This window comes from Erinaceus europaeus, chromosome 8, assembly GCF_950295315.1.
Source record: "Erinaceus europaeus chromosome 8, mEriEur2.1, whole genome shotgun sequence".
NCBI lineage: Eukaryota > Metazoa > Chordata > Mammalia > Eulipotyphla > Erinaceidae > Erinaceus > Erinaceus europaeus.
In genome coordinates, this window is record NC_080169.1 from 73,722,453 (window position 1) to 74,299,168 (window position 576,716).

The 576,716-nt window shown below is 42.7% G+C and overlaps 4 protein-coding genes, 2 long non-coding RNA genes and 1 pseudogene across 12 annotated transcripts; 3 read left to right on the forward strand and 4 right to left on the reverse strand.

The window, feature by feature from the left end:
- Positions 1 to 6,120: 6,120 nt before the first annotated feature.
- ATXN7L1 (ataxin 7 like 1) lies at positions 6,121 to 356,256 on the reverse strand. 7 transcript variants are annotated; one of them, XM_007526971.3, is made up of 13 exons: positions 356,017 to 356,256; positions 355,373 to 355,441; positions 246,755 to 246,859; positions 75,707 to 75,929; positions 43,674 to 43,957; positions 40,436 to 40,518; positions 39,284 to 39,540; positions 27,568 to 27,760; positions 22,792 to 22,913; positions 21,012 to 21,317; positions 17,078 to 18,035; positions 13,306 to 13,380; positions 6,121 to 9,575 (listed from the first exon to the last, which is right to left on the reverse strand). In XM_007526971.3, exons 1-13 carry the CDS (start codon positions 356,195 to 356,197, stop codon positions 9,534 to 9,536), a joined length of 2,898 nt encoding a protein of 965 aa, XP_007527033.1. In that variant the 5' UTR covers positions 356,198 to 356,256; the 3' UTR covers positions 6,121 to 9,533. The 7 variants fall into 7 exon arrangements, with proteins under 7 accessions (XP_007527033.1, XP_060052364.1, XP_060052365.1 ...); XM_060196381.1 differs by lacking the exon at positions 355,373 to 355,441; XM_060196382.1 differs by lacking the exon at positions 21,012 to 21,317.
- On the forward strand, positions 188,476 to 188,596 carry LOC132540074 (small nucleolar RNA SNORA70; annotated as a pseudogene).
- LOC132539914 (uncharacterized) lies at positions 315,861 to 331,872 on the reverse strand. Its single transcript, XR_009551202.1, has 3 exons — positions 331,564 to 331,872; positions 316,391 to 316,441; positions 315,861 to 316,300 (listed from the first exon to the last, which is right to left on the reverse strand). It is a non-coding gene; the product is annotated as an uncharacterized LOC132539914 (long non-coding RNA).
- Positions 356,257 to 356,372: 116 nt separating the features above from the next.
- Positions 356,373 to 454,580, forward strand: LOC132539913 (uncharacterized). The gene is made up of 3 exons (XR_009551201.1): positions 356,373 to 356,869; positions 372,181 to 372,323; positions 454,202 to 454,580. It is a non-coding gene; the product is annotated as an uncharacterized LOC132539913 (long non-coding RNA).
- LOC132539783 (uncharacterized) lies at positions 398,187 to 399,430 on the reverse strand. Its single transcript, XM_060195711.1, has 3 exons — positions 399,323 to 399,430; positions 398,785 to 399,085; positions 398,187 to 398,551 (listed from the first exon to the last, which is right to left on the reverse strand). Exons 1-3 carry the CDS (start codon positions 399,392 to 399,394, stop codon positions 398,214 to 398,216), a joined length of 711 nt encoding a protein of 236 aa, XP_060051694.1. The 5' UTR covers positions 399,395 to 399,430; the 3' UTR covers positions 398,187 to 398,213.
- LOC132539827 (uncharacterized) lies at positions 411,808 to 421,809 on the reverse strand. The gene is made up of 3 exons (XM_060195753.1): positions 421,776 to 421,809; positions 412,406 to 412,693; positions 411,808 to 412,172 (listed from the first exon to the last, which is right to left on the reverse strand). Exons 1-3 carry the CDS (start codon positions 421,807 to 421,809, stop codon positions 411,835 to 411,837), a joined length of 660 nt encoding a protein of 219 aa, XP_060051736.1. The 3' UTR covers positions 411,808 to 411,834.
- Positions 454,581 to 488,019: 33,439 nt separating the features above from the next.
- CDHR3 (cadherin related family member 3) lies at positions 488,020 to 568,196 on the forward strand. The gene is made up of 19 exons (XM_007526979.2): positions 488,020 to 488,077; positions 498,165 to 498,367; positions 506,998 to 507,163; positions 510,194 to 510,291; positions 521,519 to 521,613; positions 522,494 to 522,598; positions 530,337 to 530,485; positions 533,776 to 533,965; positions 541,220 to 541,391; positions 544,827 to 544,929; positions 545,808 to 545,906; positions 547,521 to 547,747; positions 552,025 to 552,196; positions 554,290 to 554,540; positions 557,097 to 557,278; positions 559,857 to 559,870; positions 561,538 to 561,569; positions 564,706 to 564,754; positions 567,237 to 568,196. The coding sequence occupies exons 1-19, from the start codon at positions 488,032 to 488,034 to the stop codon at positions 567,539 to 567,541; spliced, it is 2,658 nt and encodes an 885-aa protein (XP_007527041.2). The 5' UTR covers positions 488,020 to 488,031; the 3' UTR covers positions 567,542 to 568,196.
- The last annotated feature ends 8,520 nt before the right edge of the window (positions 568,197 to 576,716 follow it).

The window sequence follows — 576,716 nt, forward strand, 5'->3', positions numbered from 1 at the left end:
CTGGCCTAAGGGGACATGGGGGGGGGGCTAGGGAGAGGATGTCAAGTACTCAGTACATGGTGGAGAAGGGACTTGAGTTGATGATGGGAGTTGTGTGCTGACACCTATCATGAGGAGATAAGAAATTGCACCTGCGTGTCAATAATTGTCCTGTCAACTATTATTTCCTAAAGAAAATGACTGGGGGGGTTATGATAAAAAGAGAGAAATTTTGTGCTTTACCACATCTGATATTCTTGGATTCTGCACCTTAGTAGCCCACTTATTTTTTCCAGAAAGATAACAATGACCCTTTGTCTCCTGCTGAGGGCAGGAGGGTAACCACTTGGCAGAGAGAACTGAAGAGGTCTAACAGTTCCTGTGAGATTGTCAATCCCTCACTTCTTATCCCCACTTCCTATTTTCAACCTACAGCACACCCTTCTCTGTAGTACCTGTGGTCTCTGGGGAATTTGTGGAGGAGCTAGACTTCCTTCTCATTTGTATTTTCAAACTTCTTTATAACGTTCTCCTTGTTGCTCAATTATAGCTTCCACTCTGCCATTTACCTGTTGTGTCTGTGTGTAAACATTTGCATTTAAAAGTGCACTGAGAAATGAACACATCTTTAGTACACAGCCTGATAAATATTTCACCAAGGATTAGACTCATTTAACAAGTTGCCACGTTAAAATGTGGCATCTTGCCAGCACCAGAAACCTCCCTCCTGCCACTTTCTCTTCATAGGTAATTGCTCTTCTATAAATACATCTGTAATCATGGCTTGACTTCACCAAGGTTACTCTGAATGCCAATTCAGTAATTAAAATGTTCGACAATGCTGGGCTCAGCGTGGACCTGGCCGGGAGTATCCTCCACATGCTTGAAGGTGAGTGTGTTGGTTTTGTCCTCCTGAGTGAAACTGCCCTCCACCCACCCACCCATCGTCTTACTGCAGCTAGTCCATTTCAGTTTGCTCAGGTTATGTGTTTGGATGGCACTCAAATGCAAACAAATGGCTGGTGAAATAGTTCAACTGGTAAAGCATCATCAGACCTTCATAATTCAAGCTTTGGAACCACATGTACCAGTGTGGCTTCTCTCTAGTTTCTCTCTGCCTCAGATGAAATTTTAATGTAATAGATTAAAACAAGCCAGTTGCAAACAAAACCACAAACGGGTGTCTAATTCTTTCTAAAAAGAAACCCCTGAATCAGGCTTTTCCTCTGTTCTCTTTGCTTCATACCACGTGGCATACATTGTGTTTTACCAACTGTACCACCATCTGACTGCCCCCCCCAAATGAGGTATTATTGTTATGCTCTCCCTGCCAGCACCCAACATTGTCTGAATTATTTGGGAACATGGGAGAGATCTGGAGGTGGTGTTGGGTCTCGAACCTAGAGCTTCACATTATGCAAGATCTGAACTCTACTAATTAGCCAGCATGTCCTCATCCCTGAAGGGAGCTATATTATGTGAGTGTGTGTGTATGCGTATCTATTTTTGGCACCTGAATTATCAGTGGTGCTTGGTGCCTGCACAACTCACCACTCCCAGTGGCCATTTTCTTTCTGTTTTTGACAGTAAGAGATAGAGACAGCAAGAGACAGAGAGGTGAGACACCTGCAACACTGTTCCTCTGCATGTGAAGCTTTCTCCACCCCTTGCAGGTGGGCACTGGGGGTTTGAACCCTGGTCCTTGTGCATTGTAACATGTGTGCTCTACCAGGTAAGCTACCACCTAGTCTTCATTGTTAATATCTTAATAGCAGCTTCCCAAATATTCGCTTAGGTGGCAGAGGCAGCAAACTTTTGTGGTTTGTTTTGATTGCAAATTTAATGAGATATTTGAAGGCAAAAGTAGATAGATACCCAGAAAAGCTCCAACATCTTTAAAATTAAGAGATGCATTCCAATGTTGATAACGTTAAATGAGATGTGTGTTTTGAGTTGTCACTGTAAATGCAACACCTCCAAGTCGTTGGCAAGCTTCCCATGGTGACTTTGCAATGACTCAGACACTTGTGTGGGACTAATTTGGATTTTGAGACATTCAGCTTTTTTTTTTTTTTTTTTTGCACCTACCTCATTTACTTCTCTAGATGAATGGTCTATGAAGATGTAATGAACAGAGAATAAATTTATTAAAATATGTGCTTGGGAACTTTGCTAAGCAACTTGACACATAAAACCCTGATGCTCTGGGATAGCCCCAGCCAAATCAGAAAGCAAGGCTGGGAGATAACTCAGCCAGTAGAGTACACTTTTTTAAAAAAAATTTATATTTATTTTCCCTTTTGTTGCCCTTGTTGTTTATTATTGTTGTAGTTATTATTGTTGTAACTGATGTCGTCATTGTTGGATAGGACAGAGAGAAATGGAGAGAGGAGGGGAAGACAAAGAGGGGGAGAGAAAGATAGACACCTGCAGACCTGCTTCACCGCCTGTGAAGCGACCCCCCGGCAGGTGGGGAGCTGGGGGGCTCGAACTGGCTTCTTTATGGCAGTCCTTGCGCTTTGTGCCACGTGTGCTTAACAGAACACACATTTTATCATGTGTGAGGAGCCTGGGTTTGAGCCCTGGCTGCCACTTGGGAGCACCATACAAAAGAGAAGTATCACAAGTGGTAGAGCAGTGCTGTTGTGTCTCCCATCTCTCTTGTCTCCTGTGCTTTCTCACTTTCTCTCCCTCTCTATCTCTCATCTATCTGGAAAAGAGAGGGTGAAAAAAAGTCCAACAGCCTAGAAGGTGGTACTATGGATAAAATGTTGAATTCTCAAGCATGAGGTCTGTGTTTGCTCGTCAGAATTGCATATGCTAGAATAGTGCTCCAGTTCTCTTTTCCTCAATCTCTTTTTATTAGTAAATAAAACAAATCTTAAAAAAAAAAAAGCCTATCAGGAGTGGTGGAGTCACAGACATGAAACTCTGCCCAACCCTCGGAAGTGAAGCCCTGGTAGCTAAAATGTAAGAAAGAACTTATTAGGCTTCAGGGAAAGAACTGAAAAGGAGAAACATTTAAGTGTGGTAGAATAAATTCCGTAGTTCGGTATATTGAACCAAAATAAAAAACTCTGGGGGTGGGGGGGAGGGAGGATATATTTTTAAATCTTTTTTAAAAATATTTTTTTATTTTCCCTTTTGTTGCCCTTGCTGTTTTTTATTGTTGTAGTAGTTATTATTGTTGTTGTTATTGATGCCGTCATTGTTAGGACAGAGAGAAATGGAGAGAGGAGGGGAAGACAGAGAGGGGGAGAGAAAGATAGACACCTGCAGACTTGCTTCATTGCCTGTGAAGTGACTTTCCTGCATGTGGGGAGTTGGGGGCTTGAACCAGTATCCTTACGCAGGTCCTTACGCTTTGCGCCACATGCACTTAATCCATTGTGCTACTGCCAACTCCCGAGGATTTTTTTTAGGTCCTGGTACAAGATGGTGGAGGAGGACCTAGGCTGTGGGTGAGAGTGTTTTGCAGAAAACTGAGAAAGTGTACACATGTACCAACAACTATATTTACTATAAACCACTGTCCCATAACAAATATACATATAAAAAAGAAAAAAAATGATAGCATATTTCTAGACATTTTGAAAGCAGAGTTAAAGGGGGCCAGGCGGTAGTGCATCTCATTAAGTGTACACATTACAGTGCACGAGGGCCCAGGTTCAAGCCTTCGTTCCCCACCTACAGCAGGGAAACTTCATGAGCAGTGAAATAGTACTGCAGGTATATCTTTATCTCTGTCTCCATCTTCATCTATCCTCCTTTCCCTCTCAACTTCTGTCTCTATCCAAAATAAATAAATTAAAAAAAGAAAGCAGAACAGCTGGTGGGAATGCAAACTGGTGCAGCCTCTTTGGGAGCCTATAGGGAGAGTCCTTAAACAAATAAATGGAACTACCCTATGGTCTAGCCATACCACTCTCAGGCACTTATTCAAAAGACACTGAAACACTAATTCGAAAGTACATATGCACCCCTATGTTCACAGTGCATTATTCATAATAGCCAGAGTGGAAGCAGCCTAAATTTCCATTGATTTATGACTGACTAAAGAAGTTACAGTATATATATTCCATAGGTTACTACTTTGCAATCAAAAATGATATTGTGTTCTTTGGGTAAAAGGGATGGAACTGGAGGTGACTATTCTTAGCGAAATAAGAGATGAAAGACAACTACCAGGTGGTTTCACTTATACATGGAATCTAGAAAACCAATACACATGAACTTGGGGAAAAAAAAAAACCGGAAGCATGAGAACTGTTTCTAAAACCTTTGAGAACTACGGTGGTTGTCTTTGGGAGGTGAGAGGGTGGGGAGACAGAACTTTGGTGGTGAGTGTGGTGTGGAACTATACCCTGTAATCTAACAATCTTGTAACCTACTATTAATCACAAATAAAAAAGTTTAAAGAAGTTATAGCCCACAAGCTAGACTAGAAAGGTTTATAAAAATGTACAGTCAAATGACTTGCTTATCTTCATTTAAAAGTAATCCCAGAAACCTGAATACCCCATAAAGAGATACAGAACTTTAAATCATCTTTGGAAATGGCTACAGTGATTTAGGAGGAAAATTCTACAAGACATTTAAGTGTTCTCTCCCTCTCTATCTCCCTTGCCCATCAATTTCTGTCTCTCTCCCACTCCACTGTCTCATGACATCATACCCTTGATTGTGACTCCAAATGACACCTGCAAACTAAAGCTCCCCATCTGATGCCTCCTTTGCCACATGTTATCTTTGCCATCTTGACACAGAAGCTTAGGACTTTGATGGTAAGTAGTGTGAGCCATCATACATGTGCCTAACAGAACTGTTTTTCACAAAGCCTCCTGTCTGTCCCCTAAAACACCTGTATTTCTACTGTCCTTTCACATCTGAAGAAACGGCCTCTCTGCCCATTACAATGGCTTTATCAGAAGCCTGGATGCTGTTCTTTCCTTTACACTCACATCCAACACCTAAGCAGCTCTCATACACCTTACGTGGGAAATATATCTTAAGGACCAGAAAGTGGCATAGTGAGTTGGTGCTGAACTTGGAACATGAGGGTTTGGAATTTGATCCCTGACATACTTGTGTCAGAGTAATACTCCGGTCCTTTCCTTCCCATTTTGTGTTAACATGTAAACAAAAGCTTGATGGGGATGGGCAGTGGCACACTGAGGTGTAAGCACATGTTATAGTGTGTAGTGATTTGGGTTCAAGTGCCCAGTCCCCACCTGCAGGGGGGAAGCTTCACAATTGGTGAAGCAGTGCTATAGGTGCCTCTTCCCCCCTCATAATTTGTTTCTACTCAATCAATAAAAATGTAAAAAAAGATTAATATATATCTTGAATTCATTTACTTCTCCATATACCTACGGTCATCAGCTAGAAATTGCCCTAACACTGTTTCAGTTGGTGTACTGCAATAACTTACTTCATAAGGCCTTGCCTTGCTTTCTGTCTATCTCTCTCTCCTGCTTTGTCCTTGATGGGTCCATATTTGGAAAAGAGAGATACTATAATGGTTATGCAAAAAGACTCTCATGTGTGAGACTCTGAAGTCTCAGGTTCAATCCTCCCACACCACCATTTACAGAGCTTAGTGAGCTCTGTAAATGAACTTTTTATTAATGAGAGAGGGGAGAGAAGAATAGAGTGAACTGGAACATCATTATGGTACATGAGATGCCAGGAAATAAACTCCAGACCTTATACTTGCACTATCTCCCAAGTTTTCCTTTTTCTAAACTTTTCCTACCTTGGACCTTTTGGATCTCAAATTCTCTCCCCCACATTCTCCCCGAACCATTTTACCTGGTATTATTTCCTGTTATTATTCTTTCATAGAACTCAGCTTTCTCCACCATAGCATTTGCCACAGTCCAATTATACATTTGATTGTGAGCTTAGTGACTATCTCCCACATTGGGTGGCTTCTAGAAGACTCAGGCAGCTGGGCCTGAGTCTTTCATCACTGAACATTGCGCCTAGCTCAGGGGCAGTCAGACAAGAGGGTCCCTGTAGATCACCCATTGAAATGAATTCATTCTCCCACAAATGTTCCAGAAGGCAGGCTCATCTGGGAAGAAAGCTTTCACTTAAAAGAAACACACCCACCTCTAAATTTGATGAAAACCCAAAGACTTTGTTATACAAACATATAAATTATTTTATTTACAAAGCCATGTTACAAAAAGAAAGAAAAGGAGAGAAAAGAAAGAAAAGAAAAATACAATCGCTCACTGGAGAATGTCTCCAGACCTGGTGCTGAACCATGGCAGTATCAATAGATACATGTTTGTTCTTTCCTTTTTTAAAACTGTAAGCCATAGAATTTACTATTTACACCTACTTTAGACTTTAATTTTGCTTACAATATCACAGGCATGGAATGAACTCTGTCTGATAGTACTAATACATAAAGGTGCTGGGACAAAGGAGGAAAATACTTAGTGTTACAAAATGTAGATTGTAGAAAAGAAACCCACTCCACAAATGTGGCCTTTGTTTAGAATGTCTGGACATGCTCTCTTCAAAACTTTTTTTTATGGAAAAGGTTCTAAAATTGGGATTAGGAAAGGACAAATGAGCAGGTGCAAATTCTTGTCTGTGCAACAATAGTCATTTAATAGACCCCATGACTGACCATCTACGTAAAACCCACAGTTTCGTTAAAGTGCCATGGGCTGACAGCATAACAAAATATAAGGTGTAAATAGAAAATTTCTGGTTTCTTTTTTCTTCAAAACATGAGTTCACTGAGAATCAGCAATAATAGAATATGCTGTATAAACTATTCTCTACAAAGATTGATCAGCGTTATTTACAATTGGTACATTGATACAAAAGAAGGCATACAAGTTATCCAAGTCGCTTTTTTTTCTTTCTTTTTTTTTTCTTTTTTTTTTTCTTTTTTATGGCTGACAGGTCTATGCATTGCATTATGCTTAACAACCAGAGCTTTCGAGCCTAGATGGCTGGCGACAGGTCATGAGATCTTCAGGCAAATGGGGGGTGTTTGCAGTCAAGGGGCCAGGGGGTGGGTGTGAGGGAACTGAGGGGGTTGTGCAGAGCAGCAGTACCCAAAAGTTGTCATCCTAATAATGATTTATAGGTTGGTCCAGTTGAACTTCATTAAAACAAACCCAAAAGAAAACCTTTTATTTGCATTCCACTTTTCAAGCTGTGAGTTTTTTAATATATGATTAGAAAGTAAACCTGTGGTGGACTGTGAAGAAAGGAACATTGTGGGTTTTCCCTTTTGCCCAGTTTTCCAGAAATGTCTTCACCTTGGCCAGAACTAGTCTTTCATGAAATAAGCAGCATTCAGTGGGGAGCCTCGTTATTCCAGCTTGCAATTCAAGATGTAGAAAGCGAAAACGGTTAAACCTATTGAATTGCTACTTTAGTCCCTGTCGAGACATTATTTCTCAGAAGCAGCCACTTAATCTCTCAACTTTTGTTTTCCCTCTTTGAGTTTAAGAGTTTATAAATCAGAGGGTTCGTTTGTTGCTGAGATTTTTTTGTTTTCACTCCTGCAAGTTTTAGAACTCAGAATAAATTATTTAAAAAAACCCAACAGACTTCTAAACCTAAACAAGACAAAAAACTGTGCAAAAATAACAAAGATATGTACATACTTTTCAGTCTGAAGAAATGTACAATAAAAACATAATTCAAAGGACATTTTAAAAATATAAACATTGCTTAAACTTTCCTAAGTTTCATTTACTTTCTGAAACTATTCTGGTCAGTTAGCTCTGTAATATAGTAAAACATAAATTATTACAAAATTAACACTATAAAAATTTACTTTAAGAATATTTTCTAAACTTTTTTTTCCAAAGGATCTAACCTTGTCTATAATTTCTTAAAACATTTATAAGTCTTAAAATCTGTCTTAACCTTTTCTTTTTACCAAAAGAAAAGTAACAATCTTCCCTTCAATTTGCAGTCTTTTTCCAAAGACGTAAATAAACCAGCAGATAAGTGCACTTTTAACACTGTAGAAATAAAAATGAAATCATCTGAACTAATGTCTTGGTATCTAATATCAACTCCTGATTCTTAAAAAAAAAGCTTCATTTTTATATTATATTATTATTATTTTTAGTAATCTTATAAGAAACACTGTCAGTGCAATTTCATTAATGCAAATCACTCCATTTGCCTCCATCTTTGCAAAATTCAGTCATGTGGTGAAACTTAACAGTAGTCTGATCTTTGGGTTGGGGGTAATGGGAAAGAAAAGGAAAGCTTGGGGTGTGTGTGTGGTGGTGGTAGAGTTTGAGCCCAGCTGAAAAACTCTGATTTAGGGCAAAAACTCTTAAGATTCTCTGCCATTATATCATGTGAAAAGTCGCATGACTAGTAGCCCAGAAATGCTGATTTTATATTGTGAATTTCTTTCCAGATTGTGATCCCCTGGAGTTTATGGCATTGTTGATTCTTTCAAATCTCCAGTGTGAACCTTTTTCTAGCTGCAGGATTCCAGCTTTACTTTTCTAGGTTCTCTGCTAAGTGGTGGCTGGTTCTGACTATGTCTTCCTGGGGCAGTTGTATCTGATGTGGAGTCTTCTTGAGAAGTTACAATCTCATCTACAGATGTGCTGGGCACAGAAGTACCTTGTGTGGAAGTTCCCCCCTGGAGATCTAACCTCCCCCTGCTTATTAACCAAGGGCAAGTGAGAACTAGTGAAACTTTGGATGCCATTCCCCTCCCTAGTTTCCATGGAACTCTTGGGGCTTTTGCCCCTGGGATTCCTCTCTCTCTGTGCCCAATTTTGGGCCCTAGCAGGGATTTTACAGTATGAATTCTTAAGAAACTCAGCTAACCAGTCATCTAGTTTCTATCATCTTTTGGGGGTTATTGTCTTTATCTCTCCTGCTGTTTACTGTTACTTCCTAGGCCCACAGCCACTGGACAGAAATATTGGGTAAACTGCATCATTAAATGCCACTGCTCTCAATTTGCCCATGCTGCCTGACTCTGGTCAAGGTGGTGGGTGTCTAGGACACAACCTGCCCTACAACTCTCTGTAGCTCCTCCTAAATAGGGTATCCAAATTCAGAGGTGGGGTTTGGGGAGCCAGCTCCCTCTGGTGGCCAGCGGGCAGCTGGTGAAGTGGCAGGTGGGAGGGAATGGAATGGACGGGTGAGAAGGGACAAGGTAAGGAGCACAGCAAGTGCTCTAGTTCAAGAGTTTCAGACGATGCCAGCCAGGAGCAGACACTGTCAAGCCTGCTCTCAAGGCTGGAGCACAACGATGGTGCGGTAGCAGCATCAGAAGCCAGAGGGACGACCCCACACTTGGAAGAATGGATACACATGGCAAGTGAAAGACAACACAAACTAAACACTGCTATTGTTTTCCATACGTCTCAAATTCACCTTCTTTTGTTTTTTTATCTAAAAACTAGAAATTGATCAATTAAAAAAAGAAGAAAGGCCAGAGCCACAGGCCGGGCACCGGAAACAGATACTCTCCCACTGCCCACTCCCATAACCCCTCTTCCCAGGGTGTGATCAGTTGGCTTGGAAGTGGTTTCATAGTCTTGCTATGGAAGAGTTCTTATCCTGCCCGTTCTGTTTGTTGTCTTCTAGGAAAGAAAAGAAAAAACCAATTTCAAAGTTGTACCTTTGAAATCATTCACAAGAATTCAATAATGTTGCCTTAGTGTTTTCATTTCTCCACCTGTGTTAGTGTGTATTGCTGTAGCAATGTTAATAAAAACCCCTCTATTTATTTATTTTATTATTTATTAATGAGAAGAAGAAAACCAGAGCATCACTGGCACATTTGATGCTAGCGATCAAACCTGGGGCCTTATGCTTAAGAGTCTAATGCTTTATCCATTATGCCACCTCATTTTAGCATTAAAAAAATTTTTTTATTATTAGAGAGATAGAAAGTGAAAGAGAAGGGAGGGAGGCAGGAGGGAGAGCAACCCAAATACTGCTCAGCTTCGGCATAAGGTGGTAATAGGGGTTGAATCTGGTGCCTCTGGGGGCCTCTTGTAAGCAAGTTGTGCTCTAATAGGCACTATAAAATTATCTTCCTCACCAGTGTTATAGCACTTAAAAAATATTGAGTGGCTAGGTGGTAGTGCACTTGGTTAAGTGAACACATTATAGTGCACAAGGACCCAGGTTCAAGCCCCTGGTCCCTACCTGCAGGGGAAAAGCTTCATGAGTAGTGAAGCAGGGCTGCAAGTGTCTATGTTTCTTTCTTTCTCAATCTTACCCTCCCCTCTCAATTTTTCTGTCTCTATCCAATAATAAATAAAGGTTAAAATTATTAAAAAATATTGAAGGGGGCTGGGTGGTGGTGTACTTGGTTGAGTGCACATGTTGCAATGAGCAAGGACTTGGGTTGGAGATATACCGGTTATATATAAAAAGATGAAAGAAGGGACCGAGTAGTACCTGGTTGAGTGCATATGTTGCAATGAGCAAGGACCCAGGTTCGAGCCCCCAGCCCCTACATGCAGGGGGAAACTTTGCAAGTGGTGAAGCAGTATTGCAGGTATCTGCTTCTCTACTTCTCTATCAACCCCTTCCCTCTCAATTTCTGTCTGTCTCTATCCAATAAATAAAAATTAACAAAAAAAATTGAAGGTTTGTGGCAATGCTGAATTGAATAGATCTCTTAGTACCATTTTCTCCTCAATCCAGCTGGTGGTTAACATTGTTGAAAGCAACAAAGTATTTAGAGAGAGAGAGAGAGAGAGAGATAGACTGATGAGCCCCAAAGTACCATTCCAGCACATTTGGTGCCAAGAATGAACATATCCAGCTCTTAAACTCTACCCACTGAATTACCACTCTGGTCACAGACCCTAGCTGTAGAGGAAAATGCATAGACAAATCCTATAGAAATTCATGGGGGGGGGGTGTCCTTCCAAAGAGATGATTGAAATAATTGACCATTTACTTTCCCTTTGTTCTCTCATTTTTAATTATTATCTTTATTTATTGTATAGAAACAGCCAGAAATCAAGAGGGTAGGGAGAAACAGAAAAGTCAAGAGACACCTGCAACACTGCCTCACCACTTGCAAAGCTTTCTCCCTGCAGGTAGGGGCCGGGGGCTCGAACCTGTGTCCTTGGGCATTGTAACACATGTGCTCAATCAGGTGCACCACCACCCAGTCTCTTCTTTCATCTTTTCATATCTAACTAGTAGATGGCCTGGTGAATTATGTAGGGAGGAAATAAGGTTTGAAATTAAGCATAGAGTCTTTGCAGATAGAGTTTTAGGTGCAAGTCACTTAACCTTATACCCTAGGCATCCTCATCTAGAAAAGAAGTATAATAATTTTGTCCCACAGGGCTTTGGAAAAGGTTTAAATGTATGTGAAGGCTTTAGTAAAATACATGAAGGGAGGAAGTGGGGGAGGAGGGAAGGAGAGGGGGGGGGGGGGAGAGAAGAGGCACCTGTAGCACTGTTCCACAGTTTATAAGCTTCTCCCTGATGTTGGGGACTGAGAACTTGAATGTGGATCCTCAGGGATGGTACGGTATCTGCTCTAGCACCATAGCAGTCAGTGTGAGTATCAGATTTGTTAAGGCTGGTATTAGTGTTCTGGAGCTAGTCATCAAGGAACACAGTGAAAGTGTTGTATACAGGTACATTCATCAACTTGTGTATGAGGCCTGCTTCAAACAGAGGCCAACCTTCTGATCACCTACATCCTCTCACCTCCTCTAGCACAAAAAACTGGTCACAGGTGCTCTGGCACCAGAAAAGCTATAGAGGGGCTGAGAAATAGCCCACCCAGTGGATCGAGAACTATGGTATTACTTTCTGTGCCTCTTCTCTCTACCTATTTGAAATAAACAGAATGAAACTGTTGACTAGGTAGTGATAGAATCTATACACATGACATGGGCCTTGCTTTCTTTTTCTGTGACACACACACACACACACACACACACACACACACACACACAGACACAATGATTCAAAATGGGACATTCTCCTAGATCTGGGGATAAAAAAACTGTTTCCCTATAGCATTCATTCAAACTCTTTCTCCCAGATTTGTGGGGAAAGCTGTAAGACCATAATGCATACAGATACTCTAATTTGGTATCTAAAATCTCTAGCATCAGGAAGTCAGGCTGTAGTGCAGTGGGTTAAGTGCAGGTGGCGCAAAGTGCAAGGATCAGTGTAAGGATCCCGGTTCGAGCCCTGGCTCCCCACCTGCAGGGGAGTCGCTTCACAGGCGGTGAAGCAGGTCTGCAGGTGTCTCTCTTTCTCTCCCCCTCTCTGTCTTCCTTTCTCCATTTCTCTCTGTCCTACCCAACAACGATGACAACAATAATAACTACAACAATAAAACAAAAAAAGGGAATAAATGTATTTTTTTCCCCAGTCATATACATCAGAACCCCATTTCAGTGAAGAAAATGATTTACTTAAACATTGACTACTCTCATACTTCAACGTTAAAAAAGATTCCTAAGTCTACCCTGAATAAGTCCACCATAAGACTGCATCCTGATGGTCTCTACAGCTCACCAGAGGCCTGTGAGAAAGCACTGAGTGGCCCAGAAGGTGGAGGAGCTGACTATTAGACTTACATGCATGAGGTTCTGATTTCATTCCCCAGCACTGGATATGCCAGAGTGAGGCTCTGATACTTTCTCTTTCATGTTAATAAAATAAGCAAACATCTTGAAAAAGAAGGAAAGAAAGAAATAAAAGTGAAAGCACCAACTGAGATCGACCACGGCAAGGTCCTTTAATCAACATTATTTCATTCAATTTTCACAATAATCTTGAGAGATAGGAGTTCAAAGTGAAAATGGCAATCTGCCTAATACTATTCAGCTGGCAACAACAGCAGCAATAATAATAATAATGGCTAGTACAGGTATGTTTGTCATGTGCCAATTATCAATATTTTCTCAAGGCTTTATGCAAATAAATTAACTTAATCCTCAAGAAAAAAAAAACCTCTGGGTTGGCAAAAAATTGTCCAGCCCCTACCACATTGAAGGAAGCTTTCATGCTGAGGTCTTCATTCCACTCTCTCTGCCTCTACTTTCTCTGTCTCTATCTGGAAAAAAAAAAGTGAGGTAGGGCTTATTGCAATCTGCACTGTGTAAGCAAGGGCACTGAGACACAGAGAAATTAAGTAACTTGCCCAGGGACACACAGCTAACTAATAGCTGGAAGGCCTAGTTTTGGAAGCCAGGTAACCATGCTCTTAAGTGGAGATGAGATTTGAACCAGGGTCTGGCCCCAATGCCACATTCCTCCTGCCCTGCTGATAAGCCTATATACCCCCCCCCCCCAATCAAAAACAAACAAACAAAACCTTACCGGTCGGCTGTGTCCTGGACTGGATATGCTTGAAGGACTGGATTGTGACAAAGCTAGGCTGCTATTTTTCCCAACCTGAAAGACACCAGGGAAACCCTTGTCAGATACACATACCAACTTGGGAAAGACCATGATATCACATAATACATGGGTGAAGGAGGGTGCAATAACATGCTTATTCTGCTCAAGCTGATAAGGCAACTGTGTTTCCATCTTGAATGGCAGAGAGACTGAGAGTATTTCAGAGGGTGCCTTGATGATGCTCCTCTCATACCCAAGAGAGTGTAGAACTTTTACCCCTGCTCTGATGCACATATTTGAGGGTGAGGATGAAGACATTCGACCAGAGGCTCAGGGAAACATCTAACTGGACAGAGATCCAATTTTTTTCTGCCTGTGACACAGAATTAGTTTCCTCCACCTCTGACTTCAATTCTAGACCCATCCAGTCCTCAAACCAGCCAGGGCTAAAATCTTGGGTCTTTTCTGGATCAATTTTCTTGTCCAGACAATACAGCAGTGTTGACTTGCTTCAGAAAAATAGCTGGGCTTCCTCTTCAAGTGGTAGCCTAAACTGGGTCCAGGGACTGCAGTGGTACTGGGAACTCTGTGGCTGTCTGAGCTTGACCAATGGTAGGCTGTGTCCTCCTGCCTTTAGCCTCTGAACCAGGGAGGTAGCAATGTAATTATGCAAGAGTTTTCATGTTTTAGCCTAAGAATGCCCAGGTTCAATCCCTGATATCACCATAAGCAGTGCTATGGGAGGGAGGGGGGAGGGAGAGAGAGAGAGAGAGAGAGAGAGAGAGAGAGAGAGAGAACACAAAAACTTGTCCTCTTCATGAACTTAACTTTGCATAGATATTTGCCTTATCCTCACTGTCTTGCTTTTGCTCAATTTAAAAATTTAATGCCCCATACATGTATCAGTCAGAATTAAACAAAATCCCAATTTGTCTCCAGAGCACATATTTACCTTGAATTTCCCAACCTCGGGTCATGCCTTTCCTCTTTTGGTCTCCTGACAGAAACAATAGAGATTCCAAAGGCCTTGCCCTCATACTTGGAAATCATGACCTTAGACAAGGCCTTTCCCTAATTGCTTGATGATAAGCAATCAACGACCTGCCCTAGAGAAACAATGCTGGCCTGAACCACAGCAGCCACTAAAAGCATTTGCTTTTTCATTTCCCTCTTGATGAGCCTTCACTGATGAAAGCTTGTCTGCCTATGTCACTGGTTTTGGCTAATTTAGAGTTCATTAAGCATTTTATATAGTTCTGCTAAACAAAACAACACACACACACACACACACTCTGTCTTTGCTCAACACAGAATTCCTCTGTTCAGGCAGATACAGAGGCAAAGAACATAAACACAAACTCTATAGAGTTGACTCACCTGGGCTGAAATCCTAGCCCTGTTAATGACTTGCTGTGCGTGGTTTTGGACATTGCATAACTTTTTTGTGCCTTGGGTCATACATCTATAAAATGGTTCTAATAGGGAGTCGGGTGGTAACACAGTGGGTTAAGTGCAGGTGGTGCAAAGCACAAGGACCAGCGGAAGGATCCCAGTTTGAGACCCTGGCTCCCTACCTGCAGGGGAGTCGCTTCACAAGTAGTGAAGCAGGTCTGCAGGTGTCTATCTTTCTCTCCCTCTCTCTGTCTTCCCCATCTCTCTCCATTTCTCTCTGTCCTAACAATGACGATAGCAGTAACAACAACAATAACTACAACAAGGGCAACAAAAGGGAATACATAAATAAAATATTTAAAAAAATAAAATGGTTTAAATAACAGGGAATGATTAGATGAGTTAATACATATGAAGTGCTTAGAACAAGGACCCAACCCATGGGGATAGCTGCTAAAACTTGATCTTAAGTGCCCAGTCCCCTGTGTGGTCTGTGGATAAGCCACAGGCCTGTCAGAGATGAGACTGTCAGACTCTGCCCTAGACTGCTGATGCAGAAGCGGCCTTTTAACAAGACCCCTAGGTGATCCAGGGGTATGTTCATACTCAAGGAAGCCTGAGTTGGTGCCCCATCCTGAGACCTGGGGGTGGGACTGCTGACTAGTTTAGTCTTAGGGTAGGTCCCTGTGTCAGCTGATCCCCTTTTCCACATCGCGGCACATCTGCAGATATGCAGGAGTGCCCATATCTATTTTTATTTAATTTTATTTTAAATTTTAACTTATTTTAAATTTATCTTACTTGATGGACAGAGTTAAATTGATAGTAGAGGGGGGAGATAGATAGACAACTACAGACCTGCTTTATTGCTCTTGAAGTGTCCCTTCTGCAGGTTGGGAGCAGAGGCTTGAACCTGGGTCCTTGTACATGGTAGTGTATATGCTTGACCAGGTGCATCACCACACAGCCCCATCCCCTTGTCTCTTGTGAGTGGACTCCTGTCTTCCCCTCTCTCACCTTGCCTCAGTTGGCAGCTTATCTGACCCCCATGAGATCCAAATTACTATTGCTCATGTGATGCCTTGTGATTTGTGAATCTCTGCCAGCCCATGTTCTCTTTGTGAGATTCTCACAAATCTTATGTAAAGATGATACAAAAACTTAAGCCATCTCATCTCTTCAAGTTCTCATCCCTAGACAGGACTATACTTGGGGTTAGGCTTATTTAATCCTGGGTTTGTACACTTGGGGCCATTGCTACCATCTGTGTAAGTTGCTCTGGTGGTTATGAGGCCATTTAGAGACTAGCCCTGTGGGCTTTCAGGCCTTTCCACTGGGCTGGGCTCAAGAACTACAGCTGCCTCTCCCCACCTCTGCTCTCTATTCCATTCCTAGGACACCTGAGTCAGGTGGGGTATAGGACTTTTCTAAGTAGCTTCCCAAGTCTGAGGAAAAAGGCCAGACTTGGTGGGAACAGAGCTCAAGGGAAAGAAACACTTATTCTTGAACCATGACACAATTCCCCAGCTCTCTCCACAACACACTATTCATATGATGGCAGCGGAGACCCCTGTATGGTTTTACTTCAGGAAGAAAAGAGTTATTATGCAGGAGGAGGCAGGGTTGAGGCAGCCTGGGGAAGTGAGAGTAGACATTCCAGAGCCAGGACTCACCAGCTAAGACCATCTCGCCCAAGGTGGGGCCACAGGTCATCTAACCTGCCTACGCTTCAGTCTCTTCCAAGGGGATTCCAACAGCTCACATAAAACACCTTCACCACATGACTAATAAAAATCTCCCTCAGAACCTCAGGATACAAAAATCTAAGTGGGGTTGTAAGGGGGAAAGCATAATTGATAATATGCATAATGGTTTATTTAGGCTCTCTTGCCTGAAGTTCTGAGGTCCCAGGTTCAATCCCCTGCAGCACCATAAACAAGAGCTGAGCAGTCCTCTGGTATAAAAACAAAACAAAAAACAAAAACAAAACCAAACAAACAAAAAACCCAAAATCAAAGTGGAGCAGGGAATCTCCAGGCTTTGCTTCAGTGTCCTCTCTGGGAAAGTGGTGATAAACAATTGTACCATAAATACTGCTTGTTGTGAAGGTTCAGTGAGCTAATACATGTGAGATGCTCAGTTAGCACAGTGCCTAGCCTCCTCAGGACAAGAGTTGTATAAAGTTATCTGTTAAAGGAGCTGCTCTCAGAACAGGAGTCAGCTGCCTATGGGGAAAATCCTAGAGGCAGTCATGTATTCATGACCCGTGTAAGTCACCTGGCTATACAGAGTGCTGCCCAGGCCTCTTCCCTCTGCCCACTAGAACCTGTGGAGGCCCCTGGAAAGATGAGTCCCTTACCTGCCGAGAGGAGGTGCTGTTAACGGGCTCGGGCACTGGTGCGAGAAGGCTGGGCGGGTTCTTTTTGTGAACGCTATTCATACCAGGCATTTTAGTGATTTTAGAGGCTTTGCTACTAGAACTTGAGTTCTTACGCTTTTTTCCTTCTGATTTGTCAAAAGAGAGGGGCAGAGCGGACACGGCATTGTTTGACGCCAGAGAGAGGTCCCCTGCAAGAGAGGGCACAGAGAGGGGACAGGAATCACTGCCGCCCACCGAGCCCACATGTCTCACTAAGTCCGCAGGGCCACCACCTGGCAGCAAGGTCCGTCCTGAGGGCTCCAGTTTGGCACTGAGAGGGTTCACCCCATTATTTGAGTTGTGCACAGACATACTGTTATAGGGAGGGGCCGCCTGATAGGAGTTCAAGGATGAACTGGCATTCAAAACGCAGTTCTTTTTGTGGGGCCCTGACAATGGAGACGAAAGGGATGTCGGCAAGGATAATGAGGAGGAAGAGGAGGAAGAGGAAGAGGAGGAGGAAGTCGAAGACTGCGGCTTCCTCTTTTTGTTACTTGGAGACTCGTCGCTACGGGTAGACAGGTCTTTGACTTTTGAGGATTTGCTGGTTTTGGTTTTGGATGGCTTGTGGGATGGGGAAGGGATGACAGCTGGTATCGGGGACACGGCTGATGGGGCCTTGAAGGTAGAATCCATGATGCTGAGGGTTGCAGTCACATGAGGGAAAGCTGTGGTGTGTGACATGAGGGCGCTCGGGTCCGGCGATGCCACAAAAGCTGCGTTTGAGAGCATGGCTGATGTCATTATGTAAGAAGAGGTAAGCCTTGAGCTGATGGGAGCTGAAGGAAGATACACAGCACTGGGGTTGCTGAAAGGCTGTAAAACGGATGCCGGAACGGGGGTGGTGATGTGGGCTGCTGGCGAGGGCATGGGGCTATCTGCCGCAGGTGGGATCTTCCTAAACATGAGAGAAGAGTGAGAGAAATTGTGAGAAACCAGGTCAGCACGACTCTGGAGACTTGATTAAGTGTGAGCATCGGGGGGCTACAGAGAAAACCCCCCAGGGTAGAACCAGACTATGGAAAATGAAGACTTGAAGAATGACAAAGTTGGAATCATGGCCCAGCCTTATGGTTCCCCCAACATTGCAACATTCAGCAAACTGTTTGTGATTACTTTCAGGTTTCCAGATCCTTTTCTCTATGTGTGGAATCTTGACTGCTTTGAGTTTGTAAATGAAAGGCAAAGGTCATTTAGGATATACATTGGCCCAACACTAATCCCTTCTTTTGTTTGCCTTACTGAAACGAGAAATAGGAGGACAGGAGGTAGCCTAGGAGGTGGCACAGTGGATAAAGCATTAGACTCTGAAGCATGAAGTCTAGAATTCAATCCCTGGCAGCACATGTATCAGAGTGATGTCTGGTTCTCTCTCTCCTCCTATCTTTCTCATTAAAAAATCAATAAAGTCTTAAAAAAAGAAAGAAAGAAAGAAGACAAGGACTTTGCTACTTGCACTCATGGGCCAGGGCACCTTCAGCCTCTGCTCAGGACCTTCTAGCCACTCCCACTTCCCTGGCCACTGACTGCTACAGGCTGTAAGTGTGTGGAAATACCTCTCACATCCCAGGCCAGGTTAGCTGCCTGCAGCCCAGGTGAATGTATGGCAGAAGTGGGTTGGGACTTAGGAAACAATGCAGGCATCAAGTTGCTCAGGACTCAGGACCAAGGTTCTTCCCTTCCTCCTATCTACCTTGCCCTACTTCAGCTGTCACTCAAAGGAACTATAACTGGGGTGTGGCTGCCTTTGCACAGGCCTATCTGTCCTTGTGTTAGCAAAGGGTGAGAGTGTTGGGACTCTCATTCAACCACAGAATGGGGATCAGGGATTTTTAGTTTACTTAGAAAGTAAAAACTGGATTTGATAAGAGCCAGGTGGTGGCACACCTGGTAAAGTGTACATGTTACAATGTTACAAGGATCCAGGCTCAGGGAGAAAGCTTCACAAATGCTGAAGCAGTGTTACAGGTGTCTCTCTCCTTCTTTAGCTTCCCCTTCATTTCTATTTCTCTGTCTCTATCCAGAGAGACAGAGAGAAAGAGAGAGAGAAATAGAGAGACAGAGACACACACACACACACAGAGAGAGAGAGAGAGAGAGAAAGAGAGAGAGAGAGAGGACATAAAACAAAACAGGATTTGGGTACAGAAGAACACAGGGATGAGGGAGTCCTTCCCAGAGGTTGGAAGAGGCCTAGGAATGAACTCCCTGCTTCCTGCTCTAAGGCATCCTCTGGGGCCTCCCTACAAGCTCTCTCTTCTTCAACTTATGCTGGAAACTATGTCCATTTCCAAACTGTGACCTGGATGATGTTTGTGCTACTTTGTTTTCTCAAGGGGGCAGGAGGTGGGGGTGGAGGTTTGAGGCCACCACATGTTCCTGATTTTTGTTTTAGCTAATAGTTCTGACCAGAGGAGCCAGGTGATTATTTTCATATTGACTCCTTCCTACTCCTAACACCAGTCCTTTCCCTGTTTCCTGTGGGAATTGTTTTCACTGTAGCTGAAGCTCCTTGTCTGTTAGGATCAAGCTCCCTTTGAATGCAGGCCTGGAACCTGTGCCCCAGAGGTTTGGAGCAAGTGTGAGATGGGGCCCTTCTCCCCTTTGAAGGCCACCCTCCATACCCATAAGCTGTGACATCTTAAGTACCAGAGAATTCAGGAGAGGGGACCTGGTAAGAAAGAAATGGCTATCATAGTGCTACTTTCTCTGAAAATTCTTTCTTTTCTTTCTTCCTTCCTTTCTTTCTTTCTTTCTTTCTTTCTTTCTTTCTTTCTTTCTTTCTTGTAGTTGGTGCAGCCTGTGACTTTCATCTTTAGGGTAGAATTCAGAGGATTCACTGACTATAGAAGCAGAGTTTCCTTGAAACTATCAGGCCAAGGAGGAGACCAACTATAAAATAAAAATACTTCCAGTTGTGTTCCTGCTGCTGTTTTGGCATAACCATGCATAGCGTTTGAAAATCCTACTTTCTCTCAATCCTGAAGAATGTAACTGATTTTTATAGGTACCAAGCATGTGCCTGGTTAGTACTTGTTGCAATGAATGAATGGATGAATGAATGGATGGATGGATGGGTGGGTCAGTGGGTAAGCACATGAAGTCTCAGCAGCGATATAACCATATTGTTGGGGATGACACGTGCTGGGCCTGGACTCCCATCTAATCAGAATGGGGAGGTCTAGACACATCCTTTGAACTGCCTGGCATTACTCAACCCTTTCCTGACAGCACTAGGGAACATCTCTGAGAACGTGGTACCAGCCTGATGTCTCTTCCACCTTGCTATGGTACTGCAGACAGCCCACTCAATCTTACCTAAAGCTTCTTACTGGCTAAAGTATGGACAGAAATACATGGGGCAGAGGCTTGGCAGTTACTTAAAATGATTTATAAATACCAGATTCCAGTCAGTTACCTTAACTGAGATCTACTTAGCACGTCCCAATGTGTATTTTTCTCATTAACTAGTGTAAATTCATGCTTTAACTCATGTTGACAAGTGGAGCTGGAAGCCTCAGTCATATCCTGGCTGGGGCAGGATTGGGACTGGTGCTGTTTCTCAGAAACCTTTCTCCACTTTCCCACTAAGTTCAGTGGCCAGCAAAGGCAGGAGGGGAGAGAAGGCTGAAAGACACAGGGCAAGGGGCGTGTGGTAGCTTAATGTCCCCAGGAGCCCCTTCCTCCCATGTGAATAGCTTGCGTCTTTCTCTGTGCCCACAGGCAGTGGATCCCAGCTTTGGGGGGGCTAGGCCCTGGTTGAAGCTTTGCACACTGACTGAGGGAAGTCCCGCACAACAGCCCATGAATACAAATGAATTACTGACAGTGCCCATACTCCCCTGCCAGCCGGCATGGAGATCCAGATGCTGACCTGGCTGAAAGAGAATACTGTGTTGGCGTCTCCTGATGCAGAGTTAAATGCTTGTTAAAGAAAAAAGAGTCTTGGCCGTTCCTTTTCTTCCTAATGTCTTCCATGCACCCATCGGCTGCCATCCCTCCAGGTTCGGGCCCGTCGGGGCCTGAGGTTTGGGCAGTGAGGCTGAGAGGGCAGCGGGGTGCTACGCTCTCCAGAGTTGACACCCAGGCAGCCCCAATGTTGCTCAGTGACAGCAGATTGGTTAGGCAAGTCCTGAAAAGGGGGGAGGGACCTGATGCCCTGTGACTCGGGTTTCTGTGCCTGAGGAGGAAAGGAATATGGAGCTTGAGCGGACAGGACACCAGGTAGCGAAATACAGATCAACACATTCCTTCCATGTGACTTGGCTCTCACACTCTCACAACACCGGAGCGTCAAGAGCTGTGGAGAATGCCAGGGCTGGCTGCCATCTTAGAGGGATAAAGGCAGAAGGATGGGTAACTGTACAGCTAAAAATACGGTCACCCCACCAGCACACAGCTCCAATTTGTTGTAGTTTACAAAGACTCAGGTGGCTATCAAGGGGGGATTTTTCACAAGTTGGACAGTCACTTAAATGAGAAGAAACAATAAGCTTCTCTTGCGTCTCTTTCTTCCATTAACAGTGTCCTAAGTCCGCTGTGAGAGCTCCCTGTCGTGGGGCTGACTTTCCCTACATGTGCGATCTGATCTGGAAGCTCTTTGTTGCATAATGATGAAATAGGGAGATGCCGTTGCTGCCTGGGAGTGAGGAGGACAATGGGGAGAAGGGCATGGCTTGAATTCTGTTTCTATATTCATCCTCAGTGCCTTCCTACTTCTCATAAATGCCTTTCCTGGGCTTCACTGGGCAAGATGAGTCTTTCAGTGTTGGCCTTCTGAAACCACCTGGCCCTATACTTTAGTGATCAGAATCAGGATCCCTTATAAATTCTCCATTGAAAGTGCGTATATGTGTGTGCGTGTATGTGTATGCCCAGTGGGTTGACCTTAAGTTAGCAAATGGTTTTAAGTAGGTCTGTGATTCCTGCACAAGAGTATTTTTCAGTAAGTCAGTTTTTTTCCTTTTTTTAAATTTCTTATTAAAATGTAAAAACACTGGAAGGCATTGTGTTGGAGAATAAAGGGACATCAGAGAAATGGAACATAGCTAGGGGTTAAGGGAGAAAGAAGTGTAAGTACAACTGAGGAGAGAGTTCAAAGGAGCAAGAATGGCCAAAGACAAGCTTAACTAATTCCACAACATTGCTCAGACTATGTCTTGTTGGTTGTTGATAGTACTTTTTTCCACAGGACATTAAACAGAATATAGTCCATAGCCATTGTTAAAGCCTTAGTATTAATACTATAGCATTGACATTACAAACAGAAGCATATACTTAACATCCTAGATATTCTTAGTTATAACAAAAAGGCCCTTTACCATTGTTAAAAAATAAGATTTTATCTCATACTCTTTCCATTTAATTTTAAAGATTAACAACACAAAAATGAACTCTAGAGAAGACAAGGCACACTTAACAATTCCTGTGTGTTTCTAAAGAACTGTAGGCAAGTTGCTAAGAAGGCTTCACATTTAAAAATTAATCAAAACCCTCATTTTGTTCTATGGAAGTAGACTACTGGCATTCATTTAGAAAGCTGGGGTTAAGATAGTTGTGGGCATCTCTGGGCTGATATTGCACACGTACACACACACACACACACACACACACACACACACACACACACACACACACACACTCGCTCCACTTACTTCCACATCTGTGAATTCAAGTGTTTTTCTACCATGGAGTTTAATGCGAATCGAAAACGATCCCATCTTCTATCAAACACATAGTACCCGCGTCCCATGAGGCGGCTTCCGAATGAGCAAAACTGTGAGGAAAAACACATTTTAATTTTGATTACAGGTTAATAAGCTAATGTAAACCATACAGAGAAAAATAACATTTGCATAAATACACACAGGGGTACAATCTGACTCAAAAATAAAGCAGCAAATAGCTCTGGAGCCAAAAATATTTCTGTAGTGCTTCAGTATGAACTCAGGCTTTTCTGCAGAACCTCACATGATGACTCAACAATAGTGCCATTCAAGTTTCAGTGGCACCAAAGGCTGCCTTCTCTCCACCTGGGTTTGAGCCAGCATTTGGGGTAAAAAAAGAAAACCAATGTTAACTGGCAGGTAGGGTGATGGCTCAGCCCTACCTGCTTCTCCTACCATCCAACTCCCCAAAGCAAACAGTGACTCCTTGCTTCTCATCACAGTGGTGCAAGTTGCCTTTTCACTTGTTCTGGGTTTTCTCTCCACTGGTCACACCTTTCCTTTCCCATCATCATTAGAGCCTCTTCAAGTCCATGTAGGTTAAACATTGATTTGCCTGCCCTGACCTCATCTCCATTCTTAATAGTATATGCATCCTTCCTGGGACACATTGCCATCTCTGTGCTTACACATACGCTGTTCTCTCTGCTCCCACCTCCTTTTTGTTCTCTGTCATTCTCAATCTACTCCTATTCTTAGTGGCCAAATCAAGACTCTCATTTTTCTTTTATTATTATTATTTAATGATCTTTACTTATTTGATAAACAACCAGAAATTGAGAGCTGGGGGAGATAGAGAGGGAAGGAGACAGAGACGTGTAGTGCTACTTCATCACTCCTGCAGCTTTCCCCTGTGCAGGTGGGGACTAGGGGCTTGAACCTGGGTTCTTGTGCACTGTAATATGTGCGCTTAACCAGATTCGCCACTGCCTGGCCCCATGACTCTCATTTTCAATTGGCCCTTCTCTGGCTAACCTTGAATACCCACAGCATATCTAATGTATACTTCAGTCCATTTCACCTTGGAATCGCTGCCTGGCTGCCACATGTCAAACAAAAGACCTCTGAGACTCACCCAATGCTCTCCTTTCTCAGCACAAGGACAGTAGGGGTTTGGGTGAAATAATTGGAAGGCCCACACAATGCTTAAAGCCAACCATCACATTTGAAGCACATTTGCTGGGATAAGGACAATGAGATGTCTGGTAAATATTGTTCAATTAGGATGTCAGGATAAACAGAAAGCCAGGAGACAAAACTACAAGAAGTGGTCCTGAAGAAGGTGACATGTGGTGAGTCTAGAGCGAGCTCAGACAAGTGTGCAAATAACTCTATAACTCACACACAGCCTTTCCCTCATTCTCCAGGCCTCCCAGCAGCTCCCTGGCCTCCATCCCAGACACAGCACTGGATTGGCACTCACTCTGTAGACCCTCCTGTCTTTGGAACTGTTCTCAGGAGGAAAGGCAAGACCTTCCCTTTGTTTTGTTTCTCTTGTATTCTTTGGGTTTTGCCTTAAAATCTTGCCACCCATCAAACCTAGTCATTCGGGTAAAAGAACTCTTTTCTGCACCTTCACATGCAGTGCTTATTGACCAAGCAAGTCAACAGACAAAGGGAATTCTGCAGCATAAAAGTTGCTCCCCAGCAGCACTGGGAGCTGTTCCAGGCTTGACATCCTTTCTTTCTCTGGCCCAGTTGCTCAACACACTTTGAACATTACAAAAAAAAAAAAAAAAAAAAGATTAATATATCAACCGACCATGAGAGAAAGGGCAGAGCAAAGAAACAAACTGGTGGCCATTCCATTTAAATCAGCAAAAATATGAAGGACACACGAATCTCCCATGTCCAGAGTTGAGTTAATCCACTGTAGCCTGGCAGCTTCTTATTTGGACAAATGCTTACATGTGTTTCAGAGTCTGGTCTTTGGTAGTATCTTGTCTCTCTTGCAGAAAACTAGAGGAAGCAGGAGGCACATTCATCTTTGTTACTCATGCCTCTAATTCAGTATAGACACACAGATAGACACCCCTACTCTTGATTGCATATCATGCCCTGAACAGAGCTGCAGATCCTCACTGAGTGAGCCACTCTGATAATTGCCAATCTCATTAACTATCACCCTATTCCCACTTCTTTTCTTTGCCAACAGAATCACACTGTTGTGATATGTGCCATAGAACCGTGAGCAGAGAAGGCAAGTCTCCCCAGAACCCTGGGAAGAATCATTGATAGTTCCCATTCCTCTTTTTCTGACACTTATTGGTCTAGGGGAGCATGCATAATCTTTTTCTGGTAGAGATAAAAGGATTTTCTTCTCTAAAAAATGACAATGAGGTTGTCTTAGAAGACAACCCCCATTTTGTTTGTCTCTTCCCCACCACCCACCCTGAACATGCAGAATGTAACTGAGTAAGAAAATGATACTACAGATGAACTGAGATCAGGCATAGAAGCTGAGAAGGGTTGCAATGGGTACTCTTTTTTTGAATTAAAAAAGTTTTTTTATTATCTTTATTTATTTATTGGATAGAGACAACCAGAAATCAAGAGGTAAGAGAGGAACAGAGAGGGTGAGAGACAGAGAGACACCTGCGGCACTGCTTTACCACTTGTGAAGCTTTCCCACTGCAAGTGGGGACCAGGGGCTCAAACCTGGGTCCTTGTGCAGTGCGCTCAACCAGGTGTGTCACTACTTGGCCCTTTGAAATTAATTTTTATTTTATTTTAAAAATGTTATTATTTTATTGCCATCAGGGTTATTGTTTGGGCTTGGTGCCAGCACTATGAATCCACCACTCCTAGTGGACAGTTTTTTCCTTTCCTTTCCTTTCCTTTCCTTTCCTTTCCTTTCCTTTCCTTTCCTTTCCTTTCCTTTCCTTTCCTTTCCTTTCCTTTCCTCTCCTCTCCTCTCCTCTCCTCTCCTCTCCTCTCCTCTCCTCTCCTCTCCTCTCCTCTCCTCTCCTCTCCTCTCCTCTCCCCTCCCCTCCCCTCCCCTCCCCTCCCCTCCTCTCCTCCTCTCCTTTTCTCTTCCTTCCTTCCTTTCTTTCTCTCTTTCTTTTTTTAGATAGGGTAGAGAAAAATTGAGAGAGGTTGGGAAGTTAGAAAGAGAGACCTGTTTCAACACTTGTGAAGCAGACTCCCTGCATGCAGGGAGCGGAGTTTCAAATCCAGGTCTCTGAGCTTGGTAATATGTGTGCTAAACTGGATATTCCACTGCCTGGCCCTCACTTGAAATTATTAATTTTGGTTTTATTGCCACTAGGGTTATTGCTGAGCTTGGTGCCTGCATGATGAATCCACTGCTTCTGGCTACCATTTTTTCTTTCTTTTCTTTTTTTTTTTCTTTTGATAGGACAGAAAGAAACTGAGAGGGGAGGGGAAATTCAGAAAGGGAGAGAGAGAGAGATACCCACAGCCCTGCTTCACTGCTTGTGAATCTTCTCTCCTACTGGTGGGGAGTGGAGGTTTGAACCTAGCCCTGGCACATAGTAACGTGTATGTTCAACTAGATGCACCACCACCCAACCCTCAGTATTCCTTTTGCTCTATGATGTCACAGAGATGTTAGATCAAGCTAGGAACCACCTACCTCTAGACTTCTTGTTATGAGAGGCAATGAAATGACCACAGTGCCTATTATGAGTTGAGTGTTTTATCGCTGGCAGTCAAAGCCATTCCGAATTATTCCTGACTATTTCTGTAGTAGAAAAGAGCCAGAGTCTCAGGCTGTTGGCAAGCTGCACATCAGCCTCATCCCCCCAAAACCTAGAGTGAATTTAGCCTTCATTCATCATACAGACAGCAGCTGAGGAGGGGCTCACTATGTCTTGATGAAGGATTGAGCTCATCTATACAGTCACAGCTAACCTTGCAAGGTTTAAGCTGGTGCCAGGGCAATGGGGTCATGGGGTACTGTGCTACAGGTCCCCTGAATTTGACTCTGTGACCGCAGGACTAGGCATTCCCCTCTCATATAAGCACATGGCAAACATAAATCTCTAGGTCACACCTTCTTACATTGCCCAGTGTGATTTCAAGGATCTTCTGAGCTGGTTAAGGGAACTCTTTTAAGGTATGAGAAGAAAGTGGTCTTCTTGGTAATAAGCAATCATGCTGGCATGAAACACTTCCTCTTTTCTTTAACACACACTATCTTAGTTCTGGTGCCATATGGTTACAATTACTAGTCACAATAAACCCACAACTAACAAGGGAGAAAACCCACTAGGGCTGGCACCTGGAATGCAGTGAAGACAGATGGTTTCCAAAGCAGGTAAGCTAGACTGACTCTTGGAATTGGAAGCTCTGACTCTTGGAATTGGAGGCATAGCCAGGAAGTCAGCTTCCCAGTGTATACATATCAGCATTAATGCTTCAAGGAGGCCCACAAATAATCAGGTTCTTAAAGGATTATAACCAAACTGGAACCCCATCTTGCCTTTATGTGACTTTATCAGGTATTTCTAAGACATTCAGTCTGTTGTAAGCCTTTTTGTAACACACTGTCCTGGTTGAGTGTTTTATCTCTGACAGCCAAAGCCATTTCTAATTATTCCTGACTATTCTGTGGTAGAAGAGGCAGAGTCTCAGGCTGTTGGCGAGCTTCTCCTTAGGCATGTACATTCTCTAATACTATCAGCTAAATCACCACAAAGCACAGGAGAGAAAAATGCACGGGAGGAAGCTGAGGTAGCCTACCGCAAGAGGTCTGGGGTGGTGGGTGGAGAACTGACAGTCTAACTTGTCTGCTTCATCAGCTCCGTCCATGTCTCCTTCATCACTCGACAGTCTGCTGGCGAGATCAGCTCCACTGGTGGGCACTGGGGGTTCTGGAGTGTAGCCGCTGTGATTTGAAGATGTGCTGCTGCTTATGCTATTGGCAGATGATGGTCTAAGGGCAAGAGAGAAGCAGAAGAATCAACTTTTCAGAGGTGACATGACCCGCCCAGTTTAATGAAGCTTGGCAGGAAGTCCAATTAGCCTTTCCATATGTCTAGTGGGCAAATCAAGGGCAAATCTGTATAAGGGGAAAATGAAGATGGAGAGGGTAAGCAGCAACCAACTCTTCAGTGATCTGGTGGAGCAGAGATCCAGCTCTTCTTAAATTCAGGCACCAGGCAGGCACCAAGGGTTCTGGGTTCATTGCCCTGCAATACCATAAAGCTAGAGCTAAGCAGTGCTCTGGTAAAAAAAAAAAAAAAAAAAACAACAACAAAACAACAACAACAAAAACATTAGGCACCAGGGGAGATGCCAAGCAGAATACAATAAAATACAGTAATACCACAGAGTTAATTTAACCTAAAATGAGTGTCTCAGGATTCAGTTAGAACTATTCACTCATTTACATGTAAGTAGTTAGCATTGCCATGAAGTTACTTTTCTTTGAAAGCAGAATTGGATAGGGACCTATTCAAACTAATCAATGAAATATCACCAATGAGAAAGATAGTGCACTGTATCTCTCTCTCCCTTTTTAAAAATTAATTTATTCCCTTTTTTGCCCTTGCTTTTTTATTGTTGCAGTTATTATTGTTGTCATTGTTGTTGGATGGGACAGAGAGAAATGGAGAGAGGAGGGGAAGACAGAGAAGGGGAGAGAAAGTTAGACACTTGCTTCACCGCCTGTGAAGTGACTCCCCTGTAGGATCCTGGTGGCTCCAACCGGGATCTTTATGCCAGTCCTTGCACTTTGCGTCACGTGCGCTCAACCCGCTGCACTACCGCCTGACTCCCAAGTGCATTATATCTTGTTTCTAAATTGTGCCATTATACAATTGTGTTCATACCCACTAGAAAACTATTTTGCCCCAGTGATGGGGTCAAAAGTTTCTTACGGGGGTTGGGTGGTATGGGTTAAGCGCACATGGCACAAAGCTCAAGGACTAGCATAAGGATCCCCACGTGCGGGGGGGGGGGGGGGTGGTGGTGAGGTGGGGAGGGGACTTCACAGGCGGTGAAGCAGGTCTGCAGGTGTCTATCTTTCTCTCCCCCCCTCTGTTTTCCCTTCCCCTCTCGATTTCTCTCTGTCCTATCCAACAATGATGACAGCAATAACAACAACAATAACCACAACAACGATAGAACAAGGGCAAAAAAAGGGAAAAATATAGACTCCAGGAACAGTGGACTTGCGGTGCAGGAAGCGAGCCCCAGCAATCACCCTGGAGGCAAAAAAAAAAGTTTCTTACACATAGTCAATGTCCATCTCTTTTTTTCAGATGGACATAGATAGATAGATAAGCAGAGACAGAGACCACAACACTAAAACTTCCTTCAATGTGGTGGGGTCCAGACTTAAATCTGGGTCACATACATGGAAAAGCAACACACTATCCAGGTGAGCTATTTCACAGGTCTGCTTTTATCCACTGTGCCTGGTGGCCATTTTCCCCCTTTTTCTTTGATACAGGGGAGAATAGGGAGAGGGACAGAGAGAGAAGAGATACCTGCAGCACTGCTCCACGTGTTTTGGGGACTAGGGGCTTTGAATCAGGGTCATCATGCATGGTTAACATGTGTGCCACTGCCTGGCCCCAGCAGCCCCACATTTTCAGAGAGACACACGGAGAGTAAGAAAGACACCAACTACCAAAGCTTCCTCCAATAGAGTGGGGGCTAGGCTGGAACCTGGGTTGCATGAGTGGTAAAGCAGGCAAACTATCTAGGTGAGTGATTTTGCCGGACTAATAGCTACATTTTCATTATGGACTGATAAAAAAAAGTCGTGGTGATGAGTTGGGTGACAGCTATACCACAATGTGAATGTGCTTGATGCACCATGCTTAGAAATGGTTAAAATAGTAAACTTTATGTGATGTATATTGTACCATAGTAAAACAAAACCCCACTTGAAACAAAAAAAGGAAGGCCACAGGTAGTTTTTTTTATTTTAATTTTTATTTATTTTCCTTTTTGTTGCCATTGTTGTTTTTTATTATTGTTGTAGATATTGTTGTTATTGATGTCATTGTTGTTAGATAGGAGAGAAATGGAGAAAGGAGGGGAAGACAGAGAGGGGGAGAGAAAGATAGACACCTGTAGACCTGCTTTACCAGGTGGGGAGCTGGGGGACTTGAACCGGGATCCTTACGATGGTCCTTACAACGGTCCTTGTGCTTTGTGCCATGTGTGCTTAACCAGCTGTGCTACCATCTGACTCCCATCACAGAGGTCATTAGGAGACCTCTGCAGGCCATCACCTTCTCTACTTATAAAAAACAAAAGATGCCGCCATTCATTCTGCATAATGAAGGTCATTAGTCCTGAGAACACCCCCTCACACACACACCCTTCAGTGCATTCCCAGGCACCTACTCTCCACCTGGGGAGGGGCAACAACACTCTCCTCAATAGTAACACAACTTAGAAGATGCTGCAACAGAGAGAAGACCTTGTCCTTAATCCTAGCCCTCAAGATCAAGTGCTATTAGCATTCTGATTTATAACCTTCTAGACTACTGTGCATAAACAGGCCCTGTGTCTTTATGTAAGAACTCAATCAAGCTGTATGATTTTCAGGCATGCTGTCAATAATCCCTAGCAATGCTTTAGAAATCTTTCTATGTATAGGACCACCCTCTGCTTTTATATTATTGCCTAGTAGACCATGAAAAAAAATCATAATTTATTTAATTAGTTTGTCAATGGGCATTTCAATTGCTTCTATACATTCAGATAGGTTCTTTTTGAAACATTTTTCACCAGGATATTCTGTCTTGCAGAAGCATAAAATGAGTGGTTTAATGTGTGATAACAGCACAATGGTTATGTAGAGAAATATCTTTGCTGTCATTTACTAAAAATTGATATCTGCAATTCACTTCAAAATGCATAATAAAAACATAGGTGTTCTTTCTTTCTTTATTATTGGAGAGAGACAGAGAAATTATGAGGGAAAGGGTAAATAAAGAGGGAGAGAGACAGAGAGACACCTACAGCCCTATTTCACTGCTTGTGAAGCTTTCCTCCTGCAGGGATGATTTTTCAGCTGAAAGAGATAGAGAAAGCCAGAGGAAGGGAGAGAGAGACACCACAGTATCAGAATTTCCTTTAGGACAGCAGCAGCTGGTCTTGAACCCAGGCTGGGCACATGGCATAGCAGGTGCATTATTCAGGTGAGCTATCTCATAGGCCCATGAAGAAAGGGTGTTTTTTGTTTGTTTTGTTTTGTTTCTTTGTTTGTTTGTTTTTCCTGCCTCCAGGGTTATTGCTAGGGCTTGGTGCCTGCACTCAAATCCACTTCTCCTGGAAGCCATTTCCCCCTTTTTTGTTACTCTTGTTGTCTATCATTGATTTTGTTATTATTATTGTTTTTGTTGTTCTTGTTGTTGGATAGGACAGAGAGAAATGGAGAGAGGACAGAAAGACAGAGAGAGGGAGAGAAAGATAGACACCTGCAGACCTGCTTCACTGCTTGTGAAGTGACCTTCCTGCAGGTGGGGAGGTGGGGGCTCCAACGGGGATCCTTGCTCCAGTCCTTACGCTTTGTGCCATGTGTGCTTAACCTGCTGTGCTACCATCCGACCACCTGAAGAAAAGTTTTTAACATATTTTCAGAAGACAGAAAAGAAGCACACAGCTAAGAAATACATAGAAAATGAAGATAATGAAGAGAAGAGGAAAAACTAAATAACCTAAGTTTCATGATGTTAGGAAAGTGTGACTTATGCAAAATGATCTCGTAGGATATTGTAAGAAGCAGTGAGACACAAAAAACTAGGCTTCTAAAATTTAGCAAGCATATCATAAAGTGATTATTTAATAAACATTTTGACGGTAAGGTAAAAGAAACTTTTCGAAGGTAATATAGAAGATTAAGAGAGTTGACAGGTGCAAAAAGGTAATAGCAAAAATAAAAGAAACATCCAACTAATAGGAGGGCAAGAAAGTGAGAGTAAAATCAACAGTGGGAAGAAAATGATCTAGGGGCTAGGTGTTGGCGCATCTGGTTAAGTGCACACATTAGGGTGCTAAGCCCCTGGTCCCCACCTGCAGGGGGAAAGCTTCATGAGTGGTAAAACAGGGCTGCAGGTGTCTCTCTGTCTCCTCTATATCCCTCTTCCTTTCTTTCAATCTTTCTTCAATTTCTCTCTATCTAATAATAAAAAATAAAACTTTAAAAAATTGGCACATTACACCAATGTAAAAGACTCTGGGGTGGGTGAGGGGGAGGGTTCAGGTCTTGGAACATGATGGCAAAGAACCTAGTAGGGGTTGTATTATTATATGGAAAACTGGAAAATGTTATCCATGTACAAACTATTGTATTTACTGTTGACTGTAAAACATTAATCCCTCAATAAAAAAATAAAAAAAAGATTCTGGGGCAGTGTTGGTGGGGAGGGTTTAGGTCCTGAAACGTGATGACAGGAGGACCTAGAGGAGGTTGAATTATTACGTGGAAAACTGAGAAATGTTACACATGTACAAGCTATTGTATTTACTGTCGACTGTAAACCATTAATCCCCCAATAAAGAAAAAAAAAACTTTAAAAAAGAACTATAAAATATCCCAGCAGGTGTTATTGCCAGGTTAAAAGCATTTACTAAGTGTCCAGTATAGTGAATGAAAAAAATATATCAAGGATGATCTCTGGGGTGCTGGGAAGTGGTGCATCTGGTTGAGCCAACATTAAAATGAGCAAGGCCGAGGCAGGGGTAGATAGCACAATGGTTATGCAAACAGACTCCCATACCTGAGGTTCCAAAGTCCCAGGTTCAATCCCCTGCACCACCATAAACCAGAGCTGAGCAATGCTCTGGTAAAAACAACAACAACAACAACAACAAAATCAAATAACAAAAAAAAAAAAAAAAAAAAAGAGCAAGGCCTTGGGTTCAAGCTCCCAGTCCTCACCTACAGGGATTGGTGGAGGGTAGGAGGTTCACAATTGGTGAAGCAGTGCTGCAGGTCTCTCTCCTCCTCCTCCTCCTCCTCTTCTTCTTCTTCTTCTTCTTCTCTCTCTCTCTCTCTCTCTCTCTTTAAAAAGCTTTCTCAGGGGTTGGGCGGTAGCGCAGCAGGTTAAGAGCACATGGCACAAAGCGCAAGGACCAGCGTAAGGATTCTGGTTTGAGCCCCTGGCTCCCCACCTGCAGGGGAGTCACTTCACAGGCAGTGAAGCAGGCCTGCAGGTATCTTTCTTTCTCTCCCCCTCTCTGTCTTCCCCTCCTCTCTCCATTTCTCTCTGTCCTAACCAACAACGAATGACATCAACAACAATGATAATAACCACAACAAGGCTACAGCAACAAAGGCAACAAAAGGGGGAAAAAAAAGGGCCTCCAGGAGCAGTGGATTCATGGTGTAGGCAACGAGCCCCAGGAATAACCCTAGAGGAAAAAACAAAAAAACTTTTTCACTCCACTTTATTTAAATTTTTAAAAATATCTTTATTTCTTTGATAGGGATAGCCAGAAATCAGGAGGGTAGGGGGGAGATAGAAAGGGAGAGAAACAGAGACACTTGGCAACACTGCTTCACTACTCACAAAGCTTTCCTCCTGTGGGGTGGTGGTGGTGGTGATTTAAACCCAGGTCCTTGTGCATTCTAACATGTGCACTCAGCCAGGTGCATCACCACCCAGCAACCCCCCCCCTTCACTATCTTCCCTTCCTCTCACAATTTCTCTCTGTCTCATCGAATGAAAAAAAAAAGTTCCCAGTGAAATTTCAGAATTCTGGTTTCAGAGACAAAAACTGGTCATGTGCAAAGATATTGGGAATTCAACCATAAAAAAAAAGTCAATGCTGGAAGTCAATCGGAAACCCTTTGTCTCCAAAATTATGTAAGTAAATGATTTTCAATCCAGTTACATACTCTGGTGAGATGGATAAAGCATTGGACTTTCAATCATGAGGTCTTGAGAAACAGAGCAAATATACCAGAGTGATATCTAATTCTCTGTCTCTTCTCCTATCTTTTCTTTTTTAAAATTTTTTAATATTATTTTTATTTTATTTACTGGATAGAGATAACCAGAAATTGAGAGGGAAGTGGGTAATAGAGGAGAGAGAGATACCTAGAACACTGCTTCATCTCTTGTAAAGCATTCACCCTGCAGGGGGCTCGAACCTGGGTCCTTGAGCACTGTAACATGTGCGCTCAACCAGTTGTGCCCCTACTCGGCCCCTCTCCTCCTATCTTTCTCATTAATAAATGAATGAAATATTTAAAAAAGAAAAAGAAAAAAGTCAAGCAATAAAAAAAAAAAAGCTTAAGCTGAGAAGATAGCATAATGGCTATGCCAAAAAAAAAAAAAAAAGGGTGGGGTAGATAGCATAATGGTTATGCAAACAGACATTCATGCTTGAGGCTCCAGAGTCCTAGGTTTAGTCCCTCATACCACCAAAAGCCAGAGCTGAGTAGTGCTCTGGTAAAAAAACTTCCATGCCTGAGGTACCAAAAATCTGGCTCAATTCCCACCACCAAATAAACCAGACCTGAACAGTGGTCTGTTAAAAAGAAAAAAAAGTCAGGCAATAAAAGGGAAAAGATGGAGAACCCCTGAAGCGCAAGCTGAGCCTTGAAACTGTGCCCTAGAGCAGAACTGGCTGAGAGCAGAGCCAGAACATGAATGCAACCATGCATATCACATGGGGGAAGAAGCTGTGTTTTTCCTTTTTTCGGCTGATGCCCTCATTTGGATGCACTTTCTGGTGATGATGGGTGCTTTCAAGACATTCCAGCTACAATTGCAAAATTCCCCGTGTAGACTTTGAAGAAAGAGAGTCCTCTGGGACAGTCTATATCAAAGAAGAAACAAGGCTGGGGGTAGAGGTAGGGGGAATGATGGAAAATGGTGCAACAAATCATGAGAATATTGAGACATTCAAGTCTATTAGGCTTACACTTACCCTTTTGACCCTCCACACTGTATACCCTTCCCTTCTCCACTTACCTACCAGGTCTAAGGATGGGATGATGAACCCTGCCCAGTTCCACTTTGGAAACTTAGAGATAGATCTCCATCCTGCCACTTGGAGGATGCACTAATATCAGTCTGCCTGAGTGCCTGGTGGGAAAGAGTTGAAGGGGTCTGACTTTAGCTGCATCCCTACTATGTGCTAGGCAAGTTTCCTTTTCTTTTTTTATGAGGCACAGGGGAATGTCTTTGCATATGAAACTTTCCTGGTCCATAGAAATGAGATTTGACTCCATCTATTTGAATTCAGAACTCCCCCATATTGAGAAAGAAGTGTAGGAAAGACATAAGGACAAACATAAGGAGAAGTGACTTGCAGTTTGGCAATAGTATCCTAATGATATTGAATGAACTGAAGGAAGTTGTTTTCACTCCTCTCTGCCCTTGTTCTAGTATCTGGGACTGCTTCTTCATTTCTTTGGGGGATATCATTAGTTTATTGTAAAAGAGAGGGGGGGCAGATAGTGGTGTACTCCGTTGAGCATGTATGTTACCATGTGCAAAGACCAGGTTCAAGTCCCTGGTCCCCATTCTTTTTATTTATTTATTTATTTATTTATTTATTCATTCCCTTTTGTTACCCTTGCCGTTTTATTGTTGTAGTTATTATTATTGTTGTCGTCGTTGTTGGATAGGACAGAGAGAAATGGAGAGAGGAGGGGAAGACAGAGAGGGGGAGAGAAAGATAGACACCTGCAGAACTGCTTCACCACCTGTGAAATGACTCCCCTGCAGGTGGGGAGCTGGGGGCTCGTACCGGGATCCTTACACCAGTCCTTGTGCTTTGCGCCACCTGCGCTTAACCCGCTGTGCTACTGCCCAACTCCCCCTGGTCCCCATTCTTATGGAGGGTAGAGGCTAAAGGTGGTAAGCTTCACAAGCAGTGAAGCTTCACAGAAGTTGTACATGTCTGTCTCTCTTTTTTTTTTTTAAGATTTTATTTAATTATTAATGAGAAAGATAGGACAAGAACCAGATATCACTCTATCAATTGAGACAGTCTAATTTTCCATTTGTTATTGAGTAGGAAGAGAAGGAAGTAGAGAGAGACAGAGAGAGGAGAGACACCACACCACCAAACTATCATTCATGGAGCTTCTCCTAGTGCCAGTCATACTGCTTGATTGAGTTGTAATGCCTGAAACCAGGGCCACAGGCACAATAAGGGACACACTGACTGGGTAAGACATTCTGGCCCAACATTTTGTACTTCAGATGAGCATCTATGAAACAGAAATAAATGTGCAAAGATACTGTCAGCATCTGATGCCATCACTACCTCCTAACAGTGCCCACTCTCCTCTGCTAGCTGACCATATATTATTTATTTTTTATTATCTTCATTTATTTATTGGATAGAGACAGTCAGAAATTGAGAGGAATGGGGGAGACAGAGAGGGAAAGAGACAGAGAGACACCTGCAGCACTGCTTCATCACTTGTAAAGTTTTCCCTGTGCAGGTAGGAACCAGGGGCTTGAACCCGGGTCCTTGTGTATCCTAACATGTATGCTTAACCAGGTGCACCACCACCACCTGGCCCTGCTGAACATGCATTAATAGAGTTATGGTCGTTTTATTAATATGTGAACATTTAATTGTCAATTATTGATAATTAGTGGCACTGAAATATCTCATACTACTCAAAAGTAAAGTAAATGTTGCTTTTAGGTTTCATATGAGCATACATTAATTATGATTATGATTTTTTAATCTGATTACATAGAGTCCCATGCTGATCTAAAACAAGTGAAGGAAGACCTTTTTCCCCACTCACTATGGAACAGAGTTCACTCCTGAGTTTCCTGGTACTTGCTTAAACCATCCCTGAAAAGCATCCTCAAGAATTATTGTTACTAGCATTTGTAAGATACTCCTTTGTCAAGCTCCTTAATTTCAGAGGTACCCTTCTTGGTGATAAACCCAAATTCTTCCTCTTTTTCTTGTTTCTCTAAGAGAGTAAAAACACTTGTCATTTCTCTATGGGAGAAATCCTCCTAAAAATTAAAGCAAGAAAGAAAAGAATGAAAGAAGAAACTCTGAAGACTACTGCCTAAAATTTTTTTTTTAAATATTTTATTTTATTTATTTATTCCCTTTTGTTGCCCTTGTTGTTTTATTGTTGTAGTTATTATTGTTGTTGTCGTCGTTGTTGGATAGGACAGAGAGAAATGGAGAGAGGAGGGGAAGACAGAGAGGAGGAGAGAAAGACAGACACCTGCAGACCTGCTTCACCGCCTGTGAAGCGACTCCCCTGCAGGTGGGGAGCCGGGGTTCGAACCGGGATCCTTATGCCGGTCCTTGTGCTTTGCGCCACCTGCGCTGAACCTGCTGCGCTACAGCCTGACTCCCCTACTGCCTAAAATTTTTAAATAGCTGGAGTTCCCTAGGTTTTCTGTTAAGTCAGTTTACTGTTTGGGTGAGAACTGCCTCCATCAGTCAAAATTGATGGATTATACTAGAATAAAAGAGAGCTTTAATTTTCATATTAATTATTATCATTTTATGAGGTGTTAGGAGATGAAGTGAAGGTCCCATGCATGTACAATATCACTGAGCAGCCTCCCTTATTGAATTTCTTTTACTTCATATACAGAGAGAAAGAAAGAGTGAAAAAGAGGGAGGGAGGGGGGGAGGGGGAGAGGAAGAGAGAGAACAGAAAAGAGGAAGAGGAAAGGGAAGGAGAGAAAGAGAGAGAAGAGAGGAGGGAAACTCCACTGCACTGCTCCAACACAGGGGCTCCTTTTGGTGCTGTCCATGGTGCTCCTATGTGGTGCTAGGTACTGAACCCAGGACCTCATGCATGCTGAGGTGTGCCCTTGATGCAATGAGCCATCTCCTGGTCCCTAAAAGAGACTGTATAAATTGATGTTCCTGTGATCCAAAGTACCTCTTCAGAGGACCTAGAGAACAAGGGAACAATGGGTATATGTGTCATGAGAATAGGGATGAGCAGGATTCAAGAGGAGGTAGGACTGCTGATGGGAAGAAAAATGGTCTACAGTCACAAATAAGTTTGAAGGTCATGGTATAGTTGATTGTTTAGCAGAGTGAGGGTAGGGGGCACTGATCTCACCCCACCTCCTGCACAGCTGAAAATCCCACATTATAACTGATTCTCTGTATATATGCACATTCTACCAACACAGAACTTATGATGCTCAACTGTTGATTACACAGGGAAACAAAGCTCTTCCTAGAACTTTGAAACAGACCTGCCTCCTCTACTCTAAATTGAGGGTAATACTCTTCCCCCAATATCTGGCATTACAATGAGAGGTAATTGCCGAATGATCTTGCAGAAATGAGGGATGGCACGGAAAGTTGCAAGCAAATGGATGACAAGACAGCTGGAGTAATGACGATGGAAATACATATGGGTGAAGAATTCCATCTGACTGTCCTCCTGAATGCCATTTGGATGCTGGCTGCCAGGTTTGTACTGAAGGGGCAAACCTAGTGAATCAGTAACAAGTATTGTTAAGTATTTGCTTTTTCCTTTAAAACTCAACTCTCTCCCCTCCTTTCAAAACTAACTTTCTCCCTCTCTGTTTCCAGAGCACTGCCAACTCTGACTTATGGTGGTGCTGGGGACTGAATCCTTATCCTCTACCTCCATAACTGTGTGCTCTTTTCAAATTTATTTTTAGTTTTCATTTTTACTAGTGTCTTAATATGATTTACAAAATTATAAGATAACAGGGGTATAATTCCACACCATTCCACCACCAGAATTCTATATTTCCATTTCCTCCACTGGAAGCTACGACAGTTCTCCCAAAGTTCATAACTGTGTGCTCTTAATGCCCACTTGCTGACTAGACCGCTATGGCCCATTGAGACTCACCATCTATGTGTCAAAAACTCACCAGATAATACCACTATCTACACTCCTCATATTGTATTATATGTTATTTTTATGTTGTTATTGATATTTGGAGCTTATCTTCTAAGCTCTAAATTCTAGAAAAGCAGAATTTGGTCTCACTCATTTTTATACTCCTGCCTGAAAGTACTTATCATAGCACCTTATTTATGGAACCAGTACTTGGTAGACATTTTTGAATGAAGAGTTAGTTGTCCTAGTCCCTGGAAAATGGCCTGCTGGTTAGAACTCAACATCCATTGAGACTGATAGGCATGACTATGAAATCCTTCCTTAATTTTCCTTATTCTCTGCTCCAAACAGTGTCCAACTCATCTGAAAACTCAGAAAGTTGCCTGATGGCTGATGTGTCAGCCCTCTAGGTATTTATTTCCAGCTTTCTATTGATCTGCAAAAGCCACAATGTCTGACAGAAGTCTGCTCTGAAGGATGATGGTGACAGTGACAGCAGTGAAACCTCTTACCCCCATTGTTCCATTTAAATAGCACACTGCAAGTCAGGACTATCACCAACTTCTACTTAACACGTGATCAAACCATGCATGGACCAGCAAGACTGAGTGAGTCACTTAAGCAAAAGGCTTCTCCCATCCCACTGAGACTTACCTAGGAAGCACAGAGTTTGGAGGCCTGGATTTTGCAGGGGAAGTGACTTTAAGTTCTGGCCCAGAGCTCCCTGAAGATCCTGGTAGAGAGTCCTGTACTGGTCCGGGTGGGTTTGGAAGCACTTCTCTTGTTAAAGTCAGAAGATGCTCTTTATCTTTAACTTCCTTTTCTCGGGACTTGGCTTTGTGTTCCGCCAGAAGGAGGTCAAATTGCTTTTTCCGGCCGGGGACTGCCCTTCGATGGCTTAGCGAGTGCGTCTAAGGAGAAGAGAGATGAAAAGCACAGCCTCTTTGATCAGCACATAAACCTGCTTCCCCAGGCCCTCCATTTCAGAAAACAGCAATTCAGGAGAATTGAGAGGTGCTGGAAAAGTCAACTTCCAGGCAACAGCTCCCGTTCTGTGGCTGGGAAGAGGCAGAGACCACACAAACGCAACCATGCCCTATACTTCTGATCAAAGCTTTCTCAAAAAAAAAAAAAAAAAAAAAAAAAAAGAAAAAAGAAAAAAGAAAAAAGAAAAAAAGGGGAAAAAGCCTAAGATGAGAAGCTTCAGTGCAGAACCCACAGAAAGCTCTCTGGGGCCCGGGTAACCGTGCGGGTGTGCTAGAGTTAATCCAGGTGCAGGTGGGAGGTTCCCACTGGGCTCAACACGGAGCCCCAGGCAGAGAGGTCATAGCCTCGTGGCCCCGGCAGCACTAGCAGTTCAGTAGGAAATAGAAGCTTGGGGCCATCCAAGGGTGCTGCCTTGGGTCAGCTGGGTCCGGGGCCACACCGGCATGGCCGGATGGGGTGTGCGGCAGATTGTCCTCCCTCCGGGGCTGCCTTTCAGGGCTCCGCCGCCGCCGCTGTTCCTGCATACATTAAAACGTAGCAGGGTTTAGAACCGCCTGTGAGTGCCTATAAATACAATTTACTGTCTGGCCTCACAAGTAACAGGGGAAGCCTTTTTTTTTTTTCCTCCTTCTTAAAAAGCCAGCCAGCTTGAGGCAGGCACTCTGCTACCATGGAAGAGAAGAAAGCATTTCCCTTACAAAGAACAGCTGGGGGTCATGTCGAGGTTCCACACCCTGCCGTGTGCAGAGCGTGGCATGCAAACATTTCGACAAAGGCCCCAGTGAGAGCAGGAAGTATTTTTTATGGAAAGAGAAATACCTTGCAGGTGAGGGATCTTGTGCAAGGTTTCTTTGTCTCGGGATCCAATACTCCACAGTGTTTATTTGGGTCAAATTCTCTCTCTGGTTTAAGAAACAAACAAAAAATATAAGAAAAAAGGAGACTAAATAGGATTTGGCATTAAGACTACATTAAAAAAATGCACATTTGCACCAACAAGTGAGACATTGTCAGGCAATCTTTTCTTTTTTTCTTTTCCTTTTCAACCAGCTGCTAAAATGCTTCTAGAACCCACTCCATGGAAAATGGCTCTCCCCTCTGAACCCAGAGTTCCTAGTTGCAGCTTCAGCTGGGGATGCAGAAGGCAGCATTGGGCAAAGGGAGTAGGATGGGCAGGCACCAGAGGGAAAGGAAAGGGGTTGTGCTCCTCTCATACTTGATTTCATTTGCTACCAGTCCCTGAGGATTTGACACTTGGGGCGCAGCTGACTGACTTGTAAAGCAGGGAGAGTCATCTAAGGCTAAGGGTTGCCTTTTGCTGGCTGGTTTCAAGAGTCTACCCCTAGCTTCCTCCTCACCCCCAATGCCCTGTCTTTCTGCTGGTTTGAGGTAGCACAACTCTCCTTGACATGTCAGTGTGACCTGCTTCTCACACTTTGCAAAGTTCTCAGCACAAAGCTTTCCACACACTCTCAATGAGCAGAAAAGTCGTTTATGTGATTCAGGAACATTGAGGTGGGGGTATGCCTGGGTGTGGGCACTTGAAAGTGCAGAGGAGGAAAGACTTGCTGGGCTCTCAGCTTGCTCTGCCCCTGGTGCAGGGTTTATTGCTCCAAGTGGCAATGACATAGGGTAGGGAAGCCATTTAGGATGAAAAATGGCTACAGAGAGGCCTGACTCTCCCAATTCCAAGTCTACTGAATGCAGTGTTGGTAGCTTCTAAGGAACCTGTTCTTTTCTCTTCTACCAGAGCTCTGATCAGCTCTGGTTTATGGTGGTATGTGGGATTGAACCTAGGATTCAGAGCCTCAGACATGAGAGTCTTTTGCATAACCATTATACTGTTTCCCCCACCAAGGACCTATTCTTTTTATGCCCCCTTTTGGCTCCTTTGCCATTTCTGGATTACAAAAATATCCATCTCTCTTGGGAAGTGAGAGAATGTGAGCCCTTCTCTGGAGGCTCCCCCTCTCAGGTAACCTATACATGTGCCTGTGGAAGGCACCTGTGTCCTACAGAACAGGAATGATACAACTCTTTTGGCCACACATAGTGACAGGCAGTGTGTGGGTGGGTAGTGTATACAGGTCTGCTGGCATGCCCTTAAAAGCCTTAAAAACAAACTCGAATAACATTACCTAGCTTGGAAATTGATGGATTTGATGAAGTAAACAAAGCATGATACATAAATGAGTTTTTTTTTTTTTTTTTTAAGGTTTTGGGGCTGTGACTGCAGTGATGGAAATAGTGATGCATGTAATACAACCATTCCTAGATCCAAGACAGAGACCCTGGTTGGGCATCAAAATGCTTCCCACTCCTTTTTTCCTCCCCTCTGCTTTTGTCTTCTTTTCAGCTTCACTTTTCATCCTAGGAAACTGCCAGGCCTGGTGATGCCAATTTTCTATGAGCCCTGTTTGCCCACCAAGGACTGCATGGGCACCAGGTTCCAAGCTGCCTGGCATGGAGCTCTTTCCCTTGGGTATGTTAGATTAGACCCATGCCCAGACCCATACTAGCTCATGCTGGCCTGGAACTGAGCAGGTTGTTTGGCTAGGGGGTAGGACTTGGTTGCCAAATGTGAAAGCAAGACAGAAAGAAGCAAAAGACCCAATGAGACAAAACAACTAACAAAATGTAAAAACAACAAACGGGGGGGGGGGGGAATCCCCAAACAACTTCAAACTGGGGTACAGGCTGGAAATGATGACCCTGCTTCTACTCTAACAAGAAAGCCACAAGTTCTGCACACCATGCAGAACAACTGGTTTTTCCAGGGACACTGCCACCCATCTCTGCAAGGTACAACTGAACTGTTCATTATTCAGTCAGGAGCTGGGGACTCCTGTTCATTCAGGGAGGGACCAAAACACTCCAAGAGGCTTTGCTTTCTTCATAGTATGAAAGTAGTATATATAGAGGGAGCGGTTTACTGAGGACAATGCCTGTATCATTTCAATACTTTGGGTCCAAGGTACTTTCAAGAAATAATTTCTTTAAAAGTTACAGGTAGTGGTCTAGGAGGTGGCACAGTGGATGAAGTACTGGACTCTCCAGCATGAGTTCCAGACTCAGTTCCTGGCATCACATTCTTTTTTCCTCTACCACTAACAAATAAATAGTTTTTTTTTTTAAGTTATAGATGCAAGGTTAAAACAACAACAACTACTACAGCTGAAAAACAAGTAAATATGACAGAAAAAATTACTCATGCTCCTTGGAGTACTTAAGAATTACCCTCACAATAAAGGATAGTTTTTCTCTCACTGGATGGTTTTCATTGCCTTTTCATCCTTCTGGTCAACCTAAGATAAATGTCCACCATGTGTGAAGAGAGTCTAATGTCTATCACTTTTCTTGGTTTTCTGGAGAAAGCAGAACTGCCATATTTAGTTTTATGACACACCTAGAAGTGAGCATCACCTGAAAGACTGGTCACATGCCAGGTGCCAGGGATGCCTGCCAAGATGACCCAGGAATAGCTTGAAGACACCCTCCCAAGTCCTCACTTGCTCTGGCCAGCTGTTGTTCCCTAAGGGGAATTCCAGCCTGATTGTGTGGGCAAGGCAAGGGCAGCCACAGAAATCAACCCAGAAGCCAACTAGCACAAGGGTCAGAGGCTATACAAACTTTCTGTGGGGGCATTCAGGACTGCCCTGAATGACCGATATGTCACTGTGTGTTGTCTGACTTCACAGCAGTGATGATTTTATAGAACTTGGGGTGGTTTACCTGCCAGTATGGTCACAAGACTCTCTAACACAGGGAGGAGCATGGTGGAAGCTCAGCAAGCCTGTCTCCTGGGATGTGAGGGTAACCTCCCAACACGTGCTCTAGCTGAGCCAGAAACCTCTTCTAGTTGAGGAGTAAAGAGAACCAATTCAACTTTGGATTTGCACATGGGGGTCCTGTTTGCAGGCAACCTTCTCCTCCCCATACCCCTCAATTTGAAATGAAACAGACCTGCCTAATGATAAGAATATAGAATTCCTTCCTTTGAGTTATAATTCAGTCACAGTCTACTTACGAGCAAGACTTGAAATATACAGACACATACCTGAAAGTCTCCTGTAAGGCTTGTTGTTGTTTTTGGTGCCATTTTGGTGTTTCTTGTCAATTGTGGCAGGTAAGATCCCTTTCCCATTTAAGATCTTCTCTGGGGAAGGTGGCACTGACTTGGGCATCAAGACTGGCTTAATTAAAGGTGGGGTGGAGACAGCAGAGGCCGAGGTGGAGGAGAAGGTGACTGAGGTCGTGGTGGTAGAGTTCATTTTGACATTGGCACCATCTGCCTTCACTAGGTTAGGGATTTTCTCTAAACTGACTACAGGAACTGGAACGCTGAAAAATAAATGAACAAACACACACAATTGCCTCCTTTGATATATTGGGTTGGTTGAGAAGCTAGCCACTTATCATTATCAGAACACATTCTTATCACTTATTTATACTTCTCCTAGCGGCAAGCAGCATGAAGCCAGTTTTGATGGAAAGGAGATTCATGCCTTGGAAAGACCAGGGATTCGAGGGGTGGGGTGGGTGGGGGGAAGCTATTGTCAGGCTTGGCATGGTTCCAGGAATGGCATCAGCACTGACTGATTATCTCCCATGCAAATTGTCCCCCTAGATCCTGCAGCTCCCCCTTCTTAGCCCCTCCACATCAGCAGTCTCCGGGAGGGCACCTTGGGCAGAACAAAGTGCCCGCTGTGCAGCTCTGAAGGAGATGCCATGTGTTCCCTGATGATGGTGTGCCTCTGTGCCACTTGCTGAATCACACCCCCTCCTCCTGCTGCTCTGCTGGCCCCCCACTCCAGCGATGGGGCCTGACATCTGCTTAGCTCAGGAGAGCTGACAGGCTCGCACCACATGGAGGCATGGCTGTGGGCCAGCATGCCATGCTCCACGTTGTCAGAGGACTTCTGGATCACTTGAGCATCCTGGGGATGGGCTCAGATGGAGTGAGCCACCATGGAACATGATCTAATATTCCATTTTTAAGCAGCTAGCTATGTAAATAGGTAATTCTCCTGGCTGACAGGTGAGAAGCTGAATTCTAAGAAGACAGAGTACAAAAGGTGGATGTGTACTCTTCAGAATTTGCTACCTTAGCCCCACTGCCCTGCTATTCCTCTTGTAAGGGATGTACATTCGATTGCTGTGCATTTACTGATGAAGGACTCTGGAGCAGGGCTTTAAAAGATGAGATGACATGATTAAGCTTTGCTCTCATTCCTGAACCAGATGCCCCTTTCATCCTTGCAGGAGGGCAGAACACTAACAGTCCAGCCCCCAATCATCTGTGAGCTAAAAAGTGGAGCTGAGTTAGCTATTTGATTGCCAGATAATCTAGAATATGGCTTAGACATGCCTGCAGACAATGCAGGGAAGGAGAGAGAGAGAGAGAGAGAAGAGAGAATGCAGCTAATTTGAGCATGGGAGGAGCCTTCTCTGTCCACATGACTGGCTGACTCTTCCTTCTCTAAGATTCATTCACAGATCATTTCTTGGATGCATTTGCTCATGGAATTATTTCAGCTACCCTTCAGCCCCAGACCTTTTTAAGCTGACTTTGAAACAGGATCACTGATGTTATTTATAGGTCTTTGTCAGTGAGAAGGGCACTCAGTGGTGGAGTATATTACCCCACCCGGATTCAGCCTAGTACCTGGGAAAGGGTGGTATGAGACATCAAGTCCCACACAAAGTGAAACTGGGACGTGGTTTTTAGCAATATGCCAACTCATTGACAATTCTGCCCTTGATCAGAGTGTTTCAATCACTGAAATAAAGCTAAATTGCTTCTATTTCCTATTTAATGACAAGTCTCAAAGCACTCACATACAGTTGTAGGCCAAGAAGCCCTTGAAAAGTCAGCACACAGAAAGGCTATACAGCTATTACCTGCTGAAATTAGGACCACATACCTGTTTTTTTTTCCACACAGTAAAATATGTAAAACTAAACCATGAGAATTCCTCTAGACATATTCATTCACTTAATTAAACACACACACACACACACACACACACACACACACACACTATGTAAAACAGGGATTCCAAGAGATACCCAAAGATCTACTTTTATAGCAATATCCTTCATAGGAGACAAAAGGTTAAAGAAGTTTGAGTATTCACTGATGTGTGATGGATAAACTGGTATATAGAGACAATGGAATATTATTCAGCTTTAAAGAGAAAGGGGATGTTTTCTTACTGCATTTCAGCCACCAAGTTACAGATGCTACTATGATTCTATCCTGACCTCTCTGGGCTGATAACCTTGACAACGCATCCTGGAACCTTGTCTCTCCAGAGCCCTACCCCACTAAGGAAAGATAGAAACAGGCTGAGGGTATGGATCAATATGCCAGTGATCATGTCCAGTGGAGAAGCCAGAACTCTCACCTTTTGTACCCCAAAAAGAATTTTGGTCCATGCTCCCAGAGAGGTAAGTGATAGTGGAAGTAAACCAGAGGGTACTATACCCCCATTCCACCAGGACCCGAAGCATTTGTCACCAGGAATCTTTTTTTTTTTTTTTTTTTTTTTACTACCACCAATGAAAAGGAAGAGAATCTGAAAAACACCAGAGGAAACCAGCACAGTTTCACTTATCTGAGAGAGAAGAGGAATAAAGGAGAGACATTTGGAAGTAGGAATAGGTGTGTGTGTGTGTGTGTGTGTGTGTGTGTGTATAGAGGGGGGAGAGTGAAGGCAGGACAGTTGAAAACAATAGAGGAAAAATACACACACACACACAGATAATTACAGAACCAGCCCATATTGGTGACTGTAGGAGAACTATTGCAATTTCCAGTGGAGGGGATGGGACACAGAACTCTGGTGGTGGGAACTGTATGGAATTATATACCTATTATCTTACAATTTTGTAAATCAATATTAAATCACTAATAAGATAAAATAAAAGGAAGGGAATTCTTACATAGGTGGATTTTAAGGGCAACATGCTAAGTGAAAAAAAAGTCAGTAAGAAAGAAGTAAGCTTTTATGGTTCTACCTAGAGTGATCAAATTTAGACATTAAATAGAATGGTGGTTGTCAAGGACTGGGGGCAGGGATAAAGGGGAATTGTCTAATGGGGATAAAGTTTCAGTTTTGTAAAATGAAGCAAATTCTTAAGATTGACTGCATTCTTAAGAGTGACTAGGGGGATAGTTAAGTTGGTTGAACATAGGACCTGCATGCCTAAGATTCTCAGATTGATCCCTGGTGGCACATGCATTAGAATGGTACTCCGGCACCTCTCTCTCTTTCTCATGTGAGCCCCTCTCTATATCTCATATGAAACAAAAGACATAAATCCTTATAATCAGATTGATTGATCAGATTGATGGAAATGTGAACAGTATGAGAATATGGGTTTGAGCCAGCATTACTCCCATTCAAATAGCGAATACTGAACACTATAGAAGTGTACATTAGAAACAATTAAGAAAGCAATCTTTGTTATGAGTATCTCACTACAACTAAAACTTTTTTTTGTAAATATATTTTTTTAATTGAGAGAGGCTAGAGCACCGCTCTATGGCTTTAAGGGGGTGCTGGGGATTGGACACGTAAGGCGTGCACTCTGTCACTGAGTCACATTTTAAGCCAAGGAGGCAGCTGAGATCCATCCTTGGTGTTGCTTAAAATAATAATACAAGTTGAAAAAAGAGGGGGTTTGGAAGGATGGACTGGTGGTAACCCACTGGATTAAGCACATATGGTGTGAAGTGCAAGGACTGGTGCAAGGAGCTCCTGGCTCCCTGTCTGCAGGGTGGTCACTTCACAAGCAATGAAGCAGGTCTATAGATGTCTAGCTTTCTCCCTCTCTGTCATCTCTATCAGGAACAACACAATAGACCCCTTTGTGGGACCTCATAGGACTTTGCCCTCAACATGGACCAACAACAGTAGGGAATGTTCCATCCTTTGAAGGGAGGCTAGACAACACTCTATCTTCCACCTGAGGAAGATGAGTCCTGAAATTGAGGGAGCTTGGAATGTTCCTACTCATGACCACAGAATGTGAGCTCAGATCTACAGGGATGCAGAGGCTATATAGGCTCCTAAGCTGAATATGGACCCCAGATCAAATCGATGGGGTTTATAGTCAACAATACTTATACACCTTTCCCATATTAGGATCTATTCTCTTCCCTGATCCAGTTTTCTGGTCCTTTTTCCAGCCATGACATCATCTCCCCAGACAATAACTTGGATCCACCTGCATATCAGATGTCAGTCTCAAAACAAACAAACAAACAAACAAACAAAAAAAACTAGTATAGCCATAGGCCCTTTGGAATATAACTAAAATAGGCCTACTAGCTATCTACAAAATAGAGACCCTGAAATCTTCATCTGCATTATTCCAGACTTTAGATTCATGATTAGGCAACAATTTGTTTGGCTTTATATGTTAACTCTTCTTTTAGCCACCAGGTTCCAGATGCTATCATGATGCCAACCAGACTTCCCTAGGCAGATGACTCCACCAATATCTCCTGGAGCCCCCCGATTTCCCAGAGCCCCGTCCCACTAGGGAAAGAGACAGGTTGGGAATATGGATCGACCTGTCAATACCTATATTCAGTGGGGAAGCAATTACAGAAGCCAGACCTACCACCTTCTGTACCCCATAATGACCCTGGGTCTATACTCCCAGAGGGTTAAAGAATAGAGAAGCTATCAAGGGAGGGGATGGGATACGGAGTTCTGGTGGTGGGAATTGTGTGGAGTTGTACCCCTTTTATCCTATGGCTTTTGTCAGTCTTTCCTTTTTATAAATAAAAATTAAAAAAATATATACTTTGAAAACATGATTTTAAAAATACCAAGGGCTGCACTTTTGCCCAGCTCTCCTCCCTTTTGCTCCCTCCAACTAGCTGCAGGGCTGATTCCTCTATCCTTCTACTCAGATCACAATCATTCATCAACTCCCTCCCTTTATCCACTCCCTGCAGTCTCCCCTATCCCTTCAAGTTGCTCTTCTGTTTTTTTCTTTTCTCTTTTTCACAGAGAGGGCTCTGTGCATGCACATTTTCACTGCTCCCAGGCACTTATCTCTGGTACCTTGGCATTCCCAACCATACTGCTTTTTAAAATGTAAAAAAACAAAACAAAACAAAAAAAAACAACAACCCCATCTCCCCAAGTTCCAAAGCCTTTCCAGTGCTCCTCTGCCTTTAGATGAGAACACAAATCTCCAGCTGGGGAAAGAAATCACATGCTAGGAGGGCCTTCTCTAAAATCTCTTATTGATTTAGCTCTCACCTTTGTTCTGATCTGCTGACTTCCCTTCCTTCCTTCCTTCCTCCCTCCCTTCTTTCTTTTGCCACTAGGGTTATTAGTGGGGCTTGGTGCATGCATGATAAATCTACTGTTCCTGGTGGCCATTTATTCCCTTCTCTTCTTTGGTAGGACAGATAGAAACTGTGTGTGTGTGTGTGTGTGTGTGTGTGTGATAGATATAGATATACAGAGAGATGCCTGCAGCACTACTTCACTGTTTGTGAAACTTCCCCCCTGCAGGTGACCTAAGACTTGAACCCAGATCCTTGAAGGTGATAGTGGGTGCACACAACCAGGTGCACCACTGCCTGGCCTCTCTTTCATTTCTTTACAAATAAACTCAGGCCTCTAGTGTTGAAGTAAGTGTGTGAACCCCTAGTCAGATGAGAAGGTTCTCTAAGGAACTGAGTGATCTTCTCTGATCAAGTTCTTTATGAAGCCGACTTCTTTCAGGAAAGCAGATTAGGCACTTCAAACTCCAGATCTACTTCATGTCACATAGCCTGGTGATAAGAGTCAAGGAAAGATCTCCAGAGTCAGGGGGCCAGACGGTAGCACAGTGGCTTAAGTGCATGTGGCACAAAGCGCAAGGACCGGCATAAGCATCCTGGTTTGAGCCCCGGCTCCCCACCTGCAGGGCGGGGTCTCTTCATAGGTGGTGAAGCAGGTCTGCAGGTGTCTATCTTTCTCTCCCCCTCTCTGTCTTCCTGTCCTCTCAACTTCTCACTGTCCTATCCAACAATGACAGCAACAACAACAATAAACAACAAGGGCAACAAAATGGGAAAATGGCCTCCAGGAGCAGTGGATTCGTAGTGCAGGCACCGAGCCCCAGCAATAACCCTGGAGGCAAAAAAAAAAAAACAGAAAAAAAAAAACCCCAAAAACTTCAGAGTCTGTGAAAAGGGTTGGGGCACATGCTGAGTACTCATGAGTTCAGAAGACAAAGTTACAATGGTGGTAGAGAATAATGTAGATGAATTGCACAGAGTGAAATAAAATAAACAACAACAACTGAATCAAGTGTGTGTTTCTCCCTTCACATCAGTGCCCAGCTCTTCTTATCTGCTCTAGTGATAGCCCAGGTGGATGAGATCTGGTCACTTACAACGCTGCCACTTAACGCATCTCTTTGGTGGTGCTTTTTCTCACTGGTGTGTCAGGTGAGCCAGGCCAGCTCATCTCTGTGACTGTGCTCTTAATTTGGAACATTCTCTATTACATGAAAAGTGTGGCTCACGCATACTCTGCACTGCCAGAGCTTGCAGACCTCCAGTTGGACTTCAATCCCAGTGCCCATAGACAAGCTGTGGAGTTGGAGTCCTTCAGAAAGCAGAAGGGAAGAAAGGTGAATGTGTAGTCCTCTACAACTCAGTTTTCTTGAGTGGGAATGGGAAATATTAGGGAGGAAAATCTGATCAAGAAGATTTTGGAGGATTCCAAAGACCAGGGAAGAAAAAAAAATAAGAAAAGAAGAGAAAAGAAAAGAAAAGAAAAGAAAGACAAGACAAAGAAAAGAAGCAGTCAGCAGTGGGAAGAGTCAAACATCCCCAGAGAGAGTGAGGGGAAAAAAAAAAAGAGGGCTCTGAAAGTCATTTTTGCTTGATGTTGCCAGATTCATATTCTTGAACAAATGTACAGATGTTAGTCATCCATTCATCCAAGCACTCAGACCTCCCCCTCCCACCCCCCTCACCACAGCACTGCTCAGCTCTTTTTATGGCAGTGCTGGGAATTGAACTTGGGATCTTTGGTGCCTCGGACATGAAAATCTTTTTGTGGGCTAGGTGGTGGTGCACCTGGTTAAGAGCTCATATTACAGTGCACAAGGATGAAGGTTTAAGGCCCTGGTCCCTGCCCGCAGGGGGAAATCTTCATGAGTGGTGAAGCAATGCTGCAGGCATCTTTCTGTTTCTCTCCCTCTCTATCTTCCCCCTCCCCTCTCAATTTCTCTGTCTCTAGCTAGTAAGTAAATATAAAAAGAAAATTTTTGGGAGTCGGGCTATAGCGCAGCGGGTTAAGCGCAGGTGGCGCAAAGCACAAGGACCGGCATAAGGATCCCGGTTCAAACCCCGGCTCCCCACCTGCAGGGGACTCACTTCACAGGCTGTGAAGCAGGTCTACAGGTGTCTGTCTTTCTCTCCTCCTCTCTGTCTTCCCCTCCTCTCTCCATTTCTCTCTGTCCTATCCAACAACGACAACAACAATAATAACTACAACAATAAAAAAAACAACAAGGGCAACAAAAGGGAATAAATAAATAAAATAAATATTTAAAAAAAAAGAAAAAAAAAGAAAAAGAAAATCTTTTTTGTATAACCATTATCTCCACAACCCTCCAATCTCTTTTCTTCACTGTTGGTGGCAAGAGCCCTTCAGTTCCCAAACTGATAAACAAAAGAGAAAATGATTGGCACACAATTTGGAAAACCAACCCCAGAGATAGGATCTGTTTTTCAGGATAGAGTGGTGGCTGACCTAAGATGCTGCCCAGAGCCCCCAACTTACACACAGCCCCCCAAGTGTGTCTACACTTCAGCAGGGGTGAGTGAGGGGAACAGTGATGTGCAGCTATTGGAGAAGCCTCTGGGGGCTTTCCTCTTTTCATTCCCCCCACAATTTTTTTTTTTTTTTTAAACAGAGGACTGCTCAGTTCTGGCTTATGGTGGTGCAGGGGATTGAACATGGGACTTTGGAGCCTCAGGCATGAGAGTCTATTTGCATAACCACTATGCTATCTACTCCTGACCCGCCCCCCATCTTCTATCATCTTTCCCTGGCTAGTGAAGTGTCTTAGTCCTGGACAGGTTAAGGTCCCTCCTAGATGGCAGTAGACCCTGTGTAAGAGGCTTAAGTCCCCCTGACCAGCCCCCTCCCCAACCTGCCCATTTGGAAAGAAATCAAGAGCCTGACTCCAGTTTTCTCAATGCTCTGTCTTCCTGTTGTCCCTCAGCTGCCTCCACGTGCAGTTTACAAGTTAGGCGGGCTGATTATTTGGCCACTCCCAGATGATTAAGCAAGCAATTTATTATTCTTTTCTTTTTGTGGGTGATAAACAGGCCTGACAGTTGGCCCTGAGGTTAACTAGATCCCTTCAAGTTCCTTCCCTTATAGTCTTGAGGGATTCACTTATACACTTCCTGAAAATTTCACAATTAGTTACATTTATCAACTCACAAATTGTCCTTTCTTGGAGGAGCAGCATTTGAGAAGGGAAGATGAATCTCCACTCTTCCCTGCTTGCTGCTTTCATAATGCCTGTTTTGTTGGCTGGGGATGAACTTGACAGGAAGTCCTGGGCTACAGCTAGTCACACCCTACACTCCCCCCCCACCCCACCCCCCCAGTATCTAATACACTGGGAGTAGTTATCTCCTTGTTATTTCTGTGCCTTGGTCTTGGGTCCTGGGAAGGGATTCTCCAGCCAAGCACAAGGCTGGACTGCCAATGAGAAGAATCCTCCCCTACCCTTCTTGCAACCTGGGGGAGACAGTTATCTCACTTATGTGCTGCCTGAGTTGTCCATGTCCCTTTTTTCTCTCCCTCCCTCCCTCCCCCTCCCTCTGTCCCACCCTTCTTTCCTTCCTAACTTCCTTCCTTCCTTCCTTATTTATTTATTTATTTATTTATTTATTTATTTATTTATTTATTTTGGATAGAAACTGAGAGGCAAGGGGGAGATAGAGAAGGTAAGAGAGAGAAACACCTGCAGAACAGCTTCACCACTCTAGAAGCTTCCCTTTGCAAGTGGGGACCAGGGATTGAACCTGGGTCTTCGCACACTGTAATATGTACATTCAACCAGGTGCATCACAGCCCAGGTCTTCTTTCTGTGTGCTTGGCCTGTCTAAATTGATCTTTCTGGGCCAAGGAGGATCCTCTGGCTTTCAGGAAACTGGTTTTCCTGGCACCAGGTCAATTCCACTCCCTGTCCAGTGATGTCTGCAAAAGAGCAAAGGTAGAGACTCTTATGGTGCCATTTCCAAGGCCACCAATGCATGGCAGGGCCAGCTGCTCTCCAGCCAGCTCTGTTCGCCAGCAGATTGTGATTTATTCTTTTCTCCTCAACAGATATGCCTTGAGAAAATGATTCAGATCCTCTCTACGCCTGCAGAAATCACTGCCAGCCCTGCTCCATTTACCAGCACGGGGTAGGGATGGACTTGACAGGCAGAAGCCTGGAGACATATGGTATTTGTGCTGCGGGTTATGTGTCTGGTGAGAGTCCTCAGCTGTCTGCTTCCTCCCCACCAATTCCTGTGACAAAGGCCCATGTGCCTGTGCTGCTGGCATGGTAAGAATCTGAAGATCTCTGTTTCATTGGCAGATCCTGGAAAGAGCCATTTCACCCAGCCTCTTCGTGCCTAGTAGGCACCAATAGCATTTAAATCTTAAAAAGCATAAAAGCATCCCAAGTAAAAAGTAATTGTACATGGGTCTCTTGGATGCACTGAGAGGCACTACTAGGATTTTATTAATTCATTTATTAATTCATTTGCCATCAGGGTTATCACTGGGGTTCCATGCCTGCATGGTGTTTTTGCTTCTAGCAGTCTTCTCTTTACTTTTAAGATAGAGGGTGAGAGACAAGGGAGGGAAAAAGAGAGATACAGAGAGGAGAAAAACCGTAGCAGAGCTCCTAAAACTTCTCCTCTACAGATGCTCCCCTATGTAGTGGCAGGGACCTTGGACCCAGGTCCTCAGGGTTAAGTGTGCTGGTCTCTAAATAACACACACACACACACACACACACACACACACACACACACACACACACATTTTTAAAATCTGGAAAACTATTAGGAAAACTTTCAGGAAGCCAGTTTATAAACATCTTAAGCAAACAGAAAACAGGGCAAAAGGGGTGAGGTGATGGCACACCAGTATGCGTCAGGACCCAGGTTCAAGCCTGCAACTTTGTGAGAACTATGTAGTTTCCAATGGAGGGAATGGTGACATAAAACTCTGGTGGTAGGAACAGTGTGGAATTATACCCCTGTTATCTTATAATTTTGTAAATCATTATTAAATCAGTAATAAAAAATCCTGATACTTATTTGATGTGATTAACTGAGGTAACACAACCCCACTCCCCATTGGCCCCGATGCTTCTGACTTAATGTCTGGAGAGTAAGTCACAGTCACCATCAAAAATGTTTGTTCTCTTTGGCCTGTGGGCCCTCAGGAGGGGGATAGATGAGTTGAGAGGAGGCAGGAGCTTCACATCTTCATATTAGTGTGTGCAGGTCCTCCTCCCCCCCCCCATACACATACTTAGTTACCCAGAGTGGGCAGACCAGTGAGGAGGGGAAAACAGAACTTTGGGCATCTTCCATCCTATTTTATAGTGTGACATACTTTTCAGCCCCTAGTCTTCTAGTCCTGTCCACACCTGGACCAGTGGTCAGAGCTACCATCCAGATGACACATTCTGGATGAAGACTGAGAAGGCACTCTAGCCCTCTTTCATACACATGTGCTATCTCCTGAAGCCCTAAATTACAGCAAGCAATGGGGCATCCTTGATGTCTCGGAGATGTCATCTGGAAACATAGCTATGGGCCCTTTTTAGGCTGTTCTGGAATTCCTAGAAACAGGAGGCTCCCACACCATCCTCTCTATCTCTCCAGCGTCTGTTAATTAGGGCTTCCCGAGGTATAGAACTCAGAAGGGGGTCTGCCACACCTGCTGAGAGAACAATGGGCAGCCAGTCATTTGTGGGGTGTCTTTACAGCCACGACTGTGTGAAAACTAGCAAGCCAGAGAATGGAGGTGGAAAGGATAAAGAAGGGAAATCAGAGCCCTAGCAGAGTAAGGTGAATGATGCTGAACAGGCTGTCTGTGTGTGTCCTCAGGACCAGCTCTGGTCAGAGAAATCCAGGAGGGATTGAAGACAGTTCTAGAGGGGTTTGGGAGTTGGCTCACTCGGTAGAGTATACACTTCACCATGCTTAAGGATCCCGGTTTTAGCTCCTGGTCACCACCATATGAGAGGACCTGTGCAAGGGAAGCTTCACAAGTGGTGGAGCAGTGCTGATATCTCTCCTCTGTCACTCCTTCTTGGTCTCGCTATCATTTATTTTAAGAAAAAAAAAAAGAGGGCTAGGGAGATAGCATAATGATTAGGCAAAAGACTTTCATAATTGAGGCTCCAAGGCCCTAGGTTCAATCCCCAGCAACATCATAAACCAGAGCTTAGCAGTGCTCTGGTCCTTTTGTCCCCTGCCCCCTCAGTAAAATAAAATAAAATAATTCTGCCAGGAATGGTGGAACTGTACAGGTACGAAGTCCAAGAAAACTCCAGGGTAGCATTAAAAAGAAGAAGAAGAAAAAAAAAAATTCTTGATCATGTCTTTCCTTTCATGTGTGAAAACTGAAAACCTCTCCAAATGAACGTTCACTGAGATTCATATCAGATCATAAATGGTGTTAGGGCCTTTCAAGGTAGGATTAGTCAGGTAGCAAGGGATATGGATTTTGAAGAGTGTGTGGGCCCTGAGCAGGACAGAGCTCCTAGCTCCCCAGCCCAGTGCTGGCTCTGTCAGGAGCAGAAAGCAGAGCACTCCCCTCTGCAGCCAGCAGAGGTCATTGGCTGCCAGCTTTCCTGTCTGCGGAACCCACATCACACCTCCCAGAACCACACATTTACCAGATCCCTCAAAAGCCCTTGCTCCACCACTGACCCAGTAGGAGAGACTCGCACAGAACATGCTTCCTCCTGCATACTGCGAGCAGAGACCTGTTCTCAATCTTTGCGGTCAGGAAGCTCATTCTGAGCATGCTGGTGCTGAGAAAAATGCATTGCACCCTGGCATTCTCTGGCCCCAGCTGCTGGCCTAGGAGCTCCAACAACCTGTGCTTCCCTGGGTTGCTTTCATAAAGGAAGAAGCCCAGGGGGGAATCTTCTCTCTCCAGTGGCTTTTCATTCTTTCTTTCCATTTATTATTAATATTTGACAGAGAAAGAGAGGCACAGAGAGTATGAAGGAGATCACAGGACCAACACTTCCTTCAGTGTGGTGGGGGCCAGGCTTGAATCTGGGTCACACACATGGAAAAGGAACACACCATCCAACAACCCATATTCCCTCTCAAAAAGCCAGGAAGGCCTGGGTACCGCTTTGTTTTCTCCTTTTCATCTCAGATTCTGGTACTGGGAAAGCAAACCTGTCCTTCTCCATTTTTGGTTAGAATGTTATACACAGGAAAGCAGGCGGTAGCGCAGCAGGTTAAGTGCATGTGGCACAAAGTGCAAGGACCAACCTAAGGACCTGGTTCGAGCCCCCGGCTCCCCACCTGCAGAGGAGTCGCTTCACAGGCGGTGAAGCAGGTCTGCAGGTGTCTATCTTTCTCTCCCCCTTTCTGTCTTCCCCTCCTTTCTCCGTTTCTCTCTGTCTCCTATCCAACAGCTACAACAACAATAAGAACTACACAATAAAACAACAAGGGCAACAAAAGGAATAAATAAATATTTTAAAAATTTAAAAAAAGAATGCTATACACTTTTTAAGTAATTAATTTTTATCAAGTCATTTTTTTGTTATTAATAGTGGTTTACAAGATTCTAAGATTGCAGAGTATAGTTCCAGATATGCACAGTTTTTAAACCCTCAAGAGTTTAGCCTTCAAATTTACCTATAGAAAATTCAGGAAATTCTAGGGGGCCAGGTGTTGGCGCACCTGGTTAAGTGCTCATGTTACAGTGTACAGGACCCCGGTTCAAGCCCCAGGTCCCCCCTACAGAAGGAAAGTTTCACGAGTGGTGAAGCACTGCTGCAGGTATCTCTCTGTCTCTCTATCTCGCTCTCTATCACCCCCTTCCCTCTCGATTTCTGGCTGTCTCTATCAATAAATAAAGATAATACAAAAAAACTAAAAAAGAAAACTCTAGTTTAAAAAAAGAAAATTCAGGGAATTCTTTATATTATTATTATTATCAATTATTATTATTTTTAAAAATATATTCTTGTATCTATTTATTTATTTTCCATTTTGTTGCCCTTGTTTTTTGTTGTTGTTATAGTTATTATTGTTGTTGTTATTGATGTTGTTGTTGTTGGATAGGACAGAGAGAAATGGAGAGAGGAGGGGAAGACAAAGAGGGGGAGAGAAAGATAGACACCTGCAGACCTGCTTCACTGCCTGTGAAGTGACTCCCCTGCAGATGGGGAGCTGGGGGCTCAAACCGGAATCCTTAGGCCTGTCCTTGCACTTCGTGCCACATGCACTTAACCCACTGTGCTACCACCCAACTCCCTAATTATTATTTCTTAACCAGAGCACTGCTCAGCTCTGGCTTATGATGGTGCCAGAGACTGAACCTGAGCTTCAGGTATGAAAGTCTACTGAGAGACTCTGCAGTGGCATACCTTGTAGAGGGCACATACTACTATGCACAAGGACCCAGGATCAAGATTCTCATCTTACCCTGTCCCTGCAGTGTAGAAGCTTCACCAGTGGTAAAGCAATGTTACAAGTGTCTCTCTTTCCTTCTCTATCTCCTCATTCCCTTCTCAATTTCCCTTTGTCCTAGAAAATAAAAAGAAAAAAGAAAATCGGCTGTACAATCACTGCACTATTCTTCTTGGTCTGTTCAGGAAATTCTTTGCTGAAAATTAACCACAATTTGAGTTAAAAAAGAAAAGAAAACATTATATCAACAGCATTGGCAACCAGTTAGAGACCTTACCTCTTCTCCAATATTCAGCTACTTAGGGCTCTATCTGCTAGAAGAGGCCCCTGTATACATGATCAAATCAGGCCTACCCTTTCTTGCCTTGGCTAACTAATTAACTAACTAATTAATTAATAAATGTTTATTTGATAGGACAGAGAGAAGTTGAGATATGTGAAGATTAGAGAGAGGGAGAGGGAGAGAGAGAAGACAGAGATACAATTGCAGCACTGCTTCACCTCTTGTGAAGCTTCCCCTCTATAGATGGGGACCAGGGGTTTGAACCCAGGTCCTTGCAAATGGTAATGTGTGCACTCAACCAGGTGCACCATCACTCACCACCCCCACCCCCACCCCCATTGACTGGGCTTTGATAGAATGTCCCATCATCTGCAAACCTGATTCTGTTCTCTCTCTGCTTAAAAGGCTCTGCTTGTCCACCCACCACCTGGGCTTACCCCAGCACCTTTTCCCATGCCTCGAAGAATCCTCCCAGCTGCCTAAACACTCAGTGAGTGAGCTTCCTGGCTCTAGGCCTGTTGTTAGCTTGGTGGTTCCTTCTGCTGCTGTGTCCTTCCCTTCTCTGGTAAATACTCTGCCATCTGCCCAGATCTTGATGAACTATTCTTTTCTCTCGTAGTATATTGGCTGTTAGTCTCTAGGTGTCTCTGCTTCACTTATCTCATCAAATGGCAAAGTTTTATTTCTAGGACTCTGTGGAAGGACCAGACACTGACAGGGATGTCCACCAATTGCACCTACATTGCTCTGGAGTTATTCCAGCAACATATAAAGCAGGTCCTCAAATAATGATATTTCATTCAGTGTTGCTTCGGTATATGGTGGACAAAGAAAAAAAATCCACCCAGCAATGAACAAAACAACATAACTCAGGGAGCTGCTTGGGTTTCATGTTGTTTCATTTAGAGAGGCAGTTTCCAAGAATCTATAGAGAACCCTAATGAGAATGTACTGTGCATTACTGGCCCTTGGGAAGGGCTCTCTAAAAATGTTTGATGAATGGACAAATGATCTCAGTGAAAGTTAAGTCTCATATTATAAAAGCCGAAGAGGCTCTCCATCAGATCAAATGCTCTTAGGTAAGGACCAGCATGGAGCTGCCTCTCTTCCTGATAGAGAAGTCAGAGTGATAAGGGTGAAAGTGGGGGCCTTGTGAAATACCCTCTACCCCCAATTCATTACTCCTCTCATATCGTTTGACATGTACATACATGTTCTGTGCGCTGGAAACATAGGCTATGCACAGACATAAACTGTAGTGTTTAATCCCCAGTTTCTAGATAGGGAGCCCTCATAAGGGCTTGGGAATATTGCCTCAGGTCATTCACTCAGCAATGAAGGGCAGAAATGGGCTTGACTGAACTCTAAGTGGATAGTGAGAAACCCAGGGATCCCAGTTCTGCCACTGTCTACCTTTGGGCAGAATCTTGGGCAAGCTATTTTTATCACTTTTATGTCTCTGGCTTTCTCATTCTCATCACTGAGGCTCAAAAGAGATTTGGGTGGCTAGGGAGTAGCCTGGGGGTAGAGTTTGGTAACTATAATGCATGGTCCAGAGTTTGATGCCCAATACTGCATATGCCAGAGTGATAGTCTAGTTCTTTTACATAAAATAAATGAATATATCTATTTTTAAGGTGGGGGGATTAGGCTGTGAATGCGTCCAAAAACTACGCAATGAACTATGCAAATATGAAGGACCACTAATCTTTGTGGCTCATATTCCTTCTCTGTGCCATGAAGGACCCCTCCACCCCCATTCCCTAGCTGTCCTATCCTCCATCCCCCAGCCCCCATACCTGAATATTCTGGCCTGTTTGTCTCCCATCCTGTCACCTGCTTGTCCTTTCATATCCCTCTGCACCTTGTCTCAGTAACCCCCATCTACTTCCTTTAATCTGCCCACCTTCTCCCCACATGCTCTGCCCCAAGCTTTCTGCCATGACACCTACACCTATACGCCCAGGGTTAGAAGCTGGCCTCTGTACTATGCAGCTATTAAGAACAATGAACCCATCTTCTCTGACCCATCTTGGATGGAGCTAGAAGGAATTATATTAAGTGAGCTAACACAATTAGTCAGAAAGATAAAGACGATTATAGGATGATCCCACTCATAAACAGAAGTTGAGAAAGAATAACAGAAAGGGAAACTAAAAGCAATTATTTGACTAAATTTGGAGTAGGGCACCAAAGTAAAAACCCTGGGTTGAGGGTGAGGGTGGATGTTCAGCGTGGGGGCGGGGGATGGGATGGGATGGACACAGTCTTTTGGAGGTGGGAATGGTGTTTATGTACACTCCTATTAATTTGTAGTCATATAAATCACTATTTAATTAATATGAGAGGGGAAAAATTGATTGTATATCTCAAACTTTTTAAAACAGACTGAGTTTTTTTTAATACATAGGCTGAGTCTTTGATATGATGATTCTCTCAAAAGCTTAGACCAGGGAGAACAGAAGCAACCAGTGACACAGCTATATACAAATAGTGTCAAAGGACATAAATTATGGTGATGTTGTGTATGACACAGCATATCCTAACAAAGGGATATTTCAAAGTTAACCCAATTGCCAAATAATGTGATTATAGCAATAACTATCTATTGTCTTCTTAAACCCCAAGACAGCAGGAACCTCCTGCTTCCTCTTTAGACCCTATATTTCCCCCAGTCCTGCAACCTCTAGGGTGGGGATCACTTTCCTGCATGCTTCTCTCAATTCATACCAAATGATACTGCATCTGCTGATCCCAATCTAATCAACGCAACTAGTACCACCTCAGCAAGCTTCACTTCAGACTGTGCCCAGAGATGTCAGGCATGGAATGTCAACTCTTCACTCTCATTATTCGGGTGAGACCTTTCCTTTCATTAGTATTCTCTAATTCCATTCCAGTACCACCTCAGCATGCTTCACTTCAGACTGTGTCCAGAGACTTCAGGTGTGGAATGTTAACCCTTCAGCCTCATTACTTGGGTGAAACCTTTCCTTTCATAGTAGTCTCTAATTCCATTGCAGGAGGTTCACTTCCTAACAAAGTCCCAAAACATAGATATAGACCAGGTCCCCTGAGATAGAGCATATGTTCACATGTATCCATAAATTAGGGCAAAATATATACCTGAAAGCAAAAATACACAATAGTCTACAGTGAGTCAGTATCAAGTTCATAATGAAATAGTGTCTACTTAGACTTAGACACACTCCTCCACTACTTCTTATTATACTTCCCTCACTCACTCTAAAGCTAACCTTATCAAAGGAAGGACTGAAAAAGCTGAATAAGGGCAAGAGACTGTCATACTTTAACGATGACTCTTCAGTCACTATCAGGCCACCCATCAGCTGGGGCCCTATTCAGGGAGTCCTGAGATTCCCTAACAGACATGATGGGACTCAACCTCAAATAAATTCCTCTCTCCACTGTTACCAGTCATCTCTATCAGGAACAACACAATAGACCCCTTTGTGGGCAACCATAAGATCTTGCCCTCAATTTGGATCAACAACGGTAGAGAATGTTCCATCCTCTAAAAGAAGGATGGACAACATACTCTATGCTACACCTGAGGCAGATGGGTCAATATTAGGGCAGCTTGTAATGTTCCTACTCATGACCACAGAATGTGAGGTCAGATCTATAGGGATGCAGAGGTCACCTAGGCTCTTAAGCTGAATATGGGCTCCAGATCACATCAAATCGATGGGATTTACAGTCAACAATATTTATACCCCTTTCCCATATTAGGGAGCTACTCTCTCCCCTGATCCAGCTTTCTGGTCCTTTTTCCAGCCATGACATCATCTCCCCAGATTATAACTTGGATCCACCTGCATATCAGATTTCAGGCTGAGGGAAAAAAAAAACCAAAAACTAGTATAGCCACAGGCCCTTTGGAATATAACTAAAATATGCCTACTAGCTATCTACAAAATGGAGGACTCCCCCAACTCTTCATCTGTACTATTCCAGCCTTTAGATTCATAATTGGTCAACAATTTGTTTGGCTTTGTATGTTAACTCTCTTTTCAACCACAGGTTCCAGATGTCAGCATGATGCCGACCAGACTTCCCTGGACAGACAACCCCACCATGTGTCCTGGAGCCCTGCTTCCCCAGAGCCCTGCCCCACTAGGGAAAGCGCGAGACAGGCTGGGAGTATGGATCGACCTGTCAATGGCCATGTTCAACGGGGAAGCAATTACAGAAGCCAGACCTTCCATCTTCTGCATTTTTACAATGACCTTGGGTTCGTACTCCTAGAGGGTTAAAGAATAGGAAAGCTATTAGGGGAGGGCATGGGATACAGAGTTCTGGGGATGGGAACTGTGTGGAGTTGTACGCCTCTTATCCTATGGTTTAGTCAATGTTTCCTTTTTATAAAAATATAAATAAAAAACAAATATAGTTACATGCTAAAAAAAAAAAAAAACCTGGCCTCTGAACACCCTTTCTCACCTCCTGTGTGAAAGGCTGGGTTTCTAAGTGAGGGCCCAGGGAAGGGCTTCTGTGGAAATTCAGATAGGAGATTCCTTATGTGGTCATGCATGTCTGGGACATGGGCACAGATAGCCCAGAGACTCAGATTGGGTACTCAATGCCTTCCCTTTAATCTTTTAAATTACTTTTAGAATGAGAGAGCCAGTGAAAGAGTTAGAGATGGAGATTCTTCCAGCATGGCAAGTAGACACTCTACCACCAAGCCAGTCCTCAAAAATACCGTTGGGGGGGGGGGGGCTGGGCTGGGCGGTAGCATAGCCCCTTAAGTGTACATGGTGCAAAGCACAATGACTGGCTTAAGGATCCCAGTTCAAGCCCCCAGCTCCTCACCTGTAGGGGGGATCGTTTCACAAGTGGTGAAGCAGGTCTGCAGGTGTCTATCTTTCTCTCCCCCTCTCTGTCTTCCCCTTCTCTCTCCATTTCTCTCTGTCCTATCCAACAATGACAACAACAATAATAATTACAACAATAAAACAACAAGGACAACAAAATGGGAAAAAAGGCCTTCAGGAGCAGTGGATTCACAGTGCTGGCACCGATAACTGTGGAGGCAAATATATATATTTCCTTTCTTACTAGAGTACAGAGGGTTTTTCCTTTCTCTTACCTAGGACTTTCACTCTCCTCACCAACCCTAATAATTGTAGTAGAGGGAAAATAATTCCATTATGGGAACTGGTACTCTAGTCTCACCTCAAACATTCACAATGTGCATATTTTTACCTGTTGTTTCCTTTAATTGAACAATCCCTGTGTGGAAGCTGAGAAATCTCTGCTTCATTTATACTGCATTCATTTATGAGACATTTAAAAATTATATTTATGGGAGTCGGGCTGTAGCACAGCGGGTTAAGCGCAGGTGGCGCAAAGCACAAGGACCGGCATAAGGATCCCGGTTCGAACCCCGGCTCCCAACCTGCGGGGGGTTGCTTCACAGGCGGTGAAGCAGGTCTGCAGGTGTCTATCTTTCTCTCCTCCTCTCTGTCTTCCCCTCCTCTCTCCATTTCTCTCTGTCCTATCCAACAACGACAACAACAATAATAACTACAACAATAAAACAAGGGCAACAAAAGGGAATAAATAAATAAAATAAATATAAAAAAATTAAAAAATAAATAAAAAAATAAAAATTATATTTATTTATTTTGGATAGGGACAGAGAGAAATTGAGAGGGGAGGGGGAAATAGTGAGAGACACCCGTAGTACAGCTTCACTGCTTGCTGTTTCCCAATACAGGTATGGATGGTGGCTTGAATTGGGGTCCTTGTACATTATAATATATGTGTTCTACCAGATGCATCACACTCATGCTCAACTACAGGGAGCACAAGAAGCCTACGGTCTAGTTATTTGGGGTGGGAAAGGACAAGGTGCAAATAGACATGACAGATAATGGTGGCTCTGAGAGTAGCATCTCCAGTGTAAACTGGATCCTAGAAGAAGGAGCACTTTAAAAAGTCCAGGAGGGCTTCATGGAGGAAGTAGTACTCAGGGAGAGACTTTAGGCAGAGAGGTTGCTCCTGATAAGGGAAGCAGCCTGTGCTAACACATGGAGGCATATATGAAGAGCAAGAAGCAAATAAGAGCATCTGAGGTATGAACTAAAGAGGGTTAAAACACAGGTGGTAGTATTTGAACAAGTGGGAAAGGTCAAATCACACACTCCACCTCCAAAAGGGTTAAACTACTCTTGGACAAATAAGCCTTGGAGACTTCTGAGCAAGACAAGAACATCAAGCACCCAGGCAGGGCACAGAGCACAGGTGGGAGGAGAGGCAGGGGGAGGGCATGGGAACCAGGTGGAGGCCTGCTGGGGAATCCAGGTGGCCAGAGGAATTGGGCCCCCTGAAGGGAGACAGCTTGAGCTTCAACATTGGCTTTGCTCAATAGTCCATGCCAACACTAGGTAAGAAGCTACAAGCCAGCCTCGTTCCTCCCAAGGAGCATTAAATGATCAGATCATGTCCCTCTCCATAAAGCATCCAGAGTGGCTTCCAGAGCACCCCTACCCCACTCCTGTAGGAACTACTATCTGCTTCTGGAGCGGAGCCCATACCCCCATCTGCACAATGCATGCATGGGAGGCCAGCAAGCTAGCTGACTTTTCTTGTGCTTGGGCTCATTTTCCTTCCGGAGCAGCAGGCTCATCTCTTGCATTTTTAATCGCCTGGCATACTTAGCATTCTGCACACACGTGTGGGCTGATGTGGCCCAGAGACAAGGCAACAAGCCATGCAGGGGGGGAAGCCTGCTCCCTGCCTCCCTGCTTTGTGCCCACACCAGCTGTGGGTGTGCTGGTTTGCCTCCAGCCCTGGCTTGCTATGGTCTAGGGTAGGAGTGAAAGTCAGACTGGCTGACTTGGTCCCTCCTCCAGTAAAGGCTGAAATGCTTACCTCAGCTAAAAAAAGCAAAAAAAAAAAAAAAAAAAAAAAAAAAAAAAAAAAAAGCTAACAGTCAGAATAATCCCCTCTTGACTTTATTTATTTATTTATTTTAATTGCACAATCAAATCCCTCTTGAATTTTTCCTTAAGAGAGAATCAGCCTTCCTGGCACCCCCTGCCTTTGCTGGCTCAATGGAAACCTCTATCAGTAGGATACTGGTTGGCACCTCCAAGGGAGGTCAACCTCCAGGTAGGACAGTGAACTAGTGCATTAGGCAGGCAGGGAGTACTACCATGCACATCTGCAGGGGACATATCTAGTAGCTCAGGATGCTCTCTTCGGGCATGAAGAGTTATTTTTTTAGCTTCCCAACCACAGATGGAAAACAAAACCAAACCAACCAACCACCATCACCACTACCACCAAAACCAAGCCCACAAGAAAAAGAAACTGTTACATGGTTGATGGGAATACAAACTGGTGCAGCTCCTTTGGAAAACAGTATGGAGAGTCTTCAACAAATAAACATGAAAATGCCTTATGATCCAGCAATACTATGCTTAGGCATTTACCCAAAGAACATGAAAACACCAACTTGAACATATGTACCTCTATATTCACTGCTAATCTATTCACAATAGTCCACATGTGGAAGTAGCCTAAATGCCTATTAGCGGAGGACTGGATAAAGAAGTTTTAGGATATATACTCCTGTGAAATAAAATACTACTGTGAAATTAAATAAAAGTATATAATATCATGTACCTCAGGACAAAAATGGATGGAGTTGGAGATGATTGTGCATAATGAAGTAAGAGGTGCAAAACAACTACTGGCTGGTTCCACTCATGTGCAATCTAGAGAACTGAAACACAGAAACTTAAAAAAACAAAGACACACACACACACCAACCAACAAAAAACAGAAGTAAACAAACTGTTAAGACTGTGGGAGAATTATAATGGTTATCACTGGGAGGGTGGGGACACAGAACTCTGGTGGAGGGTGTGGTACAGAACTATACCCATAATTTTAGAATCTTGTAAACCACTGCTAAATCACTAATTAAAAAAAAAAAATCCCCGAGGGACTGAGTGGTAGCACACCTGGTTGAGCACACATGTTACAGTGCTGAAGGACCTGGGTTCAAGCCCCCACTAATCACTTGCAGAGGGAAAGCTTTGCAAATGGTAAAGCTGTGCTGCAGGTGTCTCTCTGTCTCTCTCCCTCTCTGCCTCCCCTTCCCTCTTGATTTCTGGCTGTCTCTATCCAATAAAGATAATAAAAAAATTAAAAAAAAAATCCAAGCCTAGGTGGCTGACCTGAGCTCAAGAGTGGAGATCTGACTCATAGACATGAACTTTAACCATTTGGCAAAGGTACTCCCTAACCTGCTGCTAGCATGGTTTATGCTGCCTTGGCCTTAGAAGCCAATACAGAACTTCTTTGATACAAGAGACAGATGTCGGGAAGGACTTCTCTGATCCACAGGACTGGGCCCTGTAGGATAAGGTGAGAAGGAGCTTGAGAAAGAGGAAGCATTTCTTCCACTTGGGATATAGCAATTCTTGTCAGACAACATGCCATTAAAAAGATGAAGGAGCCCAGGAGTCAAAGGACCAGAGGACCCTACCTAGGGACACCTGGCCTAAGTGTCAGACCCATGTTCTCTAATAAGATCCACTAGCCACTGGTGGCTACAGAGCAACTAGAATGGCTGAGGATTTGGATTATGTTTAAAGGAATACCACTATGCTACGAACAAAGAGATCACACCACTTGGAACAAAATGGATAGAACTGAATTTTTAATTTTATTTTCATAGCAGATAAGGTGGATCCTTGGGGAGAGAGCTTGGCTGTCATGCAAAAGGCCTTGGGTTTGATTCTTGGCACTGCACATGCTGAGCTGTGTTCTGGTCTCATATCAGATACATTAAAATCTATTTTAAAAGATTTATTTACTAATTAGGGGTAGGGAAAGAACCAGGGTATAACTCTGGCACATGCAATGCCAGGGATCAAACTTGGGACCTCATGCTTAAGATATCCAGGAAACTGAATAAACACCCAAGTTCCTGAATTCAAAAAGGACTATACCACAATACATTATAGCACAATGATTCAAAAGCAAGGACAAGGAAAATTATTTCAAGCTGCTGAGAAAAGGAAGAACCTGGTATACAGAAGCAGAATTATCAGGCTTCCATCAGGTTTCTCATCACCAACCTTAGAGGCAAGAAGGAAATGGAATGACATATCCACAGAATTAAAAGATATAAATCACCAGCCACAAATACTCTATCCTGTCAAATTAGCCTCAAGTAAAAAGGATAAATTAAAATCTCCCCAAACTAAAGAAATTCATTACTTACAATCCTGCTGTGCAAGAATTACAGTAAGGAGCCCTACAGAAAAAAAAGCAAAAGAATCCCAACTCTAAATGAGGTAGGTGATCAATGGTGGGATAGAACACAAACAACAGAAAAAGGCAGCAAATACATAGGAAAAGAGAGGGCAAAATGACAGTGATACGACCAATGTTGGTGAACCAAGGTCAACTATCAAAGATCTAGGAATCACCAATGTTGGTGAACCAAAGTCAACTATCAAAGATCTAGGAATCAGACCAGACACTCCAAAACCCCAATCCCTGCCTCATCTTGAATGAAATTAGAATAAAAAGTGTTGGTCCCCAGATCACATCAAATCGATGGGATTTACAGTCAATGTTATTTATACACCTTTCCCATATTTGGGAGCTACTCTCTCCCCTGATCCAGCTCTCTGGTCCTTTTTCCAACCATGACATCATCTCCCCAGATTATAACTTGGATCCACCTGCATATCAGATTTCAGGCTCAGGGAAAAAAAACCAAAAACTAGTATAGCCACAGGCCCTTTGGAACTAAAATATGCCTACTAGCTATCTACAAAATGGAGGACTCCCCCAACTCTTCATCTGTACTATTCCAGCCTTTAGGTCCATGATTGGTCAACAATTTGTTTGGCTTTGTATGTTAACTCTCTTTTCAACCACAGGTTCCAGATGTTAGCATGATGCCAGCCAGACTTCCCTGGACAGACAACCCCACCAATATGTCCTGGAGCTCCAATTCCCCAGAGCCCTGCCTCACTAGGGAAAGCAAGAGACAGGCTGGGAGTATGGATTGACCTGTCAATGCCCATGTTCAGTGGGGAAGCAATTACAGAAGTCAGACCTTCAACCTTCTGCATCCCACAATGACCTTGGGTCCATGCTCCCAGATGGTTAAAGAATAGGAAAGCTATCAGGGGAGGGCATGGGATATGGAGTTCTGGGGATGGGAATTGTGTGGAGTTGTACCCCTCTTATCCTATGGTTTGGTCAATGTTTCCTTTTTATAAATAAAAATTTTAAAAAGAATACGTAAAATAAAAAGAAAGAAAAGAAAAAGTGTTGGTAGGAGTGGGGGATATAGCATAATGGTTATGCAAACAGACTCTCATGCCTGAGGCTCCAAAGTCCCAGGCTCAATCCCCTGCACCACTATAAGCCAGATCTGAGCAGGTGTTTCTCTCTGTCTCTCTCTGCTTCTCTCTCAAAAATAAAAAAGATAAAATATCAAAAAAAAGTGTTGAGTGGAATGAATCAGGAAGAGGAGGATGAAAACTGAATAGCCTCACATGAAGGAAGAGGATCAGAAAGAGAGAACATAGAGTGAATTCTGGACTGGAGGTGGTGTACTACACCCAAGCAAGGGACTCTGGGGAAGAATAAGAAGGAGGAGTCTTGGGGTCCTAGGTTGGAGGTGAGAGTATTTTTCAGGCACCCAACATATGGAGCTTGGAAATTGTGCTCATGTGTAGACTGTAAACCATTAACCCCACAATAATATGGGATGGTGATGGGGGGTGGGTGGGAAGAATCCAAAGCACTGGGGCTGGACTGTGGCACACCTGGTAATGAACACACGTTACAAAGCACAAAGACACAGGTTCAACCCCCTGGTCCCCATCTGTAGGGAGCAAACTTCATGAGTAGTGAAGCAGTGATGTGTCTTTCTATCTCTTTCTTCTTCTCTATCTCCCTTCCCTTTCAATTTCTAGCTGCTCTATCAAATAAAATAAAATGGAAAAAAAAAGAGTTTAAAGTATTATCTACTGTGCCATGATCTGGGACATGTTTTTTTTATTTTAATTCATTAAAATTTCCCTCCAGTTTCATTACTCTGCCACCAGGTTCAAGATGCTACCATGATCCCAGCCTGACTTCCCTGGGCAGATTACTCCATCGGTGTGTCCTGAAACCCCACCTCCCCAGAGCCTTGCCTCACTAGGGGAAGAGAGAGAGAGAGAAAGGGAGAGAGAGAGAGAAACAGAGAGACAGAGAGAGAGACAGAGAAAGACTGGGAGTATGGATAGATCTGCCAATGCCCATGTTCAGCAGGGAAGCAATTACAGAAGCCAGACCTTTCACCTTCTGCACCCCATAATGATCCTGGGCCCATAATCCCAGAAGGATAAAGAATATGAAAGCTTTCAAGGGAGAGGATGGGATATGAAGTCCTAGTGGTGGGAGGCTTGGGAGATAGCATAATATTGGATTGTGAGAAAAGTCATGACGCTAAGACTATAAGAAACCCCTTGCATTCTCTGACCCTCATTTCTGGCTACCTTTAGGATTATGTCCATACTTCTTGATATTCTTTCTGTATGATTCCTTACTGCCATACCACTTCTGTTGCCTTCAACCAATTTGCTATTGTTGCTGCCACTCACATTATGCTGCTACTGAAATCCTACAGTGGACTGTAATCCGAAGTACTGAGCCTGAAAAGTCAACCTCTTAACTCTTCAAATTTCGTGGAAACCTTTCCTAACACATGGGACTACCTACATCCACATTAGATGGCACACCATTTAACTAAGTAACAGATACCAGATTAGGCTAGGGTTTAGGGTACTGGATACAGGTGTACAGGTATCCATAAGCAAGGGGGCAATTATATAACTCAAAGTCAAAGTGCTCAATAATGGTTGAAGTGCCTAAAGAAAGCATCGTAAATTCTGTAATTGATTGGACTTAGACAAAATTAAGTGGGCAGCCTAGCAGAAAGGCCCAAAGAAAACAGATCCCCCAAACCTAACTCTGGCTGGGCTCAACAAATGATACAAAATGCCTAAACAACTGAGAGAAAATCCATGATCATCAGATAAAGAGATGACTACAAAAGTTGGATAAGGGCAAGAGACTGGTCCATTTAATAATGGCCCATTTGGTCAATATCACACCACCTGATCATCTGGGGCCCTAGTTAGGGAATCCTTGGATTCCTATACACATATGATGGGTCTAGACCTCTAAAGGGTCCCTCCGTCTCTCCACCATCACTGGTTGCATTCATAAGGAACAGCATCTTGTGGGCCCTCCCAGGATCTTGTCCTCACCACAAAGCAGTGACAGTAGGGATAGCCTCAGTCTCCAAAGGGAGACTCGAAAAAGACTGGTCCTGAAATGAGTGCAGCCTGCAATGTTCCCAGTTGTGACCATGAGCTATAAGCTCAGACTAATAAGGACTTAGAGGTTACAAAGGCTCTGGTGATAAATACAAACACAAATATAAATATATAGGCCCTGGAGCAGGTGGATGAAGGTAAATAGTTAATTTTAGCCACAGACTTTTTTTTCAAGAATGAGACCTATTCTCTGCCCTAATCCAACTTTCCAGCCCTTTTTCTCTACTCTGACACCATTCTTTCAGACAATATTCTTATCTAACCTCAGACAAGCTACCAAACTCAAGCAAAACTACAATAGTTGTGTGCCCCCAGGAACATGCCTAAAATCGATTTCCTAGCTTTCTTCTACCCTAAAATCCCTAATCTCACTTGCTCTAATCCTACTTTTTAATTCCTGTTCATTAACCATTTTGTCTCAACTTAGGTCATGTCACCTTCCAGACACCAAGTTACAGATGCTACGATGACTCCATCCCAACTTCTCTGGGCAGATAACCTCACCAATGTGTCCTAGACCCTCGCATCTCCAGAACTCTGGCCCACTAGGGAAAGAAAGAAACAGGCTGCAGGTATGGATTTGCCCATGCTCATTAGGGTTATCACTGGAGCTTGCATTATAAATCTAATGCTTCTGGTGGTCATTTTTTCCTTTTTTTTTTTTTTTTTAATTTAACTTGATAGGACAAAGAGAAATTGAGAGGGGAGGAGGAGACAGAGAGACAGACACATGCTGCACTGCTTTATCGTTCATGAAGTGGCCCCACTGCAGGTGAGAGCGGGGGCTTGAGCCAGGGTCCTTGTGCATGGTGATGTGCTTTACTGGATGCACCGCCTCCTGGCCCCTCATCCCAACTTCCTATTCAACTCAGGTGTACTTCTTTCTTTCTTTCTTTCTTTCTTTCTTTCTTTCTTTCTTTCTTTCTTCCTTTCATCTTATATCTTATTTATTTATTTTCCCTTTTGTTGCCCTTGTTGATTTTTTCTTGTTGTTGTAGTTATTATTATTGTTATTTTTTAAATTATCTTTATTGGATAAAGACAGCCAGAAATGGAGAGGGAAAGGGGAGGTAGGGAAGGGGAGAGAACCTGGGTCATACACATAGTAAAGCATAGGGGTAACTCTTGCTTCAGCAGGCAGTGAGCAACCTTTGAGACTTTTTGTGAATATTGTGGCCTTAGAATCTGTTGGGTAGTATGCCAGCTCCCCCTGGCTTCTGCTTAACCATATGCCTATATAGGGATTGATTTGTTCCCATTCAAAGCTTTGGTCTATTTACATAAATCACTTTTACATTTACATAAAGCACCACACTCCCTCCAGGGCATTGGTGGTTTAGTGGTAGAATTCTCACCTGCTCCACCCCCTCTCCTTGTCACACCCTGATCCTCTCCTTGTCACACCCTGATCTTCCACCAGTCACTTTTCGCTCCACCCTCTCTATGTCACATCCTGTTTCCACCCTACTTGGAGAGTATAAAAACAGCTGCTCTTCTGATTAAAGACACTTGGAAATTGCTTTCCGGCTCTGAGAGTTCCAGAGTGTATCTCCTGCGAAGTTAGTGCGCACGAGTTCCTGATCCCTCTCCCACGCAGCAGCCTAGATCAGCTCCAGTTGAGTTCTCTCCAACCCAGAGAGCACTCGCTCGGGAAGAAGCACCCTCAGGCTATCCCGGCAAGAATCTTCAAACACTCAGACTTGAGAAAGTCACACTCAGGAAATGCAAGTGACTTGTTCAAGGTCACACGGAAAGTGGGTAGTTGGACTGGGATTTGAACTGCTTCTTCTTGTCCCTAGCCCAGTCCTCATTCTTCTACCCTGCTCTAGGAGAATGAACCCTCAATGTTTCCACACCATATTTTCCCAGCCTCTCTGACATGTGTGCTTGGTAGTGGTGTTTTAGGAAGACTAATTGTTAGTAGCAAGACTAACAGAGACAGCAGTAGCAGTGAGCAGCAGTGAGGATGGGGCAGAGCAAGCTGTACTCAGCATTAACCTCATTCATGGTGCAGCCTTTGCTCTGTCTTCAGAATTCCTGCTCACATAAAGTTTGATGAGTCACCCATTAGCTTTCTGCTCTTTATACCAAATAAGTGTACTACATTTGAGGACTTAAAAATTTTTGCATGAGAGTTATTTTCCTTCTTGCAGTTCTTTTAGTTGCTTATATTTGGGATTCAGTCCTGCTTCTCAGTATTTTTTCTTTTTTAAAAATAATTTTATTTATTTATTTATTTATGAGAGATGCAGGGAGAGAAAGACACAGAGAGAAACACCAGAGCACTGCACAACTCTGGCTTATTGTGGTGCGGGGGCTTAAACCCGGGATTTTGAAGCCACAGGCATGGGAGTCTCTTTGCATAACATTATGTATCTACCCCTGCCCAATATTTTCCCCTTATTTAAAAAAATTTTTTTATCATCTTTATCTATTAATTATACAGAGAGAGCCAGAAATTGAGAGGGCAGGAGGTGATAGAGACACAGAGACACCTGCCGCCCTGCTTCATCACTCACAAAGCTTTCCCCCTGCAAGTGAAGACAGGGGGCTTGAACCTGGATCCTTGTGCATTGTAGTATGTGCACTCAATCAGGTGTGCCACCACCTGGCCCCTCAATATTTTTTCTATTTATTTTTGCCACCAGGGTTATCACTAGAGTGTGGTGCTTGCATGATTCCTCTGTGGCAGACTCTTTTTTGGTAGAGGGTGAGAGACAGAAAAGAAAAAGAAACCAAGAGAAGGAGAGGCACTGCAGCACTGGTCCTCCACTCGTGCTTTTCCCTACACAGGCAGTCCCATGTGGTGGCTGGGGACTCAATCCTAGGCCTGTGCATGTGGTAAAGGGTGAGGTCTACCAGGTGAACTATCTCCTGACACCCCCTTCCTCAGATTCTTTCAAAACCATCTTCTTCCTCTAGCTGAGGGTGTCCTTGTCTAGAGGAGGATTGAATACACGCACATAGAGTTATTCTGAATTGACTGTGGAGACTGTCCCAACCTCAGCATCTCTTCAAAGACATGTCTCCTGGGAGAATTCTTGATGCTGTCTCTCACTGTCCTGTGGCCACCTTGAATCTTGTGATAAATACATAAATACATATTTATGTTGTGTTTATTGTAGTCTTTCCCATAACCCCCTGGTCTCCTTATGGAAAATTCCTTATGAATGCCTTGCCTAACTCTTCTCTTTTCCCTTCTCTGTAGCTTATTGTTAGACTCTAAAAAAAACCAATTTTATTCACTGCCATTTTCAACCTGAACCTAAGCCTTAAGAACTGTTACTTTTTTTTTTTTTTGAGAGATCTGATTTTTCAACCTTTTGCCCAGTTTGTAGGCACTCTGTCCTTTGGCACACATAATAATGATGATCACAATAACATTGTCATTAAATATTTATCACGTGTACTCTGCTACAGACATCATGCTTGCTACTGTTACAAAAATGAGCTCGCTTGACCCTCAGGATAGTCCCATGGGGCACAGCTAATATCAGCCCTATTTAACATAGAGGAAAACTGAGGTGCACCAACATGAAGTCGCTTGCCTGAAGACACCCAGCTGAGATTTGTACCCAAGCAGAAATTCCCAAACTTTGCTTCCATCTGCTCATCGGGCACTGCCACTGGATGCAAACCACCTATAATGAAGCCACTTCCTGAGGTTCTAATAAGAAACTCTGAGGTTCCCAATTATCACTCTCAGACTGGGATTTTCCTATCCAGCTGTGTCCTCTTATGCGGTGGATCAGAGATCCTAACAATTGGCGGAGAACAAAGCTTGTCCACTAGGTCCACCTGTGTGACAGGTTAACGCCCCTCCTTGACAGCTTTGTCTGTGCCTTCCCACTCAGTCACAAGAGGTTCTTTAATTGATCTGGCATAATTAGCTCTTTACAAAGTTATCATCATTTTCAGTGTGCAGTGACAAACCCAGTGATGGATGATTTTCACCCCCAGTTTCACTAGTATGAACTTAAGTACAATTAAGTATCATTAATTAATAGGACACTCTTTCTCTTTAAATGTAGAAATTAGGAGTCCGACTTATCCCTTGCCTGCCTTCCAGAGGCCTGAAAGATAAAGCTAGAGACTCTGCTATAAGCTTTCCAAGCTGGGGCCAGCAGCATTTGAAGCTACCCATCTGCTTTCTGTCCTTGTTTTCATTTTGGTTCCATTCTATCTGCCCATTGCTTTTCAGCCTTTCAGGTAAAGATTAAAATTAGAAAAAAAAAATGAATTAAATGCCTCTGATTTTTTTTTTTTTTTCTTTACAGTCACCTGCAATCAGTCTTCTCCTACCCCATCAAAAAGGTGACATTCTTGTCTGTCAGCTTTCTCCCTTCCTCCTGTGGTCAGCTCCCAATTACCTGCTCTGTGGGCAGCTTTTCCACTGAGCAGTGGCCCAGCTGTTCACAACAGGAGGTCTGCCTCTGGGGACCACAGTCCTGCTCCCCCAAGGAGACTTTCTGCTTTTAACTATTTATATAGATGTTTCTCTTCATTGGGGCAGAAAACAGAGAGGGAATCATATAACAGGGAAATAGTACCTTTTACCCTTCTCTTTTCTTTTAATTAATCTTTACTTATTTATTGGATAGAGATAGTCAGAAATTGAGAGGAAGGTAGACATAGAGAGGGAGAGAGACAGAGAGATACCTGCAGCACTACTTCACAACTTGTGAAACTTTCTCCCTGCAATGCTGGTGGGGACTGGGGAATTGAGCCTGGGTTCTTGTGTACTGTAACATGTGCACTCACTAGGTGCACCACCCCCTAGCCCCTCCCTTTTCTTCCTTCCTCTCTTTCTTTCTTTCTTTCTTTCTTTCTTTCTTTCTTTCTTTCTTTCTTTCTTTCTTTCTTTCCTTTTTTCTTTTGCATCCAGGGTTATATCTGGGGCTTGGTGCCTGAACTATATGAATCCATTTCTCCTGCTGGTAATTTTATTTGACTGGACAGCGAAAAATTGAAAGGGAGAAGGGAAAATACAGAGGGGGAGAGAAAGAAAGACACTTGTAGATGTGCTTCACTGCTTGTGAAGCACCCCCCCCCCCCCCCGCCCGCAGGTGGACAGCCAGCTGGGGGCTTGAACTGGGATCCTTGTGCAGCTCCTTGAGCTTTGTACTATGTGCGCTTAACCTGGTGTGCCACCACCCAGCTCCTTCTCTTTTATTTTCTTTTAAAATATATTTTACTGGGGGGGGGGTAATAGTCTTTGACACATAGGCACAATGCCTCATCTCCCTATGATAGGTCTCTAGATGTCTGGTAATCACTTCTCCCCCAGCTTAGTGCTCTCTCCAACATCATATACCAGGACCCTGATGTCCCTTCATCCTGTTCATTTCCCTCCTTCTATTGAGTCCTTTGCTTTGGTGCAACATACCACACACAGTTCAAGTTTCACATTATGTTTTCCCTGGTTGCCCAATTTCCTTCCACCTATGAGTGAGATCATTTGGTATTAGTCCTTCTCTTTCTGGCTTATCTTCTTCAATCCTTTTACCCTTTACTTAGATACAACTTGACTCAGCTCTCCAGAGAAGATTGTTCTTTCCTGCTTATGTCCCCCATCTCCTCCTTTCATGTTTCTGTTGCTTCTCTCCTCACTCACCCAGAACCAAAGCCAGAGGATAAACACTGTTGTTATTCACAGTGACATGTAGTGAGGACAGACAGCGACTGGCTGCCCATACCCCACAACTCACCATGGTTTGTCCCTGGATCCTTTTGCAGGAAAGACTGTGTGCTGTTTGCTACTGGAGGTAAGTAGATTGTCTTTGGGCGTTTTGAATGGCTTTGAGGTGCTGCTGGCAGAATTATGGCCGCTGAGACAGGCTTTTGTCTTCACCTGTGCTAGGGATGTCCTGGAGTTGGAGGGTGGAGACGCTGGCGAGGGAGAAGGTCTGCACATTGAACCATGTCTTCTCTCTGTAGAGGAAAAAAGGAGAGAACTCAGCACATCACCTGTAGCAGGTGATTCTCTCACATGTGCATGCCTAGACCTCCACAAGACAGGTAGAGAAGAAAGTGCTGACCTTGTGGTATGGAAACTCCCGAAGAACTCAGATCTGACTACTATTTGTCTTAATACCTGCTCCTATTGCACCTGCTAGAGTGGTTCCTTTTTTGAATCTCTGGGTCAAATCATTTCAGCCCACACAAGGTTCTCATGAGAGGCATTTGTCAGGCTATCTTTCTGTAAAACCACTGCCAGGGCTAGCAAATGGGGCTCTAGGAGTTACCTAAACACAGTAGGATAATACAAAGCCCAAGTCATGCCCAGAGAGTTGCATAGAGGCCACAAGTTTCCTTCAGGGTAGTCAGGAGGACAAGAGTTTCAAGAGGATAAATGGGACATTCAGCAACCACACCCCCAGCAGGAGAACTAGCAGCAGCACCATCAGGGCTGAAGGGCAAGACCTTTAGGAAGTGTTGCAGCATCTGTCTATAGACTTACTGTGACCTCCCCAGGACAGGCTGAGGCCCAGGGCCACAGCTGCATACAGGACATACAGGAGAACATCACTATTTGTACCATAATCCAAAGATGGGCTGGTGTGGGGTTGGGAGGGAGCTTGAACTAATACTGGGAGGCACAGCTTTTCGAGGCTCCATGGAAAATTCCAGAGCTTTGGGTATCCATGCTTATTTATTTATTTTGGATAGCATCAGAGAGAAATTAAGAAAAGAGGGGGAGATAGAGAAGGAGAGAGACACCTGCAGCACAGCCCCACTGCTTGTGAAGCTTCCTTCATGTAGGTGAAGACAGGGGCTTGAACCTGGCCCTTGTGCATGGTAATGTGTGCACTCTACCATATATACCACTGCCCAGCAGACAAGCTTCCTCTATTCATTGTAACACCTGTTCCCCCTACTCCCATCAGGGTCTCAACTCAATGGGCAGGACAAAGACACTGGCCAGGACTGCAAGAGCATGGAGTAAAAGTTGTAGAGCATGCCCGCTATGATGGTTCCTTTCAACTGGAGAATAGCAGATTTGATGAAAGTTAGGGACCTCATTCTAAGATAAATGCACATTTACATAAGCCCATAGACTCTGTGCACATTTACCAGAAAGAATGCCATACTACCAAATGACAAAAGGCTCTGAAATACTTTCTGGACTTCTTACACCTGGTGGGGGGGAGGAGGCATACCATGTACAGTCTGCAATTAATGTGTGCTGAATTAACATGTGATTATAATGGATGCCTTGATGAGAAGAACTAGAGATCACAGATCTGGAATTGACTTGAACATAATAATGAACAAAGTTGTAGGTAAAGATGGTGGACCACAGACAGTGAGGCATTCCTGATGGGGAGAAGAAAGGCAAAATGACCTTGACTACTTGGGACAGGACTTTGGGGTTTCTCTGAGCTCCCTTGAACCAAACTGCTTCATAGACTGGCTCATCCTCAGACGAAGCTTGGATTGGTGTGTGTGTGTGTGTGTGTGTGTGTGTGTGTGTGTGTGTGTACCATCTGATTACTGGGTATTTTTTGCCTTGACCAATTTACATAGGTTGCCTACAGCTTTAATGGGTAATTATTTGTTATTGAATCAGAGTAGACTCTGTGTGCATTTTGCATCCTAGAGTCATTTCTTTCAAACTTTGAAACCCAAGAGTTAATTCTAAGAAATCCATTTTTCCCCCCTCCAGGGTTATCACTGGGGCTTGGTGTCTGCACTATAAATCCTCTGCTCCTGGAAGCCATTTTTCCCATTTCTGTTGTCCTTATTGCCCTTGTTGTTGTTGTTGGATAGGACAGAGGGAACTTGAGAGAGGAGGGGAAGATAGAGAAGGGGAGAGAAAGATAGACACCTGCAGACCTGCTTTACCGCTTGTGAAGTGACCCCCCCTGCAGGTGGGGAGCTGGGGGCTTGAACTGGGATCCTTATGCTGGTCCATGCACATCGTACCATGTGCACTTAACCCACTGCACTACCACCTGTCCCCAGGAATTCATTTTGATATACTTGGAGGAAGCCTGGGTGAGGAACACAGAGGTCTAGGCTCCAGTTCCAATCACATCATAGTACTAGGTTTATATGGCCTTGAGTTCTTCACTCAAACTTTTTCTGTCTCCATGTTTTTATCTGTACATGAAGGAGATCTCTCTATGGCTTCTGAGGCCTCTTTCTATTCTATTATCATAAATACAAGGATACACAAACCTGTGTCATCTCTTTGCATCCCTCATGATTGCTAAATATTATAGCAACAAGGACAGCTCAGTCAGGATCTTCCTTGGAGGAATTTATCTTTTGTAAAACTAGACTAGCCTTTATAACCCCTGTGAGAAAGGCAGGAAGCAACCACGCGTCTCCACCCTTTTCACGCCTGACTGGCCAAAGACCCAGAGAGGAGAGGTTACTTGTCAAGGTCAGGGCCAGTGGTTACTCAGGGAAAGGGGACATTTGTGCCCAATGCAAGGAGCTAGCCATTTCTCAGGAAAGCAGGAAATGGGGTGTACTGTGAGTGTGACTGGAAGGCAGGCAATCTGGAAATATAGAACTTAAAATCACTGAAGGTTAGAACTAGATATTAAAAGTCAATGTGCCCAGGTTCCTTTCTGATAGACAAGGTTATCAGTTAGAGAGGTTGTTGTTACCAGTCTGCAGGGCAGAGCTATAGAATTGTCTTTTTACTTCAAATTCATTATTCTGCCCTTCAGATATGTCTTGCTTAGCAATTTCTGTTTTGGCAGAGGATTCTTTTTTTTTTTTTTTTTTTGCCTCCAGGGTTATGGCTGGGGCTCAGTGCCTGCACCATGAATCCACTGCTCCTGGAGGCCATTTTTCCCTCCTTTTGTTGCCCTTGTTGTTGTAGCCTTGTTGTGGTTATTATTATTGTTGTTGATGTTATTCATTGTTGGATAGGACAGAGAGAAATGGAGAGAGGAGGGGAAGACAGAGGGGGAGAGAAAGATAGACACCTGCAGACTTGCTTTACCACCTGTGAAGCGACTCCCCTGCAGGTGGGGAGCTGGGGGCTCGAACCGGGATCCTTATGCTGGTCCTTGTGCTTTGTTCCACGTGCGCTTAACCTGCTGTGCTACCACCTGATTCCCCCTTTGGCAGAGGATTTTAAAGCTAAAATAAGACTCTACCACTACTGTCTTGGGTTTTTCTGCCATCTTCATTCACTCACTTGCTTAGACTGGTGAAGGGGATAGGAAATAGAACATGCAGAAATATTCATTGGTTCTGTGGGGAGGCTAAGGCTTGATTACAAAGGTACATTTTATTTTGATAAACTTAAGATTTAAAAAATAATTCAAGTAGGGAGTCGGGCGGTTGCACACTGGGTTAAGCACAGGTGGCCCAAAGTGCAAGGACTGGCATAAGGATCCCGCTTCAAGCCCCAGACTCCCCACCTGCAGGGGAGTCGCTTCACAGGCAGTGAAGCAGGTCTGCAGGTGTCTAACTTTCTCCCCTTCCCCGGTCTCTGTCTCCCCTCCCCCCATTTCTCTCTGTCCTATCCAACAATGACATCAATAACAACATCAATAATAACTACAACAATAAAAACAAGGGCAACAAAAGGGAATAAAAAAATTAAGTAAATAGTTTAGAACTCAGTCACAGGAAGGGTGCCATTCAGGACTGAAGGAATGGATTAGACAAGAGGTTCTAAAATCACCTTTCCAGGGTGGGAGAATAGCATCATAACGGTTATGCAAAGAGAATCTCAGGACTGGTTGAGTGCACATGTTACAGTGCACAAAGACCCAGGTTTGAGCTCTCAGGCCCCACCAGCCAGGGGTTAGATTCAAGCAGGGATGCAGGTGTCTCTCTGTCTCCCTCTCTATCTTCCCCTCCCTTCTCTATTTCTGACTGTCTCTATCCAATAATAAATAAAGATAATAAAAAAAATTAAAAAAACACAAAAACAAGAGACTCTCATGCCTAAGGCTCCAAAATCCCAGGTTCAATTCCCACCCCCCACTACCACCAGAAGTTGAGCAGTGCTCTGGTAAAAAAAAAAAAAAATATATATATATATATATATATATATAAAATAAAACCACCTTCGCAGAAAATCTTGGCTATAACATGTTCTGCTTCCAAAACTTCAAGAAAACATTAAATCAATGGATAATTACTTTTATGTCTGATCTGTAAAATTGTCAGAAATGACCAATTGAAAGAACATGTTATATAAGATACTAGTCATTAAAACTTCAACCATAATTTTTTATTGTGTGCTTTACATTGTTATAAAGATTATAATAGTATTTCCTACTTGTGAAACATTTTTTTAAATATATAATTCAGGTTGCATCTGCTATCAGAAGGCATCTCACAAAGAGATATATATTTCTTTTTTAAAAAATATTTATTTCCTTTTGTTGCCCTTGTTGTTTTATTGTTGTAGTTATTGATGTCGTTGTTGGATAGGACAGAGAGAAATGGAGAGAGGAGGGGAAGACAGAGAGGGAGAGAGAAAGGCACCTGCAGACCTGCTTCACCGCCTGAGAAGCGATGCCCCTGCAGGTGCGGAGCTGGGAGCTCGAACCGGGATCCTTGCGCCAGTCCTTGCGCTTTGTGCCGCCTGCACTTAACCCACTGTGCTACCACCGCCCGACTCCCAAAGAGATATATATTTATGTCCTGAGTTGTCAGGACAAGTCTTACCAGCTACTGGTATAGGTGATAAAGGCTGGGCAAGGGAGTCAGGCGGTAGCGCAGCAGGTTAAGCGCATGTGGCTCAAAGCTCAAGGACGGTCGTAAGGATCCCCGTTCCAGGGGAGTCACTTCATAAGCAGTGAAGCAGTTCTGACATTACTTGTGTAAAAAAAGATAAAGGGGGTCGGGCAGTAGCACAGTGGGTTAAGCACACATGGCGCAAGGTGCAAGGATCCCGGTTCAGGCCCGGCTCCCCACCTGCAGGGGGGCCACTTCACAAGCAGTGAAGCAGTTCTGCAGGTGTCTATCTTTCTCTTACCCTTTGTCTTCCCCTCCTTTCTCCATTTCTGTCTGTCCTATCCAGCAACAATGACATCAATAACAACAACAATAATAACCACAACAACGATAAAAACAAGGGTAACAAAAATGAAAATAAATAAAGAAAAAGTTAAAAAATATATTTTATTAGTGAATAAAAAATACAGTACTCTATAAGCTTCTTCTGAGTAGTAAAAATGGAATTAAATTAATTATATGGATCTCAGACAGTCCCTTGACCAAAACAGACAAAAAGGAATGCACTTAAAGTAGGTGAGAGCTTTTACCAAAATGATTATAATATAAATATGGAGTGCTTTACAAGGAGACATTCCACCAGCATAGCAACACGTTTTTATAAGAAACGAAGACCCTGTCTCTTCTTCTATCAGTAACCCTCTAATCTCTCCAGCAAAAGACAAAACTGTGTCAGTTATCTTTCTGTAGAGATAGGTCTTTATGTACTGGAAACACACAGGACTGGATCTTTCTGAAAAGTCTACTCCCATTTTCAAAATCTTAGCCAAGTGAAAATTAAAGCCTATGTTCCAAATGCTAAGTAAAGTTCTGGTCACTCTGGCTCTGGTCCCCTACCTCTAAATTTCCACTATTTACTTATTTATTTATTTATTTAGAAGCCAGAGCACTGCTCAATGCTGATTTATTGTAGTGCTAGGGATTGAACCCGGGACCTCAGAGCCTGAGGCATAAAAGACTTTACACAGCCATTATGCTGTCTCCCTGACCTCTCACTTAAATCTTGCTCAGCCTTTTAAAAAAATTTTATTTATTTATTTTTTAATATTGATTTATTCCATTGTGTTGCCCTTGTTTTTATTGTTGTAGTTATTATTGTTGTTGTTATTGATGTCATCGTTGTTGGATGAGAGATAAATGGAGAGAGGAGGGGAAGATAGAGAGGGGGAGAGAAAGACAGACACCTGAAGACCTGCTTCACTGCTTGTGAAGTGGCCCCCCTGCAGATGCGGAGCCGGGCCTGAACTGGGATACTTGCGCTTTGCGCCATGTGCCCACTGTGCTACTGCCCGACCCCCTAAAATCTTTTTTACACAAGTAATGTCAGGGAAAGAGAGCCTTTCCCTTCAAATGTTCTCACTTGTTGTTAATATGCACATGTGCATTAACAAAAATGCAATCAATTGTTATACTCTTTTTTCAACTAACAGTATCCTATTTATTTTTATTAATTTTTTATAGTATTCTATTTATGCATTTCTATTTTTCCATATACTGGTCATTTTAAATGACTAGGCAGTATTCAGTCTGGTAAAGATTATTATTTATTTTATTTTATTTTATTTTATTTTTACCAGAGCACTGCTCAGCTCTGGCTTATGGTGGTACAGGGGATTAAACTGGGGACTTTGGAGCCTTAGGCATGAGATACTCTTTGTATAATCATAATGCTGTCTCCCTCCCTCCTGGTTTATTTAGTTGTGCTCTTATTAGCAACTTATCATCTAGCTTGTCTTCTCTCTCTTTGTATCATTTTACAATTTACTTAAAAAGGGACTTAGAGTATCTTGAGGTACAGTCCTTAAAATGAAAGATACAATAGTATAAAGCCCTCACAACATATTTTTTCTTCCAGACTGTGACAGAAAAACCTAACAAATCCATTTGCTAATGCTGACTATAAGTGCTACTTATCCAATGAAGCAAAACCAGAAAAATTAGTCAAAACACCCATGTACAATTAAGTGACCAATACATCAATGACAACCTTTGTGATTAATCTTGGACTAGCAACCTCTTGGGTCATCCCTTCTGTCCTTTGGCCAGTAGCAATAACAATTTATTAAGATTTTCTCATGTTCTAGGCACTCTAATAAACACTTGATTTATCCTTGAGCATTAAATTCTTACAGTGCCCTAAAAGAGGTGTTAAAATTATCTCTGTGCTACAGCTAGAAAACTGAAGCTTTTCTTCGATAAGAATTGCTTACCAAAGGTAAGAGGTACGAGTTGCTAAAATTCACGGAGCTGAGAAGGGCTAGTTCTCTGACTGCCTTCAGAGCACATGGCCTTAACTTTGAACTTGATCTCCTCAAAATTTCAGTAGGTACTGCGGCAAATAGGGAGAGTCTGGAAGAGTCAGCTTGAGCCCCTACTCTCCCCAATGTATATGGGCATTTCAGGAGAAAAACTGACTTTCCTAAGGACAGGAAGAAAAATCCTTTTAGATATTTCAGCATCTTTTAGGCACCAGCCATAACCCCAGTTCTGCTGTCCAGAGCTAGGGACACGAAGTCCAATGAATAAAACAAAACAAAAACAAAAATAACGCAATCCTTTCTCCTTCTTCTTCTCCTCCTCCTTCTCTTTCTTCTCCATTTCCTTCTTCTTCTTTTTCTTCTTTTCTTTCTTCTTCTTCTCCTTCTTCTTCTTTTAGATAGAAACAGAGAGGCAGATAGACAGACAGACAGACAGGGGTAGGTGGTGGTGTACCTGGTTAAGCTCTCACATTACAGTGCACAAACACCTGGGTTCAAGGTGGTTCCCACTTGCAGGAGGAAAGCTTCATGCCTGGTTTACACCTGCATGGGGAAAGCTTCACAAGCAGTAAAGCAGGTTTGCAAGTGTTTCTTTCTCTTTCTCCCTTCCCTCTCCGTTTCTCTCTGTCTGATAAAAAATAAAAATAAAAAAAAATAAGTGGGGTGGTGGGGGAGACCACCTGTTCACTGTAACCATTCAGGTGTAACTCCAGGGTACAACTAGAAGAATAAATAAGCCTCAGTGGTTGGGTGGTGGTGGTGGGGGTGGGGAGACAGAACATGTTTGCTGAAATGGGTTTTCAGCATTCTAGAAAAAATATCTGTCAGCTCTGGTGTCTTCACAGTTCTCCCTGCTGCTCTCTGCGGGTAAAAATCTACCATGATCCAGGCAACTCCATTTCAGTATAGAATTCATCACTCTTCCCCCCATCACCTTCACCTTCCCTGTGCTTCTCTGAGATATTTTCATCCTTTTAGTGTTAATGTTCTGTATTCAAAATATTAACACAGATGCCCCATGAATGGCTGACCTGGCTGCCAACACCCAATGTAGCTGCTTGGACCACTTTTAGAAAGTTGGGGGGAGGGACTCAGGCGGTAGCACAGTGGGTTAAGTGCTCGTGGCACAAATCTCAAGGACTGGCATAAGGACCCCGGTTCGAGCCCCTTCTCCCTACCTGCAGGGGAGTCACTTCACAGACAGTGAAGCAAGTCTGCAGGTGTCTATCTTTCTCTTCCCCTCCTCTCTCCATTTCTCTCTGTCCTATCCAACAACGACAACACCAACAATAATAACCACAACAACAGTAAAAACAACAAGGGCAACAAAAAGGAAATAAATAAATAAATATTTAAAAAAAAGAAAGTTGGGGGGAGTCGGGTGGTAGCGCAGTGGGTTAAGCGCAGGCAGCGCAAAGCACAAGAACTGGCGGAAGGATCCCGGTTCGAGCCCCTGACTCCCCACCTGCTGGGGAGTCGCTTCACAGGCGGTGAAGCAGGTCTGCAGGTGTCTTTCTCTCTCCCTCTCTGTCTTCCCCTCCTCTCTCCATTTCTCTCTGTCCTATCCAACAACAACGACATTAATAACAACAATAACTACAACCATAAAACAAGGGAAACAAAAGAGAATAAATATTAAAAAAAAAAAAAGAAAGTTGGGCATTTTCCAGTATGATTTTTGAGGGACCAGTGTCCTCCCCCAGCAGACTTTGAGCACCATAAATCCTGTCTTCAGTCACAGACAGTTGTGTAAATGCACTTGGGCTACAGCTGGCCTCTGACTGCCTCATTTGCTGGTGCCAAGTTCTCCCTTTGCCCCACCTTTGAGGGCAGGTATTTGACAAATCATTAGCCAGGCTCTGCTTTATCAATGGGTTTTATCTGCCTTAGTAACTGTAGCCCAGGTATGTTCTACTAAGGGGAACCCTGAACTCCAAGGGACCATGCTCCAAAATAAATTGGAGTTGGAGGGTGAGGAGCACAATACATAGAGAGCCAGGGAGGACCCATCCTAACTGTATGCTTGTGCCCTCTTAGTTACGCAGGTAGTTCTGGATATGGAAATTCAGCAAGGATTCAAGAAACTAGCCTGGCAACTGGGGAAATAGCTCAACTGGTAGAGCAGCAGACTTGCATGCCTAAAGCTCCTGGTTCAGTCCCCAGCCCTGCATGTACCAGAGTGGTACTCTCATTTGGTTCTCTAGTTTTCTCTCTGTCTTGCATAAAATTCTTTTCTTCTTGCTCTCTTATAGGTAATAAGTAAAAAATATCTTTAAAAGACAAGGAAGGAGGAGGAGGAGGAAGGAAAATCCTGGAGTCACCAGCTACTAAGTGGCGGAGTTGGGGTGAGAATCTGGGTTTAGGTCACTTTTGGCACAAGCATAGTTTGACACTAAGTAAAGGGCTGAGGTGGTTTGAGGAGGGATATTGAATCAGCTTTCCTCAGGAGGGGAGAGAATAAAGGCAGAAGCAAGGAAAGTCAAGTGACTCAGGCCGAGCCAAGTAGTTCTTGTGCCAGGAGCACTGTCTAAGTGAGCTCACTTCCTCCTTAGGCTAGAGTGCCTCCTTTTTTTTTTTTCTTTTTTTTGCCTCCAGGCAGGGTGATTGTTGGGGCTCAGTGCCTACACTAAGAATTCACTGCTCCTCTGCTCCTGGAGGCCTTTTCCCTTTTGTTGCCCTTGTTATTTATCATTGTTGTTATTATTATTGTCATTGTTGTTGGATAAGACGGAGAGAAATCAAGAGAGAAGGGGAAGACAGAGAGGGGAAGAGAAAGATAGACACTTGCAGACCTGCTTCACTACTTGTGAAGCGACCCCCCTGCAGGTGGGGAGCCGGGGACTCAAACTGGAATCCTTATGTGGGTCCTTGCACTTTGTGCCACGTGTGCTTAACCCGCTGCGCTACCGCCTGGCCCATCCTCTTTCTAAAACACCAGGACCTGAGTAGCTGGGGAAGTTCCTAAAGGCATGAGCAGCCAACACCAACCAGCCTATACTAGGTCTTATTCCTTCTTCCTCACCTACTATTCACTGTTGGGCTGCAGATGCTGTTGGCATCACTCTGACAAAAGCCAGTGTGGTTGTGGGCCTCTGTTGCTCCTGCCAACTTGGCTCTTAGCACCAATAGACTCTGGGCTTGTTTCTGAACCACTTGCTCACTCTAGGCCCACTCTTGCTCACTCATTCAGGAAGGGAAGCAGTGTTTCTTGAGTGCCTACTATGTGCCAGGCACCTGGCAAGCCACTCACTCGCTAGCAATTTCATGTCACCTGCTCCACAACCTTCATGGAGTAGACACCCTGTTATCAGTGGGGGAGATTTAAGCTGAGTGAGATTGTAAAGCAAGGTCAGACACATCCCAGTGGGGAGGAGAATGCAGGTCTGCCTCGCCCAGAGCCAACACCTTTCCAACACAACACCCTAAGATAGGGGTGAGGGCTGTTCCTCTTCATTCCATGTTTTAGTCACAGGACTTCTCCAATGGTTCCTGACAAAGCATCTTCAACTTTCAGAGTGGGCTCAGGACACAGGACTCAAGCCAGATAACTGAGTTTTCTTTCCTTCCTCTTTTAGAAGCACACCTGCTCTCGTTCCTCCACTCCCACCCACCCCCCAGCCTCTTCCTTCCAGCTCTCCTATATACACGAAGGTGAAAATTTCTGGTATCTGCCACTGCCACTGCTGTGGATTTGGGTAGTCCCAGGGACTTTCCAGGGCCCTGATATATTTTCATCAGTGCCTCCAGGGGTGTCTTTACTAGATACCTCACTTTGTTATAAGAGAAAACTACAATGAATACAAACTTGAGGGGGTGGGGGCAGTACAAGTATATGTATACACTGCCAGGGGACTTTCAAAGGATGATGTTTTTCTGGATAGCAACCTTATAATAATAATAGGAACTAAAAAAAAAAATCCACAGCCTTTTGATCTGGTCATTTTAGTTTGAAAAACAGATCTCAAATTAATATTCCTCCACCTTCCCTCCCAAAAAGTTCAAAGATATTCTCAGCAATGCTGTTGATAATAGTAAAAATAATCACAAACAACCTGAATGATCTATAGTAAAATCACCACAGTTGGCGCATAGCAGGATGACCCTGGTCTAAGGAAATGTTTGTGACTGTATACCAGATCCACAGAGAAACGTGAAACATCACAGATACTATGTAAACATTATAAAAACACTGAATGCACATATTATAACTGGAAATATATACAAACACATGTATATGATAGATTATGGGAAAAAGGATATAGGGTGAATTGTTAAAACTTTTAAGTCCATAAAAAAAGAAAAAGATAAAAACATGTAATACCACCAACACATTCTTAAATGAAAAAGGCAAAGAACAAAAATAGATGAAGTATGAAAAAAAATAGATGAAGTATGGATTAAAATCAAATCTCATTCATTTATTTTAAAATAAGTATTTCCTTAGCTGGTACCAGGAAGGTGTTAAGCTCTGAGTTACAAAGCAGTGATAACACAGACTGTTGAGGCAGAGCTCCATCTGTCATCAGAGGATCCCTCAGGGTGGGGATCAGATCCCAGGTGGGCCAACAGCTCAGCTCCCTGAATGGAGAACAGGCTCCTTAGCAGGAGGTTAGCTGCTGCCTCTGGGGCTGGGGAGGAACAGCCATCCTCTTATTAGCGTTAGGTCTCTTATTGTGTCCTGAGTCACCTGAGTAGTGAGAAGATAGACAAGGAGTTCTACTATATAGTATTAACTTCTTAAATTAAGGTGACCTTCTACTACACCCACCTCCACACCCTTTGCAGAAGTTCCTGGACCTTAAAAACATAGGTGCTGGGAGTCAGGTGGTAGCACAGTGGGTTAAGCACACATGGTGCAAAGCACAAGGACCTACGTAAAGATCCCTGTTTGAGCCCCAGCTTCCCACCGGCAGGGGAGTCACTTCAGAGGTGGTGAAGCAGGTCTGCAGGTGTCTTTCTTTACCCCTCTCTGTCTTCCCCTCCTCTCTCCATTTTAATCTGTCCTATCCAACAATGATAACAATAATAACTACAACAATAAAACAAGGGCAACAAAAGGAATAAATAAATAAACATCTTTTAAAAAAATTTTAAAAAAACATAGGTGCTAGGAGATGGGCGGTAGCACAGCGGGTTAAGCACAGGTGGTGCAAAGTGCAAGGACTGGCCTAAGGATCCTGGTTTGAGGCCCCAGCTCCCCACCTGCAGGGGAGTCGCTTCACAGGCGGTAAAGCAGGTCTGCAGGTGTCTATCTTTGTCTCCCTCTCTCTCCATTTCTCTCTGTCCTATCCAACAATGATGACAATAGTAATAACTACAACAATAAAACAAGGCAACAAAAGGGAATAAATAAATATTTAAGAAAAAAAATGTGCTATCCCAGCTTACACGAAAAGCAGTGGGTGCCAGCTTTAGGATTCTACCTTAAGGTGGCACTGCTGACATCATCCTTGACCCACCGAAGGAACAGGCACAGACAGCAATAAAGTTGGCAAAGAGGGGGCATAGGTAGGAGTGGTGTCTTTGGGGAGAAGACAGGTGAGCCAGGACGCCCCATATATAAGCCCTATAAAACAGTACCATCTTTAAAAAAAAAAAACCAGTACCATCTTGAGACAACATCGGTGACACATACCCAAGTGCCTTGAACTTAGCACATAAAAAGAGAAAACCCAAAGCCTGTCCCCTTCACACCAATGCCTGGTCTATGCCTTGGGGAGAAAGAGAGGATCCTGATGTATGACACAGGGAAAGTGCCCAAGCCATGGAGCTGGGGAAATAGGGGAAATAACACAATAGTTCTGCAAAGGATGTTCATGCCTAAGGCTCTGAGGTCCAAGGTCTGTTCCCAGCACCACCATAAGCCAGAGCTGAGCAGTGCTCTGGTCTCTCTCCCTCCCTGCACTCCCCCCACCATGAATAAATAAATGAAATATTTAAGAAGGGAAAAAAAAAGGAAAGAAAGTGCCTAGGCCACATTTACACACCAGAAATCACCTTGTGCAGTAGAGGGCACCTCCTTCTCAGGACAGCAGGGCCAGAGCCCCTAAATCAGTATTTACACAGAAATTCCAAGGTGATTCTCATGCTTCCTGCTGGTGTTGGGAGGCCCTGGGGTTATAGGCCTATTGCTGCTGTTCTGGGGGATCAAAAGAGCTGGGTCCAAATCCCAGCTTGGGCATTCATTATTAGCTCTATGACTTGGGCAATGCATGTAACTCCCGAGTCTCAGTTTCCTCACCTATAAAATGGGAACAGTAAATCCACACAAAGAGGGTGACACTCAGGCAGGTGTCCCTCAAATATACTGAGGTCACCAGTCTTAATACACACCATAGGTTGTAACTGAAGACTTTACAGGTCTAGGTGTCCTGTGATTGGACTCACCTGAGAAGTAGGTATCTCATTGGTTGTTTCCTTCCCTGCACTTAGCTAAGGGTCTTGCCATGACAGGTGATCACTATTGCCATGGTTGAAGAGGAATTGAACTTTGTGAGGACTGAGAAAACACATGGAAGGTGGCTTGCAGTAGGCACCTTATAGAAACCCCCCAAAATCTTTTTTTCCCCAAGATCTTAAAAAGCAGCTTCTTAACATATACATGGTAACTTTCCCAAGTGGACAACTCTCTGTCTTCTCCCTGCCCTTGAGAGAGAAAATGATTTCCACTTACAAGAATCTATAGACGCACACACAGGCTAAGTTAGAAGAGGCCGTGGTTGCTTGGTTTCATCTGTCTCAACCTTCAGTTTTAAGAGTGTGGGACCACCGTCTCTTACAACAGAAGGTGCAAGGTCTCAATTCACAGCATCACTCAGAACCACTCACTCCACAGGCTGCCGTGGTCCTGCAGCAGCAGTCACTAATAACGGAACCATTTCTGTTCTCCTTGGAGTGGCAGTTGGCAGTGGCAAACAGGAAGTTGTCTTGAAGTAGGGTGTGGCGGTGCCCTGTCAATATACCCGTACAGAGACACACGTTTTTTCCCCTCCCGCTGGCCTTCTTCTGCCCCCTTCTTTAGGAGACTTGAATTGTTTCAGTGAAAACAAAACTCTTTACATGACTGAAGACCAGGCATCACCACCCGCCAAGCCAAAAGCTAGGGCAGAAACTACAGCAAGAGCATATTTTCCTCCCCTTGTCACGTACTTGTGGCACCAAGTTAGTAACTAACTGTGTGCCTGAGTATGTGTGAGCTCCCTCCTTTGCTTCACTGTGGGCATGCAGGAAACCAAAGCTCAGCTAGAAGCCAGTTCAGACACACTGCCAGTCATCCCAGTGAGTCACTCAGCCTGCCAGCAGGCCGGCCACCAACACTTACTTGGGGCCCACTATGTGCACTCATTGGCCAGAGGACCGTGGACAAACAGCAGAACAAACAAGATATGGGTTGCAAGCATCAACCAGCTTTTACAGTCAGAGAGAGCCGAAGCATTCCTTAACACAAACTACATATGGGGGGAAAATGACAAAAGGTAGACAACGGTTGGGTGGATAAAGGCATGAAGTGCAGTTGGAGCTGCACATGGATCTGAGAAGTAGGGGTGATGGGCGGGTCAGGTTCATTTCAGCTGACCTCCTGCTGCTGTGGGAGGTGCACCGAGAAATTTTCCACTTCACTCCTGCCCAGGGCCCGAGCGAGGCATGCGTCTCCATAAGGGCTGTCCAAAATAGACTGGTCCCCAACCCAGCCTCCTCCTACTCCTGACCTCTTTTGGAGGCAGCTACTCCTCCACTCCACGCATCAGCCCTGTCTCTGCTCTCTCCCACAGCCCAGAGAGTGCTGGCTCTGCTAAACCTGAACTTGCTGCACAGATAGTGGGCTGACAACATGCTCCGCCTGCCCGGAGCTTGCTCTCTGCTGTGACCTAGGCCCAGCCCCGCACCATCCTGTGTGGCTAATGTGCCCTGCACTCACACTTACACATCCTGGGGAGGCAGCCTGGCCGTATGGATAAGGAGGCTGAGCCAGTGACACGCTGGGCAAACACGACTCCTGGGAGACGTTTCCTGGCTGCTGGCTGCGGGCCCTGGCCAGTCAGAAAGCACCACTTCCCCTTTAAGAGAGCACGCCCAGATGCGATTAGGGAAAGGCAGAAAGAAAAGCCCGGAACCATCAGGGTTGTATTCAGAATTTGGCATAGGAACTTGGGCTTTTTCTGAACCGTGCACACAAGGTATCTTTAGAAGCTCGTCTGAGCAGTCACTGTGAGGTGTGGCTTAGGGACTGCAGCTTGGTTGATGGTGACCTGCCTCCAAGATTTAAGATCAACCATCACAGGACTGTTGCCAGTTCTGGTCAGTAGGAGCCTTGGGCCTCTCCCAAGCACCATCCCCTACTTCCCTCATCATCTTGATGGGCAGAACCTGGCAGAGCCCACCATGCGTTGGAAGAGTAGAAACACCTTTATAATAGTTGGAAGTGACTTTTGTGGGATGTCTTGACTAATAGTTCAAGCTGAGAGATTTGACTCATTCTGGATACTTAGAAAGTCTATCTTGACATTGATGGGACAGTTGATGGGAGCAAAGCCTGGTTTTAAAGCCACAATGCTTCACAAATAGACCATGTGTATGTGTGACAGTACAAAATACCTAGAACAGGTAGATCCATGGATATGGAAAGTAGATCAGTTACTGCTTAAAGATCATCTCTTGTGGCATGGGAGGTGGTTCAGTGGGTAGAGTAAGAGAGTTCTGAGTTCAATCCCAACCAAGCATTCCTTGTACCAGAGTAATGCTCTCTTTCATTAATAAATGGACAAATAAATTAAAAAAAAATTTTTTTTAAGAATACCTCTTTTGGGGTTGATGAAAAAAAAATTTTTTTTCTTAAACCAGAGCACTGCTCACTCTGGTTTATGGTGGTGCTGGGATTGAACCTGGAACCTCTGATGTCTTTATGCATGAAAATCAGCCAAGCTACAGTCTGGTGGTGCTATCTCCTTGGTCAGATGTACAATATTTTCTAAAAGAAAGTGATAAAATTTTGTTGCATAAATTTTACCACAATGAGAAAAAAAAAATCAACCCAGTGGTGGGCTGTGTTCTGGACATCTTTTTCTTCTACTAGGATATATAACCTGAAAAAGTCTTAAGTTAATCCTGGATAAGGAATATATATAACCTCTAAGATATATATAACCTCTAAGAGACAAAAACTATTCAAGACAGAAGTCTAACTCCATAATAGAGCATTTACAGATGGAGAGAGAGATGGTGCCATCTTAAAGGAGGCTGCACACCATAGGCCAAGCCTATCTGCCTTTGAAACACAGACTCAGGAGGGGTGCATTCCTACAACAGTGTGACAACCTAACACTAGATAATGAGAAGGAATCTCTGAAGGTGAGTTAACTTAGGGAGAAGATGACTTTGGGTATCTGGGTTCGTAACTTCCTGTTATCTTACAGCCTCTTCCCAGAATGGTGAATCAGTTTCTGAGTGGCAAAGCAAAACTAGCATCCACAATTTCTTTGAAATGGGGCCCACAGAGAGGGGGGAATGTGACCCAACCCCTGAACTCCCCTGCTGGAGGGAGCTGACTCTGTTCTCATTCAGTCACAACTCTGACCTAGGAGACTCTGCTCCCATCTCCCAAGACCAAAGATGTAAATTTTTTTTAAGTTTCGGAATATATTCATTCTTACATTTGTTTAGTATATATTTGTGGCTAACAAGTTGTTGTACTTAGATGAGCCATATATTTCAGGGAATCATGTGGCTCAATAACAAACAGTAGAACAAGATTCATATGTTTGTTCCTTTGGACTCAGCTCCTCCATATAAAACGAAATTAATATACATTCACACATTGCAAGAACAATGTATGAAACAGTTGTCAAGTCTTAAAATACTCAATTAAGGCTGTGAATTTTGTCCTCAGGGGCCTAGGTCAAGGGTTCAGAGGCACACTTCCCCCACTCGGGAGCCTGGTAAGAAGAGGCCTGCTGGATGTTGCAATACTTAGGAGAAACACAGATGAAAGGGCAGCAGGCCCGGTGGTGGCCCGGCAGAGATAAATGTAACCAGTTTTCCTAGTATCTGTTTTGCTGGGAGTTCCAGGATTACCTGGAGGATAGACATGTGAATAGTAGCCCCATGCTGGCTCTCCCAGAGCCCTCTGTCCCTTCTGGAACACCTCCTCTGCTTTCCTTCAACTATCTCTCTTCATTTAAGGTATCTGGGTAATAAGGAGGAGACCTAGGTCCTCAGCATGCGGTTGACTTAAGATAGTACGATGAAGTACTATGCTGCTTTGGCATTTGAGGAGCTTAGAACCTTGGGTCTAAAAACAATAGTAGCAGATCCAGCCACTATGGAAAATAATCTGGACATGTCTCAAAAAATGAAGAGTAGGAATCTGAGCTCAGATCTAGAGGGATGTAGAGGTCACACAGGCTCCTAAGCTAATTATGGGCCTCAGATCACATCAAATCTATGGGGTTTGCAGTAATATTTATACCCCTTTCCCATATTAGGGAGCTACTCTCTTCCCTGATCCAGCTTTCTGGTTCTTTTCCCAGCCATGACATCATCTCCCCTGACAATAATTAGGATTCACCTGCATATCAGATTTCAGGCTCAGGCAAAAAACAAAACAAAACAAAACAAAACAAAAAACACTAGTATAGCTACAGGCCCTTTGAAATATAACTAAAATATGCCTACTAGCTATCTACAAAATGGAGGAGCCCCCCCCCAACACTTCATCTGCACTATTCCAGCCTTTAGGAATATTATTATTTAGGAATAATAATTATTCCATAATTGTCCAACAGTTTGTTTGGCTATGTATATTAACTCTCTTTTCAGCCACCAGGTTCCAGATGCTAGCAGGATGCAACCAGACTTCCCAGGACAGACAACCCCACCAATGTGCCTTGGAGCTCCACTTCCCCAGAGCCCTTCCCCACTAGGGAAAGAGAGAGGCAGGATGGGAGTATGGATCAACCTGTCAATGCCCATGTTCAGCAGGGAAGCAATTACAGAAGCCAGACCTTCAGCCTTCTGCATCCCACAATGGTCTTGGGTCCATACTCCCAGAGGGTTAAAGAGTAGGAAAGCTATCAGGGGAGGGGTTGGTATACGGAGGTCTGGTGGTGGGAATTGTGTGTACCCCTCTTATCCTATGGTTTTGTCAATGTTTCCTTTTTATAAATAAAAAATTAAAAAAAATTAAGAGTAGGGACCAGGTGGTGCAGCTGGTAGATCATACACATGTTATAATGCTCAAGAACATGGGTTCAAGCGCCTGGTCTACATCTGCAAGGGGGAAGCTAAACAAACAGTGAAGGAGTGCTACATGCCTATCTCTCTCTCTGTCTTTCTCTTTTCCTTTGCTTTTTATTTCTCCCTGTCTCATATATTAAAGAAAAAAAAGTTAGGGGGCCTGGCAGTGGTTCACCTGGTTAAGTGCATATATTATCAATCTCAAGCACCAGGGTTCTAGCCTGTAGGGCAGATGCTTCATGAGTAGTAAAGCAGATCTGCAGGTATCTATCTTTCTCTCCCCTTTTTTTTATCTCCCCATCCTCTCTGTCATATCTAATAAAAACTAGAAAGAAAATATAAAAATTTATAAAAATTAAAAAGAAAAATTAAAAAAGTTAAGAGTAGAAATATCATATGACTTAGCTATATGGAAACATTCATTCTTCCTCACCTTCTCCACATGTTCTTGTTCTCTTCTTGTTCTACTCCCTTTCCTCCTCCTCCTCCTTCTCATTCTTATTCTTTGTATAATTTACCAGAGCACTGTTCAGCTCTGGCTTCTGCTGGTACTGGAGATTGAACCTGGCACTTCCCAGTCTCAGGCAGGAAGGTCTGTTGTGCAAACCACTGTGTTATCATTCCAGCTGGAAACATGAATTCTTAAGGATATATGCACTACAGTATCCACTGCAGTTTTATCCTCAATAGCCAAGATCTAGAACAAGTGCCCACCAATAGGTGAATGGGAAATGAAGATGTGGTATTGGTATATGTGCACAAGGAAATACTACTCAGTTATCAAAAAAAAAAATGAAATTCTGCCAATTATGACAACAGGGATGGACCTTGAGGGGATTATGCTTAGCAATAAATCAAACAGGGAAAGATCATGTCATATGACTTTTTTTTTTTTACTCATGTGGAATAGAAGAAAGCAAATGAACAAACTAATTTTTGGATTTTGAGGACAGAATAGTTCTAATTGGGGAGAAGAGAGCTGGGAAAAGAGAACACAAGGGTCTATTGTATGGTGGTAAATGGAAATTGGTGGTGGTCATAATTAAGTATATATGGATGCTGAAGGATAAATTTGTACACCTGAACACTAAACACTAAACTGTGTGCAGTGTTTAGTTAACCAAAGTTAACTTCATAACAAAACAACAAAATAAGCAGTATCAGTGCAATTAAAAAAAACAAAGAAGTAGAACAGACATCACTTCAAAGAAGATAGCCAACAATTACATAAAAAGATAAAAAAAAAATATATTGCTGGGGTTTCACCACTCCAGACTGAGTTTTTCAGATCAAGACAGAAACAGAGAGGAAAAGATATCACTGAAGCATCCTTCAATGCTGTGGGAGTTGGGTTTGAACCTCAAGATGCCAATAGCTTCTTGACTTTTATTTGTTCATTGAATGCATGCATGGCAGAGCAGGAGAACTATCAAGGTGAGCTATTTTGCCTACTCTCAGCATCTTTATTTAGTGGAAAAATGCAAGCCAAAATGAAAAATAACTTCACACCCACTAGGACAGCTATATACATTCACACACATTCATTAAATACATATGAAAAATGACCCAAAGAACTAAAAATTGAAAATAAATGTTGGCAAGAATATGGGGAAATTAGAACCCCTGTGCACTGCTGATAGGATTGTAAAATAGTGCTGCTACTATGGGAAATAGTATGGTGATTCTTTAAAATATTAAACATAGTCTTACTATATGATCCAGCTATTCTGCTCCTTGGTATATGTCCTAAAGGACTGAAAATGGGTACTCAAAGAAATTCTTGTACTGCAGTGCTCAAGACAGCACCATTTACAACAGCAAAAAGGTGGAAAACAACCCAAATGTCCACCAGTGTATGAATGAGTAAACAAAAATGTTGACATATGTATGCAGTGGAATATTATTCAGTCATGAAAATGACTCAAGCTACAACTGGATGAACCACAGAAAGATTATGTGACTTTAAAGCAAGCAGACACAAAAGGTCACATATTATATGGTTCTAGAATATATAATGTTCCAAATATGCAAATCCATAGTGATAGAAAGGAGACTGGTGGTTGCCAGGAAACTGGCAAAAGGAATGGGGTGGGGTAGGGGGATAACTGCTGCATAAGTCTGAGATTTTATTTTGGAGTAATAAAACACATGGAACTGGATAGAAGGGGTGATTGCATAACATTGTGACTATACTAAATGCCACTGAACTGTCTACTTTAAAATGATTTATTTTTTTATTATATGAATTTCACTTTCATAAAAAAGACCAACAAACTTCAGAACCCTGCAGAAAGTAGGGGTCACAACGTCCACAAACAGAACAATCAGTTTTAGGATATCTAAGAAGTATAAAATCCTTCTGGAAGCCATGTAGAGGAGGTGATTTTTAAGTTAAGATGATTGAGAGAGGGAACAGGAGACTACAGCAGTTCCCAGACATGCCAATCTAGTTTCATAAACAAGTACTTACTTGTCCTCAATGTTGAATTTGTTTTATTATCTGTTATTTATTTATTAGCTAGAGATACCCAGAAATTGAGAGGAAAAGGGGAGATAGGGAGAGAGAGAGACAGAGAGACACCTGAAGCTCTGCTTCACCTCTTGTGAAGCTTTCCCTGTGCATATGGAAACCAGGGACTTGAAGCTGGTTCCTTGTGTACTGTAACATGTCTGTTCAACTAGGTGCACCATCACCTGGCCCCTGTCCTCAATGTTAACACACACACACACACACACACACACACTGCACTACTTATGTGTAAATAGGAAAGTGAGCCATGACTTCTTTGTCAGCCTCAACACGACCATCTCTGCCACCAGAGGAGTTGCCATTATATTGATAAGATCGTCATTTCTCACCAGAGGATCTAGGTCATAGGCCAAGAAGCTGGGCAGAATAACAGGCCCCCAACAAACAAGAAACTCCATGGGTGAGCTCTGTTAACCCTTTCCAGGCAGCCACTGTTTCCCCCTTCTGACAAGGGGTTATTCAGTCTGAGATCTACAATGAAGACCCCAAAGTGGATGGTGCTATTCAGATACTGACCAGGCTAGATAGCACCAACTATTGGAAAGTTCTTCCTGACACCAAGTTACCTTGTGATGCCCACATGGCATCTCCATTATAGAGGTCAGCTTGAGCGAGTCTAATTCCCCTTTCACAAAACACCTTGTCAGATATTTGTTCTCTGGAATCTTTCTCTAAGCTAAACATCCTCAGAGGTCATTTTGAAAGATTTATTTACTTAATTATTATAAATATTTTATTTATTTTTGGATATAAACAAGAGAGAAGTTGAGAGGGAAGGGAAAGACAGAGGAGAGAGAGAGAAAGAGAGAGAGAGAGAGAGAGAGAGAGAGACTTGCAGTATTGCTTCACAACTTGGGAAGCTTTCCCCCTGCAGATGGGGACCAGGGGCTTGAACCCAAGCCCTTGCACACTGTTACGTGTTTGCTTAACCAGGTGTGTCATCATTAGCTCCCAAGAGATTTATTTATTTTAAAAAATACTTATTTATGAATGAGAGGGAAAATTAGAGCACCACTCTACTATATAAGGTACTAGGGGTGGAACCCAGGACATCATGTTTGAGGCATCATGTGCCACTCCCTGGGTTGCATAAAATTTATTTACTTATCAATGAGAGATAGATAGGATATCAGAATATCATTCTCACATAAGTGATGTCAAGAACTGAACTAAGGATCTCATGCTTCCCCCCCCCCCACTTAATTTCTTTCTTAAGGAATTAATGGTTTACAGTTGACAGAAAAACACAATAGTTTGTACATGCATAATATTTCCCAGTTTTCACATAACAATTTAACCCCCACTAGGTCCTCCTCTGCCATCATGTTCCAGGACCTCATACTTTAGTTCAATGTTTTAGCCTTTGTGCCACCTCCTAGGCTGCCCCCAGAAGTTATTTGGGAAAAAACTACTTACAAAACATTTGTACTCTTCTCTAAACCTCTGGGTCCAACTGTCCTTCAAAAACTATGAAACTCAAAAGAAAGAAGATGGGGCTGGGTGGTAGTGCAGCGGGTTAAGTGCACATGGCGCAAATGGGAAGGACCGGGCATAAGGATCCTGGTTCGAGCCCCCAGCTTCCCATCTGTGGGGGCGAGGGAGGGGGGCGCTTCACAAGTGGTGAAGCTGGTCTGCAGGTATCTATCTGTCTCTCCCCCCTCTGTCTTCCCCTCTTCTCTCTATTTCTCTCTGTCTTGTCCAACAACAACAACAGCTATAACAATAATAACAACCACAACAGGGTCAACAAAATGGGAAAAAATAGCCTCCAGTGTAGCAGTGGATTCATAGTGCTGGCACCAAGCCCAGGCAATAACCCTGGAGGCAAACAATTTGTTTGGCTTTATATGTTGACTCTTTTTTCAACCACCAGTTAAAAAAAGTTCCAGATGCTAAGATGATGCCAAAGGGACTTCCCTGGGCAGATGACCCCACCAATGTGTCCTGGAACCCTGCTTCCCCACAGCCCACTAGGGAAAGAGACAGGCTAGGAGTATGGATTGACCTGTCAATGCCTATATTCAGCGGGGAAGCAATTATAGAAGCCAAACCTACCACCTTCTGCATCCCATAATGACCCTGGTCCATACTCCCAGAGGGATAAAGAATAGGAAAGCTATCAGGGGAGGAAGTGGGATACGGAGATCTGGTGGTGGGAATTGTGTGGAGTTGTACCCCTCTTATGCTATGTTTTTTGTCAGTGTTTCCTTTTTATAAATAAAAATTGAAAAAAAAAGAGAGAAGATTACAGGTGGGATCTGGGTATCTCCTAGCTGCTTATTCTGGACCTTGTTCTTCTTTGAATGCAGCTAGATATCCAATATTCTATTTCTGGTAACTATGTCACCTTCTCTGTCTTCTTTCATACACTTTGTTGCTATGCCACTTATCCACAGGTACTCTTTTTTAAATTTATTTACTTATTGATTTTTTTTTCCTCCAGGATTATTGCTGGGGCTTGGTGCCTACACTATGAATCCCCTGCTACTGGAGGCCATATTTTTTCCATTTTCTTGCCCTTGTTATTGTTTTTGCTGTTATGGTTGCTATTGCTGTTGGATAGGACATACAGAAATTGAGAGAGGAGGGGAAAACAGAGGGGGAGAGAAAGGCACCTGCAGACCTGCTTTACCAATTGTGAAGCACCTGCCTCTTGGGCAGGGAGTCCAGGGCTGGGGGGCCGGCTTTGAACACTGTCTTTGAGCTTAACCCACTGTGCTACTGCCCAGCCTCCTACTGACTGATTTTTTTAACAGAGCACTGCTTAGCTCTAGCTTATGGTGAGAATGGGGGTTGGGGGGGGGGGCATTGAACCTGAGACTTTGGAGCCTCAGGCAGGACAGTTTCTTTGCAAAACCATTATGCTATCTACCCCTGCCTCCATAGGTATTCTTTAAAAATGCCAACTTGGAGGTGGTCTACTGCTCTAGGCTTTTGAGATTCTTCTCATTTAGTTTTCATTTTATTTATACCCACCAGGGCCTCATGCCTGTGCAATTGTAATGCTCCCAGCAGATTTTTTTTTTTTTTACCAGAGCACTGCTCAGCTCTGGCTTATGGTAGTGTGGGGGACTGAACCTGGGACTTGAGACCCTCAGGCATGAAAATCTCTTTGCATAACTATTATGCTATACCTCCACCTTGGACTTTTTTTTGGTTTTTGATAAGACTTTTTTAAATTAATTTTTTATTCCCTTTTGTTGCCCTTGTTTTATTGTTATAGTTATTGTTGTTATTGATGTCATTGTTGTTGGATAGGACAGAGAGAGATCGAGAGAGAAAGGGAAGACAGAGAGGGAGAGAGAAAGATAGACACCTACAGACCTGCTTCACTGTTTGTGAAGTGACTCCCCTGCAAGTGGGGATCCGGGGCTTGAACCGGGTTTCTTAACCCGGTCCTTGCGTTTTGCACCATGTGTGATTAACCCGCTACACTACCGCCCAACTCCCCCACAGCAGACTTTTTTTTTCAGAGGAGAGATACCACAATACTGCTCTAACATTTATGGAGTTCCCCTGATGCTGGACAACTAGATAAACTGTTGTTCAGGAGGTGGTGCAGTGAATAAACCATTAGACTATTAACCATAAGGTCCGGAGTTCAATCTCTGGCAGCACATGTATTGGAATGATGCCTGGTTCTTTCTCTCTCCTATCTTTCTCATTAATTAGTAAAATAACAAAAAAAAAAATCTTGATAATCTCGACACAAATACCATTCTTTTTTATAATCCTCATTCATTATGTGGAAGAGGACAGAGCCAGATAGCACCCTGTGGACAACACCCAAGATGTGGTTCCAGAGCCACCTGCCAGTGAGAGCAGATATGTCAGTTGGCCCATATTTTGTCATTGTCCCTCATAACAATCTCATGGATGACAAACTGAGGTTAATAATAATTCTCCTCTTACCATGTAAAACCCTTTGAATAACATGCAGCAAGTGAACAAATGTTCCCATTGAGGTTGGCAAGAAATGCAATGATAAACCAATCAGATTTTCCAATTCCCAAAGTACCCTCCTTATTGGCAACCAAATAGACATTAGGCAACTGAAATCAATAGAAAGAACATTGGCGTCCAAGAGCTAGAGTCCAAATCCTGGCTTACTTTCCAGAATTTCCATGCTGTGAGTGTAAGGAGAGTGGGGAGGAGTCATTGAGATTAAGTATGTATGTAAAGAGTTTAAAAGCTGATTCAGGCTATGCTAACAAAAATAAAGAGTATTACAATTATGTCTATCATGAATCTCTCAAAGATATCATTTCCAGTGACAGAAACCTGCCTGCCTGTTAAGCCAAGGAGGAAGTTAGAGATGCACTCTGGATGCAGTAGGCAGTTTGCTCAGCACAGGGCACTTAGGTTCTTGAATAGAACAGACTCAAACCCAAGCTACCTTATGAAAAGTAATGGTTACTCCCATTAGCTGGTGAGAATGCTTGTCTCTGTCTTTTTTTTTTTTTTTAGTTTTATCTAATAGTGAGAGAGAGAGAGAGGAAAGAGAGGAGAGAGAGAGAGAGAGAAGCAGAGCATCACTCTGGCATATGCAATGCCAGGGATCGAACTTGGGACCTCATACTTGGTAGTCCAAACTCTATTCACTGTGACATCTCCCAGGCTGCACACTGTGTCATCTTGTCAAAACCAGGATCTGAGTTACTTGCAGCAGGGATCTGACAGGTGATGAAGGACTAAGAGGTCTGCTTCTGGCTTATCAGTGACTGGACCTGAACTCATCCTTGTGTCCCAAATGGCAGAGTTCTTTGTGTTAGGACACTGTGCTATTGGCTCTGGTACTCTCAGACTGACTCCTAGAAACCCTATTCTTGTATTAGCTGAGGATTTTTGCCTCCTTAGGGGGAAAATAATCTTCACTGAGAAAAGATTTTAAGGGAAATGTTTATACAAAGAGCTGTGAGAGGCCAATTGCTGGTCCCCAGCATGTCAGAGTCAAAAGTATTCCATAGGAGGAAAGAGGGAGAGGGGGAACTTAGCAGGGCCTACCATATACTCTGGGAGAAAAAGCAGCATTAAAGTAGGAGGAAGAACTAGCTAAATTCTCCTTTCCTAGTCTATCTAGAGTTCACTTCCCAATGTCCAAGGGGAAGGAACATTACTGTATCTATATCTTTATCTATATCTGCATCTATATCTATTTATATTATTGTTGGCAAGACACTGAGAGGAAAATGACAATGGCACTGGTGGAGGAGGCCCAGAGGGAAGATAACAATTTCTACTGGATGATTACTGAAGCTCATGGTGCAAAATCTACCTTCACTTAACCTATCTTATTCAACCTCTCCCTCCAGACAAACAGGCTGCAGAAGTCACCTAGGACATCATCACAGGACAAATGAAAGTAAACTAGACATTCACTGCATTTCCTTTGACTATGCCCCCACACAGAGGGATGGTGACTGGTTCTACATTCATACATGTAGTCACAGATGAGTTTACACCATGAGATTTTTATATGGGTTGAATTCTGTCTTCAAATTCTTCTTTTCCTTTCCTTTCCTTCTTTCTCTTTTGATAGAAATAGGCGGGGAAGGGGAGGGTGGAGTGGGGGAAGGGAGAGAGAGAAGGGGCTATAGTAGGGAAACTTCCTTTAAAGCAATGGAGGCCAGGCTTGAACCTAAACCTGGGTCTCACACATGGCAAAACAACATGCTATTGAAGTGAGCTATTTCATCAGCCATATCCTCAAAATCTTAGGTGGAAGCTCCAGTCCCAGCATCTCTAGAAATAACTGGGTTCATAACAAGACTGTAGAAGAGGTGACTAAGTTAGATTGGGCCCTGACCCAATATGACTGATGTCCCCCCCAAAAGAGGAAAAGACAACGGGAATGTGTATGCAAAGGGAACTCTCACATAAAGGGGAAAACAATAAAACAGCCATCAACAAAAAGGAGAGAAGCTAAGCCTATAGGTACCTTGCTGTTTAACTTCCACCCTCCAGAACTATGAGAGAAGCCAGCCAGTCTGTGGTGGTCTGTCATGATCACTCTAGCAAATCAACCAAATGATTGGTTCACTTCTAAACCATTCTTATTCATCTGATCAGGAAGTAGTAAAGCATAGAAGGAAAGGGACAAGGGCCTCCTAATTGCTGACACAAATACAAATCAAGTGCACTTTTCTGATGGTCTGGTTTACCACTTGGATGGCAAACAGTAGTAGCAAAATGATGATGGGAACAGTCTCCTAACCCTTGATGACTGACAGACTGTATTGGGGGCTGAGATAGTCTACAGGTACGCAGCAGCTGCACTGAAGCATTGTGATTTTAAGCCACAAGCTGGGTGGAAACAACTCTTAATTTCTTTGATTGGTTTTTGCCTCTGGAGCTTCAGAACTGCTTGATTCTACCACTCCAGTATACTACTCTTCCCCCTTGCCCTTTTTAATGTGTGTGTGAGAGAGAAGCCATGTGGTAAAGGGGCTTGGACCCAAATCCTCCCGCATGGTGTGTAGTGTGCTGTGTACCATTCTCAGCCACCATTCTGCTGGCTGAGCTATCTACCAGCCTCTAGCCTACTTTCTTGTTTGGCATTATACTCTTGTTGGTGCTAATAAGTCTATATGTCATTGCTGCAGTTCAAGAAAAAAGAACCTGAGGGTGAGTGAGTGAATAGCAGAGTGAGGAAGACACCAATCTCAGACCATCTGATCCAGAGTTGCCTTAGGACAGGGATCATTCATTCTCTCAAGTGCTGGTGCTCACCCAGAATCCCCAAAACCAGCCAAATCCTAGGATTCCCACTGAATCTAGCCTTGGCAGGACCACTGCCCCAGAAGTAAGGAGAAGAAAGGGACCCATAATTGCTCGCTGTTGTTCAGGGGCACCAACCAGTGGGATCAATAATCAAGCTAACATCTGGTTGAGTCAAAGAAAACATGGAAGGTGTTTGAAAGATATTGGGCAGATCCGGAGGCTTGGGAAGATGACATTCTCTACGAGGCAGAACTGGGGATGGGCTGTGGCTCAGTGGCAGAGCACATGCCTCACATGTATCAGGCCCTGCATTTGACATTTGATCTTGAGTATCTTTTTTTTTTTTTTCCTCCAGGGTTATCACTGGGGCTCTGTGCCTGCACTACAAATTCATTGCTCCTGGAAGCCATTTTTTTTCCATTTTTGTTGACCTTGTTGTTTTTGCTGTTGTTGCTGTTGGATAGGACAGAGAGAAATTGAGAGAGGAGGGGAAGACAGAGAGGGGGACAGAAAGATCGACACCTGCAGAACTGCTTCACCCCTTGTGAAGTGACCCCCCTGCAGATGGGGAGCCAGGGGCTCTAACTGGGATCCTTAGGCCGGTCCTTGCACTTTGTGCCATGTGCACTTAACCCACTGCTCTACCACCCGGCCCCCTGATCTTGAGTACCTTTCTGACTACTGCCTTTCCGCTACCGCCATCCCAAATCTAGGGGAGAAAATAGACTGGCGGGCTAATGGCAGAATTTTTACTTTCCTAAGGCTTACAAGAAAGGTGGGCCTCACTAACTGAAATGCAAAGGTCCAAGAGTAACTGGGGACCTTTTCAGTATTCACGGCCACTGTTTTCCATTTCCAACATAAAGCTGTGTAAGTCCCCTTTATCTTCATTCACTAGGGAAAGAGAGTCTCTGGGCAGCCTCAGGTAGCTGAGACCTACACAAATGATCTCAAACCCTAGGTCTTCAGAAGGTAAGTCTCAAATCCTAACCTACCCAAACCAACCTCTGCCTAGAGGAAAGCGGAAATGCACTCCCTTGGAGGCCCAAGTGAATCAATGAGAACAATGAGCTTTTTAACATCTGCATCACAGCCCACTACCTCCTTTACAAAAGGGGCAACAAGGAGATTGTGATGGATAATGATTGTGCTTTAGGCTCTGTTCTGCAAGCCAAGGCCCATTTTGGTCTTTTTCTCCACCACCACCACCAACCACCACCCCCCCCCGCCTCTTTTATTTTTTCTTACAGTCTGAGACTTTGCACCATATGCAGTTCTACTCTCTTGGCTCTTTTTTCATCCTTTTAATTTCAGAGAGAGAGGGGGAAAGAGGAGAGACTCCGTGGTACTACTCCCAGAGGAACATTTATTCACTGGTGCCATCCATGGTGCTCCCACATGCTGCTGGGGTTTGAACCCAGCCATCATACCTGCTAAGCTATGCACTTTATTGGGTAAACTATATCCTGGACAAAAGCCTCCAGTCTTTTCCACTGGCACCAAGGCCTTGACTTGCTCTTCATCAGTTTGTGTGATATAGCACAGGGTGTATGTACTATCCACTGACAAAGACTGGAAGCAACACAACCTCATCATTATTCTTTGCAAGATTTTACAAACACAAAAATTCCACAAACTTTCATATAGATAGAAAACCATAGCTAAGAAAACTGCTCTAGGCAGTACTCAGCAGTTGCAATGACTATAACAATCTGCAGCAGTGTAATGGTCACATTTACTGCCTTGGAAATTTCCATTCTGAGTGTCCATTTCCATTTGTATGTGAGTGAGTCGGTGATGGTGGGGAGGAGGTGCACTAGACTTGTCTATATAGGAACCAGGCCATGGACCAGGATGAGTTCCCTACTTAGAAGATCTTTGACTTGGCCTAAACACTACTATTTCCTTCTTCCTGTGTGATTTGTTTGCCTTAAAATATTTAACCTGTGGTACAGTCAAGTGTCTCCTTTACCAATCTCCAGGACCATTAGACCAGGACTCTACACTCATTATGCAGATGAACCTGCTACTCCCCCATGCAAATTCCAGGAGCAGCAGATGCCTGAGATGGGAGGTGTTCAAGGTACACGATCAAGGGCTGATTTAATTATGCAGACAGTCAGTGGGCAAAGCAGAGCGATTTTAAGCCAACTGTTCTAGTAAATATTATGGGAAACCCTTCCATAGAGTGCTAATTCTGGCTTAGTGATTTCCAATGTGCCCAGCTTTATTTCTCATTCAAACACAAGCATGATACTACTGCCAGGTCAGAAAATCAAACAGATAATGCATTAGCTGGTGTGCTATTCTGCAGTTAATTATTACTGTTTTATGCTGTCAACACTCTAATATTCCACCGTTTCAGTGAAGACAGATTTAAAAACCCATCTTTCCTCTGCCCCAATCCCAGGCTCTCAGCCAGTCCTGCCTACCAGCTTCTGGGCAGCCTGCAGACTGCTAGCCAACACCACTCCTGTGGGTTGGACAAAACAAATCACTGCCAACCCATTTCGGACCTTCCAAACAATGCTCAATCACTGCCTCCACCCTCCCCAAGCGTCCCAGAGGAAATGGCATCACTACTTTCATTTTACTCTGTTTGTGATCGGTCAAAGGAAAACAACATGTCCTGAGACAATTAGCAGGGCATCTGATGTCTCTGCTGCTCCAGAATGTTATCAAATGACCTCGGCGAGAAATTAGTTTGCAAAAGCTAAAAATTACCTTCTGCTGCACATGCATTGCTGGTTGTTCTTTCTCTGCAGACACGGATTATGGATTCAGTTCCCTCAGAATGGAAAGCTCTCACGCATCCCCACTTCTTAAAATGTCTATAAATAAGCTAGGATCAGCAAAATTATGCAAAACATCCTGATTGGGGAAGCAATGTAAACTAAAACCACTTACAGAGAGATTCAGGCTGCCAACTTAATCTGATTCCACGAGGACCGTAAACATGTTGTACTCCTGGAACCTAAAGCGATCCGCGGTCGCACGGGATGTCACCGCAAAAAACAACAACAGAGACAACTCCACAAGAACAAACGTCCAACCTTGACATGAAACCACCTGATCCCAGTCTTCTGCCCTGTCCAGGGTCCGACGGCTGACCAGCTGCAATTACTACCCGAGATCCGAGCTTGCACTTGCCAACTGTTTTGACTCCGGGCACTTGTTAAACACAGAGTTTCAGGTCCTACCAGTTGGACACCAGAAGTTCACAGAACTGACCTTGTGCCAAGAACAACAAGCACGGAAAGCCAAAAAAAGTGACTGCCTCTTGTGAATGTTTTTGTTAACTATTTGTGCAAGTCTCCAAGCAATTGAGTAACAATCAAGCCTTTAAAAAAAAAAAAAAAAGGAGAAAGAAATAACTTAAATAACAAAAGCAAGATCACCATCTTGAAGGAAATGTAGATGTTGAGAGGACAGGTGTCAACCTACTTTCTTGGAAAAATGGGTGGGTGGGTTTTTTTGGCGAGATCGGGAGGGGGAGGGGCAGGTGTACATGACATGCTGTGGTTATTAGCAGAAGGAACTGGCTACTTCCTTGAAGCATCTTTGGCTTAGAGATTGACATGAGATTTTTCAAATGCCAGAGGACTTGGTACACATCTGGGTGTGATTGTAGAAGCCTCGGAATTTGGAAGTTGGTAAATCTCAAGGGAGAAAAGTGTGTGTATGTGTGTGTGTGTGTGTAAAATCATGCTAAATGGTATTTTTTGGACACAGAAATGGATTTCCCAAGTTTCCTGCTCTGTGCAGTGAGGGTACTTGACTAAGCAGGAAGCAAATGAAAGAGAACAGTGTCCCCCTCCTCTGTTTGGATTTAGGATTACTGGGGTCAAGCTTTCTCCCTCATCAGGGCTGGAGGTGGTGCTCGTTTGCAGGAGGTAGTGAACAAAGTCTATTTTTCCTTTTTTTTTTGTGGAGTCCAGATCTCATACATGTGCAATGTCAGTTCTCCAAATCCAAATTGCCCTCCCCCTTTTTTTTTTTAATTCCAACAGAGAGAAACTCTAGAGCACTTGGATTTCTTCATGGCAATGCACATGCCCTACCTGGTGTGCTTCCTCACTGACTGAAGTATTTTCATTCGGCACACAATAAAGTTAAAAGAAAGACTTGGGGGACAGGCAGTAGTGCAGTGGGTTAAGCGCACCTGGCATGAAATGCAAGCAAGGACCAGTATAAAGATCCCGGTTTGAGCCCCTGGCTCCCCACCTGCAGGAGGGTTGCTTCACAAGCAAGCAGGTCTGCAGGTGTCTTATCTTTCTGTCCCTCTTTGTCTTCCCCATCTCTCTCGATTTCTCTCTGTCCTATCCAGCAACAACAACAATAATAATAACAATGATAAACAAGGGTAACAAAAGGGGAAAAATAGCCTCCAGGAGCAGTGGATTTGTAGTGTAGGCACTGAGCCCCAGAAATAACCCTGGAGGCAAAAAAAAAAAAAAAAAAAAGAAAAGAAAAAAGAAAGAAAGAGAGAAAGAAAAGACTTAACTAGCTCATTGAACAAAGTTTTCCACTTTTTTTCTCAGCCATCATCAAGCACTGTGCCAGTTTAGGACCCAGACCTGACAAAATTTGATTTATCTGAGGATTTGGAAAAAAAAAAATCCAAGAGAACTGGAAAGTGGATGTTAAGAGTGAGAAATTTTATATTATTTACTATTTATTTATTTATTATCAGACTGCTGGTTAGCTTTGGCTTATGGTGCTGCTGGGGACTGAACTAGGACTCTCAGGCATGAAATCTTTTGCATTATATTATCTCCCTGACCTAAGAGTGAGAAATTTTAAAGTGCTGGGTGAATGTAAACGTACTCATCCTATCTATCTATCATCTATTGATCTCAGAACTAAAAAATAAAATGGAATCAAACATGTCTCCTCATGCATCAATCTATCTCTCAATTTACTTATCTACCTTGTAAGTGAGCTATCATCGATCTCAGGTTAAAAGAATACAATGTTATGCTTGCCCAACTCCAGAAGACTAGGAGAAAGTAAGCAGCAAGTAGAAAAAGGTCAGTTACCAAAGTCACTGTCAATATGACCAGGTTCAAGTTCATGGTGGAGATTATGTGCCTTTCCTCTAGTTGTAGGGGTCATTCCTACAATGGTGGCGGGTATGAACCACCTGGTGGCTGCTCTTCTCCTCCCAAAGAAACCACATTTATTATAAACTACACATAGAAGTGGTTTCATTGGGGTTTGAAATGGAGTCACTGTGGAGTAGAACACAGTAAGAGGTTCACTGGTATGTCACAAATAAAGGCAATTTAGAGTGTCTAGGTCAAAGGAAGGAACAGTTGCAGAAGAAGACGGAGTGGGGGAGAGAATAGGAAAGAGACTTCACTGGTGAGAAGGTTCAGGTCTGACTAAGTGGGTCTAAACCAGTTCTGGCCTTCTGAGGAATGTGTGTGTGTGTGTGTGTGTGTGTGTGTGTGTGTGTGTGTGGTGTTTATTTTATTTTATTTATTTTTATTATAATTTTTTATGGCAGTGCTGGAACATATGTGAGACAGTCTGGGCTGACTTTGTTGTCTTTAGATTAAAAGAGAGAGAGACCCGTATGGGAGCTTCCCCTAATGTCTTGGATCTCTTTAGTGGCGTCAGGGCTCAAATCTGGGTTGAACAGAGAACAAAGCATGTACCTACTAGGTGAGTTATTTTATGATCCAAGCTCTGATCTCAGAGCTAGCTGGTAACTGACTTCATAAATCTGCCCCCCCCCCCCCGGCATTTTGCTAGTCCCACCCCTCACTCAGAACTCCATGGTGTACATCCATACTGATGTTAATCACCCATTATCTTATTTGATCCTCAGAAGCGTCCTCTGAAATGGGAAGAACATATTATTATTCCCATTTCACAAAGGAAGAAAACAGAGGCTCAGAGATGCCTGCTCAATCTCAGCCTCAGGAATGATGACCTATGCTAATGGAGTACTTTCTTACTCAAAAAGTATTTTTTTAAAGTGTCAGGCTTAAAATTTGGAAACAATCCAAGTGTTCAACAACAGATGAGTGGTTAAGGATGGAATACTACTCAGATGTAAAAAATGATGACTTATTATTTTGCTACAACATGGGTGGAACTGGAGAGAACTACATTAAGCCAGAAGAAGAAGAATGAATACTAGATTATCTCACTCACTGGGGATCAAAGATGTAGAGAAGGAATAATACAGGGGGACAGCCTAATGGAAAGGAGGCTTGGGAGGCAGGAGGGAGAGTGTTAAGGGCGGCTAGGGATCCAGTGCTATCTGCTGGAGGAGAAGGATGATTTGGTGAAGGGGAGCTGCGTTAACACCAATTTCTCAGGAATATGGAACCACTGTCACAGAAAACCTGTAAAGTAGCATTTTCTCAATTAAGTTGTATAAAAATATGACAGGCTTTACTATTCTCATTTTCTTTATAAAATTACATTTTAAAAAATTTATTTACTTTCTTTTTTATCTTGATCAGACAGAGAGAAATTGAGAGGGAAGGGAAAGATAAGAGAAAAAGAGATACCTGCAGCGCTGCTTCACCACTCTTGAAGCTTCTCCTTTACAGGTGGGGGCTGGAAACTAGGTCCTTGTGCATGGTAATATATGCACTCAACCGAGTGTGCCAGCCCCCAGACCTGATAATATTCACATATTCACAGAAAAGTAAACTGAGGTTTTTTGTTTTCAACGGGTTGGTTTCACGGGCGGGTAACAGACGACCAGGGACTCATGGTTGAGCTGTAGGCAGTATCTCTTTATTCATGCAGGACGCAGCGCAATCTATACCAAGCTAAGCTAACTAAACTAAAAACTACAATCTTGTCCTTATAAATATACTAGCCCAGTAGGGTGGGAACAGGATGCGACGCAGAGAGGGTGGAGAGAAAAAGTGACTGGTGAAAATCAGGGTATGACAAGGAGAGGGGGCGGAGCAGGTGAGAATTCTACCACTAAACCACCAATGCCCTGGAGGGAAGGTGGTGCTTGTTAACAGAGGTTATGTAAATAGAATGAAGTGGTTATGTAAATAATAGTGTTAAGCAGGGGGGATTAAACTAATGAAACAGAAGGGATTTTTAGAAGCATACCAACAGAGGTTGTGGGAAGACAAGGAGTCATGTGCAAGGAAGGCCATATTGCAAACCATAAGTAACACCGCATTTCTCAATTCTGAACCCAGTCCTCCTTGTTCAGCCCTGCACACGATATGAGTCCCAAAAAGGCCAGGCACGGAAGGAAGGGTTTTTGCTAGAAAAGCACCCTGTTGCTCTGATTTTTCCAAAATTCCTCATCTTCATTAGCTTTTCTGGAGCAGTTTGCAGACTGTAGCCCCATAATACAGGAGGGTCCCACTCAGCACTGTGGGGCAAGTTTTAGAAGTGAGTGGTGCAGAGCTGCTATTTCAGTGGGAAGTAACCACCTCTGCCCAGTTTGCATTCTGTCCTTGGATTTCATTACTCACTTGCTAACCCTGGCTCCTCACCTCAACTAATTGTATTTGAAGTAGAAGCCAGAGGCAGGTGGTGGTACACACATTACAGTGAGGAAGGACCCAGGTTCAAGCCCTTCCCCTCCTCCCTCCTCACCTGCTGGTGGGAGCTTCAAGAGTGAAGAAGCAGGTATGCAGTTGTTTCTCTCTCTCCCTTTCTCTCTCCCCTTTCCCTTTCAATTTCCATCTGTCCAAAACAAAGTAGAAGAAAGAAGAGAAAAGAAAGAAGAAAGAGCAAAATGTCCCAGTAGGCCTGTCATGGTGTCCATTTTTGTAGTCTGTATCTCTATGGTGTGCTGGTTCGTAGGTAGGAGATACAACTTAACACACAACTATTTTCCAATGTATGTTTCAAAGTTATGCTTTTGCAACAGAGGTCATTGAAAAAATATTGGGACAAATGAAGGGTCCCACAATTATGTTCCTTGTCTGTGCACAGGATGGGGTCACATTCATAGCTTGACACAGAGTGACATTACTGTTTTGTGATACATGTGAGCAAGTTCATGGCAGATGTTACTGAAGATGACCACAAGGTCTGCAGGGATGAATATGGGCATTTTACAGGAAGCTAAGAGCTCAGGATCAAGACCAAGTTGCCAAATGTGGCAGATAGCTGATATAGGTGGCAGGGTGGGTCAGGACAGGGTCAGATAGAGGGATTAGAAAACTCTAGAGGATGCAGCTATTAAGAACAACGAACCCTGCTTTTCGGAGTCTCCAACCTGTCTTTGGAAGACGCCTCCACAGCCACCATTGATCGTGGCCTTCTCTCCTTGTCTTACTGTAACTAATAAAGGTCATTGCTACTTTTAAAAAAAAAAAGAACAATGAACCCACCTTCTCTGACCCATCTTGGTTGAGCTAGAAGGAATTATGCTAAGTGAGCTAAGTCAGAAAGATAAAGATGAGTATGGGATGATCCCACTCATTAACAGAAGTTGAAAAAGAAGAACAGAAAGGGAAACTAAACAGGATTTGACTATCTGAACAGGATTTGACTAAATCTAGAGTAGGGCACCAAAGTAAAAACTCTGGAGTGAGGGTGAGGGTGGACATTTGGCCTCCTGGGACAGTGGGGTTGGGGGTGGGTGGGTGGGAAGGGACACAGTCTTTTGGTGGTGGGAATGGTGTTTATGTACACTCCTATTAATCTAGTTATATAAATCACTATTTAATTAATATGAGAGGGGAAAAATTGATTGTCTAAATCTTTTTAAAGCACAGACTGAATCTTTTTAATACATAGGCTGAGTCTTTGATATGTTGACTCTCTCAAAGCCTAGACCAGGGAGAATAGAAGCAAACAGTGGCACAGCTATATACAAGATGTTGGGTATTATACAGCAAATCCTAACAAAGGGACTTTTCAAAGTTAGCCCAATTACCAAATAATGTGATGGTAACAATAACTATCTATTGTCTTCTTAAGCCCTAAGACAGCAGGACCCTCACATTTCCACTATAGAGCCTATATTTCCCCCAGTCTTGAAGCCTTAGGGTGGGGTGCACTTTCCTGCATGCTTCTCCCAATTCATACCAAATAAATTGCATCCGATGATCCCAACCTAATCAGCACAATGAGTGCCACCTCAGCATGCTTCACTTCAGACTGTGTCCAGAGACTTCAGGTGTGGAATGACAACCCTTCAATTTCATTACTTGGGTGAGACCTTTCCTTTCATAGTATTCTCTAATTCCATTCCAGGTGGTTCACTTCCTAGCAAAGTCCCAAAACCTAGATATAGACCAGGTCCCCTGAGATAGAGAATATGCTCACATGTATCCATAAACTAGGGCAAAATATATACCTGAAAGCAAAAGTGCACAATGGTCTGCAGTGACTACCCCCCAACACTTCATCTGCACTATTCCAGCCTTTAGGTCCATAATTGTTCAACAATTTGTTTGGCTTTGTATGTTAACTCTCTTTTCAGCCACCAGGTTCGAGATGCCAGCATGATGCCGACCAGACTTTCCTGGACAGATGACCCTATGAATGTGTCCTGGAGTTCCACTTGCAATGAGTCCTGGGAGTATGGATCAACCAGTCAACACCCATGTTCAGTGGGGAAACAATTACAGAAGCCAGACCTTTCACCTTCTGCATCCCAAAGTGACCCTGGGTCCATACTCTTAGAGGGATAAAGAATGGGAAAGCTATCAGGGGAGGGGATGGGATAGGGAGATCTGGTGGTGGGAATTGTGTGGAGTTGTACCCCTCCTATCCTATGGTTTTGTTAATGTCTCCTTTTTAAAATAAATAAATAAATAAATAAATAAATAAATAAATTTTAAAAAGAAGTTAAATGATCCAATAATAATAAAAAACCACTCTAGAGGGAGTAGGGCGATAGCACAGCGGGTTAAGTGCACGTGGCACAAAGCACAAGGACTGGCATAAGGACCCTGGTATGAGCCCCCCGCTCCCCACCTGCAGGGGAGTCGCTTCACAAGTGGTAAAGCAGGTCTGCAGGTGTTTATCTTTCTCTCCCCTCTCTGTCTTTCCCTCCTCTCTCAATTTCTCTCTGTCCTATCCAACAATGACGACATCAATAAGAACAACAATAATAACCACAACAATAAAAAAACAAGGGCAACAAAAAGGAATAAATAAATAAATAATAAAAAAGAAGAAAATTCTAGAATACTTTGCAAATGCCTCATTTATCTTCCTGTTTTCTTTTTTTTTCTCTCTGAAAACAGAGGACAATAAAACTCAAAGTAAAAGCTAGGGAACTTGGGTGTTCAGACAAGACTTTATATTGTCACAAAGTTGTCCGAGTGTCTGTAGTCTAGTGTACAGTATCATATTCACTTAACAAAATCATCTCGCCAAGAAGAGTAATCAAATCTATGTGTATTTTCATTGACTGGAGAAGCTCTCTGGTCAAGCTCATTCCAATCTTTACTCTTAACACTTCTGGGTTAGGACCTAGGTTCAGACTGACAATTCACTTTTGACCTCTCACTAGACTCACAAGAAGGAGGTGAGCCTGCCTAATCTTAAGTGGGGCTGGTTTTTGGCTTAAGTTTTCTGATGTGGACTCAACACCAAAATCATGAGGCCAGTCTTGCACATGGCATCCACATAACCCTAAATTCTTCAGAAGAAATGTCAACTCCAACCCACTTGAGCCAGTACAGTACTACAATTTCCAAAATGATTTGACAATGAAAGTCAGCAAGTATGGATTGGTTAGAATTCAGAACACTGGAGGGGAGTCACTTCACAAGTGGTAAAGCAGGTCTGAAAGAGTCTATCTTTCTCTTCCCCTCTCTGTCTTTCCCTCCTTTTTATTTCTTTCATCCTAGCCAACAACAACAGCAGCAACAACAACAATGGAAAAAAGATGGCAGCCAGGAGCAGTGGATTTGTAGTGGAGGTACTGAGCCCCAGTAATAATCCTGGAGACAAAAAAAAAAAAATCAGACCACTGGGTTGTCAGTTCCTTGAGGGCCAGTTTTGAGTATCACTTACCTTAATAGGCTTACCTAAAACATCAAGCCATGGCTGTGTATTTTATTTATTTTAGTATAGTACTACTTAGCTTTTTTTTCTCTTCATTTTTGCCTCCAGGGTTATTGCTGGGGCTCTGTGCCTACACTACAAATCCACTGCTCCTGGAGGCCATTTTCTTCATTTTGTTGCACTTGTTATTGTTGTTGTTACTGCTCAGCTTTTGACTTTTGGTGGTGCTGGGGATTCAGCTTGTGACCTTAAAACCTCAGAGCCTCAGGCATGAAATATTTGCATAGACACTATGCTATTTTCCTGGCTCTATTCTTGTACTCCTTCTCCCCATTCTTTTATTAGTGATTTGCTTTGCAAAATAGTAAATTTCAAGGGTGCAGTCTGGGAGTTGGTACAATGGATAAAGCATTAGGCTTTTAAAAGCATGAGGCTCTGAGTTTGATCCCTGACATCGTATATACTAGAGTGAAGTGATTTCTTTCTCTTTCTTCCTTTCTTTCTTTCTTTCTTTCTTTCTTTCTTTCTTTCTTTCTTTCTTTCTTTCTTTCTTTCTTTCTTTCTTTCTTTCTTTCTTTACCAGAACACTGTTCAGTTCTGGCTTATGGTGGTGTGGGGGATTGAACCTGGAATTTTGGAGCCTCAGGCATGAGAGTCTGTTTGCATAACCATTATGCTATCGACCCTCTGCCCTGAAGTGATTTGTTTCTCTCTCTCCTGCTCTGTTGTTGGGAATACAGTGACCATAAGCAAAAGGAATTATGGGCTATGTATGTAACCAGCATATGACTGACATCATGGCCTATAGCAAAAGACATAAACTCATAAGGGATTGTGGGTATGGGAGATTACTTCAACAAGCATCTGACAGAAGTTCAGTCCTTTTTGCTTCTTCTTCACTCCCTTTTGCTTGTTCTTTGCTTGGCCATTTCCATCTTCTCCTGGGACCCTCATGATGCTGTTTCTCCTGGGATCCACACGTGTTGTAGTAGAACACTGAGTTTAAGTACTCATACTCCCGGTTTTTATGTACCTAATAAACTTGTGGAGTTTTGATAAACTCCAAACAAAACCTATAGAAGTTTTTTTTTTAATTTTATTTATTTATTAGATATAGACAGAGAAATTGAGAAGGGAAAGGAAGATAGAGAGGGAAAGACAGACACCTGCAGCCCTACTTCACCACTTGTGAAGCTTTCCCTCTGCAGGTGGGGACCAGGGGCTTGAACCCATGTCCTTGTGCACTGTAATGTGTGCACTTAACCAGATGTGCCACTGCCTGGTCCCAAGAAGTTTTCATTTTTACTATACTCTCTCATAAACAAATGTTTTTTTTTCCTTAATCTTTAAAAAAGATGTCAGGGCACCAAAGTAAAAGACATGGGGTGGGGGCTGGGGTTACCAGGTTCTGGTGCATGATGGTGAGGACTCCTAAAGTAGGAGTGAGAGTGTTTTGCAGAAAATGGAGAAATTTTACACATGTATCAACAACTATATTTACTGCAAACCACTAATACCCCAGTAAAAAAAATAAAATTAAATATTTCAGGAGTATATTTTCAAATTCATTGGCTATACATTTAAAAAATATTATTTATTCCCTTTTTGTTGCCCTTGTTGTTTTATTGTTATAGTTGTTATTGATGTCATTGTTGTTGGATAGGACAGAGAGAAATGGAGAGAGGAAGGGAAGACAGGGGGAGAGAAAGACACTTGCAGACCTGCTTCACCGCCTGTGAAGCGACTCCCCTGCAGATGGGGAGCTAGGGGCTCGAACCGGGATCCTTCCACGTGGGTCCTTGCACTTTGCACCACGTGCACTTAACCCACTACGCTACCGCCTACTGTCTATGCATTTTTTTTTAATTGACACCAAGATTATTTCTGGGTATTGGTGATGAGATGAAGCTACCATTCCAGGTGGTCTTTCTTTCTTTTATTTTTTAATTTGACAGGATAGAGAGAAATTGAGAAGGAAGACAGGGAGAGAGAGAGAGAGAGAGAGAGAGATAGATAGATAGATAGATAAAGAGAGACCCCTGCAGTCCTGTTTCACTGCTTGTAAAATTTCCTCCTTGCAGGTGAAAGTAGGGGTTTGAACCCAGGTTCTTGTGCATGATAATATATGCATTTAACTGGATGTTCCACCACCCAGCATCTTACTTTTAAGACAGGTTTTAAATGAGTGAAGTACAGACATAGATTTATATACCTGGGAAGTGAATGTCTTTATGTTAAGTGTGTTATTTACATACTTACACTAATTATATATGAATTTATATCAAAGTGTTTATAATTTACTTGTTTTAATTGATCTAATAAAGTTCAATATATATTTTAAGTTTCATCTTTTTAGTCAAATTTGTATTATTGAAAGTTGTGCTAAGAGCCAGGCGGTGGCACATCTAGTTAAGCACACCCATCACAGTGCTCAAAGACCCCCAGTCCCCACTTGCAGGGGGAAAGCTTCATCAGTGGTGAAGCAGGGCTGCAGGTGTCTCTGTCTTTCTCCCTCTCTACCTCCCTGATCCCTCCTTTCAATTTCTCTCTGTCTCTATCCAATAATAAATAAGTAAATAAATAAATAAATAAATAAATGAAAGTTGTGTTCAAGTTAGGGAGAAAGTAAATAGGTTTTCATTTACATTTTAAAATATCATAGCTTCAAAAAAGTTGTAGGAAGAACTCTAGTAGGAATCGTCCCCAAAAGTTTTCATTCTGCTATATTCTGTTCTCTTCAGTGGTATATTTTGAATTATTTAATGACCCTAGGTCACCATCTTTCTATAATTTGCTGTCAAATGATGATTTCAGGGCCTACAACTATAACTTTCAAACTTTCTTTTTTCTTTTTTTTTACCAAAGCACTGCTCGGTCCTGGTTTATGGTGCCTTTGGCTTCAAACATCCTAAAGCAAGCAGAATTCATTGCCTCTGCATGAAAGGGATCTCAGTGCTCCCATTTTCTCACTTTAACTTTTATTGTCCTTGGTCCGGGAGGTGGCGCAGTGGATAAAGCAGTGGACTCTCAAGCATGAGGTCCTGAGTTCAATCCCCAGCAGCACATCTACCAGAGTGATGTCTGGCTCTTTCTCTCTCCTCCTATGTTTCTCACTAATAAATAAATAATATCTTAAAAAAAAAAACAAAACTTTTATTGTCCTGTCTGGGGTCACTTTTCTTGTTGGTATGCTTCTAATTCTGCTTCTAAAACCCCTTCTGTTTCATTGGTTTAATCCCCCCTGTTTAACACTGTATTCTATTTACATAACCACTGTTAACTAAGCACCGCCCTGCCTGCAGGGCATTGGTTTAATCCCCACTGGTTCATGATGTTTTTTTGCTCTGCCCCCTCTCCTAGTACACCCTGATTTCCACCAGTCTTTTTTCGCTCCACCCTCTCTATGTCACATCCTGTTTCCACCCTACTTGGCGAGTATATATAAGGACAGGATTGTGATTAGAGATAGCTAAGACTGAACTGTGTACCAGCCATGAGTCTCTGGTCGTCTCTCTCTCCCATCCGCGAAGCTAGCTCCGCACTTTCTTTTATTTATTTATTTTTTACAAAATAAAAATTTTTATTTATTGGATAGAGACAGTCAGAAATCAAGAGGGAAGGGGGTGATAGAGAGGAAGAGAGACAGAGACACCTGCAGCCCTGCTTCACCACTTGCAAAGCTTTCCCCCTACAGATGGGGACTGGGGGCTTAAACCCAGGTCCTTGCACTTTGTACTATGTGTGCTGAACCAAGTGCGGTACCTCCCGGCCCCCTTCCTTTTTTTTTTTTTTTTAAGATTTGTTTATTTGAGAGAGAGAGAGCAGTGATGTCAGGTACTGAACTTGGGACCTCATGCCTGAGTCCAGTGCTTTTTCTACTGAGTCACATCCTAAGCTGCCAGACTTCTTTTGATAGTTGTGGCCTACTTCCATAAATGTTGTCAAATTTATTAATAAAATCATTAAACCTATTAACATCATGTACATACCAAGTATAAAGTCTTTCTTCATGAATGTTCATAGTACCTCCTATCCAGCAGGTAGCACTCAGGGTTCACCAAGTCCTTGAGACATGAAAGTCTTTTTTTCACGGCCACTGTGCTGTCTCCTCAACTATATAAAGCATTACTTTTATAATAAGGAATAAAGCCATTTTCATTTTGAAGAAAAATCTACATTATTATGCAAAACAGTACTTCTATTTGGGGCACCACTGCTCTTGGTACCCTCCTTTATTCAGTGGCAGGGTTCAGGGTACTGAGGTGTTATTGAAAATGCCATGTGGAGGGTGGTCTGGGAGGTGTTGCAGTAGATAAAGCACTGGACTCTCAAGCAGGAGGTCTTGAGTTCTACCCCCGGCAGCACATATACCAGAGTGATGTTTGATTCTTTCTCTCTCTCCTCTATCATTCTCATTAATAAATAATAATAAAAAGTTATTTATAAAAAAAAAAAGAAAAAAGAAAATGCCATGTGGAAACAGATAGCATAATGATTATACAAAGAGACACTTATGCCTGAGGCTCTGAAGTTCTCGGTTCAATCCCCTGCACCACCATAAGTTAGAACTGAGCAATGCTTGGGTATAAAGAAAAGAAAATGCCATGTGGAAACACACACGAGTGCAAGAAAGCTTTTCCTTTCCTTTTTTCTTTTTTAAAATAACTCATTATTATTTGTTTATATATTTTTAATCTTCTTATTGTATTTATTATTGGATAGAGACAGAGAGAAGTTGAGAGTAGTGGGTGAGAATGAGGTGAGAGAATACAGAGACACACCTGCAGCCTGCTTCATCACTCCTAAAGCTTTCCCCCTGCAGGTGGGGACGAGGGGCTTGCACACTGTGATGTGTGTGCTTAACCAGGTGCGCCATAGCCTGGTCCCAAGCTTTTCCTTTTCTTTTATGCTGGGAAATTGTGCAGTCACATCTGCCATGTTGTCCCCTCGGGCTATTGCTAGTTCCCTCGAGAGTTGGGACATTCTCGGAGAGCCTGTTCCACCATGTTGTGCCCTCAGGGCATTGTCTATTTCCCCACCATAGTTGAAGTGCTTTGGTTACTCCTCCCCTTTCTCATTCTCAGGAGAGTTATTATCCTATCCTGGAGTGCTATGATTATTCCTCCCCCTTCCCATTCTTGTGAAAGCTACTCCTATAAAAGCCCTTCTTCTTCCGCACCTGGTTCTCTTGCCAGCGCTTCACTTTCGTGTTCAGATGCAGGAAAGGTTACTGCGTGAGGCGGCCATGTTCGCTACCTCCATGTGGCCCAACCTGCTTCTCTGAGGTGCCAGCGCAAATAAAGATTTGTGTTCCCTCTTCGCTCCGGACCTCCTCTCTCTCTTCTCCGTGGCCCGCACAACAACACTTTTAAAGGAGTATTCTTGATTGGGCCTCAGGCTGTCAGGGCTATTAAATAACAGAGGCCTCTGGTAGCAATACTGCTTTGCGGCCTGTACTGGGCTCCTCTGTCTGCGGAGATGATTCCTCTAGTAATGGGCTCTACTTCAGGCTGCTTACACCACAGCCTTAGTTTGGCTCTGCAGTCCCAGGTACCCTTTGTATAGCATTTCCACATCTACAGTGCAACGGCCTAGAGTCTTTCCACTTAAATGCAAAAAAGGCAAACTAACAGATGAACGTTCTCAGAGTTGACATTAGAAAAGCATGTGTGTTGGGGGTTGATATCATACACTGATTTAAAACAATTATGGCAAAAGGGGTAGATAGTGTGCTCTTAAACTTAGCCAAGTAAGAAGCAAACACAGGCTAAGTAATCTACTGGCACATCAAGAGAAAGCTGGGGAAGCTATAAAAATGATAATACTCACTTATAATTACTGATGTGTCTACAGTCATTTTAGATGTGTCTACAATCATTTTAGATAGAAAAAAAAATCAGATTTCAAAGCAGCATTTATCATAGTATTCCACTCACTTTTATTATTAAATATGTAAATATATGCATATAGATACATATGAGTAACACAAGGACAAACAGAAAAAAATTGGAAAGTTTTACACCAACACAGCTGCCTTTCTTATATTTTCTGAAATTCTGATAATTTTATAAACAACAACAAACAAAACAAAACTGTGACTCCTAAACAAATTTGGATTTATAGTCACTTTAAATATAATTCAAATGTCTTGTTCTATCATGTCTTTTAAATATGAAAGAAATACAACATGCTCACAATGCCAATAATTTACTTGTAAATACTTGAGTATATAGTAAATAAATGAAAAAGATAGGACTTGATTATAACTTATTTTTGTTTTTCCACCAGTATTACTGCTGGACCTCTATGCCTACACAATTCCACTGTGCCTGTTAAACTTTTTTTTCTTTTTGCTCCAGGGTTATTGCTGGCACTCAGTGCCTGCACTACGAATCCAGTGCTCCTGGAAGCTATCTTTTTCCCCTTTTGTTGCCCATCATTATTCTGGTAATTATTATTGTTGTTATTACTGTTGTTGTTGTTGGATAAGACAGAGAGAAATGGAGAGAGAGGGGGAGAGAAAGACACCTGCAGACCTGCTTTACCTCCTGTGAAGCGACTCTCCTGCAGGTGGGGAGCCGGGAGCTCGAACTGGGATCCTTAAGCAGGTCCTTGTGCTTTGTGCCATGTGCGCTTAACCCACTGTGCTACCACCTGGCCCCCAAACTTTTTTTTTAAATATTTATTTATTCCCTTTTGTTGCCCTTGTTGTTTTATTGTTGTAGTTATTATTGTTATTGTTATTGATGTCATTGTTGTTGGATAGGACAGCTAGAAATGGAGAGAGGAGGGGAAGACAGAGAGGGGGAAAGAAAGATAGACACCTGCAGTCCTGCTTCACCGCTTATGAAGTAACCCCCCTGCAGGTGGGGAGCCGGGGGCTTGAACCGGGATCCTTAAGCTGGTCCTTGTGCTTTGTGCCATGTGTGCTTAACCCGCTGTGCTACCGCCCAACTCCCCCCCTTTTTTTAAAAAATTCTAGATGGAAGATAAAAAACAGAGGGAGAGAGACAGAACTAGAGTAGCGACAACAGCATTGCTTCACTGCTTGCGGAACTTTTCTTTTGAGTGGTGCTCTCATGTGGTGGCCAGGGGCTTGAACTTAGGTCTTCTGGAATGGCAGAGAATGTGCTCTAGTGGGTAAGAAATCTCCTGGCTCCATAAATGATGCTTTATGGTGCATGAATCCTCATTTTCCAAAGACCTTCCCTCTCGGGGTGAACAACTTCATATGTTATCAAGAACACAGAGCTTGGGTTGGTAGCTAGCATTAACTCTATGTTGTTCTATTATCAGTATTTTGGTCAATATTATAAAATGGTGAAATTTGTGACTTAATATATTGAGTGCTAGAAATTTATTCTCTCTCTCTCTAAGATTTTATTTATTTATTCATGAGAAATATAGGTGAGAGAGAAAGAACCAGAAATCACTCTGGTACATGTGTTGCCAGGGATTGAACTCATGACTTCATGCTTGAGAGTCCAGTGCTTTATCTGCTGTGCCACATCCTGGACCACTAGAAATTTATTCTTTTTTTGAAAAATTTTTATTTATAAAAAGGAAACACTGGGGAGTCGGGCTGTAGCGCAGCAGGTTAAGCGCACGTGGCACAAAGCGCAAGGACCGGCATAAGGATCCTGGTTCTAGCGTCCGGCTCCCCACCTGCAGGGGAGTCGCTTCACAGGCGGTGAAGCAGGTCTGCAGGTGTCTATCTTTCTCTCCCCCTCTCTGTCTTCCCCTCCTCTCTTCATTTCTCTCTGTCCTGTTCAACAACAACGACATCAAGAACTACAACAATAAAACAACAAGGGCAACAAAAGGGAATAAATAAATAAAATAAATATTTTTTTATCTTTTTAAAAAATATTTATTTTATTTATTTATTCCCTTTTGTTGCCCTTGTTGTTTTATTGTTGTAGTTATTATTGTTGTTGTCGTTGTTGGATAGGACAGAGAGAAATGGAGAGAGGAGGGGAAGACAGAGAGGAGGAGAGAAAGACAGACACCTGCAGACCTGCTTCACCGCCTGTGAAGCGACTCCCCTGCAGGTGGGGAGCCGGGGTTCGAACCGGGATCCTTATGCCGATCCTTGTGCTTTGCGCCACCGGGCTGCGCTACAGCCCGACTCCCAAAATAAATATTTTTTTAAAAAAAGGAAACACTGGGGGGGCCGGGTGGTGGTGCACCTGGTTGAGCACACCTGTTATAGTGTGCAAGGACTCAGGTTCGAGCCCCTGGCCCCCCCACCTGCAAGGGGAAAGCTTCACAAATGGTGAAGCAGGGCTGCATGTGTCTCTCTGTCTCTCTTCCTCTCTATCACCACAGTCCCTCTCAATTTCTGGCTGTTTCTATCCAATAAATAAATAAAGATTAAAAAAAAAAAGGAAACACTGACAGAAAACACAGGGCAAGAGGGGTACAACTCCACACAATTCCCACCACCAGAACTCTGTATCCCATCCCTTCCCCTAATAGCTTTCCTATTCTTTATCCCTCTAGGAGTATGGACCCAGGGTCATTCATTATGGGGTGCAGAAGGTGGAAGGTCTGGCTTCTGTAATTGCTTCCTGAACATGGGTGTTGGTAGGTTGATCCATAGAAATTTATTCTTGGGAGTCGGGGGGTAGTGCAGCGGGTTAAGTGCAGGTGGTGCAAAGCTCAAGGATCCCAGTGTAAGGATCCCAGTTGGAGCTACCGGCTCCCCACCTGCAGGGGAGTCACTTTACAGGCGGTGAAGCAGGTCTGCAGGTGTCTGTTTTTCTCTCCCCCTCTCTGTTTTCCCTTCCTCTTTCCATTTCTCTCTGTCTTATCCAACAATAATGACATCAGTAACAACAATAATAACTACAACAATAAAACAACAAGGCCCACAAAAGGGAATAAATAAATAAATAAATATTTTTTAAAAAGAAATTTATTCTTAATGGAAAAATTAAAGGTATTCAAAATATGCTCCCTGATCAAGACCCTTAGAGACACTTCAAATTCTCATATCAATAGGGTATTGGGATCCAATGAGGCTTGCCCTTTCATAAGCCCTTAGCAATGACACTTAAGATGGTCTCTGTGTGTAACTGCTGAATTAGGAAGGCTAAAGCACCAAGATGCTGCCTGAGGAAGCAGTGTCCTGTCTCTGGAATGCTAATGCAGGCACCTGAGCAAACCTTTTGTACAAGGTATGGATGAAACATCTCAAAGGACATAGGACTAGGATGTTGTCAACTTTACCAGATAGGTAGGGAGAACTGTTTTCTTACTGACTGATAGACATTAGTTTAATAAGTGCCTGTATCTATGGTAAAATTCAACTAAGCATTTGGATTCATTATAAATGGCTAGGAACCTAACTTTCCACAACCTTTTGTAGTGACCATGGATTCCCCAACAAAAAGAACCTGAGTTTCCTATGACCAAACCACCTTATCTAGTTTATAATTTATAACGAATATGCTGCTAAGTGAATCTAAAATGGGTAGTTTTCAGGATGAGATGCTTAAAAAAAATTAATTTATCAAAGAGAAAGAGGTGAGGGAGAGGAAGAGAGAAAAGGGAGGGAAAGAAAGATAGATAGAATGAACCAGAATCACAGGCTCCTAAGCTAATTATGGGACCCAGATCACATCAAATCGATGGGGTTTACAGTCAACAATATTTATACCCCTTTCCCACATTGGGGAGCTATTCTCTTCCTTGATCCAGCTTTCTGGTCCCTTTCCCAGCCATGACATCATCTCCCCAGACAATAACTTGGATCCACCTGCATATCAGATTTCAGGCTCAGGCAAAAAACCCAACCAACCAATCTAACAAAAACAAAACAAAATAAAACAAACCACTAGTATAGCTACAGGCCCTTTAAAATATAACTAAAATATGCCTACTAGCTATCTACAAAATGGAGGACCCCCCAACTCTTCATTTGCACTATTCCAGCCTTTTTAGGTCCATGATTGTTCAACAATTTGTTTAGCTTTGTATGTTAACTCTATTTTCAGCCACCAGGTTCCAGATGCTAGCAGGATGCAACCAGACTTCCCTGGACAGACAACCCCACCAATGTGCCTTGGAGCTCCACTTCCCCAGAGTCCTTCCCCACTAGGGAAAGGACAGGAGGGAGTATGGATCGTCCTGTCAACGCCCATGTTCAGTGGGGAAGCAATTACAGAAGCCAGACCTTCAACCTTCTGCATCCCACAATGATCTTGGGTCCATACTCCTAGAGGGTTAAAGAGTAGGAAAGCTATCAGGGGAGGGGTTGGTATAAGGAGGTCTGGTGGTAGGAACTGTGTGAAGTTGTACCCCTCTTATCCTATGGTTTTGTCAATGTTTCCTTTTTATAAATAAAAAAAGAATGAACCAGAACATTAGTCTGGAACATGTGATACTAGGGGTTAAGCTTGTGATCTCATGCTTTAGAGTTGAATATTTTATCCAGTATGGCACCTCTTAGACTGCTAGGATGGGAATCCTTGATATAATCATCTCTTCACCAGATTACTAGCCACATGAAAACATACAGGGACTCTCTTATTTACTATTTTGGCCCCTAAACATCATGCCCACAGCAAGAATATGGCAGACATTTGTTGAGTAAATAAGTGGGCATCAATTCTGTTATTTCTAGAACCTATAACCTACAACCTGTGATTGTTCCTTATCCTACTAACAGGAACTGATCATATCATAATCTATTTCTTGCCTTCTATTAAGTCAGAATTTTTTTCTTTTTCTCTTTTTCTTCCCTCCCTTTCTTCCACCCTTCCTTCCTTCCTCCTTGTGAACTCTTTCTTCCTCTACCCCCATTTTTTTTTTTTTTCAGGTAGAAGGTAAGAAACAGAGGAGAAGCTGTGGTCCTGGAAGTGGTGTAGAGGATAAAGCACTGGACTCTCAAGCATGAGGTCTGAAGTTTAATCCCTGGCAGCAGGACATGTACCAGAGTGATGTCTGGTTCTTTCCTATCTTTCTCATTAATGAAATAAATAAAATCGAGAGAGAGAGAGAGAGAGAGAGAGCGCCCATCTCGTTATTCCACTGTTCATGAAGCCTCTCTTTTGCATGGTGCTCCCTTGTGGTGGATTGGGACACAAACCTGGGTCCAAGTGCAAGGCAAAGGTGAGCCACATTCTGCTCCCTAAGCTAGTGCTTTTAAAAGCAATACAGAACAGGTTGATAATAATAATAATAATACTGGGATTATATGGACTAATCCTCACAAGGATGTATTAAGTTTAGTGTTATCATTCCTGTGTTCAGATGAGAAAATCAAATCAGCAGAAGTTAAACCTTTAGTTAGTAAAGCCAAAACCTAAACTTAGATTTGCCTGGCCCTGAACTCAAACCTGCTTTGCTACCCAAAGATAGTGCTCAACTCTTCAGAGATTGAGAAAACACACACACACACACACACACACACACACACACACACACACACACACACACACACACACACCTTTTTAAATTAAAATGTTTATTTTATTTTATTTTTTATTTTACCAGAGGACTGCTTAGCTCTGGCTTCTGGTGGCATGGAGGATTGAATTTAGACTTTCAAAGCCTCAGGCATGAGAGTCTCTTTGCATAAGCATTATGCTATCTCCCCTGCTCTCAAACACATACACCTTTTTGGCCTTTTACCTCACTTTATCAAAACCTCCTTCTCCCCTTTTCTAATATTTTATCTATTTTAATGAGAGAACTATAGAAAGGAAGATACAGAGACTGAAACACTGCTCAGCTTGGCTATGGTAATTCTTCTTCTAGTGTTTGCCCTTCTTTCGTAGCCAGTCAACAGCGTCAGGTTGAGCCTGATGTAAAGTTTTGAGACCTCCTTTGAATCTGGAGAGGTGGCAGTCATTGACTATGTGGGTCTGTAGCCGCAGGGACAGTTCAGGTCGTCTCTGGCTCCCCAGCGATGGAACATAGCAGCGCACCGGCCATGGCCTGTTCGATAGCGATTGAGGAGGGCCCAGTCATAACGTGCTAGGTCAAAGCCGGGTTGGCGCTTGCAAGGGTCTGAGATGAGGTGTTTGTTCTTTACCTCAGCTGACTGCCAACTCTGTTTCCAAGAGTCTGGAACAGAGAAGTTCAGTGTAGGCGTAGGGGACCAGATTGGGTGACGAGACGTCAAGCGTTGGACAGGGTGGGCAAAGATATCCGCGTACATTGGCAGGTCCAGTCGAGCGTAGACGTGGGAAATGAACTTAGATGATGCAGCATCCCGACAAATATCTGGCGGGGCGATGTTGCTAAGAACTGGCAGCCATGGAACCGGGGTGGAACGGATGGTTCCAGAAATGATCCTCATGGAGGAATATAATTTGGAATCGACCAAGTGGACATGGGGGCTACGGAACCATACTGGGGCACAGTATTCTGCAGTGGAATAGCATAATGCCAGAGATGATGATCGTAGTGTGGAAGCGCTCGCGCCCCATGAGGAGCTGGCCAGTCTTGCAATGATGTTATTCCTCGCGCCCACCTTTGCTGCAGTTTTTATGAGATGTTCGTGAAATGACAGAGTGCGATCGAGAGTAACGCCAAGATAGACTGGCTGGGCTTCATGCCGGATTCTCGTATCACCAAGCTGCACATTAAGCTCACGCGAGGCCGAGGCATGGTGTAGATGGAAAACAGATGATACTGTTTTTGCAGTGCTAGGGATTAGTCGCCATTTTTTACAGTAATCAGATATCAGAGACATGTCTTTTGTGAGTGTTTCCTCGAGGATGTCGAACTTGGATGCCTGATTTGCACAGCAGATGTTATCGGCGTAGATGAACTTCCTTGAAGAAGTTTCTGGGAGGTCAGTGATGTAAATATTAAATAGCGTAGGAGCCAGAACAGAGCCCTGGGGGAGGCCACTTGAGACAAGTCTCCATCTGCTAGACTTGTCACCCAGCTGCACCCGGAATCTTCTGTTTTGGAGAAGAAATGATATAGTGTTGGCCACCCATGGAGGCAGGCATCTTGAGATCTTGACTAGGAGACCACGGTGCCAGACGGTGTCATAGGCTGCTGTGAGATCAACAAAGACAGCACCCGTCTTTAAATTCTTCTGGAATCCATTTTCAATGTATGTTGAGAGGGCCAGGGCTTGTTCGCAGGTAGATCTTCCTGGGCAGAAACCAGCTTGGGCGGGTGATAGGAATTTCTCTGTAAGAGGAGAAATACGTGACAGAAGCAGCCTCTCAGGGAGTTTGTAACACACAGAGAGGAGAGAAATTGGTCTATAGCTGGCGGCCAGTGTTGGGTCTTTCTTTGGTTTCAAAACTGCTATTATCTTTGCACGACGCCAAATTTTGGGCATAGATTCAGATTCCAAGATGTGGGACAGGAATGAAGTGAGCCACTTCTTTGCCGCGGGGCCCAAGTTAAGAATGAGTTCTGGGGTGATGTTATCATAGCCAGCCGCCGTTGCCGGTTTAACCCTCTTCAAAGCGTCTTCCAGTTCAGACAGTGTAAAGGGAGAGAGTTTTGGAGATGGACAAGATAAACGGAAGTGGGATGACCACTCATGGGAAATTTCTCTTTTCCAGACTGGGTCGATCTTAGCACGTCCAACTTGAGTTAGGTGACTGGCCACTGAGTTTGGAGATACGGGAGGATGGGAGATGGGAGGGGGTTGGCTACTGGCACCCAGACTATGAAGAAGCTTCCAGGCCTTCCTACTTGAGTGGGTGAAGTTCAGACTTTCCGTGAGTTGTTGCCAGCGGGCTTGGCGTGCTGCATCCAGGGAGGCAATGAGATGGTCAGCCACATCTGGGTTGCATTGGATCGACCTTCCCGTGGTGCATCCCGTGAGTACCCATTCATTGGGGAAACTGACGATCCTTCCTAGCCGACTGAATCCACATGGATCCCAGTCACTTTCAAAGCCAGCAACAAGCAGCTCCTGATAGCTTTCAAGCTGTTGGCCCTGCTCTTCGAGTCCTCCAACTTAATGTTGAGGGGCTGTCCTTTGCCAAATGCGCTCTTATTGGTCAATTGGCGATACAGCATCAGGCAGATGTTATCTGCCTACAAGAAAGACATATAGCAGTCGATGAAGCTGCTCGATTCACCATCAGTGGATTCGATTTAATATGCTATAATCTCCATCCTAAACACGGCCAAGCCATCTACGCCAAATCGTGTCTTGCGGACGTTTACCATACAGCCTCTTCGACCTTCTACGACTCCATTACTATTGGAACTATTCAGCTCGTCAACGTATATAAGCCTACCAGTGCCTCATGGGATAATGAGGTCCTGCCTAGCCCGAATCACCCAGCCATTTACGTTGGAGACTTTAATAGTCATCACCAAGACTGGGGATATTCCTCCACTCGTGCTGACGGCTCTATCTTAGCCGACTGGGCTTCAGCGAATGACCTCTCCCTATTATACGATCCCAAACAGCCAGGCTCTTTTCACAGTGCTAGATGGAATAAAGACTAGTCACCCGACCTGTGCTGGATTAGCACAGTCAACGGCCAAGCCTTTCCCGCTACGAGACACGTTCTCAAGATCTTCCTGCACAGTCATCACCGCCCAGCTATCATCCACATTGGTCTCCAGCTCCCACTGATTCTGTGCTCGGAGAAACTAAGATGGAACTTTCGAAAAGCAAACTGGCGTCTGTTCAGTGATCTTACCAACAAATCTATTCCCGCAATTCCAATTAACTCTATCCCCTCTGAAGATTCCTACAGGTGCTTCCGCCAAGCCATCTTCAAAGCAGCTTCCCAAGCCATTCCTCGTGGGAGACGTGCTAACTATATGCCTTGTCTTGATGCTGAATGCGAGCAACTACTAAAGCTATGGTAATGATGGAGATTGAATCTGGGACCTCAGGCCTCAGGCATGAAAGGCATTTTACACAACCATTATCTCCCTAGTTTTTTTTTTTTTTTTTTAACCAGAGCACTGCTCAGCTCTGGCTTATGGTAGTGTGGGGGACTGAACCTGGGACTTTGGAGCCTCAGGCATGAGAGTCTCTTTGCATAGCCATTATGCTATCTACCCTCATCTCCTTTATTTCTTTTTCTTTTTTTAAGGGAGAGGGGCTAGAATATATGAACCAGCCTTCTAGCCCTCTTGCTTTTAATTGTTCTGATTGGCATGTGCCACAGAGGGGTGTCTAATGGCTTGTGTGTTTTTGAGCTGCAGGGGAATCAGCCTTTAGGAATCTGTGGCCACTCTGCTGGTCCCTGGGCCCCAGGTTCCAGGGGCTCTCATTCCACACCCTCCTCCCAGGCAGCCTGTCCTTCTGCCTTTCTGGACTACTGACAGCCTTTTGTTTCATGCCTCTCTGACTTGGTGCACCATGTTCTCACGATAGAATGTTCATCTGCCCTTTTGTTCTTCACCTTGTTTCATGCTTTGTTTGCTGTCAAGACCCAGTTCAGAGACCCTTGCATCCGGCAGTGCTGCTAGTTCTCACCGGAAGCCCCTGCCTGGTGCTCCCAAGACATCCGCACACTGGCTCAGCACTTGTCACAAAGATCTGTGATGACAGAGGGACCATCTCTCCTCTCCTTTCTACCAAAAAGAGCCAAAGTCAGGGGCTCTGTTTTAGCACCAACACACATCAGTCACTCAACTTCCATTAGCTACTGAATGGACAGACCAGGCAACAATATACCAGTCCACAGGAAAGCCAGAGCAAATGCAAGAAGTAGAGGGCCAAGGACTTGCAGACCTAATTATTTGTTTTATCCAATGGGCTTAAAGATAATTTTTGAAAGTTGTTATTTTACAGTTTCTTTACTTTTATTTTACCAGAGCACTGCTTATCTCTGGTTTATGACAGTATGGGGACTTGAATCTGGGACTTTGGAGCTTCAGGCATGAAAGTATCTTTGCATAACCATTATGCTATCTACCCTCACCCTTAAAGATGATTATTTTATTTTTTATTATTGGATAGAGAAAGACAAATTGAGAGGGGAGGAGGTGGTAGAGAGGAAAAGAGAGATATCTGCAGCACTGCTTCACCCTTTGTTAAACTTCCCCTCTGAAGGTGGGAACCACTGTGATGTGTGCAATCAATCAGGTACGCCACTGCCTGCCCTCTAAAGATGATTCTTTAAAACCTAAGTGAACAACTGTAGATTTTTAAGAGAGGCAATAGATTTATTCTGAATGCTCTGGCCCTTTTTCCATTATGAAGAGAAAAATACCAACCAAAATTGGAGACAATTTTCCACTCTCTGGTGCTGTGCCAACCACTGGCATAGCCTCTTGGGGTAATCCATTGCAGCCAGTGACAGGTCCGGGTGCCCCTCTAAACTGAGAAGTTCCCAGGTCCTTGGCAGGCCAGCACAGGTCCTGGGCAAAGCCACAGCTTGATGAGGCCGTGGGACGATGGCCTAATGGCATAAACAATTCCCAGCATAGCCTGACCCTTGAGAATGTCACTCTGCCTAACCACACTGTGTAGCTAAAAAATAATTTGGCCATTTCCACCCACCAAACTCTGGGGCACACACCAGCAAACTTGCAGTGAGGTCATTCTGATGCTGCTGTACAACTGTAAATATTTAGGGATCTGTGAGCTCTTATCAGTGTTTACCAGCACCTAACATTTTGAACTGAGCTGTCCCTTGTACTGCTGAGTCTAATAAAACTGATCCAGTCAGTGTCAATTACGCCAACACCCTCAATGTGTTCATTTCTGAATATCTCTAGGAATGAGATCTGGCCTGCATACCAGAATTCCTAGTGTGGTTAAGTTTGATTTGTTTTGCAACAGGAGACTCTTGGAAGGTACCCAAGGGTGCACCTAAACCAGAGGTGAGTCCACAAAAGTCTCGGGATCAGACAGAATACAAGAAGGTATTTGCCCAAGGTTGTCTGTGGGAGAGAGTACAGATCTCTGTAGCAGGAAGGATGCCTGACTTCCTCAGATGGTAAAGTCAAGGCATCAAGTGAACTGGTTTAAGGGAACTGAGAGATTGAAGCCTGACAAGAGGTCAACGTGATGAGTAACAGAGTGTGGGGATGTGGTAGGGACCCAGACCAGCACTAACACTCCACCTCACAGCCTGCAGGGGTGGAACTAAGAGGCGAGATGGTCCCTGACTGTGAACCTCAAAGGTGTTTGAAGGTTCCACATGTGAACCAGTGTTCTTTCTTGCCTGATCTGATCAGAACAGCAACAACTGCTTCATTGCACAAATTTGACCTGACGTAAGGAATTTCTAAGTTCCCCAAAGTGTGCCTGGATCTCAAATGGCGAGAGGCTGTAAAACCAGCCAGGGAGAAGGGCTGGGGAGATAGCATATAGGTTATGTAAAAGGATTTCATGCCTGAGGCTCAGAGGTCCCAGGTTCAATCCCCGGCACCACCACAAGCCAGAGCTGAGCAGTGTTCTGGTGTGTGTGTATGTGTGTGTGTGTGTGTGTGCGCGCGCGCGTGTACTACTACTAAGACCAGTCAGGGGAAAAAATCAACACTCTGAAATGTAGAGTGGAGGGGCCATGGGTCTATCATCTGTCACTGACTGAATAGTTTGATGTTCAAAAGCCTTAGTAGGGTGACCATATTGCTGGGAAGCTACTCCTCTGTCTCATCATTCTTACTTATCTCCAGTTTATTTTATTTCACCCTATTGTTTGCATCTTTACAAAAAGCCTTAAATCCCTTTGCAACAAGGCTGAGTATAAATAAATACAGCACAGAGATAAAACACAGGCTGCATGGTCAGCATCACCAGCTTGGGTCTGGAGGGCTTTGGCTCTGTTGGAAGAGAAAGGAGATGCTGCAGTGGGAGAGCAGGTGATGGGAGGAGGATGGAGAAGGCTGGTCCTGGGTCCTGCCCTGTCTCTCTATCATAGAATCAAACAGTTTGCTGACATCCCTGGCCCTGGTGTCCTAGTCTTTAAAATGAGTGATCCAATTGCGTGATTTCAAAGGTCCCTTTATGTCCAGACACTGGAGTTCTAAGCAGCACCCACTTCTGGCTCTTGTTTTTCTTCCTCTCCCCTCCATGCTCCCTCGATACACAACCTCTTCTCCAAGTGGAGTGAGCCAGTCAGGCTCCTTGGTTTTGTGTGTGTGTGTGTGTGTGTGTGTGTGTGTGTGTGTGAGAGAGAGAGAGATGACAGATATAAGTTGTGTTGGTCACCCAGAGAGGCATTTTTACTCCATTAGAAGGAACTGAATGCAACTTACTTGGGAGTGCATGAAGGCAGGGTTTCACTGGATAGTTTAATTGAATAAATTTCCCATCTTAAAATGGGGTTAAAATATCGACTTTTATTTCCATTCTTTGATAAGGTGGTAAATTTCCTCTTATCATTTTTAAAAATTTTCATTATTTTCCCTTCATTTCTTTTCTTCCTTTTTCTCTTTCATTCACTTTAAAAAATTTTTATTTATTGATTTAATAATGATCAACAAGACCATAGGACAAGAGGGGTACAATTCCACACAATTCCCACCACCAGAGCTCTGTACCCCATTCCCTCCATTGGGAGCTTTCCTATTCTTTATTTTTCTGGGAGCATGAACCCAGGATCATTATGGGGTGCAGAAGGTGGAAGGTCTGGCTTCTGTAACATGTGCGCTTAACCAGGTGCTCCACCACCCAGCCCCAGGTCTGGCGTCTGTAATTGCTTCTCTGCTGAACATGAGTGTTGGCAGGTCGATTCATACTCTCAGCCTGGCTCTATCTTTTCCTTGGGGGCAGGGGTCTAGAGAGGTGGGGTTCCAGGGTACATTGGTGAGGTCATCTGTCCAGTGAAGTCAGGCTGGCGTCATGGAAGCATCTGCAAGTTGGTGGAACTCTGTGCCTCCTTTGTCCTTCTCAGCCTCCATTTGCCTGCCTAATGATGGGTTAAATGGCTCTGCTTTGGTTCCACCTTGACCTCTTCTGCATACTTCCTCCACCATTGGCTCATAAATACTGCCCTCACCTGAAATTCCCAGGTTTAAAGCAACCTCCTTGCAGTGCATATGCCAGGTGCTGTCTTCTTGGCTTTACCCTTCATTCAGACTTTTTTTTTTTTTTTTTTGATTTGTTAACATGATAGAGACAGATAGACTAGAGGAGAGAGGGAGAGACAGACAGACTGAGGGAGAGAAAGAGTGAGAGAGAGGGAGAACTGAAACATCACTCTGGCACATGTGATGCATAAGATTGAACTTGGGACTGTATGCTTCTAAGTTCAATGCCCTAGTCACTGGATTTCCCTTCTTTCAAGTAATTTTCTGTTATAGAAAGTAAGACTATGTCTGTTTGCATAGTATTATGACTAATGCACAATCATGATTAACGACAAATAATATTATGATTAGCATATGTGCAAGAAATGGAAGGCATTATTAATGATCTGGGGCTTTCTTTCTTGAGTTTTCCATCTAAGATTTCAGTTATATGACTGGTGAGAAAGCTCAACTAGTAGACTGTGGGACTTCATGCCTGAGATTTCCGGTTCAAATCCCTGCACTGTATGTACCAAAGTGCTTCTCTGACCTCTCTCTCCCTCTCATGTGAAATATTCTAATATGAAATTAAAAAAAAAATTCAGATGCCCTGGAGGTGGTGCAGTGGGTAAAGTTTTGGCCTCTCAAGCATGAGGGCCTGAGTTAGATCCCCAGTAATACCTATGCCAGAGTGCTTCTCTGGTGTTCCCTTTCCTTCCCTCACTCTGTCAGTCCCTCCCTCCCTCCTTTCCTCCCCCCCTCTTTTTTACTAGTAAATCTTAACAACAAGAAGATTTCAGTCATGTTTTGGTGTATGTACCAAGTCTTGGCAACACAGTTACTGCCTTTATTTGTACACAGTCTGACTTAAGACATTGCCTGCTTTTAGTAGATTTAATTTAGAATGTCCTGGGACAGTTTCTAAAACTTTATTTATTTATTTATTTATTTATTTATTTATTTTACTAGAGTACTGCTCAACTCTGGTTTGTGGTAGTGCTGGGGATTGCACCTGGGACCTTTGGTGCTTCAGGTATGAAAGTCTTTTTGTATAACTATTATGCTGTCTCCCTAGTCCAGTTTTTTTTTTTAAATATTTATTTTATTTATTTATTCCCTTTTGTTGCCCTTGTTGTTTTATTGTTGTAGTTATTATTGTTGTTGTCGTCATTGTTGGATAGGACAGAGAGAAACGGAGAGAGGAGGGGAAGACAGAGAGGGGGAGAGAAAGATAGACACCTGCAGACCTGCTTCACCGCCTGTGAAGCGACTCCCCTGCAGGTGGGGAGCCGGGGGTTCGAACCCGGATCCTTACGCCGGTCCTTGTGCTTTGCGCCATCTGCGCTTAACCTGCTGCGCTACAGCCCAACTCCCCCTAGTCCAGTTTTTTAAACTTTCAGAATCTTAAGATGAAGAGCCTGATTCTGTAGGTCAGTGTATTAATCACACCTTTTCATTTTGCTGCATTTCTGATGCTTTGACATTTTGCTGTTGCTTGCCCTTCCAGAACTAGCCAGTCCCTCCAGTTAACCAAGGACTCACCAGCTAGTGTATCTGCCTTGAGCAAGCCAGACAGTCTAAAGCCTATACCCTCAGCCACTTCCTTCACAAAGAGCTTTCACTCTGGGCCACAACTGCTCTGTCCCAGTCACCCAGGGCACCAGCCAACTGGAGACAGTCACTACACTCTAGAATCTGCTGACATTATTCCATCTGGTCAATCCTGAACCTTCCTACTCAGCCTTCCCTTGGAAGTCACACTAAGAACTCTTGCCCATTTGTCCCCTCTGGTCCAGTGCTTGCCAATGTGACCCTGTGTAACAGAGCATTCCTCTTCCTCTTGGGAACTCTGAGTAACAAACTATCTTTTTTTTTTTGGTAGACTTATGCATTGGTGACTTCACTGCTCTGGGCCACTATATATATATATATATATTATTATTATTATTATTTTCATGGTGAGAGACAGAGGGGAAGATACTATCAAAGCTTTCTCTGTTGCAATGGCACCCCCTATATGGTGCCAGGACTTCAATCTGGGTCATGCACATGGCAATGTGGACACCTTCCCCTGGTGAGCTCTCTCTCTCTCTCTCTCTCTCTCTCTCTCTACCAGAGCACTGACCAGCTCTGGCTTATGATGGCGTGGGGGACCGAACCTGAGACTTTGGAGCCTCAGGCATGAGAGTCTGTTTGCATAATCATTATGCTGTCTACCCCCTGTGAACTCTCCAGTCTAACAAACTGTCATTTCATTGGTATTCATCTGATAGGTCATTCTCACCATACCTGGAAAGTATTAAAACCTACCTTTGTAAATAGCCAGTGAGTGGCCCAGTGGTGCTGGTGCTGCCTAGCTGAGAACCCACTTTGTGTAAGAGTTTGCAGTCACTAAGCTCCTGCCCTGGAGTGGGGTATCGAGGTTGGGCTCTGATGGGGGTGGCTGGACTAGGGCCCCATGTGCTGCAGGAGTTAAATAGGTTTAGTGACTAAACATACCCTGGGCTTTAAAAACTTATTTTTTATTTTTATTGCCACTAGGGTTATTGCTGGGACTCTATGCCAGCATTACAAATCCACTGCTCCAGGTGGCCATTTCCCTCCCCCTTTCTATTTTATTATATAGGACAGAGAAAAATTGAGAGGGGTGGGGGTGATAGAGAGGAAGAGAGACAGAAACCTGCAGACCTGCTTTACTGCTTGTGAAGCGTCCTCCTGCAGATGGGGAAAGCAGGCTCAAACCTGGGTGCCTGTGCAAGGTAATGTGTGCACTCACCTGGGTGAGTCAGCCACCACTGGCCCCTGTATTTTAACAATTTACTAGTTCTGTAGCAGGTGCCTATCAGCCCTTCGGTACAGAGTTATCCAAGTGTTCTGTAGACCACTCCTCATCCAGGTGTTAGAGAAGTCAAGAGAAGTAGCTCAAACCTGATTCCAAAGCCAGAAAAGCTTCACAGTGAGCCACCATGGCTCCAACATATCACTAATAAAAGCAAATCCTGATTAAGAGCTATCAATTTTAAGTTCTTCATGTGGCTTAGCTCCTATAATCCGCATGGGCCTTAAGAAGTAGCTGCTAATATTTAAACCTTTCTTTTCAAGACAAAGTCAACAAGCTCACAGAGGTTAAGCAGCTTGCCCATGTCACCCACTAATTGGCGGGGGTCAGGATTTAAGCCTATATTCTGTGTTAACAGAGCCTCTGCTGTGGTTTGCAGCAACTGATGAGTGCAGCCTACAGATATAGAATGGTGATAGTGCAGGCGTAGGGCTGGACCCATAGCATCAGCACCACAGTAATCTGCCCTGTCCTCCCAGACCTGCTGGACTGGAATCTGCGCTCACCAGCTTGCTTTCCAGGCCAATCTGCTGTATGCTCAAGTCTTAATAGTGTGTGTCAGAAGCAGACCTGATGGAGACACATTTCCTGGACAAAACGCCTTTTTATTTTAAACTATTTATCTTTAAAAATATTTATTTTTATTTGATAAGACAGAGAAATTGTGAGAGGAAGGATGATAGAGAGACAGAGAGTGGTCTGGGAAGTGGCACAGTGGATCAAGCATTGGATTCTTAACCATGAGGTCCCAAGTTCAATCCCTGGCAGCACATGTGCTAGAGTGATGTCTGGTTCTTTCTCTCTCTTCTATCTTTCTCATGAATACATAAATAAATTCTTTAAAAAGAGAGAGACACAGAGACAAAGAGACATCTGCAGCACTGCTACACCACTTCTGAAGCTTCCCCCCCTGCAGGTGACAGGTGAGGGCTTAAACCTGAGTAATGTCCGTACTTAACTGAATTACCACCTCCTGCCCTGCCCCCCAAACTCCTACTAACAGTTAAGTGTCGCTCTATGTAGAGTTCTCACTGCTTAGTAGAATGTTCAAGGAGGAAGCTTAGTCTGTCAGGTAAGGGCTTAGAATGGATTTAAAACCCAGCTCTGGCGGCCACGAGATAACTCACTATGTAGATTATACTCTTTGCTTTGTTCGAGGCTCTGGATTCAAGCTCAGGTACCACATGGAGCCTCTTGCATGGCATGAGAGGAGCTCCATGAATGGTAGAGTGGTATTGTGGTATCTCCACTCTGTGTTTGTCTTTCCTTCCCTCCTTCTGACATATATATATGTACAATTAGGCCAGGAGGCCACTCAGCCATATTGCATGTGTCTGAGCTTCTGGTGAAGCATAATAGCAGCAACAAAACTAAACAAAACAATAAACCCAAAACTAAAACCAAACTAAGGGCTAGGCAGTGGTGCACCTGGTTGAGTGCATATGCTACCATGTGCAAGGACCAAATTCAAGCCCCGAGTCCCCATCTGCAGGGGGGAGGCTTCACGAGTAGTTAAGAAGCAGTGCTGCAGGTGTCTTTCTCTATTCCTCTTTATGTCCTTTCCATTCTCAATATCTTTCTGTCCTACCAAGTAAACAGATAAATAGCTAAAACTAAAAACAAACTAAAGCAAAAGAAAAGCTGAAAATCTAGCTCCATCGGTGGCCACCAGCTTGGGAATGTGGTATGAGGACCTCCCTGAACCTTTTTTTCTCATTTGGGGAATGTAACATGACCTCCTAGAATCCCTATGAGCATCCAGAGAGGTGACTTGCCAAGTGCCCTGCCCACATGGAGCATCAAATACGAAGAACTCTGAAAAGAGCCCAAGGTCCCCACGCTAGAGTAGAGGGAGGGTAATTCACTCATGAGTGGTGGAGATTCATTTGAGCAACAGCTTTGTTCCCTTCTGACAACATTTGGTGATGCTGTCATCAGTGGCAACTAAAAACACATCCAAGTTCCAGAGGTGAAGCAGGTGTAATGATGACTAACCAGCTCTCACACAAAATGAATTCTACAGCAATGCAGTAAGGATGCAGCAGCATGGACCCCAGCCCTTTCTGAGCCACATGGATACACCCATATCCAACCCTGCAAAAATGGGGGAGAAGCAGTATTCCAGGCCCTCTGTGGCGGAGGTATGCTGAGGAAACACTTCTTGAGTTAAGGCAAAGGCAAAGGCAAAGGCAAAGAAAATGCCCCTCCCAAAAATAAAGGGAGGGATGAGGGGAGGAAAAAAAAAAAGGATTCGGGAAAGAAAAACTGGAGCCTCAGGGACTATTTCAGCCATCCCAAAGCCATCAAATGTGCAGCTCAATCAGGAGACAGGCGCCCCAGCAGCTTTAATGGATTCTTTAAAGATAAAGGGAAAAAGGTAATAGCAGCTCCATTATATAAATTAAAATCCCACTGGGACATGTCAGTAGTTACTCTTCTGCAAGGAAACATTTCAATGCATTTCCTTGCATCTGCAAGGAAACATTTCAATGAACACGTGTAGGTGGCTAAATGAAAACCTGAGTAGACCTTCTCTCTCTCATTATTCCCTTCAGAATGTGGAGACCTTCACCACATTCAATTATTTTGTGTGTAGGCCTAGTTGTTTCCTAATACTTTGAGATTATGGCCCAGGGGAGTGGGGAATACCCTAAAAAAAAAACCCAAACCAAAATGTGCCCTCATGTACATTAACTCTGGCACTGTCAGCACGGTGTTTGTTCTTTAAAATTAACCATTAAGGTGGGGTAGGGTCAAGCTGTGGTGCACCTAGGTGAGCACACACATTACCATGTGCGTGGACCCAGGTTTAAAGCCCTGGTCTCCACCTGCCGGGGGGGGGGGGGGAGCTTCATGAGTGCTAGTGCAGAGCTGTAGGGGTCTCTCTCTCTCTTTCTCCCTCCCCATCTCCATCTCCCTCTCCCCTCTTGATTTCTCTCTGTCCTATTGAATGAGAGAGAGAGAGAGAGAGAGAGAGAGAGGACTTCACACATGGACAATTTCACTGGCCCAGCCTCTTTTTCCTGGGTGGTGGTGGGTGTTTGGGGAGGAACAAACAAAACTTGCTCCCTGTTTTTACACAATCATTTACTCCTCAGCTATAAAAGAGACAAGTACTGTCATTTGCAAGAACACGGGTGAACTTAGAGAGTATTATTATGCTGAATGAGACTAGTTAAAGACAAACACTGTCTGATTTTACTCATATTTGGTACATAGAGAAAACAAGCAAACAGGTGAACTAAACAAAGCAAAAGTATACTTCTAGTGCCTAAGAACAATTAATGGTGACCAGAAGGAAAGTGGGGAGAGGGTAGGTGAGAGGAAAGGGGAGAATGGAGGAATGTACTTGGACTTTTAGTGGGAAACTTAGTACAGTATTACAGTGGTTGATTTATAATGATGCACGCCTGTTGTAAGCATACTATAATGCAATGTTACTTCAAATTAAAAAATCAATAGGGGGGAGTTGGGCATTAGCGCAGTGGGTTAAGTGCAGGTGGTGCAAAGTACAAGGACTGCCATAGGATCCCGGTTCAAGCCCTGGCTCCCCACCTGCAGGGGGAGTCGCTTCACAGGTGGTGAAGTAGGTCTGCAGGTGTCTATCTTTTTCTCCCCCTCTCTGTCTTCCTCTCCTCTCTCCATTTCTCTCTGTCCTATCCAACAATGATGACAACAATAATAACTACAACAATAAAACAAGGGCAACAAATGGGAATAAATAAATATTTTTAAAAAATCAATAGGGTGGTCTGGGAGATGGCACACTAGATAAAGCACTGGACTCTCAAGCATGAGGTCCTGAGTTCAATCCCCGGCAGCACATGTACCAGAGTGATGTCTGGTTCTTTGTCTCCCTTCACCTATCTTCTTCATGAATAAATAAAGTATTAAAGAAAACAATAGGGTCCAACAGGTAACTTGCCTGGTAGAGCGTGTACTTTAGCATGAGCTAGTCTCTGGTTCTGAGCCTTATGGTGCCACGTGGATGCACCATGAATTGTACCAAAGAGACACTTCAAGGATGGTGGAATAGTAAACAGCATGGTGAGTCTCCCTCTTCAGATGAAAAATTGGTATCAGCCACATATTGCATAATTGAAGCCCTAGGTTCATTCTTCAGAGCCGAAATGAAATAATAATGAGCCCCCCCCCCCCAAATAACATCAATAATGAAGAAAGACCAGACATTAAAAAGAACCATAGGGCTGAGGCCTATAGTTCTGGCAGGTTGCCCCCCCCCCCCCTTCATGGTTAATCTGCTTCAAGAAGCTAGAGGGAAGAACATTCACATGGCACATACCCACAAGTGCCCAGCCTGAGCAGCCACAGGAATGAGAGTACATTTTTCAGAGGTTCTAGTTTGAATTACAGCCAACAAGTCAGTGGTTTAAATTCTGAGTTTGTCTTGCTACTTGGAAATCATCCAAGTAATCAGAAGGGCTAGGAGGACCCATAAAAATGGAATTTACCTCTACTTCCACCTTCACAGATTTTTTTTTTCCCTTTGTTCTCACAAGTACTGCACCGCTGCAGGCTAACTTTTTTTTTTTTTTTTTTTTTTTAGTTAGAAACAGACAGGGATAGAGAAACAGAGAGTAGAGGGGAAAGGTACCTCAGCACCAAACTTCTGCCAGTGCAGCGGGGGCTAGGCTTGAACCTGGTTACTTATGTGGCAAAGCAGACATACTCTCCAGGTGAGCTATTTTGCTGGCTCTCCACAGAAGAACTAAATATATATATATATATTTTTTAATTTAAAAAAAAATTTATTTATTCCCTTTTGTTGCTCTTGTTGCTTTTATTGTTGTAGTTATTATTATTGTTGTTTTGATGTCATTGTTGTTGGATAGGACAGAGAGAAATGGAGAGAGGAGGGGAAGATAGAGAAGGGGAGAGAAAGATAGACACCTGAAGACCTGCTTCACCGCCTGTGAAGGGAACCCCCTGCAGGTGGGAAGCCGGGGGCTTGAACCGGGATCCTTAGGCCGGTCCTTGCGCTTTGCGCCACCTGCACTTAACTTGCTGCGCTACCGCCCGACTCACAAAATTTTTTTTATTAGTAATTTAATAGATCATAAACATAACAAGGGTATATAGTTCCACACCATTCCCAACACCAAAGTTTTGTGCCTCCCACCCCCATAATGATAACCGTAATAGTTTTCTCAAGGTCTTAGATATGAGCTAAGTTTTTTTTTCAAGTCTATGTGTTTCAATTCTCTATATTCCACGTATGAGTCCTTCACTTCCTTTCTTATTTCATTAAGCATAGTCACCTCCAGTTCCATCCATTTTGTCCCAAAAGACACAATATCATCTTGTCCAATTGCTAAATAGTACTCCATTGAGTATGTGCCCCATAATTTCTTTATCCAGTCATCTGTCAATGGACATTAGGTTGCTTCCATATTTTGGCTATTGTGAATAGTGTAGTTATGAACATGGTGGGTGCTTATGTTCCATTGAATTAGTTTTTTCATGTCTTTGGAATAAATGCCTAGGATTGGCATTGCTGGATCATAGGCTACCAAAGATGAATATTTAAGGAAGCTATAACAGTGTTAACTCCCCTCACTGGTCTCAAGAAGTCAGGTCACATCTGTCTGTTAGTGCAGATTCCTAAGAGCGACCCAAAAAGGCAGGGCAAGGACTTATAAACTCTGGAATCTCCCAGACAAGGAAAAAACCTCTTTATGCACAGTTTGCATCTTGGCAGTTGACAGCAGGAGGAGAAAATGTTGCTGGCCGGGTCGGAAGGGTGGCGGGAGGGTGGCAACTGATGGGATACTCATAGCCACCAGGAGCTTGGGGCCAGTCCAGGTCACTCACCGCAGAGCAGAGATTCAGGTTGGATGCTTGTCACTCACATGGGCTCTGCATCTGCCAGGAGGTGTTTAGGGCTGTGGCTGTTCAAAAATAGAACAGGAAGCCTAGAACAAAGCAAAAGTCAGAGAGAAGGCTGCGGCACAGGCATGTGGGCTGGAGTGGGAATTGAGAATTCGGTGAAGGATTTGGAGTTGAGAAAAGTAACACCTGCTCAGAGCACGCAAAGGTATCATGGACAAGTGATGCACTGAAGCTGAGGACTGAGTTGCTGTCTACATTTCCATCTTACACCCAGATTCTAAGCAGAGTGAGACTGGGACCTGAACCCATTTTTAGTGGATTGTTCATGAATACCACCTACCAAAACAGAGAATAGAGATTTTTTTTTTTTTAAATATCTGCCCTGTGATTCAGCAATTCCACCTCTAGGCATCTATCCAAAGAACACAAAGACACGAATCCAGAAGGACGTATCTGCACCTTTGCTCACTGCAGTGCTATATGGAAACCACCCAAGCAGCCAACAAGCTGAGTGGATGAAGAAGATGTGGTGTGGGCACACAGTGAAATACTACTCAGTAAATGACGAACTCTTACCATTTGCGACAACACACATGGAACTGGAGGAGTCTGTGAGTAAGGAAAATAGCCCAGAAGGAGAAAGATTAGATGACTCCACTCATGTGCAGGGGATAAAGAATCGAAGGAACGAAGTCTTTGAACCAAAGCGAATCCTTGAATTCTGACTGCAGTACAGAGGTTGTCAAGTGGGAGAGGAAAGGGGGTTAAATGGTTAACTTGGGGGTAGGGATATAGTGAATAGTGTTTTAGAGTGTTGAACTCAAAAGCATAAGGTCCCAAGTTCAATCCTTAAAATTATATGTGCCAGAGCAATGCTCTGGTTGCCTCTTTCCATACTTCTCTCTCTCATGTTGGTAAAAACAACAATTAAAAAAATTTTTAATTATCTTTATTTATTGGATAGAGAGCCAGAAATCAAGAGGGAAGGAGGAGATAGAGAGGGAGAGAGACAGAGAGACACCTGCATCACTGCTTCATCACTTGCAAAGCTTTCCCCCTGCAGGTGGGCACCAGGGTCCTTGTGCACTGCAACATGTGCGCTCAACCAGGTGTGCCACCACTCGGTCCAAACAACAATTTTTTTAAAAAGTATATTTGCACTGGGGAAGTAGCATAATGAGTACATGAAAGACTTTTGTTTGTGAGGCTCTGAGGTTCCAGGTTCAATTCCTAGCACCACTATAAGCTAGAGCAATGTTCTGATCTCTGTCTCTGTTTCTGTATATCTCTCTTTAGAATAAATAAATAAACTATTAAAATAAAATCAGACCTGAAAAATTAAAAAGATATATTTTTGCAGGGGCTGGTAGGTAGCCTCCCCATAGCAGTATACACATTACCATGCGCAAAGACTGGGATTTGAGCCCCACTCACCACAAGGGAATGCCCTCAGGGGAGAAGTTTCATGAGTGGTACTTTGGTGTTTTTCCTTCTCTTTTCCTCTGTCTCCCTCTCTCTCACCCTCTACCTAGGGGAAAGGGGAAAAAACAAAAAAGGTTGCTGGGAGCGATTAAGTCATACAGACACTGAGTCCCAAAAATAACCCCAGCTTTCCCACCTTTGTTTTGACCTGACTGAAATTCTAGCAGTAGAGCCTCCCCACCCAACATACACAGTGGCTGAGGGTAAGGTCTTCCTGTTCCGTCTCACTCCCTGGCTGGTGGGAGGACCCTCAACAATGTTGCACATGGCTGGGACCCTGAATTCACAAAATAGTTGATTAAGGGTCTGGACAGTGGCACACTTGAGCAAGAACTTGGGTTCAAGCTCCTGGCACCCACTTGTGGGGTGAAGCTTCATGAAGAGTGATGTAGTACTGCAGGTCTCTTTCTTTCTCTCTCTCTCTCTCTCCTCTTTCTCCCCTTTCCCTCTCAATTTCTCTCTCTCTAAAATAAATAAACACATAAAATTAAAAAAATTTAAAAAACTGATCAGTTAAAAAAGCTTTTGAAATAAGGGAATACCAACCAGACCCTTTGCCAAAACACAAGCTTTGAGACAGATATTTCGGAGAAAGCTCTGCAGCATTGTCCAGAGGAGAGAGGACATACTTGAAGAGTACAGGGGGAGTATCAGGGCACAGAAGTCACTTAAAGTCTCTGACTCTGCTAATGTTCACCACAGCTTCTACCTTCCCAGGTGGGAAGCTGAGGAAGAGAAGGATTGAAGGCCACCTCTCAGTAACCACAGTCATGGCAGGGGACATCAGGGCACCACATTGAACCATTGGAACAGCTCCTGGATCATTTGGCACAGGAGGCTCTGAAGTAGCTCATCATTAATAACCAAACTCAGAAGCCACCAAATGAGTCTTCTGCGGGCCAGTTGGACAGCAGATCCACTTTTGTTTCCATTCCATTTTCTCCTGGAGTTCTTGCCAGGTGGGGAAGTGGGCTTGTCCCAGAACCTAGTCTGGGGGGACAACACTATTTTGAATGTCATTCCTCTGTGACCTCATTTTTGGCAAATCTGAAAACACCCAGGACTAGAGGGAAGGATCATGCCAGAGAAAATATAGAATAATTCCTGGGGGCTGGCCTGGCAACCCAACCCCTTGCCTAGCAAGACCCAACCCCTGGGGTTCTGTTTTCTCTTTTCTTGGCTTTTCATCTTTTTTTTTTTAAAGAAACCATTTTATTAATTTTTATACTTATTTATTTTCCCTTTTGTTGCCCTTGTTTTTCATTGCTGTTGTAGTTATTATTGCTGTTATTGATGTCGTTGTTGTTAGATAGGACAGAGAGAAATGGAAAGAGGAGGGGAAGACAGAGATGGGGAGAGAAAGATAGACACCTGCAGACCTGTTTCACCACCTGTGAAGTGACTCCTCTGCAGATGGGGAGCCGGGGGCTCGAACCGGGATCCTTTTGATGGTCCTTGCGCTTTGCGCTACTGCCTGACTTCCAATTGGCTTCTCATCTTGAGACAATATGGTTGTCGGTGCCCTTACTGTAACTGCCTCTCTCAGATCCAACTCTGACTGTTGCATTTTTGTGAAGGAAGTTTTCAGGCAAAACTCTTTTTTTTTTTTTTTCCTATCAGTGGGAATTGGGTAGCTAACTGACAATGCAATGGGGTTTTTATTCTCAATCCCCACCTCTAAGCTTGTGTCCTCTAGGAAGGAACTGGTATTTCTTATTTTATTTGGTTAAACTTAATTTTTTTTTTTAACTGGTCAAGGCTTGGGGTTCAGTACCTGAATGATGAATCCATTGCTTCTGGTGGTCATCCATCCATCCTTCCCTTCCCTTCCTTCCCCTCTTCTCTCCCCTCCCCTCTCTCCCACCTTTCTCCCTATCTTCTCCCCACTCTCCTCCCCACTCCTCCCTTCCTTTCCCCATCCCTCCCTTCCTCCTTCCTTCATTTTTCTCCTTACTTCCTTTCATCCTTTCTTTCTTACTTTTATTTGATAGTGACAGAGAGAATTGGAGAGCAAAGGGGTTGATAGAGAGGGAGACACCCGAAGCACTTCCTACTTCACAGCTTGTGCCACCTGCCCCCTGCAGGTGGGGACTGGAGGCCATAATACCCACTCAACCTAGTGTGCTCTTACTACCCCTTGTATTCTTTATCTTCAAATTAACTATTTTATGAACTGTTCTTAAGTCTACTGCCCGATTTGGCATCCAGTGGTGAGACAGAAGGTGGCAATGGGTCATGTGATTCATAAAATTAACCCAATTACCAAATAATATGATGATAATAGTAACTATCCATTGTCTTATTGAATCCTAAGACAGCAGGAACCTCACATTTCCACTATAGAGCCTAAACTTCCCCCAGTCCTGGGACCCTAGGGTAGGGCCCACTTCTCCCAATTCTTATCAAATAATATTGCATCCGCTGATTTCAACCTAATCAACGCAACGAGTGCCACCCCAGCATGCTTCACTTCAGACCGTGTCCAGAGCCTTCAGGTATGGAACGACAACCCTTCAGCTTCATCACTGGGGTGAGACCTTTCCTTTCATAGTATTCTCTAATTCCATCCCAGGTGGTTCACTCCCTAACAAAGTCCCAAAACCTAGATATAGACCAGGTTCCAGGAGATAGAGCATATGTTCACACGTATCCATAAACCACGGCAAATATATACCTGAAAGCAGTAGTACACTAGAGTTTGCAGTGAGTACCCCCGCCCAACACTTCATCTCCACTATTCCAACCTTTGGGTCCATGATTGCTCAACAATTTGTTTGGCTTTGTATGTTAACTCTCTTTTCAGCCACCAGGTTCCAGATGCCATCAGGATGCCGGCCAGGCTTCCTTGGACTGAAGACCCCACCAATGTGTCCTGGAGCTCTGCTTCCCCAGAGACTCACCCTACTAGGGAAAGAGAGAAACAGACTGGGAGTACGGATCGACCAGTCAACGCCCATGTTCAGCTGGGAAGCAATTACAGAAGCCAGACCTTCCACCTTCTGCAACCCACAAGGACCCTGGGTCCATGCTCCCAGAGGGATAGAGAATGGGAAAGCTATTGGGGAGGGGATGGGATATGGAGATTGGGTGGTGGGAATTGTGTGGAGTTGTACCCCCACCCCATCCTATGATTTTGTTAATGTCTCCTTTCTTAAATAAATAAATAAATAAAAATCAATAAATAAAAAATATACTCTTACAGTGGGTCATATACCAAGTGACCTATCACCACACTCACTTTGTGAACTGGGACAAAAATCTGAGATTTGTGTTTTATATGATCAAAGGGTTGGACCAGGAGAGTTTTAAGAGCTTTACTAAGTGTTTGAGATATTCTGTTACTACATGTGGTTTAGTCAGCTGAGAAGACAGCTGGGGTCATAAGACTTGAGGCTAAAATGTTCAACTTTGATTAGGTATGTAGATGACAATAAGATAACTTTATAAGCAATTGATTTTCCCCTTTTAAAAATTGGAGTTGGTATAGGTATTCTCATTCAAATCCAGAAGTTTAAAAACTTTTGAATCAACAGAATCCTTTTATAGTAACTAACATATAAATAAATAAATATAAAATGAAGATTGTTTCCTAAAAATAAAGACCCAGATATTGAATTCATTCACATTATTATTATTATTATTATTATTATTATTATTTGCCTCTAGGGTTATTGCTGGGGCTCGGTGCCTGTACTACAAACCCACTGCTTCTGGAGGCTATTTTTTTCCTTTTGTTGTCCTTGTTGTTTATCATTGTTATTATTGTTATCTTTGTTGTTGGATAGGACAGAGAGAAATCAAGAGAGGAGGGGAAGACAGAGAAGGGGAGAGAAAAACACCTGTAGACCTGCTTCACTGCCTGTGTGACCCCCCTGCAGGTGGGGAGCCTGGGGCTTGAACTGGGATCCATATGCCAGTCTTTGTACTTGGCACCATATGAGCATAACCTGCTGTATTACCAGCGGCCCCCAGTCCTCCACTTTTTTAAAAAATTTTATTTTTTAGAGAGATGCAGAGGGAGAAAGACACAGAGAGAAACACCAGAGCACTGCTCAGCTCTGGCTTATGGTGGTGGTGGTGGGGGGAGGGACACAGAACCTGGGACTTGGAAGCCTCAGGCAAGAGAGTCTCTTTGCATAACCATTATGCTATCTACCCCTACCTAGTCCTCCACTTCTTGACTTACCTTCCTTTATTCAGTTGTTAACTATCTCAATTATCTAGAAGTTTCATTCATCCATATATTGTTGATCACCAAGATTAACTTTACCTATTGAATAATTATTAACTTTACCTATTGAATAATTATAAAAGTCATATATATTTATTATTGGTGATTTAATATTGATTCACAAAATTATGAGATAACGAGTATAATTCCACACTTTTCCCACCATCAGAGTTCTGTGCCCCCCTTCCTTCCTGGAAACTGTAGTAATTGTCCCAAGGTCACAGATATGGGTTGACTTATTTTTATAATTATCTTTTTATATTTATGTATACTTGCCCACTTTTCTACGGTCCTGCCTTCTCTTCCTTGAAAAATTAATTATGTTTTCTATTAAAAACAGATTTGATGTGTCAATATAGTCAATCATCATTAAGTCTGTGAATTGAAAATAAGTTGAAGAAATTAAATAATAATGTGGAAGCAAAAGTTTGTAGAAAAAAAAAAACTAGTAAGTTTCAAATTTGAACCCAGACCACAAAATTACTTTTTCTAATGCCCCTCTTTACAAGAGAAATTAAATATATTTTTTCTAGGTAGAACAAATGATAATTTCACATAGTTTGCAAAATAGTGAAAATAAACAAAATATGGAAGTTTTTAAAAATTATCTTTATTTATTGGGTAGAGACAGCCAGAAGTCAAGAGGGAAGGGGGTGAGAGAGAGGGAGAGAGACAGAGAGACACCTGCAGCCCTGCTTCACCACTCAGCCACTTCCAAATGCATTTTAGTTCAGCCACAGATACTCTCCTCCGCTCAAATACTAGGAAGGCAGAGCCAGGCAAGTGTGTATGTGTGTGCATGAACATACACATTTCCAATTGAGTCTATACTAAAAACATGATATAACTTGCAGTTTTTAGGCATCTCTCCTCCATGTCTTTATGCTCTTGCTCGTTGACTGCTTGAAGTGGGGGTTGGGGCGGGTGCAGTACATCATTTCCTCTGCGAAGCAGAGGGCCTAAGAGGGATCAGGGATAGAGAAACCTTGGTTGCAGGGATGGAAATTAGTACATTCAGTAGAGCAAACACATGCACAAGGACCCTTGTTCTAGCACTTGGCCCTAACCTGCATAGGGAAGCTTCCCAAATGGTGAAGTACTGCAGATGTCTCTCTTTCTCTTTCCCTTTCTCTCCTTGCCTCTCTGTCTCTATAAAGAAAAAGAAAGGAAGAAAAAATAAAAAGGTCACTGGGGTGGTGGTGAATTCTAGAGGTAGTCCTGGTGTAAAAAAAAAAAAATCTGGGATGGAATCTCAGTTCTGCTACTTGCTAGCTGTTCTTTTTGTCTTTGTCTCAGTTTTCACAGCTATAGTCTGGGGATAATGTGAGTCCCTTTGGCACACCATGCTGTTCAAAGTATAGAGTCAAGCAGCAGAACTGAAATTAATAATGGGATATGGGACTTTAAGATTGGTAGATGTCCTGCTGGACTTTGATGGAGAGATAGTGGTGCTTTGGTGGGTGTGGGTGTGGGGTAATAAATTTTGTTCTTTTTTATTTTTAAAGTACTTTATTTATTTATTATTTTTGAGAGATATGCAGACAAAGACACTTCTCAGCTCTGGCTTATGGTGGTACGGGGGGCTGAACCTGGGACTTGAGAGCCTTAGTCATGAGACTTTCTTTGCATAACCATTATGCTATCTATCCCCACCCGTAGTACATTTTGACAAGTGGGAAATTATACTTCTAAAACATTTATAGATGTGTAACCCAAGTTCACCTCAAGGATAAAAACTTATACTCAATAAAAAAACACTTCTGGGGGGCCGGGTGGTGGCGCACCTGGTTGAGCGCACATGCCACAATGTGCAAGGACCCAGGTACCCACCTGCATGTAGAAAGCTTCACAGTAGTGAAGCAGGTGTCTCTCTGTCTCCTTTTCTATCACTCCCTTCCCTCTCTATTTTTGGCTGTCTCTGTCCAATAAGTAAATAAAGATAATAATAAAAAACCCACTTCCATCATAACTAAATAATTCAATATATACAACGAACCCAGAAGACACACTCAATACAAATATTTGGTATTATTTGTATTAGTAGTCAGAAAATCGCAGATGGCATTATTATAAACAAATTGGGGTAGAAAGCTTAACTAAGTCATATTGCAGGCCTTTCACAGTTCTAAAATTCCCTAGTTTATGATATTATGGAGTGTCGTATGCTTTACATTGGTTTGTTCTAGCCCTCCCCCCGTCAAGAGAATTGGATCAGGCCTGCTAATTTCGCGGGCCCGCTTGGCCCCGCCCCAAGGAACCCCAGGAGCGGGTTCCTGAGTTCGAGAGTGCCAGAGTTCCTGAGTTCTGGAGTTCGAGAGTTTCAGGGTTACAGAGTAAGAGAGAGTGCCAGTGTGCCAGAGTTTCAGAGAGTTCCGGAGTTCCTGAGTTCGAGAGTTTCAGAGTTACAGAGTAAGAGAGAGTGCCAGAGAGACAGAGTTCCTGGGTTCCTGAGTTCCAGAGTAAGAGATGGTTCCTGAGTTCGAGAGTAAGGGAGAGTGCTTGTGCCGCCGCAAAGAGACAGCGGAGTTCTGTTCGGTGATTAGTTTGTCTTAGTTTATGAATCGTTGTTCCTGAATAAAGAAATACAGCTTCCCTGCCCAGCCGTTGTCTCCGCGTCTCTGTTACCCGCCGTGAAGCAAGCCAGCCCGGCAAGAGCCTTCGGAAATTTTAACAACAATGGAGGATTCAATGGATCCTGAGTGGATCCTCTAAAGGAAAACACCAGATAAAGGGTGAGACCACAGAGAGCTGGAACCAGGCTGCTCCCCATCTCCCCAGCCCCTAGATGTGCATTTGTTGCAAAGTGTACCTTTCAGGTTGGCACAAAGCTGAACAGCCAACTACCTGGAACTTCTACCCTGCAAACACTGCAGAGCCAGGAGGGTGAAACTCTTTTTGTTTAATTTGTTTGTAGCTCTGTTCTCAAGCTCCTACTCCATTAAGCTATTTAGCTGGGCCAGTGGGGTCAGAGCTAACAGGCTTCAAGTATCTATCTGGCTGCTGCCGAGACACTTTCTTGACTCTTGACTCTGCTGCCAAGCAGGGAGGAATAGGAGCAGGGATGCTCACTGAAAAGCCTAGATTTTCTGAACTGAGAGACATTGCTAGATGTGGGCCATGACCCGCCCCTGGAGGAAATGGGATATTTGGATTTCAAGCCTCCTTGTTCAAAAGACCAAGAGATCAAAAGATAAGGTGTATTAGCTTCCTAGGGCTGTTGTAACAATACCCTGGACAACAGGAACTGGCTCTTTCTTCCTTTTTTTTTTTTTTTTTTTAAAAAAAAGACTTTATTTTTTAATTTATTTTATTTATTTATTCCCTTTTGTTGCCCTTTTTTTTTTTATTGTTGTAGTTATTGATGTCATCATTGTTGCATAGGACAGAGAGAAATGGAGAGAGGAGGGGAAGACAGAGAGGAGGAGAGAAAGATAGACACCTGCAGACCTGGTTCACCGCCTGTTAAGCGACTCCCCTGCAGGTGGGGAGCCGGGGTTCGAACGGGATCCTTATGCCGGTCCTTGTGCTTTGCGCCACCTGCGCTTAACCCGCTGCACTACAGCCCGACTCCCCTAAGACTTTATTTTTTAAGATTTTATTTATTCATTCATGAGAAAGAGGAGGAGAGAGAGAAAGAACCAGACAATACTCGGTATGTGTGCTGCCAGGGATTGAACTGGGGACCTCATGCTTGAGAGCCCAGTGCTTTAGCCACTACACCACCTCCTGGACCACAGGAACCAGTTCTTTCACATGTAAAGAGAACCTGAAGTCTGAATGAAGTTGTCAGCAGGGTGAGCACTTTCTGGAGACTTTCAGGATTATTCTGTTCCAGGTCTTTCTATTGGCTTCTGGGTAGCAGGGGGCCACCAACATTCCTGGCTATTCCTTGGCTTGCGACTGTATTCCTCTAGTTGCTATCTTTGTGATCCCATTACCATCTTCTCTGCGTGCCTCTGTGGTCCAAATCTTCCCTTTCTCTTATAAACTGAATTTAGGGCCTATTCTAATCTTTTTGAAATTTTTATTTTATTTATGTATTTTCAATAGAGATAGAAATTGAGAGGGGAAGGGGAGAGAGAGAGAGAGAGAGAAAGAGAGAGAGAGAGAGAGAGAGAGAGAGAGAATATTGCTTTATCATGTGAAAAGCTTCCTCTCTGCAAGTGGGGACCTGGGACTAGAAACAGGGTCCTTGTGCATTATAATATGCAAGCTTAAGCAGGTGCATCATGGTGGCCTGGTTTCTCATCCCCCCCACCCCCATACCTCCCATCTTAACTTGATTATACTTACACAACCTATTTCCAAGTGAGGTCATATGCACAGCTGGATGGTAGGTAGGATTTGAATCTGCCTTTCATTATTAAAAAAAATTTTTAGGGGTACAATTCAATCTATCACACAGGGTAAACAGAGTCCAGAATACAGAGTGGAGGAGAGGGGAAAGAGCTAGTTGACGGTTTGACCACCGAAAAAACTAGAGGAATTATCTGTCTCTGAGAAAAACTACAACACGATATTTAAATGGAAGCAGCCAGACTCCCTCCATTTCTACACGCCTCCTCTGGAGCCAGCCAATTATATGACTGCTGGGAGAATAACCCCCAGTCATTAGTGTCCCCATGAAAACTGCTCCATAAGTCTTAAGTAAAAAAAAATCTACCTGAGTCCTTCCCCCCCTTTGCTGGGATGGTAGCATTTATGAATTCCCACAGTGGATAGGGTGTGTGTGTGTGTGTGTGTGTGTGTATGTGCACATGCAGCTCTCTCTCTGAGGAATCTGCTCTTTGAATGTGAAATGCATGCCTCACTTTGGTTAGGCAGAACAGGGATACTGTGAGCAGCTCTAATGGACATTTTCCATTTGTGATAAGGGAGCTGCACAGCCAGTGATTTCAGCTTTTACAATCCATCCAAACTCCCAGTCACCAAGGCAATGATTCTGGGAGCATCAAGAAGGTTGTAAAAGTGAAGTTAGATATAGTGCATGTCTGGCACCTCTGGAAGGAATCAGTCTTCTGCTCATACTATTTTTGGAAGATATATATATATATATATATATATACAATTTATTATTATTGTTATTATTACTATTATTACTATCAGAGCACTGCTTAGCTCTGGTTTATGGTGGTACTGGGGATTGAACCTGGGACTTTTTGCTCTTCAGGCATGAAAGTTTTATTTTAATAGTAAATATGCATTTTAAAATTTTTTACTACCTTGGTTTATTTATTGGCTAGAGACAGCTAGAAATTGAGAGGGGAGAGGGTGATAGGGAGAGAGACACCTGCAGTACTACTTCACCATTTCCAAAGATTTCCCCCTGCAGGTGGGGACAGAGGTTTGAACTTGGATCCTTGCACATTGTAACCTGTGCACTCAGCAGATGCATCACCACCTGGCCCCATGAAGTCTTTTTTGCATACCATTATGCTGTCTCCCCAACTCTCTAAACTTAACATAATCCCCATTCACCTGGTAGTACAGAAAGTGTCTCACATGTTACTTAGGTTCACTACACTGAGAGCAAAATAGAGAAGGCAGAGCAAGAGGACAACTGTCACCTTCACCTCTGCCTCCTCAGGGATAGCCCTCATCCCTCAACATGCACTCAACCAAATAGGAAATGAGGGCTCAGAAATGCAGTGGCAACCTCTGCAGATGCATTTGGGGGCCTTTGCAGGCTATTGAGTAGTTGGGAGGCAGAAGGGTCTAGCCTTTCGCAGATGATCAACCATGATTGTTAAATACACGAGATCATGAGCTTCCTAGTCATGAGGAGCATGTGAGGGAGAGGCTGAAGACTCTCATCTTGCATCTACCCTCTTGGTCCTTCTGTGCTGTGGCACCCTAGGTTCCTGCTAAGTAAATAAGGAGTTTCTGCAGATTCATACAACTGTCACGGCATCTGCTTAGAATTAGCAACGGAGAGTTGGCACACCATTATACCACACTGCCTCTCTTCTAGTGATTTATCTATTAACGTTTTTAAAGCACTTGAAATCATCACAGCATGAGTTACATTTAAATAACAGATAATGAATCCTACCCTCCTAGTCACTATTCTCTAGAGAGAAACATTAAAATGAATTAAAAAAATCAAGCAATCTATGTCCCCCTTAAGTCACGTGATATGGAACAAGAATTTTCTTCTAGCTTGAGTACATTAGTAACTGTAATTTGACAGTAATATTACAATTAAAACGCACATCTCTAGCAGCCTGGAAAATGGCACAGTGGGTAAAATGTTGGGCTCTGAAACATGAAAAACTGAATTCCATCTCTAGCAATGCATACCAGTGTGATACTCTGGTACTCTCCCTTTCCCATAAATAAAATTGAAAAACATGTGCATCCCATATGACCTAGAAATTCCTGGAGAAGCAGTTGTATAAGTATAGGAATGCTCACTGAAGCACTGCTGGAAATAGGGGGAAATGGATCAGCTGAATAGCTCACTTGCATAGTGTGCTGTTTGACATATCCATGACCTCGATTTGAGTTTGGCCATTATGGCATTGAAGGAAGCTTTAGTGTTGTGGTCTATTTCACCCACTCTCTTTATTTCTCTCTGCCTGTCTAAAAAAAAAAAATAGGGGAAGACCTATAATTGTAAACAAGTCTATTCTATGAGATATTATTAATGAAGCAGAAAACCACACAGACTTGAAGGATATCCAGATGGAATTGTTTATAGAAAAACTGCATTGCAGAAGTTATGTATGATACCATTTATGTTACAGCACACATAGGAATGCTGGATATTTCCTATGGGAACATCAGTGTGTACACAGATACAAGAAAAAGGTTTATAGATGAATTTCAGATGAAAAGCAGTGCTTCTTACCATTGGGGGAGGAATTGACTTGGAGTAGTATAGGAGGGACTGCTAATTTGTATTAATGTATTAACTTTCAGAGTTTGAGAATTATTAAAAAAAAAAAAAGGCCAAATGCCAAGTAGATAGCATAGTCATTACACAAAAGACTTATATGCCCGAGACTCTGAGCTCCCAGGTTCAATCTTTGCACCACCACAAGCCAGAGCTGAACAGTCTTCTGGAAAAATAAAAGCTTAGAAAATGAAAACATGTCCTGGAGCTCAGCTTCCCCAGAGCCCCACCCCACTAGGGAAAGAGAGAGGCAGGCTGGGAGTATGGACCGACCTGTCAATGCCCATGTTCAGTGGGGAAGCAATTACAAAACCAGACCTTCCACCTTCTGCAACCCACAATGACCCTGGGTCCATGCTCCCAGAGGGTTAAAGAGTAGAAAAGTTATCAGGAGAGGGGATGGGATACAGAGTTCTAGTGGTGGGAACTGTGTGGAGTTGTACCCCTCTTATCCTATGGTTTTGTCAATGTTTCCTTTTTATAAATAAAATAAAAGAAAAGAAAATGAAAATGAAAATAAAGTATGGTAATACTGCTTTGCTTCTGATAACAGTTGTCTTCTGTGAATCTATTGTCTGGCTCGAGAGAAAACATTAAATTAAGGGACCAGGAATGTAGCACAGTGGTAGAGGACATACTTTGCATGTCTGAGGTTCCTGGTTCAATCCCTGGCATCTCCCCACTCCCCCATAAAGTTAAATAAAAAAATGTCCTCTTATTCACTTTAGGAAGGAATACAGACTATGACAAGAGAATATAACAGTTTTGGGGGGTGGGGTAGATAGCATAATGGTTATGCAAAGAGACTCTCATGTCTGAGGCTTCAAAGTCCCCGGTTTAGTCCCCATGCACCACCATAAGCCAGAGCTGAGCAGTGCTCTGGGGAGAAGCAAGCAAGCAAGCAAACAAACAAAAAAAAAACAAAACAGTTTTACAAATATACAAATCACCTCACTGAAGAGGGTTGGGGAAATGTGCTGACCTAAGTAAATCTGGAGACAGCAGAGTTTATAAACCTAAAGGCAAAAGAAACTGCACTGATCCTCCATTGATAAAGTTGTTTCTCATGGGGATATTATTTTACAGACCTGATACTGTTACAGATGTAGACCGGAATTGAACAATTAAATGAGGAACATATGGTGGAAGCAGGTATCTTACTGGAGAGTAGAAATTCACAAAGAAACAGGGTAATGAGGCCAGAATGGTCCATATGGTAACAGGTTAGAGTTAGAGGCACCAGGAAAATAATCATGTTTTCCTTTATATAGGCAGAGGTAATTGCACACAGAAGTATTTATAAACACCCCCCCCAATACACACCCTTACTCTTAACACTGCTCAGCTCTGGTTTATGGTGGTGCAGGGGATTGAACCTGGGACTTTGAAGCCTCAGACATGAGAGTCTCTTTATATAACCATTATGCTATCTACTCCACCCCCCAAAACTGTTATATTCTCTTGTCATAGTCTGCATTCCTTCCTAAAATGAGTAAGAAGACATTTTTTAAAATTTAGCTTTATGGGGGAGTGGGGAGATGCCAGGGATTGAACCAGGAACTTCAAACATGCAAAGTATGTCTGTTGCAGCTGAGAGAGAGTCAGTACTACCTCAGCAGCAATGAACATAATGCCTAGATTATGGTTTCTTTTTTCTTTTTAACTTAAAAATTATTTATTATTAGACAGAGACAGAAGAATTGAGAGGGGTGGGAGAGATAGAGAGGGACAAAGAGACACCTACAGCTCTACTTCACTACTTGTGAAGCTTCCCCCCTGCAGGTGGGGACCAGGAGCTTGAAACTGGGTTTTTGTGCACTGTAATGTATACACTTAACCAGGTGCACCACTTCCCGGACACCCGGATCTTGGTTTCTAATGTTATTCTTCTCCTCCCTCTCTCCTACTCCCTTTTTAAAATTTAATTAATTTTTTTTCATTGGGGGATTAATGGTTTACAATTGACAGTAAAACACAGTAGTTGGTACATGGGTAACATTTCTCAATTTTCCACATAATAATCTAACTAATAGTGTTCCAGGACCTAAACAATCCCCACTACTCTAGAGTCTTTTACTTTAGTGCAATACACCAACTCCAGTCCAAGTTCTGCATTGTGTTTTTCCTTCTGTTCTTATTTTTCAGCTTCTGTCTATGAGTAAGGCCATCCTATATTCATCCTTCTCTTTCTGGTTTATCTCACTATCTCACTTAACATGAAGGAAAGCCTTTATTATTATTATTTTTTTGCCTCCAGGGTTATTGCTGGGGCTCATTGCCTGCACTATGAATCCACTGCTTTTGGAGGCCATTTTTTTCCTTTTGTTGCCCTTGTTTATCGTTGTTGTTGCCATTATTATTGCTGTTATTGCTGTTGTAGTTGCTGAATAGGACAGAGATAAATCAAGAGAGGATGGGAAGACAGAGAGGAGGATAGACAGACACCTGCACACCTGCTTCACCGCTTGTGACATGACCCCCCCCTGTAGGTGGGGAGCTGGGGGCTTGAACTAGGATCCTTATGCTGGTTCTTGTGCTTTGTGCCATGTGTCCTTCACCCACTGTACTACCATCCAGTCCCTAATTTTTAAAATTATTTTTATTTATTTGGCAGATAGAGACAGCCAGAAATCAAGAGGGAAGGAGGTGGTATAGGGAAAGAGACAGAAATACCCGCAGCCAGTCCTGCTTCACCACTCGAGAAGCTTTCCGGCTGCAGGTGGGACCAGGGGCTTGAACCCATGTCATTTCACACTGTAATAATGTATGTTCAACCAGGTGAGCCACCACCCAGCCCCAAAGAAAGTATTTCTTATCATTATTTCATCTCATATTGGTTCTTAGCCCTAAGAACCAACCGAACTTTCAAAGCCCAAAGCTCTAGCCATTACACTCCCCATCCCCTAGTGAGAGCCAGAGTGGGAAAGATCTGGGGAGATTCATCACTCTTTTGGTCAAAATTGTTTCACCTCATGTAAGTTTGGTTTTACCCCTCCAGTCACAATGTGCCCCTAGCTGGTTCTCATACCCACATAGCACATGCTTATGTATGCCTCAGTACCTTTGCAAATACTATTTCCTCTGCCTGGAAAGTTTTTCCCCTGGAAAACCTCTGAGGGGAGTCCGGCAGTAGCACAGCGGGAGAAGCGCAGGTGGCACGAAGCACAAGGATTGATGTAAGGATCCTTATTCGAGTCTCCCGCTCTCCACCTGCAGAGGTGTCCCTTCACAAACAGTAAAGCAGGTCTACAGGTGTTTATCTTTCTCTTCCCCTCTCTGTCTTCCCCTCCTCTTTCCATTTCTCTGTCCTATCCAACAAGAACGACATCAATAACAACAACAATAATAACTACAACAATAAAACAACAAGGGCAACAAAAGGGGAAAAAAAACAAAATTAAAAAAAATTAAGACTTCTGGAGGTGGGGCTACGGAGCAGCAGCAGCTGTGTTTCTCTCCTCTCCTGAGTCAACTAGGAATACCAAAGGAGACCACCTGGAACCACAACAAAACAGGACTAGAATGACTTCAGGAACCCACCAAATCACGGTGAGTGCAAATACATGTGGTTCATGGACAGTGAGGAGCCTAGGGAGAGATTAAGTTGCTGGTAACAGTCCCAGCAGTTTACCAGCTGAGACACCACCTCTAATCTGATTCACCAACAAGAAGACAGCTGAAGGGAGGAGGGGACTCCCCTAAGACTAACCAAATGCAACTGTGAGTCTCCATTGCTACTGCCCTCAGAATCTGAAGCAGTGGCAGGGAGGCCCTGTGCTGACACCAGGGGACAGAGAACTAATGAGGAAACTCAGGAGAAGATCTATATCATGGTGGCCTAGCAGTGGGGCTGTGAAAGTCTTTGCATAACTACTGGACTATCTCTGCCCTACCCTGCTTTATCTCTTGGTCAGGAGTTAGTGAAGCCTATTTATAGTATAAAAACCCTCAGGCTCCCATAGCCTACAGGGAAGAAAAAGAACAAAATAGGGTTTTAAGACACTGTTCTCCAACTCAGGGATTAAAATAATATTGAAACAACTGTCAATATCCACAGCTGTGAACCCTTTAATTGCCTTACTTAGACACAAGTCAATCCAGGCAAGAGTGATCAGTAATTTGAAGAGTACCAAGAGAGGGACCTTATAACGTACTATATAAAATGGTTAAAACAACAAGAAGAAATATTGGAGAAATGAACTAGGACAAGAGTCCAGCTAAAAGCTCCCCAAAGGTTGAAGCACAAAATAATGAGATCAAAATCCAAACACTAGTTATGGAAATTATCACAGGAGTGAGTAAAGAGTTTGAAAGAACTGTCATCAGAAATGCAGAAACAACAAATGAGACTATGGAAGAAAACATTATCTTAAGGTTATTACAGAAATGAAAGCTGAAATAGCTGAACTAAGAACACAACTATCTGAACAAGCTAAAACAGTATCAGAACAGGGTAACAAAATACATGAACTGAAGAAAACAATAGATGGGAGAAAGAATAGAATAAATGAGGTTGAAGACAGAATTAGCAAGATTGAAGATGAATTAGAGACAACTAAAAAAGAAGTAATAGATCTCAGAAAGAGATTAAGAGATACTGAAAACAATAACATAGACCTATGGGATGACTTCAAAAGAAATAATATATACATTATTAGCTTACCAGAGAAAGAAAGAGAGGGAGGGGAATAAAGCATTCTTTAGGACATCATAGCTGAGAACTTCTCTAAAGAACATCAAAGACATAAAGGTTCAAGAAGCCCAGAGGGTCCCAAACAGAATTAACCCAGACTTAAAGACAGCAAGACATATCATATTTAGAATGGAAAGGAATAAGGATAAAGAAAGGATCCTGAAGGCTGCAAGAGAAAAAGAGTCACCTACAGAGGAAAACCCAAAAGATTAGCAGCAGTCTTCTCCACACAAATACTACAGACCTGAAGAGAATGGCAAGATATCTATCGAGTACTCAATGAGAAAGGCTTTCAACCAAGACTACTGTATCCTGCTAGACTGTCATTCAGACTAGATGGAGGCATAAAAACTTCTTAGACAAGCAATAGTTGAAAGAATCAACTATAACCAAGCCTGCCCTGAAAGAAGTTCTGAAAGGTCTTCTATAAATAGTCAGACCACCATAAATAGACCATCTCTCAGAACACTCTAAAAATCTACAAGAATGGCATTAAAGTATCTTCAATCTTTGATATTAATAAATGTCAATGGTCTAAATTCACGTATTAAAAGGCACAGAGTAGGAAGATGGATCAGAAAACACAACCTGGGGCTGGGTGGTGGCGCACCTGTTGAGCATTCACATTAGAGTGCTCAAGGACCTGGGTTCAAGCCTCCGGTCCCCACCTGCAAGGGAAAGTTTTGTGAGTGGTGAAGCAGGGCTACAGGTATCTCTCTGTCTCTCTTCCTATTACCCCCTTCCCTCTCAATTTTTGGCTTTCTCTATCCAAAATAAATAAAGATTAAAAAAAATTTAAGAAAAAAAAAGAAAACACAACCCAACAATATACTGTTTACAGGAAACCCACCTAACTCAACAAGACAAACACAGACTCAAAGTGAAAGGATGGAAAACTATCATACAAGCCAATTGCTCACAAAAAAGGGCAGAACAGCTATTCTCATATCTGACATAATAGACTTTAAAATAAATAAAATTAAAAAACATAGGGATGGACACTACTTAATGCTCAGAGAATCAGTCAATCAAGAGGACTTAACAATTATTAACATCTATGCACCCAATGAGAAGCCATCTAAATACATCAAACATCTACTGAAAGAGCTACAGCAATATATTAACAGCAACACAGTCATAGTAAGGGACTTCAACACCCTACTCTTTCAACTTGACAGATCATCCAGGTAGAAAATCAATAAAGAAATGAGGGAGCTAAATGAAGAACTAGACAAACCAGAACTATTGGACATTTTCAGAGTCATTGATCCCAAGAAACTGGAATATACATTCTACAAGTCCACATGGGTCATTCTCAAGGATAGACCATATGTTAGGCCACAAAGACAGCATCAGCAAATTGAAGAGCATTGAAATCATCCCAAGCATCTTCGCAGACCACAGTGGAATTAAAATAATACTTAGCAATCAACAAAAGATTAGTAACAGTGGTCTGGGAGGTGGCACAGTGGATAAAGCAGTGGACTCTGAAGCATGAGGTCCTGAGTTCAATCCCTGGCAGCACATGTACCAGAGTGATGTCTGGCTCTTTCTCTCTCCTCCTATGTTTCTCATTAGAAAATAAATAAAATCTTAAAAAAAAAACTTAAAAAAAAATAGTAATAGTCCCAAAATGTGGAAGTTCAACAGTGCACTACTTAACAACTACTGGGTCAAAGACGAAATAAAGGAAGATATCAAAATGTTTCAAGAGTTCAATGAAAATGAAGACACAAGCTAGCAAAATATTTGGGACACAGCTAAGGCAGTGCTGAGAGGGAAGTTCATAGCCATACACACATTAGGAAACAAGAAAAAGCACAAATAAATAGCCTGATTGCACATCTTAAAGACCTAGAAGAAGAACAAAGGAACCCTAAAGCAACCAGAAGGACAGAAATCACTAAAATTAGGGCAGAAATAAATAACATTGAAAATAAGAAAACCATACAAAATATCAAGGAAAGTAAACGTTGATTCTTCAAAAGTGTGAAAAAAATCGACAAACCTTTAGCCAGACTCACAAAACAAAAAAGGGAGAAGACCCAAATAAATCGGATACTAAATGAAAGAGGAGATATCACAAGAGACACTGCAGAAATTCAGCATATCATGCGAGACTTCTATAAATAACTATATGCCACCAAGCTAGAGAACCTGGAAGAAATGGATGATTATCTAGATACCTACGAACTTCCAAAGTTAAATAAAGAGGAACTAGATAACATGAACAGGCTCATCACAGCTAACGAAATTCAAACAGTTATCAAAAACCTTCCCAAGAATAAAAACCTTCCTGGACCAGATGGTTTTACAAATGAATTCTACAAAACCTTCAAAGAAGATCTAATACCTCTACTTTTCAAAGTCTTCCAGAAGACTGAAGACACTGGAATACTCCCTTCCAGCTTCTATGAAGCCAACATCACATTGATACCAAAAGCAGACAGGGACACAACCAAAAAAGAAAACTACAGACCAATATCTCTGATGAACATAGATGCTAAAATATTGAACAAAACTCTAGCCAACTGGATACAGCAGTCTATTCAAAAGATTGTTCATCATGACGAAGTGGGGTTTATCCCAGGCACGCAAGGTTAGTTTAATATACGTAAATCAATTTACGTGATCCACCACATCAAAAAAATAAAAACAAGGCCAAAAACCACATGGTCATATCAATAGATGCAGAAAAAGCCTTTGACAAAATCCAATACCCATTCATACTCAAAACACTAAAAATAAAAGGGAATAGATGGAAAATTCCTGAAGATAGTGGAGTCTATATATAGCAAACCTACAGCCAACATCATACTCAATGGTGAAAAACTGGAAGCATTTCCACTCAGATCAGGCTGCCCACTATCACCATTATTATTCAACATGGTGTTGGAAGTTCTTGTCATAGCAATCAGTCAGGAGCAAGGAATTAAAGGCATACAGACTGGAAGAGAAGTCAAACTCTCCCTATTTTCAGATGACATGATAATATACATAGAAAAACCTAAAGAATCCAGCAAGAAGCTTTTGGAAATCATCAGGCAATACAGTTAAGGTGTTAGGCTACAAAATTAACATTTAAAAGTCAGTGGCATTCCTCTATGCAAACACTAAGTTAGAAGAAGTGAAATCCATAAATCAATCCCTTTTACAATAACAACAAAAACGATAAAATATCTAGGAATAAGCCTACCTAACCAAAGAAGTGAAAGACTTGTATACTGAAAATAATGAGTCACCACTCAAGGAAATTGAAAAAGACACAAAGAAGTGGAAAGATATTCCATTTTCATGGGTTGGAAGAATTAACATCATCAAATGAATATACTACCCAGAGCCATCTACAAATTTAATGCTATCCCCATAAAGATCCCAATCATATTTTTTAGGAGAAGAGAAAAAATGATATAAATGTTTATCTGGAACCAGAAAAGACCTAGAATTGCCAAAATAATCTTGAGAAGAAAGAGCAGAACTGGAGGCATCACACTCTCAGATCTCAAATTGTACTATAGGGCCATTGCCATCAAAACTGCTTGGTACTGGAACATGAATAGACACACTGACCAGTGGAATAGAATTGAGAGCCCAGAAATAAGCCCTCACACCTATGGACATCTAATCTTTGACAAAGGTGTCCAGACTATTAAATGGGGAAACCAGAGTCTCTTCAACCAATGGTGTTGGAAAAAATGGGTTGAAACATGCAGAAGAGTGAAACTGAACCACTATATTTCACCATATACAAAAGTAAATTCCAAGTGGATCAAGGACTTGGTTGTTAGACCAGAAACTATCAGATATTTAGAGGAAAATATTGGCAGAACTATTTTCTGCATAAAATTTAAAGACATCTTCAATGAAACGAATCCAATTACAAAGAAGATTAAGGCAAGTATAAACCCACAGGACTACATTAAATTAAAAAGCTTCTGTACAGTGAAAGAAACCATTACCCAAACCAAGAGACCCCTAACAGAATGGGAGAAGATCTTTACATGCCATACATCAGACAAGAGGCTAATATCCAGAATATATAAAGAGCTTGCCAAACTCAACAACAAGAAAACAAATAAGGGAGTTGGGCGGTAACGCAGTGGGTTAAGCACAGGTGGCGCAAAGTGCAAGGACTGTTGGAAGGATCCTGGTTCGAGCCCCCGGCTCCCCACCTGCAGGGGAGTCACTTCACAGGTGGTGAAGCAGGTCTGCAGGTGCAACAACAACGACAAGGGCAAGAAAAAGGAATAAATAAATGAATAAATAAATAAATAAATATTAAAAAAAAGAAAACAAATAACCCCATCCAAAAATGGGGAGTGGAAATGGACAGAATATTCACCACAGAAGAGATCTAAAGGCCGAGAAACACATGAAAAAATGCTCCAAGTCTTTCATTGTCATAGAAATGCAAATAAAGACAACAATGAGTTACCACTTCACTCCTGTGAGAATGTCATACATCAGAAAAGGTAACAGCAGCAAATGCTGGAGAGGGTGTGGGGTCAAAGGAACCCTCCTACACTGCTGGTGGGAATGTAATTTGGTTCAACCTCTGTGGAGTACAGTCTGGAGAACTCTCGGAAGGCTAGAAATGGACCTACCCTATGATCCTGCAATCCCTCTCCTTGGGATATGTCCTAAGGAACCCAACACACCCATCCAAAAAGATTTGTGTACACATATGTTCTTAGCAGCACAATTTGTAATAGTGAAAACCTGGAAGCAAGGAACAACAACAACATGACTGGCTGAGCAAGTTATGGTATATATACACAATGGAATACTACTCAGCAATAAAAAATGGTGACTTCACTGTTTTCAGCCGAACAGTGAAGTTCACCATGTTAAGTGAAATAAGTCAGAAACAGAAGGATGAGTATGGGATAATCTCACTCTCAGGCAGAAGTTGAAAGACAAGATCAGAAAAGAAAACACAAGAAAAACCTGAACTGGAGTTGTTGTATTGCACCAAAGTAAAAGACTCTGGGGTGGGTAGAGGGGAGAATACAGGTCCAAGAATGATGACAGAGGACCTAATAAGGGTTGTACTGTTATGTGGAAAACTGAGAAATGTTATGCATGTACAAACTATTGTATTTACTGTAGAATGTAAAACATTAATTCCCCAATACAGAAATTAAAAAAATTAAAAAAAGGACAACAATAAAAAAACAAGGGCAACAAAAGGGAAAATAAATAAATATAAATTTTTTAAAAAATCTTAAAAAAAGGGAAAACCTTATGAATCACTATCACCACTTTTCTTGGACCTTCGCTCAAATGTCACAGTATCAGAACAGCCTTGTGGTTCATACAGCAACTCCTACATCATCATTCTTTTCCTCACCATTGGTTTTTTTGGTACTCTCTGTTGATATACTGTCTGTTTAGTTGTTTATTATCTGCTATCCAAAACAGAAAGCAATTTCCATAAGCGAAGGTGTCTCTTGCTCACTGTTGCATCATTAATTTCTGGGATAAAATTTAGTTCTTAGTAGGCACTTGATAATACCTGTTTATTAAATATATGAATGAACCCATCTATCCATGCATCAACACATGAATCCATCCACCCTATCCATTCACCTGACCCTTTTATGTCTCTGCTAAGTGGAATATTCAAGACAGCATTTGTTACATCACCTCATCTTTCTTTCTATACTGTTAACTCTCCTAATGGCAGAGAACTTAAGAATACAGCTGTAGCTCCACCATGGGCTGATTTTTTGCCCCTGGTTAAGTTAAACTCAGAGAAGTCTTGTCATTAACAAACCAGGCTGCAAGCCTCTTGGCCTGCCTTATTCAGACCACTACTGAGAGTGTCAGGTAAGATGCCTTCTCTGCTCCTCCAAAGTGCTCTTTCTATATGGCAAAGTCCCAAAACACATTCACTTATAGGGGCCTTAGCCAGTAAATGTGAACATAATAAGAAAGTCCAAAGAAACAAAACAGAAACTCCAAACTCAATCCTTTCCTGGGACTGCTTCCCAATGGGCTTCACAGACCAAAGGCAGCTGCTGTTGCTAGTGGGCCAGCCTGCCATTACTCAGAAATTCCATGGTTGGACATGAATCAGGACAGGCAGCCCAACTTCTGTCAAGGTAATCCTTTGCAGATTAAGTAGACCATCAATAATCTACGGTTAACATTTGATTCAAGTGTGTACTTACTCTTCCCACTTGCACCTCCCCTTCAGCCCACAGGGTCTGCTGGCTATTGTGTGTGCTATTCTGCTAGTCTGTAACAGCCCTGAGTCTCCTTTCATGTTTTTTTCCCCTCCCTCCTTCCCTCCCTTCCCTCCCTTCCTTCCTTCCTTCCTTCCTTCCTTCCTTCCTTCCTTCCTTCCTTCCTTCTTCCTTCCTTCCTTCCTTCTTTTCTCTTGACTTGGCTGGCTATGGAGTTACTTAAAAGATGGGGCTTGCTAGTAAATGAAAGTGATTCCTGAATGTTGATATATAAACATGATTGACAAGGCCAGGCTCTCTTCAAGGGAACATATTGTATTGCTTCCAAACTCTAATCAAAGTGAGTAGGCAGAGAGGAGCCTGGGGATAGAGAAATGGAGAGAAAGAAGGCAGGAGGAAGGAGGGGATTATTAGATAAAACAAGAGGGCAATGGAATAAGTGAAGAAAGAATATATATGATAACGTCCTTCCCTGCTTTGCCATGCATAGTAATCCAGGTTTAAGTCCAGACCCCACTACATTGGAGAAGGCTCTGGTGCATGTGTATTTCCCTGCTCTTTCTTTTCTGTGTTTATTTAGGCACCAGAGTTATTGCTGGGGCTCAGAACAGTTCTACCATTCCCAGCAGACATTTTTCCCCCTTTCCCCTCTTGACAGAGGGTAGGAAGCAGAGAGAAGTAGGGAGAGAAAGAAGGAGAAACAGAGAAAAGGAGAGACAAGTATAGCACTGCTCCACTACTTGTAAAGCTTCCCGTCTGCAAGTGTGGACCCAAGGCTTGAATCTTGGTCCTCACCTATGGTAACTAGTGTGCTTACTGGGTGAACCATCACATTCTCATCTATTTCTATGTGAAAACAAAACAAAACAAAACAAAACAAAACAAAACAAAAACCAACCAACCAACCAAACAAACAAAAAATCAGCCTGATGAGGTGAAATCCCCATTATGACAAAACAAAACAAAACAAACAAACCAAAAACAACCCCAAATATCTTTCCTAATAATCACATTTCTCCACAATCTATGAAATTTTCTAGTCTTTATGAGCTATGTTCTCTCTTCCTGATGGGGAGTGTGACACTGCAAAGTGAAGACTGTTGGGGGAGAGCTGGCAAACTTATTCTGTGGAAACAGGGACTTGACTCCTCCTCTGTGTGCTCTCTAATCCAAGGACTAAAATAGTTTCAAATAAACGTCCAGAAGAAATTCTTTTCTCTTTTGGTCTCTTTCCTACTAGATTCCCCCCCCCCCCCAGTCCTGGATTGTAATAACAGCATCTACAGTGAAAAACTCTTGATGCCTGTTGGCACCTTTCATAGAGCTCTTGCTCTGAGCACAACATGTCAGTTGCACACAGCCTGGGAAGGACACCTGCTTGGAAAAGCCAGTCCCTCTTTGAGGACTCTCTCTCCTTTACTTCAGGGTCCAGAATTTTCTGTTAGTTTTGTGCTGATGGGAACTCATACCTACCCTCATATTTCCCTCCCTGTGTTCTTTTCTGAAAAACAGTTCCCCTCCCTCCCTCCTTTTCTTTTACTTCTGTTTTACCAGAGCACTGCTCAGCTCTGACTTATAGTGGTGGTGGTGGGGTTAAACTTAGGATTTTTGGTGCCTCAGGCATGAAAGTTGTTTGCATAACCATCATGCTATTTCTCCAGCTCTGATGGAAACATTTCAAACACACGCATAAGAAAACACACACACACACACACACACACACACACACACACACACACACACACACACACTTTCAACAATTGTTTTGTCAGTTCCTTTCCATTTATCCCTATCCTCTGTTTGTTTTAGGGAAAATCATAAAGTGAACATTAGACACTGTACCATTTCACCACCACCCACTGGTGTTTTCTCATCTTTCCTTTTCACAGTGTCAAATGATGTGGTAACTCTGAGAGCTGGTGAGACTTTCTGCCAGTTATTTTCCTGTGACTGGAGGTGATGCTGTGCACACAGGTGTCCAGTTTGTGTCATCCCTTTATTATCCACTCTAACTTGAAGATTGACTCACTTACTTATCGGTTGTGTGACCTTATGGTGAACAGTGTTCAGATTGCCTCCTCATCCTTCTCACTGAATGAAATATGAAATAAGAACTATTATGTTTATATCTAAGACTATGTCTGAAGACACTGGATAGAACTAATACAGTTGTTTTGGGCTCTGAGGATGATGAGTAGTGGGAAGGGGTTATGGAGTCTCTTGTCAGGACTGCAGCCCTACCTTCTTCTTGCTGAAGAAATGGGATCCTGAACATCTCTCTACGCTGAAGCTCACAGAACCGTGTGACTAGGCTTCAGACACGAGCGGTAAGAATGCTGTTCATGCTGGTGCACACACTGCTAATTAATTATTTATGGAACTGCTTACCACGTGTGCTTAATTAGTCTGCAGCATGATAATGAACAGGTCTGTCATTAAAATCCCATTGGGTTCCAGAGATTAAAACTCCCTATCGGTTTGCCTGGCTTTCCAATGCAGTAGGCAGGGTTACCAGCCCAAAACTTACAAACATGAGTGGTGATGTTCCTGGCTAGGTTTTTGGTCCCTGATGGTGGGGAAACGTGTGGCTTTGTGGAACTCTTCAAAGCTCTAATTCAAGGATTGATGTTTGTGACCCAAGGCTGCCAGTTCCAGCTCTGGTCATGTCAAAGGTTTGGCAAGCAGTTTCTCCTCAACTGCTGTTCGGTTGGGATGATTTGGAACCATCAATCAGGTTTGTAGAGCTAACAGTTTCCAGTTGTGTTAAGGGTGGTGGTTTTGGGAGGCTTGAAAACAGATGTGTATAGGCCAGTCAGTGTTGCACCTAGTTGAGTGCACGTGTCAGCATGTACAAGGACCTGGGGGGTTCAAGCCCCTGGTTCCCTAGTTCCCCACTCCCATGCAGAGGGAAAGCTTCTCAAGGGGTGAAGCAGTATTGCAGGTGCCATTCTCCTCTATTTCTCTATTCCTTCTCAATTATTTCTCTAGTAAAAAGATATGAGAGAGAGAGAGAGAGAGAGAGAGAAAGAGAGAGAGAGAGAGAGAAACAGATCTGTGGCCTGGCATATCTCCAGGCTACTTAAATCACCATCTTTAGGAGTGACACTGGTGCTTCCCAAGTGATTCTAACATGCCTGTATGACTTCTGTGAAGCAGATTCATATTGTACTCACTGAATCTTGCTGCTTTTCTTTTTTTTCTTTGTTGGGATTATAGTTTCCCTTAAATCTGTTAAGATGGAAGAGACATTTGCTTTTTTAAGTTTGAATGTTCAGGTCATACTGACTTCTTACAATGAGCTGAGGGAAAATTTTCACCTTATTCTACAGGCTGAAGTAGTTTGAATAACAAAGGAAATACCTGGTTTTTGAAGGTTTGATTTTATTCAGTTATATGACTACAAAGGCCTTTAAAAAGGGCATCTTGGGGAGTCGGGCGGTAGCGCAGCGGGTTAAGCGCAGGTGGCGCTAAGCACAAGGACCAGCGGAAGGATCCCGGTTCGAGCCCCCTGCTCCCCACCTGCAGGGGAGTCACTTCACAGGTGGTGAAGCAGGTCTGCAGGTGTCTGTCTTTCTCTCCCCCTCTCTGTCTTCCCCTTCTCTCTCCATTTCTCTCTGTCCTATCCAACAACAATGACATCAATAATAACTATAACAACAAGGGCAACAAAATAAATAATTAAATAATTAAATTTAAAAAAAAAAGGGTATCTTGTGTCTAGGTGATGGCTTACTTGGTAGAGTATGCAAGTTGCTATAGGTGAGGAAGCTGGACTCAACACCCTACCCCCTTACCTGCAGGGATGAAACTTCATGCATGGTAGAATAGTACTGCAAGTGTTTCAGCTTCTCTCTTTCTCCCTAACTTTGTCTCTCACTATATATATATATATATATATATATCCACCTGAAATGGTGTAGTTGTACAGGTCTTGAGCCCCACTGTAAACCCCTGCTTAACGATAGTCAGGTGTTTTACTTCTTTGGGGGGGGCAACATGTATACTTTATAATTTGTTAGGAAGTTCTATATCTCCTCTAGATTTTGAAATATACTGCTAGAGATTTTCACTCATATTCTTTTTTTAAAATTTTTTTAAAAAAATTTTCTTTTGTTGCCTTTGTTATAGTTGTCATTGATGTCATCGTTGTTGGATAGGACAGAGAAATGGAGCGAGGAGGAGAAGACAGAGAGTGGGAGAGAAAGACAGACACCTGCAGATCTGCTTCACTGCCTGTGAAGCGACTCCCCTGCAGGTGGGGAGCCAGGGCTCGAACCGGGATCCTTAAGCCCATCCTTTGCGCCACGTGCGCTTAACCAGCTGTGCTACCGCCTGACTCCCCCCTTCACTCATATTCTTTTTGCCACTTGGAAATTACATTTTCTTTGTCATTGTTATGTTACAGACTATAAGTGTTTCAAATTTCCTTCATTGTAGCAACAATAGTGAATCTTTACTGGTCATTGACCATGTGCCAGACATACAGTTCAAACTGCTTTATGGGTACTAATGAACTCATAGACAATTCAGTAAAGTAGGTGCTCTTAGTATGTTCATGTTATAGGTCATTTTCTCACCTTTGAATTCACAAACAAGTAATAAACTTGCTACTATACCATACAGCAATATTTATCTCTATAATCTGCCTGTTGATGTAGGTTTGTAATAGAGTGAGACAGTTGAGATATGGCCTACCATTTGACCATACTATTCTAGGATTACAAAGTAAGGAGGTCGGACTGGGGAGAAGATTTTTTTCTTTTGGTCTCCAGGGTTATTGCTGGGGCTTGGAGACTATTTTTTCCCTTTTGTTGCCCTTGTTGTTTATCATTGTCCTTTCTGTTGTTGTTATTGCTGTTATTGCTGTCGGTGGACAAGGCAGAGAAAAATTGAGAGAGGAGGAAAAGACAGAGAGAGGAGAGAAAGACACCTGTAGACCTGCTTCACTGCTTGTGAAGTGAACCCCCTGCAGGTGGGAAGCTGGGGGCTCAAACTGGCATGCTTACACCAGTCCCTGCACTTGGCACCATGTGCAATAACCCGCTGTGCTATTGCTCGCCCCCCTGGGCAGAAGATTTAATAACAGTTTTGGAGCTGCTGGTTCATGCTCAGAACTCTGAATTTGGGCATATAGTCTCTTAGGAGTTTTGGATTAGGAGATGGCAAGGTTCCACAGGCAAAGCATAACCTAGAGACTGTGAGCTTCAGTGATCAGATGGACCTCATGCTATGTGACCCTTTTGGAAACTCAGCTCAAAGTTAGTTGAATGCCCATTCAAAGAGAGCAGGTATCAGCAGTACAAGGTACACATAAAGAAAGATAAAGAAGAGAATCACGTATTCCTAAAGAACTGTAATTACCTAAAAGAGGTGATCGGTTTTCATGCCATACACATTGCAACACATACTGTACAACTCTTGTTGTGAAAAGATGTGATAAAATCTCTTCCATATTGACATCTTGACACCCAAATTTAATCCCAGCATCATTTTAAGACAGAGCTGAGCAGTGCTCTCATCTCTATTATAGAAACAACTGAATACATTAATATTTATTAGCAACAGTAGAATACAGAACATGCATGCATGAGGCCCCAAAGTTCGATCCTCTGTACCATAGGTGCCAGAGTGCTATTCTGGTTCTCCCTCTCTTCTCTGTTGTAAATAATGTATCAATTTTGAATCTATAAAGGTCTTTCAGGACTGACTCTGTTGCTTCCATAAGACCATATATTTTTGTTTAGCTTTCAAGGATCTCTACTACCAGACATCAACTGCCATTCAAGGCTCATCAGCGATTGCTCCCTCTGACACTACTGTGTCAGTCAAACATAGCTGCAGGCTCTATACATCATCACTAGGTCTATTTCTGTGCCTTTCTCATGCTGTTTCACCTTTATCCACCTCTCACTATCCAAAAACTATGCATACTAGCACGTTACAACATTGCTTTCAACTCTCTTCTTACAAATAATGTTAGTACTTGCATACAGCTTACTGTATTTGCTAGCACTTTATATTTAATTCATTTGGTCTTACAAAAAATCCTATAAATCATAAACCATTCTTGTCCTTATTTTATAATTGAGGAAACTGAGGTTCAATAATTTTTCCAAGGACACACAACTAGTAGCATAGCTGGAATTTGAACTCAGACAATGTAACTTCTTACTCTCTTTTTTTTGTTTGTTTTGTTTTTTATTTATAAAAAGGAAACATTGACAAAACCATAGGATAAGAGGGGTACAACTCCACACAATTCCCACCACCAGAATTCTGTATCCCATCCCCTCCCCTGATAGCTTTCCTATTCTTTATCCTTCTGGGAGTATGGACCCATGGTCATCGTGGGATGCAGAAGGTGGATAGTCTGGCTTCTGTAATTGCTTCCCCGCTGAAAATGGGCATTGACAGCAGGAATCTCCCACTTCCTCTATAGAGCCTATTTCCCCCAGTCCTGGAACCTTTAGGGTGGGGCTCACTTTCCTGCATGCTTCTCTCAATTCATACCAAATGATATTGCATCTGCCGATCCCAACCTAATCAATGCAGCAAGTACCACCTCAGATGCTTTACTTTCTCTTTTTGTAGCTTCACTCTCTTAACTCCTCCACACAACACTAGTGCATATTAGCAGGCATGAGAGAGTGACTTTCCACACCTGTTTTTTAATGAATAGTTGTTCTTTTAAAAGATATATTTATTTATTAACATGGGGGAGAGAAAGAAGAGAAAACTCTGAAACATGTGATGCCTAGAATCAAACTCAGAACCTCACGTTTTGGTGGTGGAGCCACTGCTCCACCTTCCAGGCCACCTTTCACACTTATACTACTGCCCTTACAAGTGAGAAAATTCCTTTAGTAAAGACTGTGGGTATGACACCTTCTCAATAAATGGGGCTCAGCCTGAGCTGATCATGCTACGATTATCATTTCTGGAACCTTGTAAAGAAAAACGCAGTACTGGGTGGCAAGGTTGGGAGGGTGAAGCTGAATAATTTGGCACCTTGGGCCTTGATACTGAGATACTTAACATGTGGGTGCAAAGACTGACTACTAACAAGTGATACATTGACACAGCTGGAAAGGAAGGAAAATGGACATCCAGAGAGCAGGACCTGAGGCAGGAAATAGAGTTTCTGGCAGAGGTGTACATGTCTGCAGGTGCTTGGGTATCTGGGAATGGGACATTCAAGTTTTGCTATATAAAAACATGGTTCCTGGACAACCAAGGCCAGTTTTCTGGAAATGTAGAATCTGAGGCTCAACTCCAAACCACAGAAGCAGAGTTTTTATTAAAGATACACCCCCAGGAGAGTCATAAGGACATCTGAGCTTGAGAAATACTACAAGGTCAGATACTCAGGCCAACACTTACATATTATAACAATTGCTTTGGGGTGGTGCCAGGGTGCATGTAGTAAAACAACAAACAGAACCTCCTTTCAGTTCATCTGACCATGCATTCCATATCAGAACCACTGCAAAGGTCATCCCTAGAGACCTGGGGAATGGAAAGTTGGAAGAGGCAAGGGATTCCAGTTCTGCCTCTAAAAAGCTTTGTGACATTGGCCAAGTCACTCTGTTAAATGAAGAAGCAGGTAGAACAGTGGGCTACAAAACTCAGAATCAGAAATTATACATTCTTTTTTTTTTAAGACTTATTTATTTATTTATTCATGAGAACGACAGATGGAGAGAGAGGAAAGAACCAGACACCACTCTGGCACATGTGCTGCCAGGAATTGAATTCCAGATGTCATGGCTGACAAGCCAATGCTTTATCCATTGTGCCACCTCCTGGACTATGAAATTATACATTCTTTAATCAAGTAAATTATAATTCCTAGGACAGGGTTGTGTGTGTGTGTGTGTGTTTGTGTGTGTGTGATTCTATCATTCTGGTTTGCTTTTTGATTGAGATAGGGATAGAAATTGATGAATAGGGAGTCAGGTGGTAGCGCAGTGGGTTAAGTGCACGTGGTGCAAAGTGCAAGGACCAGCGTAAGGATCCTGGTTTGAGCTCCTGGCTCCCCACCTGCAGGGGAGTCGCTTCACTGGCGGTGAAGCAGGTCTGCAGGTGTCTATCTTTCTCTCCCCCTTTCTTTCTTCCCCTCCTCTCTCCATTTCTCTCTGTCCTATCTAACCATAAAAAAACAACAATAATAACTATAACAATAAAGCAACAAGGGCAATAAAAAGGAATAAATAAATAAATATTACAAAATATTTAAAAAAATTGATGAATAGATAGAGACAACATAGCACTGGAGCTTCCTCCTTGCCACAACACTTCCCAGGTAGTGCCAGGGCTGCTGCCTGGCCAATGTACATGACAAGGCATGCATTCTACCTGCTGAGCTGTCTTGCCTGTTCAGAATTCACCACTTTAACTGAGTTTCCTAGGGAATTCTTAAGCACTGCCTGACATCAGTTTAGGAGACAGTGAACAACATGATTTGTAGGTTCCTTACTTGATCATTTTATGCCCTTGGGAGGAGACACATTGTCTCAGGTTCTAAAGGCAATAAGTATATATTAGCAGAGGGCAGTTCAAACATTTTTGTCTAAACTGAAACCTACAATAAGACACAGAAATACTTTTCACTGGAAACCCTGTAGGTGTATTTGCTGTTCCTATATGCACAACAGGAACTTCATAGAAGATGGCTTTTCCTAACTAGTTGATCGACTCTACTTTTATTTCTCTATTATAAGCACATTGCTCTAGTGGATTTCATGATCCACTCACTGGTGGGTCAGGTGACCATATGAAAAACCTGGTGTTGACAATCCTTGAGTCAACAATGGTGTTTTGTCAAGGTCAGAAAGCCAGACTCTGTAAGCATTGTCTGGCGGAAGGCATTCAGCACCTTGTTGTCTAGTCCACTCCAGGAAGACCCAAGGGGCAGATGGTCACAAGCTGTGCAATTACAAGGAATGGGGGACTGCTTAGGTGTGTTGGAAAGAGAGAAAGGGTTCAGTAAATTGCCCCAGATTTCAGGCTAAAGAGCTCATCAACAACTATGGAGTGAATGTGCACCTCTAGAAGAGGGAGCTCTAATGAAAGATTCAGAGTAGTGGTTCTCAGTACTGCAAACATATTAGAGTTTCTTGGGATGTTTTTACAAAATACCAATACCAGGGCCTACTCACATAGATACTGAAGCTCTAGTCCAAAGTTCTTCCAAGTGACTCAACTATGCAACAAGGAAGGGCAATCACTGGTTTAAGTGTTCAACAGTGTGTCACGTGGCAACTCTCCTGTTAGAGTGCATGTTACCACGTGCAAGGACCTGAGTTGTCCTCACCTGCAAGGGGAAGCTTCACATGCAGTAGAAGAGTGCCCCCCCCCCCCCCCCGTTTCTGCCGGGCTAGCCTGAGGGTGTTTCTTCCTGGGCACATGCCCTCTGGGTTGGAGAGAATTCCACCAGAGCCAACCTAGGCTGCTGCTTACTCAGTGACATGAGAGAGGAACTAGGAACTCTCGTGGCTGAGCGGGAACGCAATGTAATTCTGCTTTTATTCATCTGCCTTTATATTTTCTGAGGTGGAACTGGCAAGCCAGAAAAAGGAACTGGGTAGGAGAGTGGGTGGAGATAAGGAAAAGAGCGCAAATTCCATCTAACCAGTGGGGATTAAACCAATGCTCTGCAGGCAGGGTGGGTCTCAGACAAAACAATGATTATGTAAATAGGCTACAGCATTAAGCAATGCAGGGGGCCTGGCATAATAACCAACATGTTTCTCTCATTCTATCAGGAAAAAAAAAAGACTGCTGGGAATGGTAGAATTATGTAGACACTAAACCCCAGTGGTAATCTTGGTGGGGGAAAAACAAGTTTATTTTTATTTATTTATTTATTTAATTTTTAAAAATTATCTTTATTTATTTATTTATTTATTTATTGGGTAGCAACATCTAGAAATTGAGAAGGAAGGAGGGATAGAGAGGAAGAGAGACAGATACCTGCAGCACTGCTTCACCACTCGTGAAGCTTTCCCCCTGCAGGTGGGGACCAGGGACTTGAACCTTGGTACTTTAGCATTGTAACATGCACACTCAACCAGGTGCACCACCACCCAGCCACTATTTATTTATTTTTAATAATATTTATTTGATTTATTTATTAGATAGAGACAGAGAAATTGAGAGGGGAAGGGGAGATAGGGAGAGAGACAGAGAGACAACTGTACTTTTGCTTCACCACTCGTGAAGCTTTCCCCCTGCAGATGGGGACCAAGGGCTTGAACCCAGGTCCTTGCACACTTAACCAGGTGCCCCACCACCTGTGCCCCCCAAAAAACCCCAGATTTAACAGAGGGGCCTTACATAACAAAAAGTTGTGGTTTTGCTATCTTCTTTGAGGCTTCCTATCTGTGAAGTGGGCATAGCAAAACCTACTTTAGCAGCTTGTTGTGGGGATTAAATACAATCAAATCATATGCACCTTTGACCTGAAAGCTACTGCAGAAATTTGCCTTCCTCAGAGGACAAATGAGAGCACTGTGCCCTAGAAAGGCAACTCCAAGTTCACATAGGCACTACTTCAGATGTGGCTTCTGCCTCACTGTGGGGCTCTTTTGGATACTAAGAAAGCCAGAGAAGAAGCCAGAGAAATCTCAAGTGAGTTCACATGGCTACTTTCTTCCTTCCCAGGAAGAGAACTCCAACCAGGTTTCTGGGCCAATGGGTACTCCCTTACACAAACTAAAGCCCAAATTTTCTTTATCTAAAAGCAAGGTTACTACTTGCCCCTCCCCTTGCGACACCCTTTCCAGTTATTGTACTATATTGCCTTTCAACAAGTTGATGGGGTTTGGTTTGCTATCCATTTGAGCTTAATGCTCTTTTCCAGTCACAGGTAGAAATGAAACGGATGCCACACAGTGAAAATGAAACTGGAGAGCCATCTCCCATCTGCTAGGAAAGGTGAGTGGGGATGGGAAGGTGGGTTTATTGGCCAGAGGGCTGTTTCAGCAACTAAAACTTGAAGAATTGCACTATGGATCAATTTGTGTTCCCCTAAAGCTTAGGACATAAATGAAGTTAACATTTTTCTTTTCTTTTTTTCCTCTTATCTAATCTTCCTTTAATCTGTCCTTACTCTCTCTCTCTTTAATCTGTCCTTACTTCCTCTCTCTCTCTCTCTTCTCTTCTCTTCCTCCTTCCTCTCTCTCTTTTCTCTTCCTCCCTCCCTCCCTATCTCCCATTTTCCTCTCACTTTCTGTCTCTATCCAAAAAGAAATAAGTAAGTAGTAAAAAGAAAAACTCTAAAAGCACACAAACAAATAAATAAAACCAAAGACAAATTAGGGCCTGAAAGACAGCTCGCCCACTAGAACACGTACCTTGCACATGAGAAATACTGGCTTTGAGTCCCGGCATCACTAAGAATGGGGCTGGGGGTGTTCCATGGATGGTGGAGCAGTACTGTTGTCTGTCTGCCTTACCCTCTTAACAAACAAACAAACCAACCAAGCAAACACACAAACACAAAAAGCATGGGAATTGAGCCAGGGAGGCCATTCAGTGGTACTACACATGTGCAAGTTCCTGAGTGCATTCCCTGGTATTATATGAAAACATAAGTAATTAAAATAAGATGCATTAAGAAGTATGAAGGCAGAGACCTAGATTTCTACTTCAGCACAAAACTGTCAGAAAAGCCTGCATGTTCCATCTCACTGTGACTCTTAACCCACAATCAAGACACATAGCTTATGTGGTAATACCGTTTGTGTTGTGATTTCAAGATTACCAGCCTCTATGCTCATGTTCTCAAAAATGTCTGAATATGAGCAAAAACTCATGGCAATTTTCTAGATGGTGTTGTTACCAGTACTATATGCAATAATTCTTGCACAGTTTTTAACATATACGAGGCACTTTTATATGTACTTTACACAGAAGAACTCATTTCTTTTTCACAGAATCCTATCACACAGATGCTATGATTATGCCCATTTAGAGATGAAGAAACCAAGACACTGAGATAAGTGACTATTCCAAGGTTAGGTAACTGGATCCAGCTGGAGTTGGATGAGGATCAAGCAAGCTGACTCCCTTAAATATACCCTAAAACCTGACAAAAAGTGGCTGATGGCTGGTCCTGGAACAGGTGCTATTCTAGCAATTTACAGTCTTAAATCCATTTCACTCACAGCCATAAACTTTTATCTAAGCTCATAAACTTTTTTCTTTTTCTTTTTCTATGTTGACACTTCCAGGAAAGTTATTTTCATTTCAAGCCCTTCCCCCCTCATACATATATAATCTGACCCCCACCCCCAGTACAATAGGTCACTAGCCTGCAACCCTACAGCTACCCCAAGTGGTTATTATTCCAGTGTCCAATTCCCCCTGTCAACACACCCCTGCCCACTCCAACTTCCAACCTGGACCCTCTAAGTAAAATAAAAGAGTGACTACTTCTTCGGAGAAAGTTAGCCTTCCTATGGCCAGGTGGTGGTGCACCTCGTTAAACGTGCACACTATAGTACACAAGGAACTGGGTTCAAGCTCCTGATCCCCACCTGCAGTGGGAAAGCTTCATGAGGGTTGGAGTAGGGCTGCAGGTGTTTCTCTATCTCCCCCTCCCCTCTCAACTTCTTTCTTCCTTTCTTTCTTTTTCTTTCTCTCTTTCTTTCTTCCTTCCTTCCTTCCTTCCTTCCTTCCTTCCTTCCTTCCTTCCTTCCTGTCTGTCTTTCTTTCTTTCTTCCTTCCTATCTTCCTTTCTTTCTCTTTCCTTCCTTCCTTCCTTCCTTCCTTCCTTCCTTCCTTCCTTCCCTCCTTCCTTCCTTCTCCTTCTCCTCCCTTTTAAAAAAGATTTTGTTTATTTATTAATGAGAAAGATAAGAAGAGAGAGAAAGAAAGAATCAGGCATCATTCTAGTAAATGTGCTGCTGGGGATTGAACTCGGGACCTCCTGCTTGAAAGTCTAGTGCTTTATCCACTGCACCATTTCCCAAACCACACCCCTCTCAATTTCATTCTGTCTCTATTCAATAATAAATTAAAAGCAAACAAATAAGCTAAGTTCCAGATGCCCAGACAACTTCTTTCTAAACTAGGGGTTGACAGATTTCATTATTTTGATCAAAAGGTAAATGGGACTGGGCACACACCGAGTGTGACATATGTGTGTGTGTTTAAATGTAGTGCTGGGGGGTGAACCCAAGGACTTATGCATTTCTGATACTGCTGAGTGGTCTTCTAGGCCAAATATTTATTTATAATGGGGAGAAGTGTGGAGAGAGAGAGAGCATAAGAGGGGGACAGAGAAGATAAAGCACCACTCTACCATTCATGAAATTTGGTGCTATTCATGGTGCTCCCATCTGGTGCCACCTTGTGAACCCAGGGTCTTGCATACATGTCAAGTCATGAGCTTTTCCAACTGAGCTATCTCAGAGCTCTCTGATTTAAGTTTTGGGACAAAGTGATAACTCTACTTTCAGTGAGGGAGTCAAGATAGGGAAAAAAAGAAGGACAGACGGCAAATAAAGGAGGAAGAGGGTGATTGTATATCTGGGCCAGATACTCAACAAACACACCACTCCACATTGCAAAAAATTCAAAGAAATTGGTTTTCCTGTCATATAGAACGGAATTTGAACCCAGAAATCTTTTAACTGTATTCAAAAGTTTGTGGAGAAAGGAATCTTCTCAATGGGAATTTGTGGTTGGTAAGGAAGCAGTGGTCAGCATGGCACCTGTAAGATCAACAAGATCCTCTGCCAAGGTTCCTTGTGCTCCTCAAGGAGTTGCTGAGAAGGCAGTTGTGGCCACTGAGAGGTTTTTTCACTTTTAGAGGTTAGTGGCTGTGCCAAGTGGCTCAAGGCTGTGACACAGTAGCTCAGGTGGTGGCTACATCTGCCCTGGGGTCCACTTGCCATAAGGGCTAATGATGCCCAACAAACCAGAGCCTCCTTTCAAAACCAGCCACTAGGAGATGCCCCAGCGGTTACTGGTACCCTCCAAATCTGTGTGATTACTTATGAGGAAATAGGTCTTTCCGCCTCAGTAACAGCAGAATTGGTCTTTGCATCTGTGAAAATTATTCCCCAGACGACAGCAATCCTGAACGCTAATCAAGGATCAGCAGTTGACATGAGTGGAAAACAGAGCAGGGATCTTTGTTGATGAAGTCTTGTTTTGAGCAAAGTTAAGAAAGGGCTGATGATGGAGAAAACCTTCCGAAGGGTTTGAAATAGCACTGGGAAGGGGAGAAAGGGAGGGAGTCTTTAGCTCTGCCCTAAAAGCATCTACTTCTTGGGACTCAGCTTTCCCATTTGTACAAGAGAAATACTATCACCTCTCGGGCCACGGACAGATTAAGAAAGAGAATGTGTACAGACTGTGCAGAGCATGAAGTTCCTACACAGGATTCATTGCACATGCTCAGAATAATTGGGAAGAATAAATCCACCGGGGAGAGCATCCAAGTTCTCGCCAAAACATTAGATCAGAAATGCATTTAGCAGGCGCTGTCACACCAGGTGAATCTTCCCTTTTGATTCCCACTCAATATTTGCTCTTTTCCCCAGCAGTAACACTACTCTCTTTGTCCTTCCCAGACACAGATCGTGCCCCCTTAAAGAGCCTGTCACCTCAAAATGCAAAACCTGAACTCAGTCATGAAGAAGCAAGCTACATTGAGGGACATTTTATTACAACATGGCTTGTAATCTTTACAAGTGTCAGGGCCATGGACAGCATAGCAAAGAATGACTCTTGTTTCAAGGAGACAGAAGAGACGTGAGGACAAAATGCAGCCTGCCATCCTGGATTTTTTACCTTTTTGTAAAGGGTACTTGGAAAAATTTAAATAAGGTCCTTTTCAATAATAATAGCTTTCTGGCTTTGATAACAATTGCAGGTTTGTATGAGAATATTTTTGCCTTTAGAACATGTATACTGAGGGTTGGGGAAACAGCATAATGATTATGCAAAAGGCTTTCATGCCTGAGCTTCTAAGGTCCTAGGTTGAATCCCCAGCATCACCATAAGCCAGAGCTCTTATCTCTCTCTGTGTGTGTATCTTTCTCTGTGTCTCTCATTAAAACAAAATAAAGGGGAGTCGGGCTGTAGCGCAGCGGGTTAAGCGCAGGTGGCGCAAAGCACAAGGACCGGAATAAGGATCTCGGTTCGAACCCCGGCTCCCCACCTGCAGGGGAGACGCTTCACAGGCGGTGAAGCAGGTCTGCAGGTGTCTGTCTTTCTCTCCTCCTCTCTGTCTTCCCCTCCTCTCTCCATTTCTCTCTGTCCTATCCAACAACGACAACAACAATAATAACTACAACAATAAAAAAAACAACAAGGGCAACAAAAGGAAATAAATAAATAAAATAAATATTAAAAAAAACAAAATAAAATAAAGTAATTGGGTGTTGGGAATTGTGTGGAGTTGTACCCCTCCTACCTTATGCTTTTGTTCACTAATCCTTTCTTAAATAAAAAATTAAAAAAATATATATATACACTGAAATTTTAAGGGTAAGGGGATATGACTTTCAAATAAATCAGAAAAATTTTAAAAATAAAGACTACCATTCCCCCCCCTCATATTCCCAGCCCTCCACCCCAACTCCACAATAGTTCATACTGTCTCCCATTCACTTCATGGATGTTTTATGATATATTTATTCATATGGACAGTATATAGAAATTTTGGTATTGAAATTGTTGTTATTTTGGTTTCATGGCTCTAGGCTTTTTTTTTTTTTTTTAATAGAAAGAGAAAAGCATACATACAAAGGGAAAGACACCACAGCACCAAAGTATCTCCCCAGTGCAGGGGGTGCCAGGGTCACATAAATGGCAAGCAATGCACAATACAGAAGAAATTCTACTGTGTTCCTTATCCTACTTGATTTACAGGCAAATAGTGAGATGGCTGGAAGGGTCCTCAGACACCACCAAATTCAGACTCTCCCAGATGATGGCCTTGTCTCATCTCTCCACAGCTGCTTGTGTTCTGAGTTGGCCTGGACTCCAGGTCCTGACCCCCAGCTGGGTGGGTGTTCTCTTGTTTTATACTGTGCCCCACACAATCCATTAGGCTGGAAAGAAGGGGCAGTTGTGACTGAATATTGATCCCCTTGGCCTTGGGGGCAGTGGGTGAAGGCAATCAGGAGGGACTAGAAGGACTTGGTGTCAGTGTTCTCTGTTTACTTCAATGACCATGAATAATGCTGGGGAGTTGCTCCAATCTCATCTGCTTCCTGGACTCTAAAGAATACCTATATGTGTGGTCTGGGAGGTGGCGCAGTGATAAAGCTTTGGATTTTCAAGCATGAGGTCCTGAGTTCGATCCCTGGCAGCATGTGCCAGAGTGATGTCTGGTTCTCTCTCTCCTTCTATCTTTCTCATACATAAATAAAATATTTTAAAAAAAGAATACCTATATGCTAATGATGCTCAGATTTGTCTCTAACCTTGGCCTCAGTCTGAAGGTCACACTCCTCGATCCAACTACCACTTCTTCCTATTGAATCAGCACCAGTGATAGTTAGGTAACATGTCTGAATCCCATGGCTGACTCAGACAGGGGATGAGAGGGTAACTAAAAGAAGGTTGGGAACTTAAGTCTTTATGGTGGAATAAAATGATGGTTTTGGATACAGGTATGCAGAGAGATGATGTGAAGACATAGGGAGTACAGGGAGGATAGCATAATGGTTATGTAAAATACTTTTATGGTGTAGGTTATGTAAAAGACTTTTATGCTGTAGGCTCTGATATCCCAGGTTCAATCCCCTGCATAAGCATAAGCCAGAGCTGAGCAGTGTTCTGGTTTAAAAAAAAAATCCTATCTTGGGGAAATGTGGGAATGTAGTCTCGTAACAATAAAAATCCTGTAGATCAACATTTGGTCAGTGAAGAGATATTAGAGACATTATAACTGGAAAAAAGTTAGGGGGCTGGGTGGTGGTGTACCTGGTTGAGCACACATGTTACAATGCACAAGGACCTGGGTTCTAGCTTCCAGTCCCCACCTGCAGGGGGAAAGCTTTGCGAGTGGTGAAGCAGGGCTGCAGGTGTCTCTTTGTCTCTCTCCCTCTCTATCACCCCCTTCCCTCTCAATTTCTGGCTGTATCTACCTAATAACTATATAACAAATAAGTAGATAATAAAATTTAGGAAAAAGAAAAAAATTAAATAATAAAACCTAGAGTGAGATCCCTAGATTTCTGCCTTCTCTATTTTTCCTTATTGCACTTAGTCCTGAATTATTTGCTTGATCATTTAGGTCAAAAGCTAAGGGTGAGGATGGCCTTCTGCTGTTCTATCCCACCCCACAGTCAAATCAGCAAAAGTCCTGCTGGTCCTGCCTTTCCAGATAGATGTGGAACTCAGCTTCTTTCCAGCATTATTGTCACTAGGCCAATCAGTGATTTCTCGCTGATTGTAGGTTCCTTCCCAGTCATCTCTTTTCCATAGAGTGAGCCATCTCTACCAGGAAGCCAAAGAGAGCATGACTCAGCTTATGCCCAAAATTGTCCAAGGATTTCTGTCTCATATAGTGGAGAACCCAAGTCCATATGCGAGTACGTGACTGGGCCTTCTTGTGCTGCCAAGCTTCTTTGTTAGAAACAGTTCTGAGGGACAAGGGGCCTGCAGTCCCCAAGTAGCCAAGACATAGTCACTTTGTTTTATGATACATATATTTCCCCATACCAGTGGGGAAGAACTTAAAAGGTAGCACTGGGAAATGGTAAGACAGTTCTTGAAAAGCACAAAGGTAACACCTTTACAGGGTGGGAGGAAATCCCATAGTAAAGACAGGTTATCTCAGCAGACCAGTGGGAAGCTAGCCCCAGGTGTGACGTACATCAGGGATTTAGGAAAGATGCATTAGCAGGCCTTTCTCTCTCTGTCCATGTTTCTCTCTGTCTCCATGAGCTTTCTTTACACTTTAATATACTTCTTTTGCACAACTTCTACCCTACATCTTTGTAATAAAGAGCTTGCTTATATTTTAAATACCTGATCAAAGTCCCTTGTAATTCAATTCAAGAAAGTGCCATGAAGGACCCTTCTCTCAGAAGCACGCTGGTGGTCCGGGGGCTTTTCATGAACCTAACCAGATTTACTCATTGGTCTCACCTTAGAAATTCCAGGCTCTTCACCATTCAGTCTTCAGGGCTTGGTACGCTCTACCTCAAGGCTGGCTTTGCTGTTCTCTTGGTTTCCACAAGGTGCACTAACTTCCCTCAGACCTCTGCAGACCAATCTTCCCTGACTACCTCAGGTCAAAGAGCACTCTGGGACCTTGCCACCTGACTTTTCTTTACCTGACACCAAGTGCTTATTTGTTCACTGTGCCCCTTAAATTTCTACCAGCTGGAAATACATTTGGTTCCCTCTGTGTTCTAGCCACTGGTTGGCATGTACTAGAATCTCAATATATATTTGTTAAAGTAATGGATATATTCATTGTTAAGTAAAAAATACACATAGTAGTGTATATAATGTAAACCCATTTATTACAAAAAAAGAGAGAGAAACACATATACGCCTGTTTATCTTGGGGAGGATTTAATGGCTGTGGTCTCTGGAAGTGTGACAGGGGGAGGTGTTTCAGTGTTGACCTTTTGAATTTTTCAGTAGGTATATGCATTACTGGTTTGACTAGTTAAAATAGATCACTTGGATAATGCATTGCTTAGCCTTGTAAGCCACCCATATTCGAGCCTGGCTCTCAGTGCATTGAAAGAAGCTTTGGTGCTGTGGTGGTCTCTCTCTTTCTCTTTGCCTCTGTCTCTTCCTATTAGAAAAAGTCACCCCAGACTGATGAAGCTCCAGTGACAACAACAACAATAACAACAATAGTATATATGTTTATCAGATCATTGTGCTGTAGGTCTAACACTGGTACAATGTTATATGTCAATTATGTCTCCCCTAAAAGTCCACTGGTAATTAAACCAACATTCCTTTTTTTTTTCTTCTCACAATTCTGTATGGACACAAATTCAAACCATACATTTCTTTTCCAGAAAACATTGTTAAGGCACATCTCCATCAATATGTGAAAATATACATATATTAAAAATTAAAATTATGATACACAAATTCCACATATACAGTACATTCTGTATGCCCCCCCCACTGGATGACCATTCTGTGCAGTTCAATATAACCCTGAGTAGAAGACAATGAATTTTGTGCCCATAGTCATAATACTCAGAAATACCCATACATGCAAAAGTCACTTAGAGACCTAAATAAAAAGTAACTGAAAGGAGGACCAAGACAGAAGAAACAATGACAAATTAGCTTTAAGTCTTACTTAAAAACCATTCTATTTCTGTCTCTACTTCTGTCAACCTCAAAGCCCAGTCTGGGTTGGTGGGTGGGTGGAGGGATATATTTTCTAAGTCTAAGGACTCTGTGACTCTGTTGGGCCACTTACTGTTGCTGGCCACCCACAATCCTGCTAAAATCATAATGAGCTGATACTGTCAAGTAGAATCAGCTTGTGCTTGTGAGAAGGAGCAAGGGAAATGCTGTATTTGAACTAGGAACACTGGTCTATGGCCATACCACACTGAACATGCCCAATCTTGTCTGAATTAGGGACACCTGGATAGTGGTCCAGCTTTCCAAATAAGTGACTCGAGGCAACTTATATGTATGGCATCAATGGGTCTGCATTCCTACACTGTAACAAAGGGGTGCAGAGGTTGGAGCGAGTTGCCTGTTCTATCATTCTGTAGCTCTGTTTTGAGGAGATGCTACCTTTTGGACAGGTGCTATACTCCCAAGATTCACACAGATATAACACCAAAGTCACAGGAGTCCTCCTGTCAGTGTCCAAGCATACCACTGGCTACCTGAGCCTGGGCATAACTGAGCCAGCAAGCAAAGGCTAACTCTCCTGCTTCCAGAGATTCTCTTCTGTGGAGCTGGGGACTTCTGCACTCTGTGTATCTGTCAATTTTAAAAAAAGATTTATTTATTTATTTATTTATTTATTTATTTATTTATGAGAAAGATAGGCGAGAGAGAAAGAACCCGACATCACTCTGGTACATGTGCTGCTGGGGACTGAACTCAGGACCTCATGCTTGAGAGTCTAGTTCCTTAGCCACTGCGCCACCTCCTGAACCACTAAATTTTGTTTTGTTTTTATTTCCAGGATTACTGCTGGGGCTTGGTGCCTGCACTATCAACCCACTGCTTCTGGAGGCTATATATTTTTTCCCTTTTTGTTGCCTTTGTTGTTTATAATTGTTGTTGTTATTGCTGTCATTGTTGTTGGATAGGACAGAGAGAAATCGAGAGAGGATGGGAAAACAGAGAGGGGAGAGAAAGACAGACACCTGCAGACCTGCTTCACTGCTTGTGAAGTGACCTCTCTGCAGGTGGTGAGCCGGGGGCTTGAACATCCTAATACTGGTCCATGTGCACTTAACCTGTTGCGCTACTTCCCGGCTGCCCTCTGTCAACTTTTATTAGCCCAGTGAAATGTTCTGGGGAGCTGCTATCATGAACTGAGTAACACATTGTTGAAGCCAGAGTCGCCTCCATGTCCCTAGACCTGGACCCACCCCAGACATTCAAGGGATGTGTTAGAAGGTTTTCAGAGCAGACAGGTAGTAATTAATGAGAACTTCCTTCTCCTGAAAAACATTTGTGAGTAAACAAGGTGGAGAAGTGCTTTCCATGTGTTTGGAGAAAGGTCCTGTGTTGGAAGGCAAAGAGGAAGTGAGTGTCAATTCTCAAATTTTCTGTGTGAGGGGAGGGCAGGAAATAGCATACAGGAAATACACTGAAGTGGCCTCTTACTTTGGAAGGTCCCAGTAATTTTTTTCCTTATTAAATTTGTCTTGCTCGCAGTTTTAAAAGTCAGCCTGTTAAGATCAGTTTGATTTCCCTCTGAGCAAACCAGAGAGCTGGTGAAGAGATGTTTGGGAATGTGTTGGAACTCCCTATGGGCTCAAATAATTCTCTCAGCATTGGCCCCAAAACAGAGTTTAGGGTATGGGAGAGTAAGACAGGGGAAAAAATAAAATGCTGCAAATCAAACATGATAAGAATGAGAAGAAAAAGGTATCTTTCCCCCAAAATGGTTTATCCTTTTGTTAAAAATTGCTACGGGGGTGGGGTGGGGTGGGTGGTGGTTCACCTAGTTGAGCACACCTGTTACGTCCCCACCTGCAGGGGGAAAGCTTCATGACTAGTGAAGCAGGTCTGCAGGTGTCTCTCTTTCTCTCTCTCACTATCTCCTCCTACCCTTTAGGTTTCTGGCTCTCTCTATCCAATGAATAAAGATAATTTAAAAAATTAGAAAAATAAATAAGTAAAAAGCCTTAAAAATTGCTACCAGGGCTCACTTGGGCTCAGTGCCTGCATGATAAATTCACCACTCCTGGTAGCTATTTTTTATTTTTTCCTCTTTTAACTGATAGGACAGAGAGAAATTGAGAGGGGAGGAGAAGGGAAGAAGGGAGGGACAGAGGGAGGGAGGGAGGGAGGGAGGGAGAGAGAGAGAGAGAGAGAGAGAGAGAGAGAGAGAGAGAGAGATAGACACCTGCAGACCTGCTTCAATGCTCCTGAAGTTTTCCCTTTGTAGGTTGAGGAGTAGGGGCTTGAGCAAGGTAATGTGTGAGCCCAACTGGGAGCACTGCTACCCAGCTCTAGCTATAGTTCATCTTATCCTATGTCTTTCTTTTCTTTTTAAGAAGAGCAACAGTCACCCCTGGCTATTGGTGGTACCTGGTATAGAACCTGGGACCTCTCACATGGAAGACACATGTGCTACCACTGTGCTATTTCCCACTTTCCCCTCCACCCCAACCCTGCTTTTAAGTCAAATTCTACTTTTAGTTTGAAAGCACAAGAACTAGAGTTTTTGGAATGGTCCTTTAAAGAGTAGGGAAATGAAGCAAGGTAGGAGAACAAAGTTGTCTTATTCAGAACAGGGCTACACAAAGAGGTTGTGAGAGTCTCATCTTGGGTGAGAAGAAGATAGGAGGGGGCACTGGTGAAGACGCAGAATCACATTCACAGCTTCTGACTCAGCAGGTCTGGGAGAGGACCTACACTTCTTTATTCCAAAAAAGGATCATTGAAATTTATTCTGATTCTCTGCTGGCACCCCAGAGCCCCCCTCCTCCAGGTCCACACCTGTTAGAATCACTATTGGATCTGTTCTGGATACTTACAGCCTTGAAAAATAGATCAGACTTCACAGATGGTGAAGCAGGTCTGCAGGTGTCTATCTTTCTCTCGCCCTCTCTGTCTTCCCCTTCTCTCTCCATTTCTCACTGTCCTATCCAACAATAATGACAGCAACCGGGGGTGTGTGTGTGGGGAGAATACAGTTCCATGAAGGATGACAGAGGACCTAGTGGGGGTTGTAAAAAAAAAAAAAAAATAGATCAGACACCAAAGGAAAGGAAAGTCCCCATTGCTAGTACCAAAGCCTGTTCTGCTATTACTGGCCCATGTTTTATTCATCATATGTTTTTTTTTGTGAGCAGTTAAATAGAATGTTTAATGTGACTTTATATGTATAATTGCACTTAAAAAGCCACTTTTATTAATCACTCTTCTTGAAACTCGTCAAAGACACCCCACTGTTTCTCAAAATTAAGCTTTCTCTCTTTGAAAATGGCTTTTCCTTTTTCTTCATTTGTGTCCAAAGCTTTCTCTGGTGTGGCTTCACTGTGATCTTCCAGTCTGTCCTTTCTCCCTCCACCCCCTTGCAAATCACTCCTATCCATGTTCACCTTCAGAGTGTAGTAACAGCTTCATAGAAGTCTGTTATTAGGACTATGGATGCATCCTAACTATTCCCTAATGGCTGAATGATTTTCTCCAAACTTTGCCAGGGAACTTTTGCAAGGAAACAACTAGTCCCACAGGCCCTGGATTTTGGCAAGTCACAGAACTAGTAGATTATGGAGAGTGGGATTATGGGATGGTGGTATGTGAGGCCTTTTTAAAACTGAAGCACAATCCACAGCCAATTAAGCTGACCCAAGGCGCCCGGTATGCAATGACTGCAAACAGCAGCCTCCTGGGTAGTGTATGTGGCCTATTGCTTATAGAGGCTGCCCTAAGGGTCGCTGGAGACAGCTTTTCCTGCTCTGTATTCATTTTATGCCTGATCCCCTGATGTCCTTACTCTTAGACTCCAGAAAGAGATGTGGGGTGCCTTTGGGAACCCCCAGGGCACCGTAGCCAGGATCCACATGGGCTAGGTCATCATGTCCATCTGCAACAAGTTGTAAAACAAGGAGCATGTGATCAGGGCCCTGAGCAGGGCCAAGTTCAAGTTTCCTGGACACCAGAAGATCCACATCTCCAAGAAGTGGGGTTTTACCAAGTTTACCACAGATGAACTTGAAGACATGGTGGCTGAAAAACGCCTCATCCCAGATAGCTGTGGAGTCAAATACATCCCCAACCGTGGTCCCCTGGACAAGTGGCAGGCTCCTGAGATCCTCAGAGATGTGACTTAATCAATTACAGTAAATCAAGATCCTGCTTAAAAATAAATAAATAAATAAATAAATAAATAAATAAAATAAAACTGAAGCACAATATACAGACAGGAAATCATAAATCTGTCACCCATCAAGGGTGGCCATTCAGAATACCCTCATGCAACAAATCCCCAGATCAAGAAACAGAATATTGCCGGCACCTCAGAAAGGCCCAGTCAGAAAATCCTTGTAAGAGTTCTCATTTTTGGATTAAATCTTTTGAGATTCTATTTTCCTCCCTCTCTTTAGTGAGAGAGAGGAGATGCCATTACACAGCTTCACCTTCCATAGAGATCTCCCCTCCCCCACTCTCCGCCAGTGTTGTCCATTGTGCTCACATGTGATACTGAGGCTTGAACCCAGGGTTTCATGCAAAGTAAAGGCATGCATTTTACTGGGTTAGTTATTGACTATCTCCTAGATCTGAGGTGAAAAAAAAGGAATTTGCATTTTTAAGTTTCTCCTCAGGTTGTCCCAGCTTGATGATCATGGATCTACCAATGATTTTTCCTTTCCAGCTGTTATTCTGGGGAGGTGGGGGTGGGACAGGAGGTCTCAGTCCTGTCTTCAGTCAGAAGTACTTGCATCTATTTCCTATACTGGGCTTCTATCTATGGATAGATAAAAAATAACCTTAATGCACGAGTCTGAAAACCACCTGTATCAGTCAGGAGTCAGTTGCAAAAGCAGATGAATGTGGATGGATGTGAAGATATATCAGGGCCGGGCAATGGCGCACTCAGTTAAGTGCACATAGTACTAAGTGCAAGAACCTGCACAAGGATCCAGGTTCGAGCCCCTGCTCTCTTCCTTCAGCGGGAAGCTTCACAAGTGATGAAGCATTTTTGTAGGTGTCTACCTTTCTCTCTCCCTCTCTGTTCCCTCCTCTCCAATTTCTCTCTGTCTTATCCACTAAAATGAAAAAAACAAACAAACAAAAAAGACGGCCAGGAGCAGTGGATTCATAGTGCAGGCTCTAAGCTCCAGTGTTAATCCTGGAGGTAAATTTCTCTCTCTCTCTCTCTTCTCTCTCTCTGTGCACTTACTGCAAATATTTAACTTTTTATAATTGCCTTTTGGCTTTAATATGGCTGTTATCTTTGCTCTGATGCTAGATGCAGGCAGGCAACTGGGAGGAAAAGAGAGCAAGTAGGGGAGATTAAGAGCAATCTGGAATCCAGAGAACCTAACAGAACTCTATTAACTAGAAAAAATTTAAATATTTATTCCCTTTCGTTGCCCTTGTTGTTTTATTGTTGTAGTTATTGATATCGTTGTTGTTGGATAGGACAGAGAGAAATGGAGGGGGGGGAGAGAAAGATAGACACCTGCAGACCTACTTCACTGCCTGTGAAGCGACTCCCCTGCAGGTGGGGAGCCACGGGCTCGAACCAGGATCCTTATGCCGGTCCTTACGCTTTGCGCCATATGCGCTTAACCCACTGCACTCCCTAACTGAAATTTTTATCAGTGTCTGTTCTCTTTGTTCAGGATGGTGTGGATATCTTCCTGAAGTTATTGACTTTCACCCTGGAACTAACCTCATGAGTGGCCCAAGATTTACAGACACTGAAGGAAGATCCAGTGGAAAGTGGAGAAATTGTAGGCCTGGTTGAAATCTCATTAATGAGTGAGGTAAGCCAGAAGGTGACAATACAAATGTTACAAAATAGGGTGAGGGTAGATAGTATAATGATTATGCAAAGAGACTCTCATGCCTGAGGATTTGAAGTCGCAGGTTCAATCCCCTACACCACCATAACCCAGAGCTAAGCAGTATACTGGTAAAAGAAAAAAAAAAAAAATCAAAATGACTGCAGGTTCCCTTCTGCCCTCCAGGTCTCCCAAGAATGCCTCTGTGATCCATTCCCATAGAAAGTTACAGAGAATTCTGGGGAACATATTGTAGCCTTGTCAGATTAACATCTGACAAAACCACCACTGCCCATCTGACCACTGTTTCTCAAACTTGGCTTTACACTCGGATCATGTGTAGAGTTAAACAACAACAAGCACAACAACCAAAGCCATATCTGGTTTTAGAATATATGAATGCTGCCCAGGCTACCCTAACCAATGTGCAGTCTAGGTTGGCAAAAGCTGGTCCTCAGCTGATAGACAGCTGTGCTATTTTCAACACTGGGGGCCCAGAGAGATCTATTCTGCCTTCTCTTGGCTTCATGAAAAAGACCTGTTATTTTAAGCAAATGTCCCAAAGTGTTGCTTTCTTATTATCCTGCCTTCTTGCATCTGTCTGTCTTCTTGGGGGACCCACCACCATCCTCTTGCAGTCCTCAGTGCACACCATTCCTGCTTACCCTTCCGGTGTTAAATGGATTAGGAGCACAGTTGGCAGAGCCTGGGATCATCCTAGTGCCATCAAGCTCATCCTGAGCTGAAGACTCAGAAGCTTTCACTACTGAGTTTCTAAATAAAGCACTGCTTCCTCTTAGGTATAGCCTAATTAAATGATTATAACACAGCAAAGTGGTCAACGGCCATTTAGCCACTGTAATGTGAGCAAGAGTTGGCAAAAGCCCGGTTTATGGAGTCACATGTAGCTGAGATGCCACTGCTCAAGGACGCCTAAAGGTGAAGTTCCAAGGGGTCATTGTAAGGGGTCATTGTACGTTGGGGCACAAAGATCTCTGCACTGCCACTAACTACCTATGGGACCATAGGACCTGGGGGCAGTCACATAGTTCTCAAGCCTTAGTCCTGGGGAGAAGAGATGGGAGACGACTGGTGGGGAAGGAAGTCCCTATGTATAAGGTATTTCCTCTGCTATACACAACACTGGTGGGAAGGAGTGGTCCTTGAGATTACACATGATTTAGGTCCTTGATTTCTTCCTCCTGTCAGTGATGTTATTTTTAATGAAGTCTCCTGAAGTGGGAGACAGGCATGGTTATTAAAACAAGGTCATTGGGATTTCCTCTGGGTCTCTATTATTTCTGTTCTTTTTCTTCTCATTACAGCAGACAGCTGGATGCTGCTGAGTCAGTCACCCCTCCTCTACTGCAGAAACAAATTTCCATAGGGGAATTTTTTTTTTGGATAAGGGTGAGAGAAAGGTGTGTGTGTGTGTGGGGGGGAGAGGCAGAAAACTAGAAATACTTGTAACACTGTCTGTCCCACCACTCATGAGGATTCCTCTCTGCAGTTGAGGCCTCAACCCCAGGCCCACACATATTAGGTAATGTGTTTGTTCTATGGGATAAGCCACCACCTGGCCCCTTATAGAGAAAGCTCCAAGCAGTAGTAGTAGCAAGAGGCTTTCACAGTATCTCTGTGAACTAAAACCAGGGAAGATTCAGACAGTACTACAACATGTTTATGGGCCAGTTTTTAAGATAATTTATCTTTTAATGAGCTGGAGCTTTGCACATGCACAGTTTCACCAATTTGGGCCAATTTTTCAGTTAGAGGAAGAGACATCACAGCATGAGAGCTTCCCCCAGTGCCAAAGCACTTCCTACTTGGTGCTGGAGTTTGGACCTAGGCTATGTGCATGGAAAGGAAGTGCCACAATGTTTATAAGCCGATGTTTCTTGTTCTCTGTGCTTGAAGAATGACTTTTGAGTTCCCTTTGCTTTTTTCTCTAGCAGCACATAGGACAGTGCAGTAGATAGAGTAGTGTGAGAGGCCAGGTGGTGGTGCACCTGGTTGAGCATATATGTTACAATGCACAACGACCCGGGTTTGAGCCCCCGGTCCCCACCTGCGGGGAGAAAACTTTGCGAGTAGTGAAGCAGGGCTGCAAGTGTCTGTCTCTCTCCCTCTCTATCATCCCCTTCCTTCTTGATTTCTGGCTGTCTCTATCCAATAAATAAAGATAATAAAAAAACAGATTTCACTCTAAAAAACAAAAACAAACAAACAAAAAGAAGTGTGTATAGGAGTTCAAAATCCCAGATTCCTGTTAAAGCTCTGACCGTCACACAATTTTAACCCTTTCATCTTCACCAGGGTCCTTTATAAAGCAGGGAAATTCATGGAAATTCATGGAAATATGTTGTTGGGAAAATTATATAACAGTGGGAAGAATACATTATGGTAGTCTCCTCTAATGCACAAGGAAGCTGTTCTAAGCAACTGAGTGGCTTGGAGGTGGTGTAGTGGGGAAACTGATGGACTTTGAAGTATCGGGTCTTGAGTTCAATGCCAGGTGTTGCATGTGCCAGGGTGATGCTCTAGTTCTTTCTTTAATTAATACATTCATACATATTAAAGAAAAGAGAATGGGGTGGTGGAGTGGTGACTGATTTGGTTGTTGTCAGGGGCTAAGCTCTAAAAAAATTTTTTTTTAGGTGGGTTTATAGGCACTCATTCAGGAACTCAGAGCACTTAGATATTAGCTATATAAATGGAAGGGGGGGGTAGCAGGGGAGTCCTCAGGAATTAAAACACATGCAGAAAAGGCTCACTAACAGGTTTGTTCTCTCTCTCTTTCTCTCTCTCTCTCCCTCATTAGTGACCTAGCTGCTAAGCAAGCCCACCACTAAAATTTCAATTGGATTTACAACTTATCTGTTAGTGAGAAAAGCAAGACACATTTTATTGTAAGACCTACCATCAATGCCAAGCTTTTGAAAGATTGTAGGTAATGTGAACCCCTAATGGACTCATTAAAGGAACAATTTATTGTAATATAAGATACAGGTACTTCAAACCATACAAGACAAGTGGATTGCACTAGAGGTGATTAGAAACCCTTGAATCCACCTTATCCCCCACCCCATGGCCAGCAAGCAGAGGAAGGAAGAGAACTTTGCCATTCACCCCAGAAGTCGCTCTTCTGATCATCTCAACTGCAGAGCCCCTAACCCTGGAAGTAACCACAACCGAATCAGCAAAGCAGCTCACTTAGTGTGTTGCTGCATGTGCATGCCCTAGGTTTGGGCTTGGCCCCACACTGTGCTGGAGGAAGCTTTGATGTTGTGGTCTCTTTTACTCTCTGTGTGCCTTTTTTTTTTTTTTTTTGTCTTCCCTGTCTCTAACTAAAAAAGAAAAGGGAGGAGGAGGAGGGGGAAGGGAGGGGAGGTGGGGAGGGGGGAGGAGGAGGAAGCAGAGGAGGAAAAGGTTATTATAATCTGGATTTACTATCTTTACTCCTTATGTTTTTCATGGCTTCATCACCCAAGTGTTTAAACTTAGACATTTTAATTTTGCCCATTTTAATGTCTTTCTCCCCCCTCCCCCATCAACCCTGGGTTACCTCTCCAGGCTGACCTCTTCAGATAAAAAGACACAGAGGGAATTGTGTGGAGTTGTACCCCTCTTATCCTATGGTTTTGTCAATGTTTCCTATTTAAAAAAAAAAAAGACAAGAGAGGAGAGATAGAAGGAGCAAGGGAAAATACTATATCACAAAAGCATTCCCCCCTCTGCTAATGTAGTGGGGGCTGGGCTGGAACCTAGGCTGCACTCATGGCAAAGGAGGCACCCTCACAGGTGAGCTATCTCACCAGCCTTTCATTTGCCTTTGTAAGCAGTGGAGAAGCAATCCCTTTCCCTCTCCATTTATTTCTTCTCCTTATAATTTGTCTGTTGGAAACTCAGGAGGTTGAACTTGTGGTTTCTCGCTGTCTGGGGTTTGCACTGCTGCATGCCAAAGTGTCCAAATGCACTCATTCTTTAAATGCTAATAATTACCCTTTTATAAAAGCCCATATGCGAGTCATGTTCTTAAGGGGGCACAGCCCACTATAATCACTTTCTCATGAGTGTGTGGGCAAAGGGAGCATGCACAACAGGGCTAATGAGGCAGGGAGAAAAATGTGATGGGGGAGCTCTCTGAAGACATAGTGATTTATGATTTTTTTTTTTTTCTATAGGAAGTGACTGGAGAATGCATCTCTTTAATGCCTTCCAAATACAGCTGGCTTTGGGAGGAAGCACATTTGGAATGGGGTTTGGCATCCTGCTGTGCTCTAGGGTCCAGAGTTTGTGTGCCATTAGTTTTTATCAGTGATGATTGCATAATAGAGGCCTGGATGCAGCAAACACCCAAAGAATCTAAACCACTAACCAGACTTACCAAATGTAATAAATATTAATTATAGATGAAAGGAAGGTTAGATTTTGCCATTTACTTATGGTTTGGAGCACGAAAGGTTAGCCTGAAACTTTTTTTCCCTCCTTTTAGTCTCAGCAGGCATCTCATGCACATAATTATTAGCATTTTCAAAGGGCTTTATCAAATATTGACTTAATAAAAAGAGCACCCACTTAACAATGACTTCCAAGCACCCCTAATCATCCCAGGACTCAAAATTATATGTTCCAGGGTTATGAAACGCATACAATGGATGAAAGGAATGAGTAGTGTTATACTAGAAGCCAGGAGATTTTTTTTTTTAAGAGAAGATTTATTTATAATGAGAGAAGAATGAGAGAGGAGGGAGAGAAGAGAGGACCAGAGCACTGCACAACTTTGGCATTAAGTGATGCTGGGGATAGAACCTGTGGCCTCTGGAACTTTAGACATACAAACTGGTGCTCTAACAGCATGGGCTATCCTCATTCCCTGGTACTTTCTACTTTAAATATGTGGGGGGTATATTTTAATGTTATAGAAGCACTAAAAAGTTCCAAAGTAGATGTTCCAAAAGGTGAGACATGCATCACACCCTACAGACTACCAATACTACTTTCAAAATTTTATTGCAGCATTTGGCATGTAGCTATGAAAAGGGTTGAAAGGACCTCAGAGGGGAAAAAAGAAATCAGGCAGAGGTGACAACTGGCTACACTCTGATTTTCTGTCCTTGTTTCTCTGCTGGCTCTCCCAGGGGTTGTGCTCAGGAAAGAATTATGATTGTATTCTCTTCCCTGTTCACAGAGGCAAAGAGGCAGGGCAGGAGGGAAATATAATCAATTTTAGACAAGGGTTTAATGAATTTGATTGGCAAACTGGTTTCATTCCTGAATACATAAGTCTTTAAAAATCAGCCTACAAGATTGAGTTCTTGCTTTTACAGTGTAGATGGTGACTTCCAACCTTGATTTTTTTTTACAGTGCTCCAAGGTATTTCTAATTATTACAGTGTATACACACACACACGCACACACACATACACAGTTAACATTCTATGAATCAAATGAACTTTAATTCACTTTCATTGAAAAGGCAAATATAATTCAAAAAATTTTTTTTCTTAGTTACATTTCAAATCTACTTTAGTAAAAATACTTGGTACTCTTTCTAAGAATTCTTGTTTGCCTGTGTCTGTTAACACTATGATTCTGAGAGTTCAAATCTTACTATTTGTCTTCTCACCTGGCTCATGCTTCTTTCCCAGATTCCACTAGGAATTTTGCATAACAATTTTCTTATCCATGTACACAATCTCACCCCCCCCTTACCCCAACAAGCAGACATGATTGTTCCCTTCATGGACACTTCTCTTATCAAGACTTTTTTTTTTTTTTTCTTTCCCATCAGGGTTATCAATGGGGCTTTGTGCCTGCACAATGAATCCACCACTCCTGGCAACCATTTTTCCTCCCCTTCCCTTTTCTTTTTATTGATAGGACAGAAAGAAACTGAGAGGGGAGGAGGAGATATATAGATAGAGATAGCAATAGAGATATAGAGATGCCTGCAGCTCTGCTTCACTGCTTGTGAAGTTTTCTCCCTGCAGGTGGGGACAGGGGACTTGAACCTGAGTCCCTAAGCATGGTAACATGTGAGCTCATCTAAGTGCATCACTGCTTGGCCCCTCTTCTCAAGATTTCTAACTTTAGCCTCGAAGAGTTGCCACATTGTTATTGTGTGAAATTTTCACTGTATGTGATTCTCAAATGGCCGGCTGGGCTGGGTAATAGCAGGTCTACATGAAGGTAGACCAGAACTATAGGAAGGGGGTGTAGTGTCTCATGACTTCCTGCTTCTACTAGCTCACTTCTCATGCTGGTTTGGACTTGGTCCAAGCATGTTACAAGCTTTATGGTATTTAATCGTCAATCATCTCTCCAGGAAGGCATGATTATACCCCTTTTTCACACATGAAAAGATTAAAGTTCAGAGAAGGCAGAGCTGAAGCATGAACCTGTCTCTGGACTCTGAACTGTCATGCTCTTCTGCCTGAAGCAGGAGATTTTGGCAATGGGAAGATCTGAGAACTTTGGGGCTTGTCCATTTGGTGGAACTAGGGTGGGCTGGGGGTGGGGGCTGAGGGGTGGGAAGAAGTCAATAGTTACAGGCTCCAGCTATGATGTCCTTGACAGGTGATCTTGAGAGAGGGTCTTTCCCTGTATGAACTCACACTGACACCCAGCTTCCTCATGTAGGTTTACCATCAAGATAGACCCTGTTACCATCTCCCCAGACAATTCCTTGGGTCCACCTGCTTGTTAGCTGTCAGACTCAGGTAAAAACTAGTAAAGTTATGTGCCTCTGGGAATATACCTAAAATAGACTTACTAGCTATTTCCAAAACAGAGACCCCAAATATTCATCTGCAATATTCCAGCCTTTAGGTTCATGATTAAGCAACAATTTGTTTGGCTTTATATATTAGCTCTTTTTTAGCTTCCAGGTTCCAGATGCTACCATGATGCCAACTGGACTTCCCTAGGCAAACGACCCCACCAAATGTGTGGGGAAAGACAGAAACAAGCCGGGAGTATGGATCAACTTGTCAACACCCACGTTCAGCGGGGAAGCAATTACAGAAACCAGACCTTGTACCTTCTGCACCCCATAATGACCTTGGGTCCATACTCCCAGAGGGTTAAAGAATAGGGAAGCTATCAGGGGAGGGGATAGGACATGGGGTTCTGGTGGTGGGAACTGTACCCCTCTTATCCTATGGTTTTATCAGTTTTTCCATTTTATAAATAAATTAATTAATTAAAAAAATAAAGAGTAGTGATAACAGCATTGCCTCACTGTTTGTGAAACTTTTCTTTTGAGTGGTGCTCTCATGTGGTGGCCAGGGGCTTGAACTTGGGTCTTCTGGAATAGCAGAGAATGTGTACTAGTGGGTAAGAAATTTTATGGCTCCATACGTGATGCTTTATGGTGCATGAATTCTCATTTCCCCAAGACCTCCCCTCTAGGGATGAACAACTTCATATGTAATCAAGAACACAAAGCTTGGGTTGGGCAACTAGCATTGACTTTATGTCATTCTGTTATCAGTATTTTGGTCAATATTATAAAATGATGAAACTTGTGATTTAATGTAATGAGTGCTAGAAATTTATTCTCTCCTTTAAAAATAGTTTATTTATTTATTCATGAGAAAGATAGGTGAAAGAGAAAGAACCAGAAATTACTCTGGTACATGTGTTGCTGGGGATTGAACTCAGAACCTTATGCTTGATAGTCTAATGCTTTATCTTCTGTGCCATCTCCTGGACCAATAGAAATTTATTATTAATGGGAATGTTCTAGAATAACAGAATTGATGTCTACTTATTTACTCAACAAATGACTGCCATATACTTGTTGTGGGCATGATGTTTAGGGGCCAAAATAGGAAATAAGACAGTCCTTGTCTCTGCTTTCATGAGGCTAGTAATCTGTTGAAGAGGTGATTGTATCAAAGATTCCCATCCTACCAGTCTTTTTCCAAAATAGAGACTCTCAAATATCCACCTGAAATATTCTTGCCTTTAATTTGTTATTATTTGAGACTAACATTTGTTATTTAACTTGATTTACCACTGTCTAACAATACAGAATTTCAGGGGTATAGTTTCTGTATAAAAGACTCATTTCACCCCCATTGAAGTTCGAGAGGCTCCTTGCTGTCAAGAAGGCTCCATAACCATTCCTCCCACACTCTCCCTTGTTTTCTCTAATGACCATCACCATTCTGATAAATCTTAAAGTTAATCTTGCTTTTGATAATTGGTTTTATTTATATTCTGAATGACCCCCCTGATAGCTAAACTTTGCTCATTTTGCTTAGCATAATCACCTTGAATTCCATCCATACTATCCAAAAGATATGATTTAATCTAATTATAAAGTAATATATCATTGAATATATATCCCATAGCTTCTTTATTCAAGACTAACCATTTAAACTTAGGGTTTTCAAAGAAAATCCTTGATTTGGGAGATGTAGGGAAAGGGATTGAGGTATGTATGATTCTACTTCTAGATCAGCAATATACCCTTGAAACATCTCCTCTGGTGAGGGACAGTGGTAGGGGAACTTCAAACACTCTTTTTGAATCATTTAAAGTCTTCTTGAGTACTGCCTCCTTCCCTCAAAGACCTATATTCCATGACAATTTTGCTACATGGAAACAAAATTATTGGTGGCTTTATTTATCCTAGTTATGAATGAAGAGTTTTAACTTCTTTCCTACTGAGTACCTAATTTGACCAACCAGGGTTGAAGTACTGGTGTAATGTTGAAATAGCCTCAGAATTTATTTATTTATTTATTTATTTACTTATTTATTTATCTATTTATGCCTCCAGGGTTATCGCTGGGGCTTGGTTCCTGTACCACAAATCCACCGCTCCAGGAGGCTATTTTTTCCCCATTTTGTTGTTCTTTTTTTTTTGTCGTTGTTGTAGTTATTATTATTATTGATGTCATTGTTGCTGGATAGGACAGATAGAAATGGAGAGAGGAGGGGAAGACAGAGAGGGGGAGAGAAAGACAGACACTTGCAGATCTGCTTCACTGCAGGTGGGGAGCCGGGGGCTCGAACCCGGGATCCTTATGCCGGTCCTTGCACTTTGCGCTATGTGCTCTTAACCCGCGACACTACCGCCCGACCCCCAGAATTTCACTTATTAATCATGTCTTTCCTGAGAAGATAAGTGTGTGAGCTCAGGTTCACTTGGCTTACTCACTCCCAAGGACCAAATATAGAACTGAATCTGGGCCCAGCAGAAATGTGGGACCTAAGACACCATGCACAAAGAGGACTAAGGACTCAAAGCTTAGATGGGATATATGTGCATGTGTTCATTCATATCTATGTGTTCAAGTGATTTACTCTGTATGAACAACTGTGGTGTGATCCCCACAGGGTGTGATCAAGGAGGCGACTCAACCCAAAGCTCACAGAACTGTGCAGTCAATCTCAGGTAGAACTCATAACACAGGCCTCTATGCAGACAACACTTTTCCTACTGGAACACAGGGAGTTAAAAATGAGGTGACCCTTGAAACTGAAACTTAATTATCCATGGCAATTTATTAAATAACTAAGGTTTTCTAGGTTTTATTAGAATATACATGGTTAGTGTAGTTTCTTATCATGTGAAGTTCATTCCTTCACTTGTCAGCACCTGCTGGTAGCAGCTGGAGTAATTGCTCCCATTTTGCTGTATGTGCAAATCAATTTGATTTCCTCCCTCCCCCAAACATAAAAATCAGTAAAACAATTAAGTTATAATTGAGGCATATCATTGGGAGAGTAGGCAACATGAAAAAGCTTGGGATAACTTGGCCTGAGGTTACCAATAACTTCTTTCTGCCTAATTAAGAGATCCCCCACCCACCATCTCTCTCTCTCTCTTTTGTTTCAGAAATGCTATCTTTATATCAGGTTCCCCTCTTGGCTCTTATGCTGGCTCCTTATATGGCAATTTGTTTATCTGCTCAACCCCTCATTCATCCATTCATCCATCCATCCATCCATCCATCCATTCATCCATCCATCCACCCATTTATTCAATAGATACTTATGAATCAAAGTGCTAGGCACTAGAAAAATGACAGAATACTCTTATGCCTCATATATGTATATTCAACTTCATTCTTTGCTTGCTACAATTTTGTGAGGTGTCAGATGGCACCCCATTGTAGAGATGAAGTATTGAGAGAGTCTTCAATTTTCTTACAACAGCACAGTAGCAGGTGGCAGAGTCTGGACATGAATCTAGATATCATGCAAGTAAGAATTCAAAATGGCACCCTCCTACATATGAATCAAACATAGTTTCTTGATTATGCTTATTGCATAAGTGTCAAAATCCAACTAACATACATTTATCAAGACCAGTAGACTCTGGGAGATGCAAAAAAAAAAAAAAACGTTACCCGTCCATATAGAGATTGTGATCTAGTGGAGAGACAGACAATAACCATAGTTTCACACAGTAAGTATGTTTAAGGTCTGAGGAAGAGTTGACCTGGTTATGGAAGTCAGGGAAGGGTCAGCAAGACAGTTCACTTGGATAGTGCACTTGCTTTGTCATAGGCTCATAGGAACTCAAGTTCAAGCCCAGCCCCTACTGCACTTAGGGAACCTTTGATGCAATACTATTTTTCTTGGTTTTCTATCAGAAAAAGTTGGCCTAGAGTAGTGAAGCCTTACTGATAGCTGAAAAAGAAAAAAACAGGAAAGTCTTCCAGAAGGAAGTAATCATTAAGATGCACTTTGAAGGATGGGTTGTAGTCAACATACAGAATAGGAAGTGAAAAGAAGAAACTCATAAACAGAGAAGGAAATGCATGTGCAAGGTTTCTATGGCAGAAAAACCCAATGTGCTGAAATTCTAAAGGTCAACTTGACAAGCATAAAGTGGGCCTGGCACCCAATGAGGCTCAGATTATAGAAGATTTTATAGCCATGATAGTGATTTCTTACTTTTAGCATAAGAGTAGTGGGAAGCCACAAGTCAAGAAAGTTACAGTTGATTTTGATTCTGACTTCTGTGTGCACAACAGATTGTAGTGGAGTTAAGAGTAGAAGCAAGTAAAGCAGCTGTAGGGCTTCTGTAGTTTAGATGAGAAGCGATGGTAGGCTGGGCCAGGGTGGTGCTGGTAGAAATGGAGAGCACATTGTAGCTGCTCCTGCTCTACTCAAGCCCATTTTCTCTTAACTGTGGATTTGTGTTCATAGGTTTGCAGTATCTGGAAGCTTGTCCACATTTGAGGGCTCTGCTGGAGTCTCCTTTTCCAGTGTCATTTCCAGATAATGCCACTCCTCTGGGAGATTTTAGGAGTTGAGACTATCTTCTGCACTGTCCATTTTCACATGTGATCTTCTCTATGGTTTGGCTTGGCATTTTTTGATTGATTCTTGGAGATGCCTTCATATCTCTTGTTGTCTTGCTTTCTCCCTTTGGAAAGTAAACACTTTGTTGGCATTTGTTGAATAGTATCAACAGGGCTCCTTTAGAAATTAGATTTGTAAATGATTACTCATGCCAATTGCCGTTTTTCCTCCCTAAATTAAACACTGGCTTCATTATCATCTTCTCTCAAAACGGATGTCCCAAATTTTCTGTTCTTTTTCTTTGAACTCTTTCCCATATTTGTCTTAGTAGAAAGTAGGTTCAGGAGGGATAAAGTTTGGGTGTGGCAGAGGCAGAAGTATAGTTAAAAAGGGGCTGTCTGATCAAAATTCCTGTACATTTTAATGGGGTATTTGATTAATCTTTTCTCTGGGCCCCATTATTCATGCCTTGATGGAATCTCATTTGATAGCCCTTAATACATAGACTCAATTTATCCACATCACATTGTATTCTAATACTTGTCATCCAAGTTATTAGCTATCTCCTTCTCAGTATAAAATCATCAGCAAGTTTGATTAGCTTATTCCCTGGGGATGACAGGAGAGATAAGAACAGACACAGTACAATATGACCAGTGGTTGGTTCGGCATCTGAAAAGGAAGACTGAGAAGCAAAAATCCCACTTATGCAGCTGGGGAAGTCAGAATAAGCAACCACTCTGTGTGGGACCTAGGAGCTGTGGCCACTGAGAGCTGACATGGCTAATGAAACAGCTATCCTTCTGAGCAGGAGTACTTTAACAGTAAATAGCGGGGCTCCTCACCCTCCTGCTTCTCAACACCCCCCTACTCCCCTAATCTTTTTCCTAAGAGGCACGGTCCATAAATTCTTCTGTATTCCAGAATACTACCTTTGCCTGACGTCTTCGTTCTTTCAAATATTCTAGAAGGAGTTGCACAGATTTTTCTTCCCAGTACAGGGTTGGCTATAAGCACATCAACTCTTCTTTCTTTGAAACAAACCTGAGTCTTGGGACCCTGAGGAGGTATAGTTCTCTCATAGCAAGGTCACCCCTTGACTTGAAAGAGAAGAGGGGTCTGAATGCCCCCTATAATGGCCTTAGGTCCACAGAACATTTGAAAATCCATTTCCTCTAACCAACCACCTCTGCTCAGCTCAATCAGGCAGAACATACTGGGGCCCAGTGGTCACAGCCCTCTCTCGAGTCCCTTTAAAAATTCTCTTCATGGGAGTAGGGCGGTAGCACAGCAGGTTAAACGCAGGTGGCACAAAACACAATGACTGGCGTAAGGATCCCAATTTGAGCCCCTGGCTCCCCACCTGTAGGGGAGTCACTTCACAGGAGGTGAAGCAGGTCTGCAGGTGTCTGTCTTTCTCTCCCCCACTCTGTCTTCCCCTCCTCTCTCCATTTCTCTCGGTCCTATCCAACAACGATGACATCAATCATAACTACAACAACAAAAAAAAACAACAAAGGCAACAAAAGGGAATAAATAAATAGTAAAAAAAATTTTTTTTTAAAGTTCCCTTCACCTTTTTAACAAAGATGATATTAGTTTTGTGTGTGTGTGTGTGTGTTGCATATATGTGTGCGTATATGCTTGAACCAGCCAAGAGGGAGATGAAAGAGGTGTCCTGTTTTTGGTGGTGGCATCTGGCAAAGTGCCTTCAGGAGGTAGCACCCAATTCCTTTTCCCTGGAGCATAAGCCAGACTCAGTGATTCTTCTAATGAAAGGAATAAAGCAGAAATGACAGGGGGCCACTGCTGAGATGAAATCATAGAAGGCATGTGGATTCCCTCCCCATCTTGTGTTGTTAGTTCAGAGGGAGGTGAAGTAGTATGTCAAAAGCAAAACTATGAATTGGTCCAAGAGTTGTAGTTTATTGTTAAAAAAAAACCAAAAAGCTATACTATGGAGAAGTCTTTGGTTGAGAGTGAGGAACTGAGGCCTCCTGCCAACAGACAAGTGAGCTACCATCTTGGAAGTGGGTGGGTCCTTCAGCTCCACTGGAGTTTTTAGATGATTCTGGATCACAGCTTGACTGTAATTTTATGAGTCTAGTTGTGCTCAGGTCTCTGGAAACTATTCAAGACAATAAGAATTTGGAGTTCTAAGTTGCTAAATGTTGGGGTCAGAGGCTGAGTGGTGACACATAAGTTGAGCACACACATTATCATGTGTAAGGACCCAGGTTCAAACCACCCAGTCCACAACTACTGGAGGAAGTTTTACAAGCAGTGCAGCAGTGCTGCAGGTATCTCTCCTTTTCTCTTTCCCTGTAGCCTCTTCCCTTCTCAATTTATCCCTGCCCTATCAAATAAAACAAATATTTAAAATAATAAATAGTTGTTGAGGCCATTTGTTATTTAGCAACAGGTTATTAATGCTCTTTCAGTACCTCAGATAGAGAATCGCTATCGAACAGGCCATGGCCGGTGCGCCGCTATGTTCCATCGCTGGGGAGCCAGAGACGACCCGAACTGCCCCTGCGGCTACAGACAATGACCCACATAGTCAACGACTGCCACCTCTCCAGATTCAAAGGAGGTCTCGAAACTTTACATCAGGCTCAACCTGACGCTGTTGACTGGCTACGGAAGAAGGGCAAACGCTAGAAGAAGAAGAAGTACCTCAGAGGCAAGTTTCTCCTCCTCCCCTCTAATTTCCTTTATAGGTTTCATTTTGACCTCTCCATTGAGGGAGTCTGAAATCTTTCGTTTCTCTACTCCCATCTATCTGTCCCTGGTCTCTACTGTATATCCTCAAAGTCTCAATGAATCTTCCAAGAGGAAGAGAGAGATGCTCCCTAAGAGAGATGCATGCTATGTAAAGTGATGTCTGGAATCAGGAGAATGATATTTTGCAGAGAGAAGACATCACCAGGTCATGAAGCCCCTTCTTGTTTCAGAAGCACATGGAGCTAAAAGACTTCAGTCAGGCTGAAGGCCACATGAAAAGACTTCACAAAGAACATGTTCTGTCTAGTAGCATACACTCATCTTGTGTACCTTTTTTGCTTATCCACAGTTTCTGCAAAAGGTCACTCCTCAGCTGAACTTTACAGTCAAGCACTTGTGGGAATTTCAACATTAGATGGAGATGTAATTCGGCTGTGCTATACATGCTCCACTTTGCCTCTATTGGTCAAGTCCTGCCAGTACAGACGACAGTCAGGGAGGAAGTGGCTACTAGCCATTCTCGTTGTTCTCATAATCATACAGAGTATGTATGCATTTTTTAAAAAACAACAACAGTGGCAGTTGGGCGGTAGTGCAGTGGGTTAAGCGCATGTTGTGCGAAGCACAAGGACTGGCGTTAAGGATCCCGGTTCGAGCCCCTGGCTCCCCACCTGCAGGGGAGTTGCTTCACAAGCGGTGAAGCAGGTCTGCAGGTGTCTTATATTTCTCTCTCGCCCTTTCTGTCTTTCCCTCCTCTCTCCATTTCTCTCTGTCCTATCTAACAATGATGACATTAATAATAACAAGAATAATAATTATAACAACAATAAAAAACAAGGGCAACAAAAGGGAAAATAAATAAATAAATATAAAACAACAACAGCAATATGCAGTAGCAGCAACAATGACAACAAATCTGAATTGCTCTTCTGTCTGATTGAATCCTAATAATTTTTCCAAATCAATCTAAGCTCCATGGGACATTGCCAAAGAGTTTCAAATTTCAATCTCTTGGGAAAGTGGATCTTATTGGAGTGGACCCCCAAACAGCAATATCTGAAGAATAGCCCAAGGGCCAACAACATCAACAGCATCTGGAGACTTGCTGGAAATGCAGATTCTTGGGTTCCACCCCAAATCCACTGAATCAGAAGTTTTGGAGTTAGGGCTTGCTCATCTGTGATTTAACAAGTAGCCCCCTCCCCAGCCTCCAATGCTGATGCATGACTAAAGGTTGAGTATTGCTGACTTAATAGATTAAACAGCTAAATTATTCATTCACTCATTCATTCATTCTTTCTTTCATAAGACATTGAGTACCTACTATTTACCAGATACTCTCAGGCAATGAAGAAGAATTATATGGAATTTCTTCCTCAAGGAGTTGACAGGCTTCCCTTGCTCTATTATGGCTTGAAAAGAAAACAGGAATCTGAAGAAACAAATTCAAGGAGTACAAATCCCTTTTTACAAGTAATTCTTTTCAATGGACAAGAGACATATCCAACCCCCCAACCCCCCAGTCCAGGAATAATCACAAGAATGTGTGTGATCAATATATTACGTATAGCTAGCTCAGCCTTTTAAGCTTAAAAATAAAAAGATTGTGTGATTTCCCCATGAATGAAACACAGGCTTATATTACAGATTCACTTCTGTGCCTGTCATTTGATAGATATGTTGTTTGAGTGTTTCTTCATTCTATTTATTTATTTATTTATTTGTTTGTTTATTTATTTATTTATTTAACAAAAAGGAAACACTGAAAAAAACATAAGAGGGATACAACTCCACAAAATTCCCACCACCAGAACTCTGTATCCCATCCCCTCCTATTTCCAATTCTTTATCCCTTTCTCCCTCGTTTCTATCCGCTTATCTAAGTAAGTCACAACAGGTCAGGTGTCCCAAGTGTTGTGGCTGAGCTGGGGGTGGGGAATAACTCTACATTCCTGAACTAATTTAATTCTGTCCTCACCTTAGAGAATAGATCTAGCAAGCACACACAGTTTCAAATTCAGGAATAGTTAGAAGCAGGGAAGGAGCCCAGACCCATCTTTTCACCTCATGCAAATTACCCTGCAATTTTGGTCCCCTTGGGTCTTTTTACTGCTCATTAAAGCTACTGATTAGTTGAGAAAACATAAAAGGGAATACTACCCTCCCCTCCCCCCCAAGATTGTTAGAACAAAGCCACTGGCTAAAGCATCAATGGAGGGATTTATTTAAAAAAAAAGTCTAAAGGTTCATACTAGATTTCTCCCTTAGTGCCATAGAAAACGAAGAGCTGGCTAGAAACTCTTATAGTCACCAGCCATCAGGAGAGGTATCAGAATCTGCTCTGGGCCCAGCTCAGGCATCCTGGAGAAAATGCTCCACATTTTCTTCTTTCTTGGGAGTGCCTTGGTGCTGCTTCTCAGCTCATTTTTAACACTAGCTGGACAGATACTTTTCTTGCAGTTGGAATTAGCCTGAACAGATCCAGCCCAGCCTGGGCCTTGGTATCTGTGGCTGCACAGTTCATCCGGTAGCTGCAGTGTGATCAATGGCCACAGAAGAAATCAAAGCTGTCTGGCAGGATCAGCAATTTACTCTGCCCCTGGCTGGGTATGAGACTGGGCCTCCATAGCTGAGTGCATTAGCACACAGGCTTAGCCTTCACTTAAAAGGGTTTCATGGGTCACTGGTTTGGGCACTAGAGAAGCATCAGGAGGTCTCTTCTGCACCTTTGGGAGCAACTCAGTGACTTTAGTTACATGTAGCCGTGAAAATCTGACTAGAACACTTTGCAGGTAGCTTTGAAGCCATGTATAGCAGGCAGTTCCAGGCAAACTGAAATGAATCTGCCTTTCTGTGATCAAGAATTTTTTTGTTGTTGTTTTAGTATCAAGGCCAGCCCTTGTTGGTATGCCTCTAAATGCCACTTCTAAGACCCCTTCTGTTTCATTGGTTTAATCCCCCCTGCTTAACACTGTATTCTAGTTACACAACCACTGTTAACTAAGCACCGCCCTGCCTCCAGGGCATTGGTTTAATCCTCATAGTTTTGCACACTTTTTCCTTCTCCCCACCCCCTATCCTATGTACATCCTCTTTGGACCTGACTCTTCTGCCTCAGGATATATAAGGACAAGATTGTGATTAGAGACAGCTTAGATTGTGCTGCGTTCCACATGAATAAAGACTGAACTGCGTACCATTTAGCCATGAGTCCCTGGTCGTCTCTCTCCAGCCCACGAAGCTAGCCCAACATAATGGTGCCTGAACAGGGACAGGAATCTCAGATTCACATACATGCAGCAGACCAAAGAAGACCAGATAAGTAAAGCCACCATGGCCTGCCTTTCTACTTATGAAGAGGTTTCCCAAAGCCTCTACTCCTTCTTCATGAGACTGTTTCTCTGTCTCTGGAACATTTTGCTCTGGACCACAAGCCCTGATATAATTCTTTTTTTTTAAAGTGAATTTCCCTTTTTTAAATTATTTATTTATTGGATAGAGACAACCAGAAAATGAGAGGAAGAGACAAATAGAGAGGAGAGACACCTGCAGCACTACTTCACCACCCGCAAAGCTTTCCCCTTGCAGGCGGGAACCAGGGGCTTGAACTCAGGTCCTTGTGCATTGTAACATGTATGCTCAACCAGGTGCACCACCACCCGGCCCTTCCCTGATCTAGCTCTAATTCACGGGTGCATGTAATCTTCTGCTGAGACATCTGATTAAGAGCCTTCTGCAGAACTACAGACAGGAGATGCTGGGCTCACAAATGTGCCATTCATTTCAGAATCCTGACATGTGAAATGTATCTATCAGGGTTGGGCTGTGGTGAACCTGGTTGAGCAGACACATTACCATGTGCAAGGACCTGAGTTCAAACCTCCAGTCCCCATTTTCAGTGAAGAAGCTTCACAAACAATGAAGTAGTGCTATAGGTCTCTTTCTTATACTCTCCCCTCTCAATTTCTTTCTGTTCTATAAAAACAAACAAACTGCACCTATAAATGGCACTTGGGGGAATGGGAAATTACCAGCAAGCATTTCACACATAGAAATGGGACATGTGATGAAAAAAAATTGCCTATGGTTACAATCCCAAAGCCAGTGACCACCCTGCTGTGCTTTCCATCCTCATGGAGTGATGGCTCCATGGGAAACCAGTGGGATTAGATGATCCTGCATGTAGACACCCATCTGCTGTCTCATTTATCTACTTGTGACAGGGACATTGCTGGGAGAGAATCAAAAGAAGACAAGTTGTGTTTGGTTTAAAGAGGCTGTTCAGGTTGGGCGTATGCCCAGGAGGAAACCAGGTTTCATGCCAGGAGCCATCGCTTCACCCCACCACAAAGCCACATGTTGGCCAATGCCAAGCAGCAGATGACTGCTGTCTCTTTTCACCAGTGGGTTTAAAGACACTTGCTCTAGAAGCCTGAAACCTGGTCCTTCTGAAGATGTGTGCAGCTGGGAGCAGACCTGCCACTGCAGTGAGGCAGCATGGTAAGCATCAGACAAGTGTTCTGGATGAGAGTGAGTTTTCCCATGTTGAGGCAGACATGAGTTTTCCCATGTTGAGAGCACAGGGGTGAGATTTTTGTAGGATTTAAGGGCACAGTTACAGTGTCAGAAATGACTATGGGAAGGATCAACCTATGTGAGTTAAGTAGATGGAAATTTCTAGAATTTCATAGGAATCTGCTTTGAAGGATATAGCCAGTGGCTCAGCCAAGGTGGGGGAGTCATGCAGCTTTAACTTTTCCTCTCTTCAAATCACCTTTCCTCTCTGAGAATGACCATACAATCTGTGGTCAGCGTAGTTAGTTTTCTGGAGGTGAATGCCACTCAAGCAATACAGTTTGTGGTTTTTTTTTTCTCTGCCATGTGTTAGAAAGTGCCTCACTATGCTTATGTATACAGATGCCAGGTTATCTTCTGTATTTACATGTTTGCTTTTCCCCAACAAAGATTATTGCTGTGACTTTGTGCCTGCATGCCTCCACCATTCCCAATGGCCATTTTTAAATATAAAGGTAGAGAGATAGATAGATAGATAGATAGATAGAGAGAGAGAGAGAGAGAGAGAGAGAGAGGGACTTGCAGCACTGCCCCACCACTCATGAAGCTTCCTCCTGCTGGTGGGGAATAGGGGATTGAACCCACATCCTCATGCATGGTAACATGTGCACTCAAACAAGTGAGCCACCACTTAGCCCTGTGTTTACTCATCTTTATCCCCCTAACAACCTCTAAGACAGGTACTCCAAGTAGTCCTCCTTTGTAGATGAGGACACTGACACAAGACATTAAAGGTTTGGCTGCTAAGTGGTGGAGCATAGTCACACCCAACTTGGGCCTAGGTATTGGCTCATTTTTTACCCCTCTGCTGCTTCTCTAACATAATCTCCCTTCAAACACAAGATGAACTCCTCTGGGCCCCAGTATGCAAAGATCATCTTTCTTCCCCAACACACAACCTTCTAGAACCCAGTGGGTGCCTGGGGCTAGAGCACAGAGCCTACAGTGTGACAAGATAGAGGCTCATCTTCAATCCCCTTCTATTTCTCAACTCAGACCAGATATCCACATACTTGTTTGTCTTGTATACACCATCATGGTGTCCAGGACTCCTTTGCAAATGATCTCTCTATTCCTCTTCCATAGACAAACACCTGGTCTCTTTCTCCCCCATCCCTCCCATCACCTGCTGCCAGTGTCTGACATTCCCTGCCTAGCCAACATGATACAGTTCAGCTGAAAAGCTCACATTCTCCACCTGGCAGACAGGCATATTTATAGCACAATCCACATGCCAAGGCATTGTCATATTCATTATTTCTTATATAACCTTAGGGAAGAGCTACCACCCCCATTCCACAGATGGGTAAAGAGAGGTAGGAGATCACAGTAAGGTTGAAAAGAAGTATGACATTGAAAAGTTTCTTGAGCTACTCCAATGCAACTCTCTCTCCAGACTGCTTTCTCTCATATTCCTGTTTAAAAAACTCATCAGTGGCCTGGGAAGGAGAGAAGTCATCATATCAAGTCACGTAGTATCCGAGTCTGCATCCTAGCTCTCAGAATACTAATGAGCAGTTCTAAGCACTGGTGGCAGGAATGGCAGTGCTTAGCTTTCTGCCAAACTCCTTATCATTAGTAGGTTTACATGCATGAAAAACATACTTGAAGCTTTTGGTCAGCACAATTCTCCCATCACTCCTTGCAGCTAATCAGAATGCTGAGCAGATTTATTCTCATGCAGAGCACAACCAACTGCTTTCAGTGTCTGCTGAAATAACTGCAACTTTCGTTCTGATGGAATCTTCTGGCCAGAAAACGAAGGAAGAGATCATAACTTATGAGCAGACTGAATATTTCTGCCCACTCAAAATTGTACAATTGTTTTTTTCAAACAGTTATTATAGAAAGTTCAAGTATTATACAAAGGAGAGAGGAGAGAGCTAGAAAATGGGTTCATTGCATGTCATTCTCGAGTGAGAAAATGCAAACGGTGTAAGCATCACAAAGGTAAATATGTCTCCAATAGTGGATGACTTATTTTGCTTCTGTTGTGTAATTATTTTCCTGAGGTCTCCATTCATGGAAAATGCATTGGAGTCCCTGCTCTGTCCCAAAAGTTGTATGGCTCTAAGAAATTTGCTGGACTTCCTAGAGCTTCCAAATCTGAGAAGGCAGCACCTACCTGTCTACTTTGAGTTTCTATGAAAATCAGAATGACCAAGCAACAAGTGGCAAGACATACTGTATTTCAAGTCCAACGCCTTAACCACTTGGCCATCGCTGCTACAGACATACCGTATTTCTTTTCTTTTCTTTTTTTAAAATTTCTTTATTGGGGAATTAATGTTTTACATTCTACAGGAAATACAATAGTTTGTACATGCATAACATTCCCCAGTTTTCCATATAAAAATACAACCCCCACTAGGTCCTCTGTCATCCTTTTTGGACCTGTAGTCTCCTTTCCCACCCACCCCAGAGTCTTCTATTTTGGTGCAATACTCCAGGGACATACTGTATTTCTAACGATGCATGCTCACCCTCCAAAGGTGGCAGTGCCAAAAGAAGCCTCTCAACTCTTGTTTTCAGAGAAGTCTTCATGACATTGCTAAGAAGTGGCCTTGGGAAAGTACCCACCACAGCAAGCGAAAGCACATGATTTTCACTTGTCAATCACCTCATGTTTGCCTTTGAGTCTTTGTCTTTCTATCTGATACAGTGCAAGCCACATAGAGATATCAAAGACCAAGCTAGGGATTTTATTTTCTCCAAGGGAGAAAGTTTGCCATTGGGAAAGGTACTGGGCAGGGAGAGATTTCTGAAAGCATGAATCTAGGGTGACCAACTAATTTAGGCTGAAAGGATTTCCCAGGACAAGTTGGTCACTGTATCTTTGTGCCACACTCAAATATCCTGGATGCCTCCTCCTAGCTGGCAGGGAATAAAGGGAAGTCTGGTGGAAAGCAATGTGCCACTGAGTGTCTCAAGAATAGATCCTTAGAGGTTTATTGCCTGGACATTTTCCTCCTCTTTTGCTCCCCCATTAGATTTAATTCCCTTAGCTGACAGCATTTTCTAATTGTTAGGAATCCAATAGAATCCTACCTCTTCCATTTTTCTTGCATCAGATTATCACATCCAAGACAGGACATCTCACCACTAGTTAAATCTACCCAATAACTAGAGGCATTTGGTGCAAAACTGCAGCCTTTGGCAAGACTTTGATTTGTAAGAAGTGTTTTGTGTAGTGTTACCCAGGAACATACATGTGCAGCAGAACTGCTGTCTGGATGGAGGGCTGACTGGTGCATGCCGCAGAAAAATTACATTTTGGACCAGTGAAGATAGGTGATCAGTGGGGATTTCCTCTTCAAAAAACTCCCAGTGAAAGCCTGCCTGAGACTATTCAATATTCATAAATGGGAAGCAGAGATGGCATTTATGTTCTGCCAAGAGCAAGAGCTATTTATCATGGCAAATGACTGAAATGGCTGTACGTACAATGCTTTCCTTAGTGCTGTAAATTACAGTATACAGAAGATTAAACTTAAGCCTAATGCTACCTCTGAGCTTCAACAGCTGAGTCCTATAAATGGATACCCGTTAAGAGGACAGAATCTCTTTTCTGGTCACTATTTAAAAGTATGGCTCTATTAAATGCTTGTCTTTAACATCAGTTACCAGAAGCCCACCCCTGACCCCAGGCAGGCACTTCCTTGGGGCACTGACTCATAGAATCACATCTAATGACATAATGACAGGCCTGAGACTTGGAGTAAATGTCCTGCTGACCTCCAGAGGGCTAGAGGAGAAGGGGAACAACAATAAAAAAACTTCACTTAAGGCTGAGTGAGCTTTTGCTTTAGGCTCTGGGCCCAAGGAAAGGCAGAGTGTTTTTTTTTTTTTTTTTTTTTAACACACACACACACACACACACACACACACACACACACACACACACACACACTCATGTCTCAGAAATCAAAATCAAGCAGGTTGCTGCTAATTCCATGAGCCAGTAGGCTGAGTATGAATCGCAATATTTTGGTATTATACCCTTAATCATTACATAATACTTTTCTCTGTCTCATTGCCTTTTAAAAGTTGGAAATCTATTTGATCTGAGATAAATATGGCTGCACTTGCCTTTTCCAGGTTACTATGTATTCTCAAACCTTTCACTTAGAGTCTGTATTTACCTGAGGGGTTAAGTTTCATGTAAAAAGTGAAAAGTTGGATATTTTTCTTATTTATTTAGTTTTATTTATAAAAATGAAACACTGACAAAAACCATAGGATAAGAGGAGTACACTTCCACACAGTTCCCACCAACAGAACTCCATATCCCATCCCCTCCCCTGATAGCTTTCATTATGGGGTGCAGAAGGTGGAAGGTCCAGCTTCTGCAATTGCTTCCCCACTGAACATGGGTGTTGACAGTCCGATCCATACTCCCAGCCTGTCTCTCTCTTTCCCTAGTGAGGTGGGTTTTGTCTTTTTAACCCATCAAGGTGGCATACACCCTTTAATTGCCAAATCTATTAACATCTTGAATTATTGAAATATAAGTATTTATTGCATTTTATCGTTTATTTTTTTGAGTTTTCTCTTGTTCGCTGGTGCTTTGACAGATTTCTTTTGTGTCATATTTAAATTCCCTTTTCAATTTCTTCTGTGAGTTTTCATCTTGAAGTTATCACAGTTTTTATGTTTAAGGATCTATACTTACAAACCTGGGTGAGTATGTTCTAATGTTCCACATTTTTACTCACCTTCTCCCCCCACATCCATGGTTGCATATTTTTTGGCATTATACATGGCATTATTCTGAGTCAGAATCTAAATTATTTTTTGCAATTACCAGTTAATTTTTAAGTGGAAAAAGTATGCATACATTTTTGTGCAGTTTGAAATGAAAGAGATCCTGGATAACTTTAGTTTTTCATTAGAATAAAATCATTAATCATACATAAGAACATAATGATAATCACTAAATAAATAGATTTCTGAATAAAATACATTCTGGCAAAGCTAGCAAAAGGAAAGTAGGAAGAGGATTAAGAAAATGTTACTGATCTAATGGAAACCAGAAAAAGAGAACAAAGAAGCAAATAAAAAGCAAAGTAAACAGAGACACAAATTAAAAGATAGAAGTAAGTCCAGATATACAAAATAATTACAATAAATGTAAATGTGTAAAAACTCACCTATTAAAAGACATTATCAGATTGGACTTTTAAAAAAGCCAGCTATATACTGCTTACAAGAGAGACACCTAAAACAGAATGACACAGAAAAGTTGGAAATAAAAGATTGGAAAGAGGTAAGGTAAATATATACTGATTACAGAAAATTGGGTAATAATGCTAATCAGGTAAAATGGGATCTGTAGAAAGTATTAACAAGGACAAAGACACCACTACTAGAAAGACATGAGTCATAAATTTACATGCACCCAAGAATATAGACTCAAAATTATGAAGCAGAAGCTTTTAGATTTCCAGGAGAGACTGATATACAACTTTCATAGGGAACGTCACATCCCCTTCTAAGAAATTATATATATATATATATATTTTTTAAATATATTTATTCCCTTTTGTTGCCCTTGTTGTTTTATTGTTGTAGTTATTATTGATGTTGTTGTTGTTGGATAGGACAGAGAGAAATCAAGAGGAAGGGAAGACAGAGAGGGGGAGAGAAAGACAGACACCTGCAGACCAGCTTCACCGCCTGTGAAGAGACTCCCCTACAGGTGGGGAGCCGGGGGCTTGAACCAGGATCCTTACGCCAGTCCTTGTGCTTTGCGCCACGTGCGCTTAACCTGCTGCGCTACCGCCCGACTTCCTCTAAGAAATTATAAACCAAGCAGACAAAAATGGAAGAGATGAGAATTTTAATTAACAAAACAAACAGTACATATAGAGAGAAGCACACACACAAAGGAGAGGTTATACAAATTTTCTAGTCACATGTGACACATTGACAGAAACCCTGATGATATGCTAATCACAAAGGAAAGTATCAGAAACTATAAAACATAACTTATAACAAACATTCATTGGCCATCACTAATGAAACTAGAGATTCTAAACATCAACATCTTCCCTTCAGAGAATAGTTGGGGCAGAGTTTTGTATTGAGGACAGGGGTTCCTTACTACTGAACTCAAAGGTGAGCGTCGTAAGTAGTGGGAGTATGACAGGGCAACCTGAGAAAGCAGCATGAGGAACTGAAGGGGGATTCTGTGCAGCTGTTGCCTCCTAAATTCCACCAGTAATTTGATTTCCTCTTACATGGAGAAAGTGCCACATCAGGGAGCTGCTCTAGTGCTGACTGCAATGTGGGGCCTCTGAGTTAGGGGGCTGGTCAAAGCCTATGTGACAGCAACCTCACTAAGGAACCCAATGTGGCAGGGATCCTGTGGCAGCAACCCCTTGTCTGAAATGCTGGCATTTTTAAGAGGTATGGAGTGGAGGCAGTCACTTAGCAAGATAAGCAGAAAACCACAGCCATGCCACACACCAAGCTACGCTCGTCCCAGAAAACTAGGCCTCTGAAGAAGGCTTGGGGATTTGTAGCAATAATTCCTGGGGGTGGAAAAGAGGGTCTATGTGAAGCAAAAAATGAACAGATATTTTCCAACTATGACACCATCTCCCCAGACAATACCTTGGGTCCACCTACATGTTAGTGCCAGGCTCAGACAAAAACTAGTAAAGTCATGCATGGGCCCCTTGGAATATACCTAAAATAGACCTACTAGCTTTTTCGAAAATAGAAACCCTCAAATCTTCATCTGAAATATTCTTGCCTTTAGGTTCATTATTAGTCAACAATGTGTTCTGCTTTTTATCTTAATTCTTTTTCAGCCACCAGGTTCTAGATGCTACCACGATGCTAGCCTGACTTCTCTGGGCAGACGACCCTACCAATGTGTCCTGGAGTCCCACCTCCCCAGAGCTCTGCCCCACTAGGGAAAGACAGAAATAGGCTGGGGTTATGGATTGACCTGCCAATGCCCATGTTCAGAGGGGAAGCAATTACAGAAGCTAGACCTTGCACCTTCTGCACCCCATAATGACCCTGGGTCCATTCTCCCAGAGGGATAAAGAATAGGAAAGCTATCAGGGGATGGGATGGGATAGTGAGTTCTGGTGGTGGGAATTGTGTGGAACTGTACCCCTTTTATGCTATGATCTTGCCAATATTTCCATTTTATAAATAAAACTTAAAAAAAAGAGAACAGATCAGGGGTAGTTGAAAAGCAAACTTTTAACAGAAATGTGTAGTTTTGTAAAACAAAGACAACTTTGCTTTCTCCAGGAAACATTATTACTAAGTCAGTGTGAAGTAGAATTCATCATAGTGAAGCTGTTTACTTACTCCATCATTGGTTCACCCCAATTTACATTTTCCTATTTATTTCCCACATGTCTCTTGTGCAGTGCCCCCCAGAATGCATTCACTTTCCAGATGTGCCTGGCCTGGAAGAACAGAGGGAAGACCTGCTAAACAGAGTTTACAACAGCATCCATCACCTCCATCAATTCGGAGATGCCACTTGCTTTAAGAGACCGCACCAATCTCACTTGAATAAAGACATACAAACAAACCTGCTATGGTAATAGTTTCATTGTGGGAAGAAGTTCTTTGACTGTAGAGACAAAAGGGCTTGGAACCTTCTGCAGAGACATGCAGGGATTTACACTGTGGGCACTTGTGCATGAGCCCAAAGTTCTAAGAACCAGGCCCTGGAGTATATACTCAGGGGGTCCCTCCATATGAAGCCCCAAGGTGGTAGCTCTGCAGCTTACATGGGAGGGGCTCTAGCATCAGGATGAGGTTACACTCTGTATAATCAAAACCATCCTCGAAAACCCTTCTGTCACTTACAGTATATATGGTTTGAGAATCATGGACTCATGGGCCAGCAAAATAGCTCACTTGGATAGTGCTCTGCTTTGTCATGGGAGCAACGCAGGTCTGAAGCCAGCTCCCACTGCAGTGAAGGAAGCTTCAGTGATCTCTTTCAACTCTCTTCTCTCTGCCTCTCTCTTTTTTTTATTTAATATATTCCCTTTTTGTTGCCCTTGTTGTTTTATTGTTGTAGTGGTTGTTGATGTCGTCGTTGGATAGGGCAGAGAGAAATGGAGAGAGAAAGGGAAGACAGAGAAAGGGGGAAAGTAAGATAGACACCCGCAGATCTGCTTCACCGATTGTGAAGTGACTCCCCTGCAGGTGGGGATCCTTATGCTGGTCCTTGCACTTTGGCCATGTACACTTAACCCAGTGCGCTACCGCCCGACTCCCTCTGCCTCTCTTGATAAGAGAAAAAAGTAAAAATAGAAAAACAAAATACTCATCCCCCAAACAAACAAAACAAAAACAAACAAACAAGAAAGACAAGACAAGAAAAGGAACAGTGGTTTCTCTTCTTCTTCTTTTTTTTTTTTTTTCCTCCAGGGTTATTGTTGGGGCTCAGTGCCTGCACCATGAATCCACTGCTCCTGGAGGCCATTCACTCTTCCTGCCCCCCCCTTTGTTGCCCTTGTTGTTGTAGTTTTGTTGTGGTTATTATTGTTATTGGTGATGTCGTTCGCTGTTGAATAGGACAGAGAGAAATGTAGAGAGGAGGGGAAAACAGAGAGGGGGAGAGAAAGACCTGCTTCACAGCCTGTGAAGCGACTTCCCTGCAGGTGGGGAGCTGGGGGCTCAAACCGGGATCCTTAAGCTGGTCCTTGCGCTTTGCACCACGTACGCTTTGCACCACGTGCGCTTAACCCTCTGTGCTACCACCCGACCCTGGGATTCTCTTCTTAAGGACTGCTTTCTCCGTAAGAGTCTTTTATCAGGGCTGGGGAAATAGCTCACTTGGGTGGTGTGCTGCTTTGCCAAGTGCATAATCCAGGTTTGAGTCTGGCCTCTAGAAACTTTGGTGCTGTGATCTCTTTCACTTTCTCTTTTTCTGCCTCTCTGCTTCTATCTGAAAAAGAAATTCATATATAGTATTCTCCTTATTTTTTAAATTAAAAAGTGTTTTTATTTATTTATTACTGGATAGAGACAGTAATTGAGAGGAGAAGGGGAAACAGAGGGAAAGAGATAGAGAGACATCTGCAGCCCTGCTTCACCACTCGTGAAGCTTTCCCCTGCAGGTGGGGACAAGAGGCTTGAACCCGGGTCCTTGTGCAGTGTAATGTGAGTGCTCAAGCAGGTGCACCACTACCTGGCCCCTCTTCTTATTATTTTTACCTAGTGCATGTGGATGAATTACAGTAAAGAGTGATGAAACTCCAAAGTGAAAGGGATGTACTTTTTTTTCTGTTGCCATTGCTGCGGTTTCACTATTCTGAGCTGACTTTTACAGATGCAAAGAGATACAGAGAAGACAGGGCAAGACAGCACAGCACCTCCAATATGGTGAGGGGGCGGGGTCAGGTTTGAACCTGAGTCAAGCACAAGGCAAAGCAGGCTCAGGATCCAGGTGAGTTATCTTGCCTGTTCTACTTAGTTTTGAACTTAGGACATCTTAGTGTGTTAATATGAGAGCTGCACTGAACTTCGGGAAAAGAAAGATCTGACACTTGGTGTATCCTGAGGATAGCATCTACCCAGACTAGCTTTGAATAACGGTTTACAACCAGGAGGAGCAGTAGGAAATGGTGCCCTGTGCTCTGCTCTGTATGGGAGGAATACAGAATGACATTTGGAACCCATGCTGGCAACATTCTTTCCTCTGACTGAAATAAAGCCATGACTGTTCCCTCATTTTCCTTGGTTGATACAGCTCTGAGGAATGGAATGGTTGTAAGGACCAGCCAGTGGGGTTTTCCCCACCCCCCAAAAGCAGTGCTTAGAGATGAAAGCAGCAGCTCAGAAAATGCTGGGGGGTGGTTGTAGAAGATGGGGGGGGGCAGGACTATGCCCCCGCACCAGCCTGTGCAGTAGGATTTGGACAGAGACAGGCATTTTCTCTCTCTAGCACTGGCATCTGGCATCTTCTAGAAAAGGCACTGGCTTACATTTGGAATCTGGTTTATTCTCATTAGGAAAGTCAGTTTTCCTTGTTGGCTTCTTTTTCCCTCCTTTTTTTTTTCCTGTCAGGCCTTTGCTGGAACTTCAGACCTGTGCAATTTCCCTGCTCCTGGTAGAGTCTCTCCCAACTTTATTCCAGATAGAGGATGAGAGACACAGAAAAAGATAGAGAAGAGAGATACTACAGTGCTGCTCTACTAATAGTTTCCCCTGTGCAGGAGCCCGTACATGGTAGCTGGGGGCTTGAACCCAGTTCTTCATGCATGGCACAGTGTACACTCTACTGGGCAAATTATCTACTAGCCCCATCAGTCCTTCCCCATCATTATTAAAGAAAAGTATAGTGAATACCAATGGAAGATCTAGTGTGGATAGTGTTTGCATAGAGAATGTAATGGTGAGGATGTTTCTGGCTCCTTGAAACTCTTAGGAGTTTCTAGGGGCAGTAGCTTAAGGGGCAGGGCATGGATTCCCATCCCCCAACCTCCATCTTGTTTGCCACACATGAACAGTCACCGGGAGAACATTGAAAAACACAGCAGGAACTTGGTGGAGGTGGCCAAATTGGCCGAGACAAACCACCACCACCTCCATCTACCACCACTTGTTCATCACACAGCATGAAACAGAGAACAGGCATCAAGATGTCTTGACATTGCACCAGTATTTCTCCCTTCCATCTGGTTTGAGAATGTGGATGTGCACAACAGAGAATCATGACTAAAAATTAAGCTTCATGAGATGAGGAGGGAGTTGAGGGTCCAAGAGATCAGCATCCTTTAATACATACCTCATCTTTTATGGTCTTGGAAACATTGAGGGTATCTCACTCTTTAGGACTTATGTGTGTATCTCTCTTTTTTCTACCCCATACCTGCTTAAAAAAACACTTGCTTTGCCTGAAAACTGATGGGATCTCTGTGATTGTTACTATGACATTTATCTATGTCCTCATAGGAGGAGTTCCAAGGGGGAATCCCCCTATACTCCTCATAGTGGGACTATGTGAAAGCTTGGTAGAGCTTAGGGGAGCTCTCCCATCCTTGGATGGAGGTCTGGAAAGACACCTCACTTGTTAGCCTCTCTCCTTATAGAGATGAGCCAAGAGGGAAAAGTCTCCCAGACTCAGTTTCTCCTTCTTAGTCTCTCAAGCTCACAGAAAGCCTACAACCCTCTCACACTTAGTTCCCCCTGCTAGCAGGCCAAATGGTTGCCTGCTTGAGGGTTCATTCAAAGTTCACACATCCACTATAACTTCATCTTTTGATCATATAGGAGGACACACTCTCTATCATACACCCCGGCAGTGAGAACCCATATTCTATTTCCTTGTGCCCTTTAATATCTGTGATTTACATCAATCTTTGTTTTTCTTCTTCTCTACCTCACCTTACTGGTTTAACCCCTATGCTTCTCTCAAATACCTTTTAATAATTAACTCACCTGCATCATGGAGACTAATTGTTTTGACCTTTCTGTATCTCATCAATTCTTGTTATACCAGCCCCCTACCATAGGGGCAAGCTAACCTTCAAGAAACCTGTAATCTCTGACATATGTGAAAAATGTCCTTTGTTTAACTCAGTATAAAGACCTGTACTCTTCTCCCAACAAACAAATGTTTGTACCAGAATGCTCCCCGATATTCCTTGTCTCTTTCTGAATTCACATGGCCTCTAGAGCTGGTGAGGGAGGGTCGGAGGCTTACCCTCTGGTTGGAGCCACCCCACGTTGGGCGCCAGCTGGCCATGGTGTTGCTCGACATGCACACACCTCAACCCACTTCACTTGCAGCACTAGTCTGAGGGGTGTGTGTATGAGGTCAGGATAGATGAGTAAACAGCACTTACAAGAGCTGCAATGTATGCTAGTATCTGTGAATTAGAGATGCCAAGTGTACTTGAACCAGAATTAGAAAAACCCTTCCTTCTACCTGTTTGTTTATCAAGGCAGGAAATATACTCCCTGTTGGGCTACATTGAGGCATCTGAGGTCCCAGCCGAAGAACTTGGCAGCCAGTGCTCACAGGTGACTGTGTGGCACAGCAGTGTGTACTACATGACACAGGGTGGCAGGCTGTGGAGGTACCAGCTGACAAATGGGTTGCATGGCAGCTGAGCTCAGCATAAACTCTCAGGACAAAACACTTACGATATTGCCAGACTAATGAAAAGTCTATTAGTGATGTAAAAATGAAGTCACTTGCACTTGGAAAAAATCCCAAGACACAACAATAATGAGGATTGTCACGAATATTGTCAAATTCAAAAATGGCCTCTTGGGGCATATCTAGTGACCTTTTCTCTCTTATGTCACTCTCTGGAACTTGGTATTTGGCTGTTGTTGGGTAGTATGCTAGCTCCCCCTGACTTCTGCTTAACCATATGCCTATATAGGGATTGATTTGATCCCATTCAAAGCTTTGGTCTATTTACATAAATTACTTTTACATTTACATAAAGCACCACACTCCCTCTGGGGCATTGGTGGTTTAATGGTAGAATTCTCACCTGCTCCGCCCCCTCTCCTTGTCACACCCTGATCCTCTCCTTGTCACACCCTGATCCTCTCCTTGTCACACCCTGATCTTCCACCAGTCACTTTTTGCTCCACCCTCTCTATGTCACATCCTGTTTCCACCCTACTTGGAGAGTATAAAAACAGCTGCTCTTCTGATTAAAGACACTTGGAAATTGCTATGTGGCTCTGAGAGTTCCAGAGTGTATCTCCTGCGAAGTTAGTGCGGCACGAGTTCCTGATCCCTCCCCCACGCAGCAGCCTAGATCAGCTCCAGTTGAGTTCTCTCCAACCCAGAGAGCATTAGCTCGGGAAGAAGCACCCTCAGGCTATCCCGGCATTTGGCGCCTGAACAGGGACACGTAAGCAGCAGATTTACAAGAAGACATCCTAGATAAGTACACACCTTTTGGGTATCTGCAATATTGTGTTAAGGCACTGTGATTTTTTTTTCTTTCTTATTGTTTTCCTGAGATCTCTCCACCATGGAAAATCTTTTCCAAATTCTGCATTCTTTTTCCAGTATACAATTTTTATATATCTGGGACATTTTTCTCGAGGCTGCACCTTATATCCTGTTGATCATCACAGCAACTTTTAAGGGATATATAGGGCAACCTCTCAAAAGGCTTAAGGACCTAGAGGCTGAGGTCCAAGAGATAAAGGAAGTGATCATAGAACTTAACCAGCACCTTAAAAACAAGAAGAAGCAAAGGCCTGTCATGATCCTGACCCACCCTAATTCCTCTGCATCTTGCCCTGAGGCCCCTATTTTGGCAGACACGTGTCCGAATTCTCCTTTGGACTCCACAGCCACTTCTTTGGCCACTCCCATTTTGGCAGACACGTATCAGGAACCTCCTGCTGCCTCCACGGCTACTTCTTCGCCCACCCCCGTTTTGACAGACACATGTCAGAATTCTCCTGTAGCCTCCAAAACCACTTCTTCGGCCACTTGTCCAGAAGCTTCCACTTCGGTGACTCCTCCTACCGCTACACACTTATCAGAGCAAGTCCACACATTTCCAGTCAATGTCGCCCCCAATAGAAAAAAACCTCAGGTCTGGTATCCATATTCCGCCACAGACCTGAAGGAACTACGCCAGGCTATCAAGGATGATGGTGTTCATGCCCCATGGACCAGGTCCATTTTACAAGGCCTGCTTTAGAACCTTAATACCCCCCCCAAGATTGGAGGGATGTAACTCGCACTACGCTCCCAGGCCCCCTCTTCCTGCAACGGGAGGCATTCTTTCGTGATGAATGTTTACAACAATCGCGGAAAAATATTCAAAATCAGCCAGAGGGGAATTTTGATGCATTGTTTGCAACAGGCCAATTAGAAACAGGGATTCAACAGGCAGAAACCAAGTTTCCACCGGGGTATTTTGATCAGGTACGCCTGTGTGCATTAAAAGCATGGGAGCGATTAACACCATCCATGGGAGTGGCCTCAGCCCCCATTCTCTCCCTTCAACAAGAACCTGATGAATCCCTCGCTAAATTCATTGCCAGGGTCCAGTCGAGTTTGGAAAGGAAGATTTATAATCCTGATGCTTGTTTTCTCCTCCTGCGATCCATAGTCTGGGATGGAATGCTTCTGCATTTTCGACAGGCCTGTATCACTCTTAAAAACGAACACCCAGATACTTGGATTATAGCTACACAGGATCTCAGATCAAGCTCTTTTCAAGGACCTATGTTACAGGCCTATGCAGCTACCTTACATAAGCAAAAAGGGGCTTGCTTTCAGTGCGGTCGCCAAGGGCATTGGGTAACCAATGTCCAGAAAATAGACCGCGACCCCGCCTCCAGTCAGGGCAACCCCGCCTCCAGACAGGGAATCAGAGACCACGAATGCCTTGTCCCAGATGCCAGAAAGGATTTCACTGGAGGAGAGATTGTTGGTCAAGGTTCCATAGGAACGGCATGCCTCTGACAGATGTAAACAGGGATTTAAACTAGGTGTGGGGCTTCCCTTAGCCCCATCCCCAAGAGGGAAGGGAGCAGGTCGCCCACTTGGTGCTGTGCCCTTCTTCCACAAACAGAAGCCCAGCTTGGGACCCAATCCGTCGCTACACCCTATTGTTAAAATTTGGTGGCTCCAGCTGGCCGGGCTAGCTTCACGGGCGGGTAACAGAGACGACCAGAGACATACGGCTGGGCAGGGAAGCTGTATTTCTTTATTCAGGAACAACGATTCATAAACTAACCCAAACTAATCACCAAACAGAACTCTGCTGCCTCTTTCCCCCGCAGCGGCACCAAGCGCTCTCTAACTCTGCAACTCTGGAACTCTGTTGGGGTTCCTAGGGGTGGGGCCAAGCGGGCCCACAAAACTAGCAGGACTGATCCAGTCCTCTTGGTGGGGGAAAGCTAGAACAACCCAATGTAAAGCATACAACAATTCCCCCTTTTCTTTTTAACTAAATGACTACAGTATCAAGGGTGTGGGGTGAACAGAAACCTCTATCATACAGGCATTTTTTAAAAAAGGAAACTGGCACAAACATGGAGAAACATGTAAGCAAGTAACAAGAACCAGTGTGCTGCCAAGGGAAGGCCTGAGGGGGCCTTTTTTTGCCTCTGTGGGCAAAACTTTATCAGCTTAAAAAAAACATTTCTTGCCTCTGGGTGGCGTACTTGCCTCGACAGGCATTAGTATGGGGGCGGGGAACGGCCTAGAGTCCCAAAGGCAGCTGGCTGCTATTTACTTACTATGAAACAAAACTTATTAACATAACCATAGCGCAATCTAACGTTTCTAATAGAGAAGGAATTTGAGACTTTTACATATCAACAACGTCTTTTTAACTTTTTGTTACACCCATTTAAGATGATGACACACCCTAGGTGTGCGCAGGAAAGGAAACCTCAGGCATGAGAATAATTAGCATAGCCATTGTGCGATCTACCATTTCTAATAGAGAAGGTAATGGAGAGTTTTACATATCAACAAGTCTATTTAACCTTTGTTTAGACCAACTTAGTTAAAATATATTGATTGTTAACTAATTTTTACCTCAGACTTTAAATGTAAGTTAATTTTATCTTTATGAGAATTACATTGAAAACCTTTTTCATTTAACATTGACTAGTAAGAATTTAGCCTTAAAGTTACTGTTTACCAAACTTTAAACATACACATAAACATGGTCATTAGTGTACAAGGAGAGAAACCTTTGTTATGAAGACATGTCACTTCAAACACGAATTTAGATATGTACTGTCTTAGTTGTTGGGGGGGTGCGTTGTCCAGTGGTGGTCTCTTGGGCAGCTTCACTTCTAGGAATTGCAGGTTGCGATCTCTGCATGAATCTCTGCGTACTCCAGCTTGTCTGCCTTCAGACCGGACCGGCAGCTGGAGATCTCGTGTGCCCAGTTTTGGCAGGGAGCCCGGGGGTTCGGGAGGTCCGGGATCGTTCCAGAATTCATAGCACGAGGGCGGGCGGGCCAGCTTTGTAGAAGGCGCGGGCTGAGGTGCCCAGGGGTGGCGGCCATGATAGGCCACTGCGGCCCTGCCCCGTGGCCCTGTCATGTTTGCTGCCCTGCTCGCAGTGGCCAAGCAGCGTAGAGGGATCCTGCGTCCAGTGCCCTGCGCCACGCAGTGGAGAGCTGGCTCCTTTGGGCTGGCCTGCGTGCTGGCATTGGGCTCCTGCGTGGTGGCATCAGGCTCCTACGTGGTGGCATCAGGCTCCAGCGTGTTGGCATCGGGCTCCAGCGTGTTGGCATCGGGCTCCTGTGTGGTGGCATTGGGCTCCTGCGTGCTGGCGTCGGCCTCCTGCGGGCTGCGGGCGTGGTGCGCAGGGTTGTCTGGGTGCAGCCGGCTGGCTGGCTGTTTAACCAGGTGGAAACAGCAGCTCTGCGCCTCGCCTCCCACCCGCTGGCTATTCTCGCTGGCTGTTCTGAGTTTGGCCGAGCGAGTGGAAACCACAGAGTGGTCAAGAGATAAATGTTCCAGAAACAGCAAAACAGTCTCGTGAAGAAAGAGCAGAGGCCTTTGGAGATCTCTTCACAAGCAGAAGAGAAGGCCATAGTACATAGGTAGCCAAATTGTCTTCACTTATCTGAGAGATGCGCAGGTCAGGTCCACGTGGGCGCCATTTGTTGTTAAAATTCGATGGCTCCAGCTGGCCGGGCTAGCTTCACGGGCGGGTAACAGAGACGACCAGAGACATACGGCTGGGCAGGGAAGCTGTATTTCTTTATTCAGGAACAACGATTCATAAACTAACCCAAACTAATCACCAAACAGAACTCTGCTGCCTCTTTCCCCCGCGGCGGCATCAAGCGCTCTCTAACTCTGCAACTCTGGAACTCTGTCGGGGTTCCTAGGGGTGGGGCCAAGTGGGCCCGTGAAACTAGCAAGACTGATCCAATCCTCTTGGCAGGGGAGAGCTAGAACAACCCAATGTAAAGCATACAACAACACCCACCACACCAAGTAACAATAACAGAGGGCAAGCAGAAGGAGGAACCCGCGGTATGTGGGAACTTCCAGCATAGAAATAACCAGCTGGAGCAAGAGAACAGCTTGAATTCGGAGCCTGAGATTTTATGGACCACCCCTGTTTTAGAAAGGGGTCACCCAACTATGACAGTAAAGATTGGTAATATTCCTTTTAAGTGTTTGATTGACACGGGATCAGATAAGACAATCTTAAGACAAGCAGAGGTTCCCCAGAGTTGGGAACTCCTCCCAGGACCACGCTTACATGCTGTTGGAGGATTGACTCAGGCATTCTGCACACGAGATTCCGTTGTGTGGGAAGATCCAGAAGGGACTACCGGACACTTTCAGCCTTTAATAGCTGATATAAGCACCAATTTATTGGGAAGAGACTTGCTGGAATCTTTAGATGTAGTGATATCCTCAGACACCTCTCCAGGACACCACACTCACTCCTGTGAGACTGCTAGACCCAACCAGCACCCCCAATACTAACTGCCACTGTTCGTAACAGAACTCCCCGCTTAGATTGGCTTTCTAATGAGCCTGTCTGGGTGGAACAGTGGCCTTTGCCTAGGGAGAAGCTAGAAATTTTAAAAGAACTCGTCCAAGAGCAGTTATCTTTGGGACACATTCGTCATTCTCGGAGCCCTTGGAATACTTCAGTCTTTGTGATTAAAAAGTGCTCAGGAAAATGGTGCCTCCTCCAAGATCTTCGTGCAGTTAATAAAACCATGCAGGTTTGGGGCTCCCCCCAAAGGGGTTTGCCTCTTGCTTCCGCGATTCCCACAGGAATTCCAATCATAGCTATTGATATACAGGATTGTTTTTTCTCTATTCCCTTACACCCACAAGATTGTAAATGTTTTGCTTTCTCTGTTCCTTCTATTAATAATGCCAGCCCTGCTGATAGATTTGAATGGGTGGTACTGCCCCAGGGCATGGCTAATAGTCTTACTATTTGTCAAGAGGCTGTTAAATCTGCCCTTTTTCCATATATTCATAAGGGCCTTAAGGTTTTTCATTATATGGATGATGTGTTAATATGGGGAGAATTAGATACAGATCTCTCTGCCCTACATGATTTTCTAATCCCTGCCTTAAAGAGAAGTGGACTTAATGTAGCTCCTGAGAAGATACAGCTAATTCCTCCAATATCTTTCTTAGGCTCAGAGATTTCCCTAACGCAGATTCGTCCTTTAAAACCTTGTGTTACTTTTCCTTCTAATCTCACTCTTGCTTCTTTACAAAGTTTTCTTGGAAATTTGAATTGGCTTAGGCAGTATCTATATCTGCCTACGAGCTGCCTGCAACCACTGTTCGATCTGTTAAAAGGAAACAAACAGCCCTCCTCAAAGCGTATGTTAACCCCCAAAGCCTCCTTGGCACTGGAAAAAGTTAACCAGGCTCTCCAGGACATGCACCTCGTTCGGTTCTCCCCCTCCTCTCCAGTAAATCTTCTAATCTTTAACTCCACCCCCACGGTAGTGGGGGGCATTGTGGCAGAAACATGGCGTTCTCGAATGACTTCATACGCCAGTAGGCAGAGCTCCAAGACTCCTTACCGAGATTGATGCCTTAGCATTTATGGTTCGCCAAGGAAGAAACAGATTGGTTCAGGTTTAGGAAGGGAACCAGATTCAATCATTCTTCCCTTTTCTCTCACAGACACAGAATGGCTCATATGCCACCATTCTCGTTTTGCCATAAGTTTAATGGGTTTTCCAGGACAATTAGATAATCATTTTCCCTCTAATAATTTGATAGCTTCTTTACCTCTGTTGCCTCTACTAGTACCTAAACTTTTCTCTCGAGATCCCATCCCCTCTGCTCCTACAGTGTTCACTGATGGTGGAAAAAAGGGAGCTGCTGCCCTTATATATTATCCAGACCAGTAATACCCCAAACCTCTCTTTACTGAACTTCCTGATAATTCCCCTCAGTACAAAGAACTTTATGCTGTTTTCCTTGCATTAAAAGTTGTACCAGAATCTTTCAACCTTTTTTCTGACAGTGTGTATACTGTTAAATTACTTCCATGGCTTGCTCGATCTTATGTAAGAATTGATGACAACCCACTATCTCCTCTTTTAATTCAAATTGCCTCTATGCTCTGTTCTCAAACCCAACCACTGTATGTTCAGCACCTATGTTCCCACAGCCCTCTTCCTGGTCCCCTGTCCGAAGGGAATGCTGCAGCCGACCACCTTGCCTCCACAGGAATTCTCCTAGCCTCTGTCTCTAATCCTGCTGACTTTCATTCCCATGTTAATCTTAAAGGTCTTCAAGCTCGATTTCCTGATATTCCTCTGCCACAGTTAAAACGTATTCTTGCTACATGTTCCTCTTGCACAGGTCTAATCAAAACACCTGCTATTCAAACTCTGGGGGTTAATCTCGAGGTTTAAAAGCCAATGCTCTTTGGCAAATTGATGTTACCCACATACCCAACTTTGGCAAACAAAAATATGTGTTCGTCTCAATTGATACCTTCTCTAAGTTTATGTGGGCTACAGCTCAGACTGGAGAAAACTCAAAAAAGCTTATAAGCCATATGCTCTCCTGTTTTGTTGTAATGGGCTTACCTCTTCAACTTAAAATGGAAAATGGACCTGCTTTTACCAGCAAACAATTTAAAGATTTTTGTTCCCTCTGGAACATTACTCATACTACAGGCATTCCGTATAATCCACAGGGACAAGGCATTGTTGAGAGGGCCCATCAAACTCTTAAGGCTCAATTAAATAAAGCAAAAGGGGAAATGTACCCCCCCAATATCCAGCTGGCAAAAGCCTTAACTACATTAAATCTCTTTAATATTTACAAAGACTCAGACCAACGTCCTATTATTCTTCATTGGCAAACACCACCCACCCTCCCAGCTATTAAAGTCAAATGGAAAGACCCACTTGATAAAATGTGGAAAGTACCTGACCCCCTGTTGACTATGGGGAGGGGTTTTGCATGCATTTTTCCACAAAATTACTCCAAGCCTGTTTGGGTTCCTGCCCGCCATGTCCAGCAATACCCACATGATGGCGCTGATATCCCTGAAGAATAAGAAACACTGCAAGAAGACTGGCTGCAAGAGGACTGGCTGCAGGATGCACCCCAGGATCCATAATACAGCATGGCAGAATAAAAAAAATCTGATTCACAGAACTCTTCCCTCCCCCCCACGAATGTCTTATGCTATGACTGGCCAGTTGTGTTTTGTGAGTGAGTGAGTAAAAAAAAAAAATTGAGTGAGTTGAGTGACCAAAATTTTTGTACAACCCATTGTGCTCAGAGTACTCTGAAAGTTAACTGACTTTATATAAAATTGCTGGATGCAGCCATGGTTTCTGGAGATGTCCAGAAACTGTCCAAAAATTGTTCATTCCTCTTTTTGATTTCTTTTTTAAGTCTTGATATAAATATGAAATGTTTAGTCTTAAACTGTGTGAGTAAAGATGGTTCAACTATGACAGTAGATCTAAATTCACATTTGAAATGATATGTCTTATTTACAAGTTTTTCTCCTCCTGTGTATTATAAACTATATGTTTAATATGTGTGTTTCAAGTTTGGTAAACATTAACTTAACGGTTAAATTGTAACTTTGAAGCTACATTCTTATCAGAAGAGGTAAAATCAATTCATTAAAGTAACTGAGTGTTTAAGGTAAAACTCTAAATATTCAATGTGACAATTCATCATCTCCTAAGTTAAAATACAAATCCTCTATACAGGACATTTTTGGAGGGCCCCCCAAAATGTCCTGTAAGCTATCTTGTGGAAATTAATCCACAACAAATTTGGCATCAATCTGACATTGTAAATGTACCAAAAAAAATTGTCACTAAAATGTGTTAACTCTAGTAACCTGAGTTTGCTTAAAAACCCAATGTAAAAATAGTTAAGAATCAATATATGTGACTTAAATTCGGTATGAAAATTTTGCTATATAGAGACTGCTACATGAGGTCACATAAGATGACCTTTACACGAAATTATAAAGATACCTAAACCAATTATAATCATTGAGTTATCAATTGTAGTAAACTTATAATTTGTTACAAAGTTTTTTCATAAGTAATTGACTACAGCTATGACAAGCCTTCGCATAAAGAAGCATCTGCTCATATAGAATCCCCAGAAATCCATCTTGGACCCCTGACCTCTGACATCACCCACAATTACAGCCATCCCCCGAAACCCATGATGTGACCTGACACGATCTGGAGAACCTGATTCACAGACTCCAAAGGACAAGACTTTCCTACTGCCTTTCTCTCAACCATTGGTGTCTGCTCTTCCTGCTTCTGTTTCGCCCATCATGTTTTGGCGGTTCCAGGTCAGTCTCTACAGAGAAGAAAAGTTCCAGTGGCTGTCCTCCCCCATCAAGATAGACGTGTGGCATTTATTTCCTGGCCATTGACATTGGACTGATGCTTCTATAGAACTTGCTGGACACTCCCTTTATACTGCTGGACTTCTTGAAGAATGACTGTAGCAGTTCATAGAACTTTCCGCCAGCTGACTCGGGATTTTGCAATGCCAGATCACCCCTCTAGCCCCTTGGCTTATCAGGCCCCCACTCCTCCACCCATCAGGCTCACTCTGTCTCTTGCTACTCTTACTTATCCCTCCCTGTCTTGTGCTAGTTCTTTTTGAAGACACTTACACGCTATCATTCTGTTTTCTTCCCAACAGGTTTCTGTTCACCCCTACACTGCTATTCCCCTGACAGAGATGAAGCCTTTTACAGACATTGACCCAGTTATATATGGCCATTAAGTAAGAGGGAGATGTTGGGGAATTGTGAGGATATGGTTGAGCTTGGAAGGGCTTGAGCCTGAGGGGTGTGTCAATCCTGTTAGTCTCTCACTCTACGGAGAGGTTGAGCAAGGAGGGACAGTAGAACCCCAAGAAGTGTGCCTCTTATCAGTCTCCCTGCCTCACAAAGTGCCCCGCACTCCTGATACTATGGCAAATAGTTAAAAAGAAAGGGGGAGATGTTGGGTAGTATGCCAGCTCCCCCTGCCTTCTGCTTAACCATATAGCTATATAGGGATTGATTTGATCCCATTCAAAGCTTTGGTCTATTTACATAAATCACTTTTACATTTACATAAAGCACCACACTCCCTCCAGGGCACTGGTGGTTTAGTGGTAGAATTCTCACCTGCTCCACCCCCTCTCCTTGTCACACCCTGATCTTCTCCTTGTCACACCCTGATCTTCCACCAGTCACTTTGTGCTCCACCCTCTCTATGTCACATCCTGTTTCCACCCTACTTGGAGAGTATAAAAACAGCTGCTCTTCTAATTAAAGACACTTGGAAATTGCTATCTGGCTCCGAGAGTTCCAGAGTGTATCTCCTGCGAAGCTAGTGCAGCACGAGTTCCTGATCCCTCTCCCACGCAGCAGCCTAGATCAGCTCCAGTTGAGTTCTCTCCAACCCAGAGAGCACTAGCTCGGGAAGAAGCACCCTCAGGCTATCCCGGCAGGCTGTCACTACAAAACACTTTCTTTTGGCTTCCAAACTGTCTCCCGCTTCTATTTTCCCCATCAGGTCACTGGCCAATGCCCTACTATAAAACCCTAAATATTGAATCCTCCCACTTAATTCTTTCTTTCTTCTTTCTTTCTTTCTTTCTTTCTTTCTCCCTTTCTTTCTTTCTCTTCTTTTTAATTCTTTAAAAAATATTTTGTTTCATTTTAAGGAGAGATAGACACAGAGCTCTGGTTTATGGTGGAGCTGGGGATTGAACCTGGGACTTCAGAGCCTCAGGTATGAAAGTCCTGAGAATAACCATTATGCTGTGTCCCTCCCTCCCTCCACTGACTCCTTCTTTTTCCAATTCAACCATTTATCAAAGTATATTTTCCAAAACCCAAAAACCAACAATAAATTTATCCTTTTCTGTCCACCCTCATACATTAATCTCTAAAAGGTCTCTACCCTCTAGGAGATAGTTATTGTCTAAAAATATAAACCATAGCTCAGCACACTCTAGTGTTTTCTCAACACACCCAGAATAAAACCCAATCTCTGGACTCTGGTCCATGGATCTTCTCTGCATATTACATTCTATTCCCTGAACACTTAAGCACACCCCATCTGTTGTGTGTGTGTGTGTGTGTGTGTGTGTGTGTGTGTGTGTGTGAAAGAGAGAGAGAGAGAGAGAGAATGAGGAGAGAGGAGAGTACTGCCTAGCTCTGGCATATGTGATGCCAGGAATCAAACTCTGGTTTCATGCATGTAAGTCCTGTGCTGAATCCCTGAGCTAGCTGAACCTACAGAGGCTTCATGAAGTCATGGCTTTACCTGTCTTGTTCATCACTTTATCTTTGGCTTAAGAACAATACCCAGCATTTACTAGATATTCAATAGTCTTCCAGTCAATGAATGAATCAAAATTATGTGATTATGAAGAAGGTATCCAAGAGATTTAGTTTTCAAGAAGTAGTCTTTATGAGATCATAAGTAGAAGGCTTTTAATTAAAGTGAATTCAATAATCCTAAGGTGATGAAGATCTGGCTCTAAGTTTAGGCCAAACCATCATCTCTGCAATTTATTTATAATATTTATGTTTGGTTCTCATAAACATGCAAGAAAGAGAATTTTGTTGAATACAAAGGAAGCTGTCTACTGTTTGTAGACCTATATGGCTCTATTGCTCTTTTGAAGGAAACAAACTATAGGCAAACCATGGTGGTACCTACGCCATCTCTTCTGCAAGCTGCCTTCTTTATCCTTTTTCTAGTACTTAAAGGTTTATGTATTTATTTTCACCACTCCTTATTTTACTTATTTATTTTCACCAAAGGTCTGTGTCTTCATCTACCCCCATAGGTAACCACTTGGAAATAGGTTGACTTTTTTTTTCATACTCATATTCTCAATTGTTTATATTCTGCATATGAGTGAAACCATACGCAGCAATAAATGCAGTAATAAAAAAAAGATGATATTGTGTCCTTTAGGATAAAGGGGATAGAATTGGAGATTATGCTTATGTTTAAAGGTCTATTTCAAATGCTGTGGACAAAGTCTAAACATTTTCACTATTATTTATTTTTTCTCTTCTTCCTTCCCAAAAATAATGCTCAATTTCTTCACCTCTTCCAATACACAGGCAAGATCAGTGGTGTGGGTTAAAAAGATGAGATAGGAAATGAAGTTTAGCTGTTTCCCAGCACCTATTATTTATTTATTTATTTATTTATTTATTTATTTATGTTTTAATGTTTGCATGACTCCACTGCTCTGGACTTTTTTTTTTTTTTTAGATAGAAAGAGACAGAGAGGGAGAGAGATACAGAGAAAGGAAGAGACCACAGCATAATTCCTCTCTCCATTCATGGAACTGTTTGCTGGTGAGCCAGGCCCCAGCATGTCAAGAAAGAAAGAAGAAGACCTGCAGATTTCATACATGAGTGAAACTATCTGGTAGTTGCCTTTTATCTCTTTACTTATTTCACTGAGCATCATCATCTCTGGTTCCATCCATCTAAAATATGACTTACATAAACCTTCCCCCCCAAAAAAAATAAAACAAAATAGAAGTAAGCAAACTTACAATTTGTGAGAAATATGGTGGTTATCTTTGGAAGGGTGGGGATACAGAACTTTGGTGGTGGGTGTGTTGTGGAACTATACACTGTAATCTTACAATCTTGTAACACACTATTAACAACAAATAAAAAATCATATAAAAAAGAACTTATGCCAGAAAAAATTGGTTTAGGTTTATATTATTGGGGGCCAAGTGGGTGACATACCCAATTGAGCACACATGGCACAATGTGCAAGGACATAGGTTTGTCCCCACATACATGGGGGAAGCTTTGCAAATGGTGAAGCAGGGTACAAGTCTCTCTCTCTCTCTCTCTCTCTCTCCTCTAAGTCTCCCTCTCCTCTCTCAATTTTTCTTTGTCTTATTAAGAGAGAGAGAGAGAGAAAGAGAGAGAGGAAAGGAAGAAAGAAGAATGGTCAATATTAAGTCACTAATATAATAACAATAACAATAACAATAACAACAACAATAATAATAATATATGGAGGAAGAAAGGAAGGAATAAAAAAGAAAAGCCAGAGTTTGAGACAAGTCAGTTTGGTGTGTTCTAGACCCTGTGTTAAGTCTCATTTGAGCAGGAGATCAAAAGTTCAAAGGACAAAGAATTGAAGTGGAGTGAGAATAGTCTGATTTAGCTGGACTTAAAGTATAACCATAACCAGCCAACTTGACTTTTTTTTCATTAGATATCTTCTTGGGATCTACTATAGGAATTTCCATAGGAATTCTTATGTCATCCACCTTTTATCAGGAATGATGTAAGGATGAAGTAAGAAACAACACAAGGCATAATTTCTGATCATAAGGAGCCCAAATGATACCTTAATCTGGAAGCTAAGTCTGAACTGAGGGTAAACTGAGTAAATTAAAAGTGAAAATACAGTCCTTTAAAATATTTTATTTGTTGAATAGAGACAGAGAAAAACTGAGATGGAAAGGGGAGATAGAGAGGGAGAAAGACATTTACAGCATTGCTTCATCATTCTCAAAGCTTCCCTCCTGTGAGTAGGGGCTGGGGGCTTGTAATATATACACTCAAGTGTGTATGCCACCACCCAGCCCAAAATCCTCCTAGTAAAGTAAAGTTTGCACAGATCCTCAGATTCTTGCCAAGTCTTCCTAATTAATACTGTCAGATTTGATAAAGCATATGATCGACAAAACCTATCTTTTAATGATTAATACTTTTCTAGTGTAAGAAATCTAGCCTCTTAAATGACATCTTTAACAAACAATAACAAAAGTTAATGTCAACAGACAAGTCCACCTTAATTGGCAAATGCCCCCAAAGCCCTCTCTGTAAGGAAGTCCTGGTAGGATAATTAGCTGGTGATGGTGCTTAGAGAGGCCAGGGGGCACTCTGTGTGTGAGGGACTGACATTCTCTAGGGCTCAGAAGCACAAATGGCTTGTTTCCTCCTCCACTGGAGAGGTCATTTGGAAATGAACACAATAAAAAGGACAATTGCAGGAAAACTCGAGACCATGTTAATGAGCTCCCATGTGTAGCACTGCTCAGCTGAGCTGCTCTGGGTACCCAAGCAACGCCAGCATCAGGGCAGCCGTGAAGGAATGGAAGTGCCAGGTAGGATGGGCCAGGCCTTACTCCAGGAGTGAGTGGCCATCACTCATTCATTTGGTGGCTTGGCTTCTCTGCTTTCATTCACAGTTCATTAAATTCTACTGCTACACTATCAACATGCAAAACAGATACTTGAAGGACATTCAAAAATATAATCAGAATAGGGAATAGAAAGCTCTCTCTGAGAAAGTGGGAAAAATTAATCCTCTCTTGTCTACTAAATGACATCTAGGTTCTTTGGCTTTAATACATTTTTTTTTTTTTTAGTAGGATTATCTCTAATAGATGGAGCACAAAGCTGTATGATTCTCTGCTTGGAGGGTGAGCAACAAATATAGCTGAAAAGTTCTGAGGGATCTGTGTCTATGTATGTGATATACCCTGATTTGGAGCCAGATAGTAGCACACCCTGTAAAATGCATAGGTTACCATGCTCAAGGACTTGGCTTCAAGCCTCTGGTCCACAGGTGCAAGGGAAAGCTTCACAAGCTGTGAAACAGTGGTGCAGGTGTCTTTCTTTCTTTCTTTCTTTCTTTCTTTCTTTCTTTCTTTCTTTCTTTCTTTCTTTTTTTTTAAAGTATTTCATTTATTTATTTTTGAGAGAGATGCAGGGAGAGAAAGACACAGAGAGAAACACCAGAGCACTGCATAGCTCTGATTTATGGGTGGTGCAGGGGATTGAATCTGGGACTCTGGAGCTTCAGGCATGAGAGTCTCTTTGCATAACCATTATGCCATCTACCCCCGCCCTCAGGTGTCTTTCTAGTTGGTCCTCACTTCTCAATTTCATTCTGTCCTATCAAATAAAAAGGAAAAAAAAAGATAGCTTGTTTTGAGCTTTTTATGTGACTGGAATGGAGGAATTATCTGGATGACAAATGAGGTCTGTGGAAGGTGACACAGTAAACTTTCTGCAATTCTAACACACACACACTTATATGAAGAGAGAAAAATTCTAAATATGGGATTGAAGACTAAACGATGGAAGAATGTGGGTGTTACATTTGATGGCAGTGGTTCTCAATGAGGGATGGTTGTGTCCCAGCAGGGTTCTTGGCAATGTTTTGAGACAGTTTTGGTTGTCACAAGTGGAGCTGGGGCTGCTGCTGCAGCTAATGGAGAGAGGCCAGGGAAACTGCTTCCTCAGCCTGTAGCAACCAGGTTGGCACTCCCCCAGGTTGGCACCCCCCATAGAACAACCCCTTCTCAATTTGGAGAGTGCTATTAGCCAGTAACCTTACCTTCCGGTGGCTCATTCTGTCAATATTAGGAGGAAAATTCAGAGGGGCCAAGTGGCGGTGCACCTGGTTAAGAACACATTTTACCATGTTTAAGGACCTGGGTTCACCTCCCTCTCCGTCCCTACCTATGGGTAGGCACTTCACAAGCAGTAAAGCAGCACTGCAGGTGTCTCTCTCCCTGTCTATATCCTCATTCCCTCTAAATTTCTCTTTGTCTCTAGCCATTAAAAATAAATAAATTAAACAATAATTAATAAAAGGAGGACAGTTCAGAAAAGATCCTCCTCCTTTCATCTAGGCAAAGCATATAGCTTCATGTGTTCAACCTAACCACAAGACCACAGCTTGGATCTACCTCTCATTTTCCACCTGATTTATAATATTCCCAATTAATTTCAAATAGACAACCACAAAAAGTAACAAAAATATTTTTTCAAGGAATATATATATTTTTTCCATTTTTGATAAAGACAGAATCTGTGAGAGAATGGAGAAACAGTGAGGGAGCGAGAAAAAGAGACACCTGCAGCACTGATTCATTGCTCTTGAAGCTTCTGCCTTACAGGTGGGGCTGGGTCGGGGTGGTTGAGTTCATGTCCTTATGAATTGTAATGTGTATGCTCTACTGGGTGTGCTATCACTTGGTCCCTCAAAAATATTTTCTGTTATATCTATTTCTTTGCTTTGAGATGATACCTACATGCCTATATATATATATATATATATATATATATATATATATATATATATATATGTAGGGCTAATATACATGTGAGCATGAATATGTGAATACACATGTATGTTCATGCAACAGATCCTTCTTGGAAGAAATGGCAAGAGTCCTTTCTCTGGGCTAAGACCTAGAACCACCACAACACTAATACAAGAAGAAGAGTCACAAATATTACCTTTTCATTCCACAGTAATCACAAATGAAAATCTTTTGGACACAATCTCTGTAGCTTACTACTTAGTTAATGATCACTACACCCCCTTCTTTTCCCCCAAACACATTTCATTCTACCACTTTCCATATGTGAGATACTTTAATGGTCACAATCACCTTAGGAGAGAAATTACCATCCCTATTTTCCAAGGAAACTAAGTAATCTATCCAAGGTTACACAGCAATTAAATGGGATAGTTAGAGCTTGGATCTAAGAGGACTGAAGCCAAGAGGCAATTCCCAACCAGGAGGCTTTCTCACCATGCCAGGACCTTAAACCCCACACAGGCTGAGCAGCTAGGAGGAAAAGGAATGCCTGCTGTACTGGGTTAGGATCTCAGGGTGAAGCTTTTCATTGCTATTTCTCCTTTACTAAGGTTAATTTGAACTTACCTCATCATCTCACTCAAGGAACTTTCAAAACAAACTAATTACTCAAAAGACTGTATCTCTTGGGTTTACAAAGCGCCTAATGAACATTTTCCCAGATGGAGAGGGTGTCACAGAACAACAGCTAGACGGCCTTTAATTCCTAGTCAAGTAGGGGGTCTCCCAAGCAGCTTATGAATCTACTTTTTTGTTTTGGCACAGGGACCTTGCACATGTATGATTTTACTTATTTTGGGTCATTTTATTCATTCAAATTACATATAGTTTGTCAGAGAAATGCAAATAAAGACAACACTGAGATACCACCTCACTCCTGTGAGAATGGCATACATCAAAAAGGACAGCAGCAACAAATGCTGGAGAGGCTGTGGGGACAGAGGAACCCTTCTGCACTGCTGGTGGGAATGTAAATTGGTCTAATTTCTGTGAAGAGCAGTCTGGAGAACTCTCACAAGGCTAGACATGGACCTTCCATATGATCCAGTAATTCCTCTCCTAGGGATATACCCCAAGGACTCCCTAACACCCAACCAAAAAGATATGTGTACACCTATGTTCATAGCAGCACAATTCGTAATAGCTAAAACCTGGAAGCAACCCAGGTGCCCAACAACAGATGAGTGGCTGAGAAAGCTGTAGTATATATACACAGTGGAATACTATGCAGCTATTAAGAACAATAAACCCACGTTCTCTGACCCATCTTGGATGGAGCTAGAAGGAATTATGTTAAGTGAGCTAAGTCAGAAAGACAAAGACGTGTATGAAATGGTCCCACTCATAAACAGAAGTTGAAAAAGAAGAACAGAAAGGGAAACTCAAAGCAGGATTTGACTGAGTTTGGAGCAGGGAACCAAAGTAAAAATCTCTGGTTGAGGGTGAGAGTGGATGCTGGGCTTCACTGGAGGTGGGTGTGGGAGGGGGGAGGATGGGACTGGACACAGTCTTTTGGTGGTGGGAATGGTGTTTATGTACATTCTTATTAACTTGTAGTCATATAAATCACTATTTAATTAATATGAGAGGGAAAAAATTAAATGTCTCAAACTTTTTGATGCACAGGCTTAGTCTTTGAAATGCTGACTCTCTTAAAAACTTAGACCAGGGAATCAGGTGGTAGCACAGCAGGCTAAGTACATGTGGCACAAAGTGCAAACACTGGCGTAAGGATTCCAATTCGAGCCCCCAGCTCCCCACTTGCAGGGGAGTTGCTTCACAAGCAGTCCCCTCTCTGTCTTCCCCTCCTCTCTCCATTTTTCTCTGTTCTATCCAACGACAACATTAATAACAACAATAATAATAACTACAATAATAAAACAACAAGGGCAACAAAGGGGAATAAATAAATAAATAATAAAATTTTTAAAAAAAGCTTAGACCAGGGAGAACAGAAGCAACTGGTGGCACAGCTATACACAAATAATGTCAAAGGACATAAATTATGGTGATGTTGTATATGATACAGCAAACCCTAACAAAGGGATTTTCAAAGTTAACCCAATTGCCAAATAATTTGATTACAGCAATAACTATTGCCTTCTTAAGCCCTTCTCTTTTTTAATGCTAGAGACAGAGATAAATAGAGATGGAGAGAGAGGGAAATAGAGTGGAAGACACATCAGCAGCCCTGCTTCACTACTGATGAAGATCCTATTTGCAGGTGGGGACTGGGGGCTTAAAGCCAGGTCTTTGCACATGGTAATGCATGAAATGTGTGAGCTGTACTGGGTGGGCCACTGCTTGCCCCAGTGAATAAGCTTTATTTATAAAGCCACATGCTTGGGAATCTTGGCAGGATAATCATCTCCAGGCAGACAGTTTCTCCCCTCCCAGAGTATGGGTGCAGATGATAAATCACAAGGCAAGGTCCACAGACTGAACTCATGTGCATGTCTCTGGGGCTGGGGCAATAACCAAAGGCAGGAAGCATTTGACCTGACTGGCTTTTCCATTTTTCACAAGAAATCTTCCACTTAATAAAAACTCACTACACTTTATTAACAATAGTAGCCAGTCTCTCTTTACTTCCTGTACACTTTGTCTCTATTCCTCACAGTAACTCTAAGCAGGAACCATAGCTCTCACTTCAGATAGGGAGGAGACTCAGAAGGTTCATGCAATTAGCCGCAGGTCACACAGTGAGAAAATGTTAGTTGGGAGTCAACAAAAATGTTAGCTGGGGTTTGTCTGATTCCACAATTTATATCTTACTTTATTTTATTTTATTTTATTTTATTTTTTGCTTCCTGGGTTATTGCTGGGGCTTGGTGCCTGCATTATGAATCCACTGCTCCTGGAGGCTATTTTTTCCCCCTTTTGTTGCCTTGGTTGTTTTTTTATCGCTGTTGTGGTTATTATTATTGTTGTCATTGACATTATTGTCGTTGGATAGGGCAGAGAGAAATGGAGAGAGGAGGGGAAGACAGAGAGAGGAAGAGAAAGACACCCGCAGACCTGTTTCACTGCTTGTGAAGTGACCCCCTGCAGGCGGGGAGCTGGGGGCTCAAACACGGATTTTTAGGCCGGTCCTTGCGCTTTGTGCCATGTGCGCTTAACCCACTGTGCTACTACCCAAGCCCCCACAATTCATATCTTTTTGTTTGTTTGTGTTTGTTTCTTTATTGTGGCTTTCAATTGTTCACATTAGTACAAATCTCCAAAGTCCCCAGAACCAACTGTCCTGGGGACACACACACACACACACACACACACACACACACACACACATTTTCACTTTGAATTAAGCATCCTGCACAGAAGACTGAATACTGCTGTGTTTGTCTCTCTCTTAAAATTCATGGGCCAAGCCAGCAGTGGCTGCTGTGAGGGACAATGAGTTCCTCGGTGCCGAACGGGGCCAGCCTGGAAGATTGTCACTGTAACCTCTTCTGCCTGGCTGACTTGATGGGAATTAAATGGAAAAGATATGTATGGCAAGGCCCAACTTCTGCCCCTATTCTATTTCCAGTGACAGAGGAAGACCCCATTTTGAGCAGTTTCAGCCACTGCCTTAAGGCGGATGTATTTGGTGTTTGGCGGAGAGATCAAAGACCTGGAACAAGAGAATTGTGGATATTTTGGTGGGGTGAAGACCCTAATTTTGCTGACCTTATTCATCATGATTTATCAGAAAAGGAAGATGGAGTATGGGAATGCCACACCCTGCTTTTCAAAGCAGTTCACAATTTGTTGGAATGGTGTTTAATGTATCGGAACTTTGTACGTATTGGCAAATGGTTTGTAAAGCCATATGAAAAAGATGAAAAACCTATAAATAAAAGTGAACACTTGTCCTGCTCTTTCATCTTTTTCTTGCATGGAGACAGCAATGTTTGTACTAGTGTGGAAATTAACCAACATCAACCTGTATACCTTCTTAGTGAAGAACATATCACCCTTGCTCAGTAGTCTAATAGCCCATTTCAAGTTATCTTAAGCCCATTTGGACTAAATGGCACATTCACAGGACAAGCATTCAAGATGTCTGATTCAGCTACAAAAAATTTGATAGGTGAATGGAAACAATTCTACCCTATTTCATCTTGCTTGAAAGAGGTGTTTGAAGAAAAACAGGAAGATATGGATTGGGAAGATGATTCCTTGGCTGCAGTAGAAGTTCTTGTTGTTGGTGTTCGAATGATCTATCCAGCATGCTTTGTTCTAGTTCCTCAGTCAGACATTCCTACTCCTAGTTCTGTGGGAGCTTCTCACTGTTCAGCTTCTTGTTTCGGTGTCCACCAAGTGCCTGCTTCTGCAAGGGATCCTGCTATGTCTTCAGTTACTCTCACACCACCTACATCTCCTGAAGAAGTTCAAACAATTGATCCTAAGTTTGCCCAGAAGTGGATCAAATTTTCTTCAGTATCTGATGGCTTCAGTTCTGACAGTACTAGCCATCAGGGTGGGAAAATACCCCAAAAGTTAGCAAATCATGTGCTGGATAGAGTTTGGCAGCAATGTAATATGAACAGAGCACAGAACAAGAGGAAGTACTCAGCTTCATCAAGTGGTCTATGTGAAGAAGAGATTGCTGATAAAGTAGCATCTTGGGATTTTGTTGAAGCCATACAAAGAACAAATTGCAGCTGTTTGAGGTAGATTTTTTTCCCCTAGCCGATTGTTGTGTGTGTGTGTATATATATGTGTGTGTGTGTGTGTGTGTGTGTGTGTATATATATATATATAGTACTTTCTTACTTCAATAGAGTACCTAAACCCCACTTAGTTTGAACTAATTTACACAAACTTTTTTTGGGGGGGCGGGGGGAGAAACTTTTTATTTCATTATTGGGGAATTAATGTTTTATAGTCACCAGTAAATACAGTAGTTTGTACTTGTGTAACATTTCTCAGTTTTCTACATGGGGAGAAACTTAAAAAAAAATTTTTTTTTAATTTTATTTATTTATTTTCCCTTTTGTTGCCCTTGTTGTCTTTTTATTATTGCTGTAGCTGTTGTTATTGATGTTGTTGTTGTTGGATAGGACAGAGGGAAATGGAGAGAGGAGAGGAAGACAGAGGAGGGAGAGAGAAAGATACCTGCAGACCTGCTTCACTGCCTGTGAGGGGGCTCAAACCAGGATCCTTACGCTGGTCCTTGCGCTTAAGCCACGTGTGCTTGGGGAGAAACTTTTTTGAGAAAAGAAATAAATGTAGTAATTTTGAGCTAAAGTGCATCCAAATGTATGCCTTAGTTCTTACATGGTTACCAGAGATGGATTTGGCAAGGGGGGGGGGAGGGGTGATGGCAGCAGTGACATACCTGGTAGAGTACATACATTACTATGAGCAGGGATCCAGGTTTAAGCCTCTGGTCCCCATCTGCAGAGAAGAAAAGCCACTGGGAGTGGTGGCAATCAAAATTAAAAAAAAAAGGAGCTTCATATCACAGCTAAATAAAGTAGAATTTTACACTGGAAAAAAAAATTCATGGGCCAAGTCATAGGTGCTGTGAACAAGCAAGCTTCCCAGAGAGCACACATTCTAGTTTATTGTTGTTTAGTAAAGTCCAGTGGCTCAGGACTGGGCAGAGTTCAAGCTATCACTTGGCCTCAGAGGTGCTGGACCCTGCATTCTGGGGCCAACACTGGTGGTGATGAATTTACTTCTAGCTTCTGGGAATTACAACAGAGTTCTCTGGTCCTAAGATAATACCAGAAGCTGGTAGCTATGCTGAGACACTTTACAGAAAACTTAATTATATAAAGAAGGTGGGAAGTGGCCCAGGAGAACAGAGTTCTATGGATATATTTTTATTTATAAAATGGAAAAATTGACAGACTATAGGGTAAGAGGGGCATATTTGCACACAGTTCTCACCCACAGAACTCTGTATCCCCTCCCCTCCCCTGATAGCTTTCCTATTCTTCATTCTTCTGGGAGTATGGACCCAGGAACTTTAGGGTGCAGAAGGTGGAAGGTCTGGCTTCTGTATTTGCTTCCCTGCTGAAGATGGGTGTTGGTAGGTTGGTCCATACTCCCAGCCTGTTTCTTTTCTCTAGGATCTGGGGAGGCGGGGCTCCATGGACATTAAGAGGAATTGATCATACTCAGCTTGGGACAATGAGAAAAGAGACCATGAGTTAAAAAAGGGAAGAGATAAATCTTTCATCTGGGTGTATTTGTATGAACAACCCTATAAGTCAGGCAGAGCACTCAGTTTATAGACAAGGTGTAGAGGAAGGTGATCTGCCCAAAGTCACACACTAATGAGCAGACTACATGAATTTTCGGTGTGCCACCAAAGTCTGTATTTTCTTTACTACAAAACACTTCATAGATCATCATGAGTCCCTTAGTGTGCATTCTAAGAAACGTGTCAGTATAAGTCCATGGCACAGCTGAGCTGCATACAGAGATCACTGCCATATATGTGGTCCTGCACTGGCCAAACGTCACTATATGGTGCATGACTGTATAGTTAAGGATGAGGTGAACAAAGGCAATGGCATTAACAAAACTATGTAAGGCTGTGTCTACATGCATGTGCTCCACTTGACAAGCAGCTAAGTCAGAGGTGGAAGTCTGTGTCAGGTAGAGAAGACAGACGTGGGGGACACGCAGGCAGGTGGTAAAGGGCCAGTGAAGAAAACCTTATGTACAGTCCTCTGGGTGACACTGCCTGCATCCAGCTTCAGGCTCTATAGCTGCTGAGTTAGGAAACTTTGGCAAAGGAACATAATTATTATCATTCCCTTTTTTTATTTTTTGAGAAAGAGAGAGAGAGAGAGAGCTCACAGCAGCAAAGCTTCCTTCAATGCAGTGGGGGCCAGGCTGGAATCTGGGTTGACTACATGGAAAAGCAGCACCCTATACAAGTGAGCAATTATGCTGGCCCTATCCCACTTTCTTGGGATTCCTCGCCTTCCCTGCATTCAGAACAGGTAACAAAATGGTAACTGCAATGTGGATTATATAACTCAGAGCCATGGAAAACACACACCCAGTGCCTGGCACTTAGCACAATGGCAAGCTTACCAACTTGTTAAGCACAAGGCTAGTCACAGGAGGTAAAAGAGCAAAAAAAAAAAAAATCAGCAAACAAAAACACAAAACAAGGCAAGCAAACAAACAAACAAAAACAAAGAAAGAGAGGTCACAAAAGTATAGGAGGTAGGATTCTTAGAGAAAATGGGAAATCCTTACCCCTCCATAGAGAATCGCTACAGTTGAGCTCTGTCTTGAACTCTTTTGGCCTTGGTAAACATTGGCTACACAGCATAAGGATTTCCCCAAGACATGAGAAGCTCTAGGGTCTCAGTTTGTCTCCATCACTGCTTATCAATGGAGTAATGAGGTCAGTGACCCCAAACTCACAGACTGATTCCCTGCTGCTGTTGAGAGCAGATGGCCACAAAATCTGAGACTCTTTCCTCAAACCTGACTTGGCTCTTGCACTGAAAAAACAAGGCTGAGGAAGACACATGTCAAGCCTAAAAGCTTCATTTGCTGGCTGGCCAGGCCCTTGTCATGAGCAGAATTCTACAGAGCATAGTGGGGGGCCTAGGTCCCTTTCAGGTTCCTCCCATTAGAGACTCAGTCAGTGAATTCAATTCCCAGAGAAGGTTCTGATGGCTTATGGGATTTTCCTCTGTCTGATTCCAGTGCCCAGAATAGCAGCGCCTGCCTGTGAGTAAATGCATGTATGGCAATCACATTAGGCTTTTTTGTTTTTATGAGACAAACAGAAGCAATCGACCATCGAGATTCCAGGATCATTCACTGATCTACCAGCTGTGTGAGGCCTTATGATTTCTGTTCTGTAATTATTCCTCTACCTGTCACCTCAGCTGGTAGCACCTCCTCTGGGCCTCTAACAGTTTCCCTTTGGAGAGGTCTGACCTTTTCTCTCTTCCTGGAGGGGAGGGGTCATTTGCTATAGATCAGTGAACATGAAGCTCAGCTTATTCCCAGCATACAACTTGCTCCATTCATACTCGTTCTGCCAGAAATGAAAGTGTAAGGTCAAGAATTGTCCATAGAAGTCACTTCCTTGTGGTAGAAAGGAGACCAGAGTTCTGAAACATTGTACAAGCAGCCCAAGGTCACTGGGAAAGGCAGGACACTTGTACTCTAAACAGAGCTCTTTGGACAGCACTGTCTAGGATTTTCTTTCTGCCTATGCAGCCTAGAAAAGTCTTAGAAAATGTTCCAAGCACCAGGATCCTCTTTCTATATATGATAAATATCTACAGTATGTCCAGAGACACAAATGACTATATATATATATACATATATATATATACATATATACTTATATCCCTAGTATACCATGTTCATATATGTACATATTCACAGAGAATGTACAATATATGTAAAACGTATGTGTACACATCTATGTATATACATATTATTCTAAGGTCCCAAATCCATTTACTGAAGAATTTTGATGAGTTCATTTCCCTTAATTTTATACCCATTTATTATGGAGTAGTGGTAACTTAAGGAGTGGCGGGAAGCTAGAAATTCTGAATGTAAGAAAGGGGAAGCTTCTAATTTTCAAGAACATATTCAATGTTATAATTGATTTGATTTTTTTCTTTGGGAAAATATATAACATGCTTTGAAATTTAGTAGTAAAGGATGGCACTGAGATTTAATGTGCATCGAAAGGAAGAATGGCTTATAATAAAAAAAAAAGGTTGGGAAATACTGTTCTGGAACTCAACATGTTACAGCTTTAGAAACCATCTGGTTCAATGCCCCATTTAAAGATAAGGAAACTTCCACCCAGAGAGGTTAAATAACTGCTGGCTAAGGTCTAATAGTTGTTTATTTATTCCTGAGGGAAGCCGCCAGGTAGACTTTATCTGTTTCATGTCCATGGCACCTGCACTGGAGGAGGGGCCAAAGTTTGTTGTGGACCAGTTTAAGGGAATTTACAGCTCTGGGGATGGAAAGCTCCAGAGGGTATGTGAGTGCCCAGATGCACTTGTCTTTCAAATATGGTGGACTCTTGGAAAGAAGAAACTATAACAACAAGGATTTTTCTTTGGGTGACCCTATCATGCCCTTCAAAGGGGTCCAGTCCTTTCCTTCTTTGCATCAATCCCTGGCTTTCTCTTTCAGGGAGACAAAAAGCCAGGCTGTAAAGGAGATTCTTCAAACTGTCACTGAAAGCTTAGATGATGGTTTCAGTCTAGTTCCATCTAGAAAAACTTTCTCTCAGCTGTTCTGACAGGACTGAGCATCTTTGCAGTAGGTCTACAGCTCCTATTATAATCACCCTGTGAGCAGGAGGCAGAGTCCCAGGAAGAACTGACCTACAGCCTTGGGCTGGGACAGAGCAGAGCCAGCCCCTTGTCTGGGCCGAGAGCAGCATCTGTGAGCACGGTGGCTGGTGCAGGAGTCCACTTACCGCAGTGCGATTGGAAAACCTGTGGCTTGATGACCTGATTACAGGCACTGCACACTACGAGATAGAAGTCATCATGTGCTGGATAGTGGCCAAATAAGTGCATATCTGTGGGGAAATGAAAACAAGTTTTCCTTAAAAAAAAAGCAATTAAATCTCAGAAGGCATATAACTTCCCCCTAGAATTTCTATAAGGACAGTGTTTCAAGCAAGGCAGGCAGAGATATAATATCCTTACTAAAGGGAATGCTGTGTGTGTAGCAACATACCTCCCAAACCCTCAGAGAGGCAGCTGCTTCAGAGCACCCCTTCTTACTTCACCATGGGAAGCAGGCTGCTACCACGGCTGGTTTAGTCAGTGGCACTGGAGGATACCCTGAGTCACAGTCATGGGGAGCTGTCTTAGCATGAGAGAGGACCCACACATTAATGGGAATTAATAAGGCCATTTTAACCTTAGGATGAAAGGAGTTTCCCCAAACCCATTCTTAACTGAGCAAAGATCTCTTGGTTGTACAAGAAGGTTGAGGAGGCGCAGGCAGAGAATATAGTATCTTCCATTTTGATTTTACTGGGCAGACGACCTCACCAATATGTCCTGGAACCTCACCTCTCCAGAGCTCTACTATACTAGGGAAAGATAGAAACAGGCTAGGTGTATGGATCAACCTGTCAACACCAATGTCCAGTGGAAAATCAGTTACTGAAGCCAGACTTCCTACCTTCTGCACCCCAAAAAATTTTTGATAAATACTCTCAATAGGGGAGAAGTGACAGGAGGAAGAGATTAAGAAGACTCTGAACTCTAGCCACACCAGACCCAGAGAGAGAGAGAAAGAGAGAGAGGGGGAGAGAGAGAGAGAGAAAGAAAGGAAGAAGGAGGAGGAGGAAAAAGGGAGGTATATTTGGATGTAGTAATAGGGTTATGTGTGGTTTGGAGGGGAAGAAAGGATGGGACCGGGAAGAAAAAGGGGGCAATTATGTACAAATGTAGACAGATAGGTGTAGAGATTAACAGTTAACTCATGTCTACAAAGAGCGCTGCTGTGGCTTGCAATGAAGGGATTGGGGATTCAGAAGTCTGAAGGTGGGAATGGTATGGTATTATACTCTTGTTGACATGTAAGTTTTAATTTTTATTTATTTTTTATTAACATTATTCTCCACTCTTCACTTGGGAAGTTTTTTACCCAGTGCCTAAGTGTCAGGCATTGTGCTAGGAGTCTTAGATAGTTAGAACAATGCATAACTCCCACCCCCTTCTTGGAGGTTAGTGCAGCAGAGAAATATTGAATAAGTGCACAATCACTTGCATCATTTGACACAAGCTGTAGTGTGTGCCAAGGAAATGCACAGGGTCCCATTAACATGAAGCACATTGATCAGACTTGAGGCGTTAGAGAGACTTCACAGCCGGGGACCAACAAAAAGTCAGGAGAGGGAGAGGAAAATACCAGATCTGTTAAGGAAGGAACTCTGTGTGTCAGAGGAACCTTTTGGCTGGAACAGCAGAACATGGAAGAGAATAATTTTTGTAGACCGGGGGGGGGGGGGGGATTTTGGATGCCATTCTAAGAACCATTAAAAGCATTTAAGGCCAGGACCCATGAGACAGAACACATGTGCACATGTTAAGGGAAAATATATTCCTTAATGTAAAAGTACACAATAGTTTGCATTGACTCAAAAAGTGCAGTGAGCAAGTAGAAAGACCTAAAACGACACTTAAAAAAAAAATTAGGTACCATAAAGTACTTGATCAAATAGTTTCTACTTAGACCTAGATACCCTCCTCACCTACTTCATATTTCAATTCTCCCAATCACTCCAAGGCTAACCTGGTCAGATAAGGTAAGGACTACAAAAGCTGGATAAGGGCAAGAGATAATGATGACTCTTTAGTCACTACCAGGCCACCCTGTCATCCAGGGCCCTAGACATGATGGGTCTAGACCTCTAACAAATCCCTCTCTCCACTGTCACTGGTCATCTCCAACAGGACAGCATTGTGGGCCTGCCTGTGGGCCTTTACAGGAATTTGACCTCAGTGTGGGTCAGCATTGGTAGGGATTGCCCCATTCTCTGAGTGGAGGTTGGATCAACATACACTGCCACTTAAGGAAGATGGGTCCTGGCTGTGGTAGATAGCATAATAGTTATGCAAAGGAAGATGGGTCCTGCAATGAGTATAACCTAGAATGTTCCTAGCTATGACTACAGAATGCAAGCCCAGACCTGCAGTGATGTGGAGGCTGCACAGGCTCCTGGTCTGAATATGGGTCCTAGATCAAACCGATGGGGTTTACAGTTAACAATATTTATATACTTTCCCTATATTTGGGAGCTTCTCTCTTCTCTGATACAGCTTTTTAGTCCTATTCTGAACTCGCACACCATCTTCTCAGACAGTACCGTTGGCCCACCTTTATGTTAGTTGTCAGGGTCAGGCAAAAATTAGTAAAGTCATGGGCCCCTCAGAATATACCTAAAACAGACCTACTAGCCTTTTTTCAAAATGGAGACTCTCATTTGATATAGTCTTACCTTTAGATTCTTGACTATTAAACAATTTGTTCTGCTTTATATCTTAATGCTTTTCAGCCACCAAGTTGCAGAAGCTACCATGATGCCAACCTGACTTCACTAGACAGACGACCTCACCAATGTACCCTGGATTCCCATCTCTCCAGAGCCCTGCCCCACTAGGGAAAGATAGAAACAGGTTGGGAGTATAGATCGACCTGCCAACACCCATGTCCAGTGGAGAAGCAATTATAGAAGCCAGACCTTCCAACTCCTGCATTCTATAAGGGTCATGGGTCCATACTCTCAGAGGGATAAAGAACAGGAAAGCTTCCAATAGAGGGGATGGTATACGGAACGCTGGTGGTAGGAATTGTGTGGAATTATACCCCCATCCTATGGTCTTGTCAATCAATATTAAATCAATAAAAAAAGAGTAATTTTTTAAGCATTTAAGTCTTCTTAAATATGCTAATAAAGACCAGCTCTGTAGTCTGTGCCTTACAGATGTGAACACATGTCTACACAGAAGCTAGCATATGAATCTTCAGAGTAACACTATTCATAAGAGCAAAAGATGTGGGAACAAACCAAATATCCATCAACTCTAAATGCGTAAACAAACCAGACAATGATCTATTAGTCGTGTAAAAGAATGACATATTGCTTTATGCTATAACATAGATAAACCTTGAAAACATTATGCCAAATTAAACCTGATACAAAAGTTTTCATAATTATATGATCCCATTTATATGAAATATCCAGAATAGCAAGTCTACATAATAAATTTAGTGCTTCCCTTTGGAAGATGAAAATGTTCCTGTTTTTAAAAGATTTGCTTGAGAGAGGGGGGCAGGAGAGAGATGTCAGAACACCACCCATTTCTGGCATATGCAGTACCACAGACTGAATCTGGGTCCTCATGGGTGCAAGTCCTGTGCTCTATTGCTGTAAGAATTCTTGCCCATCATCCTGTTGAAAATGTTCTAAAATTGATAATCTATGCACACCATTTTGTGTGTAGTACTATTAACCACTAAATCATAAACTTTAGGGTCAACAAAATAGCTCACTTGGATAGTGTGTTGCATCGCTATGTATGCTACCCAGGTTGGAGCCCAGCTTACACTGCATTGAAGGAGCCTTTGGTGGACTTTGGTTTCTTTTTCTCTCTTTTTGCTTGTTTCCTCTCTCTGAAAAAAAGTCAGCCTGTATGGGAGTATGGATCGATCTGCCAATGCCCATGTCCAGCAAGCAATTACAGAAGCCAGACCTTCCACCTTCTGCACTCCATAAAGATCCTGGATCCATGCTCTCAGACGGATAAAGAATAGGAAAGCTTCCAATGTAGGGGATGGGATACAGATCTTTGGAACTTGTGTGGAATTATACCCCTCTTATCTTATGGTCTTGTGGATCACTATTAAGTCAATAAAAATATAAAATGAGAATAAATAAATAAAATGTAAATAGCACATAGATTCTACATGCAAATTATATCCTTCCACAGATAAAAGTTATAAATTCCATAAAAGAGACACAAGAAGTAGATAGATTATAATCAAGGAGTAGTTCATGTAAATTACTATTGTATTTATATATATTAATAAGTAACGACTTTTAATTGTTATTTATAATAGACTATGATTTTATATTATGATATTTTGTGACTGAGTAACTTCAGAAATTAAATATGATTAAGTGAATCAGGTTTATATTTTAAAAAATCAGCCTATAGTGTTGAGGCCCCAGTAATGACAAAAAAAATGATAAAGTTGAAATAGGTGAATTGTGCGCTATGTGAATTTTATCTCAATAAAGTTGTTGAGATGGGGAGAGAGAAATTTTGAGAAAGTCATGGTCATATCTTCTGCACCACTGGGTGGCAGCACAGCCCTGAGGGCACCTTGGTTTGCCTCTTACCTGTCACTAGACCAATCTTAAGAGTTCAGAGTACACAAAAGTCTGCAAAAAGTAAACCCACCCCCCACACTTCATCCACACTATTCCAGCCTTTAGGTCCATGATCGTTGAACAATTTGTTTGGCTTTGTATGTTAACTCTCTTTTCAGCCACCAGGTTCCAGATGCCAGCATGACGCTGACCAGACTTTCCTGGACTGACGACCCCACCAATGCGTCCTGGAGCTCCACTTCCCCAGAGACCCACCCTACTAGGGAAAGAGAGAAGCAGACTGGGAGTTTGGATCGACCAGTCAACGCCCATGTTCAGCGGGAAAGCAATTACAGAAGCCAGACCTTCCACCTTCTGCAACCCACAAGGACCCTGGGTCCATGCTCCCAGAGGGATAGAGAAAGCTATCAAGGGAGGGGATGGGATATGGAGACCTGGTGGTGGGAATTGTGTGGAGTTGTACCCCTCCTATCCTATGGTTTTGTTAATGTGTCCTTTCTTAAATAAAGAAAAAAGAAAAATAAAAAGAAAAAAAAAGAAAAAAGAGTTCAGAGTCACTGTAATCTTTGAGAGTAGGGTGATTAGGCATCTGGAGACAGCTCACTTGATAGAACACAGAAGTTACCATGTATAAGGACCCAAATTCAAGGCCCCAGCCCCCACCTGCAGAGGAGGGGGAGCTTCAAGTGCAATGAAACAGTACTGCAAGTGCCTCTCTTTTTCTTTTTTATTATATTTATTTATTTATTGGGTAGCGAAAGCCAGAAAGAGAGAGGGGAAGGGGTGATAGAGAGGGAGAGAGAGAGAGAGAGAGATATTCCTGCAACACTGTTTCACCATTCACAAAGCTTTTTCCCTGCAAGTGTGCCTCTCTTTTATTCTCCCCCTCTAGCTACCATTACCCTCTCAGTTTCTCTTTAGCAAAAAAACCAACAAATAAAAAGACTGAATAAATAAAATATTAAAAATGAGCATTGCTGATGGGGTTGACAAAGAACCTAAAAGACAGTTAAACTAAAAAACACTTGAAGATGCTTTCTGTCACACTCAACCCCCACCACCATCAGCACCCAAGACCCCATCTTCTAGCTTCAGCTTGTGTCTGTGATAAACACCAGGAAGAGCTGAGTTCCTCATGATGTGGAAATGACTGACTGATAACTCAGCAAAGCTTTAATGTTGGCATCATGGCTCAGAGCAGCCCTGTGCTCAAGGGAATGTGGATTTGAGACACTTGTCACCCTTTAGGAACTTCATCTCCCCAGAGGAGGTGTGTGACTGAATGGCGAGGCTGACTCTTGTGGCTGAAAATGATTCCCACAGCAGGTCCTCCTCCGTGAGCTCTGGTGAGAGGGTAGGGGTGAAGACATAGTCTTGGGGAATTTCTAACTTGTCACTAGCCCTGTGCTCAATCTGTTGTTTTCCCAAAGACGACCCTCTATTTCCACTTCTGACTAAGCTTTATTAGTGGAGGGAAGCCATAATCCGTGCCTGGAAGGCTATTTGTGGAAGGGGCTGAGAGAAAAATAGAGCTAGGACAAGAGTCTTCAAGGCTGCGGTCTGAGAAGTCTTCTCAGAATACCATATCATGTGTTCAGCATGCTGTTTGATTAGATTAATAAGAGCTCCATCTGAAAGAGGAAGGACAGGGAGAGATGAAAACTATCGTGTCTGGAATGAAGCTAGGCATTTGATTAATTCAGTCTCCATTTCTGTCTCTCTTAATTTGCCAACCAAATAAAAAAGTCAGAGCATAGGTAAGAAGAATAAAAGCAGTGTTGTGCTGAAGTGGGCTTGTACCGGCTTGCAACAGCCAACTGTGCGTGTCTCTTCCCAATTCCACCTCCAGTGATATTACAGAGTAGTCTGAAATCAGCTATTATGGGAGTGTTTACATCCTGGGAAGGAGAACACATAACACATCAGACCTTTTTCTTTTGGAGAGCCAGATGCTGAACCAGCATGCCACTGAATAAAGATGGGCAAAAGAGAGAAGGTAAAACTATTCAGAAAAACTTTACTTAGGGATAATTACTGTTGACATATATGCATATCTGTTTTTTTTAATTCTCTTTTTAAGATCTAATTTGTTTTCATTTATTTATTTTGGATATAGACAGAGAGACTGAGAGAGAAGAGGGAATAGAGAAGGGGAGAGAAAGAGAAATATCTGCAGCATTGCTTTACTACGTATGAAGCATCCCCTTCTCCCACCCCGGTAGACAGGGACCTGGGGCTTGAATCCAGGCCCTTGTGCATTGTAATAGGTGCATTTTACTGGGTGCACCACTGTCCCCAGTATATATATATGTGTGTGTGTGTGTGTGTGTGTGTGTGTGTGTGTGTGTGTAGAAGGGGAGAGGTCTATGTCTCCACATTATATACATACAGGTTTGTTATGTGGTAACATATTTCCACCCCCCTTCTTCTCCTTTCTTCCCCTTCTTTCTCTTTTGTGGAACTCAGACCTTATGCATGCATTCATAATTTCACTGCTCTGGGCCACTTTTCTTTTTAATGAATGAATGAATGAATGAATGAATGAATGAATGAATGAATTTTTGCCACCAGGGTAATTGCTGGAACTCAGAGTCTATACAAATCTTAATTGTCACTTTTTTCTTATTTTTCTTTCTTGATTTTTTTTTTTTCTTTTGACAGAGGGTAAGAAACAGGAGAAAAAGGAGAAAGATACAGAGGCAAAGATACCTGCAGCCCTGCCCCACTGCTCATGAAGCATCCCCCACTGTGTGGGAACTGGAGGCTTAAAATTGGGTCCTCATGCTTGGTAATGTGTGCAATCTACTGGATGAGCCCCACTGGGACACTTTTTTTTTTTTCCTGATAAAGAAACAGAGAAAGACAGAGAGAGGCTGAGACACCACACACTGATTCTGATGTGGTGCTCCGGCTGGAACCTAGGTTGTGAGTTAGGCAAAATCGACACCCTACCTGGTGATTTATATTTTTGGCCCCTGATAATGTTGTCTTCATTTATTCTCACCACTAACTCACCACCATTCTCACACACTGGCAAGGAACAAAGCTAAAAGCTTTTACTTGAGATCCCACAGCAGGACTTTGTAAAGTATGGTGAAATTCTAGGATATTCTGACTCTACAGATTGTGCTCTTTCTTCCAAAAAGTTGGTTTCTTTCTTTTTCCTTTTCCTTTTTTATTTCTTTTTCCCTCCCTCCCTTCCTTCATTTTTTTTCTTTAAATTTATTGCCACCAGGGTTACTACAAGGGGTTGGTGCCTGCGTCACTCCACCACTCCCCAGCAGCCATATTTCCTTTTCTCCTTCTCCTCCTTTTTCTCCTTTTTTTATTTGACAGGACATAGAGACACTGAGGGCTAGGTGGTGGTGCACCTCATTAAGCACACACATTATAGTGTGCAAGGACCCAGTTTTCAAGTCCCTGGTCCCCATCTGCAGGGGGAAAGCTTCACGAGTGGTGAAGCAGGGCTGTAGATTTCTCTCTGTCTCTTTCCCTATCTCCCTCCTCTCCTCTTGATTTCTTTCTGTCTCTATCCAATAATAAATAAATCAATATTTTAATAAACAAAAAGAATTTGAGAGAGGAGGATGAGGAGAGAGAGAGATATTAATTCTTTAATGTTCCTGAAGCTCCCTGCCCCCATAGGAGGAGAATGGGGGCTCGAAAAACTGTGTCCTTGCATTTGATAACATGTATACTCTATTGCATATGCCACTGCTTGCCCCTCTTTTTTCTGATAGAGACAAAAAGGGGAGAGAGAGAGAGAGAGAGAGAGAGAGAGACCTGTAGTCTGTAGTACAGTTCCATTGCTTGTGAAGCTCCCCTGACCCCTTGCAGGTAAGGACTAGGGCCTGAACCTGGTCCTCATCATAGTAATGTGTCCACTCTACCAGGTGTGCTACTACCAGGGGTACCCCCCAAAATCTGCTTCTTTAACAGCAGAGCAAGACTCCATCTGACAGTTGAAGAAACCAGTTTGGAAGAGCTGCCTGGGTGACTAATGGGCTGTCCCAAAGCCCCAAGGGTATCTCTGGCATGAGCACCGGTCTGGGGTCAGAAAGAGGGAATTGGAGCACAATGCTCATTAGCTATGTGACCTCACAGGAGCTGCATTTTCTTCTGAGTATTTTTTTTTCTATGAAATAAGACTGAGTATCAATTTCTTCTATAGAATGAGACTAAGAGTTTCTGCTTCATAGGGTTGATGTGATGGCTTGTAAGTGCTGCCTGGCCTTGTACCTTCTTCAGGCAAGAATTCAGAGGAATGCATGAGGACAGCTTTATTCAAGGTCCTCTCCCTCATTTTCCCTAAACTAACTATCTCCAAGTAACACATCTTTGACTTTCTTTCAGGACCATTCCTAGTAGACCTCCTGGGAAACCTGTGGAACTTCATGTATACACATGCTCACATGTACCTGATCAGAAATGGACTCAAGTCAGCTACCTAGACTATAGCTGGATTCTCAGATAACAAGCAGGAAGAAAATGGGGCTTTGCCTACTTTCTAAGACAAGCTTCAACCATCTCCTAAACAGACACAGCTAGAGTTCTGACTTGGCTCCACTGTGCCTGCAAATGGATCAGCTACAGACCAGACAGCTGTGGTCATCACTATGGCAACAGCATCCAGGTGATCCTAGTCTTCTTTCCAGTCTGACCACAAGCAGAGAGTCATCTTGGAGATTGAAGAAAATAGAGGTATACTTGCTTTTAGGCCAGTATATATCAGCTTTTGACCTTTACCTACTATTCACATATTTTTTCTCTTTCCATCTGCCCTCTTTCATTGAAATGTGCTATACTGTGATACTATCTACACTCCCAATATCTGTTATGAATTTTTTAGAGGGGGGGGAGGAGAGAGAGAATAGTAGAGAAAAATAGAAAAGCTTCTTTCAGTATGGTGGGGGCTAGGCTCATGCCTAAGTCACAAGCATGGCTAAACTATTAGGCTAGCCCTACTTTTCCAATTTCTTTTTGTTTAAGTCTATTCTATTTCACTTCTTCTTCTTCTAGCGTTTGCCCTTCTTCTGTAGCCAGTCAACAGCGTCAGGTTGAGCCTGATGTAAAGTTTCGAGACCTCCTTTTCACTTAAAAATGCTGAGACCTCTAAGTTAGTCACAGGACACTGCAGGAGATTGTAATTCAAAGTTTGATAAAACCTCTTCAAGTAATTCCAGTAAGTTAAGGGGCTGAGATAGCCCTGAGGACTGGAAACCCTGCGTAGAGTTCCCAGTGCCACCTAGATGCTTGAGCTCACTGTGCCAGCTCACTGGGTCTGATTGTATTTTTTCCTAACTGTGTATTTATTCCATGTGACACACTAGAGGGTAGAGTCAGCCAACATGGAACTATTTACACCAAGGGAATCAGCATCTCCTGCAAACTGGGGCTTCGTCCCTTGGAAAACTGGCTGTTAAAACAACTACCAGCAGGGTAGAAAAAGTATAATCATTATCTGCCACACTAGGATGCAGAAAGACTTGTGAACTTAGGAGAAAACCATTAAACCAATAAGAAATTATAGAATGATATTGATAATTAACTCAAGGACTCAGAACAACAGAACTGGGTAAACACATCGATCACTTTCTGTATCACATGGGCACATAAAGGCTACAGATAGCTGGTGGTCCAGAGGTCAGAAGAAGGTGAGGTGGGAGGGATAGGAAGTGGTGGAGGATTAAGTTACTGACTTCTTTCTTTATGTTGGCTGGCCGGCCGGCTGGCCAGCCAGCCATTGCACTTTGCACCATGTGTGCTTAACCCGCTGTGCTACTGCCCAGCTCCCACTGATTTCTTTCCAATGTCTGTCAGTTGAATGCTTACTTGTTAAAAGTTATTCATGGAGATAATTCACAAATTAGGTTCACAGTATTAAAATGAAGTTGAATATAAATGTATCACATACAGGCCATTTTTAAAAAATTGCCATCAGAGTTATCACTGGGGTTTGGTACCGGCATGATGAATCTACTGCTCCTGGCAGCTATTTTATCTATTTCCCCCATTTATATCCCCCACATTTATTTGATAGGACAGAAAGAAATTTAGAGCAGAGGGGAAGATAGAGAGGAGAAATAGAAAGATAGACACCTGCACCCCTACTTCACTTCTAGGTAGGAAGATGGGGCTTGAGCCTGGGTCCTTGCACATGGCAACATATGCACTCAACTGAGTATGTGTCCTCTTCTCCCCCCTCCCACCCCTTGGCCCCCATACAGATAATTCTTTATGAAACTGTTTCAAGGCAGGAAGTCCCTCTCTTTTAACTTTGGTAAAATTTCCAAATGTGGCAGCATCAGTTGTCAGTTGCACTCTTGTTGTCAACAAAGTCTTAACGCTGATAGCACCTGTGGGTCTCTGTCTTAGGACAGAGCAGGGAGGAGGGACAGAGCTCAGCTGAGACAGGAGAAGACAAAGTCTAAGAGAACAAACCTGTCTCTAGGAAAGCTAAAGAATAACTCTGAGTTCGAGCCCCCGGGCCCCACCTGCAGGGGAGTCACTTCACAGGTGGTGAAGCAGGTCTGCAGGTGTCTTTCTCTCCCCCTCTCTGTCTTCCACTCCTCTCTCCATTCCTCTCTCTCCTATCTAACAACGACAGCATTAATAACAACAATAACTACAACAATAAAAAACAACAAGGGCAACAAAATCGAAAATAAATAAATAAATAAATATTTTTAAAAAAGAAGTGAGCAAAGAACAAGAGTTTAAAAAAATAACTCTGATTGGTAAACTGTTTCCTAAGTCAAAACTGGAAAAAAAGGGGGCAGAACAGTATTTCCTCGAAGACACACAGTTTTTGAGGGGGGATATTTCTGACAAGCAAAGCTAGGCGTGTGTGTAAACTTGAGTTTTCAGGAAGCATTCATCTTTCGAAGATGGCTGCAGTTAAGGGGAAGTTAATTGACAGCTCCAATTCACCATGTGTAAAAGCCTGGCTTGGAAGAAGGAGAGACAGCTGGTTTTGTGGATTTAGGATCAAACTAGCTGCTGTGTGCTTTTGAATCTGCCCCTGGACACTTTCCAAAGCTCAAGACTTTGACATGGTAAAGCAACAACGGGTGAGAGCACAGAAGATGAAAAGTGAGGGTGAGCAAGGGCTGAGGATGCTTGCTTTTTGCAAGTGGGGGTGCTGGGTGAAACAGGCTCACAGAGAAGCCGTGAGAGGCAGATGCGCTTTAAAGGCTCTGTGAACAGCTTGTCGGTGATTGGTGCTCCTGATCAGTTTTGCTACAGAAAACCCCACAGGGGGAAAGGAGGCAGCCAAACAGATCACTTTGAATTGTAGCTTCTTGAAAAAGAATAAGAAAGCCCCAGAAAATGACCTTTCGGTTTCCCCCAAAAGCTTTTTCCAGGCTTGTGAAGTCATCCCAGTTGCTTCAGAAAATATGAATATGCCAAGGTGGCCTAAAACACAACATGCTAGCATAATGGCAATTAAAATATTTTTTTTTTTTAATTTAAGAGCTATGCTGACCTTTAAACCAGCTCTAAAAGTGTATTGTAATGAAAAATTCTATGGATTTACAACCAAATCCTCTTCTGGAAGGTGAACCTCCCAAGTCTTGCTGAAATGTGAGTCTCTACCTGTGAGGGACTAATAGAAAATATGGGCTCTGGTAGGACATGAAGCTTGTATTCTGTGTGTGACAACAGCAGGACAGCTGGGTGGGTGGGCAGACTTCCGCAGGAATCTACCAAAGAGCTGAGTTGCATATATATATATATTTTTTTGTTTGTTTGTTTGTTTGTTTGTTTTTGTTTTCCTCAGATAGAGTGAAAACAGCCACAGCACCAAAGCATCCTCCAGTGCAGTGGGGGTTATACTTGAACTTGGGTCATGCACATGGCAAAGCCACACACTATCCAAGTGAGTTATTTTGCTAGCCTTTGGCAGTGACTTTGATTTGTGACCATACATTCATGTCAACTCAGATGGGAGATGACTGGCAACCTGTTTGTGATTCAGAGACACACATGACTGCCTCTGAAAGATTTGAATCAAGACACAGAAAGATGCCTACAAGCCCGACACATGCCACCTCAGGAGGAATCCCTCTAACAGTGGGAGAGGCTGGTCCTGAGAGCCTTCCTTTCTCTCATCAATCTTCATATGCCCATTATACGGCTTTCATTAATTTGACTTTTCTCGGCTAGTGGAGTTTTCAGCTGCACTTTAATCACTTGTGTCAAATGGAAAGCCTGGGGGGACATAAAAAAAATTATCCTTTACTCTGACAGAGTGATCCCATTTGCTCAAAACTCCTAAATCTCCTTAAAGTCCTACACCGAAACAACATGGTGTCTTCCACTTAATGCCTTTACACCTGGCCCTCCCATTTCCCAGCAGAATGCCAAACTCCCCTTGAGGAAGACTGGGCTTCTTTCCCAGGTTTCTGAAAACCTAGGGCCTGGATGGATGGTGAATGCCTCAAAAACAATGAGATCTGGAAACAGAAACTCAAGAGTAGTCTATATATGATAAATTTATATTCCGAGTTGGCTTAATAGGGTAAATCTAACCTCTGAATGATCTTGTGCTTTTCTTCTTTTACAAGCTAATCACTGAAAAGGCCCTCCACTCAGCCTCTTCTAGGTATGGCTTTGCAGAAGGGCACTTCTTTATAACACCTGACAGCAGGTAGATGGTGAGAAACCAGGGAGTGGGTGGTAGTATCCCCTCTTGATCCCCAACCCAACCAACTCACAAACCCAGCCAACATGGAAGACAGTCTAACAGCTTGCTCTTCAGGCTAAGTGCCTTGACCAATGTGTACTCACAGTGTACTGAAGCAAGAGAGACTGTGCCGGGTTTTGGAGACACCTCCTTCAAGCCCCTGTTTCTGGCCTCAGCCCAACCCCCCTCACCAGTTACTCCCCTGGTTTCCACTCAGGTTCAGTAGAAATCCCACCACATGGCACAACAGTGTGAGAGAGATGAAACATGGTTATGTCTAGGAGATCTCCACAACTTGGAGAACAGAACAAAAACTTCAAGATATGGGCCTTCTCAATGCAGTGCTCAGAGCTGAGCCTCAGACTCAGGGACACTGTTCAAGTGCTATCACTGCCATTTGACATGAAAAATCCTCTCTCAGTTTCTGTTTGTTCTTCTAGGGTTAAATGACATGTTTGTGGAGGATCTGCCATGTATTAAGAATATAAAAACAATAAGGAAAAAGAAAAAAAGAACAAGGTGAACCTGGAAAGGCACGTGGTGTGGACAGGAGAGTGCATGCCTTTCATAGGTGAGACCCTGGGTTTTGATTCTGGTACCATGCGGGGCCACCAAGGGCAAAGGTAGTGGAACTGCATGGATGGGGGAGTGAGTGTGCTTCTCTTTCTCTCATAAAAAAGCGAAAGTATTATTATCTATGATCATATTTTTACCTGTCTTCCTTGCTCTCTCTCTCTCCCCCTCTCTCTTTTTCTCTCTTGCCCTGGCACTCTCTCCCTTTCCCTTTACAGTGGTCAGCTCTGGATTATGTTGGTGCTGGGGGCTGAACCTAGAACCTCAGAGCCTCAGGCATGAAAGTCTTTTGCATAACTATTGTGCTATTTCCTTAGCACTTCCTTCCTCCCTTCCTGCCTGCCTGCCTGCCTGCCTTCTTTTAGATACAGGTGAAAGGCAGAGAAAGAGAGAGACAGATTTCGTAGCAGTGAATCTTCTTTCACTGTGGTGGGTGCCAAGCTCCATCCTGGGTTGTACACATGGCTAAACAGCACACTATGAGCTAATTCATCAACCCCAAAGATTTTATTTATTATAAAAGACACAAGGAGAAAGGGAGGGAGGGAAGGAGAGAAAGAGAGAGAGCGAGAGAGAGAGAGAGTGAGAGAGAGAGAGAGAGAGAGAGAGAGAGAGAATCACAATACTCAAGCTTTCCTTGACGCTGTGGCACTGCTATGTGATGCCAGGGTCAAGCCATCCTCACCTGCATAGCAACACGCATATCTTCCAGCTCCTAAAGCTTTTCTTGTATCAGGGACTGCTTGTTGGGCCCAGAGAGCAGAGATCAGCTGCAAAGATGAGACACTCCTTCCTCACAAATCTGCCCAGGATTTATGTTTGAGGTAACATTTGTTTCCATAAAATTATTTGACCTCCCCTCTGCTTGTCTCTATTTTCCTCAGTTGTCAAGGTTCTGGAGTCCCACAGGGCCCCTTCAAGATGACAGTTATGTCCCTGGGCCCCCCACCCTGCAAATGAGGCTGCTAGAACTCAGAGAAGTAAATGTGTCATTTGCCTCTGTCATGAGCAGCATCTACTAGCATAGCCAGAAGGCAGTGAAAAGCATCATTTTATGTCCTAGGGAATCTAGATCGGAAGCTCTCAAAATGATCAGGCCAGTCAACCTGCAGGAAGTGGTTGAAGGCCATCACAAGGCATTCTTCTGGGAGCAAGGTGCTTACAGGAGAGCAGAATCAACTCAGCAGCGTCTGCGATCATACTCAACTGTTGGGGAACATTCATATCAGATGTGAAAGGTTCTGTTTCCAGCAAGCTATCTGCACATTTCTCAAGCATAGCTAGGACATTTAATTTTTTAAATTAAAAAAAAATTTTTTTTTTTTTTTAGCCTCCACTGTTATTGCTGGGGCGTGGTGCCAGCACGGTCCATGTTCCTGGTGTCCATTTTTTCTCCTTCCTTCCTTCCTTCCTTCCTTCCTTCCTTCCTTCCTTCCTTCCTTCCTTCCTTCTTCCTTCCTTCCTTTCTCCCTCTCTTCTTTCCTTCCTTTCTTTCTTTTTAAAAATTTTAATTGTAGAATGGAATTACTGACAAGACTATAGGCTAAGAGGGGTATATTTCCATATACTTCCCACCCCCAGAACTCCATATCCAATCCCCTCCCTTGATAGTTTTCCTATTGTTTATCCCTCTGGGAGTATGGATCCAGGATTATCATGGGGTGCAGAAGGTGGAAGGTCTGGTTTCTGTAATTGCTTCTCCACTGAACAAGAGCATTGGCAGGATGATCCATACTCCCAGCCTATCTCTCTCTTTCCCTAGTGGGGCAGGGATCTAGGGAGGTGTGACTCCAGGACACATGGTGGGGTCGTCTGCCCATGGAAGTCAGGTTGGCATCATGGTATCATCTGGAACCAGGTTCCAGATGACATTTAAATTCTTAACCTTTGTTATAGAAACAGCTATCAGGGGGGCTTTGGCACACCTGGTTGAATACACATGTTACAATGCATAAGGACCTGGGTTTGAGCCCCTGGTTCCCACCTGCAGGGGGAAAGCTTAGAAAGTGATGAAGCAGTGTTGCAGGTGTCTTTTCTCTCTCTTCCCCTTTCTATTGCCTTTTTTCTTCTCAATTTCTGAATGTCTCTATACAATAAATCAATAAAGATAATATAAAAATGAAGAAATAAGAAAATTAAGAAGAAAAGGTTATTGGGAAACTAACCAAAAGCATCAGTTATATGCTGAGTTTAAATCTGCTATCTTTAGATTCACTTACTACACCCTACATTTTAAGCCATTTTAATCATTTACTGCTTTGTGTGTTCTACTTCCCACCAGACTTACCACATTGTATCTGAGATTCCTGATGCTCTATAAACCTTGTTTATAAAAAAAAAAACAAACAAACCCTGGACCTGAAGGGAGCACCTTTTTGTAGGCTTGAACTCATTCCTATGGTGGTGTGGGTCCGTGACAGCCATCTCTAGGCTCTCAGACACTGAACTCTAGTCTCTCTGAGTAATCTTTTGGGTATCCTATGTCTCCAGCCTTGACAATGGCACACTCACTATTTGTGCAGGATAGAACTGCACCTAAGAAGATAAAAAGGAGCATCTCATCCTACCCAGTCTCCATCCAGTTACATACACACAGCAGATACTTGGCAGTCACTCCCAAGGGTTAGTGCTTAAAGTCAGTGGCCCTCTGAACATGAAGGCTGGGGAAGGCAAATATCTTCCACAGAAAGGGTTACAGAAAGCTGTTTTAAAGTAATGGGAAATAGGATCAATCACCTGGAGGAGAAAAATCACAATATCCTCAATCACAGATGAAGCATGAAGCTAGTTTCTGTGCTCAAGGAGAAAAGGGAAACTAGTAGCATGATGGAAGATCAACACCCCAACACCACCTGCTGGGTCCTAGGTTCGGCTTCCATCACATCTTTCCTCTAGTCCTGTCCTTACTTAACCCTCCTTACACACTGCTGAAGCCTCACATGTCCTTCCAGGCCATCTTGGGTGCAGCCTCTTCCAGGGAGTCTCCTCTGATTTTCACAGAAAATCCTGTCTCTGTATTTGCAAAGTCCTTTGTATCTACTGCTGCACTTGTCAGAGTCTACCTGGCTATCACAAGGAGGGACAACCACATCAGTCTTCTCCACATACTCAGATTTTATAAGGAGAATCAGACATTCAATAGTCAGAAATTAAAGTTTCCAGAAACACATCCCACATGTTTAAGTGTGTAGTGCTTTGAACATCCTACTCAGGAGATATTTTGTTTTGTTGTAAGGGCTTCATTACTCTGGACTGAATTTTCAGAATGAATGAGAAAGACAGACCAAGAAACAAAGTGGGGGGGGGGGAGAGAGAGAGGTGTCACAGCACTGAAGTGTAGTGGGGGCTGGATTTAAACCTGGGCCATGCTTATGACCAGGCAGGCATCCTCCCAGGTAAGCTCTCTTGTTAGCTCTTACCCAAGAGACTTATCTGGAAGCTCTGTGGGATAGTGAAATGATCAATAGATTCCTGTTCTATCTCTAGCTGACTGTGCAACATTGGGGAAGTTATAGAACCTTTTTTAGGTCCTTCATCTGGATGTAGTATTCACTTTTGCCCCATAATGTTGCTTTAAGGACTGAATGAAATAACCTATGACACTGTCAACATCTTATAGATATGTGTTTCTTTTTTTCACCTGGGTTATGGTTATTAATGGGGCTAGGTGCCTACACTACTCCACCATTACCAGCGACATTTTTTCTTTTAATAGAGGGTGAGATACAGAGACAAATAGACAGGGAGAGAAACAGAGAATAGGAGAGACACCTATAGCACTATTCCACTGCTCATAAAGCTCCTGCCTCCCCCCACATGTGGAGACTGGGGGCTTGAACCTGGGTCCTCATGCATAGTAACCTGTGTGCTCTATTGGGTGTGCCACCACTAGGTCTCTTATAGATACTTAAGTCAATGCCCAAGAAATTGAACTGAATTTGTAGCCTGACCAGCAAAAGCTGGAGTCCCTTACAAGAGCACTACTTGACAGAAGAGGGTATTAGAATCAACTTGCTGGGTTCAAGTTCTGCAGTCCAGCCCTGAGATGTTTCTCTGAACTTTAGCTCCCTAATCTTAAAAGTGATGATTTTAAAAGGAAGGGAGCTGTCCAGGACGAGATGATGGTAACACTTGTCGTATGTCTGGTGGTTGGGACGCTCTCACCACAGACATCAATTATGACTTGGAATTGGGTTTTGCATGGCAGAACTTTAAAAGCAACAACCCTGTTTCCTTCACTGAAGCAAAATAGTGAGTGTTGAGAAGGAAATAATATGTTAAAATCCACCAGACCTTGAAATTTCAGTCAGCAAAGGTACCGGGTGAGTAAACAGTCAACGAGGGTTTTTCATATTGTGAATCCCACCTGTAATTTGATAGTCAAATGTAGGTGCCTGGACTGGATCCTATACCTATGGACTCAGCCAATCTTAGTAGGTGGGGTTTAGGAAGACAAACTCTCTTATTATTATTTTTTTTTTGCTACTAGGTTATCACTGGAATTCCAGGCCTGTTCCATGTCTTCACTTATGGTGGGCTCCTTTTTTCCTTTTTCTTGCGTTGCCTTGCCTTGCTTTCCTCTCTCTCTCTCTTCCTTTCTATATTTATTTATCAGATAGAGACCAAGAAGAATTGAGAGGGGAGGGGAAGACAGAAAAGGAAAGACAGAAAGAGAGACAGCTATAATACTGCTTGAGTGCTCATGACGTTTTCCCACTGTAGGTATGAAACGTGCTCCCATGTGGTGTCTGGGGGAATCAACCTGGGTCCTTGTGCATGCTGGTGTGTGTTCTACTGGATACACCATCTCCAGATCCAGGGAGGATGCACTTAAACAAGCTGCTCAAGAGACAGGATAACTTTCATTTGTCCAATCATGGAAACTGGTAACATGGAGACACTTGGTTATACGACACAGGCATATCCTGTGTTAGTCTGGAGAACTGGCTGTTGATTAAAAGATGCTGCTAGCCAAGGGGGAGGGTGCTCTCTAGGAGAGTGCCACTGGGGATACTAGCTGCCCCTCTACTGGTAAATTCTTTGTATCTATAAGTGAGAAACATAGTTCAGTGGTGAAGTGGAGGTTGGTACTGGCCCTGAGAGCCAATAAATAAATAAATAAATAAAAAAGCTGCCCTGTTCTTTCCTTTCCAATTCAATTTACTGACTTTATCTTGATTGTCTGAAATCTGCTACAGAGGGAACATTTATTTACACCTTGGAAATCGGCAAACTCTACAAATCAGGGCTCTAAAATCTCTCCAGAGCACACCACTGGTTCTCATTCACAATGAAGCTTTGTACTTGAATCCAAATTCTATGGAACATGGTCTAGGACACTATATTTTGGTCCTTTGGTGATCTGGAACTGATTAAAGCATGTTTTCTGAAAACTTACTAAAATATGATACCAAAGTGTTCCGGCATTTCAGTCCTCATGAAAACCTCATGTGGGGAAGCCTCTTTGACCTCTGTGGCCACACTGTAAGCCCCAGTGATGGTAGGCCAGCTGACAAATCACAGTCTTGATACCCAGATACCCAAATAGAATGGAATCAAGACATGATACTTGGGGTGGAGGTGGGGCAATTCCTCTGCACTGCTAGGAAAACAATGATGGTTTTCTGTGGGCTGCTCAGTGGTTTCATACCTGCAGGAAACCAACCTTGGGGACAGGGCAGAGGCTGGACAGTAAATCACTCTCATTCTTGGGAGTAGGGGAGGTATAGAGGGGACCCAGCTAAGCTTTAGTCTTTCTTTCCAAATACGTCATCTGTCATAGATGCAAGCCCCGGAAGTCTGCCCAGTTCCCCATAGACATGGCCGGAGGGAAACATATGCTCCTCCTTTGAGTTCCTCCACTTAATAATCAAGATGAAACTGAGCCAATTTCTCAGTAAATCCTACTATTCTCTGAAAGAACATGGCTTGAAAAATCTGTTTTGGAGCTTGCATATACTTAAGGTCTGCTTGCCTGCGGAAGTTTTTTGTTTTTGTTTTCCATAGTACCATTGGTCTGCTTCTCACCAGAAAAAAAAAGAATCCACCTTTCTGGAAGAGCACAGTGCAATAATCACTCACTTTTCCTTTCCATCCTTGCATTCGCAAGTTCTGGCTGTGGTCTCCTAAAGGCAAAAGGTTTTGAGGATGATGCATTTCCCAAAAGGACAGTGGCTCCCAGACACAAGCTCCCCTATACCCTCACCATCTGTACAACTCTTCCCTCCCAGCTCCTCAGAGCTGGCAATATATTTGCTTCCCTGGCTTCCCTGCTGTTTTTGATCCAGAAGCACAGCCTATCTCCATGGGGATTGCCCTAGTCATTCTAGAGGCTTCCTGTGTAAACCACTGGGGGCAGGGCTGAGTACTTTTGAATAGTCTCACCTTTCTAGAAGGCCCAGGTGCTCAAACTGGAAGACAAATGTGTTCAAGGTACTCAAGGTGTGGGGGTGTCTATATTGATAAACCCAGACTTCTGCCCCTTCATACTCCTTCCTAGCTCTGTGCCAGCTTGAATCACAAACTGGTCTATCCAAGTTCAATGTGGACTCGCAACAGAACTCCAGTGTGGGCCCTATAGACATAGCACTCAACTGTAGCACTGGTGGGTCACAGTGGGGGTCCCACACACTGCCACGTGGCTGTGAATGGATGGTAGGTGAGACTGAAGGTGCAGAGGCACAAACTGCAGGCCTTTCTAAGCACCATGGGTTGCTGGAGGCCCTGAGTCAGAGTCCTGCTGCTGGTTCGGCCTGTGACTCAAAACCCAGTCACTGGAGGAGCATCTCTGATCCTGGATGTTGTGGGAAGAAGTCAGGACCTGAATAGTATCTGTGGTGTTTCGGGCCTCTGTCACTGCAAGAGGCCTCTGGGTCCCTATGGCACCCCCACTCCTGCTGATTAAATGTGGCAAAGAGATCAAATTTTTGGTTTCATGCCTTGGTGAGCATAGAGTCATTGGTCTGCTTCTCACTAGAAAAAAAAAAAAACCTTTCTGGAAGAGCACAGTGCAATAATCACTCACTTTCTTTTCTCCTCCTCCTCTTCCCACCCCTTCCCCTCCTTTTTTTTTTTTGTTGTTGTTAATGAGAGAGAGAGAGAGAGAGAGAGAGAGAGAGAGAGAAAGAGATAGCACCAGAGCATCATTTTGACACTTGTGAAGGTGGTGATTGAACTTGGGATCCCATGCTCACAGGTTAGATGCTCTACCTGCTGTGTCACCTCCTAAATTTTTTACGACAGTGATTTCTAGGTCTAAGAGTGATCTATTGAATTGGAAATTCTGGGAGCGAGTTATAGAAATCTGCATTTTGGAGCAAAGCTTCCCACATAATTTTAATGCATTGCTTCTGCCCAGCATTGGGCTAGATTCCTTCAAAGATCCCGCCTAGGAAAAAAGTCTGTTTCCCTTCCTCCCTCCCTTCCTTCTTTCCTTCCTTCCTTCCTTTCTTCCTTCCTTCCTTGCTTCCTTCCTTCTTTTTCCCAAGAGCACTGCTCAGCTATGGCTTATGGTAGTGCTGGGAACTGAACCTGATTGTACCAGGAACCTCTGGTGTCCCAAGCATGAAAGTCTGGTGCTGTCTTCTTGGGCTTTTTCTTTTTTAAATACTTTTCATCATTTACAGACTACATTGACAAAATCGTACAAGTGGGACCAGGTGGTTGAGCCCTGATTGAGTACATACTTTATCATGTGCAAGGACCAGGTTCAAGCTCCTAGTTTCCACCTGCAGGGACAAAGCTCCATGAGTGGTGAAACAATGCTACAGGTGTCTCTCTCTCTCTCCCTCTCCCTCACCCTCTCCCTCTGCCTCTCCCTCTCCCTTTCTCCCTCTCCCTTCCTTTTCAAGTTCTCTCTGTCTCTATCCAATACAAACAAATTACAGAAAGCATGAAAATTCTAGGCGTGAATCGCATATATGGCTATGGGGATTCACACTCCAGCAAACAACAATGGGCTGGAATCCTGTTCCCTCTTTGATCCAGCTGAGTGGCTACCAGCCAGTCACAGAAGACAGTCTAGTCTGGGGCCACCACAGGTGAAGGTAAGGCATTGCCCTTGTTAAGATTTCTGCTCTGTTCCTTCCCTCCCTCAAAAAAAAAAAAAAAAAGATTCTAAGGAGAAAACTGAGTAGCCCTCAGACATAGCACGTAGTCTACCAATGGCCTAGGGACCAGATAAATGTGGACTTGTTGTCTTTCCTGACCTTGGCACCCTGTGAGGGCCCTTGGACTTATCTTGAAGGAAAAATATTCTTTAAGACAAGCCGTACTGAAATTAATGCAAACTAGAGAAAGCCAGCTTTAAATCCTTCATGTGGATGGATAAGAAGAACTGTGGCTTGGGAAGTGGTGCAGTGACCACAGCATTGGATTTAAAAGTATGTAATGCTGAATTTGATTACTGATATCACATGTATCACAATGCTGCTCTGATTCCCTCTCCTCTCTCTCCACCACCAGGGTTATTTATCACTGGGGCTGAGTGCCAGCACGATAATGCCACCACTCCTGGTGGTCATTTCTTTTCTTTTCATTTCTTTTCTTCTCTTTCCTCCTCTATTATTTCTCTTTTATTTGATAGGACAAAGAGAAATTGAGAAAGGAAGGTGGGGGATGTAGGTAGCTAGACAGACAGACACCTGAAGAACTGTTTCACTATTCATGAAGCATCTCCCCTGCAGGTGGAGAGTGGGGGCTCAGACCTCAGTCCTTGCACATAGTAACATGTGCGCTTAATTGAGTGTGCCACTGCCTGGATCCTTTCCCTTCCCTATCCCTCGCCCTCTCCATCTCACTCTGTCCCATGCTAATAAATATATCAATAAAATTTTTGGCTGGTGAAACAGCTCACTTGAATAGTGTGCTGCATTGCCACACATGCAACTCAGCTTCAAGCCCTGACCCCATCACACTGAAGGAAGCTTCAGTGCTATGGTCTCTGTCTCTGTCTCCATCTAATAATAACTCATTAAAAAAAAAAAAAAAAGAACTCATGCCTGGTCCTGCCAGATACTTGTAAGTATGAATTTAGAGACAGTATAATCTACCCTATAATGAGATAAGATGCAGAATGGTGAGTGATTATGGCCACAGAAATTAACTTGTTGGAGAAGAGTGGCTATGCTCCCAGTCTCCCTTCCCACCCCAGAGGAAATCAGCATCTTGTTCTCACCGACAAGGAAGGGCAAGATCTAAGGAGCAGCCCCATGCAGTATGTATTTGTATGGGAGTGTGGCATTTCTACAAAATACTCCAAGTGTAAGCTGCTTACTTAAAGGAAAAAAGATATTACTGAAAACAATATCAGTCTCAGCAGTCGTGGTGTTTATTGAGTAAGTTCTCCATGCGTGGCACTGTGCCGAGTGCTTCACACTGAACTATGTCACTCAGTCCTACTACAGGGCTGCCATGACCTCTTCTTCACAGATAAGGAAGTAGAAGCTCAAAGAGAAGTGCAGTCTGCTCCCATCTCAGAGTCTGGAAGGCACATCTGCAGTCTCAGTGCTTCCAGTCCACTCTGACATGGGATGAAGGCTCAGAGAGATAGAGAATGGTGGGGAAGAGACAGGAACTCCAGGAACAGTGATCAAATACCCAAGCACTGAGAAGCATAAACTGGGCAGTGGTGCACCAGGTTGAGTGCACATGCTGCCATGTGCAAGGACCCAGGTTTTATACCTCAGACTCTACCTGCAGGGGAAAAGCTTTGCAAGCTGTGAAGCAGTGTCTCTCCCGCCTCCTTCCTTTTGGATTTTTCTGTCTTTATCCAATGTATCAATAAAATATAATATATATATATATATATATGTATATGTATATATTTTTTAAAAGAAGCATAAACTGAAGCCTGTGTCCACAAGGACACAGCTGCGACAGCACGTATACCCTGAAAACAATGGACAAGCTAGACTGGAGAATGTACTGACCTGCTGAAGGGCTAAATTGTGTCAGAAGACAGGATAGCATAAGGTGGCATGAGAACTAAGCAGTACAGACAGAAAGTGCAGAAGGAAGGGGAAAAGGCAACAGTGAACTCAGGCCAGATGTCAAGGAGCTTTCTGAGAGTGGCATTTGTGGGTAAAAGAGGAGATTTGGCCTTGGTGCCCTAAGTTGGGCAGAGGACCTCCTTGCCTTCCAATCCAAGCTTGCTAAATCCTCTACGTAGGCTGGAAGTTGATGGCATCTGAAGTGATTCAGTTCAGGAGAGCAGTGGTCACTGGGTCCACTTTTCTTGAATTAGTTTTTTTTCCGTTTTGTGGCCCTTGTTATTATTATTGCTGTTGTTGTTGTTGGATAGGACAGAGAGAAATTGAGAGAGGAGGAGAAGACAGAGAGGGGGAGAGAAAGATAGATACCTGCATACCTGCTTCACCATTTGTGAAGTAACTTCCACCCCCCCCCCCCCCCTCAGACCTGCAGGTGAGGAGCTAGGGCTTGAAACAGGAGCCTTATGCCGGTCCTTGAACTTTGCGCCATGTGCAGAATTAGTCTTTTTTGGTTTTTTTAATGCACTTTGGATATAGGCCTCAGAATGGTACATCTGGATTGTAAAGTACTTCCATTTCTGTTCGTTAAATAGCAAATATTTGAAAGGCCAGGTGGTAGCACACGATCCTAGGTTCAAGCCCCTGGTCCCCACCTACAGGGGGGAAAGCTTCAGGAATGAATGGTAAAGCATTGTTCTGGTTTCTCTCTCTCTCTCTCAACCTCTATTTCTCTCGTTTCCTTCTTGGTTTCTTTCTGTTTTTATTCAATAAATAAATAAATTAAATATTTTTAAAAATCCAAACAAATATTTGAACAAAGTGTTTGAACAAAGTCTATAAGAAGGCAGGAAAGCCTCCCTTAAACTTTGGTATTTCTGCCTGGCCTCCTAGGGGCTGGGAGCATTGTTGTTCAGACCTCCCACTCTATGTTCCCATTCTCTCTGCTCTGATGTCATGAGAGTCCTCTGACTGTCTCCTTGCCCTCATGCCCACTCTCACCCTACGCCCACCCAATGATAACAACTGGCATTGGCTGACCTAACAGGTATCTAACACCAAGCTTGGGCATAAGTCTCTCATTGATCAGTGGGACAACAGCAAACATGGCACAAAGACATGTATGTAGGGTACTTGTGCATGTTTTGGCTTGTTCTTTTATTGCTCTTTGAAACCTTGACACCTCATGTGAAGGTTTCATTGCTACGTATGTATGTACATACATATTTATGTACATAGGTATGTGTGTGTGTGCGTGTGTGTGTGTTTTGCCAGAACACTGCCTAGCTTGTCTTATGGTGGTATGGGGAAATTGAAACCTTAGGCATGAAAGTCTTTTGCATAACTCTGATGCTCTCTCTCCCATCCAGACACAAACACTGAATTTTTTTTTTTCCTCAGGCCCAGTTACATGTGAAGAAATCAGCCCTGGAGTAGTAATGTCACCCACCTCAGAGTCATATTGCTAGGAAATAGGGTGTGGGGCTTCCACCCATTCATATCAAACTCCACACTGCCTTTCCACTTCAAAGGTACCTCTCTCCTATATGCTTCCCTTAAAGAGCTGCCCAGCACTGACACCCCCGCCCCAGTAGAAACTCCCATGAGAATAGACTGGAATTTCCTCCCCTCCTCCCACCAGTATGTCTCTCTTGGTGACAGATGGTGGCAGAAACGACCCTGAATTTGTTTTCTCTCTCTTATCTCCACACCCTTGTGCTCCCTCCTACACTGATTCTGGGCTTGGGCATAAAACTCGCATTGACCAGTAGGACAACAGCAAATATGGCATGGAGATGTGTATGTAGGGAACTTGTGCAATGTGTTGGCTTGTTCTCTCTTGTTGCTCTCTGAAACCCTGACACCTCATGTGAAGAAGCTCAGGCTGGCCTGCAAGTTCAGACCCTATGAAGATAGGATGAGTCGCTCCTGCCAAGGTCCCTCCCAGCCAAATAGCTGAGGCCATTCAGAGCCACCCAGCCCCTGATGAGCTGTCCACACTGGAAGAATCACCTTGATGATCCACAAGTTTATCAGGTTTGGGGGTAGCTTGATATAAATTTTGAAAAGAAGGTCCAGACCAACTTTTTCTTCCAGCTCTAGAGCAGTGGAGGCAAACCCTCACAGCTCTGGTGTTTACAGATGCACCTTCAGCATGAGGGAATCTCCCCAAGAACACAACAGCTTCCTTAGCCTCTTTTTCTTCTGTGCTCCTGGGGGAAGTTGGAAGAGGGAAAGGATTCTACATTATGTCCCTTTGGGACACTCAGCAGGCCTTCACCCAGCCAGCAGAGGCCCTTGCTGATGGGTATCAGGTTATTTGAGGACAAGGTAACACAGTGACATGTTTCTGCCCTACTGTCTCTAGCCTGGTGTTTTTCCATTGAGGAGAAAGGCAGTAGACCTTTGCTTTAGTGAACACTATACTGCGATGGCTCCCAGGCAGCATTTCATTAAAGGGTGCTGGAGAAGCTCTTTGGGGAGATGCTGCAGAAGCCAGTAATCTCGAGCTCAGCAAGGAGCTTGCTGTTTTCATTTCCAGGGAGGCCTGGAAGTGAGTGAATACCCAAGAAAGCCAACCTGATCAGTGACACTTTGATAAGGTGACAGAATCACTCCCCTCCTCCAGTCCAAACCCACTCTCTGTGGTGAACTATTATTGGAAGGGAGCATTCACTAATTAGAAGCATCTCTAGGACACAAGAGGAATCAACACCTCAAATGCCAGAACAGAGAGAATTTCTTGTTAAGAAAAGAGAAAAACAAACAACAAAAAAGCTGGGATGTCATTTCCCCCGAGCATATTTATAAAAGGAGGAGGAGATAAGAATTAATTAGGAAAGGAGCTTCTAGTCAAGTGACACCAAGGGTACAATAATTTTTTTGCTGCTTTTTTTTCTTTATTGTGGAATTTTTGCTGCTTTTACACACCACGTGGCCCTTCCAGGTGGGGATGGTAGCCTGACACCGCCCACCACTTTGAAAAATACCTTTTGGGCACAGCTATATACAAGATGTTGGGTATTATACAGCAAATCCTAACAAAAGGACTTTTCAAAGTTAACCCAATTACCAAATAATGTGATGATAATAATAACTATCTATTGTCTTCTTGAACCCTAAGACAGCAAAACCCCCACATTTCCACTATAGAGCCTATATTTCCCCCAGTCCTGGAACCTTAGGGTGGGGCACAGTCTCCTGCATGCTTCTCTCAATTCATACCAAATAATACTGCATCCGCCGACCCCAACCTAATCAACGCAACACGTGCCACCTCAGCATGCTTCACTTCAGACTATGTCCAGAGACTTCAGGTGTGGAATGAAAACCCTTCAGCTTCATTACTTGGGTGAGACCTTTCTTTTCATAGTATTCTCTAATTCCATTCCAGGCGGTTCACTTCCTAACAAAGTCCCAAAACCTAGATATAGACCAGGTCCCCTGAGATAGAGTATATGTTCACACGTATCTATAAACTAGGGCAAAATATATACCTGAAAGCAAAAGTACACAATAGTCTTCAGTGAGTACCCCCAACACTTCATCGCACTATTCCAGCCTTTAGGTCCATAATTGTTCAACAATTTGTTTGGCTTTGTATGTTAAGTCTCTTTTCAGCCACCAGGTTCCAGATGCTAGCATGATGCCAACCAGACTTCCCTGGACAGACGACTCCACCAATGTGTCCTGGAGCTCTGCTTCCCCAGAGACCCACCCTACTAGGGAAAGACAGAGGCAGACTGGGAGTATGGATCGACCAGTCAACACCCATGTTCAGCGGGGAAACAATTACAGAAGCCAGACCTTCCACCTTCTGCATCCCACAATGACCCTGGGTCCATACTCTTAGAGGGATAAAGAATGGGAAAGCTATCAGGGGAGGGGATGGGATATGGAGATCAGGTGGTGGGAACTGTGTGGAGCTGTACCCCTCTTATCCTATGGTTTTGTTAATGTCTCCTTTTAAAAATAAATAAATAAATAAATAAATAAAAATCTGTTTAAACTACCAGATGGTCTCATTCATATGTGGAATATAGATTACTAAACAAATAAACTTGCACCAAAAAAAAAAGATAAAAAAAGAAAAATAACTTTTGGTCTTTGCTAGTTCTAATGGAGCTTGAAATGAGCACAGTACTTTTGTTTACTCCCCATTTGTGAAGCCTTAACTGCTCATCAATAACACCAATATCTGGATTATTTATTTCTCCTTGCTTAACCTATAGGGCAGAGAAGAATTTATAGAGTCAAAATGTGAGGCATTTTCTCTTAAGGGAGTGTGGACATGCTATCTGAATACTGTAGAATGTGGTGCTTTAGTATGCTAGGATTTTGGACAGAACAGATGCACAAGGCAGCACAAAGAGCCCCAAGAGTCTAAAACTAGATTCTGGTCATCACCATTCCTCCCCTAGTCCCACCGATGTTGACTGGCTGTGACACTGAGCAACTCCCTTAACTTTGAGAAAATTCAACTAAACAAAAGGGTGGTGGCATATACGACATGTATAATTATATATACATTATGCTATGATAAGACAAGCAGTATGAGATTTATTTTCTTAGCTAATATTTTTTAACAGAGCATCTTCTTATAAATATTTTTCTTTTTTAGTATTTATTTATTCCCTTTTGTTGCCCTTGTTGTTTTATTGCTGTAGTTATTATTGTCGTTATTGATGTCGTTGTTGTTGGATAGGACAGAGAGAAATGGAGAGAGGAGGGGAAGACAGAGAGGGGAAGAGAAAGACAGACACCTGCAGACCTGTTTCACCGCCTGTGAAGCGACTCCCCTGCAGGTGGGGAGCTGGGGGCTCGAACTGGGATCCTTATGCTAGTTCTTGGTTTTGCGCCATGTGCACTTAACCCACTGTGCTACTGCCTAACTCCCTCTTAGCTAATATTTTTAAAAGATTTCATTTCACTTTATTTTATTAAAGAGACAGAGAGGAGGTGGAAAGAGAGAGAAAGAGAGAGAAAGAGAGAGAGAGAGAGAAAGAGAGAGAGAGAGGACAGCATCAAAGCTTTCTGCAATTTGGTGGGGGCTGGGCTCGAACCTGGGTTGCACATACAACAAAGTGGCACACTATCCAAGTGAGCTATTTCACTGGCCCCCTAAAAAATTTTGTTTGTTCATGAGTTATAAGGAGATTGAAAGAGGGAGGGAGAGAGACAGAGACAGAGATACAGAGAGTCCAGAAGAGCAGAACCTCATGCTTGTGAGTCCAACTTTTTGTCCACTGCACCATCTCCTGGATGGTCTTAGCTAGTTAATAAACAAACAAGGTAGCATTGCAGGAGCACAATGTGGTAGTGCATTCAGTTGAGAGCACAGGTTACCATGTGCCAGGGCCCATGTTCAAGACTCTGCTTTCCACCTGCAGCTGTGAAGCTTCATGAGTGGTGAAGCAGGTCTGTAAGTCTCTCTCTCTATCTCCTCTGTATACAAAATGTATACAATTTCTCTCTGTATACAAAATGAATAAAAAATAAAATATTTAAAAATATGTAATATTGCTAGAGAGAAAGTTCTATAAATAGTTGTACATTATGCTATTCAATGTTTCTAGTAGCTTTCCAAAACTTTCCTCTCACATGACTGAAACTCTATATCCACTAAATGAAGAACGACTATGCATCTCCCCCAGCCCTCAGCCCCTGGCAGCCACCTTGCTCCCCTCTGTGTCTGTGAAGCTGATCAAGCTAGCTGCTTTCTGTAAGTGAAAGTGCTTGGTATGTGTCCTTCTGTAGCTTTTTTCACTTAGCCTCCAGGTTCAAACACATTACATCCTCATAACACACGGTTCTCACTGCTTGCATTGTAAGTAGTTACATATATTGTCACTTAATCCTTATAAAGAAGCCCATGAGGCAGAGCATTGCTATTATCTCTACTTGAAGAACAGGGAGGGGAAGTAATATGCCCAAGCTCACCTAGCACAGACATATCACAGGTGATGTTTCTGTCCAGTTTAATATTCTTATTTTAGGCAAATACAAAAAGGTTGAGAGTAATTCATAGTCACTAAGGAAGATGATAAAAGATGGGGCAGGGAGAAAAAGTGAGAGTTGATTGTGAGGGGGCTTTCTTTTGCAAAGACAGAAGTGATTCTTCAAAACAGAAGTGGGACAGGTCTTGGTGCTGGGGAGGCTGGATCCAATTCTAGCTGCATGCATGTGGGAAATAAAAACTAACAAAATGTGTGGCCAGGGAGGTGGTGTAGTGGTTAAAGCACTGAACTAACTCTCAAGTCATGAGTATGATTCCAGGCATTGCATGTGCCAGTGTGGTGCTGTGGTTTACCCCTTCCCCAACCCCTGCCAATCCCCATCAATCAATCGATCAGTCAATTAATCAACCAATCAATCTTTAAAAAATATATTTTTTATATTTATTAATTTATTTTCCCTTTTGTTGCCCTTGTTGTTTAACATTGTTATGGTTATTATTATTGTTATTGATGGATAGGACAGAGAGAAATGGAGAGAGGAGGGGAAGACAGAGAAGGGGAGAGAAAGATAGACACCTACAGACCTGCTTTACTGCTTGTGAAGCGATTCCCCTGCAGGTGGGGAGCCAGGGGCTCAAACTGGGACCCTTAAGCCGGTCCTTGGGCTTTGTGCCACCACCTGACTCCCAATCTTTTTAAGCCCAGGAGGTGAAACAATGGAAAAGGTATTGGATTCACAGGCATGAAATCCCATGTTTGAACCTCAGCATTGTATATGACAGTGTGGATGCTCTGATTCTCATCCCCCACTATAAATGAATTAACAAATAAAAAAGGAAGAAAGAGAAAAAAGAGAGAAAGAAAGAAAATCTACAAGATTCTGCTTCATGGAGATTATATTCTACCAGAGGATGTAAACAAGTACTTCAACAACAGTTTAATGGCTAAGAAAGCTGTGGTATGATGGAATACTACTCAGGTGTTAAGAATGATGAAGTCACCTTCTTCACCTCATCTTGGATGGAGCTTGAAGGAATCACATTATGTAAGATAAGCCAAAAAGTGAAGGATAAATATGTGATGATCGCACAGGTAGAACTTAAGAAACAAGAACAGATAGAGGAAACACAAAGTAAAACGTGGATTGGTTTGGGACTCTGGGAAAGGTGGACAGGGAAGGGGTGGGGGTGGGGGGCTTTGGGGTCCTGCTGAAGGATGGTGGAAAAGGACCTAAGTTGGGGGTGAGCAAACACTTGTCAGGATGAGATGAGAAATTTTATCCATGTATCAACAATTGTACTGTAAACATTAACCCTCCCTCAATAGTTTTTTTTAAAAGAGAAATACTTCAAAGAATGTACAGGCTGTATAATCGGGGAGGTATTAAAAAAAACTACTTGACTTTGATCCATTTGGAGCTTACTTTTTTATCTGGTGAAATGTAGTGGTTCGGTTTCATTCTTTTTCACATTTCAAACCAATTTTCCCAACATTGTTGAAGAGGCTCTCCTTTCTCCTGTTTGTCCTGCTTCCTTCTGAAACAGCCTCTTTGTGACATATAATTCTTGATGCACATAAAACTTGCTATAGAAAGGTTCTGGCTCTTAAGATCATGCTCTTTTGTTCAATGCCCCTCCTTTAGGGATACACATTCAATGGAGACACCTCCAGCATCTCACTCAGACACAGAACTTATGTCTTTCTCAGTAATCGTTTGGGTTCATGCCCTTGAGTGGAGAACACAATTATTACACCATCTAGTTGTGGAATTCAGTTATGGGAGCTCTAGTAAATGAATATATGGGGTAGGATTGGGGTGCTCAGAATTCAGTTTTCAGCATTAACATGCTAAGTGTGGAAAAGCAAGCATGCAGTGAGTATGTGAGCCCCGAGTTCAGGAGAGAAGCCCAGGCTGCTGATAGAAACTCAGGCTAGGGGGCTGGCAGAGAGCTGACCAGGTAGGGTGCATACCCCACAATGCTTGAGGCCTTCGTTCAAACATTGGTCAAACATGACTGCACTGTGGGTGGCAGTGAAGGAGCTCCATGGATGGTGGTAGGATTCTGTGATAGCTTTCTTCTCTCTTGGCTCTTCTCTGCCTCTGTCTAAATAAGTGGGAAAAACAGGCCTGGGAAGTGTATACTCAGTGGCATCACTCACATGCACTCAACCAGGTGTGCAACCACTGAGCTTCAGTAAAGTTTATTTCAGGTAAGCTAGGTTGTCCTTATACATTTGGCTACAGGATAATGTTTGCATGTATTTGTGTAATATTTATAACGGGATTACAATAGTTATTATTATTTGACCTTCAAGTGTGTTTATTTATTCTGCTTCTTAGTTGCTCCCTTATCTCAGGGATCCAGTTATTAAAATGCTTAGAAATTCTTAACACACATGTGCAGAGGTTATAAAAGCAATGCATGAGAAAGGAGAACAGAAGAAGAAAAGGCCTGAAGGGGAATGGATAGTGTTGCAAAATTCCTACATAGTTTGAAAGATAACATTTTTATTTGTCTCTCACCTCCTAGTAGCTAGACATTTCAGAAAAGATACAGAAAGTTTGATGCAAAAATAAAATCTTTTTTAAATAAGAAGAGAATGTTCTGAGCTGTTTCTTCCTGAGGCTTTGTATTTATTACTGTTTCACAGAAATTGCCAGTCTAGAACAATCAGTTCACAGGACTGTTTAAAAAAGATCATTTGCTGAGAACATATAAGGAACAGGATTGCTGCTGGAAAGGCAGTGCAGGGCTGTGATTGGGGACAGTCAATTTTTAGGGAAGAGCCTCAAGATGTCCCCTCATAACTTTATCCTCTCCTCACTTTAATTTCTTTAGGGAACAGAGGAGAGATGATTCCAATACTTAAGCAAAGGTGTTCATTTCTTCTCTCAGACATTCTCCAGATTTCTAATTTGTGCCTGAAGAAGCAGGTACTATAAGCAAAGGGGCAGAGAAGTGCCAGGTGCAAGACAAGCTGAGAATCAGAAACCATAGAAAGCTCACATTTGTACTTCCTATTTGCCTTTGGCAAATGCTATGAAAGCCACAGGCTCACTTTCTAACTTACCATTAAGAGTGGAATCACTTGGCTGAAATATTCTGTGCTGGGGGGATGAGGTAGCTTTCAAAAATAGTACAATTCTCTTGAAACATGACTGATTTGATCACTTGTATTTTCCTTTCTCTCATAAATCCCTGGAGGAAAATGTGAAATGTATGAAAATGTTTGAGTGCCTAGGACAGCCATGTGAAGAGTCCTTAGGGGGACTTGTTACAGGCTGGCCCCTTCTCTGTGGTTCAGTGAACACAAATCAGATCCACTCATTCTGCAGGCCCTCGAAAGCACAGGGCCGGAGGTGCCAATACTTGGAAGGGGAAAGAGGAAAACTGGGAAAGTTAGGTGATGTCTCAATAGAGACAGGTTGGGTCCAACATCTTCCATCCACATTTCCCCTGACCTACCTGCATCCCTGGCCCAGCATCATCAAGGAAATCAACATCTCCTTTCCAGAAGAAACTATTCAAAACAAACTACTATTAGGGTAGAATATGGAACTGGAGGAAAACAGGGACTTACATGAATATTTGTACCCAGAAAAGCAGGCTGAGAAACAGTCATTACCCTCCATGACTTAGATTTGGCACTGAGGCCACAAACTCCCAGGTGGAAGATAGGCACCTCTGCCTTAAGAGAAATAGGGTGGTTCCAGATCCTTCAGGAGGAGCTGAATCCCTGTTGATAAAGATTACTAGATATTTGAGAAAAGTCTCCCCCAAATTAAGAACAAAACAAAAACAGAAATACATGGGACTAAAAATAGTCAGGAAGCAGAACTCAGAGGAAATAAGCCAATGCAGGAAAAGTTAGGAGAGAGAGCGCAAGAGAGAGGATATAACCTTATAAATAGTATCACCAGTGGATAAAAGACACTGCATCTAGGAAACAAGGGTACTCAGAAAAAGAGTCAGAATAGGAACAACTTCTGGAAATTAAAAATAGGTCAACCGTAATAAAAAATGTTTAGTAAAAGATAATGGATGATAAAGTCAAGGAAATCATCTAGAAAGTAGAACAAAGTCATAAAAAGATAGGGAATTGGGAGAAAAGCTGATGGCCTCAGTGCCAAATCTAGGTTGGCCAACATCTAACTCCCAGGGAGTCTCACAAAGAAGGATCAGGGAAAATGAACAGAGGAATCTTTTGAAATAGGAAAACATTCCAGAATCAAAGAAAGGCATCTGCACATGGAAAATTCTCAACACATGATCAACTCAGTGAGTTGAGGAATAGAGAGAGGAAGAGAAAGGAGGAAGGAAGGGAAAAAGTGTGGCCAAGATGAAGGATAACTGCTGGATCTCATTGGGGCCAGGCAGTGGTGCTCCTGGTTAAGTGTATGTGCTACAGTGAGCAAGGACCTGGGTTCAAGACCCAGGCCCCTACAGGCAGGGGGAAATTTTCATTAGTGATGAAGCAAGGCTGCAGATGTCTTTTTCCTTCTCTATCTCTCCTTCCTCTCTCAATTTCTCTCTGTCTCTACCAATAATAAATACAATATGAAAAATTAAAATACTGTGCCGGGATAGCCTGAGGGGTACTTCTTCCCGAGCTAGTGCTCTCTGGCTTGGAGAGAACTCAACTGGAGCCGATCTAGGCTGCTGCATGGGAGAGGGATCAGGAACTCGTGCCGCACTAACTTCCGCAGGAGATACACTCTGGAACTCTTGGAGCCGGAAAGCAATTTCCAAGTGTCTTTAATCAGAAGAGCAGCTGTTTTTATACTCTCCAAGTAGGGTGGAAACAGGATGTGATATAGAGAGGGTGGAGAGAAAAGTGACTGGTGAAAATCAGAGTGTGACAAGGAGGGGGCGGAACAGGCGAGAATCCTATCACTGAACCACCAATGCCCTGGAGGGAGTGCTTTATGTAAATGTAAAAGTGATTTCTGTAAATAGACCAAAGCTTTGAATGGGATCAGTAAATCCCTATATAGGCATATGGTTAAGCAGAAGCCAGGGGGAGGTGGCATACTACCCAACAATACTGGATATCACTTATAGATGCAACCTAAGAAAACAAAGCAAGGAAATTACAGGGTGAAATGTTAACAGACTGTGGTCTATTACAGCTTATCTGATGACTGGGGGTGGGGGTGGGGGAGGGATTAAGGATCCTGTGCTCTGTGGTGGGGGAGGATGTAGGTTGTTTGGTGGAGAGTGAGGTGTACTAAAATCTATCTTGGGAGATGTGCAATTGTACCCCTGTGACAACAATAATCTTATAAATCAATATTATCTCAATAAGTGGTCAGAGGAGGAGGAGAAGAAAAAGAAGTATGTGGGAGAAGAGAAGGATGAAGAGAAGGAAGAAGAAGAGTGGGGAGAGAAGAGAAGGAGGAGAAAGAAGATGAGAAAGAGAAGGAAGAGGAGGAGGAAGGAGGAGGCAGAGGAGGTGGAGGAAAAGGAGAAAGTATGAGTAGGGAGGTGGCAAGCAGATAGAGCACATTCCTTGCTTTTGTGATTTCTTGGGTTTGATCCTAGGCACCACATATGATGGAGTACTGTCCTGGTCTTTCCCTCATAAAGTAAATACATAAATCTTTAAACATAAGGGGAGGAAAGAAGAAAACAATCATTCAAGGCACTTTTATTTTTTTAATATTTATTTATTCCCTTTTGTTGCCCTTGTTTTATTGTAGTTATTATTGTTGTCGTCATTGTTGCATAGGACAGAGAGAAATGGAGAGAGGAGGGGAAGACAGAGGGGGGAGAGATAGACACCTGCAGACCTGCTTCACCACTTGTGAAGGGACTCCCCTGCCGGTGGGGAGCCGGGGGCTTGAACTGGGATCCTTATGCTAGTCCTTGTGCTTTGCACCACCTGCGCTTAACCTGCTGCACTACTGCTGAACTCCTGGCACTTTTATTTTTGAATGATAAAGAGATCTCATAAACTTCCAGAAAGAAAACAGGACTCAGAATGTCCTTTTCATTAGCAACACCAGCAGGCAGTGAACGGTTACTTTCAAAATTAGTTAATTATTTTCATTTGGAAATCCTTTACCTCAGTAACCATCATTTAGGCTGAAGGTGACAAAAGACATTTTCAGTCCTATGTGGCTTCAAAAAAATTACTTCCCATGGTCCCTTTTTCAGGAAGCTGTTGGAGGATGAGATGACTCCCTGTCCCCTTTGAAGGGCTAAGATACAAAGTGGCAGACATAGGATTGAAGCATAAGCAGGGATCTAAGTAAGCCACAGGCACAGTGAGAAGTTCCTGGATAGTGCTCAGCAATGTGCCCTGAGAGTGGCAAATCTAGATGGGAGCAGGGAAAAGGAGGACTCCAGAAGGACAGGAAGTCTGAACTGATTGAGGATGTCTGAGCATCTGACAATGTTAGGTATTTGACAGAACTATAGGGATATTTGGGGGGGGGGGGATGTGTAACAGCTAAGTAATAAATGAATTAGTCTTTTAAGGGGAATTATTAACGCCAAGAAAACCAAAAAGCTGTGCAAGACAGGAAACACAATTCCCATAGAATAGTTGGTTTTCTAAGAAACTCTATTAAAATCATCATTCTGTAAACACTGATTGTAGATTTATTTTGTCCCACTTCACATATCACTCTACTGGGAAGACGAGAAGGCTGGATGGTGCCAAAGCCAAACTCCTCTAACAGGAAGTCAGTAGACAAAGTCTGAATCCTATAAATCAGGAAATGCAGTATAAGCATCCAGCTTATGGAGGTTAATATTGGAAGAAGCAGTAAAAAGATTTTTAAAAAGGCTGCTCAGAGGAGGGTTCTGGGGGATGGAGAGGGGCTGAGAAGAACACTGTTATTTGACCTTTAACATGCTTTCCCACACCTCTGATGAAATAAAAGTGAATTAAGAAATAATGCATTGCCTTGACTTTTTTTTTTTTTGCATCAAAAGCTTTTAACAGGGAAAATGGAATGACAAAGCAAGCAAAATGAGGGAGATTGAGGTGGAGGAGAAAGAAAAAGAAATATTACAAAATCTCTAGTGTGAAATGGCTCTGATTTAAGAAACATTAATGTGATTTTCTTGCTGTTGAAAAACCCCAAGCACAGCATTCCCATAACCATACTTCTTGCACCAAACCCAGTTTTATGTCCTTCAGGGGAGGGGCTCAGCTTCACAGATTCCCCCAGGTCAGGTACCTGCATTCACAGAAGGTTGCATTCCAGCTGCAAGCTGGAATGCTCAGGATTTTTTTTGACTATTTGCTTCCCATGTAGGAGAAGTCAAGAATTCTAGGAAACCATTTCCACAGGGTATAGGGAACAGGTTGACACGTAGCTGGTGACAAGTGTCACAAGCAGTGAGTAACCTCAGAATTTAAAACACAATCAAGGGGGAACAGACAGAGGTCACTCATCAATATTTTACCTCCACTGACTGTTCAGTGAAAATCAATCAGCATGGGGAAACTAAGACAAGAGGGGAAGGATATTTATTTCCCTGAGTGCTTGTCTTCTTTAAACATAAAAAGACAATATTTCCCCCACTAGACAAGGAAGGTGTTAAACTGTCGGTATTTGTGCATTCCATAGTCTGGGCATGGGGTCGAGTATTTATTTTTGTTATTTCTTTGATGTACGTAAAGATTCTTTTATATATATTAATTAAATAGTGATTTATATGACTACAAGTTAATAGGACTGTACATAAACACCATTCCTACCACCAAAAGACTGTGCCCCATCTCTTCCCCCCACCCCGCCCCCAGTGAAGCTGAACATCTACCCTCACCCTCCACCCAGAGATTTTTATTTTGGTGCCCTACTCCAGAAAGTAAAGATTCTAATGAGCACAGAAGGCAAACAAACAGAAACACCAATATGCACCCTCTACCTACTGTTGATACAAGAGAAGGCAATTTCAATAAGGTTGAATGTCATCAGAAGACACCCCAGCTAACTGGGGTCAAAACAATTAGCTTCAGACTGCTGCATGCAAACTACATGAGAGCAGAGGTCTACTGCTCTGTGTGTAGAGGAGAAGAGCCAGTGTGTTGGGGCGTCCTCTGAAAATATTAACATAGGTGCTTCGATGTTAAAGGTACTGAAGTTGTTGACTCTGCTATAGTTATGTAAGAGAATACGCCTTCTCAAGGGTCAGGCAGTGGCACACTTGGTTGAATGCACATGTTAATATGCACAAGGACTCTGAACCAAGCCCCCACTTTCCACCTTCAGGGAGGACGCTTCATGAGCAGTGAAGCAGTACTGCAGCTTGCGCTCTCTCTCTCTCTCTCTCTCATCCCCTCCCAGTTTCTCTGTCTTTTCAAATAAGAGAGAGAAGAGAGAGGCAAAGTAAAAAAAGAAGGAAGGAGGAAGGAAGGAAGGAAGGAGGAAGGAAGGAAGGAAGGAGGAAGGAAGGAAGGAAGGAAGGAAGGAAGGAAGGAAGGAAGGAAGGAAGGAAGGAGGGAGGAAGGAAGGGGAAAAATAATGACCACAGGAGTGGTGGATTCGTCATGCAGACATTAAACTCCAGTGATATCCTTAGCTGTCCCTAGATTATAAAACTAGAAACAGTTTTAGAATGGTTACAGTGGAAAACATTGGGCTGCTAGGGTTGCTGGACACAAGTTCAGGGTGGAACGATCAGTTCACATAGCTCAGCACTACTTCAATACAAGTCTTAATTTCAAGATAACTCTAGATCAGGGAGTCACCAAAAGTTTGAGCACTCCTGGCTCAGTCTGTAGCCTGCACTGAAATCATTATGCACTGGGACAAAGCTGCATCAAGAAACTCACGACTGTCCCCAAGGGAAGACCAGGGTGCTGAAGTCAAACAGGACCCTGAAACATTACAACTAGAAGACTATGCCTACATGTCCCTCTTCTTGCAAGCACATAGATGGATAACCTTTTTGCATTAAACTTAACTTGATTTTTAAAATTCAAGATCAAGGTTACCCTTGGAGGAGAGAAATAAATGGTGATGGGGGTGAGAGGGTGGAGTATATGTGACCGTAAAAGTTCTCCTACCATGGGCAATAGCTGACATGGTTGTTGACTTCAGATGAATGTGAATGTTTGTTTTATAAAGTTTTATTTTTAAAAAAAAATTTTTATATATTTATTTTTCCTTTTGTTGCCCTTGTCATTTTTATTGTTGTTATAGTTATTATTGTTGTTGTTATTGACATTGTTGTTAGATAAGACAGAGAGAAATGGAGAGAGGAAGGGAAGAAGGCACCTATGAAGCGACTCCCCTGCAAGTTGGGAGCCAGGGGCTAGAACTGTGATCCTTGCGCCAGTCCTTGCGCTTCACACCATGTGCGCTTAACCCACTGTGCTACCGGCCGACTCCCTATAAAGTTTTCTGTTGAACATGTGACCAGAAAATGTTCAAAGTTGGAAGTAAAAAACAAACAAACAAACAAAAAACTAGCTTGTTATAGAAACAAAAATATAAAAACCTGTGGCGCAACTGGTCATTTCCATAAGGAATAGCATCTTGTGGGCCCTCCCAGGACTTTGTCCTCACCATAAAGCAGTGACAGTAGGAATAGTCCTAGTCTTTGAAAGAAGGGTAGGGGTATCCTTCCCTGCCACTCAAAAAAGACTGGCCCTAAAATAAGTGCAGCCTGCAATGTTCCCAGCTGTGACCATGAGCTGTAAGCTCAGACCAATAGGGAGGTAGAGGTTACACAGGCTCTGGTGATATGTATATATATATATATATATATATATATGGCTTTGGAGCAGGTGGATGGAGGTAAATAGTTAATTTTAGCCACAGAATTTTTTTTTTCAAGAACAGGAGCTACTCCCTGCCCTAATCCAACTTTCTAGCACTTTTTCTCTACTCTGAAACCATTCTCTCAGATGATATTCTTTTTTTTTTCCCAGAAAACTATTATAAATAAATATTTTTATTTATTTATAAATAAATAAGACTATTATAAAATAAATATTTTTATTTTATTTATAAAAAGGAAACACTGACAAAACCATAGGATAAGAGGGGCACAACTCCATACAATCCTCACCACCAGAACTCTATATCCCATCTCCTCCCCTGAAAGCTTTTTTACTCTTTATCCCTCTGGGAGTATGGACCCAAGGTCATTGTGGGATGCAGAAGGTGGAAGGTCTGTCTTCTGTAATTGCTTCCCCGCTGAACATGGGCAATGGCAGGTAGATCCATACTCCCAGCCTACCTCTCTCTTTCCCTAGTAGGGCAGGGTTCTGGGGAATCAGAGCTCCAGGACACATTGGTGGGGTTGTCAGACAATATTCTTATCCAACCTCAGGCTAGCCATCAAACTCAAGCAAAACTATTATAGTTGTGTGCCCCCAGGAACATGCCTAAAATGGATTTCCTAGCTTTCTTCTACCCTAAAATTCTTAATCGCATTTGCTCTAATCTTACTTTGGTTTCTGTTCATTAACCATTTTGTCTCAATTTAGGTCATGCCATCTTCCAGAAACCAAGCTAAAGATGCTACCATAACTCCATTCCAACTTCTCTGGGCAGACAACCTCACTTTTGTGTCCTGGGCCCTCACATCTCCAGAGCTCTGTTACACTAGGGAAAGATAGAAATAGGCTGCGGGTATGGATCGACCTGTCAACGCCCATGCTCAGTAGAGAAGCAATTACAAAAGCCAGAACTCCTACCTTCTGTTCTCCCAAAACAACCTTGATCCATACTCCCAGCGGGGGAGAAGTGATAAGATGAAAATAAGAGGGCTCTGAACTCCAGCTCCATCAGCACCCAGAGAAGGAAAAGGAGACAGACATATGGAGGTGGTTATGTTGTCATGAGTGGCTTGGAGGGGAAGAGAGGATCGAATCATAAAAAGAAGGGGCAAAAAAAAAAAAAGGAAAGAAAAGAAAAAGAAGGGACAACTATGTATAAATATGGACAGATTGTTGTACAGATGATGGCTGGTCTACAACCTTAGGGGAACTGTGGTGGACTGTAGTGGAGAGACTGAAGATTCAGAACTCTGGTGGTGGGAATGGTGTGGATTCAAACCCCTGCTGACATGTGGTTCTATAATATAAAAATAAATAGTTAAAAAAAAACTGTAGTGCTCCATTGAAATGTTTTCTCTTTCTTTTTTTCTACTGAGGCGGTTGATGCTTTGCAGCATAATCACTGACATATGCATACAATTTCATTATAGAATAGGCCCCCAGAGTTTTCTTCCTATTCACCCTTTCCCTCCTTCTCCCAGAGTCCTTTGCTTTGGTGCAATACACCGTTGTCCAGTTCACATTTCACTTTGTGCTCTCCCTTCCTGTCCCCATTTTATTAAGTCCTGCTATTCTACCCCATTTGATACTGATAGCTTTAGGTCACAGGAAGAAACAAAGCTTCTGACATCCAAGAAAAAAGTACAAATGTAAGCATGACACAGATGTCACATTAGTATGTGTATTTGTATTGGGTGATTCTAACTCAGTGTGCTTCCAGAGGACAAAGTTCGTTACTGTTGTGTGTTGATTGTTTTTTAGAATAAAAGACACTATGGAATGGGTAAAGATTATCCACGACAGTGGGGGGAGTGTTAGATGGAGTGTCCCTCTAAAACTCACCTGGCCCTTCAGTGAAGCTGGAGGTCCCCCTCACCTCACCCTGCTGTGGACTGACAGATAGTCCTGGCTCTCAGCATTTTAAAGACTCAGGTAGCTACTTTCAACTGGGCTGATGATGCAGAAAAACAACATTTTCCCACTTGTATTCCAATTTTTTTTGGGGGGGAAGGAAGGTTGGGGGCTGGCAAAATAGCTCACCTGGATAATGTACTGCTTTGCTGAGTGTGCAACCCATGAGCCTGGCTCCAACTGTATTGAAGAAAGTTTTGGTGTTGTGGTGTCTATCACTCTCCCCATTACCCCCCGCCTCACTCTCTTTATGTGAAAAAGTCAGCCTAGAATGATGAAGCTGCAGAGATGACCAAAACAAACAAATAAACAAGTGGGTTGGGAAGATGCATTTTCTTGTTACAAATTTCCCTCCTGGTACTTAAAAGATTTACTTATAATAAACCAACATGTCAAGTGCTACCATTTCAACCCCATACCAGGCAGTGGGAGCCTGGCATTCTAACCTAGCTTTGCCTCGAATAGCCTCCTTCTCATTCCATAAGAGACATGTGGACATGTGAGATAGATGAGTTGCCATCAGAAGTGAAAATTAGGGCTCGTTGTATAATAGGTGGGAGACTAAAGTGATAGTGAACATGAGTTTGGGACCCTCAGTTCCAATGATGACTCTACCCTGAATACAGGGAAATTATTAAGCCTCTCTTGTCTTTAGTTCTCTTATATAGAAAATGAAAGTGGAAGGAGTGAGGATTAAGTGAGATGATATATGTGCAGGCTTCCATAAAATAAGTCACTGCCCAGTATGGTCAACTGTGATTGAGCCTACAGATCTCACAGGACTAATATTAATTTTTTATACTTATTTATTTATTTATTATTTTTTATTGCTCCCAGGGTGACCACTGGGGATCACTTCATGTACAATGAATACACCACTCCTAGTAGCCAATTTTTTCTTTTTATTTGATAGGATAGAGAGAACTTGAGAGGGGAAAGAGAGACAGAAATGGAGAAAGATAAGGCATCTGCAGACCTGTTTCACTATTTACACTTCACCACTCCCCTGACAGGTGGGGAGCAGGGCCTTGAACCCAGGTCCTTGCACATGGTAACATGTGTGCTCAACCAGCTGTACCATTGCCTGGTCCCCACTGATAATAATTGGTACTGGGAATACCTTAGTTTTTACTGATTAAGCCTTGACTTTGCTTGATGTCAACATGTTGTTTTGCTTCACTGTGACACTGTACTCACTCAAAATGTGAGTCCAGACACGTTCCACTGACCTGCTGTAGGCCACAGGGTCTGGTCAACAGTCCACATCACTGTCATGCTGAGGGCATGAAGCCCTGCCCTGACACATATGTGGATTTTCTTCAAGTCTCATGTGTGCTGCTGCCATGTTTCAAGCACACACTGACTATCCCACCACTTCTAGTATTTGTAGTCAGTGGAGCACAGTACCCTTGGATCTGTTGGGAGAAACATGCTCTGTCAATGGAGAGGATCTACTGATGCATCAGCTGTAAGACCTAAGGTTGAAGTTACTTTCTGAGGGTTCTCTTTTACTATTATATTACTAATTTCTTCAAATAAGAGTAGGAGATTTTCACTTTTCCTACTTCAGTGTTATCACTTCTTCTGACCTGCAGAAGAATTTCCAGAATGGGTGATAGCAGCAGACAGGTACTGTTTTCCAGAGACTAACTGGTGACACGATCAGTTTGTAAACTCTCAGATACTGCAGCCCATTTCACACTCATCACCATACTGCAGAGAGGGCATGGAAATAGCAGGATTTGTATTACCCTTCAAAGATGAGAAAACTGAGGCCCAGAATCAAGTGGATTACTCTGTGTCCATGGCTATATAGTGATGGGGCCCATGGCCATATATATCATCATTGTCACTATTCCAGCAAATTATTCCTAAGTAGCTGCCAGATGCCTAAAAGGTCTGTCATGGCTGGGAAACACACTAAGACTTTGAATTTTGGTTATTTTTCTTAGTAAATGTATTTAAAAATATTTATTTATTTATTCCCTTTTGTTGCCCTTGTTGTTTTTTATTGTTGTAATTATTGTTCTTGTTATTGATGTCATCGTTGTTGGATAGGACAGAGAGAAATGGAGAGAGGAGGGGAAGACAGAGAGGGGGAGAGAAAGATAGACACCTGCAGACCTGCTTCACTGCTTGTGAAGCAACTCCTCTATAGGTGGGGAGCCGGAGGCTAGACCCAGGATCGGGATCCTTATGTCGGTCTTTGTGTTTCGCACCACCTGTGCTTAACCCTCTGCACTACCGCCCAACTCCCTGCAAATGTATTTTTAATGCTGCTTTAGGTTCACAAAATACTAGTTATTTGTAGTACACCTTGTACTTTTGTGTATTTATTTAGATTTTATTTATGTGTTTATTAAAGAGATAGAGAGAGGGAGGAGGTGCAGGGAGAGGGAAAGGGAGAGAGAGACACACACACAGAGAGAGAAGAGCAGAGAGCAGAGCATCACTTTAGCATATGTGATGCCAGAGCCTGAATTTGGGAACACATGAACACAAGCTGATGCTCTAACCACTGTGTCATGCCCAAGGTCACTACCTTTATTTTCTGTAAGATTTATTTATTAATGATAGAGACCCAGAGCATCATCTGGGTGCATGCAATGTCTGGAACTAAACTCAGTACTGTGTGTTTGTAAGTCAAGCGTTCTAGCTACTGTGTGACCTTCCAGGATGCTCACCATTTACCTTTAAAGTTGTTCATGTTTATTTCATAATATATCTCATATATTATGACTCACAGTTATAAATTCTATAATTTTAGAGTAATATGTACATAGAATTTATAACTGGATATATTCATGTTGGGGCAGAGTTCCAAGAATCCTGTCTGTTGAGAGAATATGAATAATTAATTCGTTTGCTTCTGAGAAAGGGAGAGGGAGAGAAAGAACCAGAGCATCACTCTGGCACATGCGATGCTAGGGATAGAACTCAGAACCTCATGCTGAGAGTCTAGTGCTCTTGTCACTGTACTATATCCCAGGCCAAGAGCATAGTATTAAAATAGTTTGGTGACCTTTTCTTTGAGGAATTATCTTACTAATACTGGAGACTCATAGATCTTTCTGCTCATTTCTCTTCCTTTTATCATTACTGTGACTTTTGGAGGGATATCTCAGCAGGTAGTATACCTGCATTACTATACATGAGACCCAGGTTCAAGTCCTGGCACCACATGGGAGGTGCTATGACAATGGAGGAATTTCTGGTGCTATGATGTCTCTTTTTTTTTCTCTGTCTCTCTATCTGAATAAAAAAAAAGTGACCTGAAGTGGTGAAAGTAATCATAATTGTGTGAGGCCACAGTTCCACAAAATAAATGAATGAATCAGCAACATCAAATAGGAATAAATTAGGCTGGGGAGGTGGCTCAATAGTATCATGTATGTGTAGGGAACTGGGTTTGATCCCCAACACCACATTAAAAAAGAAGACAAAAGAACCCATAACATGTATACTACAAATACTAGTCTGAAAGCCTGGGTTCTGGCTCATGTGTGCCAACAGCCAACTGTGTAGTGTGTGTATAATACTGCTCTCCAGGATTCGACTGCTTTATGTAGAAAACTAAGAGCTCTTTCCAACTCCAAAAGCCTGTGACTGCAAAGCTCTTTTATTTGTTTATTTATTTTTATTTTGTCTCTAGGGTTATCACTGAGGATCGATGCCTACACTACGAATCCACTACTCTTTTTTCCATTGTTGTTATTGTTGTTGCTGCTGCTGCTATTGTTGGTAGGACAGAGAGAAATTGAGAGATGAGGGGAAGATGGGGGGGGGAGAAAGAGAGAGACTTCCAGACCTGCTTCACCGCTTGTGAAGTGACCCCCCCTGCAGGTGGGGAGCCAGTGGCTTGAACTGTGATCCTTGTGCGGGTCCTTGCAATTCACACTATGTGTCCTTAACTCAGTATGCCACTGCCTGGTCCCCTACTGCAAAGTTCTTATGGATTCTCTTCCAGTGGTGGTGAGATCACTCAAGTTTGAATTCCTGAATTACAATTAAAATTATTTAACACTGGTGTTAAAAACTAGAATTTTATTATTGTACATACTACATATGCATTGCATTATATACAGTGTATCTAGGACCAAGATAGAGAGTACATATATGTTTACATATAGCCATAGACATGTTAAAATAGAAGGATTTGGGAAGAAATTACAAAAAAAAAAAAAGGTTTGTGGCTTGTCAGGAAAAAAACAAGACATGTAAAGTTGGGCTAATCTCTAGAGCACTGCAGTATGGAAGAAAACATAGGATGACTAAAGAATAGAATGCAACTTCACTACAATAAAAAAGCAAAACAGCAATAATCAAATAGACAAGAAGGGTTAGATCCAAACGTGGTCTAAATTAGAGGTTGAGGGATGGAGGACAAAGCTCTCTCTCATATGCAGAAATAGTAAAAGGGCAGGTTTTGGCTAAAGCATAAGGTTGAAGAGAAAAAGAGAAAATAATAGAAGTTGTAATATTTCACCAAGAGACCTGAAAACACTTTGCCTTTGGGGATTGCGAAGTAAAACACATATTTCAAAATAAGAATGGAGAGTTCAGGGCCAGGTGGTAGTACACCTGGTTGAGCACACATGTTACAATGTGCAAGCACCCTGGTTCAATCCCCCTGTCTTGCCTGCAGGGGAAAAACTTCAGTTAAACTATTACGTACGCTATTTCCCTCTCCCTCTCCCTCTCCCTCTCCCTCTCCCTCTCCCTCTCCCTCTCCCTCTCCCTCTCCCTCTCCCTCTCCCTCTCCCTCTCCCTCTCCCTCTCCCTCTCCCTCTCCCTCTCCCTCCCTCTCCCTCTCCCTCTCCCTTCTCCTTTATATATCCTCCATTACCTCTAAATTTTGCTCTTTCTATCCAATAATTAATAAAAAATAATGGAGAGAACTTGATGTACAGAACACAGGTATTTATTTATTTATTTTAGAGAGCTAACAGGAACCAGCTAGACTAAGTATGCCTAGGAAACACAGCATCTCAGGGCCAAGCAGCCAGGAACTCTACTCCAATATGTAGCCCATGCAGGAGGAACGGAAAAAGAGAATAAAAGGGGAGACACCCTCATGACCAAGAACACAGGAAAAAATATGACAGTTATAGTGACATCCATATTTGTTTTAACTACTTCTCTTTTGGATTATTTAAATCTCTTTCCAAAATAAACAGAATCCTTTTTTAAAATGTCCAGTCAGTATGACTGGTTTTTATATCATTCATCCATAAACATTTATTCCATTCATTTAAAAATTAACATTCTTTTAAGGTAAAAAAAAGCATTCATGCCTAAGGACAACTGCAAAAGATTATTGAGTACTTTTATCACGGAGCTTCACACACAATATCTTGCTTTGTCTCAACTATCTACAAAGATCATCTTTTTGTTGTTGTTTTGTTTTTGTTTTCCCACTAGGGTTTTGCTGGGGTTTGACGTTTATGTGCAGTTCCACAACTCTTTTAGACTATCCCCCCCCTTTTTTTTTCCAGAATGGGGAGTGGGGAGAAAAGGAAAGACACCACAGGATCACTCCACAGCTTTTGAAACCTCCTCTGTCTATGGCCTCCCATGTGGTGAGCAGGTGCTTAGTGAAATGTGCAGCTCTACTGAGTGAGCTATCTTCTACCCCACCACCCAAGTTAATTTTTGTTTCCTTTTGTTGATAGAGCCAGAGAGAAATTGAGCGGGAAGGGGAAGATAAAGAGGGAAAGAGAAAGACACCAGCAGCACCGCTTCACTGCTCTTAAAACGTCCCTCCTGCAGGTAGGAACAAACAGTTTGAACCTGGGCCCTTGCATATGTTAACATGTATGTTCTACCAAGTGTGCCACTGCCCAGCCTCTAAAGTTAATATTGTAGTAACTTTTAAAAATATTTATTTGAATTTATTTTTAATTATATTTACTTATTGGATAGAGATAATCAGAAATTGAGAGGGAAGGGGGAAAGAGAGGGAGAGAGAAGGAGAGACACCTGCCACCTTGCTTCACCACTTGTGAAGCTTTCCCCCTGCATGTGGGGACCGGGGGCTTGAACCTTGGTACTAGTGCATTATAATGTGTGCACTTAACCAGGTGCACCACTCCCTGGCCCCTAATGTTGTTGTAACTCCACAGGGATCTGCAATACCTTATCCAAAACTCTTGGACTCACCAGGTTTCTCAAATCAACATGTATTCTGTTTTAGTAAGGTAATGCAGAATCTAGGGAGGGCTGCATCCTATAATCAAAAGACATTAGTACTTCTTCAGCAAAAGATTAGAATGATTGTACCAATCTCGATAAATAAAATGTATCACAAATGGCCATAAGTTAGATCTGGTTAAATTTTGTTGCCAGGTCAACCTTCCAGCTCCAATACTCTGGTGAGAAGTTTCCTAGCTCAAAAGACTCCTTAGCTTTGTTTTGGGTAGTACATTTCCTAACAAAGTTACAGAACCTAGATATATAAACTAGAGCCCAAGGGATAAGGTAAATGTGCACATGTATACATAAGTTAGGGGAAATATATATATATATATATATATATATATATATATATATATATATATATATATCTTAAGGTAAAAGTGCACAATAGTGAGTAGATGTAGATTCAATAAGTATAGCAAGCAAGTAGAAAGAACTAAAAAAAGATACCATAAAGTACTTAATCAAATATTTACTACTTAGGCCTAGATACCCACCTCTCCTACTTCCTATTTCATTTCCTACTTTTAGCCTACTGGTGAGCTATCAGGCTCAGGCAAAAATTACTAAAGTCATGGGCCCCTAGGAATATACCTAAATACGAGACTTTCTAGCTTCTTCTTACATGAAGACCCTTAGTTCTATCTGCTCTATCCTTATAGTAACCTTTTAGGTCCCCAGTTATTAAATAATTTGTCCTGCTTTATGTATGTCTTACTGCTTTTCAGCCACTAAGTTGCAGATGCTCATGACACCACCCTGGCTTCCTTAGGCAGATGATCTCATCAATGTGTCCTGGAACCTCACCCAGAGCCTTATCCCATCAGGGAAAGATAGAAACAGGCTGGAGGTATGGATCAACCTGCCAACATCCACATTCAATGGAGTAGCAGTTACAGAAGTCAGACCTTCCACCTTCTGTACCTCAAAAAGAATTTTGGTCCATACATCCAGAGGAATAAAGAACATGGAATCTTCAAAAGGAGGGGATGGGACACAGAACTCTACTGTTGGGAACTGCATAATTGTATCCCTGTTATCTTATAATCTTGTTAATCATTATTGAATCACTAATAAAAATTTAAAAAAGTCCTGTCCCAACCTAGACACCTAACTACACTTTCATATTGCTTCCTTGTACAAGGCTTACATTTTAGGATTATAGTCAAGAATTTGTTATCCTTGAGCCCTTGGCTCCTCACCTGCAGGGAAGTTGCTTCAAAAGCAGTGAAGCAGGTATGTAGGTGTCTATTTTTCTCTCCCTCCTCTGTCTTCACCTCCTCTCTGTCCTATCCAACAACAACGGCATCAATAACAACAACAATAATAACTACAACAATAAAATAACAAGGGCAACAAAAGGGAATAAATAAATATTAAAAATAATAATTTTTTATCCATAATGGGAGATAGCATAATGTTTATGCAAGTAGACTCTCATACCTGAAGCTCTGACATCCTAGGTTCAATTCCTCATGCCACCATTAACCACAGCAGTGCTCTGGTAAAAACAAACAAACAAGCAAAAACCAACACACACACAAAACTATATCCAATTCAAGTTGAGACCCATGTAAGAAAGCCAGGGGACATCAAAGTTTCTCTTCTCTGGAAACCAGAGAGGAGGACTGGCTAGAAGACTAAGGGTTAAAGTTCCATGTAGCAGCCCACAAGCCAGACAGATACCCAGAGTGCCTTGGATAGGGCAGAGCTTGCTCTGAGGTTTATGCAGAGGTTGGGATGGAGAGAATACAGAAACATCTAAGGTATAATGAGCTAAATGAAATGAGGTCAGTGTGGTAATAGATACAAGAACCAAGAAGATAGTGAAGAAAAGTAACAATTGCTGTCTATTAAGCACCCTATATGCCAAATAACATACCAAGTACTTTTAATGTATCACCATGGTTCATCCCTCAACAACTTTTTGTGGAAGCACCCACTTTCATTCCCATTTTACAGAGGAGAAGGCAGAGACCAAGTTCACACAGTTTAGTTTGTCTGAGGCAGAAGCCAAAGGAAAGAAGGCTCTCACAGGAGGAAAAGCACTGGGCTTAGACACAGCTGAGAGGCTGTGAATAGCACCCAACTCTAAAGGAGAGACACAAGGGTTCTTGATGGTAAAGGCATGAGATCTATTTTACTTGAAGAGCCCATTCCAATTATGTCTTCATGGGATAATGCCTTTGACATAGTAAATGAAAAGAGAGCTGAAATACTAGCTAAACAGCCTTATTTGTTTTTTCATAACGCAAGATGAGCAAATATGTAGCCTCCGATCTCCAACTTGGAGAAGCCAATCAGTGCCTTTTGACAGATTCAGTCTCCAAATAGCAAAGTGAAAATACAGTCATTTGTCACACAGAGGTAAATCACCTATGTCATAGTGTGATAATCTACTTAATTGAATTAATAGTAACAAAACACCCAGACACATACACTCTGAGAAATACACACTACTGAATGAACAAAATGCATTAGCCAAAGTAAGGCTATGTCTGCTAAAGGGAAAAATATTAAAATTTCCTTTCAGAGCTGGCCAAAGACAGAATGTCCTTTACATTCCCAGCAGAATCATAAGCACATAAGACATGGATGTTCTAATGACCTTATAAGCACCTTCACAGGAAAGGAGGGGTTAAGTTATTACAAATTGCTGTCAGGCTCACTTAGTAGAGTGTGCATATTGCTGTGCACAAAGACCAAAGTTCAATCCCCCTTCCACACAGGCAGGAAAGACGTTTCACAAGCAATGAAGCAGTATTGCAAGTATCTCTTCTTCTGTCTATCCTTTTCTTCTCTGTATCTCTCTGTCTCTCACCTCTATGAAAAATAAAGATGAAGGAAAAACAATGGCTACCAGGAAGGGAGAAGTCATGTAGGCACCAAGACCCAGTAATAACCCTTGCAAAAATAATCAAAACTGTTGCCTAAGGTTGGGGTGGAATCAGGATTTCTAAAATGCTGTCTGTAAAGGCTAGAGGGTAGCCTGAGGCTACCCCTGCCCACTGAGTGTTTTAGCCTGAGGGTGAGAGAATAGCTAAGATGTTGAGGGCCTCATTAATCAAGAGTAGCCACAGGCCCAAGGTACAGAGGAAGAAACAGAGGCCCTGGGAGGTTGAGCCACTTGCCCCAGGTCCTGCCAAGTATACAAGTTAGAGTCAGAAGTGACATTGGCGTCTATTCCCACCAGATGGGACTCTGATACTGCTGGAAAGGTGGTGTCTTCAGCCCTCCTCATCCCTCCCCTTAATCTGAGTCCCAGTTCCATTTTGTCTGTCCTATTGATTGGATATTTGATTATGGTTTTGTTTTCAGAAAAAGGACTACTCTGTGATCAACATCATCAATGATAGAAAAACATCTTTGAAAACCACTGCCCACGCCTATGGTATGCCTAGATGTGCAACTAGAAGGGTTATTTTATTTTATTTTTTTTAAACCTCCTTCCCCCCACACACCTGGGGTGTGTGGGGTGCAGCCAGTGGCATCTGGGAAAGAAGAGAAGATGTCAATGCGTGGGAAATGTTATACATACCTAAAGCGTGATTTAGCAACGGAAGATAACATCTGAGTCATAAAGCAGTCCCACATCAAAACAGTAAATCAAAAGCAAACAATGTGGGAAAGCAAATTCCTGTATTCTTACAGAGCCTGAGCTGGGAGGATTCCCATTCTGGGCTTTAAACCAACAAATCAACAAATCCATCCTTTCTCTAAGAGGCAGCAAGAACCACCCTTGTGGAAACGCTTTCCAGGTCAATGATGGCCCTACACATCCAGGGTCCCTGGAGACCCTGTGTGTCCTGTGGCCTTATTTTCAGAGTTTTATCATGGGCTGCTGCAGAACAGCAAGTATTTTACAGGGCAAAGTTCACAGAGCAGGCATACTGAGACTTTAAAGGTAGCATCAAGTCTAGCAGTTCTCACCAGGTTCCAAGGAGTCCTGGGGTGCCTCAGAAGTAATTCAGGTGGACTGGGAGGTGGCACAGTTGATAAAGCACCAAACTCTCAAGCATGAGGTCCTGAGTTCAATCCCCAGCAGCACATGTACCAGGGTGATGCCTGGTTCTTTCTCTCTCCTATGTTTCTCATTAATATATAAATAAAATCTTTAAAAAAAAAAAAGAAGTAATTCAGGATTCACCCTATTATCACCCAACCCTCCTTCTCTCAGTATAGTTCCCCTTCTTGCATTTTAGGCAGAGGTCTTTACATAAAGTTTGGGTAAGATGTGAGGTACTAGGTGGTAGATTGACCACATTACCATGTGGAAGGACTCACGTTCGAGCTCTGGACAACCACATGGGAGCATCTGCGGTGTGTGTGTGTGTGCAGGGTGGGGGGGGGGGCGGTGAGTTTCACAAAAGGTAAATCTGTGCTGCAATGTCTCTTTTCCTCTTTGTCTCTCTGTCTCTTAGCCCTCTATGTAGAGGAAAGAAAAAAAATGACTACTGGGAGTAGAGGAGTCATGCAGGCAGAAGACATAGCAATAGTTCTGGTGCAAAAAAAAGGAGGGAGTTGTTGGCAGAGAAATGAGGTTAGAATATCATTATCCACTACTATCATATCACAGATGAGGTACCACAGATGAAGCCCAGAAAGGGAGAGTAAATTCTGCACTATCACATAGCAGATTACCAGCCAGGTTCTGCCCCGCATACTCAAGTGTTCTGCCTCTTTCATCATACTGGTTGCAGGAAGAATTCTGTTACAAAATAACTGCAAAAAGATCAATGCCTTTAGTGAGAAGGGCTGGGAGCAAGCCCAAAGCAGTCAGGAATGCTCTGAGGACTCCCAGGATCATTCAGAAGACATATAGGAAGCATAGATTTTGGTGAGGCTGCTTCCAGATTCCTGCTTCCCAACAATATGGACTGAGTTGGGTAAGAGGTAGACTAGATCATGAGTGCAGGGAACATCTGCTGATACAGTTATGAAAAGGCTGTGACTCAGAAAGGAGGAAAAACTCTGTGAACAACATGAACAGACATCTTGAAAACCACTGCCCACACCTGTGACATGTATAGATTTGTGACTAGACAAGTGTTTATTTTAACCTCCTTACTCCTATTGCCCTTGGACATGTGAGGTGTGGGGTGTAGCCAGTGGAGAATGGGGAAGAGAAGATAGTGAATGGCTAAATATGGCAGAGTGATCATCACTGCCCTAAAGAACCACTAAATGACAGTTAACTGAATTTTAAAAAATTCTTTTATTGGGGATTCATTATTTACAGTATAGTGATTACACATGAGAACAACTTCTCATGTCCCTGTGATAGTGTCTGCAAAACACTGTCATCTCCCGCTTAGCCTCTTTTCTACCATTATGTACCAGGACCTCATTCCATCTTCATCCCTTCCCTTCCCTCTCTTCCCCCCTTCCCTACCCTTCTCAGAGTCCTTTACTTTATTTAGTGTAATACATTATACTTGGTTCAAGTTTAAATCTTTGCTTTCCCTTCCTGTCCTTGTTTCTTAAGTTCCACCTATAAGTAAACCGCATTATTATTACTATTACTGTTATTTATATTTACCAGAATAATGCTCAGCTGTGGCTTATGGTGGTGCTAGGGATTGAACCTGGGAGTCGCTTCACAGGCGGTGAAGCAGGTCTGTAGGTGTCTATCTTTCTCTCCCCCTCTGTCTTCCCCTCCTTTCTCTATTTCTCTCTGTTCTATCTAACAATGACATCAATAACAGCAACAATAATAACTATAACAACAATGAAAAACAAGGGCAATAAAAGGGAAAATAAATAAATTAAAAAAAACTAAAATATATAAGAGTGGCAGAAGAAAGGTAGTTACAGAAGTAAAAATCAGAAACAATATTGACGTATATGTTGGAAGTATTTGCATCTGGGGAGTAGAAACTAAGGACAAGGAAGGAATTACTGATTATTCATATATATATATATATATTTACATACATGTATAGTGTGATAAAAATAAAAATGTGATGTCAAAGACATAACCAGAGGAAGAATTTCTACTGAATAAATGTTTTTTTTTTCATTTTACAAATCCCCCCTTTCTTTTACTTGGTAGAATAGGGAAAAATCGAGAGAGGGTGAGATAAGAAACACTTGTAGTACTGCTTCACCCCTCTCAAATCTTCCTCACCTTGCAAGTTGGGACCAGAACTTGACAGGGGTTCCTACCCATGGTAATGTGTGTGCTCAACCAGGTGCACCACTGCCTGCTGCCTGGCCCCTGAAATTTTTTTTTTTGTTTTTTTTTTTCTTACAGTAATGAATTAACAGGATGATCTGTCACCAGGACCAACTTCCTGACATACTTAGCAGAGGTTCACCAGGGTTGTCACCTGACAGATCTCTGATCATCTTGCTCTTTGCTCGCTTGAGAGAGCAAGATGATTTCATTCCTTTTGTCTTGGAAGAAATGTACAACCTGGGTCCATCCATAGCTTTCTCCCTGACCTTCCAGCATGGCCCTTTGCCACCCCCAGGTAGGTGATCTCTGCTCAAGATCAGTCCACCTCTCCTTCTACTACCTTCTCCAGGAAGCCTGCTATTGCCTCAGGCATATGGATCTCATCTCTTCTCTGAGTCACTCCACTGGGATCTCCTCAGCCTGAACAAAGGCTCCCGTGGGGGCCACACCAAAATTGTCTGTGCTCACATTTCCTCCCTGTTCACTTGTCATCTTTAGGTCTCAGCAGAAAGGTCAATTCTAGCCTTCCTCTTTGATTTTTTTTTTTTTAAGATAGAGACAAAGACCGTGAAAGGGACTACAGCACTGAAGTGTCCTTCAGTGTGGTAGGGTTTGGGTTCAAACACTGACCACACACATGGCAAGCTCTAGCTTTCTGTACACTCCCATAGGAATCCTCTCTGAAGCCTGTAGTTGGCTCCTTCAGTAGAGTGCACACATTATCATCTGTGAGGATCCAGCCTTGAGTTCCAGAATACCACATAGGAGCCTCCTCAAACTTGTAGAGTAAACTTCATGAACTATGCTTCTGTGATGTCTCCCCTTCTCTTTTTGTCTCCTCTGTCTCTCACTATCATAAATGGAAGAAAATATCCCCCAAGAATAGTGGAGTCATGCAGGCACTGAGCCCCCACAGTAACACACCCTGGTGGCAAAATTAAGTGATTAATCCATTAAGTCCTCCCTGTCATATCACTTTGCCTGGTTTCATTCAGAGGACTCCTCACCATCTAGAATTATCCTGCCTACTGTCTGTCTCTCTTCTACAGTGGAGCTAGGACCTGTCATATTCACAAATGTACTTTTCTAGCTGGGCCTGGGACATTGTAGGCACTCAATAAATGAATGAATGAAGAGCTTTAAGAAAATGTCTCCATCAAAAAAAAGAAAGAAAGAAAGAAAGAAAATGTCTACATAAGGGACCTGGTGGTGGTGTACCTGGTTGAGCGCACATATGACAATGTGCAAGGACCCAGGTTTGAGCCTCCGGTCCCCATCTGCAGTGGGGAATCTTCACAAGTGGTGAAGCAGGTCTGCAGGTGTCTCTCTGTCTCTCTCCCTCTGTATCTCCCCTTCCCTCTCAATTTCTGGCAGTCTCTATCCAATAAATAAATAAAGATAAGAACAACAACAACAAAAACCTTGAAAATGTCTCCACAGGGTGTGGGTATGGATTGATCTGTCAATGCCCATGTTCAGTGGAGAAGCAATTACAGAAACCAAACCTTTCATCTTCTGCTCCCCATAAAGATGTTAGGTCCATACTTCCATAGAGATAAAGAATAAGGAAACTTCCCATGGAGGGGATGAAATAAGGAACTCTGGTGGTAGGAATTGTATGGAATTTTACCCCTCTTATCCTACAATCTTGTTGATCATTATTAAATCACCAATAAAAAACCAAAATGTCTCTCTAGGCCCACTAGGCAGAACTGAATCTCGGCTCTCTCTAAGTGGAGATTCATCCTCTCTGTTTCACTTCCCTGTTGGTTACCCATGATTTTGGTTTGTCAAACGAAATGATTCATCTTTACTCTCCTCACCTACATCACTGGTACTCCTGGACTTCTCCACTTTAGGGCCTGAAAGGGGGAGCCTGCAATATGCACTCAACATGTCTAAACACTCCAGTCTGCAAGTCCATCTATCTTGGTTATATTACCATCACCATCATCAACCCATCCACAGATCAAAAGATATATGTATGTAATCATCCTTGATACCCTATCCCAGTCCACCTGCTTTTTTTAAAAAAAATCTTATTTATTTATTGGATAGAGACTGAGAGGAATCAATTGGGAAGGTGGATAGAGAAGGGCAGAGAGATACCTGCAGCACTGCTTCACCACTTGTAAAGTTTCCTCATAGCAGGTAGGGATCAGGGATTTGAACCTGGGTCTTTATACATGGTAACATGTACATTTAATCTGGTCACTACCACCTACTCCTTAAGCCCCTCCCCCACCATGTCCACCTTTAATCCCTCAGAAAGTAGGGTCTGCTCTGCCTGCACAGGGGACCCTGGATCTCCCTACTACTAACTACAATCACTGACCAGGGACCACCACTACCTCCAGCACAAGCTTCACTCTAGGCTTCCTTCCTTTCATGCTCACCCCACTACAGCTGATCCATCACAGACTGGCTACATATTTACAGTCCATTTGTTCCCAATTTCATTGAAATGTAATTGATACACAGCATTGTATAAGCTTCAGGGACCCAGTAAGACTAGTGTTTAAAAACTAGTCAGAGGGAGCCAGGTGGTAATGCACTCACTAGAATGCACATGTTATCATTTACAAGGATTCAATCCTTGGTCCCCATCTGCATGGGGGAAGCTTCACTAGTGGTGAAACAGTGCTTCAGGTCTCTCTCTTTCTCCATCTCTCCTTTGCCTCCCAATTTCCCTGCCTAAATAAATAAGAATATATAAACAACAACAACAAAACTAGTCAGATACTGTGGCCTCCCTTCCTTAAATGCTTCCTCTCAATGCATAAAATCCTAATCCTTCATATAATCTACAGGGGCCATGCAGCTTGCCTTCTGTTCCCCCTCCCTGACTTCACCCTGCCTCAGTCTTTACAGCCAGGGCACTGCTCTTCCTTCCTGCCATAGGACCTGTGTACCTTCTGGTTCTTATCCCTAGACTCTCCCGACCCTCATCTGGCTCCCTCCTCACATCATTCGGTTCTCTGGTCAAATATCATTTGCTTAGGGTCTGAAAGCCCACTGCTCACTCTGTCTCCCTTGCTACATTAGTTAAGTACTCTCTGCTGGAATAGATAATATTTCTATTATTATAACCTTCATGTTAGCTATCAAGCTTAAGCAACAATTACTGAAGACATGGGCTCCTAGGAAAATACCTAAAATAGACATCCTAGCATCTTTCCACCGTAGGGATCCTATTATCATTGGATAGCTCTAACCCTAGTCCTAATCCCTATTTATTAAACATTTTGACCTGTTTTATATATTACTGTCTTTTAGCCACCAAGTTCCAGATGCTACTACAATTTTATCCTGACATCCCTGGGCAGATGATCTTGCCAACATGTCCTGGAACCTCACCTCTCAAGGGCTGGGTGGTGGCACACTCAGTTAAGCACACATATTACCAAGAAAAAGGACCCAAGTTTAAGCCCTTGCTCCCTGCCTTCTGGTGTGTGTGTGTGTGTGTGTGTAAGCTTCGCAAGAGGTGAAGCAGGTCTTTATGTGTCTTTCTTTCTCTTCCTAACTCCCCTCCCTTCTCAATTTCTCTCTGTCCTATCCAATTAAAAAAGAAACTCACCTCTCAAGAGCCTAAGCCTACTAGGAAAAGATAGAGATAGGGTGGGAATATAATTGACCAGTCAATGTCTATATCCATTGAAGAAGCAATTACAGAAGCCAAAACTCCTTCTTTCTGCATCCTAAAGAAGAATTTTGGTCCATACCCCCAGGGGCAGAAAATGTTTTTTTTTTTTTTTAATTTTTTATTTATAAAAAGGAAACATTGACAAAACCATAGGATAAGAGGGGTACAACTTCGCACAATTCCCACCACCAGACCTCCGTATCCCATCCCCTCCCCCGACAGCTTTCCTATTCTTTAACCCTCTGGGTGTATGGACCCAAGATAACATTATGGGATGCAGAAAGTTGAAGGTCTGGCTTCTGTAATTGCTTCCCTGCTGAACATGGGTGTTGACAGGTCGATCCATACTCCCAGCCTGTCTCTCTCACGGGAAATGTTAAAGGTAGTTGACCAGAGCAGTCTGAGTCCCAGTTCCACTGGGGCCTAAAACTTTTGTGAACAGGAACCTTTGTTTCTGCCCCATCACTGAAAAGGAAGGAAATAATGGTGAACACCTACGGAATTCCAGCATTGTTTTTCTTATCTGAGAAGGAAGAGGAAAAGGAAAGGCACATGGAAATTGTAGCAGGTGTAGGTGTTAGAAAGAAGTGAAGGTTGGGAAAAAAATGTGAAGGTGGGGCCTTAGAACTGAATAAAAATGGCCATCTTTGCCCAAATGTCCCATATGCTTCGTTAGTTCATGCCTTTTCATTTTCCTGATTTAAAGTTTAAAATATGGCGCAAAGCACAAGTACTGGAGTAAGGATCTAGGTTCAAGCCCCCGGCTCCCCAACTGCAAGGGAGTCGATTCACAAGTGGTGAAGCAGGTCTGCAGGTATCTATCTTTCTCTCCCCCCTCTGTCTTCTCCTCCTCTCTCCATTTCTCTCTGTCCTATCCAATAAGAATAACATCAATAACAACAATATTAACTATAACAATAAAAACAACAACAAGGGCAACAAAAGGGAATAAATAAATAACTAAATATTAAAAAATCTTGTTCATCATTATTAAATCACTAATACAAATTAAAAATAAATTTTAAAAAGTTTAAAATGTTGGTGGAAAAAAACTCTATGAGGAATACTTAGAGTTGTGTGTAGCAGGAGCCTCTAAAAGCCTCTAACAATGGAGTAATAATCACTAATTCAAGTCTTTTAAATACAAAGAAGAAGAAAGTGGAGGAGGAGGAAATACCACAGACATTTACTCAGTGGAGTCCTATTCAGAGGGTTTTTTTTTTTTTTTTTTAAAGGCTATACTTTGTCCTTTGGGACCAAATGGATGGAACTGGCTGTGATTATGATTGGTGAAGGAAGTAAGTGAAGAGCAACTACAGAATGATTTCACACATATTTGGAGTACAGAGAAATACATGAACCTGAAAAGGAATATATATACACATATATATATAGTTACTACTGGAGAAGAATGAAAGCACAGAACATTGGTGGTGGGAATGGTGTGGAATTATACCTCTATTATCTTATAATCTTGCAAATCACTATTAAATCACCAATAAAAATATAATAAAGGAGAAGAATTTTTTTTTTTTAAAGAAGGAATACAAAGGAGGAAAATTGCTACCAGAAATGGTAGAGCCATGTAGGCACCAAATCTCAGAGATAAGCCTGGTGGTGGTAAAAAAAAAAGTTTAAAAATTAACCAAAAAAAGAGCTTTCTTATTTGGAGACATGTCAACTGTTTTCAGCTTTTCACTTTTATCAAAAGGAAAGCAAATCCTAGTACACAAATCTCTATGCACAGGCATATATATATATATATATTCAGGGCACAATGCCCACAATTGCCATCACTAGGGTTAATGTCATAATATCTTAGATCTTGATATATAAATAGTGCCAATTGCTTTCATGAAAGGTGGTCATTGATAGGGTATATCATTACTGTTTGGTGAGTCTGTAGAAATTTTTTTAAGGTTTATTTGTTGTATAAGACAGAGATAGAGAGGGAAAGAGAGGCCAGAGCACTACTCTGGCATATGAGACACAGAGGAATGACACATATAAGTCCTGTGTGCTACCCACTGAGTCATCTCCCAAGCTCCTCTCTCTATTGCCCCTACTGAATGGAACATACTGCCAAGCACTTTGTGCCTACTTGGAAAAGCGTCTTTAATTGTATTAAAAACTGTATGAACAAAACTAACCCTGCCACATGTGACTGGACCTCCTTTGATGGGAAATCTGAAGCTATGGCTTCATAGCCCTGAAATTGGGAGAGGTCTGTGGATAGGAGATGAGAACCGGCCCCTCCTTGTGACCCACTGAACCATCAGGAATTCACACACAGCTTTCCCTGGGCTAACAGCGGTCTCTGGGACTCAGTATAGAAATGGTGGCTCACCCAAACCTTGGGACATTATTTGTGGTTTTGAAGCAGAATGAGGTCAAGTGATAGGAACTCTGGTGGGAATACAGATCCATCAATCCCAGCAGACATATTTCTTTCTCTCTCTCCTTTATAGAAGGGTTAGGGTTAGGGTTTATAGAAGGAGAGAGAGAGAGAGAGAAATAGGAAGGGAAAGAGACAGAGAGAAGGAGACACTTGCAATATAGCTTCACCATTCATGAAGCTGCAGGTGGGGGTCAGGGCTTGAATGCAGGTCCTTGCATATGAGTGACCACTCACTCAAACACTCATTTTTAGAAGAAAGGACAGTCACTGAGGGGTAGGGTGGAGGGGGTGGAGGGTGGGGGCCAGAACTTTCATGAGGTAAATGACGAAGGAATGGAAGTGAGAGAGAAAAGAGGCCTTCAAAACTTAAAGTAAATATGTGAGAATAAACCCCGTCTGAGGTGAAATGATTTGGTTTAGCCCCAGAGAGAAAAAGGGAAGAAAGTAGTAGGGTTGTATCTCCTCAGTAAATTAAAAAGAGGCAGGGACAATCAGATCATAGTGTCTCAAACTGGAGGATTTGAGTTGCAGTGTAGGGCGAGGGATCAGAGAGGAATCACAGAGGAAGTCTGATCTCTCCAGTAAGGTGAAGACATCGACTTTGAAAGCATCAAACAATCTTGAGCCTCAGGAACAGCAAAAGAAGTGAGGAGCTTCCAGTGGCTCAGAATTTCAGTAGGTCCCAATTTTCCAAGTAGTATCCTCATCTCACTCATTAGTTAGCAGATGACAATAGCAATGACTGCCAGTATCTAAAGTATGTTCCCATCACTTGGCAGAGATAATACCTCTTTTGCTTAAAGTTCTATCAACTTGGAGATTATAAGTCCCCAAACCACAAGAGATGTGGGATGATCCCTGGACCAGAAAAACATTCCAAGAAATGAAATGAACTCTTAAAGAGGAGGTGCCTGTATTGAGGTGGTAGGACAGAAGGTCTTCGTGCTTGGTAGAGCATGATGCTTCTGGATAGATGTCTTCAGAGGCAGAGGAAAAATCAATTACCGGGGCAGATGGCAAATGTGATCAGGTGGCATAATGGTTCCCAAAGTGCTGAGACTGAGAGACACTAAGAGCAGGTGAGACCCTTCATATCCTGTTTTCTCCACAGCAACACATTCTGAACAGACACTCAGAAAATATCTGTGAATTTGAGTCTATCGGAAAGGCAACCAATTGTTTGATCATTCTCTGCATCTGCATCTTCCATAATTTTATGGACAGGCAAGTGTTATCAAATGATAGAACTATACTCTGAGGATGGCACAATAAAGTGATTTCATTTTTGTGTTAATATCATAGAGTCATTATTACCCAGTCCTGGATGATATAGCCTACTACCTCCCTAGACTATATATATATATATATTGGTCTGGCTGATGACCTGAGAATTGAAGAACTACACTTCCCAAGAACCTCTGCACAACCTGTGACCTGTTGTAATGATGCCAACCTTCACTTTGAAGAATCAGAGTCCAGGGTAAACATGAATTGGCCAACTGACCAGGAGTTTGAAATTTACAGCATTCACCATGCTACTTCTCTGTCTGGCTGTGTGTCCTAGCAACATGTGACTCCCTTCAGAGGGTGATTGATGGATGAGATATTTTATTCCCATTCTTCTATATCTTTCTGCTCACTCAAAATTTCCACTGACTTCCCTTCTCTTCTCTTTTCCTTCTCTCTCTTTTTCTTTCTTTCTTGATACAGAGAGAGACTGAGATGCAGACAGTGAAAGAGACCAAAATTTCCTTCAATGAGGTGGAGGCCAGGCTCAAACCTGAGTCATGCATATGGCAAAACAGAATAGTAGCCAAGTGAGCTATTTTGCTAGCCTTACCTGTTGACTTCTGATTCATTTTCCCGGGTGCTCACTCCTAAATAATTCCCTAATTCCAACACCATGCTTGGTCAAATCTCCTTCCTAGATCTGTACATACCCCATATCTCATTTGACTAAACCCTAACGAACTTCTCCCTCTGATAACCTTAACTGTGCCTACTGACTTATTCTCACTGACTCAAATTTGCCTGCTCTACCACCAGCACTGGAGACACTTCATCAGTGGACCCTTACTGACCAAAACATCTTTAAGTGGTAGACAACTGGACCAGCAAGTACAGATAAACTACAACACTGACCAGTTAAACCAAAACACAACAATGACTTTAAGACACATCTCAATTCCAGGATGTTAGAATATGAAAAGAGCAGATATCTTGGAAGCACGAAGTATGGTAGATTGAAAGGATAACTGGAGATGGGGGGGAACTATTGATGGCTGTGGGTGTGGAACTATAGTCTTGTAATCTTAGAAAATGTGGATTAAAGAGAGATACAGCTGGGACTGGGAGATAGCTCAACCGCTAGAGCAAGCACACTTTTACCATGAGCAGGACCCAGAGCACCTGCTGGGGAATGGAAGCTTCGCACGCAGTGTCTCTCCTCTCTTTCTTTCTTTCTTTCTTTCTTTCTTTCTTTCTTTCTTTCTTTCTTTCTCTCTCTCTCTCTCTCTTTCTTTCTTTCACACATACACTCTGTTTCTTACCCTCTATCTTAAAAAAAGAAGTCAGTTGGGAGTCATGGGATACTGCAGGCATAGAGCACCAGCAATAATTGTGGTGAAGGGAGAGAGAGGAGAGGAGAGGAGAGGAGAGGAGAGGAGAGGAGAGGAGAGGAGAGGAGAGGAGAGGAGAGGAGAGGAGAGGAGAGGAGAGGAGAGGAGAGGAGAGGGATACTGCTTGTTTGGGGGAGGGTTGTCTCCCAGGGTCTTTTCTTCCTCCCTCAGACTCCTCTTTCCAGCATCTAGGACAGGGAGGATGGCCCAAGATCTCTGTATGAGGCACAAAGTGGAAAAATAGGTGGATGTAAGCAAAGATATTCACAGTGGAAAGTAGACCTGGGATGTAACTGGTCCATGGAGCTGATTTACAGGGCCTCGGGCCACAGATGCAGGTCTCTGGCCATTCTTTTGTGCTCACAGGGCAAGCCCTATGCTAAATGTACAGCCTCCATGGGAGGAGCGGGTAGGCACAGTGGGACTCTGGGGGGTATTTACCATATGCTCATCTCCCTCGAGAATGCACGCTGCACCCCCAGAAAATTTTCTCTCAAGCAGGTCCTTTTTAGCAGGCAGTTCGGCTGCATAGGAAATGTTTTTGCAAAGAATGAATGAGTCTTCTCCCTTAGAAAATAGCTTCCCTCCAGCCTCCTTCAGGAGAGTTGGAAAGGAATGCTGCCCATTTGCAAATCAATAACTTATACTGGATGTGGAGACAATAACCCGTAATATGTGATCCCAGAGACCCATAATGGCTCACTGTTCTAACATAATCCAGCCCTCCAAGAAGCAGAAAAGAGAACGGCACAGGCCAGGCTACATCTGCCCAGTGCCATGCCGAGGGCCTGTGGGCTGCCTTTCTTTTCTTCTTCTTCTTCTTTTTGGGAAATCAAAAGGTTTCAGCTGAGAATGCTGCCTGGAGCTCGACATTTTACCACTTCCTACTTTTCACAGCTATTTGCATAAGGGCTGTTAGGAAAATACCTATGGCAGAAGGGAGATAATTTAATGGGGAAAAGCAATTCAATCATTCATTTTCAGCCAGGATTTCACACACTCAGGGGTACTTGACATTATCCTTGGAAATCTGGAGAGAAACAGCTGCGAGCAGGCCATACCCCTAGGGATTCCAGCCTTTTGCTCTAAGGGGCTTTGCCTGGCTGGTTTGTTAAAATATTGTGAAAACCATGCCAGACCCACAGAGACCATTAGAAAGGGCCTGTGGCTTCCGAGCTTAATTTCCCCCCACTCCTGGTATGTTCCACTCCCTTCTAATTACTCTCAGAGTCTGGCACCAGAGCAAGAGCCTTGGGCAGTATGAAGACCTGAAGTCCTGGATCCCTGGGCTCCAAGCCAATCAGATCCCTGGAAATGCAGGAAGGAGCTAAGGTGAATCTACTCCTCCAACTGAAGAGTTGACTGAGATGTACCTTTGCTTCTTTTCCACTGACAAGAGATGCAGGGGAGCTTCACTGACTCTCAACAGAAAAGCAAAGGAGCCAGGCCCTCTGTGAAGGGCAATGCTTGCTCAACATGCTTTTATTTATTTAGTATTATTACTTTGTATTGTCACCAGGGTTATTTCCAGGGCTGGGTGCCTGCATATCAAATCCAGACTCCTAGTAGCCTTTCCCTTCCTTCCTTCCTTCCTTCCTTCCTTCCTTCCTTCCTCCCTCCCTCCCTCCCTCCCTCCCTCCCTCCCTCCTTTCCATTCTTCCTTCTCCCTTTTTTAATTTGATAAGGCAGAGATAAATTGAGAAAGGAGGGAGAGATAGAAATAGGTAGATAGGTAGAGAGAAAGACCTGCAGCCTTGCTTCACCACTTGTGAAGCTTCCCCCCAGAAGGTGGGAAGTGGGGGCTTGAACCTGGGTCCTTGTCCATGGTAATATGTCAGCTTAGCTAGGTACATCACTTCAATAGTTCAGACAGTCCTTCAGCAGTTCAGACAGAATCACTGAAGAACCCCTCACGTGTTACCCTCGGCCTCATAGAAGCTGGCCCTTTCAGGATGCACCCATACACAGCAAGCAATCAACTACATGTGCCAACAATGGATACAGCAGGCTGTGGGTGTTCACGCAGCAAATGCAGGTTTTTGTCTTTTACAAAGGCCAAGTGCCATGCTGCTATGAGCAGCAGCTCAGCTCATAGATCAGTTTTAGGAAGCTGTTGCTACTGCAAGGAAAAAAAAAAAAAGATCAAGAACAAGAAAAGGCTTGCAAATCTGTGTACTTAAAATAAAGATCAAAACTTGAACCCAGAAGATGACTGCCTGATGGTGTGGCATCGCCTCCCAGCATAGCCATTCAAATGCAAGTTGGATATTTCCACACCTTAATCCCACAGTCTGTATTGAGCCTCACTCCCAACTGACCAGGCATAAGGGTGCCACTGTTGGCAGCTTTCCTGTTTGAACTAGGTTCCAGACGGTACCTGATTAGCACATGTGAGTCTGCTTTGGCCATTTGGCCCATGTTGGATGGTCCATCTGGGATGTCTGAATGGCAGCTGCTGGCTAGTTCAAGCATAAAGCAGAAGGAGAGGAATCTTCTTTCTCTCTGTGTATTAGTAAACCCAGAGAGAGGGAGGACCCCATGAGGGCTGGCAGCCTTGGGTCTAGCGCTGTGAGCAGGACAGAGAGAAATGATGAGCCCACGTTTCCTTAAACTCAGGAAGACCATGAACAGTCATGGGATAATGAATCTGTGAAGTGCCATATGCAGGCAAGGGGAGAAGGAACATATAGGAGCCCCTGGCCCTGTCTTAAAGAAACCCAGAGCTCTGGCAGGAAAGAAGTGAAAATAAAAAGCAATACTGTAACATGATAAATACTATAACAAAAACCACTTGAAATATGCAAGGAAAATAGATGAGGACTAAGTTTACTCTTGCCAGGAGTGAGGGTGGGGTGGGGTCATTTGAAATGGATGAGTAGTAAGCTGCCAGGTAGACCAAGGAAGACAAGTCAGAAACAGAAAGAAGAGAAGGGAAGTGGTGGCCTGGGGCTGAGTGCAGGGCCATATCCTACTTCATCCAGAGGCTGCCCGAGCTGCTGATGTGATATAAGCAGCAGAGTGACCATCACAATTGCACTTTGGGGCAATCACTCCAGAAGTGGTAAGACTAGACTGAGTGGCAGTAACTACAAGAGGGATCGTTGAGGAGGCTGCTGAGAAGGTTCAAGATCACAAAGGTATGCACCAAAGCTGCCACTAGTGGGTAGGAGAAGGCAGCCAGAGCACTAGTGATTTAGGATGACTGGCAGGAAGAGAGAGACTCTTTGGAGCCAGCCTACATACACAGAACTACCCCTGTTCTCTTACAGTCTTGTTAATCATTATTAAATCTCTAACAAAACAGTTTTTTTTTTAAAAATCTCTAAATCAACTAAAAAAGAGAAAATGTTGGTCCACTTCATGTCTTGAATCCAGCCTGCCAATATACTGGCTCTCTCAGCTGCTTTTTCTAAACTTTGCCAAACCCCAGCTTCATACCTGCCAGGATCTGAGCAACATTCTGGACTCCAGCTGTACCTTTTAAATCTTCTTCAGCTCATCTTCCAAACACTGGGCCATGGAATCTCCTGTCCTTTTCTGCATCTCTCTGGGCTACAGGGCCAGAAGCTTCAAGAAGGGAATAGGATGCATCTCCACACGACCATCTGTAAAGGCCCTTTTCCCAGTACAAGCAACACGTAACTTACTGAAGAGGTCACCTTTCTGGTTTGACCTGTCGAAGTAGCTAGCAGGATTCCAGGATATATCTATCTAGTCTATCTTTGCCTGCAAACCTTGACTCTGTGGAGTAAGGGAATCTTCTCAGAGACCTTTCTGGAATATTTTTTCTGTGACTAGAAAAATCTAGACATGAGATGACAATCTTCATTTGTTTGGTGAAGTTCAGAAAGAATGTATGTACGTTGAGACCAGGACAGATCTTTGGCAGATGAGTTCTCAAGTGTTTTCCTGTAAATCAAATTTAAGGCAGCAATCACCCTAGGCCTCGCATGTGATGTACAGTACTTATATCATAGAAGTTTCATGGTGTATACTTGCATTGAATTCCTACAGTGACATTGGTGGAGGGTGGGAGTGGTCATAAACTTTAGGAGCAGAGCACGAAACCTAAGATTCTGCAGCCAGAAAGCTGGCAGGACTTCTATCCTGTCATTCCTGGATAAGTCACCCTATAACCATGTGCTTGAGTCCTGTAAGCTGGAAAATGAGGCTTATACTAAAGTCTAACTCACAGTATACACTTTGTAATTGTTTATTAAAGGATGTTCTCCCATAGACCCCCCTCCCCAACTCTTCATCTGCACTATTCTAGCCTTTAGGTTCATGATTGGTCAACAATTTGGCTTTATATGTTAACTCTCTTTTCAGCCACCAGGTTCCAGACGCTAGCATGATGCCAACCAGACTTCCCTGGACAGACAACCGCACCAATGTATCCTGGAGCTCAGATTCCACAGAGCCCTTCCCCACTAGGGAAAGAGAGAGGCAGGTTGGGAGTATGGATCCACCAGTCAAAGCCCATGTTCAGCAGGGAAGCAATTACAGAAGCCAGACCTTCAACCTTCTGCATCCCACAATGTCCTTGGGCCCATACTCCCAGAGGGTTAAAGAATAGGAAAGCTATCAGGGGAGGGGATGGGACACAGAATTCTGGTGGTGGGAATTGTGTGGAGTTGTACCCCTCTTATCCTATGGTTTTGTCAGTGTTTCCTTTTTATAAATAATTAAAAAAAGGATGTTCTCCCGTTTAGAAGTGACATCACTAGAGTTATCACTGCTAACAGGCTGAGGAACTTGCCTGAGGTGGCTTAGCTGGAATTAGCTTGAGTGGGAGATGACAACTGGAATTCCTTGGCTCCCAGACTCTTTCTTTCTCTTTCTCTCTTCCTCTTTTCTTTCTTTCTTTCTTTCTTTCTTTCTTTCTTTCTTTCTTTCTTTCTTTCTTTCTTTTTTCTTTCTTTTTTTTTTTTTTTTGCCACCAGGGTTATTGTTGTGGCTTGTTGCCTGCTTGATGAATTAATGAAATCCACCATCCTGGCAGCCAGCTATTCCCCTCCCACCCCTGCTTTCCCCTTTCTTTTTTTTATATTAGATAGGACAGAGAGAAACTTAGAGGGAAGGGAAGAAAGGGGAGGTAGAGAGGGGAAAGATATCTGTAGACCTGCTTCACCACTTGTGAAACATCCCCCCTACAGGTGGGGAGTGGGGGCTTAAACCTGGGTCCTTGTGATCAATCTCCACACCTCATTTTTCATGTCACATCAAACTACTCTGAGAAACATCTATTCCCTAGAATAATGCTTATTCTGCCTTGGAAAGGGCCATTAACAAATAGTCAAAACACTGTTGTCCTATAGCAATAAACAATACAACGCAACATGTTTGGAAATGTTTTATTAAGATAAAATTTATCAGTTTAATCATTCTAGAGTATACAATTCAGTGGTATTTCTATCAAATTGCAGAGTACTCACCATCTCATAAATAAACTCCATACTTCCAATTGCCCCACTTTACTCGGTCCATTGCAATCATTAATGTACTTTCTGTCTCTATCTTGGATGTTTTATATAAGAGGATTCATTCCATATATTGTTCTTTGCTTCTGGCTTCTTCATGGAACATAATGTTTTCAAAAGTTCATCTATATTGTAGTATGAATTGGAACTTCATTTCCTTTTAGGACTGAGTAATATCCCACTTTATGGATATACCATGTTCTGTTCATCCATTACTAGCTGATACACACTTGGGTTATTTTTCCCTTTTACCTTATGTACTAGTGTACACATTGGTGTATGTCCTTGGTATCTACTTCAAAGAAGAGCTGCCAGGCCATATGGTAGCTCTATATTTAACTTTTTAAGGAATAGCCAAACTACTATCCACAGTGCTGTGCCATTTTATATGTCTACCATATCCTCATCAACACCTATACTTACACACACACACACACCATCCTAATGTATGTGAAGTGATAGCTCAATGTGGTTTTGATTTGCATTTCCCTAATAACTAATGATGTTGAGTATGTTTTCATGAGTGATATTTCTTTATGTTCCTGATATTATAGAATTGCAATAAAAGGAAGAGTGGCTGATTTGATGTATGTGTATAAAAGTGACTCACATAGAAATATCAGCAGAGAAACCTAGTACTTAGTTCACAGGTTCTTCTGGCCAGCAAGCAAACTCTGGCTTCCAGGAGTAGAGTGGGATTTGGGAAGGCTGCACAGACCCCAAAAAAAGCCTTTTAATCCAGTTGTGGGCTCATTCTGCTCATATTGCTCTTGTTGCTTAGTGGTTCACATTTGTTTTGTGGGCCTTCTTGGCTGCCTCTGCTTTTAGAATGCCAGTCCAACTTTGTTCACAGACTTCAAGGTGGGATTAGCATGAGGCTCTGAGATGGTGAGCAAGTAAACCAACCACAGGCCTGAGAAAAGCAGGGGAGCTAAGGATAAATTCCACATGACAGATCCATTTCTGAAGCTAAGGAAACAGATGGTCTGAAATGACAACTAGTTCCCCAGCTGGGCATTATGAAGTGAAACCCTCAGATAGAGGCAGCAAAGTGGCCCTGGGTTAACTTGTAAGTGCACACTGTGATCCTTGGAACCACACTGTTAAAAGCAGTGGCAGAATCTTAACTGGTAAGCATCCTTCTGAAAACAGGATACTGGCTACCATGATGAAAACTTATTATCCCATTTGTGGGCATCCCATGTCTCTTCTCTTCTCTTCTCTTCTCTTCTCTTCTCTTCTCTTCTCTTCTCTTCTCTTCTCTTCTCTTCTCTTCTCTCTCCATCTCTCTCTCTCTCTCTCCCTCTCTCTCTCTCTCTCTCTCTCTCTCTCTCTAACTTTGGGCCATTTCACCATTTCACAGGACCCTCCCCAGAAGCAGAAGATAAAAGAAACACCACTGTCTGTTCCTACTTTTTTTTTTGGGGGGGGGGGATAAGATGGTTGAGTGAGACAGACAGAAGTTAATGGATTCCTGCTTTATCTACTATTATGCAACAAACTGCCCCCCTCACCCCCCCCCCCAGTTTGTGATTTAAACCACAGCTTGATTTCACCACTCACAGTCCTGTGAGTTGACTAGACTCAGTTGGGCAGTTTTTCCTCAGGATCAGATATCCAGAGCTGAGGTTGCAGTCGTTTGAAGGATCTTTTGGGTTGAATGTTCAAGATGATCAATTCATATGACTGGTGTCTGATAGTCTTCTTACATCACAGCAGCTGGGCACCAACAGGGATTATCTTAATAGTGAATGTTCAAGAAATTCATGCAGAAGTTATAAGGTTCCTGTCACCTAGCCTCAGTTGTCATTTTTGTCATATTTTACTGACCTGTAGTGAATCATAATGAACCCTTCCCACTTCTAGAATGCCGGTATTATCCTACCAAAGAAAATTACAAATCAAATCCCTAATGAAAATAAATGTAAAAATCCTCAACAAAATACTGGCAAATCAAATTCAGCAACATAAAAAAAGAATCATATAAAACTACGTGGAATTTATTCCAGAGATGCAATGGTAGTTCAACATGTGAAAAGCAATTCATCAGGGCTAGGTGGTGGTGCAGACAGTGGTGCACAAGTGGTAGAACAGTGCTGCAGGTGTGTCTCTGTCCCTCTCCCTCTCTACCCCCCCATTTTCTCTCTGTTTCTATCCTATAAATAAAAAATATATTATAAGATTTATTTATTTATTTATTTATTCATGAAGAAGATAGTCAGAGAGAAAGAACCAAATATCATTCTGATATATGTGTTGCTGAGGATTGAACTCAGGACCTCATGCTTGAGAGCCCAGAGCTATATCCACTATGCCACTACCCAGACCACATAAACTATTTTTTAAACAGAATTTATGTAGTATGCCAGTCAATAAAATAGAAGATAAAAACCACACAACCAGTGTAAAAAAAAAAAAGATTTGGCAAAAGACAGCACCCTTTCATAGTGAAAATAGGCAGTACAGAGGACCTGTCTCAAATTGTTAAAGGTTGCTTATAAAGAGCTCATAACTATGCTCCACCTGAAGAAGATGGGTCCTGAAATTGGGGCAGCTTGGAACATTCCTACTCAAGACCACAGAATGTGAGCTCAGATCTACAGGGATGCAGAGGTCACATAGGCTCCTAAGCTGAATATGGGCCCCAGATCACATCAGATCAATAGGGTCTACAGTCAACAATATTTATACACCTTTCCCATATTTGGGAGCTACTGTTTTCCTGATCCAGCTTTCTGGTCCTTTTCCCAGCTATAACACCATATCCCCAGACAATAACTTGGATCCACCTGCATATCAGATTTCATACTCAGGGAAAAAAAAAAAGCTAGTATAGTCACAGGCCCTTTGGAATATAACTCAAATATGCCTACTAGCAATCTACAAAATGGAAACCAACTCTTCACCTGCACTATTCCAGCCTTTAGGTTCATGATTAGTCAACTACTTGTTTGGCTTTATATGTTAACTCTCTTTTCAGCCACCAGATTCCAGATGCTACCATGATGCCAACCAGAATTCTCTGGACAAAAAACCCTACCAATGTGTCCTAGAGCCCCACTTCCCCAGAGCTCCGCCCAACTAAGGAAAGAGAGAGACAGGCTGGGAGTATGGATCGACCTGGACCTGTTGACGCCCATGTTCAGCAGGGAAGCAATTACAGAAGCCAGGCCTTCCACATTCTTTACCCCATAATGACCCTGGGTCCAGATTCCTAGAGGGATAAAGAATAGGAAGGCTATTGGGGGAGGGGATGGGATACGGAGTTCTGATAGTGGGAATTGTGTGGAGTTGTACCCCCTTATCCAATGGTTTTGTCAATGTTTCCTTTTTATAAATAAAAAATAAAAAAGAGCCCATAACTAATAAGAATTCATAGTGACAGACCGAAAACCTTCTTATCAAAATCAAGAACAAGATAAGGATGATATTCTCACCAATTCTATTCAATATTATACTGGCAGTTCTAGCTAGGACAATTAGAAGGCATCCAGATTTAAAAAAAAAAAGGAAAGCTATTTTATTTGCAGATGACATGATCATATAATAGAAAAATCTGAAAGGCTGTATACACACACACACACACACACACACACACACAATTAGAACAAGTACAGCAAATTGCAAGATAAAAGGACAATTATACAAGAATCAGTTACACTGAAGTAGTTATTTTTCTATGTATAAGCAAGGAACAATTTGGCGAAAGTAAGAAAGTAAAATTTCACTTGCAATAGTATTGAAAAAAAAACCAAAATACTTTAAAATAAATGTAACTAAATAAATAGATATTTTGATTTTATTTATTATTGAGTAGAGACAGACCAAAATTGAGAGGGGAGGGGAGACAGAGGAAGAAAGAGGGGTGGGGGTAGATAAACATGATGGTTATGCGAAGAGACTCTCATGCCTGAGGCTCCAAAATCCCAGGTTCAATCCTCCACACCACCATAAGCCAGAGCTGAGCAGTGCTTTGGTTGAGAGAGAGAGAGAGAGAAAGGGGGCTAGGTGGTAGCACAGAGGGTTAAGCGCACATGGCCCGAAGTGCAAGGACCGGCGTAAGGATCCTGGTTTGAACCCCTGGTTCCCCACCTGTAGGAGCTTGGCTTCACAAGCAGTAAAGCAGGTCTGCAGGTATCTATCTTTCTCTCCCCCCCTCTACCTTCCCCATCTCTCTTGATTTCTCTCTGTCCTATCCAACAACAACGACAGCAATAACAATAATAGTAATAACCACCACAACAATAAAACAAAACAAACAACAACAACAACAAAACAAGGGCAGCAAAGGGGAAAAAGATGGCCTCCAGGAGCAGTGGATTTGTGGCGCAGGCATCGAGACCCAGCAATAACCCTGGAGGCAAAAAATAAAAAGAAAGAGAGAGGGAAAGAAACAGGGAGACACCTACAGCCCTGCTTCACCACTCATAAAGCTTTCCCCCTGCAGGTGGACCCAGGGGCTTGAACCTGGGCTCCTGAGCACGGTAATAATGTGTGTGCTTACAAGGTACACAACCCTCTGCCCCCCCCATAACTAAATAAATACAAAACTTGCTCATGTAAAAATGATAATAGCTGAAAAAATATGGAGAGATAAACAAATGGACATCTCATGTTCAAAAATAGAAGATCTAACATTGTAAAGCTAGCCAGTTCCCTAAACTGATCCACAGTTAACATAATCCCTACAAGAATTCTAGTTGCTCCCTCTACCTCCTTTTTTTTTTTTTTTTAACCAAAACTGACAAACCTATCCTAAAATTTACACAAAAGCTCAAAGGTCTCATGTTATCTCAAGCTGAAACAATCTTGAAAATGAGAAATGTTAGAGGACTCCTATTTTCTTTTTATTTTCTTTTATTGTAATATTTTTATGGACTCCTATTTTCATACTTAACTATGGCAAGTGGGGAGGTGGCTGAGAGGATAGAAAGCATTCCTTACATAGATGAGGCCCCAGGCTCAATCTCCACAATCATATAAGATGATGGGAAAGTGCTCTGGTGACTCTCAGGAAATTAATAAAAAATAAACTATAAAAAATTGACTCGGAAACTATAGTAATCAAGACAATGTAATATTGGTGTTAAATAAAATACAGATAAATGAAATAGAATTGCGTCCAAAATAAGTCTTAATGTTGTTTATGGACAACTGACTTTCTTTCTTCTTTTTTTAAAGATGAGTTTTTTTTTTCCCCTTACCAGACTTATTGCTAGGGCTCAGTGTCTGCAGAATGACTTCACTGGCAGCCATTTTTCCCCCTCTGCTTTTTTTCATAGAGGGTGGAATAGAGAGAGAGAGAGGGAAGGGATGGAGAGAGATAAGAGACACCTTTAGTACTGCTCTATTGCTCATGAAGCTTCCTCCTGCAGGTGGGGATTGAGGGATTGAACCTGAGCCCTTACACATGGTAACAGGTGCTCTAGCAGGCACACCACCACCCAATCTCTGGACAGTTGATTTTCATCAAGAGTTGTAAGATAATCCAACAGAAGGAAGAAGTCTATTCAACAGTGATGCTGAGATACATTGATATCCACATGAGAAAGAATGAATTTGGGTTCCTATTTCACACCATATATAAATAATACATCAAAATGAGGACCGGCGTAAGGATCCCAGTTTGAGCCTCCGGCTCCCCACCTGCAGGAGGTTGCTTCACAGGCAGTGAAGCAGGTCTGCAGGTGTCTGTCTTTCTCTCCTCCTCTTTATCTTCCCCTCCTCTCTCCATTTCTCTCTGTCCTATCCAACAACGACAGCAGCTATGACAACAATAACAACTACAACAAGCACAACAATAAGGGCAACAAAATGTGAAAGGTAGCCTCCAGGAGCAGTGGATTTGTGGTGCAGGCACTGAACCCCAGTAATAACCCTGGAGGCAAAAAAAAATATCAAAATGAATCAGAGATCTAAATAAATGAGACAAAACTATTAAAAGAAGACATAGGAATAGATCTTCATGATCTCAGAGAAAATAAAACTTTTAGATAAGACTCCCCCCTGAAAGCACTAGCAACAAAAGAAATAACAGAGAGAGTATGAGAAAAATGAAAATCTTTCATACTTCAAAAGAGCAAAAAAGACTACATACAGCATGGCAAAAACAATTGCTTGTAAGTCAACTATCTGATATGGGACATATGTCTAGAATATTTAAAAAAAAACTCTTACAACTTAACTTTAAAAATAAATAACCTAATTAAAAATTGGGCAGAGAATGTAAAAAACATTTTTCTAAAGATTGCCAATATATGCCAATAAGCACAGAAAAGATGCTCAACATTATTAGTCATCAGGGAAATGCAAATCAATGTGATACTGTTTCAAAAGCATATATCAAAAGCATAGCTCTAATAAAAAAGATGGACAATAACAAATGTTGGCAAGGTTGTGGAGAAATTGGAACCTTCATACATTGCGGGTAGGAAGATAAAATAATGCAGCTGCTTTGGAAAATTGTTTGGCAGTTCTTCAAATATTAAGCATAAAGCAACCATATAATCCAGCAATTCAACTCCTAGATACATACCTAAGTAGGGAGAAACCTGTACATTAGTATTCACAGCATTACAATTCACAGTAATCAAAAGGCAGGAATAATTTAAATGTCAACTTATGAATTGTAATATATTCATAGAGTGGAATACTATTCAGCCATAAAAAGTAGTAGTATATTTATTTATGCCATAACACTATGAACCTTGAAAACATTATAGCAAATGAGAGAAGCCAGACACAAAAAGTCATATATTGCATGATTCTGTTCATATGAAATGTATGGAATAGGTCAACACACACACAGTCAGTCTCTGGAAAATTAATTTTCATTAAAAGTTGTAAGATAATTCAATAGAGGAAAGAAGTTTATTCAACAGTGATGATAAATGGACACACACACACACACACACACACACACACACACACACACACACACGAGAAGGGGGTGGGGAGAGATAGAGATTAGTGGTGGCCAGGCACTAGGGGAGGAAGGAATGGTGAATAAGAGCTTGTAGGCATGAGATTTCTTAGGAGTGGTGGGGGTGGGTAATGAAAATATTTTGGAATTAGGTAGTGATGGAGGAACAATTTTAAGAGGGTGAATTTGAAAAAGCTCATCTTATTTTAATGGAGAGATACAAAGAGAAAGAAAGAGACCAGAGCACTGCTTGGCTCTGGCTTATGATGGTGCCTGGAATTAAACCTGGAACCCGGGAGTCGTAAGTATGAAAGTCACTTCTATAACCATTAAGCTGTCTTCCTGGCCCTTCAAAGGGTGAATTTTTATGGTATTTGAATTTTGTTTCAATAAAGCTATTATTAAAACACACAGACATATGAGTCACAGAGTCAGTCAATTATCAGAGGAAGGAACTACATAGGTCACTGTGAGAACTGGTCTTTGAAGACCAGCTATTCTGTGTTCTCTGATTTGTTACTCTGCCTTAAAGGGTGAGTGAGTTGGCAATAGGCCATTAGATTAAGGACTTTTCATCCCAAAATGGTGGGGAGAAATTATATCCTGGTATCCTTTGGGCTCTTTTTCAGTAGCAAAATGGTAAGACAGAACCTCTAGGACCAAAGATTTGAATGCCTAAAAAACAGGTACAGCTGAGAAATAATGAAAAACAGCAAGGGCAGAGGACATGAGGGCCAGGGTGGCTTTTCAGGAGTCAATCTGCAGTTATGGTTGTGAAAGCAGCAAAGGTAGACCTGGCTTGCAAAATCTCCTTTCTGTATCTGTTTTGCACAATCTTCCCCAGGGATGAGTTCCAGCTCAGTATAATAAAAATTATAAGTAATTATGATAGAAAGAGAGGCGTCAAGGCTAGGTGGTGACGCACCTGGTTGAGTGTATGTGCTACAATGCACAAGTACCCAGGTTCAAGCCCCCGGTCCCCACCTGCAGGGGGAAAGCTTTGCAAATGGTGAAGTATTGTTGCAGGTGTCTCTCTGTCTCTCTCTTTTTCTATCACCCCCTTCCCTCTCTATTTCAGTCTGTCTCTATCTAATTAGTAAATAAGGATAATTATAAAGTTAAAAAAAAGAGTCATGAAGAAACATTTTTTTTCTCTTCTTCCTTCCTTCCTTCCTTCCTTCCTTCCTTCCTACCTTTCTTTCTTCCATTTTTTCTTCTCTCTCTCTCTCTCTCTCTTTCTTTCTTTCTTTTTCCCTTTCTTTCCCTCATTTGCTCAGCTCTTTGTAGGATGATTAGTTAAAAGGCTAACATAGGCAAAATGCCTGGTAATAAATGGTAGTTCAATATATGGTAACTCTTATTCTTAGTACTGTCTTGTCAGCATAATTATTAATGCCAATGGTCAGCATTTAACACCTGTCATGCAGCTTAGGAATTATCCGGCAATTTCTATTTTCATAACTACATTGGTCTCCTAGGTTAGATCTGATAATCACTGAATTTCTGAGCTGTAAGAGTTCCATAAAATCATGTGATCCACATATAAATGTCAGGCATGGTAAATTAGTTTTAATATATGCAGAGTTCTCACAATCAATGATAAAAAGATTAAGAGACCAATAGGAGATTAAGCCAAAATCGAAAAGAAGGCACTCACCCAAGAGTCTATGCAAGAATGTCCAACTTCATTAGTAAAGCATGGAAATACAAATTCAAACAAGATAACATTTGAATTCATTAAATCCTGAAATTTATGAAAATCTTTGCTGAGGCACTGGCCAAAGTTCAGCTACTTTCCTATACCCCTGATGGGAGTTTTTGCTAGTACAAAATTTCTGGAGGGCAATTTAGTAGTGACTATCAAAGGCCTCAGAAATATCAAACTCTTGGACTCAGCATTCTTCTTTAGAATTTATCTTATGATCATGAATGTGTGCAAAATCTAGCCCCTACAGATAATCATTTGTTGATTGTGGTATTGCTTTTAATTATGAAAAACTGAAAATAAGTAATATATCCAAGGACAAAGAATTAGTTAAATTATGGAACCCATATACAATAACTAATGACTTGAAAAAGTCTCAACATAATCAAAACAATACAAGATTATCTCATTTTTGTAAACTGTCATTTTCTTTAAAAGGCAGTGTTTAATTCTAGGTGACAGTATCATTGTTTTTCTTCTTCTTTTACTGATGTTTTTTTTTTTTTTCCCCTCCAGTGATCATGTGTCGCTTTTGTATTAAAGGGAAAATGACTTCAATTAATTTCCTTGTGGAGGCCAAACTCAGCTAATGCCTCCCAGTGTGCCCAGGGTAGAGGGCACTGGTGCTCAGCTCACGCATCTCTCCTCTTCTACCTTCTAGTTCTTTTCTCCTCCAACCAGAATTGTGTACACTTAGTGAGGTGACTGCTTTCTGCTACATTTTGGTGTCTCTGCCAACACTCCAAGGAAGCACCTAGCCTCTTAGCACCTCCATGTCCCCCTTCCAATTAATAGCCCCTTGACCTCATGCTTACCTCCCCTCCTAAGCCCAGAACCTAGCAGCTGGCAATTGAAGTTGGTGGACATGTTATTACCAGCTTAATATTCATTGCAACCAGGTCTAGAGGAGCAATGACATTTTCCTGCCAGGGAGGCAGCAGAAGGCCAGTCACTATACCTGAGCTCACTCCCTGACAGCACAATTGCTCTGAAGACTGTCCCCATATGGTGATGTACAGGCAGGAGCACAGAAGCTCTGGCAGGGAGGAGTTAGTTCAATCAGACTTAGAGTCATATCATGATTCTTTTATGGCAAGACTAGTTATTTCCCCAAGTCTTGAGGACACTCCTTGGGAGATATGTGGGTCATAGGACGCAACCTCATTTTCTGGTTGGCAGCCTTTTTAGATGTGTGGGGGTGGGGTGGGGGAGGGGGAGGCTAGCTTCAAGACACATGCCCTCCTCCTGATTGGGTATGTGTTCTCCCACTAAGTGAAGAAAGCACAGGTGACAGTTCCCTGTGACTGACAGTGGTGCTCTGTGGGTGACAGCGGGTCGTAAGGGAACAGTGGATACTCTGGAGTCTGCAGTCCTTTCCTCTTAGCTGCTTCCTATCTAAACTTACAGAGAGGCCAAGCTCCTTCCTTCCCACTGCCATGCCTTTAAATGGTGTCCCCTTTGGTAGTGGAGGCCAATTTATAGAGGATTTCTTTCACATTTGGGGGCTGCGACAAGAGTTTTAAAGCTCCTTCAATTTTCATGTTCAGCAAATAGAGCACATGCTTGCTTTGTATGTATGAGGCCCTGAATTCAAACCTCTGGCATTGCATATGACCAAATGGTACTATGGTCTCTCTCATAGAAAAAAATGTTAGAAAGCATACAATGAATGTATATTTTCTTATTTATTTATTTATTGGATAGGACAGAGAGAAATTGACAGAGAAGGGGAAGACAGAGAGGGGGAGAGAAAGATAAACACCTGCAGACCTGCTTCACTGCCTGTGAGGCGACTCCCCTGCAGGTGGGGAGCTGGGGGCTTGAACTGGGATCCTTAAGCTGGTCCTTGCACTTTGAGCCATGTGCACACTCCCCACTTCACTACCACCTAGCCCCCTATGAATGTATACATTTCTTTACACTCTTATTTTCCCTACTATATAAGTTCTAAGCTATACTTCCCCCCACCCCATACACATAGAGGGCAACTTTTTCTCTTCCCTCCCTCCCTGTTATCTAGGATCCCATAGGACCTCACATGCACGTGCAATCACACTGTGTCCAGTCTGATTGCTTTTCTCTCCACATTGTAACATCTTAAAAATCAGAATGAAGTCTCTGGATTGCTAGTGCCTATAGTATACTTGGAGACTTCCTTTTTTTAATGTATTTGCTTTTAGGCGAGAAAGACACACATACCAGTGTACTGCTGAGCTCTGGCACATGTGGTGCCAGGGATCAAACATGGTGTCTCAGGCATGCAAGTCCTGTATTCTACGACTGACCTACCTTGCTGGCTCAGCAGCATTCTTTTCTTACAAAACTAATGACATTTCCCCTAGCAATCTTGGAGTAGTACTGATGTTTAAAAGGATTTGCCACTGTAAACTCCTTGCCAGGGTCTTAGTTTAAGGGCCTTTGCTAGATGGTATTTTCTTCTGAGCTGTTATATCCAATGGGTCTCCAGACATTGGCTCTTGCTAAGGCATTCACTATGCCTCATTCTGAACAACACCCCCAATCTCTTCATCTGGGAGGTACTCAGTGGCAATAGAAAGAAGTGTTTTCTGAGTATTTGCTATGGATTGCACATTGAGCTTAGTGCTATAAGTTCACTTCATCTCCCCACCAAAGCCCTAAGAAAGTACCAACATTTTTTCCTTTTTTTTTTATTAGTGATTACAAGATAAGATAATAGGACATAATTCCTCACCACCAATGTTCTGTTTGTCTCCCCCTCCACCCACCCCAGCCACACAGTAACTACCACAGTTCTCCTAAGATCACAGTTATGGGTTGACTATGTGTAAATTTCTTTTTTTTTAAAGTTCATGTGTTTTAGTTCTGTATACTCCACTTTGAATGAAATTATCTTATAGTTATCCTTCCTTTTTTCCTCTTCCTTCTCAGATAAGTGAGAGTGCCTGACTTCCTCAGATGTTGTTCAGTATCTCTTCCCTCTCAGTGATGGTGCAAAATCAAAGGTTCCTTGTCACAAAAGTTCTGGGTCCCAGTGGGACTGGGGTTCAGAGCCCTCTGGAATAATACTATATTTAGATGGAAAGAACAAAGCTTTAAGGGGTTATGTGGCTTTCTCCTGATGGCAGTAAACCCAAGATACTTAGAACTGATCCCCGTGCCTCCTGAAGAGTGGGCATAGCACAAGCAATGGAGCTTTTGGCGCCAAACAGTCCAGTTCCCCTCTCTGTCTACTAAGGTGCAGGCAGATGACTCACGTTGCCTGCCTGCTGGGAAAGCAGTCCTTGATAATCAGCAGGAGAGCACTACTTAAGAGTTCTCCAGTATCCCCTCCTGGAGCCCCTGGCTCCATACATGCCCTCACCAGGGGTCTTGGTGTGCAAGGTGAGCCAGGAGCCAGATAAAGAAGGCAGCTAGAGAGAACAGAAGTTGGATCTGAACAGACAGAAAACCATTCACCACCTCTAAGTGACTTTAGTCAATCCTTACTCCTTCCTGTTACCCCTATCTTCTAATCCATCTCTTCATTCAGAAGCTTCCAAGCACACCTGCCCATGGCACTTCTCCATTTCCTGCTCATCTTACCACTGAGACCTGGCAGAGTTAAACTGTGGAAACCAGAGGATTTCTTCAAACTGCCAACTCTTGACCATTAGTGGCCTGCCAGCTCCTAAGTTACCCTCTAACCCTTACTTAGATCATCCCTGTTATCAAAATGAGCAAGCTGGGTATGGAGGAATGAAGAAACTTGCTCAAAGTCACACAGCAAACAGGCAGTGGGACCAAGACATTAGGTAAGATTTGATTGCAACAATTATACTCCTTAAAGATGGTTTTTTCACCAGGTACAACACAGCGTGTGTGTGTGTGTGTGTGTGTGTGTGTGTGTGTGTGTGTGTGTGCGTCCGTCCGTCCTGACAGAGTCAGAATTCAAATCACATAGGTAGGGTTCAATTTAAATTAAAAAAAATATATTTATTCCCTTTTGTTGCCCTTTTTTATTGTTGTTGTTATTGATGTCATTGTTGTTGGATAGGACAGAGAGAAATGCAGAGAGGAGGGGAAGACAGAGAGGGAGAGAAAGATAGACACCTGCAGACTTGCTTCACTGCTTGTGAAGCGACTCCCCTGCAGGTGGGGAGCCGGGGACTTGAACAAAGATCCTTACGCCGGACCTTGCATTTTTATGTGAGAGAAGGAGAGAGAGAAAAAGAGAAAGAGAGAACAAAGTATGTTATACCATCCATGGAGTTCATTCATTTTGCCTCTTAAATCTAATGTAGTGCCAGGATTGAACTCAGAGCCTTGACCACACAGGGCACAGACACTACTGCTGAACCACTTTCCCAGCTCTACAAAGCTAGTTTTCCTTCCCCCTCTCTTTCCCTCTCCTCCCTCCTCTCCCCTTCCCTTCTTTATTGTATAAAGACAGAAATTGAGAGGGGAACAAGGAGACATGGAGAGAGATAGAGAAATAGATACCTGTAGCAAATTTCTACTGCTTGCAAAGCTTTCCCCCTGAGGGCTGGAACTAGGGGCTTGAATCCAGGTCCTTGGGCATTGTAACATGTGCACTCAACTGACTGCATCACCATCTGGCCCCTGGGGCTAGATTTCTAAGTGGTTCCACTACCCAGACTTCTCCCCAGATTTTCGCTGGAACTTAGAGTGGAGGACTCCTTCTCAAAGGAGATTTAAAAGTATCATAAAACACTAACCGTGGAACTCAACTCTTAAAGCAGACATATTCCTTATCTGCCTGATCCCTTATAGCTTGTGCGGTGGTTAAAACTGGGCACATATGAGTCTCCCTGCCCCTTAAAGTGTACATTTCTTTTCCCTCACTCCTCCTCTTTCTTTCCTTCCTCTCTTTCTTTCTTTCTTTCTTTCTTTCGTATCTAGGATTATCGCTGAGCTTGGTGCCAGCACTACGAATCCACTGCTCCTGGCAGACAGTTTTCCATTTTATTGGGTAAGACAGAGAGAAATTGAGAGGGGAGGGGAGATAGAGAGGGAAAGAGAAAGACAGACACCTGCAGACCTGCTTCACTGCTTCTGAAGTGTCCCCCCTCCTGCAAGTGGGGAGCTGGGGGCTCAAACCCAGATCCTTGGACTTTGTACTATGTACCACTTAATGAGGTGCAACACCACCTAGCCCCTAAAGTGTACATTTCTTTAAATACCTTGTTTGGGAGAGGAGAGCCATGACTTTGAGGAGGATCTAAACAGGGAAAACCCTTCTCCAGAATAATTGTGCATATCCAAAATGGGCCCTAACATTAATAAGTCTTCACACAGTTTGGAGGCCTCACATATCACAAATCAGTAGTCACTATTCTAACATCCCTTCTCCTACATCCTCTGGTCAGTTAATAATACTACTAATAACACCAAAACATTTTATTAAGGAAAACTACTACCACTTCCTATTATTACTCCTTCTACCACCATATTTGGTCAAAAAGAATGTCATTGTAGCCTAGGAGGTGGCACAGGAGATAAGGTATCAGACTTTCAAGCATGAGGTCCTGAGCCAATCCCTGGCATCAAATGTGACATAGTGGTGCTCTGGTTCTCCCTGTCTCTCATTAATTAACATACAAATAAAAATTTTTAAAAAGTCACCATTCATTTTATGGAACTTTCTATGAGGTATGTGTCTTCCTCTTTCTCCCTTGTAAGTTCTTTTCATTGTTCTACTTTGTTCTCTGGAAGATCCACAACCATCTTACCGTAGGTTTTTGAATCTTTTTATTTACTCTTTTTTACTTTTTTATTTTCTTGTTATTAAAGATTTTATTTGTATGTGTGTGTGTGTGAGAGAGAGAGAGAGAGAAAGAGAGGGAGAGAGAGAAAGAGAGAGAGAGGGAGAGAGAGAAAGAGAGAGAGAGAAAGAGAGGGAGAGAGAGAAAGAGAGAGAGAGAGAGGTCAGAACTTAGTTAGTCTTTGGAGTAACATAGTGCTGTGGATTGAACCTAGGCTGGGGACTGAAAGGACTTTAGGCATGAAAGTCTGATGCACTAATAAACTGAGCTATCTCTGCAGTCTGGCTTTGAGTCTTGACCCCATGACATCACATCCTACATTGATCCAAGAAACCCGCATGATGTGATTGGAATGCCTGTGTCCCCTCTCAGATCCAAGTGTTAGAGTTAGGAGTAGTACCTTCACAATGTGATCACGCCTTGAGTTGAAGCCTTCATGAGTAGAAAGAAGTAGGGTTCTTAAGAAAGAGACTTCACAGGATACAGTGAAAAAAGTCTGACCTAGAAGCAGAATTGTCCCAGAACTTGACCATGTTGGCACTCTGATCTCATACTTCTGTCCTCCAGAATAATAAGAAACAAATGCCTATTGTTTATAAGCTTCCCAGTCTGTGGTATTTTGTTAAAGCAGCCTCAAAGGACTCATAAATTGCTCCAGGTCTCTCCCTTCCCCAACACATCTTGCTGGCTCAATGTCCCCAGGACTGTAGTCAGTCCTATCTTTCCCCCACCTCCCAGATTAAGCTCACCAAGTCTTGTTCCTGCAACCTGGCTCCTCGGGATCATTTGAGTAACTATAAGTTAGAAAAAGGTGTCTCCAGGACTGGGCAGATGCAGTCTGCAGGGTACACAGCTCTATCAGACCCCAGGATTCCTGCACATGTACTCCTGACAGCTTTGAGGAGAAGTGAACCTGAATTGAGCTATCTCTGAAGGGATAAGGACTCATCACGGGCAGATTTTCTCTGGAACTTGTCAGATTCAACAATGGAAGCAGGCACACCATTCAGAGCAGCGTTATTCACAACAGCCAAAAGGGGCCATCTGCCAAGTGTTCATGAATGGGTGAATGGAGAGATTAGCAAAGCTTGGTATATTCAGTCACACCACTACACTACAACATTTTGGTTAATGAAGGCCCACATATAACTATACATAGCCTAGAGGAGTAGGTTGTACCATTAGTGTGCATAAGTACACTCTTTGATGCTAACACAATGACAAAATAAATTAATGACGCATGAGCAAATGATGGAGTATTACTCAGGCATAAAATGGAAGGAAATTTGAATGCAAGCTACAATGGGCAAACCTTGAGGACTTTATACTAAGTGAAATAAGCCAGTCAAAAAGGACATATACTAAATGACTTGACTTATCTGCTGTGTCTGGAACAGGTAAATCCACAAAAACAAAAGGTAGAGTAAAATTTACCAGGACTGATGGAGAAGAGGAAAGAGGAATAGGGCATTACTATTCAGTGGATGCACAGTGCTTAGGATGGTGGAAAACTGCCAGAAATAGATAATGGTAATGGTTGCACATCAATGGGGCTTGGTGCCTGCATGACAAATCCACTGCTCCTGCAGACCATCCCACCCCTCCTTTTCTTTCTTTTTATTTGATAGGACAGATAAAAGTTGACAGGGGAGATCCAGTGAGACAGAGAGAGAGAGAGAGAGACAGACAGACCTGCAGACCTGCTTCACTACTCATGAAGCTTTTCCCCTGCAGTTGGGGATGGGGACTTGAACTCAAGTCTTTGTGCATGGTAACATGTATATTCAGTGAGGTTTGAATTATATACTTTATGGCTAAAATAGTGACTTTTTCCATGTATATGTTTTCAAAGTTTAAAAATTAAAAGTACCTTGGAAAAAGGGAAGTAGAAGCACATGCCTTTACCTTGTGACAGATATCAGATTTTATGCTATATATTATACTAGATAGCCTCATATACAATGATAGGTTGCATACATATTACATTATATTGTGAAAAAATGGCACCAAGACATTTATTCCTCAGCACCTAATCTCTGGGTGCTGACATCGCTACAGGACCTAACACCTTTGGACACACTGCAATCTGAGACTCCACTGGACGAAAGGTGTCACAGAGATACTAACATCCCCTTCTTCCTGATCATTCTTTCCACACCCAGACCTCATCCCCACAGGCAGTGGTTTTTTTTTTTTTTTTTCAGTAAGGCTGTGGCAGCCAGGCCCATTCTGAGTAGGCATAAACTATCACCCTGTTATAAATCCTTCCCCATAAAGTACTGCAGCCTGGTCCTCTCACTGTGCCAAGTCTTTTTTCGACCATCTGAAATCCATTCAGATATAATCAGCAGGAAATGGCGGTAAGGAAAAGCTGTGCGCCATGCAACTGGTGGGCCCACCTCTCCTCTTGTTGGGGACCAGCCGTAGGAAGTTGGCCTTTCTTGGGGTACAGAACATCTGTGGGAATTCTGAAAGCTTCTGGGGTCTCCATGGGCTGAAGACAGATGCTCACACAATTTGGTAAGAGACACAGGCTGCCTTGGGTTTTTAAATCTCTGAAGAGAACTCATTTAAGAAACCAGAACAAACCCCAGACCTCAAGAGGGAACAAAAACATTACATGAAAACTAACCTCAAAAATGCTTTCTTCTGATTTCTATGGACAATTAGACCACAATTTCAAGTGGTTTCAAATCCTTCTTCTTGTGGATCTCCCCTCCTCCAATCTGGTATTGTCAGCTGCTACTTTTTTTTCCCCTTTTGTTGCCCTTGGTTTATTATTATTATTGTTGTTGCAGTTGTTATTGTTGTTGATGTCGTCGTTGTTGGATAGGATAGAGAGAAATGGAAAGAAGAGGGGAAGACAGAAAGGGGGAGAGAAAGATAGACACCTGCAGACCTGCTTCACCGCCTGTGAAGCGACTCCCTTGCAGGTGGGGAGCCGGGGGCTTGAACCTAGATCCTCACACCGGTCCTTGCAGCTTTGCACCACGTGCGCTTAACCCGCTATACTACAGCCAGACTCTGGCTTCACCGCTTGTGAAGCGACCCCCTTGCAGGTGGGAGCAGGGGTGGGGGGGATAGCAGGGGGGCTCGAACGGGGTCGTTATGCTGGTCGCTGCGCTTTGCGACACCTGCGCTTAACCCACTGCACTACCACCCGACTCCCATCAGCTACTACTTCTAACAGTGATGGTGTCATTTTTTGGCACTAAAAGCTGAGACCTTCAGAAAGCTGCAGTGGTAAGCTAGAGCTGGCCTGTATAGGTTTGGAAGAGCTGCTTATTAAATTTTCAACCATCTGGGGTCAGGCAGTGGAGCACTAGATAGAGCACACATGTTGCCCTGTAAGAGGACCCAGGTTCAAGTCCCCAATTCCCACTTACAGGGGGAAAGTGTCAAGAATGGTGCAACAGTATTGCAGGTGTTTCTCCCTCTCTCTCTCCATTTTTCTTCCTATACCTCTCTGTCTTTATGAAAGAGAGAGAGAAAGGGGAGGAGAAAGGAATGAATGAGTGAATCACTGGGAGTGATAGACATGTGCATACACTCAGCCCCATCAATAACCCTGATGGTAAATAAATTTTCAGAAATTTGGTGAGGCAATTATTAAAAATTATGTGGCTGAGTCAGCAAAATAGCTCACTTTGATAGTGTGCTGCTTTGCTATGCATTCAACCCAGTTTCAAGCCCAGCCTCCACCACACTGAAGGAAGCTTAGCTGCTGTGGTCTCTTTCACTTTCTCTCTCTATTCATCTTAAAAGATTTCATGACACAGACTTACGATTAAATACATTACATTCTTAAGGGCTGGGAAATAACATAGTGGTTACGCAAAAGGTTTTCATGCATGAGGCTCTAGGATCCCAAGTTCAACCTTCAGTACCATAATATGCTAGAGCTGAGCAGTACTCTGATAAAAAAACACATTTTTTAAAAAGGATACTAAAAAGTCATCCCATCCTACTTTCTCACCACATGTCATTATTATTTCTTTGAGCAGGGGCTCACAACTTTTATAGAAAAGGCCAGGTACTAAATATTTACTTTGAGTATTTATTTCAGCACTCTACCACTACAATATAAAAGTAACATGGCCAGGCAGTAGCACAGTGGGTTAAGAGCACATGGAGCGAAGTGAAAGGACCGGCACAAGGATCCCAGTTCGAGTCCCTGACTCCCTACCTACAGGGGTGTCACTTCACAAGCAGTGAAGCAGGTTTGCAGGTATCTTTCTCTCCCCCTCTCTGTCTTCCCCTTTTTTGGTTTCTCTCTCTCCTCTTCAACAACAACAGCAGTAACAATAATAACAACAACAACGACAATGATAAACAACAAGGGCAACAAAAAGGGAAAAATTGGCCTCCAGGAGCAGTGGATTCGTAGTGCAGGCACCAAGGCCCAGTGATAACCCTGGAGGCAAAAATAAATTAATTAATTAAAGTAACCAGAGATGATATATAAACGAATGTGACTATGTTTCAATAAAACTTGATTTACAAAAACAAGTTGCAGACAGATTTTGCTGCTGGACCCATAATTTGTTGACTGTTGCTCTATTTACATTGAATGCATATCTATGATAGTAATCCTCTGTAACAGTGCTCTAATGCAAATCTCTTATGAACTCTGAGCTCACTGATGGTAACACGGACCCTGGTGTAAACATGGAGGGGAAGGAAGGAGTTTACACCATGGGAATCACCAAAGTCTACAAATCATTATCTAGATTTAACAAAGTGATGGAGGAAATTTTAGTAGTGCAGATTTAAAAGTATACCTGGTTGATAGTTGTATTGTGAATAATATGTAAAAAATATGAGGGCAAATTTTCTCAGTACTTGACTACTTTTATCTAATTCAGTGAGGAAGTCATTCTTCTGAGATCAGATGAGGTCTGGCGTGTTCAGGGTGGTATGGCCATAGACTGGAAGTCATTCTTAACAACAACTGAGTAAAGTTCCAACGTATATCTTTATTCTTTCACTTTCATCTCACTTGCTGACTGATGAAAGTATTCACCAACACTTATGTTATAAAGATACTTGCCAATTTCAATACTGATAGTCCAGGAATATAATAATTTGGTGAGAAATCAACACCACCAAAAGAGTATTCTGTGAGAATTGATTGGCTATTTGATGTTTACAATAAAGAGCATTAAATATCTCATTATTTGTAAATTGTATGTTCAACAGATTTTTTAACTGTAAAATGCATAATAAACATACATATGTGCAAATTTATTCAGGAGCAGACTGTTAAAACATTTACTAGCACAACACTTATTGTAACAGAAAAGAACTTACAGACTAATTGGACAGCAAGACCTAAAAAAATACATGTGTGACAGAGAGAAAGAATAATGCTCCCCCCCCCACACTCCCTGGATACTGAACAGAGAAAGCAAAATACACACATTTATTAGCAAACAAAAAGGGCCTGTTTTCTGAAAACTCAACTTCATAAAAACTGAATTGCATTAAAGACTGAGTAGGCCTACAACTGGAATAAATTATGGACTGTTTCTCTTTAATATTAACTGTTTCTCTTTAGTAGTAATGTCAGATCCAGGAAGTATTATATCTCCATTTCCCAAAAGCAAATTTCTAGGGGAACTTATAGTCTTTGTTAGGCCATTACTGGAGCTGTTCCATATATATATATCTGTATGTGAAAACATACTAGCCATTTGGGATGGAGCATTCATTCATTTATTTATTCATTCACTCATTCATTCAACCTTCAAACATTAAGTTGACTCTTACTACACACCCTTCACTATATACTCCAGAATGAACCCCAAACCAAACCAAACCAAACCAAACCAAACCAAACCAAACCAAACCAAACCAACCCTGCCCTCAAATAAGATCATATTTATATACTTTCCCCATATTTGGGAGCTCCTTTCTACTCTGATCCAGCTTTCTAGTCCTATTTCCAACTCTGACACCATTTCCTCAGATAATATCTTTGGTCCACCTGCATGTTAGCTGTCAGGCTCAGGTAAAAATTAGTAAAGTCCTGGGCCCCTCGGAACATACCTAAACTAGACCTACTAGCTTTTTCCAAAATGGAGACCCCAAATCTCATCTGCTATATTCTTACCTTTAGGCTTCTGATTACTAAACAATTTGTTCTGCTTTATATCTTAATCCTTTTTCAGTCACCAAGTTGCAGATGCTACCATGACACCAACCTGACTTCCCTGGGTAGATGACCTCACCAATGTGTCCTGGAACTCCACCTCTTCAGAGCCCTACCCCATTGGGGAAAGATAGAGACAGGCTGGGATTATGGATCGACCTGCCACCATCCATGTCCAGTGAAGAAGCAGTTATAGAAGCCAGACCTTCCACCTTCTTCACCCCATGATTATCCTGGGTCTATACTCCCAGAGGGATAAAGAATAGGAAAGCGGGACTAGGCAGTGGCACCTCTGGTTAAGCACAGACATTATAGTTCAAGCCCCTCCCTGGTCCCCACCTGGAAGGGGAAAGTTTCACCAGACTCAGGCTAAACGCTGGGCACTAGTGCAAGGTGGGAGAAAGACATGTTAAGTATAAATTATTGTCTTTCATCCCCACACTAGAAGAGGGTCACTTGAGAATGTGGAATAATGTTACTAAATGATGTTAAAGTCACACTCTACCGAACAAGACGTGATCACGCCTTTCTTCTGGTGTTTGCACTACAAAGCTCATACTCTCTGCCTAAAATCGCTCATTCACTATGGATTTTCATATTACACGTGCACTTCTTGAAATGTTCATACCCAATCCTTGGTCTTGTCCTTTCTTAGCTTAAATTGTGGCTATTTATCTCCTTACCCTGAAAATTGGTAATTACAGGAGATAAACTTTACTTTGCCTTTTAAGGAGAAATTAAATAGCTTATTCCCAATCTACAAGAAAGGTCTTCTTTACAGAGGAATGTCAGCCAATAAATGTAGATCAGCATGATAAAAATCTTTAAAAGGTGGGTCAAGCAATGTTGCACCTGGCTCAACACTCACGTTACAGTGCACAAGGACCAGAGTTCAAGCTCCTGGTCCCCATCTGTAGGGGGAAAGATTCACAAGTGCTGAAGCAGGGCAGCAGGTGTCTCTTTCCCTCCCTATTTCTCCCTCTCCTCTCAATTTCTCTCTGCCTCTTTTCAATAACAAATAAATATAAATATTAAAAAATTAGTTAATTAATTAATTTAAAAAATCTTTAAAAGACCACTCCACAATGTTCCCTTAAACCAACAAATTTAGGCAAGGATTTTCAATGGCTGCCAACGCAATTCTATGAATTGCCAAAATATCACCCACAGAAATGACACAAGTTATTGCAGAAGGAAAACTTAATCTCTGTGATAAGAGAAGAGGTGAACACGAGTTGGGTGGTGGCATGCCTGGCTGAGTGGACACATTCCAGTGCACATACACCCAAGTTCAAGTCCTCAATCCACACATGCTGGGGAAAAACTTCACAAGTGATGAAACAGTGCTGCAGGTCTTTCTCTCTCCCTTTCTCCATCTCCTTCTTCCCTCTCAATTTCTGTCTCTATCCAAAATAACTAACTAAATACATAAAACTGAAGGAGAAGATGTGATCACCACCTTAACAAGTGATCATCTACTAACAGAAGACCTTCACATCATATGCCTCCTGATGAGATGCTTAATGAAGGAAGCACTCAGCATGGCTTTGATGTAGTCTTGTGAAGACCTGGAACCCAAATCTGAGAGTTTAACTATACTTTCCAGTATGGAATAAAAATAGGTTGCAGAAAAACTATGGTAAATGACTTTATGACATTGTGATCAGACATATCAAAATGTGAGGAATTCTAGATGGAAGTTACACACACACATATACACACATTTTGTATACACATATGCATATATATATATACAATAAGTACTTGGTGTTCTTATGCAAAAGAATGCATGATAAAACCAGTTTTACTCTAGGTGAACTGATACAGAATCAAGATGCTAAGGCACAAAAACAACTCCAAACTTCTCAAAAAAACAAAACAAAAAACTCAAAGACATTTGGATTCATACGTTTACTCATCTATTTTCTGACTCACTCATCCTGGTTGTAGGGGGGTAGTGGTGGCAGCCTATCATGGCAGCTGAAGACAGTGTAGGCGGGAAATAACTCTGGACTGAACGACTTCCACTGTAGGGTGCACTCACACACACACACACACACACACACACTTACTCAGACCAAGGCAACCAAGATGCACCAATGGACCTCACATGTGTGTCTGTGGGATGAGGAAGGAAGCCAGATCATCCACAAAACTCACACAGACATGGGGAGAATAGGCAAACTATACAGAGGCCCTCACCTAGATTCAATTTTTGCCTTATATAAGTTGTAAAGAAACAACTTTCTTTTTAACAAGTTGTAAAGAAAGAAATTATGTTATTTGAAGAATATATACATCCATATACATATATATACATATATATATATTCATATACATATCCATGGAGGAGGGACACTACTCTGGACTAAAACTGGCTAAAGAGACATAGCAGTCAAGTAAGATGCGGCGGTGGTTAACCAGTAAGGCACACAACCAGAAGAAATTTGTGAACCTTGATACGATTCTGGCTACTTATTAGCTATGAAATAAGCACTTATACAATTTTTTTTTTGAGGAATAGCAGAGGAACTGTGACTATAAACTGGATGTTATATGTTATTAAATGATTACCATTAGTTTCCTAAGTGTGATGTTGGAATTATGATTATAGAGGAGAAAGCCTTTATTTCTAGGAATTGCCTGGTGAAGGAGGAATGAAGTGTCATTTTGTCTGTGACTTTCCAAATGGTTCAGCAAAAATACACATACATATTTATATAAGATGAGGCTCTGAGAACTTGAGTAGCTCAAGGTTACACAATCAAGATGTGTCAAAATGATAAATATTTAGAGGAGAAGTGTCAAGATGTCTACAACTTATTTTCAAATGGCACAGAAATATATCTTTGTAAGAGAGCAGATAAGATGAAGTGTGAACTAATTTTTAAATCTAAGTGGTGCACTGAATGACCTATTTTATATATGTTAAAAATGTAAACATTTATAATGAGATGGACAGTCAAAAAAGAAGCAGGGTATACTCTTAAGCATTTATCCAAAGGACACTCAAGCACTAATCTGAAGGGCATATGCACCCTTATGCTCATTGCTGTATTATTCACAACAGCCAAAGACTGGAAATAGCCTAAATGTCCATCAACAGATGACTAGTTAAAGAAGTTACAGGATATATATTCCATGGATTATTACTCTGCAATGAAAAAAGGATGCTACTTTGTCTTTTGGGACAAAATGGATGGAACTTGAAGTGATTATGCTTCGTGAAATAAGAAATGAAAGACAACTACCAGATGGCTTCACTCTGACGTGGAACTCAGAGATGAGATACACATGCACTTGAGGAAAACAAACACACACACAAAATCAGAAGCCAGGAAACTGATTCTAAAAAATATGGTGGTCATCTTTGGGAGGTAAGAGGGTAGGGATACAGAACTCTGGTGGTGAGTGTAGTGTGGAACCATATACTATAATCTTGCAATCTTTTTTTCTCATAAGAGAAAAAAAAAGTAACACGGCATGAGGTAGAGGTCACCACTAAATCAAACTTGAGAAACGTCAGTCCAGCAAGATAACCTGGGAGAATGCTTGCCTTGCCACGTGCGTGACTTGGGGGTTAGCCCAGCCCCCACAACAGTGCAGGGAGCTTTGGTGCTGTGTTGTCTTCCCCTTTCTATCTAAAAAAGTTGAAGTGGTGAGAAGTTGAAAAAATTTAAGCTGCCCCAAATGTCTGTGATTCTGAATCCAAACTGTAGCACTTTTGTACTTAATTTTTCCTGCTGGTGTAGGAACCCATGGAGAATCCTGGGCTTCAATGCACAATGTAAGTTGAACACTTTAGTATTGTGGATCTAAATACCCACCAGCAGAAAGTTCAGCAGTCCTGAAAGTTCTTACTATCTCAACAATTTTTTAAAAAAATATTTATTTATTCCCTTTTGTTGCCCTTGTTTTATTGTTGTAGTTATTATTGTTGTTATTGATGTCATTGTTGTTGGATAGGACAGAGAGAAATGGAGAGAGGAAGGAAAGACAGAAAGGGGGAGAGAAAGACAGACACCTGCAGACCTGCTTCACAGCCTGTGAAACAACTCCCCTGCAGGTGGAGAGCCGGGGGATTGAACCAGGATCCTTATGCTGGTCCTTGCACTTCATGCCACATGTGCTTAACCATCATGAGGCTTTCCCCCTGGAGGTGGGGTCCAAAGGCTTAAATCCAGGTCCTTGTGTACTATAATGTGTGAGCTTAACCAGGTGTACCGCCACTGGCCCCCCATCTCAACAACTTTCAAAGATAAGCGAAAGAAACTCTGAGGTCATCTCTAGACTGCTTTTAAAAGGAAGCTGTAAATGTAGAGTTACCTAATGGATAGTGAGTCTACATTTTACAAGATGAATAGATTTTGGAAGAATGGACCACACAACAATGCGAGTGCTCTCAACACTACTGAATACTACTTTTATAAATTGTTGTAATAGATTTTGTTATTTATTTTTACTAAGTGTTTTTAAATGAGGGAGAGGAACATACAGATACATCAAGATATGTCCCTCTTAAGCAAATTTGATGCCTAGCCAAACTTAGCACCCTATAGGTTGAGAATAAGCCAGAAAAAGATAATAGTGTTTTGTTGTTGCTGTTATTTTAAGAGACAGAAATACAGAGAAGTAGAGAGGGAAGGAGACAGACAGACACACACACACACACACACACACACAGACAGCGAGAGAGAGAGAGAGAGAGAGAGAGAGACAACAAGAGAGAGGGGAGGGGGAGAGATTGAGAAAGGGATTGAGACAACAGCCCTGAAGCTTCCTTCAAGGTGGTGGGGATCCTGGCTCAAAGTTGGGTGACCAGAGCACCAAAGTTTCCTTCAATGCAGTGGAGGCCAGGCTCAAACCTGGATTGTGCACATGGCAAAGAAGCCTGCTCTCCAAGTGGGTTATTTTGCTGGAACTGAGGATTGCTCTTAGGCCAAAAAAGGGGAAAGGAAGTGAAAGGAAGGGAGAATCTTTCTAGAGCTTGTAAGTGAGAGAAGATGCAAAGAAGGCCCTGTGCTTACCTGGAGTTTGGAGTGACTGGGGATGCAGTAAGGGCACATATTAGGGGCTATCAGTTGCAACACACTGGAAAGCTGAGCTGAGCATCATGTGGAGAACGGCCTGGCCTACCGGCAGACACACAAGAACTGACACTCAGAGCAAGCAGCAATGCTAACAGTCAAAGCCAGGCTTGAGAGGGAGGAGCTGGGAGGAACTGGCAGAAGGGGAGTAGAATTTAGGTGCCACCAAAACTTTGGCAAAGAAAATATGGCTTCCCCAAATCTGTAAGGTAGCTTCCCATTGAATTAATTTCTCAATAATCCCAAGCAAAGGGCTTCCTAATCTGTTTAAACAAACAGGCGTGTCTCTTTTTACTATCTTCGTCCAGGAAGGGTTTGATCTAAGCCTCTGAAATTGGTAGGACTTATCTGAGTGCTATACTCTCTTTCACCTTGCTCTGCATCTACAAGAGTTGGTAACAAAGGACAGTGGTAAAGAAGGAAAGTGGTGAGGATCTTGCTCAAGCTCAAGGGAACAGAAGCTTCTGGTCTGGTGACAAAGGTAACAGGGTTGTCATTAGTGGGGAGGTCAAAAGGAGTCACCTTACCCAAATGTGATTGGGTCAATATCCTGAAATTTTCCTTTGTTCCTGCCAGTCTGGGGGCAGACTGCCACCTGAACAAGATAGTCCAGCTCTTGGCCCTAGTAGAAAAAGCAAACTATGGGCATGTGAACCAAGGAGGAGGGAAAAGCCTGTGGTAGGTCACGTGAACTCCCACACTGATGATGAGGTGACTGAAGAGGAGAGGAAGCATATATCAAGGGCTCACTGGTCTCTGAAGCCAAGGGGTGGGGGAGGAAGAGAGGGAGGGAGAGAGAGAAAGAGAGAGAGAAAGAGAGAGAGGGAGAGAGAGAGACTCAGCTCATTCAGGACCAGACAGGTCACCAGGCATCAAATACAAGTACCCCAGTTAACAGAGAGCAAGAAAATCCACACAGGGAAGTGGACATTTCCACTCTGCCAGGTCCTCTTCACATGGGAGATACATTCAGTCGTTTTCTCAGCCACTCCCATCACAGCATCTTCTTTGTCACTCCCTCCTCAGAGCCAGTGACAACTAGAGCATCACTGTGGCTGAAGAAGGCAAAGGTCTTTCACACCCACTTAGCAGGCGCATGGCCCAGCAAAAGCACAGCTCTAATGTGGCAAGTACTGAAAAGCTATAACCATTCCATCATCCAAAGGCATGTGACCTTCAGAAAACACTAACAATTCTAGCACCAGGATGAGCACTGAAAAGCAGCTGAAAAGATGTTCAAAAGGGGGGAAAAAAAGAAAGTATGTGAGAAATCATCACTGGAGATAGATGCCCCTGGAGTTGCTTGGCAACCATCTTTGCTAACACCTTCCCAAAAGGAACAGTTTGTATCAGTGCCTGAGATTCCCTCCAGGCTAGCACTTTGACCACGGAGACCACCCAACCAAAGTCTTGGAATGAGAAAGCATTTCACTGAAGTGAAGCCTGGGTGGTTCCAGCAGCAGCCCACTGGCTTCTACACTGAAAAGGACTTCTTTTCTTCACATAAAAGAGAGAGAGAGAGAGAGAGAGAGAGAGAGGGAATGGACACCAGCTTCCTTCAATGTGGTGAGGCCCAGGCTCAACTGTGGGCTGTGAATATGACAAAGCAGATGCACTATCTGGGTAAGCTATCTTGTCAACCCACAATTATTACTATTCTGAAAATAAAGAAGCTAATCACGAACCTTCCAGGCACACACTGCTGATGTACTTTTAGTTTGGTGGCAAAATACACACACACACAATTGACTGTTTTAGCCAATTAAGTGTATAATTCAGTGGTGGTAAATACATTCACACTATTTTGCAACCAACATCAACATCCATCCCCAGAACTTCTAAATCTTCTCCAACTGAAACTCTGCATCCATTAATCACTAACTCTACATTTATCTTCCTCTGCTACCCTGTCTCTGGCAACTACCATTCTCTCCTCTCCTTCCCCCTCTCCCATTCTCTCTCTCTCTCTCACTATTCTAGGAGTCTCAAATATAAGTGGGATCACACAGTGCATGCCATTTTGTGGTCAAATACCTCTAAAAAGAGCCACACCTTGGTCTAAAAGGACCATACTGAGACTGTGTCCCAAGCTTCTTCCATAACTTGCATAGAGTCACTAGTTTGGATGTCCTGCTTCCCTACCATCTTTCCTACCCCAGGGCTCCCCCAGGGCTCCACCATCTATTGGTTTATAGGGTTACAGACACACACACACACACACACACACACACACACACACACACACACACACACACACACACACCTGCACATGCAGGTGCCAAACGTGTCTTTAGACAGTGAATTTGCTCAGAGAATCACAGTAGCTTCATGGAGCAGGAAGGCTGATATGTTCAAAGCATGCATCACTGAGTCACTTTTATCTTCCTCACTATGGTGACCTGGTGCTATTTTGTCCTGCCTTGGACAGTGTTTCCCTTTAAAAATATATTTTAAATAAATGCAGAAGAAAAATTGAGAAGGAAGGGAGGGAGACAGAGGGAGAGAGAGAAAAAAGGCACCCACAGCACAGCTTTACCACTCATGAAGCTTTCTCCCCTGCAGGTAGGGACCTGGGTTTAAATCAGAGCCCTTGTGTATTGCAACATGTATGCTCTGTCAGATATTTTATTGCCCACCCCCTTTGGTTTTCTTTCTTTTTTTTCTATTATGCTATCTCCCTTCCTTTCTTCCACACCTTCCTTCTTTCCTTCTTTTTTTTTTTTTTTTATTTCTGTATTGGGGAATTAATGTTTTACATTCAACAGTAAATACAATAGTTTCTACATGCATAACATTTGTCAGTTTTCCATATAACAATAAACCCCCACTAGGTCCTCTGTCATCCTTCTTGGATCTGTATTCTCCCCACCCACCCACCCCAGAGTCTTTTACTTTTGTGCAGTACACCAATTCCAGTTCAGGTTCTACTTGTGTTTTTTTTCCTGATCTTGTTTTTCAACTTCTGTCTGAGAGTGAGATCATCCCATATTCATCCTTCTGTTTCTGGCTTATTTCAATTAACATTAATTTTTCAAGGTCCATCCAAGATCGGCTGAAAATGGTGAAGTCACCATTTTTTTATAGCTGAGTAGTATTCCATTGTGTATATATACCACAGCTTGCTCAGCCACTCATCTGTTGTTGGACACCTGGGTTGCTTCCAGGTTTGGGCTATTACAAATTGTGTTGCCAAGAACATATATGTACACAGATCTTTTTGGATGGGTGTGTTGGGTTCCTTAGGATATATCCCCAGGAGAGGAATTGCAGGATCATAGGGTAGGTCTGGAGAGTTCTCCAGACTGTTCTCCACAGAGGTTGGACCAATTTACATTCCCACCAGCAGTGTAGGAGGGTTCCTTTGACCCCACAACCTCTCCAGCATTTGCTGCTGTTACCTTTACTGATGTATGACATTCTCACAGGAGTGAAGTGGTATCTCATTGTTGTCTTTATTTGCATTTCTCTGACAGAGACTTGGAGCATTTTTTCATGTGTTTCTCGGCCTTTTGGATCTCTTATGTGATGAATATTCTGTCCATGTCCTCCCCCGAATTTTGGATGGGGTTATTTGTTGTCTTGTTGTTGAGATTTGCAAGTTCTTTATATATTGCGGTTTGGTTTTCCTTTTTATTAAAACACATGATCCCTTAAAACTGGTAAGCAGAATTGTATTATGAAGCAGGTACAAGGATAAAGCATCTACAGCTTCCCCCAAAGAGGTCTTCCAGCTCTACTTAAATGCAACAGGGTGAACCAACTCTAGCCTCTGACTGGGAGGCTCTGCCTCAGAAGCCTCAAAAGAAGGAATTTTCCAGACTCTCATCATTAGTTCAAGTGCCTCAGGGTCCTACCCAGGTCCATTTGGCTGAAGTGGCCAATCTGAGCTCTGCCATAAAAAGTAAGACTGAATCAGGCAAACAGTATTAGCTGGGAGCCCAATGTTGGCAGAACACTGCACTGGGAGTTTTAGGACAGAATGATATAGACATCCTATTTCTACAATTTCGGGGTGGGGGGAACCCAACCCACTCCCTCTCCAGTATGGTCATGCTGGATTTCTGCAGTCACAATCACACCCCCAGTAGCCAAACCTCACAAGGTTGTGCCCATCATTCCCATGAGACATCCAAGTGGGAACTGCCTAGAAGAAGCCCTAATTCACTGCTGGGTGGACTGGGTAGATGTGCACATGGGCTTCCTTGTCTCTATGGAGGAAATGGAAGGTGAGGAGACCCTGAGACAGCAGCTGCACAGTAAGTACATAGCAACTCCTTTACCCTCCCCATGTGCTCATTATTGGTCTCTATGGTGTGAGCCTCACGACCATGTACTAGGATTCTCCCAGTGGTGTCCTGTCTGTGACAGTTGTTGGTTGCTCTTCTTTGGGCATAGTGCCACTGGCACTATCTTAGTGATATCACTCTTATGGCTATCACAAATGATCCTAGAGTCTGATGTGAACATTGGGCTACCTCAGAGTATGGGATGAAAGGAATTTGACTAGCACAGGATCTCACTATGAGAGATATCATGAAGAAAACATAAAAGGCTAGCCCAAAGGATATAAATTCAATCCACATGGAAATAAATCTGCTTAAACTTTTATATATATATATATATATATATATGTAAATATACACATATATATATGATGCTAACAAAAATATTGCATGCACAATACCACTGAGCAGCCTTCCTGAGTCACCGTTATTGCATACCTTTTTCTGAGACAGAGGGAGCAAGAGGAGGAAAAGAAGTAGGAGGAGAAGAAATATGAGAACAAGGGAAAGAAGGATAGGAGAGGAGAGAAAGGGAGAAACACCAACGTATGGTTTTACCATCCTCTGAGTAACTTTCTCTCACATGGTGCTAGGCATTGAACATGCTAAGTCACTTCCCTAGGGACCACACACAAGCTCTGTCCCTAAGCTACACCCCAGGCCTGCAGATCAGTCCTGAAGCAGAGGCAGCAGGTTCCTGTGAGCCATCAACTAGGATGGCCATGACCTCATGGTCCTAAAGAAGTCCACGGAGCATCTGGTACACAAGTCAGAAAGCAACAGAAGCAGATCTTTCTTTCCTGTTTTCCCATCCTTAACACAGAATTTCTGAAGCCAGCCACAGAGCTCTTCATCATGTACATCCCCATTTCAGTCAAATCCCATGGGTAATCAAACTGCACGGAATGCCAGTTGTATTTCCAGTCTGACTTTAAATATAAACTGAAATTCTTACTGCTTCACTGTGGTGCTTTTGACATCAAGGGCCACCATACAATAAATGCTGCTATTATTGGAATCGGCACCTTGGGGGTCTCCTCTACCCCACAGTGAAAAGCTGTTGGAATACCCAGAGTCAGACTTCAATATTATGATTGCCACTGTTTACAACAGAATGGAACCAAGGGTTTGCTGGAAGCCTTCAGGAGACAGAATCTTGCTTCCCTTTAAAGCCTGCCAAATGTAGCCCAGTGCCAGAGGACAGTCATAGCTACATCTGTGTCTTCTGAGTGTTCAAAAAGGCTGACTCACCTGGAATGTAGGCCTTAGGACATGGGCAGCTTCTAGAAAACTCTTTGAGAATCTTTTGGTATATTGTTTGTTTGTTTTGTTTTGTTTTGTATTCCTACCTCTTGAGCCTCACTTTATACCACGGTTTTCGAAGGAGGGGATGTTGGTGCTTAAGATACATTCAGAAATACCAGGAGACTGTTTTGGTTATTTCAGACTGGGAGAGGTGCTGCTGAAATCCAAGAGTACTACTAGTCAACCCACAGTCCCCATCATAAATTAGTTTTCACACAAAATATCAGTGTTCTTATCACTAAGTTCAATCTTTCTTTTCTTCTTCTTCTTCCTTCCTCTCTTCTTTCACTCTTACTTTACTTTTCTTCTTCTTTTTTTTTGGTTTATAGTTCTGAAGCTCCAACTTTTTCTTTCTTCATATAGAAACAATATAGTAGAGAGACAGAGGGAAAGAGGGGAAGATATCACAGCACCAATGCTTTCTCAATTGTGGTAGGGGCCAGACTTCAACATGGGCCATGTGTATGACAAAGCAGGTGCACCATCCAGGTGAATGATCCTGCCAACCAAACTGACTTTTTGTGCTTTGCTATCTTCATTCTAGCAAGACACTTTAGTTTCTAGGACATTCTATATTCTTTTCCTCTGGACTTTCATCCTTTTTGTTCCCTCTATTCTGTCCAATCCAATCCTACTTAAGGATAACTTCCATTCATTCCCCTAGTTTTAGCTTCAGTGAAAATTTCCTGGGGGGGGGGGGGTGTATGTGTGTGTGGGGGAGTGGTTTACTGGAACCTAAACTATGTCTCCCATTTGTGCCCTAAAACAACACCCTAGTTTTCATTTTCAGAACAAAGCAATCACAGTAGTCATCACGACTTTTTAGATGTCTGCCTCTGCTTCTAGGATGGCAGTGTTGTGACAGAGGCTGTGTTTTTGTCACCTTGGTGTGCCAGGTCTAGCCCAGTGCCAGCAATGTAGTGAGGCTGACACAGTCTCAAATGTATGCTGAAGTGTGTGTGTGTGTGGGGGGAAGCAATGTATTAAAACTAATCAAGGGAAGGGGAGATAGCATAATGATTATGCAAAAGATTTTCACATAGGAGACTCTGAAGTTCCAGGCTCAATCCCAAGCACCACCATAGGGTAGAGCTGAGCATTGCTGTTAAAAATGAACAAATAAATAAAATCTTTAAAAAAAGGGACCAGGTGGTAGCACACGTGGTTGAGCGCACATGTTACAGTGTGCAAGGACCCAGGTTCGATCCCCCAGTCACCACCTACAGGGGGAAAGCTTCACAAGTGGTGAAGCAGTGCTGCAGGTGTCTCTCTGTCTCTCTCCCTATCACCCCCTTCCCTCTCAATTTCTGACTGTCTCTGTCCAACAAATAAAGATAAAAAAAATTTTTAAATCTTAAAAAAAAAAAAAACCTAAGCAAGACACCTGAAGCTTCAATTATTATTCCTCTCAGCAGATTCCAAAAAAAGACCATAACAGCACGTTAGGAACTGATATGGACTAGTCTCCGAAATCAGTGAAAATGACAAAATCCTAGTAACACTTACAGTAAACTACCACTTGGGGTGGAGTGGTAATGAAGAAAAGCAATACATGTATCTACCTGGACATAGGATATCTTTGGAAGGATACACAACAGCTGGGGTCAGTTGAGGGGGGCCTTCTTTTCTACTGCGTACTTCGAAAATTTTGTATGGAAATTTTTTAAAGGAGAATTTAAACATGTATATGTATAACACTATACATTTCCTAGAGATAAAAAGTATTATTCTTGAATGGCAGGTGATGAGAACCAAGTAGAGTGTAACGGTGCTTAGAAAGCAATGCACATACAGACGTACCGAATTTCAAAGTGAGCTGACCAGGCCTCACTTCCTGTTTTGGAAAGAGTCAGAACTCAGGCATATGGAAATACTTGTATGGATAAACAGATGCTCAGTCGAGAATTTTTCTATGTTCAAAAGAAGATGATACTGAAAATGACATCTCTTAACTTAAAAAAATTTTTTTTTAATTTGTTTATTTATTTTCCCTGCTGTTGCCCTTCTTTTTTATTGTTGTTATAGTTGTTATTGTTGTTGTTATTGATGTTGTTGTTGCTGGAAAGAACAGAGAGAAATGGAGAGAGGAGGGGAAGACAGAGAGGGGGAAAGAAAGATACCTGCCGACCTGCTTCACAGCTTGTAAAGCGACTCCTCTGCAGGTGGGGAGCAGGGGGCTCCAACCAGGATTCTTAAGCTGGTCCTTGTGCTTCACACCACATGCGCTTAACCCACTGCGCTACCGCCCAACTCCCATCTCTTAACTTTCTTTTTTAAATTTTATTATTTATTTATTTATTGGATAGAGACAGCCAGAAGTCAAGAGGAAGGGTGTGGTGATAGAGAGGGAGAGAGACAGAGAGACACCTGCAGCACTGCTTCACCACTAGTAAAGCTTTCCCCCACAGGTGGGGACTGGGGGCTCGAACCCGGGTCCCTGCGCATTGTAACACGTGTGCTCAGCCAGGTGTGCCACCACCCGGCCCCATCTCTAAACTTTCTATTTGAGTCCTGGTTGTCTCTCTTCTCTATTGGCTGGATACATCTGATTCATTTTCCAAGCCCTTACTTCTTTGCAATTTCCTATTGTTACGACTCTTAGATCACTCTGGTCCTTTCATCCCAAGAGAAGAGAAATGATAATGAAATGACAAAGTGATCAGATGTTGTCTCTTGTTAGTATAAAGGGAGGAATATAGGCTTAATGGAGAAACAAGTTGAAATTAATGGTGAAAATGAAGTTTATCTGTGTAATCTGTGGACTCAGTGTCATCACATCTCCTATTAGCATAGATAGCAGAGTTGTCTGTGGAGTGATAAAGGGAAGCCTTCCTCAGCTTACCATAAATCTCCACCACTTGTTGCTGGCCTCCCTGCCTTGGATTCTGAGACTATTTTATTTTTACCATGTCAGTTGCCATCTTTTCCTCCAATCTGCTGTCAGCCAACCTTAACTGCAGGACTCCTAGGCCTAAATTGAACACACTTCTCACGTTCCTTGCTTCCTCCTGGGTTCTAGCCTCAATCCACTAGCATTTTAGGAGAACAGCAGACTCTTACAGTCACAACAAGATCTCATTGACCCCAGAACTGTTTTCAAATTGGAGGAATTTCACAAGTTTACTGCACTGAGTCAAAACATCTGGGAAAATTATAACACAGACAGATTCATGAAATAAACAGTGTGGGCTTCCAAACAACCCAGACAAGAATTGATTGAGGACTTTTCTTCTGTGATCAGATCCCAGACCATCTATTAATCATTTAAAAAAATTATTCTGTAGACCTCTCAGTCCCCAGAAGAAAACTCTTTAAAATCTTCTTAGTCAGAAATGACCATTTTTTTTCCTCCAGCTCTTGATGAAATTTATCACTAACTGCACACTCACTAACCTCCTTCAAAAACGTAAGTATCATTACACGATGGAAGCTTCAGTACTATAGTGTCTTTCTCTCTTTGTCTCTTTCTAGCTGAAATATTTGGCACCAGTGACAACAAAAGTGTGTGTGTGTGTCAGAAATTGCTTTTAAATCATTGGCATTACAAAATTATGATAAAGTGATTTACTTTAAAAAAACTTAAAATTTCAACATTAAAAAAATGATTTAGGGGACCAGGTGGTAGTGCAGTGGATTAAGCACACATGGTGCAAAGTGTAAGGACTGGCTCAAGGATCCCAGTTGGAGTTCCAGGCTCCCCACCTGCAGGGGGGTCGCCTCACAGGCGGTGAAGCAGGTCTGCAGGTGTCTTTCTCTCCCCTTCTCTGTCTTCCCCTCCTGTCTCTACTTCTCTCTGTCCTGTCCAATAACAACGATGTCAATGACAACAATAATAATAACCACAACAATGATAAAAAAATTATTTACTTTAACAATGAAATTTCTGGGCTGGGGAGACAGCATAATAGTTATACAAATAATTTTTGTACCTGAGGCAACGGGGTTCAACCTCCAGCACCAGTATAAGCCAGAGCTGAGTAGTGCTTTAGTTTTTCTTTCTTTTCCTTTCCATGTGTTTATATCTACCTCGTTAAATAAAATATTTTAAAAGTGGCAATTTGGATACAGTATATCTTTTATGTTTATAATCAATTAGTTAAAAATCCTATTTAAGTGCAATAATAAAGTTTTCTAGCTTCATTAATAATGATAATTGTATCATTTTAAAAGCAAAGACTACTCAGCTATTAAAAATGATGGATTCATTTTTCGCCTCTTCTTGGATGGAGCTTCAAGGAATCATGTTAAGTGAGATAAGTCAGAAAGAGAAGGATGAATGTGGGATGATCTCACTCATAGACAGAAGTTGAAAAATAAGATCAGAAGGGAAAACACAAAGAAGAACTTGGATTAGGTTTGGTGTGTTGCACCAAAGTAAAAGACTCTGGGGGGTGGGGGTTCAGGGAACATGCTGGCAGAAGGTTGAATTGTTATGTGGAAAACTGAAAAATTTTACACATGTACAAACTACTATATTCTACTATTGACAGCAGACCATTAATCCCCTCAATATAGAAAGAAAAAAAAAAGGCAAGGACAAGATAGACACCAGCCCAAACCCTTTTCTATTATCTCAGTTATACTTCAAACCACTCCTTTTGTTATCTCCATTGTATAAAGTTGAGGACACTTAATGAGCTATACGAATGCAGCTTCTTATTGTCTTCACTTCTTTGTATTTTAATTTATTTTATTGAGGTAATGTGGGCTTGCCATATTGTATATATTTTTAGAAGTACAACTTCACACCTCTTCAAGATATATGTTGCCACACCAGGTTCACCACCATAGTCCACTGGACCTCCTTGGTCCTTTCAGCCCATTCTTTTTCTCCCTTTTTGGTAACCTATGAGTTAACATCTTTTAAAAAAGAAAAGAAAAAGTTCAGGTGAGGCAATTTAGAAACAGGAGTCATCTTTCTAAGTCACCGAGCTATTCTCCAACTAGACTGAAGAAAAAGAAAAAAGTCTTCAGATAAATCTACAAAACTAAAGAACAAAAACTACTGAAAAAGTATAGAGAGATGAATGGTCTTCTTTGTAATTCTTTGTTTGAATTCATTTCACATCTTAGATTAGCCTAAGAAGGTTCCTGAACTCCCCACCTCTTAGACAATCTCAGACTACTCCAAACTGACTAAAGCCAACTCATTCTGCTCTGGTGTGGGGGTCGGGGAGGGCACCGTGTAGGCCGTGGACTCAGACCCCCAATTTTCTCAGAGTCCTAAAGGCCTCATACCATTCACAAACTATTTGCAGCAGAACATGCTTGAGCAGGAGATGCAGTGATTTTTGCCACCAAGAGTTTATAAAATGAGAAAATAAACCCAGTTTGTAGATTAAGATGTTTTTAATGTGAGCACTTGATACTTTTTTTTCTCTCTCTCTCTCTCTCCCTCCCTCCCTCTCAATGTTCTTTTAAAAAATGCTTGTCTTGGGGAGTCAGGCTGTAGTGCAGCAGGTTAAGTGCAGGTGGCGCAAAGCACAAGGACTGGCATAAGGATCCCAGTTCAAACCCCGGCTCCCCACCTGCAGGGGAGTCGCTTCACAGGCGGTGATGCAGGTCTGCAGGTGTCTATCTTTCTCTCCCCCTTTCTGTCTTCCCCTCCTCTCTCCGTTTCTCTCTGTCCTAACCAACAAAGACAACAACAACAATAATAACTACAACAATAAAACAACAAGGGCAGCAAAAGAGAATAAATAAATAAAATAAAAAAATATTTAAAAAAATTTTACAAAGTGTATCTGGAACTGGGGAGATAGCATACTAATTATGAAAAAAAAATGCTTGTCTCCTCATAATGATCATGGGCCCATACTCCCAGAGGGGTAAAGAATAGATAGGAAAGCTATCAAGGGAGAGGATGGGATATGGAGTTCTGGTGGTGGGAATTGTGTGGAATTGTACCCCTCTCATCCTATGGTCTTGTCAATATTTCCATTTTATAAATAATTTAAAAAAATTATATAGATGCAGGTACATTCATGTTCAGAGGTCTCAATATCAAAGGGACCTTAGAGGATATGGCATCACAATGTATCACAAGTGAAAGACCAGGACCAGAAAAGGGAACTGATGTCCCTAAGGTCACAGATAAAAACTTAGGAGACTGCCCTAAAGCCCACTGCCCTGTTCCTTTCGTTGAGCCATTCTATCCTGAATATAATTCCCTATGACCACATGGCAGCATGAAATTAGCAACACCTTTTGAAGCTAGGTGAGGACTGCACAAGATTCATAAGTGATTGCCACATTTCTCTTGAACATGAATTTAGCCAGTTTCAGATGAAATAACAACACTGCAGACAGAGATATCAGCTAGCATATCCTGCCGATATAGGTGGAGAATCAAAGCAGAAAAAGTTAAAGAAATAAGGAATGAAGGAATTTTATCACAGTCATGAAATTATTTTTAAAAAGTCTTCAAGTCCCTTCTGTTTCTTCCAAAGCTGTGCCTAATAAAAGGCAGAAGGCAAGATGATTCCACATTTCTAGCTTATCTTCCTCTCCTGAGTGTAGTCTATAAAAAAAAAATCATAGTATTCCCCTATTTATAGCAACATTATTCCCTATAGCCAAAAGGTAGCGACAAGTCAAATGTCCATCACCATATGAGCAAAATAGGGCATGTATATATGTGGAATATTAGTCATAAAAATGAATGAGATTCTAATATGACTGCAACATGGATGAACCATGAGGATATTATGCTAAGTAAAATAAGTCAACACAACAGGACTTTTTTTTTTTTTTAATTTAAAGAGACACAAAATAGAATAGAGTTTACCAGGGATGAGGGGAATGGAAATGGAGAGCTAATGCACAGGTACAGAGTTTCTGGTCCACATAATGAGTTTTGAGAAATGAGCAGTGATGACAGCTATAGAGCATTGCTAATGTGATTAGAACCACTGAATTATACACTTGAAAAGGCTACACTTTATATAACACTTATTTTACCACAATAAGAAAATTCACATCCAAATCTAGATTATATTCCTTTGTTTCTCAGTTGGAATTCTTCAGCTTAATTTTATTGACTCATTGCTATCAAAGCCAACGTTTTGTCTGAAGACTTGCTTACTGCTAAGAGCATCATGGTCATTCCATGCATGAGTATGCATGGACACACTGAGGCCACTTTATGTCCTGCACAGACCCATTTACCAACAAGTCTCCATCCCAAGACCTTCACCGGCAAGATGACTCCAATAAAAAAAGTCCATGGCAAGAATAATTTGATCAGCAGTTCTGGAGCCCCTGGCCACCAAATCTAACCCAGTGTCCCAGCTGGACCCTTACACATACCACTGGGAGATGGATGTATATTTAGTATATGTCTACTCTGTTTATAAAGAAAACTTTGTGCACACACCAGGGAAATTCTCAGGAATTACTAATACAATTCTGCTCCACCAGGTTTATGAACAAAGAGATTTCAGCCCATACATGGCTATTTTGGTGAAGTCAGCAGCTGCATGTTACATTGAACACTGGGTGTCCTTAATGCGAATGTATATAATTAGGAGCTAAATCTTTGTACCTTTATAGGACAAAGGACATAATAAGCAGGACGTACCATTTACAACTTCTGAGGAAAAGAGGACTTTTCACCTTTCCTTAAAAGACTCTTGCTACTCACAAGGTAAAGAGAATCTGAGATCAAGTCTTTTGAAATAGAAGGAAGGAGGATGGAGAACATATGTGTTGTGGCACAGTCAATAAAACATGGGCACTCCAAAGTTTGGGGTCTTGAGCTGGATGCCCAGCATTATATGTGCCAGAATGAAACTTTGGTGTTATCTCTCTCTCTCTCCCTTTCCCTCTCCCTCTCCCTCTCTCTAATAAGTCTCTTAAAAAAAAAAAAAGAAAGAATTTTGTGTCTTAAAGTCATAGTCTACCACTAGGGCTGGAGAGGTGCTGAGTCTGCTCCATATCTGAAGATCTTTATTCAATTTAAATTTAAAGGTTTTCACAAACTCATCTTCCTTTGTGGTGAACTTAAAAAAAAAAATTCTATGTTCATTAAAGATGAGAGAGAAAGGGGTGGGGGAGAGAGAGAAGAAAGGGAACCACAAATGAGATGCCCAGGGCCTTGTGTTGAAGAGTACAATGTTTCACCCACTGTCCTACCACCTGGGCCACCTAAGGAGAACTTTTAATGGCAAATGGTCTGATAACTGAGGCCTATAAGCCTTTAAAGATCTCAAGAGTTAATCTGTGAAGGAAATCAATCTCTAGTGACACTCTCCATTGCCTGCACATATGAACATTCAGCACTAATAAGCTGCCACTTTTGCGGAGTCCACTTGACATTATTCCCTTGTGCATCTTAAAGACACATGTCGAGATCACACTAAGATATTTAGAAGCAAACATTTTTAGACTCAGGTTTCATTCCCAATCAAAGTGCTTAATTAGCAGAAACATGATGCTAGAGAACTGTCCTTGAATATGCATGCATTTTAACCTCCATCATGCTTTTTTTTTTTTTGAGGCACGAAATTTCCTCTCATTGGGTGTTTGGAAAATGATTGGACAGAAAAAATAAACAGTGTTTGGTGTCAATTCACAATATGAGTTCCATATACCTCAGTGGGTTTCAATTTTCCTGCAGGTTGAGAGCCTAGGCTTTGACGATCATATTTGTAGTCTAGTGTCGTTTACTCAATTTATTTTGGATAAGCAAGGCTCTGGTGGCCACCAAACTTCTCACCAACTACTTCCCACCGAACTCTTCTGCCACCTTGTGCCTTCCCCCTACCTCCAATTTCAATCAGCTCTGCTTGGAAGATATTAGCTAGTAAACCACAATTCAGATGAACCCATCCATCTGCTCAGTAGAAACTGGGCTCTGGAGTTGCCATTTGAAGCTCATAGGTCTCAGTTGCATATGGTAGGCTTGTAAAAGCAAAGAAGATACAATTTATCTATGAAGGCCATGTGTGTCTGATGCCCAGTTCTAGCAGGCTGTGACTTTACTCACCTGCTTTGTTTTGAGGTGACCTATCTACTCACTGTGTCCCATTTCAGGCCATGTATTTCCATGCTGGGGAAACAGAGATGGTGACCAGCTGGATGGCTGCACACACAGATGCCCTTAACCAGGCGTGTGCATTAACCATCTGTGGCCAAATGCAACCTGCTGCAAAGGTTGGCCATGCACAGTGGTTTTCAGTGGGGAGTGGACAAGTGGCTGCTGGAATGACTGATGATGTGGTGTGGGTTCACTAGTCTGTCGTGTATTTATCCACAAGGAAGGCTGGGATGCTTGTGAAGGAGTCCCACTCCTCATTGCAGAGATTTTGATGCCCCCACCATTTGGCGATGATGCTCCAAAAGCCAATGGCAGCTATGCATCAGAAGGTCCAATCATGGACTCCAATTGGAGTGCAGTAAACTTCTGCCTCCAATCGTCTCCCCCAACCCTTCTGCCCCCCCAGTTGTATTTATACTTTGAAAGAAGTTAACATGAAGCAGTAGTCACCTGGGCGTGCTCAATTTTTGACAAGCCTTAGTCACTCTGTACCCAGCAGAACAATTCACATTATATTCGAAATCCTGTGAAGACTCTGCCTCACAAGCTAACACTAAAATGCCAGTAGCTTCACTTACCTTCTTTATTAAGCCTCATAACCTCCCTGCTTTTTCCACCCTCTTTTCCAGCCTCTTCTAAATCTACATCTGCAGGTGAAAAAGAAAAGAAAAAAAAAAGAAAGAAAAGAAAAGAAAAGAAGGAGAGAAAGAAAAGGGAAAAAAAAAACAAAGTCAAGGGGGGAGGGAAAGTGTTTATTTGCAAACAGATCCATATAATACTGTATATAAAAATATTTCAAAAATTGACAATGCAACATTTTCTCCCAAGTCTAGATTTCCATCTACCTGGCCCAGATAGGTACCAAAAATAAATAAATAAATAAATAAATAAATAAATAAATAAATAAAAACTATGCAAGCAGCAACAGAGTAGCCTTTTAAACAGATACACCATGGGACTGTGAAAGCCCACCTCGCGGGCTGCCACCGGGAGCTGGGCACAGACAGACAGACAGACAGCCCTGGCAACAGGCCCTCTCTCTGTGCATTGATGATCTATCTCTGTGTGTATTTATTTAGAGACGGAGGGAGAAGCATGGAGGACACCGGGGGCCACTCTCTCTCTCTCTCATACACACACACACACACTTTTTCCCAGTGGCTCTAGGTGAATGGAAAGGTTACAGGATAATAAAAGGAGGAGGAGGCGGTGGGGTTCTTACTGTCGGAGCAGTGTAATTTGGCGGCGTCGATCCAGGAGGACCAGGGTTTGCCCAGAAACGCCTCCGGACTGGGCACTTTGCGATCCAGTGTCGCCATTGCTCTTCCTTCTTGTTGCTTTTTCCCTGTTCCTTCGGCAGCAGCAGCCGAGAGACACGGGATTCGAGAACGCTCCGACGTCATCTTCGGAACGTTCCGACATTGAGTGCTCTGAAAGGGGGAGGGAGGAAAGGCTGGGAGGAGGGAGGGAGGGAGGGAGGCGGTGGAGCTGGAGGAGGAGGAGCCGGCGGGGCGGCCTTTCCGCACCGCGGCCGCCAGGGGCAGCAGAGAGGCGCCGTGCAGCTCGACGCTCGCCGGGCGGCCGCCGCGGGAGAGGAGGGGCAACGCGGGGAGCGCAAGCTGCTGAGCGCTCGGAGCCTGGCGCCGTTGTGCCACCGCCCGCTCCCGGGGAACCTGAGCGCGGAGCCGAGGCGCGAGGGCGTACAAAGAGAGATCGTCTGACCCGCACGACCTGGGGCGGTGGGAAGGGTGGTCTTTTTTCACAGACTTGTCGTTAGAGGACAGAAAGTTCCGGCGCGTCCTTCATTCTGCGGGTCCCTGCTGCTCGGGTTGAACCGCCTCCTATCCCCATCGGGGAATGGGGGAGGGTGGGTTCCCCTTCTTAGTGGGGAGATACTGAGCTGATTTGCACCCTTGAATTCTTACGACCATCTACCTCACTTCTGGGGAAAGCAACCTGATGACTTCGTCTCTGCCTTTTTTCTTTCGCGGTGGACCTGGGACTGTAGAGAATTCTTCTGATGGCTTTGGGAGCCGAGACCAGTAGGTAGAGATAGGATTGGTGCCATCAAGCAGGTGAGTTTGGGGCGAAAGCCTCTGCCTTCCCATCTCAGGCTGCGAAGCTTACAACTCTGGGCCCTTGTGCACACCCAGATTCTCTGAACGACGAGTTCGTTACCTCCGCTTCTCAGACAAGCTCTGCTTGGACATTGCACCGGGATAGTTGGATTAAGAAACTCGCCTACACTCAGAAGATGATGATAATGCTTAGTGGTCCAAGCTTCTGCAGCACTTTCCAGCACAACTCGCCAGGGAGGCCAGATTAGCGCCTGGAGTTACCGGATTCCTGGGAGAATTCACTAGAGGCTTAACTGCTCTAGCCAGCTAGAAAGGAAACCTTAGATTTCCTCTGGATTTGGGTTGCTGTTGCTTTAATTGAGATTTTCCTCCTCTCCCCAGTGGTTGACAGCAAAGACCTTAAGAAAGTCTTCTGGTATCTCCATGTTAAAAGAAACAAAAAATCCTCTTTACTAGTAATTACCTAAAATATACCAGCTTTCTCTCCGTTTATTCAGCTCCCTTTAAATTCTCAATTATGTTTCTTCTCCATGACTGAAGAGCACTGATTGGAAGTCTCTCTGTCCTGAGTTCTGTTTATGGCCTCGGGTCTAAATACTCCTGCAGTTGATATCTTGTGCCTCAAAACCAAGGTTAGGGTGGACAGTGAAGGTGAAGTTTCAGACTGGTCTTCCATTGTAATATGTATGTGGTTGTCTTTCTTTTTCCTTTCTCTCTCTCTCTCTCTCTCTCTCTCTCTCTTTCTTTCTTTTTCCAGATAAATTCCATTAGTCTTTGCCCTTTGGAAGGGTTCCTGCATAGGAGCCACTATAGGAACCACTAAGTGGCTTAAAGTGCCACTGGCAGAGAATTACCATTATAAGGATTGATAGTGCTAACAAATATTTATCACTTAGTATCCTCTTAGGATAGGCTAGACACTATGCTTTCTCCTTTTCTTCCTCCCTCCCTCCTACAGACGGATCCATCCACCCCTTCAATAAATAATGCCTGTCAAGGACTAGCTGCCCTTAGCTGTAGGCAGAGACCCAGGTCTATTATCTTGGAGATGCATTCTGGTGGTCTCTGTGGAAGAAGAGAAGTGTGAGACTCCCACTTAAGGAGTCAGCTCCTTAAGAAACCACTGCATATAGTGTCTGACCTAGTCAGTGAGTGGTGTGGCAAACGCTAGAAGAAGAAGTGAGTGGTGCCCTCTCAGAGCTGTGCCTGCTCACAGGAGGAACTGCAATCTAGTTTAGAGTAACTAGAAAACCTGCCACAAAGAAGAAAGGGTTTGCTCTGCATCTTAGAGATTGTGCAGAATTATAGTGAAAGCTGATCTTGTTGAATTAGGGGGAGAGTTAGGGAGGTTTCAAGCTGAATACAAGCGTGGGGCATTTAGGTAGAGTGTGGTATACCAGAGGTGGTGAGTTATTGTCTAGGGATAGAGGAGGGGTGCTCAGTTTGTTACACCAGGCTTAGGTCAAATTATAGGACTTCTGAATGGCAAACTAAAGAGTCTGAGAGGTTGTCTGACAATGGGCAACTACTGAAGAGGCTTCCTGCAGCATAAAAATAAGTATAAAGTATGACTTAGAAAGAGTACTCTGGTCCAGGCATAGTGGAGTGTGGATGCTGGTTAGAAAAGTAGTGCTTTGAGGGTCAGAAGATGGCTCACCAGTAGAGCACACATTTGACCCTGCATTAGGATCTGGGTTCAAGCCATGCAGAGGGGAAGCTTCACAAGTGGTTAAGCAGTGCTGTGGTGTCTCTCTTTGTTTGCCTTTCCTTCTTATCTGAAAACACAAACAAGACTATAGTCTGATGGAAGCAGTGAAATCATACAGGCACAACATCCTTTTGAAAAAAAAAAAGAAAATAAGCAAACTAACAAGAAAGAAAACTCATGCTTCAGTGTTGATGGTGTGAAGCAAGGATGAGTGAACTTTGGCATTCTGTTTGGGGATGGTAGTAGTCAGGGATGAGGAGACTATGAAGAAAGATCTTGGAAGTTATGTTGTATACCTGGAATTGGGGAGAGACAGCACCTGGAAGCATAAGTAATTAACCAGACCCTGGAATATTTTCCCCTTCGTCAACTACTTTTCGATTTTCTTTCTGTTTTGCTGTTTATTCTTCTATTATCATGTATGGAAAGATGGGGCATGTGGCCTCCAAGATTAACCCCTACCCCTATTAACTATGCCCTACATCCTGGTACTCATACCTTGCTGTGATCTTATTCTCCTCAGTGTAGATTGGACCCCAGCTTCTTGCTTCTGACAAATGGACTATGGTCCCTACTGAGGTTTGGCTGGAAGACTGTAACTTCTTTTATTATTATTATTATTTTAGAGAGAGTTGCAGAGAGAGACACACACACACAGAGAAACACCAGAGCACTGGTCAGCTCTGGCTTATGGTGGTGCGGGGGATTGAACCTGGGACTTAGAAGCCTCAGGCATAAGAGTCTGTTTGCATAACCATTATGCTGTCTCCCACGCCCTGAAGACTGTAGCTTCTATGTGACTCACTCTTGCTGTTACTGGCTTGTAAGAAAGAAGCCCACTGCCATTTTGCAAGCTGCCTAGTGGAGAATGAAACTGAGGGAGGCATCTCATCAACAGTCAGCAAGGTCCTTAATTCAAAATCTCCAGGATCCTGTTAGTGGGCCTTTGACTGAGTTCGGAAGTTTTTCCTCTTCCAGTCTAGTCCTAAGATGAGTATACAGCCCACATCTGTGAGCTTTCCTGAGCTGAGAGGTCTATCTTCCTCACACTTGTTATTTCCTGAGACACATGCCCTGTGAGATCATTAATGATTATTCATTTATGTTGGTAAGTCTGAGGATTGTTTGATTCATAACAAATGTAAGATGGTTGGGTACAAAGTGATGGGATAACAAAAAAACTTACCTGAGAATGAGTTTTAACTACAGAATAGATTGGTCAGAAAAAATCTAAGCAATAGCCTTTTAATCCTCATTGAAGCTTCCTTAGAATTAAGTTTCACCCTGCTCAGAAATGTTTTGCCTACTTTGTGGAATTGGTTTGTCCTAGTATCTCCTATACTCTGAGTTTTATGATTTATCTTTATCCTCTGGGCACTCAAGTTCTTGCTATTTAACCTCAGTCACTACTTTGCAGGAAGAATTCTTCTATGATGAGGTCACCACAGAACTGTCAGAAACAAGTCTTTACAGATCGTGATGACTGGTGGCTGTGCTAGCTCTGTCCTGCTTGAGATGTGTGGGGAGTCCAGTGATGTATGAGCCCAGGCCCAGCAGCAGGGGATTAGTGACTTGGTGTTTTAGAATATTCTTTCTCTTCTTCCTTGAGACACCCTTTCTGGAGTGAGGGGAGGTGGGTAGGGGGACAGAGGACTTACCATTAGGAAAAAAACATGGCACCTTAGTTGTAGAGAAACAAGGCATTGAGGATACTTAAATTAGTTGTATCTCTCAAGTAGTGTCTATTTCTGCACCATACCTTGAAGACAATGTGACAAGCTGACTGTTACTCCCTTCTATCTGGGAGGATTTTACTTTGTAACACAGTAAAGCCTGGCCTAGAACCTAAAGTGATTTACTATCTCTACAAAGTAAGACTGTAGATACATTGCCAGGTTTTAGAGATAATCAGAACACATATAAATTATTGCAGTGAGAGTTGTATATAGTTGTAGTGTTTCTACTCTAAACCTTCCACAGTTTGTCCACTGACTGGAGAGCTAACACCAACTTTGTAAAACAATAACCTATCTTTGACTACTTAAGAATGGGTAACAGTTTTAAGTTAAATTGCACTGCTGGGAACCAGAAAATGAAGAAAATATCATTTTTTTTAAACTACTAAACTTTTGTGCTTGACTTATGGAAATTGAGATTAGCTGAAAGTTCTATTTGCATCAACATTTCATATATATATATATATATATATATATATATATATATATGGCAGATTTATAGCAGAAACGAATTACTTTTAGTGGTAAATAATTACCAATACTGTTTCTGATAAGAACCTTCCGTGCTTTTTTGTTTGTTTGTTTTTGCTGTCACTTGGCTTCACCACTCAAGGCCAAATTTTTCAGATGGGACAACAGAGACAGAAATAGATAGAAAGACACTGTAGCACCTGAAGTTTCCTTTAGTGTGGCGGGGACCAGGCTTGAACCTTCATTGTGCCCGTGACAAAACAATCCCAATATCCAAGTCAGCTCTCTTGCTGGCCCAGCTTTAGACAGGAGTATGTTGACCTGCAAAATAATTACTTAAAGCATGCTAGCAAGATGTCTTTGTGATGAAACAATCTAGCAAATGTGTAACAACACCTCCTCCCATGTGACTGATATTTAGAAAGATAAAAGGGAATGTAAATATTTATTATTATCTTTCTTTGGAAAATAGGCAGTTGGTTTAATTTAAAAGGGATTTTCCCATTGACCAAATAAATAAATCAATTCAGCAGATATGACAATGGCAAATACCTATTTAATTTGAATAACACTTGTTTCTGTAGAAAATTGCACTCAGGGGCCAGATAGTGGAGCCTTTGGTAGAGTACACATATTACAATGCACAAGGACTCAGGTTCAAGCCCTCTGTCCCCGTATGCTGGGGGAAAATTTCACAAGCGGTGAAACAGTGCTGTAGGTGTCTTTCCTTCTCTCTTCCTGTCTTCCTCCACCTCCCCTCTTGATTTCTCTTTGTCTCTATCAAATAAACAAATTATTAGAATGAAAGAAAGACAAGTCCCCCTAATACATAGCCTGTATTCACTTAGTCTTATTCATGTGCTGCTTTGCCATGTTATTGGCAAGAAGAGAAGAGGAAATATTAGCTATCTCATTTGAGGATATTAAACTCCTGCTGGGATAGAGGTACTGTGTATGCACCCTACTTCTATCTAGACAGTTGTTGTGAGTTACCTGGAGGCAATGAGGAGAAAATGACATGTTCCATTACAACGAGGCGCCCCTGGAATTGTTTGATGTTCTTTGCCTTAACTGAATCCATCTATTACATCTGCTGCTCTTCTCTCTAAATTTATTTCCCTAGCCCTCTCTCTCAGAATTGTATTTCTTTTTTGGGGTAGGGGGGCATTAGGTGGGATTTGTTAAGTATCTTGTTACCTTTTAAAAAGATTCTCTGCATCTGGAGGGCAGCTGTACTAGCTCCCTCACCATGTCAGGCAACATCACTGACTCTTCTCTGTCCCCTTGCATGTTCATGTGATTCAGTATAGGACTGGGATGAAAGACTTCCCAGTAGCAACAAGGATAGATAAAGAAATAGGAATCCCAGGCTTTTCCATATAGAGCCCTGGCCATGTGCTAGATCTAAGTATGGACTTTATTAATAGCTATAGTTACAAAAAAAGAAAGGGGGGGAGGAATGAAATTAATTTACACTGTTATTGGGGTAGGAAAGCCAAAACAGAAATATTACCTTCTGGTGAAGTAGTTTTGAAACCCCAGCAGATTCATCTGGGACTTTGATCAGTTGGTGTTCCTTGGAAGTGTCCTGGTGCTGCAGATTGAGGGTGGGGGGTGGGGTGGGGAGAGGGGTCCTCTTCCCCAGAGTGTGGCAGATCCTGTTCTACACCAACCACTGCTGACTTGTCCCAAGCTTAGGGAGGAGAGATCACTTCTCTTAAGTAGTAGTGTAGAAATCACTTAAAAAATAATAAAACTACTATCTTTGATTTTCTACTTTACTGGAGGGTTAATGGTTTACCATACAGTTGGTGACACATAGGTACAACCTCTCATCTCCCCATGAGAGGTGTCTGCAAAACACTCTACCAACCTAGGTCCATTTCCACTATCTTTTTCCACCATCATACCCTAGGACCCCAGCACCCCTCCATCCCATTTCTCCTTTCCCTCTTTCCCCATACTCCTTTGCTTTGATGCAACACACAACGCACAGTCCAAGTTTCACCTTATGTTTGCCCTTTCTATCTGTACTTCTTAGGTTCTACCTGTGAGTGAGATCATTAGGTATTTGTCCTTTTCTTTCTGGCTTATCATACTTAAGATGATACCTTTAAGTATACAAATCACTTTTGACCCTTAACTGAAATATAAGTAAATAAAAATAAAAACTTAACACTGACTTACACATATTATTGGAATCAGAGTGCAGGACCAGACTTTGGGCTTGACACTGGCTGGTATCAATTAGAATTAGTCTTCTAACATGAACTTGAGAACCTTCCTTAATCCAACTGAACCTCAGTTTCTTCATCTGTTGAATGGATATGAAGGCTTTTTGAGGATTTAGTGGGATTCTGGGTATTGAATCCCCATATAGGGCCAAGCATACAGTAGGAGGTCATAAATTTTTGCTATGGTGTTGCAGTTACAATGTACTATATAACAACAGCTGCTAGTCAGAAGCAGGGCTGTGCTTCTCTGAGTCTGCTCTGACAAACAGAAAGGGAAATTAAACATTCCTTTACATGAAGATAATGTCCTGCATTGGTAGACATCTCTGTCTATAACTCCTGCCTGAAGCTTCATCTCCTATAGGGCACAAAACCTTTTGTTCAGGGAAGACCCTTCAAGACCTTTTGTTATGCAAAGGAACTACAAAATCTGAAGTCTGGTAGAAGGCAAAGCTGCCTTTGTATGACAATTGTTATTAGTTGTTTTAATAGCAAGTAGAATAGAGTCTTAGCACATTATTTTTTTATTATCATCTTTATTTATCAGATAAAGACAGCTAGAAATCAAGAGGGAACAGGGAGGTAGGGAGAGAGAAAGAGAGATACCTGCAGCCCTGCTTCACCACTTAAAAAAGCTTTCCCCCTGCAGGTGGAGTCTGGGGGCTGGAAACTGGGTTCTTAAGTACTGTAATATGTGCACTTAACCCGGTGCACCACCACTTGGCCCCTGCAAGTTCTTTCTTTTTTTTTTCTGAGAAAAATTATTTTGTTAATGAAACAATATTTAATTCTAAAAATCATGTGCTCTCCTCTTGAAATGAATAGTAGAGATAAGGAGGAAATTCTCTTTGGATATCTCCAGGTTGGAGGCATTTTTTAAAAAATACCATTTCCTATATATTTACCTACTATATAAGCCTGTTCTTACTGATGTAGCTGATACAGCTGTCTCTTTTCCCGTTCTCCAGAGTACGTGGCCAGAGTACGCAGGGGAATTCCTACCTTCCTATCAGCCTCGCTACACACCCACCCCTTTCCCCTTTCTGGTGGGCTTCGCCTTCCTTATATTTCTATTTCCCTGTTCCTGCATCACCATCCATACCCTCTCATTGCCTGGTTCTCTTTTCCCTTATAAGGAGATATTGACCTCATTGGCCAGCTGGCTACTTTCCCTGCACAGCTACCCCTTTATAAATTTGTAACTGCGTCAATAAAGTTGTTCTGTTCTCCGCAACGAGACCCTAAAGAGGTTTGTGTATTGTCCGCTGCCAGATATGCTGGAAGACCCCTTTAGCGAACTCGCTCCTGCCTCATTCCCCTCGAGGGAGAGAGACAGAGAGACGTCTACAGACTTGCTTTATGGCTCATGAAGCTTTCCCCCTGCAGATGGGAAACAGGGGCTCACACATGGATCCTTGTGCTTCGTACTGTGTGCACTTAACAGGGTGTATCACTGCCCAGCGCCCCCTGGCATAGCTAATTTGCTATCATTTAGAAATGTACCCATTTCCCACCCCCTAACTAGTACTAAGCATTTTAAATCTTTTGCCAATATTATGGTTAAAATAGCTTATTGGGGCGGGAATAGATAGCATAATGGTTATGCAAGACTCTCATGCTTGAGGCTCCAAAGAAGGGTGCATTTCCACACAGTTCCCACCACCAGAACTCCGTATCCCATGCCCGCCATTGGAAACTTCCATATTCTTTTTCCCTCTAGGACCATGAACCCAGGATCATTATGGGGTGCAGAAGGTGGGAAGTCTAGCTTCTGTAATTGCTTCTTCACTGGACATGGTCATTGACAGGTAGATCTATACTCCCAGCCTGTTCTATCTTTCCTTAGTGGGGCAGGACTCTGGAGAGGTGGGATTCCAGGACACATTGGTGAGGTTCATCTGCCCAGGGAAGTCAGTTTCTCATCATGGTAGGATCTGCAACAGGAAAAGTATTAAGATATAAAGCAGAACAAGTTGTTTAATAATCAGGAACCTAAAGGTAAAAATATAGCAGATAGGAAAAGATCTTTTGATGACTTTTTGTATGTGTTAGTTCGACTTGGGGTTTTACTTTCTGTGTAAATAGGGGTCACCTTCTCTCTTGCTACCAGATTTGTGATTGTTAAGTGCTATAGAATGATATAGTTTACAATTAATGCATTTTTTAATTGGCAGGTTTCCCAAAAATTCTTCCAAGAAGAATTGAATGTATAAAAAATACGTGCCTTAGGTGATGGGAAGAAAATTTCTTTATTGGGGGATTAATATTTTACAGTCAACAGTAAATGCAACAGTTTGTACATGCATAACATTTCTCAGTTTTCCACATAACAATACAACCTGTACTAGGTCCTCTGTCATTCTTTTTGGACCTGTACTCTCCCTGCCACCACCCCAGAGTCTTTTACTTTGGGGCAATACAACAACTCCAGTTCAGGTTCTACTTGTGTTTTCTTTCCTGATCTTGTTTTTCAACTTCTGTCTGAGAGTGAGATCATCCCATATTCATCCTTCTGTTTCTGGCTTATTTCACTTAACATGATTTCTTCAAGCTCCATCCAAGATCGGATGAAAATGGTGAAGCACCGTTTTTAATAGCTGAGTAATATTCCATTGTGTATATATAGCACAACTTGCTCAGCCACTCATCTGTTGTTGGACACCTGGGTTGCTTCCAGGTTTTGGCTATTACAAATTGTGCTGTTATGAACATAGGTCTACACAAATCTTTTTGGATAGGTGTGTTGGGTTCCTTAGGATATATTCCCAGGAGAGGAATTGCAGGATCATTGGGTAGATCCATTTCTAGCTTTCTGAGGGTTCTCCAGACTGCTCTCCACAGAAGTTGGACCAATTAAGATTCCCAGCAGTATAGGAGGGTTTCTTTGACTCCACAGCCTCTCCAGCATTTGTTACTGCTACCTTTACTGATGTATGGCATTCTCACAGGAGTGAAGTGGTATCACATAGTTGTCTTTATTTGCATTTCTCTGACAAAGAGTTGGAGCATTTTTTCATGTGTTTCTCAACTGTCCATGTCCTCTCCCTATTTTTGGATGGGGTCATTTGTTTTCTTGTTGCTGAGTTTGGCAAGATATTTTCTTTTTTGGTTGTGTTCATGTCTGCTTTTGGTATCAAAGTGGTGTTGGCTTCATAGAAGTTGGGAGTATTCCAGTGTCTTCAATCTTCTGGAAGACTTTTAAAAGCATAGGTACTAACTCTTCCTTGAAGGTTTTGTAGAATTTATTTATAAAACCATCTGGTCCAGGACTTTTATTTTTGGCAAGGTTTTTGGTAACTGTTTCAATTTTGTTAGCTGTGGTGGGCCTATTCATATTATCTAGTTCCTCTTTATTTATTTAATTTTGGAAATTTGTAGGTATCTAGGAACTCTTCCATTTCTTCCAGATCCTCTAGCTTGGAGGCATATAGTTGTTCATAGAAGCCTCGCATAATATGTTGAATTTCTTCAGTGTCTGTTGTGATATCTCCTCTTTCATTTACAATCTGATTTATTTGGGTCTTCTCCTTTTTTTGTTTTGTGAGTCTGGCTAGAGGTTTGTTGATTTTGTTCACTCTTTTGAAGAACCAACATTTACTTTTGTTGACCTTTTGTATGGTTTTCTTATTTTCAATGTTATTGATTTCTGCCTTAACGTTAGTGATTTCTGTCCTTCTGGTTGCTATAGTGTTGCTTTGTTCTTCTTTTTCTAGGTCTTTAAGTGTGCAATTAGGCTGTTAATTTGTGTCTTTTCTTGTTTCCTAATGTGTGCTTGTATGGCTATGAACTTCCCTCTCAGTACTGCCTTAGTTGTGTCCCAAATATTTTGATAGCCTGTGTCTTCATTTTCATTGATCTCTCAAAACATTTTAATTTCTTTATTTCCTCTTTGACCCAGTAGTTGTTAAATAGTGTACTGTTGAGCGTCCACATTTTGGGACTATCACTAATCTTTTGTTGATTGTTAAGTGTTAGTTTAATTCCACTGTGGTCTAAGAAGATGCTTGGGTTGATTTCAATGCTCTTGAATTTTCTGATGCTGTCTTTGTGGCCTAACATATGGTCTATCCTTGAGAACGACTCATGTGGATTTGAGTAAAATGTGTATTCCACTTTCTTGGGGTGAATGACTCTGAAAATGTTGAGTAGTTCTAGTTTATCTATCTCCTCATTTAGCTCCCTCATTTCTGTATGATTTTCTTCCTGCATGATCTATCTGTCAAGCTGAGAGAGTGGGGTGTTGAAGTCCCCTACTATGACTGTGTTGCTGTTAATATATTGCTGTCGCTCTTTCAGTAGATGTTGGATGTATTTAGATGGCTTCACATTGGGTGCATAGATGTTAATAATTGTTAAGTCCTCTTGATTGACTGATTCTCTCAGCATTAAGTAATGTCCATTCCTATCTTTTTAATTTAATCTTTTTAAATTTTATTTATTTTAAAGTCTATCATGGCAGATATGAGACTAGCTGTTCTGGCCCTTTTTCGTGGGCCATTGGCTTGTATGATAGTTTCCACCCTTTCACTTTGAGTCTATGTTTGTCTTATTGAGTTAGGTGGGTTTCCTATAGACAGCATATTCTTGGGTTGTGCTTTCTGATCCATCTTCCTTCTCTGTGCCTTTGAATAGGTGAATTAAGGCCATTGACATTTATTGATAACATAGACTGAAGATATTTTAATGCTGTTATTGTAGCTATTTAGAGTGTTCTGATATATGGCATGTTTATGTTGATCTGACTATTTATAGGAGACCTTTCAGAACCTCTTTCAAGGCAGGCTTGATGATAGTTGATTCTTTCACCTGTGGCTTTTCTGAGAAGATTTTCATGCCTCCATCTAGTCTGAATGACAGTCTAGCAGGATATAGTAGTCTTGGTTGAAAGCCTTTCTCATTGTGCATTTGATAGATATCTTGCCATTCTCTTTGGGCCTGTAGTGTTGGTGTGGAGAAGTCTTCTGCTAATCTTATGGGTTTTCCTCTGTAGGTGACTCTTTGTTTTTCTCTTGAAGCCTTCAGGATCCTTTTTTTTTTTTTTTTTTATCCTTACTCCTTTCCATTCTAAATATAATGTATCTTGGTGTCTTTAACCCTGTATCTGGGTTAATTCTGTGTTGGACCCTCTGGGCTCCTTGGACCTTTATGTCTTTGATATTGTCTAGACTAGAGAAGTTCTCAGCTATGATGTCCTGAAGAATGCTTTCTTCCTCTCCCTCTATTTCTTCCTCTGGTAAGCCAATAATGCATATATTAATTCTTCTGAAGTCATCCCATATGTCTCTGTTGTTGTTTTCAGTATCTCTTAATCTCTTTTTGAGACCTCTTCTTTTTTCATTGTCTCTAATTCATCCTCAATCTTGCTAATTCTGTTTTCAGCCTCATTTATTCTATTCTATTCTCTCTCCCCTCTACTGTTTTCTGGAGTTCATCTATTTTGTTACCCTATTCTGATACTGTTTTAGCTTGTTCAGCTAGTTGTGTTCTTAGCTCAGCTGTTTCAGCTTTCAGCTCTTTAATAACCTTGAGATAAGTAGTGAATGTTTTCTTCCAGTGTCTCACTTATTGTTTCTGCCTTTTTATGACAATTATTTCAAATTCTTTACTCACTCTTGTGACTATTTCCTTAGTGTCTGTATGTTGACCTCATTATTCTGTGCTTCAGCCTTTGGGGGGCTTTTAGCTGGACTCTTGTCCTAGTTCATTTCTCCAATATTTCTTCTTGTTGGTTTAACCCTTCTATATAGTATGCTATTAGGTCCCTCTCTCAGTACTTTTCAAATTACTGATCACTCTTGCCTGTATTGACTTGTCTAATTAAGGTACTTAAAGAGTTAACATTGTGGAAATTAATAGTTGTTTCAATATTATTTCAATCCCTGAGTTGGAGCACAGTGGTTGTTAAAGCCTCTTTTGTTCTTTTTCTTCCCTGTAGGCTATGAGAGCCTGAGGGCTTTTAAACTATAAGTAGGTTTCTTAGCTTCATTACTCACTCCAGTGATTTGGTGGGTTCCTGAAGTCATTATAGTCCTGTCTTATTGCGGTCCCAGGTGATCTCCTTTGATATTCATAGTTGACCCAGGAGAGGAGAGAAACACAGCTGCTGCTCCTGTGTAGCCCCAGCTCCGAAAGTCCAAGAAATAGTAGGCATCTACTAATTGGCATAAGCTAATGGTGTGAGAATTATGAACAATGAATCAAGATTCTTTGACTTTCTGCTATCATGTTGCACCCATTTGCACTTGCAGAAAGGACAATCCACACATATGTGGATTATCACCTAACCCTCCACATTGGGTCATTTCAAAAACATATTAAATAGACCTAAGCCTACCAAACTGCTGACTTTGCTCAGGGGGTCTCAGATGCTGCAAAATTATTAGTAGGTTTTCCTCAGTCTTAAGGGTGTCTTGGTTTGGATGATAAATTACGTGTCTACCCAAACTTTACCCTAACTGTAAGAGATCCACATATCCACTACTACTACTACTACTCCTACTACTACTATTACTACTACTACTAACACTACCACTTATTCTAAATGCTCAGTTATCAAAAGGATGCTTTCAATTTAAGGATATTTTCTCAAATGCATATTCTGTCTTTTTTTTATGTGCTTTTCCTTTATGTAATGCACTTGTTGTAAATGCAAAAGAAATACAAACTTGAATGGGAGTCGGGCGGTAGTGCAGTAGGTTAAGCACACATGGCGTGAAGCACAAGGACTAGTGAAAGGATCCCGTTTCAAGCCCCCGGCTCCCCACCTGCAGGTGAATTGCTTCACAAGCAGTGAAGCAGGTCTGCAAGTGTCTGTCTTTCTCTCCCCCTCTCTGTCTTCCCCTCCTCTCTCCATATCTCTCTGTCCTATCCAACAATGACATCAATAACTACAACAATAAAAAAAAAAAAGAAATCCAAGCTTGAATAAGTATGCATATGGGACCAGGTGGTGACACACCCAGTTAAGATCACACATTACCATGCACAAGGACCTGAGTTTGAACCCTTGGTGCCCACCTGCAGAGGAAGACTTCATGAGTGATAGATCAGGGGTGCAGGTGTCTGTCTGTCTTTCTCCCTCTCTACCTCCCCTTCCCATTTCAATTTCTCTGTTCTGTCAAAATTTTTAAAAGTATGCATGCCATTATCTTAATATATGTGCATCTCTATAACTCTGTTAACCTATGATATATTTTTGTTTTTGTGCTGGCATGTGTTGTTCCACTGAACTGCATCCCTATCCCTGGACCTACACCCACACACCATTAACAGTCTTGTAGTGAACATTTTTTGTAGCTACGTCTATTTTTATATTCATGGCTGTTAGAATGATTTCTTGTAAGTGGAATTCACAAGTCCAAAGGGAAATGTATTTAAACATTTGAAATTGCCAAACTTAGCTAGTATGAGAATTCCTCATGGTCTCATTTGCGCTACATCTATCATTCTTTTTCATCTTTCAGTCTGATAAGAATTTCATTTCCTGCTCATTTCAGTTGTATCTGTGATTATGGTTAATTTCTATTTCTTTTTTGAATAAACTACTAACCATTAGAATGTTCATTTTTTTCTTAATTGTCATATATATATATCCTTTGTGTTTTAAGCTAAAAGACTTTTCCTAACTTATTGATAGATGTATGTGTCACATACCTATAAATGTGGCAATTCAGAAGTCTTTGATTTTTAAAAATTTTTTATATTTATTTATTCATTATCCCTTTTGTTGCCCTTGTTGTTTAACATTGTTGTGATTATTGATGTCGTTGTTGGTGGATAGGACAGAGAGAAATGGAGAGAGGAGGGGAAGACAGAGAGGGGGAGAGAAAGAGAGACACCTGCAGACCTGCTTCACCACCTGTGAAGCGACTCCCCTGCAGGTGGGGAGCCAGGGGCTTGAATTGGGATCCTTCTGCCCATCCTTGCGCTTTGTGCCATGTGTATTTAACCTGCTGCGCCACTGCTTGACTCCCCCAGAAGTCTTTAATTTTATGCTTATCTGTCTTGATAGTATGGCAAAATGGCATACTATCAAAGTGAATTATCTTGCAGTCCCTGCATGTATTTTTTTAAAGGGTCAGATTTTTAACAAAAATGAATTGGGAGATTTTAAGCATCATTTTTCTTTTTCTTTCTTTTTTTGTTTTTTTGTTTGGTTTCATCATGGTTTACATATTTCTTTCTTTTTTTAATTTATAAAAAGGAAACACTGAAAAAAACCATAGGATAAGAGGGGTACAACTCCACACAATTCCCACCACCAGAACTTCCTATCCCATCCCCTCCTCTGATAGCTTTCCTATTCTTTAACCCATTTGAGAGTATGGACCCAAGGTCATTGTGGAATACAGAAGGTGGAAGGTCTGGCTTCTGTAATTGCTTCCCTGCTGAACATGGGCATTGACAGGTCAATCCACACTCCTAGCCTGTCTCTCTCTTTCCCTAGTGGGGTGGGGTTCTGTGGAATCAGAGCTCCAGGATGCATTGGTGGGGTTGACTGTCCAGGGAAGTCTGGTTGGCATCATGCTAGCATCTGGAACCTGGTGGCTGAAAAGAGAGTTAACATACAAAGCCAAACAAGTGGTTGACTAATCATGAAACTAAAGGCTAGAGTAGGTAGCTATCTACAAAATGGAGACTCCCCAAACTCTTCATCAGCATCATCTTTCTAAGAGTGATAAAGGAAGAGAGAGAGAGAGAAAGATAGAGACTCCAAAGTACCTCTCCACCATGCATGGAGTTCCATGGGTGCTGTCCTTGGTGCTCTTATATCCTTGGTGATGTCATGGATCAATCCTAGGTCCTAAACCATGGTAAGGCAAATATTTTGTTCAGTAAACCACCTCTTAGTTCCCAGGTTTTCATAATCTCTAATTTTCTTAAAGCTGTTGAGTTTTTTTTCAAACTTTACAATGTGGACATTATAGATAGATGAGCACCCCCCCATTTATATGGTTCTGTACATCAGAGGGCTTTAATCACTTTTTAAATTCACAGCTAAGTCACTGCAAGCAAGAACTGGTGATACACATTCTTTTCCTAACCACAGAGTAAGTATGCCTCTCTGCAAACTGCAATGGGTGTTAGGAGGGACTAGTTGGTTTAGATTCTTTGTATAGTGAATCATGGTCTCATTCATGTGCTTTGTAATTGCACTAGTGTGTCCTTTGGAAGACTGCACACCCGCCCAGGATTCTAATGTATAAACAAGGGAACACCACAGCTTGCCGCAGCTTCCCCGAGGCAAGCAATTTCATGTGGAGTGACATCACAGCCTTCATGACAGAAGTAACTACTCTGTGGTAAGGAGGGCACTCCCAGCAAATACATACCTTGTTCTAGTTAGGACTACAGTCTGTGAGCTGGCATCTGGGCCCCCATGATGCTGTGCTGGGGTGAGCCACATGTGAGCCTCAAAGTCACCTTGATCTTTCAAGTCAGATTTAAGGAGGCTGGGTAGTGGTGTACCTCACTGAGTGCACATCTTACCACGCACAAGGACTCAGGTTCAAGCCCTGGTCCTTGCCTGCAGTGGGGAAGCTTCATGAGTAATGAAGCAGTGCTACAGATGTCTCCATTCTCTCTTTATCTTTATATCCTCTTTCCCTCTCAATTTGCCTGTGTCTCTATCAAATGAATAAATAAATATTACAGTAAAGTCAGACTTGAACATCTGTCTTCCTTCTTGGGCCTCTGTGCCTGTTTGTTTCTTCAGAGGTCCCTCCCCACCTTCATGGTGGTTGTCTAGGAATGAGTCCCAAGTGCCCACATCAGCAGGAGGTCTTGATGTTCTGATTTTACCCAGAAAATGTTAGAGAACAATGCATTCTATTATTCACACAAACTGCTCCTCTCAGCAGGAACTCAGCCTTACGCTGCTACACTGTGGCCAGAATAGGGCTCTGAGAATAGTTTTTATTAAGGAAGGATCCTATGATGAGTTTGAGTGACTCCTTCCCCAAATGCTCTACTTCCGTATGAACCTGAGGGCTCTTCTTACTTTAGGGGAAGACAATCAGATTTGCCCTTTTGCTCCATAAAAGTCATTTGGTCTTCTCCTCTTTATCTCATTCAGAATCATAAAAAGACAAGAAATGTGATGAGAATATAACCCTGCTGAAAGTTCTAGGGAAGGAGAGAAATAAAATAGTGGCAAGGCCCAAACCCTCTTCAATGAATAAGGCTCATTTGTAAATAATCTTAATCTTGCTACCTTTCACTGATCCCTTATCATTTTTTCTTTCACTTGGTAAGACAGAGATAAAGTGAAGAGGAAGGGAATAGAGAGACAAAGAGAAAGAGAGACACCTGTAGCTCTGCTTTAATACTTGTAAAACTCCCCCCACCTCAACAGGTGGGGAGCACAGGCTTGAACCCAGGTGCTTGTATATATGGTAATCATTTATTTTTCCCAGTGGATGATGGTGGCAAGTTAGATGGCTGCCAGCTTCCACATCTCCCAAACCCTCTCTGACATCTCAAGAGACTGAGAATTGAGGGAGCCAGTTATCCTAAAGGGATCATTGGTCCATTCTTTTTGCCTTTTGAGGGTTTGGAAAACAACATTATAGAGTAGAAAAACATCTTCAATGCATTTGTTCATTTAAAAACCTTTATTGTGTCTGCCTCTGTGGCAGATCCTACCACAGGGAAAGAAACACCCAGGACACATGATTGGTTTTGCATTTGCTAATCACTAGTGCTGCCTGCAGGGGACTGAATGGGGAGTCCCGTCCCCTCCACCCCCCCAAGACAGCAAGTCCTCATCCCTGAGATCTGTGAATGTTACCTTTCATAGTAATGTCTTGGCAGATGCTATTAAGTGTTTTGGGTTAGAGAGATTGTTTTGGACTATCCAGTCAGACCTTAAATGTCATCACATGTATCCTTTTCAAAGGGAGTCAGAGGACAGTTTTGTCATTGAGAAGGTGACATACAAAGGGTGGGATAGAGGCAGGGTTGAAGATGGAATGACTCAAGTCTCAAGTCAGGGAACAGTGGCCACTAGAGGCTGTGAAGGCCAGGGCTAGACTCTTCCCTAGACCAGTTGAAGCTTGACTTTCCTCCCACCTTAATTTTGACCCAGTGAGGCTGATATTGGGCTTCTGGTCTCCAGAATTGTAAGAGGATGGATTTGTTTGTTTTTTTGTTTGTTTGCTTGTTTCATTTTAAAGCCTCAAAGTGTGAGGTAATTTGTATAGCAGTCTTGGGCCACAAATATGACATTCTTGCAGGTAAAATAGAGAGAAATATGGAGGACTGTTCAGGTTGATACTGTCCCAAGTATCTGATCAATTCTACTCATTTATTCCAGACAGCTTTTTCAGGCTCAGGGAACAGATTACCTTAGCGTAAGAGCTAGAGAATCTGACAACATCATATGTGAAATCTAGAGAACTGATACACATGAACTTGTAGGAAGGAAGGAAGGAAGGAAGGAAGGAAAGAAGGAAGGAAGGAAGGAAGGAAGGAAGGAAGGAAGGAAGGAAGGAAAGAAGGAAGGAAGGAAGGAAGGAAGGAAAGAAGGAAGGAAGGAAGGAAGGAAGGAAAGAAGGAAGGAAGGAAGGAAAGAAAAAAAAACAGAAGCAAACAAACTATTCCTAAGACTTTGAAAACTATGATGTTTATCAGAATTTCAGTGGTGGGTGTGGTGTGGAACTATACCTTGTAATCTTACATCTTGTAACCCGCTATTAATCACAAATGAGAAATGCAAAAAATAAACAAAAGTGACAGTGTGTCATTCAGAATAACATATATAGAACTGGAGGTGAATATGCCATGTGACCAAAATAAGGAAGTGAAAGACAACTACCAGTTGATTTTACTAATATGTGGACTATAAATAAAATTAACTTACAAAACAATAGGCTAATAACCAACCTGAGTCTTAGACTCTGTAATTATGGAGGTTATTGGAGGAGTGGAGTGGGGGAAGTGTGTGCATGGGGGAGGTAAACAGGTCTCTGGTACAAAGGTACTGTAATGATGAGAGTGTTGAATTTTACATATACATATATAGGTTGAATGTATACTTTTTCATATTTATATTGGGTTGTTGAAAAAGTCATGACAATTTTTCTGTTTTTCTTTGCAAAAATGTGTCATGGCTTTTCCATCAACCTAATAGTAGTATAATCCAGTAACAAGTAGATATGTGATATATTTTTAAGCAGAATATGGTATTATACCTCTACCATTTGCTTTTAATTTAATATATATTTGACATCCTTCCAAAGGACTACAAAAAAAAATCTACCATGTTCTTTTAAATGACTGAGTAATACTCTACCTTATGAATATGCCACAGTTTTTGAAATTGCTGACAGATATGTATAGTGTTTTTATTTCTTCACTACTATCAACAGTGTTGCAAAGAAAAATCATTCTGCATATCTTTTTTATAGCCAGTGGGAGTATTTCTAAAGGATAAATTCAAAGAAGTGGTAACGCTGGGTAAATGGAGACAAGCATTAAAATAATATAACCTATCATGTTTCTCACCATTCAGGTTATATGTGAATGAGAGTACAGAACAAAGTGTTCCTTTTCTGCAGATTTGACAACACGAAAAATCACCAATAATTTAATCTTTGCTTATCTGATAGGGAGTGGTTAATATCTTACTGCTGAAATAAACTATTTGGGGGTGACAAGACAGAATAACAACTCTCATGCCTGAGGCTTTGAGGTTCCAGGCTCACTTCTCAGCACTACCATCAGCTAGAGCTGAACAGTGCTCTGATTAAATAAATATTAAAATAATTCAAAAATTATTAAAATAAGTAGATATTTATTTAAAATAAATTTATTAACCATTTTATAAATTAAATATAATATTAAGATAACTTAGAAATTAAAATTTTTCAGGTGCATGACCCAGGTTCCAGCTTAGCCCTCACTACACTGAAGGAAGCTTTGGTGCTATGGTCTCTCTCTCTCTTTCTCTGTCTACCTAAAAATTGTTTTTAATAAATAATTTTGGTCTTCAACTAAAATAAAGGTTAAGCAGGAATGTGTAGGTCACCTGTGTGAATAAGTCAGAGAGACCAGAAGAGCTGTGGTCTGACATTAACAGAGTTTGGTATAGAGAGGGATGATCAAGGCATGCCCGGAAATTTGAGTAGTATGTGCTAAGGCCCTGTGGGGAGAGGAAGAAAACATATCAACAGGACTGCAAAATTTCCTTGAGACAAAATGTAGAGAACAAGTATGATAGTAGGGAAGCAGGGATCAAATTTCACAAGCTCTGGGGCTTTATTTAACCTGAGGGTTTTGATCTTTATCTCAATAGAAAAAAAAAATGAAGCCAGATGCAATATCATTTGGTATGAATTGAGAGAAGCATGCAGGAAAGTGAGCCCCACCCTAGAGGTCACAGGACTGGGGGAAATATTGGCTCTATAGAGGAAGCAGGAGGTTCCTGCCAATCCCAACCTAAACACAATGCTTCACTTTAGACTGTGTCCAGAGACGTCAGGCATGGAATGTCAACCCTTCAGCAGCCTCATTACTTGGGTGAGACCTTTCCTTTCATAGGATTCTCTAATTCCATTCCAGGTTGTTCACTTCCTAACAAAGTCCCAAAACCTAGATTTAGACCAGGTCCCATGAGATAGAGCATATATTCACATGTATCTATAATTAGGGAAAAATATATACCTGAAAGCAAAAATACACAATAGTCTGTAGTGAGTCAGTATCAAGTTCATAATGAAATAGTGTCCACTTAGACTTAGATACCCTCCTCACCTACTTCCTATTACACTTCCCTCACTCACTCCAAAGCTAAGCTTATCAAAGCAAGGACTACAAAAGCTGAATAAGGACAAGAGACTGACATACTTTAACGATGACTCCTTAGTCACTATCAGGCCACCTCATCAGCTGGGGCCCTATTCGGGGAGTCCTGTGATTCCTAAACAGACATAATGGGCCTAGACCTCAAATAAATCCCTTTCTCCATTCTTACTGGTCATTTCTATCAGGAATAACACAATAGACCCATTTGTGGGCCCCCATAGGACCTTTCCCTCAACTTGGATCAACAATGGTAGAGAATATTCCATCCTCAGAAGGGAAGATGGACAACATACTCTATGCTACACCCGAGGAAGATGGGTCCCGATATTGGGGCAGCTTGGAATGTTCCTACTCATGACCACAGAATGTGAGCTCAGATCTACAGGGATGCAGAGGTCACATAGGCTCCTAAGCTGAATATGGGCCCCAGACCACATCAAATCGATAGGGTCTACAGTCAACAATATTTATATACCTTTCCCATATTAGGGAGCTACTCTCTTCCTGATCTAGCTTTCTGGTCCTTTTTTCAGCCATGACATCATCTCCCCAGACAATATCTTAGATCCACCTGCATATCAGATTTCAGGCTCAGGGCAACAACAACAACAAAAAACTAGTATAGCCACAGGCCCTTTGGAATATAACTAAAATTTGCCTACTAGCTTATCTGTAAAATGGAGGGCCCCCCAACTCTTCACCTGCACTGTTCCAGCCTTTAGGTCCATGACTGGTCAACAATTTGTTTGGCTTTGTATGTTAACTCTCTCTTCAGCCACCAGGTTCCAGATGCTAGCATGATGCCAACCAGACTTCCCTGGACAGACAACCCCACCAATGTATCCTGGAGCTCCTCTTCCCCAGAGCCCCGCCCCACTAGGGAAAGAGAGAGGCAGCCTGGGAGTATGGATCGATCTGTCAACACCCCTGTTCAGCAGGGAAGCAATTACAGAAGCCAGGCCTTCCATCTTCTGCATCCCACAATGACCTTGGGTCCATACACCCAGAAGGTTAAATAATAGAAAGCTATCAGGGGAGGGGATGGGATACAGAATTCTGGTGGTGGGAATTGTGGAGTTGTACCCCTCTTATACTATGATTTAGTCAATGTTTGTTGTTTTCGATGGGCTATGTTGTTTTCGCCGGGCTGGCTTCACGGGCGGGTAACAGACGACCAGGGACTCATAGTTGAGCTGTAGGCAGTATCTCTTTATTCATGCAGGACGCAGCACACTCTAAACTGAGCTAAGCTAAACTCAAGGTACCCTAAAACTCACAATGTTGTCTTTATATATACTTGCCAAGTAGGGTGGAAACAGGATGTGACATAGAGAGGGTGGAGAGAAAAGTGACTGGTGAAAATCAGAGTGTGACAAGGAGGGGGCAGAGCAGGCGAGAATCCTATCACTGAACCACCAATGCCCTGGAGGGAGGGTGGTGTTTGTTAGCAGTGGTTATGTAAATAGAATAGTGTTAAGCAGGGGAGATTTAAACCAAATGAAACAGAAGGGGTCTCATGCATACCAACAAATGTTTCCTTTTTATATGTAAAATATTTAAATAAACAACAACAACAACAACAAAAAATATATATATATATGCAAGTGGAAAGTTCCAGGCACTCTGATCTAGTTATAGGAGCATCTTGAAAAACTCAATTGATGTTTGCTGTGTGGAAATAAATTAGGGATAGCAGAGAGTGGAAGTGATAACACAAGGTATCTATTCAGAGAATCCAGATGAGAGATGGTGTTTAGACTAAGGGTTTGCTACATATAGATAAGTGGATAGATTTAAGGTATATTTTAAGCTATATAATATTGATAGAAATTGATCCTTGTAGGAGCAGGGAAGTGGCACACCTAGTAGAGTACACATAAGCAAGAACTGGGGTTCAGGCCCCTGCCCCCACCTGCAGAGGTGAAGCTTCAAAAACAGTGGAGCAGTGACTTTGATGTCCCAGCTCTGATGCTGACTCCTTGGGTCATCATGGACAAGTCAATACAATTCTCAAAGACTTTCTTGCCTTTAACTATAAAACAGGCATCATAATATTGATTTATTGGCTTTGCTGTGAGGATTAAAGAGAACATAAGTGGATATTTACAACACATGACACTACTAGAGAAACTAGTATTCAGAATTAAAAGTTTAAAAAAACATGAGACAGTACTTAATATCAGAGGATAATAACCAAAAACCATGAAAATACAGTCAACCACAGAATTAATAAGGGAGGCAGTACAATGTCGCATGCAACACCACCAATGAGTTTTACAAATGTGGTATTGAACAAAAAGAGCAAGATAAGAGATGAACATATCAAGTATGAGCCAATGAATTTAAAGTTCAAAAAACAGCTATTCACGCTACGGTTAAATGCTACATACATACATCAGTTCAGTAAAACTTGCAAATTTGGACAATATCAAGTGTTGAAATGAATGTGAAACAATAGGTAATTCATATGTTGCTGCTGATGGGGTGGGCATATGACTTACCCAATAGAGCGTACATGTTATGATGTGTGAAAACTTGGATTTGAGCCATAGCCCACAGTGTAGGATTGCCTGCAGGCAGAAAGATTCACAGGAAGTGGAGCATGATGCTAGTAGTGTCTCTCCTTCTCTTGCTGTCTCCTTCTATCTAAAGGAAAGAAAAATAGCTATCAGGAGCTGTAGAATCATGCAAGAACAAAGCCCCAGTGACAACCCTGGGGGCAAGAAATTAGTTAATTAATTAATTAATTACATTATGCTAATGAGGATATTAATTAGTACAATAATTTTGAAATTTTTTGGCTTTTTCTAGGAAAAAAAAACCCCAAATTGAAACCATATATATTCTACAATCCAGCAAGTCTGTTCTTGGATATATGAATTCAAGAGAAACACTCCATGTATCCTAGAGTACATTTATAAGCATGCTCATGACTTCAGGCTCTGTATAATTAATGAAGATATCCACCAGTTGTAAAATGAATAAATATGACATGACCACACAAGGGAGTACTATATGGCACTGAAAATGAATAAACAGTGCTATAAGGAGTAAAATGAGTGAAACTTATAAACAGTGTTTAAAAGAAAACATTCATACAATTTTATTTTAAAATTCAGAAATAGGCAAAGCTAAATTATAAACTAGCAGTGAAATTTATATAGTGTATGACATTTTGAACAAATTATAACAGAAGAGATTATCACAAAATCAGAGTAGTATCTGCTTTTGGGGTTGGAAGGATCCTGGAATTGGAGAGGAACTCTTGGAGTAGGAAGGTTCTGTGGTGCTTGGGGGTATTCTATTTCTTGTCTGAGGTGGTAGTTATACTAGTATTTGCTTTGTGATTGTTCATTATACTGGACATTTGTTTTGAACACTTTAAGACTATTTTATTCCACAACTTAAACAGGTTTTTTTATAAAGATAGTTAACACGTAAAATGTCTGGCATAATGCCTGGCCTATATTAAGAGTGCAGCAGATGGCGATTTTATTTACTGTTAAACCCCAGTTATTAGAACCATGTTTATCCTAAAAGCAACCTTCCAGCTCCTGGACTGGGCTTTTGCCTCCATGAGGCCTGGTTTCTAGGTAGAGATTCTAGATTCCTTTTCCCAATGTGACCCCCCCCCCCCATAATCCCTGGTGCTTGTGACACTCCTCAGCTGATACATCTGGTTTAAGGAACTGCTTCAAACTCTTCCCTGGGGAGCTGCCAAATTTTGGCAAGGCGTCAAATATTTTTTTAAAAGCATCTTTGGTGTTTTGTAATGCCAGAAAGCAAGATTGCTACACCAAACCATGTGATGTGGTACAGAGGTTCAACCTTAGGTAGGTCACAAGTCAGGTCAAAAGGAGGACCTAAGAGCAAGCTATTGCCAAAGGAGTGAGCCCACAGGAGAACTGGTTTTGTGAAGGTCTATTTGGGGAAGTAAAATCATATCCAGGCAATAGAAATTGTGAGTCCAGGTGAATCCCAGGATAACAGTGGGTGCCATTTAACTCCTTCAGTGCTCAGCCCTAAATTTCAGTATTCCTCAGAAAGGCTGAGGGTTCCTGACTCAGGATAATCAGAGAATATTTCTACTCCAATGGCTGAATTGCCATTCCCAGTCACTGAACGAATCATTGTGTACAATAGCAAATTACTGTAATAGCTAGTAATTATGGGTGTGTGTCACAAGCCAGGCACTGTGCTAATATTTCATTCTCAGGCCCACCCTTGGAAGTAGGTATTATTGTCATTTCCATTTCAGTGGATACAGCTGAGGCACAGAGGAATTCAGTTACTTAATGCTTGTTTGTTTTGTTCTTTTACAAACTATTTTGATAAGACAGAGAGAAATTGAGAGGAGAGTGGGAAGACTGGGAGAAAGAAAGATACCTGCAGCACTGTTTTACCACCTGTGAAATTTTCCCCTGTAGGTGAAGACTGGGGACATGAGCCCAGTTCATTGTGCCTGGTAACAAGTGCACTCAACTGGATATGCCACTAACTGACCCATCCTGTTACTTTATGAAGGTCACACAACAGGTAAAGAGGCAGTGTAGGGGACCAACCTTAATTTATGTTCTTAAGTGGAGGATCTGACCCTAAATTTGGGATTTATGTGAAGGTGGGCTTTGCTGGCAATAACCAAAACAATTTTAATAAAACATTTCAACAGCAGAATAGGCAGCTGTAGAAAATGGCAAAGTCCTCTCTCTTTCTAATCAGAGGTATTTAGCAAGTATGTTTTAGATGGCATTTCTGTATTGTCTTCCCTGTCCCTGAACTTCCCTGTCACACCTCCTATGAATGGCATGGAGAGTGTGAAAATGTTTTGGGCAGTGTTAGTAACAGGGTTTGATAGCACTGTGCTGTCGGGCTGCGCCGTGGAGGAGAGATAGAGGAGATCTGGAGCAAAGAGGGAACACAAATCTTTATTCGAACAGGCACCTCGGAGTTGGGTGAAAGCGCAGTGGTTTGGGCCACGTGGAGCTAGCAAAAATGGCTGCCTCACGCAGCACCCTTCCCTGCATCTAATCACCCAAGTGAAAAGTGGGCGAGAGAGAGGCAGAAGTAAGAAGGCTTTATAGGGCAAAAACCGGAAGTGACGACTCGGGACAGGATTGGTTGGGAAAGGCACTCCGAGAATATCGTATTAACTCTCGTGGGAACTGGCAATAACCTGAGGGGACAACATGGCAGCTGTGAATGCATCTGCACAATTTCCCAGCACTGTGCTGTTTAGAATCTGTCCCTTACATTGACACAATACATCTAGTTTTGTCTCTGGGGTTACCAAAACTTCCCTGCCCTATTTCCATAACTGTGCTCAGTGGTAATGTATTCCTTTCTCCTTTCCAGAAAGTGGAACCTCTGTTACCACCCTCCAGGATGATGGAGGCATAAGGTGGCATTGTTTGAACTGGTTTGGACTGAGATTTTGCTGTTCCCTGGCAAAACTGACTTGGGTTGATTACTTGAACTGGATTTGTAACATAGACACAGTTGTTTTTCAGAGACAGAATACCAGAGCTGAGTCTTATGTCATTACTTAAGGTCTTAAAATACTAACTATTAACCAAATATATAGAGGCTTAGGAATTTTCATATATTCAAGTTAATTTTTATCAACAGTTGAATAATTCGTTATGTCAATTAAATTGAGTTCATAGACCACGTATTATTATTAAATATACTTTGTTTCTTGGAGCAGTTTTCGTTTCACAGAAAAATTGAGTGCCCTGTATATAGAGTTTCCAGGTATCTCACTCTGGTATGTGCACAGCCTGCTCCACCATCAACATTTCACACCAGAACTGTTCTTTTCCTACAATCCACCAAGCTACACTGACATTACAATGTAACTCAATGCCTGTAGGTTGTGTGAAGGCCCACCTTTGTTTGTTTTGAATTGTCACCAGGGTTATTGGTGAGGCTTTGTGCCTGCACAGTGAATCCACCACTTTAGGGAGCCATATTTTTCTTTTTCTTTTTTTTTTAACATTTATTCATTTATTACTTAAATAATTATTTTTATTTGTTAGGACAGAAAGTAAGATAGGAGGGAGGTGAAAGCAAAAAGAAACACCTGTAGTGCTGTTTCACTGCTTGTAAAGCTTCCCCCCGTCATACACACAGATGGTGACCAGGGGCTTGAACCAGGGTCCTTGCACTGGTAACCTGTGTACTCAACCAGGTGTATCACTGCCTAGACCCCTTAAGGCCCACTTTTGATGTTACACATTCCATGGGTTTGGACAAATGTATAATGCCATACAATCATCATTAGAGAATTCCACTATCCCCAAATCCACTGTGGCTTGCCTATTCATCCTTAGTTCTTCCCCCACCCCTCCATTCCCTGGAAGTTACAGATTCATTTCTCATTTCTACATTTTCCTTTTTTAATGTGTGTGTGTGTGTGTGTGTGTGTGTGTGTGAGAGAGAGAGAGAGAGAGAGAGACGCAGAGCATCATTCCAGCATAGGTTATACCAAGGATTGAATTTGGAACATCACACATGAAAGTCCTGCATTCTGCCACTTTGTCACCTTCCCAGTCATAGCATTTAAAAAAATTTCTTTATTGAAGGATTAATAGTTTACAGTCAAAAGTAAAATACAATAGTTTGTACATATGTAACATTTCTCAGTTTTCCACAATAACAATTCAACCCCCACTAGGCCCTCCTCTGCCATCATGTTCCAGGACCTGAACCCTCCCCCCACCCACCACAGAGTCTTTTACTTTGGTGCAATACAGCAACTCCATTCCTAAGGAAAATGCCTGATTCAGATCGTGAAGTTGGAGTAGTGGGAGTTTAGGAGGCAAAAGCTTTCGTTGTTGTTCAACAAAGAGCTACCCTTGATCTAAAAGAGTAGATTTTGTACTTTATCCTTTTTGATAAAGCATCAAAGTCAGAGTTAAACATCTGTTGTGAAGAGGCAGAAAATAATTTATCAGATCTTCCTCATCTGATAGGCCACACAGAACATTTTCACCTTTTCCAGAAGTAACATAGTTGGAACCATACAAATTAGGTAGGCTTACAAATTGACATCTTTTACTTAATAATTGATGTTTTAAGACTTGATATTCATTTCTTCCTTTTAACATTGAATAATCATCCATTATCTGGGTGTATCACAATTGATTTATCTACTCACTGAAGGACACTTTGATTGCTTCCAAGACTTAGCAATTATAAGTAAAGTTGTTTACAAATTATGTGTGCAAGTTTTGGTGTGGCAAAAGCTTTCAACTTGTTTGGATGAATACCAATGGTTGGGTCAAGTGGAAAGAAACTGCCAAATTGTCTTTAAAAGTGGTTGTATCATTTTGAATTCTCACCCATAATGAACAAGAGTTCCTATTGCCACTAATTCTTACTGGCATTTGGTGATGCCAATATTTTAATTGATATGTAATAGTATCTCATTTCTGTTTTAATTTCCAATTCCCTAAGGGGATACAATATTGAACATCTTCTCATATGCATATTTGCCATCTGTGTATCTGTGCATAGTTTTGCCCAATTTTTATTGAGCGATTTTATTTATTTATTTATTTATTTTCAGGATACTGCTCAGCTCTGGCTTATGATGGGACGGGGGATTAAACCTGGGACCTGGGAACCTCAGGCAGGAGAGCCTGTTTACCTAACTGTTATGCTGTCTCCTCCACTCAAGTTGTTTGATTTCTTACACATAAAATATACTTAAGATAAAATTTCTTCCACTTAAGTTTTTTGTTGGGAAATACCTATCCTGGATGCAGAAAGGTCCTTATCATTTCTTTTATTGACTGCCAGTAAAACTTTTAAGGAGCTGTGGGACTGGTAAACTTTCAAAGAATGTATATTTGGGAAAATTGCTTTTTTAAATATTATGTAGTGGTAACTCCTCAATAAACCATACTGTCATAGTTACTATGCAGATGAGCTTGAGATTCCGACTTTCTGGGAAGACAAAATGTCATTAGTATTCTAAAAAAATATCAGTGTCTGATATTTATGTAATTTTATTCAATGTGATGCTGGGGATTTATGCACACACCATACTACTGCTTCCAGGACAATCTTCTCTCTCTCTCTCTCTTTAAATTTAGATACAAACATTCAGACAGGCCTGCATAGCATTTTTTCCACCATCCATGGAGTTTTCTGGTTGCTGGACTTGGTGTTCACATGTGTCACTGAGGCTCAAACCCAGGTCTTTGCCTAAGTAATGCTTTACTGAGTGAGATACCTCCCAGACCTAGATACTCCTTTTTCCAAAGAAGAAAGATGATCATCTGACCAGGATAAAGACATTTTTATTTCATCTATCTGTATTTTAAATCTTGGTAATATTTAAAAATATATTAGTGAAGAAGATCTTTTCTAAATAGCTTAGAGTCATAGGCAGTACACCTCATATGAGTTTATACTTGGATCTAGCAGTTGCATACAATGAATTACAAAATACCAGCAAATGAGTATGACATACATAAACTTCAATAAATATTAAACAAGACTCTTCAGTCTGTCCATTAATAGGCAAAAATCAAGGCCTGAAACTCCAATGTGAGTTGGATATTGAATAAATTATATCAGCACTGATAAGTAGTGCTGAAGTCATTTTTGGAGCGTAATGTCCAGTTCTAAGTCTCAAATAAATAAATAAGAAATTCAATAAACACTAGTGAGGCAGTAGATTAGTTAAGATAGACAGTGGGATTTCTGAGATAGCTCGCCTGGGAGTGTGTCTGCTTTGGGTCTTTCTCTTCCCTTCCATTTATTCCCTTCTCCTTCTTTCCTCCCTTCCTTGTTTCCTCCCCCCCCCTTCCTTCCTTCCTTCCTTCCTTCCTGTCACTTCGCAGTGGAGGGACATGAAGGAGAGAGAATCCAAGCACAGAGAGAACACAAATCTTTACTGTTGGATTAGATGGATGGTTCAGGCCACGTGGAGCCAGCCAGAAATGGCCGTCCCCGGCTACCTCACCACCGAGCAAGAGAGAGCAAGAGCGTAGAAGTGAGAGGGCTTTATAGGGCAACAAACAGGAATGACATGTCAGGACAGGATTGGTTGAAAAAGGCACTGCGAGAATATCGCAGGAAGTGGCAAAACCTGAGGGCAAAGACTGCATCTGCGTAATTCCCCAATGTGTCCTCCTTTCCTTTATATCTAATGGACACAGTAAGGAAATAAAGAGTGGAGCAGGCTTAAATGTTTTTAAGAAATGCCATGCTCAGGTGGGAAGATGTAGGACGTTTTTGTGGGGGAGGGAAGGCTTAAATGGCCACCAACCTTGTGATATTCATGTGTCCCCCTGTGCTCAACCCCTCTTTAGAGAGAGAGAGACTTACCTGGAGGGACTCATCTCATAGGTTAAGCTATGCCAGGTTCAACCATCTCCTCACAATATTTCTATATCTTACTCTATCTTTTTATCTAGTCATCGCATTATGATGGTTCAATGTCTGTAAAAGACTATCTATGACAGAGGAATAGTAGTGTAGGGGTGAGCAGAAACCTTTTGGGCATAAACCTAAATGATATAACAAAACAGGAAAGGACAAGTAGGGAAGCAGTAAGAGCCAGTGTGATGCCAAGGGGAGGTTTGGTGCGTAAAGGGGCATTTTCTGTCTTTGGGGGAGTTTCCTGCCTCTGGGGGCATTTCATTTCTCAAAGGGCGTTTACTGCCTCTGGCACCAGTATCTAGTAAGGGGGATTTTCCTGCCTCTGGAGACAGGGCTTGTAGGTGGGAGGGCATGCCTGCCAAGCGAAGGGGCTGTGCAGCGCTGTACAGTCCCCAAGGCAACTGGCTGTAAGGTCCATGAACTACTGCGGGTCAGTCTTTGAAAAACCAGCAGCATGAAGGGAAGGAAGCTGCTTTAAAATTGTGTAAAGTGTCCAAAGGGTATACCAGCAAGTCCGATAGAAGTCTCAGTCCATAGTAGATGGCTAGGGTAAGATATGGCAGGGGATGAAACGCTGCACGTCTATCTCTATGATGAAGGTCAGCCACTGGAATTCTACTTTTCTGTAGAGAGTGAGCTGGAACTGCCAAAACATGACAGGCAAAGCAGAAGCAGGAAGGGCAGACAGGCATTAAGAAAGTTCTGTCCTTGGAGTCTGTGAATCAGGTTCTTCAGATTGCGTCAGGTGACATTTAGGGTTTCGGGGGGGTGTGTGCCGTCTAGTGGGTGATGTCAGAGTGTGCAGGGGTCCAGATGGTTTTTCCTGGGATTCCTGTGAAAGAAACACAAACAATCTTCTTCTTGTGGTTAGCAGGACATCTGATTGAATTTTTTATAGAAGAAGAGGTTTGGTACCTTAGCCAACTGAGTATGGGGGATGAATCTTTCCTATTTATTATTATTATTATTTTACTTAATTGAGCCTAGGTGTTTGGCGGGCCTATAGTGGCAAGACGAGATACACCAGTTAAGTGTAGAAGAATATGTGAATGTTGTTAATTCACATAATTTGTGTATGGAAGAACTTTTTATAGTTTAATACCTTACCATATGACCAGATGATTCTTCATGTGAAGGCTTGATAGTTGTAATCACTTACTTGTGAAAAAAATAAAACTTGTAACAAGTTAGAGGTTTACTATAATTGGTACCTCGATGATTATAATAGGTTTAAATATCTTTATGATTTTGTTCAAAGGTCATCTAATATTACCTCTCGTAGCAGTCTCTACAGCAGGATCTTCAGACCAATTTTAGTTAAAATATATATTTTGATTTTTTAACTATTTTTACTTTGGACTATAAACAGACTCAGATTACTTAGAGAGGTAACGCATGTTAGTGACAATGGTTTTACATTTACAGTGCCAGATTGATACCAGATCTGTTGGGGATTAATTTCCACAAGATAGTTTACAGGGCACTTTTGGGGGCCCTCCAAAAACACCCTGTATAGAAAATTTGCATTTTAGTTTTGGGGATATATTGTCACGTTAAATATTTAGACTTTACCTTAAATAGTTAGTTACTTTTAGCAAATTAATTTTACCTTGCCTGGTAGTAATGTAGCTTCAAGGTTACATTTTTAACCATTAAGTTAATGTTTACCAAACTTGAAACATACCCATAAACATTTAGTTATAACACACTGGAGGAGAAAAACTTTTGTTATGAAAAAAATATCATTTTAAAAACAAATTTAGATCTGTCTTTATTCACACAGTTTAAGACTAAGCACTTATATATATATATACCAAGACTTATATATAAAAAGTCAAAAGAGAGAAAAAAAAATTGGAATGTTTCTGGATGTCTCCAGAAACTTTGGCTGTGTCCAGCATTTTTACATAAAGTCAATTACCTTTTAGAGTACTCTGAGCAGATGGGTCATACAAAAATTTTTGGTCATTCAACACACTCACAAAACACAACTGGCCAGTCATAACATAAGACATCCAGAGAAGGGGTAGGAGAGAGGGCTCTGTGAGCCAGATTTTCCAGATTCTGCCATGTCGTATTATGGATCCTGGGATGTATCCTGCATCTAGTCCTCTGGTAGTATTTCTTGTTCTTCAGGGATAGCAGTGCCATCATGCGGGTATTGTTGGACATGGCGGGCAGGAACCCAGACAGGTTTAGAGTAATTCTGTGGGAAAACGCATGCGAAACCCCTCCCCATGGTCAATAGGGGTCAGGCCCTTTCCAAATTTTATTGAGTGGGTCTTTCCATTTGACCTTAATAGCTGGGAGGGTAGATGGTGTTTGCCAGTGAAGAATAATAGGAGGTAGGTCCGAGTGATTATAAATATTAAAGAGATTTAATGTAGTTAAGGCTTTTGCTAGCTGGATATTGGGGGGGGTACATTCCTCCTTTATCTTTATTTAATTGAGCCTTAAGTGTTTGATGGGCCCTCTCGACAATGCCTTGTCCCTGTGGATTATAGGGAATGCCTGAGGTATGAGTAATGTTCCAGAGGGAACAAAAATCTTTAAATTGTTTGCTGGTAAACATGGACCCATTGTCAGTTTTCAGTTTTCAGCCCATTACAACAAAACAGGAGAGCATATGGCTTATAAGCTTTTTAGAGCTTTCTCCCATCTGAGCTGTCACCCACATAAATTTAGAAAAGGTATCAATTGAGACAAACACATATTTTTGTTTGCCAAAGTTTGGTATGTGGGTGACATCGATTTGCCAAAGAGCATTGGCTTATAAGCCTCAGGGGTTAACCCCAAGAGTTTGAATAGCAGGTGTTTTTATGAGACTTGCACAGGAAGAACATGTAGCAAGGATATGTTTCAACTGTGGTAAAGGAACATCAGGAAATTGAGCTCAAAGGCTTTTAAGATTAACATGGGTTAGGGAATGAAAGTCATCAGGATCAGAGACAGAGACTAGGAGAGTTCCTGTGGAGGCAAGGCGGTCAGCTGCAGCATTCCCTTCAGATAGGAAACCAGGAAGAGGGCTGTGGGAACGAAGGTGTTGAATATACAGTGGTTGGGTTTGAGAACAGAGCATAGAGGCGATTTGAATCAAGAGAGGGGAAAGTGGGTTGTCATCAATTTTCACATAAGAACAAGCAAGCCATGGAAGTAAGTTAACAGTATACACACTGTCAGAAAAAAGGTTGAAGGATTCTGGTACAGCTTTTAATGCAAGGAAAACAGCATAAAGTTCTTTGTACTGAGGGGAATTATCAGGAAGCTCAATAAAGAGAGGTTTAGGGGATTGTTTGTCTGGGTAATATATAAGAGCAGCAGCTCCCTTTATTCCACCATCAGTGAAGACTGTAGGAGCAGAGGGGATGGGATCTCGAGAGAAAAGTTTAGGTACTAGTAGAGGCAAAAGAGGTAAAGAAGCTATCAATTTATTCGAAGGAATATCGTTATCTATTTGTCCTGGAAACCCCACAAAGCTTATGGGAAAACGGGAACAATGGCGTATGAGCCACTCTGTATCTGTGAGAGAAAAGGGAAGAATAATTAAATCTGGTTCTTTCCCTAAGACCTGCACAGACCTATTTCTTCTTTGGCAAACCATGAATGCTAATGCGTCTCAGTGAGGAGTCTTGGAGCTCTGCCTACTGGCATGTGAAGCCACTCGAGAACCCCATGGTTCTGCCACAATGCCCCCACTACTGTGGGGGTGGAGATAAAGATTAGAAGGTTTACCGAAGAGGAGGGGGAGAATCGAACAAGGTGCATGTCCTGGAGGGCCTGGTTAACCCTTTCCAGTGCCAAGGAGACCTCAGGAGTTATCCTACGTTTTGAGGAGAGCTGTTTGTTTCCTTTTAACAGGTGAAACAGTGGTTGGAGGCAGCTAGTAGGCAGATAAAGATACTGCCTAAGCCAATTTAAATTTCCAAGAAAACTTTGTAAAGAAGCAAGAGTGAGGTTAGAAGGAAAAGTAACACTAGGTTTTAAGGGACGAATTTGCGTTAGAGAAATCTCTGAACCTAAGAAAGATATTGGAGGAATTAGGTTGTATCTTCTCAGGAGCTACATTAAGGCCACTTTTCTTTAAGGCAGTAATGAGAAAATCATGTAGGGCACAGAGATCTGTATCTAATTCTCCCCATATTAAGACATCATCCATGTAGTGAAAAACATTAAGGCCCTTATGAATATATGGAAAAGGGGCAGATTTAACAGCCTCTTGACAAATTGTAGGACTATTGGCCATGCTCTGGGGCAGCACCACCCATTCAAATCTATCGGCAGGGCTAGTGTTATTAATAGAAGGAACAGATAAGGCAAAACTTTTACAATCCTCTGGATGCAAGAGAATAGAGAAAAAATAATCTTGTATATCAATAGCTATGATTGGAATTCCTGTGGGAATTGCAGAAGCAAAAGGCAAACCCCTTAGGGGGGAGCCCCAGACCTGCATGGTTTTATTTACTGCACAGAGATCTTGGAAGAGGCACCATTTTCCTGAGCGCTTTTTAATCACAAAGACAGGAGTATTCCATGGGCTTCTGGAATGATGAATGTGTCCCAAGAGCAACTGCTCTCAGAGGAGCTCTTTTAAAATTTCTAGCTTATCCCTAGGCAAAGGCTACTGTTCCACCCAGACAGGCTCATTAGAAAGCCAGTCTAAGCAGGGAGTTTGGTTACGAATAGTGGCAGTTAGTATTGGGGGTGCTGATTAGATCTAGTCTCACAGGAGCGGGTGTTACACTCTACAGAGGCATCTGTGGATATCCTAACATCAAGACATTCCAGAAGATCCCTGCCCAGTAGGTTGGTGCTAATATCAGCTACTAAAGGGCGGACGTGTCTGGTAGTCCCTTCAGGGTCTTCCCACATGAGCAAATCTTGTGTGAGAAAGGCTTGGGTCAACCCTCCAACTCCATGTAAACGGGGTCCTGGGAGAAGTTCCCAATTTGGGGGAACCTCTGCTTGCCTTAAAATAGTCTTTTCTGCCCCCATGTCAATCAAAAATTTAAAAGGAATATTGCCAATCCTTACTGTCATAGTAGGGTGACCTCGTTCTAAAACAGGAGTGGTCCACAAAATCTCAGGCCCCGAATTTTTACCTTTCAGGGGCATTCCATCTTTATGAAACTTGGACCAACAATCTCTTCCAATGAAAATCTTTCTGACATCTAGGACAAGATGTTCGTGGCCTCTGGCTCCCTGACTGAAGGTGGGGTTGCCCTGACTGGAGGCGTGTTTGCTCTAACTGGAGGCGTGGTTGCCCTGACTGGAGGCATGGTTGCAGCTTATCTGGACATTGGTTACACCAATGCCCTTGGCGACCGCACTTATAGCAGGCCCCATTTTGATTATGTGGGGTAACTGCATAAGCCTGTGTCATAATGGGTGCCCCATAAGAGCCTGGTCTAAGTTCCTGTGTTGCTAAAATCCAATTATCTGGGTGTTGGTGTTTAAGACTGAGGCATGCCTGACGGAATTCTGGAATCATGCCATCCCAGACAATAGAATGCAGGAGGAGAGAACGGACTTCAGGATTATAAATCTTTCTCTCTAAGATTGACCGCACCCTGGAAATGAAGTCAGCTAAGGATTCATAGGTTTTTTGGCGAAGGGAGTTAATGGGGACTGAGGCCTCTCCTGTGGATGGGGTTAACCTCTCCCATGCTTGTGTTGCACAGATGTGTACCTGTTCAAAATAACCAGTTGGAAACTTGGCTTCTGCCTGCTGAATTCCAGTTTCGAACTCTCCCGCTCCAAACAATGCATTAAAATTCCATTCTAGCTGTTTGTGACTATTTTTCTGGGATTGTTTTGAGCATTCATCACGAAAGCATGCCTCCCATTGCAGATAGAGGGGGGTTGGGAGCACAGCACGAGCTAAGACCCTCCAATCTTGGGGGGTATTAAGGTGCTGGAAAAAGCCTCGTAAAATGGATTTGGTCCATGGGGCATGAATCCCGTCCTCCTTCACTGCCTGCCTGAGTTCTCTAAAGGAGTATGGATGTCACACCTGAGGGTTTTGTCTATTGGGGGCTACATTTACTGGGAAGGTGTGGACTTGGTTTGATGACGTGGGGGAAGGAGTCATGGAAGTGAAGCTGCTGGGGTGGCGGCTGTTGGAGCTGCCGGAAGAGAACTCTTGGGGCAAACTGTAGATGAATTAGGGTGGTTAAGCACCGGGAACATCTCTTTTAACTTTTGTATCTCAGCCTCAAGGTCTCTTAATGATGAGGTATCAACGGGGGGAGGAGTCATAGAAGTGGAAGCTGCTGGGGTGGCGGCTGTCAGAGCTGCCGGAAGAGAACTCTTGGGGCAAACTGTAGATGAATTAGGGTGGTTAAGCGCTGAAAACAACTCTTTTAACTCTTGTATCTCAGCCTCAAGGTCTCTTAATGATGAGGTATTAGCAGAAGGCTTAGGGTGTTTAAGCGCCAAGAACATATCCTTTAACTCTTGTATCTCAGCCTCAAGGTCTCTTAACCTTTGGCAGGACGCCTTATACATATCCTGAGAGTTGCAAACATAGCCAAGAGAACCCATGGTGCAGCTCCAATTAAAGCATCTCTGAGATAGAGAGCCTGTCCCGTGAGAAAAGAATAGAATGTCTGGGACGCCTCCTCGTAAAGCAGAAAAAATCCCATGGTGGGGGGAAACGTGGGGCTGCAGAGTCAGGCGGCTGCCACTTAGCTGTGTCTGGGCGGCTTTTCTGGATCTCAGGCCGGGCCACCCAGTGGGTCGTGAGTGCGGGACACGTTGGGCGCCCGCTGTCGAGCTGTGCCGTGGAGAAGAAAGAGAGGAGATCCGGAGCGAAGACAGAACACAAATCTTTATTTGTGCTAGCACCTCAGAGTTGGGTAAGAGAGAAGCAGCTTGGGCCACGTGGAGGTAGCAAAAATGGCCACCTCACACAGCAACCTTCCCTGCGTCTAACCACCTAAGTGAAGGGCCGGCAAGAGAGAGAGGTGCGGAAGAAGAAGGGCTTTTATGGGAGTACCTCTCGCGAGAATGGGAAGGGGGAGGAGTAACCATAGCACTCTAGGGTAGGATAATAACTCTCTAGGGTAGGATAATAACTCTCGTGAGAATGGGAAGGGGGAGGAGTAACCATAGCACTCCAGGGTAGGATAATAACTCTCGTGAGAATGGGAAGAGGGAGGAGTAACCAAAGCACTTCAACTATTGCGGGGAATTGACAATGCCCTGAGGGCACAACATGGTGGAACAGGCGCTCCGAGAATGTCCCAACTCTCTCAGGAACTAGCAATAGCCCGAGGGGACAACATGGCAGATGTGACTGCATCTGCACAATTTCCTAGCACTTGTTACTGAATCACTAAATAAAAAGATATAACTGACCTTGGTTCCATACTCCCAGAGTGTTAAAAAATAGGAAAGCTATCAGGGGAGGGGATGGGATATGGAGTTCTGGTGGTGGGAATTGTGTGGAGTTATACCCATCTTATCATATGGTTTTCTCAATGTTTCCTTTTTATAAATTAAAAAAAAGAAACTGAAAAAATACTATAGATAAAAAATAAAAATAAAAGAAGATATAACTATGAAAAAAATACAAGAAGATAAGTATAGTAATGGGGGAAAAAGAAAAAAATAGTTTTCATGTGTCAATAAGTGTTCTGTAAACTATTAATATTACCTTAATAAAAACAAAATTAGAAAAATAACCAAATTTCACGGTTAGTACCACCTTCCACTACAAATTCAGAGCTAATATAGAACCTTGCTTGTGACTCTGACCCTTTTGTTGGTCATTGTTTTACTGTATTTGGCAGATTCAAGATCTCTCAAAATGTGTTTCTCAAGACACACCAGGGATAAAAGGGTTATATGATCACAAATAATTTGGAAAATCCTGTTTACCTTATCTCCCCTCAGGTCAAGAGTCCCCCACCTTCTCGGGGGATAATTAATAAACAGTGAAGCTGGTCTATAGATGTCTGTCTTTCCCTATGTCTCCATGTCTATCACATGGACGTTCTAAACTCTATGAAGGGGAGTCAGGCAGTAGCACAGCAGGTTAAGTGTACTTGGTGCAAGGTGCAAGGACCAGAATAGGGACCCAGTTTGAGCCTCCAGCTCCCCACCTGCAGGGGAGTCACTTTACAGGTGGTGAAGAAGGTCTCTCCCTCTCTTTCTCTCCCCTCTCTGTCTTCCTCTCCTCTCTCGATTTCTCTCTGTCCTATCCAACAACGACAACAACTTCTCTCCCTCTAGGAGTGTGGACCACAATTCTTTTGGGGGTACAGAAAAAGAAAGGAGTTCTGACTTCTATAATTGCTTCTTTGTTGGACATGACTATTGGCCTGATGACCAGACCCCAGCCTGTCTCCATCTTTCCCTAGTAGGTAAGGGCTCTAGGAGGTGAGGTTATCAGATATGTTGGCATCTCTCTATCTCCCTCTCCTCCCTTTTTTTTCCACTGTCCTATCAAATAAAAATAAAAAAAGAGAGAAAGAGAGAAGGAAAGAAAGATAGAAAGGAATAGAAAAAGGAAGAAAGAGAGAAAGGAAGAATGAAAGAAAGAGAGAAAGGAAGAATGAAAGAAAGAAAAGAGGGAAGGAAGGAAGGAAGGAAGGAAGGAAGGAAGGAAGGAAGGAAGGAAGGAAGGAAGCATATGTTGTGGAGTCAAGGCAAGGAAGACAAGTCAAGACCAAGGTCCACATTTGAGTCTTTATATCCCTGCTGGGGACTGAATGACAGCAAAGTGCTGTGTACAGAGCAGTAATGGCTCATCTCACACAGCTGGTTTCAATGGCAAAAACCACAATGCAGCAAGCAAGCTGATTACAGAGGCTACTATAGGCGGTTCTTTTTTGAACCATTTTTGGGGAACCATCAAGTATCCCCAGCCTTCCACACCCTCTTTCTTAAGGGTATTTTGGTAATACATTGTTAAATTTAGTGGGTAAGAACTTTTGTGGAACTGGAAGGGTCTCTGGGGTGTCAAGATTGCATTAGCCAGGTCAAGGACTTTGCATTTTATAAATAAAAAAATAATAAAAGAATTCAGTGCTGTTGTCAACAGAGAATTTAGGTCAGTATGATTCTTCCTAGAGAGAAGACCAAGAGGGAATATATCCACTTGCAGGGAAAAAGCAGCCTTCTATTATTTACCATATGTTTTTCAGGTGAGTTTAAGAAACTGTGTTGCTATGGTATAGTCATTATTTGCTTTCAGGCAATTTTGTTGTTGTTATTGTCATTGCTGTTGTTGTTGGATAGGACAGAGAGAACTCAAGAGAGGAGGGCAAGACAGAGAGGGGGAGAGAAAGATAGACACCTTGGAGGCCTGTTTCACCACCTGTGAAGTTACTATCTCTGCAGGAAGGAAGCCAGGGCTTGAACTGGGATCCTTTCACTAATCCCTGAGCTTCGTATATTGTGCGCTGCCACCAGACTCCCATACTACATTTAAAGTCCAGAATTTGGGGGTTAGCTGGTGACACAGCCAGTTAAACATACAAACACGATCATGCACAAGGGCCCAGTTCAAGCCCTTGACTCCACAAACACAAAAAAAATAATAATAAATAGTAAAATGGAAATCAGCTAACACTAAATACCGCTTGTGATTAAACCAACAAACAAAAATCACGACATTTAGTTCAGTCTAAGTTTGGATTTGTGTGACTTAGTACTGTGTTCTCTGGTTGAGTTCAGCAGCCCATGTCTGGCTTTACACAGAGGTCATAACCTGTCCCTTGTCCTTATGGGAATAAATGTTTTGATGTATATCAAATGTTGAGATGACTCAGAGTTCTCGCAGCAATCTCCCTGATGACCCATGGTATGAAGTGTTTGAGTTTTTTGACTGTCTTTCCTCTGCACAGAGTGGAGGAGAAGCTTCTAGGGGCTGGAAAAAAAAATTCTGCACAATCTAAGTTGGGGGGAAATGTGCCAAGAGATTTCCATGATTTTATGGGACATGATCTCAGAGCTGACTCAATGAAGTAACACTTCCCAACTCATCAGAATACATGTGCTACGTTATAAGTGTAGTCTGTGCTGCAACTTCCTGGCCCATGTAGAGTGAGAATCAGGCACCTGATAGAGCCGTGTATGCAACTTGTGTCTGGGGAAAAACTCTACATTCAATTAGTTCCTCATGTGGTGATTCTGTGACCCCAGAGATGTCACAGACATTGGCGATTGTTGTATAAAATATTGAGCTATTTACCCTGAACCTTCTCTCTTTGTTTCCTTATCTGAATGAAAAGGCAGCCCAGATGGGTGAATTGTTGAAAACATGAATGAGACACTGATGAAGGAGAAATACAAATCTTAAATCAGTTTGAGAAGTGTTCTCATTTTGTTATCAGAGCTACTATTGTTGGGCCGAAGTCCCAGCATGACTGCACCCCATGACCAGTACGTTATTTTTCCTGAATGTGAGGATACAGAGAGAGAGAGAGAGAGAGAGAGAGACACTAAGGAATTTAGTCCCTTATCACCCATTGTGAAGCTTTGCCCTCACAGGTGCTCTGATGTTCAAGGGCCAGGACTAAAACCTGGTCATCAAACATGGCAAGCCCATGTCCCACCTGAGGATCTCTCTGACCCTCTCATTTTGCTTTATTAGATTATATCCTAAGTATTTCTAGTTCTATACCCTCAAAGGTTTCCTTCCATAACTTCATTCTTTTTAAATGGTTGCATACAAAATACTCAGGTTTTGTAGACTAACCCAGAATTGAGAATACTAGAAAATTCTTTAGGTTACAGTAGTTTTGATGTGGACTTTTTTTTGTTGTTGTTGTTTCCAGGGTTATCATGGGGGCTTGGTGTGGGCACCACGAAATCACTGCTCTTGGCAAGCAATTTTTTCCATTTTATTGAATATGAGAGAGAGTAATTAAGAGAGGAGGGGAAAATAAAGAGGGAAAAAGAGAGAGATTTGCAGACCTGCTTCACTGCTTGTGAAGTGTCCCACCTGCAGCTGGGGAGGAGGGCCTCAAACCTGGATCCTTGCACGGGTCCTTGTACTTAGTAATATGTCCACTTAGCTGGATGGGCCACCACCCAGCCATGGGGGTGTACTTATTCATTTTTATGTAATTTTTACTTATAAACAGGAAACATTGACTAAACTATAGGATAAGAGGGGTACAACTTCACATACTTCCCAACATAAAAAAGATAATGAATAATTTCCTTCATTTGGTTGTTTGATATTAGCACACTAAATACTCAGAGGTTATAGACTAGCCCTGCATCTAACTACTTGAAAATTCCTTAGGTTACAATAGTTTTGTTTTTATTTTGTGTGTGTGTAATTATTTTTAAAAGGCTTATGAATCCTCCAAGACAGGGCTATTTGTATAGTAAGAATTTCGTTGTTTCAGCACTGGGTGGTAACACATTGGGCTAAATGCACATGGCCCAAAGCAAAAGGACCAGTGGAAGGATCCCAGATCTAGGCCTGGCTTCCACCTGCATGGGGGTGGTGAAGCAGGTCTGCAGGTATCTATCTTTCCCTCCTCTCTGTCTTCCCCTCCTCTCTTGACAGCTCACTTTCCTATCCAACTGCAACAAAACAATAACAACAAGAACAACAATACACATGGCCAACAAAAGGGAAAAAATGGCCTCCATGAGCAGGGGATATGTAGTGCAGGCTGCAAACCCCAGTGATAGCCCTGGAGGCAAAAAAAAAAACCAATTAATTGGTTTATGGGTTGCTTTACCATTCCAGATGAGATGCACACACCCTCCAGATGTTCACTGTCCAGCTATTGAGTAGAGGGCCAGAGAAGACATGAGGGTAGGGAAGTGGACAGTGGGAGTGAACCTACAGTTGGACAGAAGCTGAGGAGGGGCTTCTGGGTGGGCAGATGGAGGGGAGGGGATGCTCTGTGCGGAGTCTCCTGTGAAGGCTCACATGCTCTGGGACTCCAGATCAAGGCCTGTACACAGCAGTCTGGCTGTGCTGAAGACCATGGAGTGCTCAGACTACCTCAGAACACACAAACACTTTATTTGAATTAAGTTAAAAACAGGGAAATAAAACCATAAAGGAAAGGGCTCATGAACATGCAGTAGATGAGGAAAGCAATGCAGGTGTCCCCCAGGGAGGGCAGGGCCAGGTCGGGGGTGGGAGCAGGGCCCAGGGCCTTCTCCACAGCTGATTCTGAGAGTGCAGCTCTGAGCACCCAGCTCGGAGCCAGAGGGGCCTGTGTGGGCTGTGGCTCGGGGGTCCCCGCAGTCTTGGCTGAGGGCCCTGTCTCCAGAGTTGCTGAGGTCTCCACACTTGCAGAAGATTCTGGCTCCTGGGCCTGCTGGCAACAGGGAGCTGATGGCACCTTCTCACTGTCCCCTGGACCTGAGAAACAGACAAGTCACCCCATGAGCTCTCCTATGGTCCCCTTGGTCTCACCCATCTTGAGTCATACCTGAGGGGCCCAACTCAGGAAGCCTTCCCTGCTGCTGTCCCCAAGGTGAGCTGGTGTCAAGTCTCACTCCTGAAGAGATAACAGCTTCTGGGGCTCTTCTCTGTGGGGCCCAGTCCCAAACCTTTCTCCCACCAGATGCTCATACAACTCAGCCCCCCCTCACCTGCAGGCTGTGTACCTAGGACACCCAGGTTCTGGGGGGGCGCGTGGAGTACAATGTCGCTGTACAGCGGGATCACCCCCACCAGCAGCTCCACGCAGCCCACGGGGAGGCCACTCTCTGCTGACTGGGCAGGAGTCTCTCCACGGCTGTCCAGAGAGCCTGCTGAAGTTGTGTCCAGGGACAGCAGACTAGACCTGGACCTCGGCTGCTCGCAGAACTTCTTTGCCTGTGGCCATTTTCCCTCTGACAGAGTCTCAGAGTTGAGGCTAGACACTTCCTCCAGGTATCCTGACAGAGATCTCTGCAGAATCAAGAGACCAGAGTGTCACAGCCTCCCAGCCCCTGCACATTGTCCTGCTTCCTCTGCCCCTGGGCTCAGCTTCCACCTCAGCCTAGACTTGTCCACGGAGGCTGCCTCCCAGGAAGGGGTACAGACAATTCCTAACCCCACTCCCAGAAAGGGAAAGACATTGGGAAGATGTGGTCACTCAGAGTTATGCCTGAATATGGGCACCTGCCCCCAGTCACCCTCTGTTACCCTAGGACTTCTGCGGCAGCAACAACAGAAGCTTGCAGACTGATCCCTCAGCCAGCCTCTCAACTGAGTCATTCTGCCACCTCTGAGGCTCTTATTCCAGCCTTCACCATTGGGGACTTTCATTTTGGAGAGCATCCTTCTCTCAGCTCTGAGAGCAAAGTGACTTGAGTAGGGGGTCTGTGGATAGAATGTGGTTGCCTGGTGACCAGGGTTCCAAGTCTGTTGAATCTAGCCCAGGGAGGTGAGGTCACTTCCTGCATCTCCTGACCTGAACTTGTGCTCAGACAAGACACCCTCAGTCACCATGGTGGGCTGACTGACGACTGCTTACCCTCCACCCTCATGTCACTTGCATACACAGTGACAGCACATAAGGCACTCCACAGCCCTGGAAATCTTGGGTGTGTCCAGGGTTCTAACTTTGAGGACACAGACTTAGGGCAGAGCCTGACCCTCCTTTTCACCAATGATGAGACACCGGATTGGCCATGAGCCTCTCAGGACCCCTGGTCTCCATGTGCCACGTGGTCACTCTAGCCTGCCTCCCTAGAATGTCCCCAGGCATGTGTGTGTACCCACAAATACCTGGGTCCCTGTGCATCCAGGGCTGTTATTTCCTGGGGATGTCACACAGACTATGATGGAGTTGTGATCTGGGGGTTGGTAGTGACCACCCTCACACAGGCTGGACCTGCTCTGGTTGCAAGGACAATTGCTTCAACCACCAAAGAAGTGGTGTTCTGGTATCTCTCCTTTTCTCTCTGTCTTTTCTCACTTACTTTTCAATTAAAGTCCAATGTGAGATGCTGGAGACAGAAAAATGCAATGAAGTCAATAATACAAAAATAAATAAATGGGAAGCTGGATACATCATTCCACCCAATTAAAGGCCTTCTGGGGGTGGATGGAAAGAGTGTTAGGGCCCCAGAATGGAGGGAAAGGACCCACATTGGGGTGTGATTGTGTTGCTGACATCCATACTAGTTGCTGACATCCATACAAGACTTTGTATTGTAAACACTAAATTTCCCTCAGTAAAGTGAACTGATACCATTTATGAAAAGTGCATTTGAAGGGTGGAGAATGGGAGGTGGAGAACACTTCACCATGCCTGCAGGACGCAGAGGTAGGTTCTTAGCCACCTTGTGGTGGCTGTTCCTCAAGTGGGTGACACTAGGATTGTTAAGATTCCCTTCAGGTAGGTCCTAAAATGAAATACAAATACAAGCAGACACAAAGGGTTACTATCCCCAATTTGTCACAACAGTGTACTCTCAATAGTCAGAAGTAACCCAGATACCTAGCAGGGAGTGCATAGAAAATGTGACCTAGGAAACTTAAAGACAATTTTATAGGCCCAAGATGATAGTGTGTGTCATATCAAAAAAATAAAAACTTGTTTGGGGTTGGAGATGTGACTCAGTGGTTAGAGCATGTTTTCCATTCATGAGGCCTTGATTTCAATCCTCAGTAGCATATGAGGGCACTAAGGCAGAGCTATGTGGAAATTCATTGATGGAGGCATGGTTCTCCCCCCCTCATAAAAATATACATATAATAATTAACCGGGAGTCTGGCGGTAGTGCAGCAGGTTAAGTGCATATGGCAGAAAGAGCAAGGACCCCTATAATGATCCCGGTTCGAGCCCCCAGCTCCTCACCTGCAGGGGAGTAGTTTCACAAGCGGTGAAGTGGGTCTGCAGGTGTCTATCTTTCCCCTGCCTTCCCCATAGCTCTCCATTTCTCTTTGTCCTATCCAACAACAATGGCATTAATAACAACAATAAAAATAATAATAACAAGAGCAACAAGGGCAACAAAAGAGAAAATAGATAAAGAAATAAAGAAATAAATAAATAAGCAAATAAATAAATATTCTGGGGTCGGGCAGTAGTGCAGCGGGTTAAGCGCACATGGTACAAAGCTGAAGGACCTGCAAAATCATCCCAGTTTGAGTCCCAGGCTCCCCACCTGCAGGGGCGTTGCTTCACAGGTGGTGAACCAGGTCTGCAGATGTCTATCTTTCTTTCCTCCTCTCTGTCTTCCCCTCCTCTCTCCATTTTTCTCTGTCCTATCAAACAATGACAACATAAATAACAACAACAACAATAAAACAACAAGGGCAACAAAAGGGGAAGAAAGCAAAATTTAAAATAAATAAATATAAAAAAATAATTGAGCTAGGGAGGTGGGTTAGTGGTGGAGCACACATCCAAAGTAAGTATAATTGACATATAATAAAATGCATGTAGTCTGGGGCCAGGCAGTAGCGCACCTGATTAAGTGCATAAATTACAGTGTGCAGGGACCTGGGTTCAAACCCCTGGTCCTCACCTGCAGGGGGAAAGCTTCACGAGTGGTGAAGCAGGGCAGTAGTTGTTTTTCTGTCTCTTTCCCTCTCTATCTCCCCTCCCCTCCTGATTTCTCTCTGTTTGTATCCAATAATAAATGAAAATACTAAAAAATAAAATAAGGGAGTCAGGTGGTAGCACAGCAGGTTAAGTGCATGTGGCACAAAGCTCAAGGACCCGTCGGTAAGGATCCCGGTTTGAGGTCCTTGCTCCCCCCCTGCAGGGGAGTCTCTTCATAAGTGGTGAAGCAGGTGTGCAGGTGTCTATCTTTCTCTTCCCTTCTCTCCATTTTTCTCTCCCATCCTACAACAAAGACATCAATAACAACAATAATAACTACAACAACAATTGCAAAAAGCAACAAGGGCAACAAAAGGAAATAAATAAATAAATTTAATAAAAATAAAATAAGATGCATACAGTCTAATTTTTGTTAGTGACATTTGACAAATACATACATTTATGGAGTTAATCTCAACTTTTGAATATGTAGACTATTTCCATTATCCTAAAAATATCCATGTGCTTAATATTTTTTCCTTAAGTCATTTGTCCAGAATGCTACCCTAAGTCAATCACTGATCTTATTTATCTAATTTCCCTATCTATGGACTAGTTTTACTTCTTCTATAAAAATTCATATAAATAGAGTCCTTTAATGTGTACTTTTTTGGGGGGGTCTGGTTTCCTTTGCTTATACAATGTCTGTGAGGTTTGTTTTGTATTTTTTCTCATGAACAAGGGCTCAGGGTGGAGAGGAGGTACGAGGCCAGAGCACTGCTCAGCTTTGGCACAAGTGGTATCAAACATTGAACCTGTGACCTCTGCAGCCTCTGGAAGCATGAGAGAACTGTCGATTGCTGTGCTATCTACCCTGTTCATATACTTGTGCATGCCAACAGATTTAAAAAAAAAACTGTTGAATTTTTAATTTTTATGTGAATAGATCAGCTTGTTTATACACTCATCTGTTGATGGGAATGAATTACTTTCAGCCATTATGACATATATGTTGTAAACATCCACATATCTGCCTTTATGATTTCAGTTTCTCTTGGATAAATACTGAGAGTGTAGTTGCTGATTCATATAAGTGTGTTTATATGTATGTGTGTGTGTGTATAATTTTGAAACTATCTTCCAAACTATTTCCAAAGTGACTGTATCATTTTATATTCCATGAGCACGTGTCCGTAAATTAGAGCAAAACAGATACCTGAAGTAAAATTGCACAATAATCTGCAGTGAGTCAATAAATGAAGCAAGCAAGTAGAAAGACCTAAAAAGACACCATAAAGTTCCTAATGAAAGTTTCTATTCATACCTAGATACCCTCCTCACCTACTTCCTATTACCACTTTCTTCAGTCACTTAAAAGCTAAGTAAGTCCATGGAGGTCAGGTATTATAGGATTTTCACTCTTACTTGTACTGCAGATAAAGCCAACCACAACATCTAAGTAAACCTGCAATCAGCCTTTCCACAGCCAATTACGAGTTAGTGGTGTGAAGAAGTCAGGGGCTTGGGTGAAGAAGTCTAGAGCTGATCATTTAATGGCCAACTTGATGTCATTAAAATCTGTGCCCAGATGTTTCCAGTCAAGTACTGATTCCTTGGGAGACTTGTTGAGTGAAAGAGAGAGGAAGAACCAGACATCACTCTGGTACCCGGGCTCCAGAGATTGAACTCATGACCTCATGCCTGAGACTCCAGTGTTTTATCCACAGTACCAAGTCCTGGACTAGGATACATGTAGATTTTCAACCATGCACTCTGGAAACTGCTACGAAGTCAATCAGCCATATAAGGCATGGGAAAGTCAGGGTGATTATGGAAAAGATTTTCACATGTGAGCCTAGGATGCCCAGCTGGGTGCCATCCCAAGACCTTCAGGCTCAGCATTATTCTGGCCACCAGCCAACTTACCCACCAAAGAAACAAACTCGCTTAAGGAACAACCAAGTAGCATAGTTTAGACATAGCAGACTGCAGCCTCAAAGTAAGATGTGCAGATTAATTAAATTAATTCCTTAGAACCAAACCAAAACAACAACTGTGAAAGTCGACTGAAGTCAATAAATAAAGCTTTGTTTCTTTCAACTGGTTGTTTAAAATTTTTATTTATAAAATAGAAACACTGACAAACACCATAGGATAAGAGGGCTACAACTCCACACAATTCCCACCACCAGAACTTGGTATCTGATCCCCTCCCCTGATAGCTTTCCTATTCTTGATCCCTTGGGGAGTATGGACCCACGGTCACTATAGGGTGTAGAAGGTAGAAGGTCTGGCTTCTGTAATTTCTTCCCTGCTGAACGCTGGCATTGGCAGTTCAATCCATACTCCCAGCCTGCCTCTCTCTTTCCATAATGGGGTAGGGATCTGGGGAAACAAAGCTCCAGGACACATTGGTGGGGTTGCCTGTCCAGCGAAGCCCAGTTGGCCTCATTGGAGCATCTGGAACCTGTTAACTGAAAGAAGAGTTAACATATAAATCCAAAGAAATGGTTGACTAGTCATGAGCCTATAGGATGGAATTTTGCAGATGTCGATTTTGGGGTGTCTCTGTTTGGTAAATAGCTAGTAGGCCTATTTCAGTTATATTCTGAAGAGTCCATGACTATACTAGTTTTCTTTTTCTCCTTAATTTCTTTCTTTCTTGCTTTCTTGCTTTCCTTACTGACCCTGACATCTGATAAACAGGTGGACCCAGTTTACTGTCTATTGTGATGATGTCATGCCTGGAAAAAGGGCTAGAAAACTAGACCAGGGAAGAGAGTAGCTCACCAATATGGGATGCATTGGATCGACCTTCTCGTGGTGCATCCCGTGAGTACCCATTCATTGGCGAAACTGACGATCCTTCCTAGCTGACTGAATCCACATGGATCCCAGTCACTTTCAAAGCCAGCAACAAGCAGCTCCTGACAGCTTTCAACCTGACGCTGTTGACTGGCTACGGAAGAAGGGCAAACGCTAGAAGAAGAAGAATGGGAATGGTGTATAAATATTGTTGATTGTAGACCCTATCGATTTGATCTGGGGCCCATATTCAGCTTAGGAGCCTATGTGACCTCTGCATCCCTGGAGGATTTCAACTGGTTTTTAAATGAGTTCCAATTATATGGACTGGCAAATTCTAGTCATCCAGGTCATGATTTTAGTAGAAAATGTTATGCATAGGCATCTGAAGGAAATCTGACCCCATTTAACACTCCAGTGAAATTCAGAAATATAAAAACTATTAAATAAACCAAATCAAAACAACGACTGTGAAATGTCATAATGATTATGCAAAATATTTTCATGCCTGAAGTTCTGAGGTCCCAGGTTCAATCTCCTGCATCACCATGAGCCAGAGCTGAGCAGTGCTCTGGTCTCTCTTTGTATCTATCTCTTTCTAAGTATAATTACAAAAAATAAAATTAATAAGAATTTTAAAAGGAGCTTGAGAAGCTACAAAAAAGAAAAGAAAAGAAAAGAGAAGAGAAGAAAAGAGAAGAAAAGAAAAGAAAAGAGAAGAAAAGAAACTACCAACATAAAAACAAGAGTGTTGGGGTGAGGATGATGACTGTGCAGTTGAGCAAAAGCCAGGAAGAGTTACCGCATCAGCCCTCCTGAAATCTGAAGTTGGTGCAGAGTAGCTTTGGGAGACAGGACATCAACATTAGCTTGTGTAGTGTCAGACCCCTAGTGGGCTGGTGGGGATTATGTGGCTGATACACCAGAGAGAGGCTGAATTCCCATCCAGCCACAGGCAGAAACGACCTTCCATGCCAGAATGCTTTCAGACCTGAGCTCCAGCCAATGGCACCCCGGCCAGTTGCAGACCCCTCCTTTCTCCCCAATTTTTCCCCAGAGAATCCAGAGACAGAAGCCACAGGCATGAAGATCTTAGATGTATTTTTAAAAATATTTATTTACTTTTTATTCCCTTTTTGTTGCCCTTGTTGTTTTATTGTTGTAGTTATTATTGTTGTTGTTATTGATGTTGTCATTGTTGGATAGGACAGAGAGAAATGGAGAGAGAGGGAAATACAGAGAGGAGGAGAGAAAGACAGACACCTGCAGACATGCTTTACGGCTTGTGAAGTCACTCCCCTGTAGGTGGGAAGCCAGGGACTCGAGCCGGGATACTACCTCCAGTCCTCGCACTTCGCGCCACCTGCACTTAACCTGCTGCCTTACTTCCCGACTCCCATATGTATATATATATTTTTAATTATTAGTGAGGTGGTTCAGGAGGTGGTGTAGTGATAAAGCTTTGGACTCTCAAGCATGAGGTCCTGAGTTCCATCCCCGGCAGCACATGTGCCAGAGTGATGTCTGAGTCTTTCTCTCTCCTCTAGTCTTTCTCATAAAAAAATAAAATCTTCAAAAAACAAATTATTAGTGGGAGTCCGCTGGTGGTATAGCGGGTTAAGCGCACATGGCGCAAAGCACAAGGACCCGAGTCAGGATTCTCTTTCAAGCCCCCAGCTCGCCACCTCCCTCCCCACAGGGGAGTCGCTTCACAAGTGGTGAAGCAGGTCTGCAGGTATCTGTCTTTCTCTCCCCCTCTCTATTTCCCCCCTCTCTCTCCACTTTTCTCTGTCCTATCCAACAATAACGACAGCAATACCCACAACAGCATTAAACAACAAGGGCAACAAAAGGGAAAATAAATAAATAAATAAATGTAAAAATACTATATTTAAAAAATTATTTAGTGAGTTAACATTGACTTACACCTAAGATGTAAGATTCTTCTGTGAGGTAATGTGGGGGAGGGGGCAGGGCATGTTATCCTGGTGAGTTGTGTTGGTGGCTGCTATGCAGGACCTGGCCTTTCAAAGACAGCTTAGTGTCCACATGGGTGTTAACCTATAGAGACACCCAGCTCCACTAACCTCCAGTCATTCACAGGCTCACTGATCCCAAGAGCTTAGACCCAGAAATATTTGGTACTGCTAAAAATTGATGCATGTGTTTACTTATTTATTTTGTGAGAGAAAATTATAGAGGTGGGAGGGTTAGTGTGAGATCAAGAAGGAGATAGTGAGAATGAGAGTAAGGGAATGAGGAAGACAGCAAGGACTGGTGAGAGAGAAAGAGAGGAAGGGAGGGATGGAGGAAGAGAGAGAGAAAAAGACGGGGGCAGAAAGAGAGAGAGAGAGAGACAGAGAGAAGCACTGTTCAACTCTGGGAAGGAATGGAAGCTTAGTAAGGTTAGACCTCAGCTCTGCAAATGGAGGCTCTGACAGGATGATCTCTAGGGAACCTACGGAAGACCAAATTCCAGAGAGTTCAGGCCAAATCCCAGATTGTTTCCTTTACCTGTTGCTAAGAATAAAAGAGCTGTGAGTCGGATGGTAGCGCAGGGGGTTAACCGCATGTTCTCCAAAGCACAAGGACAAGTTTAAGGATCCTCTCTGGAGCCCTGGGAGGAAGCCCAGCCTGCAGGACCCCAGGTGGATAAGCAGCCCCGCATTGAGGAGCCTGCAGAAGCACGGATGCCGCCAGCGCCCAGACTGCAGGAGCCACAGGAGCCCTGGACAGCCATGCTGCACATCTCCGTGGTGGAGCTGGCCCCGGGCTGTGGCCTACAGGTGCCCCTGAGAGACAGACAGGTGCTGGTGGAGCCCAAGCCCAGAGCAGTGACGCAAGGGTCTCTGCCAGGCCAGCTGCTGCTGGTGTTGAGCGATGTCCACCTGCGCTCCGTGGACCAGAGCCGCGGGGGCCAGGGCCCATGGCCTCGGGGGCTGCCTCCGGGTGCAGCCCTGGGCCCTCTGGGCCGAGTGCTGCCCCTGGAACAGCAGCTGCGGGGTGCCACCTGGCTGTGGGTGTCAGTCCAGGAGGAGCACTGGCAGCTGCCCGCAGGCCCCCGCACCCTCAACTTCTGCATGGTGTCTGCTCGCGGCTTCCTGCGTGCAGCCAGGCCACAGCGCTCAGCTCAGAGGTGCTGCCTGCAAGGACCCCACAGCACACAGCCCTGGCTTGGGGCCACCACCAGGGACTCCCACCTGCCCTGCTCCTCCCGGGTCTGGCTCTCAAGTACAGCCTGCAGGCTCACCTTCAGCATCTGCCCCCCAGCTCAGCGCTCAGACCTCTGCCTCCTTCTCCCAGTCCCGGCCCTCTCTCCTGGCAGGCCCGCCCATGCCCTTGGCGGCCTGGGCCTGGACCCAAGGCCCGCAGGTGCCTCTTCCACTAGCACTCTCACTCCTCAGATGAACATCTATCTCCCTGAGGCCTGGACCATTTCTCCCACAAGCCTCCAACTGAATGTACAGCCTGGAGACTCAGCGTTGATGACCTGCAGGGGACCATGCTGAATCAACCTCAGCTCACAGCAAGGACACGGAGCCTACAGCCCCGGGCATGGAGCCTGAAGACACACAGGACTCTACCAGCTCTGCTCCAGCCTGCCTACCTGCCTGCCTGCCTGCCTGCCTGCTGGGAGGAGTAGTGTTCCCTCCTTTTCCCAAGGACAGACACTCAGTTTCTGCCATGGAGACTCCAAACACAGCCATATGCCCTGGATTGACCCGGACTCACTCCACCTGGACCCAGTCAGCTCTTTCTTCTTTGGAACGGAGGCTCACATCGCTGGGTGCCACCTACCCACAGTCCAGACACCCACCCTTCATACAGGCACTGCTGGCAACAAACCCCCACTCACAGCACTGTGCTGGGCCCAGCACCCCTGAAAGGCCCTGGCACTCAGCTCTCACTTGGATGAACACCAAGGAAGCACCAGTGGGCTTCACTCACTCCTCACCCCAAGACTGTGCAGCAGGGACTTTGGTCTCTCCAGACAGACTCTTGGCACCTCTGCTCCCTGTTTCTCCCCAAGCCCCCAAATCACTGCAGGTGCTCTGTGGGGCTGATTTCCCAGGAAATGGAAGGATAACTCGCTCAAAGATATCTTTTGGCAGACTTGGCCATTTTGGACACAGCTTTGTGTTGCTCCCACTTGGCAGATGTGGATAGCATTATGTGTGTAATAAATAGGGGGGACCTTGATGGGGAACCTTTTGTCGATCAACAGCCATGTTTGTCCACATATGCGTGAAGAAACAAAGTGCCTGTGAACCTGACTTCATGGAACTGGGGGAAACATCCTCATAGTCCAAAGACCTTTGACCTGAGACTCTGAGCTCCCAAGTTCAAACTTCAGCATCTCCAGAGGATACATCAGAGCAGTGGGTGGGAAAGCAAAATCAACAAACGGAATGACAAAGGAATCAACACCTAAAGTTAGAAGTCATGGGGTGGGGGGTAGCTGGGGAGGGTAGAGGGGAGGTGGGGCTGCTTCATTGGTTCTAAAGGGGACATTTACAGTGCTGACACTATGTGGAAGATTGTAAACAAAATACAATAAATGCAATAAAACACCTTGGTGAGAGTAAGAGGAGTCTCTTTTTATTCCTAGAAGCATGTAAAGGAAACTATTTGGTCTTGGCCTGAAGTCAAGTGTTTCCCAGGTTCTCTAGAGATCAGCCTGTCAGAGCTTCCATTGGCAGGGCTGAGGTCCTTCCTGACTCAGGTCCCATCCCTGGCACCACCTTCTGCTAGAGCTGAGCAGTTCTCTGGTCTCCTCCTCTTTTTCTCTTCCTCACTGCACCCCTTTCTGGATTAATAAAACAAGAGGAACTCTCATTTAGCAAATTTCCAGCCACCACCAAGAACAAAGGACCACTTTCCTCCTCCTCCTCCTCCTCCTCCTCCTCCTCCTCCTCCTCCTCCTTCTCCTCCTCCTCCTCCTCTTCCTCCTTCTCCTCCTCCTCCTCCTTCTCCTTTTTAATCCACCACTGTTATTGCTGGGGCTCAGAGGTGGTACTATGAATTCTTGACTTCTGTTGGCTATTTTTCTTCTCTTTTTCCTTTTTTTTTTGGTTTTCTAATTGTGTTAGACAGGACAGAGAGGAATTAAGAGAGGAGGGCAGATAGAGAAGGAGAGAGAAAGATAAGATAAACACTTGCAGACCTGCTCACCATTCATGAAGTATCCTTCAGGAAATTTGGCAAATTGGAAATCAGGAAAATTGGGCGGGGATAGAGAGCACAATAGTTATACAAATAATAGTCTGTCATGCTTGAGGTTCCAAAGTCTCACCATGACTAAGAACCAAAGCTGAGCACTGTTATGGTAAAAAAAAAAAAAAAAAAAGAAAGAAAGAAAGAAAGAAAAAAGAAGAAGAGGAAGAACTAAGTTGCAGACAGTAGAATGAGGCCAGCTGATTTCCCTGGGCAAATGACCTCATCAATATGTATTGCAACCTCGTTTCTCCAGATCCTTACCCCACTAGGGAAAGATAGTAGTAACAGGCTGGGAGTATGGATCAATCTGCCAATATCTATGTCCAGCAGAGAATCCATTCTAGAAGCCAGACCTTTCACTTCTGCACATAGTAAAGCATTTTGGTTCATACTCCCAGAGAGAGCTAAAGAATAGGGACCTGAGGCTAGGTGGTGGCACACCTGGTTGAGTGCACATATTACAATGCGCAAGGACCCAGGTTTGAGACCCCGGTCCCCACCACAGGGGGAAAGCTTTGCTAGTGGTGAAGCAGTGTCAGTGCCGCCGGTGTCTCTCTGTCTCTCTCCCTCCCAGTCCTCTCAATTTTTGAATGTCTCTATCCAATAAATAAATAAAGGTAATAAAAAATTAAAACAAACAAAGAATAGGGACATTTACAATGGAGAGGATGATGGGACATGGAATGCTGGTGGTGAAGACTGTATGGCAATGTATTTCTATTAAATTAAAATCTTGTTAATCGGGGGTCAGGCAGTAGTAGCACAGTGGGTTAAGCGCAGGTGGTGCAAGTGCAAGGACCGGCTTAAGGATCCCAGTTCCAGCACTGGGTTCCCCACCTGCAGGGGAGTCACTTCACAGGTGGTGAAGCAGGTCTGCAGGTGTCTTTCTCTCCCCCTCTTGTCTTTCCCTCCTCTCTCCATTTCTCTCTGTCCTATCTAACAATGAACGACAACAACAACAACAATAATAACCACAACAAGGCTACAACAACAAGGGCAACAAAAGGGGGAAAAAAGTGGCCTCCAGGAGCAGTGGATTCATATGCAGGCACTGAGCCTTAGAAATAACCCTGGAGGCATATATATATATATATATATATATATATATCCATATATATTTACATATATGTATATATAGTTACTCATTATTAAATCACTAATTAAAATAGATATTTTTATTTATAAACAGGAAACATTGACTAAACCATAGGGTAAGAGGGGTACAACTTTACATACTTCCCAACATAAAAACGATAATGAATAATTTACTTCATTTGGTTGTTTGATATTAGCAAACTAAATACTCAGAGGTTATAGACTAGCCCTGCGTCTAACTACTTGAAAATTCCTTAGGTTACAATAGTTTTGTTTTTATTGTGTGTGTGTGTGTGTGTGTGTGTGTGTGTGTACTTCTTTACTTTTAAAATGCTTATGATTCCTTCAATTCAAGACAGGGCTATTTGTATAGTAAGAATTTCATTGTCTCAGCACTGGGTGGTAACTCATTGGGCTAAATGCACATGGCCCAAAGCAAAAGGACCAGTGGAAGGATCCCAGTTCTAGGCCTGGCTTCCACCTGCATGTGGGTGGTTTCAAGGTGGTGAAGCAGGTCTGCAGGTATCTATTTTTCTCTTCTTCTCTCTGTCTTCCGCCCCTCTCACAATAGCTCACTTTCCTGTCCAACTGCAACAAAACAACAACAACAAGAACAACAATACACATGGCCAACAAAAGGAAAAAAATGGCCTCCATGAATAGGGGATACGTAGTGTAGGCACTGAACTCCAATGATAACCCTGGAGGCAAAAAAAAAATTAAATAATTGGTTCACTGGTTGCTTTACCATTCCAGATGAGATGCACATACCCTCCAGATATTCACTGTCCAGCTATTGAGTAGAGGGCCAGAGAAGACATGAGGGTAGGGAAGTGGACAGTGGGAGTGAACCTACAGTTGAACAGAAGCTGAGGAGGGGCTTCTGGGTGGGCAGATGGAAGGGAGGGGATGCTCTGTGCAGAGTCTCCTGTGAAGGCTGACATGTTCTGGGACTCCAGATCAAGGCCTGCACACAGCAGTCTGGCTGTGCTGAAGACCATGGAGTGCTCAGACTACCTCAGAACACACAAACACTTTATTTGAATTAAGTTAAAAACAGGGAAATAAAACCATAAAGGAAAGGGCTCATGAACATGCAGTAGATGAGGAAAGCAATGCAGGTGTCCCCCAGGGAGGGCAGGGCCAGGTCGGGGGTGGGAGCAGGGCCCAGGGCCTTCTCCACAGCTGATTCTGAGAGTGCAGCTCTGAGCACCCAGCTCGGAGCCAGAGGGGCCTGTGTGGGCTGTGGCTCGGGGGTCCCCGCAGTCTTGGCTGAGGGCTCTGTCTCCAGAGTTGCTGAGGTCTCCACACTTGCAGAAGATTCTGGCTCCTGGGCCTGCTGGCAACAGGGTGGTGATGGCACCTTCTCACTGTCCCCTGGACCTGAGAAACAGACAAATCACCCCATGAACTATACTAGGGCCCCCTTGGTCTCACCCATCTTGAGTCATACCTGAGGGGCCCAACCCAGGAAGCCTTCCCTGCTGCTGTCCCCAAGATGAGCTGGTGTCAAGTCTCACTCCTGAAGAGATAGCAGCTTCTGGGTCTCTTCTCTGTGGGGCCCAGTCCCAAACATTTCTCCCACCAGATACTCATACAACTCAGCCCCCCCTCACCTGCAGGCTGTGTACCCAGGACACCCAGGTTCCGGGGGGGCACGTGGAGTACAGTGTCACTGTACAGTGGGATCACCCCCACCAGCAGCTCCACGCAACCCACGGGGAGGCCACTCTCTGCTGACTGGGCAGGAGTCCCTCCAAGGCTGTCCAGAGAGCCTGCTGAAGTTGTGTCCAAGGACAGCAGACTAGACCTGGACCTCGGCTGCTCGCAGAACTTCTTTGCCTGTGGCCATTTTCCCTCTGACAGAGTCTCAGAGTTGAGGCTAGACACTTCCTCCAGGTATCCTGACAGAGATCTCTACAGAATCAAGAGACCAGAGTGTCACAGCCTCCCAGCCCCTGCACATTGTCCTGCTTCCTCTGCCCCTGGGCTCAGCTTCCACCTCAGCCTAGACTTGTCTACACAGACTGCCTCCCAGGAAGGGGTACAGACAATTCCTAACCCCACTCCCAGAAAGGGAAAGACAGTGGGAAGATGTGGTCACTCAGAGTTATGCCTGAATATGGGCACCTGCCCCCAGTCACCCTCTGTTACCCTAGGACTTCTGTGGCAGCAACAACAGAAGCTTGCAGATTGATCCCTCAGCCAGCCTCTCAACTGAGTCATTCTGCCACCTCTGAGGCTCTTATTCCAGCCTTCACCATTGGGGACTTTCATTTTGGAGAGCATCCTTCTCTCAGCTCTGAGAGCAAAGTGACTTGGGCAGGGGATCTGTGGATAGAATGTGGTTGCCTGGTGACCAGGGTTCCAAGTCTGTTAAATCTAGCCCAGGGAGGTGAGGTCACTTCCTGCACCTCCTGACCTGAACTTGTGCTCAGACAAGACACCCTCAGTCACCATGGTGGGCTGACTGACGACTGCTTACCCTCCACCCTCATGTCACCTGCTTACACAGTGACAGCACATAAGGCACTCCACAGCCCTGTAAATCTTGGGTGTGGCCAGGGCTCTAACTTTGAGGACACAGACTTAGGGCAGAGCCTGACCCTCCTTTTCACCAGTGATTAGACACTGGATTGGCCATGAGCCTCTCAGGACCCCTGGACTCCATGTGACACGTGGTCACTCTAGCCTGCCTCCCTAGAATGTCCCCAGGTATATGTGTGCACCCACAAATACCTGGGTCCCTGTGCAGCCAAGGCTGCTATTTCCCTGGGATGTCACACAGACTATGATGGAGTTATGATCTGGGGTTGCTAGTGACCACCCTCACACAGGCTGGGCCTGCTGTTGGTGCAAGGACAGTTGCTTCAACCCCTACAGAAGTAGTGTTGTGGTATCTCTCCTTTTTATCTCTGTCTCTCTTTCTCTCTAACTTACGTTTTAAATTAAAGTCCACTGTGAGATGGAATTGGGCTGGAGACAGAAAAATGCAATGAAGTCAATAATACAAAAATAAATAAATGGGAAGCTGGATACATCATTCCACCCAATTAAAGGCCTTCTGGGGGTGGATGGAGAGAGTGTTAGGGCCCCAGAATGGAGGGAAAGGACCCACACTGGGGTGTGCTTGTGTTGCTGACATCCATACTAGGTGTATAAGACTTTGTATTGTAAACACTAAATTTCCTTCAATTTTTCCCTGATACCATTTATGAAAAGTGCATTTGATGGGTGAAGAATGGGAGGTACAGAACACTTCACCATGCTTTCAGGATGCAGATGTAAGTTCTTAACCACCCCTGGTAGCCGTCCCTCAAGTGGGTGACACTAGGATTGTTAAGATTCCCTTCAGGTAGGTCCTAAAATGAAATACAAACACAAGCAGACACAAAGGGTTACTATCTCCAATTTGTCACAACAGTGTAGTCTCAATAGTCAGAAGTAGAAGCAATCTAGATACCCAGGAGGGAGTGCATAGGAAATGTGACATAGCAAACTTAAAGACAATTTTATAGGCCCAAGATAATAGTGGGTATCATTTCAAAGAAACAAAAACTTGATTGGGGTTGGTGATATGACTCAGTGGTTAGAGCATGTCTTCCATTCATGAGGCCTTGGTTTCAACCCTCAGTAGCACATGAGGGCACTAAGGCAGAAATATGTGGAAATTCATAGATGAAGGCATGGTTCTCCCCCCTTATAAAAATATAAAAATAATAATTAACCAGGAGTCTGGCGGTAGTACAGCAGGTTAAGTGCATGTGGTAGAAAGAGCAAGGACCCCCATAATGATCCCGGTTCGAGCCCCCAGCTCCTCACCTGCAGGGGAGTAGTAGTTTCACAAGCGGTGAAGTGGGTCTGCAGGTGTCTATCTTTCTCTTCCCCTGCCTTCCCCATAGCTCTCCATTTCTCTTTGTCCTATCCAACAACAATGGCATTAATAACAACAATAAAAATAATAATAACAAGAGCAACAAGGGCAACAAAAGAGAAAATAGATAAATAAAGAAATAAGCAAATAAATATTCTGGGGTTGGGCAGTAGTGCAACAGGTTAAGCGCACATAGTACAAAGCTGAAGGACCTGCAAAATAATCCCAGTTTGAGTCCCAGGCTCCCCACCTGCAGGGGCGTTGCTTCACAGGTGGTGAACCAGGTCTGCAGGTGTCTAACTTTCTTTCCCCCTCCCTGTCTTCCCCTCCTCTCTCCATTTTTCTCTGTCCTATCAAACAATGACAACATAAATAACAACAACAACAATAAAACAACAAGGGCAACAAAAGGGGAAGAAAGCAAAATTTAAAATAAATAAATATAAAAAAATAATTGAGCTAGGGAGGTGGGTTAGTGGTGGAGCACACATCCAAAGTAAGTATAACTGACATATAATAAAATGCATGTAGTCTGGGGCCAGGCAGTAGCGCACCTGATTAAGTGCATAAGTTACAGTGTGCAGGGACCTGGGTTCAAACCCCTGGTCCTCACCTGCAGGGGGAAAGCTTCACGAGTGGTGAAGCAGGGCAGCAGGTATTTTTCTGTCTCTTTCCCTCTCTATCTCCCCTCCCCTCCTGATTTCTCTCTGTTTGTATCCAATAATAAATTAAAATATTAAAAAATAAAATAAGGGAGTCAGGCGGTAGTGCAGCAGGTTAAGTGCATGTGGCACAAAGCTCAAGGACCCGTCGGTAAGGATCCCGGTTTGAGGTCCTTGCTCCCCACCTGCAGGGGAGTCTCTTCATAAGTGGTGAAGCAGGTGTGCAGGTGTCTATCTTTCTCTTCCCTTCTCTCCATTTCTCTCTGTCCTATCCTACAAAAAAGACATCAATAACAACAATAATAACTACAACAACAATTGCAAAAAGCAACAAGGGCAACAAAAGGAAATAAATAAATAAATTTAATAAAGATAAAATAAAATGCACACAGTCTAATTTTTGTTAGTGACATTTGACAAATACATACATTTATGGAGTTAATCTCAACTTTTGAATATGTAGACTATTTCCATTATCCTAAAAATATCCATGTGCTTAATATTTTTTCCTTAAGTCATTTGTCCAGAATGCTACCCTAAGTCAATCACTGATCTGATTTATCTAATTTCCCTATCTACAGACTAGTTTTACTTCTTCTATAAAAATCTGTATAAATAGAGTCCTTCCATGTGTACTGTTTTTTTTTGGGGGGAGGTGTCTGGTTTCATTTGCTTATACAATGTCTGTGAGGTTTGCTTTGTATTGTTTCTCATGAACAAGGGCTCAGGGTGGAGAGGAGGTAGAGTGAGGCCGGAGCACTGCTCAGCTTTGGCACAAGTGGTATCAAACATTGAACCTGTGACCTCTGCAGCAGCCTCTGGAAGCATGAGAGAACTGTCGATTGCTGTGCTATCTACCCTGTTCATATACTTGTGCATGCCAACAGATTTTTTTAAAAAAACTGTTGAACTTTTAATTTTTATGTGAATAGAATATTGTTTATACACTCATGAGTTGATGGGAATGAATTACTTTTAGCCATTAAGACATATATGTTGTAAACATCCACATATATGCCTTTATGATTTCAGTTTCTCTTGGATAAATACCTGAGAGTGTAGTTGCTGATTCATGTGTGTGTGTGTGTGTGTACAATTTTGAAAACTATCTTCCAAACTATTTCCAAAGTGACTGTATCATTTTATATTCCATGAGCTATATATGGAGTCCACTTGTGGAGATAAACATAAGGACCAGTTCAAGGATCCTGGTTCAAGCCCCGGCTACTCACGTACAGGGGAGCCGCTTCACAGTCATTGAAGCAGGTCTGCAGGTGTCCATCATTCTCTTCCTCTCTCTACTTCGTCTCCTCTTTCCATTTCTCTCTGTCCTATCTATCAATGACAATATGAATAGCAACAATAACTACAACAACTATAAAAAAGGTAACAAAAGGGAAAACAAATAAATATTAAAAAACAAGAACAGTGAGTTTCATTTGACATTACTATGCCATTTCATTGACAATCAAATATTATATGACACTTTTATTTACATGATTAACCCTCACCAGGTCAATTGTATTATCCAATATGTTCTGTATATTTGTGTATCTTTACAGTACACATGTTAAAAGTGTATAAGGCCATATTTTGTCTACAAATTCCCCCAGGGAGTGACTCTGTAGCACAGTGGGTTGAACGCCTGTGGCACAAAGCACAAGGACCAGCATACTCATCTCAGTTTGAGTCTCAGGCTCCCCACCTGCATGGGAGTCGATTCAGAACAGGTGAAGCAGGACTGCAGGCGTCTCCCTCCCCCCTCTCTGTCTTTCCCTCCTCTCTCCATTTCTCTCTGTCCTATTCATCAACAATAACATCAATAACAACAACAATGGTAAATACAACAATAAAACAATGACAACAAAAGGGAATAAATAAATAACTATTTAAAAACATAAAGAAAAAGTATTTACCGCATTGTGTGTCTTGGAGCCCCGCCTTCCCAGATCCCTGCCCCACTAGGAAAAGAGAGACAGGTTTACAGGACCAGCCAATGTCCATGTTCAGCAGAGAAACAATTATAGAACCAGACCTTTCACCTTCTGCACCCCTAAGTGATCCTGGGTCCATGCTCCCAGAGGAATGAAGAATAGGGAAACTATCAAGGGAGGGAATTGTATATGGAGCTCCGGGGGTGGGCAATGTGTGGAAAGGAACCCCTTTTATGCTATGGTCTTGTCAAGGTTTCCATTTCAGAAATAAAAAAATAATAATAAAAGAATTTATTGCTGCTGTCACCAGAGAATCTAGGTCAGTATGACTCTTCCTAGAGAGAAGACCAAGAGGGAATGTATCCACCTGCAGGGAAAAAGCAGCCTCCTATTATTTACCATATGTTTTTTAGGTGAGTTTAAGAAACTGTGATACTATGGTATAGTCATTATTTGCTTTCAGGCAATTTTGTTGTTGTTATTGTCATTGCAGTTGTTGTTGGATAGGACAGAGAGAAATCAAGAGAGGAGGGCAAGACAGAGAGGGGGAGAGAAAGATAGATACCATGGAGACCTGTTTCACCACCTGTGTAGTGACTATTCTTGCAGGAAGGAAGCCAGGGGCTCGAACCGGCATCCTTTTGCTAATCCCTGAGCTTAGTGCGTTGTGAGCTACCACTGGACTCCAATATTACATTTAAAGTCCAGAATTTGGGGGTTGGCTGGTGGCACAGCCAGTTGAACATACACACACAATCATGCACAAGGGCCCAGTTCAAGCCCTTGGTCTCCACATACACAAAAAAAATCATAAATAGTAAACTGGAAATGAGCTAACACTAAATACTGTTAGTGATTAAACCAACAGCAAACAAACAAAACATCAAGACATGTAGTTCAGTCAAGGTTTGGATTTGTGTGACTTAGTACTGTGTTCTCTGGTTGAGTTCAGCAGCCCATGTCTGGCTTTACACAGAGGTCATAACCTGTCCCTTGTCCTTATGGGAATAAATGTTTTGATGTATATCAAATGTTGAGATGACTCAGAGAGTTATCTTAGCAATCTCCCTGATGAACCACGGAATGAAGTGTTCACAGTAGTGTTGAATCTTGAGTTTTTTGACTGTCTTTCCTCTGCACAGAGTGGAGGAGAAGCTTGTAGGTGCTAAAAAAAAAATTCTGCATAGTATCAATTGGGGGGAAATGTGTCAAGAGATTTCCATGATTTTATGGGACATGATCTCAGAGCTGACTCAATGAATGAATGAATGAATACTTCCCAAGTCACCAGAAAACATGTGCTACATCATAAGTGTAGTCTGTGCTGCAAGTTCCTGGCCCATGTAGAGTGAGAATCAGACACCTGATAGAGCCGTGTATGCAACTTGTGTCTGGGGAAAAACTGTCTACATTCAATTAGTTCCTCACGTGGTGATTCTGTGACCCCAGAGATGTCACAGACGTTGGAGATTGTTGTATAAAATACTGATCTATTTACCCTGAACCTTCTCTCTTTGTTTCCTTATCTGTATGAAAAGGTAGCCCAGATTGGTGAAATGTTGAAAACATGAATGAGGCACCGATGAAGGAGAAATACAAATCTTAAATCAGTTTGAAAAGTTATCGGAGCTACTATTGTTAAGCTGAAGCTGACAGCACCCCCATGACCAGTACGTTATTTTTCCTGAATGTGAGGAGGGAGAGCGAGAGGGAGAGGGAGAGGGAGAGGGAGAGGGAGAGGGAGAGGGAGAGGGAGAGGGAGAGGGAGAGGGAGAGGGAGAGGGAGAGGGAGAGGGAGAGGGAGAGGGAGAGAGAGAGAGAGAGAGAGAGGGAGAAAGGGAAGCCTGGTTGGCATCATGATGACATCTGGAACCTGGTGGCTGAAAAGAGAGTTAATGTACAAAGCCAAACAAATTGTTGAACAATCATGGACTCAAAGGTTGGAATAGTGGAGAGGAAGTGTTGAGAGGTACTCACTGCAGGCTCTAATGTACTTCTGCTTTCAGGTATATATTTTGCCCCATTTTATGGATACGTGTAAACATATGCTCCATCTCACCAAAACTAGTGTATATCTAGGTTTTGGGACTTTGTTAGGAAGTGAACCACCTGGGATGGAATTAGAGAATACCATGAAAGGAAAGGTCTCACCCACGTGATGAAGCTGAAGGGTTGTCATTTCACACCTGAAGTCTCTGGACACAGTCTGAGCTGAAGCATGTTGAGGTGGCACTTGTTGTGGTGATTAGATTGCGATCGGCGGATGCAATATTGTTTGATATGAATTGGGAGAAGCATGCAGAAATGTGGGCCCCACCCTAAGGTTCCAGGACTGGGGGAAATATAGGCTCTATAGTGGAAATGTGAGGTTCCTGCTGTCTTAGGGTTCAAAAAGACAATGGACAGTTATTGTTATTACCACATTATTTGGTAATTGGGTTAACTTTGAAAAGTCCCTTTGTTAGGGTTTGCTGTATAGTACCCAGTATCTTGTATATAGCTGTGCTATTGGATGCTTCTGATCTACTTGGTCTAGGCTTTTGAGAGAGTCCACATATCAAAGACCCAGCCTATGTATTCAAAACACTCAGTCTGTGTTTTAAAAAGTTTGAGACATACAATCAACTTTTCCCCATCTCATACTAATTAAATAGTGATTTATATGACTACACATTAACAGGAGTGTACACAAACACCATTCCCAGCACCAAAAGACTGTGTTCCATTCCACCCACCCACCCCACACCCTCACCACACTGGGAAGCCAAATGTTCACTCTCCCCCTCAAAACAGGGTTTTTACTTTGGTGCCCTACTCTCAATTTAGTCAGATCCTGCTTTTAGTTTCCCTTTCTGCTCTTCTTTCTCAACTTCTATTGATGAGTGGGATCATCGCATACTCATCTTTATCTTTCTGACTTATCTCACTTAATACAATTCCTTCTAGCTCTGTCCAAGATGGGTCAGAGAAGGTGTGTTCACTGTTCTTAATAGCTGCATCGTGTACTTATTTATTTTGTGAGAGAAAATTATAGAGGTGGGAGGGTTAGAGTGAGATCAAGATGGAGATAGTGAAAATAAGAGTAAGGGGGGGGTGAGGAAAACACTAAGGACTGGTGAGTGAAGAGAGAGAAAGAGAGGAAGGAGGGAGGGAGGAAGAGAGAGAGAGAAAGAGAGAGATAGAGAAACAGACACACACAGAGAGAAGCACTGCTCAATTCTGGCCAGGAATGGAAGCTTAATAAGGTTAGACCTCAGCTCTGCAAATGGAGGCTCTGACAGGATGATCTCTAGGGAACCTATGGAAGACCAAATTCCAGAGAGTTGAGGCCAAATCCCAGATCCTTTCCTTTACCTGTTGCTAAGAATGAAAGAGCTGGGAGTCGAATGGTAGCACAGTGGGTTAAGCGTATGTTCCCCAAAGCACAAGGAGGATTAAAGCTTAAGGATCCCCTTCAAGCCCCTGGCTCCCCACTTGCAGGGGAGTTGCTTCACAAGCAGTGAAGCAGGTCTGCAGGTGTCTGTCTATATGTCCACCTCTCTCTCTTCCCCTCCTCTCTCTATTTCTCTCTGTCCTACCCAACAACGACGACATCAATAACTACAACAATTAAACAACAAGGGCAACAAAAGGGAATAAATAAGTAAAGAGTATAATTGAAAAGAATTATAAAAGAGCTTTCTACACTCTCATCTGCATTAGCATTAGGTATTTTATTGTATTTTGTTAAAACTCATGCACGTTGTGCTACCTCAGTAAATGTCCCATATAGGAAAAAATTAAACGGCCCCTGTGACTTCTCTCTTTCGGTGTTGTTTTGTTGGACTTTGTGTGTTTCTTGTTATTTCCCAAGAACTGTTCTGAGGTTTCATCTGGGGATGCTGAGGTTTGAACTTGGGAGTCTCAGGCAAAGTTCTTTGCATCAACAGAATGTTTTTCCCCACTTCTCCCAAGTCAGGTTGGCAGGCACTTTGTTTCTTCATGCCCACGTGAAGAAACATGGCTGTGAATTGACAAATGGTTATACACATAAAGAATTCGTGTGATCCCAAGGATCTGTTGTTCATGCAGTCCAATGTAGAATGGCCCTGCAGGAGGAATTCACACCCCAATCAGGGAGGCAGAACAACCAGCCTGGTGACAAGATTATGGTGGCCAATGGAAGGCTTTCAGTTAAAAAAAAAAAAGAAAGGATTCAGGGTGCAGCCAAGGCACTCCGTCCCTGAGAGCATAAAAGCTGCAGGCCAGAATCTTCCTCACTCCTAGCTAGACAACAGCATCCAAGGGTAAAGTCCCAAACGTCTAAAGTCCTAGACTGCTCCCGCATCCCAGACTCACAAGACAGAAGATCGGCCACTGCCTGCAGCTTCAGCCAGTCAGACAGAGAGACCCACAGCCAGAGCGACCCACAGCCAGATCGCCAGTCAGCCAGTCTGAGGGACTGGCAGACAACCAGCCAGACCCACAGAGAGCCAACAGCCAGTAGGACAGAGAACCTGTGCTCAAGACTACCAGCCTTCCAGCCAGAGGAGAGCCCGCCTGGCCGCCATCCTGCCAACCAGCCAGAGATACAGACATCCAACAAGGTCGACAGACAGAGAACCTAGCTGCCAACCAGCTAGCCTGCCGGCCCTGACCAGTTAGGGAACCAGCTTGCAACTTCTGAAGACATGGCCAGGCGACCCTGCAGCCCTGGGGGCTCCTCTGAGCCCTGGGAGGAAGCCCAGCCTGCAGGACCCCAGGTGGAAAAGCAGCCCCGCATTGAGGAGCCTGCAGAAGCACAGATGCCACCAGCGCCCAGACTGCAGGAGCCACAGGAGCCCCGGGCTGCCATGCTGCATATCTCCGTGGTGGTGCTGCGCCTGGGCTGTGGCCTGCAGGTGCCCCTGGGAGACAGACAGGTGCTGGTGGAGCCCAAGCCCAGAGCAGTGACGCAAGGGTCTCTGCCAGGCCAGCTGCTGCTGGTGTTGAGCGATGTCCACCTGCGCTCCGTGGACCAGAGCCTCGGGGGCCAGGGCCCATGGCCTCGGGGGCTGCCTCCAGGTGCAGCCCTGGGCTCTCTGGTGCTGCCCCTGGAACACTGGCTGCGGGGCGCCACCTGGCTGCAGGTGTCTGTCCAGCAGGAGCACTGGCAGCTGCCCACAGGCCCCTGCACCCTTAACTTCTGCATGGTGTCTGCTGGCAGCTTCCTGCATGCAGCCAGGCCACAGCGCTCAGCCTGCAAGGGCCTCACAGCACACAGCCCTGGCTTGGGGCCACCACCGGGGGCTCCCACCTCCCCTCCTCCTCCCCTGATCTGGCTCTCAAGTACAGCCTGCAGGCTCACCTTCAGCATCTGCCCCCCAGCTCAGTGCTCAGACCTCTGCCTCCTTCTCCCAGTCCCGGCCCTCTCTCCTGGCAGGCCCGCCCATGCCCTTGGCGGCCTGGGCCTGGACCCAAGGCCCACAGGTGCCTCTTCCACCACTCTCACTCCTCAGATGAACATCTGTCTCCCTGAGGCCTGGACCATTTCTCCCACAAGCCTCCAACTGAATGTACAGCCTGGAGACTCAGCGCTGATGACCTGCAGGGGACCATGCTGCATCAACCTCAGCTCACAGCAAGGACACGGAGCCCGCAGGCCAGAGCATGGAGCCTGAAGACACACCGGACTCTACCAGCTCTGCTCCAGCCTGCCTACCTGCCTGCCTGCCTGCTGGGAGGAGTAGTGTTCCCTCCTTTTCCCAAGGACAGACACTCAAGTTTCTGCCATGGAGACTCCAAACACAGCCATATGCCCTGGATTGACCCGGACTCACTCCACCTGGACCCAGTCAGCTCTTTCTTCTTTGGAACGGAGGCTCACATCGCTGGGTGCTACCTACCCACAGTCCAGACACCCACCCCTCATACAGGCACTGCTGGCAACAAACCCCCCACTCACAGCACTGTGCTGGGCCCAGCACCCCTGAAAGGCCCTGGCACTCAGCTCTCACTTGGATGAACACCAAGGAAGCACCAGTGGGCTTCACTCACTCCTCACCCCAAGACTGTGCAGCAGGGACTTTAGTCTCTCCAGACAGACTCTTGGCACCTCTGCTCCCTGTTTCTCCCCAAGCCCCCAAATCACTGCAGGTGCTCTGTGGGGCTGATTTCCCAGGAAATGGAAGGATAACTCGCTCAAAGATATCTTTTGGCAGACTTGGCCACTCTGGACACAGCTTTGTGTTGCTCCCACTTGGCAGATGTGGATAGCATTGAGGAAATTATGTGTGTAATAAATAGGGGGGACCTTGATGGGGAACCTTTTGTCGATCAACAGCCATGTTTGTCCACATATGCGTGAAGAAACAAAGTGCCTGTGAACCTGACTTCATGGAACTGGGGGAAACATCCTGATGGTCCAAAGACCTTTAACCTGAGACTCTGAGCTCCCAAGTTCAAACTTCAGCATCTCCAGAGGATACATCAGTGCAGTGGGTGGGAAAGCAAAATCAACAAACGGAATGACAAAGGAATCAACACCTAAAGTTAGAAGTCATGGGGTGGGGGGTAGCTGGGGAGGGTAGAGGGGAGGTGGGGCTGCTTCATTGGTTCTAAAGGGGACATTTACAGTGCTGACACTATGTGGAAGATTGTAAACAAAATCCAATAAATGCAATAAAACAGCTTGATGAGAGTGAGGGGAGTCTAAACACCAGAGGAAAAAGGGTTATATGATCACAAATAATTTGGGAAATCCTGTATACCTTCTCTCCTCTCAGGTCAAGTGCTCCCCACCTTCTCGGGGGATGATTAATAAGCAGTGAAGCTGGTCAATAGATGTCTATCTTTCCCTTTGTCTCTATGCCTATCACCATGGATGTTCTAAACTCCATGAAGGGGAGTCAGGTGGCAGCACAGCGGGTTCAGCTTAAGTGGCCCAAAGCACAAAGACCAGAATAAGGACCCAGTTCAAGCCTCTGGCTCCCCACTTACAGGGGAGTGGCTCACAGGTGGTGAAGAAAGTCGCTCTCCTCCCTTTCTTTCCCCTCTCTGTCTTCCTCTCCTCTCTCGATTTCTCTCTGTCCTATCCAACAATGACAACTTCCCTCCCTCTGGGAGTGTGGACCAAAATTCTTTCTTTGGGAGGTACAGAAAAAGAAAGGAGTTCTGATTTCTATAATTGCTTCTTTGTTGGACATGGCTTCTGCATCTTCTGCCTCCAGGCCATCTCCATCATCTCCTTCTCCCTCTTCTGCATCTTCTCACTCCCTGCCATCTAAGTCATCTCCTTGCTCTTCTGCATCATCTGCATCCTCGCCATCTCCATCATCTCCTTCTCCCTTTTCTGCATCTTCTGCCTCCACGCCATCTACATCATCCTCTTCTCCCTCTTCTGCATCTTCTCACTCGCCGCCATCTCCATCATATCCTTCTCTCTCTTCTGCATAGTCTGCCTCCCCACCATCTCCATCATTTCCTTTGCCCTCTTCTGCATCTTCTGCCTCCCTGCCATCAGCATCATCTCCTTCTCACTCCTCTGTGTCTTCTGCCTCCTCGCCATCGGTATCATCTCCTTCACCCTCTTCTGCCCCGACATAGGCATCATCTCCTTCTCCCTCTTCTGCGTTTTCTGCCTCACTGCTATCAACATCATCCCATGACCATCTGCATCTCCATTTTGAAGATAGATAGTTGACTTACTATAGTTATATTCCAAAGGACATATGATTACACTAGTTTTTAGCCTAACCTCTTGTATGCAGGTGGACCCACGTTATTGTCAGGGGAGATGGTGTCATGGCTGGAAAAAGAACCTGAAAGCTGGATCAGGGAAGAGTTTACCTCCCAAATACGGGGAAGTTGTATAGATATTGTTGACTGTAGACCCCATCGATTTGTCCTGGTGCCCAGATTCACCTTAGGAGCCTATGTGACCATCGCATCCCTGTAGGTCTGAGCTCACATTCTATGGCCATCAGTAGGAACGTTCCAAGCTGCCCCAATATCAGGACCCATCTTCCTCAGGTGTAGCCTAGAGTATGTTCTCCAGCCTCCCTTCAAGGATGATACATTTTCTACCATTGTTGATCCTCATTGAAGGCAAGGTCCTATGTGGGCTCACAAAGGGGTCTTTGTGTTGTTCCTGATGGAGATGGCCAGTGACAGATCCCGTGAGATAGGGCATATGAACACATGTCCATATATTAGGGCAAAACATATACCTAAAGTAAAATTGCACAATAGTCTGCAGTGAGTCAATAAATGAAGCAAGCAAGTAGAAAGACCTAAAAAGACACCATAAAGTTCCTAATGAAAGTTTCTATTCATACCTAGAAACCCTCCTCACCTACTTCCTATTACCACTTCCCTCAGTCACTCCAAAGCTAAGCTTATCAAAGCAAGGACTGCAAAAGCTGAATAAGGCCAGAGACTGGCATACTTTAATGATGACTCTTTAGTCACTATCACATCAGCTGGGGCCCTAACTCTGGAGTCCTGAGATTCCCACACAGACTTGATGGGCCTAGACCTCAAATAAATAATTTTTTAAATGAATAGTTTAAAAAATATTAAAAAAGAGAGAGAGAGAATGCGGATTGATGGGAAAGAGGGAAACTTCTGTGGTTTGAGATATGTGGGTCTACAGTGTCACAGAGGAAGCATGAACCATCAGCTTTCTGCCTCTGCTCTGTACCCAGGGACATACTCAGGGCCCTGACACTTGCAGAAATGTGAATCTCAGTATCAACCTCTAGGCCTTCCCTTCTATCTCCTCCTCCACCCAATTTCACTGTCTCTACGCAATAATAAATAATTTTAAAAAGTTTTAAAAAAGTAGAGTTAGACAAGGGTAGATAGCATAATGACTATATAAACTGACTCTCATGCTTGAGGTTACAAAGTCCTAGGTCCAATGCCTACCACCACCATAAGGCAGAGCTGAGTAATGCTGTGGTAAAAACAAAAACAAAAACAAAAAACCAAAAAACAAAGAACAAAAACATAGAGCTAAGAACATATTGAAATATCACTTGCCACCTGGCAGTGAGGCAAGAGACAACACTGGAAGGGACAGAGCTGTTGAAGCTTAGAGAAAGAAAAGGCAGGCAAAGGACTCAGTTTGCAGGAGCCAACAAGGATACCGAATGAGGCCTAACGGGTGATGTTGAACTTCACATTTCTGGACACAAAAAAAGGGAGATACAGATGATGCTGATGGCGGGGAGGCAGAAGATGCAGATTAGAGAGAAGGAGACGATGCAGTCAGCAGGAAGGCAGAAGATGAAGAAGAGAAAGAAGGAGATGATGGAGATGGGGGGGATGCAGAAGTCTCCCTTCTCCCCGCCCCCTACCCTACGTACTTCCTGAGTTTGAGACTCTGCTGCTGGAGGAAAAAGATGGAGGAGCACATGGTGTGGTGATTAGGTGCTGGACTGTTTGCCCGCTCGTGAATAAAGATTAGACTGCGTTCTCAGCTCAGCCATGTGTTTCTGGTCATCTGTTACCCGCCCTTGAAGCCAGCCCGGCGAAAACAACTCCTTCCTTCCTTCCCTCCTTCCTTCCAGCCATCCTCTATAAAGACAGAGACAGAGAGCACCGAGACTTCCTTCAGTAGAGGCCAGACTGTAGCTGGGGTTGCACACATGGCAAAGCAGTAGTACAAGTGAACTATTTCACCAGGCCACACATATCTATTTTGTTATGTGCATGACCCAGTTTCTGGTCTGGCCCCACAGCACTGGGGGAAACTTTGGTGCTATGGTCTCTCTCTGTAGAAAAAAAAAGACCTGCAACAGTAAAGACTCAGAAATAACAAAAATAAATGGATAAACTGAGGGTGAGCTGGATCCAATACTTAAGACATGTATTTTCAGCACTGAGTCCAGCCCCAAAGAGGAAAGGTATGCAAATGAGTCATTTCTTTGAGAAAGGGAATGAGAGTGAGCAAGATAGAGAAAGGAAGGAAGGACAGTGATATCTCTGACCAGGAAGATATGCTGAGACACCCAACTGCAGGTCCCTCTTCTTGGTGAGACTAATACAAATCTCCTTCAAAATTACCCAAGCTGTGAGATTCTCAAAGACAAAGACCAAACTGGCCAATAGAGTTGCAGAATAGCAAGTCTAGAAAGGCTCTGCGACTGGGTCTCTGTGGAGTACAAAGTTCTGCTGGTGGGACTTCAGCTGGCCTGGGTTCTAGCCCATAGCTATATCCTTGGACAGAGCTAGGTCCAACTTTATATGACCTTGGGCAACTTATTTATACCTCTGGACCTCAGTTTCTTCATTGGCAAAACTGGAATAATAATTTTGTGCTGTTGGAATAATAATTTCAGTGCTGTTGCAGGGAAGAATGATACACTTTGGTAAACATCTGACTCACAGTAGGGACTCAATAAATATTAATTACTTTTTAAAAATCATTCAGGCTTCATTCAGGTGTTTAATGGCTCCACTATATGGAAAGCCAGATGTACTTTAAGTACACTCCTGCTCATACTGCTTTCCTTATAGTGGGACATTATGTATTAACGCATTACCTTCTTTAAAAAGTTTATTTCGACACCAAAAGTAAAAAGGGCACCAAAGTAAAAACCCTGTGGTGAGGGGCAGACATGCAGCTTCCTGGGCCAGTGGGGGGTGGGAGTGGGTGGGAGGGATGGGTCACTGTCTTTTGGTGGTGGGAATGGTGTTTATGTACACTTCTAGTAAAGTGTAGTCATATAAATCACTAGATAATTAATATGAGAGGGGGAAATTAATTGTATGTCTCAAAGTTTTTAAAACACAGACTGAGTCTTTTTAATATATAGGATGTGTATTTGATGTGCGGACTCTCTCAAAAGCCTAGACCAAGTAGATCAGAAGCAACCAATAGCACAGCTATATACAAGATACTGGGTACTGTACAGCAAACCCTAACAAAAGGACTTTTCAAAGTTAACCCAATTACCAAATAATGTGATGATAACATTAACTATCCATTGTCTTTTTGAACCCTAAGACAGCAGGAACCTCACATCTCCACTATAGAGCCTTTACTTCCCCCAGTCCTGGAACCCTTGGATAGGGCCCACTTTCCCTTATGCCTCTCCCAATCCATATCAAATAATATTGCATCTGCCGATCGCAACCTAATCAACACAATGATTGCCACCTCAACATGCTTCACTTCAGACTGTGTCCAGAGACTTCATGTGTGGAATGACAACCCTTCAGCTTCATTACTCGGGTGAGACCTTTCCTTACATAGTATTCTCTAATTACATCCCAGGTGGTTCACTTTCTAACAAAGACCCAAAACCTAGATATACACCAGTTTCTGTGAGAGAGAGCATATGTTCACATGCATCCATAAACTACTGCAAAATATATACCTGAAAGCAGAAATACACTAGAGTTTGCTGTGAGTATCCCCCTAACACTTCCTCTCCACTATTCCAAGCTTTGGGTCCATGATTGCTCAACAATTTGTTTGGCTTTGTATGTTAACTCTCTTTTCAGTCACCAGGTTCCAGATGCCATCAGGATGCTGGCCAGGCTTCCCTGGACTGAAGACCCACCAATGTGCCCTGGAGCTCCACTTCCCCAGAGACCCACCCTACTAGGAAAAGAGAGAGGCAGACGTGGAGTATGGACCGACCAGTCAACGTCCATGTTCAGCGGGGAAGCAGTTACAGAAGCCAGACCTTCCACCTTCTGCAACCCACAACGACCCTGGGTCCATGCTCCCAGAGGGATGGAGAATGGGAAAGCTATCAGGGGAGGGTGTGGGATATGGAGATTGGGTGGTGGGAATTGTGTAGAGTTGTACCCCTCCTACCCTATGGATTTGTTAATTTATCCTTTCTTAAATAAAAAATAAATTTTAAAAAGTTTATTTCATTTGTTTTATTTTTATGTGTGAGAAAGATACAGACCACTAGATATTGAAAGAGAGAGACCAGAGCACTGCTCAGCTCTGGCTTATCGTGGTATGGGGGATTGAACCTGGGACTTTGGAGCCTCAGGCATAAGTCCTTTTTGTATATACCCTGCCCTTTCCTATGTCCTACCTTCTTAAGAGCATCATTAAGGGTTATTCAAATAGCATTTTATGCCTGAGGCACCAAAGGTACCATATTCAGTCTTCAACACACTATATGCCAGTTTTGAACAGTGGTCTGGTAAAATAACAATTATGTGTGTGTGTATGTGTGTGTGTACACACACACTTATGCACATATCCACTAGTATGCTCTTTTACAAGGTACAAAACCTCAAATCAAACTGGGTTTAAAAGTGAGGTGGGGTTATTAGTTCATATAACTGTAAAGTCCCACAGAAATGCTAGATTTAGGAGAAGTCTGGCCAGAAGCTTCATGACAGAAAACCTGGTTTCTTTTTTTTTTCTAAACTGCTATCTGTAGTATCAGCTTTATTTTTAGTCTGTCTTCTTTTGTACTTGCAAGATGATTATCAGCAGAAGTCTAGATCCATCTGTCAGGACTGAGTTGACTTTATGTGAAGAAAAATCCACTGTAGTCATGACTATAACTGAGAGAAATTCATTTCTTTCTGTATAAGAGAAATCCAGAGGGGCCAGGTGGTGGTACACCTGGTTGAGGGTACATATTACAATACGCAAGGACCCAGGTTCAAGCCCCCGGTCCCCACCTGCAGGGGGTAAGCTTCATGAGTGGTGAAGCAGGGCTGCAGGTGTCTCTCTGTCTCTCTTCCTCTCTATCACCCCCTTCCCTCTTGATTTTTGGCTGTCTCTATCCAATAAATGAAGATAATAAAAAAATTGTTTAAAAAAGAGAGAAATCCAGGTAGTATAGGTAGTCCAAGTCTAACACAGTGGCCTAATCCTATCATGAGCTCAGGTATCTAATGTTTCACATCTTAGAGTATCCTCAAGGTCACCTCAAAAACCAAAATAACTGCGGGTGCTCTAGCACATATGTATTCTACATAAGAGGAAGAAACATAAGAAAGTGCTGCCTATTCTCTTGTAATGAGATTTGTTGGAAATGCCAATACAAACTTTTGTTTCTGTTTTATTGACTGAACATCACATAGGACCATTGGGAAGTAGACCAGGAAATACATATTAATAGCTTTGTGGGACTTAAATGTGCCCATTTGATAGCTGAATAATTCTTCTTTAAAATAATAGTTATTTATCAATTCCCATTTGTTACCCTTGTTGTTTTTTTATTGTTGTTGTTATTGATGTTGTGGTTGTTGGATAGTACAGAGAGAAATGGAAAGAGGAGGTGAAGACAGAGAGGAGAGAGAATGATAGACACCTGCAGACCTGCTTGTGAAGCGACTCCCCTGCAGGTGGGGAGTCAAACCCTCAAACCAGAATCCTTATGCTTGTCCTTGCATTTTGTGCCACCTGCACTTAACCCACTGTGCTACCACCCAACTCCCTGAACAATTCTTTCTAAGATGAAAGGGGGTAATAAATATTGGAGGGCAGCCAGTAGTTGTCACTTTCTGACTCAGGATCAGAGGACACAGAGTATCTCTTGGAGGAGAACTTTCTAGGAAAGAAAGATTTGGTTTCTTTCACATATGACTCCTGAAAAGAGACCCCTCCTGTGTTTTTGGTTTCCATTTCCCGCTCCCTTCATTGTGGAGCAGAGTGTGTGGGGAGATGGTTGATATTGACAGACTTGAACACATGGGAGCTCTCTCCTGGACCAAGAGTGGGGCTGGTACTCCCAGCCACATCTCCTAGGACCTTCAAGGACCAAACAGAAGATAGAAGGTAGCAGAGAATGTCAGCACAGTTTCTTCTCCCTCTACACCTAGGATTTTAACTTTTGATTAAAGCCAGGAATTAAAGATCCTGTCTTCATTTATGTGGACAGTCTCTTAATCTTTTCTAGACTCCTGGTTCATATTGGATTCAGCAATAAGCAGGCAATCCTCTAAATCTTTCTAAATCTCACTTACCTCATTTATGAAATGATTATGATCATGGAATCTACTCCCCCCCCACAAGGGCAGGTAATATGATGCAGATATGTTTGGCAAATAGTGAGCATTGATTAAAGGATAAATAATAGGCATAAACAAGCTTCCTGATTCAGAAATCCTAGGCTCCTTTTGTGTGTGTGTTTTCTATTATGCTTGCTTTTTTATCTGAAGATTCAGAGCCTTAGTTTTGCTCTACTTCAGCTTCTGTTTCTATAGTGTGTTTTCTTCTCCTTAGAAATTCTTAATAAACACTCTGTATCTATTTCTAACTTCATCTCTAATTTGCTGACATAGCTTCCTGTGCCTGGAGGTCTGACAATAAGAGAAAATTATTCAAGCAGAGAGGAGAAGCAGAGTTACAAGGAGCAGACAGAGGGGAAGGCTGGGACAAGCCACCTGCACTGCCCCAGCTGAACTCCACTCTCCTTTGTGGCCACAGCCTCACCCCTCCTTAACTAGATGTCTCTTTTTCCTTTTTCTCCTCCTCCTACTTTTTTCCCTCTCCTTCACCTCCACCTCCTTTATACAAGTTAGAGATCGAGGCAGATAGAGTGGAAGAAATCACAGCATGGAAGCTGTGTACATCACAAAACAGACCACTATCCAAGTGAGCTATTTCACTAGCCTTGGATGTCAACTCCTTAAAGCTAAATAACTTGGTAAAGGAAAAATACTATGTTTTGTTTATTCATGTGAATTTTCATAAGAAACTTGCCCTGAACCACTGAGATACCATTTGTCTACATACTGCTTGAAGAGGTGAGAATGTTTTGTAGACACCTGTCAAGGAAGAAGAGAAATTGTACCCAGGCATCAACAACACAAAGATGAACCTGAGGGCTTATTTACTTTGGAGATTTAAAGGCAGAGGCTCTCTTGAGGAGCTGAAAAAGTTTCCTCCTTTTTGTTAAGATGTTTACCTTGGCTTCGGCCCTCTTTCCAGCTTTTCCTCTTTGCTATGGTAGGATAGGAGAATGCACAATCACTTCCTGTGCAGTGCCCCATTGGGTTCCTGTCCATGCACAATGGAGGAGACCACAGTTTCACAAATTATTGCTTGCAGTTCAGGTGTCATAATAATGGAGGAGACAGTAGCTAACAAGTACCACTGATAGCACTTTATATTAGCAACATAATTATATACAATGATAGTCATAGCTACTAGTCCATATAGTGCTTACTTGGTGTCAAGTGTAGTTGAATATATGCATGTATATACTTCTCTACTACTCTTGTGAAGTAGTAGCTACTACCATCCTGCTGTTACAGGTGAGAAGACTCAAGGCTAAATGACTTGCTCAGAACGTTTACCTGGTGTCAGGATAATGGGTATTCTCATAGCCATTTTATCTGTTATGAAACTGAGGCTCAAGGAGTAGAAGCTGTCACTGATGCAGATGCAGGCAGGAGAGGCTGGATCATAACTGCTATGTCTTGACACCTCTCCCCAGGATCTTGTGGGCCTATCTCCCAGATACACATGCCACTTAAGAAGTAACTAAAAAAACACAATGTGAGACAAAACTAGTCTGGAAAAGCTTGTGGCATGCTCCTGTAGAGGATAAAGCAGCACATGCAAAACAAGGGGAATTTTTATAAAATGGAGCCAGGTTTGAGGCCTGTACAAAACCTCAACTATGAGGTTGCACTTGTTTTCTCGGGGCCAGTGTAAGGAGAAAAGTATGACCAGTGCTTTCAGCAAAGACAACACATGGGCTAAGGTGACAAGACAGATCTCTCTAGAATCCCTCCGAGGAGGACACTGCAGTGTTAGAAGCTGTGTCCTCAATGGTTTATTTAGCATTAGACCCAGTAACAAGTGCCACTGGCTTTCCCTTAATAGAGGCTAATGGCGACAAATGGCAGTATAATCCAATAGGAGGCATTCCATGAGAGTCAGTGTAATGCAGTTCAGACAAGCCAGGGAAATGACAGCTAATGTGTACTGAGCTCTGTGAGAGGTCAGTGAGAAAGCTGAGCTGCTGTGTGTGTTGCCTTGTTAGGACCTAAAATACCCTGGAGCCAGGTAGTGGTGCACTCAGTAGTATCATGCTTGAGGATCTGGGTTTAAGCTCCTGTTTCCCACCTACAGGGGAACCCAGGTCTTTGCACATGGTGTTATGTATACTTAATCAGATGTGTCACTTCCCAGTCCCCAGTCACTAATTTTTAAAAAAACAGGCAAGGAGAGAGAGAGAGAGAGAAAGAGAGAGAGAGAGAAACCACAGCATCCCTATGTTCATAGCCACATTATTCACAATAGCCATAGAGTGGAAGCAGCCTAAATACCCATCAACAGATGACTGGGTCAAGAAGTTATGAGATATATATTCCATGGAATACTACTCTGCAATAAAACAATGATATTGTGTCCTTTGGGACAAAGTGAGTAGAACTGGAGACAATTATGCTTAGCAAAATAAGTAAAGAAATGAAAGACAACTACCAGATGGTTTCACTCATATGTGGAGTCTAGATATCTGATACACATGAACTTGAAAAATGAAAAAACAGAAGCAATCAAACTGTTCCTAAGACTTGTGAGAACTATATTGGTTGGGTAGGAGGTAGAAGGTAGGAGGGTGGGGATATAGAAGTTAGGTGGTAGGTACAGCATGGAACTATACAGTATAATCTTACAATCTTGTAGCCTACTACTAATCACAAATTAAAAAAATAAATAGAAACCATAGCACCAAGGCTTCCCTCAATTCTGCTGCACCGTGTTCTCCCACTCTGTTTCCCCCCATATATATGGCTGCTGGGAGTAGTGGACTCATAGTGCTGGGAGCCCCAGTGATAATCCTTGTGGTAAAAATAAATAAGCACATAAATAAATAAATTGGTGATTTAATAGTAGTTAGCATGGTTATGAAATTACAGGGGTATAGTTTCACAGTGCACCTACCACCAAAGCTCGATTATCTGCCCCTTCCAACAATAACCACCACAATTCTCAGAAATCCTTAGAATTTATCTCACTCTATCTGAAAAAGGCATTCCTGAGCAGTGAAGTTCCAGAGATAAACAATGATAAACAAAAAAAAAAGGGGGGGGAAGAAAGGAGAGAAGAAGAAAAGGAAAGAAGGAAGGAAGGAAGGAAGGAAGGAAGGATGGAAGGAAGGAAGGAAGAGAAATATTTCACCCATAGGGTACATATATACATTTCTTCAATGGGACTTTTGTCTAATATATTAGACTCCCTGCCAAGTCTGTGGCATAAAATACTCCTAAAGTCTCCGCCTCTCTGGAACCACTAGCAGAATCTTCCAGAAAGTCCAGATATAGCATCATGCTATTTCTGCATGGTAGACACTGAGTGGTTACAGTTGTAACAACAGAAACATTAAGTGGGACATCCCTCTGAGCTCATCTTGTGTGTCTAGAGGAATTGACAGAGTCCGATCTTCCCTATTCTGGGAGCTGAGTTCCTCTCAGGATTTCCAGAGTCTGGCCATGTTAACCCTGCTGTGCAGGACCCTAGTTCTCCCATCCTTTATGCCTTAGGCTCTTCAGACATCCCACTTGATCCCATTTGATCTAATAAGGAGGAACTGGAACACAGTAAGGCAATAATAGAAAACCGATGTCTTGTCTTTTATCTGGGTCATGTGCCATGTTCCTTTGAGTCCCAGCCTACCATTATCTCTATGAGCTTGCTCTTCTCTAAGAGATGCTGTCTGCTCAGCTGACTACTTCCTTCAGTCTCTCTGTATGCTATCAAAACAACAACAACAAATATATATATACCAACTTCTAGTTACTCTCCTGCAGTGTAAAGCTCTCTTCAATTTCCCTTTTCCTTCTTAGGTCATGCCCAGAACTTGTCCTTCTTACCTAGGATGTCTCATCAAGGCTCCCATGGCAAATTTCTTCACTGTGAAATCATTTATGTCTTAATATGAGAAGCAGCCACAGGAATAATTTTAGGTATCATTTCCCCCAACTTGCTCCATTTTATATATGAAAGCATAGTTGCAATTCAAATATTTATGAAGTAAAGATAATATAGTAATGTCATAAAAATCATCAGAAATGAGCTGTTAAACTATGAACAGGCAGGTGTGGAAGAAACTTGAATGCATGTTAGTGAAAGAAGCCAGTCTGTAAAAGCTACATATGATGTGAGTCTAGCTGTTTGACATTATGAAAAAGGACAAAGTACAGGGAGAATCAAACAATCAGTTTAAGGGGCTGGGTAGTACCACAACAGTTGAATGCACATGCTGCCATGCTCAAGGAAATAGTTCAATACCCCAATCCCCATATGAAGGAGAGAAAGCTTCAAGAGTGGTGAAGCAGTGCTACAGGTCTCCCTCTCCCTCCCCTTCCCCCTCTCCCTCCCCTTCCCCCTCTTTCTCTCCCTCTCCCTCTCCCTCTCTCTCTCTCTCTCTCTGCCATAGTCCCAATTCCTTTCTGTGTTATTGACTAAAATAAGGAGGGGAGGAATTCTTCTTCTTCTAGCGTTTGCCCTTCTTCCGTAGCCAGTCAACAGCATCAGGTTGAGCCTGATGTAAAGTTTCTAGACCTCCTTTGAATCTGGAGAGGTGGCAGTCATTGATTATGTGGGTCATAGTCTGTCTGTAGCTGCAGGGGCAGTTCGGGTCGTCTCTGGCTCCCCAGCGATGGAACATAGCGGCGCACCGGCCATGGCCTGTTCGATAGCGATTGAGGAGAGCCCAATCATAACGTGCTAGGTCAAAGCTGGGTTGACGCTTGCAGGGGGTCTGTGATGAGGTGTTTGTTCTTTACCTCAGCTGACTGCCAACTCTGTTTCCAAGAGACTGGAACAGAGAAGTTCAGTGTAGGCGTAGGGGACCAGATTGGGTGACGAGACGTCAAGCGTTGAACAGGGTGGGCGAAGATATCCGCATATATTGGCAGGTCGAGCGTAGACGTGGGAAATGAACTTAGATGATGCCGCATCACCACCATACAGGCACCAAGGCCCAGTGATAACTCTGGTGATGATGATGATAATAATAATAATAATGTCAATGATTGTCAAGGGTTGGAGAGAAGAGAAGGCTGAATAGATTGAGCCCAGAGGATTTTTCTTCTTCTTTTTTTATTTTTATTTAACAAAGGAGACATTAACAAAACCATAGAATAAGAGGGGTACAATTCCGCACAGTTCCCATAACCTGATCTCCATATCCCATCCCCTCCCCTGATAGCCTTCCCATTCTCTTTCTCTCTGGGAGTATGGATCCAGGGTCATTGTGGGTTGCAGAGGGTAGAAGGTCTGGCTTCTGTAATTGCTTCCCCACTGAACATGGGCGTTGACTGGTCGATCTATACTCCCAGCCTGTCTTTTTCTTTCCCTAGTAGGGTGGGGCTCTGAGGAAGTGGGGCTCCAGTACACATTGATGGGGTTGTCTGTCCAGGGAAGTCTGGTCAGCATCTTGCTGGCATCCAGAACCTGGTGGCTGAAAAGAGAGTTAACATACAAAGCCAAACAAATTGTTGAACAATCATGGACCCAAAGACTGGAATAGTGCAGATGAAGTGTTGGGGGGTATTCCCTGCATGCTCTTGTGTACTTCTGCTTTCAGGTATATATTTTTCCCCTAGTTTATGACCACGGGTGAACCTATGCTCTATCTCAGGGGACCTGGACTATATCTAGATTTGGGGACTTTATCTGGGAGTGGAACACCTGGAATGGAACTAGAGAATACTATGAAAGGAAAGGTTTCACCTGAGTGATGAAGCTGAAGGGTTGTCATTCCACACCTGAAGTCTCTGGTCACAGTCTGAAGTGAAGCATGCTGGAGTGGCACTCATTGCATTGATTAGGTTAAGAACAATGAGCCCACCTTATCTGACCCATCTTGGACAGAGCTAGAAGGAATTATGTTAAGTGAGCTAAGTCAGAAAGATAAAGATGAGTATGGGATGTCTCCACTCATCAACAGAAGTTGAGAAAGAAGAACAGAAAGGGAAACTAAAAGCAGGATCTGATTAAATCGAGAGCAGGACACCAATGTAAAAACCCTGTAGTGAAGGGGAGGGTGGCCATTGGGCTTCCCAGCATGGCGGAGGGTGGGGGGGCAGGGGTGGGGGGGGGTGGGACACAGTCTTTTGGTGGTGGGAGTGGTGTTTATGTACAATCCTATTAAAGTGTAAACATATAAACCACTATTTAATTAATATGAGAGGCGAAAAACTGGTGATATGTCTAGAACTTCTTAAAACACAGACTGTCTTTTTAATACATAGGCTGTCTTTGATATGTTGTCTCTCCCAAAAGCCTAGACCAGGGAGAACAGAAGCAACTGGTAGCACAGCTATATACAAGATGCTGGGTATTATACCCCAAACCCTATCAAAGGGACTTTCCAAAGTTAACCCTATCACCAAATAATGTGACGATAACAATAACTATCCATTGTCTTCTTGAACCCTAAGACAACAGGAACCTCACATTTCCACTATAGAGCCTATATTTCCTAGTCCACAGAAAGAGCCACTAGCCCAGCCTGATCTCACTAGAGCCTATATTTCCCCCAGTCCTGGAACCTTAGGGTGGGGCCCACATTTCTGCATGCTGCTCTCAATTCAAATCAAATAATATTGCATCCGCGGATCGCAACCTAAGCCCAGAGGATTTTAAGGTAGTGAAACTATTCTGTGTGGTGCCCTAATGGTGGACACCTGTCAGCATACATTTGTCCTGATCCATAAAATGTACAACTAGATTGAACTATACTCTAAACCATGGACTTTGGATGGTAATGGTGTGCCACTGTGGGTTTATTGATTGCAATGAATGTGCCACTCTGGTGGAGATGTTGGCAGTGGCGTAGGTTGTGTGTGGTAGGTGGGTGGGGGACAGGAAGTGTACAAAAACATTATGCTACTTTTTGCTCAGTTTTGATATAAGCCTAAAACTGCAACAAAATAAATCTGGGGTTGAGGAGGTGCTTTCCATGCCTGAGGTTCTGAGCTCCATTCTTAGCACATGAGAGCACCCAGGACAGAGACAGGTGGAGCAGCAGAGGTGGTGCAGTTGTGCTTTGGTACATGTCTCCTTTTCTTTCAGAAAAATATATGATAGATGTTGGGCTAGAGGGCATTGCTCAGTGCTAGAGTGCATGCTCCAGGCCCTGGTTTCCTTCCTTGGCCATATATATATATATAGTTGTTGACACATGGATACTATTTGGGTTCAGTTATTGTACATCAATTCCACCACTCCCATCAGTCATTTTTATTATTTTTTTGGTGTTCCTTTGCTTTTTTATTGTATATTTTTTATTTATAAAAAGGAAACATTGACTAAACCATAGGATAAGAGGGGTACAACTCCACACAATTCCCACCACCAGAACTCTGTATCCCATCCCCTCCCTTGATAGCTTTCCTATTCTTTAACCCTCTGGGAGTATGGACCCAAGATCATTGTGGGATGCAGAAGGTGGAAGGTCTGGCTTCGGTAATTGCTTCCCCACTGAACATGGGCATTGACAGGTCATCCATACTCCCAGCCTATTTCTCTTTCCCTAGTGGGGTGGGGCTCTGGGGAAGCAGAGCTCCAGGACACATTGGTGGGGTTGTCTGTCCAGGGAAGTCTGGTTGGCATCATGCTAGCATCTGGAACCTGGTGGCTGAAAAGAGAGTTAACAAACAAAGCCAAACAAATTGTAGACTAATCATGAACCTAAAGGCTGGAATAGTGCAGATGAAGAGTTGGGGGGGGTTTCCTCCATTTTGTAGATAGCTAGTAGGCCTATTTTAGTTATAGTCCAAAGGACCTGTGGCTATACTAGTTTTTTTTTCTTTTTTTTTTTCCTGAACCTGAAATCTAATATGCAGATGGATCCAAGTTATTGTCTGGGGAGATGATGTCATGGCAGTCATTTTTATTTCTATTTCTTCTTTCTATAGAGGGTGAAATGAGGGAGAAAGAAAGAAGAGACACCGGCTGCACTGCTCCACTGCCTCTGAACCCTCCCCACCAATAAATGGGGATCAGTAACGTGTGTATTGTACGAGGTGTACCCAGCCCCTATACCTTATTCAAGTGACATCAAGCAATGAAAGCATGAGGCAGTCACGGATTATGACTAAATAATGAATAGTGGTGCCAGACATGAGAAGCAAAGGGGAGGGAGATGGCTGTGGAATAACCAGGCTTTCTGGAGAGAAAGTGAACATGGAGCTTATGGTAGTTATTACCTTAGTGCTAGAGTTTCACATAAATAAGGCACCATATCTCCCTTGTGATCCAGAAGAAGATGCAAAAAGAGGCTTGATCACAAAACAGCATCTGACAGGATTACAGTTGGGAAACCAGCCTACTTCCTGCAAGCTTCGCAAACTCTGACACTGTGTTCTTCCCTGAAGAGAAAACAGACTCCTATATTCTATTGGCAAAAAAAAAAAAAAAGCTCAGAGAGGTTATGTAGCCTACTCAAGGTCATACATCCTTGGATTTGGAGCTGCCTTCAAACTGATTTCAATACCTCCTTATACTACCTGCCACATGATTTCCAGGAAAGTTTGGAGAGTGGGGGTGGGGTGGGGATAAAGGCCATGTTGACTGTGATGCAGTTCAAGTTGGTCTGCCACAGCTGATCAACCCATCTGACCCTTGAGGTTTTGCTCTCATGTTCTGCATTATGATTATGCATTATTAGAATCATTGGGAGTGAATTATAAATTTCAGGTATCTAGACCTCATACCCCTGACTTGTATTTAGTTGACTTTGCCAGTTTTGGATGTAGCCAAGAGAGACAGAGAACCATTGGTCCAACTCCTTTGTATACTCAATGGGTTTTATCAACAATAAAAAGATGATATTGTGTCCTTTGGAATTAAGTGGATGGAACTAGAGATTATACACTCCCATCTCATGTCCCACCAATTCTTGTGAACCAAGAAAAAGCTAGCTATAGAGTGAAGGGAAGAGAAGGAATATGAATAAACTTTTCTTAAGATATCACATTTAGTTCCCTACCTCCCTTTCAATCAGGAGAAGGCTTGTATATACTCAAATGATAGTATCTGTACTTGATACACATCAATTGAGACAGCTTTTTGTGATGAAACTCTTCTGGGGGTTCAGGGACACTTTAAAACAACTATGCATATAATTTACTAATTACAATTATGTCTACACAGATTTCACAATTGGTAGAAAAAATATGCACAAGACCAGTTTATGCAGGTATACACAATGTTTGATATATCTTTCATTCTATTTTTCTTTAGGTAGCTACCTCCACAGAAGGTTGGAACATATAGCTCAGAAAAAATCCAATAAAACAATATTATAAGGTGTTTGACCAAATGAGATGATGTATAATAAGTGATGCTTGTTATTGTAACTAATATTTTACAGGTATTTAATACTCTAACCTGCTCCCCACTAGGCCAAGGAACTTCTCTAATATTTGAAAGTGGTTGATGTTAAAAGCCCACTTTCTACTTGTCTACTTCTGTCATTAGTGACAAAAACATACAATTAATGGTATTTCCCAAATGTCTGAAGAATTTCTTTTGTTTTTTTTTCCAGTTGCAGAAAAGAATGAGAAAGGGGATAATAAGTTGCCGTGTTCTTTTGTTCCCTTATTTGACCATAGCATCTAGACCTTTCCCTCTGTCTACAGCTTTGTGTAAGACTTAGTTGATCTCATAAATCAATCTATCATATATTGCCATTGGGAAGAGGCTATTTGGGACTATGGTTTTCAAAGAAAATGTGTGCTGGAAGCTTGAAGAAAGTTGACATAAGGGGGCCAGGCGATGGTGCATCTGGTTAAGCACTTATATTACACAAGGTCTTAGGTTTAAGACCCTGGTCCCCATCTGCAGGGGGAAAGCTTCACGAGTGGTGACCTATAACTAAGGGTCCAGTTTTTAAAGGGCAGCAGGGTCTCCCTGGGCCAACTCCACTTCCTGGGTGAGGAATACTTATATCCTCACCATGTTGGGGGGGGGGGCGATATCCAGAAATAGGATAATACATATATTTCTACTTAACCCATTTTATAACTAGACATTCTAACCCTTGTCCACTCTAGTTTCATTCCTTAAAATTCAGCTCAGCATATATCAAGTCATAAACTCATTAAATCAAGAAAACTGACAGACCATAACCAAGCAGGTTCCAAGTTCAACTTTTCATTAGTCTCTTGACAAACATTTACACAACACTGTTGATTCTACACCCATTTTGCTTCAAGAGTACTGTAAGTGACATGAAACCTGTATCTAGAAAAGCATTCCTTCCCCTCCACCCCAGGCTTATCCCTGGGGCTTGGTGCCAGCACTACAAATCTACTGCTCCTGGTGGTGATATTTTCCGTTTTACTGGATGGGAGAGAAATAAATTGAGAGAGGAGGGAGAAATAGAGAGGGAGAGAGAAAAGATAGACACTTGTAGACTTGCTTCACTGCTTGTGAAACTTCCCACCTGTAGGTGGGGAGGCAGAGGCTTGAACCCAGATACTTGTATGGGTCCTTTCACTTTGTACTATGTGCACTTAACCAGGTGTGCCACCGCCTCCCCCCCCCCCCCCACCAAATGTATACTTTATGCTTCTGACAATCAGCCCAGTTTCACATGCACTCACCTAGCTAGGTGTCCAGGGTAAGAATGCCTGGAATATTATTTCTGTCAGGTGGTTATTATACCTACCCCAGAAAACCTCCAGCTATGGACCCTTACTACTTTACACAGTGACCTGAGTTAAAACAGTCTTCCATAAAGTGAATTGAAAGGTATTTCCATTGCAAAATGTTTACTCATTTGGTCTTAGTTATGCCTTTTAGAGAAACAAAAGTAAAAGCTATCTTCTTCCCTCAAAAATTTGACTGTAGCTGTTATTTCCTTCTTAGGACCCCCCCTTGCCATTTCTGGAGTTTGACCCAGACTTCCTCTGAAAATGGTTGGATCGTTTCTTTTCTTTTCTTTTCTTTTCTTTTTTTTTTTTTTTTTTTACAGTAAGTTTCAGTATGTCTTTTAGATGATCTCTTATGAAAGCTTTGTGGAATAGACACAACACCGTTCTAACACCTTTACTCTAATAACTTCCCAGTGTTAGAGATGATCAAGAGCCAGTCGGGTGAACTGTCCCCCATTCCCATGGCTAATATTAATAGAATTTAAATGTGAACAATCTGTCTAACTCAAAGCTGCAGGGATAGAGTAGCTCCCCTATTTCTGCTTAAACAATTTCTAATGTTTAATAGCCCTGGCCCTTGTCTTCTCTACTCTAGCTTCATGCACTGCTCAGTTCTGGTGGTGTGGGGGACTGGATCTGGGACTTTGGAGCCTCTTTGCATTAGCATTATGCTATCTACCCACCTACCCCACGGCCCCACCCTTCATCATTCTTAAAAATTCAACTAAACATATATTAAGTCAAAAATTCTTCAACCCAAGGAAACTGATAAGTCATAACCCAGTGGTTTCTGTGCTTGACTTTTTATCAGGGTCTCTTGACAGGCATCTCTTAAACACATATCCTTGCTTTTGTATCTACTACACACTCTAACATCTTATGCTCCTGATTTTTCTCTGATTTCTTTTCTCATCACCTGGGTTACCATTGGGAATTGGGATCAGTGTAAGACTTTTAAAAAAATTTTATTTATAAAAAGGAAACACAAACAAAAACCATAGGATAAGAGGGGTACAACTCCATGCAATTTCCACCACCAGAACTCCATACCTCATCCCCTCCCCTGATAACTTTCCTATTTTTTTAAATAGAGGATGAAAATATTTTTTAAATAGAGGATGACTTTTTTTTATAATACAGGATGAAAAACAAAGGGACAGAGAAGAAGAGACACCTATGGCATTGCTTTACTTCTTGTGAAGCTTTTCCTGTGCAGTAAGGACTGATGGCTTGAATCCAGGTGATATATCTACTTTACCAAGTGAGCCACTACCTGACCCTTCTTTTCTTTGATTTTATATGCAAATATATAGATACTAAATGACTATTAAATTGAAGTGTATGAAAAAAAACCTCAGGGCTGTGTAGTGGTGCACCTAGTTGAGTGAATGTATATATGATACACACATACAGAGCAGAGCACCATCCCACCATTAATGATGCTTAATTTGTTTTTGTCTTTGTTGTTCATTTGTAGTACTGGTGATGGAACTCAGGGCCTCATGCATGCAAGACATTTGTTTTGCCACTGAAATATCTTCAGCTTTTATTTTAAAACACAGAATTCATCCTATCTCTCTCCTGATTAGAAATCCTTTAGTGACTTTTTTCATTAACTTCAGCACAAAATTGAGCCTCACTTGTATTTGACTGATGTTGACTCAGTATGTCTCTCCTACCTGATGTCTGCACCCCCTCCCTATGGAGAAGCATGGCTGCCTTTAGATTGTGAACTTCTTTTTTTGTTGTTGTTAATATTTACTTATTCCCTTTTGTTGCCCTTGTTGTTTTTTATTGTTGCAGTTATTGTTGTTGTTGTTGATGTCATCAATGTTGGATAGGACAGAGAGAAATGGAGAGAGGAGGGGAAGACAGAGAGGGGGAGAGAAAGATAGACACCTGCAGACCTGCTTCACCGCTTGTGAAACGACTCCCTTTCAGGTGGGGATCCGGGGGCTAGAACCAGGATCCTTATGCATGTCCTTGCGTTTTGCACCACCTGTGCTTAACCTTATGCGCTACTGTCCAAATCCCTGATTGTGAACTTGAGGGTCAAGAAATAGTTAACCTGGCACAAAAGGGAAACAAAAATTCCTTTGTTGAATTCAGTTGTTAGTACATTTGAGAAAAATGAGAGGACAGCCCTGGTCTTTCAAGGCATTATTTCCCTCTAAGGTTCTAGCTAATGGAACATGATGCTTTGGGTGATAAAAAGATCTCACCATTTGGAGGTCATGAATGTAGGTGGTACCATACTAATTTTGATCTCCCTGTACAAACCTTGAAAAAAAAAAAATTCAGATCGTCTAGGTCACAGCAAACTGAAGATTTTCAAGATGGAATTATTCAGTGTTTTGACCAGCATAGGACTCACTCCTGTCCTATTGCTATGACATAGTATCAAGTGTGTTGCCAAGAAGTAGAAATGAGGAATAAAGGGATAGATTTGGGGGCTGGAGAGGACCTATGGCTTCAGCCCTTTGTGGTACCAATAAATAGGAATAAGAAGTGTTATTTCTCTTCTTAAAGAGTATATAGAAAATTTGGGGGCACTGAGGGATTTAGGTGAACAGCTATTTGAGGTTGTTAACACAAAGAATTTCTTTATGGGGACAGTTTTTCAACTTATAGATAGAGGTAATATGGTGTAAGATTATATGGATTGTCTTGTCAATAGGACATTCATACTAATAGTTATTTTGATCATGATGACTTTAAGAGATTTGGAGACTGGCAGCAGGAATGGGGGTAAATGTAGCAGAACTAATAAGTGTTATAGGAGAAAGTTAACTCTACAGAGCAGTAATAGTTTGGTGGTGGTGGCAGTAGAGCATAGAGAAAAAATTATCTTTATCTTCTGCCTTGCAAAAATTGGGGTTTTAACTGGGTTTGCATTGCCAAAGCAACTCAGTTGGGATAATTCATAAAAATAAAATTCATTTCATATGCAAAACTGGGCAGTTGTAGCCACTATATTCCGTGTGTGCTAAAAAATTAGCTATGTTAGTGAATGCATTAAATAATAAAATGAATGGTATAGTGAAAGATTCTGCTTTGGGGAACACAGATCACTGCTGATCATGCCTATAAACCAATTACAGGGATTGTGGTACAGACTGAGTGAAGAGTTGACTCAGAAACACTCCTTTAATGTACCTTTGCTGTTGCAATTTTGAGTTTCTTCTTCTGGAACTGCTAGAAATTCCAGTTTATAAAATGTAATGAAGAGGAAAGATGACCACCATATCTGGGTGTTGGGAGTTAAATAATATCCTGTGGTTTTTATAATGGCCAAAGGGAGGTCACAGTCTGTGCCTGTTTAGCTTCTGCTGTCTGCTGAGAATACAAGGACAGCAAAGATGAACTGTGGCCAATTTCTAGGCATTCAGACTCATTGAGCCTACTGCTTTGAATAGGATCAGGTAGACAATTCTGTAGATCTAGGCAGAAAACCAATAGTTCTGCGTGCTATGGACAATGAGTATGTTGATGTTACATTAGTAGGTCTGGTACTTAGTCTCAGTATCAGAAACTCTGAAAATGCTCAGTGATCCATGCACAGTACAAAAGTAGGCCCGACCCAATCCCTGTAAGTGTGATCAACAGGGTAAAAATATGAGCTTAGCAATCAAGTTCTCCTTTTGCCCAGATGGTCTAGATCTGCCCTGTACAGTATAGGAGCTGGTAGCCACACATGGCTATTTATATTAATTCAATATCAATTGATTCATCAAAATAAAGATTTAGTTTTTTAGTCACATAAGTTGCTTTTCAGCCTCATGAAACTAGTGGCTATTGTGCTTAGAAATGCTGATTAAAGAACATTGCTGTCATTGGAGAAACTTCTGTTGGACACACTGGTCTAAATCTCTACAAAGGAGAAGAATTTTGTAGAAAATTGTGCTGCTGCAGTGTTTATTTATCAATATTTATTTTTTAGAGGCAGAGAGACAGAAAGAAAGTGACTGAAGCCACAGCACTGAAGCTTTCTTCAGGCTCAAATGTGGGTCACTCACATAGCAAAGCAGTGCACTATTCAAGTGAGCTATCTCACTAGCCCTGTGGTGCTGTTATTAAAGCAAGTGAAATAGGACATGTTGCATGCTTTACATTGGGTTGTTCTAGCTCTTCTCCTGCCAAGAAAATTGGATCAGTCCTGCTAGTTTCACGGGCCCGCTTGGCTCCACCCCAAGGAACCCCGAGAGAGTTCCAGAGTTGCAGAGTTCGAGAGTGCTTGGTGCCGCCGCGGGGGAAAGAGGCAGCAGAGTTCTGTTTGGTGATTAGTTTGTCTTAGTTTATAAATCGTTGTTCCTGAATAAAGAAATATAGCTTCCCTGCCCAGCCTTACGTCTCTGGTCGTCTCTGTTACCTGCCCGTGAAGCTAGCCCTGCCAGCTAGAGCCACCGAATTTTAACAACAAATGGCGCCCACGTGGACCTGACCTGCGCATCTCTCAGATAAGTGAAGACAATTTGGCTACCTATGTACTATGGCCTTCTCTTCTGCTTGTGAAGAGATCTCCAAAGGCCTTTGCTCTTTCTTCACGAGACTGTTTTGCTGTTTCTGGAACATTTATCTCTTGACCACTCTGTGGTTTCCACTCACTCAGCCGAACTCAGAACAGCCAGAGGAGTCAGGAAGAGTCAGCGGGCAAGAGGCGAGGCGCGGAGCTGCCTTTTCCACCTGGTGAAACAGCCAGCCAGCCGGCTGCACCCAGACAACCCCGTGCACCACGCCCACAGCCCCGCAGCCCCACAGCCCACAGGAGGCTGATGCCAGCACGCAAGAGCCCAATGCCAGCACGCAGGCCAGCCCACAAGAGCCGGCTCTCCAGCGCGTGGCACAGGGCCCTGGACACGGGATCCCTCCACACTGCTCGGCCACTGTGAGCAGGGCAGCAGATATGACAGGGCCATGGAACAGGGCAGCAGACATGGCAGGGCCATGGGGCAGGGCCGTGGTGGCCTATCATGGTCACCACCCCTGGGCACCTCGGCCCGCGCCTTCTACAAGGCTGGCCCACCCGCCCTTGTGCTATGAATTCTGGACAGATCCCGAACCTCCGGGGCTCCCTGCCGAAACTGGACATCCTGGCAGAGATCCTTAGCTCGGGTCTGAAGGCAGACAAGCTGGAGTACACAGAGATTTGTACAGAGATCGCAACCTGCAATTCCTAGAAGTGAAGCTGCCCAAGAGACCACCACTGGACAACGCACCCCCCCCCAACAACTAAGACAGTACATATCTAAATTCGTGTTTGAAATGATATGTCTTCGTAACAAAGGTTTCTCTCCTTGTGCATTAATGACCATGTTTATGTGTATGTTTAAAGTTTGGTAAACAGTAACTTTAAGGCTAAATTCTTACTAGTCAAAGTTAAATGAAAAAGGTTTTCAACGTAATTCTCATAAAGATAAAATTAACTTACATTTAAAGTCTGAGGTAAAAATTAGTTAACAATCAATATATTTTAACTAAGTTGGTCTAAACAAAAGGTTAAATAGACTTGTTGATATGTAAAACTCTCGATTACCTTCTCTATTAGAAATGGTAGATTACACAATGGCTATGCTAATTATTCTCATGCCTGAGGTTTCCTTTCCTGCGCACACCTAGGGTGTGTCTCCATCTTGAATGGGTGTAACAAAAGGTTAAAAAGACGTTGTTGATATGTAAAAGTCTCAAATTCCTTCTCTATTAGAAACGTTAGATTGCGCTATGATTATGCTAATGACAAGTTTTGTTTCATAGTAAGTAAATTGCAGCCAGCTGCCTTTGGGACTCTAGGCCATTCCCCACCCCCATAATAATGCCTGTCGAGGCAAGTACGCCACCCAGAGGCAAGAAATGTTTTTTTTTAAGCTGATAAAGTTTTGCCCACAGAGGCAAAAAAAGGCCCCCTTAGGCCTTCCCTTGGCAGCGCACTGGTTCTTGTTACTTGCTTACATGTTTCTCCATGTTTGTGCCAGTTTCTTTTTTTTTAAAAATGCCTGTACGATATAGGTTTCTGTTCAACCCACACCCTTGATACTGTAGTCATTTAGTTAAAAAGAAAAGGGGGAATTGTTGTATGCTTTACATTGGGTTGTTCTAGCTCTCCCCCTGCCAAGAAAATTGGATCAGTCCTGCTAGTTTCACGGGCCCGCTTGGCCCCGCCCCACGGAACCCTGAGAGAGTTCCAGAGTTGCAGAGTTCAAGAGTGCTTGGTGCCGCCGCGGGGGAAAGAGGCAGCAGAGTTCTGTTTGGTGATTAGTTTGTCTTAGTTTATAAATCGTTGTTCCTGAATAAAGAAATATAGCTTCCCTGCCCAGCCTTACGTCTCTGGTCATCTCTGTTACCCACCCATGAAGCTAGCCTGGCCAGCTGGAACCACCGAATTTTAACAACAAGGACAGACTTAACTGTGATGATGAAGGCGTCCTCCCCTTCCCAGAAAAGGTTGTTGTGAACCAGAACAAAGGCATATTGCTTCTTTATGTCTTCAAAGATTCAGTGGACATTTATCCTTGGCAAGTATATGCTTTGGGCAGCTGTTTTTATTGGTGGTGGGGTGGTGGGTTTCTCAAAATATAAACTTTGGTGATCTGAAAACTGAAGGAGTCTGTTAGGGTAATTTGATCCATCTAGATTGTAGTCTTGAAGTTGATACAGCTCAGAAATGTGACTTCTACTAGTAAAAAAAAAAAAAATTCTACAGTTTTGTATTTGACCTATAAATCTATGTTACAGCTCTTTGGACAAGGGGTAGGCATATACAAGTAAATATTAGAAACATTTTTCTCTGAAAGACCATGTGAAACTGTCCTGCAGGATGATTTTATCTCATATTATAGACTTCAGTGAATATTCTTTCATAAATAATTGTTTTCTGAGGCTGATAAGGCTAACAACAAACTGGGTACTCCTTTAAAAAACTGAGATAGTATAATACCAATCTTAGAAGTTCTAATTAATAGACTCTGGGATTGTAAGAGGCACTCAAAGTATGGATCATATTAAAATTGGTCTCTACTTTATCAGAAAACTAAAATGGACTTATCTTCTGAGGTAGCAATTTCTCCCCTGGGAATATATCCAAAGGAAACAAAGGCACCGATTTGAAGAGACCTGTGTTCATAGCAGCATGATTTTTTAATTAATTTTTTTATAAAAAAATTTTTATTATCTTTATTTATTGCACAGAGACAGCAAGAAACTGAGAGGAAAAAGGGAGAGGGACACGTGCAGCCCTGCTTCACCACATGCAAAGCTTTTTCCCTGCAGGTGGGGACTGGGGCTCGAACGTGGGTCCTTGTGCATTATAACATGTGCGCTCAGTGTACCACCATCTAGTCATGAAGCATAATTTGTTATAGCCCAACCTCGTTAGAAGTAACATGGTCAAAACTACTTTTGGGAAGTGTAGGGTAGGGCTTGTGCTTTCTAAAGAGCTACTTAAGTTTTCCCAGTCTTCCAGGGTAATGTTCCTGTTTAAAAAAAAATTTTTTTTTGCCTCTAGGGTTATTGCTAGGGCTCAGTGCCTGCATGACTGAATCCACTGCTCCTGGAGGCCATTTTTTTTCCCTTTTGTTGTCCTTGTTTTATCGTAGTTGTGGTTATTATTGTTACTAATGTTGTTGTTGGATAGGACAGAGAGAAATGGAGAGAGGAGGAGAAGACAGAGAGGGGAGAGAAAGATAGACACCTGCAGACCTGCTTCACCACTTGTGAAGCGACCCCTGCTGCAGGTGGGGGAGGGGGCCTCGAACTGGGATCCTTACACCACTCCTTGCCTTGGTGTCATGTGCGCTTAACCCACTGTGCTAAAAACTGACCCCCTATTTTTAAAAATTTTATATCTAAAGTATTTTATTATTCAAATAAAATGTTTAAAGCAAAAATGAGACATTACTTGTGCACATTATGAATGTTTGAATTTTTTTCACATGGGTACAGTTCCTTTTTACTTTATTTTTTATGGGGAGATTAGTGGTTTACAGTAAATACAATGGTTAGTACATGTATAAAATTTCTTTGATTTCTGCAAAACATTCTCACCCCCATCCTAGGTCCTCCTCCACCATCTTGCACCTGGATCTGAAAACTCCCATCCCCCCAGAGTCCTTTACTTTAGTGTAATATACCAAATCCAGTCCAAGTTCTGCTTTCTGTTTCCCTTGCTGTTTTTATTTCTCAACTTCTGTCTGAGTGAGATTATCCCATATTCATCCTCTTTCTGGCCTAACATGATTCCTTCAAGTTCCATCCATGATGAGGTGAAGAAGGTGAATTTATTTTTAATAGTTAAGCAGTTTTTTTTTTTTTTTTTTTTTCCCTAAAGCACTGCTCAGCTCTGTCTTGTGGTGGTTTGGGTCTCCTAGTCAAGATCTCAAGATGCCTGCCTCCATGGGTGGCCAACACTATATTGTTTCTTCTCCAAAACAGAAGATTCCGGATGCATCTGGGTGACAAGTCTAGCAGATGGAGACTTGTCTCAAGTGGCCTCCCCCAGGGCTCTGTTCTGGCTCCTATGCTATTTAATATTTACATCAATGACCTCCCAGAAACTTCTTCAAGGAAGTTCATCTACGCCAATGACATCTGCTGTGCAACTCAGGCATCCAAGTTCAACATCCTCGAGGAAACACTCACGAAAGACATGTCTCTGATATCTGATTACTGTAAAAAATGGTGACTAATCCCTAGCACTGCAAAAACGGTATCATCTGTTTTCCATCTACACTATGCCTCACCCTCGCGTGAGCTTAATGTTCAGCTTGGCGATACGAGAATCTGGCACGAAGCCCAGCCAGTCTATCTTGGCGTTACTCTCGATCGCACTCTGTCATTTCACGAACATCTCATAAAAACTGCAGCAAAGGTGGGCATGAGGAATAACATCATTGCAAGACTGGCCAGCTCCTCATGGGGCGCGAGCGCTTCCACACTACGAGCGCTTCATCATCTCTGTCATTATGCTATTCCACTGCAGAATACTGTGCCCCAGTATGGTTCCGTAGCCCCCATGTCCACTTGGTCGATTCCAAATTATATTCCTCCATGAGGATAATTTCTGGAACCATCCGTTCCACCCTGGTTCCATGGCTGCCAGTTCTTAGCAACATCGCCCCGCCAGATATTCATCGGGATGCGGCATCATCTAAGTTCATTTCCCACGTCTATGCTCGACCGGACCTGCCAATATACACAAATATCTTTGCCCACCCTGTCCAACGCTTGACGTCTCATCACCCAGTCTGGTCCCCTACGCCTACACTGAAGTTCTCTGTTCCAGTCTCTTGGAAACACCTCATCACAGACCCCTGCAAGCGTCAACCCCGCTTTGACCTAGCACGTTATGATTGGGCTCTCCTCAACTGCTATCCAACAGGCCATGGCCGGTGCGCTGCTATGTTCCACTGCTGGGGAGCCAAAGACGACCCGAACCGCCCCTGCAGCTACAGACAGACTATGTCCCACATAGTCAACGACTGCCACCTCTCCAGATTCAAAGGAGGTCTCGAAACTTTACATCAGGCTCAACCTGACGCTGTTGACTGGCTACGGAAGAAGGGCAAACGCTAGAAGAAGAAGGAAACAGAGTTGGTAGTCAGCTGAGGTAAAGAACAAACACCTCATCACAGACCCCTGCAAGCGTCAACCTGGCTTTGACCTAGCACTTTATGATTGGGCCCTCCTCAATCGCTATCGAACAGGCCATGGCCGGTGCGCCACTATGTTCCATCGCTGGGGAGCCAGAGTCGACCCGAACTGCCCCTGCAGCTACAGACAATGACCCACATAGTCAACGACTGCCACCTCTCCAGATTCAAAGGAGGTCTAGAAATTTTACATCAGGCTCAACCTGACACTGTTGACTGGCTATGGAAGAAGGGCAAATGCTAGAAGAAGAAGGGGGATTGAATCTAGCACCTTTGGTGCCTCAGGCATGAAAAGCTTTTTGCATAACCATTGTGCTATCTCCCCAACCCCCAGGGTCACATTCCCAAAACAGATGCTAGTCAGGGCTCTGCCCTGACAGTTTCTGATAGCCCCGTTTCTGAAACTTGGAGCATTTGCTCATCTGGCCTTTTCTGGCACTGCTTTTTCACTCTGATTTTCAGAGATTGCATCCTGATTCCTCAATGACCTCTGCAAGGCTGTCTAGTTCCCTGGGCTGTGATTCCTGGGAGGAGGGGAGAGAAGGGGATGGGAGGGGAAGGCAGAGTGGATGGCGGGGAGGAGTGGCTGAGCTCATTAAGAACTGCTCAGGGCTCCCTCACTATCTCTCCCCCCATCTTCAGCTCTATTCCCTTTTACCATCTGTGTTCTGCTTTACTAGCATTGGAGTTTCTGCTTCCAGATGGTGAGGACAGAAGTGATAGCACAGCTGGCCAGCTTTAGCATCTCCCCATTTATGCCAGGCCAGCACCCATCTTCTTCACTTTCTTGCTCCAAATACAATTATGAGGTCTGGCTCTAGCACTTCACAGGTGGGAGGCTGGAGTTGTAAAAACTCCACAGATTCCTCTGTCCGGTTCTCGTGTGTTTCTCCCTCATTCCCCATGGACATATTCTGGTGCTGACACAGAAGGCTTTCAGGTATCTCCTAGGTGTTGATTTGGGCTATGCCTCTGTAGTGAACATGTAACCATAGTAACCATAGTGCGCCTACATAGTGTAATAAGACAGAAACATGTGTATGAGTAGGATAAGAAAGACTAGGATGTCAACCTGAACTTGATTGGCCAATGGTGGTGTAACCTTGAACACCAGAGGCAAGTAGTGTAAGTAGAAGCTCAGAAACCAGCTGAATGAAGCACTGTCACTGCTACTAACTGGGATGCTGCTAGTGGTGCTAAAGACTTAAGCACACATGGCTAGGATAAGTAGCTGCTTCCCCAGCTTTCAGAGACCCTCATTCATCTGGTCATGCCAGTGGATGAAGGACCTCCAGTCTGGCAACACAGTAGCTGGTGACCATGTTGTGAGCCTTACCTGCGAACAGCTACTAGTAAGGAGAGGCATCGGGTTGACTGTGTGTTGTGTGAATTATGTGACCCTTCTCTGGCGTCTAAAATAAGTAAAGAATTATTGCTTAACCCCGACACGCTCTCTGAGTGAGTCCTTACTCTTATACCTTGCTCGCGACAGCCTTATTACAGACTTTCATTTCAGTCCTGTATATTTTATGTCATTCTTCCTTTTAGCACTGGGTTCTCTCATTTCTGAGTTCACACTGGAATGGCTGAGGAAACAGAAAAAGCTTCCCTACTTGAGCTCCAACACAGACCCACTGAACCAAATCTCTAGGGTAGGGACCAGGCATGGGTATATTGTTAGTTCTCCAGATAACTGTGAAAGAAAAAGAAGCGCTAAAGTGGAATTATCAGTGTGGAAAATGTCTGCTCACCAGGAAATATCACAAAGAGAGAGAGTTAAGGAAAAATACAGTTTAGAAGAAAGCATTTGCCACATATACAACAGACAAAGAACTTATGTCCAGGGCATTTTATCACTTTGTACAGCTCAGTAATAACAATAATAATAAAGTGACCCAACTGAAAACAAAAAACAGCTAATTAGCTGGGGGTCTGGCTGTGGCATACTTGATTAAGCTCACATAGTACTAAGAGCAAGGACCCAGGTTTGAGCCCCTACTTCCCACCTGCAGGGGTGGGAGAGATGCTTCACAAGCAGTAAAGCAGGTCTGCAAGTATCTATCTATCTTTTTTTTTAAATATTTATTTATATTAAATATTAAATAATATTTTTATTCCCTTTTGTTGCCCTTGTTGCTTTTATTGTTATAGTTATTATTGTTGTTATCATTGTTGTTGGATAGGACAGAGAGAAATGGAGAGAGGATGGGAAGACAGAGAGGGGGAAAGAAAGATAGACACCTTGCAGACCTGCTTCACCGTTTGTGAAGCAACTCCCCTGCAGGTGGGGAGCCAGGGGCTCGAACTGGGATCCTTATGCTGGTCCTTGAGCTTGGCTCCACATGCACTTAACCCGCTGTGCTACCAAGCGACTCCCAAGTCTCTATCTTTCTATCTCCCTGTCTCCCCCTCCTCTCTCAATTTCTCTGTCCAATCCAATAAAATAGAAAAAAAATGGCCATCAGGAGCAGTAGATTTGTAGTGGCAGCACTAAGCCCCAGCAATAACCCTGGAAGCAAAACACCATCTTCCCAGACAATTCTTCTAGCCCACCTGCATTTTGGCTGTCAGGTTCAGGCAAGAACTGGTTAAGTCATGGGCCCCTTGGAATATACCTAGAATAGATTTCCTGGCTCCTTCCAACATGAGGACCCCAAATTTCATCTGCTGTACTCTTGCCTTTAGGTTCCTGATTATTAAAAAAATTATTCTGCTTTATACCAATGTTCTTCAGCCACCAAGTTGAAGATGCTGCCATGGTGCTAACCTGACTTCTGTGGGCAGATGACCTCACCAGTGTGTCCTGGAACCCCACCTCCCTAGAGCCTTACCCAACTTAGGAGAAATGGAAACAGGCTAAGGGAATGGATTGACCTGTCAACACCCATGTCCAGCAGAGAAGCAGTTTTATAGGATCACCTTCCACCTTCTGCTCCCCATGGGATCTTTAACCTATACTTCCAGAGGGATGATGGGGTGGGGGCTTCCAATGGAGGGGAGGGGACGTGGAACTCTGGTGGCAGAAATGGTGTGGAATTGTTCTCCTCCTGTGCCACAGTCTTGTCAATCATTATTAAATAATTAATTAAAAAATAAAGATTTTCATGCCTGAATCTTTGAGACTCCACGTTTAATCCCAAGCACCATCACAAACAAGAGCTAAGTAATGCTCCAATCTTGCTCTCTGTCTTTATATTTCTCTCATTAAAATATGATATTATTTGTTTTTCTTGGAATGTTCCTACTCATAACCACAGATTACAGGGATGCACAGGTTACATAGGCTCTTAAGCTGAATATGAGTTCCAGATCAAAGTGATGGGGCTTATAGTCAACAATATTTATACACCATTCCCATATTTAGGAGCTACTCACTTCCCTGATCCAGATTTCTAGCCCTTTTTCCAGCCAAGACATGATCTCCCCAGACAACAACTTGGGTTCACCTGCATATCAGATGTCAGGCTCAGGAAAAAACTAGTATATTCATGATCCCTTTGGAATATAACTAAAATAGGCCTACTAGCTGTCTTCAAAATGGGGACCCCAAATCTTCATCTGCAATATTTTAACATTTAGATTAATGATTAGTCAACAATTTGTTCTGCTTTATATGTTAACTCTTTTTTCAGCCACCAGGTTCCAGATACTACCATGATACCAACTAGACAGATAACCCCACCAATGTGTCCTAGAGTCCCTCCTGCTTCCCCAGAGCCCCACCCCAATAGGGAAAGAGAGAGGCAGGGTGGAAATATGGATCAACCCGCCAACACCCATGTCCAGCAGGGAAGCAATTACAGAAGCCAGACCTTCCACCTCTGTACTCCATAATGACCTTGGGTCCATACTTCCAGAGGGTTAAAGAATAGGAAAGCTATCAGGGGATGGGATGGGATAGGGAGTTCTGATGGTAGGAAATGTGTGGAGTTGTACCCCTCTTATCCTATGGTTTTGTCAGTGTCCTTTTTATATATAAAAAATTTTAAAAGTATTTTTTAAGTTAGCCAAAAAGCTTGAATAGACATCACAAAAGAAAAATATGTAAATGGCCAATAAGCATGTGAAGAAGTATTTCATCACCTTTAATCAGGGACATGCCTTAATTACAACCAAAGTAAGGTACTCACCAAAATGGCTAAAATTTAAAAAAGAAAAACTGACAACAGAAAGATGCAGAACAATTTGAACTCTCATTCATTTTTCTAGGAGAACAAAATGATGTGAGCCCTTTGGAAACCAGACTTGTGGTTTCTCCTAAAGTAAAATATACACCTACCCAATGCCAAAAATCCTGCTGCTAAGACTTTACCCACGAGAAAATAAAACATCTATATTAAAAGTTTTATCAGCTTCTTTAAAATTAGCCCCAAATTGGAAACAATCCAAATTTCTCTCTTCTAAGGGCTGGACAATAACTCAACTGGTAGTGTGCATGTCTTGCATGTGTGTGGCCTGGGTTTAAGTTCTGGCACCACATAGGAGTGCAATGGCATTGGGAGAAGTTCTGGTGCTGTGGTATCTCTCTGTCTCTATGTGAAGTAACAAGAATGAAATAGCCTGGAATTGGTGAAATTACACACACACACAGAGGTCATGTGCAGGAAAAAAAATTGTATATATGGGACTTCAGAGAAAGCAAGCTAGTTCTGTACCAATCTTGTATTCCTGTGGCCCCATAGGCCCTGGGTTCAATCCTCAGCACCACCATATACCAGAACTGAGCAGTACTTTGGTTTCTCTCACATGAAGATATTGATATATGAATCTTTAAAAATGCACAGATATCTTACATTTACATACCATACAGTAAGATGCAACTAACAAGCCATATAAGAAGAAAAAACCATTGATTCATAGAGATGTACCTTAAAAATCAAGACATTTAGTGAAAAGATTCACAAACATGACAGAACCTATTTACTGTACAATTCTTTTTATATGAAGTTCTAGAATGGGCAAAACTAAGAGAAAGGAATCAAAATTAAGGATATGTGAGTGACTGGGGAGATCATGAGATGTCTTTCTGGGTCACAGATATGTTCTATATCTTAATAGTGGTGGAGATAATAACACATGTGCATTTGCACATTTGCAAACTAGAGTCTTCAGTTCTGCACATCTAGTATTTGTACATTCAACTTCATAATTATACCTCAGTGGGAATGATTTAAGGTTTCATTTATTTTTATGAGTGAGACAACACAGAGCACAGCTCAGCTCTGGCATATGCTGTGCTGAGATCAAACCTGGGACTTCAAGCACACAAGTCTTGGACTCTACCACTGTGATATTTCCCAAGCTCTTAATCAGGAAAAGTTCCCCAGATGACTTTGCTGTCTATGAGGATTGAAAGTCAATGCCATGGAGCCTCAGCTTAATGAATGTCTTCTGTTTTTTCTCTGTAGAATGAAAACTGTTGGGCGGAAGTAGATAGCATAATGGTTATGCAAAGAGACTCTCGTGCCTGGCTCTGAAGTCCCAGGTTCAATCCCTCGCACCACCATCAAAAGCCAGAGCTGTGCAGTGCTCTGGTATCTCTCTCTCTGCATATCTCTCAAAAATAAAAATAAAATACTTTAAAAAAACCTTTTTTTAAAAAAAAACCCAGGCCCTTTGCCAACATCCTGCATTCTTATTAATAGAAACCTTTTTTTTTTTTTACACACCTACTTTTTTTTTTTTATTGGGGAATTAATGCTTTACATTCAAAAGTAAATACAATAGTTTGTACATGCATAACCTTCCCCAGATTCCCATTTAACAATACAACCCCCACTATTTCATTCATCATTTTTCATGGACCTGTATTCTCTCCACCCACCCACCCACCTTTTTGGACCTGTATTGTCTCCCTCACCCCCACCCCAGAGTCTTTTACTTTGGTGTAATACTCCAATTCCATTTCAGGTTCGACTTGTGTTTTCTTTTCTAATCTTGTTTTTCAAATTCGGCCTGAGATTGAGATCATCCCATATTCATCCTTCTGTTTCTGACTTATTTCACTCAACATGATTTTTTCAAGATCCAGCCAAGATCGGCTGAAAACGGTGAAGTCACCATTTTTTACAGCTGAGTAGTATTCCATTGTGTATATATACCACAACTTGCTCAGCCACTCATCTGTTGTTGGACACCTGGGTTGCTTCCAGGTTTTGGCTATTACAAATTGTGCTGCCAAGAACATATGTGTACACAGATCTTTTTGGATGGATGCGTTGGGTTCCTTAGGATATATCCCCAGGAGGAGAAATGCAGGGTCATAGGGTATCCATGTCTAGCCTTCTGAGAGTTCTCCAGACTGTTCTCCACAGAGGTTGGACCAATTGACATTCCCACCAGCAGTGCAGGAGGGTTCCTTTGACCCCACACCCTCTCCAGCATTTGCTGCTGTTACCTTTTCTGATGTATGACATTCTCACAGGAGTGAAGTGATATCTCATTGTTGTCTTGATTTGCATTTCTCTGACAATCAGAGACTTGGAGCATTTTTTCATGTGTTTCTCAGCCTTTTGGATCTCTTCTGTGGTGAATATTCTGTCCAAGTCCTCCCCCCATTTTTGGATGGGGTTATTTGTTGTCTTGTTGTTGAGTCTGGCAAGCTCTTTATATATTGGTTATTAAACTCTTATCTGATGTATGGCATGTAAAGATCTTCTCCCATTCTGTGAGGGGTCTCTTGGTTTGGGTAGTGGTTTCTTTTGCTGTGAAGAAGCTTTTTAATTTGATGTAGTCCCATAGGTTTATACTTGCCTTAGTCTTCCTTGTAATTGGATTCGTTTCATTGAAAATGTCTTTAAAATTTATGCAGAAAAAAGTTCTGCCAATATTTTCCTCTAAGTATCTGATAGTTTCTGGTCTAACATCCAAGTCCTTGATCCACTTGGAATTTACTTTTGTATTTGGTGAAATACAGTGATTCAGTTTCATTCTTCTGCATGTTTCAACCCATTGTTTCCAACACCATTTGTTGAAGAGACTCTGCTTTCCCCATGTAATAGTCTGGGCCCCTTTGTCAAAGATTAGATGTCCATAGATGTGGGGGCTCATTTCTGGACTCTCAATTCTATTGCACTGGTCAGTGTGTCTGTTCATGTTCCAGTACCAAGCAGTTTTGATGACTATGGCCCTATAATACAGTTTGAGATCTGGCAGTGTGATGCCTCCGGTTCTGTTCTTTTTTCTCAAGATTGTTTTGGCAATTCTAGGTCTTTTCTGGTTCCAGATAAACATTTGTAGCATTTGTTCTATTCTCCTAAAAAATGTGCTTGGGATCTGATGGGGATAGCATTAAATTTGTAGATGGCTCTGGGTAATATATTCATTTTGATGATGTTAATTCTTCCAACCCATGAACATGGAATATCTTTCCACTTCTTTGTTTCTTTTTCAATTTCTTTGAGTAGTGACTCATAATTTTCAGTATACAAGTCTTTCACTTCTTTGGTTAGGTTTACTCCTAGATATTTTATAGTTTTTGTTGCTATAGAAAAAGGAACTGATTTCTGGATTTCAATTTCTTCTAACTTAGTGTTTGCATAGAGGAATGCCACTGACTTTTGAATGTTAATTTTATAGCCTGACACATTACTGTATTGCCTGATGATTTCCAAAAGCTTCTTGCTGGATTCCTTAGGTTTTTCCATGTATACTATCATGTCATCTGCAAATAAGGAGAGTTTGACTTCTTCTCTTCCAATCTGTATGCCTTTAATTCCTTGCTCCTGCCTGATTGCTATGGCAAGAACTTCCAACACTATGTTGAATAGTAATGGTGATAGTGGGCAGCCCTGTCTAGTACCTGATCTGAGGGGAAATGCTTCCAGTTTTTCACCATTGAGTATGATGTTGGCTGTAGGTTTGCTATATATAGACTCCACTATCTTCAGGAATTTTCCATCTATTCCCATTTTTTGTAGTGTTTTGATCATAAAGGGATGTTGTATTTTGTCAAAGGCTTTCTCTGCATCTATTGATATGACCATATGGTTTTTGGTCTTGCTTTTGTTGATGTGGTGGATCACATTGATTGATTTACGTATATTAAACCAACCTTGCATGCCTGGGATAAATCCCACTTGGTCATGATGAACAATCTTTTTGATATACTGCTGTATCCGGTTGGCTAGAATTTTGTTCAATATTTTCGCATCTATGTTCATCAGAGATATTGGTCTGTAGTTTTCTTTTTTGGTTGTGTCCCTGTCTGCTATTGGTATCAGGAAGATGTTGGCTTCATAGAAGCTGGCAGGGAGTATTCCAGTGTCTTCAATCTTCTGGAAGACTTTTAAAAGTAGAGGTATTAGTTCTTCTTTGAAAATTTTGTAGAATTCATTTGTAAAACCATCTGGTCCAGGACTTTTATTTTTGGGAAGATTTTTGATAACTGTTTCAATTTCATTAGCTGTGATGGGCCTGTTCATGTTATCCACTTCCTCTTTACTTAGTTTTGGAAGTTGGTAGGTATCTAGGAAATCATTCATTTCTTGCAGGTTCTCTAGCTTGGTGGCATATAGTTGTTCATAGAAGCCTCGCATGATATGTTGAATTTCTGCAGTGTCTGTTGTGATATCTCCTCTTTCATTTACTATCCGATTTATTTGGGTCTTCTCCCTTTTTTGTTTTGTGAGTCTGGCTAAAGGTTTGTCAATTTTGTTTACTCTTTCGAAGAACCAACATTTACTTTCGTTGATCTTTTGTATGGTTTTCCTATTCTCAATGTTATTTATTTCTGCCCTAACTTTAGTGATTTCTGTCCTTCTGGTTGCTTTAGGATTCCTTTGTTGTTCTTCTTCTAGGTCTTTAAGATGTGCAATCAGGCCGTTTATTTGTGTCTTTTCTTGTTTCCTAATGTGTGCTTGTATAGCTATGAACTTCCCTCTTAGGACTGCTTAAGCTGTGTCCCAAATATTTTGATAGCTTGTGTCTTCATTTTCATTGAACTCTCGAAACATTTTGATTTCTTCCTTGATTTCCTCTTTGACCCAGAAGTTGTTAAGAAGTGTACTGTTGAGCTTCCACATTTGGGGACTATTACTAATATTTTGTTGATTGTTAAGTGTTAGTTTAATTCCACTGTGGTCTGAGAAGATGCTTGGGATGATTTCAGTGCTCTTGAATTGGCTGATGCTGTCTTTGTGGCCTAACATATGGTCTATCCTTGAGAATGATCCATGTGGATTTGAGTAAAATGTGTATTCCAGTTTCTTGGGATGAATGACTCTGAAAATGTCCAATAGTTCTAGTTTATCTATCTCTTCATTTAGCTCCCTTATGTCTTTACTGATTTTCTTCCTGGATGATCTGTCAAGTTGAGATAGTGGGGTGTTGAAGTCCCCTACTATGATTGTGTTACTGTTAATATATTGCTGTAGCTCTTTCAGTAGATGTTTGATGTATTTAGATGGCTTCTCATTGGGTGCATAGATGTTAATAATTGTTAAGTCCTCTTGATTGACTGATTCTCTGAGCATTAAGTAGTGTCCATTCCTATCTTTTTTAATCTTATCTATTTTAAAGTCTATCATGTCAGATATGAGAATAGCTGTTCCTGCCCTTTTTTGTGGGCCATTGGCTTGTATGATAGTTTTCCATCCTTTCACTTTGTCTGTGTTTGTCTTGTTGAGTTAGGTGAGTTTCCTGTAGACAACATATTGTTGGGTTGTGTTTTCTGATCCATCTTCCTACTCTGTGTCTTTTAATAGGTGAATTCAGGCCATTTACATTTATTGATATCAAAGATTGAAGATATTTTAACGCCATTCTTGTAGAGTTTTAGAATGTTTTGATATATGTCCTATTTGTGGTGGTCTGGTTGTTTATAGGAGACCTTTCAGAACTTCTTTCAGGGCAGGCTTGGTGATGGTTGCTTCCTTCAACTGTTGCTTGTCTGAGAAGGTTTTGATGCTTCCATCTAGTCTGAATGACAGTCTAGCAGGATATAGTATTCTTGGCTGAAAGCCTTTCTCATTGAGCACTCGATAGATATCTTGCCATTCTCTTCTGGCCTGTAGTGTTTGTATGGAGAAGTCTGCTGCTAATCTTATGGGTTTTCCTTTGTAGGTGACTCTTTGCTTTTCTCTTGCAGCCTTGAGGATCCTTTCTTTATCCTTATTCCTTTCCAATCTAAGTATGACATGTCTTGGTGTCTTTAGGTTTGGGTTAATTCTGTTTGGGACCCTCTGGGCTTCTTGAATCTTTATGTCTTTGGTGTTGTCTAGACTAGAGAAATTTTCATCTATTATGGCCTGGAGAATGCTTTCTTCCTCCCCTTCTCTTTCTTCCTCTGGTAAGCCAATAATGCGTATATTGTTTCTTTTGAAGTCATCCCATAGGACTCTGTTGTTGTTTTCAGCATCTCTCAATCTCTTTTTGAGATCTCTTACTTCTTTTTTAGTTGTCTCTAATTCATCCTCAATCTTGCTAATTCTGTTTTCAGCCTCATAGATTCTATTCTCTCTGCCCTCTACTGCTTTCTGGAGTTCATCTATTTTGTTGCCCTGCTCTGATATAATAGAAACCTTAATGATCATACAGAAGTCACCTAAGATGCCTCTTGCTTCCATCATGCCAGCTGGATGAACTGATGTCTAACACACAGGCTCTCAATGCTGGGTGAGGGGCAGTCACTAGAAAATTAGAAGGATGACCACCTGCTTCTCTCATGAGCAATGAACCTTGTATATGTCTGGGTTTCTGAGACCCACTGCCTTGCTCTCTTCTTTCTATGTGCAAATTCATATTTTGTTTGGGGAAAGTTTCATCCACTTCATCAGAGAAGCATCTTTTCACTTAAAGACTTACTGACTTTGATGTGATTGCATGTGTACTTACTAAGTTTTGTGTCTCTCTTGGTTAGGGTAGGTGGCTTTTGAATAAAACATGCTTTTAAAATGACCATTTCCACTTGAAGCTTTCTCCCACCAAGACTCAGGAACATCTGTTTTCCACCAAGGTTTGTCTATATTTTCAGCTTACATATCACTCAACTCCCATGCCTCCCCATAGTTTCTGAACTCTGGGACCTGCCGAGACTTGATTTAGCTTCCTTTTAGGTTGGTGTCAAACAGCTGTGAGCAATACAGAAGCAATATATCACCTACTCAGCATCTCGAGCTATGCAGGATCAGTTTAAACTAAAAACATAAGCCACTGGCAAGACTCTGAAGACTCCATATAGATGTCAGAAAATCCATAACTTACTCAGAGGTGAATTCCTTAGGTTCTCAGTTGTAGCCAATTTACTGATGCCTGAAACATGGGTGTTAACTATCTTCACAGCCTGGTTAGCAGCAGCAAGTTAGCAGGCAGAACAAAGGTAACTTCTGTGATCAGGTACAGCTTTAGCTATAAAAAGACGCTGCAGGGAGTTGGGGTGGGCTAGCTCACCTGGATAGTGCATATAGGTTTGACTTAGGTTTGAGCCCAGTCTCCACTACACTAAAGAAAGCTTCAAAATAAAATAAAATAAAATAAAATAATAAATTAAAAAAGAGAGCTTCAGTGCTATGGTCTCTCTCTCGCTCTCTCTGTCTCTCTCTCTGTCCCTCTCTCTGTCTCTCTCTCTCTCTCCCTCCCTCCCTCCCTCCCTCTCTCTTCCCATATCTGTCTCTGTATCTATATCTACCTCTGTCTGTCTGGTGTGGTAAAAGTCCAGCATGACATGAAAAAAGGGACAGCTAACAGCTGAACAGAGGCAACTTCTTCCATCTTCATCTGATCCCATTGTAATAATGATGATGACACACAAAGAACTCATGGCCTTTTGGTTTAGGAGTACACATTTTTAATTTTTAATTTTTTTAAGTTTTTATTTATTTATTTTAAATTTTTTAAAGAAATGTTTCTTTCTTTTTTAAATCTTTATTTATTGGATAGAGACAGCCAGAAATCAAAAGGAAAGGTGGAGATAGAGAAGGAGAGAGACAGAGAAACACCTGCAGCCCTACTTCACCACTTGTGAAAGTTTCCCCCTGCAAGTGGGGACCAGGGGCTTGAACCTGGCTCCTTGTGCACTGTAACATATGCGCTCAACCAAGTGCGCCACCACCTGGCCCTTTTTAATTTTTTTTTTTTAAGTTTCATTTGTTTATTTATTGGATATATAGAGAAACTGAAATGGAAGGGGGAGATAGAGAGAAAAAGACACCTGTAGCACTGCTTCAGTGTTTGTGAAGCTTCCTCCCTACAGGTGGAGACTAGGGGCTTGAACCTGGATCCTTGTGCTTGGTAACATGTGCACTCAACTGGGTGTGACACTATCCAATCCCTACATAGATTAACTCTCAGTGGCCTCTGGAAATCATATCTGAAGTCAACATAAAACTGTTCTTGGGGGCTGGAGAGGTGACTCAGTGGTAGAACTCAGGTCCTGAATTCAATTCCCAGAAATATATAAAATGGAACGGTGCTCTGATCTCTCTCTCTCTCTCTCTCTCAAAACATGTTTAAAGAAAACCCACAAAATTGTCCTGATAGTAATTTCTTTAAGTCTTCCCAGTTTCCATCTGCAGGGGGGAAGCTTCACAAACTGTGAAGCAGTGTTACAGGTGTCTATCTTTCTCTCTCATTCTCTGTCCCCTCCTGCCATCTCAGTTTCTTTCTGTCTCTATCCAGTAAATCTTTTTTTAAAAGAAAGATAAAATGAGAATTTCCTATTTTCTAGGACTAAGACCTTTTTTTAAAGAAAGTTTTCTGTGAAATTGGATAGAAATAAACATTTGGACAGTTGACGTGAATAAATTTCAACCTCTGGAAATTAGATTCTCCTAGCTTGGAGCCCTTCTGGTCAGCACTAGGGAGGTGATGTCTCAGTGGTCTTAGAGGCAGGACCTGGCTGCCTACTCTCCTCCATTACTGGCCATGCCCACCTCTGGACATCAGACAGGAAAGTGCCTTCCTGAGATTGCAGCCTCACACACAGCTTGGGATCTTTAGTCTGCCATCCTCAGTACTTAGTACCTGCTGCATTTCTTTCATGCAGCTCCTGCCAACTGTCATTTCTTGTCTCTGTCCTTCCAGACTCATTATCTCTGGGTGGACTCTTCATTCTGCAAATCCATCTAAGGCTCGTCTGCTAATCTTGTGAATCTGAAACAAAAGGATGCGACACATACAGATTTCTGCAAATGAAATGATAATGATGCTTGGAACTTGTTTTAGGGTAATCCATCAGTCAAACTTCTAGTTACACAATAAATTAGTACTTGTGATGTACAACATGATGTCTGCGGCAAACATGGCTGTATGGTCTTCAAGTTCTCCTGTTACTCAGGCATTGAGCTATGAAGCCTTTCATTAAGTCAAGATGACATAAAACAGAGAAGAAAACACCATTCAATTATGTGGAATATTTTTTCAGGTACCCAAACCTAAAGGAATAACCTAGAAGATCACACCAGATAAAACCCAAAAACTGAAAATAGCACTAACATATAATACATACCTGCATATTATAGAGACGCAGCATTTTAAAAGAAGTGCTTGAAAGGAACTTAGATATGTGAGTGCTGCCTCTAGAATTACTCGTAGCAGAACAAAATGTGTTATTTTACTTGTTGCCAGTTGTCATAAAAGTGAAGTGCCTCTTTGGACTTCTTTTGTGAGTGAAATTTGGCACTGACTTAGGCTTTTCCTATGGGCAAAGTAGCTTGACACAAACTTGAGAACAGAGAGGGATATCTGCATAGGGAAGATGTTAAGGCAGAGAATCTTTCCTTTTTGATTATTTATTTATTAGATAGAGACAGAGAAATTGAGAGAAGAGGGGGAGATAGAGAGGAGAGAGACAGAGTGACACCTGCAGCCCTGCGTCACTGCTCATGAAACTTCCCCCTTGCATGTGGGGACGGGATCTTGAACACAGGTCCTTGCACTTTATAAAGTATGCTTAACCAGGTGAATCACCACCTGGCCCCAAGGCAGAGAATCTTATGCCTTTTTATTCCAAGAAAAAATTTCACGTTTTATCCTCTGATTGTATCTATATGAAAATAGGAATGTCAGTAGGGCTGGAGACAAATAGCATAGGGGTAATGCAAAATGACTGTCAAGCATCAGGCTCTGAACTCCCAGGTTCAATATCCAGCACCACCAGAGCTGAGCAGTGGTTTGGTGATAAATACATAAATAAGGGGGCCGGGTGATGGTGCACCTGGCTGAGCACTTATGTCAACAGTGTTCAAGGTCCCAGGTTCAAGGCCTCACCACCCCACCCCCATCTGCAGGTGAAGTAGTGCTAGGAGTGCTGCCGGTATCTCTCTGTCTCTCTCCTTCTCTATCTCCCCTACCCTCTAGATTTCCAGCTGTCTCTACCCAATAAATAAAGACAATTAAAAAAAAAATAACGGGGGAGTCAGGTGGAAGCGCAGCGGGTTAAGTGCAGGTGGCACAAAGCGCAAGGACCAGCCTAAGGATGCCGGTTCGAGTCCCCAGCTCCCCACCTGCAGGGGAGTCACTTCACAGGCAGTGAAGGAGGTCTGCAGGTGTCTGTCTTTCTCTCCCTCTCTCTGTCTTCCCCTCCTCTCTTTATTTCTCTCTGTCCTATCCAACAATGACGACATCAATAACAATAATAACTACAAAAATAAAAACAAGGGCAACAAAAAGGAATAAATATTGTTTAAAAAATTGAAAAATAACAACAGATAAGTAAGTAAAAATGTGAATGTTAGCTGAACCTATTGTGGTATCATTCATAATATATATATAAATTTATATATAAATATATAAATTTATATAAAATATATAAATTTATATATTTATAATATATAAATTTTATATATATATAAAATTATATATATATAATTTTATATATAAAATTATATTTTATATAATATATAAAATATATATATATTTGATATATATTCATAATATATATCAAATCATCATGGTACATAATTTTAGTGTATATAGTGATATATGTCATTATTTCTTAATAAAATACAATCATTTATGGAGAGACAAAAGGCATAGATGAAACACAGTCATTGTAGACAACTTTATGAGTTCTATGTCCTGATTGCACATACCATACACTCTTTTGTATATGTTAGAAAATATCCAATTAAAGCTGGAGGTGTGGGGACAACATAGTGGTTATGAAAGTAGACTTTCATGCCAACGTCTGTGAGGTTCCTGGTTCAATACCTGGCACCACCATATGAATTTGTTTTAGGGTAATCCATCAGAGCTGAGCTATTCTGTGAACAGCAACAATAATAACAAAATTTAAAAAGAAAACTTATGCTTAAAAGGCTATAAGAAGAGAGAGATGTCATACAACCTAAATGAAGGTTCCTATTTTCATTCTCATGTGATGCTGAAGGAGTATTACGTACTTTACTACTTAAGATAACTAAAAATTGTTTTTGCAATAGCTTCATCTAAGACGGTATATTACACCAAAGCAAAGGACTCTGGGATAAAGGGGAAGGAGGGAATGGAGAGGGTGTTGGAGTCCAGGTATATGTGTGTGGAAAAGGATCTAAATGGAGGATGAGAGTATTCTGTAAATATTTATAAAGGGGAAGTGAGAAGTTGTACACAGGTATTAACAACTGTATTGTAAACCATTAATCCTCACAATAAAGTAATGAAAATATTAAATATCAGAGTACAATGATATTAAGTGACTTACCAAAAAAAAAAAAAAAAAAGAATCTCTTCTTATTGTTGCCTGGTATAACCACAGTTAAGATTATTCACTTTATTGAAGAAATTGGGCTACATGTCTTTAAAAAAATCCAACATTCTGGATTTTGCTGATGGTATTAATATGTTTCTTGTTCACCAGCAGTTCCTGAAAACCAATGGTTATTAGTTTTGTTGACCCATAATCACTATAAGTCATACTATAGTCTTCACGCCAAGACTGACAATCTTTTTCACTGTAAGAAAGAGTAGTTTTATTTTCTTAATTGTATATTTTATTAGTATTTTAATAATGATTAACAAGACTATAAGATAACAGGGATACAATTCCATACAGTTCCACCACTAAATGTCTGTGTCCCATCCCCTCCATTGGGAACTTTCCTATTCTTTATCCTTCTCTGGGAGTATGGACCAAAACTGTTTATGGAGTACAGAAGGTGGAAGGTCTGGCTACTATAATTGCTTCTCCAGTGGACATGGGCATTGACAGGTCAGTCCATACCCTCAGTCTGTTTCTATCTTTCCCTAGTGGGGTAGGGCTTTGGAGAGGTGAGGTTCTGGGACACATTGTTGAAATTTTCTGCCCAGGAAAGTCAGCTAATATGAAAGATCATAGTAGCTTCTACAACTTGATGGCACATTAGAGGAGTTGGCAGTCTGATATCTCAGGCTCAGTGTCTCTGGCGACATTTCTCAGTAAGAATTCAGTAGCAGCATAACGTGGCATGGCAGCACTAGTATTGTTGATTTTGTTGAGGTCAACAGAGGTAGTATGATGGTGAGGAATCAGACAGAAGAAACATCAAGAAATATAGTCATAGTCCTAGAGGTTCCAGGACGAGGAGAAATGAGGATCTTAAAAAGAATGGGAATGTAATACTACTCAGCTATTTAAAATGATGGATTTGGGCAGTAGCGCAGTGGGTTAAGGCCACATGGCGCAAAGTGCACGGACCAATGTAAGGATCCTGATTCAAGTCCCCAGCTCCCCGCCTGCAGGGGAGTCGCTTCACAAGTGGTGAAGCAGGTATTCAGGTATCTTTCTCTTCCCCTCTCTGTCTTTCTCTCCTCTCTCCATTTCTCTCTGTCCTATCCAACAATGACATCAATAACAACAACAATAATAACCACAACAATGATAAAACACCAAGGGTAACAAAAGGAAAAAAGTAGCCTCCAAGGAGCAGTGGACTCAAGGTGTAAGCACTGAGCCCCAGCAACAACCCTGGAGGAAAAAAAAAATGGGTTCACCTTCTTCACCTCATCTTGGATGGAGCTTGAAGGAATCATAATAAATGAGATAATCAGAAAGAGAAGGATGAATATTGGATGATTTTATTCATAGACAGAAGTTGAAAAACAAGAGCAGAAGGGAAAACACAAGCAGGACTTGGACTGGATTTGGTGTACTGCACCAAAGCAAAGGACTCTGGGGTGGTGAGAGGTGTTCAGGTCCTGGAACATAATGGCAGAGGAGGATCTAGGTGGAGGGTGTTAGATTGTTATGTGGGAAACTGAGAAATGTTACACATGTACAAACTACTGTAGTTTACTGGTGAGTGTAAACCATTAATCCCTCCAATAAAGGGGAAAAAAGAATAGTAATTTAAAGCAATAAGAAAAACAAACAAACAAAAAAAGAGAATGGGAAAGGTTCTTTGTAGTCTTAGAAAGAGTTTAAAATAGTAATAGTTAATTATTATTAAAGCCAGGTTAGGTTAGCCAGGGGTTGTTTTTCTATGAAAATACAATGGTTAACATCTACAGTAGTATACCTAACCTTACTATGTTTTGTGACATTTAGGGATATTGGGTAATCTCCATATCTTAGTTACTGACAGGGTCAAATGGATTTTATCTATCTGGCCTAAGGTTGTAGGTAACTTAGATATTTTAAAAAACTATATAGATATACTTTTAGAGCTCCTTGAACAGGTTAAGCCCAGTGCCAAGACTAATAATCTCCATGTACAACCTCTCACAAATACTGAGTAACACAGGGCCAGAACTCTTCTGAGGCAACAAAAGAGAGGTTAACTAGTTTACAAAAAAGCATGTCACATTTTTCACCTGTTGACTTTACAGAATCCAGAATCAGTCCAGAATCCAGCATTAGTTCCAGTACTGCTGGCAATGAGAATATGTTCAGTTTCCCCTCTATGCACAAGAGTGACTGGACAGCTGAAGAGAACATGAACTTGGGTGTCAGCCTTAGATCTAAATGCTTTTTTTTTTTTTCCTGGTGTGGGCCCTTGGGCATATGGTTCCACAGTTCTCAGGCCTACCTATTTGCTCTTTTTATTTCAAATAGAGATAGGGAGAAAGAGATACATAGAGAAGGAGAAACACCACAGCACTGCCCCCCCCATGAAGCTCCCCTTGTGCTTCCCATAGTGCTCTTCTGTGGTTCTCCTGGCCCCTCCCACATAGTAAGGCATGTGCTGTACCTATCTCTTGATTCTAGATATGAATTTTGAACTCATTTTTTTAAAAGTATGTGCCTTTTCTAACTATTCAGTATTTTTCAAAACTCAGATTTTTTTCTTTCTTTTTCTTTAGGATATTGCCTATTTTATCAAGCTGCTAAGATGTACCTTCTATGTAGAGTGTCCCTGTAAATGTTTCTTCTCCAAAATAGGTTAAAAATGGGAGTTTTTGTTAAAAATGACAAATCTGTGGAGTTTATTTAGATCTCAGTATAAGGATGGAAGCCACCAGATTTGTAAACAGTTGAGCAGGTTTGCAAGTAGACCCTAAGAAAGTGCATGCAGAAAGGGGAAGGAACATGAGAACAGGAAATACTGCTCTCCCTCCTTGCATAGACTTTCTTCTCAAAGAAAGCATGACCCACTTCAGTCTAAAAATGTGCTCTCCTCTGGATTGTGCTGGTTTGGGAACATATTTCTTTTACCACAAGATGAGTTCACAGTAAATGACTCAGAAACATATGGATGAAATTTCCCTTAAGCCACTCAGGGGATTAGAAATTAAGGGAAAGAGAGCTTGGCAGAATGCATTTGGGACACTGCCAAAACCTAAACCAACTGAGAAATAGTTAAGGCACAAGGCAGATCTTGAATGCTGCCAAGTTTACTCATCTTAGTGGGACAGGGATTTATAATTAGAGCTTCTCAGAAAAGCACTGCCTGATGAGTGGCAAAGGACAAAAATGCCTTTGTCCTCAAGTCTCAACGCCACCATGGCTATTTCCCAGATGGACCCTTCACGAGGTCCTCAGAGCCAGCTTTCCTTCCACATCAAGGTTCCAACTTCCTCTCCACACTCCCTTTAGTCCCAGGCAAGGCTGGATATTCCTCCCAGTGAATTCCTAGGCAAGGGAGAACAGATCTGAACGGTTGTTGCACTACAGCAAAGAGCCATAATGGGAAAATATGACAAAACAATTTTCGTCTTGATCATAGACATTCTCTCTCCTGACTCTCACCTCTGTCCATTTCCCACTGTCTTTGGGGTTCTTTCTCTGCAAGATAAAGGGGATGAGTCAGCCATTTTCAAACAAAGTGAAGTGATGTTGGAAAGAGCTCAGTTCAGGAGGGTGGGCAATGACACACCCCATTAACACACATAGCACTATGCTCAAGGATCAGTGCAAGGGACTCCGGTTTGAGACCTCACTCACTCCCCTACCTGCAGCAGGGATGTTTCACAATCGGTGAAGCAGATCTGCATATATATATATATATTTATCTCCCCCTCCCCCTCTCAATTTCTCTCTGTCCTATCAAATAAAATAGAAGAAAAAAGAAGAACTCACTTCATAAAAGAAGGAGTTCTATATTGAGATTTCAAGGGAACCAGTGGCTATGGAATGAAACGATATGAACATCACAAGTCTGTTCCTTTTGGCTGGGGCAGTACCAGTGTCATACTTCCTAGTCTCCTGTCACTATAGCATATATCACTAACGCACTGGCTTCCTTTTCGACATTTGCCGAAGTTTTTGTATGTGTCTGGCATGGAGCTCAGCACTGGGCAGTTAGTGCTGAGCAAAACAGAAATGATGCCTTTCCCTGTGGAACTGACAGATTCACTGGGGAGTTGCCATTGAAAAAGTAACTAATCTATAAAATGTAATAACTAATCTATAAGTACAAACCAAGATGTAGGAGCATAGCAGATAAGACCATGGCTGAAGACTGAGCAGGCTGAAGGTCTGATAAATTCAACCAGGAATTGCCTTTTGGTCCTAGCATCTCCACTCCCCATTAACCTGCTAAGTCATTCAAGATTTCTATTTAAAGTTTACCTCTGCTGCCTAGCAGGGGAGAATTAGATACACAAGGCACAGAGTACATGATGCATTTTTTTAAAAGTTAATTTACAGAGAGGGGGGCGGAAAGAGAAGCACTTCTCAACTATGGCATATGATGGTGCTAGGTACTCAATCAGAGACCTTAAGAGTTTCAGCATCAATAGAATGTCTTATGCATAACCATTAAGTTATCACCCCATGCAGTAGCTGATGGATTTAGCTGCAGAAAGTAGACAGACCTGAGAGACTGAACAAGGGACAATATTTGGGTGAAGGAAGGCAAGTTTCCAGATTGGTGGGCCTTGGGGCCAGGCCACCACTGAGCTCAGGTGCACCTGGTTAAGTACTCGCATTACAGTGCACAAGGACATAGGTTCAAGCTCCTGCTCCCCACCTGCAGGGGGAAAGCTTCATGAGTGGAGAATCAGGGCTACAGGTCTCTCTCTGTCTTTTCTCCACCCCTTTCAATTTCTCTCTTTCTCTGTCCAATAACACATACACACACACACACACACACACACACACACACACACTCACACACACACACACACTCGTTAGTGGATATATATTATTGGATATATATATACATATATATATTATTGGGTATATAAGCCTGAATAGCATGAGAGATTCTGAAAGGAAGTGACCCCACATGCCAGTGAAGGTCACCCAGTGACTCCCTTCACTTCACTGTTGTGTCGAGAGCTCTCTCCTTAATTTCTTCTTCTCATTCCTCACTGAATTCTAACATGTTTTGCATAGCATATGTGGCTGTTAGCTCATTTATAAGTCTTGATTTTATAGCTATTCCTTTATCTTTTACTAGTTCTTTCACTTCGTACATTTTCTAAAGAGAAAAAGAGACTTAAAAAAAAAAAAACTTCTCAAGACAGTTCCCTGGTTCCTATTGCAGGTATGGGTAATGCTCACCAACCCTAGCCTGTAGTGTGCCTGATCTCTTTTCTGTGAGGGTGGGTGGGAGAACTGGGCAAAGGGAGACTGAAGGGTCTAATGACTGAAAGAGTTAAGACTCCTGTGGGGCACTAGATGGCAACCTTTATCCAAATCTAAGCTCAGCAAAATCAAGGACCTATTGACAAATGGCCAACCCTTCACAGCTGCCAGTTGTAACATATTCTGTGAGACCTGAACTTGTGTAAATAACAAGGCTGAAACAAGAACTAAGAGAAGAGAAACCTCAACAGATCACCTTCCAGGGCCTGCTTATTGCCCATTGGAAGGTCTTATGGTCTTAATGCTTACTTTTATAGTCACCATCATCAACAAAATTCCATGAAACCACCACTACTACCATCATTACCATCAAAACAACCTCCACCACCAGCAGTGCCACCACCAATCCCCATCACTGTCACCACTACTAAATGAATTACACATGTCACTATTATTTTTGATGGTTCTGAGAATTTTTAAAATGTATTTATTGGGGAATTAATATTTTACATTTGACAGTACATACAATAGCTTGTACATGCATAGCATTTCCCAGTTTTCCATGGTTCTGAGAACTAAAACTTCATTTAGACTAATTCTAAGAGGAAAGACCTAGTGAAAGATATCTTTTCTTTCTTTTTTCCTTTATTCCGATACATAGTTCAACCAGGTTAACAAACAGCTGAATGGTATAAAAATTTAGGAGAATGATTTTAGAGAAAAGTTATTTGCATAAGATGTATCAATTTTTGATACATTAACCATTGCCTTACCTACTTGGACAATAATTGAAAATAGAGATCATCTATGTGGTCCTCCAGAGTGTTGTTTGCCTTAATAATTTATCATACTTCTGCTTAGCAACCTCTAGGCTACCGTCCTTTTAATTAGTAATCTGTCAGTGTAGTTCGGTGTTATGCTGAGGCATACTAACTGACTCATGAAGAGACAAAACACATCACTTGACACAGAAGCAAACATTTGTTGAACTTCTCATACAGCTGGGCTGTTTAGATGAACTGTTTCTTAGGACCCCAACATTGAATCTGGGCTTTTGTGGAAAAAAAATTCAAATCAACATGTTTCAGAAGGTGATCATGGCAAGAAGTCAGGAGAGGAAGGCAGAGTTACAAGGCCAGAAGCTGACAGCTGGCTGTTTGTTTCAAATCACCTCTTTTGTGCCTTAAACATCCATTGACCCATAGCTACCACCTAGCATGTAAATTTCCTCTCCTCTCCTTTCCTCTCTTTTCCTCTTCTCTCCTCTCCTTCCTCTTTATTTTTTATTTTTATTTTTATTTGCCACCAGGGTTACCACTGCATCTCTGTATCTGCACAAGGAATCCACCAATCTCAGCAGTCATTATTATTTTTTCACTTATTATGGTAGCAAAAGAGAGAAATAGGGTGAGAGACAGACTGGTATAGACCAAAAAGGCTATCATTAAAGTGAGCCAGTCTCTTGCCCTTATCTAGCTTTTTAAATCTTTTCTTTATCTGATGTGATTAAGCTTTCTCCTAGTTGTAAATCAAATGATTACCATGCTCAAGGACCTGAGCCCGATCCCCCAGTGACCACCTGCTGGGGAAAAGCTTCATGATCTGTGAAGTAGTATTACAGGTGTCTCTCTTTACTTCTCCTTTCCCTCTTGATTTTTCTGTTTCTAACCAATAAAAAAAAAATCTTTCTTTATTCTTAGACAAAGAAGGCAAAGAGAGTGAGACCATAGCCCCAATCTAACCTGGTATATTCTTACCTTTAGGTTTCTGATTATTAAACAATTTGTTCTGCGTTATATATTAATGCTTTTCAGCCACCATGTTGTAGAAACTACCATGACGCCAACCTGACTTCCCTGGGAAGATGACCTCGCCAATGTGTCCTGGAACCCCACCTCTCCAGAGCCCTGCCCCACTAGGAAAAGATAAAAACAGGTTGTGGGCTAGGGTGATGGTGGTGGTGGTGGTGGTGGTATATGTATTGGCCTGTCAACACCCATGTCCAGTGGAGAAGCAATTACAGTAGCCAGACCTCCCACTTTCTGCACTCCATAAAGATATTTTTGTCCATACTCCCAGAGAGATAAAGAATAGGGAAGCTTCCAAGGGGAGGGATGTAATACAGAACTCTGATGGTGGAAACAGTATGGAACCGTACCCCTCTTATTGCATAATCGTGTTATTTTGTTTGATCATTATTAAATCACTAATAAAAATTAAAGAAAAAGGAAGAAGAAGAAGGAAGAAGAAGAAGGAAGAAGAAGAAGAAGAAGAAGAAGAAGAAGAAGAAGAAAGAAGGAGGAGGAGGAAGAAGGAGGAGGAGGAGGAGGAAGAAGAAGAAGAAGAAGTAGGAAAGAAAGAAAGGAAGGAAGGAAGGAAGGAAGGAAGGAAGGAAAAGAAAGAAAGAAAGAAAGAAAGAAAGAAAGAAAGAAAGAAAGAAAGAAAGAAAGACCACAGCACCCTACAATGCTTCTTTCCATGTGATGGGGCCAGACTAAAACCTGGATTGCACACATGGAAAAGCAGTATACTATTCTAATGGGCTATTTCACCAACCATAGATCACACAATTCTTTGCCAGCCACACTGCTAGGGCAACAGTGAAGAATGGTACAGGGTTCAGTGTTTTAGCCAGTCCATATATCTTGAATATCTTTAATTTCCCCAACAAAAGTCCATTTCTAGCATGCTTCATACTTATTAACAATGCAGTAATTTCAACAATAAAAAAATTCACCTCTGACATTCAACTTTACTAATTACTGGAGCCTCAGGTATGCTGGGAGACATCGATCACAGAAGTTCTGGAGCTGACTGCCTCTGGAGTGTGGCTTTTGTGATAAAATATTAGCTGACTACCCTGGAGTAGGATTTTCCATTAACAGCAACTGACAGCCCGTAGAGTAAAAGCTTAAAGCTTAAATGAGCCAGTGCAGCAATGTGACTGACTCCACCTGCTGATGCATTTGCAAGTAAATCAGTGGCAGCTGGGAGGTGACTCAAGGCATGAAATGCAAGACTTGTATGTGTGAATGCCAAGGTTCAATCCTGACATTCAGATGTAGGAACTGAGTGGTGCTCTGATCTCTCTCTCTCTTTCTCGTTTTTGTTTTGTTTTTTGTCATTGTCAGGGTTTCAGTACTCCCAATTGTCTTTTTCTGCGAGAGACTGAGAGAGAAAGCAAGGAAAAGAAACCACAGCACCAAACCCCCCCCCCATACAGTGTGTGTGTGTGTGTGGGGGGACATTCAAAACTGCATTGTGCTCAGGCGCCCTCCCAAATGAACTCTCTTCAGCTTTGCTCTGGATTCTCTATCTCAGTAAGTTGAGATTCTTTATCTCAATAAATATGTAAATATTTTAACTAAATTAAAATGGGTCCAGGTGGTGGCATAGCCAGTAGAGTGCACAAGTTAACATACACGAGGACCTGAGGTTCCTTTTATCTGCAGGGTTGAAGTGTCACAAGTAGCAGACTAGTACTGCAGATCTCTCTGTCTCTCTCTCTCTCCTTTCCCTCTCAATTTCTGGTTGTCTTTATCTAATAAACAAAGATAATTTTAAAAAATGAAAAGTTTAAAACAAGATGTAAAGATTAGACTGAGACTGACAGTGAAGGCTCTTTGGGGCACTCAGAATGAATCAGGGCTGCTGGACTATAAGTTTTTTTTCTCTCTCATGGGGCCTCAGATTCTCTTCCTCACTTTTCTGCATTTCTTCTCTATGTTGCTTCTCTCTGCCTTCCCTCTTTCTCATCAACATATGTTCTTAGTCTTGACTTTACACAGTCAGTGAGTTGAAGCATTCACCATCATTTGTCTCTGTGTTTCAAGGTCAATGTAATGACAGCGACAAAATGAAAGAGAATGAGTGAAGTAATGAGACCTCTTTTTCTGGGGGCTATAGGAAGGCAGACTCCCCAAGGTGAGGCTGAAGATGGAGAGGTTTAGGTCAGCATCTCTGACAGGTCTGACTCAATCCTACTTAATAGAAATACAGATAATCCCAGAAATTTGTCTTATCTCATACTCCTGTGTATGTGCCACACACAGAGGTAAACATATGCAAACCTTGCAAATTGGAGTAAGCCAATCTCAGAGTTCAGGCAAAGGTCATATATTTAAATACATACAATGTATCTATCTTGATTTGGCCCATCCATCCTTTTGGGCTGTGGAGATAGTTTAATGGTTATGCAAAAAGACTTTCATGCCTGAGGCACCAAAGATCCCAGGTTTAATTCCCAGCACCACCATAAACCAGAGCTAAGCAGTGCTCTGAAAAAAAAAAAAATGTCATCATGTTACCTTCCCTGAAACCACTATAAGTACCGCCTTCTCAGCTGTAATTCAAGAAGGTCTGAATTGACTCAGAAATAGCCACTTCTACTAACTCCAGGTGGCAACACAATGAGGATGGTGGCCCTCTCCTCATCTCTATCTACACATTGTTAAAGACTGTGAGTCAAATACCTCATGAACAGCCCTGACCTATTGTGGACTCTCCAAGGAAACTGGCCTCTGTCCCAGTTGTAACAATTAGACCTCAGTGCAAATGATCATCTTCTGGGGATCTGATTCATGAAAGTATAATTTTTCCCCCTAGCCTGAATACATAGAAACCTCAGGTAGTTCTCACCGTTTCCTTTCAGGCTTGTTTGCACCATATGCAATTGCCCAGGGATACAGGTGTGTCCACTAACTTTATCAGGCAGATCTCCTTAGGGAGGTTCAGTTGGTGTCCAATTGCTGGATTCACTTCCTTCCACCTTCAGATCTCTCTACCTTCAGAATTTTGGATCTCTGGATTGTGATGCACTATCTGTGAGCCACCTACAAAAACCCATGTCCATCACTAATCTTATGTATTCCTTATTGTTTTAATGAGTTTTAAGAAGAGAAAGAGGGTGGGAATGTGAGTCCTGGGTCCTAATTCTTAAATTTTCAGACTCAGATTTAGCACACTAATTGCTGATAAATGTTAAAGAGCAAAATCAAACCACCATCCACTGCAAGGAAGCAAAAGATGTTTATTCACGAATTGTAATCCGGGCCGAGATGGTGACTGGTGTTAGTCTACCAAGCTCGACCCTGAACAAGGCTCAAACCACACAATTTATAGGAATTCAGACTCCACTCAGGGAGGGGGGAACACATCACCTTATTAGCCTATATCCAATCATTTCAAACTTATCAATAGCCTGATCCATTCAGAATAAAGCATGGGCTAGTTCTAAACATCACACCAGACCAATAGGTCCCCGCCTAAGTGGGAGGGGTCACCACATTCCTTTGCTCTTTGTTGGGACCACCTGGCCATCTGTTTGTAATTCATCAGGCCATCTGTTTGAACTACCTGGTGACAGTATTCCTATGCAAAGGTCATGAGAAGGTCTGTTCAATGCAGGGTCTGTTAAAATAATTGATGACCTTTTAGGTTCTGTTGAGGGGAAAAGGGCAAGGAATTTCCCACCTCACTGGGCAAAAAGCAACTATATTTAAACTATTCTTAAAACTCAAACTCAAAAAGCAACTATACTTATAACTATTCTAGAGTTACTGCCTCTAACAATAAAGTTTTGACAGTTAAGTTCAACCAAATTCATCAATTTCAGGTCTCTTCCTCCTTCCAGGGCCATAGTCACAATCCCTGTCCTTCTAGGGCCATGGCTTCAGAATTTCTTTACTTTCTTTCCTGAAAGAGTTGATGAGTTATCACTGGATAGGTGTCTGGGGTGGAAGAAAGAATGGCATAAGCCAAATGAGTATAAGAGAAATTTAGTGATTCTGAAATTTTTGGTGCATGGCAGATAGCTTATCTAGCTACTACATGCTTACTATGTAAGAAGCCCTGGGTTCCAGCCACAGTGCCTCATGGAAATACCTTAGGAAGAACCAGAGACCCTCCATAGATGGTAGTGCAGTGCTGTAGTGTCTCTTCTCTCTCTCTCTCTTTCTCTCTCTCTCTCTTTCTCTCTCTCTCTCCCTCTCTCAAAAGAATAAAGATTAAAATTGAGCTGGGGAAGCTGCTCAGTAGTTTCATTGCAGGTGCAAGGCCCTGAGTTCGTTTCCCTGTGTCCATTACAAATCAGTAACATTTTTGAGCACTAGCTATGTATTAGCAGTGTTCATGTGTCTATTTAAATAAAGAGATAAACTGAGGCTTACTTTTTGGGTAGCAGAGGAATTATAGCAAGCTACAGCTGAGTCCCTCAAAAATTGGGGCAGGTTGCTCAAGAAGAGCGCATGCAAGGCCAGGCCTGTGCCAGGCAGGAATGCAGAAAGGGTGAAGAAAGTCCTGTCATCATACAAGTGATGCATTCATTGGCTTGAGTATGAGGGGTACTGCTAGGCAAGTGTTCATTGGTCAGGAGGTAAATTTCTGGTAGTTAGTAACAGGAGCCCAGTCTCAGTTGTAAGATCCTTTTTTTTTTTTTTTCTTTTCTGAAAGAGCATGGGTGCAATTGCTGATTTCATCTTCTGCAGTTCTATTTTAGACTGAAATGCTTTCACATAGGAAGCAATTCAGATGCTCAAAAGCTGTAGCGCCTCTCAGGCCTGGGAGAGCTTGCTGAGAGTGGCTGGACATGGATGTGAGGGGACTCCGAGGGCAGCACCAGAGCAGTGTGTGTGCTGATCAGAACACCCATGGAGATAGCAGGCACATTCTCATTGCTCCAGAAAGCTGTTAGCAGGGTTTCCCTGTATGTGACTGGTGGCCTGGCCCTGCATTCTCTCTCCTTTAAGAAAACCTGAAATATAGGGGTGCTCGAATGGTGGAAACTAGGTGTCTTGGCCTATGATTTGGGTTCTGGAAGCCCATAGTATTGGGCAAATAGGACCATGGCCAGAATATTCCCCCAGATATAAAGTAAAAGTGACAAGGTTAACAGGCCAGCCCCCCAGAACCAGTGGAACTGCTGAAGAAAGGAGCTGGACTTTTGTTTTTGTTTTAATTTCTTTATTGGGAGAATTAATGTTTTACATTCAACAGTAAATACAACAGTTTGTACATGCATAACATTTCCCAGTTCTCCATATAACAATACAACTCCCACTAGGTCCTCTGTCATCCTTTTTGGACCTGTATTGTCTCCCTCACCCCCACCCCAGAGTCTTTTACTTTGGTGCAATATGCCAATTCCAGTTTAGGTTCTACTTGTGTTTTCTCTTCTGATCTTGTTTTTCAACTTCTGCCTGAGAGTGAGATCTTCCCATATTCATCCTTCTGTTTATGACTTATTTCCTTTAACATGATTTCTTCAAGCTCCATCCAAGATCGGCTGAAAACAGTGAAGCCACCATTTTTAATAGCTGAGTAGTATTCCATTGTGTATATATACCACAACTTGCTCAGCCACTCATCTGTTGTAGGACACCTGGGTTGCTTCCAGATTTTGGCTATTACAAATTGTGCTACCAAGAACATATGTGTACACAGATCTTTTTGGATGGATGTGTTGGGTTTCTTAGGATATATCCCCAGGAGAGGAATTGCAGTGTCATAGGGTAGGTCCATTTCTAGCCTTCTGAGAGTTCTCCAGACTGCTCTTCTCAGAGATTGGACCAATTTACATTCTCACTAGCAGTACAGAAGGGTTCCTTTGACCCCACAACCTCTGGAGCTGGACTTTTGAACATGCACATTGGTGCTTCTAAGTCTCATCTTTAGTTTAAGTACTTTAAAGTGCAATATACTATGTATGTACCAATTTGTAGGTCGAAACCTTAGAAAAGTATCTTCCAAGTTCTAAGTCTCCAGTTGTTTGGAACTCCTCTGCTGGAAAATTAGACATTCAGTAGCAGTATCCAGGGAAATTCCATCAGATAAATTAAGAGACACTGGGACCTAGTGGGGGTTGAGTAGTTATGTGGGAAACCAGGAAATATTATGCATGTATGGAATATTGTATTTTACTATCAACTCTAAACCATTAATCCCTCAATAAAAAGTTGAGAGAGAGAGAGAGACTGGCAAAGGACTCTGGGGAACGAGGGGGAGGAACAGGGGTGGGGGGGTGGTGTCCTGGTGCTTGATGGTGGCAAAGGACCTAAATTAGGGGTGAGAGTGTCCTGCAAACATCTATCATGGTGAGATGAGATGATGTACCCATGTGTTAACAACTGTACAAATTCTTCTTCTTCTAGCGTTTTCCCTTCTTCCGTAGCCAGTCAACAGCGTCAGGTTGAGCCTGATGTAAAGTTTCGAGACCTCCTTTGAATCTGGAGAGGTGGCAGTCGTTGACTATGAGGGTCATAGTCTGTCTGTAGCCGCAGGGACAGTTCGGGTCGTCTCTGGCTCCCCAGCGATGGAACATAGCGGCGCACCAGCCATGGCCTGTTCGATAGCAGTTGAGGAGGGCCCAATCATAACGTGCTAGGTCAAAGCCGGGTTGGCGCTTACAGGGGTCTGTGATGAGGTGTTTGTTCTTTACCTCAGCTGACTGCCAACTCTGTTTCCAAGAGTCTGGAACAGAGAAGTTCAGTGTAGGCGTAGGAGACCAGATTGGATGATGAGATGTCAAGCGTTGGACAGGGTGGGCAAAGATATCCGCATATATTGGCAGGTCCGGTTGAGCGTAGACGTGGGAAATGAACTTAGATGATGCCACATCCCGACGAATATTTGGCGGGGCGATGTTGCTAAGAACTGGCAGCCATGGAACCAGGGTGGAACGGATCGTTCCAGAAATTATCCTCATGGAGGAATATAATTTGGAATCGGCCAAGTGGACATGGGGGCTACAGAACCATACTGGGGCACAGTATTCTGCAGTGGAATAGCATAATGCCAGAGATGATGATTGTAGTGTGGAAGCACTCGCGCCCCATGAGGAGCTGGCCAGTCTTGCAATGATGTTATTCCTCGCGCCCACCTTTGCTGCAGTTTTTATGAGATGTTCGTGAAATGACAGAGTGCGATCGAGAGTAACGCCAAGATAGACTGGCTGGGCTTCGTGCCGGATTCTCGTATCGCCAAGCTGCACATTAAGCTCACGCCAGGCCGAGGCATGGTGTAGATGGAAAACAGATGATACCGTTTTTGCAGTGCTAGGGATTAGTCACCATTTTTTACAGTAATCAGATATCAGAGACATGTCTTTTGTGAGTGTTTCCTCGAGGATGTCGAACTTGGATGCCTGAGTTGCACAGCAGATGTCATCGGCATAGATGAACTTCCTTGAAGAAGTTTCTGGGAGGTCATTGATGTAAATATTAAATAGCGTAGGAGCCAGAACAGAACCCTGGGGGAGGCCACTTGAGACAAGTCTCCATCTGCTAGACTTGTCACCCAGATGCACCCAGAATCTTCTGTTTTGGAGAAGAAACGATATAGTGTTGGCCACCCATGGAGGCAGGCATCTTGAGATCTTGACTAGGAGACCACGGTGCCAGACCGTGTCATAGGCTGCTGTGAGATCAACAAAGACAGCACCTGTCTTTAAATTCTTCTGGAATCCATTTTCAATGTAAGTTGAGAGGGCCAGGACTTGTTCGCAGGTAGATCTTCCTGGGCGGAAACCAGCTTGGGCGAGTGATAGGAATTTCTCTGTAAGAGGAGAAATACGTGACAGAAGCAGCCTCTCAAGGAGTTTGTAACACATGCAGAGGAGAGAAATTGGTCTATAGCTGGCGGCCAGTGTAGGGTCTTTCTTTGGTTTCAAAACTGCTATTATCTTCGCACGATGCCAAATTTTGGGCATAGATTCGGATTTCAAGATGTGGGACAGGAATGTAGTGAGCCACTTCTTTGCCGCTGTACAAATTGTAATCCATTGACTCCCAATAAATAAGTGAATAAAATACTTTAATAGCTGGAGCCATTGCTACACACTGCAGTGTTGGAAAAAGGCTCCCCTGGCCTTTTATGTGAAACTGGGTGAGTGCTTACCCTCAGGAAATTTGGTTCTGTCTTTAAAACACCCTGCCTATCTCTCCTGGATGGAAGCTGGGTGGCATAGTAGGAGCCAGCATATTGGTAAACAGGAACCCTTAACACCCCTGTCCAGGAGATCAGGGCTTACAGAGAGTGATGGGACATTACTCTTACAGAACTGGCACAGGGATGGAAACAGAAGCTGTAATCACAGGAAAAGAAAGTCCATACCCAAGTCCAAAATGTGAACCTTATGATGTCTGGTCCACAGAATGGAAGGAAGAGGGGTAGCCAAATTGGATACAAACAGAGCAACAAGAAGCAAGCTGTGCAGCAGACTGCACATCAAGCAGATGTGAATTTGTTTAATTCAAAAGTTTAATTTATTCTGACATTTTCCATAACTTAATCTGAGCCATCACTTCAACCTTAATTACGCATAATGTAATGGATTATTTACAGTAACTGATATGACAGAAAATGCTGAGAAATGAGAACTGGCAATTTGGCAACTCAGTCCATGTAAATTGAGTGACTAGTATGCTCAGCTCTTGTCACCTTAGAGATGTCCTACTAGGAGAAGATGACTATCATGAGAGGACACCCTATAAACCAGCTGGTTTCCTTTCATTGTTTCATGTGCTGCTTATAATAATGCTGCATAGCAAGTGTTATTCTACCTCATTTACACAAGCAAAACTGGGATAAAAAAGGCTAGGTAGTTTGCCTATGGTCACACAGCAAAACCTAAGTTTTGGCCATCTACTTCAGAAAGAAACTCACAGAATGGCTTTCTAAATCTCTCTTCCAACTCTATATAGTAAAAAAATAAAAAAAAATAAAAAAATTAGCTTTTTCCTGAGAGAAAGGTAACTTGTAATTCTGAGGAAGAAAGTGAATGATCAAGTGGACTTTTGGGAAATTTACCCAGCAGCTTCCTGTATGATGCAACTATACTATTGAGACGGCCCAGGCTGGATGCCATAACCTTAAACCAGAGTAGGGGCAACAAAGGGGGAAAAGAAGCCACAAGAGACACTGTGGAGCCTGGAAGTAGGAGGTAGAATGGAGGTGCCTCTTGCCCATAGTTTGGGTGTGCTGGGCAGAGGAGAAACCTGCTGCTGAGGTTTGAGAGGCAGGAGAGGAGTCATCAGTGGGCAGCTGAGTGGCCCCTGGGCCTGGGACAAGTCACTCAGCATTTCTCTTAGTGTCCTTGCATCAAGCAGTGTCTTAAAACCACACATTAACACTCTCAGTCAGGAGGTGCAGACTCAGATGGGGTGGTTTCTCCTTCAGTCCTTGTTTTCTTTTTTCTTAGTGTATGATTGTGTGTATGTGTGTGACAGGAAGAGAAAGCAGAGCTCTTCACACTATTTTTAACATTCTATTTGCTTTTGTCTTTTATTTACTTATGTCAATTTTTCTCTATTTTTAAAAATATTTTTTATTTATTTTATTGAGAGAGATACAGAGATAAAAAGGGAGAGAGAAACAAGGTGAGGAAGAAAGGCAAGAGCACTAGTCAGTTCTGGCATATGGTGGTACTGGGGATTGAACCTGGTACTGTAGAGTCACCAGAGTTATCACTGGTGTTCAGCGCCTGCACAGTAGCTCTACTGTTCCCAGCAGAGAGACATCTGCAACACTCCTTCCTGTGAAAGCAACTCCCTACAGGGAGGGCCTGGGATCTTGAACCTGGGTCCTTGAACATGGTAATGTGTGTACTCTACCATGCGAGCCATGACATAATTCATGTTTATCTTTCTTGTTATGTGGTGCTGGGGATTGAATCCAAATTCTCATTCATTCAAAGCCTATGGCCTACTATTGAGTTACCTCCCAGCCCAGTTGTTTCCAGTCAGTCCAGTGGTGACCTCTGAGTAGGCTGGCTGACTTGTGGGGGTACATATGGTCTATAGAGTATCTGTTCCTGATGAGGAGGATCCGGTTCAACCTGGACAACACCAGGCTCTCTGCCCCAGTGAGTAACTCTTTTTTTTTTAAATTTATTTTTTATTTATAAAAAGGAAACATTGACTAAACCAGAGGATAAAAGGGGTACAACTCCACACAATTCCCACCACCAGAATGCCACATCCCATCCCATCCCCTGATAGCTTTCCTATTCTTTTTTTTTTTTTTTCCTCCAGGGTTATTGCTGGGCTCGGTGCCTGCACCATGAATCCACCGCTCCTGGAGGCCATTTTTTCCCCTTTTTGTTGCCCTAGTTGTTGCAGCCTTGTTGCGGTCATTATTGCCATTGTTGACATTGCTTTGTTGTTGGATAGGACAGAGAGAAATGGAGAGAGGAGGGGAAGACAGAGAGAGAGGGGAGAGAAAGATAGACACCTGCAGAACTGCTTCACCGCCCGTGAAGCGACTCCCCTGCAGGTGGGGAGTCAGGGGCTCGAACCGGGATCCTTACGCCAGTCCCTGCGCTTTGCGCCACATGCGCTTAACCCACTGTGCCACCGCCCGACTCCCATAGCTTTCCTATTCTTAAACCCTCTAGGAGTATGGACCCAAGATCATGGTGGGATGCAGAAGGTTGAAGGTCTGGCTTCTCTTATTGCTTTCCCACTAAATATGGGCATTGACAGGTTGATCCATACTCCCAGCCTGTCTCTCACTTTCCCTAGTGGGGCAGGGCTCTTGGGAATCGGAGCTCCAGGACACATTGGTAGGGTTGTCTGTCCAGGGAAGTCTGGTCGGCATCATGCTAGCATCTGGAACATGGTGATTGAGAAAAGAGTTAGTATACAAAGCCAAACAAATTTTTGACCAATCATGGACCTAAAGGCTGGAATAGTGCAGAGAAAGAGTTGAGGGGGGTCCTCCATTTTGTATAGCTAGTAGGCATATTTTAATTATATTCCAAAGGGCCTGTGGCTATACTAGTTTTTTTTTGTTTGTTTGTTTTGTTTTGTTTTTGCCTGAGCCTGAAATCTGATATGCAGGTGGATCCTAGTTGTTGTCTGGGGAGATGATATCATGGATGGAAGAAAGACCAGAAATCTGGATCAGGGAAGAGAGTAGTTCCCAAATATGGGAAAGGTGTATAAATATTGTTGATTGTAAACCCCATCGATTTGATGTGGGGCCCATATTCAGTTTAGGAGCCTATGTGACCTCTGCATCCCTGTAGATCTGAGCTCACATTCTGTGGTCATGAGTAGGAACATTCCAAGCTGCCCCAATATCGACCCATCTTCCTCAGGTGTAGCAAAGAGTATGTTGTCCATCCTCCCTTCGGAGGATGGAACATTCTCTACCATTGTTGATCCAAGTTGAGGGCAAGGTCTTTTATAAGCAGGAAAAGGTTGAATGTCTTGCCTCCTTCCACTTCATCCATTAGTATCTTTCTCTAAAAAGATTCATTTATGAATTAGGTAAAGAGCAAGAGAAAGCCAGAGCATCTTTCTGACACATGTACTGCTGAAAATTGAACTCAAAACCTCATAGTTGGGAATCCAGTACTTTGTGCACTGTCACCTCCTGGGCTGCTGTTAGTGTTCTTATGGCATTGCATCCTAAAGTCAAGTCACTTCACTACCATCTCTCTTTTCTCTGCTATTGCTTATCTTAAAGGAGGTTAGACTCCAGCCTGTGTATCTCATAGACCAGACCTTATTTCTTATCATGGAACCACATGGGGTATGAAAGCATGTGTAGGGCAGTACCTGGTTTTGGGGGACAGGCCACATCTTTTCCCAATGGACAGAGGCTTCAGTAGCCTAGTAATCTTCCACAGACTTTTTTCAGGGTTAGAGAGATGGTGGTTATGGACATAAAACAGTGTGCTATAAAAGACACAGTGGCTTGGGTGGCATACAGAAAGTCTTTTACAAAATTACAGTTCATATGCTAGAAATAGGACAGCTTCAGAGACTCGAGTCTTAATCCCCTCTGCCGGCCTTGGCCCTCTTAAAATAATGAACGATAGAACTGATTGTGGGCTTTGTTACAGGAGGAAGTTTGAAGAGCCATGGACCTGAGGACTTTCAACTTTCCGTGATTATCTGAAAACCCACTTCCTGATCTTCCAACCTGCCCCCACTTCTAGGGATATAAAGAGCAAATGTTAACATACCAGGAAATTGATTTGTAGTCATGTTCTCCAGTCTCAGATTTCAAGCTTTAATTCAATAAAGCAGTCCCTCCATCTTAAGTGGATGTGACAATTCTCCTTTCTGTGGCACTGAGCAGTGTGTCCTTCTGCTTCAGATGAAGTCAAAGTGCAGAATTCTTAATCCAGATATGTCTTGAGGATTCAGTTCCTGGCCACATTCTCTACAGAATGAATGCCAACTAGTTTCCAGCTGAGTCCTACTTACTAACTCAGGACAGCAGAAGGATTCCCACTTCCTCACGCTTAATTATGGGAATGATAGCCTGGGTACATGGTGCTTGAGACCCCCAAGAATAGCTATGTGAAGTCCAACTTTTACCATCAGCTCAGTGTCTCAGCTCTTTCTTTGTTCTTCTGAACTTGAAATGTGGGCCAGTTGCCTGGTGACATAGAATGTTCAACAGTATCACACCAGTTTTTGCATCAAGGAAAATGTTGAATTGTCTTTCAAACCAGCAATGGAGGCAGGAGTCATTGCTTGAATTAATTTCTCTTTCCCTCTGTTTTCAAGGGACACTGATAGAGGTGAGAGAGTGGTAAACAAAGAACTAGGTGTAAGCACAGGCAGGAAGGGGTCAAAAATATTCAGCTCCTTGGATCATGACATCTCAAACTTCCTCCTAGAATAAAGCCTACAACTGACTTTATTATTTTATTATTATTGACATTTCTTTTTTTAAATTTTTTTAAATCTTTATTTGTTGGATAGAGACAGTAAAAAATTGAGTGGGAAGGGGGTAATAGAGAGGGAGATAGAGAGACACCTGCAGCAGTGCTTCACCATTTGTAAAGCTTTCCCAGTGCAGGTGGGGACCAGGGCCTCGAACCTGGGTCCTTGAGCACTGTAACATGTGCGCTTAAACAGGTGCACCACCACCTGGCCTCTTGTTATTGACATTTCTAAAGACTTATTTATTTTAATAAGAGAAACCAAAACACCACAGTAGCTATATGTGGTAGTAGGAATTGAAACTGGGGTCCTGGATTTGAAAAGCACATTCTCTATCAGTTGAGGTACTACTTCTACTGCTTTGCTTTGTTAGGAGGGAAAAGGCAACAGAAGAAGAAGAAGAAGAAGAAGAAGAAGAAGAAGAAGAAGAAGAAGAAGAAGAAGAAGAAGAAGAAGAAGAAGAAGAATGAATGAATGAATAGGAGAAGGAGGAGGAGGAGAAAGTGAAGAAGAAGGACAAGGCAAGGCAAGTAGAGCCAAAGCCAGGTGACTCAATATAGGTTAGGGATGTTTATCTCTGGTAGTGTCCAAAACTCTCTGATAGTTGTCTTTTCATTTCTCAATTCAGTTTCAGCACACACAGTTCTGGAGTTAAGTTCAATTCCATTTATCTGTCTCAGGTCACCTTCTCATCCTAGGCCTACTTTGACTTCTTATTGGGACTCTTTGTTGAGAAACAGAGAGGGTGAAGACTTAAGATGATCTCTGAGCTGACCATAGCTGACTCTTGAGTGTCAGATCACAGGGACAGATTAGCAAACAGCACACAGGCTTGCTGTGTTTTGAATCTCCCTTAGTGACCATGAAAGTCTCTTGTTTGATTTCTTGCATGGCAACAAAGCCAAGAGGGCAATAAGAGTGACATCTGGAATAAACTTTGGGTATTATCTAGGATTCATTCTCTACTGAGAACTGTCTGGATGCTTTTACAGAGTTGAACTATCAAATATGCAGCTAGGAGTCATTCTGCTGGTTCTCCTGAAGGTCGGGGCAGGTAGGAACTCCACCTTCCCCCTTTATGACCCACTCAGTTTGCACAATATTATTGTGTGATAGAATTTTTAGGGGAGGGAGTCGGGCGGTAGCATAGTGGTTAAGTGCAGGTGGCACAAAGCACAAGGACCGGCGAGAGGATCCCGGTTCAAGCCCCCGGCTCCCCACCTGCAGGGGAGTCGCTTCACAAGCGGTGAGCAGGTCTGCAGGTGTCTATCTTTCTCCTCCTCCTCTCTGTCTCCTCCTCCATTTCTCTCTGTCCTATCCAACAATGAAGACATCAACAACAACAACAATAATAACTACAATAATAAAACAACAAGGGCAAAAACAAAGGGAAAATGAATAAATAAATATTTTAAAAAAAGAATTTTTAGGGGAGTCTGCTTCTTTGTGGCCTCATCAGCATTGACAAGTGAGAAGATGCAGCATAGGGAGCCTGGAGAGGTCAGGATGGGGCCCCCTATAACGGCTATAACGGAGAAACCTGCATCTAGCCTTCTCTGTCTCTTTGTGCTAACTAGGCTGAGTTGGAATACCTCCTGAGATAGAAAGTGGGAAAAATAATTTTCATCAAAGAGTTCTGTGTTTATGCCAAGTGAGTGGTTAGTGATTAAGTGTATTCTGGCCTGCCTTTGCAGACTTCTGAGGGCATCTTGAGGTTGACAGATCTTCCTGGTTGAAAGCTGAAGTTCTAATGGACTTACTACCTTAGTAGAGGAAACAAGCACACAAAGAAAACTTTTTTAAGGAGAGAGAGAGAGAGAGAGGGAGAGAGAGAGAGAGAGAGAGAGAGAGAGAGAGAGAGAGAGAAATAGATCACAGCAGTGACGCTTCTTTCAGTGCAGCAGGGGCTGGGCTCAAACCTGGGTTGCACACATGGCAAAGCAAACATTATAAAAATGAGATAATTCACCACTCCAAAAAGGCTGCTTTCTAATAGAAGATTACAAGACTCAAATTAGTGCTTCTTACACTCCCTCTCTTTTATTTCAGAGCTTTCAAAATGTGGGGAGATCTTTCTAATCTTGTCAGCTTGGATTATTGAAATTGAGCTTTTTAAATTGAATCTTATTTTCAGATAGGTACTATATGCATAATGTAGAACTCAATCATGTTAAATTTGCAAATTAATTTACAGACAATTTACATCTTTGATGAATTACATAGTAAAACACTTAGAGAAATATCTGGTACATAGTAAATACTTCATAAATCTTTGTGATTATTATGTATTATGCTGAGTCTTTCTATCTAAGAACACAGTTATAGACATTTGTCCAAGTCTTAATTTGTTTTCCCTTGGAGTTTTTTAAGGTTTTCTTCACAGAGGTCATGTGTTCTTACTAGGTTTATTTCTAATAGTTTCTTTTTTGTTTTTTTGCATTTGTAAATAGAGCATTCTGTTTTTGTCTTTTAACTGATTGTTATGTAATGGTTGAACGTCTACCTTATTATTTGTAATTATTTTTCAGTTGAGTCTTATGCATTTTCCAGACATGAACATAATAAATATTTATATTCACCTCCTTCTTTTATCTGATTACTTGGTCTGTACCTCCAAAGTGTGCTTAAAGAATGATTAGAGTAAACGATCCTTTTCTTGCCCCACGTTAAGCATAATGATACCCTATAGTTAGAAATGTTTTATATGTTGAAGGTTTTTATCTTTTTCTTCTCTAAGGTACTTATTTCTAATTTAAAATGGATTTTCAAATCTAATGTTTTTTCAAGGTTCATGAAAATGGATATTTGATTTTCCTTTTGATCTGTTAAGAAGAGAAATAAATAAAAATTGGGTTTCCTAATACTGAATCCATTTCCATTGTGGACTTTTAGCCTTGGAAGAAGGCTGGAGAGGCTGTTAAGATGTGGTTAGCTTTGAGCAGATCAGATGTTGCAGTAAACATCTCAGATTTTCCTACAAGCATAAGCTTCTTAGACTAGAAACATCCTGAGCTAAGTAGTTACACTTATTATCACTGAGGGATGAATGAGATTAAGAAGAACCCTCTGTCTCACATGAAACACTCTGAATTTTACTGTTGGATATGTGAAAAGGAAGTATCTCACAGCTTTGCAAGAAACTCCTGAGTTTTTTCTCTAACTACTACTTCTCTAACTACTACTGATGGAGTCCACCCCCCCCCCCACTCCAATCTTGAACTAGCTTTGTAGGACACTTGTGGAAATGGAAAATGCTATGTTAGTTTATGATAGAAGATAGCATGAATAACAGAAGACAACATATTCATCAACCCCAGCTGTGTGTGCGTGTGTTTTAAGATTTCATTTATTTAATAATGTTAAAGATAGGAGGAGAGAAAGAAAGAACCAGCTACCACTCTGCTGTTGAAGTTGGCTTTGTAACAGATTTGTATCATGTGTTTGCATTTTTGTTCCCTTGGTTCCAAGGTATTAGTGGGTCCTGATCTAAGACTGCTCTGTGTCATGTCATATAGAGAAAAGAGGACACCAAGAGCTAGCACTCTCCAGTTCTCAAACTATAAGGTAGCCTTTAGCTGTGATGCACATTCTTCCTCTCATGTTGCTACACTGTCTTTGTTTTCTGTGATAAGCGATGGATTTGTAAGCCTTATTTTTGCATCCCATGAGTGTTCTTTAGCAATTGAACCCTGATTAATGGCTACATTTGCTGCGATAGAGAGTTAACTAAAGACCCAGAGAAGGAACAAGCCTAAAGTCACACATCAGGGCTCAAACTGAAACAAAGATGCTGACTCCAAATGTCTTGCCCTTGTCCCAAGACTTCCCCAAATTCTCTCACCACCAATTTTGGTTAATTACTAGAGAGAATTAAGAAGTATTCATTGAGCAACAGTCTTGAGAGAGTGCTGCCCTGTGAAACTGGCTTTGTAGCAGATTTGTGTCATGTTTTTGCATTTTTATTCCTTTGGGTTTGTTCTCTTGTATTGTATTTTTGTTCCCTTGTATTGAAAGCAAAGATAAGTTAGAGAAGCTGAACCCCAAAGGGAGAAGATGGCATCACCCCAACTTCCTGTATCACTTCATTGTCTCTGGTTCAGAGGCCCAGAGTGGACAGCTTCCTCCCTAGTAACTGATATTGTTGAGTTATTAATTATTCCTACAGTGACTCCAGGGTGGAAGCCATGTTGGCTCATTTCTGGCAAGTTGGTGGTATTTCTCATTTGGAAATGAGCAAGCACATCATCTATCCAGATCACAATCACAAGCTAGACATTTCAGTGGACTCAGTGACTGATGATAAATCTCTCATGTTTTTTTTTTCCTTTTTCAAAGTGTATGCTTCAAGCAATTTTAATTTGATTCTTAATTAAGATGCATGTGAAAATCAGATTCCATTAATACCTCTCTCTTGCTCTTCAGCACTCAGACCACCGAGGAAAGTTAGGAATATCAGCATTGCAAAGCAATGCCTGGTGTCTTAGGAAGGACCTGCTCCTGTCTCTTAATCTTCCCTCACTCACTAAACTTATCTGTGTGGTAAATGGCTTGAACATTTTTGTGAATGCTGTGTCTTATCAATTGCTCTATTTTAAGGGTCCAAACCAATGGCAAGTATAATACTAGTCACCATTACTGATATTATTGCTATTACTATTGCTATTAATACTACCTATACTTGATTAATAGCAAGGGAGCTGGAGGAACTGAGTATTGCACCAAGTATTGGAAGATCTCAGCTGGGGTACCTGTGTCCCCAGAGTGTTGATAGCTTTTAGGGTTCAGTCTTGTGACATGCAAGCTTACCCTGAAAAGAATAACCATTAGATGAAAATCAGACTGTCATTAGTTAAGAATATTAGCTTAAAGGGCATGTCTGAAGACATGATACACTTTAAAATTTTTTAAAATATTTTATTTATTTTGTGTGGAGACAGAAATTGAGAGGGAAGGGGAGCTAGAGAGGAGGGGGGGGCTGCAGCACTCTACACCACTTGTGAAGCTTCCTCTCTGCAGGTGAGTATAGTCTGTTTTTTTTTTTTCCTTTCCTTTCCTTTTTTTTTTTTGATTTTTTAAAATTTTTATTTATTTATTTATTTATTTAAGAAAAGGAGACATCAACAAAATTGTAGGATGGGGGGGTACAACTCCACACAATTCCTACCACCCAATCTCCATATCCCATCCCCTCCCCAATAGCTTTCCCATTCTCTATCCCTCTGGGAGCATGGACCCAGGGTGGTTGTGGGTTGCAGAAGGTGAAAGGTCTGGCTTCTGTAATTGCTTCCCCACTGAACATGGGCATTGACTGGTCAGTCCATACTCCCAGTCTGCCTCTTTCTTTCCCTAGTAGGGTGAGTCTCTGGGGAAGCAGAGCTCCAGGACACATTGGTGGGGTCTTCAGTCCAGGGAAGCCTAGCCGGCATCCTGATGGCATCTGGAACCTGGTGGCTGAAAAGAGAGTTAACATACAAAGCCAAACAAATTGTTGAGCAATCATGGACCCAAAGGTTGGAATAGTGGACATGAAGTGTTGGGGGGTACTCACTGCAAACTCTAGTGTACTACTGCTTTCAGGTATATATTTGCCCTAGTTTATGGATACATGTGAACATATGCTCTATCTCCTGGAACCTAGTCTATATCTAGGTTTTGGGACTTTGTTAGGAAGTGAACCACCTGGGATGGAATTAGAGAATACTATGAAAGGAAAGGTCTCACATGAGTGATGAAGCTGAAGGGTTGTCGTTCCACACCTGAAGTCTCTGGACACAGTCTGAAGTGAAGCATGCTGGGGTGGCACTCGTTGCGTTGATTAGGTTGTAATCAGCTGATGCAATATTATTTGATAAGAATTGGGGGAAGCATATGGGAAAGTGGGCCCTACCCTAGGGTCTCAGGACTGGGGGAAGTTTAGGCTCTATAGTGGAAATGTGAGGTTCCTGCTGTCTTAAGGTTCAAGAAGACAATGGATAGTTAGTGTTATCATCACATTATTTGGTAATTGGATTAGCTTTGAAAAGTGCCTTTGTTAGACATACAATCAATTTTCCCCCTCTCATATTAATTAGTGATTTATATGACTACAATTTAATAGGTGTGTACATAAACACCATTCCCATCACCAAAAGATTGTGTCCCTTCCCACCCTCCCAACCCCACTCCCACCCCCGCTGGCCCAGGAAGCAGCATGTCCACCCTCCCCCTCACCACAGGGTTTTTACTACACCACTTGTGAAGCTTCCTCTCTGCAGGTGAGTATAGTCTGTTGTTTTTCTTTTCTTTTCCTTTCCTTTTCTTTCTTTCCTTTCCTTTTCTTTCTTTTCTTTTCTTTTCTTTCCTTTTCTTTCTTCTTCTCCTTTTTTTTTTAATTGCTGCTACCAGGGTTGTCACTGGGGGTTAGCACCTGCATGATTTCACCATTCCCAGTGACTTTTATTTTGACAGGTTGATAGGGAGAGGGAGAGAGATAGTTGAGAAAGAAGGAGCAGGAGAGAGAGAGGGAGAGAGAGAGAGAGAGATATTGAGAGAGAGAGCCTGTAGCATGGTTCCAGCAGTTGTGAAGACCCTCACCTTCCTGCTCCCCCTCCTACCACAGGTAGGAACCAGAGCCTTGAACCTGGGTGCTTGTGCATGAGAATGTGTACATTCTATTGGGTAAGCTATAACACAGCCAGCCCTCATACAGTCTGTTTTTGTCCACTTATGGAGAATGTCCAACATAAATTCCTTGAAGGGCACTGGGCATATACATTTCTCCTTCCAAAAATCTCCCTCTCTCTCTCTCTCTCTCTCTCTCTTTCTCTCTCTCTCTCTACCATTCAAAACATGACCACTCAAGGAGGACCACTGCAGCTCCATAGCACAAGGGAGCTTCAGAGAGTTATGCAAAGATCCTGTCCTGGGGTTGACAGACTGGGACTTTCCCAGTATTGATCTTCAATCCCAGGGCTTATTGAAGTTGCAGTTAACACAACAAAAGCAAAAGAGGGGTCGGGTTAAGCATATATGGCAGGAAGCACAAAGACCAGTGTAAGGATACTGGTTTGAGCCCCTGGATCCCCACCTGCAGGGGTGGTTGCTTCACAAATGGTGAAGCAGGTTTGCAGGTGTCTAACTTTCTCTCCCCCTCTTTGTCTTCCCCTCCTCTCTCCTTTTCTCTCTGTCCTATCCAACAACAACAACATCAATAACAATAATAACAAGAGCAACAAGGGTAAAAAAATGGGGGAAAAATGACCTTTGGGAGTAGTGGAGTCTCAGTTCTCAGTGCTGGCATCGAGCCCCAGCAATAACCCTGGAGGCATAAAAAAAAAAAAAAAGCAAAAGATATGGTTCAGCAAGGCAAACCAGGAATCCTCAACTGTGAACATTTGGTGAGCTCATCTTCTCCCCATTTTCCTAAAGAGGCAGCGAGGCTAGTAACCCTGATAATCTACCTGTTGAGGGCAAAATTATATGAAACCCTGAGGCTCAACAAGTTTTCCATAGTCTAGTACAACTTTTACCACATTGAAGGAAGCTTTGTGCTATGGTCTTTTTTACTCTACCTCTCTATCAGAAGAAAAAAAAAATTAATCCCACTAGAGTGATTAATTATTTTGCTCATTTTTGTTGTTTGTTTGTTTTTATTTTTAATTTTATCACAGCACTGCTCCACTCTGATTTATGGTAGAGTGGGGGATTAAACCTGAATGTCTTTTGCATACCCAATATGCAATCTTGCCCCACCCTTGACTTTGCTCATTATGAAAAGTTACTTGAGGGCAACTTTTGGCCTCTACTCCTAGCATACTATTTTGCTTCTGATTTTTATCACCAAATGCTGTGATATTAAAGTCGATTTTAATAGATTTAAAAAAATATCTATTTGCATTCACCTCACCCAAGATCCTCAGCTGTTTTGATATTTCCAAGTCCTTACACAGTCCTTGTCCATAAAATCGGATCATTCTGTGAGGAAAGAAAACTTTTGCATAATGCATTGAAGACTATAACCTGAATAAAATTATCTTAGATTCACAAAAGCAGATATCAATAGATGTGCTTATATTTCACTTTTCCCCTACACTTCTGTGCTTCTCTTTCCCCTTATATTTGAAATAAAAACATTATCTTACAAAAGTAGCATTTTTTCATCACTTGTTTGTTTCTAAAAATTTTACATCTTTCTGTAGGAGAGATCCTTTCAGTGTTCTTCAAGATGCTAAGGGGTAGGGATGGGAGGTGGGGGTGCAGATGACAAGATTAGGAAATTGGCAGAATAGTAAGACTTTAGTTTGGAACTTGGCTTTATTATTTATCAATTACTGTATGACTTTCAGCTCAGTTCCCTCATCTGTAAAATGATGAGGAGTGGGCGAGAAGAAATGATTTTGTATTATGTACTTGATTGGACAGTGGAATAAATAGTATATGTTTCCAAAGCTGCTATACATAACAAAATTGCTACAAGCTGAATGCCTTGAAAAAAATCAATCCTTCTTTCTTTCTTTCTTCCTTCCTTTCTTTCTTTCTTTCTTTCTTTCTTTCTTTCTTTCTTTCTTTCGTTTTCTTTGAAGTCATAAGGGACACCAGATAAAGTCATATGGCTGTAGGTGACTTAGGGTGAATAAGGTCCTGGGGGCACTGAAAGTAAGTCAGCAGACTAACTTAAGAGAGAAATACATTTATTAGGGTCAAACAAGTCATAGAGTGGGCAGGTCATGGTGGAAAATTTAACCACTAGCATAGTGTTGGAATTAGAGAATTATTTATGAATAGACACCAAAAGTAAACAGAAAGATATAAAGGCATGAGATGAAAATACCACACTGTTTATTCCCCCCACCCCAGCCCAAATCAGTGGCAGTCTTAGACAATCGGGGCAGCATTAAGAGAGAAGGAATCAAGAAACATGGGCTTAATTTAAAGTTTTGCAGCCTGGCTCCAGTTGTCCATGGTTGGTCAATCCAAATTTTATACAGTGTTTTATAAATTACACATTTGGGAGGTCATTGGTAACACAGAAGTTCCTGGGAAATGTAGTTTTTAGACTGTGATTCTCAGGTCCATATCATTAGTCAGATAATTATTAATTTTATGCTGTAGTGGTTCAGGAGATCAGAGTCTAGAATGAAGGTGTTGGCAGAGTTGGTTCCTTCTGGAGGCTCTGAGGGAGATTCCGTTTCAGGTTTACTTTTTTTCTTCTCGATATCCCTTGGTTTGTAGCCACACCATTGTAATTTTTTTTTTTTCCTCTAGGGTTATCACTGGGGCTTGGTGCCCGCACTAGAAATCCACCACTCCTGGAGGCTATTTTTCCCCATTGTTGCCTTTGTTGTTTATCATTGTCATTATTATTGTTGTTGTTGGATAGGACAGAGAGAAATAGAGAGAGGAGGGGAAGACAGAGAGGGGGAGAGAAAGACACCTGCAGACCTGCTTCACCACCTGTGAAGTGACTCCCTGCAGGTGGGGGGCCCAGGGTTCAAACCAGGATCCCTGAGCTGGTTCTTGCGCTTCACACCATGAGCACTTAATCCACTGTGCTATTGCCGACCCCCATTGCAGTTTTTGTCTCTATCAAGTGTGATCATGTTCTATGTGTTTCTCTATGTCTTGTTCTCTTCTTAGAAGCACATCAGTCCTAGGATGAGAACCCACCTTGATCCAGTGTGCCTTTTGTTCAGTTTATATCATTACATCTATAAAGATTCTTTTTCTAAATAAGATACATTCTGAGGTTCTGGGTAGGCATGAATTGGAGAGGGATACACTATGCAGCCATTAGTATGTGATCATGGAAGAAAATGACTATTACTTTCCTCTATACAACCATACACCAAAGAGACCTTAGGAATTCTTAAAGTTTTCCTGGAATAAATGTACTTTCTCTTAAACTGGTCAAACTCCCTCACTGTAATGCAACCCAAGGCAGTCCACATATCTGCCTGTTTTGGGGGAGGTGGGGGAGGGGAAGATGGCCAACACTCACTTCTCCCCATTCCAAAAGTTTGTCACACATTTTCTTAGCAAAGTATTGCAGGGAGAACATGATTATCAGGTATAGTAAACTTTTTATTAGAGAACATTCCCATGTTAGGGCACAAGAGAGAGAGAGAGAAAGAGAGAGAGAGAGAGAGAGAAGAGAGACTTTCATTGTGGTGGTCACATGGTGATCCGGGCAGAGAAAGCTGAAAGGTTCAGCCTTTAAAACCAAATCCCCACTTCCACCTTCTAAAGTCACACCTGTAACCACTTCTATTTTCTGGGTGATACCTTCTCCCTCAACATGCCTTGAACCTTGAATGTCCTTCTCTGTGAAACAAAGATAATCTACCAGCTAACATGTGCTAACTGAGTCCCTGTAGAACATTCATCACATATAGTAATCAGAAATAATTTTCTGGGAGTCAGGTGATAGCGCAGTGGGTTAAGTGCACATGGTGTAAAGTGCAAGGACTGGTTAGGATCCCGGTTTGAACCCCCAGCTCCCTACCTGCAGGGGAGTCACTTCACAGGCAGTGAAGCAGGTCTGCAGGTGTCTCTCTGTCTCTCTTCCTCTCTGTCTCCCCCTTCTCTCTCAATTTCTCTCTGTCTCTATCCAATAACAAATAAAAAAAATTTTAAAAAGGAAAGAATTGTCTGTGATATTACTATTACATGTGGGGAGCCCTACCATGACTTTGGAGCTCTCTAGCCATGCATACTCAATACTCTGATGACCTTGTGAATCAAATACTGTCACAGAGAAGGAAAATAAACTAGTGTAGATGACCAGGCCTTTGCATAAAAAAAGATCTCATGGATCAATGGGGCTTTCAAGAGACACCTTGTCTCCTATGGTATCATACTCCTCGTGGCCTGACTTTTCACAAAGGCAGGGACAAAACAGAAGGGAAAGAGAGAGACTTGAGGAACGCAGAAGCTTGATACACACAACAGAAGCAGATTTCATGGTCTTTGAGTGGTTGTTGTTTTCTTGGTTCCCAGAATATCTCACATTCCAGCTCTTGGCAGGGATGTTCTTTCTTGAGAAGTGACCCAGTTCCATTGTTGCCCGGAGCTATGAGTTGAATCTATAGAACAGACTGTTAAACCCCTGTTTCCAGCATGAAGCTTTGTGTTCATGTAATTCCACATCCTTTTTATACCCTCAGGGGGAGAGGCACTGCACCTAATCCACTTACCTGCTACAGCCAACATAGCAGAGAATTCTCCATCTAAGACTCCTGTGCACGCATTTGCTGTAAATTTGTCATTGTCACTTTCACCTCTGACCTCAGGGTTCCCCTGGATAATCAACTCAAGTCCCCTGACTAAAGCCTTCAGGGTGAACTCACTGTCAGTCACCAACTTTGAGGTAAGCACCATCTTATTGCCTGTGAGAGATGTCCACACAGAAAGTTGGGGCGGTGGGACTCTAGAGAGGTGATCACTTCCCTCTCTTCTCATAAAACTCATAAAGTCCTGTTTGGCACCAATTTGTGTTGCTTAAATCCCATTAAGTGCACATTATGTTCAGTTCGTTACAAGAAAAGTCATCTTGTCAATGCTGGTCACCCCACAAGATTATCAGGTATCAGCCAAGCTGATGGCAGCAAAACACTTTGGGTGAGATAGTTTAGGGATTGATCTCCTTAGCAACCAGATCCTGGTAAATTAGCCTGGTGGTTCTGTTGAGGGGGAGCTGACTGGGACCAACTACCAATTCACTCCCATGGGGGTTGGTTATACATGGGACTCACTGAAAAAAAATTACAAGATAGACTCCATGCTTGGTATACAAATTCCAAACTTCTTTCCTTGCATTTGTGAGGTAGCAGTAGTGCAGAAGTAAATTAAAGTAAAGGAAAAGCTGGGAGGAGGGGGGAGGGAGGGGAGGGGATTGACTACCACAGTCAGGGCCTGAAAACAGAGAATCAAGGCCTCCCCCTGTGGCTGTCTCCTTGTAAGCCTTATCAATGTCACTCTTGGGCCAGCTTCCCATTGGTCTGCTGAAACTGCCAGGTGTGGTAACCTTATTAGAATTCCTCCCATAATGTTCAAAGTACCTTCTTGTGCTTTCAAGACCTGTCCCACTCCCACTTCCCATGGAATTTCCCCTCTGGCATGGGGAACAAGTGTGTAGATGTGGTGCAGCAAAGTGTTTGCGTTTCTCAGAGCTGGTTCTCCCTGTCGCTGTCCCTATCCTGACCCCAGCAACAGTTGTGTTCATCTGTGAATCTGTCACTTTCCAGAAGGAAATCAATAAGGGGTCTTGTTTAATACGACAAAATATACCTTTATAGATTTTAAAATTAGTGAGACCTTAATTCATTTTAATTTTTTTTCATATTTTATTAGAGAGAGAGAGAAGGAGATAGAGAGATTTTGATTAGAGCTCTACCCAGCTCTGACTTACGGTGGTGCAGTTAACCTCAGAGTCTCAGGTATAAAAATCTTTTGCATAAGCATTATGCTATCTCCACAGCCCAGAACATAGCTTTAATAAAATATAAGCCTCAATGTCCCACCCTAATGTATGAATATTTCCTTCAGCACAATTCAGGCCCATTAATTCACCTTCAACAGCCGTGCTGCCCTACTCTGGTTTCTAGTTTGCCCTTTGGAAGAAAAAAATTGTCACTTCCTCTTAGGTCAAATCTTCTCATAGTTTGCTTCTCATTGGTAACTTTAGGTTGGCTGGTCATCAGTTTACATTGTGGATTGTTCTAGTTTTCCTGAAGGCCATGGGCTTAGCTCAGGGTTTTCTTCTAAAAAGGCAGCATTCCTGGATATAGTTATCTCACAGTAGAGGATACGTTGAAATGTAGAGCAGCTGTGGTCTTACTGCAGTAGAGCCAGGGACATAAAAGAAAGGAGAAAGGAGGGGGTTAAGAAAGTATTGGGGACCCAGTGTGCAAAGGTGGAGGAAGATTTCAGTTGGTGGGGATGGTGTGTAGACACCATCATGGGAAGATAAGAAACTGTATGTATGTGATAATGACTGTCCAGGGCTGAGGAGGCAACATGATTATGCAAAAGACTCTCATGCCCGAGGTTCCATGTTCAATCCCCAATACCACCTTAAACCAGAGTTGAGCAGTGTTCTGATCTCTCTCTTTCTCTTCTTCCCTCTCTCATTCAAATAAAATAAGTAAATATTTTTAAAATTATTGGCTTGCAAGGTTTTATCCCCCTCCCAATAAAGTGATTAGAAAAGGGTTGTAACATCTAAATGCAATGAATGAAACTGCTTCAGATATAGAGACCTATAAAAAAAATTAGGGCAAGAACAAGGGCAACAAAATGGGAAAAAATGGCCACCAGGAGTAGTAGATTCTTAGTGCAGAGGCCCAGCAATAACCCTGGAGGCAAAAAAAAAAAAAAGAATTAGGATGGTAGACAAAATGTGGGTGAGGAGTATAAGCATTTGACTGTCAAATTGAACCAGTGTAAGTTCCACTAAAGGAAGTGGAGCCTTACTCTACTAAATCAGTGTTAGACTTTGCCCTGTGATTTGATTTGAAAAATATATGAGCAGAAACAACTGCATACAGTTTTCAAGCTGAGAACTTGAGATAAACTGCATGTTTCTCATGTTTCTCTCTTACACTCCAGAGACCTTTTAAAGATGTATTCTGAGTTCAGGAGTCTGGACCTACTTATACTTGAGTATTTCCCATTTCTCCCCTCCCCTTCCTAAACTGGCATACGACTCTTGCTGTTATCATCAGTCCTGCTGACGATCTTGCTGGCCATTGGTTGGACTTTCTGCTGCCATTTTGGAGGCTCAGCCTGTGTGATCTGGTCTCAGTTGTTTCCTTTGAGTATACTCTGGACTTTTTTTTTCTTTAAATAGACACCAAGGTTATTGCAAGGGAAAGAATCCACTGCTCTGGGTGGCTATTTTTTCCTTTTGTTTTGGTTTTTGATAACACAGAAAGAAACTGAGAGAGGAAGGTAAAATGGAGGGGGACCTGTAGCCTTGCTTCACAGTTCACGAAGCTTAGCCCCCTGCAGGTGGAGACTGGATTTTTCTCCCCTTTTGCTGCCCTTGTTGTTTTTATTGTTGTTCTTATTGCTGTCATTGTTGGATAGGACAGAAAGAAATCGAGAGAGGAGGAGAAAACAGAGAGGGGAGAGAAAGACACCTGCAGACCTGCTTCACCGCTTGTGAGGGAACCCGTCTGCAGGTGGGGAGCCGGGGCTGGAACCAGGATCCTTGAGTTGATTCTTGAGCTTCACTCCATGTGTGCTTAACCTGCTGTGCCACCACCCAGCCCCTGACACTGGATTTTTTAACCCTGATTCTTGCACATAGCAATGTATTTGCTCCATAGGGTGCACGGCCACCTAGCCCCTAAAAGTTCTTTTTTTTTATTGATTCAGTTTGTTGTCATTCTGGGTTGATGATGATTAATGATTTAATAACTGCAAAATTATCAGATTTCAGGAAAATAGTTTCATACCACACTCACTACCAAAGGCTTATTATGCCCCTCTTCTGCTGCCCTGCCTCCCTTACTCTTTTTTCACAGTCAGAGACAGGTGGTTGCTTTTTATTCCCCCAGCACACCTTTTTTTTTCTTTGAAAGTTTGTACATTTTAATGATCTAGAGTACACACACAACTCAACTTTTACAGAGGGAGAGAAAGAAAGGCAACATGGTACTGAAGCTTTCCCCCCAATGCAGTAGTGACTGGGCTTGAACCTGGGTCATGCACCTGACAAAGCACTGCTAAGACTCACTAAGGGAACTTTTACAAAATGTCTGTGTGCGGGGCACAAGCTAGCTCACCTGGAAGAATGATTTACCAGCCTAGTAACCCAAGCTGGAGCCCAGCTCCCACCACACTGAGAAAATTTCAGTGCTGTGGTGTCTTTCCCTCTCTTATTTTCTCTCTTATTTATTTATTTAGTTATTTATTTATTTATTTATTTATTATTAGATAGATACAGAGAAAAAAATCGAAGTGGCAGGAGAGAGGGAGAGACAGCTGCAGCCCTACTTCATTCACCACTTGTGAAGCTTTCCCTCTGTAGGTGGGGACCAGGGGCTTGAGCCTGGGTCCTTGTGCACTGTAGTGTACATTTAACCAGGTGCACCACCACCTGGCCCCTCTCTGCCCTGCCCCTTTTTGTGAAAAAGTTGGGATAGTGAAGCTCTGGCCATTATTATAATAATAAATAAATAAAAGTGTGCTTGTAATTGAGGAACTAGCTTAGCTGGTAGCATGCAGGACTTAACACCTGATGTTTGCAGTTTGAGCCTTGGCACTGTATATGTCAGACTAGTTCTTTGGCTTAGCTTCCATACTCTGTCTCTGGCCTCTCTCTCTCAATTTTTTTATCTGCTATGAAGCAAATAAAATAAATCTTTGAGAGTTCTTCTAAGATATGGGGATGGTACATAGCTGGGTTCCAGGGCTGACCTGTAAACCTATCTTTTTTAGGTTGAGCCTGGGGAACCTGGTAGTCTCAGCACCACAGGCATGGGTTTCTGGACTGTATGGAGCTCACATTCTGGCTGTCTTTACCCCCATGTCCAGTGTATATTGCTGGGCCCCAGAAGCTGATTCTATGACTTGGCTATCCTATCTACCAGCTTTCTTGGCCTCTGTCTTGTCTTTTAACAACTTCTGTCATTCTTCTTTTTTTTTTATTTATTTAAGAAAGGATTAATTAACAAAACCATAGGGTAGGAGGGGTACAACACCACACAGTTCCCACCACGCAATCTCCATATTCCACCCCCTTCCCTGATAGCTTTCCCATCTTCCATCCCTCTGGGAGCATGGACCCAGGGTCATTGTGGGTTGCAGAAGGTAGAAGGTCTGGCTTCTGTAATTGCTTCCCCGCTGAACATGGGCATTGACTGGTTGGTCCATATTCCCAGTCTGCCTCTCTCTTTCCCTAATAGGGTGTGTCTCGGGGGAAGCTGAGCTCCAGGACACATTGGTGGGGTCTTCAATCCAGGGAAGCCTGGCCAGCATCCTTATGGCATCTGGAACCTGGTGACTGAAAAAGAGAGTTAACATACAAAGCCAAACAAATTGTTGAGCAATCATGGACCCAAAGCTTGGAATAGTGGAGAGGAAGTGTTAGGGAGGTACTCACTGCAAACTCTAGTGTACTTCTGCTTTCAGGTATATATTTTGCAGTAGTTTATAGATACGTGTGAACATATGCTCTCTCTCACAGAAACTGGTGTATATCTAGGTTTTGGGACTTTGTTAGAAAGTGAACCACCTGAGATGAAATTAGAGTATACTATGAAAGGAAAGGTCTCACCCGAGTAATGAAGCTGAAGGGTTGTCATTCCACACGTGAAGTCTCTGGACACAGTCTGAAGTGAAGCATGTTGAGGTGGCAATCATTGCGTTGGTTAGGTTGTGATCAGTGGATGCAATATTATTTGATATGGATTGGGAGAAGCATATGGGAAAGTGGGCCCTATCCAAGGGTTCCAGGACTGGGGGAAGTAGGGGATCTTAGTGGAGATGTGAGGTTCCTGCTGTCTTAGGGTTCAAAAAGACAATCAGTAGTTAATGTTATCATCACATTATTTGTTAATTGGGTTAACTTTGAAAAGTCCTTTTGTTCTGGTTTGCTGTACAGTACCCAGTATCTTGTATATAGCTGTGCTATTGGATGCTTCTAATCTACTTGGTCTAGGCTTTTGAGAGAGTCTGCATATCAAATACACAGCCTATATATTAAAAAGATTCAGTTTGTGTTTTGAAAAACTTTGAGACATACAATTGATTTCCCCCCTCTCATATTAATTAACTAGTGATTTATATGTCTACATTTTACTTTTAGACTCCACTGCTGAGATTTCTGGAGGCAGGAGGCGGGGCTAGGGGACAGGACTGGGAGGCAGAGTAGAAGATTCATATTAACAATGATTTCTTTCCCCAGAGCACTGCCCAGCGCTGGCTTATGGTGGTACTAGGAATTGAACCTGAGACCTTTGGTGTAATAAGATGACAAGCCTCACAATTCACATTCATGGAACACTTACCACATGCCAGGAATTTCTCCTGAGCATTTCATAAGCTTGAATTGAATGCTTTCTTAACACTAAAAAGTGGTGTAGTAGTAGGAGGAGTAGGAGTAGGAGTAGGAGTAGGAGTAGGAGTAGGAGTAGGAGTAGGAGTAGGAGTAGAAGTAGGAGCAGGAGTAATATTTGCATGTTAAATTTGGGGAAACTTTGGCAGAGAGATTGAGCCAAGTGGGTACATTTACATAGCTGACTTGAGACTTGAGGCCAGGCAGCTGGGCCCAGTACTCACAATTCTACCCCATCTCAGTTCTCTTCCCTCCCTCTACCTCACTGTGCTGGCTCATTGCTCCTATAGGGAGATGCCAAAGTACCCATCAGTGACATGGGGCTGGTAGTTGGTTGGGGGTTTCCCCTGGGGCAGTCCCTAGAAGACAGTTCTGAGTAGTCAGGGGGAGTTGCACTCTAAACAAGGGGTGGGTGGGTGTTGCTTTGGTCCTGAGGTCTGGCCTGCTGCCTATTCTCACCTAGTCTGACTCCCCATTTTTCCATCTTCTTTCACAAGCATGGTAAACTCTGCAAATTTTATTCTGCCTTGTCTAGAACAAGCTCAAACTTAATCTGCCTAAAACCAAACTTAACTGTTTTTGTTTATTTTGTTTTGTTGCCAAAACTCTGCAGCCAGCTTGCTTGAACCAAAATAAAGGTTCTACCTCTTCCATCTATGACCTGGGGAATGTCCTCTCCTCTTGGCCAAAGTCTTTTCAGATGTGGGATGGTAGTGGTGGGGGGAGTTTTGCCAACCTGCATTTGTTGTAATAATTAAATAATATAACTGGGTTGGTAGACCACTCACTTAGTAGAGCACGGTTCACATTTATAGAGCATTTACCATGTGCTGGAAATTTCACAAACATGAGGGCTGGGTTTGAGCCCCCCAGTCACTACATGGGAGCATCATAAAAGGAGAATCTTTATGTACTGTGGTTTCCCTCCTTCACTTTCTCCCTTCCTCTCTTTCCCTTCATCTGGGAAAAAGAAAAAATAATAAAATCCACTGAGAGTGGTGGAATCCTGTAGGCAGAAAGCCACAACAAAACCTTGGCAGCAGTAAATAAATAAATTAATAACCTGACAAGAAGCTAGTGCAGAAACACTTCATAAATGCTGGTAACAGCAAAAACAATTTTTCTGTTGTTCCTTTGGTCTCTAGATGTAGTATTTTTGAAATCTTTCACTGTTCTATTTTCTTCTTCCAAAGTAACAGAGCTATTTCCCAAGGAAAAGGGATTGTTGTAGATAATTTGGTCAAGGGTCTGTTCAAACGTGGGGTTCAGGAAAGGACCCCAGACTTAGCAGGAAACTAGGATGTATCAGGAAACAGAGCAGATGGCCCTGAAAGAAGAGGCTGCTCTTGGGGACATTGATTTACAGAATGATTTTGACCACCTAGTGACCATCAAAGCCAGCATTTGCTGAATGCTTCTATAGTCTGAGACAATAATACCTGAGTATTCCACAGATTAGCTCATTTGACAGTCTCAACCACCCAGCAAAGGAGATGACGTTATTGTCCCTACTACACAGATTGAAACGTGGAGATACAGACAGGGTATGAAACGGGGATACTGGAATTTGGAGTCAACCAGCTTGACTCCAGTGTCTCTCCACTTTGTATTTAGATAGAGACATGGGAGGGGGCAAAGAGAGTGGGAGCCTTCTTTAACTAAACACTGCTCACAATACCCCTCACCCCAGTTTCCTAAAATATCGTGATTGGACTCTTTTATAATACTGTGAACTAGTAAATTAGGATAAGAATTAGGTATCTAACTAAATCCAGGGGAAATAAAAGTCAGGGACAGGTAACACAAAGTTCCCTAGGTTGTTTAGAACCTCAACAGGGAAAATAGAATTGGGTTTAGATCTTTCTTAGAGAATACAAAATGCCTTACTGCCTTCTCCCAGCCCCATAAAGAACCAGAAGTTTCATACCTGAGGGCTTTTGTGAGTTCCCAAAGGCCTCTGCATCTTCTGAGAACTCCATGACCTCCATAAACTGGAGGCAAGGATGCGTCTGCACATGTCAGAGGTCGTAGTAGAATGACTCCTCTTATCCTCAGGAGGGTGCTCTCACCATGGCTCTAAGTGGACAACTGTCTAGATTCAAGTGGTGTTTCTCTGACCCTGGTTCATGGTATTCTCTCATATCTCCACATCACTTGTAATGTGGAGGACAAGTTTCTGACAGTAGATGAGTACGTAGCAAAGCATGTACATGCATGTGCTTGTGTGTGCTCAGGCACACACATATTGTTGGAAGTAAAGATTATTTCTTATTTATGCAAATATGTCCTTCTTCTCTTGCTTATTCTTGGATGTGTTCTTGGCATCCCAATAAGACCATACATATTAGAGTGGAGAGATGAATCAGGGTATCATTAATAGCAATACCAGAAAAGTGCAGCATCTTTAGCCTGAAGATGAGAGAATCCAGAGGCAAGGTAGTGGTACACCCTGTAGAAGACAAGTTACCATGTGCTAGGACCCAGGGTTCAAGCCCCTGGTCTTCACCTGTAGGAGAAAGATTCATCTTTTACCCTCTAACTCTCTCTCTCTCTCTCTCTCTCTCTCTCTCTCTCTCATAAAAAGTGGCTACTGGGAGTAGTGGAGTCATTGTACAGGATATATATATCCCAGAGATTTGGAGTACTAGGTTTTTTCAACTTTCAGGCTTTCCACCTCCAGCTAATGGAACCAGGATAACTTCTGAATACGTTTCTTCTCTGTGAAGAGCAACAGCAAATGCAAGAGTCCCTAGAGTGGGATGCCAGGGGGCTCAGGTTGGAAGGACTAAGGCAAAACAACTTGCTCTGACAGTGAGTGGAAAAAGTTTTCCAAGATGCTGGCTGCTTCCTTCCTCCTAACATCTTTTTGCAAAATGTCTGCATACAAAACAGTACTTTCTTCTCTTGGCTTCTAAGCTTTTTTCATTTGGTTTAAGGTTGTCACTACTGGGCAAGAAGACCTGGATTTTGAAACAGGCCCACGCATATTTGACTTGCAGATTTACATTAAGGATGATGTTGGGGTCACTGACCTGCAGGTCCTGACCGTCCAGGTGACAGATGTGAATGAACCACCTCAGTTTCTAGGCAGCTTGGCAAAAGGTAAGATAACCCAGTGTGCGATGCAGTCTAAGAGGTGGCATGAGGGGCCGAAGGGACAAAAACATAAATAAACAAGCAGCTGTTTCCCTGGAAAAGGCAGCTGTTTGATGAGAAAGGAACAAATGAAATGTCCTCCAGCCCAATCGTAATATCCAGCTTACTGGCAAAGGCCTTCCCAGCTGTGATTTCTCTGGGGCCTCTCCCTGTCCTAGGGAGGAAGAGGAAGTTCCAGAGAAATGTGGGCTGAGACCACTACTGGTCTGTCATTGTATACTAGTTACTGAAGGACTTGCTCTTTCTCCTCGAGGACCTAATTGAGCCCTTGAGGACAGTCTGGACCCAGGGTCTAACACAGAGTAGCCCTTGGCTTTGAAGATCATCCATATAAAGTCTAACGTTGCTTAACAACCGAGACACCTGAGAAATGTGTTGTTAGACAGTTCCATCATTGTGCAAATAAATGTCAGAGATGTGCCAGTCCAAACCTAGAATGTATGTTGGTGACAGCACACTTAGGTTTTCCGTAAGGGCCAACATTGTATATGTAATCCACTACCAATAAAATGTCATCAAATCATGCATGATGGTACTGAGAGCTTCCAAATTAATCAGTACAGTAGATGTTCTCCCTGAATGCCTGACTAAATGTCCTAGCCAATGTCTCCACATTAATGCTCAATAGACACCTGTGATGTTGTGATTTAAATAAGAACTATACATATAGGGGCGGTGAGCAGTGGTGCTCCAAGTTGAATGCACACATTACTATGCACAAGGACCTGGGTTCAAACCCATACTCCCCACCTGCAGGAAAGAAGCTTCCTGGGTAGTGAAGCAGTGCTACAAGTGTCTTTCTTTCTCTCTCCCTCTCTACCTTCCCCTCCCCTCTCTTTTTTTATATTTTTATTTATTTTAAATATCTATTGTTTTATTGTTGTAGTTATTATTGTTGTTATTGATGTCATTGATGTTGGATAGAACAGAGAGAAATGGAGAGAGGAGGGGAAGACAGAGAGAGGGAGAGAAAGACAGACACCTGCAGACCTGCTTCACTGTTTGTGAAGTGGCTCCCCTGTAGGTGGGGAGCCGAGGGCTGGAACCAGTATCCTTATGCTGGTCCTTGCACTCTGTGCCACCTGTGCTTAACCTGCTGCGCTACTGTCCAACTCCCATATTTTTATTTATTAATTAATGAGAGTGATCAGAGGAGAGAAAGAAAGATCCAGACATCACTCTAGTACAAGTACTGCTGGGACTCAAACTCAGGACACCATGCTTGAGAGTTCAATACTTTATCCACTACGCCACCTCTTGGGCCACCCTCTCACTTTCTCTTTCTCCTATCAAATAAAACATAAAGAAAAGAAGATGGGGGGTGGGGGGAAGACTGTATATATGATCTTCATTGCACATGGCACAAAAGGAGACAGAATTTCCTTAAAGGTGGCTTCTGTTATGTTTGGAAATTAACATTTGGAATGAGGAGATGAGCTGGTTTCCAGAAAAAAGCAAAACAGGGTTGGGCCCTTCAATCCCCTGGTTAGCCATCTCCTTTCTGCTCCACTTTCAGACCTCTCATTTCAACCACTGGCCTTTGCTGAAATACTCAGTACACTTCAGTGGGTTTCCTTACACAGTGTAGGAGACATATGTACATTCAAGTAGACTGAGGACATGAAGCAGCCTCAGGGTGAGTCTGGCTACTTGCTACCTCTCTACCTTTATTATGGAGTAAATTTATAAATACAGTTTCTGCCAGGCTGATGAAATAAAATAATTCAAAAAGCTGATGCCAATAAACCTCAGCCCCTAGACTCTGACCTGCCAAAGACTATGCAGGTGATAGGATAGAAATCCTAACTACTAGGTGCTGTAATTAAGAGTGTCAGTAAATGGGACAGGTGGTGGCACACCTGTAGAGAAGGTTCCTGTCCTCACCCCAGGCAGCAGGAACACTCCTGTAGAAAGTCCTGATATCGAAAACCCCTGTCTCTACACCCTGCATTTGAATAAGATGAAACAGCATAAAGGTTTATTAAGGGAATGTAGTCCCCAAAGCGAGTGAAATTTGTGTTTACTCAAAAGACTCCACCAGAGGTATGTATGGTGTTCCCTTCTCCCTAACTGTGAACAACTGAGTTCCTCATGTCACTTGCCCCTGTTCTGTCTTGCTTTTGGCAGATGGTTCTTTACTGGATATCAGTCACTTTCTTTGATGACTATGTCCTGACTTGCCTATTCTAGTCAAATTTAGCCTTCCTGTAACTTGGTTGCCTGCTGACTTATTCTCACTGGTCCTTTGTATGCTCAAACACCCTTGCCAGCCATATACCACTGTCACAAGTACTGCTGCTGCTGCTCCTCCTCCTGTTACTACTATTACGACTACTACTACTCTTTCTTTTTCTACTTTTCTCCCCTTCCCTCTCCTCCTTCCCTTCCTTCTTCTTCTTCCCCTTCTGCTTCAGGACACACAGGATTGCTAGTGCTCTGTGCCTGTATGAGATGAATCCACTGCTCCAAGTAGCCATTCCCCCCCCTTTTTTTTATAGACACAGAGAAATTAAAAAGAAAGAAGGAGATATAGGAGAAAGAAAGAGAGACTTCTGTATCATTGCTTCTTTAACTGTGAAGTTTGCCCCTACAGGTAGAGACTGAGGATTCAAACCTTGGTCCTTGTGCATGATAACATGTGTGCCCTACCTGCTTACTACCATCCCCTTACCTCACCCTGCCATATATTTCTTCATTTACTACTTACTTCCCTCTTGCCCACAGTACCCTAGTTTACCTCTCCAGGAAAAAAATAAATGGAAACTTGAAACCAACTTGATCAGTTCTAGCACTTTACTCACTCCTATAAACAGACTCACTCCACTGAGTTACCACCTTCCAACAAGTGGGCCTGTGGGTCTTACCCAAAATGCCAACGTGCCTGATTCTCTTTGTGCATTGCTGCCTTGGTTTGGGTATTCTTCACATGCTTTATGTATTACAAGATCTCTCATTCCACTTTGGGTGCTGCTCTAGGTCTTGAGCTCTACATAATAGAAGGAGAACAACCTGGGTCCATTTATCAGCTTGAGGCCTGGGATCCAGAAGACACAAGCCAGAACACCCCCCTCAGTGTAAGTACTACCCCCACCCCCCTTGACCTGGAGAAGGATTCACCGGTATTGCCTATGGCATGAGAGCCTGGATTGGGGGCAGGGTAAACTTGGGTGGCAAGAAGGGGAGGAAGACTTCCCACTGCCAATGTGTGAGGTTCAGGGGAGGTGGGAATAGGTGAGGTGGCTCTGGAGACAAACACCCCGGTTTGGATTCATGATTAAGTGTGACCCAGGACAAGAAGTTCCCAACCTCTCTGTGCCTTAATTTTTTCAATCAACAGAAGAACTGTGGCACTCAACATAGTAGGGGACAATGAGAATTTGTTAGAATGCCACTTTTATACATTGCTTGATGTGTTGATAATGCTCGATATTATAAAATTGAAACTCATAAGGATTCATCTATATCATTTCTACAGTAAGCTTAAGGGGCCAGGTGATGGTGTACCTGGTTGAGAGCATGTATTACTTACAGTATGCCAAGACTTGCATTCAAACCCTTGGCCTCTACCTGCAGTGGGGAAGCTTGACAGTGAAACCATGCTCCTCCCTCCCTTAGTTTCTCTCTGTCTTTATCCCTCCAAACACACACACATACACACACATAGTAAAAAATAAAGTAAGCATAAAATTCCTACCCTAAAGACAAGTATTTATACTTCATTCCCTTTATTTACCTTAAATTTTTTTACTAGTGATTGAATAGTCATTTACAAGCTTATAAGACAGTAGGGGTATACTTTTACATACTCCCACCACAAAAGATCTTTGCCCGCACCCCCATCCTATAGTAACCAATATAGTTCTCCCAAGGTCTTAGATATGACTTGACTATTATTTATACATATATTTTCTTCTCTTTTCAAATTCACATGTTTCAGTCCTCTATATTCCACATGAAATCATCTCATAGTTGTCCTTCACTTCCTTGCTTACTTCACTAAGCATAATCACTTCCAGTTTCATTCATTTTTGTCTCAAAGGACAAAGTCTTATTTAATTGCTGAGAAGTAGTCCATCGAGTATATGTCCATTACTTCTTTTTTTGTATTTATATGATTCAAATGAGTGGTTTTTATTCTATTACTAAGTACTTTTTAATACCTAACTTTATCAAAGTATTCCTCATAGGGTTTCCCCTGATATTCTAAACTTTTATTTAAAGAAATGAAAAGATACACACCAGAGAAGCATATGGGCCATTTGAGTAAAGATTGCTGACCCTATGTATAAGCTGATAACTGCTTTTATTTACTTCTAAGGCCCTACCTTTACATCCTTTCTAACCTACACCCACACCTATTACAACTTGTGAATGTTCTTCCTCCTTATACTTTCCATTTAGATAAAGGAAAAAGGGCCTGACTTCCACAAGTGTTCTTCAGATTCTCTTCCCTCTCAGTGATGGGGCAGAAAGAAAAGTTCCTGGTCATAAGCATTCTGGATCACAGTGGATCAGGGGTTCAAAGTCATCTTCCCCTTACATTTCCCCTTCTGGGAATATGGACCAAAATTCTCTGGGGGTACAAAAGGAAAGAGTTGTGGTTTCTGCAATCGATCTCCCAGTGGACATGGACATTGGCTGGTCAATCCACACACCCAGCCTAACTCTATGTTTCTCTAGAAAAGGTTGGTCTCTAGACAGGTGAGGTTCTGTGACATATTGGTGAGGTCAACTGCCCAGGGAAGTCAGTATAGAATCATAGAAGCATCTGGAACTTGGTGGCTGAGGCTATAGTATTTATGTTCATTAGTTGTCAATTCTTGTTGTTTTGGAGGAGTGACTTTGTATCTGCTACTACTCCATGGTCACACCTCCAGACATCCAAAAGAGGTACACACCACATTTGTTTTTGTTTTTTACTTTAAGTTTTATTTATAAAATGGAAATATTGACAATACCATAGCATAAGAAGGGTACATTTCCACACAGTTTTCACTATGAGAACTCTGTATCCAATCCCCTCCCCTGATAGCTTTCCTATTCTTTAACCCTCTGGGAGTATGGATCCAGGCTCATTGTGGATGCAGAAGGTGGAAGGTCTGGCTTCTGTAATTGCTTCCCCACTGAACATGGGCATTGACAGGTTGAACCATACTCCCAGCCTGTCTCTCTCTTACCCTAGTGGGGTAGGGATCTAAGGAGATGGGGCTCCAGGACACATTGGTGGGGTTGTCTGCCCAGTGAAGTCAAGTTGGCACCATGGTAGCATCCGGAACCTGGTGACTGAAAAAGAGTTAAGATATAAAGCAGAGAGGGAGTCAGGCAGTCACACAGTGGGTTGAGCGCACATGACGCAAAGTGCAGGGGAGTCGCTTCACAGGCGATGAAGCAGGTCTGCAGGTGTCTCTCTTTCTCCCTCCGTCTTCCCCTCTTCTCTCCATTTCTCTCTGTCCTGTCTAACAACTATGACATCAATAATAACTACAAAAAATGAGGGTAACAAAAGGGAAAATAAATATAAAATTTTTTTTAATAAAAGGTGAAAAAAAAGATATAAAGCAGAACAAATTGTTGACTAATCATGGACCTAAAGGCTGGAATATTGCAGATGAAGATTTGAGGTCTCTGTTTTAAAAAAAAAAGCTAGTAGATCTATTTTAGGTATATTCCATGGGCCCATGGCTTTACTAGTTTTGGCCTGAGCTTGACATCTAATATGCAGGTGACCTAAGTTATTGTCTGGGGAGATGGTGTCATAGTTGGAAAAAGGACCATAAAGCTGGATCAGGAAAGAGAGTAGCTCCCAAAGATGGGAAAAGTATATAAATATTGTTAACTGTAAACCTCATCAATTTGCTCTGGGGCCCATATTGAGCATAAGAACCTATATGTAACCTCTGCATCCCTGTAGGTCTGAGCTGGCATTCTGTGGTCATGGTTAGGACACATCAAATTCTTTGCAAGAGATGAAGTTGAGCTGCTTGGAGCCAAGTTAAAAAAAAAAAAGAAAGAAAAACAAAACAAAACAAAAATGTGGCTGGGAGATAGCTACTCAGTAAGCATATACCTTATCATACAAAGGTGTTGAGTTTGAGTCACCACCCCTGTGTAGGAGCACCATGAACATCATTAGGGGACCTCCAATGATGGTGGAACTTGCTGTGGTGTCTTTCTTCTCTGTGTATCTTTTCCTCTCCTTAAGAAAAAGGATGAGAGGACTGCAGGTAACTCACCCAGTAAAGTACACATGTACCAAGCACAAAGACCCAGGTTACAGCTTCAGGAAACCACATGAGAGCAACTGCAGGGGGAAACTTTATGAGTGGGGAACAGTGCCACGGCATCTCTCCTATCTATCATCTATCTGTCTGTCTGTCTGTCATCTTTCTTTCTTTCTTTCTTTCTTTCTTTCTTTCTTTCTTTCTTTCTTTCTTTCATCATCTCTCTGTTTCCCACTCTCCATCTAGAAGAAAGAAAAAATGGTCACCAGGAGCAATAGGAACCTGTAGACACTGAGCTCCAGTAGCAAACAAACAAGAGTGAAAAACTAGACCCTAGGATATTGCTCGGTGGTGGCATCACCCATATGCATGACCCTGGATCTATTCTCTAGTGCCACATTAAAAATAATGAAGAGTGAGTACCAGAAATTCTAGAGAACAGAATTCTCTAGAGAAAAGTAGGCTAGGAATTCCATGAAGCAGAAGATTATGCCCTGATAAGTTGTCGTTAGTGTTCGGGGCTCCAGCAGGCTGGGCTAGCTTCGCGGTGGTAGACAGAGACTGGGGGACACACGGCTGGGCAAAGAAGCTTTATTCACGAGCGGGCAAACATGTGCTCTCCTGTCTTTGTCCTCTGGCAGCAGAGAGAGACCCTTAAACTAATCACCACACAGATCTGTCCTCCAGCAGCCGGGTCAAGAACTCTGGAACTACATAGCATAGGGGGCGGGGAGAAAGAAAGGCGCGAAACTAGCAAGGGCCAAACCAATTCTCCTGGCAGGGGGGGAGAGAGAGACCAAACCAATGTGAAGCATAGCAACAGTAAGTTGCCCCATGGTTCTCACTGAGCTAGATAGTCTCTTTCTCACTTCCTTCCTTCCTTCCTTCCTTCCTTCCTTCCTTCCTTCCTTCCTTCCTTCCTTCCTCCTTCCTTCCTTCTTGTCTTTCTTTCTTAGAGATAGAGGTACACACACACACACACACACACACCACCACCACCACCACCACCAACAACAACAACAACAACAATAACACAACAACAACAACATCACCACCAAACTTTTCTTTACTGAGGTAGGGGCCAGGCTCAAAAGTGGGTCACCTAGGCTGCTGGCAGCCAGCAATGCTGGCTTTCCCTTTCAGGAACAGCACTTGAAATATGACACCTGGAGAGTTGGTAACACCAGGGTGGCTGTTTCTGCTGTTTGCTGCATAATTTGCAGCTTCCACAGGACTACTTTTTCTAACAGGAGGAAGTGAGTCTTAGGAATAAGCAGAGCCAATATCATACAGACTACTGGGTCTGAAACAAAGTTGTTTTACAGTTTTTGGACACATCTTAAGTCAGAGCACAGTCTGTTGCTACAAAAATATGATCCTTCTGCCAATGCATATCATTTTTTCATTCACTCATTCATTCAAAATTTATTCTATGTTTGCATGAGTAAGTGACTGAAATGCAAACACTTAACAGACTCCCACTATGTGTATTAAGGACAATACTATTAATGAATATGCTTTAAAGGCACATTCATTAATAACATAACACCTGGGTTACTTCCAGGTTTCGGCTATTAAAAATTGTGCTGCTATGAACATAGGTATTCACAGGTCATTTTGAATAAATGCGTTTGGTTCCTTAGGATATATCCCCAGGAAAGGAATTCAGGGTCATAGGGTAGGTCCACTTCTAGCCTTCTGAGAATTCTCCAGACTGCTCTCCACAGGGATTGGACCAATTTACATTCCCACCAGCAGAGAGAAGAGTTTCTTTGGCAGGGGAAAAATTTAATGAAATTTTTAACACCTGGGCTAGAACTAACAGCTGCTTAAGGTCAGCGGCCAGCCTGCTGGAGCAGTGAAATAATTTAGAAGGAGCACTTCGCAAACTAGAAAAAAAAAAGGTGGTAACAGTTTAGGAAGTAACATATTATGGCTTTTATACTTAAACATTTTATTTTGGGCACTTGGGGGCTACTAAACGACACATATTTTACTCTGTATAAGGAAAAAAGATGAGTTAATTTGCTGTTGACCAAACTAGGGCTTCTCAACCTTGAGGAAGTATTGAAGTCAAGAGAGTAATGTGTAAAAACAAACAAACAAACAAACAAAAAACCCCACAGGTGTCTGGGCCCCACCCCCTGAATATGCTGAGATAAATTTGGGGTGTGGCTGGGCCAAGGTATCAGCTTTTATAGTTTCCAGTTGATCTCTGCTGCTGGGGCTGAGAGTTGCTGTTTTCTGGCAATCTGCTGAACCTCCCAAGTATCTCTGTCTCTGTCTCTGTTTCTCTCTCTCTCTGAGTTTTGGATTCTGTCGGACTGCAAATCCCCCAGACTGGCTCATCTGCCTAGAAAGGCTAGTCACAGTGGCTTTCTGAGTGTTTCTCAGAGGATATTCTGGCTCCAGTTGGAGAACATACCCAGGCTGCTTTAAGAATGCAGATTTCTGGGCATCAGGAAAGTGATCCTGTTGTGTACTATGCTTTGAAAATGACTGGCCTGAACAAATAAGGGCAGCCTAGAATAACCCCTTAAACATGTGCATGAAGCTGCCTACACTTGACTTATTTTTTTAAATTTTTTTTATTTATAAAACAGAAACATTGACTAAACCATAGGATAAAAGGGGTACAATTTCACACAATTCCCACTACCAGAACTCTGTATCCCATCCCCTCCCCTGATAGCTTTCCTATTATTTAACCCTCTGGGAGTATGGACCCAAGGTCATAGTGGGATGCAGAAGGTGGAAGGTCTGGCTTCCGTAATTGCTTCCCTGCTGAATATGGGCATTGACAGTTTGATCCATACTCCCAGCCTGTCTCTCTCTTTTCTTAGCGGGGAAGGGCTCTGGGGAAGCAGAGCTCCAGGACACAATGGTGGGATTATCTGTTCAGCATCATGCTAGCATCTGGAACCTGGTGGTTGAAAAGAGAGTTTGTTGTTATTTAACTCCCCTCCCCTCCTCAAATTTGTAAACAAAAAATAGAGCCTAGCAGGTTAATTTGTAATGTTCATGTCTTGCCCTAATTTAGCCTCTACCATGGTTACAGGTTTTCATCTCCCTGTGATAGACACTTTTAGCCCAATGTTTTTCTCCATCCTTTTCTACCATGGAGCACCAGAGCCCCAACGTCCTCTCCACCCCTCCATTCACCTCCTTCCCTAGAGTTCTTTGCTTTGAACATCTGCTTTTCCATAGCAAGTCTCCATATTCATGTGTACTGTGTGCTCACATTCCATCTCATTTCTGACCAGGCATACTGCAAGTACTCAGCTGTCACAGGTGACTGGCAGTTCCTCAGCTGTCACAGGTGACTGGCAGTTTAAACAGAGGTTTAAATCCAGCTTTAGTTCTTCTCTCAGCACAACTTTTGTGCTGTGAGCAGGTGCAGGCACATAGCAATAGCAGCTTCAAAATAAACAGACAAGCGGGAAGGCCCAGATGCAAACAATTACACTGACTGCCATTTCTTCTCTGGGTCTCTCCCCCCTGCCCTCTCCGCACCTCCCAAAGGAGATCTATGAAACTCACACTTCTTCCTCCCCCGCTGTTAGGAAATGGCCTAGCGACAGCAGCATAGCCTCCTCAGGGACTCTCAGGACATTAATCAGTTTCTCAGCTGGAGGCAAAGTGATCTAGCACAGCCATTCCTCCATCAGGGGCTTTCTCTTGGCCTTTCTATTAGGGGAGGGCCTCTGCATAAAGTGAAATGTGCTTTGTCTTCACAGAAGCAGACAAAGAATTAAATTAAAAGAGCAATAACCTTGCTACTAGCTGGGCTGCTGGGAGGGCACCAGGGGGAGGGGTTTTCCCCTGCCTCCCTCTTGCTCCTGACTCTGAGAAGTGGCAGTCAGTAGTGCCTTTCCTGGGAAGAAAGCCATGGTCACATGCTGAATGTTGCCTTGACATGGCTCCTGGCTGGCTGGCATGCTTTAGCTCTGCTGAGCAGCCCATTAATTTCAATTAGAGAAGGAACAGAGGTCCTTGCCTAAGTCAGGTAACTCCAGTGGAACCCAGGCCTCCTGGCTCAAGCCCTGCTCATCCCTTTCTATCCTCTTCTGGCAAATTCTGACCTTGGTGTCTCACCCCTTTCTTAACCCGAGTAAAAGTATCCTTTCTGTTCCCAGAGTCCCCCCAGTCCTTTCCAGCCAACTTACTTATTCAGTAATCCCAGCCCCTCCTGCCCACCACAAGAAGTCTTTATAAAATGCCTTCTCCTCTGGTTCTTGTCAAAAACACTCAAGAAGCAGGGAAAATAGTGGTACTGGACAATTCGCACTCCAAATTCATCACCACTAGTGACTATTTCTGTGCTGAAAGAGACACTTTCTTGAGAGGATGGGGTTTGTTTTCCTTAAGATTAATGAAGCCCCAGGGCTGAGTGGAGGTACATGTAGTAGAGCACACATGTTATCGTGCACAGGGAACACAGGTTCAAGCCCCTACTCCCCACCTGCAGGGGATCAACTTCTTGAGTGGTGAGTCAGTGCTGCAAGTGTGTGTCTCTCTCCCTGACATCCTTTCCCCCTTTCAACTCCTTTCTGTCTCAATTAAGAAAACAGGAGGGGAGTCGGGCATAGCGCAGCAGGTTAAGCGCAGGTGGCACAAAGTGCAAGGACCAGCAGAAGGATCCTGGTTTGAGCCCCCGGCTCCCCACCTGCAGGGAAGTTGCTTCACAGGCAGTGAAGCAGGTCTGCAGGTGTCTCTCTTTCTCTCCCCCTCTCTGTCTTCGCCTCCTCTCTCCATTTCTTCCTGTCCTATCTAACAACAATGACAGCAATAATGACAATGATAGACAACAAGGGCAAGAAAAGGGAAAATAAATAAATATTTAAAAAATTCAAAAAAGAAAACAGGAGAAGTAATTGCTTAGAAGGAGAAGAAGGAGAAGAAGAAGAAGAAGAAGAAGAAGAAGAAGAAGAAGAAGAAGAAGAAGAAGAAGGAGCCTAGATCAAAGAATAGGACTGAGAGCTGATGGAGAAGAAGCAGACACAGAATACAGGTGGATTATATCTACAGTTTTATCAGTAAATGATTACTGCCACTGAGTATTTTGCATTTCTAAATGCAATTCCTAAAAAACCCACAAAATAGAATATATAATAAAAATCACTAATATATATATATATATATATATATATCAGTTCCTTTCCTCCCTTCTTCTCCCTATCCCAGCTCCAAGGTAGGAGGTAGGGAAGGGTTGTGAGTGGAGAGGGTTCCTGGGACGTACTCAGATGCTTATCTTTAGTCCACTCAACAACATGGCACAAGTGGAGTCAAATTCAGGACTTGCAGTGGGTATTTTTACTGTAGTTGGTGCCCTTCCTTCCTTCCTTCCTTCTTCCCTTCCTTCTTTCCTTCCTTCCCTCTCCAGCACTTTTTGTGCTCACTTCTCTACCTCCCACCTCTGTGCTAGGTAAACAGGGTGGAATAGGTAAAAAGAGAAGCTGAGATTATATATATATAATCAGTTAAAACTGAAAAATATAATAAGAATATTACATCATTTGTATAAATTAGCGACTGCTTGATTGGAAAGTAGTGTCAATACTAGCCCTCTGGGTGGGTTAGGGGGCATAATGGCAGAGGTTTGTAAAATCACTGACAAGCCCAGATGTGGAAGGAAGAAGGTTCCATCCCTTTTCCCCCTGCTTCCTGAAAGCTAGGTCTGGGTGACCTGGAAATGTTCTGAAACTACCCTGTTCTTTAGAGACTGAGTTAATTTTTTATTTTAAAATGTTTTTTTTTTTTTTTTACAAGAAAGGAGGAAGAGTAGGAGGAGGAGAGAATGAGAGCATCAGTCTGTGACTGCCTGGGATCAAACCAATACATGTGATTCCTGGGCTCAAATTCTAGCCCTCATACTTGAGAATGCAGCACTTTATCTACTGCACTACCTCTAGGGCCCAGGAGACTGAGTTCTTGTGGCTGAATTCCATCAGAGGCCTGAAAGCCACTGATGGTTGCAAACCAGCACAAGTTGAGTCATTATTGTGTGAAACCAACTGCAGAGAAGGAGCCTCAGGGCTGGGACTGGCATGTCCTCCCCAGGGAGCCTGCCATTTCAGGAAACTGGGCCGGCTACCTCTCCCACATCTTTCTTCCTACAGCCCTGGCACCAGGAGGGTGAATGGGATGCAGGCTCCTGTCTTTCACACCAAAGCATTTTGTGTCTGTGTGCAACCGCAGCCACCCAGGGCTGCAAATAGAGAAACCTGGGGTGGTGGTAAAGGAATATTCCCAGCAGGGAAACCAGAGAGCTTGTCTGACAAGCATTTGTTAGCCGAATTGATCTGATTACTCAGGACTTTTCTTAGCCAGTACTGGAGCAGAGAGGGGCTGCAGTTGCTTTTCATTCTATTTGATTTTTGTTTTCCAAGAATGAATATCAAGGGAGCAGCTTTGATTAAACAAACCTTTAAAAAGGGAAGAGAATGCCAGGTTTTACAGAAAGCTTTACTGAATCGCTGGCAAATGGCCACATGACACAGTATTTTTAGTCTATGGATATTATCTCCATTCTAAGTACAAAGCTGCTATCCCCATTAACACAAGCTTGTCATGGGTTCAGGGATAAAGGAAATTAGCATGGTGCTAAGATAAATAAATAAATAAATAAATAAACAAACCAGGATTCTAAGAAATCATCTTCTTAATAGAATTTTTAAAAGAAAATTCCTATATTCTTAGTTCTACACTTCTTTACCTTCTTAAACTATTATTTCATTTTTCTTGTTTGCTGAAACTGTGGGCAGAACAAGGGGAGGAAGAATTTCATAATTAAGTCTAGTATTATCAAATTAAAACAGATTTCTATAAAAAGTATTTGGCAAAATGTTTTGTTGATAGTGTTTCTCTGTTGTCTTAGAGGTCTTTAAGATAGGACTGTTGATTTCATTTTAGGTGGAAAATTAACAAGAAGAAAACCCCAGAATGTAATATTAGATGAATATTTCTTGAGCATCTGTTACATGTTAGATACTGTCTAGAGTGGTAGATAAAATAAGACATTTTTTCTCATGGATTATACATTCTAACTAGATGGGAAGAGTTATCAGGTCTTGAGATTAGTACATGCCAGACAGTGCTCTAGATTTTAAATGATAATTCCATTGGGGCATACTTGAATATTATACCTAGTTAAGTACCTCTCACAGATGAAAAGTGACAACAGGATTCAGACCTAGAAGTTTTTGTTCCAGAATCGTCACACTTAACTAAGTGACCCTCATTCATGATGCTGATATTCCAGATAGGTCTGAGAGTCTTCCTTTTCTGTTCCATCGTATTTATATTTCTCCCTCTAGCAACAACTCTACCACATCTATGTATGTTCCCCTGTTGACAATAAGCTTTTAGGAAACAGGATATGTCACCTCTGTATCCCCAGACCTTAGATTGTATGAAACCAACCAGAACTTGGGACTGATCTCCTAGAGCATGTCAGAACACATGTGGAAGGCATGCCAATTCAAGTGCATATAGTAAATATTACTACCACCACCCACAATCCTGGGACTCTAAAATCCCACCATTATGTTAGCTCTAGCTAACATGTGAGGATTCAATGAACAATGAAAAATTACAATCTTAAAATTTTTTGTAATGGGATTGGGTGGTGGTATTTTTTTTCTTTCTTTCCTTCCTCCTCTTCATCTTCCTTCCCTCTCCTCCTTCTCCTCCTCTTTTTTAAGACAGAAAGGAAGATAGATGATAGATAGATAGATAGATAGATAGATAGATAGATAGATAGATAGATAGATAGACAGAACATAGTACCAAAGATTTCCTTCAATATGGTAAGGGCCAGACTTGAACCTGGGACATGGTCATGGTAAGACAGCACACTATCTAAGTGAGTTATTTAATTGCCTTTCCCCACCCCTAGGTGTCTTGATTCAAGATTCATCAGATCTGAGAACCACTCATTTCATCCATTTGAGTTTTACGTTAAAGCTTCAAGAATGTTCGATGGGTCAGAAATATAAAATAGGAATTGAAACAAATATGTTTCTGGGGGAGAGGTTCAAAGATGCACTTAGTTACATTATTTTTTTTCTTCCCTTTTTAGTATTTTCTGATTTCTCCCTCAAAGGAATTCACAATATCAGCTAATGGCACCCTTTTCTCCACAACAAAATTTGACTTTGAAGCTGGACAAATCAGGTAGCCTTTGCCAACAGTCTTGTTTGAAGTACCATTTACCTGAGGGTCAAGTTTGACATGAAAGAACAGGCCCAACACAGCCTGAGACAGCACACACTTGCTTATGGACTCCTCCAGAAAGTTTGAAGGAAATTATGACATCACATCCCAGACTCAGACACAAAAATTGACCTGCATAGCAGTAGGGGTTCATTAGTAACCCTCAAAGGAATAAGAAACCAGTGGGGTCTGATGCTTTCCAAGTGAACTTTCACTACAGCCTTTGTCTGTGAGGTGGGAAAGTGGGTCAGGAGGTTACAAGGGGGAGTCCCTGAGGCTTGGCTGGCTGCATGCTGAGTGCACAGGAAAGTGAATCTCAAGAAGAACAGGAACTGAAGCAATTCATTCTGAAGGACTCCTTCCCAATCCAAGCTCTTAGTGTCCAGACAAATGACAAGAAAAAGGGTGTATAATGGGAAGAGGACAGTTCACAAAGCATCTAGAGTGTTGGCTCAGATGCTCCTCCTGGCTTGTGAGAGGCCACTATCTATGCTGAGTCATTAAGGCAGCAAGGTGAAGAGGCAGGCCTCTAGGGGAAGAAGTAAGGGGAGGCCAGGTGTGTGGATATGAACACACAAGCCTGTGAGCCACCTATGTTTGATTACATAAAAAAGGAGGGTGAGCGTGGCTGTGAATTATCACTAGAGATTGGTAAATGGGGGTGTGGGGTTTTTAGAGTCAGAGGAAGAAGGGTGGACAAAGTGAGCCTCACTCTGCAGGGCCATCTGGATGGGGGATGAGAGGGGATGATCAGAAAAAGGACCAACTCTTGCCCCATCCTCTCATCTTAAGACTGAGGCAGCAAAACCTGATACTCTCACTTGACTTGTTTCCCTAACAGCTACCACCTCACTGTGGAAGTGAGAGACAGCCAGGGCCTCCAAGCCTCCACAGAGCTCCAGGTGAACATTGTCAACATCAATGACGAGATCCCTCGATTCACCAGGTAGGCCTGAGGGCATGAGGGCTTCTGGGTGCACCTGTGTTACCTCTCTAGGATTTTCCAGATATATACCATGTAAGACAGGACACCACACACACACACACACACACACACACACACACACACACACACACACTTTTTCCTACCTAGGGGAGAGATGTGAGCTCCACCATTTTCTGTGTCCTTCATCTAGACCTCTGAACTTGTATCCTTCATCTGAACCTTTGTACCTCATGTCTTCTGCACCCCACCTCCCCACATTCACACACACCACAGGATGGGGGGGGGGGCTCTGTAGAATGAGAATGAGGCTTTCCACTAGGCATGTGTGGAAGGTGCTTTTAATTTTTTTTTTAATTATTATTTTGTTATTGACACCAGGATTATTTCTGGGACTCTGTAACTGAATGACACTATTCCAACAAGGCCAGTCTTTTCTCTTTCTTTTTAAGTAGAAACAGAAAGAAACTGAGAGAGAAAGTAAAGAGAAAGAGAGAAACAGAGGCGAGAGAGAGAGAGAGGGAGGGAGAAAGGGAGAGAGAGAGAAAGAGAGAGAGAGAAAGAGAGAGAGAGATAGAAAGAGAGAGAGAGAAGGGGAGAGGGGGAGGGGGAGAGGCAGAGGGAAAGAGAGAGAGACCTATAGTACTGCTTCACCGTTCATGAAGCCTCCACCCCGCAGATAGGGGCTAGAGACTTGAACTTAGGTCTTTGTGTGTGCTAATAAATGTACTCTACTGGATGTGCCACCACCCAATCCCAACAGGTAACTTTATAATCAATAGTAGAATCCTAGCTCACACACCATTAGTCAGTGTTCCATGAAACACATTGTTGGGCTATTATCCTTGGACCAAGGAGAGAGCTATCTTGATGGTGACTAAGGGGCTGCTCTCTACTCAATGCTCTGAAATTCCTCCCAGCCATGATGGATCCTGAAAAGCAACCAGACTCTCTGGATGCTCCTTCATCCAGCAGATGGAGGAACAAATATGATGTTAGTGTGGGCACATGTGGAAGTGTGCTTGGGTGCCTGGGGCACAAAGGGGAGCCAGAGCCTGACAGAGGTGGGGATTAGTGAGGGGACAATGGGATATGGCACTGGCAAATCACCCTGCAAGGGCCTGATTCTGCCTGTTCAAGCCCCACAGGTGGGCTCAAAAGCCAGCCACCAGGAAACTGGCAGATTCACCTACTTTAGGATTAACTGCATGGAAGCCTGTGAATAAATTCAGCTCAGTTATCTTTACCAACAAAAACAACTACACAAGGGCTAGTGGAATAGCTCACTTGGATAGTGTGCTGCTTTGCCATGTGTGTGACCCAGATTCAAGCTGGCACCCACCACACTGAAGGAAGCTTTGGTGCTGTGGTCTCATGAAAGAAAGAAAGAAAGAAAGAAAGAAAGAAAGAAAGAAAGAAAGAAAGAGAGAGAGAGAGAGAGAGAGAGAGAAGGAAAGAAAGAAAGAAAGAAAGAAAGGAAGAAAGAAAGGGAAAAAAAGAAATGATTAAGCAAAAGAAAACAAGAATTACATGGAATGCTTTCAAAAGTATTGAGAGAGGTTGGGAGTTTATCATGACCATTCCATTTCTGGACTAGCCTGGTGCCCTTTGGCATGCCACACACAATTGTGGTACTTCTGGATTTTAGAAGGGCCCATGGCCTAGCTGCTGGAGGAAGCTGTCAACGTGGAGAAAACAGCAGCAGACTTAACTGTCATGCAAAGCTTCCCATCTTTGCCTGTTGAAAGGTCCAGCTCAGCAGGATGGTACAGTGGCACAGTATTTTTATGCTGACAGCTTCCTCCCAGTGCACAGTCCAGGCAGTTTATAAATAGCTGTGGCACCCCCCTCTCATTCAGACTCAAGTGTTGGCCCACACCATGCTGGGTATTTGCTATTAACCCCCAAGGGAAGGTAATAGCTGTGCAACTGCAGCCATGCTTTCTGCAGCACCTGCTGACCTGAGACCCTCATCTATGAGGGGGGAAAGAAAATGAGTGGGATTGCAAAGGAAGAGATAAGTTCTCCTGAGGGGGGCAAAATTTATGGTTTAAATGACACCTCCTAAAAAAAAAAAAGCAATTGATCTCAGTGAAGAGAGATGAAGCTGGATGGTTGTTGGGTTCCCAGAGATGGTTATGGAACACTGGTTTCCATTTTTTGCCTGAGAGATAAGCCTGTTATCTTCATCCCAGATAGAAAGAATGATCTTTGTGACCATTTATCATTGCTTTTAAAATATTTTGAATATTTATTAACTTATTATTTGCCACCAGGGCTTATCACTGGGGATTGAAAACTACACCTTTCCACCATTCTCAGGAGCCATTCTTCTTTCAACAGGTGAGAGACATAGAGAGGGAGACAGAGAGGGGAGACACCTACAGTACTGCTCCACTAGTCATGAAGCTTCTCCTATGCAGGTGGGGACTAGGTGGGTTTGAACCTGGTCCTTGTGCATGGTAATATGTGCAATTTACTGAGTAAGCCACCATCTAGTATTAGTACCTCTAATATTGTTTTAGCAGCCAGTTGACTTTGGGCCTGGGAAGATAGCACCATGGTAGGGCTAGAGACTTGTTAGCAGGAGGCCTCAAGTTCAGTCGCTCACAACACCAATAGTCAGAGCTGAGTGATGTTCTAGTCAAACAATAAAATGGAACTAAAAAGAGTCAAGGGGCCTGATGGTGGTGCACCTGGTTGAGTCCACTAGTTGCTATGCACAAGGATCCAGGTTCAAGTCCCTAGTCTCTACCTACAAGGGGGAAACTTCACAAGTGGTGAAGCAGTTCTGCAAGTCTCTCTATCTCTATCTCTGTCTTCCCACTCAATTTCTCTGTCTCTAGTCTAAATAAATCAATAAATTAAGTAAAATATTTTAAAAAATAACTAACTTTTCCAGTCTTCCATGGATGTTTGTAGGGATGATGTGAGGTGATCCCCTTAGATATTTTGTGTTCTAGAAGGGAGATTTGGGGGGTAATAATTGTCCTGAATTTGCCTGGGCTACTCAATTTGAGTTAACCTAGTCCCTCATACATCCACAATTAGAAAGAGTTTGCTAAGTTTCAGGAGCCAGGTGGTGGCACACCTGGTAGAGTACACATATTATGTGTGAGGACCCAAGTTCAAGCCTCCTCATCTTCATCTGCTCAGAGGAGACTTCAGGAGCAGTGGAGCAGTGTTTCAAGTGTTTCTATTTCTCTCTTCTTCTCTCTTTCTCTCTTTATCTCTCTGCTTCACTATCAAAAGAAAAATGAATATAAAATGGTCACCAAATATGGTATTGTCATGTAGGCACTGAACCAAATCCTGGGAATGACCCTAGTGGCAAGAACAAAATTTTCTGTTTCAAACTAGTTGCTGACTTTGACTGCTTTTGTGGCTTCCTGAATCGTGGTCCTCCTTCCCCCCCAAGTCAGTGCTAGGACTAACCATAAATTATCTAACTCAGGATTAACAAAATCCTCAAACTGATTCCAGCATACTGAGTTTGAAATAGAAAAATGAGGGACCAGAAGTTGGCACACCCAGTAGAGTGCACATGAGACCTTATACAAGGACCTGGGTTCAAGCCCCCACCACCCACCTCCACTTCACTACTTATGAAGTTTCATAAGTAGTGAAGCAGTACTGCAGGTGCCTCTCTTTCTCTATCGCCTTCTGTATCTTTCCCTTCCCTTTCAATTTCTCTCTTCCCTATCAAAAAATGTAAATAAATAAGTTTTTAGAAAAATAAGCTATAGAAACAACTCTCCTAATCTGTACTATTGGTTAAGATTCCTTAATTAATACAACCCAAACAAGTATTATTATCCATTCTTGAAAATGTCTCACCACTTCATCTCTGGTGATGACAAACATCTGAGAGCTCTGTGGATGCATGCTGTGTCTGCTGGGATGCTGCTATAATCGGAGCTGAGCAGCCTGTTATAAAAGTGCATGGCTCATGGGTGCTACATGAAAAGCATGGTGCTTGCTGTTTCTGCAAAGCAGCTGATTTTAGAACTGGGCAATAGGTCTTACTCCTCTCCTGAGCATTCCTTTTTGCATTCACTCTCTAAGTTCTTTTCAGCCTGGCACTCCTTCATAGGCGAAAGCCATCTTCAGTCACCCAGGCCACACCTTTTCCTATAAAGGGTGACACTGTCCCCCTGGTCTATACTTCTGCCAGGCTGTGATGATTCAGGGTTGTGTGGGAGAAGAATGAGGGAATTTAAGAGATACTGGAGCTTTGTGTGCCCTGTCTGGGAGGTGCAGGGATCTTTGGCTTTAAATATGTTGTATTTTAAAAAGAAAAAAAAGGGAGGTAGTAGTGGTGCACCTAGTAGAGCACAGGCACATATGCAAAGACTCAGGCACGTGTGCAAGGACACATGTGCAAAGACTCAGGCACGTGTGCAAGCCCTAAGTCCCTGAGTGCAGGTGGGAGGCTTCATAAGTGGTGAAGTAGTGCTGCAATTGTCTTTCTCTCTCCCTCTCTGACTCCTCTTTCCCTCTCAATTTCTCTCTGTCTCTATCAAAAGAAAGAAAGAGAGAATGTGTGTATATGAGAGAGAGAGAGAGAAGGAGAAAGAGAGAAGGAAGGGAGGGAAGAAAGAAGGGAGGAAGATGGCTGGAGCCGTGGATACATCATCATAAATCTACAAAGACTCAGTGATAAACTTGGTGACAACAAAGTAACAATAATGATAATGATGATGATATATTTATTTTCATAAGAGAGAGATAGAGAACAAAGTAATGCACAGCTCTGGCATATGGTGGTACCAGGACTTGAGCTTGGAACCTCTGAGACCTCAGACATGGAAGCCTGGTGCACTACTACTGATATTGCCCTAGCTTACCCTGGGCTTTGCATTGATCTGAACTATGGTCTCAGGTTAATAACTGTACATGGAATGATATTTTGTATATACTGGGGTCTTGGATCCTGAAACCAAATGAACCATAGATTTTCTCTTCTGCCAGACTCAGGAAAGCTGAGGAAATAATGATTCACTGGAGTTGCTGTGGCTTCACGGCTTGCCTGACCCTTCTTTCCCTGGAAACCAACTCCTTGGCTTGGACACAGTATGGCCTGGCTCAGCCTGAGGAGCTGGTATTGTGGGGTGGGGTGGAGTCTTACATAGCTACTGAGCTGCCATCTTAAGCCCATATGTACTAGTAGTGGGTGCTGTCCCCAGTACTAATAGGATGTTAAGCAACATCTCTGACCTCTGCTCACTAGGTGCCAGCAGCAGCCCTGTCCTGAGTCAACCAGCCAAAGATGTCTCCATATGTAATCATTCCTGATTTAGTATGACTGACTACAAGACAGAAGAGGGGCAAGCTGGCAAAATAGCTCACTTGAATAGTGTATTACTTTGCCATGTGTGCAGTCCAGGTTCAAGCTTAGCACCCACTACAGTGGAGGGAGCTTTGGTGCTGTGGTCTCTTTCGCTCTTATCTGCCCCCTTTCCCTTTGTGTTTCTCAACCTGAAACAGAAACAGTTATCAGAGTCATCCTAGAATAACAAAACCCCCATTGATGTGGGAATATTTTGTTTTGTTTTTTCCTATTTTTTTCTCAAGATAACCCCTGTCTGTTCTAAGAGGGAGCTGGGAGCCTGTGGGTATCACCTCTGGTAGCTTCTCATAATAGACTTCAATCTCTATAAAGTACATACTTGCTCTTGTGAAAACTCGGATCGTCTTCTGTGGTCTGGCATGTGCTTGAGTTATGCATTGGGACCAGAATCCAGGGAGCTGTTACAAGTGTAGGTACCATGCCTGAGGAGCCTGGACAGTGTGGTGGAGGTATCAGGGGTGTTCTGTGATTGCTTTGTTGGAAGTCACCAGGACCTACTCAAAGTAATTAAAGAAAAGAACAGTCCTTGGAAGCAGGAGCACTCACAGAGGAACATAAGGGCTTTTGAAAGTCTTAGGAGTTGAAGGAGCTTCCTCTCTCCTCCTATTGCTCTGTTTCCTGCCATCCTTGCCTCCTTATCCCCCTAGTGCACATGCAGCCACTCCTGGATACATCAGTGGGCAGCACAATGGAACACAGTCATCAAGAAGGGGGTTATTAGATGAGGCAGATGATGAAATGGACTAATGAGTGGCTTTTGTGTGGGCAGAGGGTTCTAACCTTATCAAGACCACTGCCTGCCAACAATACAGAAGGCCACCATACAAATACAGATTAGACCTCAGAACAGGACAGGGGGGAATGGGAGGGGGATGAGAGATGGAGGCAATCAAGAAGAACCTGGTTTCAGCGAGAGTTTCCTTCTTTTTTTTCCTCCTTCCACTAAACTTACTTGCCTTATAATAAAGCACTCTTGTCCTCCCCCAAATGAACAAAAATAACACCCTCTCTTACAGAAGATCCCACCTGGAAAAATCCAATTTAGGAAACTGACAAATTCCAAGTGACTTTTTGCCCCCGAGTTGCTTTTTCCCCTCAGCAAAAGGACTTCCTGCAAAGCCCTTTTAAATAATAAGAATCCCTTAGTACATTCAAAGGTACTTCATTTCCTCTTAGTGTGGAGTTGGGACCTGAGAAATGTGGTCCTAACTGCCCAATCTTTTGCTAATCTTTTCTAAAGGCAATGAGATCCAAGAGTATGAAGAATTTGGTGGTTTCAGGTTGTCTTATAAGAATCCTTAGAGGGTGTGCAGGGGAGATAGTATAATGTTTACACAAAGAGACTTTCATGTCTAAGGCTCCAAAGTCCCTAGTTCAGTCCCCTGCACCACCATAAACTAAGCAGTGATCTGGGGAAAAAAATTTCTTAGAGGGCAACAAGCTCAACATAGCTTCTGTACTGGGGAGGGGGGCAGGGAGAACTTATTCCACTATTTAAAAAACTAACTTGATGATTACTGTAGCTTGGGAAGGTGCACATACTCTGAATATAAATTCTGCTTCCTCACATCAAAAAATAAAAATAAAAAGGAAGGACTAGGAAGACAGAGAAGGAGAGAAGGGTGAAAGAAGAATAATAGCAAGAGTATGAAAAAGAAGAAAAGAAAAAAGTGAGCTGAATAGATGATTTTATTTATTTATCTCTGGGTTTTAGCTATTTATCCACTTTCTGGTAGCAGCTATGGAATAAAATTTAGAAGTGTATAGTCTGGGCACTATGTCCAGGTAGATTATTTAATTATTTAATTATTCATGGAACATTTTCCAGTAGAATTGCAGGGGGAGAGGAAACTGGATAGCTAAGCTTTTGTTTTGCTGCCATGGCTTCATACCTGCACAGTTCCACTACTGCCAGCATATTCCTTTTCTCTCATTCCCATAGAGAAAAACAGAGAAGGAGAGACAGAGAAAGGAGAGATACCACAGTACTACTCTACCACTCTTGAACCTTCCCTTTTATGTGGTGTTCCTCTGACAAAGTGTGGACTCTGCTGGTTGAGTTATCTCTCAGTCCTAAGTAGTTTTATTTTAAAAGACATTCATGCCATGACTGATCCAAAATAACATCAAGCATACAGGGAATCCAAGATAGTGGCCAGTGTACATTGTTGCAATAATGGCCTGGTCCTTTCTTCACACCCACAGGGATGGGGAAATGAAAAAACAAAATCCATCACCCCTCCTCACAACAGAAGAGCTCTGCTTCCCAGCATGTTACTGCAACTTCAACAATTCAGCACTATATTTAGCACTAACAGAAATACCCACTTCCCAGATGGCACCTTCACAAGCCCCTGAAATTTAGCTGTGCCTGCTGTCTTTTTGTTCCAGCCCAAAGCGAGTGTACAAGATTCCTGAGGAGCTGGAACTGGGAACCATCATTGCCAATATCACAGCTAAGGACCCGGATGATGAAAGCTTTACCAGCTTCCTGTATTACAGTATCACGACTGCTAACCGCTACTTCATGATCAATCCGTGTGAGTCACACACACACACACACACACACACACACACACACACACACACCATGAGCATCCTTTAACTCAGATATATGAATTGTTTAACCACATTTTACCTGGTGTGGGACATATTTTCTGTCTAGAGTACTTTAAGTTGCCAGGCTACTAGATGTTAAATGCTGCCAGCATGGGGTGGGGGTAGGGGGCATTTTCTTGTGTGGGCAGCTGTGTGGCCATCTTTCACCTTTGAGGTAGATGGTTTGTTAAGGATGGGTGAGTTCATTGTGCTGAGGGTATCCTAAAATCATCTTAAGAAAGGATCCTGGTGAAGACGGTCTTATAGCCACAATTTTTAAAAGTAAAAAACATTCACATGGAGACCTGGTCTAGGGAGTATACATTACTGAGTTTGCACCCTGGGTCACTCCATGGAAGTAACTTCAGGAGGACACTTTATGAATGGTGGAGTGATGCTACAGGAATCTTTGTCTTGCTATCACTATTGCTCTCTCTCTCTCTCTCTCTCTCTCTCTCTCTCCCTCCCTCCCTCCCTCCCTCCTTCCCTCCTTCCCTCCCTCCCCTACTATTTTGAGAAAAGAAAAGGCCACTGGGAACAGTGGAGCCATGTAGGCAATGAGCCCCAATAATAAATCTGGTGGGTTAAATGAAACAAAAGAGAAACCACTCACTTAAGAAGGTACCTGCTTTGCCATAAGTGCAATCCAAGTTCAAGCCAATGGAAAATTTACTCCTTTACTCTCTTCATCTCTAAAGGCCCAGCAAGAAAGAGAGAAAGAAAGAAAGAAGGAAAGAAAGAAAGAGGAGAGAGAAAGGAAGGAAGTGAGAAAGATGACATTAATTTAAATTAACTTACTGACATATTTTTATAGATCTGGGACCTCATGCATGCAAGATTTCACTGCCCAAGTTGGCCTTTTCGTTTAGATGCACACACAGACACAGACACACACACACACACACACACACACACACACACACACACACACAGATGCTATTGGTGAGATAATTTGCATAGTTACTTCTTGCCTGAAATTTTTTAAGTCTTGGGTCCAGGGAGTGGTAAGTGCACACATTACAGTGTTCAAGGGCCCAGGGGCTTCATGGGCTGCAGGTGTCTCTCTGTCTCTCTATCTCTCCCACTCCTCTCAAGTTCTGTCTCTAACCAATAATAAACATATAAAAATACTTCTAAAGTTTTTTAAGTGTCTGTGCATTTTATTCTTGGCATGCATCTAAATTTGGTCTAGTCACATTTCAAGTATGAAATCACTACTTGTGGCTAGATGTTGTTTTGGGCGCATCATTCTAGATCACATCACCAAAGGACTTCACTTTACATAATGGATATGAGAAGGCCAGCACTTGACAGTCCTAGAAAGATGATGTGTTATTTGCCACGTATTCATTTTTTCTTTTGTTTTGTAAATGCTTACTTACTTATTAACTAGAAAGAATCAGAGAATCACTCTGGCATAATCAATACCATGTATCAAACTCTGAACATCATTCTTGCAAGTCCAATGCCTACTGTTAGGCCTTCTGGGTTGGCTTTAAAACGAAAGACTGCTGTTCTCAAGAGGGACAGGCAATGACAATCATTGTATTTGACCTCTGAAAACTTTATAGTGCCCTGCCTTTGAGGACCTCACTCAGATGGTAGAGTAGAGGACAGGCAATCGAGGTTTAAAATACTGTTCACTCTATTATTACAAGCTGAACTTTTGACAAGTACAGTGCTGCAGAGATAGAATGATGATTATGCAGAAACATTAGCTAAAGGTTCCTAGGTCCCAGTTCAATCCGTAGCACCATGATAAGACAGAGATGAGCTGTGCTCCATATCTATCTATCTATCTATCTATCTATCTATCTATCTATCTATCTATCTATTATCTATCTATCTATCATCTATTTATCTTTCTATCTACCTCTATCTAGTGATATCTGTTTTTCTTTCCCTCTGTATTTATCTTATTCTCATTAAAATAAAATTAATCATATATATATTTATTTTCTTTTTTATTACAACCAGTCCAGTTGCTGGGGCTCAGTGCCTACAAAATGAATCCACCACTCCTGGAAGCCATTTTTTTTTCTTTTTTCTTTCCCTTTTTTTTTTTAGCGACTTTTAAAAATTTTCTTTCTTGGGAAATTAATGTTTTATATTCAACAGTAAATACAATAGTTTGTACATGCATAACATTTCTCATTTTCTCATATTTCCCTTTTTATTATATAGGATAGAAAAAAATTGAGAGGAGAGTGGGAAATAGAAAGGGAGACACTTGTAGAGTTACTTCACTGTTTATGAGGCTTCCCCCTTCAGGTGGGGATCAGGGGTTCAAATCCAAGTCCATGTATATAGTAAAATGTGAGCTCAATTGTCAGCCACCACCTGACTGCCAAATAAAAATTTTTTTAAAGAAAAAGTCAGTATTTTGGTGGGGGAACATATTTATTAAGACTCTTCAATTGCAAGTAATAGAGACAAAGGCAAGCTAAGCCAGGGAAAAGAGGAAAGAAGGTAGGAGATACTTCTCAGCCCTACTAACAGGTTACTGGGTCTCTCATGAGAAGGCGGGATACTCTGGTCTGTCTAAGGGGTGAGAATCAATATTGCTCTGACTGCCTCACCTGGGAGCTCACCTATGTGAAGAAGAGAGTCCAGTGAGTTAAGCTGGGGTCAGCGGTCTACAGTCTTGTTAACTGTGGCCAAAAGCTATAGTAGCTCTGAAGCTTGGATGAAAGTCATTAAAAAAGAAAAAAAGTTTGTCCAGATACCTCACTCAATGTCTAACACAAGTACTTGACTTTTTCTTCTTTTTTTGTCATCAGATTTATCAGAACTCAGTAACTGCATGATGAATCCACCACTCAGGGTGACCTGCCTTTCTTTTCCTAGTCTTTTTCTCCATTTTTTCTTTCTTCCTCCCTCCCTTCCTTCCTTCCTTTCTTCTCTCTCTCTCTCTCTCTCTCTTCCTTTCTTTCTTTCTGATAGAAACAGAGAAGTTGGGCTGGGGAGAAACATTTGCAACACTGTCCCACTGCTCAAGCTTCCCTCCTGCAGGTAGAGGCTAGGGGCTTGAACCTGGGTCCTCAAACACAGTGCCTGGTGTGCCACCTCCTGGCCCTGACATTAGTTCTTTTTTAAGTGTGTTTGGATAGATGACCTGTGTGTAAGGCAGTCCTCACACCAGAATGAAGTTATTCCATTTACTGCAAGTCTCCACTGATCTTTATCCTTCCTTTCTCGTCAAAGAATCATGTCCTCATCTTTGTCTTCTTAGTGACTGGTACTATCCAAGTGGCACACAGGCTGGACCGAGATGCTGGGACATTGAGACAAAATCCTGCCATTTCTCTGGAGGTCCTGGTGAAGGACAGGCCCACTGGGGGCCAGGAGAACCGTATGCAACTCACCTTCATTGTGGAAGACATTAACGACAACCCTCCTGGCTGCACAAGGTTCTCCTTTAGGTATAGCATCCCTAGACGCAAGGTGATGTTTCACTTATTGGGAGACCTTTGGCCCTCTGGTTTCTCTAATACATTCTCAGGCAGAAGTGGAAAAAGCATCAGCATTTGGGGAAGTGGCTTACTAAAATAAGCAGACTTTCAGCAAAGATAATAGAGTTTCCTTGCATCATCATCCCCCCCCTTCTGATTTTCTTGCCTCTTTGTTTCCTTTCTCTGCTTTCTTACTTTGCTAAAAAATATATTTTATTTTGCTCCCTTCTATAACATGTTTGTTTCTGTTGGTGAAAAGTGCCATGGGGACTTGTTAGGCCCTCTCTGGGCTGTGTCTTTTCTTTATTTATTGGCACCAGCGGCCAGTCAGGGCTGTTAGTTAGCAGTTATGATAGATGCTTGAGTCCTAGGCTTGGAATCTAGGAGCTCCCAGGGAAACACACCACCAATCATAGGAATAAATCAAACCAAGGATTTACTTAAAACACAACAAAGCATTTAATTCACTTTACATGGCTTAATTGTCTGTAAACAAAAGGCAGCAGGGAGAGGGAAAGTACAGATCCAAGTGGGATATGAGAAGAATGCAAGTTATTTGTATCTGTTTTGATCTGTGCTTTGTCTCACAATATAATTGCCATTATTTTAAAAATAAAATCCCTCATGATTCTGGGTTAATATGCCTTTTTGAAAACAGCACTGTTTTGCTACAGACAGTTTGTCTAAATGCTACAAGCTTAGTCATTCTAAGGTCATCCCTGTGGTTTTGCAGTAGCTTTTCTTCAGCTTTTGGGGACTCTGAAGTTGGCTCCTCCTAGAGACATGGAGGTCACCTCTGCAGTGACCTTTGTGGAGATCATAGCCTGAAGATTAGCTAGAGAAGAGCTCACTTTCATGTTTCCCTTTGGAGAAGTCTCAACCTGCCTTGATCTTTCCTTGGATTTGCAAGCTAACTTCTCAAGTTCCAGATGATTTCAGACATAGACACAGTATGGCTTTCACAAGGAAAAAGGACAATCTTTAGGAGTAAGAAATAGAAATATAAACATATTTTTAATATTTATTTATTCCCTTCTGTTGCCCTTGTTATTTTATTGTAGTTATTATTGCTGTTGATTATTATTGTTGTTGTTGGATAGGACAGAGAGAAATGGAGAGAGAAGGGGAAGACAGAGGGGGAGAGAAAGATAGACACTTGCAGACTTGCTTCAAGCCTGTGAAGCAACTCCCCTGCAGGTGGGGAGCTGAGGGCGTGAACCAGGATCTTTAGGCTGGTCCTTACATTTTGCACCACCTGCGCTTAACCCACTGTGCTACTGTCCAACTCCCAAATAAAAACATCTTATTTTGCAATGAAAATTCTCTCCTTGCCCCACCCCTCCGCCTTCTGTAAATTGGTATGTCCAACATAATGCTGAGAGTCACAATGACTTGAGTTTGACACTGCAACTGTTAAAGTCTGTTCTGGACACATCCACTTGCCCTTTCAAATCCAACTTCCCCTCATCCATGATGGGCCTCAGAAAACTGACTCGTATGAATATCAGCTAGATCCATTGCAAATAAAGCAATAGGGTTTGGTCCTGCAGCATCAGGTTGACTCCAGGGGAACCCCTTAGTAAGGGGCAAAGTGAAGTCAGGGTCTTTATCCCCCTGTGCCTCCCCACCTGATGAAAGTCCCTGTTCCTATAAGGCAGCCACATGCATAAAGCACTCTTTGTCCTTGGCTTCTGCCTTCAGGACCAGTTCCCTCTGATGCTCTAGAGGTGCTAAGGAAGCTCCTGAAATAGCACACCATCCCTTGGGATCCCCCTCTACACTGCATCCACCTTTGTAATAATCCCTATATTAAGCTCTCCTAGAATCAGCCTAATGTGACATCTGCTTCCTACTGAGGCCTGATCAGATCAGTGACACCATGTGCTAGGTTCCTGCCCTAAGTCTCTGTGACCTCAGAGACTGCTTGTGGGAGAGAAGGAATGTTTGCCATGAGTAAACCAAATTGGAATTTTGACACCATTTTATGCACAAATGGAATTGCCTCTGTAAAGAGGCACTGGGGTTCTATGCATAAGCCAGAGAATATGTACAGAACCAAGTTTATCCTCTGGAAAATCTCAATCTACTCTAGTATTCTTGGGTGGTTCAGACATCCTGGGCAACCCTCTTCCTAAAATTCTACCCTTCTAGGCCCTCCTGATCTTCTGTGTCCCCCTTCTCACGAAGGTAGGAGGTGTGGGTCAAGGAGCAAGAATTCTGGATGTCAATGGCTGGGAAAACTGTGCTGTCTCCAATCTTGCTTGCGAGTTCTCCTTTTGGTGCTATTCTGTTGAACACATACTGTGACTGTCTGTGGTCCAGAGCCCCCATGATGTCTGGAATAACAGCTCACAGCCTGCACTCCACAGTATCTGAGAAAATCACATTTGAAATGGCCTAGACTGTCCAGCCAAGCCCATACAGAGTCTGGCTCTTGATAATGTTCTTTTTGAATTAGCTTTTAGAGTTGATGCCAGCCAGTCACTGGGCTGCATCTCTAGACAACATTCAAGTCCCGCCTCTGGGATTTTGTGGGGAGAGTAATTTATAGCCCAAACTGAGAAAGTCAAACTGGGAGATTCATAACAAAAGGTCTCTTGAACACTTTGCAATGTGCTAGGACCCTGCTCCCTATCTTCATGGGGAAGCTTCACAATTGGTGAAGCAATGCTGCAAATGTTTCTCTTTCTTTCTCCCTCTCAATTTCTCTCTGTTTCTATCAAAAAGAAAAATTGTGGTCCAGGAGGTGGCGCAGTGGATAGGGCATTGGACTCTCAAGCATGAGGTCCAGAGTTCAATCCTCAGCAGCACATGTACCAGAGTGATGTCTGGTTCTTTCTCTCTCTCCTCCTTTCTCATTAATAAATAAAATATTAAAAAAAAAGAAAAGAAAAATTAAGTGGGGGAATGGCTACCAGGAGCTGTGGATCCATCATGCAGGCACTGAGCCCCAGAAATCATAGTGGTAGCAATAAAAAAATAAAATAAAATAAAGAAAAATCAAATTGAATGAAAAAGAGCTTCTTTTTTTTTCTCTTTTAAAGATTTTATTTACTTATGAGAAAGACAGGAGGTGAGAGAAAGAACTAGACATCACTCTGGTACATGTGCTGCCAGGGATCAAACTCAGGACCTCATGCTTGAGAGTCCAAAGCTTTATCACTGCACCACCTCCTGGACCACAAAAGAGCTCCTTCTATTGTCTGGGAAATAGAAGTCTTTACTTCAAAAATCTAGCCTCATTTGCATAACATTGGAGGGGCTGGGAAACCCTGACCCTTCATCACCTATACATCCTCCCATCCCCACTGCCTCCTCCATTCCCACCAGGACAAATACACAGACCCAAATAACAGATTCTAAGAGCAGAATCCAACTTGCCATTGCAGTGACAATATTTGTCCCTGTTTATCTGCTTCTTCTTGACTTGCCCACTCTTTGGGCACCCAGTAGGCTTGGGGGTGAGGGTGTAATGGCTACATGCTCAGGGTGCCCTGGACCCCTACTGCCCCTGGGTCCTTGCCCAGAGATGCAAACAACCCCTGTGACAAATGACTGGTGAGAAATGAACCCCAGGGCCAAAGGAAGCATAGAAGTCGCCCTGACAACCTTGCTCTGGTTGTAAATTGTCAGGAAATTGTAAATTGGCTGAAAGCACTTTGTAAGCTATTCTGGAGCCAGAGGCAGAGAAGATGGCAGATTGAGAATGAGGCTGGGCCAATCCCCTTAGTGAACATCAGATGGCTGGGAGCAAAGGCAACCTTTGAGGCAGAGATTGATGAATGAGAGGGAGTGGTTTTCCAAACCGTGAAAGTTTAGGGGGAAAATACCAAGTGTTAAGGAAGAATGAAAAAGGTGCCAGGCAGCCTTGAGGGAGCTGTGTGGAGGCCTCTATGCAAGCCAGTCAAGTGTCTGGCTTTGGAATCCTGGGTTTTTTGGATGAGGCAACCTCCCGGCTTCTGCAGTGGTGTTAGCAAGGTTCAACTGTCCAAAACCCCTCTGTGTGCATGGAAAAATCACTGGTTGAATTTAAACTAGAGCCGTAAGGTAGGCCAGTGAGATTATTAACCAGGTAGGGTACCTGTATTCCCAGGATCCACCTGCATTCCCAGGAGGTGCAAAGGCAACAGAAGAAATTTGAGTACTATGAAGTGGTATGTGTTTATCTGAATGAAAAAGGTGGGTCAGGGACAGGGCAGTAGCATACTTGCTTGAATGCACATTACCAAGCACAAGGACCTGGGTTCAAGCCCCTGCTTCCCACCTGCATGGGGGAGGGAGTAGCTTCATGAATGGTGAAGCAGGTCTGCAGTTATCTCTTATTTCCTCTTCTTTATCAATTTCTTTCCATCCTCTTTAATAATATGTAAGGAATGAGCTCTACTCTCTGAGTCACATCCCCAGCCACTCTGAACTATTCTTTCTTCATCTGTAAAATGGAAGAGTAGAAAGTTCTCAAAGATGAAGGAATTAAAAATTGTGTTTTTAAAGTGCTTGGCCAGATATAGCACATATCCAGTTTTTAATAAGTGAAATTTATTATGTCTTTATGAATAAATGATGGTCATTGTGAAATATGACAGGAATGGCTATACTTGAACTCCAGTCCTGCTAGATCACAGAGGTGAACTGGCTAGAGCCAGTGAGGAGAGACAGAGATTCAGTGACACCTGTGAAGAAAACCACGAGAGAGAGAGAGAGAGAGAGAGAGAGAGAGAGAGAGCAGGGAGGGGACAGAATGTAGAACAGGCACGATTTTGGTATATAGAGGAGGAAATACTGAAAAAGATTACAGAAATGAATGTGTTCTAAGAAAAATATGGCAAAACAGGAGGAAGTATATAAGGCCTTTTTTAGTCTTTGTGAGAAAACTGAGAGAGCACTGAATAAAACTGGATGAGTCATATGGCCACAATGAAAGTTTGACCTGAATGAAGAAAAAAGGGGGGAAAAAAAGTGGGTGGATATGTGCCAGTGTTGTCCTGTTCTGTCTACAGAAGGTTTAGCAAGGACATGGGGCGACCTGGAGCAAGTGTCAATTGTTGTAGGACAGGAATAAACTTGCCTTAGTATCTGCCACACCCAGTCATTGCCATGTAGCCTCACTGCAAACATAGCAGTGGATTTCAGAGCAGGGCAGCTGGGATCTGTGGTCAGTTATGTTGGAAGTCTTCCAGGCGCATTATCATGTAGCCACATCCTACTATTATAGGAGATGATGTTCAAGGCAAACACGACTGAGGGAGGTATCAAAAACAAGACAACCTCACAAAACCTCAGCCATAAATGCTGTCTATCTGTCTGGCATGCCCCTGTACAATGAAACCTTGTCATCTCTCCCATCAAGAGATGGAATTCTCTTCCCACTCTTTTAAGTCTGTACTTGACCATGTAAATAGCTTTGACCACTGCAGCATTCACAAGTATGGCACAGCAGAGACTTGAAAGGCATGTGTGCCTTGGGACTTGCCCTTTTCCTCTACTTTTGGAAACTAGAGAGCCCCATGTAGCAATCCTAAAATAAGCTTTGCAGGGATCTGCAGGATGAAGGACAAGAGGCAAAGAGTAATCTAAACCTTCTGGTCCTAGTTCAACTGCCAGTGACCACAAGACCACCAAACTGGACTAGAGTCAAGAGAACTAAAGGATAACCCTTAACCTTATAAGGAGTAATAGATCCCTTTTGCTTTAAGCCATCGAGTCTTAAGTTGGTTTATGTAACAAAAGCTAACTAACTGGTCCATTTAATGCATCAGAAAGCTGAATTTTGGAGGCACAATGAAACTCTTAATGAACTGAAGCCTAGAGGTGTGAATTCCTCTACCTTAGTTTCCCACACTGAACTGGATTTGAGCAGGAGGTTTTCAGTGTGGGATCAATTTGATTCATTTGATTCATTTGTCTAGACTGAATTTGACCCCTGACATACTACTAAATGAGTAAATGAAATTGAAATGTCAGTGACCCTTCTATGACACCAATACTATACAAGAAACCTAGAGTATTCACCATTCTCAATTTAGGGATACTGAGGAGACCAGGGGTTGTAGAAATTTTATCTAAATTAGCTATAAACTCATGCAGGCAGGGGAAGAATTTATATTTACCTATGTTCTTGCTCGCTCTATGCTAATCTCATAAACTACCACTCATGCCACAAAAATGTATTGAGTGTACTAAGATCAAAAGAGACAAAGATCCCTGTCCTCCTGGAGCTTCTATCCTAGTGGAAAAACCAGGCAACACACACAATATAGGATAGATAATGGCAGGTGCTAAGAATTAAAAATAAAGATGGGGAGACAGACAGGAGAGGAGGCAATGGGCAATGATCATTTACAACTCAGATAGGGTAGCCAGAGCAGCCTCCCAGAGAAGGAGATAATTGATGAGAGACTAAGATAGTGATGGAGCAAGTAAGTCCTCTGGACATTCATGGGGAGAGCACTACACACTATGCAAACTGTCCTAGTAGCATTTTCGTGTTCTGTATTAAGGGTATTGGGAGCAAAGTAAGCAAGAACAGTCAATAGGAGGTAAGTTCAAACAAGCATGGAAGGGGTTTGGAGCACATCATCATCATGGTCCTGGCGATCAAAGTCAGGAATTTGAATGAATGAAGGAGCCCTTTGGGATTCAGGAGCAGAGGCACGATATGACTTGAGTTTTTTAAATTAAAAACTGAATCTTATTTGATAGAGAGAAACTGAGATGGAAGGGAGAGAGAGAGAGAGAGAAAGAGATCGAGATCTGAAGCACTGTTTCTCTGCTCATGAAGCTTCTCCCCCACCCCGGCAGGTAGGGACTGGGGACTTTAACCCAGGTTCATGTGCATGAAAACATATACATTTAGACAAGTATGCCAAGCTCCAGCCACTGATAGGAAGGACATTTTTAATAGTATCGCTCTGGCCTCGGTGTTAAGAATTGTCTGCAAGGAGGAAGCTTCACAAATGGTGGAGCAGTGCTGTAGGTGTCTCTCTTTCTCCTCCTCCCTTCTCAATTGCTCTCTGTGTTGTCAAAATTAAAAAAGATAAAAATGTTTTATAAAATGCTATTTAATAGTCTTCAAGGAAACAAGGAGAGAACAGGGATACTGGTTAGACAGTTACTGAAAAGAGGATTTACTTGGGATGGAAACTGAAGCATGTGTCTAGCCTAGGGCCTGTGTTATAAGGAACTCACCATTTGTCAGGCAAAATATTGAATTGAGTCTTCCGCCAGCATTCTGGTGCCTGAGAGAACAGCCAAGGGGAAGTTGCTTCTGGACCTGCATGCATTCTGCTTTGATGATGACAGCGAGGCACCCAACAACCAATTCAACTTCACCGCACCATCTGGAGTGGGGAGCAGTGGCAGATTTGTACAGGATCCAGCTGGCTCAGGGAAAATTGTGGTCAGTTAATGGGCATTGTCTCATGAAAAGGGCTCGTGGAAACTGGTCTGACATGCAGAGTGTATTTGCTCTCCCACAAAGAGAAATCCAGCTCTCTCTGACTATAACTGACAAACTGAACTCTGTTTTCCCTGTTTGCTCTTCATTTTGCCCTTTGTTCCGCATAGCTGAGCTTGGGGTGCTCTGGAAGCCTTTTCCTGCAGAGTTCACAGTTTGTTTGCCTGTTTCTTGTGCTAATATGGTAGTGCCTTCTGGGCTCCAGGACTTTCAGTTCTGGGAGTGCTCATTCCAAGGCCCATAGAGGTGGGAGGAAGCAAGGTCATGGGTATGTTTTTATAAAGTCAGCAATGTAGAGCAGGCCAATGGTGGCAAGCCTAGTTGAATGTACATGTTACTATGAACAAGGACCCAGGTTCAAGCCCCTGGCCCCCAACTGCAGGGGGAAGCTTCACAGTGAGACAGAGCTGCAGGTGTCTCTTTCTCTCTCTTTCCCTCTCAACCTCTCCCTCCCCTATCAATCTCTCTGTCCTGTCAAATAGGGAAAAAAATGAATATAAAAAGGGAAAAAAATGATCACTTGGAACAGTAGAGTCTTTGTGCAGGCTCCCAGCCCCAGCAATAAATAACCCTAGTGACAATAAAAAAAAAAATACTAACAATAAAAATAAAAAATCAGCAGTGTAGAGCTATAGGAGACCCTAAGGAGAGTGAGAATTTGAGGATGTGTTAGTGGCTGTGTTTCAAAGTAACTCCATGAGGGCTGACATGGGACTGGAATGGATCTTAAGGAACTCTGCAAAGCCTTTATTTACCTGCAGGGTCCTGGAGAGGAGTAGTGGGGAAATGGAAGACAGAAGAAGACTGGGGGCAGGGGGAAGGGGGCTCTAAAGGAAGAGAGTCTTTTTATCAGAGAGCTTCTGAAAAAGAACAAGCAACCCTAGAGGCCTTTTTTTCACCTCAAGTCTTTCTCTACCTCAATCCCAAGCCCCTTCTTTGATCCCCAAGACAGATTTTTTTGCCCCCAGTGTTATTGCTAGGATTCCACACCTGCATGATCTCATTGCTCCTAGCAGACTCTTTTTTTGTTTTTAGATAGAGGATGAAAAATAAAAAAGGAAGGAGACAGAGAGAGGAGAAGAGACACCATGGCACTGTTCTAAATCTCTTGAAGCTTCCCCTGTACAGATACTCCTACGTGGTGGCCAGGGTCTAGAACCCAGGTGCTTGCTTATGTGATGTGTGCCCACAGGAAAGTATGTGCTCTACTGAGAGCACTATCTCTCAGCACCCTCCCCAGTGCTTAAATATTTACAATAGAAATATTATTACATATAAAATTAACATGGTGCCTCTCTCCAACTGACTTGGAGTCTTGAACCTGTGCTGTGGGCAGTTATACTTGATGAACATCTTTGTATACAGATTTAGTCTTTTGGTATATTCTTTCAGCCAAATTCTTTTTTTTTTTTTTTAGTGTGAGAACTTTTAAATTGATACTGATAAATATCTGCTACTGTAAATATCATGAAATTATTCAATTAAGCATAATTAACTGACAAATTCCACAAGTACTCTGTTTTGCTTGTTTTTCAATACCAGAAACATTTTAAATGACACTGTAATTTTCTCTTTCTCTCTTTTTTAAATATTTATTTGTTGGATAGAGACAGCAAGAAATAGAGAGGGGAGGGGGAGATAGAGAGGGAAAGAGACAGAGAGAGACACCTGTAGATCTGCTTTACCACTTGTGAAGCTTTCCCCCTGCAGGTGGGGGCTGGGGGATCAAACTCAGGTCCTTGTGCATTAATATGTGCGCTCAACCAGGTGTACCACCACCCAGCCCCAACACTGATTCTCTCTCTCTCTCTCTCTCTCTCTTTTTGCCTCCAGGGTTATCTCTGGGGCTCAGTGCCTGCACTATGAATCCTAGAGGCCATTTTTTTCCCTTTTGTTGTCCTTATTGTTCATTTTTGCTATTATTATTGTTGTTGTTTTTGCTGTCATTGTTATTGGATAGGACAGAGAGAAATGGAGAAAGGAGGGGAAGACAGAGAGGAGGAGAGAAACATAGACACCTACAGACCTGCTTCATCACTTGTGAAGCGACGCCCCTGCAGGTGGGGAGGTTGTGCTTCACGCCAGGTGCCCTTAACCCACTGCGCTACTGCCTGACCTTCTGATTTTCTGTCTCTGAAACTCAGTATTTCTACTCTTGCTAAAATCTATAAAGTTGGCTAACACTTTCTTAACACTATAACTAAAACATTTGGTGATATCTTTGATCAATCACTAGTAAAAATTGCATATGTGGTTAATCCAGATATCCCTAGAGATTTGCTTAGACAATTATCCCTAGTAGGTAGATTTTTAAAAAATATTTATTAATGATTTACTAATAACTAAGAATATTTCAAGATAATAGGGGTACAATTCCATACAGTTCCCACCGCCACAGTTACATATCCCACCCCCTCCATTGGAAGTGTCCTTACTCTTTATTCCTCTGGACCAAAATTCTTCATCTTTATTTTTTTACATTTTTATTTATTATTGGACAGAGATGGAGAGAAATTGAGAGAGGAAGGGGAGAAAGAGAGGGAAAGAGACAGAGGGACATCTGCAGCCCTGCTTTACCACTCATGAAGCTTTCCTCCTGCAGGTGGGGACCAGGGGCTTGGACTTGGGTCCTTGCACACTGTAATATGAGTGTTTAACCAGTTACACCACCCCTGTCTGGCCCCTGGCCAAAATTCTTTATGGGATGCAGAAGGTGAAATGCCTTGCTTCTTAAATTGCTTCTCCGCGGGATATGGGCATTGGCAGATTAATCCATACTCCTAGCTTGCTTCTTTCTTTTTTTTTTTTTTGTTATTTATTTTAATTTAATTAGTGATTTAGTATTTATTTACAAAATTCTAAGATAACTAAGATAATAGGGGTATAACTCCGCACCATTGCCACCACCAGAGTTCTATATCACCATTCCACCCACTGGAAGCTACAGTAGTATTCCCAAACCCCAGCCTGTTTCTGTCTTTCCCTAGTCTGGTCAATTTTTTTGAGCAATCAGCAAAGATATGGATATACGTTTTCTTTCTATTTATCATGTATTTATTTATTTAGAGAGTGAGAGAAAGAGGGAGAAACAGAGAAAAGCTGTTCTTGATTCTCCCCCCCACCCCCACAGCAGGTGGGAGCTGGGAGTTTATCCAGGTCCTCTCACCTGTTAACATGTGCGCTCTACTAAATGCACCACCTAGACCTAGGCATCTAGGCAAGAAATCTTTTAAAGGTAACACATTACATGGGCAAAATACTTTCAGAAAGGCTTTACCAATTTAAATGTCCTCTAAGAGTATGTGAAATGTCTTTTTATCTGTTCAACAAGAAAGACTTATTTATTGTCTGTCATTTCATATCTCTGTTCTAATCTAGTTGATTGGTGACCTCGATTGTGAAAATTCAAGTAATATAGCCGTTGGCAATAAATACACCATGATAATGCAGGTGCAGGACATTGCCTATCCTTATCACAAAAGCAAGTATCATTTTGATTAATTTCATTAGGCATCTTCCTTGAGCTGTAGTCACTGTTGTGCTAGATGCTGGGCTGGGTATTTGTATTCAAAAGCAGTCATTAAAAAACACCAAACATTTAGGAATAAGTCCAGCCTCCATCCATCCTGCACTATGCGTATCAAATCCCTTTCCAAGCCCTTTCTTCTGTGTCACCTCCCCAAACCTCAAAGACCTGATGTCTCCCCTCCAACAGCATCCCCTTTCCAGGACTGCTCTAAGCAGGTTGCATCTTAGCTGACTGGTAATCCTGAGTTTTTTAAGGGAATCTCTTCCTTTTTGTTCTCCTTTACAATATAGTCTCCCATATTTCTGTCACTGATATGCATAAAAAGCAAATGCCATCACATTACTTCCTTGCTGAAAACCCTTGAGTATCTTCTCATAGCTATTACATTCAAATTTAAACAGTGCCTAAGAGCACAAGGACTTTCACCATCTGGTTCCTGCCTAACTCTCTCCCATCTCTCACCTCTACACTCAACTAAACCAGACAGCTTGCTGTTTTCTTTGGTTGAATCATGCAGGCTTTTATACCTTGGTATCCTTGTAGCTGCCTAGATCCCAGTCTCATATTATCTCTTCAGACTATCCTCAGTTCTTGTTTCCTCCAGCTTCTCTATTTACCTGTACATATGTTTCTCAAAAGGTATCTACCCTTAATACCAGAAAGGAAGGCAGGAACTTCCAGGTCTTATTCACAACATGATATATAGCAACCCCCACCACCATTTTTTAATTTGCAAGGAGCTGGTATACAAACTTTGCTTAAAATATATTGAATAAATGAATGACACTAGAATATTGAGATGCAGTTTTTTTTTCTATTTTTCCCCTTAGATAACATCTACATTTACATCCAAACAAGCCCAGAAAATGAATTTCCTCTTATATTTGATAGATCGTCCTACATATTTGAAGTGTCTGAGTTAAGTCCGCGTAAGTAACAGACACAGCACAGACTATGGTGCCCTTAATGGACTCCTTCATCTAGACAGAGTGGGGCAAAGGGAACATTTTCTTCAAGAGGCCCTGAGTGGTGTTGTGCCCAGCAATTCACAACTGATCTGTGTTTATGTCATCTCTTCTTTTCAAATTGCTGCTCACTGCTGAGACACCCTTAAAGTGAATTCTTGACTTTGAAAACTGTTGATTAAACTATATTTCTCTGAACCCCCTGATTGCCTCCTTGTCTCTGTGGCTGATTTCACTAATCTTTCCTTTTTCTAGCCAACGTTTTCCCTGGGTTTCCACTGTGATTTTTATCCAGATCACTCAAAGAATTGAAATTTAAAATTAGGGGAAAGGTTTCCCAGTTTCTAGATTTCTTTAATTTAAACACATCATGGAGACACTGCATCTCTCCCTTATAAGGATTCATTGGAGGATTCACCTCTCGGACACCTTGCTTTTTGCAGCTCTCCATTTTTATTTTTATTTATTTTTATTATCACCAGGGTTATAACTAGGGCTTGGTACCAGCATGTCAAATTTACCACTCCTGGGAGGAAAGGACAGATAGAAATTGAGGGGGCGGGGGCGGGGCAGTAGCGCACCGGGTTAAGCGCACATGGCACAAAGCTGCTTAAGGATCCGGATTTGAGCACCCCCCCTCCCTTCACCGCCTGTGAAGCGTGAAGCGATCCCCCTGCAGGTGTCTATCTTTCTCTTCCCCTCTCTGTCTGCTCCACCTCTCTCAATTTCTCTCAGTCCTATCCAGCACTAACAGCAATAAAGACAACAACAGTAATAACAGCAATAACATCAAAGTGGAGAAAATGGCCTCCAGGAGCAGTGGATTTTTAGCACAGGCATCAAGCCCCAACAATAACCCTGGAGGCAAAAGAAAGAAAGAAATAAATTGAGAGGGAAGGGGAGGATAAGAAAAAGAAAGGGAGAGAGAGAGTAGTGTGTGCTAATGCATCTGGTTAAACATATAGTTTACCATGTCCAAAGTTTGAGCCCCTGCTCCCCACCTGCAAGGGGGAAACTTCATAAGCAATGAAGCAAGTATTGCAGGTGTCTCTTTATCTCTCTCCCTCTGTATCTCCCCCTCCTTTATTAATTCCTCTACTTTATTAATTCTTCTCTGTCCTAAAGAAAGAAAATTCTTCTCTGTCCTAAAAACAAAAAAGAAAGGGAAATGACCACTAGGAGCAGTGGATTAGTCTTGCAGGCACCAAGTCTCAGTAATAAGCCTGGTGGTAATACTAATAACAATAACAATAATACTGAAGGTATAGAATATGCAGTTTGAACAATAAAGTGGCAAAATAACCAACCTGGATAGTGCACCTGCTTTGCTATGAATGACCCAGGCTCATTCTTGGTTCCTGCCACATTGGAGGAAATTTTGATGCTGTGGTACATTTTTCCTTCTCTCTCTGTCTCTTTCTCTGTTTTTACCTGAAAAAGCCCAGACAGTGAAACCCCAGTGACAACAAAGACCTCTAAAAGTATTTCATGAATGTCTCATCAATGTGAAAGTGTCTTGACCAGTGTCCTTCCCTCATCCCCCAAACAGGACTGATCTCACCTACTTTGTTCTTCCAGCTAGAACCAAGGTTGGACAGGTGCTAGCAGCTGATGAGGACTATCCAAAGAACAGCATTGTGTACTCCATCTCCATGGGAGGGGCCAGCCTCCAGTACCCGAACATATTCTGGATTAATCCTCACACAGGAGAGCTCCAGCTGGTGACTACAGTGGACTATGAAACAACCCCTGTCTATATTCTCAGAATCCAAGCCACCAACATGGAGAACACAGGCTCAGTCACTGTGAGTGGAACAGTGTGGTGCCTGCGCACCAGCATAACTGGTAACTCTGGGGCTTTCTGGGACCCTCCAGGTGTGGCTGAAGCAGTGGGGCACAAACAACTGGTGGTGTCCAGGACAGCACAATTGGACATGTATTGTGCTGTCCAGAAAATTAAAAAATGATATTGGTGTGGGGTGGTGGCTCACCGGGTAATGGGAACCCATTACTATGTGCAAGGACCTGGGTTCAAGCTCCCTGTCCCCACCTGCAGGGGGGAAGCAGTGCTGCAGGTGTCGCCCCTCTGTTTTCATCTCTCTCCCTAACTCACTCTCTCTGCCTCTGACGCTATGTCAGAAAGAAAGAAAAATGGGGAAAAATAAAAAAGGTTGCCAAGAACAGTAGAGCTGGGCAGGCACTGAACCCCAGTGATCAACATTTGTAGGAGGGAAGGGGGGGCAGAGGGAGAAAAGAATGATGGATGGATGGAAGGGAGGAAGGGAAAGAGAGACAAAGGAAGGATAGAAGGGAAAGACTGGTATTTGTAGACTCAAGTTTGCATGTGACTAGGAAAAGTCCTAAGACAGATGGCCAGATATTGGAATATTGCCACCCTGTGGGAGAAACTTCTTCCTATTATCCTTTAAATCCTTTTGTCTAGCAGTAGCTGGTGGCAAGAGGCATGCTACCCAGACATGGGATTTGGTTTCTTACCTGTGTATGTTTCTTCAAAAGAATTTTTCTGTCCTTTTTCTCCATCATTTCATATACCCCACTTAAGAGGATGTGTCTTGACACAGAATTGTAACGTCTTTTGACATTTGGGGTTGGGAATCTGGTTAAATGCAAGTTCTACATTAGCAAGTCCAAGAAGGACCTGAAAGTCTGTATTTCTTTTATCTTTCTTCTTTTCTCTCTTTCTCTGTCTTCCCTCTGAGAAGGAGGGAGGAGAGAGAGAATGAGAAAACAAAAGAGAACACAGCACCAAAGCTTCCTTCAAAGCAAGGAAAGCCAGGCTTAAACCAGTGTTACACAAAAGGCAAAGTAGTGTACTACCCAGTGAAATATTTTGTCAGCCCAAGAGTCTACATTTCTTTTTTTAATTTTTATTTATTAAATGGAAATATTGACAAGACTATAGGATAAGAGGGGTACATTTCCACATAACTCCCACCCCCAGAACTCCATATCCAATCCCCTCTCTTGATAGCTTTCCTATTCTTTATCCCTCTGGGAGTATGGACCCAGGATCAATGTGGGGTGCAGAAGGTGGAAGGTCTGGCTTCTGTAATTGCTTCCCCACTGAACATGAATGTTGGCAGATCGATCCATGGTCCCAGCCTGTCTCTCTCTTTCCCTACTGGGGCAGAAATCTAGGGAGGTGGGACTTCAGGACACCTTGGTAGGGTCATCTGCCCAAGGAAGTCAGGTTGGCATCATGGTAGCATCTGAAACCTGGTGGCTGAAAAAGAGTTAAGATATAAGGAAAAACAAATTATTGACTAATCATGAATCTAAAGGCAAGAACATCATAGATGAAGATTTGGAGTCTCCAGTTTGGAAAAAGCTAGTGGGTCTATTTTAGGTATATCCCATAGTGCCCATGACTTTACTAGATTTTGCCTACGTCTGACATCTAATATGCAAGTGGACCCAGGTTACTGTCTGGGGAAATGATGTCATGGCTGGAAAAAAGGGCAAGAAATCTAGATCAGGGAAGAGAGTAGCTCCCATATATGGGAAAAGTATATAAGTATTATTAACTGTAAACTCAATCGATTTGATCTGGGGTCCATATTCAGTACAGGACCCTATGTAACCTCTGTATCCCTGCAGGTCTAAGCTCACATTCAGTGGTCACGGCTAGGAACATTCCAGGCTGCTCTGATTTTAGGACCCATCTCCCTCAGGTAGCAGGTAAATTATGTTGTCCAACCTCCCTTCAGAGAATGTAACATTCTCTACCAATATTGATCCACATTGAGGGCAAGGTCACAACAATACCTATCTATTGTCTTCTTAAACCCTAAGACAGCAGGAACCTTCCCCTTTCTCTATAAAGCCCATACATCGCCCAGTCCTGAAACTTCTAGGGCGGGGCTCACTTTCATGCATGCTTCTCTCAATTCATACCAACTGATACTGCATCTGCTGATCCCAACCTAATCAATGCAACTAGTACCACCTCGGCATGCTGCACTTGGGACTGTGTCTAGAGATGTCAGGTGTGGAATGTCAACTCTTCAGCTTTATTACTCTGGTGAGACCTTTCCTCTTTCATAGGACTCCTTAATTCCATTTCAGGTGGTGCACTTTTTAACAAAACCTAGATATAAATCAGGGCCCATGAGATAGGGCATATGCACATGTGTCCGTTAGTTAAGGCAAAATATATACCTTAAAGAAAAAGTGCACAATAATTTTCAGTGAGTCAATAAATGAAGCAAGCAGGTAGAAAGACCTAAAAAGACACCTTAAAGTACCTAATGAAACAGTTTTTACTTTGACCTAGATAATCTCCCCACGCACCTCCCATTACCTGTCCCTCAATCACTCCAAAGCTAACCTTGTCACACAAAGTAAGGACTTTAAAAGCTGAATAAGGGCAAGAGACTGGCATACTTTAATGATGACTCTTTAGTCACTACCAGGCCATCCCATCACCTGGAGCCCTAGTCAGGAAGTCCTGGGATTCCCAAACAGACATGATGGGCCTAGACCTCTAACAGATCCCTGTGACCACTGTCAAGAGTCTACATTCCTAATAATGTTGCCCAGGCAGCCCCACTTTGAGAAGTAAAAGTTTAATAGGTCTGTTTTGGTCCAGAAGAATGTGATAGCGATGAATAATTTCTTGTATTTTCCCATTAATTAAGTGAAAAAACATGAAGCTGCAATGAATGCAGCCAACAGCATTGTGTGATCAGGAGAATAACTGGAGACAAATTCATTTTACAACCTGGATTCCAGTTCTCCAAGGGGATTCAGTGGTAAACATTGCTTATCTTTGTGTCCAAATTTTTCTTTCTCTGAAATGGAGTCACTTGAATGGTAGAATAGAGTCCAGGCCCTCTGATGACTTGCTTTGAATTAAAAGGACCAGGTTTTTAATGACGGATAAAGCTTGGCATTGCTAGCCAAGGAAAAGATGTGCTGAAGTTAGAGATAATTATAGTTTTTGTTAGGCTGGGATTTTTTTCCTCCAGACAAATGAATGAACTCCACTCCAGGAGCTAACTTGAAGTGAACATTTCAATTTATCTCTTGGCTCAATAATAGCTGAAATCCCCAAAGTTCAAAGGTAGAGTGAATACAACTCAAAATGCATAAGCTTTTTAAAAAGGGTAATGATCACATAAGTCCCTTTAAGTGCTGGCATTCTGGAAGTCTGTGCTGGCAGGCATCCCAGTCCATATTCCAATCCCCTAGGCATCAAAGCCAGTGATAAAAAAGTACAGGCTGACCCCTGCTTGTGACAGGTTAGTACCGCCAGCTTAGTACCGTTCTAATAGCCCCTGTTACAACTGAGATCCCAGCTTAGCCAGGTGTCTAATTCTGTCCCTGGGGTTCTCAGCCCTGGCTGCACATTAAAAGCAATTGTGGAGGTTTGGGGGGATGCTGTATAACAGGAAAAGGATGCCTGAGTCTCACCCTCCAGGGAGTCCAAATCATTTGGCCTGGATTGTGCCTAAATTAGTGGGGCCAGGTTGAGAAGTAATGATCTATATCTCAAAGCAAAGAAGGAGTTTACAACTCACCAGGGCAGGTCACAAGGAAGTTAGGGGGCTCACCCTGAATCTTTAATCCTTTCTGGAAAAACAACTCAGATGGATAAACCCATGTGTCTAGGTGCATGTTTGTAGGCATATGTGGTTGGGCACAAGCATTAAAATGTGTATGTTAACAGCATGTGGGCTGGAGGATAGAGTTCAACATCTCAACCAAGCTCACATGAGCTAGACTACAAAAGTGCATAGGCCTGGGCAGTAACTATTGAGCAGCAGTAACTATTGAGAATGCTATTAAGGTTGTTCAACTGAGTATTTTAAAAAATATATTTATTTATTTATTCATTTATTTTGCATAAAAACAGAAATTGAGCAGGAAGGGGGAGATAGAAAGGAAGAGAGACAGACACATGTAGCACTATTTACCACTCATGAAGTTTCCCACCGGCAGGTGGGGACTGGGAGCTTGAACCAGGGATCCTACACATTGAAACGTGCACTCAACCAGATGCACCACCACCCAGCCCCCTGGTCAACTGACTATTAAGAACAGCCACTTCCTGTTGCTCTAGGTGACTGTGAACATCTTTGAAAAAAATGACGAAAAGCCAATCTGCACCCCACACTTTTCTTTCTTGGCCATTCCAGTGGATCTGAAAGTTGGAACAAATATTCAGAATTTCAAGCTGACGTGTACTGACCTGGACTCGAACCCCAGGTCCTTTCGTTACTCCATTGGTCCAGGTACAGTGCTTGATGTGAAAAGTCCTGGTCTCCAGCTTTTACCGCCAGAGGCGATAGCAGGCAGTTGAAGAAAGGAGGGTGGGATCTGTGCTCATACTCCAGCTCAATCTGTACCATGGGGAGATTTTAAATGAGGAAAGTGGGAATCGGGTGTCTGACAGACCCCAGGTTCCCATTCCACCTTTTAACTCCTCCTCTCCCCATCTAATTCTGACACTCTTTTATATGACTGTCCCAAGACCAAGAAAAGGACAAACCCCATGGGTGGTGAACCCTCCACCAATTCTCAGATCCATAAATGGGATTTAAAAATCGCATTAGTGCCATTTAATTTTTTAAAATCTAACTTCTCAATCCCCTCTTCTCCTGCAAGCTGGCAGCAAGGGCAGTGATTCCCAGCCCTCTCTCTGGATAATAATAGATGAAAGAGATTAAACACATTTTGAAATGTGTCCTCAGGAATTCTTTTTTTATTCCATTCATTTTCTTTTTCAAAAAATACACCATTGTGAGAGAGGGGGGTGGGAAAAGAAAGAAAGAGCACCCCTCAATGGAAATGAGACCAAAATAGCTCATCTAATCAAGTGCCAGGGCCAGAGATTTAAACGCAAACAAGCAGAGCAATTCTATGTGAAAAGAGTGAAAATTCATCTTAGTGGCTACCCGCTGAGCCCTGGCAGAGTAGGAACTCGAACAGTAGGAGGCCCCTTGAGCAGGCAGTGTCACAAAACCCAGGGGCACAGACTGCTTTTGCTGAGGATGGAAATAATCCATACTAAGAACCCTCAGGCCTTGATGGAGCTCTTGACTGCTAAGGGAGTAAAAATGGCATCATCTCCTGCTCCACTTACTGGTTTTCAGGCAATATTGAGTCTGGAGCTACTGGGGGAATGAGCAAGGGCTGCTTGGCTGGACAGCCTTTCCCTAAGCTGTGAGCCTTGGGTCCCCACAGACTGGGGGCGGGGAGACAAAGGGCAGATTCATGAGCACCTGGGGCTAGAGTACTGCACAGTCAGGAAACAGCCAGATTTATTTATTTATTTATTATTTATGTTGCCACCAGGGTTATTTCTGGTGCTCACAGCAGCCACCTTTTTAACTGATTGATTGATCAGAAAAAAATTGAGAGAGAAAGGTGAGATAGAGAGACACATGCAGCACTGCTTCCTTGCTTGTGAAGCTTCCCCCACTTCAGGTGTGGACCAGGGATGGGGTTCCTTGTGCATGGTAGCATGTGCGCTCTACCAGTGTGACACTGCCTGGCCCCTCATCTACCTTTTGATAGGCTCCAGAGACATCTGTGAATAAACACAGGTGGAAGACATGGTGAGCCAGGTGCAACAGTATGGGTACCCCAGACTGCTGACTGCCATTTTGCCAAGCACCAGGTAGAGGTTTAAAAATCCAGGAGCAGCTTTTTCCTTATCCACCAACATTTAGCAGTCTGCAATATGTAACTTACTCAGACCAAAGTGTAGGCAGCAAGAAGGTAGTAGACGTTTGCCCACACTTTGGTCTGAGTATGAGTTACATATTGCAGACTGCTAAATGCTGGTGGATATGGGGAGAAAAAGCTGCACCTGTATTTTTAAATCCCTCTACCTGGTATCTGGCAAAATAGCAGTCAACCCTCTGAGACATCTAAACTATTGTACCTTTCTGCTCTCATCCTCATGGGCAGGTACACTGTTTGTAAGCAAGTGTTTCTTCTTTATTTATTTTTATTTTTTATCATTATCTTTATTTATTTATTGGTTAGAGATGGTCAGAAATCAAGAGGGAAGTGGGAGAGAGACTCCTGTAGCACTGCTTCACCACTCGCAAAGCTTTCTCTTTGTAGATGGGGACTGGGGGCTCAAACCCAGGTCCTTGTGCATTGAGCCAGGTGCACCACCACCTGGCCCAAGAGTTTCAATACTAATGAAATCTCTGGTCCAACATGGGTGATTTCCTACTAGTGAATTAACCACGGCACAAGAGAAGCACAGTTGACACCCAAGATGAGGACAATTGAGAGACGGACTAAATGTATTTTCTTCTAGATCCTTATTTCTTGTTTCCTTTCCTTCTTTCCCCTTCCAAATCTCATTTAGGCAATGTCAACCATCATTTCACTTTCTCTCCCAATGCTGGGTCCAATGTCACACGCCTCCTCCTTGCCACCCGTTTTGACTATGCCGGTGGGCTTGACAAGATCTGGGACTACAATCTACTTGTCTACATAACTGATGATAACTTGCTGTCTGGAAGGAATAAAGCCAAGGCTCTTGTGGAAACAGGGACAGTGACACTGAGTATTCAAGTCATTCCTCCCCCAACCACGATTATCACCACAACCCCCAAGGTAAGGGCTTTGGGACCCAGATTCCCTAGCTATATCCCTTATCATTTATATCCATGGAACTCTCTGACCCAGGAGAGATGTGGATGGACTGAAAGGAATTGAGGTGTTAAGATGTTTTTCCGCACATGGTAGAAAACGCAGGGACCGGTAGCAGGATCCCGGTTCGAGCCCCTGGCTCCCCACCTGCAGGGGGGTCACTTCACAGGTGATGAAGCAGGTCTGCAGGTGTCTATCTTTCTCTCCCCCTCTGTCTTCCCTTCCTCTCTTGATTTTTAAAATAGATATTTTTTTTTAAAAAAAGATCAACTTTAACAAAAAAAAAGATGTTTTTCTGGCCGGCAGCCATGGGCTGGACTAGCAGTTACTGGGAAGTGTGAAAATCTGGTGGACATGAACTTTCCCTATTCTGGTACAGAATAATGTCTGTACAGACCTGTATTATACCTTTAATGATCTTCTGTATTTATGGTATAGGAAAAAATTTTCACAGGCATGTGACTAGTAACTATATCCACAGATTCTTTTCTGTTCATTTGTAGAAGCTACTGCAAGTCAGTGTTCATGACAACATGTAGCCAGGTATTCTTTTAAAAAGTCACCATTCACTAATCTGTACTGTACTCCCAACCTCCACTCCAACAAATGTCATTCATTCGATCTACATATTTTATTTAGTTGTTTATTTTTTCAACTTTAGTGTCACTTTATTTAGATAATTTTTATTTGTGATTAATAGTAGGTTACAAAATTATAAGATTATAGCATATAGTCCCACACCACACCCACCATCAAAGTTCTGTCCCCACCTTCCTACCTTCCAAAGATAACCACCATAGTTCTCCTAAGTCTTAGAAACAGTTTACTTGCTTCTGTTTTTTTAAGTTCATGTGTAACAGATATTTAGGTTCCTCATATAAATGAAGCCATCCAGTAGTTGTCTTCTACCTCTTTACTTATTTCACTAAGCATAATCACCTTTAGTTCCATTCATTTTCTTCCAAAGGGCACAATATCCTATTTTTTATTGTAGAGTAGTATTCCATGGTGTATATATACCATAGAGAATGTTGATTTTCACAACTAGTATCCCGAGGGTACATTTCTCCATTTACCCAAGATAGGTGTCCAGACATTTCACACTCCTCCAAACCACCATCTTGTTTCACCATCAGAGTTTAAATCCCCAATCTCCCCTTAGTGAGAAGCATGCTGAGTGAAATAAGCCAGAAGGAGGACAAATACCAGATGATCTCACTCACAGATGGGAAACTAAGAAACAAAACAAAGAACAATACAGGGTAAAAACTCAATAAACTATAGTTTATTGCAGAAGACTTGGGGACTCAGAAGGAGGAAAGAACACTAAGGGGAGGTGGGGATCTACAAATATTATTTAATACCAGCAATATGCCAGTCACTTAGGTAAATAAGTCCTAAACTATCCCTATTCTTATGTATCTGATATCAATAGGAGAAGTCAATGGTTCTCAAAATGTACAGTCCTCAGACTAGCAGCAACATCCGGAAACTTGTTAAAAATGCCAAATATTGTGTCTATTACTGAATATTAAATCTATACCTCACCCAATCATTATCTTCACCATAATACCTTGGGAGGCATGTTGGAACTTAGAATACCCAACCATATCCCCAGTCAGAAACTCTGACCATCTCCATTTTCAATAAAACGTTCAGAGAATTCTCCTGTTCTGTTTGAGAACCATAGTCTAGAGGAAGAGAAAGCCTAAATATAAGTATGACAGGTAATCATGTAACAATATATTTTGGTGGATTGTATGGAAGAAAGCAACCTGGTGCTACAATAAAATCACTTTGACAAAAAAGAAGAGAAAATTAAAACCTAATACTAGGATTAACCTTATCCCCATTCCTTGGAGGAACAGGTTTATATTTGTAAACTTTTTTCCTTCTCCTCCTGGTAAAAGTAGCAATGTTCAGAAGCCCCATACTTGCAGTGAATCAGAGAATTCCTGCCTTTCTGGAATTTAAAATCTGACCCAGTTGTGACATCTCCCATCCTGAAATCTCCTTGGTTTGTTTGCTAATTTTCTCCTGCTTTGGAAAGCAGATGCTGAACTTGAGTTTTTGCTGTAATATTAACCCATTCATCTGGCAGTGCAGCCTGTGAACACTGAAAAGCCTACAAAGTGTTAAAGAATAAACAAACCAAACTATGGCTCACGCCTTTCCAGTGAGAAACAATAATTATGTTAGTTCCTGGGTTGTGCTATGATGAGGCAGGAGGAAAAAAAAATCAATGGGATTTTTAGCTTTGGTTAAAAAAAAGGGTAGAAATAATGGATGCAGAACAAAGTTTTTCCTTAGCTCTTTACGTTTTCTGGGTGGTGGTTCCATGAGTGTCTTCAAAGGCCATACATCAGGTGCTAGATTGAATCACCAAGAGTTAAGATCATATAGATGTTCTATTTATAGAGCCAGAACAAAGAGCAGAATAGGTATTCAACAGATGAGACTGCTGTGTGTCCTAAAGCACTACTATCTTCTACTCACCCTCCCTACTGTCTGTCATTCCAGCCCAGGATCACGTACCAGATCCTGAGAGAAAATGTTTATTCTTCAGCAGCATGGTATGTGCCTTTTGTTATCACTCTGGGCTCCTTATTGCTTCTGGGTGTCCTGCTGTACCTGATCATCCTGTTGGCCAAGGCCATTCACAGACATTGCTCCTTCAAGACTGAGAAGCACAAGAAGCCTCTGTAAGTTGCTAATAGACTGGACAGAGGTCACTACTTCTCTTAGGCCACTGTTTTAGGTGAAAGGAAAGACTTGGGATTTCTCTGCCAGGTTTAACATATACTTAAATTGAGGAAGGGAAGGAAACATGAGGGGAAGAAAGCCAGCTCCCTTGGTCCTGATGTGCCATCTTCATTGCCTGTTGGAGCAGTGTCCTATTTGGCTTTCCTGGGTACATATCTACCTATGAGATTCTCCCCAGTGAAATAGAGGCTTCAGCCCTTTGGTGACCTTGCCCTGGATAAAGTTTCAGGAGAGTCTCATTGTGAGTAGTGATAGCATATCCTGTGCTTTTATTAACAGACTATGTGAAGAGTGAAATGGAATTGAAGGAAGTACAGAAAACTGATAAGGGAATTGTTTGGCTCTAGTAGCTCAGTTGGGCTTTTGAGTGATGAAATAAGCATTTATTATTTTTGCATGTGGCACTGATCTCTATTTTTAAGGGCTGTAAATACATGTCTGTTTCCTTTTCCCCTCATTGTCACCTGCTCACTGATATGCCTCTCACTCTGCTGAGTGCTTTTTACTGGTTAATGGGAGATACTAGAGTGAAGTGAAGAGAGCACCAAATTGGTACAAGCTTCCCCAAGAGCCAGATTTCTTGAGTTTTAGAAGCTGTTTCAATGAAAGGATGATGGTTCTGAACCTGGGCTTCAGAATTAGACAAAGTCTAAGTGGAAATCTTGGCTCTGCTGATTTCTAGGTATGCATCTCTGGACAAATACCAACCTCTGTGAATCTCAGTTACCTGATTTGAAAACCAAACACTCAAGTGAGCAGGTGCAAAGAAAACGTTTGTCACTGTCCATGATATAAATAGTTAACACACTAGAGGTATTACTTGTTTAATCTTCTTATACTGAGTCCCAGTCAGTTTTGGGAACTTTAGCTCTATTCTCAAGTATGTCAGGGTGACTGGATCTGAGTTTTAGAATTTCTCAGATGCAAAGGAAAGTGGTAGTGAGGTTCATGTGACTTTGAAAGGTATTTTGGAGATTACCTAGCACTATCAAATAATTTAAAATCTATGGATGAAAGACTGTCTATGAAAGTCTGAGGTATTAGCATAAAGATGTGCATTGCATTTTGCCATATTTATTGGGGAAGTTTGTTGCTATTGGCAACCTTGACTTCAAGGTAAGAAACCCTTGGGCATCTGTTGAAAATTTAAAAGGCATTTTTTTGTTTGGACTCTATTCACAAATTGATTCCAGTGGTGGTGGGGAAATTACTCCAAAGGGTTGACACTTAAGCTTGTAGGGACGGTGGCACTCTAGTGGGATTTGGAACACAGTTCCTAAAGGAAGTAATCCAATAAACATGGCAACCCACATGCAATGTATGGCTAACTGTTAAATGTACACATTAAACTTAGTTGCTTTGACTTCCACTTTCAATATTGCTTCTCAACATGGTTAACTTGAAAGAGAAAAATCTACCTAGCAATTCAGAAGCTGACGAGACCTTTCTAGAAATCAGCTGTACCCTACCATATGGCAGCCAAAAATTATTCAGTAGCAAATAAAAAAAATGAGTGCCCCCAAACTGAAGAATCCAAGGTTAGCATAGGTAACACCCAAGATTTTAAATCCAACTCTTTTTTTCTATAGTTTATTTTTTCTTTTTAATGTTTAATTAACATTTTAATGGTGATTTACAGGATTATAAGATAATAGGGATATAGTTCCACAGCACTCCCACTACCAAAGTTCTATCTCCCCACACAAGGATAAGCACCATAATTCTCTCAAGATCTTACAGATGTGTCATTAATCTTCATGTTACAGAAAATTTACATATAACTGCCAGCCCTCAAGCCTTCCTGCCATGTGCCAAACTTTTTGTTCCACTGGTTTTTTGGGGGAAAAAAAGCAAGATTTTGGGGGGTGGTCATGCCCTCAACTGGTGTTGTCTGCAGAGTAAACATAATCCCTGAAGGTATTTAAAGCAATAGTTTCAAACTCACCAAACACCTAGAATCTCATAAGTACCAGTCCAACTGTTAAGAGAGAGAAGGTACTACTCAGAAATAGAAGTGTTTACAGGTGTAGGTGGGGTTTTGGGTTTAAAATCTGGAGTCTGAGGGGACTTGCTCTTTCTGGTGAACATCATGATATAATTTTATATACCTTTCTCTCTCTCTCTCTCTCTCTCTCTCTCTCTCTCTCTCCTCCCCCTCCCCCACCATCTGTCTGTCTTGCCCTAACATGCTTTGATTTCAATAAAGTTTAAATTAACTAGATAATCTGCTCTCTCCCCAATTCTTTGCTGAGAAAAAAATGTGTGGTATGACCTTAGGATGGGAGGGGGGGTCAGATGCCTTCACCCCTTATCCCTTTAACACAACAGCGATGGAACTGCTGCATCAGGAGACAGTGTGGGTGTCCAGTCATCATTTTGGTTCCCATCTCCAGTTTTATATTCATTTCATCCTTCAGTCCTGAGTAACACTGCTGCCCAAAGGTTACCATGGTTTCCTGTATGTACCAGAGCAACACACTCTCAGGTTAATTTCTCTCCATCCCTTTTGCCCCACAGGGTGAAGAAAGGAGGTATGTAGCATGCCAATTTCCTTTGTTGATGTTACTGTTGGGGTTTTGCTTGGTCAGTTATAGTACATAAAATGTCTACAGCCCAGCAGAGAATCAAGATGCAACCCATATTTCTGGGTTTTCAGTTACTTTACTCATGAGTAGAATAACAGAGGTAAGAAAGAACAGAAAAAAAGGGAAGGTTAGAGTGCATGGTGGCATCAGCTCACTGGGATCTCTCATTTCGGTCCAGCCTGTCCCTCCCATCCTTGTGTCTAGTGAGCCCAGTTTAAGTACCCAGATGCCTAGGCCCTGCCAAGAAAGGCAGGAATAAAAAATCTTCCGGGGGATGGGTGGTAGTGCAGTGGGTTAAGCGCACATGGCGCAAAACACAAGGACCAGCATAAGGATCCCTCCCCACCAGCAAGGGGGTCCCTTCACTGGTGGTGAAGCAGGTCTGAAGGTGTCTATCTTTCTCTCCCCTCTCTGTCTTCCCTTTCCTTCTCAATTTTTCTCTGTCCTATCCAACAACAATAATAACCACAACAATAAAAAATAAAACAAGGGCAACAAAAAAGGTAAAAACTAGCCTCCAGGAGCAGTGGACTTGTGATGCAGGCACCAAGCCCCAGCAATAACCCTGGAGGCAAATAAATAAAAAAAAATAAAAATAAAAATAAGAAAAAGGAATGAAGAACCTTCTAACATTTCTTAGACCCAGGCTGCATTTGTATCCTTCACAGGGAGGAGTGACCCCTCCTAAGGACAGCCAGTGCTCTGGACTAGATGGATTGCTCTCTGTAAAGAACAATGATACTTTATCCTCAGACCATAATGAATTTTATCGTTTTCACAAATTATTTAGTTCAAGCTAGCTAGAAGTGGGTGCAGTTGGGCAGGGGTATATAGCATAATGGTTATGCAAAGAGACTCTAATGCCTGAGACTCCGAAGTCCCAGGTTCAACCCCCCATACCACCATAAGCCAGAGTTGGATTAAAAAAAAAAGTGGATATAGTCAAATGAGCTAGGAAAACTAAATGAGGTCCAACAGAACCACTCTAAGCCTAGGGAGATGCCTTGGGATCTTGAGGCCCCAAAATGATGTTTCAGGGATAATCCAGGCTAAGGAAAAAAGGACAAAGAATGGAAAATGTGTTTTAAAAATTATTGCTTTCTTCACTCCATCAAGTGTTTGGCACACCCAAGTATGTCTAAGCAGGGTTAGAGATTTGATTATAATGTTATGGATCATAGTTCATGAGATGATTTTAGTAATGACTTTTTCCCCCACAAGTGGTCTCTATCTAATCCTGGTTGGTATCTTAAGGGCATAGGAAATTGATACAAAAAATGTTCTTATATTATAACTGGATGCTTTTAACTCAATCTTATCTATAAAACCATTTAAAATATAATTTGCCTGGTTCCCATATAATAATAAATCCAGAAGAGTGAAACTATTTTTAAAAATCTTGTGCATATTTATGTGTACATGAGTAAATTTTATGAGAAGATAGAAAGGTATCAACATGTCTGCAGATGAAATTTTTCTTTGCTGGGTTTGCAATACTGAGTTCAAAATGTTTGTTACTGTGGGGTGTATGTATGTGTGTGTGTGGGGGGTAGAATTTCAAGGTCAATTTAGTGTCTGAGGAGTTTAACGTCTGTCTCCTCTATTCCTTGCAGTAATCAAGAATACAAAGAGAGAGGTTGTGGTGGTAAGTATGCATGGCCATAATTCACCTGGCTTGGGTGGTAATGGGGGGCCTTGTCCCCCCTCCTAGGCAAGCCCTGCCACACACAGTGTCTTGGGGGTGTTTATCATTTAGAGAGATGCTTATATTTGGCCACTGGAACAGATTGCTGTGTGATGAGCCCCTGATAGAATTTGTTCCCTCCACTGCACATGTCTGCTGATATATTTGCAGAAGAACTGGGTTTCATAAATATTGAATAGTGGTGTTTATTATCTGCACCAGCTCTTCAGGAGAGTGAAATGGGAGAGAGGGGTATAAAGACCAGAACTGATGTTTCGGCCTTCAGTGGGATGTATTTGTTCTTTGTTATTGCACACCATTGTAAAAAGTGATAGAGAAAGAGCACTGCATAGGTTTAGGGTTGGCTCTGACCATTTGACCATACAACCCTGGGAACTCACTTGGCCTCAGGAAACTTCAGATTCCTCCTTTGTGAAATGGCAACAAGAATATCTGCCCTGAAGTAAGAGATGGGGAAATAAGTTGAAAATTCTTAAGAGTTGCACAAGTACAAAGTGTTACAAAATTGCTGGAGTGGTCCATGCCTCCCTGCCCCAAACACACCCATACACCTGTTTTCTTTTACTGAACCTGAACCACTCCCTGGGTAGTTACAGAACTCGTAGATGAACTTTAGTCCCCCTCATCTCTTCCCTCGCACCCCATCCTTGATGTAAGACTTTATTATGATCCTAGACCATAAATGTGTGGAATTACATGCACAAGGACGACTGCCTAGTACACTGAGAATTTTGTTTCAGGCTCATTGTCTGAGTGCTTTTATCGACTGGAAGGAAGAAGCTGGGTTTATTTATTTATTTATTAGAGAGAAAGAGAGAATGTAAAAGTCCACAGCACTATACCAAAGCTTCCTTCAGCACAGTGGGGCTGGACTAGAACCTGGGCCAAACACGTGGTAAAGCTATGTATTATCTGAGTGAGGTGAGTGAGGTATTTCACTGACCCTCTACTGCCTAGGTCATATTGACTGTGGCAGGTGCCCTCAGGTGACACTACTAGAAATATGTGAGATTAGCCATCAAGAACCAGAGAGGGAGGAGGAAACCGGGAAGGACATTTAGATGTAGTGATAGATATATGTGTGACTTGGAAAGGAAGAGAAGATGAGACCTTTAAAAAATGGGCAGATATATACAAGTATAGACAGATAGTTGTAGAGATGATAGTTAAACCATATCTGCAACCTTAGGAGAATTGCTGTAGCTTACAATGGAGGGAGTGGGGACTCAGAACTCTGGTGGTGAGATAGTGCAGAGTTGACCTCTGTTATCTTGTAATTTTGTAAATCAATACTAAATCACTAATTAAAAAATATGTGAGCTTGGTCTGGGGAGTTGGCATAATGATTATGCAAAAGACTCCCATGCCTGAGGCTTCAGGTTCAGTCCTCAGCACCACTATAGGCCAGAACTGAGTAGCATTCTGGTGTCTCTTATCTCTCTCATTAAAATAAAATAACAACTATTATTTTAAAAATATGTAATATTAGTTCTAGCTGTTAAATAAACATATCACTCAGTTTTTCAAAAGTGAGGCTGCTGAGAAGATCAAATAAATGAGACCTATATAGTCTCCATTTCCTTTCTCTTCAGAGCTGGAGCCCATGAGTCAGTGACCATTTATGTGTTGAAAAATGGGATGGGGTGGGGTGTGGGGGGCAGGGGATGAGGAGTAAGAGGGGGTTGGCAGATAGTGACACACTCTGTTAAGTATATACATTACCATGCATGAGCACCTGGGTTCCAACCCCTATTCCCTACCCCACTCACAGAGGGGAAGCTTCACAAGTGGTGAAGCGAGTCTGCAGGTACCTCTTTTATTTCTCCCTCTCCTCTCTCAATTTCTATGTTTCCTTCCAAATATAAATAAATAAATAAAAATGGCCACAGGAAATTATGGGTTCATCATGCTGCCTCTGAGCCCCAACAATAACCCTGGTGGCAATAATAAAATAAGTAAATTTTCAAAAGCAAAAAAAAAAAGAAAACTTGGGGTTGAACACTGCCCCTGTCAGCATATGAAGAGTGATCCCATTAGAGAACCAACTGATAGGGTGGGGCCAGTTGCATTAGGCACAGGTAAAGTCCTGGGGTTTGGCAGAATATACGTCAGGTCTCACTCATAGACAGAAGTTGAACGACAAGATCAGAAGGGGAAACACTAAGCAGAACTTGGACTGGAGCTGGTACATTGCACCAAAGGAAAAGACTCGGGTGGGTGAGGGGAAGGTTTCAGGTCATGGAACATGATGGCAGAGGACCTAGTGGGGGTTAAATTATTATGTGGAAAACTGGGAAATGTTATGCATGTACAAACTATTGTGTTTTGCTGTCAACTGTAAACCATTAATCCCCCAATAAAAAAAAGGATATGAATCAGGGGGAGACAAAAGAGTCAGACCCAGAAGCCATCCTGCTTTGACATAGGCTAGGGAAACAGACGGAATGTGGGAGTTGGCACTTATGGGTGCTCTGCTCATGTCTGTCTGTCAAGTATCACTTAGATTAGCCAGCTTTGTGTGGCATTTCTGCTCTTTCTTGTATGTAGATTAGGTATCAGGTCTCCAGGATGCCTTCCTACCCCTCAAGTCTGGATTGAATATCTTCCTCACCTGCATCCCCCCCAGCACCTATAGGCCCCATCCCTAGCCCTTCTCACTCTGTCCTATACACCTGTCTGTCAGACCCCCCCTTTATTGTAAGATTTTGGGGGGCAATAACCATGCTGTATCTCCAGAATGTAGCACAGAGCCTAGTGAATAAACAAAAATCAGAAAAACAAGAGAGAGCTGGAGAGATAGTATAATGTTTATGCAAAAGACTTTTATGTGTGAGGCTCTGAAGTCCCAGGTTCAATCCCCAGCATCACCATAAGCCAGAGCTGAGCAGTGCTCTGGTCTCTCTCTGTGTGTATCTTTCTCTCTGGATCTCTTTCATAAATAAATAAATATTAAAAAAGAGGAAAAAAGAAAATCACAAGATAAGGAGTGAGGGCATCAAAGATAAGCCACCTGGCTTGAAGGGAAGAATATACAGTCGTGTTCACAGCTATCGCTTTCTTGCTTTCTTCTCCTTAGGAAACAATTCAGATGAACACTGTCTTTGATGGAGAAGCCATAGACCCTGGTAAGCTTGTTGTATTTCAGGTTGGTGGAGGACAGGAAGACCTGATCCAGTTTCTATTAGCTCATAACTCCAGTTTCTCCATCCATTTGTTGCATTCAGAGCTGCCCCTTCTTCTAGGTTAAAATGCAGTTTGACGTTAGCTTTGAACAGAGCTGATATGCAGAGCCTCAAGCCCATGGTCATGTGTGAGCCCTCAGTGGGTTTCTTGACTCAGCTCAGAGGCCACGCCTGTGTCTAGCTTCCTTCCTACAATCACAAATCAATTCAGGGAATTGGTGAATTGAAAGCCCACGCCTGTTGCCTGTTTTCAGACTCTCTCTGCTCTGCTTTGCACAGCACCCTCCCGCCCCCCTCCCCCGCCCCTTTCTAAATGCTTCTCACACCAGTAGTGGGAGAGATGGAGAAATGGCAGACTGGCTGGCTTTTTTTTCCCCCCTCCATCAGGGCCAAGAATCTCTTCTTGGTTGATAAAATGAACATGAGGTAAAGCTGGTCTTCAGAGCTCTCACCCCCTCCCCTCTCATCCTCCCCCCCCAGGAAATCAGCTCCCAATTTAGCTCCTTTACACACATCCCTCCACTTACAAAGGCTCAATTATAGACTTGAATAAAGGGAAGGAAACCAAATTCGGGAGGCAAGTGTGTTGGCTCCCTGCCACCCTCACAAGGCAAACCACTCGCTCCTCTTTGGAAGGAGGATGGCTCCTCTCCAGTGAGGCTGCTGCTGCTGCTGCTGGAATTAAATTTCCCTCTATTATTAGGTACTTGTTACCATAATGTGCCCACATTAGCATAAGTGCTGGTAGGATACTCAGCTGAGAGGCCACTCAGACAAGATAGAAATGGCAGGAGGAGCTGGGGCTCACTGGAAACCTGATCTTCTGAGGGAAAAGCCAGGGAAGACCAAAGCCTTTATACTACATGTGTGCTTCTGAGAGAAGAAAGAGGGAAGAAAGGAGCCAACTGCACTAATGTGAATAAACATGCCAATTAGCATCTGCTGGCACTGACACAATAAAAATGCTGCTTGCATCATTTCTGCTGGGGCCAGACTTATGTGTCCTAGTCTATAAATCTCTGCTCCCCTAACAGGCATAAAAATCACAGTTGTGGGGCTGAGCAGTGCTACACTTAATAGAATGCATGCATCACCCTGTGTGAGGACCAGGGCTCAAGCCTCCAGTCCCTAGGTGCAGGGGGGAATCTTCACTAGTGATGAAGTAGTACTACTCGTCAGATGTCTTTCTCCTTCTCTATCTACCCTTCCCTCTCAATTTCTCTCTGTCCTCTCAAAAATAAAGGGGGGAAGGGGAGAAGATTTATAAAAGGAAAGTCCTTTGGGGTTTGGGAGGTGGCGCACTGGGTTAAGCACACATAGTACGAAGTACAAGAACCCGCATAAGGATTCCGGTTCGAGTCCCAACTCCCCACCGGCAGGAGGGCCATTTCACAAGTAAGGAAGCAGGTCTTCAAGTGTCTCTCATTCTCTCCTCCTCTCTATATCTCTTCCTCTCTCAATTTCTCTCTGTCTTATCCAATAAAATGGAAAAAAAATGGCCACCAGGAGCAGTGGATTCAGTGCCAGCACTGAGCCCAAGCAATAACCCTGGAAGAAAAAAAAATGGCCTCTAGGAGTGGTGGATTTGTCTGGTAGACATTGAGCTCCAGTGATAACCATGGTGGTGACAGAGAATGAAAGAGAAAGACTGAAAAAAGGGAGGGAGGGAAGGAGAGAGAGACTAGACAATGGCGCACCTGATTGAGTGCACATTTTATCATGTGCAAGGACCTCAGTTCAAGCCCCTGGTCACCCACCACTTGTAGGGGGAAATTTCATAATTTGTGAAGCAGTACTGCCTCTCTCTCTCTCTCTCTCTCTCTCTCTCTCTCTCCCTCTCCCTCTCCCTCTCCCTCTCCCTCTCCCTTCTCCCCTCTTGATTTCTGTCTCTGTCCAAATAAATAAATAAATAAATAAATAAATAAATATCATGAGTGGTGGATTTATCATGTAGGAACCCAGCCTCAAAAATAGCCAAGGTGGTAAAAAAAAAAAGAAAAGAAAATAAGAAAGAAAAGAAAAAAGAAAGAAAATCAAAGTTATTTTCTTCCTTGGCAAATTTCTTTCTTACAGCAGGGATGGGGTAGGGGTGTGGTGGATATCTTTTAAAACAAATCAGAAAATCAGCTATAACTCCATGAGTAATGGACGCTCATTCAGCATTAAAGAGGTGCATGACCTTGCAATCTTGTAATTGCGATGAACTTGAGATTCTAGTAGACCTTTCCATCAAGAAAGGCACAATACATGCTAGCTGTATGGTCAGGGGGGCCATGCAGCTCAGGGATGGGGCAGGCTGGCTAGGTTTTGCTGTCCACTTGCTGCCTCAGCAACTCATTCCTGGAAGGGGGTGAGCATCAAGGAGGGTGGAGAGAATCCCTTGAATTCCTTCATTTTTATGGTCATTGCTTCTTTCTTCCCCTAGTTACTGGGGCACTGTATGAATTCAACTCACACACTGGTGCCAGAAAATGGAAGGACTCATCAACCCAGATGCCCAGATGGGAAGAGTCTAGCCCCCTGGAAGTTGCTTCAAGTCGAACTATTGCTGGGGACCAGGCGAGGCTACTGGGGAGGAACACCCACAAGGAAGAAGTGCTGAGTGGCACAGGGCAGGCTGGGGGTGTAGGCCCACATTCCAGAAGTCAGGAGGGCAAGCCAGGCACACCAAAGAACAGAAACCCAACCCTTACAGCAACGGCCTCCCCCAAACTACATCTGGGCTGGTGAAAGGTGTCTGGTGCTGGACCCACAAGGCCACAGCTTGGCTGTCCACACTATGTTCTGTGAGAATGGCTATGTCACAGACATGAAAATGTGAACTGAAGGTATCCAGAGATTCCCAGGTCCCAAATGGGATGTGAGGCAAGCTAAAACAGAAGTTTTTACTATAGTTGCTTTATTATTTTTTTTCTGAGACCACACATGATCTATATGTTTCTGATCAGTTGGACTGTTGATTTAGGATATGGAATTGTATTTCTTGTTCATTTTTACTGCTAGAAAGCTCCTTTCAGTCCACCACTGGGAAGTACCCAGGGTTCCCTGACATAAATATTGAAAAACAAGATCAGAAGAGAAAACACAAGTAGAACCTGAACTGGAGTTGGCATATTGCACCAAAGTAAAAGACTCTGGGGTGGGTGAGAGGGAGAATACAGGTCCAAAAAAGGATGACAGAGGACCTAATGGGGGTTGTATTGTTATGTGAAAAACTGAGAAATGTTATGCATGTACAAACTGTTGTATTTACTGTCGAATATAAAACATTAACCCCCAATAAAAAAATTTAAAACAAGTAAAATAAATAAATAAATGAATAAAAAGTTTAAGTTACCTGAAAAAAAAATTTCCATGTTTGAGGTTCTAAAGTCCCAGGTTCAATCCCCACACTGCTGTAAGTCAGAGCTGAGCAGTGCTCTGGTCTCCCTCTTTGTATCTTTATTTGTGTATCTGTCTCATTAAAATAAAACTATATATATATGAGAAACAATAGAGAGAGAGGAGAGAGAGAGAGGACCAAAGCATCATTCTGGCATATTCAGTGCCAGGGATCTAACAGCTTATCCCTTGTACCACCTCCCAGATCACTCCCTGCCCTTCTTCCTGCAGTGATTGAAGGAAACCATAACACTCAAGAATACAGCACAATGCAAAGCTCTAGCCAAACATACCAACCATGTGACTGGGCCTCCCTCTGCAGGTGGAAGGAGTAAACTGAAAACAAAAGGTGCCAGAATGGACTAGGAAATGGGGCACTCCCATGAGTGCTTAGTAGAGGTTGAGCCAGTCTAGCTTCAGCTCTGTGTCCTGCTCCCCAGCTGCTGCAGTAGTAATCACAGAAAAGACTAGGGGAGAGTCTAAAAGCACAGAACCCATGTCCAACTGGGGAACCAGATGAGAACTCCCCAGGCTCACTTGTGAATTCTCAAAAAAGTACTATTTAAGGGTTAAACATACATGTGATATATAATATGCAAGGGCCCAGGTTCAAGCCCCTAATCACTATTTAAAGGGGAGAAACTTCCTGCAGGCATCTCTCTTTTCTCATCTCTATCTCCCCTTTCCCTCTTGATTTCTGTCTGTCTCTATTCAATAAATACATACATAAAATATTTAAGAGAATTATTTAAACTATATCCTGTCCTAGAGCTGGTGAGGTAGCACAGCAGTAGCATATAGAACTTGTGGGCCTATGAGAAGCCCCAGGCTCAATCCCCAGCACAAACTGACAGCCAGAGCTAAGCAGCACTCTGGACAGAAAATAATGAATGAATGAATGAATGAATGAATAGATTTAAAGTGCTGTCCTGGCCTAGGTCAGGCATGATTTATTAGTAAGGATGGGGACGCATTGGATCGACCTTCTCGTGGTGCATCCCGTGAGTACCCATTCATTGGGGAAACTGACGATCCTTCCTAGCCGACTGAATCCACATGGATCCCAGTCACTTTCAAAGCCAGCAACAAGCAGCTCCTGACAGCTTTCAACCTGACGCTGTTGACTGGCTATGGAAGAAGGGCAAATGCTAGAAGAAGAAGAAGTAAGGATGGGTTGGTTTCCAGGGAAGTTTTCTGAATAGACTTTAATTTCACAAAAGTTGACAGAGCTGCTCTTTTGTGGAGGTTACAGTGGGTGAAGTGGCTACTTGGCCATTTCAGTCTCCACATGTTGGTGGAACCTGGGGCAAAATATCTTCCACAGATGTTCTCAGCCTCAGTGCAAGCACAATGAGGTACAGAGGAGGCGGAGGGTGGCCTAGAAACTGTTTATGAGCCAGTGAAGGATGATGAGGACAAGGGCATGAGCCCTGTCCCCTCTTCTCCAGAAATAATGGGGCTGGGGGAACTGTGCTTCAGGCCAGAAGAGATTTAAGTTAGCCACATGGAGGAATGTTCTTAAGAGGCAGAGAAAATGATAAAGACCACCACACTGAAATTCCCATCAATTGTGTGTGTGTGGGGGGGGCTGTGTTCAAACTTGAGTCTTAACATGACAAGGCAGCTATTTTGAATACTATCCAAATGAGCTATTTTGAATAATAAAAGTGATTATTAGTAGTAGTATTTTTATTATTAGTAGTAGTATTATACCAGAATACTGCTCATCTCTGGCTTATGGTAATTCCTGGAGTTGAACCTGAGATCTCAATGTCTTAGGCATAGAAGTTGTTTTTGCAAAACCATTATGCTTTTTGCACAACTAAATGATGGCCTTATTGTTGTTATTATTGTTATTTTGTACTACAGCACTGATGAATTCTAGTTTAGGGATTAAACCTAGGACTTTGGAGCCACAGGCAGGGAAGTCTTTTTTTTTTTTTGCATAACCATTATGTTAACTGTCCCATATCTCACCTTCACCTCACCCGCCTAAGGGCTATTTGTCTTTCTGGCTCCAAAACATGGACCCCCAGGAAACCAAAACACTGGGTCCAGGAGCACCAGTAGACTTCCATGGAGATAAACTCTGCCTAACCCCTTTGCTTCTGTGGTTGCTTGACTAGGGGAGTCAAAGTATGAAATGCAAGGTGGAGGCCATTTGATTCCTAAAATTTATTAGGTTTGGCCCCACCAGCAGGTGGGAAGCTTCACAAGCAGTAAAGTAGGTCTGCAGGTGTCTGTCTTTCTCTCTCCCTCTCTATCTCCCTGCCTCTCTCAATTTCTCTGTTCTGTCCAATAAAATGGAAAAAAATGGGCAAAAATTTTATTAAGTTTGGAGAAAAATTTCTGAATAAGACAGGAATCATTGTGGATCTAGTGAAAAATTTGTCACCTGGGCCTTAAATACATATGAATCTTCCATAGCTAATAACTTGCCTGGTTGTGAGTCATTACATTCTGGGACACTGGGAGCATGGGATGGAGGTGGGAAGGGTTCATAACTGTAAAGACATTTAAAGCCATGTGGCTAGTGCTTTCCTTTGTGTTCACTAAAGAAGCAGGTTTCACACCTCCATCTCTCTCTCTCTCTCTCTCTCTCTCTCTCTCTCTCTCTGTGTGTGTGTGTGTGTATGTGTCCAAAGGTACAAGTTACTCCTGCACATAAATTGGGCCATGACACTGAAGGCCAGCCCATAGAATTATCATTCATATCTGAGATTCTGTGGCTTTTTAATTTTATCACCACTGAGGCTTCACTGCTCCTGGCCAACTTTTTCAGATAAAAAGACAGAGATGGAGGGGGCCAGGCGGTGGCACACTGCGTTAAGTTCACATAGTACCAAACTCAAGGACACACACAAGGATCCCAGTTCCAGACGTACCCCCCACTCCCCACCTACAGGGCAGTTACTTCATAAGTGATGAAGTAGGTCTGCAGTTGTCTCTCTCCCTCTCTAGCTCCCCTCCTCTCTCAATTTCTCTCTGTACTATCCAATAAAAATGTAAAACAAATGTCATCCAAAAGCAGTAGATTCATAGTGTTGGCACTGAGCCCCAGCGATAACCCTGGAGGCAAAAAGGAAAAAAAAAAAAAGACAGCGATGGAGATAAAGAGAAAGACACTATAGGACTAAAGCTTTCTCAAATGTGATGGGGCCAGATTCAGACCTGGGTGATACAAATAACAAAGCAAGTGCACTGTCCACATGAGCTACTGTGTCAGTAGCCCCTTGTTGGTTTTTCATGTATTGTGTCTTAAGATGACTGAGAAAATTAAAGCAACAAAACGAATGAAATCTGACAATGGTCTTTATTGAAACTTGGCATTTCTCATTTCAAGCATAATGCAAGTATACCTCCTGTTCATTCAATAAATCCTTATGTAGTCTTTACTGTGAACTAGTTGTTGACTCACTGGTAAACACAGTAGATCCAAATCCTCACCCTTAAGAAGCTTGTATTCTACATGCTACGGCTGATAAACCATCGCCAGAGCTTTTTTTTTTTTTTAAATTTATTTATAAAATGGAAACATTGACAAGACCATAGGATAAAAGGGGTTACAATTCCCATCAACAGAGCTCTGTATCCCATCCCCTCCCCTGATAGCTTTCCTATTCTTTAACCCTGTGGGAGGAGTATGGACCCAGGGTCACCATGGGATGCAGAAGGTGGAAGGTCTGGCTTCTGTAATTTCTTCCCTGCTGAACATGGGTATTGGTAGGTCAATCCATACTCCCAGCCTGCCTCTCTCCTTCCCTAGTGGGACAGGGCTCTGGGGAAGCAGAGCTCTAGGGCATATTGGTGGGGTTGTCTGCCCAGGGAAGTTAGGTTGGCATCATGGTAGCATCTGAAACCTGGTGGCTGAAAAAGAGTTAACATGTAAAGCCAGACAAATTGTTGACTAATTGTGAACCTAAAGATTGGAATATTGCAAATGAAGATTTGGGGTCTCCATTTTGGAAATAGCTAGTATTTTAGGTCTATTCCAGAGGGTCCATGACTTTTATTAGTTTTTGCTGGAGCCTGACATCTGATATGAAGGTGGACCCAGGTTATTGTCTCCCCAAAGCTTTAAAAAAATTTTTTTATTAATTTTATTTTTGAGAGAGATGCAGAGAGAAACACACACAGAGAAACACCAGAGCACTGCTCAGCTCTGGTTTATGGGTGGGGGAGGCTTGATCCTGGGATTTAGGAGTCTCAGGCATGAGAGTCTGTTTGCATAACCATTATGCTGTCTCCCCCCCCCCCCCAGCTTATGTTTCTAGTTCTTTCCTGGCCTATTTGTTTCTTAGTCCCTTGAGTATACAACCTGAATGATAATCTGGAATCCTTTTGAAAGAACAAATAATTCAAGACCATTTAAATATCTCTTAGGGATGGAAGAGATAGAGCACCAAGTGGGGCATGTGACTTGGCATATACTTAGCCTAAAACTGAGCCCTGGGATCATATGAGAGGTGCTTTGGTACCAGAAGAAACTCCAATGCTGTGATCTCTCTCTGGCTGTATGAACGAAAAGATACCCAAGTAGACTCCCCATCATTGTCTTTTTGTTTTTTCTCTGGATACCAAGGTTATTCCTGAGGCTAGCTACCTGTAAACAAAGCTATGACTCCTAGAGTCCATTTTTTCCCTTTTAAATTTGTTTTCTTTTAATTTTATAATATATAGAGAAATTGATTATATATATATATATATATATATATATAGGGGGAGATCCACAGCACTACTCCACCACTCTTGAAGCTTTCCCCCACAAGTAGAAATGGGAGACTTGAACCAGGAACTGGTACATGGTAAAATCCACTCAACCAAGTGTGCTATCAGACCAGCATCTTTATATACCCTTCCTATGACTGCTCTAGGCCTAGTGTTTTGTGTGCTAAAGATGGAATTATAAGGGGAGTTATGACTTTTGACTTGGAGCTCAGAGAAAAAGTCAAATATAGGATGTGGGGTGCAAGGGAGCTTTATGCCACTAAGATGCTTTTCTGTGTCACTTGTATCAGTGCACAAGGTCCTGCTATAAGAAAAGAAAACTTAGAAAATAAATGGCTCGTTGAAAAGTCAGTGAACTACCACACAGGCAACTTATAAGAAGAACCAGATGTGTTTCATCAAGTAGTGAGTACTGGAGAAAATAAGGTGACCAGAGCAAGCTGTGAAGGCACACTGAGAACTCTCCAAACTGGAAAGAATCTTAGAGGCAGAGATAAGTTCAAAGTGGGAGAACAAGAGGGCTGACCAGTGGCACACCTATTTGAGCACACACATTACCATGCACAAACTCCTACGCTATTTAATATTTACATCAATGACCTCCCAGAAACTTCTTCAAGGAAGTTCATCTACGCCGATGACATCTGCTGTGCAACTCAGGCATCCAAGTTCGACATCCTCGAGGAAACACTCACGAAAGACATGTCTCTGATATCTGATTACTGTAAAAAATGGCGACTAATTCCTAGCACTGCAAAAATGGTATCATCTGTTTTCCATCTACACCATGCCTCGGCCTCGCTTGAGCTTAATGTGCAGCTTGGCGATACGAGAATCCGGCATGAAGCCCAGCCAGTCTATCTTGGCGTTACTCTCGATCGCACTCTGTCATTTCACGAACATCTCATAAAAACTGCAGCAAAGGTGGGCGCGAGGAATAACATCATTGCAAGACTGGCCAGCTCCTCATGGGGCGCGAGCGCTTCCACACTATGATCATCATCTCTGTCATTATGCTATTCCACTGCAGAATACTGTGCCCCAGTATGGTTCCGTAGCCCCCATGTCCACTTGGTCGATTCCAAATTATATTCCTCCATGAGGATCATTTCTGGAACCATCCGTTCCACCCCGGTTCCATGGCTGCCAGTTCTTAGCAACATCGCCCCACCAGATATTCGTCAGGATGTGGCATCATCTAAGTTCATTTCCCACGTCTACGCTCGACCGGACCTGCCAATATACGTGGATATCTTTGCCCACCCTGTCCAACGCTTGACGTCTCGTCACCCAATCTGGTCCCCTACGCCTACACTGAACTTCTCTGTTCCAGTCTCTTGGAAACAGAGCTGGCAGTCAGCTGAGGTAAAGAACAAACACCTCATCACAGACCCCTGCAAGCGTCAACCTGGCTTTGACCTAGCACGTTATGATTGGGCCCTCCTCAATCGCTATCGAACAGGCCATGGCCGGTGCGCCGCTATGTTCCATCGCTGGGGAGCCAGAGATGACCCGAACTGCCCCTGCGGCTACAGACAGACTATGACCCACATAGTCAACGACTGCCACCTCTCCAGATTCAAAGGAGGTCTCGAAACTTTACATCAGGCTCAACCTGATGCTGTTGACTGGCTACGGAAAAAGGGCAAACGCTTGAAGAAGAAAACCATGCACAAAAATGAAGCAGGTCTTCAGGTATCTTTCTCTTTTCCTTTCTGTCTTCCTCTCCCCCCTTTTTAAACCTTTTTTATTATCTTTAGTTTTGTATTGGATAATGACAGCCAGAAATTGAGAGGGAGGGAGAAGACAGAGAGTGAGAGAGACACCTGCAACTCTGCTTCACCAATTGCAAAACTTTCCCTTATAGGTGGGAACTGGGGGGGGTGGACCTGGGTCCTTGCACACTATAACATGTGCGCTCAGCCAGGTGTGCCACCACCTAGCCCCCTTCCCTCTCTATTTCTCTCTAGCCTATCAAATATAATACAAAGGGGGAAAAAGGAAGTGGTGGTGGCTGCCAAGACTGGTGCCCCAGTGATAGTCCTGATGAAAAAAAACAACAAAACAGTGGGAGAACAGGAATTTTGAGCAAAGGCTAACTAACACATTCAGAAAGTTGGTTTTCCATCTGTCCTCAGCAAATATTTATCTTCTATAAACTGGAGTGAATCACAACAGACCTTTATGGAGCCTACTGGGTGTGTAGCCTGTTGGTATTCTTCGTGTTGGTTTGACTCCCTTCCCCCTACCTCTGAGCTATTTGGTTTGGCCCCTGCTAGTTTTGCAGGGCCTGCTTGTCCCCGCCCCAAGGAAGCCCTACAGAGTTCCAGAGTTCTTGGTGCTGCCACGTGAGGAGAAGGATGCAGGAGAGATCTGTGTGGTGATTAGTTTGGGTTAGTTTATGAATCGTTGTTCGTGAATCAAGAAATACAGCTTCCCAGCCCAGCCGTGTGTCCCGAGTCTCTGTTCACTGCCGTGAAGCTAGCCAGGCCTGCTGGCGGCCCCGAACTTAAACAACAGTAGCCAATGCTCAGTAAACACTTAGTAGAACTTGGCTGGCTTTATACCCAGGTCATGTAAGTAGAGGTGCAGTTTTTCTACTTAGAACTAGGCACATGTTATGATAATTAAAGCAAACTTTTTTTTTTTTGCAAGTTCATGTGTTAAGTCTCTATATATTCCACATATGAGTGAAACTATCCAAATGGGTATTTTACTTCACTAAGCATAAAAAATTAACCAAACTGTCTAAGACTTTGTGAGAACTGTGGTGGTATTCATTGGAGGATGGGGCACGGGATTTTAGTGGTGTGTGCAATGTGGCAATATACCCTGTAATGCTATGGTTTTGTAAGCTACTATTAAATCACTAAAACAATTTAAAATAACCAGCTATTCAGTGCCTCTTAGGCACCAGGGATGTACTATTCTAGGTTCTGGGGTAGAGTTGTATAGAAGATCTAATTTTTACTGTTCATATCCAAGTGAGGATATGCAAATGAATGATAGCCAAACTGTTTATAAAATAGAACTGTCACCCACAAGGAACAGCAAATTGCCCAGGAAACCACCATCCTCTTATCTTATCTATAATGAACAGACTTTTAGAGAGCCAGATAACTCTCTTTCAGAACAGTCCAGGAAGATGAGCAATCAGTTTTTTAATAATTGGACCCAAACAGACAAGACTTGGTTACTAACTGACAGCTTCCCTAACTTTTGTTCCCGTTTCCAACTTGAAACCAGCCAGAGAAAGGAACATATTTCCAAAAGGGTGTGGTCTCCTCCAGCTAGCCTATCCACAGCTTCCCCAGGCCAACAGCTTCCAATCAGAATTCATACTCAAGCTTTCCCCCCTCTTTTTCACTATAAAGCTTTCCCTCTACTGTCTTAAAATTCTAATGATGGAGTGACTGGGGAATTGGCTCAACTGGCAGAGTGCTGAACTGGCATACTTAAGATTCCTGGTTCTATCCCCATTGCTGCATGTAGCAGTGCAGTGTTCTGACTATTCATTCACCTATCTATCTATCATCTATCTATCTCCATCATTTCTATCTCTTGTGAAGCTCTTTCTCATAGGTAATAAATGAAGCAAACCTTTTTCTAAAATGCCAGCAAAAGTGACTTGACTCCCTTGCTGTAAAATAACTTTTGCTTTTCTCATGTGGTTGGTCTTCACTCCACAGGGATGATAAGTGTTATGTATTATATAATGTACACATGTAGTGTATATGTGCATACATACATATGATATGTTCATGGAGATATAAACTACTGAGAAAAATGAACCAGA

Excerpts from the sequence above, each read along its gene's own strand:
- ATXN7L1 (XM_007526971.3), bottom strand. The coding sequence starts at position 356,197 with ATGACGTCGGAGCGTTCTCGAATCCCGTGTCTCTCGGCTGCTGCTGCC. Across the intron at positions 43,958-75,706 it reads GGATCCAGGGACAAACCATG|CGTTCCAGTTCCTGTAGTCA; the intron begins GTGAGTTGTGGG and ends TTTATTTTTCAG. Across the intron at positions 40,519-43,673 it reads GCCTTACAGGAGACTTTCAG|AGAGAGAATTTGACCCAAAT; the intron begins GTATGTGTCTGT and ends TTCTTAAACCAG.
- LOC132539783 (XM_060195711.1), bottom strand. The coding sequence starts at position 399,394 with ATGACTCAGTTGAGAGGCTGGCTGAGGGATCAGTCTGCAAGCTTCTGT. Across the intron at positions 399,086-399,322 it reads GCTGCCGCAGAAGTCCTAGG|AGATCTCTGTCAGGATACCT; the intron begins GTAACAGAGGGT and ends TTGATTCTGCAG. Across the intron at positions 398,552-398,784 it reads CCTAGGTACACAGCCTGCAG|GTCCAGGGGACAGTGAGAAG; the intron begins GTGAGGGGGGGC and ends TCTGTTTCTCAG.
- LOC132539827 (XM_060195753.1), bottom strand. The coding sequence starts at position 421,809 with ATGGCGGCCAGGCGGGCTCTCCTCTGGCTGGAAG. Across the intron at positions 412,694-421,775 it reads GGCTCTCCTCTGGCTGGAAG|GATACCTGGAGGAAGTGTCT; the intron begins GCTGGTAGTCTT and ends GATCTCTGTCAG. Across the intron at positions 412,173-412,405 it reads CCTGGGTACACAGCCTGCAG|GTCCAGGGGACAGTGAGAAG; the intron begins GTGAGGGGGGGC and ends TCTGTTTCTCAG.
- CDHR3 (XM_007526979.2), top strand. The coding sequence starts at position 488,032 with ATGCAGCTAGGAGTCATTCTGCTGGTTCTCCTGAAGGTCGGGGCAG. Across the intron at positions 521,614-522,493 it reads TTTGAAGCTGGACAAATCAG|CTACCACCTCACTGTGGAAG; the intron begins GTAGCCTTTGCC and ends TTTCCCTAACAG. Across the intron at positions 533,966-541,219 it reads TGCACAAGGTTCTCCTTTAG|CATTCTGGTGCCTGAGAGAA; the intron begins GTATAGCATCCC and ends GTCTTCCGCCAG.